A 553,023-nucleotide genomic window follows, 5' to 3' on the forward strand; every position below is an offset into this window, starting at 1 on the left:
AAAGTATCTTTAAAATTCCTTTATCATCATTCTAGAAGGATGAAGGAGGGAGGGATGGAGAGAAGGAAGCAATGAGGGAAGGAGGAAGGGAGAGAGGCTAAAGTTAACGTGTACGGTTAATCTGCCATCTTTAACTAGAATGATGCAAATTTTTCATCTGAAGATTTGTGCCTTGGTTCAGTTCTGGAAAATTCTTAGCTATTATCTCTTCAAATCTTGCTTCTCTGCTGAGTTGTTTTTTCTCTTCCTACAGTAACAAGTCATCATAAACATAGCAGCTTAAGACAACACAAATTTATTATCTCATCGTTCTGTAGGTCAGAAGTCCAAGTGGGCTCTGCTGTCAAAATCAAGGTGTCAGCAGTCTGAGTTTTTACCTGGAGGTAAGAAAATAGAGGAAGAAATCTGCTTCCTCGCCATTCCAGTTGTTGGCAGGCACTCAGTTCCCTGTTCCTGGGGCTGAGGTTCACGAGTCCCTGCGGGCTGTAAGCCTCCTTCAGCTCCCCTAGGATCCCTGCACTCATCACATGCACCCACCATCTTCAGACCCCCAACATCTGTCAAGTCCTGCTCACACTTGTTTGCTTTTAAGGGTTTCTGCAAATACATTGGGCCCACCTGAAAATTTCAGGACAATCTGCCTATTTTTAGGCCTTTAACAACCTTAATTACATCTGTAAAGTCCCTCTTGCCAAGTAATATAACATATTCATAGGTGCCAGAAATTCGGGTGTGGATATCTTGGGTGGGGAGGTCTGCCTGCCATAGCTGCTATTCCCTCTAGTGCCTCTTTTGAGTCTCTCGAGCTAGTGTTTGTATTTCTTAATTGTGTTCTAAATATATTTGTCTGCAAAGAAATGGGTTCTAGGTAAATTCTCTGGTTCTTTTAACTATAATCTACATTTCATTCCACTTAATAATGTGAAGTTTTTGATGACTATAATTTTAATTTCCAGATTTTCTGACTGGTTCCCTCTCATATGCATCTGTTCTTGTTTCATTTAACAATTCTTGTTCTTTCTAATGGCAGTTACTTCTTCCATCTATCTAGACCAGTGATTCTTAACCAGGAGTGGTTTTGCCTCCCAAGGGACAGTCGGCAATATCTGGAGAGATTTTTGGTTGTCACAACTTGGTGGATGGTACTGGCATCTAGTGGATAGAAGCCAGGAATGCTGCTCGACATTCTACAACACACAGGACAGGCCCTCTGAAGCAAAGAATTATTCAGCCCAAAATGTCCAAAATGCCAACGTTGAAAAACTTTGATCCAGATCACCTTACATATATGCATTTTAAAAGCTTCATCAGCCTCTTTCATCTAGAGAGAATTCATGGGTTTTTAAAATTTTATTTATTTATTGTTGGCTGTGCTGGATCTTTGTTGCTGTGCAGACTTTTCTCTAGTTGTGGCGAGTGAGGGCTACTCTCTAGTTGCTGTTGGGGCTTCTCACCGAGGTCCTTCTCCTACTGGGGAGCACGGTCTTGAGGACGCACGGGCTCGAGGATGCATGGGCTTCAACAGCTGGGGCACATGGGCTCAGTAGCTGCATCTCCCAGGCTCTAGAGGACAGGCTCAGCAGTTGTCGCACATGGGCTTAGTTGCTCTGAGCTATGTGGAATCTTCCTGGATCAGGGATTAAACCATGTCTCCTGCACTGGCAAGCAGATTCTTTACCACTGAGCTACTAGGGAAACCCAAGAATTCATGTTTTGATGTTTTATTTTGTTGGCTTTGTTAGCATCAGATTTCTTGATTGTTTTTGGTTTGCAAGCTCATTTTCAGTGAAAGGTTCTTTTTCTCTGGGGCTTCCCTGGTAGCTCAGCTGGTACCTGAAATGCAGGAGACCCCCTTTGGATTCCTCGGTCAGGAAGTTCCCCCAGAGAAGGGATAGGCTACCTACTCCAGTATTCATGGGCTTCCCCCTGGTGGCTCAGATGGTAAAGAGTCTGCCTGCAATTCGGGAGACCTGGGTCCAATCTGGCTCTACCTCCTGATTATTAATTTTCAGGGTAGGCTACCAGGATTGACCCCCAGTTCAGGACTCCTGTCCCCTGGTGATTTGGGGAGAGCCCAGAACAAGCTCAGTTTCTACTCTCTTCTGCTTCCCTAGCCCTGATGCTCCCCTGAAGCCAAGGACCTGGGTGGTGAGCAGCAACAACTTTGGGTGTGCACCAGGGACCCTGACCCCAGGCCTTGCAACAGTGAACTTGCTCTGGTCTTCCACGTTACCTGGAGCAAAACTGGCCTATAACTTCAGTATCCTACTTACCTTTTAAAATTTCTTTGACTTTGGTTCTTACATTTTCTAACTGCTATGCATTTGGGACAGAGTTATCTGGGCTGGATGGCCACTGCATAGTCATTTTGCTGTGATTTTAAAAAGATATTTGTTGTTCAGGAAAAAAAATGTATTTAAATGTACGTCTTCAAGACCACAAAAGCCATCTACAGAGCCTAACTCACTTCCTCTTAGAAATTCCACAAAACTTTTTTTAAAGCACACTGGAAGGCAGACAAGACACAACAGAAACGGTTAAAACAATACATGAATGGGTACAAAGTATTCACAACCCACAAAGCAGTTAGGTAATCGGCAAAAACAATACATTTTCAGAATGAAAGTCCTACTTGCTAGAGCAGTAATCAGAAAAGAGGAAATGAGCTCGTCTCTGATCATCTACAAGGTTTCACGCGAGAAACAGAATTCTACACTTTGACCATGTGTTTTCTGTTTATGAACAAGCTCTCTAAAACGAGTTGATTTGAATTTAAGTCCATTCACAAATGTTTATTGTGGTTAGTGCTAGAGAAACATAGCTGAGTAAAATAATGTCTGACTCCAGGAATTCACAATTGGGGACGGCAGGGAGAGACATACAAACAAATAATTACGTTTTTTGAAGGGATGAGTTATAACTCACGGGATCAAAACATCATGATGTTATATTATCATAGCGGGTTGAGTATATTATGAGGGTCTACACATCTGGGCATGGATGTGGGAGCAACAGTTAATTGTGTTGGGTGGCTGACAGGGAAAGTTGCAATTGTGCCTGTCGTTGGAGTTTAGGTGAAGGCATCCCTCTAACAGGTGAAGGCTAATCTGCGGCAGGGACCAGAACTGGGCAGTATTTTAACCCCGCGCCGAGAAGGTCTCCCAAGGCACGCGATCGACTTGCTGCTGCTGCTGCTGCTAAGTCGCTTCAGTCGTGTCCGACTCTGTGCGACCTCATAGACGGCAGCCCACCAGGCTCCCCCGTCCCTGGGATTCTCCAGGCAAGAACACTGGAGTGGGTTGCCATTTCCTTCTCCAATGCATGAAAGTGAAAAGTCAAAGTGAAGTCGCTCAGTCGTGTCCGACTCTCCGCGACCCCATGGACTGCAGCCTACCAGGCTCCTCCGTCCATGGAATTTTCCAGGCAAGAGTACTGGAGTGGGGTGCCATTGCCTTCTCCGTGCGATCGACTTGGAGGAGTCCTATCGCCGGCACCCGCTGAGGTTAGGGGTTCGCCGGCCGCCAGGGGGCGCCGCGGCCTCGCGCCGTGAGGGCCGTTGCGTTTCCGGGCACCGGGGCCCAGCGCCGCCATCCCGGTCGGGCGCGTTCCCGCTGCGCGTGGCGAAACGTCGGCCGCTCCCGTTACCGAGGCAACCGCGGCACCTCCTCCGCGCCGGCCCTGATCGTCTCTCCGCGCCATTTTCAAACTGTCCTAGCAACGGAGCTGGTGTCTGGGCGGAAGGAGCCAGCGAGGGAGGCGAGGCGCGAGGGGAGATGCGACCGCAGGCGGAGGGAGCGGCGGCCTGGGCTGCGGGTGAGCGCGGTGCGACGCGGCGCGGGGCGGGCGGGCTGGGCAGGCTGGGCAGGGCGGCGCCTCCGCCTCCCGGGCGGTCCCCGCGCGCCGGGCCCGGGCGCTGGCGGGAGGGAGGCCGCGCGGCCTCGGGAGGAAGTGGGCCCCGGGTGGGGCGCGGAGCCCGTGTCGCCCCGCTGCGGACACCTAATTCCCTTCAACAACCGACAGCGGAACTGCGGTCCGGAGGTCGGCCTGGGGTTGCCCGGGCTCCTGGTTCCTCCGACCCCGCTCGCCAAGGGTCTGTGCGGTTCTAGCAGATCCTCTTCCTACAGACTGATGGTTGATTTAAAAGTTAAAATACCCTTTCGTATAAGAATCATACAGGCTCTTTGTAAAACAAAAGTGCCCCAAAGCCTAGGACGAGTCATTTATTAACCTTTGTCCAGCATGTTAGTAAACATCCCCTCTTCCACGCTACTGTTTTTAGTTCAGTCAGGGAGGGCTCGCGAAATAACCTAGTTAATGTTGGTTTGGGGTGTTGTGTTTTTCTAGCCCTTGTGCATAAGTATTATATACATAGGAGATTATATATACACACACACGCGCGAGCACAGGATACTTTTGTAAAAATAAGGTGCACTGGCTTTGAGACGTAACTCCCCAGAGTTAAGCAAGTGGGTAGTTCCAAACACGTATGCGTGGAGGACCTCCAAACCTTACCTTTTATGTTGTTCTGCTGGAAAACTTTCAGTATGGCCGCAGTGTTTGGATGATGTAGACGGGCGTGTTGTGTTGGTGATGAAGGACAGCAGCCCAATGCATGGGTGGGGAAAGCCTAATATATGTTTTTTTGTCCTTCCTGGGAGGATTTTTAATCTTTTTCATCTGTCGTATGTGTTGATGATTTTTTTTTTTTTAATATTTACTCATATTGTCTCTCAGAAAGATGTGAGGATGTATTCTTTTTGGGTAACCAAAGTTGGTACCAGACAAAAAAAAAGACAAGTTTGAATTGTGAGGCCCTGCTAGTTCTTGGTCTGACAGGTGCACTTCTGACTTCTTCAGGACTTTTTCTAGAACACCCTGCATCAGTCAGGTCCCTCTTGTGGAAGGAACCTAGAAAGAACCTAGTATAGAGTGGGGACGTCATTCAGAGAAAAGGCTAACAAGAATGTGGAGGAGGAGAGATTGGTAGGAAGGAGTTATCAAGGAGCAGTACTAACTTAGGAGTCATCTGGTAAGTTGAGGCGGCATAATACAGAAACCTGAGCGGTGGGTCAGGACTCAGGAGACCTGACTGCCCACCTACTTGGTGGCCTTGTGATTTGGAATAAGTTACTCTCTCTAGGCAGCCTTTCCTCATCTTTGAATGTGGAGGGTGTCCTTGACCCTTTCCCCCTCATAGTAGTTGTGAGGATCAAATTTTGCATATATTCATATCCATGCATGTTTTATATAAATTGTGAAGAGCAATACAGATGTAAAACGAAGTTCTTGTTTGATTTAGAAATATGAGTACTAGGACCACATTTACCTGACAAAGGTTAGAAAAGAGAGCATGTTTTTTTTAAAGAAGTGGTCTTTGGATAACTCCATTTTAGGGCAGATTAATAGATGATATATTCACAGATATTTAAAAAGACAAAGATAAAAAGATACCCAGAGATACTTACATGTTGGGGTCTTGCTTTTTTAATCTAAGTAAAATTTACATATGCTATTTGAAAAGCTTTGATAAATGTATACATTGGTGTGGTGTCTGTCCCCATTACCACAATATTTTCATTACCCAAGAAAGCCCCCTCATGCCCTTCCATTCAGGCTCCAACTACCCCCATCGCCCTAGGTGACAGCTGTTCTAATTTCTATGTACATAGTTTAATTTTGCCTGTTCTTGAACTTCATATAATCATGGCTTCTATTGCTCAGATAATATTTTTAAATTCATCCATGCTGTTGACATGTACCAGTTCTGTTTATTCTTGAGTGATACTACATTGTTTAAGTATAGTGTACTTATCCTTCTTCTGTATAGTTTTTTTTTTCCAGTTTGGAGCTATTATGAATAAAGATGCTTTAAATATTCTTGTAGAGTCTCTTTGTAGATGTTTGTTTTCATTTTCTTGAGTAAATACCTTGGAGTAGAATTACACAGTCATAGGCTAGAAGTGTGTTTAACTTTATAAGAAACTGCCACACTTTTTAATTTGTTTTTAATTGGAGGATAATTGCTTTACGGTGTTGTGTTGGCTTTTGCTGTACAACAACGTGAATCAGTTATGAGTACTTATATATCCTGTCCCTCTTGAGCCTCCCTCCCACAGACTTTTTCCACAATGATTTCACACTCCTGTAGCAATGTGAAAATTCCTGTTAACTCCAAGTCCTTGAAGACATTGTACCTTTAATTTTAGCCATTCTAGTATGGACAAAATTATATTTCATTGTGGTTTAGTTTGTATTTCTCTGATGTCTAGTGGTGTTAGGCACCTTTTCATATGATTATTCTCATTCAGATATCTTTTGCAAATCTTAGCCTTGCATTTCTTATTGGGTTGTCTTTATTAGTTGTAAGGGTTCTTTCTGTATTTTATATACAAATCCTTTGTTAGATATTATGAATATGTTTCTCCTAACTTTTTAAGTTTTTGTTTTGTCAAATAAAAGGATACATTTTGATGAGCAGACATTTTTAATTTGAAGAAATCCAATTTATCAAGTTTCTCTTTTATATTTAAAAGAAAAATTTAAAAGAGGCTTCTCTAAGTATTCTCTGCCTATCTCAGGCTTGGAAAAATATTCTTCTTTCTTTTTTCTAGCGGTTTTATTGTTTTAACTTCTGCATATTAAGTTTATGAGGGGATATTTATTTTAATGCAGCAACATGGATATCATTAGCATTGGATTTAAATCAATCTAAATATTCTAGAGGGCTGTCTGCCTGAAAAGAAACAAAAAATAATTGCTTCATATTAAAATAATCTTTTTTTAAAAATTAAATAATAATAATAACTGATAATAGAATGATGTTCACTCTTTTCTTATAGGATTTTAATTTTTGGAAGTGAATAAACCTAGTTTGGAACACAAGATGACTACAGCTGCAGAAAGAAAGTATCTTAATATTAGGAAAAGATTGGATCAGTTGGGATACCGCCAGACTCTGACAGTGGACTGTATACCTTTGGTAGAAAAACTTTTCAGGTAAAGATGAAAAGACTGGTGCAAACCTGTGTGACCCTGAATCCTATTTATCTAGTTTCTGATTGAGCTTCATGCTTTAGTACAGAAATAGGTAGACTTTTTAAAAGTCCTTAAATCATCTGAAGCTTCTCTCTTCTCCATGTTGCAGAACTCTAGGGTCCCCATTCACACGATACTATTTAGAGTAAATGTTTCTGAGAGTTTTGTCTGTAAGTAAAAGTACAATTTTTAATGTGATTTTCTGATCTGGTTAGTTCTGTAGCTGCTTTATTCACTGGTTTTTATTTTATTGAAATGCAGTTGACATGATATTATGTTAGTCACTGGTCTTTAATTGCTACGCATTTATAATGCTTCTCTAAGGTGGTTGATCATGACTTTAGCTGTTAACATGTTAATTTAACTGAAAGATTCTTTGTTATTTTTATTCTTTTCCACATAAATCCTATTACTGTGATTTGAGACTAACTAGAGCAGAGAAATGGTCTAGGAAGTTTTTCCAGTAGGACTATAAGTGATAATGATGAAAAGAAGCAAATGGATGAAAGATACTTTGTGGTCTCTAGTATGGCCTCCAGAATCCTTCATGATCTAGTTCTGGGTCAGCAATTCAAAATTATAGGGTGGAAGTATGTTTAACTTTCCAAGAAACTGACATGCATTTTCCCCAGTGATTTTACACTCCCTTCACCTTTCCTGTATGAACCACCTGAAGCTCCTGAACACATGTTCGCTCTCACCCTTGGTCTCTCCATATGCTGTTCTATCTGCCTGTAAAGTCTCTTTCTCCTCTTCTTCGTGCTTTGTCTTTATGCTCAGTTAGCTGTATGACCTGCAGCTCTCTGTCACATATGCTGCACGTTACCTTAGCTGTTGTTATTGTTGGAAATTTGTTTTACCTTCCCATTAGAATGCAGAGTCCAAGAAACTAGAGACTGACTGTTTCACTGCCATACCTAGGAGAGGCTGAACACATAGTCCGCACTAAAATATTTATTGAGTTTATCACATAGTACTGTAACTTTTGACAAATTATTAGTAGGATATAAGCTCCTTGTCAGTGGGTTCTTTACCATGCTCCCTGCCCAGTAAATGTTGATGTAGTGAATATTCTCTTCATCCGTGTTCTTAGAGGTAGGGAACTGATTCGTGTTTGTTGCGTCCCTGACACTTAGCGTGTAGCAGGCATTCAGTAAATGTTAAATGACCAAATAAGGTTCACAGATTCCACAGGATCAGGTGACTAATTAAACATGGGGGATGAGTGAGACCAGGTTGAAAGATGATTCTGCCTATGTATGTATGCTTTATTTCTTAATTATGCCAGGAAAGTTTTGAGACCTTCCTAGTACCTTAAAAGACCTCTAGTGTTTGTTTTTGTATGTCTTATTTTCGATTTGATCTCAGTATTAACATTTAAGTCTTTTTAGAAATCTGTTTTTAGTTATTAAAAGTTAATAGAATGTTTCCTTGTATTTGCATTTTCCATTCAATATTAGTGATCTAGTTCATACAACAGAAAGTCTTCGGAAATCAAAATTATCTGCTGTGAAAGCTGAAAAAGAGAGTGCCAATTTTGATTTTGTATTGGAACCTTATAAACTTGAAAATGCAAGATTGAGTAAGGAAAATAATGAATTATACCTGGAATTAATGAAACTGAGAGAACAATCAGGTCAACATATTAAAGGTAAATTTTTGTGACTTTTGAAATTTTTGCCCTTTTCATTTTATATGTGGGAAATCCTAGTCCACCTTTGAAACTATTGATTAGAAAATGTGATAGTCTTCCTACTGACAGTTCCTGAAATATAGGGTATGTTGAAGAGTTCCCAAAAGAAAAATAAATCTGCATTCCACAACTATATTCATCTTCACTGAATGTGGATTAAATTTTAGAATTAAAATTGCTGTAATGGTGGTGGTGTGCACTCAGTTGTGTTCAACTCTTTGTGAACCTGTGAATTGTAGCCCATCAGTTTCTCTGTACATGGAATTTTCCAGGCAAGAATACTGGAGTGGGTTACCTTTTACTTCACCAGGGGATCTTCCCAACCCAGGGATTGAACCCGCGTCTCTTGTGTCTCCTGCATTGGCAGGCAGACTCTTTACCAACTGTGGCACCTGGGAAGCCCAAAAGTTGCTGTAGAAAATATTAAATGCTGGTACTGAAGAAAAATGTTCTTATAACAACTTCTGTGTTTCTGAGAAAAAGCCGTATATCTTTTGTTCTGATTCTTTTATACCCTGTTTTTGATCTAGAAGATAGAATGATTTCAGAGGTACTAGGCAAAGGGTAAATTATGTGGCTAACTTATATAAAATCTTCTTGTATTTAGTAGAAAGCCCTGGCTAATACTTGGCATGAATTGATAATCCCTTAGCTTCCTATCCAATTTACTGGATCAAAAGCTCATATTAGGCTCACCACAGAAGAAAAATATAATTCCTTTTTGTGCTTAGTGACTTATTTGCAATTTTGTTAATGGTGGTAGAAAAGTTATAACGTTCTAACAAAGCATATAAGAATCAGGTAGAGCCTTTCAAATTATTGTGACTTTTTTTTGTTTTATGGACTGGAAGGACTTATTGATGTATAAAATACTCTTTAAATCTTTTTCATTTTAAGAGTTGAAAACCACATTGAAAAAGTGTGCACGTGAAACAGCTGATCTGAAATTTCTAAATAATCAATATGTTCATAAACTCAAACTTATGGAGAAAGAAAGCAAAGCTAAGAATGAGAAAATTCAACAGCTTCAAGAAAAGAATTTGCAAGCTGTAGTTCAAACTCCAGGTGAATCTGTTCCCTCTCAAAACAAATTATGTACATCTAATCTTTTATTTATTTATTTACATCTAATCTTTTAAAGATGTTAAAACTGTTGACTGAAATGGGACTTTCAGTATTCATGCTTTAGACTTTAGTATTTGAAAAGATGTGTTTGGATAGCCACAAAACCTTTAAAATTTATTTCTGAAGACCCAGCTTATATTCTATGCATATGCTGAGAAACTTACGTTAACAGTAAACTTCTTAGGTATAAGTCATCTAACCTCAGTGCCTAGGGTTTTATTTCCTCTATTATTAGTTTGAATTCTTTTTTCTATTATTATTATCATCATTATTAATTATAAAAATGCTTCATACTCTAAAGACTTTGAAAATGATATAGTTTATTTTACCCTTCTTAGCCTTATGCTCAGTAGCTCTCAAGGAATAAAACAGAAATGATGGGCCATATGCAGAGTTAGTGGTTGTCCAGGCTCAAAGCTGATGGAATAACCTCCAGATCATGGAGGTGTCTAAACCATGAGACTTAAGGTTATGGAAGCAAACGAGGTGAAGGCAGGTGCTGAATTATGAGACTTGGTAGAGACTGAGGGATTAAAGAACGTGGTGAGGACCAGTAGTAATTTGGTCAGAATGAAGATTGCCATCAGAAGAGAGTTGAAGACCTGGAAGCTGGCTCAGTTCTATCTGGTGACACAGTCCAGGCTTAATCATGTTACTATGTGCCTGTAGCTGAGTGAAGAGGAGACTCTGAGAATTAAAGAATTGCAAGCTGGGAGGCCAGGATCAGGCAGGAATCTGTGGGACTTGAAATGGCAGAAAATAAGCTGGGAGAGGGAGGAGCGTGAGCCAAAGACAGAAAAGCTGGGGAAATGTGGGAGAGGATCTCAGAAGTAACTAGAAGATTAAGAAAACAAAAAAAGGAGGATAATTAGATTTTCTGAGAAAAGAGTGGGCCTAAATCAAGAGTGATTTAGGAGGTGTAATCTCTAAAATTTAGTGATGGATAAATTTAGTAAACTTGGGATGTAGAGGAATTTCCAAATTTCTGTTTGAAGTGATTGAGTGGATGAATGAGGATATTAATAGTATTTCTTTCTTTCTTTTTTTTGGCTGCACCATGGGGCATGTGGGATGTTAGTTCCTTAACCAGGGATCAAACCTGCACCCCTAGTCTTAACCATGAGACCACCAAGGATGCCCTGGTACTATTTCTTAAGATAGGGAATATGGAAAACAGAACAGAAGTCCACCGTTTACAAAGGGTTTGTTGAGTATGTTATATCCATGGGACATTCACATTGAAACTCCTAGTATGCAGTGGAATATGTAGATCTGTCCTCAGAAATATGGTCCTAGATGGAGATTCACATTTGGAAATCATTGGAATATCCTGAGAACAGAAGCTTTGAATGTGGTAGGAGTTACTAGTGAGATTATATAGATTGGAAAGAGAGGAGAACCAAAGACAGACCCTAGGAAATTATCTTTTAAGGCACAGATGGAAGAAGAGGGTCTTTGAAAGAAACTGAGAAGGAGCAACCAAGGAGGAAAACCAGGAGATAAGGGAAGAAAGTGGTTTACCTTGTTCAGCTGTGTAACTACAAGCAGGCCATTTAAATACTTTTGACCTAGTTTCTTCATCCTCAAAACAAGAGGTTGCTGCTACTGCTAAGTCACATCTGTCGTGGTTGACTCTGTGCGACCCCATAGACGGCAGCCCACCAGGCTCCCCCATCCCTGGGATTCTCCAGGCAAGAACACTGGAGTGGGTTGCCATTTCCTTCTCCAATACACGAAAGTGAAAAGTGAAAGTGAAGTCTCTCAGTCGTGTCCGACTCTCCGCAACCCCATGGACTGCAGCCCACCAAGCTCCTCCGTCCATGGAATTTTCCAGGCAAGAGTACTGGAGTGGGGTGCCATTGCCTTCTCCGAAACAAGAGGTTAGGAGTATAAAAAAACTTGTTAGGATTCTAAGGCAGACAGAGTTGTGGGTTGTGTTTGTTCTTTGTGAGGGTCAGTTAGTTTTTCAAGTACGTGTCTAATCTTGGCCAGGTACTGGAAAAGGTAAATTATCCTTGTGGTTTGGGCCAAGATGGGATATATCTAGCCATCAAAAGAAATTATACCTACTAGTTTTAAGGATAATTAAGAAAATTCCCCATTAATTCAGGATACATATTCTTCTCTATACTAATTTTGATTCTTGAAGTTTCAATTATCTGCTCCTTTGGCCTTGCTTTATAAACATGTTTATTTTAGTTAACATTGACTTCAGCTTCTCATTTGACAGTTTTCTGCCGGTGATGACGTCTTGAGCTCTATTATGTACAACAAGGCACGCTCAGCTTTTAATCTTGCCAGAGTTTGGTCCCCATCTCATGAAGGAACAGATTAAATCTGGGCATATATACCAAGCATGCAGAAAATAAAGCTTGCTTTCTAACCATATCTTGTTGAGTTTTTCAGAAATGAGTTGTTTAGTTAAAGATCAGGTGGGTATTTATATATAAGGGAGAAAACATTTGACCTGGCTCTTATGTAATAAGAGCTAGAGACATATACTTTATAACAAAAAGGCTAGCCTTCTAAAGTATTTAATTCTAAGACAGTGTTTTGTTGTCAGTTTTTTGAAATACACATTTTTTTTTTTTTTAGGTGGCAAGAAAAGAAATATTGCTTTTAGGCGCCAGCGCATGCAGATTGATGAACCAGTCCCTCCCTCTGAAATCAGTTCATATCCGGTTCCTCAGCCAGATGACCCTTACATTGCAGACCTCCTGCACGTGGCTGATAACAGGTGCATTAAAGAATTCTCTGTTGGCTTTAGTTACATGATCTCTTGGTTAGCCCTAAGTTTCTTGGTAGTAGGGTTTTGTCTTCTTAACTAGCCTATCTCTGGTATGTAGCATAGAACTTTGCACAAGCATTCAGTAAACACTTTCTGAATATATTCTGAATATAGAAGGTTTTCACTTGTTTTGAAATTTGATTTCAAGTAAATCATATATCTGAGGTTTCTGTCTATATTTGCTTTAAAACTATTTAGTGCCACCTACAGCCTATTTCAGTAGAGTTGCTTTGACATTCAGCTTTATCACCCAGGTAAATCTTCTACAGACTCTCTATTACTTCAGATTTTTCTCAAATGCTAGTAGCATGAGTAGACTTGTAACTGGCTTTGAAATTCTTGCTTCATGATTCTTGGCTCTGTATGTTGGTGTTTCCTTAACTTAGAGTCAGATGTAAATTCTATTTTAATTATAGCTTCAATAAACTCTTTGGAAAAGGCTATGTAAGTGTTCTTGGGATGTAAAGATGCAACTTTTGAGAAGTTTACGACCCGGTAAGAAGATGAGACAAGGGGAAATACACAGAATGCCATTAAGAACATCTTAAACGGTACAGAGGAGTAAAAGAGCACTGGTGACAGCCTCTCTGGTCACGGCTGCAGAAACAGTTTAAAGTACAGAATACCCCAGTGGAAATGGTTAGTGCAGCTAGCTTTTTACTTTGTAGATTATGTAGACAATATGAGAGAGTTTTCTACCTTATTATTAATCTCTATAGCAATTAAAAAAAAGACATTGGTTGGGGGACTAATTAGGGTCTTTAGCTCAGTTATACTCACACAATATTTTGTACCTGTATTTATACACTTACTTGACTTTACCCATGAAATATTTTGTGTTTTGTTTTTCTGGTACTTATAAACTAGGACTTAGACAATGTGTTAGTATCATTTACTGAGTTTTAGAGGGCTCTGTATTCGATTCAATGGACATGAACTTGGGAGAATTGTGGGAGATGGTGAGAAACAGTGAGGCCTGGGATGCTGCAATCCATGGGGTCGCAAAGAGCTGGACATGACTTAGTGACTGAACAACAACATGTGTATCATTTTCTGTCTTTTTCTTTCCCTTAATGTTCTTCTTTTCTATGAAGCCATCATAGGTAGCATTAGTCTCTTGATTATCTTATTTGTTGGATTTGCACATGCACATTTAATTGTATTTAGAGTCATTCACGCATATATGAGTGTGGTTGCACACATACTGCTCTCCTACTCCTAGATTAGTGGGTAGTCTTGGTTCTAGTGATACTAATAGCAGGTACAAGCCGTGTTCAGCTGTACTCTATCTACCCTATGGAAAAGCTCTCTTAAAATTAAACCTGGCTTCAGGCTTTATTTTTCCAGTATGAAAGTGATTGCGACTTGTTTTGTTAATGCTTGGCAAAGTTTGATGTAGTACGGTACATTTAGGATTCATATAATTCAGATGATTTAGACAAATCTTGATTCCCTTGGAATTAACAAGTTCCAGGAAAGAGTAGTTTTTTTTTGCTGTAGTTACCTGGAAAATTGATATTTCTCAGTATTTTTCTTCTCTCTTAAGATTGTAAGATAGTTTGTTAGAAAATACAGGGTCATGTGGGGTCAAAAAACATTTAGTCCCTTATTTCACTTAATAGTATTGTGAGTTTTGGACTCAATGCTTAGTTCCCTGAACCTAAGAATTGGCAACAGTACCCAGAAGAATTTGTCCCAAGGATCAAGATGCAGTAGGAGACATAATGTATCTGAGTTTCAGATTATTTACCACTCAGTTTTGTATCTGTTCTTATAAAATTAAATCTCTAAGATGATGTACTCTGTGCTGTGGCCTGGGACCCCTTTGGCACAGCACCTCCTACCTCACTGAGAAACAGAAGTTGAGGGTTTTTAAAAGAAGGTATCTAATTTCACTTTTGTAACTTTGTATTTCTTAGCAAAAATATATTGACATTACTTATAAATATGTTTCAGAATTCAAGAACTTCAACAAGAAGTCTGCCAGTTACAAGAGAAGTTAGCAATGATGGAAAGTGAACTGAGAGATTATAACAAGCAGGTGGGATTTTTTATTTGCCTAGTTGGGATTGAGGTGAGTGTGCTGTGACTGTGAATAGAATTGGGTTATGTTTAATATTTCTGATACCTGAGTTTTTAATACAGCTTTTCTTTTTAGTAAATTCGTTAATAGAATTAATAGATGGAATGGCTTAGATGGCTTCAGAGCCTTCAGTCCATTCCCTGCATTATGCATTGAGGTGAATAGTAGTTGTTTTTTTTTTTTTTTTTAAGGTGAATCATCTATCTCCCCAAATATTATAAACATATTAACTGTTTCCATCTCAAGAGGTATTTTATTGAAGTGTACTATGCTTTATAATAGTATTTTTAAAAACTTCTTTTACCCTTTCTGTAGATTTTATCATTTTGAATATGTCTTTGAAAGTTACTCTTCCAAGTTGCCATGCTTGTTGAATGTTTTCTCTATAAGCACTAGTACCCCATACGACAGTTTTCTAAAGAAGCAAGGGAATGAATAGATTCAGGGTTACATGAAAACTTTGAACAAGCTTTGTTCTTTTATACTTTCTTTTGGTATCTTGGCTAAATTCTGATTTGGGTAATTACAAGCTTGCTTTCTTAATATGCTTACTGAAGTTTAAATCAGGTAACACGTTTTCCATATTCTGCACATAACTACGTTTTTCTGAAGTGAAGAAATCTGCACATACCAATATAGATGTAACCTATGTATCGGTATAAGTGTTAAGTTTATGAAGTACTTTGAAGATCACTTGGATAAAATGGAGTTAAAAGGAATTGTAGTAATGTCATCCAAAAAACTTATTTTATGGAGAGATGTTGAACATATCAAATATGCATATGAGATGAATATTAATTGATATTTTTCAATTTATAGTCAGTCATTCTTTCATCACATTTTTTTCTAAGTACTTTATGAACACAGACTGACCAGTCTTTGTTGTCTCCATGAGGTGGCTGAGGTGTTTGAAGAAAATAGCCTGACCATTCTGATTGAAATCACCAATTTAATGTGGTTATCAATCCTGATTGAGTCTACTGGATTCTCTATCAGTTTTTTTTTTTTGTGGGAGTTTGTTCTGTTCTTCTCAGCATATATTCCAGATTTTACTGTTCTCTTCAAGCTCTTCCCATGGCCTGTAACACCCTCCTCAGGATATCATCTTCTTTTTCAGTTTCCTATCTCTGACTTTAAAATGAGCAGTATTCACAGGTTCTCCTTAAGACTTAATGGGTAAGATGGTATTCTTCCTGTTTAAGGTTTCATGCACTTGGCCCCATTCCCTGTCTTCTCCTTAGGATATTGCTTTAATCAGTTATTCTTTAACAAACTTATATGGCCATTTTAATGGCTATAAATTTTTTTAGTCTTCGTAACAGTACTGTGAGGAGATGCTTTTATCATCATCACTAATACCCCTTAAAAAATATTTTAATTACCTTTCCCCTCTTGCTAACTAAGGCCTTCTTCTCCCTCATGCATACTTCTCTAAAGGGTGTCTTACTCGTCTTTCTCTACTTCTTCATGTCCTGTTCACTTCTTAACCTTCTGTTGGCTTCTGTCCCCCACTATATAAGTTGATCTAGTTACTGTTGACATTAGTTGCTGCATCCAGAAGGATACTTTTAAGTCTTCATTTTCGTGACTCACTCTGCAGTATTTGACATTATTGATCATTCCTCTTTGAAAATCTTCTGTGGCTTCATTTTCTTTTGGTTTTCCTTTTTGCGTTTTTTTTTTTTTTTTTAGCCTCTTATAATATCGTCTTTGCTCTTTTGTCTGCCTGCTCCCTAAAATATCACCGATCCCCAAGATTCTTTGACTTCTCCTCTCCATGTTTTCTCAGATAGTCTCATCTACTCTCTCAGTTTATTAGCTGAACGTTGATGACTCCCCAGTCTCTCAGGCTGACACTTTCTGCTGAGTTCCATTCTGATATGCCCAGCTTGACACTGGCATTTCCACTTGGATGAATGCTGTCTGTACACATATGCCTAGTGCTGAACTTTCCAGCTTCTGTTTCACATTTGTTTCTCCTCCTGTATTCTCAACTTTGATTGGAAGCTTCAGCATCCACCCAAGCCAGCATTCTGTAGTCTTGATATATCTCATTCTCTGCCTGTCACATACCACTCACTATGTTCTGTCAGTTCTTAAACTTAAATATTCTGTTCTGTCCTGTCCCACTGTTTCTTAGGCTCTAATCATCTCTCATACGTTCCTACAGTAGGTCTCCTTGCTTCTGGTCCTGTTCTTATCACATTCACCCTTTACTCCTGAGTAATATTTCTCCCTAGTGAAGTATACAGTGTTGATCATATGCTATGCTATGCTATGCTAAGTCACTTCAGTCGTGTCCGACTCTGTGTGACCCCATAGATGGCAGCCACCAGGCTCCCCCGTCCCTGGGATTCTCCAGGCAAGAACACTGGAGTGGGTTGCCATTTCCTTCTCCAATGCATGAAAGTGAAAAGTGAAAGCTCAGTCATGTCCGACTCTTAGTGACCCCATGGATTGCAGCCTACCAGGCTCCTCCATCCATGGGATTTTCCAGGCAAAAGTACTGGAATGGGGTGCCAGTTCCTGCCTAATTCTTTGGACTCATCTCCAACTATTAATTTCCCTTGCATGTTATAATTCAGTCATACCGAGTCATTTCTGTTCCCTTAAACATATCGTGTTGCCTAGTGCTTCTTTGTCACTGCCGGGAATATCCCTCCTTTCTTCTCTGCCTAGCATATTTTATAACTTTTTTGGACTTATTTATTCCCTTGACTACTTTGGTACTGTATACCTATTTCTATTATTGTATCATTGAACAACATATTAAAGCAATTATTGGTTTACTTTCTTGCTTTTCCTGTAAAGCTGTGTGTTTCTGAAAGTAAGGGATCATGTTTTATTCATCTTTGTATATTTAGAACTATGCTCAATAATTGCTTGTTAAATTGAATACTTGGTTTTTGTTTTCAATTTTTTTTTTTTGAAAAGAAAACCAAAGTTTGAAAGTGTGTGTGTGTTTTTCTAGATTCTTGGGTGGGAATTCATTGTTGGTAGTGATGTTTTTGATTGTATATCTGTTTTTTTCTACATAATAGATAGTAAAGCAAATTCATTCTGGCCTCATATCCTTTTTAATACTGAATTTCAGTAGCAAATCATTTCCTTTTTGTTTTATATTCATTTGTTTATCTCCCATTTATTTCACCAAGCACTGAAGTAGTTCAGACTCAGTTCCAGGACTTAGTTTCTTTTTGTATAAACATTGCCTAATCTTAGAGGAGAGAAAAAAAACCCCATAAAATTGGAAAGAATCTCTTCAGTAAAAATACTTATGGAACCTGTGTTGACAATCCTTAGGTTGAGATTTTCTGTGTAGATTTTTGCTCTGTATAAATGGATCTCATAATACCATTTATGTGTCAGTAACATATATGAGTGTTAATCTTTTGTATACATTGTGGGGCATAAGAAAAATGGAAGTATATTCAAATAAACATTTGTCCAGTATTAATTATTTCAGTTCAAAACCATATCTTTAAAAATGATAGCACAACTTTATGTTTTCAGATTGAACTTAGAGAACGAGAGATAGAACGACTGTCGATTGCATTGGATGGGGGTCGATCCTCTGATATCCTTTCTCTGGAGACTAGAAATAAAGCCAACGAAAAGCTTATTGCTCATTTAAATATTCAGGTAACGACTTTATGTATTTCACTGAGCATGTAAAGTTGTAAGTGTTTTTAATGGTCTTGGGTTTGTAAAGGTGAAAGAGTTGTTTACTTGGGTATTTATAGCAGAAAAGATTTCATAGAGTCAAAGTATCCAAAATTGGGTACAGCTGTTGAAAAATCCTGTTTTTATATTTAATGAGGTGCAGGAATTGATATACCACAGTGATACGTGTTTAAAAGAAGAGAATAAACTGAAGGTAAAAAGTAATCCTCAATTTGCTTTAAAAATTGTGTATATACATTCAGAGAGAGAAAACACTAGAAGAAACTATGCCAAAATACACTAATAAAGGTTTATCTTTGTGTGGTGACATAGTCTTCTCTATGATTTTCTCCATTTTTAAAATTTGTATTTCTTTTATAGTGTAAAAAATATTATTTAAAAAATAAATATAAAAATTAAACATAACAGTTTTTATTTAACTATGTAGTAGTTTGCCTTGCCATGCATTTGACCTAAGAGTGAAAGAGCAAGAGACTTCTGTGAAACATGACAAATGACCTTTAGAAATTTTTTTTTTAACTGAAGTATAGTTGAATTACAGTGAATGTTAGTTTCTGATATACAGCAAAGTGATTCAGTTATCCATATTATATATGTATTATTTTTCGTATTCTTTTCCATTATGTTTTTTTGTTTGTTTTTAACTGCACTGGGTCTTCTGTGCTGCACGTGGGCTTTGGTTTCGACGGTCGGGGCTACTCTCTAGTTGCAGCGCACAGGCTTCTTGTTGAGGTGGCTTCTCTTCTTGCCAAGCTTGAGCTCTAGGGCACACAGTCTTCAGCAGTTGCAGCGGGTGGGCTCAGTAGTTGCCTTTTTCAAGGTTAGTTGCCCCGTGGCCTGTGGGATCCTAGTTTCTGGATGAGGGGTTGAACTAGTGTCCCCTGCTTTGGCAAGTAGATTCTTAACTACTGGACCACTAGGAAAGTCCTTCCATTGTGTTTTATTACATGTTATTGAATATAGTTCCCTGTGCTATATGGTAGGACCTTGTTTATTTTATATACAATAGTCTGTATCTGCTAATCCCAAAGTCCTAATTTATCCCTCCCCAAGCCCCTCTCCCCTTTGGTACCCATAAGTTTGTTTTCTGTGTCTTCGAGTCTGTTTCTGTTTTGTAAATAAGTTCATTTGTATTTTTTTTATTCCACATATAAGTGACATTATATGGTGTTTGTCTTCTTTCTGACTTCATTTAGTATGATAATCTCTAGGTCCACTCATGTGTCTGTAAATGGCATTATTCCATTCTTTTTTATGGCTGAATAATATTCTATTGTGTACACACACACACACACACACACACACACACACACACTACATCATCTTTATCCATTCACCTGTCAAGGATGTTAGGTTGTTTCCATATGATCTTTAGAAATTTAGATATCACTGCTACCTGGACTGCAGCCAGAGTAGATTAAGTCCCAAATATTAGCATAGCTCTTGAGCAGTGCTGTTCAGTAGAAATAGGATATGACCCACATATGTCATTTAAAATTTCCTAGTAGTCTAATTAAAAAAAGTAAAAACAAAACAAGTGAAATTAATTTTAATAATGTATCTACTTAAATATATCCAAAATGTTATTTCAACATGTAGTCAGTGTTGTCAAATATTATTGGCATATTGTACTATTTTTTTGTACTAAGTCTTTGGACTCCTCTTTGTATTTATAGCACACCTCTGGACTAGCCACATTTTAAGTGCTTAGTAGCCATATGCAGATCTAGTGGCTTCTGTGTGGTACAGCACTCCAGACTAATATTATCATAGTGGTAATCTTGTCATATATTTAGAACTCTATGTTGGGAAAAGGTTCACACAAATTTCTTATTTATCCTTTCCTTCCATGCTTGAAAACTGAAGACACATATATATATTTTTACTAAACCACACATCAGCAGTTTTACAAATAAAAACAATATAAATTTGAAAATGTAAATAGCTGGAGTTCTAACTTTCAGTATTTTAAAAAATACAGTATTTTGAAATATTTTGATAGTTCAGTATTTGATAACTTTCCAATTTATTAACTTATGAATTACAAATTCAATTTAGGTTGACTTTCTTCAGCAAGCTAATAAAGATCTGGAAAAGCATATACAAGAGCTTATGGAAACCAAGGAAACAGTAACATCTGAAGTTGTTAATTTAAGTAACAAAAATGAAAAACTCTGCCAGGAATTAACTGAAATAGACCAGTTAGCACAGCAGTTGGAAAGACACAAAGAAGAAGTGCTCAAGACTGCTGACAAAGAACTTGAGGAAGCCAAGGTACATCTAGGCTAAGGGGGTGCTCGTCAATTCTCCTAGAGAGGAGTGAGCTTGAGTTCTTTTGATATCCTATCCAGGTCTTTTGGTTTGTTTTGTAATTCAAGTTTTTTTTTAAGTGTTATTTACATGCTCTAAATGTTTGCACTTTCTCCAGTTGTTCGCGTGTCTTTCTGGAGCACATCTGTTCTTATGGCAATTTTCCAGATTCCTCCCTCTTTTCATTCAAGATTTTCATCTGTCCTTTCTCTACATTATGAGCAGGCTTCTGAAGTTTGTCCTCTAGGTCATTATGTGCTCAGGAGCCCTTTAAAGGTATTTTTTGAAACTATATATGTCCTTGCACATTTTTAAGTTGGTAGCTAACATTTTTCATCTTTAAATAGATGCAAAGGATGTAATTTCTAATCAGTTGTTAAGATTGATCTCTTAAAATAAAATTGTCATATTGTTCTTATAAATATAACCAGCAGAACCCAAATGACCCTTCTTGAAATCCCCACAAAATTGTATCTTATTGTAACATATTTTATGCTTGAATATCTTTTTATGATAACTATCAAATGTCTCTGCAATTAGAAACATACATGAATTGAAATTTTTTTAATTTAAAAATATCCTGTGACTATAAAGTTCAGAATGTTAGCATTTTCCTGTAAAACGTGTTATTATAATTATTAGTAGTCAGTGGATCAAAGTGACAGATGTAGCACAAATGTTGGTAAATACTTATCAAATAAAAAAGTAAAATTGTACTGAAAGTACATCTTTTAGTAAGATATAATGGGAGAAAATAGCATCTTAATTAAAGGCCTTGACGAGCCCCAACATTTCAGGTGTTGTCTGGTACTTCAGAAGTTTTTTATATGTAGAGATATAGTATGAAATTAGAAGCTTGCCTTTCTTTTGAAAAGTGGGTAAAAGGCAATTGTGGAAGGGTAGGTAGGAAAGAAGAATTCACATGATACCTAGACCACAGGTTTTCAGGTATATAATTTTTAAGAAGGATATTTTCAAATTATTCCAGATATTGATTTCATAAAGCTGTATGTATATGATAGTTTTGCATAATACTTGGATAATCTTTATATTATCCCAAGCATGAGTATAACCTATTAATAGTTTTAAGGTCACTACTTTATATCAACTAAATAAAATGAATTAATCTTATACAGTGTCATCTCCATTAATTAGTAGAATAGAAAGAAACTACCTCAACATAATAAAGGCCATAGTGAAAAGCCCACAGCTAACATCATACCCAGTGGTGAAAGACTGAAACCTTTTCCTCGAAGATTAGAAACAAGACTAGGATGTCCATTCTCCCTACTTCTGTTCAACATAGTACTGGAAGTCTTGGCTAGAGGAATTAGGCAAGAAAAAAGAAGTAAAAGCCATTCAAATTGGAAATAAAGAAGTAAAGTTTTGTTTCCAGATGAAATGATATGTGTAGAAAACCCTAAAGATGCCAAAAAAAAAAAAAACAGAACTAATAAATTCAGCAAACTTGCAGGGTACAAAATCATTGCATAAGAATCTGGGTGCATTTCTATATTAAAATCCAAAAAGAAAATTAAGAAAATAATCCTGCTTACAATAGCGTCAAAAAGAATAAAGATCTCAGGGATAAACTTAACCAAAGAGGCAAAAGACTTGTATACTGAAAACTATAAAACACTGCTGAAAGCATTTAGAGACAGAAATAAATGGAAAGATATCCTGTGTTCATGGATTGGAAGACTTTATTGTTTGACTGTCCCTACTATCCAAAACAATCTGCAGATTCAGTGTGATCCCTCTCCAAATCCCAATGATTTTTTTTTTTTTTTTTTTACAAAAATAGGAAAAAATCCTTAAATTCATATGGATCTCAAGGGACCCAGAATAGCCAAAACAACCTTGAAAATGAAGGAAACATAATTAGTGCAATTTTTTTAAATTGTTTATTTTACCAGGTCTTAGTTGTGGCATGTGGGATCAAGTTCCCTGAGCAGGGATCAAACCTGGGCCCCCTGCATTGGGAGCATGGAATCTTAGCCATTGGGCCAACAGGGAAGTCTCAATTAGTGCAGTTTTAATTTTGCTTTTGTGACTTTAGTTTTTTTGCAGTATTTCTGTGTCTCTTTGCTTTCCTTTTCCACTTTCTTTTGCATATTCTCTCATGTGTGCACAACATACTGAACACAGTTTCACACGTCAGGTTGAAAGTAGTCGAGAATGACAACTTGGATCAGTAAAAGATTCCTGTTAGGTCATAATATTTTAATCTTGGCATTCAGCACCTTAGTTGCCATTTAGAGGATCCAGGTTGATCGTCTCCTGGATGAGGGCATGGCAACCCTCTCCAGTATTCTTGCCTGGAGAATTCCATGGACAGAGGAGCGTGGTGGGTTACCGTCCATGGGCTAGCAAGAGTTGGATACGACTGAGCGACTAAGCACAAGCACAGGGTGTTAGTAGTGGGTGGTGAAAGAGCAAATAGGATGGGAAAGTCAGGAAATGACAGGGCCAGAAGAGGAGTCCTAAAAACCAGGGCTTAAGGAAAGTCCTACAATTATACAGACAGAAGATTTTCAAGGGGCTCTCTTGTTGCACATGTTACAAATAGGTCCCTATAAGCATTCAGGATACCAGAAATTGAAGAGAAACCTAAACTTTGCCTCCTCTTCATTGAAACTGAGGCATAGAGCTGGCTAAAGCTTTTGCTCCCCCTGATGACAGAGAACATGAATTACTCAAAAATGACTTGGCTTCATTTTCACTGTCACTTAGTGTTAAGTATTCTTGACTTTTAGGTATGTACCTAATAAGCTTTTTATTCCTAGAAAGAGATTAAAAAAAAGCTTTCTGAAATGCGGAATCTTGAAGAAACAATGGGAAAACTTCAGCTGGTGAGTAGGTTTTGTATTGAATTGCCAGAATTTTCATTAAGAAAAATTTTATGTTTTATTTTACTTTTTTGTTTACTAATTATAATTTACCTGTCATAATGTTGACTGTTTCAAGTGTCCAGTCCAGTGGTTTTGGTATAGATACAAAGTAGTGCCGCCGTCACTACTAATTCCACAACATTTAATCTCTCCAGAAAGAAACCTCATACCCATTAGCGGTCACTCCTCATTTTCCTCTGCTCAACCTCTGACGGCCACTGATCTGCTTTCTGTCTCTGTAATCTATAATTTGCCTATTCTAGATATTCTATGTAAATGAAATTATACAATATATAACCTTTTATGTGTGACTTCCACTTAACCCATTGTTTTCAAGGTTCATGCGTATCATAGCATGTATCATGACTTCTTATTTATGGCTAGTAATATCCCATTGTATTATATATTTGGTTACATTTATATTTTATAATTCTTTTTTTATATTTCTAGAAATTAAAAAAATTTATTGTAATAGAGTTGATTTACAATGTTGTGTTAGTTTTAGATGTACAGCAAAGTGAGTCAGTTATACATATATCCACTCTTTTTTATAGATTATTTTATATATATATATATGCCATTACAGAGTATTCAGTAGAGTTCCTTGTGCTATACAGTAGGTCCTTATTAATTTTGTTTTATATATAGTAGTGTGTATATGTCACTCCCAGTCTCCCAATTTATCCCTCTTCCTGCTTACCCCCAGCTAACCGTTAGTTTGTTTGCTACATCTATAACTGTGTATCTGTTTTGTAGATAAATTCATTTGTACCCATTTTTTAGATTGCATATATAAGCCATATCATATGATATTTGTCTTTCTCTGACTTATTTCACTCAGTATGTATATTTGTATACTTCTTTAATCTCATATATAATAGGTAGCAAGTTACACTCAAATTTGGAAAGCCTGTTAGGAATTTTATATTATTTAAAGGACTTCATGACTCATCACTTTACTAATATTAAAACTAAAAACTGATAATTACTTGATAAAATTGTTGACCTTTATTAAAAAGAACTCAGTTTTCTTTTAATTATTTTGTTTGGCAGTACAAACCATCTTACTAGTCATTTTGTTCATTCTCGTGGTCTTCAAATGACAACATGGTCTTCAAATTACAACAAGTAATCATCCCAGCATAAACCTGGATTTAGCCTAACCTAGATGTAGTTTTATAGTCTAGAACTGGCAGAAAGAATGTCTTGTGTACAAGTAGAAATTCCTAGGTGGTCACCTGATAGATTATTGAGAATTTTTTAATAGCCTGTTAAATTGGATGAGTCTCCATTAATATTGGAAACAAAGACTAGTACTAACTCCCAAGTTTTCTCATTAATTACACTCTTTTTACAGTCTAGTGGTAATATTCTGGTGGCAGTCATGAGGCAAATTAAGCGAAGCCTTTTGTGATACACTGGCTCATAACTGAGCCATAACACCAGTTAGGTGTTCAATAACTGGTTTTTGTATGTTCACTATGAACAGCGTATCACAATGACTTTCTATTTCATCCAACTACTTTATCAGGTAGTCATTTCAGCTGAACACTGCTAAACATTAGCTAAACCTACTAGATGTTGTCCACTCTTGAGTTTCATAGATAGGTAAAATTGTCCCATGAAGTCAGAAAATGTAAAGCAGATGTTTTGATGATGTTTTCACTATAGTGTAAGCACCGTGAGGACAGGGATTTTTGCTGTTTGTTCACTGCTGTTTGTAATGCACACTGTTTGCAGTTGTATGTGATTTATAATACTGTCTCAGAACTGTGACCAAGTTTCAATATTGTTGCCTGACAGCAAGATGTAGTTACTTTCTGACCTTTCTTATTTTTTCCACTGGTGTTACATTTTATGTATTTTTAAGATAAATGTTAACAATATTATTAGCTGCTGCTGCTAAGTCGATTCAGTCGTGTCCAACTCTGTGCGACCCCATAGATGGCAACCCACCAGGCTCCCCCATCCCTGGGATTCTCCAGGCAAGAACACTGGAGTGGGTTGCCATTTCCTTCTCCAATGTGTGAAAGTGAAAAGCGAAAGTGAAGTCTCTCAGTCGTGTCCGACTCTTAGCGACCTCATGGACTGCAGCCTACCAGGCCCCTCTGTCCATGGGATTTTCCAGGCAAGAGTACTGGAGTGGGGTGCCATTGCCTTCTCCGATATTATTAGCTAACATTTATTAAGTACTTGCCATGTGCTAGACACTGTACAGTGTTTCACATTCATAGAATCATCCATAGATGAATCTATAGATGAATCATTCATAGATGAATCCTCGGTGTCCAGGTGCTGGTCTTATCCCCATTGTGCAGCTGAGACTGAGAATAACCCTGTGCTTATATATACCTGTGGTAGTCTTAAAGCACTGTCTTTACTTTTGCTTTTCTTTAAACATAAAAACGCTTTAAAATTTTTTATTGAGCAAGTCATATTCACTTTTTTGAAAGACAATATGCTAAACAAATTAAAAGAAAATAAAATCCAATAATTCTACTACTTTAGAAGGGAGCACTGTTGAGTTTGGGTTTTGTGATGCTTTTAGCCTCAATTGAGAATTAACTTTAATTGAAATGGTATATATTTGACTGACTAAAATGTATGTATGTGAATTACTCTTAAATAAATGTGTTTTCATGTTTTGTAAAGTTGCTAGAAATCTTAATTTTAGTATTAAAATTTTCAGGAATTAAGCTTATGTCATAAAGAAAAGGAGAGGCTGAGTGATGAACTCCTTATAAAATCAGACCTGGAAACTGTTGTTCATCAGCTTGAACAAGAAAAGCAAAGACTTAACAAAAAAATTGAAAGTTTTGCAGTTACAGGTAAAATATAAAATGTTAATAACTTAAAAAGTGTGATTTCCTCTTAATGTTTTATTTTTAGCAGTAGATGATGTTTCTTTTTCATTCATTCATTCAATAAATATTTGTTGAGTGTTTGCTGTGTATCAGAAACCAGACTAGGCACTGAGATATAGTAGAAAATCTGTCTCCCTCAAGAACCTTACAGGAATCTTTTATATTCTGACTAGTTGGTACAGGGAACCCCGGTTGAATATTTTCCAATGTAAATTTATCTTTCTTTGAGTCACATGATAATAGAATTAAGACTATGAGGAAGACCATTATGAAATAGTGGGAAATTGAAGTACAGAATCATTTTAAGTAAATGCAGTTTTATCACCTTCAGGTACACACACACAAACACACACACTTGAAATAGGCTAACTTTCACACACACACACACACACACACACACACACGAAATAGGCTAACTTTCTCACACACACACACACACACACACACTTGAAATAGACTAACTTTCACATACATACATACACACACACACACACACACTTGAAATAGGCTAACTTTCTGCCAGGTACCTTATCCTAAATGAATTGGTTTAAGAAACATGTAAGAATCCATTCATTCATTCATTTGACAAATGTTTATGAGCCTGTAGTGCTGGGATATATAAGGTAAACAAGATACACAGGCCCACTGCTCTTGCGGAGGCTTTAATCTAGTCAGGGAGACAAACTGGTAGCACATAAGTGAAGAAATCAATTTCAGATGGTAAGGGTATTAAATAAAATGGGAGGGTATGCTAGAGATCAGCTGATCAAAAGGCTTAGTGATGGACACCAAGCCATATGACAATCTGGGGCAATTTTCCAGGCAGAGGGGATGGCAAGTGTAGAATCCTGGTACCATCAAACTCCATGTGTCTGAGAAAGTGAAGGACAGCCAGTGTGCTATTTTAAGAAAATGCTGTATCCTAGGCTCTTCAGCGTCTATGGGGAGAATCTATCTGACCCCTTCTCTGCTTAACCAGCTGTATGACTTGAGCATGTTACTTAACGTTGCTTCAGTTTCCCTATCTGTGTGGTTAAGATGGCACCTAACCCAAAAGGTTGTTATGAGGATTAAATGAGTTCATATATTATTAAAGTGCTTAGTCCTACATTTGAAAGTTTGCAATTTTACTTCCTTTCACGCTATCTCTATCCTGCCGTTTCAGCATAATCTTTCACATACCAGAAACTCCCTTGTTTCTTTGTGTTTTGAATGCATCCTCCTACCCAAAATCCAGCCATGGATCAACTAAAACATTCACACGTGAGCAGCTAAGCACTGCTTGCATGTGCCCCAGTTGAGTTCAGTTCAGTCACTCAGTTGTCTGACTCTTTGTGACCCCGTGGACTGCAGCACACCAGGCCTCCCTGTCCATCGCCAACTCCTGGAGTTTACTCAGACTCATGTCCATTGAGTCAGTGATGCCATCCAACCCTCTCATCCTCTGTCGTCCCCTTCTTCTCCTGCCTTTAATCTTTCCCAGCATCAGGGTCTTTTTCCAATTAGTCAGCTCTTGGCATCAGGTGGCCAAAGTAGGAGTTTCAGCTTCAGCATCAGTTCTTCCAATGAATATTCAGGACTGATTTCCTTTAGAATGGACTAGTTGGATCTCCTTACAGTCCAAGGGACTCTCAAGAGTCTTCTCCAACACCACAGTTCAAAAGCATCAATTCTTCGGCACTCAGCTTTCTTTTTAGTCCAACTCTCATACCCATACATTGACCACTGGAAAAACCATAGCTTTGACTAGACAGACCTTCGTTGGCAAAGTAATGTCTCTGCTTTTGAATATGCTATCTAGGTTGGTCATAACTTTTCTTCCAAGGAGCAAGCATGTGCCCCAGACAGTAGCAATAGCACTGGAAGTTACATGGCCCTGAACCACAGCGCCCCCTTCAGTGAGGTATGGAGATCTCACTCTATATTCCTTACTGCTTGATCTCCTACTCTGCAGGGAACATATTCAAGTATTTTTCATTCTCAGTAAACCCATTCTGAGTAGATGATCTTACCTCCAGTTTTGCTAAAAGAACAAGCCGTCAGGGAGGCATTCCATGTTTCATGTCCCCAGATCTTTAACCTGTCCACCCTATCTTCCCTGTTAGAGTGGAGCCATTTGGCTTTTATGATAGGCCACTGCCTCCATCTCATTTTAAAATGCTACATATTATCTCTTTCTGATAATGTTAGCCTTTGTACTGTTTTTTCCCCATTGGTATTCAAACATGCTTTTCCCTTTTCCCATTCTAAAGCAAAAACTGTGACCCATTCCTATCCAGCTACTCTTTCCTCCTCATTATAGCTTTTACATCTTGAAAAGTCATTCATACCTGCTTTTCTGCTTGATCACCATCTATGCTTTAGCACCTCTGCTGCTGCTAAGTTGCTTCAGTCGTGTCTTGACTCTGTGCGACCCCATAGACAGCAGCCCACCAGGCTTCTCTGTCCATGGAATTCTCCAGGCAAGAATACTGGAGAGGGTTGCCGTTTCCTTCTCCATTTAGCACCTCAGTCCACTCCAGTTTGCTTCTGTCCTTCTACTTCACCAATAAAACTGCTCTCGTTAAGGTCACCAGTCACCTCCATTATGCTAAATGCAGTGAACACTTTTCATTCATCAGTTTATTTGACTTACCATTTAAGGCATTTGCCCATTCCTTCAGCTCTCTTGCTTTCTTAACCTCTCTGGTCACTCTTTAGAATGAATCCTGCTGTTCATCCTCTGGATTGTATTGCATGCTGTTCTTTTGTGGCTCTTGCCCTGCTATAATTAGAATGATTATTTGACCTTGGACATGTTTTTCATACTTGTATTCTTAGCTCATGCTGGACATACAGTAAATGCTCAATAATTATCTGTCAAATGAATGAAAGAAGATGGTAAGTGAAGCGGAATATGTCTTGAAAATCACTTCATGCTTTTGAATTGTAAAGAACATCAGTTAAATTAGATTGAGCTATACAAAATTGCCAATATTAGGCAATTTTGGCTTCCCAGGTGGTCCTAGAGGTGAAGTACGTGCCTGCCAGTACAGGAGACATGAAAGATGGGGGTTCCATCCCTGGGTTGGTCAGATCCCCTGGAGGAGGGCATGGCTACCCACTCCAATATTCTTGCCTGGAGAATCCCGTGGACAGGGGGGCCTGGTGGGCTACAGTCCATGGGGTCGCCAAGAGTCAGACACAACTGAAGTGACTTAGCATGCATGCCCGTGCACAGGCTACTTGTGACTCCTGAAAAGGTAATTTCTATGGTAAAAGTTAATAATTGTGCTTATTTGAGGAAAGACTAGTTGTTTTGTGTATACTATGTTAAATTTAAGCTTAATGTTAAAATCACTCATATTATAACCAGTTTTAACAGGTAAATTTTCTTTTAGTGCATTTTCAGGTCACCAGAGAGTAAGTACCATGTGATAATTTATTGTTCACTGTGTAATATACTAAATAGTACCCAGACTTGTATATGACAAAAGCAGGACTTGACTTATTGGATTTTATTTAAACTTTTAATATAATTTTGGGGTTTTTTTTTCTCTTTCAGCACTTACCTCTTTGATATTTGGCAGTTGTAGGTGATATGCAGAACAGCTAATGATTTTTAGTAGCTTTCATTGTAAAAATTATTGATATAATTTATTTGGCTGATTATACATTTTATATGCAACATTGTTTTAAGATTTTATTACTTTAATTTGCAGAAAGAGAACTTACTGTGGAAGTTGAGAGGATGAGACTAGAACACGGAATAAAACGACGAGATAAGTCACCTTCTCGTTTAGATACATTTCTGAAAGGTATAGAAGATGAACGAGATTTTTATAAGAAAGAACTAGAAAAACTCCAACATATAATACAGCGAAGATCTTGCTCTAGAAGTCATTCTACATGTGAAAAAATGCCAGTATTTAAAACAGTAGAAAAGGTAATATCTCTTTGTGAGTGTTTGATAAGGCAAGAAAGATCTTTTTTTTTTCTTTCGATTTTATTTTTATTTATTTTTTTATTTTTTTAATTTTATTTTTAAACTTTACAGAATTTTATTAGTTTTGCCAAATATCGAAATGAATCCGCCACAGGTATACATGTGTTCCCCATCCTGAACCCTCCTCCCTCCCCATACCATCCCTCTGGGTCGTCCCAGTGCACCAGCCCCAAGCATCCAGTATCGTGCATCGAACCTGGACTGGCGACTCGTTTCATACGTGATATTATACATGTTTCAATGCCATTCTCCCAAATCTTCCCACCCTCTCCCTCTCCCACAGAGTCCATAAGACTGTTCTATACATCAGTGTCTCTTTTGCTGTCTTGTACACAGGGTTATTGTTACCATCTTTCTAAATTCCATATATATGCGTTAGTATACTGTATTGGTGTTTTTCTTTCTGGCTTACTTCACTCTGTATAATAGGCTCCAGTTTCATCCACCTCATTAGAACTGATTCAAATGTATTCTTTTTAATGGCTGAGTAATACTCTGTTGTGTATATGTACCACAGCTTTCTTATCCATTCATCTGCTGATGGGTATCTAGGTTGCTTCCATGTCCTGGCTATTATAAACAGTGCTGCGATGAACATTGGGGTACACATGTCTCTTTCCATTCTGGTTTCCTCAGTGTGTATGCCCAGCAGTAGGATTGCTGGATCATAAGGCAGTTCTATTTCCAGTTTTTTAAGGAATCTCCACACTGTTCTCCATAGTGGCTGTGCTAGTTTGCATTCCCACCAACAGTGTAAGAGGGTTCCCTTTTCTCCACACCCTCTCCAGCATTTATTACTTGTAGACTTTTGGATCGCAGCCATTCTGACTGGTAAGAAAGATCTTTATGAGCAAACTTTTGGTTTATTATTGTAATAATGTAATGTTATTCATACTTATTTTTAAGAAGTCTTTCTTAATTTTCATTTTTGTAGTCTTCTGTGACTTTCTGTGACTTTAGGAACACTGCATTAATTAGGAAAACTGCTTAAGAAAAAAGTATAACATACTGATTCCTGGAAATTAAGGAAGATTAAATAGCTAATTATATATATGGGAAGAGTGCAGGGGCATCTGAGCTTCCAGAAACTGGATCCAGGAACTCATGCTACTGGACACTTCCTCTCTTTCTAATCTTTACTTTTGGTATCAGCTGCATTTTCTTTCTTTGAGTAGAGTGGCTTTGTCTACATGGCAGGCTACATGGCTTCATGCCATTCCCAGCCTTGGACCAGTCAGAAAGGCAGGCCGCATTGTCCACACCAGGCATCTTCCATGATAACTGTGCGACAGGAAAGGGTAAAAGATGGCAGTGAGCACTGGACAGATCATCCCCTTTGTCCACTACAACCACGTTTGCAACTTGATGGTCTAAAGATGTATAAGGTTAACGATGATGCATAAGAGAGTAAAAACATGTCCTCATTTTAGGTCTTACTTATTTTCAACATTTTATGACTATCATTTGTGTTCTTTAGATTTTTCTTTCTTTTAAACATTGGAGTTAGAGGATTCCTGGAGGCTTCTATGACCCTAACATTATCTACATACTGGATAAAATTAGAGAAGTTGGAAGTGCAGTCATTAAAACTCAGGACATTTGATTTTAGACTTGGCTGCATTTCCCAACGCTGTCATCTTTTTCCTGAAGATCTTCTGCCTACTGCCAAATGGTTTTGAGACATTTTCTGATTAGACTGCTTTTTAACCTCCTTGGCTCGTGACTGAATTTGATTTAGAGTGTTAGTTTAAACACTGTGCTTTGTTATCTGTTCAGAGCACAATGAATTGGTGGGAACATACAGTGTAAGTTAATTTATGTGTACTGAGTTGGTTTTTAAGCTCCATATATACTTAGGAATCAAGAAAAATAAATCACTGAATTGATCACCTTCGTTGTGTGGGACAGTCTTCTTCAAAAATGTCGATTAGTTTAATCAACTTATTAAGTAGAACTGAGTGGATATGTGTCTCAGTACTTTTAAATATTGGATTTGTTTGCTTGGTGTGAATTCATGGTTGAAAGATAACTTGAGATATGGGTAAGGTACTGGTAAAATTAGGAGAGGCCTTCCCCTTTCATCTTATTTAGTTTCTTGAAATGTTCTAATGATACCTGACATAATTCATTTTGTAAAGTTTAGAAAGTTGGGACCTTGGTAGCATTTTAGAGTCCCAGTAGTAAATTTCAGGCATGGTAGGGAATAATGGGTGATGTATATGAGTGAAGTGGGTGGAGTGTAAGACAGTTGTGAGTGCTGTGAACTAAGGAGTAAATTCCAGCCTAAAACTGGGTGTTTTAAACATGTTTAGAAACAGTTGTTGGCAGACAACATAGGCCTCTCTCAAGCTAGATTTAGTACAGGCTGAGTTTTCAACCCCTGCTTTTTATAGCAAATTGTTGGGCAGAGTTTCCTGGGATTGCTGCAACTCAGAAAAAATATTGAAATTTTTCATATCAGTGATTTTTGTCAACAAGATACCCATTGGTTCTGTGTTGTCTGTGTAGGGACAACACTGGTCTGTTTGACCTTGTACTCACCAGACTTCCAGATGTGAGTTTTGGGTATAGTGTAATGGGAAATGCTTTGGAATTGGAAACCTTATAGAAGCTTCAACTCCACACACTGGCTTTATGACCTTAGACAAGTTACCTAACTCATGGAGCCCTGGCTTCCTCGTTTGCAAAGTGAGAAATGTGCCTATAACCTCTTATGAAGATTACATTACATAATTGTATAAGGGTCCAACATAACACCTAGTTCCTAGTAAATGTTTTATTTCTTTATTATTTGCTGGTTCAAAGCACATCTGCTGCTGCTAAGTCGCTTCAGTCGTGTCTGACTCTGCGACCCCATAGATAGCAGCCCGCCAGGCTCCTCTGTCCCTGGGATTCTCCAGGCAAGAACACTGGAATGGGTTGCCATTTCCTTCTCCAAAGCACATCAGGTGTAGGTAGAAAGTTAGATTTAATTCAGTAGATGTATACTGAGAGCATGCTACGAATGTGGCATCCAGGATACAAGATAAATAAGACCTATTTCCTGTCCTCAGTCTAGCATTGTGGGTATGTGTGCATGAGTTTATGTGCTTGTGCGTGTGTGTTTAGGAAAAATGGAGTGATAAAAGGGAATTATTAACACACATACATAAAGACATATTTAGAGACGTGGGGAATTCATTCATTTTACTGAATTACATGCTAAGCACTGAAGATGTGGTGAGAAGGACCTACTGTGTCTCTGAGGGCATTTGCATTTTGGTGGTGGTGGTGGTTCAGTCCTTAAGTCATGTCTGACTCTTTGTGACCCCATGGACTGCAGCACACCAGGCTTCCCTGTCCTTCACCATCTTCTTGAGCTTTCTCAAACTCATGTCCGTTGAGTCAGTGATGCCATCTAACCATCTTGTCTTCTGTCATCAACTTCTCCTCCTGCCTTCTGTCTTTCCTGGCATCAGGGTCTTTTCCAATGAGTTTGCTCTTCATACCCGGTGGCCAAAGTATTGGAACTTCAGCTTCAGCGTCAGTCCTTCTAGTGAATATTCAGGGTTGATTTCCGTTAGAATTGAGTGGTTGGATCTCCTTGCTGTCCAAGGGATTCTCAGGAGTCTTCTCTAGCATCACAATTCGAAAGCATCAATTCCTGGGCTCTCAGCCCTCTTTATGGTCCAACTCTCACATCTGTATACAACTACTGGAAAACTAGCCTTGCCTATACAGACCTTTGTCAGCAAAGTGATATCTCTCTTTTTAATACTCTGTCTAGGTTTTTCATAGCTTTTCTTCCAAGGAGCAAGCATCTTTTGATTTCATGGCTGCAGTCACTATCCACAGTGATTTTGGAGCCCAAGAAAATAAAATCTGTCACTCTTTCCACTTTCTCTGCATCTATTTGCCATGAGGTGATGGGACCAGATGCCATGATCTTAGTTTACTGAATGTTGAGTTTTAAGCCAGCTTTTTCACTTTCTTCTTTCACCATCATAAAGAGGCTCTTTAGTTCCTCTTCACTCTCTGCCATTAGGATGGTAACATCTGCATATCTGAGGTTGTTGATATTTCTCCTGGAAGTTTTGATTCCAGTTTGTGAGCCATCCATCCTGGCATTTTGCATGATGTACTCTGCATATAAGTTAAATAAGCAGGGTGACAGTATACAAACTTGATGTACTCCTTTCCCAATTTTGAACCAATCCATTGTTCCATGTCCGGTTCTAACTATTGCTTCTTTACCTGCATACAGGTTTCTCAGGAGACAGGTAAGGTGCTCTGGTACTCCCATCTCTTTAAGAATTTTCCACAGTTTGTTGTGATCCATATGATCCATACATACAATCAAAGGCTTTAGCATAGTTGATGAAGCAGGGTTTTGTTTTTTTTTTTAGTTCTCTTGCTTTTCCTATGACCCAGTGGATGTTGGCAATTTGATGTCTGGTTTTAGTGATAAAGACACATTAAATACCCGGTTGTGTAAATAACTTTATAATTTCATTTATAGTAAGTGTTAATGAGGAAAGAATACGGGAAATATTCAGAATGCTATGAGAGTATATAGAGGGAGATCTAAATTAGATTGGAGAATCTGGAAGGACTCCTTACAGAGAGTGGCGTTTAAGCTGAGACCGAGACAATGATGAAAACAGACTGTCAAATCCTTATTCATTGAGCTCTCCTTTTCTAAAATCTAGGCATACCACCTCCTTTCTGTAAAAATATTTTTATTTAAATATGGTTAAGTTATAGGTTTTCTTTTATCATTATTTAAGTGTTAATTAAGTCCTCACCCTAATTGCTTCTATCCTGTAATACAGATACATTTTACCCTTTAAGATGTCCAGATAGCTATTCTCATTCATTTTTCCTTGACTTTTCTTGCTTAACCAAGAGGATAACTTATTTCCAAGTGGCAGGTGAAGGATACTTCACGGATATTTACCATTTACCAAGTGTCCTTTGGACATGGCATGTGCATAGTAGATATTGACCTAGATCAGGATGCTTTCCAATGTAGCAGAATACCAGATTGTCACTATCTGGGGCTTCTGCATATAGTACTTGAACATTAATATACCACAGACACCAGGTGTGTACATTTACCATATTTATTTTCTACAGTAGGAAGTTAATGTTTTTTTTTTTAAGTTATAATGGAATAATAGGCATAATCTTGTTTTAGGAATGTTGGAAGTACTTGCTTATTCAGTGAATATCCTAATGTACACCGTCTGGTAGAAGTATTTATATTTATCTGATTGCATAAAAAATAGACCTCACCTAGGTTTGGTGCTGGGACAGTTGGGGGCTGGTATGCCTGGGAAATTGATCTTGGATTTAGTCTTAGGAAACGCTGAGGAATGTGCTAGGCTGTTAGAGTTACTTGTACTGGGTGAGCAGGTAAGCAGGTATACACATACCCTCTTGATTCCTCCCGTGGAGAGGGTTATAAACTAGTGATTCCCAACTCCAAATGAATCAGAATCACCTGGAAGGCTTGATAAACCAGTTACTGGGCCCTGCCCCCAAAGTTTCTGATTGAGTAGGTCTGGGATATACCTCAAAATTTGCATGCCTTGCATGTCCCCAGATACTGCATGCTTCTGGTCTGGGGATTATACTTTAGTTACAACACCAGTATAAACAACTGGGGGAGAATGACAATTGAAGCATCTGATGGGATCTAATCAAGTAGGATTAGTGGCAGCTGGGTCTCTTGCTGGGCCCTTGAAGGCCTGGAAATTTGCCCCAGTATTGCCAGCATTCTCTCTCCTGCTCTCCTTATAGATTAATAATTGTATTCTTTAATTACATTAAAGGAAGTTGTGTTCTTTTTGTCTGTTCACATCTTTCAGTCAGTCTCATCATCAGCATCCTTGTGGCAACCATGCGGTGATAATTACAACAAATGATAACTTCTGTCTTGAATTATGTTTTAGGGTGATTACGACTCGGATATCCATCTCATCACAAGAGAAAGAGACGAACTTCAGCGTATGCTAGAAAGATTTGAAAAGCACATGGTGGATATACAGTCCAATGTTAAATTATTGACAGCAGAAAGAGATAAACTAAGTGTCTTATATAATGAAGTAAGATATTGATTATGTAACACCAGTTAACTATAATGGAACCAGTATATATCCTTTATATTACTGTAGTGTATGGATCTTAGGGCTATTCCTTCATAGTTAGGAGTTTCTACTATCATCCTGTTCCCAAAGCAGAGATTTCTATTGTTTTTTCATATTTATTTTTCCTCTTTTCTAGCCTATCTATGGGTCACTTTGGGATAATTCCCTATTTCTCAAACTGCTGAATGGGTCTCAGCCTGACTCTGAGTCAGGTGTGTCCTTGGGATTCACTCATGTTGGGTTATGTGTATCTTACAGTGGGTAGCACTAACTAATTGGATACATTGGATATTAAGGACTTAGCTTCGAGGGATAGGGAGGGGAAATTCACTGTAAGTTGGACCAGTTACAAGCCTCAGTTGTCAGAAGGCAAGGTAAGTCTGAATAAAGCATGGTGTTTATCACCAAAATTTGTTCTCATACCAATCTCCCATGAAATCCTATTGCTACTTTGAGAGGAAGAGAAAGATATATGAGTTAAAAGGCCAAGTTGAAGAAGCTTTTTTTACTTTTGGAGTTTTTTTGGGATTCTGCAGTACAAATTGATCTACTTTCTGGGCTTTTCCTGCAGTTGGCTTAGATTTCAGCTTTCTTGGGTCTGCTTACTTAATTAGTAGTTGTCCATCTGCTATTTGGCTTTCAAAATTTTGTGGTTGGCACTTCTCTCCATCTTCTTGTCTTTTTGTTTTAATTATTACTATTATTACTCAAATCCTTTTACTCTCATTTTGGTGGCATTTGGGAAGAGAGCAAAAGTAGCATATGTTTAGTTTTCCTTTTTTTAACTGGGAGTATATCCAATGTTTTTTAATTTATATCTTTTACTACTTTAAGGCTCAGGAAGAATTATCTGCACTAAGACAAGACTCTACCCAAACTACAGTTTCACATAATACTGTTAGTCTTATAGAAAAGGAAAAAGAACTTGCATTATCTGACTTAAGAAGGATTATGGCAGAAAAGGAAGCTTTAAAAGACAAGTTAAAAGTAAGTAATTAGATTGACTTATTTTTAAAAGGTAATTTATTGAGAAAAAAGGAGGTCTTTTTTTATGTTTTCCTGTGATATAACTATTTTGAATCTAGATCAGGAGTTGGCAAACCATGGCCCATCAGCCAAATCCAGAACACTGTTTTTATATGGCCAACGTGCTAAAAATGGTTTTTACGTTTTAAAATCATTGAAAAAAATTGAAAGAAGAACATTTCATGACACATGAAAAATTGTGAAATTCAGATTTCATTGTTGATAATACTTACTAGTGGGAATACTCATTCATGTACATGCTGCAGTGGCAGAGTTGAGTAATTGCAGTAAAAACTGTATGGTCCACAAAGCCTAAAACATTTATTAACTGTTTATTTATAGAAAAGAACCAACTCTGATCTCAATAGGAATTCCCTCATATGGAGGGAGATTATCTTTTTTTTTTCCCTTAAAAAAAGCTTCATTGAGATATTCACATATCATAGAATTTACCCATTTAAAGTGTATAATGCATTAGTTTTTAGTATATCCACAGACTTGTTCAGCCATCCCCACAATCACTTTTAGAGCATGTTCATTACCTCAAAAAGAAACTCTTGTACTGGTTAGCAGTCACTCTTAACATCTCCCAGCCTCCTAAGGCCTAGACAACCACTACATTCTCTCTCTAGATTTACCTACTCTGGACATTTCATATAAATTGAACCATTCAGTATGTGTTTTTTTTTTGTTTTTGTCTGGCTTCTCTAACTTAGCATAATGTTTTCAAGGTCCGTCTGTTAGGTCATATGTAACAGTACTTTATTACTTTATATTATGGGGTAATATTCCATTGTATGGATAGACAACATTTTCTTTATCATTGGGGGGGTTTCTGCTCTTCGGCTATTACGAATAATGGTGCTGTGAGCATTTGTATACAACTTTTTGTGTGGGTATGTTTTCTTTTGTCTTAGATGTATACCTAGTCATACGATAACTTTAATCATTTGAGCAACTGCCAGGCTGTTTTTCCAAAGTGTCTGTGTCATTTTTAGTCCCACTGGCAGGGGTTAGAGTTCTAATTTCTCTGCATCCTTACCAATATTTATTACTATCTATCTTTTTTGTTATCATCATGCTGGTGAGTGTGAAGCAGTATCCTTTTTAATTTTGATTTGCATTTCCCCGATGACTAAAGTGCTTATTTTTATAAGTTTATTTGGCCACTTGTATATCTTCTTTATAGAAATTTCTATTCAGATCCATTGCTCATTTTTTTTGAATTGGATTATCTTACTGAGTTGTAAGAATACTTATATATTCTCAATACAATCCCCTTGTCAGATATATGATTTGCAGATATTTTCCCTCCTTTATTCTGTGGGTTGTCTTCTCATTTTTTTAGTATTGTTATTTGAAGCACAGATATTTTAAAATTTCGATGAAGTCCAATTTACTTTTTTTCTTTTGTTTGTGCTTTTGGTGTCATATCTAGGGGGCAGTATTTTATTTCATAATCTCTCCAAAATGTTAACATACATAAAGCACTTAACAGTGCTCAGTACATTAAAAGAACTCAGTGTTAACTATTATTGTTACTATTATAGCCTCCATAGTTTACTTCCAATAAATATTATTGAATTAATGTTTAGAAATTAGTACCTAAAGTTAAGAATAAGAACTTTTAAGTATTATAAAGATGGTCATTATGTCATAGATTTTCAGTTCAAGTTTTGCCCCAACAGAGTACTTTTAATTTGAATCTTCTGAAAAATTACCTTCCAGAAAGTGCTTTTTTATAAAAATAAGTGTCACAGTTACCAAATGGAAAACTTCTGTGCAATATGGCAACTTTTAGTGCAAGCTACTGATTTATCCTTCATATCTATTGAAATGACTAAGGAATGTAAAAGGATTAAAAAGTACAGTAGTACCAAAAACTCAGAAAAAGTGACATTCATATTACCAGACTCTTTCTGGATTACAGGAGGCAGGATTTATGAGTTTACAACAGATTTTTTACATAAAAACTCAACTAATCCTCTCAGTCATTAAGTCTCCTCTACTAGTTTCCTGTTATTTCACTGCCCACCCAGTTTTTGAACCCAGGCATCATCACTGAGTCCTCTCTCCCTGCAAACTCCTATCTCTCATTTAAGCACAAAGTCCTACTGATGCTACTTCTAATAATATGTAACATGTGTTACACCCTTTCCATGTGGGAAACTGTTCTAAATGTGTTTTACAAGGGCTTTGTCAGTGAATCTTCACAGTTGCCTTTTCAGTTGGCAGTGTTTACAGATGCAGTATCTGAGTTACAGTGAGTTTAAATAATTTGCTGAACCAACAGACACATGAAAAGACACTCACCATCGCTAATCATCAGAGAAATGAAACTCAAAACCACAATGAGGTATCACCTTATACCTGTCAGAGTAGCTATTGTCAAAAAGACCACAAAGAGCAAATGTTGACAAGGATGTAGAGAAAAGGGATTGCTTGTACACTGTTGGTATTATAAATTCATGTGGCTACTGTGGAAAACAGTTTGAAGATTCCTCAAAAACCTAAAAATAGATCTATAATAATATATGATCCAGCAATTCTACTCCTGGGTATATGCCTGAAGAAAGTAAAAACAGTAATTTGAAAGATATATGTTTATAGCAGTGTTATTTATAGTTCCCAAGATATGAAAGCAACTGAAGTGTCCATCAGTGAATGAATAAGGAAGCTGTAGTATGTATTTTCAATGGAGTACCACTTGGCCATAAAAAAGAACTAAATTTTGCTACTTGCAACAATGTGGGTAGACTTGGAAGGCTTTACGCTTAGTGAGATAAGTCAGAGGAAAACAAATACTTTATGTTATCACTTACATGTGGAATCTAAAAAATGAAACAAGCTAGTGAATGAAAAAAACAAATACTGTATGTTACCACTTACATGTGGAATCTAAAAAAATGAAACAAGCTAATGAATGAAAAAAACAAATACTGTATGTTATCACTTAAATGTGGAATCTAAAAAATGAAACAAGCTAGTCTAAAGGACTCAGACTCACAGATACAAAGAACAAACTAGTGGTTACTGGTGGGGAGAGGGGTTGGGGGAGGGGCAAGATGGGGTAGGGAATTAGATTTCCCTGGTTGTTCAGTGGTTAAGACTGCACTTTCAGAACAGTGGATGTGGATTTGATCCCTGGTCTGGGAACTAAGATTCTATATGCTGTGATGTGGCCAAATAAAAATTAAAAAAAAAAAAATGTTTAAAAGAGGTACTAATGAGTTTGTATAAAATAAACAAGCTACAAGAATATATTATACAGCACAGCAAATATAGCTGGTATTTTATAATCATAAATGGAGTAAATCTTTAAAAACTGTGAACTATTATGTTGTATACCTAAGACCTATGTAATATTGTGAATTAACTATACCTTAATAAAAAAATAGTAATAATGATTTGCCTAAGATTACCCAGCTAATGAAGTCACAAAGACTCTGGCTCCTGGCTCACAGTGGTTTCTCTTGCATCACTTTGCTTGTTTCTATTCCCTTGCTACCATCCTATTCTGACCATTATTCTCTCATCTGCACTAGTGTATCAGTGGCCTCTCAAATCTGTATTTTACAGTGAAGTCAGAGTCATTGTTCAAAGATGTAAATCTGCTTACTTCACTTCCTGTTTTAAAATCCATTAACTGTTCTCAGGGACTTCCGTGATTGGCCCTTGCTACATCATGGTCAAGCTCAGCCCTCCCCACCCCCCACTCCCCACCCCTCATTTTCTCAACTCCAGGCTTAATGGACTTTCTCGTGCCCCTGTCTTTAACATAGGCTATTGAAAACTCCTTTATCCCTTTCAGTCTCCTCACCTGGTTGATTTCTATTCACCCTTTAGAGCCAGGTTAGTCATTTCCTTACACAGGAAGTGAACTCTGGATCCCTGATTCCCTTCCAGTACGTTGCCTTCAAGTTCCTTTTCCTAGCAAAATATTCATGAATTTTATTTTAATATCTTGTTTAAGGTTTATCTTTACTAGACTATAATGTCTATGACATCAGAGACTTTATCTGTTTTACTGTATTCCTCACACCTTACTTGGTGCTTGGTATATAATATGTACTCAGTACTGGCTGAATGATTTAGTAAATGAAAAAAGGCCTCCAGTAGAGTGACTTTTTCAATGAAATATATAATCCAAACATCAGATGTCTTAACTTATTTTTAATAAATAGTAGTGAAAGTGTCAGTTGTGTCCAACTGTTTGTGACCCCATGGACTGGAGCCCGCCAGGCTCCTCTGTCCATGTAATTCTCCTGGCAGAGATACTGGAATGGATTGTCATTTCCTTCCCCAGGGGTCTTCCCGATCCAGGGATCTGGTTCTCTTGCATTGTAGGCAGATAGATTCTTTACCATTTGAGCCAGGAGGGAAGCCCATTTTTAATAACATGGATGGAAGTAAGAATTGGTGCGAAAAATTCTCGTAGAGCACCAGCATATCATTTGTCCTGGACTTAGCATCAACAAGAGTCAGACAAGTTAATATAACCAAAAATAACAACACTTGTGTTTATATTATTGACCAGCTCACTCTTGAAACTTTGAACTCTTGCATCACCCTGTAGTATTCTGTTTTCTGTGTCTTCCTGATCCCATCTGTTGTTCCTTTGTAGTCTGTTCCTCTTACGTCTCCTCTCACGAGGGCATACTTCTGGGCTTACTTAATTTGCTGGGTTTTTCCCTTTATCGTTGTGCTAATGGATTGATCTGTATAAATCTTTATAAATGAACCCATATCAGTCTGTGTCTTCTGTCACAGTTACACATGGAGGTAGAGTGTAAAAGATGAAGAACTCTTGTTTTTGTTTTCAACCGAAAGCATCATTTTTGTAAAATTTCTAGTGATTTTCTTTCTAAAACATTTCTGTGTTATAAAAAGACAAAATAGTACTGTAGAATTGCATTGCTTATGAACATCTTCTATAAAATTCTCTTACAGCATCTCCAAGAAATGAGTGTTTTTGGAAAATCAGAATTAGAGAAAACTATTGAGCATTTGACATGTGTTAATCACCAGGTAATTTATCAAACTGGATTTGGGGTATATTTTTTTGTATGAATGACTATTTCAATTATATTTTAATGTACTGTATGTTTTTAAAATTACAAAATAATATTTTAGAGAAGCTGTATATTGGTGACTGACTAGGAGTATGTACTCTGAAGATTGAGTACATAGGTTCATATCAATACATCTCTGTCATCTGTTTTCTGTAGGCAAATTTCTTAAACTTTTTATCTGTTAATTTCTTTGTTTGTAAGATAGAAATGGTACTCAAACTTATTTCTTAGAGTTTTTGTGAAAATTAAATGAATTAATACACATCAAGAACCTAGAATATTCGCTGCCATATCATAAGCATTCATTAAGTGTTAGCTATGATAGTTGTTTGCTCTTTTGTTTTTTTTAACAAAAAATCATGTAATATAGGCTTAGAGTAAAAGTGAAATTCCTTTTCATTCCTTATTGCTCTCACTAGAGATAGGGTTTTTAACAAATTGGTAAGTGTTTTGATAAATTTTTTTTTTTCTCACTGTGTTTTCTTTTGGCTAGTTTCCTTTTCCATGTCTTCACTGTTTTTATTTATCTACTAATTTTATTATCTGTTTCAATCAACCTTGGGCCAGTTGATTTTTTTTCCTCTTCCACTTGGGTTGTATTTTCCTGCTTCTTTGCATTCCCGGTAATTTTAGATTGGATGTCAGACATTGTCTATTTTATTTTTTTGGTTGCTGGAGAGCTTATATTCCTAGAAACACTCTTGAAGTTTGTCCTATGATACAGTTCGGTCAGATGGAAGTAGCTTGATCCTTTTTGGTTTTGCTTTTAAGCTTAATTAGGTGGGACTAGAGGAGCATTTAGTTTGGGACTAATTTTGTTTTACTGCTGAGACCAAATTTTTTTGGGTACGCTCGCTACCTGTTGCCCCATGAATTACAAGGTTTTCAAATGACTGATGGGAAAGAAACTATTCCTGACTTGGCATGAGCCCTCAGTACAGTTCCCTCTAGTTCTTTGATGGCTCTTTCCCTGGCCTTGGGTAGTTTTTTGTGGACTGAGCTTCTGCTCAGCTGAAGATTCAGGGGCACCCTTTGTAGATCTCTGGAGCTCTAACCCTGTGCTCTTACTCCTCTAGTATCTGCCCTACAAATTCTAACTGCTCTGGCCTCCCTTGACTCTCAGTCCTGTAGTCTGAATTTAGGGGAACCACCAAGTCCAGGTGGGTTCCTTTTCCTGTGCCACAGCCTAGAAATTCTTCCAGCAACAAGCTGGAACAGAGATAAGACTCGTCTCATTTATTTCGTGTCTCTTCAGTTCAGTTCAGTTCAGTCGCTCAATCGTGTCCGACTCTTTGCAACCCCATGAATCGCAGCATGCCAGGCCTCCCTGTCCATTACCAACTCCCGGAGTTCACCCAAACTCATGTGCATCAAGTCGGTGATGCCATCCAGCCATCTCATCCCCTTCTCCTGCCCCCAATCCCTCCCAGCATCAGGGTCTTTTCCAGTGAGTCAACTCTTTGCATGACGTAGCCAAAGTATTGGAGTTTCAGCCTTAGCATCAGTCCTTTCAATGAACACCCAGGGCTGATCTCCTTTAGGATGGACTGGTTGGATCTCCTTGCAGTCCAAGGGACTCGCAAGAGTCTTCTCCAACACCACGGTTCAAAAGCATCAATTCTTCGGCGCTCAGCTTTCTTCACAGTTCAACTCTAACATCCATACATGACCACTGGAAGAACCATAGCCTTGACTAGACTGACCTTTGTTCGCAAAGTAATCTCTCTGCTTTTGAACCGTTGGTTATAACTTTCCTTCCATGGAGTAAGCGTCTTTTAATTTCATGGCTGCAGTCACCATCTGCAGTGATTTTGGGGCCCAAAAAAATAAAGTCTGACACTGTTTCCCCATCTATTTCTCATGAAGTGATGGGACCAGATGCAGTGATCTTAGTTTTCTGAATGTTGAGCTTTAATCCAACTTTTTCACTCTCCTCTTTCACTTTCATCAAGAGGCTTTTTAGTTCCTCTTCACTTTCTGCCATAAGGGTGGTGTCATCTGCATATCTGAGGTTATTGATATTTCTCCTGGCAATCTTGATTCTAGCTTGTGCTTCCTCCAGCCCAGAGTGTCTCATGATGTACTCTGCATATAAGTGAAATAAGCAGGGTGACAATATACAGCCTTGACGTACTCCTTTTCCTATTTGGAACCAATCTGTTGTTCCATGTCCAGTTCTAACTTGCTTCCTGACCTGCATATAGGTTTCTAAAGAGGCAGGTCAGGTGGTCTGGTATTCCCATCTCTTTCAGAATTTCCCACAGTTTATTGTGATCCACACAGTCAAAGGCTTTGGCATAGTCAATAAAGCAGAAATAGATGTTTTTCTGGAACTCTCTTGCTTTTTCCATGATCCAGCGGATGTTGGCAATTTGATCTCTTGTTCCTCTGCCTTTTCTAAAACCAGCTTGAACATCTGGAAGTTCATGGTTCACGTATTCATGTCTCTTAAGGGTCACTATACATGACTGCCTGATGCACAGTGTCTTTAAAACCATTGTTCCATGTATTTTGCCTAAATTTTTAGTAAATAAGGGTGTCTATCACTCTAGCCTGCCCAGAATCGAAAGCATGACTTAATAAACTGGAAAATATATCTGAAGTACTAGAAGTCATTGACAAGAGAGTAGGAGATAGAAAATATAAAATAAGTTTAAAGCCTTAGAGAGTAAAGTGTCCAACATTTATTTAGTCAGAATTCTAGGAGATTATAATAGAATATGGGAGAGGCTGTATTTCATGATATAATAACTGATACTTTTCTAGGTATTATGGGAAACACAGAAATCCTCTGATTCAGAACGCACAGTGAATTACAGTAGCATGACAAAGCAATATAGATGAAAAGAAAATCCATACCATTTTTATAGCAAGAAATAATACAAGATGTCTGTGTACAATTTTGATGGATCTTAATAGAAAACATTTTATAACCTTATTAAGACATTAAGAAAGATCTAAATAAATGAAGTGATGTATCAGTGCCGGGGTCCAGCCCCAGCAGGATCCAGGGGTACCCTCAGGATGACGACCTAGGCGAGAGGATAGCAAAGCAGAGAGCAGGGCTTGATCTTCCTTGATAAACACAGAAAGCCAATAAAGCTCCTGGCGCGGAACTTGCTCTGTTCACGGAGGCCTCAGGCGCCCTCTTGGTGGGGTGAGGACGCAAGACGCCCCCTCCCTGGTGAAGACGCAGGGTGCCTTCCCGATCAGGTCTTAGAAGCCCAGGCAAAAAAGTGAACTCAGAGAGCCCTGTGCCCCAAGGAGTCACCCTGAAAGAAGAACAGAGAGAGAAAAGGAGGGAAAAGGAAAAAAAGAATGACACGGGGAGACCAAGCTTCGGTGAGCGAGGCCTATAACTTTATTTTCAAAAGGAACTTTTATACCTTGACTTGTACATAGAGGGAAATGAAAGATGCAAAGTCATACAGAGTCAGCCCAAACATTACATCTGTTTTGTCTTTATCAAAACCAGGATTTTTTCTGCATACCTTTCCCATAAACAATGTTGTGTACAATATCTTCTGGCCTTGGAGGCCTGTGGACATTTTACGACCCTTTTTTGATAAAGGCTGCTCAACCAGAAAACTTATTTTCCCTTGAAGTGTTTTTTCTTTATTTCTCTCAGCCTCAGAAAATACTAAATAAAGTTACATTCTCACGGAGCAAAGGTGCAGTGGGTCACAGCAAAGAAAGAGCCAATTAGCTCAAGGGTCTGATGTGGTTGCTACTTGTTTTTCTTACATCCCAGCTATGTTAGCTAATGCACTCCCAGGTGCACAATGGATAAGGGATATGGGAACTTGGCAGCAAGCATTGGCCCAGTAATGAAGCCCTTTACCAGTACTATCTATTCTAATAATTTTTCATCCCTTAAAGGACTCTATGCTCATTAGGACTTTAGAATGTTTTGGCTTCCCTTGCCTTTCAAGGCTGGGGAGCTGTGAACAATCACATGTGTTAATTGCAAGAGTATGGATAAACCTGTCAGGCAAGCTAGAATGCCAACAGAGGGGTTTGAATTGAAACACTCCTATCATGCCCAGGAGACTTATTAACTAAAGCCCTAAGTTGATTTTTTCCAGAGAAAGGTGGTCGGGGATAGCCCCCTGTTAATGACAGAAGAGTTGGTGAAAGGCACAAAATAGTAAGACAGACAGATTCTGGTTTTGGGGTAGATGCTCGAGCAGATTCAGGGGGTCCCTTGAGTTCTGATCAGCCTTGCTTGTCAGATTTCTTCCACATGACCTTGACATGGGTGGGATCTCCCGTGGTGGCTCCTGGCATATCAGGTTTATTAAAAAGGTGACAGTTCATTAAAAAGGTAACAGATATCATGTTTGAAAAAAAAAAAATAAAATGTAAATCCTCCCCAAATTCATCTGTAGAGTTGATGTAGTTTCATCTGAAATCCCAAGAACATGATGTGTGTGCGTGTGTGTGAAAATTGACAATAGATTTAAAAATTTACATGGAAGCAGAGAGTAAGGAATCACAAAGAAATTTTAAAGAAAAATACACTGTGGAACTTGTCCTAGTAGATATGAAGGGATTAAGGGACTAATTCTCAGGGATTAAAAGTGGAGAAGGAAATGGCAACCCACTCCAGTACTCTTGCCTGGAAAATCCCATGGACAGAGGAGCCTGGTAGGCTGCAGCCCATGGGGTCGCGAAGAGTTGGACACGACTGAGTGACTTCCCTTTCACTTTTAACTTTCATGCATTGGAGAAGGAAATGACAACCCACTCCAGTGTTCTTGCCTGGAGAATCCCAGGGACGGGGGTGCCTGGTGGGCTGCCGTCTATGGGGTCACACAGAGTCAGACACGACTGAAGTGACTTAGCAGCAGCAGCAAGAGTGATAAGACCAGTAGAAAGCAAACCCACAAATTATGGAAATTCGATATATAGAGGACTCAGATCAACAGGATAGAGAATTATTCAGTAACACTGTTTCTGGGATGGGCTTCCTTGGTGGCTCAGCTGGTAAAGAATCCACCTGCAATGTGGGAGACCTGGGTTCAATCCCTGGGTTCAGAAGATCCCTTGGAGAAGGGAATGGCTACCCAGTCCAGTATTCTGGCCTGGAAGATTTCCTTAGACTTGCAAAGAGTGGGACACACCTGAGCCCCTTTCACTTCACTTGTTTCTGGGACAATTTACTTCGTATATATGTATGTAAAAAAAGAATTGGATCCTACCTAAAATATATGCCAGACCCAAAAATCAGTTCAGGGTTACTTGCATCCTTGTGTTCAAGAAATAACTCTAAATTTTAAAGGAAAATACAAGAGAAAATCTATTTTACCTTAGCAGAATAATAATAGCAGTCATTTATATAGCATTTACTGTGTGTCAGGTAATTTTCTCAACATTTTATATATATTCATGTACATATAATTTTAATTCTCACAACAACTATAAGCAGTAAGTGCTAATATTATCCTTATTTCACAGATAAGGAAAGTGAGGCAGAGGGGAAGCTTGCCCAAGATCATACAGCTAGCAGGTATCTGATTCCAGAGTGTTTACTCCTAAACAAGACACAAACAAGTTTACCTTTAAAGAAAACAGATGAATAGGACCACACTGATAGGAATATCTTTATCAGTTCAGTTCAGTTCAGTCGCTCAGTCGTGTCCGACTTTTTGCAACCCCATGAATCACAGCACTCCAGGCCTCCCTGACCATCACCAACTCCTGGAGTTTACCCAAACTCATGTCCATCAAGTCGGTGATGCCATCCAGCCATCTCATCCTCTGTCGTTCCCTTCTCCTCCTGCCCCCAATCCCTCCCAGCATCAGGGTCTTTTCCAACGAGTCTTGGCATGAGGTAGCCAAAGTATTGGAGTTTCAGCTTTAGCATCAGTCCTTCTAATGAACACCCAGGACTGATCTCTTTTAGGATGGACTGGTTGGATCTCCTTGCAGTCCAACAGGCTCTCAAGAGTCTTCTCCAACACCACAGTTCAAAAGCCATCAATTCTTCAGCACTCAGCAATATCTTTATCAAATAGCTATAAATTGAAAAGACAGCCACTAATTGAGAGAACAACTTGCTGTACATTTAATCTTAAAAAACGCAACAGAAGTTGTGAATTGACACTTCACGGTAGAAGAAATTATAAATGGTTAATATAAAAAGATGTTCTACCTCAAAAATAGAGGAAATGCCAATTAAAACCAAAATAAAATCATTACACATCTTTCAGGTCATCATAAATTAACAAGTTATAGCTAGTTTTATTAGTATGTGAAGCTTCTGGGAGTGCCAACTGGTACCTTTTTGAAGAATAATTTGGCATTGTTCTAGGTTGGCCAATAGATTGCTCCTATTAGTCAACAAATCCATTGAACCCTGAATCAAAGTCAATAAACTATGGCCCCTAGACTAAATCTGGCCTCCAGTCTGTTTTTGCAAAAAAATTTTTATTGAAACAGCCACGCTCATTTGTTAATACATTGTCTACAGCTGTTTTTGTGTTATAGTAGAGTAGTGGCAATGGACCATAAGGCTCACAAAACCTAAAATGTTTGCTCACTGACAGAAAATAGAAAACAATCTAGATGTCAGTTGTGAGGAAAATAAAGAGTGGCAAGTCATACAATGGAGTGTTACAGAGCAGCAAAAATGAAAAACAGTAGGCACAACCATCAGCATGCATGAATCTTACAAATACGTTGAAGAGAGCATGCAGGAGCTTCCCTGGTGGCTCAGTGGTAAAGAATCCACTTGCCATTGCAGGAGATACGGGTTTGATTTCTGATCTGGGAAGGTCACACATGCTGCAGAGCAGCTAAACCTGTGTGCCACAAGTATTTGAGCCTGTGCTCTAGAGCCCAGGAACCACAACTACTGAGCCCATGTGCTGCAGCTACTAAACCCCATTGTGCCCTAGAGCCCACGTTCTGCAGCAGGAGAAGCTACTACGGTGAGAAGCCCGAGCACCTCAACTGGAGAGTAGCCCCTACTCTCCACAACTAGAGGAAAGCCCACACAGCAACAAAGACCCAGTACAGCCCCAAATAAATTATTCTTCAGAAGAAGAAAGAAAACATGCAGTATGATTCTTTTCATGTAGAGTTCCAAAACATGCTCACATAAACTGTATGTTGTTTGGAGATTGATACAGATGTGGTGTGCTAAGACAAGCAAGAAATGAGAAACACGAGACCCAAGATAGTTGTTACTGTGGGCAGGGGTTAAGGGATGTGATTGGAGATTGCTCACAGTAGTTTCAAAGGTTCACATAGTGTTTTTTAAGCCAGTGATTCATGTTTTTAATCTTTATACTGTTTGTACTTTTGTTTGTAGTATAAGAATTCTGGAATTTTTAGTGCAATTTTTTTTTCCTTCTCACTTCCCTATCCCACACATTACCATCCACAACTGTTTAACTTCTTTTCCTGGTGTTTACCTCCCTGTTTCTAAATAACTGCTTGTGCTGTTTATGGATTTAAGATTTTTGAGTGAGTCTCCAGGATGTTATTGATTGCTTAGCACTCCCCCTTTTTTCCCCCTTTACGTTAACATAGTTTAATTAGATGTTTTACTCTCTTTAATAGTTATTGTTTATATTGTTAAGACTTCTCATGGTTTATGACTCAGCTAAGTGGGACAATATTACTCTTGCCTATTTTCTTGTAGACCACTTTCCTAGAGTTATTCATCGCTTTTGTTTTGTTTCATTTTGTGTTGTGTTACTTCTCTGTTTTTCATTTGCTAATTCTTATCAAGGACTTTATTTCTGCCACATGCCTTTCAATATATATATATTTTTTAACCTATCGGTTCTGGTCCTTTCCCCCCTAAAGACCTTCCTTCTTGAGCTTTCTATCTTCTTGCTTCATTATGGACTATGTCTCTCCATAGCTGTCCTCATAAGACTTTCCCTGTCTGCCCCTCCTTTGTTGAACCTCATGTTTTTTTCTTTCTTGGTTTGTTCCTTCTTCTGGCATAGTACCTTCTCCAGCAGTTTCCTGAAAAAGAATACATGGGAGGAAATTTTGTTGCTAGTCTATTTGTTGGAAAATGTCTTTATTCAGCTTTCAAATTTATGATTTGGCTTCGGCAATTGGCATTCTCAATTGGAAAATTATTTTCACTAAAAATTTTGAATACTGTCCTTCATTTGTCTTTCAGCTTTCTTTGAGATGTCTAATGCTGTTCTGTTACCGAGTCCTTTGTACATGACATGTCTTTATTTCTGAAAAGTTTTAGGGTTTTCTCTCTTTATCTCCTGTTTTCATTTCTTTGGTAATTTACTATACTATTCTATTCTCTCTCTCTCAAACTATTATTAGTTGGTTTTAGACTTCCTAAAAAGATCTGATGTTCTTATCCCTTCTTATTTTCTCTTTGACTTTTTTCTCACTTCCTGGAAGATTGACTCAACTTTATCTTTTAGCCCTTCTATGATTTTTAATGTACTTTTGATTTTCTAGAAAGAGATAACTGATAGAGGAATAAAGAGGATGTGGTACATATATACAATGGAATATTACTCAGCCATTAAGAAGAATGAACTAATGCCATTTGCAACATCATTGGATGGACCTAGAGAGTGTCATACTAAGTAACTGGAATGCTCATATGAACATCCCAGTTATAGACTTGCAGCCAGTCTCCTTGTTCAGTTTTCCTTGTGACCCTCCCCCACCACTTCATGGCTTCATGTGTTCAGCTTCAGTGTAAGTCAGCTGACCTCTCATTGGTATTCCTGACCGTGGTCATTGTAGGTCAGTGATTATCAACTGGGGTCAGTTCTGCCTCCTAAGAAATATTTGGCAGTATCTGGAGAATTTTGTCTGTCACAATTAAGGGGGAAAAGTGCTTCTTGAATCTAGTTAGCAGAGGGCAGAGATAACTGCTAAACAACATACAATACACAGGACAGCCCCCCACAACAGAGAATTATTTAGTGTCAACATCATTAGTTCCTAAGTTCAGAAACTGCTTTAGATTGTATTTTTTTTCCACTCTGAACCACTATTCTGTTTTTTGTCTTTCACAATTTTTTTTTTTTCTTCACACTTTTGTATTCGGGCATACCTGATTAACACTGTTGTAGTCGTTTCAGGTGAACAGGGAAAGGACTCAGTCATATGTACACATGTATCCATTCTCTCCCAAATCCCCCTCCCATCCAGGCTGGCACATGAGGCTGGCACATGAGGAGAGTTCCATGTCTATACAGTAGGTCCTTGTTGGTTATCCATTTTGAATATAGCAATATGTACATGACCTTCCCAAACTCCCTAACTGTCCCTTCACCCTGGCAACCATAAGTTTGTTTTCTAAGTCTGGGAGCCTCTTTCTGTTTTGTAAGTAAATTCATTTGTATCATTTCTTTTTAGATTCCACATATAAGGGATGTCATACAATATTTCTCCTTCTCTGTCTGACTTACTTAGTATGACACTCTCTAGGTCCATCCATGTTGTTGCAAATGGCATTGGTTCATTCTTTTTAATGGCTGAGTAATATTCCATTGTATATGTGTCCCACATCTTTATTCCTCTATCAGTGGGAATGTAGGTTGCTTCCCTGTCTTGGCTATTGTAAACAGTGCTGCAGTGAATATTCCTACAAGTTATTGCAGTCACCGGTTCACCCTTGTTTTCTTTCTTGTTCTCTTTGTCCTTAAGAGTATCATATTTAACCTTGTTTACTGTCATTTTAGCACTGTTTCTAGAGGAAGAGGAGATAAAAATGTGTGCGGTCAGTCTGCCATCTTAACTGGCAGACTTAAATTTATCACTAGTATTTCTTGGTTTTGAGTTTTATAGATAGAATTTGTTTTTGTATATAAAATGAAATAGAAATCTAGAATTTGTTTTTGTATATAAAATGAAATAGAAATCTAGAATTTGTTTTTGTATATAAAATGAAATAGAAATCTAGCTTATTTTTTGTCTCCAGTGAGTGGCTGTCCCAACTCTAGTTTTTAAAGAGTTTATTCTTTTCCCACTTTCTTAAAATGCTACCTTTTGAAAATTTACATCAGGGATATGTTTGCCTTGTCCACATGTGAAATTCATACTGTTTTAATTATAGTAGCTTTTAAATTTATTTTGATATCTCATAAAACAAGTCTAGCTGCATTCTTTTTCCCCCCATTTTTACTGTTTTTTTCTTAACTTTCTTTTCCCCTAAATAAATTTAAGAATGAAATCTAAGTCACTTATCTAGTTTAAAAAGATTTTGTTAGGATTCTTACTGAAATTTCATGGAATTTACAATTATTTTAGGAAACTTTAATCCATTTCCAATACTGTTTTCCCCTTCTGAAAGATGGTGTGTCTACATCGTCAGGTTGTGTTTTGTGCTCTTGAGGAAAATGTTCACTTTCTTTATATAAGTCTTGTCCATTTTGTGTTGAGTTATAGTATTTTCTGTCCTGATTTTTCTTCAATTCAGTCCTATCTACTTTTTTTAGAAATTTTTTTATGCTGGTGTTTTCCCTTCCTGTTTCATTGCTGTTATGGACATATTCTTTTCTTCTTTTCTTGCCTTTCCTTTTTTCTTTGATTTCAGTGATATTGAAGAGGAGAGATAAATTTGTTTACCTGCTCTTACATCTAGAACCTAAAGTATAAATACATTAAAACATGACTTTTAATGTATTTTTAAATATATCTAATTTATTTCCTTAGTTTTCATCCAGAAATATTAAAGAGTGCTTAAGGAAAAGAAACTGAGACATATCCCTATTAATTTTTAAAATTATAGCTTGAAAATGAAAAATGTGAATTAAAGTCTAAAATATTTATAATGAAAGAAACAATGGAGTCTTTAGAGAAAAAAGCAAAATTCCAAGCTCAAAAACTTAGCCATGTGGCTGGTGACTCATCTCATCAGAAAACAGAGATGAACTCCCTTAGGTAAGTTTACTGAAGTTTTATTTCACTTCTGAGAATTAGCTTGTGACTATTTATGGTTTGTAACAGTGGTGTTTTGGGCTAAGTCTTTGAAAAGCAGTAATTCTCAAAGCTGCCCTTAACGACAGAATCACCGGGGGAGCCTTTGTAAAGTATGGATTGAGGGACTGATCTTGGGAGGTTTTTATTTACTGTATGAATCTGGGTAGGTTTTGAGTACCTGTACTTTTAAAGACTCATAGATTGATATGGTTGCAGGCAAATTTTTGTATCTGCCTCCTTCAGACATCTCCCTAACAGATTACAGGCATACTTTGTCTTATTGGGCTTCAATTTATTGCTCTTTACCGATGTTGTGTTTTTTACAAATTGAAGGTTTTTGGCAGTCCTGCGTCGAGCCAGTTTATTGGTGACATATTTCCAACAGCATTTGGTCACTTTGTGTTTCTGTGTCACATTTTGGTAATTCTTTCAATATTTCAAACTCAGTATATTTGTTATGATGATCTGTCTTCAGTGAGCTTTGACTATTACAGCAGTTCACTGAAGGCCCAGACCATGGTTAGTATTTTTTAGAAATAAAGTTTTTTTAATTAAGGTATGTGCATTGTTTTTTCAGATGTAGTGCACACTTAACAGACTACAGTATAATCTAAACACAGCTTCTTAAAAAATTTACTTATTTTTTAATGGCTTTGAATTTTAATTTTATTTCCTACTGAAGTATAGTTGATTTACAATGCTGTGTTAGTTCCTGGTGTACAGCAAAGTGATTCAGTGTACAGTAAAGTGATTTAGTATATATATATTTATATATACACATATATATTTCATATTCCTTCCTTTTATGGTTTATTATAAGATATTGAATATAGTTCTCTGTGCTATAGGACCTTGTTGTTTATCTATTTTTTGCATACTAATTTGTAGGGCCTTGTTGTTTATCTATTTTAAATATACTAGTTTTTATCTGCTAATCCCAAACTCCTAATTTACCCCTCCCCCTTTTCCTTTGGTAGCTATAGTTTTGTTTTCTATGTTTGTGAGTCTTAAACATAACTTTTATATGCCCTGAGAAACCAAAAATCCACGTGACTCACTTTATTGCCATATTCTCTTTACTGGGGTGGTCTGGAGCCAAATCTACAATATCTCCAAGATATGCCTTTATCTCATATTATTGTGTTGGCCAAAAAGTTCCTTGGGGTTTTTCTGTGATATCTTACGAAAACCCTAACCATTTTGGTCAACCCAGTATTCCACATAGTGTGGAATTGCTAAAATTTTTGCTACCTGTGTCATTGTTATTCTCATTCTTCTTTCAAAGAAATCTAAAATCAGAATATTTATACAGAGTCTAAAAGGTGATGTGTCTAAAAAATGGTAAGGAGGTCAGTATGGCCCAGGTAGACTGTATCTACAGGTTGGACTCAGGTTATAAAGAACATAGTATGATAACTAAGAGTGAATGGATTTTACCATATAAACATGGAGAATAAACAGAAATTTTTAACCAAGGGAGTGACATGAATAACATGCCTGTTAGGAAGTGAACTATGGCAAAAATAGGGAAGGTGGATTTGGAGACTTAAGAGACTGATGGAGAACAGTGGAGACAATGTACCAGGAGTCAAACAGTGGCAATGAGCTTGGAGAACAGTGGCCAGATTTAGGAAACACTTGTTACACAAAATCAGAACAAACAATGTAGTAAGACCAAGAACTTGCTGTGTTTGTTTAATTAAGGAATACTATTTAGGAAGAACTAAGGTGGAAACTTCTTTCTCCCTCTCTTGTTTCCTTGCAAGGCACTATGTACATCCTAAGATGGAAAGCAGCCTAAATGGAATGGCCTGTCTTATTCTGGTACATGTCTGTATTCAGAAGTTATTGTTGTTCAGTTGTGTCCAACTCTTTGCAGCCCCATGAACTGCATCACACCAGTCTTCCCCGCCCTTCACTATCTCCCAGAGTTTACTCAAACTCAGTGTCCATTGATTGGGTGATGCTATCCAACCATCTCATTCTCTGTCGCCCCCTTCTCCTCCTGCCCTCAATCTTTCCCAGCATCAGGGTCTTTTCCAGTGAGTCAGCTCTTTGCATCAGGTGTCCAAAATATTGGCACTTCAGCTTCAACATCAGTCATTCTAATGAATATTCAGGATTGTTTTCCTTTAGAATTGACAGGTTGGATCTCCTTGCTGTCCAAAGGACTCTCAAGAGTCTTCTCCAACAGTTCAAAAGCATCAATTCCTGGGTGCTCAGCCCTCTTTATAGTCCCGCTCTCACATCTGTACATGACTACTGGGAAAACCATAGCTTTGACTCTACAGGCCTTTGTCAGCAAAGTGAAGTCTCTGCTTTTTAATACACTGTCTAGGTTTTTCATAGCTTTTCTTCCAGGGATCAAGTGTCTTTTAATTTCATGGCTGCAGTCACCATCTGCAGTGATTTTTGGAGCCCAAGAAAAAAAAGTCTCTCACTGTTTCCATTGTTGCCTCATCTATTTGCCATGAAGTGATGGGACTGAATGCCATGATCTTCTTTTATTTTATTTTATTTTATTTTTAAACTTTACAATATTGTATTGGTTTTGCCAAATATTGAAATGAATCCGCCACAGGTATACATGTGTTCCCCATCCTGAACCCTCCTCCCTCCTCCCTCCCCATACCATCCCTCTGGGTTGTCCCAGTGCACCAGCCCCAAGCATCCAGTATCGTGCATCGAACCTGGACTGGCGATTCATTCCATATATGATATTATACGTATTTCAATGCCATTCTTCCAAATCATCCCACCCTCTCCCTCTCCCACAGAGTCCAAAAGACTGTTCTATACATCAGTGTCTCTTTTGCTGTCTCGTATACAAGGTTATTGTTACCATCTTTCTAAATTCCATATATATGCGTTAGTATACTGTATTGGTGTTTTTCTTTCTGGCTTACTTCACTCTGTATAATAGGCTCCAGTTTCATCCACCTCATTAGAACTGATTCAAATGTATTCTTTTTAATGGCTGAGTAATACTCTGTTGTGTATATGTACCACAGCTTTCTTATCCATTCATCTGCTGATGGACATCTAGGTTGCTTCCATGTCCTGGCTGTTATAAACAGTGCTGCGATGAACATTGGGGTACACATGTCTCTTTCCATTCTGGTTTCCTCAGTGTGTATGCCCAGCAGTGGGATTGCTGGACATGATCTTCTTTTATGAATGTCGAGTTTTAAGCCAACTTTTTCACTCTGCTCTTTCACCTTTGTCAAGAGTCTCTTTAGTTCCTCTTCACTTTCTTCTATTAGGATGGTATCATCTGCATATCTGAGGTTGTTGATATTTCTCCTGGCAATCTTGATTCCAGCTTGTGAGTCATCTAGCCCAGCATCTCACATGATGTACTCTTTCTTTAAGTTAAATAAGTAGGGTGACAATATACAGCCTTGACGTACTCCTTTCCCAATTTTGAACCAGCCTCTTGTTCCATGTCTGGTTCTAACTGTTGCTTCTTGACCTGCCTACAGATTTCTCAGAAGACAGGTAAGATGGTCTGGTATTTGGAATATTCAGAATAGGAAGCAAAATTAAAAGCTCACTGGTCAGGATGGTCAGAATCTTGAAGTATGAGGCCATTCTATAAAAACAGGACTTTGCCTTGACTACTGGAAATAAGTTTTAAGAGAAAGAGAGTTGATGATAGAAAACTGAGAAAAGCTTTAAAACTACAAGGAAGCCTCTAGAAAAATTACATACAATTAATTTTATTTTTACACTATATTATTTTTTAGGAAGATGGAATATTTTGAAGAAAAGACTAATATATAAAATATAATGCCATTGATTATACTGAAAGAGCTTTAAAATAAGAAATTAAAGAAGCTTTTAAAATAAGCAAACTATTTTTTAAGATCTTTCATTTTTTAAAAGTTATTTCCACCAGAAATAAAGAATCCCATATGTTTTTGTCCACTGACTCTTTAGGCTAGTAAATGAGCAACTACAGCGGTCACTTGAGGATTATCAGCACCGACTTAACATGAAAAGAAGTGAACTTGAATCAGCCCAAGCACAAGTTAAAATACTGGAGGAAAAAATAGGTAAGTGTTCTTAAATTTTGTTTTTGCTGATCCTAATTTACTTTGTCTAAGAAACCTTGCTTTTCATTTATAGGTAAACTACACCTCAGGATGACTTCACAGAATGAAGAGGCTCATGTAATGAAAAAGACCATTGGTGTTATTGATAAAGAAAAAGACATCCTTCAGGAGACTGTGGATGAGAAGACAGAAAAGATTGCAAACTTGCATGAAAACCTAGCTAGTAAAGTATGGGACTATTAAGTAATATTATCTGCTATCTGAACAGAAAATCTTATTCTGTTTCATATATGCAGTTTTTTTTTAATTGAAGGATAATTGCTTTACAAGATATACAGTTCTTATTTCATAAGAACCATGTGTGAGTTCCCAAGACCCAGAGCCATCTCTTCTAATATGTTTAAATTTCATTTTATCCCAATAATTTGAATTTTTAAAAGTTCTATTTCTAGAATACAATTTTATCATATATGATTACAGCAAACTCAAGGAACAATTCAGATTCTTAGAGTGGGTAGAAATACGCCAATATGTGAAATATATTTGGTACATGGAAATATCTTTACTTAGAGCCTTCTTTTATAACATGTTATGTGATTGAATTTAAACTATATAAATGTGATAAATTTTAGAATTCAACTGGAGATACTTCTACATGAATGGTTTAGAATCTGATATATTTTTATAATTTCTGTAGGAAAAAACTATTACTCAGATGAAGATAACAGTCTCAGAGTATGAATCTTCTCTGAAGTAAGTAACTGATGGAATGGCATCCAGCTTTTTAAGAAATTTTCAGTGAATGCAGCATTATCTGTTTGGATAGCAGTCTGGCAATAGGAAAATTTCTTTTTTCACTTTTCCTATTTTTGCCAGTGGAAGTTATCATTTTCTCAGTCTCCTGCATAGATATTGTTATCCTCTAACTTTCTCCCTTCCTCTGTCATTGACATTTAAACAATTATGTCTTATTAATTTTTCCGTTACACACCTACTTACTCCTAATTTCTACGGCAGTTATCCTGTGCAGGCCCTAATCATCAAAACTTAGATTACCTCAGCAGCTAGTACTGAATTTACTCCACATCTAAACCTTTTTAAGTATGGTTGCAAGATTTTACATTTGGTGTCTGGTCTCTCTACTTCAAGAAAAAAAGCACTAATTGTATTTCTTTTATATACCCTTACATATTATATGGGCCTCCCTGGTGACTCAGCAGTAAAGAATCTGCCTGCAATGCAGGAGACACAGGTTCAATCCATGGGTTGGGAAAATGCCTTAGAGAAATAAATGGCATCCCACTCCAATATTCTTGCCTGGAGAATCCCATGGACAGAGAAGCCTGGCAGGCTATAGTCCATAGGGTCACAAAAAGTCAGACATGACTCAGCAACATATTATATAATAGTAGGGACTTAAAACATTTAAATAAATATTTACCAATTGAATCATTTATGTTCTACTAACACTTGAAAATCTTCTGTTTTTACTTTAATTTTATAATAATAAATGTATTTTAAGACTTTATTTTCACATAATGATTGGTAGAGATCTAAAATGTCTTCTTCACCTAATTAATTAATGTCTTAATTCAGTAGTTGTCATTTCTTTTTCTGTTTTATTGAAGTATAGTTGATTTACAGTGTTGCATTAATTTCTGCTGTACAGGAAAGTGATTCAGTTATATGTATATATTCTTTATCATATTCTTTTCCATTATGGTTTACTATAGGATAATGAATACAGTTCCCTGTGTTACACAGTAGGATCTTGTTGTTTATCCATTCTCTATACATTCATTTGCAACTGTTAATCCCAAACTTCCAGTCCTTCCCTTCCCTACCTCCTCCCACTTAGCAACTACAAGTCTGTTCTCCATGTCTGTGAGTCTGTTTCTGTTTCATAAATATGTTCATTTGTGTCATACTTTAGATTCCACATGGAGGTGATATCAATTTGTCTTTTTCTTTCTGAATTATTTCAGTTAGCATCTCATAATCTCCAGGTCCATCCATGTTGCTGCAAATGGCGTTATTTCATTTTTTAAATTGCTGAGTAATATTCTATTGTGTGTGTATATATATATGTATATATGTATATACCACATGTTTTTTATCTGTTCATCTGTCTGTGGACAGTTAGGTTGCTTCCATGTCTTGGCTGTTGTAAATAGTACTGCTTTGAACATAGAGATGCATGTATCTTTTCAAATTATAGTTTTGTCTGGGTATATGCCCAGGAGTAAGATTGCTGGATCATATGATAACTCTTTAGTTTTTTTGAGGAACCGCCGTACTGTTTTTAGTAGTGGTTGTACCAGTTTACATTCCCAACAACAGTGTAAGAGAATTCCCTTTTCTCCACACACTCTCCACTTTTATTATTTGTAGACTTTTTAATGATGGCCAATTCTGACTGGTGTGAGGTGGTACTTCATTTTAGTTTTGATTTGCATTTCTCTAATAATTACTGATATTGAGCCTCTTTTCGTGTGCCTATTGGTCAGCTGTACTTCTTTGGAGAAATGTCTATTTAGGTTTTCTGCCCATTTTTTGAGTGGATTGCTTGATTTTTTTTGTTGTTATTGAGTTGTATGAGCTGTTTGTAGATTTTGGAAATTATGTGCTTATCAGTTGTATCATTTGCAAATATTTTATCCCAATCCATAGGTTGCATAGTTGTAATTTCTTGCATTCTTAGTATATTTAGTTCAGAGTAAAATAGTTTCCTTTTAAATGAACTAAATTTTCCAAAAAGCTTTCTTTATTATTGCTACCCCACTCATGTAACAGCCACCTAAAGGAAACATTGATTAATCGGGACCGTGAGATAAGCAGCCTCCGGCGCCAGCTTGATGCGGCTCACAAAGAACTTGATGAAGTAGGAAGATCTAAAGAAATGTCTTTTAAGGAAAACAGAAGATTACAGGATGATCTGGCTACAATGGCAAGAGAAAACCAGGTATGAGCACAGTACATAAACTTTGATAGTTTCATAATATGCAGTTTTACAATATATTCAATGTTTGCTAAATTTTAAAGCTCTAAATATTAGGTCCTCTAAATTTTAATTATATAAATATGAGCAACAAAAGAAATAACTCTTTAAGGAGAATATTGTTTATAAAGGTATTTTAAAATGTGGCTTAGAATACTTCTGTATATTATAGCAGTAATAAACCATCAGACACCATTGTAGGCTTTGTTGCAAGGAATCCTGAAGCTGGGAGCGTGGTGTTCTCTATGGCAGAAATCTTTGTCAGTCTACTGCATGAGGACCCCAGTATCACTCCCAAGGCAAAGTTGCTGTGTTTTAAAGACCCGTGGTAGATTTTAATTATTTGTACTTACTTCCAGTGGCTTAGAGATTACCTACCTATAAGCTAATTAATGAATATTGTAGAATGGCAAATACCGAAAGGTATTGGCTGTGTTTGTACTAGGTTTTTAAAGGATCATACCAAGAAAACCAGTGATTTTCTTATTTTAAATAGTTTACATTTTTTGAATTACTCATTATAGAGCACATTGCTGATATATAAATTTTTAAAAATATTAATTCCTGAGCCCTTAGTTGAAGTACCAGATATGTGGTCAGTTATATTGTGGGAGATATATGGTAATAATTGGTTAGAAAGTCAAGATCAGTCAAAAAAACATGTGAAAATAATACTTAGGAACAGTTTTCCTTTTTTCCTACTCTCTCTTAGTCCCCAAATTCAGAAAGAGCTGTTTGAACATAAGTAGAACTCATTAGGTGCTACATTCATTTTATATTGTCTTCAATTTTCTGATTTATAGCAAATTTCATTGGAATTAGAAGCAGCAGTGCAAGAAAAAGAAGAAATGAAGAGTAGAGTTCATAATTACATAACTGAAGTGTCACGATGGGAGAGCTTAATGGCTGCTAAGGTGAAAAAAGCATTGGTTAGGTTGAATTTAAGACTGATTTTGTTTTAACTTTTTCATGTTTTTTATTCTGCCTTCTCTATTAGATATTAACATATGAAAGTGGAGATCTTGCCTGTTGTCCTTGTATATTTTCTTACATGTCTTATTTAGTATAGTATCTGCACAGATGGCTTATGCTTCCTAAATTAAAGCAAAATCCCGATGTGTTGTATGTTTATGACATAGGTTTTCAGTGAGTGACCATTACTAATTTAGAAACAATTTAACTGTGATTAAACCAGGAAAAAGAAAATCAAGATTTGTTAGATAGATTTCAGATGCTTCATAACCGCGCTGAAGACTGGGAAGTCAAAGCCCATCAAGCTGAGGGAGAAAGCAGCTCAGTTCGACTGGAACTTCTTTCTATAGACACAGAGAGGAGACACCTTCGAGAGAGAGTGGAGCTGCTAGAAAAAGAAATTCAGGAGGTAATATATATATATATATATAATATTTTTCTTGTACAGACATAATTTAGTAAAACAGAAAACATTCAAAGGCACTTTATCAAAATGATGTTTAAACATTGGTAAAATCAAATTGAATGGTAATCTTTCGTCATTAATTCTGATAATTTGCTTAGGAGAGCTCCATTACTTTTCTATTGTAGTAAAATACACATAACATCAAATTTACCATTTTAAGTGTACCACCATCCTTCTTCAGAACATTTTCATCTTCTCCACCTAAACTCTGTACCCATTGAATACTCACTCCCCCCGGCCACTGACAACCACCGTTCTCCTTTCCTGTGAATTTGGCTATTTCATTTAGCCCTAAGGTTCACTTAAATTTTAAGGTTCACCCATGTTGTGGCATGTGTCAGAATTTCATTTCTTTTTAAGGCTGAATAATATCCCATTTTTTGTATATACCACATTTTGTTTATCCATTTATTTGTCAGTGAACATTTGGTTTATTTCCATCTTTGGCTATTGAGAATAATGCTGCTATGAACACGGGCATACAATATCTATTCAGGTCTTTGGTTCCTGTTCTTTAAGATATACCTAGACGTTGAATTACTAGATCATAGTATGATTTTGTGTTTGATTTTTTTGTGTAACTGCCATACAGTTTTTCACAGGGTTTGCACCATTTTACATTTCTACCTGCAATGTTAGGGTTCTAGTTTCTCCACATCTTTACCAGTGCTTGTTTTTTCTGTGTGTGTGTGTGGTTTGTTTGTTTTTAATAATAGCCTTCCCAGTGGAGTGAAGTAGTATTTCATTTTGGTTTTGACTTGTATTTTCTTAATGATTAGTGATGTTGAGCATATATTTTGTGCTAATTGGCCATTTGTATATTTTTTTTAAGAAATGTCTATTTAAATCCTTTGCCTATTTTTTTAAATCAAGCTGTTTTTTGTTGTTGAGTTTTAGGAGTTGTTTTTGTATTCTAAATATTTGTCCTTTGTTAGATATGTGACTTGTGAATATTTTCTGCCATCTAGTGTCTTACCTTGTCACTCAGTCTTATCCTTAATGCAGAGAAGTTTTAAATTTTGATGAAGTCCAATTTATTTGTTTCTTTTTGCCTGTATTTTTGGTGTCATATCTAAGAAATCATTGCTAAACCCAACATCACAAAGCTTTTTCCTTTTTTTTTCCTATGAGTTTTCTAGTTTCAGCTCTTACGTTGAGGTTTTTGGTCCATTTTGAGTTAATTTTTGTATATGAAATAAGATAAGGTTCCAATTTCATTCTTTTGCATGTGGATTTAAACAAACTTTTCCCATAAAGAGAGTCTAATAAAAATCTCTTAATAAAATTTTGAGTTGAGTTAAAATATAGGAATCCTTAGTAAGTTAGATTGATGTAGAACTGTTGGTTATTGGTTCTCCTTTCATTTTGTTGGTGGAGTATTGTAGCTGGTCTTCATTTTTTAGAAGAAAGCATTGATTACTTTTAGTGTGTAGAATTATGCACCGCCCCCCACAAACACCAAATATATTTAGTTCCTAGCTCTGAGAACCTGTGAACGTGACTTCTGTTTGGAAATAGTGTCTGTGCAGATATAATCAAGTTAAAATGAGGTCCTGCTGGGTAGGGTGGACCCTAATCTGGTAACTGGTATCCTTATAAAATAACAGCGATTCAGACACAGAAGGCCCAGCAGAGAATGCCACATGAAGACAGAGGCAGAAATTGAAATGAAGTGTCTACCAATGCAAGGAACCCCACAGATTGCCAGTAGTCACCGAAGCTGGAGAGAGGCATGGAACAGAGTCTCCCACAGAACCTCTAGAAGGAACCAATCCTGCTGACAACCTAGATTTCAGACATGAGGCCCCAGAACTGGGAGGGAATGCGTTTCTGTGTTTTAAGCTAGCTAGTTTGTGGTAATTTGTTATGGCAGCATTAGGAAACAAATACAGACGTTGGTACTAGGAAGTGGGGTGCTGCTGTAACAAACCTAAAAAGGGTCTTTGGAATTGGGTAATGGATACATTCTGGAAGGGTTCTGAGTGTCTGATAGAAAAGCCTTGATTACCTTGAAGAGACTGTTGGTAGAAAGGTAGACATTAAAGGTGAGGACTCAGAAAAAACAGGAAAGCTATAGAGATAACTTCTATTATTTACAAAACACGTAAATCATTATGAATGGAAGTTGTCCAGAAATAAGAATGTTTCTTCCACTGTGGTCTCAGATGCACTGGAGGAACATGTTTTTGGATGCTGGAGGAAAGGTGATTCTTAGAAAATGGCAGAGGACTTGGCTGAAGTACGGTCTGCTCTTAGGAAAGCAGAACTTAAAAGTGATGAACTTGGATATTTAGTTGAGGAAATTTCCAAACGAAGTGTGAAAGGTGCAGCCTGATTTTTCCTGCTGTTTGTAGTAAGATGTGAAGGAAAGAGACAAATTGAGGAAGGAATTGCTAAGCAAGAGAGGAGCCGGGACTCAATGATTTGGAAAAGTTCTAGCTTGTACAGATAGGGTGTTCTGGAGGCAGGAAAGAGACTGCGGCTAGACAACCTCTTGGTGAAGCAATTAAGTGAGTAACCCATAGATCCAGCCAGTCACCTCAGCAGAAACACTGACAGCTTGGGCTGAAAGGGACAGAAATAGGATGATTGAAAGGAAGGCTGAACTCCTTGGATCTTACAAGCAGAAAACAGGTCAGTAGAGTTCCAGAGAATAGCAAGGAGAAATAAGAAAGCCTTCCTCAGTGATCAGTGCAAAGAAATGGATGAAAACAATAGAATGGGAAAGACTAGAGATCTCTTCAAGAAAATTAGAGATACCAAGGGAACATTTAATGCAAAGATGGGCTCAATAAAGAACAAATAGTATGGACCTAACAGAAGCAGAAGATATTAAGAAGAGGTGGCAAGAACACACAGAACAACTATACAAAAAAGATCTTCACGACCCAGATAATGACATCGTGTGATCACTCACCTAGAGCCAGACATCCCGGAATGTGAAGTCAAGTGGGCCTTAGGAAGCGTCACTACAAACAAAGCTAGTAGAGGTGATGGAATTCCAGGTGAGCTATTTCAAATCCTGAAAGATGATGCTGTGAAAGTGCTGCACTCAATATGTCAGCAAATATGGAAAACTCAGCAGTGGCCACAGGACAGGAAAAGGTGTTTTCATTCCAATCCCAAAGAAAGGCAATACCAAAGAATGCTCAAACTACTGCACAATTGCACTCATCTCACATGCTCCAAGCCAGGCTTCAGCAGTACATGAACCATGAACTTCCAGATGTTCAAGCTGGTTTTAGAAAAGGCAGAGGAAACAGAGATCAAATTGCCAACATCCGGTGGATCATGGAAAAAGCAAGAGGGTTCCAGAAAAACATATTTCTGCTTTTTTGACTATGCCAAAGCCTTTGACTGTGTGGATCACAATAAACTATGGAAAATTCTGAAAGAGATGGGAATACCAGACCACCTGACCTGAGAAATCTGTATGCTGGTCAAGAAGCAACAGTTAGAACTGGACATGGAACAGCAGACTGGTTCCAAATAGGAAAAGGAGTACGTCAAGGCTGTATATTGTCACCGTGCTTATTTAACTGATACGCAGAGTACATCATGAGAAACGCTGGGCTGGATGAAACACAAGCTCGAATCAAGATTGCTGGGAGGAATACCAGTAACCTCAGATATACAGATGATACCACCCTTATGGCAGAGGTGTAGAACTAAGAGCCTCTTGATGAAAGTGAAAGAGGAGAGTGAAAAAGTTGGCTTAAAACTCAACATTCAGAAAACTAAGATCATGGCATCTGGTCCCATCACTTCATGGCAAGTAGATGCAGAAACAGTGGAAACAGTGGCAGACTATTTTTTGGGGCCCCAAAATCACTGCAGTTGGTGACTGCAGCCATGAAATTAAAAGATGCTTACTCCTTGGAAGGAAAGTTATGACCAACCTAGACAGCATGTTAAAAAGCAGAGACATTACTTTGCCAACAAAGGTCCATCTAGTCTATGGTTTTTCCAGTAGTCATGTATGGATGTGAGAGTTGGACTCTAAAGAAACCTGAATGCCAAAGAATTGATGCTTTTGAACTGTGGTGTTGGAGAAGACTCTTGAGAGTCCCTTGGACTGCAGGGAGGTCCAACTAGTCCATCCTAAAGGAGATCATTCCTTGGGTGTTAAGACTGATGTTGAAGCTGAAACTCCAATACTTTGGCCACCTCATGTGAAGAGCTGACTCATTTGAAAAGACCCTGATGCTGGGAAAGATTGAAGGCAGGAGGAGAAGGGGTTGACAGAGGATGAGATGGTTGGATGGCATCACCAACTCAATGGACATGAGTTTGGGTAAACTCTGGGAGTTGATGATGGACATGGAGGCCTGGCATGCTGCAGTCTGTGGGGTCGCAAAGAGTTGGACACGACTGAGCAACTGAACTGAACTAAGAGTTAAAAACCTCTGATCTTCAGGAAAAGGGAAGAATAACTCTGAGAGTGACTGGGAGACCAGCAGGGCTGCTCAAAAGCTGGTGGGGCTGTTGCATTACCACAGGTCCAGACGGCATAGGCCCAGGGGACTGGACTATTTCCTCCTTGACTCCGTAAGGCAGCACCACTGCCACTGTGGCCAAGAGGTGTGGCTGCCCTCGCAGGCCCAAAGGAGAGATCATCAAGATAGAGATCGTTAATTTTAGACCCTTGAAATCTAATGAAATTTGCCCGGCTTGAGTGTCACCTTACTCTAGACCTACTTACTCCTTCGATTCCTTCCTTTTTCTCCCTTTCATAATAAGACTATTTTATTTCTTCTCCACCATTGTATTTTAGAGGGAGGTAGTTTGTTTTCTAGCATCACAGATCATGGAGGGAGAGGAATTTTGCCCCAGGATGGACCATTCCCAGAATCTTACCGTTCTGATTTAGGTCAGATTTTGGACTTAAGAGTTGATGCTAGAAATATTGGGATAGAATGAATGTATTTTGCACATAGGAAGGACTTGTGAATTTGGGGGAGCCAGAGAGTTGCTAGAATTATGTCCCCCCCCCCCCCCCGCAAATATATTAAAATCCTAACCACCAGTACCTGTAAATTTGACCTTTTTGGAAATAGCGCCTTTGCAGGTGTAGTCAATTTGAGATGAGGCCATACTGGACTAGGTCAGGCCATAACCCAATGACTGGTATCCTTATGAAACAAGACAAGTCTGGACACAGAATACATGAGGGAGAGTGCCAATTGAAGATGAAGGCAGAGATCGGAGTGCTGTGTCTGCAAGGCAAGGAACACTGAGGATTGCCAGCAGTCATAGGAGTTTGGAGAGAGGCTTGGAACAGATTGTTCCTCACAACCTCCAGCAGAAGCCAATTCTGCCGACATCTGAATCAGACTTGTACCCTCCAAAATTGTGTGGCAATAAATTTCTGTTGTTTTAAGCCCTCCAGTAATTTGTAGCAGTCCTAGGCCTCTAATACACTATTTCTATGTTTTTCTGTTATGAGTATGTAACTAAAGGAATGTTTCTCAACCTCCTAATTCTCAGAAGTCGTTCTTTAGCTCTTCTGTTCTTTGTCATTGTTCATGTCTTATGTGGTACATGAAATTGCCTTATGTATATTTGGGGAAATTTTGACTACTTCATTAATATTTGGAAAATCCAAATATTTTTCTGCAACTGTTGAAATGTATTAAAACTTCACATCCCTGCATTAGATTTGTAATGTTGATGATTTCAGTAAATCCTGTGTAATAATTTAATTTTCAAATGTGGAATTCTTCCTAAACTCTAGAAGTAGAGCTTTATATTTATTTTTATTTATTACTCATTTATTTTAATAATTACTAATTTATTTATTTATTACTCCATTTTAAATATGGATCATTCTAGGAAAAAGGGTCTTATAAGTATTTCAAATTTTGCTCATTATTTCAGTTATTAAACTCCTAAAATTGTATACTATTATTAGCTTAAATTTAATTATGATTTTTGGTATGTAATTTTAAAGCAAACTCCAGTTTTGAAATTCAAAATTTAACTCAAGGCAATTGAGGAGTGGTAAGTATTTATGTTATTGATGTGTTCAGTTCAGTCACTCAATCGTGTCCGACTCTTTGTGACCCCATAGACTGCAGCACACCAGGCCTCCCTGTCCATCACCAACTCCCAGAGCCTACTCAAACTCATGTCCGTTGAGTTGGTGATGCATTCCAACCATTTCATCCTCTGTCGTCCCCTTCTCCTCCCTCCTTCAATCTTTCCCAGCATCAGGGGCTTTTCAAATTAGTCAGTTTTTCACATCAGGTGGCCAAAATATTAGAGTTTCAGCTTCAGCATCAGTCCTTGCAATGAATATTCAGGATTGATCTCCTTTAGGATGGACTGGTTGGATCTCCTTGCAGTCCAAGGGACTCAAGTGTCTTCTCCAACACCACAGTTCAAAAGCATCAATTTTTCGGCACTCAACCTTCTTTATAGCCCAACTCTCACATCCATACATGACTACTGGAAAAACCATAGCTTTGACTAGATGGACCTTTGTTGGCAAAGTAATGTCTCTGCTTTTTAACATGCTGTCTAGATGGTCATAACTTTTCTTCCAAGGAGCAAGCATCTTTTAATTTCATGGCTGCAGTCACCATCTGCAGTGAATTTGGAGCCCAAAAAAATAAAGTCTGTCACAGCTTCCATTGTTTCCCCATCTATCTGCCATGAAGTGATGGGACCAGATGCCATGATCTTAGTTTTCTGAATGTTGAGTTTTAAGCCAGCTTTTTCACTCTCCTCTTTCACTTTCATCATTGTTTTAACAAAGGGAGTTTATAAAGGAAAAATTTAACTTAAGCAATCCCTATCAATCCTAAAACAATAATTTTCATCTTTGCATCTTCTATATATATATGAGATAGTTACCATGATTAATAATTATGCATGACTTATTTTTTAAGCTTTATATAGGCCATCTTTAAATAGCAGAGAACTTCTTGAGTGTATCTTAAAATTGTAAAATTTTTTAAATTGCAAAAATTGGCTCTTATAGTTTTATAAAGTGACATTGTAGCTATACAGATTCAAACCTTTAAAAGTATTGGGTTACTTTAATTTCATACTTATTTCTTTTTCTATTTTCAGCACATGAATGCACATCATGCTTATGAATCTCAGATCTCATCAATGGCAAAAGCTATCTCTAGATTAGAAGAAGAGCTGAGACACCAAGAAGATGAGAAAGCAGCAGTGTTAAATGATTTGTCATCTCTTAGAGAACTTTGCATTAAGCTTGATTCAGGCAAAGATATTATGACCCAACAATTGAATTCCAAAAATCTTGAATTTGAGAGGGTGAGAACTTAAAAAGATTGTCTTGTAGCCTAGCATTTTATTTAGCCCTACTCTGATTGTTTTACTTTACCATTCACTACCCAATATATTTGTTCCCCTTTAGAGCAGTGACTTCTGACTACAGGATTTTGACAGCTAGATTTGACTATTAGATTCATTGCCAAGATTTCTTTGGCAAATATGATAATGAAGTTAGGTGCTATTTTGAAGCAGATGGGTACTTAGAACATGAGTCTTCTAATTATAGAAGAGGAACATATCCCAATGTATTTTCTTTTTAAGACTTATGTGAAGAATTGAGCAGCTTATTCCTCCCTAAGTGGAATATTTTTCCTGATAAAAATTTTACTCTAATTTGAAAGTTGAGTAAGCTGAAACTTTACATTCCTAAACTGAAGCGTTACTTTAAACAACCCAATGTGTATTCTTGAACATGAGTGTTTCCAGTTTTCACTCATTTAGTAATAACTTTATTTTCAGAGACAGAGAAGCTTCAAAACTGGTTTGGCTGTGTAATGAGAATATATATATTTAATAAACCAGAAGGGCCTCCTGGCTGATAAAATGGTCACATTTTAGAGTTTTATGTTAATTACCCTTTCTTGACAAAATAATGCAAAAGAAAATTATCTGAGGGTTGGAATAGGTCTTATGGTCAAAATAAATCCTAACTAAAAATAACAAAGATTATTGTGAAAATAAGATGTTTTTATTATACTTAAAAAAGGATTTTAGAATCTTTAGTGAGTGCCCAGAATAAAGCAACTGATGTGTGTATAGCTCTCCAGAAAGTATTTCAGAGTAAGTCTAAAATTGTACTGAGGTAATCTTACTTTGTTCTTGTAGGTTACAGTGGAATTAGAAAATATAAAATCAGAGTCAGAGCTGTTAAAAAAACAACTGTTGAGTGAGAGACATACAATTAAAAACCTTGAATCATTGTTGGCTACAAATAGAGATAAAGAATTTCATTCCCACTTAACTTCCCATGAGAAGGATACAGAAATTCAGATACTTAAAGAGAAGTTGACCCTTTCAGAAAGCAAACTGTAAGTGTCATAATTCAACCTATGTAAAGGAAATATTCTGTCACAAATAATTTTTCAATATGAGTAGTTTTTTGTAGACTTGTAACATAAAAAATATGATAGAAAAATACTGGAGGAACAAAAAAAATTTTTTTTCAATTTTTGGGGAGAAGAGGATGGGAGTTCGAAGAGTGGTAACAAACCAAAATATTTGGCTTATGTAGCAGCTCCTATTGGAAATCCAGAAGAGACATCATGTTTAGAAATGTAATTTGTGTGTGTTCACTACAGAAAGGGTACCCATGAAAGTGAATGAGTGACCTTTCGAAAAATGTCTACAGTTCAGGAACAAAGAGGAAAATCAGAGAAAGGGAGAACATTTCAGAATGGGGAGAGTTGGCTGTGTTTCATGCTATGGATTAAGAAAAAAACTTTGAAAAGCATGAAATTTGACCCTCATAAATATATGGATTACTTTTTAGGAGATTGATGATGGTGCCTTTTTAGGATGGAGAAGTTTGGACATATTTTTTTTTTTTTTTAATTTTATTTTATTTTTAAACTTTACATAATTATTAGTTTTGCCAAATATCAAAATGAATCCGCCACAGGTATACATGTGTTCCCCATCCTGAACCCTCCTCCCTCCTCCCTCCCCATTCCATCCCTCTGGGTCGTCCCAGTGCACCAGCCCCAAGCATCCAGTATCGTGCATCGAACCTGGACTGGCAACTCATTTCATACATGATATTTTACATGTTTCAATGCCATTCTCCCAAATCTTCCCACTGGACATATTTTTGGAAGAGGGAGTGAAACCCAGGATAGATAGTATAAGTAGAAAAATTAATTAAATTTATTTATTTATTTTTGGCTGTGCTGAGCCTTCAGTACTTGTGTGCAGGCTTTCTCTGAATTGTGGCCAGCAGGGCCTACACCTCATTGCAGTGCCTGGGCTTATTGCAGTGGTTTCTCTTGCAGAGCACAGGCTCTAGGTGCGCGGGCTTCCTTAGTTGTAGCCTGTGGGGTCTAGAGCGTCGGCTCAGTAGTCGTGGCACACAGGCTTAGTTGCTTTGTGGCATGTGGGATCTTCCTGGGCCAGGGATTGAACCTATGTCTCCTGCATTGGCAGGCAGATTCGTAGCCACTGTACCACCAAAGAAATCCCAATAATTAACTTTTAAAAGGAGTGAGAAATATTACTTTTCCTGAGGTAGGAGTCAAGAAAGAGCCAATAAAAATACTTTACATTTCAGTGTTACAATTCATGTCTTCTCAAATTTGCACCTCCAGCATTGCTGGAGTGCCTAGCACATACTAAAAGCTCAATAAATGTTTGTTAAATAAATGAGATGAATGAAAAAGAAAACTTTGTGATGGAAATCCAGATGATTATGAAGTTATTGTTGAAAAGTCTTTTTTTATCCTTATATGTCACCTCCATTTGTTTTTATTAATAACAAAAACAAAATTCCGTAGTACTTGACTCTTTAAAACAGAGTATTTGTTACTTACTTACTTACTTGATTTTTTTAAATTTGTTTTTAAGAAATAGTCAAAGCCGGGAAAACACCATGCTCCGGGCTAAAATGGCACAATTACAAACAGATCTTGATGTTCTGAAAAGGCAGATTTCAACTGAAAGATATGAACGGTAAGAAAATATTTTTAACATTGGACAGTGTTTTTATTTATTCCCTATATTCTACTCCATAAAGGCTTTTATATGGCTTATAAATAGCAAACTTTTCTTGGCATTAATATGGAAGATAAATTCCTTTGGTAATTTTTTCTAAAATGGCAATACATGTTGCATAAGATAATATCCCCATAATAAAATAGCAGAGTAGCATGTATTGTATAAATAAACATTTGCTATAGCGTTCCTCAGGGCAAAATCAGGACATTATTTCAAAGGATATAGTTAGGGAATCAACAAAGTAGTAAGGATTCTACAAGAGCCAAAACTTTATGATCCAACAGGAAATTCCAAATACAAATTATCATATAAGTGATGATCATAAGGGCAATTAAAAAATATATACCATATGCTATGTATGTATCTTATTAACTATCTAGTATTGTACCTATCTTATTTTTAGAAACTAATGTCACACAATTAGTAAATAGCAGAGCCAAGACTAAAATCTAACTATAAACCCTGTGTTCTTAATCTTTACAATATATTCCTTACAGGCTAGTAATTTTCAGACTCTCTTATATTTCAGTTCATTAGCTTTATTATGTTGAAAAATTTAATTTCCAAGTGTTACAAATAGAAATGAGACCTGGTTTAACAGTTAAAATCCAAATCTAATTTGCAAATCAATTTGTCAAGTTAACTTTTCTTCCATTATTCTTTCCTACCATATTAATACCATAGACATCAACATATCTAAGATTTCATTCTCAAATAGTGGTCAGATTGCTTATTTAGATCAACTTTTTGGGTTCTCTAATCTTACTCTTATCCGTTTACATCAAAAACTTTTAAGTCATATGCAATTTAGATTATAGATGAAATTTGCTAGGAAATGAATATTTATGATTTCAAAGAGAGATGAAGCCTGAGATTGCATCTTTGTCATGAAAGCAATGTTAATTTCTTGTACTTTAGAAGATCAGTTTCTGAGCATGCTAAACTGAATGTGTATGATGATTTTCATTTATTAATGACAGTTGATTCATGGGGTCGCAAAGAGTCGGACACAACTGAGCGACTGAACTGAACTGAACTGAATGACAGTTGAAATTCTCTTCAAGGGTCCTAAACCAGGCTCTTTATTTCTTTGGGTTAGAGACCCCCTTAATTCCTCTCCTTTTTCTTGTCCATGGTCCCCAAGGAAACCACTACCCATGTAGCCATGTCTTTCCTTCTAGTTACCATCCAGCTAGACCATGCATTCTTAAAGAGGCAATATCATTACCACAGGGAACAATATGGGTTCTTGGGGGAAGAGGGAATGGCAAAAAAACCTTAGGTGTTACAGTGATTTGTGGCCCTCTGAAGGGCTACAGTACATTAACAGTGTATCTGTGTATTAAAATTTGACAGAGGGTAGGAGAAGGAAATGGCAACCCACTCCAGTATTCTTGCCTAGAGAATCCTGTGGATGGAGGAGCCTGCTGTCCATAGGGTCGCACAGAGTCGGACACGACTGAAGCGACTTAGCAGCAGCAGCAGCAGGACATCTAATGGGACATCTAAAAATAAATTTTAGGGGATTATAAGGAAAAAAAGTTTATGAAGCACCTATCTAGGTAGAAATCCTAGATATTGAAAAGTTCAAGTCAGAAAGTCTAGTCCAGGCACTGAACAGCCCACAATAGAGGTGGCAACATACTCACTGTGCTTCGTGGGACAGACCCAGACATGGGGAAGGAAAGCATAAAAGAAAACAGATGATTTTACTTCTAACATTGGGGCATTTTGACACAGGAAGAAGGAAGAGGGGTAGATTTATGTGCAAGAAGTGGGAGAACTAGTTGCAGAGAAGGGGAGGCATCAGCTTTGAAAAATCTATATTCAGAGGAGCTTTGAACAATCTCTTAAAGTACATATTCCTTTAATTGAAATCTTTTATCCACAACTTAAAAATTATATAAAGACATATGATTTAAATTTAGTAGAAATACTAATTAATTGAATAGAAATTATGTAACCAATAACAATAACAGAGCCTTTTATTTGTATACCACTTTTTGGTATAATCTCTTATTTTGTCTTTACTGACAGAGAACGAGCAATTCAAGAGATGCGTCGGCATGGTCTTCGCACGCCACCCCTTAGTTCTACTATGAGGTCTCCTTTACATTCTCCTGAACATATAAACTGATTATCAGAAAGGTATCTATATAGCACCAAGTACAAGCAAAACTACTAATAATCTCTGGTTATAAAAATTGCGAGAGTTGTTTTCTGAGTCGGTGGGGAAGAGATTGCCTAGAAAGGTAGTCGAGAACTTTTGGAAGTAATGGAATGTGCTGTATTGTGGTGGTTACATGGGTGTATACCATTGTAAAATCTCATTGAACTGAACATTTATAATCCATGCATCGTATTGTGTGTAAATTATACTTTAAAAATTAAAGGACAATATGAAATCTCACAGGGTAATATTTAATAAAGCCCCAAACTCAAGGTACAAATAACAAATAGTGAAAGTATAGACAAATACAGAAAATATTATTTAATATTGAAAGCTAGGACAGATTTTTTAAAGTAAATTATAATATACATAAAAAAGAAAGAAATACATACAGAAAAGTGCTGTATCATAGTATATATAGCTGAGTGAATTTTTATAGATTGAACACACATATGCAACCTGCACTCAGATCAAGAAACAAAATATAACCTCTCTTTTGGGCTTCCTTCTGGTTGTAATTGGCTCAGACAGTAAACAATCCGTGCCTGCAATGCAGGAGACCTGGGTTCGATCCCTGGGTTGGGAAGATCCCCTGGAGAAGGGAATGGCTGCCCACTCCAGTATTCAGGCCTGGAGAATTTCATGGACTATCCATGGGGTCACAAAGAGTCAGACATGTCTGAGCAACTTGCACTTCACTTCTGGTTGTAATCCCTGCTCTGAAAGTAACTGTTTTGGTTATTCAAAGTATAAATGCCTTTTCTCTGTTCCTGGACATTTTATAAATGAAATATATTTCTGACTTTTTTTCTTCAACAATACCTTTGTGAGATTCATTTATACTGCTGTGTACTTGTAGATGGTTCAGTCTTGTTGTATCATATTCCATTGTGTGAACTTACACAGTCCATTTACTCATTCTGTTTTTGATGAGCATTTGATCATTTCCAGTTTGGGCTATTATAGACAGAAACATGATGAGCATTCTAGTACCTTATAGATACCATATATTTCTTTGGGGTATACTTTTAGGCATGAAATTGTTAGGTCACACTGGACACACATGTTCAAGCTTGTTTTGGCAAGTCAGTTTTCCAAAGTGATTGTAAAGAGCTGGAGTATATTTGAGGAAGAGTCAAAGTGATGTGCTCATACATTGGACATGGGAATGAATGGGTCAGACCCAGAGTTTGAAAGGTAGTTGAAAGGTAGGTAGTCAAGTCTTAATCTTGAAGAAATAGTAAAGTCAATCGTCCGTCCTTTTAAAAATTATACTTTTTGGCCTCTTTCAGTAGAAATATATAGAAAATAATTGTTTCCTTAGTGACTCAGGATCCTGATAAGAACATTAGTTATGTTCTATTCTTTAATATACTGATGTCCCAGGTTTATTAGTATTTGTAAGGCCTTTGTTTAAATGATTTCAGATTGCTGTGCTTTTGCGTTTATTTATTTGATTAAAACATGTGTTTTCTTCTTTCATTTTGAGGACCACTTCCCAGTGCTGGCTGCAGTCACTGTGTCCTTACAACTTCTAAGCTGCTGCATTAATTTGAATGTGATTAGATGGAGCTTCAGCTTTTCATTATAAAGCCTCTTGGCACTTGTGTCACAAACATTTTTTTGTGCTTGAATCACAGCTGCATTTTAGTTCAAGGGTTGGTAAACTAGGGCCTAGGGGCCAAATCCACCCCACTGCCTATTCTTGTAAATTAAGCATTATTGGGCCATAGCCACACCCAATTGTTTGCATATTGTCTAAGATTGCTATTCTGCAGTGGCAGAATTGAGTAGTTGTGACAGAGACCCTGGGGCCCAGAGATCTGAACTATTTCTTACTAACTGGCCTTTCACATCATGTAGCCTCTGGAAAACTTACCTGTACATTCATGAGATTATAAGAGTGAAAAAAGCAAGTAATTCCCTAGTTTTAAAAAAAGAGGCTTGACTCCAGGGATCTCCACACTATACTTAGAACCACTGATCTAGAACATAGTGGATACCAGCAATCTCTAAATCTGGGATGAATTAGGAAAGTTTTTTTTAACTTATGATAAAATATAAATAACATGAACTTTGCCTTCTTAACTATTTTATAAAGTGTGCAACTCAGTGGCATTAAATTCACAATGTTGTACAGTCATCAGCACTACTTACAAAAATTTTTTATCACCCCAAATAGAAACTCTTTATTGATTAAGCAGTAACTCTCCAGTCCCATCTTTACTTCCCCTGCCCCGATAACTTCTAATCTACTTTCTATCTCTAAAAATTAGCCTGTTCCAGATTTTCATCTAAGTGAATTTATACAGTGTTTATCTTTTACATCGGTCTTATTTCATTTAGGGTAATGTCTTCAAGGTTCATCTGTGTTGTAGAGTGTATCAGAACTTCATTCCTTTCATCGCTAAATAGTACTCATTTGTGTTTATTCTACATTTTGTTTTTCTATTCATCAGTTGATGGACACGTAGGTTGTTTTTACCTCTTAGCTATTCTGAATAATGCTACTGTGAGCATTTGTGTACAAGAGTCTGTTTTAGTCTGTTTTCATATCTTTGGGAGTACCTGGATTTGCTGGGTCAAAGCAATGGCACCCCACTCCAGTACTCTTGCCTGGAAAATCCCATGGACGGAGGAGCCTGGTAGGCTGCAGTCCATGGGGTCGCGAAAAGTCGGACACGACTGGGCGACTTCCCTTTCACTTGTCACTTTCATGCATTGGAGAAGGAAATGGCAACCCACTCCAGTGTTCTTGCCTGGAGAATCCCAGGGACAGGGGAGCCTGGTGGGCTGCCGTCTCTGGGGTCGCACAGAGTCGGACACGACTGAAGCAACTTAGCAGCAAGATAGTTTTATGTTTAACTTTTTGAATACCTGCCAAACTTTTTCCATTTTCTGTTCTAGTAGATGTAGTTCAGAAAACATCTGCAACCATTAACAAATTCCCAGAGTATCCTAGTGATGTTGCTGATTGCTAACACATTTCCATTCATATTTTCTAATGTTGTCACCAAAGCTAATTTTAAGGGGTTTCCCCATAAATACACATAAATAAATAGAAATACTCATATTAAGCCATATTTATAATTTCTTTAATAAATTATATAATCCAGTTTTACTTTTACTGTTTTGATTATTATGTCTTAAAAAAATGCTCACTGAGAAAACATAAAATATAAAAGTATAAAGAAGAAAACCAAAACCACTTTTTTTTACATTTTTTTATTGAAGTAAATGTACATAAGATCAAACATCATTTTGACCATTTTTAAGTATACATTTCTCTGGCAGTTAGTACATTGACACTCTTGTGCAAAAATCAACTCCACCATCAATCTCCAGAACTTTTTTTTTTATCTTTCCCAAGTGAAACTGTACTCATTAAATGACTCCCCAGTCTTCCCTTCCCCCAGCCTCTGGCAACCACTGTTAAAATTTCTGTCTCTGAATTTGACTACTGTTTGTACCTTATGTCAGTAGAATCATGCTGTATTTTTCTTTTTGTGACTTATTTCACTTACTATATAATGTTTTCAAATTTAATCCAAGTTGGGAGTATGTTTTAGATCCCTTCCTTTTTGAGGCTGAATAGTACTCCATTCTGCATATATAACACACTTTGTTTATCCGCTCATCACTTGAGTTGCTTCTGCCTTCTGGCTGTTGTGAAAATGCTGCTGTGAACCCAGATGTACATGTAATACATGTAATACTATAACTCAGAGAAAATAAGCAATTAGCATTTTGGTATATACTTCTTTCTTATGTTTGATTTGTAATAAATATGCACACATGCATAGACATATGTATATAATTCTTATAGAAATTATCTTCAAAATAAGTTTTTATCAGTTTTTTTGTTTTGTTCTGGGGGGAAATTCTAAGATACTTCTAAAAATATTTGATTCTCCCTAAAACATGCTATTTTAAGACTCAGACAACATAATTTACAATACTTGTTTGTAATTTTAAACCTAGACATCATATTAGCTCTTATTTTGAGTGAGTTTTCTCAATTAACATTCTCTGTTACCCTGTTCTTTTCACTGTGTATCATTCTTTTAGTACTCATACTTTGACATGCTTTTGTAATTTAAGAAGAATATCTTTTAAAATAGAGAACAATACTTCTTAACTATTAAATATAGCTTGATTGTGGGCAAGTTTTTATTAGAGACTGTAATTTCAGTTAAAACATTACTGAATTTCAGTTTTTCATGAATGTACTAATTTTATCATTTTTTTCTTTAACCCATCTTTCCTCTCCCCCTTTTTTCAGAATGTTGGCTTTCCGTGAGTTGGAAAGGACAAACAGTAATGAAATATTTGAATTACTTGTTCCTGAAAATCATGAACATTGACACAGATTCTACCTCTGTCAACTTTTATTTAAATCAGTGGATATTTTTGTAAAAAATTTGGTTTAAAAGAGCTGTACTATGTGTAAATTTTTATACGTATGACAGAACAGAATATATATTCATAGTGCTAACTGATTTTATATCTGTATTTTTATTATTCCTGACTTAAATTACTCCTCAAAGTATGTTTATACTGTGAATTAATTTATTGTTCACATTATGTTTTAATAATCTTTTTCATAGTGAGCCATAATATGTGTATGTAAATATTCTTACAGTGCTTGTTTTTAAAGTGTATTTGGTTTCCATGTCTGTGTTTATAACCCATATTTTTAATGCATTCACAAAGGATGATCAACTTTGATGCTAGGCTGTCATGTTTAACTTTTTTCTTCTAAATGTGAAATTAATTATTTGCCAATTTGGTATCTGTCATTGAGGGAATTATATTCAGGTCTTTCTTATAATATCAGAGGTCTTGATAAAATAATGGTTATCATATATCATTTGTTATTACCAACTAGAACTATGATGGCAAAGATACATTCATATGTTATATACAACATTATACTATTTTGGCTATCACATGAACTCTTCATATAATGCAAATGCTATCAAACTTAAACTAAAAGCTGTATTTAGAATTTTATATAACAATAGAACAGAAACTTGGGATATTTTTCAGTAAATAAAATTCCTCACTGTACTAATGTAAAACTTTGAGTGCAAAAGGATATGGGGTAAATACAGCAAAACATTTTGTTAAGATTCCAATATACATTCAATAATACTCAGTTTTCTGCTTCTAAATCTGTGTGTTGTAACTTATCAGTCTTCCAGAATAGTATGTAAACACTGACCTATTGTGGCATATTAAATATAAAGCAGCTTTTTACCATCAATTTCAAAGTTGTAACGTTAAGAATTTATATATATATATACAGATATTAATATAAGAACATAAGTAAAAAGGAGATTGTCATACAAAAATGAATCGTGTTTGAACCATACACATTTGAAGAAAATCCTGTTCTTAATAGATTTCATTATGATTAAAAAAGAACTTAAAAACTAACATAAAATGGAAGACCGATTATTTATGATACATTTTATTTCTTCCTCTGGTTTAATAAAGTAAATTTATAAATGTTTGTGTGTGCCTAGGGGTGAGCAGTGCTCTTCTTCTGAAATTAATATTCTTTGTATGTTTGCATTATGCCCTTTGCAGTAATTCAGTAGGTACTGGAGAGTGATGTGGCTTTTCCACCATCTGTGTCATTTTATGTATTCTGTCTCCTGTGTGTGAATTCATGTATTACACCAAATGACAGTAGAAATGGGACTACTTACAATGTCATAAGAAAAATCTTTTAATAAATATATGTAAATAATATTTAAATATTTGTCCCCCGTTTCCCCCAAAACAACATATTTTGTTGAATATTTTATTTTAATGTTTTCTATAATTAAAAATGTATAGCTTGCCATAATTTTTATTTTCATAACCATGATATTACAGTTTTTTAAGTAGTTTTATCTTAAAATACTGAATGTATTTTATAGATTTTTAAATTTGTTTTAAAAAATTTTAAATTATGGAGCTTGACATAGATTTTCAAATAAACTTTCCAGTCAATTTATTTTCTCTTTCTTACAAATAATTTTTTATAATGATAGCAATATTCCTAATTCTAAAGTTAAGTACAATTTACTTATTCAAATCAATTTTTTTTTTTTCAAATCAAATTTTATCATGTTGGGATTTGGAGAAATTTCTGAACTCAGATTGCAGGCCCTTTTTTTTTTTAGTTGACTTACATTTATTTCCACTTAATTCAAAATATAAGAAATGAAGTCAAAGTTTCTGTTTGAAATCCATCTACACAATGTTTGAACAGGCTTTGTGTGTATGTGTACAGTTTTCTCTCTTGTAAATACTGTTTGTTGACTACATTAATTATCATTGAATATGCCACCTGCTACCTCACCTTATTACAACCTATCAGACATCTGATCTCATACCTCTCTCTTTTTTCATCTTGAAAATTTTAGTTCCTGGCTTACGGTCTTAAGTCCATTACTTCTACCCTCAGTCTTTATGTCAATAGCTTGTTGCAACAGTGGTTATTAACCAGGCTTGCATATTGGAGTTACCTGAAATTTACTAATAAAAAACTAATTTCTGAATCCTGCATCAGCCCAAGTAAATCAGAATCTCTGTGAGTGAGGTGTTGAGCTCTTTTTTTAAGCTTTAGTTTCTCTAGATGACTCTCATGTGTGGCCAGGATTTAAAAATGCTAATTGAGAAATTGACCCACATATTGACTTCATGACTCATTAATGGGACTCAACCTATAGTTTGAAAATACAGCTCTAGATCTTGTCATTACCTCCAAAACTCTTGTTAACTATTAGCATCCTACTTCCTCCTCTTTCTAGGTAACTCTGTTTATTATGTCTATCCTGACAGTTCTTTGACTCTTAACAGGATCTTGTGACAGTTGATTCTGTCACCTATCCCCCATCTACAAGTCCATCGCTCACTTTGCTCTTTATATATCATAGACATTATTTTCCTTGCATATACTCTCAATTCCCTTGTCCCTGTGAACTGAAAACTCAAATCTTGTGTATATGAAATTACTTCAGCTACTCTGCACCTGTACCTAAGTTGCTGAAAATGCCTGGAGAAAAAAACAATGATGCTGACTCTTTTCACTTGAAATATGGCCCTGAAAATCAAGGCCCACAACACCCTGTAAGAATAGTTAAAACATTTTCCTGATCAGTTAACACTTTTTTTCCCCAACAAGTATTTCACACCTTCTCCTCTTTACTCAGACCTTCTATCCTCCTTCCATCTCACGCTCAGCTTGTTTCTTTTTTCACTGTGTGCATAAAACTTCCTTCTCTCGTGTTCTATCCATGAGCCATCTCAATCCTCTAGCTATTCTGTCTAGTTGTGACCAGTGTTCATTCCTTCTACTACTCGGAAGACTCCTGCAATTAAGCCCACATTCCTAGTCATTTTTGCTGTATTAGCTTTTCCCACTTGTATACATACCTCTCATTTTTAATCTCTCATTTTAAATCCCTTGCAAACCCTACCATTCCATTTTTTGTACTCTGCAGCAAAAATTCCTTGAAAAGAGCCTTCTGAGATAATTTCACCCCACTTTTCCTTCTTGAACTATTCTAATCACTTTATTCCCATTGCTCCAGTCAAACCGTTCTTGTCAAGGCACCAACAATCCCCATGTGTTCTTTATTTCACTATGACCTTTTTCATACCTAATATTTCCATTAGTGCTTTTTTGTTACATTTTGATATCTGATACTACTACTATTTTTCTTTGAGGAAGGATTGGGCATAAATAAAGCTTTAAAATAGTGCACTTGAAGATAAGATTGAGGATTCTTCCAGAAGGTATCAGAAAAAGATCAACAATGTAAAAAGACCATTATGGAGGTATGTACAGGAGTGCCAACATACAGGTAATAATGAGCCTTAGAAATGAAAAATAGTAGAAAGAAATGTAGAAAATAGTTAAATTATTTTACATTATTTTGAACCCCTAAGAAATAATGGAGATAAATGTCCCCAAATTAGGAAAACAGTTTGAGGTCTTCAAAGAGCTCAGAGCCAAGTAGAAAAGGAAAAACCCACATTTAGATACAATACTGAAGACAAAAGAATTTTGAAAGTTTCAGAGAAAAACGCATCACCTAAAAAGTATTAAGATCAGATTTACATCTATTATGGACCGAACATATTCCCCAGAATTCCTATGTAGATACCCTATTCCTTAATGTGATGATAGTAGGAGAGGGGGGCCTTTGGGAGGTAATTAGGTCATGAGGATAGGGCCTTCATGAATGGGATTAGTGCCCTTGTAAAAGGAATTCCTAAAAGCTCTCTTGCCTCTATGCCACATGAGGATACAATATGTCAGTCAGTAGTCTATAACCAGAAAAGAGCTCTCACCAGAACCTAACCATGGTGGCACCCTTATCTTGGACTTCTGCCTCCAGAACTGTGAGAAATTTCTATTGTTTGTCAATGATAAATTATTGGTAAATTATTTTAGCAATTCAAACAGACTGAGATAACATCAAACTTCTCAATAACTACCCTGGAAACAAGCAACATAGTATTTTTAGAATATATAAAGAAATGAATTGTGAACCTATTATTTTACAGCTAACTGCTACCATTCAAATCTGAAGGTGTAATAAAGATGTTCTTAGTCATATAAAGTCTCAGGTTTGTCAAGTGAAGATCAACATTAAAAAACTGGAGGAAGTAATGAATTATAGAAGTACATACAGAATATGCTGCAAGAGATGTGAGAATTAAAGATAATAACTTGGTAAAGTCTTATTTTACTAATGAAGAGGGACAAAAAAAGAAATAAAAATTAAGGCTAAAAATTCTAGAATGTGTATAGCACCAATGTTCTGGATAGAGAAAGAAGAACACAAGAAGAGGCAAAATACTTGTTAGGAGAAAATGTAAATCTTGATATTTCAGAAATCAGCGAGAAAGGATAACACAAATACATGTCTTAAGAGGAACTATCCACAAAAACAGAAATATAGACCAATGGAACAAGATAGAAAGCCCAGAAATAAACCGGTGCACCTATGGGTATCTTATTTTTTACAAAGAAGTCAAGAATATACAATGAGGCAAAGACAGCCTCTTCAACAAATGGTGCTGGGAAAACAGGACAGCTACATGGAAAAGAATTAAATTAGAATGCTTCCTAACACCATACACAAAGATAAAATGGATTAAAGACCTAAATGTAAGACCAGAAACTATAAAACTCTTAGAAGAAAACGTAGGCAGAACACTCAGTGACATAAATCAAAGCAAGATTCTCTATGACCCACCTCCTAGAGTAACAGAAGTGAAAACGAAAGAAGTGGGACCTGATTAAACTTAAAAGCTTTTTCACAGCAAAGGGAACTATATGCAAGGTGAAAAGACAATCCTCAGAATGGGAGAAAATAATAGCAAATGAAACAACTGACAAAGGATTAATTTCCAAAATATACAAGCAGCTCATGCAACTGAATGCCAGAAAAACAAACAACCCAATCAAAAAGAGGGAAAAAGACTTAAACAGACATTTCTCCAAAGAAGACATACAGATGGCTAACAAACACATGAAAAGATGCTCAACATTGCTCATTAGAGAAATGCAAATCAAAACTACAATGAGATATCACCTCACACTGGTCAGAATGGCCATCTTCAAAAAGCCTACAAACAATAAATGCTGGAGAGGGTGTGTAGAAAAGGGAATGCTCTTGCACTGTTGGTGGGAATGTAAATTGGTACAGCCACTATGGAAGACGGTATGGCGAGTCCTTAAAAAACTAGGAATAAAACCACCATGCTACTGCTAAGTCACTTCAGTTGTGTCCAACTCTGTGCGACCCCATAGATGGCAGCCCACCAGGCTCCCCCATCCCTGGGATTCTCCAGGCAAGAACACTGGAGTGGGTTGCCATTTCCTTCTCCAATGCATGAAAGTGAAAAGTGAAAGTGAAGTCGCTCAGTCGTGTCCAACTCTTAGCAACCCCATGGACTGCAGCCTACCAGGCACCTCTGTCCATGAGATTTTCCAGGCAAAAGTACTGGAGTGGGGTGCCATTGCCTTCTCCAAAACCACCATATGACCCAGCAATCCCACTCCTAAGCATATACCCTGAGGAAATAAAAAATAAAAAAAAACACATGTATCCCATTGCTCATTGCAGCAGTGTTTAAGAACATGGAAGCAACGTAGATGTCCATCAACAGATGAATGGATAAAGAAGTTGTGGTACATATACACAATGGGATATTACTCAGCCATAAAAAGGAACACATTTGAGTCAGTTCTGATGAGGTGGATGAACCTAGAACCTATTATAAAGTGAAGTGAGTCAGAAAGAGAAAGATAAATATAATATTCTAATGCATATATTCAAAATCCAGAAGCAGGTACTGAAGAAATTATTTTCTGGGCAGCAATGGAGAAACATAGAGAATAGACTTATGGACATGGGGAGAGGGGAGGAGAGGGTGAGATGCATGGAAAGATTAACATGAAAACTTACATTACCATATGTAAAATAGATAGCCAGCTGGAATTTGCTGTATGGCTCAGGAAACTCAAACAGGGGCTCTGTATCAACCTAGAGGAGTGGGATGGGGAGAGAGAGGAGAGGGAGATTCAAAAGGGAGGGAATATATGTACACCTATGGCTGACTCAAGCTGAGGTTTGACAGAAAACAACAAAATTCTGTAAAGCAATTATCCTTCAATAAATAAATTTTAAAAAGCAACTAACAAAATGATTAACAATACACACTTAAATAGAACTTTATTTTTACCACTTTCTTAAGATAGTTTTACATATATTAAATCATTTACTTCCCACAACCACCATATACTATTTTTATTCTCATTTTATTCTTTTATTCTCATTATAATTTAAGTATCCATGGGCAAGTCTTGCCTGTGCTAAAATAATTTAGACTCATAATCATGTAATAAACCACTAAAAAATGTGGGACACAGCTAAAGTATGAGTAATTAGAGGCAAACCTGTTATTTTAATTATGTTAATAAGAAGCACAAGCTGGAATCAAGATTGCCGGGAGAAATATCAATAACCTCAGATATGCAGATGACACCACCCTTATGGCAGAAAGTGAAGAGGAACTAAAAAGCCTCTTGATGAAAGTGAAAGAGGAGAGTGAAAAAGTTGGCTTAAAACTCAACATTCAGAAAACGAAGATCATGGCATCTGGTCCCATCACTTCATGGGAAATAGATAGGGAAACAGTAGAAACAGTGTCAGACTTTATTTTTTTGGGCTCCAAAATCACTGCAGATGGTGACTGCAGCCATGAAATTAAAAGATGCTTACTCCTTGGAAGGAAAGTTATGACCAACCTAGATAGCATATTCAAAAGCAGAGACATTACTTTGCCAACAAGTGTCTGTCTAGTCAAGGCTATGGTTTTTCCTGTGGTCATGTATGGATATGAGAGTTGGACTGTGAAGAAAGCTGAGCGCCGAAGAATTGATGCTTTTAAACTGTGGTGTTGGAGAAGACTCTTGAGAGTCCCTTGGACTGCAAGGAGATCCAACCAGTCCATTCTGAAGGAGATCAGCCCTGGGATTTCTTTGGAAGGAATAATGCTAAAGCTGAAACTCCAGTACTTTGGCCACCTCATGCAAAGAGTTGACTCATTGGAAAAAGACTCTGATGCTGGGAGGGATTGGGGGCAGGAGGAGAAGGGGACGACAGAGGATGAGATGGCTGGATGGCATCACTGACTCGATGGACGTGAGTCTGAGTGAACTCCAGGAGTTGGTGATGGACAGGGAGGCCTGGTGTGCTGCGATTCATGGGGTCGCAAAGAGTTGGACACGACTGAGCTACTGAACTGAACTGAATCAGGAAATAAAACTTTCACAAATAAGCATTTAACTCAAGAAAATTTAAAATGCTGAAATTGGTACAAGAATATAGAACTCAATGAGAACAACATGTGTTAAAGATATTGATGGACAGTCAAATACTATGTAAAGGTCAGGATTTTATTTTACCTTAGTTGCAAGTGAATGTGTGTGTGTGTGTGTGTGTGTGTGTGTGTGTGTGTGAGTCGCTCAGTCATGTCTGACTCTTTGTGGCCCAATGGACTGTAGCCCGCCAGACTCCTCTGTTCATGGAGTTTCCAGGCAAGAATACTGGAGTGGGTAGCCATTCCCTTCTCTAGGGGATCTTCCCAACCCAGGGAACAAACCCAGGTTTCCTGCATTGCAGGCAGATTCTTTACCATCTGAGCCATCAGGGAAGCCTCAGTTGCAAGCTAATAAGTTAACCTATTAGTGTTTCCTAGATGCAGAAATTGCCAAAGAATGCTCAAACTACCACACAATTGCACTCATCTCACATGGTAGCAAAGTAATGCTCAAAATTCTTCAAGCTAGGGTTCAACGATATGTGAACCGTGAACTTCCAGATGTTCAAGCTGGTTTTAGAAAAGGCAGAAGAGCCAGAGATCAAATTGCCAACATCCACTGGATCATCGAAAAAGCAAGAGAGTCCAGAAAAACATCTATTTCTGCTTTATTTACTATGCCAAAGCCTTTGACTGTGTGGATCACAATCAACTGTGGAAAATTCTGAAAGAGATGGGAATACCAGACCACCTGACCTGCCTTTGAGAAATCTGTATGCTGGTCAAGAAGCAACAGTTAGAACTGGACATGGAACAATAGACTGGTTCCAAATAGGAAAAGGAGTATGTCAAGGCTGTATATTGTCACCCTGCTTATTTAACTTATGTGCAGAGTACATCATGAGAAATGCTGGGCTAGATGAAGCACAAGCTGGAATCAAGATTGCTGGGAGAAATATCAATAACCTCAGATATGCAGATGACACCACCCTTATGGCAGAAAGTGAAGAACTAAAGAGCCTCATGATGAAAGTGAAAGAGGAGAGTGAAAAGTTGGCTTAAAACTCAACATTCAGAAAGCAAAGATCATAGCATCCAGTCCCATCACTTCATGGCAAATAGATGGGGAAACAGTGGAAACAGTGACAGATTTTATTTTGGGGTGCTCCAAAATCACTGCAGATGGTGATTGCAGGCATGAAATTAAAAGACGCTTACTCCTTGAAAGGAAAGTTATGACCAACCTAGACAGCATATTCAAAAGCAGAGACACTACTTTGCCAACAAAGGCCCGTCTAGTCAAGGCTATCGTGTTTCCAATAGTCATGCATGGATATGAGAGTTGGGCTATAAGGAAAGCTGAGCACCAAAGAATTGATGCTTTTGAACTGTGGTGTTGGAGAAGACTCTTGAGAGTCCCTTGGACTGCAAGGAGATCCAACCAGTCCATCCTAAAGGAAATCAATCCTGGGTGTTCATTGGAAGGACTGATGTTGAAGCTGAAACTCCAATACTTTGGCCACCTGATATGAAGAGCTGACTCATTTGAAAAGATCCTGATGCTGGGAAAGATTGAAGGTGAGAGGAGAAGGCGACAACAGAGGATTAAATGGCTGGATGGCATCACTGACTCAATGGACACGAGTTTGAGTAAACTCTGGGAGTTGGTAATGGACAGGGAGGCCTGGCATGCTGCAGTCCATGGGGTCGCAAAGAGTTGGACACGACTGAGCTACTGAACTGAACTGAGACACAGAAATAAAATAGGAGACTCCTGGATCAGAAATAAAGGCCCTTATTACTCATGGCAGCAAGCAGCATAAGCATCATGTTTTCACAGTTTCTCCTTACCTCCCCAAGTCTCACGATGTAAACATGGAAGGGCTCAGATGAATGCTAAGCATGCAGTTTGGGAACGCTGAACTTAACCTATGTCTTTTATAGGAGTGGGATACCAAGGAACACTTAGGAATGCGCTGAACTTAGTTAACCATTCTCTTTAATAGCAAGCAATTGGTAAGCCTGTTCTTTGTTCCAGAAAGATACATCACTTCATCCTCCAGGGTTGTGTAAACACAGTGCTGAGAAATGACCTGGGTGAAGATCAATCAAGGCCACCCTCAATAAGAATGCAAAGGGACACACAGGGGTCCATGGCAAATTTCCTCTCCCAGGTTATTGTATCCCTTGACCCTATATATTCTCGGCCAAACTTGAGTATGTCACTCCATTGACCACCTGCTTAAACTGCCCAACAGACCCTGGGACCAAACCTGCTCAATGTGCCTCAGTTCAGTTCAGTTCAGTTCAGTCACTCAGTCGTGTCTGACTCTTTGCGACCCCATGAATCGCAGCACGCCAGGCCTCCCTCTCCATCACCATCTCCTGGAGTTCACTCAGACTCACGTCCATCGAGTTGGTGATGCCATCCAGCCATCTCATCCTCTGTCGTCCCCTTTTCCTCCTGCCCCTAATCCCTCCCAGCAACAGAGTCAGCTCTTCGCATGAGGTGGCCAAAGTACTGGAGTTTCAGCTTCAGCATCATTCCTTCCAAAGAAATCCCAGGGCTGATTTCCTTTAGGATGGACTGGTTGGATCTCCTTGCAGTCCAAGGGACTCTCAAGAGTCTTCTCCAACACCACAGTTCAAAAGCATCAATTCTTCAGTGCTTAGCTTTCTTCACAGTCCAACTCTCACATCCATACATGACCACAGGAAAAACCATAGCCTTGGCTAGATGGACCTTTGTTGGCAAAGTAATGTCTCTGCTTTTCAATATGCTGTCTAGGTTGGTCATAACTTTTCTTCCAAGGAGCAAGCGTCTTTTAATTTTATGGCTGCAGTCACCATCTGCAGTGATTTTGGAGCCCCCCCAAAATAAAGTTAGCATTAATTAAGGTTAATATCAATAAGATTTCATAAGCAGAAGACAGAAGCTAACCAGCAGTACTGACCTCAATCATACCTCCCAGGATCCCACACACAACTAACTCTTTAACTATTATCGGGAGAGAGGGTGTTATTTAAGACACGGAGGTTGTAGTCTAAAGTCATTCTGTTATCCATTATGAATCATGCAATCTTGACTGGCTAATCTCTAGTGTCATTGCCAATGGGGCAATAGAGGAGCAAAAACCAACCCTCATCCACAATGGAGAGTCCATGGCTATCTCTCCCCTACATACAAAGAGCCCAAAGATGACAAGTCACTCCCATTTGGGGATTGTTATTAACCTTGATTTGGATCACATGTGTTTGGTTGAGACCCATGGGCTCTGTCACTGAGTTGTGGTAGACTTGAGAGTTGTATATGGCGTAACCCAAGGCCCCTCAGCTGTCAGGAGAAGCATGTGAATTTGTATCAATCTCATTTTTAAAAGATTGTGCTCGTCTGTGTGTTCATACATGTACAAGGCAGAGTCCATGCCTGGGAGCTGCCATCAATGCATCGATGCCATTAGGCATAGCAAAATAAATGGTTCAGGAATGGGTGAATTTTTCTGTTTTCATAGCACGTGGACAGGGATGACAGGCACAGCAACAGGTCACATTGCCAGCCACTGCAGTTTCTTGATGCAGGCAGACCATATGATTTTTGTTGCCAGGCTGCAATGTAGGCTCTTTGTAGGGGACAAAGAGAGCATTCATTGCTATTGGTTTGGGCCTCACTCAAAAAATGCTGATTTGTGGGTTAGTTGATATAAAGGGCCAAATAGAATGCCCAAGTGAAGCACATACTGTCTCTAGTTGCCCCAAAGTCCAAGAAGCAAAATCTTTTGGTTTTTGGCAGGGAGTGGGGAAGTGGAGCAGGCACGTAGCACTTTTTCCTGGGGTGCCAGAAAAATAGAAGGTTGTGAATCTGCACATTTAAGTCCAAGAAACTTCACTTAGAAAGCAAGCCTCTGCATTTATCAGCCACCTACTGGTGTGTATGATAGTCAGGGACCTTAAAACAAAGCCTTCTGACTTTCCAACCAACAGGGCATCACCTGTTGGGTGAAAACTTTGAAATCAGAGGGTAAAGGCACCCATGCTAAATCCTGGCTCACCCATGTGTGACAAATGATAGGGAACTCATATCATAAGCATGTCTTTATTTTCTGCACTTTTGTGATTGGGATAATCTCCAAGGACCCTTACAAGTGAAAGTGTTAGTCACTCAATCATGTCCAACTCTTTGTGACCCCGTGGGCTATAGCCCACCAGGCTCCTCTGTCCATGGAATTCTCCAGGCCAGAATACTGGAGTGGGTAGCCATTCCCTTCTCCAGGAGATCTTCCCAACCCAGGGATTGAACCCAAGTCTCCCACATTGCAGGCAGATTCTTTACTGTCTGAGCCACCAGGGAAGCCCTTGACACTTATAGGTTGGCAGTATAAGCATATAGCATCTCAATTCCTACTATTCATTCAGATGTACAAGCAACAGCAGCACACTGAATTAGTTCCACCCATAAGGTCAAATTAGCTTCTCTTCCCCATTGAGATACTGGCCCAAATCCCATCAGTTAAATCTGAGCATCACTGCACCAGATAGGATGGTGACTTGGGTGCCTATATTCAAAGAAGCTAGAGAAATGTGAGTCCCTTCACTCCCTGAAGCTCCTGGGTATATTTGTGCAGAGTGTGTATGGCCTTCAATCCTTCTTGGGGACCATAAGACCGTGTCCCAATAATTTGGTTTCTTAGAGTATCAGGACTTTCCTGAGGTCAGGAAAAAGGGCAGGGTGGGTGCAGGGTGGGATCAGAGGGTGCAGAGGGAGAGAGCAGCTCCTCCCCGTGGACGAGGAATGTCACGTGCCACATGACAGTAAGCAAAGGATGCTGTGGCCATCAAGCCATCTGCCACTGTAGTCGCCCTGGACTGTGCACCCTGAGGGGATTCAGGATGGACAAAACCAGGATGGTGACCCTAGAGAGCTAAGGTGTATAGCAAAGGAATAATTTCAGTGAGCCCAGTCTCCTGCATCTCCCCATACACAGAAAAGCACTAAATCCATTCACTTATGTCAGGTTTTCCTGAATTAATAGGAATCTTTTGATGTTCCAACTACCTTCTTTTTGTTGCAAAAACTTATATATTGTGGCACTTCTCTTAACTCTGTAGACCAATCCCTATGAGTTAAGAGGCTGTCTTCTGGGTGTAAGTCCTCAGTTTTGTCCATCAAATAAAACATAATTCCCAACTTTTAGGTTGTACTTTTTTTTTCAGTCGACATCCCCAGTAGGTGAAGCTTTGCACTGACTTCTGACTTGAAGTGGCTGAACCAAAGGTCTGTGTTCTCACCACTAACAGCATTTACTCCAGTAGTTACAATGTACTGCCTTTTGAGTGGACCACAGGGCTTGCCCACCCGTTGTCACAAAGACATCTGTTTCTTGTCCCAACTGAGGATGAGAATACCGTCCCACACCTTGTTTCAATCCCACCAATCATTGTGCAGCTTCTAAGTATTAATAGGTAGGGCAATCCAGGACTCCCACTTCCTCCCCTTCACCCAGCACTTGGGGCTCCCCTTGTGGCTCAGCTGGTAAAGAATTCCCCTGCAATGTGGGATACCTGGGTTCGATCCCTGGGTTGGGAAGATCCCCTGGAGAAGCGAAAGGCTACCCAGTCCAGTATTGTGGCCTAGAGAAATCCAGGGACTGTATAGTCCATGGGATCGTAAGGAGTCGGACACAACTGAGTGACTTTCACTCACTCACTCACCCGACACTTTGATCAGTTCCTGTGCCATCTCGCCTGTCCCCTAACTTCACCCTTTCTCTTCAGAGAGCCAAGCCTGTCAGCTATCCTTTTTAAAATTTTTTCTCTTTTGGCTGCACTGCCAGCATGTGGGATCTTTGTTCCTCAACCAACTCGCATCCCCTGCATTGGATAGCACATTCTTCCAATAGGTCACCAGGGAAATCCCAGCTCCCATCCATTTGTTGCCCTAACTGGAGAAATGTGAGCGGTCTGAGACTCTGTCCTGCTCACAGCCTAGTACGTGGCCTACCACAAGTTCTCTGAGTGTCAGCAGAGGGCACGAGACTCCTGGGTCAGGGACAAAGGTCTTTATTACTGCACAGCAGGCAGCGTGAGTTCTATACCAAATCCGCATGTTCCCAAAAGCCCCAGGAAGCATGCAGGCAGACCTAGATGGATATTGCACATGAAATGGACAATATATCCCAGCTGAGAAATGGGCATTTAGGAAACCTCTTCCATTAAGGGGCTTCAAGCAAACCTGTAAACCTTTGTCCTGGAAGAAGATGTTATCTTCCTTATGTAGTTGTTTAGTTGCTCAGTCTTTTGCAACCCTGTGGACTGTTTCCACCAGGCTCCTCTGTCTGTAGGATTCCCAGATAAGAATACTGGAGTGGATTGCCATTCCCTTCTCTAGGGGATCTTCTGACCTGAGGATCAAACATATGTCTCCAGCATGGGCAGACAGATTCTTTACCACTGAGTCACCAGGGAAGCCCTATCTTCCTTATATTGGATGGAAAACGAAGCTGCCCTCTCTGGGGTGACACTGTTTCTACCATTCAGCCTATACAAGCATCCTTGAAAAGACTGTTCAGAATAAAAACTGTCTGTGTCTCAGTGAAAAAAGACATGCAGAAATGTCAGCTCTATATGGAATTGTCTCCAACACTTGTAATCCTATTTTTTTTATTCTGGTAAGATATACAGGAAATGTACCATAGTAACAATTTTTAAGTGTATAGTTCAGAGGCATTAAGTACAGCCACAATGTTGTAGACCTATCCCCACTATCCATTTCCAGAACTGTAACATTACTTTTAATGCACTGCTGGTCTTAATTTTCCAGTATTAAATTTGGGTTATAGTCATCTTTTGTGTGAAAGCAGCAATGTCTGGCTCTGATGTCATAGTTATTCTAGTGTCCTAGAAGGGGTAGTGAAATTGCCTTTTTCCCATGTCCTGGAAACTTTTGGATTACACGGCAATTGTTGGCTCCCTGAAAATTTGTTAGAACTGACTCATGAAATCACCTGGGTAGGTGTCTTTTTTAGAAGAAAACATTTAGTTCAGTTCAGTTGCTCAGTTGTGTCTGACTCTTTGTGACCCCATGGACTGCAGTACACCAGGCCTCCCTGTCTATCACCAACTCCTGGAGTTTATTCAAACTCATGTCCGTTGAGTCAGTAATGTCATCCAACCATCTTATCCTCTGTCGTTACCTGCTCCTCCTACCTTCAATCCTGCCCAGCATCAGGATCTTTTCAAATGAGTCAATTCTTTGCATCAGGTGGCCAAAGTATTGGAGTTTCAGCTTCAGCATCAGTCCTTCCAATGAACATTCAGGACTGATTTCCTTTAGGATGGACTGGTTGGATCTCCTTGCTGTCAAAGGGACTCACAGGAGTCTTCTCCAACACCACAGTTCAAAACCATCAATTCTTCAGCAATCAGCTTTCTTTAGAGTCCAACTCTTACATCCATACATGACTACTGGAAAAACCATAGCTTTGATTAGATGGACCTTTGTTGGCAAAGTAATGTCTCTGCTTTTTAATATGCTGTCTAGGTTGGTCATAACTTTCCTTCCAAGGAGTAAGCGTCTTTTAATTTCATGGCTGCAGTCACCATCTGCAGTGATTTTGAAGCCCCCAAAATAAAGGCTGTCACTGTTTCCATTGTTTCCCCATCTATTTGCCATGAAGTGTTGGGACCAGATGCCATGATCTTAGTTTTCTGAATGTTGAGCTTTAAGCCAACTTTTTCACTCTCCTCTTTCACTTTCATCAAGAGGCTCTTTAGGTCTTCTTCACTTTCTACCATAAGGGTGGTGTCATCTGCATATCTGAGGTTATTGATATTTCTCCTGGCAATCTTGATTCCAGACTGTGCTTCATCCAGCCCAGAAAACATTGGACCACCTTTTTAATTTCTCCTACAAATACTCATCTATTAAAAAAAAATTCAGCTATTCTGATCTTCTCCCCTTCTCAAATCGGTTTTGGAAATTCAGATTTTTTTCTGGAAAATCTATTTCATCTATGTTTTTAAAAATACATACTGTAATTATTTCCTTTTTTGTGTGAAATGCCTATTTTTTGTATATCTCTTCACTGATTGACCTTTTCCTAAGAATCAATTTTTTTTTTTTTTTTTTTGCTGATCAAATCTACTGTTTGATTTGTTTTTCATTCATTAACTCTTGCTTTCACACCTTCCATCTTTCTGCTTTCTTTGCTTTTATTTGTTTTTCAGCCTGGAGTTATATACTTAGTGTACTTTTAATCTTTCTTAAATTTCTTCCAAGAACCCTGGGCTATACCCCCCAAGGTATTTTGTCATTTCCTTTTGTTATTGCTTTCTAAATAGATTCCAAATTCAGTTAAGGATTATTCATTAACTGTGATTATTATATAATTCACCATCCAAATTGGGATACTTTTAGAGTGAAATATACATATTATGTCCAGGCAGTAAGTGTAAGCTAGGACTGTTTTGGGTGAACCAGAAAGTATGATCACTCTATTTTTAACATGAATTATTTAAAAGGAAGTTTAAAAATTTTCACATTGGATTTTGTTACAGGTTTCTAATTTATTGAATTTTAATCACAGAATGTGGCCTACATGGATTTTGTTTTTTGAAATTTGTTGAGATTTGGTGAGGCAGTGCTAAAACTTGGTACATTTTTGTGACTGAGCCAAATAGTTTTGCAGAGAAAGCATATTTTCTGTTTGTTGGATACACCTTTCTTGATATATTTTATATCAAGCTTGCTAGGTGGCACTAGTGGTAAAGAAGCCACCTGCCAATGCAGGAGACAGAAGAGACGTGGTTCGATCCCTGGGTGGGGAAGGTCCCGTGGAGAAGGGCGTGGCAACCCATTCCAGTACTCTTGCCTGGAGAATACCATGGACAGGGGAGCCTGGCAGGCTACAGTCCATGGGGGTGCACAGAGTTGGACACGACTGAAGTGACTTACCACACACATCTCCGTCCATGTGATATGACAACTGCTAAGAAAGGTTTAAAGCTCTCCCAGTATCACTATAGATTATTAACTTTTCCTTTTCTTTTTCAGTTTTTAGATTAAATAATTCAAAATTTCTATTGTCAGATACATAAATTTTCAAGAGTGTTATTTTCTCTTGTTTGCTTACCTTGTAACATTTGATACTTGTCACCTTATAATCTCTTTTGTCAGATATTAATGTTGTTAGTTACTCTTGCTGCTCTTTTTGAACAGCTTTATTGAGATATAATTTATATATCTCCATAAAGTACACCTATTTGAATTGTATGATTTGATGATTTTTAGTATACTCACAGCATTGTACAGTCATTACCACCATTAATTTTAGAAACATCACATCTATTAAGTGACTCTCCATTCTCCCCTCTCATTCCCCATTAACCATGATCTACTACTGTCTCTATAGATTTACCTGTCTGGATGGACATTTGATATAAATGGAATCATAGTATGTGGTCTTTTACACCTAGCTTCTTTCATTCAGCATGATTTCAAGGTTTATCTGTGTAGTACCATGTATTCGTACTTCATTCATTTTTATTGCCAAATATTCCTTTGTATATAGGCTAAAAAAGATGTCCTTTTCATTATAGGGGACTGGAATGCAAAAGTAGGAAGTCAAGAAACACCTGGAGTAACAGGCAAATTTGGCTTTGGAATACAGAATGAAGCAGGGCAAAGGCTAATAGAGTTTTGTCAAGAGAATGCACTGGTCATAGCAAACACTCTCTTCCAACAACACAAGAGAAGACTCTACACATGGACATCACCAGATGGTCAACACCGAAATCAGATTGATTATAATCTTTGCAGCCAAAGATGGAGAAGCTCTATACAGTCAACAAAAACAAGACCGGGAGCTGACTGTGGCTCAGATCATGAACTCCTTATTGCCAAATTCAGACTGAAATTGAAGAAAGTAGGGAAAACCACTAGACCATTTGGGTATGACCTAAATCAAATCCCTTACGATTATACAGTGGAAGTGAGAAATAGATTTAAGGGATTCGATCTGATAGAGTGCCTGATGAACTATGGACTGAGGTTCGTGACATTGTACAGGAGACAGGGATCAAGACCATCCCCATGGAAAAGAAATGCAAAAAAGCAAGATGGCTGTCTGGGGAGGCCTTACAAATAGCTGTGAAAAGAAGAGAAGTGAAAAGCAAAGGAGAAAAGGAAAGATATAAGCATCTGAATGCAGAGTTCCAAAGAATAGCAAGAAGAGATAAGAAAGACTTCCTCAGCGATCAATGCAAAGAAATAGAGGAAAACAACAGAATGGGAAAGACTAGAGATCCCTTCAGGAGAATTAGAGATACCAAGGGAACATTTCATGCAAAGATGGGCTCGATAAAGGACAGAAATGGTATGGACCTAACAGAAGCAGAAGATATTAAGAACAGGTGGCAGGAATACACAGAAGAACTATACAAAAAAGATCTTCACAACCTAGTTAATCACAATGGTGTGATCACTCACCTAGAGCCAGACATCCTGGAATGTGAAGTCAAGTGGGCCTTAGAAAGCATCACTATGAACAAAGCTAGTGGAGGTGATGGAATTCCAGTTGAGCTATTCCAAATCCTGAAAGATGATGCTGTGAAAGTCCTGCACTCAATATGCCAGCAAATTTGGAACACTCAGCAGTGGCCACAGGACTGGAAAAGGGCAGTTTTCATTCCAATCCCAAAGAAAGGCAATGCCAGAGAATGCTCAAACTAGCGCACAATTGCACTCATCTCACATGCTAGTAAAGTAATGCTCAAAATTCTCCAAGCCAGGCTTCGGCAATACGTGAACCATGAACTTCCAGTTGATTAAGCTGGTTTTAGAAAAGGCAGAGGAACCAGAGATCAAATTACCAACATCTGCTGGATCATCGAAAAAGCAAGACAGTTCCAGAAAAACATCTATTTCTGCTTTATTGACTATGCCAAAGCCTTTGACTGTGTGGATCACAATAAACTATGGAAAATTCTGAAAGAGATGGGAATACCAGACCACCTGATCTGCCTCTTGAGAAATTTGTATGCAGGTCAGGAAGCAACAGTTAGAACTGGACATGGAACAACAGACTGGTTCCAAATAGGAAAAGGAGTTTGTCAAGGCTGTATATTGTCACCCTGCTTATTTAACTTATGTGCAGAGTACATCATGAGAAATGCTGGGCTGGAAGAAACACAAGCTGGAATCAAGATTGCCGGGAGAAATATCAATAACCTCAGATATGCAGATGACACCACCCTTATGGCAGAAAGTGAAGAGGAACTAAAAAGCCTCTTGATGATGGTGAAAAGAGGAGAGTGAAAAAATTGGCTAAAGGCTGAACATTCAGAAAACGAAGATCATGGCATCTGGTCCTATCACTTCATGGGAAATAGATGGGGAAACAGTGGAAACAGTGTCAGACTTTATTTTTGTGGGCTCCCAAATCACTGCAGATGGTGACCGCAGCCATGAAATTAAAAGACGCTTACTCCTTGGAAGGAAAGCTATGACCAACCTAGATAGCATATTAAAAAGCAGAGACATTACTTTGCCAACAAAAGTCAGTCTAGTCAAGGCTATGGTTTTTCCAGTAGTCATGTATGGATGTGAGAGTTGGACTGTGAAGAAAGCTGAGCGCCGAAGAATTGATGCTTTTGAACTGTAGTGTTGGAGAGGACTCTTGATAGTCCCTTGGACTGCAAGGAGGTCCAACCAGTCCATTCTGAAGAAGATCAGCCCTGGGATTTCTTTGGAAGGAATGATGCTAAAGCTAAAACTTCAGTACTTTGGCTACCTCATGCGAAGAGTTGACTCATTGGAAAAGACTCTGATGCTGGGAGGGATTGGGGGCAGGAGGAAAAGGGGATGACCGAGGATGAGATGGCTGGATGGCATCACCAACTCGATGAACATGAGTTTGAGTGAAGTCCAGGAGTTGGTGATGGACAGGGAGGCCTGGCGTGCTGCAATTCATGGGGTTGCAAAGAGTCGGACACGACTGAGGGACTGAACTGAACTGATAGGCTAATAAAAAATATTAGCCTTTGTATAAAGGCTAATAACACCTTTTGTTTAATCCATTCATTAGTTGAAAGACATTTCGATCATTTCCAATTTTGGCCATTGTAAGTAATATTACTATAAACATTCATGTTCTGTGTGGCTATATACTTTCATTTCCTTCAGTGTGTACCTGGAAGTGGAATTTCTGGGTCACAGGCAACCTCCACATTTAACATATTTCAGAACTGCCAACTATTTCCTAAGTGGCTAAACCATTTTATGTTACACCAGTGATGTCTGATGGTTCCAGTGTTTCTATATCCTCACCAACAATTGTTATTATCTCTCTTTTTTATTATTGCTATCCTGGTGGTATAAAGTGGTATTTTATTGTGGTTTTGATTTGCATTTCCCTGATGCTTAACAGCATTGAGCATCTTTTCATGTGCTTATTGACTGTTTGCTTATATTTTTGTCAGAGAATTTTCTGAGGTCCCTTACCCATTTAAAAATTGAGATATTTATCTTTTAAACTATTGAATTGTACAAGTTCTTTATATATTATGCATACAGGTCCCTTATCTGATACATATATAATTTGCAAATACATGGATCCCCTGATTTTCAAATTTGATTTATGCCACTTCATTGTATCAGTACTTGCTTTTGGCGACTGAAAGAAATCCAAAGAGGATATTCACCTTTAAAAAAAAAAAGGCAACGGTAAAAATAACATTCAGTGTTTTTTATAGCTAGCTCTTATGGAAAAGATGTGCATTCCAAGTAGTGTGAGTGGCATTGCCAAGTTCCTTCCCCAGCAACTACACGCTGTATCTTGGCATCAAGCTGCATTAATTTGAACTGTGTCTGTGATTATCTGTGCTTTATCTTTTTCATTGAAGTATAGTTGATTTACAATGTGTTAATTACTGCTGTACAGAAAAGTGCTAAGTTATACATGTTAATATATATACATTCTTTTTTAATATACTCTCCCATTATGGCTTATCATAGGATATTGAATAAAGTTTTCTGTGCCATACAGTAGGACTTTATTGTTTAACTCCTTCATCTTGATTTATTTTGTGCATCCGTTAGCAAGATGTGTCTAAGGTATGTGCTGCTTTGCTTTACACCACTGTGGCATATGAAAGCTTTCATAGGAATGCTCTGCTTTCAGACACAAAGGAAGTCTTTTTATTTTGCTACCTTAAGGGCCATATTTTCACTCTCTTGATATTATTTGCTTCAAAAAATTTTAAAAAAGCTTTAAATTTTGATGCAGTCTAGTTTTATTTTTCCTTTTTGCCTGTGCTATTGGTCTTTTATCTAAGAAACCATTCTCTAACCCAAGGAGGTGAAGATTACTCCCTACGCTTTGTTTGAGCAGCTTTATACTTTTGGCTCTTACTTTTAGATCTATATTTTGAATTACTTTTTGTATATGGTGAGAGAGAGTGGTCTAGCTTCATTGTTTTGCTGGGACATTGTTTTGCTAGAAGTATTAATATTCAGTTGTCGTCATGTGCTTTCTTTTTATTAGTATTTGCCTAGTATACTTTGTCATTAGTTTTTGAGATCATTTTAACTTTGTAATTTACTTTATTGAGATATACTTAGTTCCCCAACCAGGGATCAAACCCCTGAACCCTACACTGGCAGTGCCGTCTTAACTGCTGGGCCAGCAGGGAAGTCTCTGAAATATGCATGATTTACAATGTTGTGTTGTGATGATGTTTATTCTATAGCAAAGTGATTCAGTCATACATATATATATATATATATATACACATTCATTTTCTTTTATTTGGCTGCTCCGGATCTTAGTTGTGGTATCCAAGATCTTTAGGTGTGGCATGTGAACTCTTAGTTGGGGCATGTGAGACTGAGTTCCCTGATCAGGGATTGAACCGGGGCTCCCTGCATTGGAATTGAAGAGCCTTAGCCATTGGCACTAGGGAAGTCCTCTTTTTCATATTCTTTTCCATTAAGGTTTATCACAGGAATAAATTTATAATTGATGGAAGATATGTAACATGCACCAATTATCCTCAGTTTTACAGACTTGTGGCAAAGTTTGAAGTTAAGTGAATTACTCACAAACCCATGCACAGAACAGAAAGTCAGTACTATAAGAGTCGGACACGACTGAGCGACATTTACTACTTTACTAGCTACTGAACAACTATTGATAGGATAGGCGTTTTCTAAGTCTCACCCCATCCCAAGAGTCACTGCCTGCCCTTTGAGTCATTTAAATACGTCCCCCTCATTCACCTTGAACTCTGAATATTCACAACAGCCCTTGACCTGGAGTGGTCAGGAGGGAATTACTAACCTTATGCTTGACTAATGGAAACTTTCAGAACAATGGGCTGTTGGGAAGATGACAAGGTTCTGAAGAAGTTGCCAGGGACAATCGAGACACTGTCTACACCACAATATTTCTACTAGTTTAGCTTTTTCCTATCTTTATTTGTTACCTGTATAAATTTGATTTGCACAATTATTCTCCCATTCATTTCATTGGTCTCCTCTTAGTGAAAGGTTTGACTATTGTACTCATTTCTTGAGCATTAAGAAAATGCCATGTAAATACACAGGAATAGGGAGGTTAAAACAGAAATGAGGGAATATGAAATCTTGAGGCTCTGGAAGTCCACGGTCTACCTCAAGGTTTTCAACCTTGGCACTACTGACATTTCACCAGAGAACTCTTGGTTGTGGAAGGTTGCTCTGCGCATTGTAGGATGTTTGGAAGCATCTCTGGCGTCTAACCACTAGATGCCAGTAGTAGCGCCTGTGAGCCAGCTGTGACAACCAAAACCGTCTCCAGAAACTGCCTGATGTTTCCCAGAGGAAAAATCACCCACAACTAAGAACTGTGGTGGTGTGGTGCTGGAGAAAACTCTTGAGAGTCCCTTGGACTGCAAGGAGATCCAAACAGTCCATCCTAAAGGAGATCAGTCCTGAATATACATTGGAAGGACTGATGCTGAAGCTGAAACTCCAATACTTTGGCTACCTGATGCTAAGAACTGACTCCTTGGAAAACACCCTGATGCTGGGAAAGATGGAAGGCAGGAGGTGAAGAGGACAACAGAGGATGAGATGATTGAATGGCATCACTGACTCGATGGACGTGAGTTTGAGCAAGCTCCAGGAGTTGGTGATGGACAGGGAAGCCTGGCGTGCTGCAGTCCACGGGGTTGCAAAGAGTCGGACACGGCTGAGCAGCTTAACTGAACTGAGAACTATGGGTTTAACTATATAATTTCATTCTCATATTCTTTAATCGTTAAATAAATGGTTAAGTATTTTTAAAATTCTTAGTGTTCTGCATTTTTAGTTTGTATTGCATTATGGTCTCTGAAAATCTACGTGTTACATGTCAAAAGTGAAACAGCAGACTGATAACCCTGTTTGATGTACCACTCTGTTACTATAGCCCTGAATGTAGTAATTAGGAAGCAGTGTGTTTGAAAAGTGAGGGGAAAAAACAGCACCCATCAAAAGTTGTGCCTGATAGCTTCTGATTTCTGAGGCCCATGAAACACAAAATCCATTAGAGCTAGGAATGCTCTAATATTAGTATATTATAACTTTGTAATTTACTTTATTGAGATATACTTAGTTCCCCAACCAGGGATCAAACCCCTGAACCCTACATTGGCAGTGCCGTCTTAACTGCTGGGCCAGTTAAATTCTCTAGAACGCTTTCAATAATTTATGAATGTATAATCTGGTGTTCCTTGCTCTGCAAAATAAAAGACATTAGACCTACACTTGATTTATGTAAATTTGAATTTTTATAGCATGTGTATTCATGTCCTTGGCAAGATTATAATATGTCAAGAAAAATACTTCAGTTATATGTTCTACACAGACTTGGTTTTTGGCTTCTGAGAACTTCTAGTGCTACTAGATCAAATCAAGGAGAACCTGCTCAAGGCTTCACAAAACTCTTCCTTATGCTCATTTGGCATAAAGCAGACATCATTTGGGAGAAGGAAGTGGCAACCCACTACAGGATTCTTGCCTGGAGAATCGACATAGGACGCTGGTGGGCTGCCGTCTATAGGATCGCACAGAGTCGGACATGGCTGAAGCAACTTAGCAGCAGACATCATTTAGTGTATGCAAATACTGAACAATGATATCTATATTTACAAAAATACACAACCATATTCTGATGGTTAATTAAAATGTTCATCTAGAAAAACCCATTTGGATCAGGCAGTATGTACTAGATTTTTCCACTGTCAAAGCTGCTCCTTTAAGTCAGGCACCCATATTAAAATTAGTAGTCCTGTTTTTGGCACTGGGACATCTGACTCAAGATTGAGCACCTGTTCGCATTACCCCTCATCTTCTGCATCTTTTGTCACAGAGGATTTATTTTTTGCTTTGTTTTCATTTCTTTATTAATAGTGAAAAAATTGTTTTTAGCATCTCTGCATGCATTGTGAAGGAAAGGATGGCCAGAAACGGATTTCCAAGTTCCATCGAAATAGTCATAGCAAAACATACGGGAAAAAAAGTCTTAGTATTTCCAGTTAAGCCACAAAAGGAAAACATAGTTTTCTTAAAATATCAAAGTCAATGTTTAATTTCATTCTGGCTGGGAACAATAACTCCAATGTCAGTGTCACTCTGTTCAGATGTACAGCCACTCAGCAAAGCAATTTCGAGCCTTTCTACTTTTGTGTGGTATCTTTCAACTTGTTTGACTTTCAGGAGTCCCCCCCATGCCATTTCTCACGGTCGGGGCTCTGCAGGGGAAAACTCCCTCGGGAGTCAGGTCGCTCCCCTAGTCTCTAGCTCATCCCGGTACCGGGGGCCGGGTCTGCACCCCGTGGAGGGTGCTAACTGATGGTCCCGAGTTCCTATCCCACGTAAGCCTCCCTGTGAGCCCACCACAGTAACCTCAGACCCCACAGGTCAGCCGGGCCATCCCCGGCAGTGGTGGAGAGGACACTGACCAATCCCACGCCCTTGCCTGTGATCAGCTCCGATTTCTGGGCACCACCACTCCCAGGGGAAGGGAGCCGTCCCGCGGCTTCTTTCCTGGAGGGCTCGAAAGGAAAGCCGGCTCTCCAGTTCCCGTGGCAGGGCCCGGCGGTGCAGGGGCGAAGCCGGGCGGGGCCGCGGCGGGCGCGGGTCCGAGCGCCCGAGGCGCGGGCGGAGCATGTGACCACGCCGCGCGGGGCCGGGCTCGCAGTGCCGCGCGGCGGCGGCGGCGGGGAGAGCAATGGAGGCCGTGGCCGCCTGAGAGGCGGGTGCGCTGCCGGTGCTGCTGCGGAGGCTGCTGGTGCCGCGGGAGCGCCGCGGGCATTGCACTGGCGCCCGCCGCCCGCGCGGGATCGCCATCGCTATCTAGCCACTTTCCCAGCCCCGGCTCCCGGCCGGGACGTCAGGTGAGCGCCCTCCCGGCCCGCGGCCGGAGCCAGACAATAGGTGCAGCGGGCGGGCTTCTCCCTTTCCTTGGCGACCCCCGGGCCAGGCCCCCGCGGCGGCCCGGGATTCCCGACCTTGCCCCTGCCCTGGGTTAGTGGGCTCGGCTGGGCGGGTCGTGGACTCAGGGGCGGTGGCCCCGCGCGTGCGGCGAGGACCCTCCCCGAGGCACCCGGCGCGTGGTGTGCGCGGCTCTGGATCCCACGCGAGGAACCTGCGGACGGGCTGCGCCCCCGGTAACTTGCCGAAAGCGTGGGACCTTTAAATTCCCTCTGTCCTTCCCGCGCCGCGGCATCCGGTCCTGGGGTCTCCGGCTCGGGTCCCGGCTGTGGCGGGGGTCAAAGCGAGACCTCGCCGTCTGGGATCTCGGGCGCTGACCCGGGCTCAGCCCTGCCTCCCACCCCCCACCCCCCAACTGCATTGCTTTGTTTAACCTCTGCCGAGCCATTTCGCACAAACTCATGTTGCCCCAATTCTGATGAGCCACCAGTTTGATGGCTGAGGCTAGACAAAGGTTTTTTCCCTGTTTACGAGGGCTGGAGCCGGGAGACTGCACGCTGCCAGGGATGTAAAAATGTGTTTTCCTTATCTTCTCCCCCGGGTTCTTGCGATGGTTTTCCTGGTTCTATAACCGTTCTTTCTTGCAGAGCTCTGTAGTGGCGAGATTGGACCTCCTAACCCTACCGAGATGGTGGGTGGGGAATGGCTTTTATTCCTGCTTATCAGTAAACAGAAGGGCAGAGGGTTACATTTGAGGTGTTCTCAGAATAGAGGCATCGTAATCGTTTTCTGAATTCTACATTTTAAGAGACAATACAAAAAAAAAATGTTTAAAAGGCACATGGATTCAGTGGATGGGCGGGGTGGCAGCGGGCAGAAAACCTAATAACTATGAACATGTGTTGTGAAATTTTAATATGGTTTTAAGAATAATGGCCCGGAAACTGATCTGGTGTAGGTGAGGGAGTGCGTGTGTGAGGAGGGGTGGTGTTGATGGAGAGGGAGTGGTGAGAATACAAAGGATAAGGCAATTTCAGTAAAAGGTTCTTAGTCAATATCCTGTAGCAAATTTTCAGTTCATCAAGTTGTCATTAAATCATCATTCTTCTGTAAAAATCACCTGTAGTAGTTGTTGAATTATATATAAAATTGCTAACAATTATTTGGCATTGTAAAGTGACTCAGGAATCTGAAAACAACAGTCAATTTTGAGTAATTTTTAAAAATCAACAAAGGAAAGATGCTTCCACCACTCCCTCCTTTATTCTCTGAGAAAACTGAATCCTGGTTGAATATATTCAACAAAAAATTAAACCTGTAAGAAAAAAATTTTCAAAGGCAGGTTTTTTTTAAGAAACATTTTTGAAAAATGCATCTTACGTAAGTGATATGGATGGTTTCATTACTTCAACTCAGCTATGTGAAGGGAAGAAAATCAAGGCTACTAGATTGCCCTTTTCCAGTATTAAAACGTAGTTTCTTCCAAACCCCTATATTTACAGTCACCTCTGAAATGGAGAAACTTTCACTCTAAAGACTTAGCAGTCACTTAGCACTGAATTTGGAGTTGGGAAGATAATACTGACTTGACATACTTAGGCAGTTGGCGTGAGAAACAAAAGCTTCCACTGAGGGAGGGGATGAAAGTATACTTATGGCAGATTCACTTTGTTGTACAGCAGAAAACAACACAACTTGTAAAGCAATTATCCTCCAATTAAAAATAAAATTTTAAAAAGTAAAAAAGCTTCCACATAGTTCTTTGCAAGCTATAAAGCACTGTAATAAATGTAAGTTATTATTATTGCTCAGTGAGGCAATTGTATTTTACAATTTTTCCTTACACAGTTTCAGGAAAATTAATTGAAATTAATATGAAATTCTCCAGGGTAGGGGACTTCCCTGGTGGTCCAGTGGTTAATACTTGGTGCTTCCACAGCAGGGGCACAAGTTGTGTCCCTGGCCAGGGAACTCGAGATTCTGCAAGCAGTGCGACATGGCCAAAAAAAAAAAAAAATCTCCATGGTAAGGAATGGTCTGGTACATACCAGGTGTTCAATAAATAGTTGAAGAAATTAATTAAATTAATTTAGAAAGAATTAATGAAAAATAAAATGCAAATGGATAAAATATGCATACAGATTGAATTGGTTTACTTCTTTTAGTTTAATGAACATTTACTGAAGGCCTGTTGTGTGCCAAGAACTGTATGGACTGTTTACACGTACAGTTTGTAAAACCTGGTGACTGTCCTGCTTTGATCATGTGTGATGTATGTTTCTGTGAAGACCGGGGCCCCTTGGGTCATGTTAATGATCATCTCATATAACTGAATAGCACATTAGAACATTTCACTTGTTATAGGTACAAATACTTTCTCACAATGGCCTGTGGGGAGGCAGGACAGATACTATCATTCCTGTTTTGTAGGTGAGGAAATCCAGACACAGCGAGATTAAATGACTTGCCAGCTCCTCACCACTGAAGCAATAGTGCCAGGGACAGAAGGGGACCTCATGCCTGGTACTTTCATCTCTGAATCACATTGTCTTCTCCCCAATATGCTGCACCTCCACAAAATCTCTCTCGAATTAGACCTCATGAAAAAGTCTACCTTTTGAATAAGTTTTACATAAGGAAAAGTTATATCTTACCACCCGCTAAGCGGAATGGTTGAATGGGAAAGTTCTGGAGACAGGTGACTGAATTTGAACTCTGGGTTTACCACTTGTTAGCTCTGCATCTTTGGCAAGTGATTTAATATGTCTAAGTCTCAGTTTTCTCATCTGTAAAATGGTGTAACAGTAGCTACTTGCCTTATAGGATTTGGGGCAGGAGCAAATTAAATAATGTGCTTAGCATAAAGCTTAGCACAATGTCTAGTAGAAACTAAGCATTCAGTGTCAGCTGATTATTTTTATTCTCATTATTGTAATGAAGCAGTGGCTTTTAAACTTTATCTGGTATACAGATACATTACAAATGTGTTTAGGTAAAAAAGTCATTAATCAGTGCTTAGACTTCCTGTGTGTGCAATGCATTTTTATATTTTTCATTCTGTTTTATTTAGAAATGCTGGTTGAGATACACTAAATGATTTCACATCCCATTAATGCACCAGGACCTGCAGTTTGAAAAGCACTAATGTTAAGGATAATCAGGTTAATGAGTGCATTAAAGACAAATCTTTTTTTGAACCTTTATATTTTTCCTTCTAATTATTTACAACATCTTCTGAAATTTGAATGTTAAATTACACTGAAAACAGATTCTTAAACATTTCTTAGTAATTATAACTGTATATTGAGTATTTATTACTGTCTAGATACTGTGCTAAGCAGTCTATTTTTGTACGTTATCTAATTTAGTGCTTGTAACGGCCTTGTAAGAAGGTCTTCTGTTTCCATTTGATAATTGAAATTAAGACTCAAAGAGGTTTTATGAACTTGCCCAAGGTCATAAAGTTAGTGAGAGATGAAGCAATAATTCAGAATTCTTTTTGACCCCAGAGCTCTCTGCTCTTCCAGCCTCAAGCCTCTGTTTTCAGTTCTCCCAGTGATTTCTGAAGATGTATTATTCCTTCTCTTAGATAAATTTGAATGGCAATATTGAGAACTCACCTGTTTGGTACATCTTTTGCAGTTTCCTTTGAAATGACTCATTTGAAGAAAGTTTTCAAGTTAGTAAGTAAGAAAGCATACTGCATAGACCAGTATTTCATTTTGACTTTGGCTGGTCTTTGATGTAAACATTTTGAAATAGCTTCTCAGGTTTTTATGATAGAGTCAATTAATTGGTCAGTTTTATTGAGCACCCAAAGGTTTAATATATCTTTGGAAGAAACATGAAATAGCCGTGTAACTATAAAAAGACTTCATTACAAATGAATGTCGGCTTTTGTTAAGGCACAAAATGAAGACTTAAGAGCTACAAAGAGTACTTTATAGTATATTGATTTGTTTCAAACTCACCAGGCAGTTGAAGTACTTATTTTGTAAAGTGCTTGTAAGAAACCACCACTAACCGTACTATTAATTTTTTTTGTTTTTGTATTTCAGTTCCTTGCAAATGTTTCTTAAAATTTTAGTAATATTTTAATTTTTTTGGTGGTCCTGGGACTTTTCTCCTCTTTTAAAAATATTGTGAGAAAGAAATAAGGAAATATATTTTATAAATAGTACTTAGAAACACGTGACAATGGAAAGGCAGATCTCACTGTTTCTTTCCCATTTATGTCTGACAGATTCAGACTCTTTTGTTGTCTGGTTGGATGCATAGGATTGTATCTTATAAATAAGATAATTACAAGGTGCTTAAAGATATATAAATATACTCCTGCTTTTCCAATGTGGCTTCCACGTGCATGGAGCTTTAAACTTTCACTGGTATGTTTAACTAGTTTACTTGTTGAATTAAGGTTGGTGTTTTCAAAACTGGCAGGTTTTTAAAATCAGAGTTTGTGTAGATCATGATGATATTTTGGACAAAGAACAGCAATTTCGTGGTTTTGTGAAACCACATATTTTCCTCAACCATCATTTTCTGTTAAGATTAAAGTGGGTATATTGTTTCACTTATCGTTGGACATTAGATTTTATCCCTAGACGAACCCTCAAAAATTCCTTTTGCTTCTGATGAAATTGTGTATAATTGTCATAAGCTTATATTTTATGCTTATTTTATTAATTTATTCCTTTTGTGTAACTCTTGACTTCTAGTGGATTGGCATAGTTTTTGTGAACATCAAGAAACATTCTAGCTATTGAATGGTCACTAATTTTTTATGTTCAGGCAGGCAAATTGGGTTCTCATTACATTTTGTACTACTTTTATTCTTGATGTGAACATTCTTAGAGATAAAAAGAGAAACATCAATTTAGATGTGTACTTGCACTAGTGCCTTTGAGGCAGATACATATGCAAATTTGCATCTACATATATGTATGATTTCCAGTTACATGAGAAGTGCATGCTTACAAACTCTTAATCCATAAATTTAAAAATAACCTTAAGTAACTTTGTGGAAATGAAAAAATTGAGTAAAAACCTTTAAGAGATGTTGAATGCCGTGTGTGTGTGTGTATGTCTGCTCCGTTGCGTCCGACTCTTTGAGACCCCATGAAATGTAGTCCGCCAGGCTTCTCTTTCCATGGGATTTTCCAGGGAAGAATACTGTAGTGGGTTGCCATTTCCTTCTCCAGGGGATCGTCCTGATTCAGGGATTGAACCTGCATTTTCTGCGTCTCCTGCATTGGCAGGTGGATTCTTTACCACTGAACCACCTGGGAAGCGCATTGAATGCTTTGGTCACATGTTATCAGAAATATTTAAGAAAGCAAATAGAACAACCATATATAACAGCTTTTATATTGAGTTTGCATGTGGAAAGGTGGTTCTGTATAAAATGTCAAAAATGAAATGCAGAAATAATTTCAATCCGATTTTAAAATCTTCACCAGCTCTTCCAGATGTTTGTAGAGTTTTTGAAACAGTATGCTTTGAAGTTTGCATGGAAATTTTAATTAAGTTACTTCCGAAGCTGGTACTATTTTAAAAATGTGTCTTTGAGGAAAAGATACAGAAGCCACATCCCTGAAACACTTTGGGAAATATTTAAATTGGAAGTAAGCACTCAGCTCACTAGGGACAGGTTGTTAGAATTTAGAGCAGATACCAGCTGCTAAGAAGTATTCTCAGTAACAAGAAAGGCGGGAACACTTGGAAAAAAAAAAAGAAAAGGCTTTTTACTAGGGAGGGTAGGAATACCCGACCCAGAGGTCCACTGGCCTCGCTCCACTCCCTTGGAGAGGGGTTGGCTGGCACTAACGGGGGAGAAGGGGCGCATGTAGGGTCGAGGAGGGCAACAGAGAAACTCAGTTATTGTTTAAATCCGAGATAAGCTGGATTCAATAAATAATCTGTGAACATTCTTATATGTAATTGTTAGCCCAGTTTCCCCACCTGGGGAGAAACAAAAAGGAAAGCCCATGGCCCCAAGACCACTGTTGTTGGAAGAGGAAGCATGAGGACCCCATTGTCAAAGCCATTTGTGGTCTCAGGCCAGGGCCACAGCTGATACTCTTAGGGAAGCTTGTGATGAATTCAGCCGAGCCGGTCAGACACTGCTGATGAATTCCACCTGCCCTCAGTGACTGCATTTTGTCTTTTCTTCATTTTGAAAAGTTCTTAATAAATATAGAGTGACTTTTTCTCTGCCACAGTATCATTGTGACAGATGCCGTGGGCTTGCCTGGCACTCTTTAAGATGCAGCTGCCCGGGCATGTTTGTGATGGGTTAACTGTTTTCTAGAGTTAATGAGGTCAGGGTCACAGGTTCAATTCCTGGGAAGGCCAGTTAGCTTTGCTTTGTTCTCTGATCTCATAGTGTGCTCTTAACCCAGACTAGCCATCTGGCGAAGGCAGATCATTGATCACAAAGGGACTAATAAGCAAGACAGTGTGGGAGGAGCAGCACGGATCTTCCTCAGTGGATATTGAGTAATTGGAGAAACAACTACAAAAGCATGCATACTTCTGTGTTTCCTAGCATTGTCTTAATATGTGGAAGATAACGAGGTGCTCACATCATTTTCTTTCTCATTTCTGTTGAACTCCCATTTTTAACAGTTGTGTTTTCTAGTTCTGAGGTTTTGGAAGTCTCATTCAGTCAGCAGGTGTATGTTGTCTTGAATGTTCCTAGCTTCCTTGTAAGCTTGTAGGACAGTGACTCAGTGAGAAAAGGTTAAGGCTGACAGTAGAACAGACCACCTACTCAGTCGTTTGCAGATCCAACCCCATTTGAGTTAAAAAATAAAAGTTAAAAAGCAAAACACCCTTTTGAATGGGAATGAATAGACTGAGAATATCCAGGAAAATACTTTATAGTTTTTCTAAGCATACTTTATCTATAAATCTCTTATGCCCTCTATTAAAATTACATCTAGTGTTAAGTGAAATATCGGAGATCATCTAGACGAGTGCTGTCTTGTACAGTCACTGGTCCCATGGTCTATTAAAGCATTTGAAATGTGGCCTGTCCAAAGTGGGAGGAGCCCTAAGTATAAAATATACACCAGATTTCAAACACTTGGTATGAAAAAAAAGTGCAATATGTCATTGATATTTTAAAAATACTTTAACATGTTGAAATAATGTTTTAACTGTATCAGATTAACTTAAGCATTATTAAAGTTAATTTTATCTTTTTTTTTAACTTTTTTGAAAATGTGTTTACTAGAAAATTTTGTGTTTTGTGTTTACTATAAAAGCTACAGATGTGGCTTGCATTATATTTCTGTTGGGTGGTGGTGTTCTAGACTGGCCCTTCATTTTACAAATGAGAAGCCCAAGTTTAGAGGTTAAGTAACTGAGCTGAGTTCTTTCCATTGCCTGTAACCTCTCCCTGCTAATAGGTTAGGTGTTCAGGAAGATGGGAACTCTTTGAACCATTAGAAGACCATTTAGTGCCTGACAGTTATCAAATGTTGCAAGGTCTATGCCTGAGTCATTGCATATTTAGGTATTATGCCAGGTGTGTGTGGGGGGGTGGTGGTGGGGGAGGGGGACTTTGTTTTGTTTATAATGCTGATATTTAGGCTTTATTTTACCTTCCTATATAGGTCAGAGGCCATATAGCTTTATTGAGTTCTGAGAAAAACACATTAAATTAGACATTACCACTTGTAACTCGGGGATAAATAAAATATGGTGCAGTCAAATGGGTAACTTTATTGTGAAGATTTCAGATAGTTTTGAATGACCCTTAAGGACAAAGCAGCAAGCTTTTAGGGCTGTATTCCTTTTGTGTTCCAAAGGAAGAACTTACAGGCTGTTAGTTTCCCTCTCTTAATTATGGATGTGTCTGATAATCCAATTGAAAAAGAAATAGCCAGGATTGGGTGGTGGTAAGGCTGTGGCCTCCCATTGGGGCTTTCTGTCAGTTTTATGACATAATAGTCGTTAATTGGCAAAGATAGAAAGGAAGAAAACTGGGGGAAAATTGGAAGATTGAGATTGACATATACACACTATTATATATAAAATATATCACTAATAAGGACCTACTTAACACAGGGAGCTCTATTCAATACTCTGTAATGGCCTATCGGGGGAAGGAATCTTAAAAAAGAGTGGGTATCTGTGTTTGTATAACAGATTCACTTTGCTGTACACCTGAAACTCATGTAACATTGTAAACCAATATACCCCAATAAAAATTAAAAGGAAAAAAACCCCTCAGGATCCAATTTGTTATTTCTAATTGAGATTTTAATTTTCCTAATCAACATAGGCAGCTCAGATTAACATCTTAAAGTTTACATTATGCAGCTTCAGATCTATTCTCCCCCACCCCTCCCCAGCCGCTCAGAGCTGTAAGTCACTATCAGTTTGTTATCAGTGACAACTTGCGAACAACAACTTTGTCAGGCCACCTCTGACACTTCGATTATTCTGATCATCCATACTAGGTAGTAATGTGCATGAGCTTACCCTTTTAATAGGGGCATTCTGGAGTTTGAGAGAAGATACGCAATTACTTCCAAAAGGGTGGTTTATAAAAGTAATTCCAGATTATCATTTTCCTGTGCTTTTTGTCTGTTACAAACAACCCAGGTAGATGATAAGTACTAGAACCAAAACAGGAGAGCGATCTTTGGTTACCTTGGAGTAGGCCAAAAATAAATAACAGTGTCCTGCAGTATGAAGTTTAATGAAAAGTCCCATAACCACCAACATTCTGTGCAGCCCGAGTCACTGTATAAACTCAGTATATCAATATCACGTCAGCAGATGTGTGTTGAGTGTTGCGCCCCATGGGCTGGGCACTGTGGACTAGGCACCGTGGACATTAACATGAAAAGAACAAAGATTGAGGGAATACAGGTCACTTGAATGAGAACTCTTGTTATAGTTTCTAGCTTGAGAAAAGAATGTAGCATTTTCACATTGCTGCAGAATGAATGAACACACGATGATGTTCTACAAGTCACTAGTTGATTTCATGTGTCATGTTTGATGTCATGTCCCATTTCTAGCAGTAACTGATTTTTTCTAAAATTTGGGTCATTGGGACCGTCGTTTGGTGTCATGTTGACAGTCATACTGAACATGGAAGGGTAACACATATCCCCTGTGTTCCTCTTCCTTTCCCTGACCCAGCTGTTCATACCGGGTACTGTGGAGATGCTAGTGAATATAAATGTGAAGAATTCAGTCTAGCAGAGAAGAAAGACAAGAATGTAAAATGTGCTGTGAGAGAACATCACAGTGCTGTGGGGACTCAGATGAAGGGGTGACTGTTCTTGTGAAGGAGGACAGAATGAAGAAAGATAAGGAGGTAGCTTACAGAGGAAGTGATATTGGAGCTGAGTCGTGAAGGAGGCGTAGAATTTTGACAGATGGAGAGGGGGTGGAAAGGTATTCCAGAGGTAGGGAACAGAATGAGCAAAGATACAGCAAGCATGAAGCCATGACAGGGAGGTGGCAGGAGCATTCAGGCACGGAAGGGAATGGCAGGAGACCAGACCAGACATGTGGATCAGGCAACATTTGGAGGGATTTGAAAGGCCAAAGAGTACTGATATTAAGCAACAGGGAGCTATCAAAAGTAGGGAGTGGCATAATTGGATCTACTTTGGAAGAATGACTGGGAGTTACTTAAGCTTGGTTCTAAAGCCAACTTTCCCTCTAGCCTAGTGACCACAGGCGAGTCACTTTACTCCTCTGAGCCTCAAATAATCTCGTGTAATACTTTGGCCACCTGATGCAAAGAGCCGACTCTTTTGAAAAGACCCTGATGCTGGGAAACATTAAAGGCAGGAGGAGAAGGGGGCGACAGAGGATGAGATGGTTGGATGGCATCACCACCTCAATGCACATGAGTTTGAACAAACTCTGGGAGATGGTGAAGGACAGGGAAGCCTGGCGTGCTGCAGTCCATGGGGTCTCAAAGAGTCAGACACAACTTAGCAGCTGAACAACAATAACAAATAAAAGCGTAGAGCAAGAGTTACCCAGTCAAACAGTAAACAAAAACAGTGCTTCCAAGGGTTTGGTCTGTGCCAGGTCCTATTATTGGTGCTGGAATATGAGAGCAAGCATACAGCCAGGGCCCCTGAACTGCAGAGACATTCTGGTGGGAGAGAGGGACAAGAAACAGTACGCAAATATGTATATAACACAGTGTCAGGTTGCAATAAGTGCTAAAAGGATGTCATGCTGGGTGAGTGGAGTGAGAAGTTTCTAGACAGAAACCTAGAGAAGTGGAATAAGCCTTGGAACAATATGGGATTTCTTCCAGATCTCAAATTAAGTGAAAAGTTATAGCTCTTTAACATTGATTAAAGTCAGTTTCCAAATAAATGTTGTTCTTCCAGTTTCATTTAGGTCCACCAGTATGGATGGGCAGACTCTTTAGCATTGCATCTTTGAAAAAGCTTGACTAAGCACAGCATAATCTCATTTTAGGAAACAGTTTTCTTCATATTCTGGAAAAAAGCCTGTTGTGTGGGTGGGTAATCCCGAATGTTATCCTTCAGCCCTTTATCCATCTCCAAGTTTGTGGCAAGGGAAGATGCTTGGCATTTAAGCCACTAGATTTAGGATGGCTGTTCAAAATATCGAATGACTCTTCTATTTTAATATAAATTAAAATTAAGTGAGAGCCCTGGGAAAGCTCTGTTTTAATTAGAGTCGGAATGCATCTTAGGAGACCATTTCTGCCAGTTATAATCATAACACTGGCGTTATGATTTTTTTTTAAAAAGAATCCTTACTTAATAAGCTGGGTCTTTCCTGAGGTTTTCAAGTTTGTTTTATAGATGATTTTTGTTGAATCAAGTGGAATACAGAAGAATGCAAACATTCTTCTTGGACCCTAAACCTTTTTCCTGGAGATGTGAAACAGCTGAGCAATAATCTGGAGACGAGGGTGCTTACGACTGGCTTGTTCTTGAACATGAACCAGGAGGTTGGGAAATCTGGATTTACCATTTATTGAGGACCATTCACATAGAGTGTTTTTTTTTTTTTAATTTTACTCGAGTATAGTTGCTTGACAATATTGTGTTAGTTTCTACTATACAGCAAAGTGAATCAGCTATACATATATACATATCCCCTCTTTTTTTGGATTTCCCTCCCGTTTAGGTCACCACAGAGTATTGAGTAGAGTTCCCTGTGCTATAATGTAGGTATTCATTAGTTATCTATATTACACATGTCATCAACAGTGTATCTATGTCAATCCCAATCTCTCAGTTCATCCCATCCCCCTCCCTTTCCCCTGTGGTCACATAGAGTTTTGAACTGATTTCCCACAAATTGTGTCTACAGAGTTGGGAAGCTGGAGTGATAAACTGTACCTTCAGAGATGGTGTAAGATGTGATCCCCGGCCTTCCGCTGGCATGGAATCCAGGGTTGCTTGTCTCCTTGCCTCATGGTTCACAGCCAGTGAGACTGGCCCCACCTGAATTATTTAACTCATCTTATCCTTAAGATAACTGTAAAGAGTTGTTCTAGAACTAAACGACTTACAAATTTGGGGCTTGCACATTTTTGTCTTTTCCTCATTTTCTTTTACTGAAGATAGAAATATCTCCTGGTCTTTGGTTCTGCCTGCTGATTGTTTATAATCCCTGCTCTGGATTACCTCATTCTGCCAGTCCCTTACAATATGATTTATCTTTTTAAAATTAAATTCTCATTGTACTTCCCTATGAATCTTTCTTCCTTAGAATGTTTAGTTTGGTATAGCTGAAGAAAGAGGAAGGAAGGAAAGGAGGGAAAGAAGAAAGGAAATTCTATTTGGACACTGTACTAATAGATCATGTATATATTTGATTTGTTCATTATATTACATTAATTTTCAATATTCTATTTTTTCCCTCAAATGTTAAACATATTTTTATTATGATAAAATATTTACAACAGAATTTACCATTTTTAGATGTACAGTTTATTAGCATTAAGTACATTCAGAATGTTGGCAACCATTACCATTATCTACATCCAGAACTTTTCCACATTCCAAACAGAAACTCAGTCTCTGTTAAACAATAACTCCTCATCCCCCCTGTCTCCTGGTAACTTCTATTCTACTTTCTGTCTCTGAACTCTCTGTGAATTCTGGGGACCTCACGGAAGTGGAATCATACAATGTCTGTCCTTTCATGGCTGACTGACTTCACTTAGAATAATGTTTTCAAGGTTCATTATGTTGCAGCATATATCAGATCTTCATTCCTTTTTATGGCTAAAGAAGATTCCACTGTGTGTGTGTGTGTGTGTGTATAAAATGTATGTAAAATTTATTCATTTGTTGATGGATGTTTGGGTTGTTTCCACCTTTTGGTTATTGTGAATAATGCTTCTATGAACATGTTACGTAAGTATCTGCTTGAGTCCCTGCTTTCTTTTCTTTTGGATATGTGGGTAGGAGTGGAATTGCTGGATTGTATGGTAATTCATTGTTTAAGTTTTTGAGGACCTGCCAAATTGTTTTTCATGGGGACTATAACATTTTATTTTTTATTTTTTGGAATATTGTTCATCTACAATGTCGTATTCCTGGTGGCTCAGATGGTAAACAATCTGCCTGCAGTACAGGAGACTCAGATTTGATCCCTGGGTTGGGAAGGTCTACTGGAGAAGAAAATGGCAACCCACTCCAGTATTCTTGCCTGGGAAATCCCATGGAGAGAGGAGCCTGGAGGGCTACAGTGCATAGGGACACAAAGAGTTGGACATGACCGAAGCGACTAACACTTACTTACTAACTATACCATTTTATTTTATTTTTATTAATTTTTATTGGAGTGTAGTTGGTCTATAGTGTTGTATTTGTTTCTGCTGTATAGAAAAGTGAATTAGTTATACATATATCTGCTCTTTAGATTCTTTTCCCATATAGGTCATTACAGAGTACTGATTAGAGTTCCCAGTGCTATACAGTAGGTTCTTATTGGTTATCTATTTTATATATAGAAGTGTGTGTATGGCAGCCTGAATCGCTCAGTGTATCCTCCCCCCATTTCCTCTTGGTAATAACCCTGTTTGTTTTCTCCATCTGTGACTCTATTTCTGTTTTGTAAATATGTTCATTTGTACTAATTTTTTAGATTCCACATATAAACGATACCACATAATATTTATCTTTCTCTAACTATACCATTTTAAGTTCCCACCAGCAATGTACAAGGGTTTCAGTTTCTTCACAGCTTCGCTGGTGATTGCTTGTTATAACAATTAATATTCCGTTGTATATGTGTGTCACATTTTGTTTATTCATTCATTTGCAATGAAAACTTGGGTTCCTTCCGTGTTTTCGCTATTGTAAATAATGCTGCTGTGAGCATGGGTGTATAAATACCTTTTTGAGAACCTACTTTGAATTCTTTTGGATATATACTCAGGAATGAACTGCTGGATCACATGGTAATTCTATTTTTAACTTTTTTGAGGAACAATTTTATTGTTTTCCACTGTGGCTATGCCATTTTATATCCCTACCTATAGTGAACAAGGGTTCCAATTTCTCTACATCCTCACCAACACTTGTTGTCTTTTATTTTTTCATCATAGCCATTCTGACAGGTGTAGAGTGATACCTCACTGTGGATTTGATTTGCATTTCCCTAATGATTAGTTATGTTAAACACTTTATCAAGTGCTTATTGGCCATTCCTGTATCTTCTTTGGAAAAATATTTTTTCAAGTCCTTTGCCCAATTTTGATGCTTGCTCCTTGGAAGAAAAGCTATGACCAACCTAAACAGCATATTAAAAAGCAGAGACATTACTTTGCCTACAAAGGTCCGTCTAGTCAAAGCTATGGTTTTTCCAGTGGTCATGTATGGATGTGAGAGTTGGACTCTAAGGAAAGCTGAGCCCTAAAGAATGGATGCTTTTGAACTGTGGTGTTGGAGAAGACTCTTGAGTGTCCTTTGGACAGCAAGGAGATCCAACCAGTCCATCCTAAAGGAAATCAATCCTGAATATTCATTGGAAGGACTGATGCTAAAGCTGAAACTCCAATACTTGGCCATCTGATGCAAAGAACTGACTTATTTGAAAAGACCCAGATGCTGGGAAAGATTGAAGATGGGAGGAGAAGGGGATGACAGAGGATGAGATGGTTGGATGGCATCATCGACTCAATGGACATGAGTTTGAGTGGACTCCGGGAGTTGGTGATGGACAGGGAGGCCTGGCGTGCTGTAGTCCATGGGGTCACAAAGAGTTGGACATGCCTGAGCGACTGAACTGAACTGAACTTGCCCACTGCTGAATCAGATTGTTTGCTTTTTCGTTGTTGAGTTTGGGGAGTTCTCTGTATATTCTGACTATCAGTCCCTTATCAGATACATGATTTGCAAATATTTTCTTCCATTCCACGGTTGCCTGTTACTGAGTGGATAATGTCTTTTGATGCACAAAATTTAAAACATTTTCATGAAGTCTAATTTGTCTATTTTTTCTTTTCTTACCTATGTCATTGGTGTCACATCCAAGAAGGCACTGCCAAATCTAATAATATTGTGAAGCTGTTGTCCTATGTTTTCTTCTAAGAGTTTTATTGTTTTATGTCTTAACATTTTGTTCCTTGATTAATTTTGAGTTAATTTTTGTAGATGGTGTTAGGTAAGGGTCCAACTTCATTTTTCTACATATGGGTATCAAGTTTTCCCAATAGTCTTCTGTTCTTCTCTCATTGAATGTTCTTAGTGCCCTTGTCAAAAATCACTTGCCCCTATATACAAGAGTTTATTTCTGGGCTCTCTATTGTATTCCATTGGTCTGTTTGTCTGTTTTTATGCCAATACTACACTTTTTGGACTACTATAACTTTGTAGTAAATTTTGAAATCAAGAATTGTGAATCTCCCAGTTTTGTTGTTCTTTTTCAAGATCTTTTTGGCTATTTGGAGTTCCTAGAGACATGAATTTTGGTATGAATTTTCTATGTCTGCCAAAAAAATGCTGTTGGAATTTTGATAGAAGTTTCATTGAGTCTGTAGATGACTTTGAGTAGTATTGACATCTTAACAATATCAAGTCTTCTTATCCATGAACATGGGATGTGTTTCCATTTATTTATATCTTTAATTTCTTTCAGAAGTGTTTTATAGTTTTCATGGTACAAGTCTACACCTCCTTAGTTAATTGATTCTTATTCTTTTTGATACTATTGTAAATGGAGTTGTTTTTGTAATTTCCTCTTCATATTGTTCATTATATGTGTATAGAAATACAACTGATTTTTGTGTTCTGACTTTGTATCCTGTGACTTTGCTGAATTCACTTATTAGTTCTAGTAGCTTTTAGGGTGGGATTTTAAAGGGTCTTCTACATCTAAGATCATATCATTTGCAAAAAGAGATAATTCAAAGAATATTTGTATTTATTTGGCTATACCAGGTCTTAGTTGCAGCACACAGAATCTTTTAGTTGCAGTGTGTGAACTCTTGCTTGTGGCTTGTGGGGTCTAGTTTCCTAACCAGGGATTGAACCTGGGCCCCATGCACTGGGAGCTTGGAGTCTTAACCACTGGACTACCAGAGAAGTCCCCCGAAGAGATAATTTTACATCTTTTTTTCCAATTTGGATGCCTGTTTTTTTTTTTTTTCTTGCCTCATACTCTGGCTAGAAGTTCCAGTAGAATGAGAGGTGAATAGAAGAAGTGAATCCAGTTGAATAGAAATGCTAAAAGCAGACATCCTTGCCTTGTTGCTGATATTAGGGGGAAATTTTTCAGTCTTCACCTTTGAGTGTGATGTTTGCTGTGGGTTTTTAATATATAACTTTTATTATGTTTAGATGGTTTTCTTCTCTTCTACTTTTATTTTATTTTATTTTATTTTTTTTTTATCATGAAAGGGTATTGGATTTAGTCAAGTATTTTTTTCTCCTTCGACTGAGATGATCTCATAGTGTTTTCCTTTCTTCTTCTTTTTTTGATATGGCATGTTACATTGATTAGGCTTCAAATGTTGACTCATCCTTGAATTCTAGAAATAGATCCCACTTGGTCATAGTGTACAGTCCTTTTAATATGCTACTGAGTTCTGTCTGCTGGTATTTTGTTGAGGATTTTTGCATCAATATTCCTAAGAGTTACTGGTCTATAGTTTTCTTTTCCTGTAGAGTCTTTTTCTGGCTTTGGTATGGGTTATGTTGACCTCACAGAATGAATTAGAGAAGTGATCCCTCCTTTTAAATTTTTTGGAAAAGTTTGAGAAGGATTGGCATTAGTTCTTCTTTATATATTTGATAGAATTCACCAGTGAAGCTATCAGGTACAGGACTTTTTCTTTGTTGGGAAATTCTTGATTACTATTTACTTATTTGTTTCAGAACAAACTTTTTGGCTTACCCAATAGAAAGCAAACAAAAAGTATAGTTACAAACCACTGTTACAATAATACTAGATTTTATAATTGCCTGTATGGTTACCTTTATTGAGATCTCTATTTCTCCACATTGCTCTAAGTTACTGTCTAGCGTCCTTTCGTTTCACCTTGTGGGACTCTTTTAAGCATTTCTTGCAGGTTGGGTCTAGTGGTCATGAACTCCCTCAACTTTTATTTATTTAGGAATGTCTTAATTTCTCCCTCACTTTTGAAGGACAGTTTTGGTGGATATTGGATTCCTGGTTGGAAGTGTTTTTATATTAGCATATTGAATATACCAGTCCACTGCTTCTGGCCTCCAAAGTTTCCCTTGAGAAGTCTGCTGGAAATTTTATTGAGGATCCCATGTATTTGATCCTTTGCTTCTCTCTTGATACTTCAATGTTTCTCTGTTTGTCTTTTGAAAGTTTGATTATAATACGTCTTGTTGTTCAGTCACTGGGTTGGGTCCAATTCTTTGCAACCCTGTGGACTGCAGTATGTCAGGCCTCCCTGTCCCTCACTATTTCCAGGAGTTTGTCCAAGTTGATGTTCATTGAATCAGTGATGGTCTCCAGCCATCTTAACTTCTGCTACCCTCTTCTCCCTTTGCCTTCAGTCTTTCCCAGCATTAGGGTCTTTTCCAATGAGTTGGCTGTTCAGGTGGCCAAAGTAGTGGAGCTTCAGCATCAGTTCTTCCAATAAGTATTCATGGTTGATTTCCTTTAGGATTGACTGGTTTGATCTCCTTGGAGTCCAAGGGACTCTCAAGAGTCTTCTCTAGCACCACAATTTGAAAGCATCAATTCTTGAGCACTCAGCTTTCTTTATGGTTCAACCCTCATGTCCATATGTGACTACTGGAAAGACTATAGCTTTGAGTATCAAAACAATGTCTTTGCTTTTTAATACACTGTCTAGGTTTATCATAGTTCAACTTACTTCAAATTCATTGAACCTTTTGGATTTTTATATTGATGTTTTTTATCATATTCATATTCTTCATCAGATTTGGGTAGTTTCAGCCATTATTTCTTCAAATATTCTTTATGTCCGTTTATCTTCTCACTCTAGGATTTCCATGATGCATATTTATTGATATTTCCATTTTGTTCACGCATCATTTTCTTGACTTTCTCCACATCTTCCTTTAGTTCCTTGAACATCTTTAAGTTCGTTTTAAAGTCTTTGTCTAGTATATCTGCCATTAGGTCTTTTTCAGGGACAGTTACTATGCTAGTGATTTATTTTTTCCTCTGAATGGACCTTGCTTTCCTGTTTCTTTGTAAGCCATGTTTTTTGTTGAATGTTGGACATTTGAATCTAACTCTGGAAATCAGATTTTCCCCCTTCTCCAGGATTTTCTATTTTCTGTTATTTTGTTGTTGTTGTGATAAATGTTGTAGGCTGTCCCTGTGCTGAAAATTAGCCTGAAGTGTAAACTCAGTATCTTCTGAGGTCTTTTCTGAACCTTTCCCAGAGTATATATGGCCACTTTCTTATTTTGCCTGTATATGCAGTTGTTTTTGAATGTTGTAGTCTTCAATATCTGGCTCCCCAGAGGAGAAAAAGTGAAAAATGGCAGGGGAGTGAGGGAAAGGGCACTGGCCTTATGAACTCCCATGATTTCGCTTCAGCCTCAGGGAGAGGGGCTTACAACAATGGGAAGAGACACAACACTGACTGCCGGCCCCTTTGTTTGCACTTCTGTGATCAGGAGCGGCTGTCAGCCTACAGCGCAGCTCGTGAGTATTTGGAGGACAGAGTCTTTTTTGCTCACCCTGGCTCTCTCAGGTTGTGTACAAGCTGCTCCAGAAACCATACACAGCTGTCTGCCATGTGGCTGGGGGGAATGATAACTGCCATGGTGCTCAGAGCTGAAATTGACTTAAATTAACCATAATTTACAGTTTAGGTCTCCCTCTGGAAATCGCAAGCCTTCAACAGACTCCAGAATTCCAGATATTTCTGCCTCACAGATTCTGGCAGTGCAGTTGTTTTCTAGATGGGGAGACCAGTTCTCTGCCATCTTCCTCAGAACCCCTCTTACTTTTGCCCATTAAAATTTATTTATTTATTTAGGCCATGCCATGTGGCTTGTGAGATCTTAATTCCTCAACCACAGATCAAACCTGTGTCCTTTACAATGGAAGTGCTGAATCTTAACTGCTGGACTGCCAGGGAAGTCCCTCATTTGCCCATTTTTGAATTGAGATGTTTGCTTTAATTTATTGTTGCGTTTAGGAATTCTTCATATATTCTGGATATCAATCACTTATCAGATGCAACATTTGGTAACTATTTTCTCTTATTCTGCTGCTGCTGCTAAGTCGCTTCAGTCGTGTCCGACTCTGTGCGACCCCATAGATGGCAGCCCACCAGGCTCCCCCATCCCTGGGATTCTCCAGGCAAGAACACTGGAGTGGGTTGCCATTTCCTTCTCCAATGCATGAAAGTGAAAAGTGAAAGTGAAGTCGCTCAGTCGCGTCCGACCCTTAGCGACCCCATGGACTGCAGCCTACCAGGCTCCTCCGTCCATGGGACTTTGCAGGCAAGAGTACTGGAGTGGGGTGCCATTGCCTTCACTTTCTTGATGATGTTTACATGTTTTCTTAATTGTAAAAGTTAATACATGGATGTGAAAGAGGACTAAAAAGCAAGCAGCAGACACAAACTCAGCTATTCAAGTAGATGGTAATATTGATGCTGTTTGATGAAGGCTTCCAGGAGAAAACAAGATGAAGTCTGTGCCTCATCGTCTGTGTTCAGGTTCCCTGAGAGTTTGGGAACCAGTTTCCAGTTCTTCTGGGAAGCCAGTGACCAAAGTCATGAGTGAATACTGAGGAATGTAGGCTTCTTACAGCCAGGGCATTTGATGTAGAGTGGAGTTGGCTATTGGTCATTCATATGTTTTTCCTCCATGTTTCTTCCCAGGCCTTTGCTGGTCACCCCATGTTCTGGTTTTCTTACATATTTTCATCCACTTTGATTCAGCAGTAATATTCTGACCATGGTGTTCACCTGCTTTTCCCTGTAATATCTCCTTCTGTGCTGTTAGGTTGGTACAGAAGTCATTGCAGATTTGAACTGTGAGTTTTAAATAATTATAACTAGGCTCAAACACATCTTTATTAATCAAAATAGGAACCATTACAGTCAAAACATTTTTGCCAATGAGAAACAAATTTATTTCTGTAGCATAAACATTCATGCTTTAGGATTCGACGAATTCTTGGAAAACACTGTCTGCCTCCTGCCAGTTGTGGAAGTGTTTTCCCTGCAAAAAGTTGTCGAGATGCTTGAAGTGGTAGTCGGTTGGCAAGAGGTCAGGGGAATGTGGTGGATGAGGCGGAACTTTGTAGCTCAGTTCGTTCAGCTTTTGAAGTGTGGGTTGTGCAGTGTGAAGTTGGGCATTGTTGCGGAGAGTCGGGCCTTTCTGTTGACCAGTGCCAGCTGCACGTGCTGCAGTTGGCAGTGCGTCTCATGGATTTGCTGAGCACACTTCTCATGTGTAATGGTTTCCCTGGGATTCAGAAAGCTGTAGTGGACCAGACCACAGCAGACCACCAAACAGTGACCATGACCTTTTTTTGGTGCAAGCTTGGCTTTGGGAAGTGCTGTGGAACTTCTTGGTCCAACAAGAAGTTGGACCTGAGCAAAGTCATTAGCCAAAAAACATAAAGTGAGAAGTGTGCATTAAAATGATGTATAACATAATCACATTTATTTAGAATGTATTCCAATATCAAATGGCAAATTTCAGCAATGCAAAAACCGTAATGACTTTTGTACCAAATCTAGTAATTGTACATTTGTCCTAGTGTCTCATGTTGGTGAGAGAAAGTCTCCCCACCAGTTCAGTGAGTAACCAGAAATAATTCTGGTTATTTCTTTTGGAGATAGGTTTATCCATGACATTTCCACCTACAAGATTTTTTAAATTATAAATCTGTTTGCAACTGCTGTCTCCAACTTTCTCCAGCAATCAGCCTTTTGGACTGGAACTACCATTGTTTGTTTACTACCTGATGCTTACAGTGGTAACGCTTATGGTTTTCATTGTTAAAATGAAGAAAATTGCCTTTATTACTCTCCCCGATCTCATACTTAGGACAAGGAGAAGAAAACACAATTGTGTCCTTATTGATTCTCTCGGTCTGGCAAAGCCTTTGGGGTGTTATGTGAGGCTGAGTAGGTAACAAAAAACTCGCAGTACATATTTTCAGGACATTGTCCTTACAGTGTGATAGATGGAGAAACAGTATGTGGAGATGGCATAAGTTTTCAGTATGTGATCCTGTCTTTAAGTCTCGTAAGTAAAATCAAAATAAAACAAATAGTTTGGTTATTAAGAAGTTTAGAATTAGTGATGTTTCCTTACATGTCTCTGTGGAGATGCACAGATGCTAACCATTAATAGTTCCATCTTTAATTGATAAGAGGGGTGCACAGAAGAGCCCACTTTTGTTCATGAAATCAACTCCAAGTATAGAATTAGCATTGACATATAGGTTAATATCAAAGCAGGAATAGATATATCTGCATATCAAATAATCATGTCGTCTTTCCACTCCCAAGGTGCTGCGTCAGTTCTCAAGAATTTCATATCCCCAGTATTGCACAGATAGTTTCATCAGTATAGAATTCGAGGGTGACACTTTTGTCTTTTTGTAAGATTACAAGAGGTGTTCTTAGATGCAGGTGAACCTTCATTTTTTAAAAAAGTTTTATGAAACATCATAAAACTGCTTTGCCAGAATAATTTGAAGGTTATTGAACTTTTTATGTGTATAAATGTGTTTGTACCTTTATATGTATGACTTTGTTTTTATGCAGTCTTATTTATAAATAGTTTCTCCAAGTAGAGTATTTGTTTTTGATTGGTTACAGAGCTAGTATCATTAAAAAGGTAATAAGGAAACAACTATTTCCTTAGAGGATATTTGGGAGTTTTACTGCATCGAGTAATGTTTCAATGTAAAAGAAATGAGCCATTTCAGTCCCTAGCCTCAGGTTATAGAGTCTTGAAGTATTTTTTGGCCTCCTTCCTTAGGTTGCAGTAATGTGTTAGCATCTGTCCCAGAGCTAAGAATAATTTAATAAAAATTCCAAACCACCCACCAACTTGCAACAAGAGAAGAAGTAAATAAGGACTTGCTCATTCTGAGTAGATTGAAACTTTCGGACTCTGGCCTTAGTGGATCTTATTTTGTGTACTTCTACATATCTTTGTGCTATTTAAAGGGTAGAGACACCTGGGATTCAGGATTGAGCATTGAGCTCATCCTCTCGTAGGGTCCTCTGCACTTGTTGCTCCGAACCTCGTGGATGAAACCTCATCTCTGACCATAATCTTCTCACCTTTCAGTCCCATTATTTCCCCTGAGTGGTAATCTTTCTTTATTGCCTTCATTCTGAGTTTTTCCTCTTTTTAACCCTGTTCCGATTGTCCAGTGCACTGGTCTCCTAGTTTTACCCGCGCTCATGCCCAGCCTGGCCTCCGTGGGCAAGCATGTCATTACGCACCTGTACTCCCCTTCTGGGACCTGAAAAGAGCCCCAGCCCCAGCTGTTGCACTCCTGGAGCACTTCTCTCTGCCTCCAGCCCTCTTCTCTGTTCTGTAACACATTCATATTGTCAGCCCTTGACTGACCATCATTATTTGTCAGAGACATTACTTTGCCAACAAAGATTCGTCTAGTCAAAGCTTTGGTTTTTCCAGTAGTCATGTGTGGATATGACAGTTGGACTCTAAAGAAAGCTGAGTGCTGAAGAATTGATGCTTTTGAACTGTGGTGTTGGAGAAGACTTTTGAGAGTTCCTTGGAGTGCAAGGAGATCCAACCAGTCCATCCTAAAGGAAATCAGTCCTGAATATTCATTGGAAGGACTGATGCTGAAGCTGAAACTCCAATAATTTTTGGCCATCTGATGCAAAGAACTGACTCATTTGAAAATCCCCTTATGCTGGGAAAGATTGAAAGTGGGAGGAGAAGGGGACGACGGAGGATGAGATGGTTGGATGGCATCACTGACTTGATGGACATGAATTTGAGTAAACCCTGGGAGTTCATGATGGACAGGGAAGCCTAGTGTGTTGCCAGGTTTCAAAGAGTTGGACATGACTGAGCAACTGAACTGAACTGAACTGAAAAGGTTTCCAATAAAATACTAATTAAAAACTTCAGTCACTTATTTTATTGCCTTTGACTACTTTACAAATTTTTAAAGCAGTTACTGCAAACCTTTTTTGTACATATCAAAGTGAAAGTGAAAGTCCTTCAGTCGTTTCCCACTCTGCGACCCCATGGATTGTAGCCTGCCAGACTCCTCTGTCCATGAAATTCTCCAAGCCAGAATATTGGAGTGGGTTGCCATTCCCTTCTCTAGGGGATCTTCCCAACCCAGGAAATGAACCCAGGTCTCCAGCATTGCAGGTGGATTCTTTACCATCTGAGCCACCAGGGAAGCCCAGTGCCTTCAATTTTGGATGACTTAACCACATGCTTTTCTCAGGAAATTCAGCGTGAGCTTACTTTTCTTCTCTTTTTCTAAACATTTCAAAACCCGTCACTATCTCACTAAGTTTTCCTGTAGATCTGCTATTTTAAAAAAATATTTATTTGGCTGCATTGGGTCTTTCTTAGTTGTGTAATTCAGGGTCTTGGTTGAGGGGCACGGATTCTCTAGTTGTGGCGTGTGGGCTCCAGAGGGTGCGGGCTTCAGTAGCTGTGGCACACAGGCTCTCTAGTTGTCTGGATCCCAGGGGCTCAGTAGTTCTGGTTCGCAGGTTTAGTTGCCCTATGGCATGTGGAATCTTCCCAGACCAGGGATCAAACCCAAGTCCCCTGCATTGCAAGGTGAATTCTTAACCACTAGATCATCAGGGAAGTACCTAGATCTCAGTTATTTTAACGGACTTTTTGGTGTGTTTTTGTTTGTTTTTTAACAAGCATGTTTTGAATGCCTGCTCTGTTGGCGTTTGGTGAAAACTACACTAGTGGTAAGGAACCCGCCTGCCAGTGCAGACACGTTGAGAGATGTGGCTTCAGCCCCTGCATGGCAGCCCACTCCAGTATTCTTGCTTGGAGAATCCCATGGACAAAAGAGCCTGGCGAGCTACAGTCCGTGGGTTCGCCAAGCGTTGGACACGACTGAAGGGACTGCAGATGGTGACTGCAGCCATGAAATTAAAAGACGCTTACTCCTTGGAAGGAAAGTTATGACCAACCTAGATAGCATATTGAAAAGCAGAGACATTACTTTGCCAACAAAGGTCCGTCTAGTCAAGGCTATGGTTTTTCCAGTGGTCATATATGCATGTGAGAGTTGGACTGTGAAGAAGGCTGAGTGCCGAAGAATTGGTGCTTTTGAAGTGTGGTGTTGGAGAAGACTCTTGAGAGTCCCTTGGACTGCAAGGAGATCCAACCAGTCCATTGTGAAGGAGATCAGCCCTGGGTGTTCTTTGGAACGAATGATGCTAATGCTGAAGCTCCAGTACTTGGGCCACCTTATGCGAAGAGTTGACTCATTGGAAAAGACTCTGATGCTGGGAGGGATGGGGGGCAGGAGGAGAAGGGGATGACAGAGGATGAGATGGCTGGATGGCATCACTGACTCGATGGACATGAGTCTGAGTGAATTCGGGGAGTTGGTGTTGGACAGGGAGGCCTGGTGTGCTGCGATTCATGGAGTCGCAAAGAGTCAGACATGACTGAGCGACTGAACTGAACTGAACTGAACTGAAGTGACTTGAGCATTCACAGTATAATAACTGTGTTATTATAATAATTACTAATGTTAGAGAGGTCGGTTATTAATAATAACTAACGTTAGAGAGGTCAGTAAACATCACAAGGTGCCTACATGCGTGTCATCTCCCTTAATCATTACCCAGGCTCCTCTTCCTTAGTGTTCTAAAAGAAAAACTTGCCTTTTTCCAAAGGCAAGCTTTGTGTTTGTTCTTTTGACCTTATTACCTCCATCTTCTCAGAAGCTTTGGTTTCAGATTATCTCCTTTTCCTCACTGATTCTTTCCCTACCTAATACAATATCCTTAGGTCCAATTTACAATGTAAAACAGTTTTTTAAAACCAAATTCTCAAGACTTACCTCCTCTTTGAGATGCCATTCTATCTTTATTTCTTCACTCACTCACAGGTTTTCCATAAGTACAGCCTCAAGTCTCCACTTTCACTTTTAAATTTTCCACAAATTCCTTATCTCATGCATTCTGGCTTCTTACTCTCATCTTGAATGGAAACTCCATTCTACACATTCACCAAAAGTTTAAATTACAGCCCCCAAATTGCAGTGCCCTTTTTTTTCCCATCTGTGTCTGGTCACAGATGTCAGAAGTGATTCTTCACCCTTGAAGACAACTAAAGTCATTGAGGGCTGGCATCGAGGCTGGGGGCGACCTGCTGTGGTTGTTGGGCCATGGGTGGAGGACATGAGGTAGATGCCATAGGCTCCCCAGAGCTCCAGGTGACTGCCTCTGGAACCTCTTGACACGAGCCTTTATGGTCACACTGGTGACTGGGATCTGTTACTTTCTATGATGGTTTAAGATGGACGGCCTTCAGTTTGGAGATGATGCTTAAGTCATGAGCATGGATGAAATGGAGCAGGACCCTGTGGTCTTTGCCCCCTGCCTTGTCTGTGGAAAACTTTAGTCAAAGAACAAGTTTAATGAGAGAAGTGAGAAATGTGGAAACAAAGGAAAACAGTCAAAGGAGACTAAATGATAGTAATGCATAGTTAAGGACCTTTAGTTCTTTCTCAAGGACTATAGGTAATATTCTGAGGCATATCCTGTGAGCTATCCTAGAGCCATATCCTGTGAAACCCCAGGTGGAAAAATTTAACTACACGATGACCAGACTGTACCCATGACATAAGCTGCCACGGTTCTGAGAGCTGGTCTCTAAGAAATGGGAACAAATGGACCCTGGAAGTGAAGATGAACTGTTCGTAAAACAAACAAGATGACGCTGGTCACACCATCGATGATCACTTTGAAGATGACTGTCAGAGCTGACTCTGCTGTTTCTGCATGTAGCTCCCTCCATCTGTCTGTAAAACTTCTTGCCCTACTGGTTGCCCAGGGCGAGGCCGGGGGAGGGAGAGTGGGCCTTTGGACAGACATCCACCACCCTCCCCACACCCAGGTGCTGACATCTGAAATAAACTTTCCGTTCCACCAATCTGGCCTGTTTGTTGACTTTTGAGTGGGGAGCATCTGGACACCACCACCATTTGGTAACATGGGAGAAATCCCCAGGAAGAATTTGTCAGAAGAGAATAGTCCATCAACCAAGTCCCAGGGCTCTCCTATATGCAGAGCTTGGCTGTGAGGGAGATTTAGGATGATCAACTAGTAAGCTCTTTCTGATCGTGGTCTGGGAAGGAAGCCCTGTATCTTTCTTTAAGTATCAAGGGGAAAAATGATGCATTGATTTAGAGACCCCCTACGTTTAACATGCTCATTAGCTTTTGTTCTGTTCTGCTGCTGCTGCTAAGTCACTTCAGTCATGTCCGACTCTGTGTGACCCCATAGATGGCAGCCCACCAGGCTCCCGCGTCCCTGAGATTCTCCAGGCAAGAACACTGGAGTAGGTTGCCATTTTCTTCTCCAATGCATGAAAGTGAAAAGTAAAAGTGAAGTCGCTCAGTCGTGTCCGACTATTTATTAGCGACCCCATGGACTGCAGCCCACCAGGCACCTCCGTCCATGGGATTTTCCAGGCAAGAGTACTGGAGTGGGGTGCCATTGCCTTCTCCGTTTGTTCTGTTCTAACCTCAGATATCTTCCACCAGGGAACACTTTATGTCAGAGGAGGAATATTGGATGGGGGACTCTTTATCCTGATAACGAATGAGCCTGTGTAGAAAACGGCCAGAATACAACTGGAGCAACACAGAGGCTGTGTCTTCTATTTTCTCCTCTCCTACTCCAAAGAGAGAATATACCAGAATATAAAGAGAGAATATACCTCCTAATATCAAAGGAGGAATTAGAATCAATTAGAGAGGCAGACTCTTTCAAAGAGTCACAGCAGGTTGAGACTAGAAGGGGCTTAATTAATGTGATGGTGTGTGTACAAGTGCAGCATACAGCTCTATATATAATGGGTGAGCGACTTATGCTAATTATTATTAGTTAATAGCTGCTTTCTAATCCTAAACTGTCACTTTATAGATAAGGAAATGGAGACTCAGATGTTCAGGAACTAACAGTGATTCCCTTAAGCTACACAAAAAGAGAAATCAGTGAAAAGCCACTAGCTTGGCGCCTAAGGCTCTCTGCTTTCTGGCTGCAGCTCCATTTCCAGTCCAGGTCCTCCCCCACTACTTTCGCTCTCCTGTTGGGCCCTCCTCTCAGTCTCCAGTCACCCGCTCTGTGCTGCCATTGGTCCCTGTCAGTTCCATGCTTTCTACACGTGTGCTCTGCCTGCAGCCCCTTCCACTTCCTCTCTCCCTGTCCAGATTCTGGCCCATTTTCACGGTCTAACAACACCTGTGAATTCCTTCCTGACCTGTCTAGTCATATTACTCTCTTCCTCTTTGAAATTCTCTAGCATGATTCCCAGGACAGTATCTGGGCGCTGCAGTTATGGTGGTGGTGGTGATGGGGGGTAGAGTGCTGTTAGCTTCCAGTCCCGCATCCCTCATCTGCACATGTTTATTGCCTCTGTTGCAGAGCAGAACCTGCTGGGTAAATACAGAGGAGAGCAGCCTAGGGGCTGTGCGGGTGTGTGTGTGTGTGTATGCATGCAAGGCACCCCCGTGGGCAGGTGTCCCTTTGGGCTCCCAGGGAGAGGAGAACTGTCTTTTTTGCTTGGCAGTTTCCCTGATGAGTCCCTGTTCACAGAAGTTGTATGCTTTGTCTGTCGTGGGCTGTGTGACATTGTGCCAGTCTTTATTACCTTGTAAAAAGACCTTGTTAAGGTTTTAAAGTTGGATCCCTCTCATGTTAGTGTCTGGATTAAAATAGCTAGCTAAATAACCCTATTTGTACTGACAGTTTCTAAGAATCATGTAACTTCTTTGGTAAGAAGAACTTTCTATTCCCCCAAAGTTTTTGCACTAGGATAAACTTAAGATAATCCAGGAAAAGTGAAAACTGATTCTTTGTAAGAAAGATACAGATGACAGTGATGTGTGCCCACTGTGACTGCTGTCTTTTCAGATAGACAGTTTCTTGCTTCACGGTCTGAGAAATACTAGAGTTTCCCTGGTAACAGTAATGAAGGGTCAGTCCTCTTGTATTTACCTTTGCTCTTCTGTCTAAAATTGTATTTACCTTGTCAATAGAAGATCTAGGTGGTTTTTCTCTACCTTATTATGTTGTGATGGTAAGGTAACAATTACTATTTGTGGAGGTTGTTTTTACATATTTAATTCGTATAAAAGTTTCAAAATTGGAATATCTGGGTCCAGATAAAGTATGAACTCTGGCTAAGGTCCATAGTGTGTTGTTGTTTAGTTACTAAGTCCTGTCCGACTCTTTGCAACCCTGTGGACTGTAGCCCACCAGGCTCCTCTGACCATGGGATTTCCCAGGCAAGGATACTGGAGTGGATTGTCATTTCCTTCTCCAGGAGATCTTCCCAACCCAGGGATTGAACCCGCATCTCCTGCATTGGTAGGTGGATTCTTTACCACTGAGCCACCTGGAAAGCTCAAGAGACATAAGTTATGCTTCTGTTTATACTTTCATTTTCATAAATATATATGTTTATATATAAATATATATATGTTTTTCTATTGGGTAAATAATTTATATTATACTTTGTATATAATGAACATTTGTGTGCAGGTTTTTGAGTGGATATATGTTTTAAATCTCTTGGATGTATTTCTAGGAGTAGAATTGCCAGATCATGTGGTAATTCACGTGTAATATTTTGATGAATGGCCAGGCTTTTCCAAGGTGGTTGCACCAGTTTACATCCCCACCAGCAGTGTATGAAGGTTCTAGTTTCTCTGTGTCCTTGCAACATTTATATTATTATGAGTGTTTTGGATTATAACTGTCCTAGGGCTATGAAGTAGTATCTCAGTATGATTTTGATTTGCATTTCCCTGATGCCTAATGAGTAGAGCTTCTTTTTGTATGTTTATGGACCATTTGTATATATTCTTTGGAACAATGTCTGTTGAGATTCTTTGCCAAGTTTATGTTGGGTTGGTTTTCTAAAAATTATTTTGTAAGAGTTCTTTATATATTCTAGATATATGATTTGCAAATATTTTCTTATTCTGTGGGTGGTCGTCTCTCTTTTTTTCTTCTCACTTTCTTGATAGTGTCCTTTAAACCACAAAAGTTTTGCATTGTGACATAGTTCAGTTTATTTTTTATTTTCTATTTGTGCCTTTTATGTTAAATATAAGAAACTACTGCCTAATAAGTGGTCATGAAGATTTGTTCCTGTAGTTTCTTCTAAGAGCTTTGTGGTTTCAGCCCTTATATTTTAAGCCTTGGATCCAGTTTAGTCCCTTTTTGTGTAAGGTGGGACTCTAACTTCATTCTTTTGCATGTGGATATGGGACTGTCCTTTCTTTTTCCCATTGGGTTGTCTTCACACCCTTGTTGAAAGTTGACCATAAATGTGAGGGTTTACCTCTGGGCTGTCGATTCTATTCCTTTGTTCAGTATGTCTGTCTGTCCTATGTCATTGTCACACTGTCTTGATTAATATAGCTTTACTCTTCTCCTTTTAATACTCACATAGTAAAAAGGGGCATTTAAGTTGTATACAGTGGCATCATCTCTTATTGGATAAGGTAATAAAGCCAATGGGAGAGGCACAGAACACAGTAGCAGTTTCCTTAGGAAGGTGCAACATTGGAGGTCAAGTACTATTTTTCGTTGGTTCATCGCAGCCATATTTTTACTCGTTTTTTTTTAGTTGAGCACCAGCTAGAGTCAGGTTTCATTTAGGGGCCCTGCTATTTGCAAAATACTGACCTTTAAGCATTAGAATTTTAGTGCAAATTCATATTTCCTTGCCCCATCCCTCATAGTACAGACACTCATTGACTGGGGAGCTGGCAGAATTTTTTACACTGTTCATTTCTAGTGTTCCTCCCTTCTCTACCACTCTTCCTTTGTCTTCTTCCTCTTTCTACCTGGCTCTCCTCGTCCCTCCTTTTTTTCCCGTCTCTTTCTCTCTTTCTTTCAGTACCCGCATCGCCTCCCAGCACTCCTTGCTAAATTTCTATATCTTCATGTGGCTGTGAGATGACTTACAGCCCTGAATTTAAATGTATAAAAAATGAACCAACCTCTGTCTCTTATAGTTTTTGTGTGTTTTTAATTTTTTGGCCACACTGCATGGCACGTGGAATCATAGTTTCCTGACCAGGGGTTGCCCCCTGCAGTGGAAGCGCAGAGTCTTAACCATTGGATCACCAGGGAAGTCTCCTCTAACAGTTTTGATTACAGCAAGGTGAAATTAACCTTGTGGCAAGCACTCAGAGAGGACAGGCTGTCCTAGATACTTCTGAGGGTCTCAGCTGCGGGTGGCCTGGTAGTGAAGCTGATGTTTTAATCCTCTGATGCTGTTAAAGAAATAAACCCTCAGACTTGTATTCACACAATGAGCTGGAAGAGGGTTGCCCTTCTTCAGTATTAGCCCCATGTCCCCTGGCCTACTTGTTGAGGACTTCCTTCACAGTTAATGTCCTTTTTCATTTGTCTTGATTTCACTCAGATGAGGATCTTTTGAGGGGGTGGGGGCAGGGCAGGAGACCTTTCTCAACACAGCTGTTACAAACAACTAGTAAGCAGTTGCCATACTTGAACAGGTTTCTAGAGTTTAGATTTGTTCTGTTGACGTTTATTGTGCCACATCTGATTACTAAGATCTTTGGGAAGATCACTGGCTAGTGGGAGATGAGTGAACAGATAATAATAAGGATAGTTTGCTTGGTTTCCTGATCAGAGAGACTGTGACATAATCGTAAAAAATGTATGAAACTCAGAACTAAGTATTAACAAAAAAGTAAAAATCGTTGAAGTAGCCACATTGAAGTCACAAGTTATTTTAGTTCAGAATTATTTACCATCTCATGGAAATGGCAACCCACTTCAGTGTTCTTGCCTGGAGAATCCCAGGGACGGGGAAGCCTGGTGGGCTGCCGTCTATGGGGTCGCACAGGGTCGGACACGACTGAAGCGACTTAGCAGCAGCAGCTCTTTAGCTGAACATTGATCTGGTTGTTTTTAAGGGGGAGTATGAATTCTCAATAGGGAGGATACTGCCTTCAAGGGCACAAAAATTGGTTCTTGGAGAGGCTAAGTCTTGGAAATCACAATGGTATGTGGCCCTCCAAAGGGCCAGAGTATATAAACAGGTATTTACATTTCGTGAGTGAGGGGAGTGATTAGGGAAGAAAATGTCTTAAAAGGTTCCTTGGAGGGTGCTTCTCCTTCAAACTGATGTGTTGAAGTTCTAATCCCTTGTACCTCAGAATGTGACTAGTTTGGAGATAGGGCTTTGTAGTGGTAATTAAGGTAAAATGAATTCATTAGGATGGGTTCTAATCCAACATGACTGGTGTCCTTATAAGAAGAAGAGATTAGTACAAAGTCGAGCGTAGAGGAAGGACTGTGTGAAGACAGAGGGAGATGATGGCCATCTCCAAGCCAGGGAGGGAAGCCTCAGAAGCAAACCCTGCTGACACCTTGATCTGGGACTTCTAGCCTACAGAACTGTGAGAAAATAAATTTCTGTTGTTTAAGTCATTCTGTCTACGCTTTGTTTTGGCAGCCCTAGGAGGCTAATAAAGGGAGGGAGGTGATAATGACAAAAGGTTTGAGACATACCAGTGTAGAACAACCTACTCTATTTTATGTTCTTTTAAATTTAGATCTATTTTCTCCAATTCTCTATGTTACTAAAAAATTGCAACATTGCAATTTTATAATCTTATTAATAAGTACCATTCACAAAGGAATTTATCCTTCCACATCAATATCTAATTTGAACCTCGAAATTGCTCTGTGCAGGGCTTAGGTATTCAAATTCATATTTTATAGATGCCTCTGGGCATTTATACATGTTGTTCCTGCTTCTTGGAAAGACACTTCCCTGCCCCCTACATACCTCCCCGCCCCTTTCCTTTGCTGAATTCTTTCAGGACTTAGCTTCTCTCAGGACACTTTTCTCTGACCTGCTAACATGCTTCTTAGCACTGTTTCCCCACCATCGTGCCAATCACATGAACTGTGTTGCCTGTTTGTCATCTGTTTCCTTTACCAGACTGGCAGCCCTATGAATGGGAACTCTGTCTCTCATCACTGAATTTCCAGCATCTAGCAGTGTTCTGGAGAAGGCAATGGCAACCCACTCCAGTACTCTTGCCTGGAAAATCCCATGGGCGGAGGAGCCTGGTAGACTGCAGTCCATGGGGTCTCGAAGAGTCGGACACGACTGAGCGACTTCACTTTCACTTTTCACTTTCATGCGTTGGAGAAGGAAATGGCAACCCACTCCAGTGTTCTTGCCTGGAGAATCCCAAGGACGGGGGAGCCTGGAGGGCTTACGTCTATGGGGTCGCACAGAGTCGGACACGACTGAAGCGACTTGGCAGCAGCAGCAGCAGCAGCAGTGTTCTTGCCTGGAGAATCCCAGGGACCGGGGAGCCTGGTGGGCTGCTGTCTATGGGGTCACACAGAGTTGGACATGACTGAAGCAACTTAGCAGCAGCAGCGGCAGCAGAGTGCCAGGATATTTTATTTGGATGTATCAGATCATATCGCTAATAATTTGGACTTAGTTTTCTAGCGTCTAAATTCAGCTCTTTCTCAATGATATCATGCTAATTCTCTAAGGATGCATCTGAATTATGTGTCACAATGGGTGTGGTTTTGTCTCTAAGTACAAAAGAATTCAAGTGGGGTCTGCTCTGCATGTGTTGTAGGCCCCTTTCACATCCTGCCAGTGTGGCATGTGTGTGTGTGTCTGTGTATGTGTATAATGGACTCAACCTTGGCTTGTTCCCAGAGCATTTCATGCTACCTGTCACATCAAAAAAGGCTCATTTGTCCTTTTATAGTTTCCTGGTAACTTCTTGGGAAAGACCCTGATACTGGGAAAGATTGAGGGCAGGAGGAGAAGGGAGCAACAAAGGATGAGATGGTTGGATGGCATCACTGACTCAAAGGTCATGAGTTTGAGCAAGCTCCAGGAAATAGTGAAAGACCCGGTAGTCTGTGGGGTGGCAAAGAGTCAGACACGACTGAGTGACTGAACAACAAAGTAGCTTCTTATTGGAGATTGTGATACAACCAGTTTCCTTCTTCCTTCCAGCTGTTGCTAGAGATGGGCATTAGACAATGTTTATGATACAACATGAAGCTGACAGAGCTGAATCCAGCTTGTATGTACAACATGATTGCAATTGTTTCGTTCCTTCTTTTCAGTACAGCCTGCAAGTGGCAGGCTAGGTCCTGGGATATGAAGGTGACTAAGGGAAGCCTCTCCTCTAGTCATGAAAACAGATGGATTCTACAGGGTTAGATGAATTCAGCAGGGACAGTGCTTCAGCAGATATGAGGAGGATGCTGTGAGGTCTCACGAGCCCAGCAGATCCTTTGCCTGAAGATATTTTGGGAGGTATTGTGAGTGAGCTAGGTTTGAAGGGGGAAGAGTGGGAATTTGCTAGATGTAAAGTGGGTAAGAAATACACAAAGGCATGGAAAGGTCTGGTCCAAAAATGAACGTGTATATTGCAAAAAACTGAAAAGGAATAGTTGGTATTTCATGGTTGTGGAATTATTGGTAGGTTTCTTTTCTCCTTTTTTAGTATTTCCCTTAATATTTTTGCTCTATTCTTTACATAACTCAAAATAAAATGAAAGAAAAGCCTGTGATGATTGTATCAGACTATTAGAGTGAATTATTTTGTCATTGTCTATATTTGTACTTAATTTAACATCCAGATTAAAAACCTAGTATTGCCCATTTGACTAAATTGTTATTGTTTTTTTGTTGTTGTTGTTGTTACTAGTTTTTTTTAGGAGAGAACACAGACAAGGATACCATTTGGTTTCTTTTTTTGATAAACAGACCCCAAGTTTCTTTTTCCTTTGAGTGTTCATTGTCTGACTCTCATCTGGGCCACAAGGATTGACCTGGAGGGGGTTATTTGCTGAAGTACATGGGAAAAGGTGTCTTTTAGCTTGGTTGGCAGAGAGAGTTGACCCTGGATGCAATTAATGGAATGCATTCAACCAAGAAGGTGAGACAGCAGGGTGGCTGAGAGGGACCTGGGAGAGACTGGGTAATTTTAGTTACAGGGGAAGAATCGGCAGATGGAACTCTCAGAGGCACAGCAGGTCCGGGGAATGGAGCAAAAAACACTAGGCAGGTGAAGTCGGGCTGTACAGGAAACGAAGTCTGCAGACACTTGGCTGGTGGTAGAAGGCTCCTTTTACGTGGAGTCCAGCGTGTCTTGCCAGGGTGGGGGAAGCCATTTAAAGGCACCATGCCGGCCCAGTCACCAGGCGCTGGAGGTTTTCCCAAAACAACTTCAGAGCGAGGCTGAATAGACTTTTCAGTGCACAGTGTATACTGAAGGTTACCATTGACTCTGACGGACTATATGCAGAGATGTCTCCTTTCTGATTTCATTTGTGGAAGGAAGACTTACAAAAAAGATTTTTGATTACTTCATATTTGAACTATCACACTGTCCCCCTCACCACCACTCCTTTCAGAGGAAGTAGGAATAGACATGGCTTATTAGGTAGGTTGGAGAAGGCAATGGCACCCCACTCCAGTACTCTTGCCTGGAAAATCCCACGGACAGAGGAGCCTGGTAGGCTGCAGTCCATGGGGTCGCTGGGAGTCGGACACGACTGAGCGACTTCACTTTCACTTTTCACTTTCATGCATTGGAGAAGGAAATGGCAAGCCACTCCAGTGTTCTTGCCTGGAGAATCCCAGGGACGGGGGAGCCTGGTGGGCTGCCGTCTATGGGGTCGCACAGAGTCGGACACGACTGAAGTGACTTAGCAGGAGCAGCAGCATTAGGTAGGTGCTTAAGACTTTTTTTTTTTGGTCTAATAATTGTTGATTGTGTCTGGGTCCAAACCAAACTTATTTCTCATGTGCCCCTAATAACTTTTTCTTTTAATTCTCTTTCTCCTCTTTAAAAAATGAAAAGCTTTAACTTTGTGCAGTAACAGATTTGTCTTTTCCCCTGTGACATAAGGCAAGACAGAAGTTGGTTTAGCATTTGAACAGTTTAATAATTTGAATGATTAGAACCTGAGCCCTGGAAGAGTGAGATGAATGGGGATATACAAGACAGGATAAGGAAAACTGCCACTCAGAAGCACTGTTTTCTCATGTCTCTTGTGTTATTAGCTGAGTATTGAATATTTTAAATTACCTTTTGAAACGATGTTGAAAGACATGGTGGTAAAAAAAAACTGGAAAAAATTATTTCATAGTAGTAGCATTTGCTGGATATATGATCATGGGTTCTGGCCCATAAAATACTATATATATATCTTCAGAGGTGGCTTAAACAATTCCAAGTTTGATTTCCACAAATCATCTTACATTATTTGTAAGCAACCACGTGTGCTGGATCAGATATTAAATTGCACCAGATTTTCCCTGGTCTTCAGGGCCTGTCATGGCATGCATCCAGAGATCAGATGTCACCTCTGCCTAAGAAGCCTTATATACATTTTCAGTTTTTTACAGTAATATTATAACATGCATGCATGGTACTGCATGGGTGATTACAGAAGTCTTGTTTGTCAGATAATCCCTGCTTATAAACTAAAGTGTGGCTCCCAGTTTTATGGAACCTCCTTTGAGCTGGAGTATGGCATGTGCTGTGGTAGATGGTGGTAGCTTGCCAACTCATTAGTCAGGTTAGTTTTCTAGAAGATATAGTTACAAAATAAAGGCCCCTCTCTCATAACAGATAGTTTCAGTGGCAAAGTCAAGGTGACAAGACTTAAAATATTTATTACCTTTAAAGGCATCCACCCTTTTATGAGCAGCAACCAGGACACCAGACCTTTATTAACAAAGATAAATGATATGTTTAGAGCAGCAACACCTTCTCTCTAACTACAAAATTCTGAAAATGTCTCATTTCTCAAGCTGTATTAGATCTGTACACTTGTTTTCTCTTGCCCCGGTTATCTTGTTATCATAGATCAAATTAAATACCTGCATGATGTCTTCTGTTTAAAATCTTTCATATCAACACCACTTAATACTTAGTACTATTTTGCTGAAGACCCATCTGGATGGTGTATGGACAATGTATCACATACAGTTTTATTTTTAATGATCTGAGCACCTGTACAGCAGGACTGCCAGAAATCCAAAGATGTCCTTGTGGTAGAATGCTCAGACAAAAGGGCTAATTAATTTTATGACCAAAGTATTTTTTGTTTCCTGCCTCTATTCATTCAACTAGAGGAGGTACATATTTAATATTTAAGTTAATTAATATTTGTGGTTGATAATGGTGACATCATGAAAAGTTAAATAATGTGTTAGTTGAAGACATCAGTTAAGAGATGCAGCAAAACATGAAGAGTCAAATGAACGCTCTGAAGCCATAAAGGAAATATATCATTTTAGGCTAGAGTGGTAAGAGAGGACTTTGGGAGGACTGTGTGAATTTTTGTTCATTCAATAAGTGATACTGGGAAAACTGGACAACTACATGTAAAACAGTGAAATTAGAACATTCTGTAACACCATATACAAAAATAAACTCAAAATGGATTAAAGACCTAAATGTAAGATTGGATACTATATACTATATACCTCCTAGAGGAAAACAAGAGCAGAATACTCTGACACAAATGCAGCAAAGTTTTTTTGGAGCCATCTCCCAAAGTAAAGGGAATAAAAGCAAAAATAAACAAATGGGACCTAATTAAACTTAAAAGCTTTTGTACAGCAAAGGAAACCATAAACAAGATGAGAAGGCAGCCTACTGAAGGGGAGAAAATATTTGTCAATGATATGACAGATAAGGAGTTAATATCCAATGTATATAAATGACTCATACAACTCAACATCAAAAACCAAACAGCTCAATTAAAAAATGGGCTGAAGACCTGAATAGGCATTTTTTCCCAGAGAGGAAATGCAGATGGCCAACAGGCACATGAAAGGATACACATCATTGCTAATCATCCGGGAGATGAACAGCAAAACCACAATGAGATAGCACCTCCCAACCCGTCAGAATGGCCATCTTCAAAAAGAACGCAAGTAACAAATGTTGAAGAGAATGTGGAGAAAAGGGTACTGGTCTACATTGTTAGTGGGAATGCAAATTGATGCAGCCGCTGTAGAGAACAGTAGGGAGGTTTCACACAAAAAACAAAAATTGCCACATGATCCAGCAGTTCCACCCTGGGCCTATATCTGAAAGAAACAAAAGCACTAATTTGAAAAGATACATGCACTGGTGTTCATGAGTGAGTGAATGAGTGAGTGAGTGAAAGTCACTCAGTCATGTCTGACTCTTTGCGACCCCATGGACTATACAGACCAGAATACTGGAGTGGGTAGCCTTTCCCTTCTCCAGGGGATCTTCCCAACCCAGGGATTGAACCTGGGTCTCCCACGTTGCAGGCAGATTCTTTACCAACTGAGCTTCATAGCAGCACTGTTTATAATAATTAAGATATAGAAGCAACCTAAGTGTACATCAACAGATGCATGAATAAAGAAGATGTGACTTACACACACCTACTCACAAACACAATGAAATACTACTCAGCCACAGAAAAGAACAAAATTTTGCCATTTGTAGCAACATGCATGGACTTGGGCATTATGCCAAGTGAAACAAGTCAGAGGAAAACTAATACTGTATGGTAGCACTTACGTGTGGATTCTAAAAAGTATAACAAACTAGTGAATATAGCAGAAAAGAAGTGAACTGACAGATACAGAGAACAAACCAGTGGTTTTGGGTTGAGGTTGCAAGATAGAGGTTGGGGGTGGGAAGCACAAACTGTTGGGTATAAGATAAGATTCAAGGATGTATTGTACAACATGGGGGATATTGCCAATATTTTGTAATAACTAAATGGAAAGTAACCTTTAAAAATTGTATACAAATATAGAAAAGTTAAAAAAAGAAGGTTTATTGAGATCTTATTAAGTTCCTGGAACCTCTGTAGGTATTAGGCATATAGTAATGGACAAGAGTGACCAGTTCTCTGCTCTTAAAGTACTTAAATTCTGGTGGAAGAACAAGGCAAAAGAATCTATTTAACAGGAAATATTTGATAATGGTTCTGCAGAACTTTAATGTAAGGTGGTATGATAGAACATCTTGGGAGATTGTTTTAGATTGTTGGTTTGTAGGCTGCTTGAAGTGGTGGTTTTAGCTGAGACCTGAATGACAAGAAGGAAGCAGCCATGTGACATCTGAGCCCTCTAGTCAGAGGGGCAGCCAGGGCCCAGGCCCTCGGGCAGCAAGGAGCTTGATCTGTTTGAGGAACAAGGTGATGAGATAAGAAGAGTTGGTAGGGATCTTAGATCACGTGGGCCTGTGGGGTTTTGATAGTTTTGGATTGAATGCTAATTGCAGTGGTAAACAGGAGGAGGCTTTTAAGCAAAGGAGGGCCACGAGCTTGTTTCTATTGAAGAATTTCATTGTGGACACTGAAGAATGAATTTGAGGAAGGCAGGAGCAAAAGCAGAGATACTAAGTAGGAGGCGACTGTAGAAGTCCAAGTGAGGGACTGTGGTGTCTTCTCCCAGAGGGTGGTGAGGGCATGGAGTGAGGTAGATTTGGGGTGTGTTTTAGATGTAGAGGCTGCAGGATTTGCTGATGGATTTAAAATGGGATGTGAGGCACTACTATATAGAAAATGAATACACAGCAAGGATCTTCTGTATAGTACATGAATCTATACTCAATATTTGATAATAACCTATATGGAAAAAGAATCTGAAAAAAAAAAAATATATATATATATATATATTAACCAAATCACTTTGCTGTATACCTGAAACTAACACCACATTGTAAATCAACTATATATCAACTTAAAAAATGAAATTAGATGTGAGGAAAATAGTAATCAAAGATGCCTTATAGGTTTCTGGCTTAAGCAACTGGATAAATGATGATGAACTTTGAAGAAAGGATGGAATTTGGAGGAAAAGAGTCAAGAGTTTCAAACATAGAGATAGGAACAGATAGAGCTTATGGGGTAGACTTTTATGATTTGATAAAAACCAGAAGTTTTTCTCAGTGCTTCCGAGAACAGAGACATCATATTCTATTCAGTATATTTGGGAAAAAATTATAAATGTGTTGTTTTTTCTGTGTGATGGCCTGTCAGCAGAAGTGGAACAGGAAGTTTGGGGGAAAAGAAGAGTAGAAAATGGTAACAAGAGGAATAAACAAGTCAGAGAAAGACACAGGGATGGAAAGATACAGAAAAAAAATTACAGATAAAAGACAGATGCTCAAAATTAGAGACACAAAGGGCACGCAATCCCACACAGATTCTGCATTCTCCTGCTTTCTACACTTAAAGCCAAAGATGGATGCTGGAGGCAGTTATAAGGAGGTCAGAACATTTTTTCTTTCTTGTAATTATCTGTGGAAGTGGTACTGAGTTACCAACCAAAGGCAAATGAGACCAAATCTTTTTCAGAAGTGGAAGAGATTCCTTTCTTCCATTCGTTGTTATTAGAAAGGGTCTTATACCCTGAAGTGTTTCCAGGATGAAAATGTTTTTTACAGTTTGTTATGAATATAACCTGAAAAATAAATCAGTAGCAATGCACAATTATTCCTTTTGTTAAAGAAAAGAGGCTTTCCAAAGGAGTTCTTTCTTCTTAGTAGAAAAATTGAGAGATTAGCTATCAATTAACAGGCTAAGCTGAGCTGGGGGAATATACACATAAACAAATACAACAGTAAACTCATGCATGCCATAGCATACTCTAAACGCACCTGCATTTAATTTAGTAAATAGGCTCCATTTAGAATAGAAAAACAATTTGAGATTTTTCTGTTTCATTATTGTAAGGAGGATCTATAGCCAGCCTAGATTCATTATTAATTTTCTTAAAAATTGGTTATTGGTTAGAAATGAGCTTACTAGAATCCCTAAGGACCTATGAATGAATCTAGTCAACAGAGAGATAAGAGGAAGAGGGTTTTAGATAGGTATATAAATAGAAGACCAAGAAACTTGCTATGTGCACTGTAAAAATACATGTTATTGGGACCTTGGGTTTGCTTAATCTGCAAAGACCAGTGAAATGATCACAAATAATAAAAATACTTCAGAATTTAAAAGCCATGGAACTACATTGGACTGAAAAGTTAGAAACTACACTGGGCTGAGGATTTTTCTTTGTATCCCGCCTACTCATTCCTTCTTCCTTCCCTTTGTCTTGCTTTCTTTTTTTTTTTTTTTTCAAATTTTTAATATTTTCTTAAGGGGGCATGGAAGGAGCACTCAGTTAAGACATTATATAATATTTGGATTCTGTTATTTATGATTATGACCTAGTATCTTTGTGAAAACAACTGGACTAGATTTCTAGAATCTCCTTTTACACTCGAAAACAATACTCAATATGAAATTTGCATTTATCCTGTTGTTCTGGCTTCTTGCCTTTTGGGATATTTATGATGATGTTCATAATATTGTTACCATCAGGCTCAGCTCTGCTCGGCTTCAGGACAGAAGGAGGCCACAGACACTGAGAAATGTCTGATGAGATGACTGGGGATGTGTTTTGATTTAGAAAGACAGATAAATTATCACCATCCTTTCTCAGTGAATGATATTAAATATCTGCCCCCAAGAGGATTTGTTTATGAATGGCCATTCAGGACAGAGAGGTAGACCAGAAAATAGTCTGGTTAGTATAGAAAGATTTATGCAGGGGTTGTTACCATGTGAATTTTTCTTGGACGTTTCAAGATGAGTTTTGATCATTACACATAACTTCATCAAAGGTTAGGTAAATGGATTACATAGGAAACCATTTTATATGTTAAAAGAGAGACATGTTGACCTGAATTAACACTTAAGCCATGCGTAAATCTCTTGGGGCACAGCCTTCACTGAAGGTGATGTGATTGTCACAAAGCTTCACAGTTTGGGTTTATGGGCAAGTGTGGGTAGGTCTGAGTGGAAAGCTGGTGCTTGGCCAAGAGCAAATCCTACTTCCTGGCATAGCTTCTCTACAGACGTTCTTATCCAGGTGACAAGAGATTAGATTTCAGGAGGAAAAGGTGAGCGTAGAAGGGGAAAGTCTGAGGGATGTGTGTTGCCCCTCAGTAAATAGTTCCCGCCGCTTTCGCATCCCTCAACCAGTAGTTTTTAAAAAATAGTAGTGGAATCTTTATTTTAACATTTATTTATGTGGTTCTCTTGGAAACCTCAATGTCGCCCCTTTTTATTTTCAAGTGGGAATTACTCAAGTCTGTGTTTGGCTGACAGTCGTATCAGCTCTAGTGTGCGATGGTTGGGAGAGTGCCTGGGACTTGGAGCCAGGGTTTCTTGTGGAAATTCTCCTGCTGAACAGCTGTGTGACTCCAGGAATGTCTGCTCTGCTGGGCACTGGAGTCTACAACTGTACCTGGGGGACAACCTTTTCCTGGAATGGAGCAGAAAGTAAATATTTTAGGTTTCCCAGGCCACATGTGGTCTCTGTTAAATATTCTACTTTGGTTTTATTTGTTTGTTAGAACCCTTATAAAAAACATTCTTAGCTCCTGGGCCACACATAAGCAAGCTGTGGGCTAAACTTGGCCCCTTTGCTTTAGTCTGCCCACCACCATGTAAATAGAACAGAAAAGGAGTGGGGAGAAATAAAAGGAGTTTGAACTGGCAGTTTTTAGATATAAGACTGAGTGAGGTACACCGGCTAAAGCATAGATTCTGGAGGCAAGGGTTTTTCTTTTATTTTAAATATTATGTATTAATTTCATGATTGAGTTTCCCTTTTGTTTGTACTTTTCTCAGTTTTAAACGTGATTTCACTCCTAAGTCCTAATCTTCATCTTTCCAAGCATATTACTGTTTACCCTTGGTAGCTCTCCGCACATTTCTTATTTGCTCAGAGAAGCAAACTAGTTAGAGGAATGGCTTTCTTTGCAGATGCAGATGTGACCTTTCACTTACAAAAAGGAAGCAGCTATTTTTTTTGCCCCTGGAAGCCTAAGAAAAGAAGTATTAAATAGGCCTGACCCCAGCAGCTCTGAACTTTGGGAGGGGGCGGCTGGCAGGGAGCAATGGATGGGGGAGGGGCGGGGAGGGGCGGGCGGTGCTGGTGGTGGGGAGGAGTGGGATAGGGTGGATGGTGGTGAGTGTTAAGAAATACCCCAATCCTTCTTTTTCTGATGGAGTTGCATCCTGTTGCTCACTTGTAACTGACAGTCCAGAATTCTATGTATAAAGGCCCCTCAGCCCATACTGGGATGTACTGGCGTTTCTGTTTCCTGAAGGCCAAGACTCAGAAGAGGGCGCTATGGATCATACACTCCAGTACCCCTGTGAACCCCAGTCCAGCACCCCTCTCGTTCCTTTGTCTTCTCAGACTACCTGATTTCCATGGTGTCCAGGAACTGTCTGGCCATAGCACTTTCCTGTCACGGCCCAGTGGGTTCCAACTTTCTCCACTGTTGTTATTGGTGGCACGGTGGGTGAATTGGCCTCCCCCGCTTCATGCCATGGGGCCTGATTATCTTTGGGGTTTTGATTCCAGAACCACTCTGAACATGTCCCTTCTGTCCTCAGGCAGGCACATTTGAAGAAGCAGCCTACTAGACTCTTTCACCTTCTGTTCTCTCCTCCACCTCAGGAATTTGCTAATAGCTCCCCCTACTCCACAGAAATGCACTGTCCCATTTTTTTCTTTTGGAAGAATGACTAGTAATTTGGGCATTGATCCTTTTCATGGACTTCAGCTCATATTTGATCCCTCTCATCATTATTATTGAAGTAATTTGTTAGTATCTGTGTCTTACTTACGGACTGTTCACTCTTCCAAGAGAAAAGAATCCTGTTTGTTCCTCATTGAATCTAAGGGCTTCCTTCTCAACAGTTATGATAACCCTGTGCAGTTGACATTATTATACCCATTCTATGGATGAGGAAGCTAAAGCTCAAAAGAAGCTAAATAACTATCTTGCTCAATGTCACATTGCCAGTGTAGCAGGAGAGTTGGGATTTTGTTAGCATTTATACATGCTGGTTATACATCCTGAATGAAAGAATAGTTTGCAGTTGTAAATTTAGGAAATACTCACTTTACCAAAATTTAGCTGTGATTTTTGAGGAAGTAGAAAGAATAGTGGCATGGGGGAAGGGGGAATAGGATGAAGGCAGATAAACGTACAATTGCCGGTTATAAGATAATACATACTAGGGATATGCTCTACAGCATGATAAATGCATACTAACTAACACATTCTGTATGTTATATATGAAAGTTAAGAGAGTAAATCCTGAGTTCTCAACATAAAGAAAAACTTATTTTTTTTTTAGTTTTTTTGTGTTGTATCTGTATGAGATGATGAATGTTCACTAAACTTACTGAGGTAAACATTTCATGATATCCGTAAGTCAAATCTTTATACGGTGCACCTTAAACTTAGACAGTGCTGTATGTCAATTATATCTCAATAAAACTGGAAGAAAAAAAAAAAGAACAATAGATTTAATATCAAAGGCCTCGGCCGAAGTATTGTTTTAGCGATTTTTAGCCAAACCGAATTATGCCAAGTTACTTCTTCCCTCGAAGCCTTTGCTCAAACCATATATGGCATGTGGAAGTGCTCCATGAGGGTTATGCAAATAGGACTCGTTACTTAGTTTTTCATTGGCGTTTACCCATGTGGATAAATCTCAGAGACCAAATTCTGGAGAGTTATTTTTATTGTTTTGGAGTAGTATACCTCAGCCTCTTTACATTAGAGATATTTTCCTTTAGTTTTGAATAGTACATGAATTAATACTTAGTATCACTGGTAAAGTACAACATTTAGAATGCCCTACCAAGGTCTGGGAGTACAAGTGTGCATGTCTTGAAGCGTCCATACCTTCATGCTGAAGTAGGATTTTGTGTGCCAGCTAAATTGGGTCACTTTCTAAGTGAAAGGAGCTTGTATTGCTCCAGACACAGGGCTGCTTATCCTTCGTTTTGTGAAGCTGTAAACACGATGCTTCCCTCTCCCTCACTGTTCTCTTGCTGCTTTTGTTACCTGAGGGTTCACTTTGCGGATTTTTTTCCCTGAGCCCTATCACTTTTCTTGATAGAATATCTACTGTTAAGTTGCCGCCTATGGGCACTACTTCCTGTAGGGAGCCTACCTAGTTTGTGTGCAGGAGTCATTCAGACAACAGTGGTTTTGGTGAGGGTATTAAAGGCTTTTAAGGTCTCCAACACTGGATTCCCAATCGAATTGCTCCAGGTGTCTGTTTATAAAGGAGGAGGATTTATTTCATGGGCTGAGAGAGTTACAGTCTATCATTAATTTGTATGAAAAGTTCTTAATGAGGAGTTGATCATTTGCTATGTGTCTTCACCTTAAAATTTCATTTTAAAATAGTTTAATTTATTTAGCAGAAATATATTGGAGGATGTCTGTGTGCCAGAAACTACTCTTGGTGAAGAGATAGAGACCAAGCAAGACTCACATATTCCACCTTCCTTGAGCTTATAAGCATAACCTGAAAGGTAAATGTTAAATCAATAGTTATACTTAGGTATGATGAATCTATGAATGGGGAAATGCAGGATGTAGAGAAGCTGTAATGGACTGCAGTGGGTTTGATGCCTGGCGCCCCTTTTCTAGGAATCACTCTTTATACCCAACCATCCACGTGGTTATTAAAGTTGAGCCAATGCTGCTGTCCCTATTGATGGTTTCAAAGATGAGCACCTTTCAAATTGGGCCAGTACCTTTTCTTACCCAGGAACTTTGGAAATGGATCAGAGGCAAGAAGACCAAGGAATTTCTGGATGTCTAAGCAGGAATATGAAAGCATGGGAGCTTTTAGGGTCACCATAAGACCTGAATGAGGGGAGGAAGCCCCAGGAAGAGAATGGGAGGAAATGAATCTGATACTCAGAGGTGTGGGTACCAGAGATGGGGAGAATTATCTTGCAGTGTTTAGGTTTCTGGTTAGAGTTCTCCATGAGAATCTTTATAATAAATGTCCCTTCTTTGCTTAAGGTAGTTTGGGTTGAATTTCTGTTTGATGACACCAGAGTGGTCTTTTCTAATACAGACATGTATAGCACAAGGACCTTATCCAAACCAAGGGATTGGGAAAGCCACTTACAATGTACTTTTTTTTTTTCTTCTTCAATTTTATTTTATTTTTAAACTTTACATAATTGTATTACTTTTGCCAAATATCAAAATGAATCCACCACAGGTATACATGTGTTCCCCATCCTGAACCCTCCTCCCTCCTCCCTCCCCATTCCATCCCTCTGGGTCGTCCCAGTGCACCAGCCCCAAGCATCCAGTATCGTGCATCGAACCTGGACTGGCAACTCGTTTCATACATGATATTTTACATGTTTCAATGCCATTCTCCCAAATCTTCCCACCCTCTCCCTCTCCCACAGAGTCCATAAGACTGTTCTATACATCAGTGTCTCTTTTGCTGTCTCGTACACAGGGTTATTGTTACCATCTTTCTAAATTCCATATATATGCGTTAGTATACTGTATTGGTGTTTTTCTTTTTACACAGTGTTGTAGTTGTTGGTTGGACTCCCAGGATAACAGACCCATGATGATGTAACCCATAGTGTAGTTGAAATTGATTTCTGTTTCTCCTTAGAATGGATTCATTCATTCGTATTGAAGGCCTGATGTGTCCCATGGAACTTACGAGGACCTGGAGAAGTAAAGTGCACTAGGCGTTGGAGGAGCTTTTGCTTTTCACTAAACCACTTGCTGGCATTGTCACGGGCACTGTTATTTTCTCCTAGGTTTTGGTTACATTATGGGTTAAGTAGACTTTGGTGGGCTAGTCTGGGAAACTGACTTCCATATGACATTGTTTCTCTGGTAAATGCATTACCTAGTTGGTAGAAGGAGAATTTGTACCTTTTGGCTATAGCAATTGATGAGTGCACCAAATATTTTTTGAATATTTTCTATGTGTCGGGCACTGCTCCCAGCTCTGGAAACAGTGATGAACGATGTGGAAAAGGCTCTGCCGTCACGGAGCTTAAATTTTAGTGTAGGGAGATGGGCAATAAACAGTGAACAAATAAATGAACAGACAATGTAGTTAGTAATCTGTGCCATGAACGAAAAATAAAGATGATGTGGTGAAGGAGAGTGACTGGGGTTGGGTGGAGTGTGACTTTGGGGTCAGGAAAGGAATCACTAAAGAGGAAAGTTTCCAGGTGAGAGGCACCTGACCCAGGGAAAGAAGGGAACATGGTATCTCCAGGGACATGGCCCTCCGTCCCACCAGCTGTGAGGCAGAGAGCACTTGTCAGTCCTGGGCCCTGAGGAACAGTCCCTTTGCTTATGGGAATCAGTGTGGTGTAGACCCGGCTGTCCCGCACCATGACTGCTAGCCACAGTGACTCTTGAGCACTAAATGTGGCTAATGAACCAAAATGTGCTATAAGTCTAAGGTGCACTGGATTCCAAAGACTTAGTATGAAAAAAAAAGCAAACATTTCCATTATTTTTATATTGATTACACAATGAATTGATATTATTTTAATATACTGGGTTTATAAAATATGTGATTAAAATAAATTCTTACTTTTTTAATGAAACTGCCTGAAGATTGGAATTCCCTCATGGCTCTATCAGTAAAGAATCTGCCTGCAATGCAGGAGACCTGGGTTCAGTTTCTGGGTCAGGAAGATCCCCTGGAGAAGGAAATGGCAACCCACTCCAGTGTTCTTGCCTGGGCAATCCTGTGGACAGAGGAACCTGGCAGGCTGCAGTCCGTGGAGTTGCTAGAGTCAGACACAACTTAGCCACTAAACTACCACTAGAAGATTAAAAATTGCATCTGTATACAAATGAACTTGTTTACAAAATAGACCCACAGGCGTAGAAAACAAACTTGTGGTTACCAAAGGGGAAAGGGGTTGGGGAGGGATAAATTAGGATTAACATATATATGCTACTATAGCGGAGAAGGCAATGGCAGCCCACTCCAGCACTCTTGCCTGGAAGATCCCATGGACGGAGGAGCCTGGTAGGCTGCAGTCCATGAGGTCACTAAGAGTCGGATATGTTACCATCTTTCTGAATTCCATATATATGCGTTAGTATACTGTATTGGTGTTTTTCTTTCTGGCTTACTTCACTCTGTATAATAGGCTCCAGTTTCATCCACCTCATTAGAACTGATTCAAATGTATTCTTTTTAATGGCTGAGTAATACGAGACAGCAAAAGAGACACTGATGTATAGAACAGTCTTATGGACTCGGTGGGAGAGGGAGAGGGTGGGAAGATTTGGGAGAATGGCATTGAAACATGTAAAATATCATGTATGAAACGAGTTGCCAGTCCAGGTTCGATGCACGATACTGGATGCTTGGGGCTAGTGCACTGGGACGACCCAGAGGGATAGAATGGGGAGGGAGGAGGGAGGAGGGCTCAGGATGGGGAACACATGTATACCTGTGGCGGATTCATTTTGATATTTGGCAAAACTAATACAATTATGTAAAGTTTAAAAATAAAATAAAATAAAAAAAAAAACACACACAAAAAACAAAGTAGATGATGGTGGGAGCAGAGAGGTGGGGGTTTTTCCAGAAGTAAGAAGTTTGAGGGCTCATCTTCACCCCCAAAGATAGAAATGGAGACTAGGAGAGGGGCAATATTTTGAGACTCACAAGGAGGCTTTCAGGTTCTACTCACTCATGCCAAACTCTTATTTGATAGAAGTTTATTTTATAAGGCTGATGAATTAGAAAATCCTGATACAATGAAATTTGAATCTTTAAATTTAAATATTTGAATATATAATGAAGCTGGCAAGCTATTTATCTAATAGATACCCACCCATGCCATGCAAATAAATGTAATTTTAAAATCTGAGAAAGCATGTACTTTCAAAAACACAGAATAGAAGAATATCGGGATAACACAGGAAAATCTTTTTTCAGTATTTATTTTTTTATGTGCCTGTGGCAGGTCTTGGTTGCAGCATGTGGGATCTAGTTCCCTTCCAGGAACCCAGGAGCCAGCCAAGGCCCCCTACATAGGGAGCATGGAGTCTTAGCCACTGGGCCATCAGGGAAGTCCCTAGCACAGGGAAATCTTGGCTATCCATTGTTAACCTTTGGACCCTCAAAGAAATAAGTACCTCTTGATAGCTGAATTTTCCCAGAAGAGTGAAAGGTTAAAGCTTTTAGAGTAGAACTATAAAATTTGTAAAATGTAAATCATTTAAAAGCCTTTTACTCCCATCTCCTGCCTTCTTAAACAGAATATCATCATAATAAAATTCTTCTATTTGTTTAAAAAAAAAAAAAAGTCGGATATGACTGTGCGACTTCACTTTCACTTTTCACTTTCATGCATTAGAGAAGGAAATGGCAACCCACTCCAGTGTTCTTGCCTGGAGAATCCCAGGGATGGGGGAGCCTGGTGGGCTGCCATCTATGGGGGTCACACAGAGTCGGACACGACTGAAGTGACTAGCAGCAGCAGCATACTACTATAGAGAAAACAGATAACCAACAAGGAACTACTGTATAGCACAGGGAACTATACTCAATATTTTATAATAACCTATAAGGGAAAAGAATCTGGAAAAGAATATATGTTTATATGTATGTGTGTATGTGAAAGTGTTAGTCGCTCAGTTGTGTCCAACTCTTTGTGACCTCATGAACTGTAGCCTGCCAGGCTCCTCTGTCCTTGAAATTCTCCAGACAAGCATGCTGGAGTGGGTTGCCATTCCCTCCTCCAGGGGATCTTCCTGACCCAGGGATCAAACCCAGGTCTCCTGCATTGCAGGCAAATTCTTTACCATCTGAGCCACCTGAATCACTGTGCTCTATGCCTGAAACTAATATGACACAGTAAATCATCTATACTTCAATAAAAAATATATAAAATAAAAAATATATATATAATTTTAAAATACATTAAAAAAAGAAAGTAGACCAAATATAAACAATGTGTCTGTTGCTCATGTTGTTTCTGGTGGGCAGCACTGGTGTTGATGAATTAGCCAGTGTTTTGGATTCAGACTGATGGGGTTTGAGTACGTAAGGATTTTGTTATAGTTTCTGTATTTGTTTGTTTTACTATGGACAGTTTATTTGATTTTCTTTGTCCTTTTTCATCTTTCAGATGTGGCTAATACTACAACTTTGTAGTGTTAAATCCCAGGGACGGGGGAGCCTGGTGGGCTGCCGTCTATGGGGTCACACAGAGTTGGACACAACTGAAGTGACTTAGCAATAGCAGTAGTGTTAAATCAGCTTTGGTAGAGTGTCTACTGTGTATCAGGCACTGGGAGATAGCTCTAGCCTCTAATTTTATATAAATGTTCATTCTTTCCCTCACTTTCTGATGTGACATAAGTTAGTCATACCTGCCTGTGGGTATTTGAGAATATGTTTGGAACTCAGCGAGTGACTGTGTTGAGAAAGTGCTATGCAGGTTCATGACACTATTTTAATTTACATTTTTGTCTTATTATTTTCACATGAGGTTTCTGAGGTCTTTATCATGTGATGAAAATAATTATTCCATTTTACAAATGAAAGAGATTGTTATATCCAGAGTGGCCCTGTAGAGTACCTTAGGCATAAAGAGGCTGGCCTCGTGTGTCCTGCAACCAGGCTGCCTTCCCTTCCGTTAAATGCAGTTTCTTTCTCCATAAAGGAAGCTGAGTCCTTCCACTGGAAGCCCTGAATAGGAATTCTGGTGCCAGGTTTCATGCCAAAGTGATGCCTTATCTTTTGAGTGTTTTTGATACTCTTGTTCTACCAAAGTGACCATATCAGAATCCTGAAGACCTTGTTTATGCTTCAAGAGGTTAGGTAATCAGAGGCCCTCTGGCCCAACGCCATGTTAGATAGTGATTGGTTGGAAGAAAATGCTGATGCCCTTTTTTTTTTCCTGGCCGAAACACTAAGGTCTTTCCTTCCCAGGTGGTCTCTATTTCCCTGTCAGTAACGTATGAACTGTGGCTGGCAGTTGCTGCTGCTGCTGCTAAGTTGCTTCAGTCGTGTCCAACTCTTAGCAACCCCATGGACTGCAGCCTACCAGGCTCCTCCGTCCATGGGATTTTCCAGGCAAGAGTACTGGAGTGGGGTGCCATCGCCTTCTCCGGTGGCTGGCAGTTACTAGGCCTCAAATTGGGTTACACTAGCTGTCATAATAATTTGATTTGAATAAAGATACCTTGAAACTACATCGTTTGGAAGACTGAATTCGACTCCTTATAAGGTGAAATTGATTGCATAGCTTGAAAAGGTTTGCTTAAATTTTAGTTGAATTCAAGTAGTAGTTACTGAGTCCAGATTGGAAAAATAGCTTGCGGTTTTACTAAATATCTGAGGGATTTTGAAATTGTATTTGAAAGAAAACTGTTTGAAATGTATTGAAAGCTGGGTTGGTTTACATATACCTTTTCTTCCAATAACTGCTTGTTTCTTTTGAATCTCTGAGTTTCAAGGAGCTTTCTCTTTCTTCCCTAACAAGTCATAATAATGTTTATGACTTGACTCCATTGGCTATTGCAGTCTTTTAGTTGGAAATGTAAGCATAGGAAAATATAGAAAGAATTTATATAGTGACTTTATATGTATTCATTTATGTGTATTCCACAACTCCATTTGTCTATATTTAGTTCGCAGAATTATTATCACAGAAACCTTAGAATTATATCACAGAAACCTTAAAAATTGCATTTCTTATAATAAAAGAAAAGAAATATAATTGTGTTTGAATGTATACATCTACTGGAAAAACAAGAAGAGTTATGATTTATCTACATCTTTACCACCACTTACTGTTGGCAGATACCTCAGTTTTTTACTTACTTCAGGAGTATAAAATGGTATTTCATGGAGACTTTCCCTGCAGTCCAATGGTTAAGACTTTGCTTGCCAATGCAGGGGGTATGAGTTCAATCCCTAGTCAGAGAGCTAAGAAGATCCACATGCCTTATGAACAAAACATAGAACAGAAGCAATATTGTGACAAATTCAATAAAGACTTTAAAAAAATGATCCCCATCAAAAAAATTATTTAAAAAACAGCATTTCATGGCTGTTTCAGTTTGCATTTTCTGATCAGCAGTTTGGCTGAGCATCATAGAATTATTGACCTGTTGAGCCTCCTTTCTGTGAATTAGCTCATCTTTAGTGTAGTCCATATTTCAGTTGTTGTCTTTTTGTTTTTTCTTTACAGCTTTAAGGAAGTCTGTGTATTTTGGATCTTCTTTCCATCTGTCTCTTAGCTTTATTTATGTTGTCTTTAGTCAGGAAAAACGTATTTTTCTCTCCTTGATGATGCATACTGTTTCCTTTTAAAGAAATGGCATAGAATTATATTTGATTTCTGAATAAGACATTAAAACGTATAGATAATGAATATTGATAACTTAGACTACATCAAAATTAAAAATCTAATATAATATATAGTTTAAATCAGATAATACATTCATTCATTCCTTCGCTCACTCAGTAAATACCCTATAATATGCTAGGAACTCTTCCACACTCTGAGGGTATAACCGTGTACAAGAATCTCTGCTCTTCTGCACTTACATTTTAGTGAAAGAAACAGATAATAAACTAAAAATCAAGAAGGTGTACTTTATCAGTGCTGTCAGTACTGCAATGGTGAAATGACCTCCATAGAGAAAAATCAGGGAAGGAGAATAGAGAGTGCTGTAATCATGAAGTAGAATCGTTAGGGAGGTCTCACTCAGAAGGTGACTTTTGAGCTAAAACCTGAAGAAATTGAGGTGGTAGTGTGCGGTTATAATGGGAAAGAATGAACCAAGCTGAGGACGGGGCATGTGGCGAGGCTCTGAGGTGGGAGTGTGCCTGCCACGTTCAAGGAACAAGACCCTGTGACTGGAATGGAATGTTAGGGGAAGAGGAGTGGGAGAGGAAGTAGCCCATACCCTCGTGCCTGCTGCCTTGCGGGTCACTGCAGAGGCTTTTGCTTTTACCTCAGAGGGGTGGAAAGTCATTGGTGGGTTCTGACAGAGAGGGCTAGAACCTGACTTCCCAGGTCACTCTTGACATCTGTGCAGTGAGGGGACAGGGAGACCAGGTGAGAGACTCTCGTTCGTCTTGGGGGTATGATGGTGATAGCAATGCAGCAATGAGAAATGGGCATGTTTTAAATATGTTTTTATATATTTCATACTTTTCAAAGATAGAAGGAACAGGATTGATGATGTATTGAATGTGGGAGGTGAAAGAGAAGAGTCAAGGGTAACACCAGAGTTTTCCATGTGAGCCATTGGAAGGGCAGAGTTGCTGTTTATTGAGATGAGGAAGGTTGTAGAAGGAGCATTTTTGGAGGGGAAGACCAAAGGCTCAGTTTTTGACAAAGTGAGAGGAAGACATGAGACTTGCATTCAGGGGAGAGATCTGGGTGGAAATATACATCTGGGAAGCACCAGTGTATAGCTGGTATTTAAGCTATGAGGCTGGATGAAGTAACCCAGAAAATGAGTATAAATTACAAAAGAAGAGGTTCAAGGACTGAGCTCTCAAGCACTTTCATATTTAAAGGCTTGGGATATGAGGAGGTCTCATTGGAGACTAAGAAAGTCTCCGGTGAGGTAGTGATGATGGAGTTCTGAAGTCTAGAGGAGACACTGTTTTAAGAAAGGAGGAAACGACCCGCTGTCTCCAATGCTGCTGAGAGGTCAAGGATGATGAGGACTGAGAATTGACCATTGGGTTTAGTGATTTGGAGGTATGAAGGCTGTTGGTGACATTGACAAGAGCAGCTTAGTGGAATGGTGATTGCTACATTGTTTGGAATAGGTTTAAGAGAAAAAAGGAGTTGAACTGAAGACAGCAAATAGAGGCAACTTTTTGAGTTTACTCTCATGTGGAACAGAGAAATGGAACCAAAGCTATAAAGGAAAACGAGAGTCAAGAAAGCTATTTAAGGTGGAAAATACAGTATGTTTGTATATGTGCTCCCATATGTGCCAGCAGATGTCCAAGTAAAGTGGAAATTTAATGGTGTAGGAGAATGGGGAGAATTGCCTCCCAGTGGGTGGATGAGAGCAGATGAGTTCTAGTGCACAGAGTGGAGGGCTTGGTCTTAGGGAAATGGACACATCATCCATAATGATAGGAAGGAAGAGGGAATACCATACACGGGCCCAGCTACAGGCAGGTAAGTTGGTGTAGTGGGGAGAGCTTGTGGAAGTTCTCTGATGTCTCTGTTCCGTCAGCTGAGAGTGATGGTGTGGGGAGACCCTGTTGGAGTTGGAGCAGAGGGGGAAGGTATGGAATGGTTGCTCCAGACAGTGGAAGAGTGGATGGTATGGTCCTATGTTTGGATTGTCTGACCCCACCAGGAACTCTGCTGCTTGAGGTTCATGACCGTGAATTGAAAGTTTGACCAGTCATTCTAGTTGACTGCATTTCTCTAGCCATGTTCAAAAGCCCTGGGACAGTTATGGAAGAGGCGAGAATTGGGTTTCCCTGGGTTTGGTGTTTCGACAGATGCATAGGATGAAATGGGAAAAGGGGCTAGCGAGGTGTTTTGTATGCAAGGATGGTTATGCTAGACCACGGATCAAAACTAAGAGGAATCTGAGGACGAAAAAAGAGTGAATGATGGTGAAAAAGGTATGGGATCAATGGCCTGTGAATACAGAGAGGTCAGAAATTGTTGGAGATGTTTGGAGGTAAAAAATGAAGTGACAGAGAATTGGATGGAGAGGTTGCTGTTATTAATTTTAGAGAAGTAGAGTTTTCATTTTTGGTCTGATTTTTAGTTGGCAGTTTAAAGAATTATCTGTTTGACCTAATCTCCCCTCATTTGTTAACATTCTATAAACCAATACTTAAATTTCTCCTCAAGAACCCTAACATGAAAAAAAATCCAAAAAAGAACTCTAAAATGAAAACATTTATATGTATATTTAGTTTTTAAAAAGAAGTTTTTTAAACCGTAAGGGCCTTGCTGGTTTTTGCTGCTTCTTTAAAATATTTTCAAAATGCCCTTTGGCAAATCCAGTGAATTTAGACTTTCTGATTTGAAGTTCTGATGCTTAAGCTAGCTTTGCACATTTACTTGACAAATGTTTTACTGCAGCATATGTAGAGTGCATAGTACAGTTTCTTTGAAATTGAAGTAAAATTATCTGGCATCTAAAGCCTAATGTGAAAAACAGTAAGGACTCAAGGCTTTTCTCTGGTGGAGCGGTGTGATAGATTTTGCTATGGACAGGTTGTAAAATCTGCCTGATTTTTCATATTTTCATATATGAAACTTTGAAAATTTTTTGAAGGTTTTCATTTTCACATATGATGATGTAAGTTCAATGATGTTAGCTCTTTATGTATACATATGCTTATACTGCTTTGGTAACAATGTAAATAAATATTATTATGGTCTTGTAGAGTTGTACAAAATGTGATCAGCTTTAAAAACAATATTAATTACTGAAGCTTATTCTGACCCACTTTAAGAGTAATTTCAGTTGTCACAGGTTTGGAGCACTGTTGCTTCATTTTTAATATCTGGTATAATTAACACTTCTTCCACTTAACAGCAGCGAGAACTTGAGGTGTCAACAAGATAATTCCCAGGGGTCAACAACTTGTTTCCCAGGCGACCTCCACATTTAAACTTAATGCTGCCACCATTAGCTATTCTTTACCAAAGTAAACAGCGTGAACTCTCTGCTGAAATTTCCGCCCTGTTAATTACATTAGAAACAGCATTTGTATAGATCTGGTGACCATTCATTGAGGAATAGGTAGCTGTTGAGTTTCACGCAAACATATAGGTAGCTGTGGGCCTCTGTCTGAATCATCAAAGTCTGTTTTGAGAACTTGGACCTTCATCTTTCACGAGTACTATAGGTACCATTATTGTCACATGGAAGACTTTAGGTCTGTTGGACTTCTATCGTCTACTAATGACTACCTTGTTCAAGTATCGTTTTTAGGACCAGATCTGACATTAATTTGATGTTCTCTGTTTCCTCTGGCTCCTTATTTTTCCAGATGAAGTTGGATCTTTTACATATCTGCTCTTGGAGGACATGTTTTAATGATGTACTCACCTGTCTTGGATGGAAGCTATGACTTGGCCAAAACCACAGTTTCCCCAAATGAAAAATAGACATGTCTGTGGCTTAAGGAATAGTGTCCTTCAGCTGCCCACACTGGCCATTTAAGGTTTTGGCATATCAACTGTTGTGAAATGGCCAGTTTCCATGACTCCCAGTGTCCTTTGATGGTCTCACCCTAATAAGACCTGGCTCTCTTTCCTGTGACTACAGGCTCAAGAAAGGAGGCTCTGTGTGGGTTAGCAGACATTGAGACTTCTGCAGGCCAAGCCAGCAGAGTTCAATTTGTCACTCACTGGGCTAAATGAAGTGAGCAGGGCGCTGGCAGTGGGACAGACTGGGCAACTGCACATCATATAAAGCCGTATGTGTTGCTGTGGCCTAACTATGAAGTGGTCATGTCTCTCCATTCAAAGAGCCTGTTGAAATAATACACTGGAGAAATCGTATGTGTATGTCATTTCTGGCACCAGATGTTAGTTCTTGGAAACCAGTTGGGAGGTGTTTTTTCAACCAAATTATTTCTAGAAAATGAATGAGTTTTTCTTAAAAGACATTGTTTTTTTTTTTTCTTCTTCTTCTTTTTGGCTGCACCATATAGTATGTGGGATCTTAGTTCCCTGACCAGGGATCGAACCCTTGCCCCCTGCATTGGAAGTGTAGAGTTTTAACCTCTGGACTGCCAGGGAAGTCCCCAAAGATATAGTTTTCCAATTTTAATGTCAGAACTAACCTTGCCTGCATGTCACAAATAGCTAAATCTCATAATTGATTTACTCAATTATGAGCCAGAGGAGTCCTATGTAAAAATTGTCTCCAGGTTAATTATGAAAATGTGTGACATTTTAGTGACAAGAAGTAAACAGTTATAGTTATACTAGTTAATAGTAGCTAGCAAATTTAACTCCAGTACTTTTGCCTGGAAAATCCCATGGATGGAGGAGCCTGGTAGGCTGCAGTCCATGGGGTTGCTAGAGTCGGACACGACTGAGCGACTTCACTTTCACTTTTCACTTTCATGCATTGGAGAAGGAAATGGCAGCCCACTCCAGTGTTCTTGCCTGGAGAATCCCGGGGACGGGGGAGCCTGGTGGGCTGCCATCTATGGGGTCGCACAGAGTTGGACACAACTGAAGCGACTTAGCAGCAGCAGCAAATTTAAATTAGTGGCAAGTTAGTAAATTTTTGCTACTTCTTTCCACAAACCTATCATTAGGAAGATTTACATCTTTCTTGTTGTTATGGGCCGAGTTATGTCCCTCACTGAAATTCATATGTTGAAGTCCTGACCCTTAGTATCTCAGAATGTGACTGTTTGGAGATAAAGTCTTTACAGAGATAATTAAGCTGAAATGAGGGTGGGCCCTAATCCACTATGATTCAGTTCAGTTCAGTCACTCAGTCATGTCCGACTTTTTGCGACCCCATGGACTGCAGCATGCCAGCCTTCCCTGTCCTTTACCAACTCCCAGAGCTTGCTCAAACTAATGTCCATCAAGTTGGTGATGTCATCCAACCATCTCATCCTCTGTCAACCCTTTCTCCTCCTGCCTTCAATCTTTCCCAGCATCAGGGTCTTTTCAGATGAGTCAGTTATTCACATCAGGTGGCCAAAGTATTGGAGATTCAGCTTCAGCATCAGTCATTGCAATGAATATTCAGGACTGATTTCCTTTAGGATTGACTGATTTGATCTCTGCAGTCCAAGGGACTCTCAAGAGTCTTCTCCAAAACCATAGTTCAAAAGCATCAATTCTTCAGCACTCAGCTTTCTTTGCGGTCCAACTCTCACATCCATACCTGATTCCTGGAAAAACCATAGCTTTTACTAGATGGACCTTTGTCGGCAAAGTAATGATTGGTATCCTTCTAGGAAGAGCAAAGTTGGACACAGATACACACAGAAACAGTGAAGACACAGGGAAAAGGCAGCCGTCTACAAGCCAAAGGGAGAGAGCTTCAGAAGCAACCAGCCCTGTTTTGATCTTGGACTTCTAGCCTCCAAAACTGTGAGAAAATAAATGTCCATTGTCAAGCCACTCAGTCTGTAGTACTCTGTTTCAGCAGCTCTATCTGACTCATACACATATCAGGTGTGAGCAAGGGAATAAAAATGTATGATTTTATAGATAAATAAATGCAAGTTTTAAAACCTTACTTTAGAGTACAGATGATCTGAGTGGGGAAAATCAGGACTTTGTCCCTCTCTTGCCAGTTGCCAGAGCCCCGTTAAGATGGGGGAGAAGAGGGGGAGTATGGTAGAAAGCCATGCGGTTTTAGATCTAGAAAGGAAGGACCTTAGGCATCATCGGTTGCAGCCTCCTTTTTTCCAAATGAGGCAACTACCACCTGGAGTGCTTCGAGGATGTCCTCAGGGGAGCATGGTTAGCTATGGGCACCTCCATGCCCAAGTCTCTCACTTCCTGGTTCAAAGCTGGGCCCAACTCCTTTTCTTCTCAAGGCTGTGTCTGTATATATGTAATCAGGTTCTGCTGTTTGGACACATTTGATTTAGAAAAGAAGTTTTTCTTCCTCCCTTTTTTTTCCTTATGTTGTTGTTAAACATATTTTCTATACACAAAAAGGCATAAAGATAACATAATACTGAGTCACGCACATACGAACGAGTTCCATCCTGAGAGCATGTTTATAAGTCCAAATTGCTTGTAACTCCAATGAAGTTAACGTAGGTACCCAACTAACACAATCGACTATATAGTACTGCACTGTAATAGGTTTATAATACTTTCACACAAATAATGTATTAAAAACAACACAAAAGATAGAACATTTTTAATCTTACAGTACAGTGCCTTGGACAGTATGGTAGTACAGTACAGCAGCTGGCATACAGGGGCATATTTGCATCTTTGAAAGTTCATAACTTGAAGGTTTATATGTAGGCCTACCAGGCTCCTCTGTCCATGGAATTCCCCAGACAAGAATACTGGAATGGGTAGCCACTCCCTTCTCCAGGGGATCTTCCTGACCCAGGGGTTGAACCCACATCTCCTGCATTGCAGGCAAATTCTTTACCAGTGAGCCACCGAGGAAACCTGTATGTAGGGAATTTACTGTAATTATCTTATGTATCCACCACCCACTTGAAGCTGTTAAAATAATACAAAAGGACTTAGAGCTCTTTCCATGATCATATTTCCCTCCCTTTTCCAAAGGTGACTTGTTTTTCTGTGTAATTTTGTACTTTTATCAAAAATGAATATATTACTAAATAATTTTAAACAGTATTTAGTATCATTATATATATATATATTAAGCATTATATAAAGATCTCATGTCAACTGTATCCTTTTCAATTTGTTTTTATTCCACTCAGTTTTGTTGATGAGATTTATCCTTGTTAGTGTAAATGGAATGTGTTGCTCCACCTCATTCATGTCCACTGCTATAGAGTTTTCCTGTTTGTGAATATACTGCATCTCCCTAGCTGAGATTTAGGCTCTTTCTACTTTTTTAGAGAATGATACTGCTATAACCACTCTTATATATATTTCCTTGTGCATGACTTTCCATGTGTGAAAGTATATTTAGGGCTGGTATCTGTGGGTGGAATCGCTAAGTCATGGGTTGTGTACATTTTCAGTCTTTTCCACATACTGCCGAATTTGTTCCGCCAAGTGGTTGTACCAATTTACACTCCTATTTAATAGTATAAGTTCCTGTTGTTCCACATCCTTGCCAGCAATGATTTTGTGCCAATCGAACACAGTTTAATTTCTCTAATTGTGTATGCTTATTAGCATCCTTTTCACGTTTATTGGCCACTTGAGTTTTTTAAAGTGTAATCTTTTTATTTTTTTTTCCTTTTCCTTTTCCTTTTTCAGAGTCCCAGAACCAGAAGGGACTGGATAATCCAGTGCCCACCTCCTCATTTAAAAAGGCAGCAACAAAGGGACATCCTAGAGAAATGTAACGTCTAGTTCATTGTCCCCGATCAGACAAAACTCCTAGTCGACTGTTCTTTCTATCATACCAAGCAGTCACATCATGTATTTGGATGGATGACCTTTTTGGTGGTGTTATGAACAGAGTCCAGAGCTGAAGAGTTTAATTGGTGAGTGTGTGAGGATTATATGTGGGATTTTGTTGGATCTGAATTTTCTGCAAACCCGAGTCATCACCTCCTGTTGAAAACCCTCTTAGTTTCCCATTGCTTGCTGGAAGGTCAGAGCCACTTAGCTCAGTCTGTTGGGTCAGGCCCCTCCTGCCTTTTCCAGCTCTCCTGGATCCTTCATTGTCTTTCCTCCAGCCACGGGTCTTGCTTTCGGCTTCACACTTGCCCAGCGAGCCCCTTCCTCAGCAGGGCTCTCGGTTCTCTCTGCCTGCAGCCCTCAGCTCCAGCGGTCGCTTCCTCAGGCAAGCCTTCTGGAACATTCCTACTAGAACACATTTCTCCTTTATGCTCTCAAGGCTTGTACCTCTCATAGCACTCACCACAGCTGCAGATTTACAGTTATGTGGTTGACTGTTTATGAAGGTCTCTTTTCCATGCCTGTTCTTTAGTGTCACGAGTCAGGCCCCGCATGTGTTTCTACTCCCTCACCACCATTCTATCCCTTGCTTTTAGCAGGGAGCCTGACTGATGGTTGGAACTCAGTAACTATTTGTAGAATAGGTAGATGATTAAAAGGTCAGAGTCTTAAAGAAGTTCATCTTACTTAACTCCCCGGAGGCAAAGCTGTATCTAATTGGACTTCTCTATCTGCTTGTCATCCTAGCCCTGCATTGCATTCTTGAGGAAGAGAGCAATACCGGATGGACTGTATTAAAGATACACATTCATGGCTTAAAGAATATGGCAATGGAATAAGCCAAAGAGTAGAAAAAGATAAAAAAAAAAAAAAGTTAGCCATTGGGAGGAGGAGCTCTAGATCACTAGGTACCTCAGGCAGCCCCTAGCATGGGGCACTTAAGCCATGCTTGAGGGTTTCCAGTACAGCTGGCTGGCTGGCTAAACTCAAACCCAAGAGGGTCTGGACCACAATAGGATGGGCCACTTGTAGTCTAGAAGCAAGTGTTAACTAACTTAGAGTGGGAGACCTCTGAGTAGATCTTAACTGGGCCTTTCCTGCCCAGATTCTGGTTTGGAGAACTCAAAATGAGGGTACATTGTAAGAAGAAGAAGCAGTTTTGTGTTCTTCTCCCCCTAAATGATTCCTTTTACGTGCACAAGACAAATATGGGTTCTGTATATGACTAATCATTTCATTACATCAATCCTTAAAGAACAACAAAACTGCTGGCAAAGTCTAAGTTGTGAGATTCCATGTTCAAGTAGAAATCTTGCTTTTGGATTTTTTATTCTTTGTCTTTTTAAACTCAGCATTGCCTAAGCTAGAAGAAAAGAAGAGACATCTCTACCATTTTGTAGGCTTGTCCATAATTCTTACAACAATCAATGGCTATAATTCTTCTATGTTATCCTTAATTCACTATCAGAAGAAAGAAGAAATTCTCTTTGGATTGTTCACTTAGCAGTTGCAAGTCTTCACTTTGCTCACAGCCTTGGTAACTTAGGGTTCTCAGTGGAATGCACTCCTTGAGTTCTGTTTTCACTAAAAGCAGAGAGCAACAATGATGTTGCAAGAATGCCGAGTAAGAACATTGAAACTAACTAAATAAAACTACCTGTTCCCAAGTTATGTCTTTTGCTATAAAATAGAAGATATTTGCCTGAAGTATGATTGATCTTTCAAAGGACTCTTTAAGATAGTTATTATGAGCATCTAGTTATTTTGACTTTTGATAAAGTAAAAATAACTGAAACAGTGAGCCTGAGTTGTTTCATGTGCTAGGAGCAAAGTACACAATTAAATCTGTTCTCATTTCTAATAAAATAATAGGACCTACTAAACTGCCATTAAAGGACCTACCTTATATGGTTGTGTGAGTGTTACGTGGGTAATAGAAATGAGTTTATAGGTTTAGAGCTTGCCTCCAACATAAGAAACTTTATGTGAAGTGTTGGTTATTAATTATTTATTATTATAACTATCATCTGATACCTTTCATACAGCAAACCTAGGCTGTGAAGAGACAGTATCCTTTTTGGCCATTAATTTGTTTGTCTTCTATCAAAGTTTATTGAGTCTGAATATTAGCTAGAATCCCATTCTAAACGTGGAGTATCTATGATGTCTGTTGGATGTATATTACATCTGATCCTATTCTCTTCTTTCCACTCCTGACACTCTGCAAATCCATCCCCAGAAAATCTAATTCTTTCTTCCTGAGCTTTGGGCAAGTGCTTCCAAGTAATCCTTCTTGTGACATCTGATTTCCTTCAGAATCTTTTTTCCGTCCGCAAGCTCTTGTCCTCATTAAAACCCTGGAAAGTTGCTGTGTGTATGTGGAAGTTATGTTAGACCTTGGTCTCTCTTGAATGATTTGCAGGCTGGGGTGAAATGGCACTTTGGATGTTTTTCTCAGTAGCATCCTTTCTGATCTCCCAATTGGGAGCCTGGATGCAGTGACTGACTGTTCCTGCAGGTCTGGCTTCTTGTCTTTTTAAAGCTCTATCTCATCTCAGTTGTCCCCAGGCCAAAGCCTTAGAAATCACACATCTTCAAGCCAGATGCTTTCTGTGCTTTAGATTCCTGCAAGAGTTAGGAAAGGCCCATGGGATCCTCAGAATTATAAATCATAAACAGCCAAAAGCACAGTGAGAGGAGACATGAAGTTCATGCCCCCAGAGTGAATCCTACTGTACAGAATTATAAGACAAAACTCTGGAGACTTCTGGTATTTAAAAGCACTTACTCTCATCGAGGGAGATCTGTACTTTCTTGACCTTTCTGACACTGTCAACCTGAATAGTATATTTGGAAAGTTCCTAGACTGGCAGGATTGATTTATTTATTCCAATTGGCAAACCTTTTCAGTGTTAGCTGTGTGGGAATTTTCTCATCAGCCATAAGAGAGCTGTTTTATAGTCAGAGCAGGTCAAATAGTTTCCTAAAGCAAATAGCAGGCTGGCTTACTGGTACAGTAAGAGAAATCATTATTCTTTTTTTCTCCTTCTTGGTTCCTCTATAATAGCTTGGTCTTTAATAATCAGATCTCATTTGGGCTGTGCAAGAACCTGAGAATATTTAATGGACACCATTGAGCTGTGGTGGTTGTCCTTGTGGGAAAGCACAAATACTATATTTGCTGGAAAAGCACAAGTCATATTTAAGGCCAAGCTCTGTTTTCTCACTCAGGCTATGCAACTTAAGATAATAGTACCTTGGGTGGCGCCAGAGACAGTTGGTGAAATTTGCCAACCACGTATGTGAACTTCGAATGGAGGCAAAAGACATAATATTTAAAGAGCATTGGGCATCCCTGGTGGCTCAGTGGTAAAGAATCCGCCTGCCAGCACAGGAGACATGGGTTCAGTCCCTGATCCAGGAAGATCCCACATACCTTGGACAACTAAGCCTGTGTGCCACAACTACTGAGCCTGTGTAGAGCCTGGGAGCTGCAACTACTGAGCCTGTGCCCCCTAGAGTCCATGCTCCAGAAAAAGACAAGCCACTACAATGAGAAGCCAGAACACCATAGCTAGAGAGTAGCCCCTGCTCTGGAGAAGGCAATGGCACCCCACTCCAGTACTCTTGCCTGGAAAATCCCATGGACGGAGGAGCCTGGTGGGCTGCAGTCCATGGGGTCGCTAGGAGTCGGACACGACTGAGCGACTTCACTTTCACTTTTCACTTTCCTGCATTGGAGAAGGAAATGGCAGCCCACTCCAGTGTTCTTGCCTGGAGAATCCCAGAGATGGGGGAGCCTGGTGGGCTGCCGTCTATGGGGTCGCATAGAGTCGGACACGAACGAAGTGACTTAGCAGCAGCAGCAGCCGCAGCAGCCCCTACTCTCCATAACTAGAGAAAAGCCTGCACACTCAGCAACGAAGACCCAGAACAGCAAAAAAAAAAAAAAAAAAAAAAAAGATTAACACCATCAAAACTGCAATGTATCAGTATCCTTAGTACAGTGCACTTTGAAGGACACAACATCACTTCTTCCTATTTTTGCCAAAAATGCACACCCTTGATCCAATCATGAGAAAATATTAAACTCAAATTGAGAGGTTATACAAAATGCTATTGACTAATACTCATCCCAGGTGTCAAGATCATGAAAGACAAGGAGAGACTGAGGCCCTGTCACAGATGAGAGGAGTCAAGTAGCTATAATGTGGGATCCTGGATTGGATCCTGGAAGAGAGAAGATTCATTAGGGGAAAGACTGAAACTTGAATGAGGTCAGTGGTTTAGTTGATGCCAATGTTAATTTTCTGGTTTTGCTAATTGTACTGTTTTGGTATACATTGTGGACATTAGGAAAGCTGAGTGAAAGGTATGTATGAACTCTGTAAAATTTTTCAACTCATATAAATTTAATTTTTTTTAAATTTTATTAAATTAAGTATTTCAAAATTAAATATGAAAAAGACAAAATTAAAATACCATAGGTAAATTTTTAAATATAATTAAAAGGTTTGAAAGATAAAATCGAAGAAAGCTCCCAGAAAGTAGAGAAAAAAGACAGATAGAAAATAAAAGAAAGAATATCAGTACTGGAGGCCCAACATCCCAATCACAGGAAATCCACAAAGAGGGAGAAATGGAAGGGAGAGTGTCATCAAAGAAATATTTCAGAACGGTTTCCCAGACAGTACTGGAGGCCATGAGTTTTCATACTGGAAGGCCTGTTGAGCGCTCAGCACTATAGATGCTGGTCAGCCCACCCTGAAGCTTCCTGGGATGACACAGCAAAATACTGGAGATAAAGAGAAAATCTTGAAAGGTGAATGAAAGGAAAGTAACACCCCAAATGTAAGTTATTTTTAAAGTTTAAAATATTCAGTTTGTCCTAAGAAGTGAATGTTTTATGGTTCTGAATGGCAACCTTAACACAAGAGGGATAAAAAGCAGCTGGAGAATTTATAGTTAGAGGAGACACTGGCGGTATGTACGTGACAATTTGCCAATTGTCCTGCTTTCCTAAACCTTCTTCAGAACGTTTTGTTTTCTTTCAGAAAAAAAGACACTCATGAGCTCACAGAACTTGAGTCTAAACCATATTGCTTGACATTTGTGTTTGACACAATCCTTATTCTCTCTACTGGAGAAGGAAGTGGCAACCAACTCTGGTATTCTTACCTGAAAAATCCCATTGTCAGAGGAGCCTGGCAGGCTGCCATCCATGGGGTTGGCAAAGAATTGGACATAACTGAGCGACTGAGCACAACACCTGCTTTCTCTCACACCCGTTTCTTCTGACTGGCTAAGGATTAGGCATAGTGTTTATTTGTATTGAGTTACTGATTTTTTAGGTTAGTTTCAGTCTCAGTAATTAGACTCAATTACTAATTTTGAAAATGTGTGAGTAAAGGTGTTGGGTCTAAGACCAAAAAAAAAAAAAAAAAATCCCAGATAGACTTCAGCAGGTCTATCTGTCTACCGGTTCCGAGTCTGATTGCAATGTTGAAACCATGGTATTGAGGTCACTGAGATCTTAATGTGGACTTTGCTCTAATAGCTTGATTTAATTCAGTAAGTCACTGCAGTAATAAAAATCCTTGTTTGTAGTATGTGTTGTTTTAAGTTTTTATCTTTATCTTTTTTATTTGACAGCATTTATGGTCTCACTGTTCTGGTCAGTCTGCTGCCTATTGTTCTGGTGAGTGATGATGAATAAAAATATCAGTTATCTTTGGTTGTTGACCCTTTCAAAGTGCTAAAATAGAACATTGGACAGCCACAATGGCACCAGTTTAAATGACAAATACAAAATAAGTGTGATGTGAGATGACAGGCAGTGTCTTTTTCCTAGTTTATGAAAAGCTATTTGGAGATTTAATTGAAAAAAAAATGAAGTTCTTTATCATGGGACATTTTTAGGGATCACAGAAGGGTTTCACTGGAGACCACAGGAAGATATTTCTCTCCATTATTCCATCATAAATAATCCTTTTCAATGCATTTGTAGAGGAGAAGAGAAGTTGCTAAGACACTTGAGCAAAATTTGCTAGTTTTTCTGTCTGTGACACTTTGAAAGGCACATGGACCCTTTCTGTCTCTTCTTGGTGCCCTCCCAGGGCCCTGGTGGCACCTTCACAGCATTTATCTTGTAATATTGTACAGACCTGTTATCTCTTTGCTTCTTGCACCAGATTGTAAGCTTCTTAGAGTTCTGTTCTTTGTGGTATGTTCAGTGACTGGTACTGTGCCTAGGGATGAAATTAATACACAATCTAAATTTTTACAAAACAGAATTCTTTTCTATGAACTGATCACTGTCAGCATTTTCCATACTGGAGATCTCCAAAGCCTCACTTGTATAAATAAAATGTTGGAGGCCCTCCATAGAAAGTTTCAGAAAAGATACCCTTCTCTTTTAAAAAAAACTTACCTCCCATGGAGGGTCATTGAGGCCAGAAGAGTATAGGATCATTTTGGAATATGTTGAACTATAAATAACCAAAATCCTAACAGTGGCTTAAGCAAGTAAGGATGTTATTCATCTCACATGATAAAATGTTTGCAGTGGACACCCCGTGGCTCATCTGATGGTTTGTTGATATCACAGTGGACTTGGGTTCCTTTTCTTCCACTCCTTGTAGTCTTGTTCTTGTGCCTATGAGTAGGTACCCATCACACCTCCATGTGTTATCTTCACATTTTAGACAAGAAAAAGGGGAAGAAGGACTGAGGGGCATGGCAGGAGAATCTGGCCCCTTTTAAAAATGTTCGAAAAGTCACTCCAGTGACCGTGTGTACACTTCATTTACCAGAAATGGGTCATGGCTGTGCATAGCTGCAGGGGAGCCTGGGAAGATAAGTATTTAGCTTTTCAGCATCTGTAGGAAGGCAAGAAATAAATTGTGAATGGCTTTTGGGTATTCATTCACTAAAATGGATCTTCCTTTAAATATTTTTTCTTTTTCAATAACTCTTCTAGAGCACTAATTTTCAAACTGTAGGGTGAGATTCATTAGAGTTTCATTAATAGCAACATAGTCAGTTGCTACCATTATTAAAAAGAATGAAATAAACTAAAATAGAAAAGAATAGAGAATATCAGAATATATCTTGACTTGATTAGGGCAAGTATTTGTGAAACACTTGTTTCATTTATATACAAGAATAGCAGGAGAGATAAGAAAGCCTTCCTCAGTGATCAATGCCTAAAGAAATAGAGGAAAACAATAGAATGGGAAAAACTAGAGGTCTCTTCAAGAAAATTAGAGATACCAAGGGAACATTTCATGCAAAGATGGGCTCGAGAAAGGACAGAAATGGTATGGACCTAACAGAAGCAAGAAGAGGTGGCAAGAGTACACAGAAGAACTGTATAAAAAAAGACCTTCATGACCCAGATAATCACAATGGTGTGATCACTGACCCAGAGCCAGACATCCTGGAATGCGAAGTCAAGTGAGCCTTAGGAAGCATCACTATGAACAAAGCTCCTGGAGGTGATGGTATTCCAGTTGAGCTATTTCAAATCCCTAAAAGATGATGCTGTGAAAGTGCTGCACTCAATATGCCAGCAAATTTGGAAAACTCAGCAGTGGCCACAGGACTGGAAAAGGTCAGTTTTCATTCCAGTCCCAAAGAAGGGCAATGCCAAAGAATGCTCAAACTACCGCACAATTGCACTCATCTCACACGCTAGTAAGTGAAAGTGAAGTCGCTCAGTTGTGTCCAACTCTTTGTGACCCCATGGACTGTAGCCTACCAGGTTCCTCCATCCATGGGATTTTCCAGGCAAGAATACTGGAGTGGGTTGTAAAGTAATGCTCAAAATTCTCCAAGCCAGGCTTCAGCAATACATGAACCATGAAGTTCCAAATGCTCAAGCTGGTTTTAGAAAAGGCAGAGGAACCAGAGATCAAATTGCCAACATCTGCTGGACCATTGAAAAAGCAAGAGAGTTTCAGAAAAACATCTATTTCTGCTTTATTGACTATGCCAAAGCCTTTGACTGTGTGGATCTCAATAGACTGTGGAGAATTGTGAAAGAGATGGGAATACCAGACCACCTGACCTGCCTCTTGAGAAACCTGCATGCAGGTCAGGAAGCACCAGTTAGAACTGGACATGGAACAACAGACTGGTTCCAAATAGGAAAAGGAGTATATCAAGGCTGTATATTGTCATCCTGCTTATTTAACTTATATGCAGAGTACATCATGAGAAATGCTGGGCTGGAAGAAACACAAGCTGGAATCAAGATTGCTGGGAGAAATATCAATAACCTCAGATATGCAGATGACACCACCCTTATGGCAGAAAGTGAAGAAGAACTAAAGAGCCTCTTGATGAAGGTGAAAGAGGAGAGTGAAAAAGTTGGCTTAAAGTTCAACATTCAGAAAACGAAGATCATGGCATCCGGTCCCATCACTTCATGGCAGATAGATGGGGAAACAGGGGAAACAGTGACTGACTTTATTTTTTTGGGCTCCAAGATCACTGCAGATGGTGACTGCAGCCATGAAATTAAAAGACACTTACTCCTTGGAAGGAAAGTTATGACCAACCTAGACAGCATATTAAAAAGCAGAGACACTTCTTTGTCAACAATGGTTGATCTAGTCAAGGCTTTTCCAGTGGTTTTTCCAGTAGTCATGTATGGATGTGAGAGTTGGACTATAAAGAAAGCTGAGCGCCAAGGAATTGATGCTTTTGAACTGTGGTGTTAGAGAAGACTCTTGAGAGTCCCTTGGACTGCAAGGAGATCCAACCAGTCCATCCTAAAGGAGATCAGTCCTGGGTGTTCACGACAGATGCTGAAGCTGAAACTCCAATACTTTGGCCACCTGATGCGAAGAGCTGACTCATTTGAAAAGACCCTGATGCTGGGAAAGATTGAGGGCAGGAGGAGAAGGGGACGACATAGGATGAGATGGTTGGTTGGCATCACTGACTCGATGGACGTTAGTTTGGGTAAACTCTGGGAGTTGGTGATGGACAGGGAAGCCTGACGTGCTGCGATTCATGGGGTTGCAAAGAGTCGGACACGACTGAGCGACTAAACTGAACTGAACTGGATCACAATGTAAAATATTTCTGTACGTTCTATTAATAGTTAAAAACATCGAGAGCCATTTTTCTGGAGAATCATTGATTTTACAAGTGTTTATTATTACAGGCAATATGATGAACTTAAAGGAGATAAAACGTGCATTTGTAATCCAGGAAGAAAGCTGTATGTGCTATAAAAGTTACTGATAAAAAATGCTGTGAAAGGTCAATGCTATAAAAGTTATTGATAAAAAATGCAGTGGAGTTTGATTTACAGTTATTCTAATGGGGAAGGGTGGAATGAGCAGAGGTCCTGAAAGGTCTTTGAAGGGAGAGTGGCATTTGAATTGAGGCTTGATGCATCAGAGGGTTCTACTCTTTGCCTGCCTTGTAATGCACTGGACATTGTTCACATCTGTGTCAGAGGTGATAGGGCCCATTTCATACCCAAATGTTTTAGAGTTAAAGAATTTTAAGAATACCTCTATTTCATTGTTTAACCCTGGACCTGTTCGTTTTGCCTTTTAAAAAAATGACTGCATTTCTAAATCCCAGAATAATTAGGACAGCTTTTGGACAAATCATCTTAACTCTAGGTCTTAGTTAATAATTGCTGTTCTCTTCTTATTGGAAAAAATAGGGTCATATATGTGCTCCTGTATTTTTTCAGTGAGATAATGGTAAAGCTAGAAATATAAGATTAAATTAAAATATAATTAAATTGAATATAAGATTAAATTAAAAATAAATTCTAGAAATATAAGATTGATGTTGCCAATAAAATAAAACTAAAGTTTGTTTACAAATCGAAGCACTCCTAAACTTGGCATTTTAGTGTCATTGGAGGATCCTTCAGAGGTAGATGGCCCAACCTCATCTAACTAATACTGAAGAAATAAAGATTCAAAAAAGTTAAAGTAATGAGCCATAAACCAGGAATCCAAGCCAGGTCATTGACTTCCTAGCCTGTTGCTGTGTGTTACTATCACCAGTTAGTAATTTTAAGAGGGATGAGGAAGTGAGAACTCAGGAGCATACTCTTTTCGGGACCTTCCATACTTGCTAGAAACAAAATGATTTCACACTTTGTAAATTCTGTGACACTAATGTAGACAGAACCACCAAAGTTCATTGTTTTCATCCCTACTGCTCTGTTCTCTGGTCAGCATTCTCTGTGTCACCGACCAAGTTCTGCAGTCATTAGAATTCCGAGGTTACTGCTGGAGATACAGTGACCCATTTTCAGAATCAAAAACATCAGCTAATCTGCCTCCTTGCCAGCCAGTGTTAGGTGTTGGCTGCTCCTTGTTTTCTGCTGCCTGCACTCCTGAATAATTGCTTTAACCAGCAAGCTTAGTCATTTTCTCTGGTGCAGAAGGTGATAAGGTGTACCCTTTTCTGTCCTATCAGAGATTTTAGTAAATTTTCTTTCTCCTGTGGTATATAGATCTCGTCCAGCTGCATGAATGATGTGACTTCTGCTCTTTGACTTAGGAAGACTGGCACTGAAGTTCTGGTTTCATAATAGTATATGGAAAAAGGGACTTTTGTAAGAAAAAAATAAACGGAAGCAATTTTATCTAGAGCCTAGACGTGACAGGATAGACCCTGTAGACAACCAGTGTGAGCGTCACTGTCTTCATATCTATGGGGCAGACATTCTTGTCATCATTTTACAAGGTCAGAGTAAGTAGTGGAGCTGTAATTCAATCCCAGGTCCTTCGAATTCCACTCTGGGCTGCCCAGTGGTGATACAGGACAGGGGAAGGGATCTTTGCTTTACAGTGGATTTCTTAAAAGGCCGGGATACTCACAGGCTCTGCTGCAGCAATTTTAGTCTTCATCACCAAGTTTGTCAAAGCTCTGCCCTGTCTTTTTTGCCTCCTTATTGTAAGGAAATGTAAGCAATAAAAAACATGTGCCATAACAGTGTTCTTTTAGGCTTTTTTCAAGTGACTGGGTTTTTTATTTTTAAAATTGTTTTTTCATAAAAACAGCAACAACTAAAACAAAGCCTGTCTTCTGTATCATTTGTTTCTATTCAACTGACAGATTTTCATCATAAATGACAGTGGACATATGAAATGCCATTATTAAAAAGACCCATCAACCATAGGCTTATCATCAGCTGGACCAGAAGGGACTGCAGAGATCATCTGGCCCTGCCTCCTTACTTGTACAATCCAAATTATCCTTTTTGCTGTCCTGCATGCTCCTGATTTCTTTTGTTTGTTTGTTCATTCATGTATTCATTCATTCAGAACACTACTGCATGCTAAATATTGATTTGGGTCCTAAGATACAGTAATGAAAACAACACGTTTTGACTTCAAGGTGCCTCCAAATCTATGGGGAAGAAACATACTCACATATGACTAACTATGGTACAGTTTGATAAGTAGAGTAATGGAGCCATAAACTGTGGAAGTTTTAAAGATACCTTGTTTATTTCTGCCCTAACATTTTCATCCTTTATTGTAGTGGATGATTAGGAAGCTTAGGGTTTTGTTTTATTTTTGTTCATGGATTCTTGAGACGTTTAGAGTTGGAAAGGATCAGAGACAGCAGGTTGTTATTAATACTAACAGGGAAAGATATAAAAATGCAGTTTCTTTAAATGCAGTAACTTCTCAAATAAGTTCTTTAAATAATTGTATGCATATAATTATAGTCTCTCTCTATATACATTTTAATGAAATATAGTTGGTTTGCAATGTTGTGCTAATTTCTGGTGTACAGCAAAGTGATTCAGATACATATATATATATGTATATATATATTCATTCTTTTTCTTATTCTTTTCCGTTATGGTTTATTACAGAATACTGAATATAACTCCCTGTGGTCACTCAGTTTATATTTTTATTGTATAGTGAATTATGCTTTACTCAGATCAACAAAATACTCTTTATATGAGTGATTCACTGAGAAATTAAAATAGATGTTAGAAACATAGAACAGTACAGCCAGTATGTATTAAGCTCCTGTCATATGGCCAGAGTTGTCGTAGTTCTGTGGAGGCTTCATCACGGCCACCATTATAGTAGCTAACATGTGTTGCTAGACCTGAGTGAAACACTTTACACGCATCATCTCGTGTGATTCTCACAAAAGCCATAATGGTGGTTACAGTGATATCCCTATTATACAGATAAGGAAACTGCGGCCCAGGGAGATTACGAAACTTGCCCATGATCTCCGAGCTTCTAGTGGCAGAGTTAGGCCTGTCTGTCTGAGAATTTATGCTCTTTTTTTTTTTTTCAATCTGATTTTACTTATTTTTTAAAATTGAAGGATAATTGGTTTATAGAATTTTGTTGCTTTCTGCTCTTAACTACTACTCTGGATAAACGAAGTAAAAGATAGGGACCTGTAGTTTAGGAAAGTTTATGCTTTTTCATGACTAAGTAAAATTGTAAGGAATAATGTGAAACCATATATAATCAAGTTCCATGATTAGTCTTTTCTCCTCAACTTACACATACTCCCTGTAGCCAGTCTTATCCAGCCTGGTGATTGTAATTCCCATCTCTCAACTGATGACTTCTGAACCTGTATCAGCAAGCCCCACTTCTCATATGACTTCAGACCTGCTTTTACAACTTCTGCTGGACATGTGCGTATTGTTGTCCCATGGGCATCTCAAACTCATTATGTCTGAAAATAAACTTGTGAGCTGCTCATCCATATCTGCTCATTCTGTTCCAGAATTTGTTACTGGCGTTGCTGTCTGTGCCCTTCTCCAAAGCACAGGCATCCAGACAATGCCCTGTTTTTGTTATCCTATAGCTAACTCCACTTTAATCTGCCGTTTTCATTGTGTGCATTTGTCTAAAACATTCTGATTTCAGAATGTTGTGATGAATTAATTAAGGAGACATCATTTATTAAATGGGTTTCATGAAGATGAAACTATTCAGCATTTTCACACTGCTTGAATGTGAAGAAAAAGTCCATGCAAAATCAGTTTTCACAGTTATATATCTATATGTCAGAATTCTGTCTTGATATCAAGATTTCAAAGTAGTTGAGCTTTAGAACTTACTATGAGCTAATTCTTTTTGCCCCTGTAGCACTTTGTATGTATCTCTACTGTCTCACTGGTCACGTTTTCATAATCAATTGTTTATATTTACCATTCTGTTGAATAGCAGAGACTCTGGTTCTATATGTTTTTGAAACGCAACCACCACCAGCAAGCACAGTGCCAGACACAGAGCAAATATTTAAATAATATTTGCTGTTTGAAGGACTGATTCACAATAATTGTAAGACCAAAAAATTAACCACAAGTAGGGTAGGAAAGCATAATTTAATCATCTAAGAAGTTATCAAATTGTTCTATATTAATAAGTGGTCAATCAAATAACTTTAGAAAATCTTAGCCTTCTTCACATTAATTCACACAGGACAATGGGTTAAATCTCATAATATACAATGTCACTGCTTAAAAATCTTGAGTAGCTGCTCATCACCTACTAATCCAGTGTCCTTTCAACTCTGTGATTATAAAGCTTCAGCCTCTCATTTCTTCCCTGCTGCTACTGCTAAGTCACTTCAGTCGTGTCCAACTCTGTGCGACCCCATAGACGGCAGCCCACTAGGCTCCCCCGTCCCTGGGATTGTCCAGGCAAGAACACTGGAGTGGGTTGCCATTTCCTTCTCCAATGCATGAAAGTGAAAAGTGAAAGTGAAGTCGCTCAGTCGTGTCCGACTCCTAGCGACCCCATGGACTGCAGCCCACCAGGCTCCTCCGTCCATGGGATTTTCCCTGAAGGATCTTAAAATCTGATGTGAAAATAAGGTAGATAGTATGCCACAGTACACACAATGGTTATAAATATTCATGTGTGAGTCACGATTCAGTAGCATAATGCCAGCAATTAGTAATTTGGGTCTTATTTCATATTTCTTTTGTGAAAGACAGTTGTTTATCTGATTTTAAAAAACATTTATAGGGCTTCCCTGGTGGCTTGATGGTAAAGAACCTGCCTGCCAAAGCAGGAGATATGAGTTCAGTCCCTGACCTAGGAGGATCCCACATGCTGTGGAGCAACTAAGCCCGTGCACCACAACCATTGAACCTGTGTGCTACAACTGCTGAGTTTTACATGCCGCAACTGCGGAAGCCCGAGTGCCCTGGAGTCTGTGCTCCACAAGAGATGCCACCACAAGGAGAAGCCCCTACACAACAGCTACAGAATAACCCCGGCTTGCTGCAGATAGAGAAAAGTCTGTGCAGCAATGAAGACCCAGTGCAGCCAAAAATAACTAGATAAATAATTTTTTAAGAGACCAGAAGACATTTATATGTGGGAATGTCACAGAATAACAGAGATTTGTCTGTTGTTGCATTGACAGCTAGAACATGACCAGTTAATACTACTAGTTCTGATATTTATCCTCAAGGTCTTGGGTTTTTTAATACTTCTGAATCATTAATCATAGAAAAGAGGAGTATCAAAGACAGTAGTATGCTGACTTTATTTACCCTGCTGCTGCTGCTGCTAAGTCACTTCAGTCGTGTCCAACTCTGTGCGACCCCATAGACAGAAGCCCACCAGGCTCCCCTGTCCCTGGGATTCTCCAGGCAAGAACACTGGAGTGGGTTGCCATTTCCTTCTCCAATGCATGAAAGTGAAAAGTCAAAGTGAAGTCGCTCAGTCATGTCTGACTCTTAGCGACCTCATGGACTGCAGCCTACCAGGCTCCTCCGTCCATGGGATTTTCCAGGCAAGAGTACTGGAGTGGGGTGCCATTGCCTTCTCCTAGGACACATCAATTTTTAATTTAATACATATGGCATAATTATTTTTGTTAACCAGTTAATGTCAGAGATAGTAATTATATTCTATATAATAATCATTGTAATATCAGTAAATAATCATTTCATTAAACACATGTATACCAATGGCCGATTCATATTGATATATGGCAAAAACCATAACAGTGTTGTAAAATAATTATCCTCCTGATTAAAATAAATAAATAAATTTTAGAAAGGATTACTGTATTCTTTAGTTTTATAAAACCGTTTTTAAACAATAATAAATTCCAATTATAAAGGTATTATTTATATTCATTAAAATATTTTCTATATAAAATAAACTTTGTACGCTTAGTCACTCAGTCGTGTCTGACTCTGCAACCTCATGGACTGTAGCCTGCCAGGCTCCTCTATCCATGGAATCTTCCAGGCAAGACTACTGGAGTGTGTTTCCATTTCCTACTCCAGGGTATCTTACTGACCTAGGGATTGAACGTCCGTCTCCTACATTGGCAGGTGGATTCTTAACCACTGTGCCACCTGGGAAGCCCAACCTTTATGCATACCAAACAGAGATATTGCATCTTTCGAGTCTCACTGTTTTAAATGCAAACTAAAAAGGTCAAATGGTCACAAATGACAGATATGAAGAAACTAAAATTCTGTTTCTTCATATGACAGTCACTGGACTATTGTTTTTTTTTAATCTGCCATTTCAGTGCAGAAATATGTGACATGACAGGGGTTATTACATAAACTGTGAAGCCAGACTGAACAATTCTGAACCATTGCAAATTATTCCAAAAATGAAACTTTGTAGCTGAATCTGCTTCCTCAGGTATATAAATGGGCATTCGCCTACCATGGAGAATAAATGTTTAAGTTACAAAATTAGAAATGTGCTAATTTGAAGCCTACAGATGTATTATTAAAACTCGACAGTGACTGCAGTAGTAATTTAGAGTTTAGAGAACGAAAGATTTAGGCAGAGGACTTCCCTGGTGGTCTGGGGGTTAAGAATCCACCTCCCAATGCAGGAAACGCAGGTTCCATCCCTGGTCCGGGAGGATCTCATATGCTGTGGGACAAGTAAGCCCCATGTGCCACAACTACTGAGCTCCCTTGCTCTAGAGCCCGCGCTCTGCAACAAAAGAAGCCACCACAAGGAGAAGCCCAAACACCCCAACTAGAGAGTAGTCCCTGCTCGCTGCAGCTGGAGAAAGCCCGAGCGCAGCAGTGAAGACCTAGCACAGCCAAAATAAATAAATAAAACATTTAAAGTATATCCTTTAAAAAAAAAAGATTTTGGCAGGGAGGACTGTTTTGTCACTAACAGTGTTTTAAATCTCCAGCGCATGATGATAATAAAACTCACACTGAGTTTAGTCAGTTTATCCATGTTTTTAAATTCTCTACAGACATCATATACCCTTACTGTCTATACTGGAGCAGACCACTCCTAGTGCCCTGAGCTTTGGATACCAGTTAATCAGAGTCTTAAATTGTTTTCTCTTGTGTGTTTCCATTTATCATAACCTACACTGATGGCTCAAATGGCAAAGAATCTGCCTGCAATGCAGGGGACCTGGGTTCAATCCCTGGGCTGGGAAGAGCCCCTGGAGAAGGGAATGGCTACCCACTCCAGTATTCCTACCTGGAGAATCCCATGGACAGAGGAGCCTGGTGGGCTACAGTCTGGGGTCGCAAAGAGTCAGACATGACTGAGTGAGTAACACTTTCACTTTCGCATTGATGAACGTTACTTACATATTCTCTTCAGGTGCAGCCCGACCTCTGTCCTAAATTCACCTGTATCCCACTGCCTGCAGTATCTCCCACCATCTGCCCTCCCCATCTTCATCCCTCATTCCCAGTAACATCAGCAGTTTCACCAAATGCTGGCTGTCAGGCAAGAGGCAGGAGGTCGTCCCTTTTTATTAAGCTTTAGCTTTATTATATTTCAGAATCTCAACAGTAGGAACTGTTATTGGTGAATCAACTTGACTTGCATTTTCCAGCCCTGCTTATGCTGTTCTGACCTCGTATCCGCACAGGAATATCAATGATGTATTGCCTGAGGACAAAATGTGTTTCCAAATAAATTGGTTCACAGAAGGGCAGCTGGAGTGACTTCTTGCTATTCTGCATCTTGATTTTTTGTTGTTGTTAATTAATATGAAGGAACATAATGCTCCCTCAAACTGTTACAAGCATAGATATATCACCACCAAATGCCAAATCCACTAAATATTAGGAAATCTGGAATGGTATGAAAGTTCTTAATAGCTATCAAAGTAAGACTGTTTTTTTTTTTTTTTAAGAATGCAAAACTTTTTATTAAAAATAATGTTAAGAAAGTGTACATAAACTAAAAAATTTAATGAGTATGGGAACAAAAACTTGAAAATATTATAGTTATTAAATTTATGTTATTGGTACTTTGAAGGCCTTTTGCTGCCAAAGGAGCAGAGGGAGAGGGTGGGATGATTTGGAAGACAGTGTTTTACATGAGATTTTCAATGGCAGTAGAGTTAGAAGTCATGCTGCTGCTGCTGCTAAGTCACTTCAGTCATGTCTGACTCTGTGCGATCCCATAGACGGCAGCCCACCAGGCTCCCCTGTCCCTGGGATTCTCCAGGCAAGAACACTGGAGTGGGTTGCCATTTCCTTCTCCAGTGCATGAAAGTGAAAAGTGAAAGTGGAGTCGCTTAATCGTGTCCGACTCCTAGCAACCCTATGGACTACAGCCCACCAGAAGTCATAGATTTGCTTTTTCAATGTGATTTTTTTAAAAAAAAATTACGTATGTATTTATTTATGGATTTTTGGCTGAATTGGGTCTTTGTTGCTGCACGTGGGCTTTCTCTAGTTGTGGTGAGTGGGGCTACTCTCTAGTTGAGGTGGTTTTGTTATTTCAGAGCACAGGCTCTAGGCTGTAGGGCTTAGTTGCCCCACGGCATGTGGATCCTCTTGGACCAGGAATGGAACCTGTGGCCCCTACATTGGTAGGCAGATTCGTAACCACTGGACCACAGGAAAGTCCTAGATTTACTTTTAATATGATCAACTGATGAATGTTAATAATAGTTAATATTTGTTGAGTGCTTACTATGTGTGAGGCACTGTTCTAAGTACTTCATATGGGTTTTGCTGAAGTAGGTGCTCTTATTGTTGTTGTTGTTCAGTCACTAAGTCATGTCTGACTCTTTGCAACCCCATGGACTAACTATAGCACACCAGGCTTCCCTGTCCTTCACCATCTCCTGGAGCTTGCTCAAATTCATGTCCATTGAGTCTGAAATGTCATCCAGCCATCCTCTGTTGCCCCTTTTTCCTCCTGCCCTCAATCTTTTTCAGCATCAGGGTCTTTTCCAGTGAGTCTGCTCTTCACATCAGGTGGCCAGGGTATTGGAGCTTTAGCTTTGGCATCATCCCTTTCAGTGAATAATCAGGGTTGATTTCCTTTAGGATTGACTGGTTTCATCTATTTGTAGTCCAAGGGACTCTCAAGAGTCCTCCAGCACCACAGTTGGGTGCTCAGCCTTCTTTATGGTCCAACTCTTATGTCACAACTATAGCTTTGACTATACAGACTGTTGTCAGCAAAGTGATGTCTCTACTTTTTAATGTGCTGTCTAGATTTGTCATTGCTTTCCTTTCAAGGAGTAAGCATCTTTTAATTTCATGGCTGCAGTCACCATCCGCTGTGATTTTGGAGCCCAAGAAAATAAAATTTCTCACTGCTTCCATTTTTTCTCCTTCTATTTGCCATGAAGTGATAGGACCATATAGCATGATCTTAGTTTTTTTAATATTGAGTTTTAAGCCAGCTTTTCCACTCTCCTCTTTTACCCTTATCAAGAGGCTCTTTAGTTCCTCTACACTTTCTGCCATTAGAGTGGTATCATTTGCATATCTGAGGTGGTTGATAGTTCTCCCTGCAATCTTGATTCTAGCTTGTGAGTCATCCAGCCCAGCATTTCACATGATGTGCTCTGCATATAAGTTAAATAAACAAGATGACAATATACAACCTTGACATACTTCTTTCCCAATTTGGAACCAGTCTGTTGTTCCATGTCTGGTTCTAACTGTTGCTTCTTGACCTGCGTACGTGTTTTTCAGGAATTAGGTAAGGTGGTCTGCTATTCCCATCTCTTTAAGAATATTCCACAGTTTGTTGTTATCCACATAGTTAAAGGCTTTAGCGTAGTCAATGAGACAGAAGTAGATGTAGGTGCTCTTATTATTTCCATTGTATAAACTGAGGAGAAAAAGTAAAAGAGGAGAGGTAAAAGAGGAGAAAACTGAGGCATGGTGAAAGTGAAAGTCGCTCAGTTGTGTCCGACTCTTTGTGACTTCATGGAGTGTAGCCCACCAGGCTCCTCTGTTCATGGAATTCTCCAAGAAGAGTACTGAAGTGGGTTGTCATTTCCTTCTCAAAGGGATCTTCCCCACCCAGGGATTGAACCCAGGTCTCCTGCGTTGCAGGCAGATTCTTTACCATCTGAGACACCAGGGAGGCTTTTATTATTCCCATTTTATAAACTGAGGCATGGAGAGATTTAAGCAATTTTCTCCATATTACATAGTTAGTAGGTAGAAGGCCTGGAATTCTAGTCTGGGCCATTTGACTTCAGATACCCCACTATTAACCGCTACATCCTCAGTGGTACTTAAAAGAACCATTGGGTATCACTTAGTTCTAGAAATGCCAGGACCTGACAAACATTCAGTAAATGGTTACTGAAAATCAAACTTCCCCAATGGCTCTGTTGGTAAAGAATCCACCTGCAATGCAGGAGACCCAGGTTCAATCCCTGGGTGGGGAAGATCCCATGGAGAAGGGAATGGCAACCCATTCCAGTATTCTTGCCTGGAAAATCCCATGGACAGAGGAACCTGGTGGGCTATAGTCCATGGCATTGCAAAGTGTTGGACACGACTGAGCAACTAAACCACCATACCGTTAATCCAGAATCTGAACACATCTAAACTAAAGGCATTTTGTTCATTGTTGTTGTTCAGTGGCTCAGTTGTGTCTGACTCTTTGCAACCCTATGGACTCTAGCAATCTAGGCTTCTCTGTCCTTCATCTATAACTAGTAGGGCTTCCTTACTTTAAAAAAAAAAAAAATCGTAATGATGGAAATCTCCAAACATATGCAAAAGTAGAGGGAATAATGGTACAGTGCTGCTGCTAAGTTGCTTCAGTCGTGTCCAACTCTGTGCGACCCCATAGACGGAAACCCACCAGGCTCCCCCGTCCTTGGGATTCTCCAGGCAAGAACACTGGAGTGGGTTGCCATTTCCTTCTCCAATGCATGAAAGTGAAAAGTGAAAGGGAAGTTGCTCAGTCGTGTCCGACTCTTAGCGACCCCATTGACTACAGCCCACCAGGCTCCTCCGTCCATGGGATTTTCCAGGCAAGAGTACTGGAGTGGGGTGCCATTGCCTTCTCCGAATGGTACGGTGAACCCTTGCAAACCCATCTCCCAGATTTAACAATTATCAACACGTGACCACTCTTGTTTCCTCTGTATCTGCCCCCTACCACTCTCACTGGGATATTTTAAAGCAAATTTCAGGCAAGTTTTTCAGTATGTATTGAAAGAGTATACAAGCCCCTGTGTCCCCATCTTTTGAAGTAAATTTCTGACTAAGACTTAACAACTGGAGAATATGAAGGTGTAGAAACACAGAATACCTGTTGGGCTGGGGAACTGTTAACAATTTAGACTGTAATTCCCACATTGCAGAATCACCAAACCCCCAGTTCCCTGAAAGATATAGATAAAGGCCTGACATATATTCCTGAGTTGTGAGTTGTTTTTACGGGAAGCAGGCCCCCTTCAGATGAAAACTGTGACCACAAGAATATAGACCCTAGACTGCTTGAAACCAGAAGGCTGATGAAGCTTGAAACTCCACCTTGATGCCAACCAATCCGAGAGTTGTCCATGAACTGATCATGCCCTGCTCCTTGAACACTATAAAACACCTCACTACCCCCTCCAGGGTGAGTCCCACAGTCTTAAGGGCATTAGCCCATTGTGGCCCCCTTTGCCTGGCAAAGCAATAAAAGCTACTCTTTTTTTACTTCTCCCAAACTCTTTTCTCCATGTTTCTATTCAGCCCTGATGTACCGAGGCCAAGTTTTAGCAACAGTATTATCCAAAAAGGACTCTGTTAAAAATCACATTAAAATTAATTAACTTGATATCCAATAGCTAGCAGTGTTCAAATTTTCCTGTTTCATAAATGTATTTTATTTTACGATTTACTTTTGTCTTCGTTGCTGCGCTTGGGCTTTCTCTAGTTGCAGTGAGCGGGACTACTTTTTGTTGTGCACAGGCTTCTCATTGTAGTGACTTCCCTTGTTGCGGAGCACGGGCTCTAGGCACACACTTTCAGCAGCTGAGTGTGGGCTCAGTAGTTGTGGCGCACAGGCTCTTCTGGGACCAGGGATTGAACCCATGTCCGCTCACTGGCAGGCAGATTCCCACCCACTGTACCACCAAGCAAGTCCCATGAATGGCTTTTATAGTTGGTTTGTTTGAGTCAGGATCCAAATAAGAGTCTCATGTTGCATTTGGTTGATATATTTCTTGAGTCTCTTAATCCATCAACATTCCCTCTCTTCCTTTTGTTTTCCCTCTTACCACTTGTCGATGAAACATGGTCATTTGTTCTGTAGAATTTTCTATGTTGTCTTGCTCTACCTTGGGGTGAGAAAGAATTACTTTTCATTTCTGTAAAGTGTAGGAGAGGGGAGGAGAACAGTTGTGGACTGTGTTATCCCTAAGTGGAACCAATGGCTACTGAAAGGCAGTACAGGACAGCAGCCGCCTTGACAATCCCAGTGTGTTCTTGGGGACCACTTTCTGAGCAGTGATCCTTTTATCTTTTATATTCATGCTGATAATAAAGAGGCACAGAAAGATACAGGAGTGCCTTCTGAATTCTCAAATAATTATCAAATGATACTGATTATGTGTTAATTGATACATTCGAATTCTTCGAAAACTGATAAGTTCACAGATGTTTGATAAAATTAATTTCATTAACTGGGATACAGTTTAATTAGAATATGCAATGCTGTATTTATTCTTAAAATCTAGAATCAGGAAGTGGAAACCTTCGTGTTAAGGAGTACGTTGGGTCGTACTTTGAGAACATGTGAATATCTAATTACCCAGTGATTTTTACATTGGTTGATGATCTGTGCCTAAATCAGTTATTACAGGAGAGTTGCAAAATGGTGATTTTTCTAATTTTATTGTTTTTTCTCTACATTTGTTAGTTGGCATTCTTCTGTAAAGAAAAACTGCCCTTATTTTTCTCTTTGATATGCTCTGATTACACACCCTCTTTTTATTTCATAATTTTATGCTCATGAAATTAAAATTTTTAATGTTTATAATCTTTTACTGTCATTTTTGGATGTTCATATTGCTCAAATTTGGCCAGCGAGATCCCCTTTACATCAACTTTCATCAGCTTTTATTAATAACATGATCCATTAGTCTCTCAGCCCTTCCTTGCCCAACGAGACATCTCTGGATGGCTTCATACTTTCCCAGACTAGAACTCAGCCATTTCTTCAAGGGGTCCTCCCTCTGTAGTGAAGGAATGGTATTTAAAAACCAAGATCTGGGACTTGTCCTCATTGCTTCTTTCCATGTCCATTTTGATGCAGCCCTAAGTCTTCTGCGGAGGATGGAGAGGAGATACCTGGCTCTTCAAGCCCATTGAGACAACCCCTTCATCTTGCTCAGATCCCTTAGTATTGTCAACAGTGAGCACTGTTTCTAGTTTTTCCATTTCCTAAGGATGAAAATTGGTAGTCTGTTTCCTGAATGACTTGCTTCTCTTCCAGTTTTACCTGCTCTGTTATAGAAGAATCATGGAATTGCAGACTTCAGTTTACAATATTTTACTTAGAAACTGTCTTAACCAGTGATTCTTTGCCAATTTCAGGTCTCAGACTGTTTTGAAAATGTGATGGAAGTGGATACTAGCCCTGGAAAAATGCTCAAACACAAACATTTTTATATACAGTTTTATCGGTACTTGACCTTGTAAAGCCGAGTTATCTCTACAAAACACCCCTTATATAAGATCCTAGGTTGTGTTCCACCTCTGTCATATTACGTATATACAGGGAAGCTTGGGCAGGTTTAGGTGACTTCCTAAAGGCTACACAGAAGCAGAAACAAACTAGAGTCTAAGGGTTTTTGTTTTTTATTCTCATGAAGAACAACTGGTTTGCCCCCACTTATATCACAAAAAGCTCTGCAATGTAGTGAGAACAAGAACTTCAGATAAAAAGAATGACCTTGTAGAGTGAAGACACACTAGGAGTGGATTTTTATTTTTAGAACACGAGTCCATAGAAGCTGGGATCCTGAATTTTCCAATTTCCAGAGAATATAATTCTTTTTTTTTTTACTGAAATTATGTTTTCTGTAATTCCCTTTTCTTACTTTCTTCACCCTTATATTTAATGTGAAAAGTGGTTGATGTATTTGGAGGCAGAAGCCAGCGCAGTATTTTGGGAAATGAACGGATGATGGAACGTTGCTCCTGTGAACAGGCGCTTTCTCTCTTGCATAGCACCTACTACCATAGGGTCTCGTAAGATAGGTGTCTGGGTGTGACTGGCTGGTTTTATGAAGTACTCTCATTGCTCATTGGGTTTCTTCTGTTAGTATGTCTCAGTTGTCTCTGAGCCATGTGCAGTTTTTTAGGATTAATGTAGTTTTTAAGGATTTCTGCAGAAACCTTGTTATTCAACACACTGTTGTGACCTTCAATCTGGAAAGCCTCAGTGCATCTTAGCCTTGCTCCAGAGAGCCAAAGCCGGCTCCAAGGCAGCACAGATTGTAGCTGTCTGTAGGCTTTGTTTGCACAAAGGGACACTTCTATTACGGACTCCTTGGTATTGCAGTGGTGGAAGAGGGAAATGTTACTGCTTTCTCTATGTGTTTTCTTGTAGTGGAAGAGTGACTGAATACAGGCAGTCAGGAGAATTTGAGCAAAATGAGATAGTTCTCATGATGTCCCATCTTATCAATATCTCCTGGGGTGTGTGTGTGTGTGTGTGTGTGTGTGTGTGTGTGTGTGTGTAGGCAGGTGTGGTGTAATGCTGGAAAAATACAGGCTTCTTAAAATGTAGACAAATCAAGGAATGATTTTAACTCAAACAGGCTAAGACTGAGAGTCTGTAAAATAATAATGACTTTAATTTACTGCTTTTCATAGAGTATAAAATAGTCTGCAAAGCATGACCTGCAGACCCCTGAGAACACTGATCACAGAGCTTTTATCACGATACAGCAGACTTCCCGTTTCTCTCTCCTTGTGTGTAAAAGGAATCCTTAGTCACTGCTGGTTCTGGAATTCTTCAGTGGCATAGAATTGGTGCCTGGTATTGTAATTAATTTGTTTACTGGGCAGATCTTTCATCCCGTCCCTGTAAATGCTTCTTGACAAGGTTGACTGGATTGTTTTCTGCTATTGCGAGATGCAAACAAACTGGAAAGGCAATGACAAAGGTGTTTCAACTTTTATTTGTATGAAGTAGATGGATAAAAGCAATAGTTTAAATAAGATATAAGTAAAAATATTTCTTAAGTTCCTGAACCTTTCATGTAAAATGTTCTCTTTTATGTTAAAAAAAAATCAAAGACTATATTCTGTGATAATTGGACAAGTGCTAAAGATACTTTAAAATAAATAATAAACTTGGCTATATTGACTAATGTTATTTGAGTCAAGAGTATTTCAGAGATAAAATTTTTTGAACTAGCATTTATTTTTCAGTAGAAGATATACCAGGCATAGTTATTTTAGGAATCTGTTTTAAAAAATCTAGCAGTACTGTTGAATTATTTTACTTGTAAAACTTTTTCTTACTTTGTTCATCACAAGTAACTGATTGATTTTGAGAAAACAGATAAGCATTAAAACCTTTTATGAACTGGCTTTTTGTTGTATGGATTTATTAGATATTTAAGTGGGGGAAGAGCTGGAGAGAAAGTGGGGAATTTGGAGTATATGTAGGTTTACTGTTACTTTATAGATTTTTTAAAAAATTATTTTTGATTAGAGGATAATTACTTTACAATATTGTGATTTTTTTTCATACATCAACATGAATCAGCCATAGGTAGATATATGTCCGCTCCCTCTTGAACCCCCTCCCCACCTCCCTCCTCATCCCACCCCTCTAGATTGTGACAGAGCACCGGCTTTGGGTTGCGGATGTTTTAGGCTTGAGGAGTGATTCTCCATAACTGTTTACTTCCTCCCCGCTCTGCTGCACTGTGGGGCTGCTGCCACCAGGTGGATGCTGGTGCCTAGGCATGGCTACACGGTCCAAACTGGAAGGCAGCGATTCAGCAATTTAACAAGTGCTTATTGAACACTATGCGTCAAGCACTGTGCTAGGTGTTGGGGATACAAGGATGAATGAGACAGAATCTCTGCCTGTAAGAGTTAGACAAAACCAGTAAAGTGATAGAATTACATGTACTGTGCTCCAGAAGGACAAAGAGAAAACAAATCACTAACCTTGATGTTTATGGAAGATGCTCTGAAGGGATCTGCCATGGAGCTACACCTTGAGGGTGGCTGTGAGTTTAAAGTGGGGATGGTCCTGTAGACAAGTGATTCCAAGAGGACATACATAAGTTGTGTTTTTTCGGGAAATTTATGATCATAAACTCATTTAAAACCCTAAATCTCCAATGACTAAAAATAATAATATAATGTTGTTGTTCAGTCACCTTAACTCTTGACGACCCTATGGACTGCGGCACACCAGGCTTCCCTGTCTCTCACCATCTCCCGGAGTTTGCCCAAGTTCGTGTCCACTGAATCGGTGATGCCATCCAACCATCTCATCCTCTGTCGCCCTTTTCTTCTACCTTCAGTTTTTCTAAGCATCAGGGCCTTTTCCAATGAGCTGTTTGCATCAGGTAACCCAAATATTGGAGCTTCATCCCCAGGCAGTCCCTCCAATGAATATTCAGGGTTGATTTTCTTTACAGTTGACTGATTTGATCTCCTTGCAGTCCCAGGGACTCTCAAGGGTCTTCTCCATCACCACAATTCAAAAGCATCAATTCTTCGGTACTCAGCCTACTTTATGGGCCAACTCTCACATCCATACATGACTACTGGAAAGACCATAGCCTTGACTATATGGACCTTTGTCCTCAAAGTGATGTCTTTGCGTTTTAACACACTGTCCAGGTTTGTCATAGCTTTCCTGCCAAGAAGCAGTCATCTTCTGATTTCATGTCTGCAGTCACCATCCACAGGGATTTTAGAGCCCAAGAAGAGGAAATGTGTCACTAATTCCATTTTTCCCACTTCTATTTGCTATGAAGTGGCAATTATATAATACATGTAAGAAAATTATTTAGAACAAAATTTAAAAGAATATGGATGTCTTTATATTTAATTATCATTTGGTTAATCTCCCATTGTTAACAACCAGTCCTTATTCTGATCTTGGTTTAAAATCATCTTAAAATTACCCTAAATTAAAAAAAAAAAACTACCCTAAACTTTTTAAGATCAAAACTCAGTGGATCCAGACAACCCAATCAAAAAATGGACAGAAGACACTTCTCCAAAGTAGACATACAGCTGGCAAATAAGCACATGTAAAGATACTCATCATCACTAATTATTAGAGAAATGCAAATGAAATTTAATGAGGTACCGCCTCACACCAATCAGAATAGCTATCATTTAAAACTCTACAGATAACAAATACTGAAGAGGGTGTGGAGAAAACGGAACCCCCCTTTTATACTGTCGGTGGGAATGTAAATTGGTAAAGCCATTATGGAGAACAGTATGGAGGTTCCTTTAAAAACTAAAAATAGAACTATCATATGATCCCAGCAGTCCCACTTCTGGGCATATATTCAGAAGATACCTGCACCCCAATGTTTATAGAAGCACTATTTATAATAACCAAGACATGGAAGCAGCCTGAATGTCCACTGACAGATGAATGGGTAAAGAAGATATGGTATACACATACACACAAGCATGCATGCACAATGGAATACTACTCAGCCATAAAAAGAAATAATGCCATTTGTAGCAATGTGGATGGACCTACAGATTATCATACTAAGTGAAGTAAGTCAGAAAGAGACAGACAAATACCATATGATATTATGTATATGTGGAAACTAAAATATGACACAGATAAAACTAAGAAATAGATTCCTAAACATAGAGAACAGACTTGTCTTTGCCAAGGGGCAATGGGGTAAGAGAGGGGTGGACTGGGAGTTTGGGATTAACAGATGCACACTAACTCTTATGTATAGAATGGATAAACAACAAGGACCCTACTGTAGTGTACAGGGAACTATATTCAATATCCTATAATAAGCCATCATAGAAAAGAAAAAAGCATCAGTCAATCCTCCCTTTCCTAGCTCTGTATGTCTATTTTATTTATATATTTGTCTGTCTATCTATCTTATCATCTATCAGAATTAAGGACTTCAAGGTAGCTTGGAGTTAAAAAAAGACTTTGTATTCTATTTAATTTTCTCATCCACTAGTTGGTTAGTATATAATATTCAACAGTTGGACAGTGCTTGTCTTTTTATCTGCCTGAGACAAATTGACTTTCAACCAGCTTGACTTGCACTCCACCCTCTTGAAGCTGGCTTAATCAGGTCACCATCTCCTTGTTACTAAATCTCATAGACACTTCTCAGTGCACATGTTTCTTGAAAAGATTATGTCACTTCTCTGCTTAGAACAATTCGTGACCTTACTGCTTTTAGGATGAAGTCCAAACTCTTTAATATGGCCACATCTGACCCTACTCATGCTTCCAGAGCTTCATCTCTTACCATGCTTCTCCACTCACTGTTATGATCCCAAACAACTGACCTTTCAGTGTTTTGAATGTACTCGGTCTCCCTCATCTCCAGGAATTGCTGTTTGCTGTGTCCTCTTGCAACACCTCTGCTGCCCACTCCTATTCATCCCTTCAGTCTGAGTTCAGACCTATGCTTTCCTTTTAAAGAAACTAAGCCCCAGTCATGTTGCAATAATCCATCCTGTTTCTCCAGTCTCAATTCCAGCCCCTCTAGTCTCAACAATCATTATTCTGGACTATACTAAAAACTCCCTAATTGATGTTTCTACTTCTGCTCTTCCCGTCTGCGTAATCTATTCTCTACATATTCATAAGAATCGTCTTTTAAAAAGATAACTGGGATTGTGTCACTTTTATTTAAAACTCTCCAGAGGCTTAGCATGTAATTCAACTCAGGTGATCAGGGTACCTTAACACTTTATAGACGCAAACTTCACTCTCACCCTTGGTTGCATGCTCAGTTATCAAATAGGCATCCAGGTGATCCAGTATGTACTTACCTAATTTTAAAGAACGTTATTAGAGTAAAAATGCAAAGCTAAAAATGTCTTGCAGAAAATGTCCAGACTTTGGCAGCACCTTCCCTGTTTGAAAAAACGCACTAGCTCAAAGCCTTCCGCTGGCACCTCTGCCCACCTCACCAGTCTGGATGATGAACCTCTTTTCTGTACCTCTTTCCATAGGACTCATTGTCCAATGATGTCTTTAAGTTCTAGAGTTCTTCTTACTCTAATTCCATCTCTGACCTCTAGTGCTGTGCTTATTAGCTCAGTAAATACTTTTTCAGTTGGCTAGTTGAAATCTGACACTTTCCCATGCTTGGCTCTGGTTCTCTCCACTGGAAGACCTGGCATCTCTATTGTTACCATGTACAGTGTTCTGCCATTAGCATGCTTTCTGTCATTTTATAATATTATTGTAAATAATTCTGTCATAAGAGCAGTAACATGTTCATTTGGAACATTTTTAAGGTTTCAGAAAAGGTGAAATTTAAGGTTTCAAATGAAAATGAACTATATTCTTGCTAATGACATGTATGTGCCTGGCATATGTTATATACTAGTACTAGGGTTGAAATGAATGAGCTAAGTGGATAACTGCCTTTATTACCTTTTAATATTTTTCTATTGTTCTTATTTTATAACTATACTGTTTATACTATTTAGAATTATTTTTAAAAACATAATAAGTATTGGCCAATGTTTCATAAATATAACTTTTCATGGCTGCCTGATATTATCTTCATGGACTAATTACCATATTAGGCATAATTGATTTGGAAATATTATTGTCTACCATGTGCCATGAGTGTCTAATGGTGAATAAGAGATAACCCTCTACCTAGAGGTACTTCCGGACTAGCACATAGGGAGGAAGAAAGTGAAGAGACAATTACATCCCCATATTTTAGATGTTAGGTTATTTCCAAAATTTCAATATGAGTCTTGATGTATATTGTCAAAATGCATTCTAGATATTAGGACAACGACCTTCCCACCAGTGAAAAAGACCTAGAATTCAGAGTGCAGAATAGGGTTGGAATTTGCCACATCTAGCTGTGTCTGAGCCTGTTAGTTCATCTTAGCTGCGAGGATTAATGAGATCATCCCAAGTTCCTGTCACAGTTTAGACTTGTGCCGTTCAGCATGGTAACCACTAGTCACATGTGGCTCGGAACACGTGAAGCGGGAGCTGTGCTGTCAATGTGAAATCCGCACTGGATTTGAAAGATACACTGCAAAGAAGGAATGGTAGACTATTAATAGTTTTTATGCTGGTGACATGTTAAAATGGTGGTATTTTGAATATACATTTTAGTCTCATCTGTTTTATTTCAGTGTGGCTACTAGGTGATTTCAGATTACATATGTGACTCACATCATGTTTCTCCTGGGCAGTGCTGTTACCGATCCTCAGGAAATGTTGGTTGAATATCAGTGTCAACATACTTAGCTCCTCCTTCTGGACCTCTACCTCCTGTGTGTGTTTCTTTCTTTTCCCCCCCTGTCTCTCCCTCCCTGTCTGTCTCTTTCTCCCGCTTTCCGCCTCTACTTTCAGGAAAGAGATTAGCCATTTGTCAGTTTCTGAGCCTCATTTCCTCCTATGTAAAACGGAGATGGTAATGCTTGTCTAACTGCCCCATAGGTTTTCTTTGTTGTAGCGATAAAATAAAGCGGTGCATAAAAAGTGCTTTGTGAGTCATAAAGCAGTGTGCAAAGGAAATGCATCATCATGCCTTTGTGTCTGCACTTTAGTATGAATTTAAACCCCACCATGAATTTAAACTCGTAAATTAAATCTGGTAATAGAATGAAAGATTTTGTCTCCTGCTTGGGCTTCCGCATGGTATAACCTAGTAGATGGGTCCAACTTACTGGTCCGGCCTGATAGACTGGTCCAAGTTACTTACCCTCCCCAAGCCTTAGTTTCCTCATCTTCAAATAGGTGTGCTAATATTTTGCAAAGTTATTTAATAAGTTGACCTAATGTGTTACAGAACACTTGCCTGACATGTTGCAGATGATTAATAAATTGTTGCTCCCTTCCCTCATGCCTGGACTTCCCTGGTGGCTCAGGGGGTAAAGTGTCTGTCTGCAATGCGGGAGGGCCAGGTTCGATCCCTGGGTCAGGAAGATCCCCTGGAGAAAGAACTGGAAACCCACTCCAGTTCTCTTGCCTGGAAAATCCCATGGACAGAGAAGCTGGGTAGGCTACAGTCCATAGGGTCGCAAAGAGTCTGACACGACTTAGCGACTTCACTTTCCCTTTCCCTCATGCCTGTTTCTAGTGAGAGCCAGAGGTTGTCTGGGGATCAAGAGTCATCTAAAAATGGTCCTGAAATCATACTTAGGCACGAGTGGTGGCTTATTTGCCCTTAGTTTACTCTCCACCCCAAACATAGTGACAGACATGAAACTGGATATAATAAAGATTTCAGTGCAGTCCTTTGAGTTCGCGTTGTACTTGTGTAGAGTGGAGTTTTCTGCAGAGTCTGCTTCTGTGAGCAGGAGACTATGAATTTAATACATTTAGGAAGACACTCTTTACAACTTTTTCAAGCAGGACTCCTTACTTTATTGAATAATACAGTCTTTTAAAATATTAAGTGCTTTTTCATATTACAAATGGAGAAGGCAATGGCAACTCACTCCAGTGCTCTTGCCTGGAAAATCCCACAGATGGAGGAGGCTGGTAGGCTGCAGTCCATGGAATCGCTAAGAGTCGGGCACAACTGAGTGACTTCACTTTCACTTTTCACTTTCCTGCATTGGAGAAGGAAATGGCAACCCACTCCAGTGTTCTTACCTGGAGAATCCCAGGGACAGAGGAGCCTAGTGGCTGCCGTCTATGGGGTTGCTCAGAGTTGGACACGACTGAAGTGACTTAGCAGCAGCAGCATATTACAAAAACAATACATTCTCATTATAACAGTTTAAAATGCGGAAATTTATAGACAGTGAAAACACACTTACAAATTCCATCACCCAAAACCAACTCCATGGTAGCTCAGTTGGTAAAAAATCTGCTTGCAGTGCAGGAGACCTGGGTTCAATCCCTGGGTCTGGAAGATCCCCTGGAAAAGGAAATGGCAACCCATTCCAGTATTCTTGCCTGGAAGATCCTATGGACAGAGGAGCCTGGCAGGCTACAGTCCATGGGGTTGCAAGAGTCATACATAACTTAACAACTAAACCACCACCAAAAGTTAATATTGTAGTTTATATTTTCTAAAATTTTCTATGGACATGTACCTTCATTAACATATGTTAGAGTAGTATATATAATAAACATTTCTTTTACAAAATTTGTATATATATATAGATAAATAGTTACTTTGCCTTTCTGATTTAGCTCATTTTGGACCTTTTTCCATGTAAGTACGTGGAAAACTTCTTTAACATAGTAATCTTAGATGATACAGTGAATAAACTGGCTATGAATTTAATTATATTTTAAAATATATTTTAAAAATTAAAGACAAGAGCAATTGTATACATCAGAAACATGGCAATATCTTTGTTTGAAACAGTCTATGTGATGTTTGGAAAATGGTGTTCAGAGCATGAACTTGGTGGTCATATGAATTTACTGGAATCCTTGGAATGATTCCGTATCTTCCACAAATTAGAAACCACTTCATCAGAACAAGCTTAGCTGTAGATAATCTACATGAACTAGTCACCCAAGGGTACCTGGTTCATCGGTAGTTGACATCTCCCAGAAAAGCTTCAGAAAAATAGTAATCATCTGATGGTCATAATAAATGCTCTGTTAGGTATGTATAAATTGTGGGGTACCCTTTTCCTGGCCTTAGTGATTGCAGAAATTTCAGGGGCTTTTCTAAAACTGGGACCCACTCAGAAGCTGCTCAGGAGTCTTACTCAGGTTTGATTTTTGTAACCCAGATCTGTCAATGACTGTTACCTGCTCTGAGCAAGTTCAGCTTCAACATGGACTTTTGAAAGTATTCTTGCAGGTAGTGTGTAACTTTGGAGATTTACCTCCTTTTCTGCATTCACCTCTATCCATTTAAATCCCACTTTTCTTTCAAGACTCATCAACGAAACACCCCTCTTACCTTCTCCTCTGTTCTGATTGGTTGTACCATGGATGCTCACACTTCCTTATAGTCTGCTTCATATGTAATGTTGTGAAGTTATATAATGGCTTCTGCATAAGTCAACGATCCTATGGGCTTCTAGAGGACAGACATTTTCTTCCCAGAGAACCCAACACAAGACTAGATGGTCAGTAGTCACTTAATAAGTATATGCTGCTGCTGCTAAGTTGCTTCAGCTGTGCCCGACTCTGTGGGACCCCATAGATAGTGGCCCAACAGGCTCCCCCATCCCTGGGATTCTTCAGGCTAGAACACTGGAGTGGGTTGCCGTTTCCTTCTCCAATGCAGGAAAGTGAAAAGTGAAATTGAAGTCGCTCAATTATGTCCGACTCCTAGTGACCCCATGGACTGCAGCCTACCAGGCTCCTCCGCCCATGGGATTTTCCAGGCAAGAGTACTGGAGTGGGTTGCCATTGCCTTCTCCAACTAAGTACATACTTCAAGTTATTAGGCACTTTCTTGAGTTTTATTTTCTCTCTTCCCTTTTTTAATCAGTTAGCTAATACATCTAAATTTGAGCAGCTTAACATCTAAATAAATTCTTAGCATCTAAAATAAATGCTATAGTGTTACTGAGCTATTGGAGAAAAATCAAGGGACCTCTGTATGTCCAAGAGGCATCAATATGCATTGGTTGTGGATAGTAGAGAGCTCTAGTACTGAACAGTTTTGCAGTAGCAACACAGCAGAAAGCTATTGGAGGTCTGATTGCCCTTGTAGCTTGCACTCTTTTGCTGAGTCACTATTTCAGAACTCTGTTAGATTGGCTGGATTCTGTTTCTGACATTTTCTTATACCTGCAATGTGAAAAATCTTTATTTCATGAAATACTGGTCATTTATAGATGAGAGCAATCAGTGATGAGGCAAGGATTTTACCTTTGTATTGAGTACTTGTAATAGGTTAATGATTTATAGGTATGAAGCCTCCAAAGCACAATGTGTGCTGTGGGCAAAGGGATAATTTTCATCATTCTCATATTATCTTCAAAGGAAGTGCATGTTTGTTGTTGCTGATATTTTTGATTTTATTTGTTCTGAAATTTTAAAAGATGACACTTTGATTTTAGATTCCTCAGTCTCATCTCACCGCCCCCATAAAATAATCAACCATTCAGTCAACGAATATTAGTCATGATTATAAACATGTGAGGGAAAATTAATTTAATTTAACAAATATTTACAGAGCAGTGCCAGTGGAAGAGATACAGCAGTTAATAAGAATTGACTGTCTGCCTCTTTGAATTTACAGTCTGTCTGAAAACAAACAGTAAACAGGTAATTACAAAGGTGATCCAGATTAAATGTGTATAAACTTAAACTGAATTGAGTGCTACAAAGATAAATATGATTTAGCCCCCTTTCTGAAGGAGCTTATACCTTAAGTGTTGAAAGAGATATATACAACTTACTAGAATGCCAGGCAAAATAAATCTTGTAGTCGAAGCATAAAGATAGTACTTTGGGGCAAAGATTAGGAAATGATTAATTGGGACCTCAGGAATTGCAAAAAAACTCTGTGAATAAGAAGTCAGCCTAGAGGGGTAGACATTTTGACAGTCAAATGAAGGGAGGAAAGGCATTTTAGATGGTGGTGCTGCTAATTAGTCATACCTCTTATCCACTCCTGTTGGTGACGGGGATTAACATATCTCATCAGCTGAACTGCTCATCAAACTGGATTGAGGAGTATGCCTGGGACCCATGGGACCTACTACATTTCTCCCTCCTCCCCAAGTTCATGTGTCTACTTGATTCAGAGGCACAGCAGCTGGGAACCTTCGTGCTGCCTTCCGGAGGAGGATGTGCTCTGCTGATGTACAAGAGACTCTGAGAAAGGGACCAGCCAGAAGCTGTCATGCCTGAGCATCGCCCTTCTCCCCAGTCAGATGGTTTATGTCTCTTGAGGGGAGGAAATATGAGAAATGATAAAATGAAAACTTCCGCCTCATTACTTTCCTAAGAGAGCAGAACTAAGGGCCGAAGTTCCAATAGTATAGGCAAAGCTGGAAACTGGAGGAGAAGAATAGAAGAAATCCCTCTATACTAGGTAAGAAAATGGACAACCGCCCATGATAAATTGCATGACACAAATAAAGAATTCTTTAGAAGGGATGTCAGCGGGTCCCAGAATGGTCAGGGAAGGCTGACTGCATGAAGACGGTAGCACTTGAACTCTGTCTGTGATTCAGATAGAAAGAACAGATTCACACGGGTTTTTTTAGTAATTTATTATGCTAAAGCTAAGTCACTTCAGTCATGTCTGACTCTGTGTGACCCCATAGACGGCAGCCCTCCAGGCTCCCCCATCCCTGGGATTATCCAGGCAAGAACACTGGAGTGGGTTGCCATTTCCTTCTCCAGTGTGCCGGGGTCCAGCCCCAGCTGATCCAGGGTATTCGAAGGAGAGACGGCATAGGCGAGGGTCAGGAAACAACTGCTTAATTACACGTTAATTAAGGATACAAAGAGTAATAGAATAAGGATAGCTCAGTGAGGAAATTCAGTGGAGAAAAGCGGCTGAAATAAGGATAGCTCAGTAGGAAAATTCAGTGGAGAAAAGAGGCTGAGTAGCTTGGTTTACTCGGGAGACCAATAAAACTTCAAGACAAGAAGTTTGCACCACTTACGTAGGCCGCAGGCGTCCTTCCGTTCTCCCGAAGGAGAGGAGACACTGAGGCCTCCCCGGTCGGATCTTAGAAGCCCAGGCATAATTAGCAAGCATGGTGGGTTCCGTGCTCCAGATGGAGACTCAGCTGGAATTTGGGAGAGAGAGTGACATGGGGAGACCAAGTTTTGGTGAACAAGGCCCGCACTTTATTTTCCAAAGTAGTTTTTATACCTTAAGTTGTGCATAGAGGATAATGGGGGAAGGGATGGAGTCATGCAAGGACAGCAGTTCCTGGTCCTAATCGAAGCCAGGCTTTCAAACTTATCATATGCAAAAGTTCAGGTGATTGACATCATCTTCTGGCCCGGAGGCCTGTTAACATTTTAAGAAACTTATTTTTCTCTAAAGGTGATTATTCCAAAGTCAGGCACCAGCCTCCAAAAAAGCATTGGACAAAGCTGCATTTTACATTTCTATACACCCATTATATCAATCAATACACTGCCAAGGACACAGTAGGTAAGGAGTATGGAGACTTAGCAGCAAACATTGGCCCAACAAGTGAAAAACCCTTCACCAATACAATTTCTAATCAATCTTTTAACTACTCAAAGGAATCTGTGTTTAGGCAGTTTAGAACATCTCCTGCCTCTCACAGTTGGGAGGCTCTGAACAATCACATGTGGCCGGAAAAACCCATTCAGGCAGGCTAGAGGATTTCCAAAGGAGTTTGTAGGTTAAACACTGTCACACCCAGGAATTATTAACTGGAGCTGTAAGCTAACTCTTTTTCCAGAGAGAGGTAGTGGGGGACAGCCCCCCATAAAGTCAGAGGTGTGGGTGAAAGCACAAAGCAGAAAGTAGGCAGACTCTGGTTTTGGGGGTAGATGCTCGAGAATTTCCAGGGGGACTCCTGAGGCTCGATCCCGCCTTTGCGTATGCCGAGCCTCCTTCCTCATGACCTTTGTCATGGGCGGAGTTCCTCACGCTGGCTCCCGGCAGTGATAGAATTCCAGTTGAGCTATTCCAGATCCTGAAAGATGATGCTGTGGAAAGTGCTGCACTCAATATGCAATATGCACTCAATATGCAATATGCCGGCTCCCGGCACCAGTGCATGAAAGTGAAAAGTGAAAGTGAAATTGCTCAGTCGTGTCCGACTCTTAGTGAACCCATGGACTGCAGCCTACCAGGCTCCTCTGTCCATGGGATTTTCCAGGCAGGAGTACTGGAGTGGGGTGCCATTGCCTTCTCCAGTAATTTATTATTTATTTAACATGAAATGAGTTTTTGTTACCACCTTCTACCTTTCTTTTGAGAGGCAAGTGGGATGAAGGAGAGGGGCTTTCTTCTTCATTGGAAACCGGACTTCTGTTTTGAGATGTGATGAAGTAGTCATTGTTCATTCTGACCATGAGTTCCATAGCTTGCAGATTTTTATTAACTTCCCACTCAGAATACCTTAGTTTTATCCAAGCATTAATTTTACACTCTCAGTTCTCCTTGATCATTTTGATTGCTATTTTCTAGATCTTTTCCTTAAAGCCATTCTTTAAAAAAAAAAAAATTTATAGACTCATCACACAGGTTTTTTTGTTCCTTTTTTTTTTTTTTGATATAGCGTGTATCATATCAACAGAACACAAGCTGAGTTATGTTTTTGCTAAAAAACCGTGTGGCCCTTCAAGCAGTTTCTTAGAATGGTGTGTTATTTGGCAAAGAACGACAGGTCAACTTTGAGAGCTCCAGAGCAATTCCAGATCAGGGAGCCTCAGGCGGATGAAAAGGAACAAGAAAATAACCAGTGTTCACTGGCAGCACCGCTCCACTCTCCCTGTTAGTGTTGATCAGGTGTCTGCTCTATTATCTCCTGAACCCTTCACTTTCTAGTAAAGAAAAACAGGGTCTTATATAAATAGTATTTTGTGGATGGATGCCAGTGCCATTTAAAAAGGTATTGAGTGCGTTGGGATTGAGGAAATGTGAAATTGCTTGTTGAAGGAACAGTGAACAGTTGAATGCTCAGGTTATTTGTGTTTTAACAGTTTCATTGAGGTGAGATTGGCATAAGATAAATGGCACATATTTAAAGTGTGCAATTTCATATTTAAAATGTGCAATTTGATGAGATTTGACATACGAATTCATCTGAACTGTGTTCTCCTCTCAGGGAACTTATGAGGAAACTGTCACCACAAGCAGGAATATTTCATCCTGCAAAGAATATTCATGCTCCCCTGAAACTCATCCTTCCTTCCATCTCTGGTGCAGACAACTTACATGCTTTCTGTCACAATGAATTAATTTGAATTTTATGTAAATCAAATTATACGATATGTACCCCCCCTTTTTTGGTCTTTTTTTCTCTCAACATAATAATTTAGATTCATCCATGTTGTGTATGTTAATAGTTTGTTTCTTTTTATTGCTGAGTAGTGTTCTCTTGTCACGTGTGTTCTAAGTCACTTCACTTGTGTCCGACTCTTTGCGACCCTATGGACTGTAACTCACCAGGCTCCTCTGTCCATGGGATTCTTCAGCCAAGAATACTGGAGTGGATTGCCATGCTCTTCTCCAGGGGATCTTCCTGACCCAGGGATCAAATCTTAATCTCTTACTTCTGCTGCATTGGCAGGTGGGTTCTTTACCACTAGCGCCACCTAGGAAGCCCAGTATTCTCTAGCATGGGTGTACCATTTTGGTTTTCCACTGATGGAAATTTAAAATAAAGCTGCCATGAACATTCACATGCCCGTCTTTGTTTGGATGTATGCTTTCATTTCTCGTGGATAAAAATGTGTAGGAATGAAGTGGCTGGATTGTATTGTACACATATGTTTAAGCTTGTAAGCTGATAAACTGTTTTCTGAAGTGGCTGTACCGTTTGCATTCTCACTAGCAGTATTTGAGCAGTCCAGTTGCTCCACATCCTCAGCAATGGTTGCTATTGTCAGTCTTTCTAATTTTAGCTGTTCTAGTGTATATAATATCTATTTGTGGTTCTAATTTGCATTTGACTAATGACTTGGAGCATTGAACACTGAATGACGTTTCATGTGCTTATTTGCCATCTGTATATCCTCTTTGGTAAAGTATCTGTTCAAATCGTTGGCCTGTTTTCTTACTGGAGACTTTCCTGTTGTTGAGTTGTAAGAGTGTATTCTGGATATAAGTATTTCACTGGATAGATATTTTACATTTTCTACCATTTTATGGCTTGCCTTTTCATCTTCTTAAATGTCTTTTGAAGAGCAGCAGTTTTCCGTTTTGATGAAGTCCCCTGTATTGTTTGTTTTACAGCTCTTGCTTGTGTCCTGTTGAGAAATATTTGCCTAATCCAAAATATTTTCTTCTAGAGGTTTTAGTTTTAGATTCTACATTTAGGTCTGTCATCCATTTCATGTTAATTTTAGTTTATGGTGTAAGATAAGGATTGAGCAAGGTTTTTTTTTCCTTATGCATATACTCCCTGAGTTGCTCTCATACTTCTGTTGAAATCAGTTGGCATATGTGTATGTGTTTATTGATGATTCTCTATTCTGTTACATTCTTTGTTAGTCTGTTTTTACACCGATATCACTCTGTTGTGACTAGTGCAGCTTTATAATAAGTCTTGAAAACACACTTCCAACTTTGTTCTTTTTCAAAAATATTTTTTTGCTCTTCTGAGTCCCTTATTTCTATAGACATTTTAGAATCTCTTTTCTACCAAAAAAAATTGTTTGCAAGGATTTGAGGTTGATTGGGGTTATGTTAAATCACTAAATCAATTTAGGCGAAAATCGACATTTTACCAGTATTGAGTCTTCCAGTCCATGAGCATGAATAAATACTGTATTTTGTTAGGTCATCTTTAATTTCTCTCAGTAGTGTTTTAGAGCTCTCAGTGTATATCTTGTGTATCTCTGTCACATTGTCCCCATTTTAATATTCTTTTAATACTGTTAATGGTATTGATTTTCAAATTGTAGGTTGCTAATATCTAGAAACAAAATTTTTCTGTATTTTTAACAATTTAATGAATTTATTCATTTTTGGCTGTGCTAGGTCATCGTTGCTACTTGGGCTTTTCTCTAGTTGTTGTGAGCAGAGGCTACTTTTTGTTGTAGTCCGTGGGCTTCTCATTACAATGGCTTCTCTTTTTGTGGAGTACAGACTCTAGGGAACAGGGAGCTCAAGTAATTGCGCTTCTGGGCTCTGGAGCACAGCCTCAATAGTTGTGACACATGGGCTTAGTTGCTCTGTGGCATGTGGGATCTTCTCAGACCAAGGATCGAACCCATGTCTCCCATATTGGCAGGCAGATTCTTTACATTGGGCCCCCAAGCAAGCCTTAATTTTGTCTGTATTGATTTTGCATCATGTAATATTACTATGCATATTTATTAGTGCTATAGTTTTTAATATATTTCTTATGATTTTCTATGAGTATAATGTCCTCTACAAATAAAGACAATCTTACTGTTCTTTTTCAAACTGTATGCCATTTCTCTTTCTTGCTTTATTGAACTGGCTGTTATTTTCTTAATAGTGTTCTATAGAACTGGTGAGAGCAGACATCCTTGCTTTGTTCATGATCTTAGGGGGAGAAAATTCAGTCTTTCACCTTTAGGTATGCTGTTAGCTGTAGATATTTCATAAATGTTCTTTGTTCTTCTGTTTCTAGTATGCTGAAAGCTTTTATCATGGGTGAATGTAGATTTTGTTAACATTTATTGAAATTGTCATGTATTTTTTCTATTTTAGTCTGATGATATGGTAAAATAAATTGATTTTTGATTGTTGAAGCAGCTTTGGATTCCTGAAGTGAAATCCACTTGGTCTTTGTATTTACCTGTTTATATATTGTTAGATTTTATTTGACAGATATTTTTGTGCATACATTCATGAAGGGGATAGGTAGATAGGGTGTTTTGCTTGTTTTCGTTTCTTGCTTTTAGTGTCTTTGGTTTTGGAGTCAGTGTAATGTTGGCTTCATGGAATGAATTGGGAAGTGTCTTTCATCTTTTATTTTCTGAAAATGTTTTGTAGATTAGTATTATGTCTTCTTTAAATGATAGGTGGAATTAATAAGTGTTAAGTTGCTAAAAGAGTAGATCCTAAAAGTTCTCATCATAAGAAAAAAAAATTTTTTTTTTAATTTTTCTTTCCTTTTCTATTTTTTTTTTTTTTTTTGCATTTAAGTAAGATGGTAGTTGGAGAAGGAAATGGCAACCCACTACAGTGTTCTTGCCTGGAGAATCCCATGGACAGGTAGGCTGCAGTCCATGGGGTCGCACAGAGTCGGACATGACTGAAGCGACTCAGCAGCAGCAGCAGCAAGATGGTAGTTGTTGGTTAAAATTATTGTAATAAATCATCTAATAATATAGGTCAAATCATTATATTCTATACCTTGAATTTATGCAATGCTATATGTCAATTATATATATTGCAATAAAACTGAAAGAAAAAGAATAACAGCTGAGTCTACAATTATTTTTGTGGAAATGACTTTAAAAATTCAGTTTCTTTAACAGCTATTGGGATTTTCAAGTTATCTGTGTATTTCCAAAAAAGTTATTGTAGCTTATATATTTATGGAATTCATCCATTTTATTGACTTTTTCCTTGCCATCTGTTAATGTTTTTTAAGCTATGTAGTGATGTCTCTTTTCTCATTCCTGATCTTGATAATCTATGTCTTCTTTCTGGTTTTTATCTCATCAGTCTGGGTAGAGATTTACCAATTTCATTGCTTTACGTTCCCACAGTGTAGTAGAGTTCTTTTTTTCTCCACAATTCTCCAGCATTTATAATATGTAGACCTTTTGATGATAGCCGTTCTGATCATTGTGAGGTGATACCTCACTGTGGTTTAGAATTAGTGATGCTGAGCATCTTTTCATGAGCCTGTTGGCCATCTGTATGTATTCTTTGGAGAAATATATATTTAGGTCTTGTGCACATTTTTGATTGGGTTGTTCGGTTTTCTGATACTGAGTTGTATGAGATTTTTATATATTTTGGATGTTAACCCCTTTTTGGTCACATCTTTTGCAAATATTTTCTCCCATTCCATAGGTTGTTTTTTCATTTCATTGATGACTTCTTTTGCTCAACAAAAGCTTTTGATTGTGATTAGGTTCCATTTGTCTGTTTTGCATTTATTTCTTTTGCCTTGGGAGACTAGTCTAAGAACATATTGCTATGATTTATGTCAGAGAATGTTTTGTCTATGTTCTCTTCTAGGAGTTTTATGGTGTCATGCCTTATATTTAAATCTTTAAACTATTTCGAGTTTGTTTTTTTAAATGTTATGAGAGAGTATCCTAATTTCATTGCTTTACATGTAGCCATCCAGTTTTCCCAACACCACTTACTAAAGAGACTATCTTTTTTCCACTGTATATTCTTGCCTCCTTTGTCATACATTAATTGATCACAGGTGTGTGGGTTTATTTTTGCACTTATCTTCTGCTCCTTTGATATATATATATAGGCACAAATATATATATATATATATATATATTTGTGCCAATACTATGCTGTTTTGATTACTGTAATTAAAGCTACCATAAAACTACCTACTTGTTTTTCATTTGTCTCTTTTGTTCTTTGCCCTCATTTCTTCTTTCCCTGCCTTCTTTTAGCCTTAGGTTTTTTTGTTTTTTGGCAGGATTGAGTATTTTTATGATTCTAATTATCTTTACTTATTGGCTTATCAGTTATATTTTTGTGGTTGCTCTAGGATTTATTGTGTACCCAAGTAATAATATATCACCTCACATATACTATAAGAATCTTAAACAGTATGCTTCTGTTTCCCCCTACGTACCCTTGTATATTGTTATCATACATTTTACTTCTACATTATTTGCTGTTCTAAGCCCTGTAATTTATTGTTATTTTTACTTTAAGCATTTAATTATCTTTTAAAAATACTTTAAATTTGAGAAAAACAAATATTTGTGTTTACTCCCATATTTACTGTTTTTGGTACTTTTTATGTTTCTGTATACATTCAGATTTTCATCTGATATCACTTTTCTTCTACCTAAACTTTCTTGTAGTGCTGTTCTGCTGGTGATGCATTTTATTTCACCTTTATTTTTGAAAGATATAGAATCGTACATTCAGTTCAGTTCAGTGGCTCAGTCATGTCTGACTCTTTGCAACACCATGGACTGCAGCATGCCAGTCTTCCCTGTCCATCACCCGCAGCTTGCTCAAATTCATGTCCATCGAGTTGGTGATGCCATCCAACCATCTCATCCTCTGTTGTACCCTTCTCCTCTTGCCTTCAATCTTTCCCAGCATCAGGGTCTTTTCCAATGAGTCAGTTCTTTGCATCAAGTGGCCAAAGTATTGGCCAAAGTAATTCTACATTAGCAGGGTGGTTTTTTCCTTCAGACTTGACAAATATAATATTACTCTTATCTAGCCTCTATTGAAATCCATTATCATTCTTTATTCTTTTTTGTGTGTGTGTGCTCCCACGCTCAGTCATGTCTCACTCTTTGCGATCCTGTGGACTGTAGCTTGCCTGCCCACCAGGCTCCTCCGTCCATGGAATTTTCCAGGCAAGAATGCTGGAGTCGATTGCCATTTCCTGCGTCAGGGGATCTTTCAGACCCAGGGATTGAATTTGCGTCTCTTGCATCTCCTACATTGGCAGGCAAATTCTTTACCACTAGCACCACCATATAGATTCAAGGGATTAGATCTGATAGAGTACCTGAAAAACTATGGATGAAGGTTCAGGACATTGTACAGGAGATAGAGATCAAGACCATCCCCAAGAAAAAGAAATGCAAAAAAGCAAAATGGCTGTCTGAGGAGGCCTTACAAATAGCTGTGAAAAAAAGAGAAGTGAAAAGCAAAGGAGAAAACGAAAGATATACCCATTTGAATGCAGAGTTCCAAAGAATAGCACAAGAGATAAGAAAGGCTTCCTCAGTGATGAGTGCAAAGAAATAGAAGAAAACAATAGAATGGGAAAGACTAGAGATCTCTTCAAGAAAATTAGAGATACCAAGGGGTCATTTCATACAAAGATGGACTCAATAAAGGACAGAAATGGTAGGGACCTAATAGAAGCAGAAGATATTAAGAAGAGGTGGCAAGAATACGTGGAAGAACTACACAAAAAAGATCTTCATGACCCAGATAATCACAATGGTATGATCACTCACCTAGAGCCAAACATCCTGGAATGCGAAGTCAAGTGAGCCTTAGGAAGCATCACTACGAACGAAGCTAGTGGAGTTGATGGAATTCCAGTTGAGCTATTTCAAATTCTAAAAGATGATGCTATTTCAGTCCTAAAAGATTGAATGTGAAAGTGAATGGCATACTGAATGCAGTATGATCAGCAGATTTGGAAAGCTCAGTAGTGGCCACAGGACTGGAAAAGGTCAGTTTTCATTCCAATCCCAAAGAAAGGGAATGCCAAAGAATCCTCAAACTACCATACAATTGCACTCATCTCACATGCTAGCAAAGTAATGCTCAAAATTCTCCAAGCCAGGCTCCAACAGTATGTGAACTGTGAACTTTCAGATGTTCAGGATTTAGAAAAGGCAGAGGAACCAGACATCACATTGCCAACATTCGTTGGATCATAGAAAAAGCAAGAGAATTCCAGAAAAACATTATTTCTGCTTTATTGACTATGCCAAAGCCTCTGACTGTGGATCACAACAAACTGTGGAAAATTCTTAAAGAGATGGGAATACCAGACTATCTTACCTACCTCCTGATATCTGTATGCAGGTCAGGAAGCAACAGTTAGAGCTGGACATGGAACAACAGACTGGTTCCATATTGGCAAAGGAGTACATCAAGGCTGTATATTGTCACCCTGCTTATTTAATTTATATGCAGAGTACATCATGAGAAACACTGGGCTGGATGAAGCACAAGCTGGAATCAAGATTGCCAGGAGAAATACCAATAACCTCAGATATGCAGATGACACCACCCTTATGGCAGAAAGTGAAGAAGAACTAAAGAGCCTCTTGATAAAAGTGAAAGAGGAGAGTGAAAAAGTTGGCTTAAAGCTCAACATTCAGAAAATTAAGATCATGGCATCTGGTCCCATTACTTCATGGCAAATGGATGGGGAAACAGTGTAAACAGTGGCTGACTTTACTTTCTTGGGCTCCAAAATCACTGCAGATGGTGACTGCAGCCATGAAATTAAAAGACACTTACTCCTTGGAAGGAAAGTTATGACCAACCTAGACAGCATATTCAAAAGCAGAGACATTACTTTGCCAACAAGGTCTGTCTAGTCAAGGCTATGGTTTTTCCAGTAGTCATATATGGATGTGAGAGTTGGACTCTAAAGCTGATTGCCGAAGAATTGATGCTTTTGAACTGTGGTGTTGGAGAAGACTCTTGAGAGTCCCTTGGGCTGCAAAGAGATCCAAACGGTCCATCCTAAAGGAAATCAGTCCTGGATATGCATTGGAAGGACTGATGTTGAAGATGAAACTCTAATACTTTGGCTACCTGATGTGAAGAACTGACTCATTTGAAAAGCCCCTGATGCCGGGAAAGATTGAAGGTGAGAGGAGAAGGGGATGACAGAGGATGAGGTGGTTGGATGGCATCACCGACTCAATGGACATGAGTTTGAGTAAACTCTGGGAGTTGGTGATGGACAGACAGGGAGGCCTGGCATGCTGCAGTCCATGGGGTTGCAAAGAGTCGGATATGACTGAGCGACTGAACTGACTGACTGACTGACTTCCATCTGGGAAGGCCATTCTTTGGTGTATACTATATCCTTTTTTTGTTTTTTTTTTAATGTTTTCCTCTTAACCAGTGGTTTTCAATAATTTGGTTTTGTTTTATCTTGGTATGGTTTTCTTCATATTTTTTCTACTCGAGGATTTGTTTAGCTTACTGAATCTGAATTTATAGTTTTTAGAAAATGGAAAAAATTGTCACCATTATTCTTCAAATAAATTTTCTCTCTTCTTACCTTTATTCTCTCCGTCTGAAACTCCAGTTACACTTACGTTAGGGCACTGCTGTTTCCCGCAGCTTGTTGTTGGTCTGTTTGTTTCCTTTATTTCAGTAATTTTGCTCTCTGTATTGCATTTTGGAGAATTTTTATTGCTGTGTCTTTGTATTTTCTAATCTTTTCTTCTATACTATCTTGCCTATTATTGATCCCATTCAGTGTATTTTTCATCTCTAGAAATTTGATTTGGTCTTCTTTATATATTTTCTTTTTATCATTCTCATACATGACTGTGTCTTCTTGAACATATTGAGTATATGTTCAAGACTCAGATATATTCAGACTCAGATAAATAAATCCTCAGGCTGCTAACATGTTAACACCCTTGACTACTCAGTTTCTTGTCCATGTCATTTCTGGATCTGTTTCTCTTGACGATTTTTTTGTCTTATTATTGGTCATTTTTTTGCTTCATCCTAGGTCTGGAAATTTTTATTGGATGCTGGACATTGTGATTTTTATGTTGTTGGGTGTTGGCCTTTTTAATTCCTTAGAATAGTTTTGGACTTTGTACTAAACTAAGGATGCAGCTAACTGGGGAACAATTTGATCCTCTGAGAAGTAGCTGATCTGTTCAAATCTTCGTATTGGCCTTTGTTAAGTGAGCTCATAACAGCCTTTATTCTAGGGCTCAGTTGTCCCCACTACTCAGGCAGTACCCTTCTGAGGACTGTACTGCTGCCCATCTTCAGAAGGTCTTTCTATTCTGGCTGGTGGGAACATGAACTGTTCATGGTTCTGTGTGAACCCCGCTTACTGTGCCCTCTAATCCGTGGTTTAGGTAGTTTGTTCACATGCATGTGCCAGTCAGTACTCAGCTACAGACTTGGGGTGATCTGCATCTCTAGACTTCTCTCTCTGTGGCCCTCTCCTGATTAATACCCTGTCCCTGAATTCTAGGTGACTTGGTTTTCCTAACTCTCAACTCTTTTTCCTCAACTCAGAGAGATCACTGGGCTGCTCCTGGTCACTTTCCTCCTGTACTATGGGCTGTAAGTTCTCTCCAATCAGTAAATTAGGGCAATTGAAGGCCTTACCCCTCTTATTTCTCTTCTTCTGGGGATTTCTGTCCTGTGCTGATTGTTATCTAGTGTCTGAAAAACATTGCCTCATGTATTTTGTCCAATTCTTAGCTGTTTTAAGCTAAGAAAAAAAATCTAGTCCCTTATACCTCACCATGGCCACAATTCAGATAACACTTTAAACAGTGAGAAAAATGGAATGTGGATTTAAAGAGTTGTTTCAGATATATGTATACATATACATGACTTTCTCTGAGATTATGATTATGGCAGAAAGTGAAGAGGAACTAACAAGCCTGTTGATGAAAGTGAAAGAGGAGAGTGAAAAAGTTGGCTTAAAGCTCAACATTCAGAAAACTAGGATCATGGCATTTGGTCCCATCACTTCATGGGAAATAGATGGGGAAACAGTGTCAGACTTTATTTCTGGGGGGCTCCAAAATCACTGCAGATGGTGATTGCAGCCATGAAATTAAAAGACGCTTACTCCTTGGAAGGAAAGTTATGACCAACCTAGACAGCATATTCAAAAGCAGAGACATTACTTTGCCAACAAGGTCTGTCTAGTCAAGGCTATGGTTTTTCCAGTGGTCATGTATGGATGTGAGAGTTGGACTGTGAAGAAAGCTGAACACCGAAAAATTGATGCTTTTGAACTGTGGTATTGGAGAAGACTCTTGAGAGTCCCTTGGACTGCAAGGAGGTCCAACTAGTCCATCCTAAAGGAGATCAGTCCTGGGTGTTCATTGGAAGTACTGATGCTAAAGCTGAAACTCCAATACTTTGGCCACCTCATGCGAAGAATTGACTCATTGGAAAAGACCCTGATGCTGGGAGGGATTGGGGGCAGGAGGAGAAGGGGACGACAGAGGATGAGATGGCTGGATGGCATCACTGACTCGATGGACATGGGTTTGGGTGAACTCCGGGAGTTGGTGATGGACAGGGAAGCCTGGCGTGCTGTGATTCATGGGGTCGCAAAGAGTCAGACACAACTGAGCGACTGAACTGAACTGATGATCTAAAGGTTTAAATCATTGATTTTGGAGATAGATTGATGAAAGAGTGATATTAAATCACTAACACTTCAGTCTCTGATTCTGAATTCAGACTTTGTCTATTAACTATCCTGTACCATGTGGTTGCACTTCAACTCCCTGTGTGTAAAGGACAGTTTATCATCCGTTATCAGAGGAGTCTGAAACATGAGATTTGAAAAGGTTTGACCCTATCTAAGACTAGAAGACTTAAGACTATCTAAGACTGCGATTCATGGGGTTGCAAAGAGTCGGACACGACTGAGCGACTGAACGGAACTGAAGACTAGAAGAAAGTCCTCTTCTAATTTCAAGCCCTTTGACCTAGAAAACTGAAAATAATTTGTCTCTCTTTCAATCAACAGAGGAAATACATTTGATAATTTCTGATTCTCATCCTTTCCTGAAGATAGCAGATTTCAAAAAGCTCTGATTATCAGTGTTCCAGTAATAAGCGTAATTTTAGTGGACTTCAAAATTAGGGCAGTATATATAATAATTATTCTCTGTAAGGTCTATTGATGACTTGAAGAAGATTGCTAATTAAATTGTCAATGGCATCTATTTATCAGTGGGTCCAAAGTAAGCCAGAAAAGTCATTTTGGAAGTTTGTTTTCACTATGGATTCTTCCATATAGTCAATTACAAATATCTTTAAGTGATAAAATCTCTATTCCTTTTGATACTTGATTTATGAAATAGGCAAGCACGTAAATAAATGACATTGAAAGTAAAAGTCTCAGCAGTCCTATACCTTGGGGAAAACAACACCTGATTCTTTAAGATTTTTTTCCTTCATGTTTTAAAAAAAATTTTATTTTTAATTGGAGGGTAATTGCTTTACAATATTTTGTTGATCTTTCCACACTAATTTAAAAGTCCATATGTAACCTTATTGAATTCCAGTGATTTTTAGATCTATTTATATACTTTCCAGCTTGGTCCTGATTATTTTTGCTGTTCCTGTTTTGGTATCACATTATTTAAATTTCAGCATTGTATTTCATTTTACCATCTAATAAGCAGGCCCTTTTCCACTGAATTTCTTTTTCACAATTTTTTTTTACATATTATCAATCACTTATTTTATTAAAAGAATTTTAGATTATAGTATCCAATTCCAGGCATAAAAATTTCATTGACTTTTTTGGACTTAAGTTAATAAATGAGGAACTAGTTTGGAGAATTTTTCTTCATTTAAATTTTGTACTTTTTTTGTTAAGTTTATTCTCAGGAATTTTATTTTTTTATTGTTGCTTTCATAAATGGTACCTTTTTCCTCCTTCATTATACTTTCTAATTAGCTAGTGTGGGAAAATTGTTATCTTGTAACTGGAAAATGTATTAAAATTTCTAATTAGTTCTCAGTAGTACTAAGGTAGATAGTCATAAGCTAAAATAATGATAATTGTCTCTACTCCAGTATTTTGTGTCTTTCTTTTTTGTCTTACTGCCTTTCAGCTACAGTGTTTAAAACAATATCAGTTTTCACAGACCTCCAGTCTTAGTCATTTTTGTCTCCATTGGTTTATCATTAAGATAGAATTTCTATTCTCTTATAATAAAAGCTTTATATAAAATTAAATATCTATTTAAAATTACCAAATGGTCATCATAATGAATTTTGATATCTACCAAATGTTCTGTATTATCTATCCAAAGAATTATGTCATTTTTCCTAATGTTGACTCATCCTTGTAGTCTTAGAGTAAATGCATCTTGACCATGATATAATATTGTTAGACTGCTGGATTTGACTTGATAATGCTTTATTTCAGATTTTCATCTGTATTCATAGATGAACTGGACCTACAGTTTTATTATGAATGTTATTTTTCTCATCTTTGGTATCAGTGTTCAATTTCATTCATTCTCTCAATAAATTTGTATTGAATTTCTATTATGTGTCTGGAATGCTGTTAGGTACTTGGGATTAAGTGTTGAACAAGATGATAAAATCTCTGCTGTCTTGGAGCTTGTAGTCTGTTAAGAAGTAGGGTTAAGAAAACAAGGTATTAAAGCACAGTGTTATAAATACTATAGTAAGGATAAGGGGGAAATAGGAGGAGCTTCTACCCCATATTTGGGAAAATGGGAAGACACTTTCTAGAGAAAGTAGCATTTAAACTGACATTTAAGTAAGAATGTCCATTCTAAAGAGTAGTGGAGTGGAGAGGAGAGTATCCTTGAGAGATGGAGGGGCCTGTGGGAAGACCTGAAAGTGAAGAAGAACATGGTGCTTCTGAAAAAAAGGAAAAATGTTCAGTAGGATTTGAGCAAAAGGGGAGGAAGTGGACAGCTGAGACATAAGGCTAGAATGCTTCCCGGAGATCAGAACTGACAGAACCTCGTAGAATATGTTCAGAACTTTAGATTCTCATCCCAAGATTAATGAGTTTTTAAAGGATTTTAAGTGGAGAAGTGGTATGATCAGTTCAGTTCAGTCACTCAGTCGTGTCCAACTCTGCGACCTCATGAACCGCAGCACGCCAGGCCTCCCTGTCCATCACCAACTCCCGGAGTCCACCCAAACCCATGTCCATTGAGTCGGTGATGTCATCCAACCATCTCATCCTCTGTCATCTCCTTCTCCTCCTGCCCCCAATCCCTCCCAGCATCAGAGTCTTTTGCAATGGGTCAACTCTTCGCGTGAGGTGGCCAAAGTACTGGAGTTTCAGCTTTAGCATCATTCCTTCCAAAGAATACCCAGGACTGATCTCCTTTAGAATGGACTGGTTGGATCTCCTTGCAGTCCAAGGGACTCTTAAGAGTCTTCTCCAACAGCACAGTTCAAAAGCATCAATTCTTCAGCACTCAGCTTTCTTTAGAGTCCAACTCTCACATCCATATGTGACCACTGGAAAAACCATAGCCTTGACTAGATGGACCTTTGTTGACAAAGTAATGTCTCTGCTTTTGAATATGCTGTCTAGGTTGGTCATAACTTTCCTTCCAAGGAGTAAGCGTCCTTTAATCAGATTTATTGATTGGTGAAAATCTCAGCTGTTAGAGAGAGAGAGAGGATAGCAGTTGGAAAGCTGCTGTGGTGCTCCTGGGAAGGGGTGATGGTAATGAAAACTAGGGTTTTACTGTATGCTAGAGAAGTAGGAAGCTCCTCTGTTCCAAGAAGAGTTAGTGATTTTGACTGTACTTGTGGTGTTTAATGTGTATTTCTTTCATGGTTGTTAAATTATTTGTTATTCTACCTCTTTTTCAATAAACTTTGGTAATGCATATTTTTCTTAAAAATTGTCCATTTTGTGTATATTTGCATCATTTTAAGTATAAAGCTTACATGCAGTTCTCTTATTTTTAATCTCTTCCATTTCTATGTTTCACCCTCATCAAGAGGCTATTTATAAAATTAAATTAAATTAAAAAAAAAAAGAGGCTATTTAGTTCCTCTTCACTTTCTGCCATTACAGTGATATCATCTGCATGTCTGAAATTGTTGATATTTCTCTCAGCAGTCTTGATTCTAGCTTGTGATTCAGGTAGCCTGATATTTCCCATGATGTACTCTGCATGAAAGTTAAATAAGCAGAGTGACAATATACAACCTTGTCATACTCCTTTCCCAATGTTGAACCAGTCAGTTGTTCCATGTAAGGTTCTAAGTGTTGCTTCTTGACCCTCATATAGGAGTCTCAGGAGACCGGTAAGTGGTCTGATATTCTCATCTCTTTAAGAATTTTCCACAGTTTGTTGTGATCCACACAGTCAAAGGCTTTAGCATAGTCAATGAAGCAGAAGTAGGTGTTTTTCTGGAATTCCCTTGTTTTCTCTGTGACCCAAAGAATGATGGCAATTTGATCTCTGGTTCCTCTGCCTTTGCTAAACCCAGCTTGTACATCTGGAATTTCTCAGTTCATGTACTGCTGAGGCCTAACTTAAAGGATTTTGAGCATAACCGTACTAGCAAGCGAAACGAGCACAGTTGTATGGTAGTCTGAACATTCTTTGCGTTGCCCTTTGGGATTGTAATGAAACTGACCTTTTCCAGTTCTGTGGCCACTGCTAAGTTCTCCAAATTTGCTGACCTATTGAGTGTAGCACTTTCACAGCATCATCTTTTAAGACTTGAAATAGCTCAACTAGAATTCCATCACCTCCACCAGCTTTGTTTATAGTAATGCTTCTTAAGGTCTACTTGACTTCACACTCCAGGATGTCTGGATCTGAGTGAGTGACCATGGCATCGTGGTTATCCGGGTCATTGAAATCTTTCTTATATAGTGTGTATTCTTGCCACCTCTTCTTAGTAGCTTCTGCTTCTGTTAGGTTCTTACTGTTTCTGTCCTTTACTGTGCCCAACCTTGCATAAAATGTCCCCTTGATCGCTCTAGTTTTCTTGAAGAGATCTCTAGTTTTTCCCATTCTGTTGTTTTCCTCTACTTCTTTACATTGTTCATTGAAGAAGGCCTTCTTATCCCTCCTTGCTATTCTCTGGAACTCTGCATTCAGTTGTATATGTCTTTCCTATTCTCTGTTGCTTTTCACTTCTCTTATTTCCTCAACTATTTGTAAAGCCTCCTCAGACAACCACTGTGCCTTCTTGCATTTCTTTTTCTTTGGCATGATTTTGGTTGCCACCTCCTGTACAATGTTATGAACCTCTGTCCATAGTTCTTCAGACGCTCTGTTTATCAGATCTAATCCCTTGACTCTGTTTGTCACTTCCACTGTATAATCATAAGGGATTTGATTTAGGTCAGACATGAATGGCCCAGTGGTTTTTCCCTAGTTTCTTCATTTTAAGCCTGAATTTTACAATAAGGAGTCGATGAGCTGAGCCACAGTCAGCTCCAGGTCTAGTTTTTGCTGACTATATAGAACTTCTCCATCTTCAGCTGCAAAGAATATAATCAGCCTGATTTCAGTATTGACCATTTGGTGATGTCCATGTGTAGAGTTGTCTGTTGTGTTGGAAAAAGGGTGTTTGCTGTGACAAGTGTGTTCTTTTGACAAAACTGTGCTAACCCTAGGCAACCACTAATCCACCTTCTGTCTCTATTATAGATTTGCCTATTCTGGACATTTTATATAAATGAGATCATGTAATATGAGGGCTTTTGTCACTGAGTTCTTTTAGCATATTTTCAAAGTTCATCTGTGTTGTAATATGTGTCAATAATTCATTCCTTTTTTATTCTCAAATAATATTCCACTATGTGGATATTTCACATTTTATTTATCCATTCATCAGTTGATAAGCACTTGGTTGTTTCCTTTGGGCTGTTATAATGATAGTGCTGTGAACATTCATGTGCAAGTTGTGCATCTATATGCCTTCATTTTGAGCATATGCTGGGAGTGGAGTTGCTGGATAATATGGTAACCCTGTGTTTAAGCTTTTGAAAAACTAACCGACTGTTTTCCAAAGTGGTTACACTATTTTACACTCCCATTGGCAATGTTTACAGGTTGTAATTTCTCCACCAACTCTTATTTACTGACTTTTTGATTAACTACTATGTCCTTAATTGCCTCCTTTTCCCCTGCCATTTGTGTATTGGCCCCTAAGCCCCCACAGTGACTGCGTTAACGATACAGCTTTTAAAGGGGTAATTAAGGTTAAATGAGGTCTTAAGGGTGTGATCCTAATCCAACAGCATTGATGTCCTTATAAGAAGAGAAAGGGATACCAGGATACCACGAACAAACGCAGAGAAAAGGCTATGTAAGGACACAGGGAGTTGGCCGTTTGCAATCCAGAGGAGACCTCAGGAGAACCTAAACCTGCTGAGGCCTTGATCTTGGACTTTAGCTTTCACAGCTATGAGAAAATAGATTTCTGTTGTTTAAACTCTGCAGTCTGTGGTATGTTAAGGCAGCCCTAGCAAACTAATGCAATGTTCTAATTGGTGTGAAGTGTTATCTCATTGCACTTTTGGTTTCCATTTCCCTAATGGCTAAAGATACTGAGCATCTTTTTTTTTTTTTTTTTTTTTTTGAGAGCACAGCTCCAACTATAATGTAAAGTAGCAGAAATATATCTTAGAGCTCCAAAACTCTCATTCTTTCCTCCTTTATTCCTCTAAATGGTGCTTTCAACCTTTCCAACCCTCAAATATCTAGATTCTCTCTCTCTCTCCAAACTCCACTCAACAACCCACTCATCCACCTTCAAGTGAAGGGAAAGTGGCTCAGTTGTGTCCTCCTCTTTGCAACCCCGTGGAATTCTACAGGCCAGAATACTGGAGTGGATAGCCAATCCCTTCTCCAGGGGATCTTCCAACCCAGGGATCAAACCCAGGTCTCCTGCATTGCAGGCAGATTCTTTACCAACTGAGCCACCAGGGAAGCCCAAGAATACTGGAGTGGGTAGCCTATTCCTTCTGCAGGGGATCTTCCCGACCCAGGAATCAAATCAGGGTCTCCTGCATTGCAGGCGGATTCTTTACCAGCTGAGCTACCAGGGAAGCCCTCCCCCTTCAAACCAAGATACAAATGACTGCTGCTGCTGCTGCTGCTAAGTCGCTTCAGTCGTGTCCGACTCTGTGTGACCCCATAGACAGCAGGCCACCAGGCTCCCCCGTCCCTGGGATTCTCCAGGCAAGAACACTGGAGTGGGTTGCCATTTCCTTCTCCATGGATACTGAGCATCTTTTATATTTGTTTTTATCCATTGCATTTTTAATGTCTTCTATTTATTATGATTTCATGTTTTCCTTTAATTTTCTTTATCTTTTGCTGAGTTAACTTTAATAAGTTAAAATTTTTATTTCATTTGTAATAACATTTATCCTTGGATTTTTATAAATGAATTTAAACACATATTTTCTATCCATAAGAATGAAGTATGAGACCCATAGCAGTCTTTTTCTTCTCTTCTCCAATTCTGTGACTGCCGACTCTCCTTCCCAGTCCCCTGCCGCCACAACTGTATTTTCTGTCATCTTAAAACTGATTAGAGTCACATAGGGATAAAGTATATTGCTGGACTGTACTGCAGATTCAGTACAAAGTTCTTGCCTTTCAAAAAGAAAGATACAGTTCTTAAACTTCTTGAATTCTATAGCTTGAGATTGGTAACTCTTTTAAATAGAGAAAAAAAGATTGCTTTCTGAGCTTCGCCTTTTAAAGTTTCTTTTAAATGTTCTGTATTTATTTGTAAATTTTACACTTGGAAATGTAACCAACCCCTGAAAAGTATGTGGGATAATGTTTCAGCAAAACAAAATGTGGGGTTTTTTAGGGAGAAAGACATTACATAAATCCAGAACCAGTAAAGAAAATCAAAAAGTATGATTTCTTTTCAAAATATAATATAGTGAAATTGGCTCAGTAGAACTTTGTCCAATAAAAAATTGGTTTTCAGAGTGAGTTTGAATTTTTATGGTTACACATCATTCCTTCAAATGAGCAATGTATGGAATCCTGTCTCAAGCCTGTTGGTCTCTTTGAGAGTGCGTTAATGTACTTACATGCATTCTTGCTGTCAAAATCATGTAAACCTCTTGCCTTTTGCTTTAGTATAAATGCTTTTCTAGTTTAAATAAGGTTTTAAAGAATTCTGCCTTTTATTTTAAAGCTCAGGCTCTCAGCATTGATGGAAGGACTAAACAATATCTCAGCACACAGCTATTACAACAAATTGCTCAGCTAGTCAACGGTCCTTAATCAAGCCTCAGTTTTAAAGCACTGTTCTAAATACTGTGGAAACTTACAGAGAAATCCCTCATGAACCCAAATTCTAAGGACATATATCAAAAAATAGAGAAAAATCAAAGCAGTGCTTGAAAGCACAACTTAGCGGTTAAATTTGCAAGCTCCAAGTCAGCCTTATGTCCGTGTTTGTTAGTGCTGATGTTGGATAACTCACTAAGCTTCAGTTTGAACATATGTAGAATGATGAGGATATAATAGTACCTACCTTATAGACTGGGCAAGTTTAAATAGGATAAAACATGTAAATGTGCTCAATATAGTAGCTGACACATAGTAAGCATTCACTAAATGTAAGCGATTGTTTTTAACGATTTTTAAATGACTAAATATTACATATATCCAGAAAGGGAGCAAATCATACATATATACATTTAACAAATCATAATAGAATGAGCTCCAAAGGAATCACCACGCCAGTGGTGAGAAATGGAACTTTGCCAACATATAAAAATTGACTCTGCATCTTCCCCATCACAGCTTATTCCCTCCCTGCCTCTACTCTTTTGTCTTGTGTTACAATCATTTTCTTATGTTTTACTGCCTAAGCAATATAGGTTAGTTTTGTCTATTTTGGATTATTAAAAATGGCTGTGTTTTGCTCTTTCTTTTAACACTGTCCGTGAGAATCATCCTTGTTGATGAGTGTTGCTCTAATTCATTTCTTTTCATTGCTGTATGGTATTGTACTATATAAGTATATAAATAACTTATTGATCTATTTTATTATGATGGATATTTAAGTTATTTTCAGTTTTTGTGTTTTAAAAACAGTGCCATCATTAACATTGTGGTGTTCATATTCAAGAAATTCTCTAGCAATGCAGTTGCTGAGTCATATAGGATATATATCTTCAGTTTTCTGTAATCAAACAGTTTTGTCAAATTGTTCTTCCAGTTTTCACTGTCATTAGCTCTGAATGAGGCTTCCCGTTACTTCATATTCTCACAAATACCTGGTACTGGTCAGACTTTTAATGTGTACACTCTGGTATGTAGATAAATTATTAGAACTCGTTTAGAAAAAAATCTCAAACTTATAGGAAACTTGCAGGTACAGTACAAATAACCATTTTTTCTTGAAGCATTTGAGAATAATTTGCCAACATGATACCCTAATGTCCCAGAATATTTTGGTTTATGTCTTCTACAAAGAAGGATATTCTTTTATGCATCCATAATATAGCCAATAAAATCAGGAAACTTACTCAATTACATTATGACCATCCAATCTACAAACCCCATAAACAGTTTCACTAATTGTCAGATGCATGTCCTTTAGACTTCCCTGGTCGTTCAGACAGTGAAGAATCTTCCTGCAATGTGGGAGACCTGAGTCTGATCTCTGGGTGGAGAAGATCCCCTGGAGAAGGAAATGGCAACCCACTCCAATATTCTTGCCTGGAATATCTCATGGACAGAGGAGCCTGGTGGGCTACAATGCATGGGGACCCAAAGAGGCAACATGACTGAGCAACTAATGCTGTCCTTTATGATGAAAGGATCCATATTAGAACATGTACTGTATATAGTTGGTATATTCCTCTGGTCTGTAGTCTGGGAACCATTCCTCAGTCTCTCCTTGACTCTTATGGCCTTGATACTTGTGCAAATAACAGGCAAATCATTTTGTTGACTCTCTCTCAGTTTATGATTCTCTGTTATTTTCTCATGATTAGATTCAATTAGGTGTCTTTCCAGGAGCATCACAGAAGATGGTCTGCTGTGTTCTTCTCATTGCATCCTATCCAGTGACAGATTATTTTGATTTGTCTTATTACTGCTGCCGCTGCTGAACACTTGATTAAGGTGGTGACCGCTGAAGTTCTACATCATACAATTAATCTTTTCGTCTTGTAATAAATAAGAAATTTTTGGCGAGTGAGAATCACTGCAAGCTGGCTTCTATCTTTTTTACAGGTCACCCTCTTTTACTACTTCTTTACTTTCTGGCATAGTCTCCCCAGCCTAGGCCACCCTTCCATGGGAATGCCCTCTTTGCCTGTAGGTAACCCCTCCCAGATTTATTGCTTGCTCAGATCTCCATTCTTGAGTTTCATCCCTGTCTGTCCAGTTGTCTATCTGGCATTTCTAGTTGGGTATCTAATGGGCATCTTAAATTTTATTTTAAGTTTAGAATGCAATTCTCGACTTCCATAAGACATAAACCAAATGGCTTCCTCCCCTCAGCATCTCCATCTCATTCAGTTGCGTTGCCATCTTCTTCCTTCCTCAGGCCGAGAAACATGGATCTCAACCTTTGGGCTTTGTGGTTTTCCCCATCGTACGCAGCTTCAGGCTGTCAGCAAATTTTGTACATTTACCTCCTAAATATGCATCTTGTCTTCCCTCTTCTTTCCAGTCCCTCTGGGCTCACTCTCTCCTTCCTCTTGGATGTTTACAGCAGCCTCTCCATTGGTTTCTCCACTTTCACTCTTGCTTCACTCAAGTCCTTTCCCATATCCCTTTTATCAGTGCAAATCAGACCAGGTCACTCCTTTGCTTAAAACCCTGCAATGTCTTCTCATTCTTTCAGAATAAAAGCCAGACTCATGAAGCTCTGCAGGCTCTGGCTTCTGCTTTGTTTCTCAGCTGTATCTCATGTTTCTCTTTTCCCTGCTGAAATGTGGACAGCAAGGGAAGCACCCCCTTCTTTCAGTTTCTTAAACCTTGGAAGCTCTTTTCTACCTTAAGGCCTTGCCTGAACATGTGTCTTCATGCCCTTCACACAGCTACACTTTTCTTAGCCTTCAGGTCTCACCTTAATTGTCCCCTCCTGAAATGGGTCTTCCTGGATTATCACAAAGTTCATCTCGCCCCACACGTCACTACGCTATTAAAACACCCTCTTTTCTTCATAGCACTTTATATGATCTGAAGGTATTTGCTTCTTTTTTTCCTAAGAGGTTTTTTTTTTAAAAATATGGACCATTTTTAAAGTCTTTATTGAATTTATTACAGTATTGTTTCTGTTATATGTTTTGGTTTTTTGACCACGAAGTGTGTAGGATCTTAGCTCCCTGCCTAGGGATCAAATCCACACTCCTTGTATTGGGAGGCGAAGTCCTAGCCATTGGACCTCCAAGGAGGTCTCCATTGCTTCTTTACTTGCTTGTTGTCTTCTTTAGCCTGTTAGATTCCAGGCTTAGGAGAATAGTAGCTTGTGCCCAAGCACAGCATTGTGTTAGAAGAAAGTAACAGTGGTTCAGCACTCAAGGCCACCAGAAATGAATGCGGTGCAATTGCCTAAAAGAGGAAATGCATCCTTGAGGTATGGAGAAGAAGATTAAGTGCTACTTAAGTTTAAGATTAAGTTACTATAAGAGAATAAAATGATTTTTAGAAGCTTAATTTTTCCAAAACTACAAATGGCCAAGAAGGGAAAATCAGTGAGAATCTATGAATAGACCATGATGAAATCTGCATCATGGAGTTTTCTTACCTTTAAAACCAAAAACCCACGTTGTTCTCCAAGGCCACAGAGCTTATAAGAGAGGCCTTTGAAAGCCAGTCTACCAACTTCCATTGTGTAACTCATAGCTCCCAAGAAAGATGTCCTGTAGTATATGTAGAATAGTAAACCAAACTCAGCAGAGATGCTTATCAGTATCCATAAGGTTTGGTCAGGGGACATAGTTATTAAGTAAAGGGACAACAAGCCATGGGAAAGAACAGGAACCCAGTTACTCACTTTCCTGAGATTTTTGTAACAATTAGACCCATTCAGATCTGTTGTAAAGATTTAGAATTTTTACATATTGATTTTTTAAAGTTTTTCAAAGCTAATTTTTTTTTTTTTAGTTAAAATAGAAATTTAATCCAATAATAATGATGACTGTTTTAGTCAGCAATTCTTTGGTAACAAATAGCCCCAAATTTCAGTGGTCTTCAAGAACAGAGGGTTATTTCTTGCACACATTATGTGTCTTTGGCAGATGGGCATTGAATCTACTCCTGGTACCCGTGTCTTTTCATCCTGTGGTCCAGGCCGAAGGAGCAGCCTCTCTCTGGGATGTGATGTGCTTCTGGCAGAAGGAGAAGAGCCAGTGGAAATGTGCATTGCCTATTAAAAGTTCTGATCAGGCATTATCTGTGTTGTGTCTACTAACAGGCTTGTGGCCAAGGCAAGCCACATGGACAAGCCCTTCGTCAGTGGGTTGGGGATAAAAGTTCTCTTAAAGGATCCTATGAACCACATGGAACCAGTGGAGATAACAGGGCACATCCTGCGAATACCTGAGGAGCCAGGGAACTGAGTATTTGGAAACAGTAGTGCAATATACCATGTTGGCAAACATTTACTGAAGCTATTTGCCAGTTACTTATCCATATTAACTCATTAGTCCCTATAATTATCCAATCAGATAGCTTTTATTACTTACTCCTGTTTTACAGATATGGAAATTGAGGCCCAGGTCCACATAGCTGGCAGGTATGAGCCAGGCTTCAAACCTGGGCATCTAGTTTTTAAGGCATCCTCATTCTAGGAAATTTGAGAATGAGCCCAAGTTGTATTGAAACATTTGGTGTGTTCTTTTTGAGAACAGTGCTGCATAATAATTAATGTTACATTATACTGGTAGTTATTCTCCGAAGTAGAGTATATTTCCAAGGAACTATAAGGTTTCCCCCATGGCTTAGTGGGTAAAGAATCTGCCTGCAATGCAGGAGACACAGGAGATGTGGGTTCAATCCCTGAGTCAGGAAGATCCCCTGGAGAAGGAAATGGCAACTTCAATATTCTTGCCTGGAAAATTCCACGGACAGAGGAGCCTGGTGGGCTATAGAGTCGGCTAAAGAGTCAGACATGACTGAGCGACTAACACATAAAATTTAAAAAGATGTTAACTGTGATAACTAGATGGACCAGTCTGTTGATCTCTAAGGACCTGAGAATTCTCTCCATTCCAAGTTGCCTTTCATATCAGCATTCTGATTTGTGAACCTGTAGAAATAAATATATTTGGCTTATATATTTATTGAGTTCTTACTATTTGCCTAGCAAACCAAAGTATGACATTAAAATCCTACTGGTTTGCTTAAAGGCACAGCTCAACATCTCTTCCCTTGGGAAGCTTTCCTTGGCATTTCAAGCTAAGTTTGCCACTCCTGCCTCTGATGTGCATTAGAAAGAGCCCAGGAGACCTGGTGTTGCCATTTAGCAACCGTGTGACCTGGGGGCAGGCTCTGTCCTCTCTGAGTAAAGAGGATCAGGATATACATCTCACAGAACGGTCATGAAGCTTCAGTAATGTTTCATTTGAAAGTACTTTGTGACCATTAAAGTTTTCTGCAAAGATGTAAGGATATGATTAATCTTTATAACATTCTTCCTGACTTCTTCCCTGACCTTTCTGTCCTCTCTTCTGTTGGTTCACCCAACAGATATTTCCTGGACCCTGCTGTTAGGGACAGTCACTGCAGTGCTTAGGGACATGGACTCTGGGACCGACTCGTGGTTTAGTCACTAAGTTGTGTCCAACTCTTGCGATCCCATGGACTGTAGCCTGTCGTGTTCCTCCTCCAGGCAAAAATACTGGAGTGGGTTGCCATTTCCTTCTCCAGGGGATCTTCCTGACCCAGGAATCAAACCTGGGTCTCCTGCGTTATTGCAAGCAGATGCTTTTTACCAATTGAGCTATGAGGGGACCCGACTACTTGAGTTTAAATCCCTGCTCTACTGTGCATTCACTGTATCAGCTTCATATTTAACCTTGAGTTCAGTTCAGTTCAGTTTAGTCTCTCAGTCGTGTCCGACCCTTTGTGACCTCATGAATTGCAGCACGCCAGGCCTCCCTGTCCATCACCAACTCCCAGAGTTCACTCAAACTCACGTCTATCAAGTCGGTGATGCCATCCAGCCATCTCATCCTCTGTCGTCCCCTTCTCCTCCTGCCCCCAGTCCCTCCCAGCATCAGAGTCTTTTCCAGTGAGTCAACTCTTCACATGAGGTGGCCAAAGTACTGGAGTTTCAGCTTTAGCATCATTCCTTCCAAAGAACACCCAGGACTTATCTCCTTTAGTATTTAACCTTACCCTGCCTTAATTTTCTAATCTGTAAAATGGAAGTAGTAATGATATCTTTATCTCTTGGCTTATTGTGGGGAACTTTGCCTGATGTATATCATTATCTGCTGGAATATATACTCTCCATGGGACTTTGCTGGCAGTCCAGTGGTTAAAACTCTACTTTCCAATGCAGGGGCACAGGTTTGATCCCTAGTTGGGGAACTAGGATTTAACATGACACAGAGTGTGGCCAAATATTTTTTTTCTTAATGTATGCTCTTTTAAAGGAAATGAACCTTGAATATTCATTGGAAGGACTGATGCTGAATCTGAAGTTCCAGTACTTTCGCTACCTTATATGAAGAGCTGACATAGGAAAAGACCCTGATGCTGGGGATAATTGAGGAGTAGGGGGCGACAGAGGATGAGATGGTTGGATGGCATCACTGACTCAATGGACATGAGTTTGAGCAAACTCAGGGAGATAATAATGGACAGAGAAACCCGGTGTGCGTGTAGTTCATGGGGTCCCAAAGAGTCAGACACGACTTAGCTATTGAACAACAACCATGCTCTCCATATGGGTTTCCCTTGTGGCTCAGACGGTAAAAAAAATCTGCCTGCAGTGCAGGAGACCTGGGTTCAATCCCTGGGTCAGGAAGATCCCCTGGAGAAGGGATCTTCTCCAGTTTTCTTAGCTGGAGGATTCCATGGACAAAGAAGCCTTGTGGGCTGTAGTCCATGAGGTCACAAAGAGTCAGACATGACTGAGCCACTGAGCACACACACACACACACACACACACACTCTCCATAAGGGCAGTGATTTCATAGCCATGACTGAGTGCCAAGAATAGTGCCTAGGAACAATAAGTTCTTAATAAATATTTGTTGAATGAATGAGTGAACATTATAAGCCTTGTGGAGAAAAAAATAAAAGACAATGTGAAATCATATGTAGTAAGTGCTTTTTAAAAATCGTTGCTCTTATTTTAATCTTTGAATATTTGGAGATTGAATTTTAGCTGATTAGTAAATACACTTATTGGCATATAATGATTAGTCATCACTATTATTGAATCAAAACATCCTATTTAAAAAATTAATTCTATGAGATTCCTGTAGGAAAATAGTATGTTAATGTATTTAAAATAAACTATCAACACTGTATCCTTTAACCTTAAATTAAGTTACAAGTTCTCTGATTCTTTCATTACACTTTGACTAGATGTCTATTTGCATGGCCTTGAAATTATGTGGGTTTTGTTTTTAATGCTTTCAGTGAAGCATGGTAAATACTGTTCTATGTATCATCCTTTCCAAGTTGCCATGAAGAGTTATAAACAAAACTTGTGGAGAATAAGGTCTCTGACCAAAAAAAATATATATTTTTGGAAATCAGAATTTACCAAACCATGAGTTCTTCAAGAATTGAGAATGTGTCTTACTGTACCTTTGAATCCACACAATTAGCTTGATTTTCAGCATCTTGGAGAAGCTTAAGAAATGAATGGACAAATGAATGGATGGACAAGTGTCTATTCTCTGAAAGATTGATATGAAGAAATATCATCCATCCACTTTTTTTTGAACTCCTGAGTCTTGTCATTCATTCTGCTAGCAAATAACACTGCTGAGCAAAATCACCTTAGTCACTTAAAGAATTCCCTTCACAGAGCTGAGTTTTAATGTTTTGGGCTGTGTTTATTTTTAATCAAAGGATGATACAAGGAAGTAAATAAATTAGTTACTCCATTTATTACAGAAGTTTTGAGGGCAGTGTCTGTTGTCTCAATTCACTCCCCACCCACCCCAACCCCCAACAAACCTCCCCAAAGAGGATTCCATTTGAGAATTTACCTTTAAAATTTCATGCTAGGAAAATTTTGCTTTCCTGAAGTGTTGTCTTCCTCCTTCTTTCTGCTTGTGAATATGATGTGACTAATTGTGCCTCTTGTTTCAGTTTGACTCCCTGGAGCCCCGGAGTCAAACTTGGAGTATAATTATAGTATATTTGTATCTTCCATTTCAGAGGTCTGGAATTTTTGCTTTCACTTATGTCCTCCCTGTCTGGATTTTAAAATGTCTATTAATATTTTACTGTTACGTGGTTACACATGTACTTGCTGAAAGCCACCCCAAATCCCTATGGAATGAGGTAAATTATAAATAAATACACACTCATGCATTCTTACCATCCCAAAGCAATTATGTATACAAAGGCCTCTAAATTGGATTGCTGACACCTAGTAGCAAGAATATCGTTTCCACAGATCAAGTAGAACTCCCATATGCTCTTTCTCTGTGTTGTCTCCGTGGTTCCTACAGTATAAATAAGTTCTTCGAAAGGTATGGATCAGGCGTAGCTTTCTGAGAAGGCGGCCTACTTTTGGGTTCTTTGAGTTTGCTAAAGTAGTGCTTTTACCTGAAAGTCTCTTGGCCCATCCTATAAATAAATGAATTTTTTTTGTAACTTGCTCAAAGGAAAGACCAAAGATCATCCAGTAAGTCCTTGCCTTCTTGGGTAAAAGTAGACCATGTTTGTGCTCTGTCTGTTAATCTCAAAAAAAGGACATTTTGAGGAATTGTAATCATTTCATGGATGGAGGTTGCTGACATTGTACAGGAGAAAGGGATCAAGACCATCCCCAAGAAAAAGCAATGCAGGAGGGCAAAATGGCTGTCTGAGGAGGCCTTACAAATAGCTGTGAAAAGAAGAGAAGTAAAAGCAAAGGAGAAAAGGAAAGATATACCCATTTGAATGCAGAGTTCCAAAGAATACAAAGGAGAGATAAAGACTTCCTTAGCGATCAATGCAAAGAAATAGAGGAAAACAGTAGAATGGGAAAGACTAGAGATCTCTTCAAGAAAATTAGAGATACCAAGGGAACATTTCATGCAAAGATGGGCTCAATAAAGGACAGAAATGGTATGGACCTAAAAGAAACAGAAGATATTAAGAAGAGGTGGCAAGAACACACAGAAGAACTGTACAAAAAAGATCTTCACGACCCAGATAATCACGATGGTGTGATCACTGACACTCACCTAGAGCCAGACATCCTGGAATGTGAGTCAAATGGGCCTTTGGAAGCATCACTACAAACAAAGCTAGTGGAGGTGATGGAATTCCAGTTGAGCTATTGCAAATCCTGAAGATGATACTGTGAAAGTGCTGCACTCAATATGTCAGCAAATTTGGAAAACTCAGCAGTGGCCACAGGACTGGAAAAGGTCAGTTTTCATTCCAATCTCAAAGAAAGGCAATGCGGAAGAATGCTCAAACTATCACACAATTGCACTCATCTCACACACTAGTAAACAATGCTCAAAATTCTCCAAGTCGGGCTTCAGCAATACGTGAACCGTGAACTTCCAGATGTTCAAGCTGGTTTTAGAAAAGGCAGAGGAACCAGAGATCAAATGGCCAACATCTGCTGGATCATTGAAAAAGCAAGAGAGTTCCAGAAAAACGTCTATTTCTGCTTTATTGACTATGCCAAAGCCTTTGACTGTATGGATCACAATAAACTATGGAAATTCTGAAAGAGATGGGAATCCCAGACCACCTGACCTGCCTCTTGAGAAACCTGTATGCAGGTCAGGAAGCAACAATTAGAGCTGGACATGGAACAACAGACTGGTTCCAAATTGGCAAAGGAGTACGTCAAGGCTTATATTGTCACCCTACTTATTTAACTTCTATGCAGAGTACATCATGAAAACACTGGGCCGAATGAAGCACAAGCTGGAATCAAGATTGTAGGGAAAAATATCAATAACCTCAGATATGCAGATGACACTACCCTTATGGCAGAAAGTGAAGAACTGAAGAACCTCTTGATGAAAGTGAAAGAGGAGAGTGAAAAAGTTGGCTTAAAGCTCAACATTCAGAAAACTAAGATCATGGCATCTGGTCCCATCACTTCATGGGAAATAGATGGGGAAACAGGGTAAACAGTGGCTGACTTTATTTTTCTGGGCTCCAAAATCACTGCAGATGGTGATTGCAGCCATGAAATTAAAAGACGCTAACTCCTTGGAAGAAAAGTTATGACCAACCTAGATAGCATATTAAAAAGCAGAGACATTACTTTGTCAACAAAGGTCCGTCTAGTCAAGGCTATGGTTTTTCCTGTAGTCCTGTATGGATGTGAGAGTTGGACTGTAAAGAAAGCTGAGCACCGAAGAATTGATGCTTTTGAACTGTGGTGTTGGAGAAGACTCTTGAGAGCCCCTTGGACTGCAAGGAGATCCAACCAGTCCATCCTGAAGAGATCAGCCCTGGGTGTTCATTGGAAGGACTGATGTTGAAGCTGAAACTCCAGTACTTTGGCCACCTGATGTGAAGAACTGACTCATTGGAAAAGACCCTGATGCTGGGAGGGATTGGGGGCAGGAGGAGAAGGGGACGACAGAGGATGAGATGGCTGGATGGCATCACCGACTCAATGGACATGGGTTTGGGTGGACTCTGGGAGTTGGTGATGGACAGGGAGGCCTGGCATGCTGCGGTTCATGGGGTGGCAAAGAGTCGGACACGACTGAGCGACTGAACTGAACTGAATCATTTCAGCTCAATTGGCAATTATATTATTAGTGGCTTGTAGAAAAGGATAAAGCTCTTCAGAAGACCTACAACTTGTCTATTTGATATTTAACAGCAAATAATGACAGGTGACAGCAAAGTGCCACATCCACCAGGGTGATTTCTCTGAGCTGACACCACCATCAATCAGCTTTTTAAGGGTTCTGGCTGAATTCTAAATTCACATATTGATGAAAAGTAGAGAACTATTTCAGGACAGATTTTATTTTATTTTTAAAAACTTTTTATTTTGGAGTATAGATGATCAGGATGGATTTTAGAGCACAACTTCTTTTTCAGTAACGTCTTTTGAATTCTAAAGAAATATAAGCTTGTACCCTGTTCCTCTGAACTTTTAAACGCTCTTTTCTCTTCTCCTTTCTTCTTTCCCCAGAAGGTAAAAATCTGACTCTTCACATTCAGCCCAAGGTCACTTGCTCTGTAGACCACGGCTCACCTCCAGTATGCAGAAGTAGTTGCACGTTGTATGTTATGCGATAGCAGTTACTATAAGACTTGTTGTGTTGGGGTTGCTCACCACCCTGGGGAGGAATTACTCTTAAAGTCCTGTTATGGAATTATCATGAAAAAATAAGGAAACTTATCATTAATACTCACAGAAGAGAAAAAAGATTCTAGCATTTATTCTCCTATCACTCGTACATTTTCTCCTAGTTCTTGGAAGAGCATTTCTTGTAAAGCTATACAGAATCCTCATAAATGTAGTCACGCTGTCCACATGCTGTAATCACCAAAGTGTTAACTAACTCCAACCTCCTGGGTGAACTGCTACATAGTACCTTTGCTTTTATCTTGACTTAAAAAAAAGACTATTAAAACTAATTTTTATTGGAATTTGCCTTTGCATAAAAATTATAGAAAATCTGGCAAAACAGCCATACAAGAAAACTCACAGCTAAGTCACGCTCGTGTTTTGATATTTTTAACCATCCCATATTTTGAATTGAGAAAAGTTTCATACTATTTTCCTACCTGCTTTTTAAACCAAGTTACTTATATAAAGTTTGTATTAATATGAGCAAGCTCTACAGAAAATATGTCCCCTTTCTGTAGAAGACAAGTGCTGCGTGATGGATCATTAAGGACATCAAATAGAAACTGTGCACTGAATCCAGGTCTGAATTCTGCTTTTGCTCTTTGTCAGCTGGGTGACTTTGGGCAAGCTACTTAAACCTTGGGAGCCTTCGTTTTTTTTTTCCGAGTAAAATGAGGACAGTTAATGCCTACCTTTTCCAGGCACCATAAAAATGAAATGATTTGATGTGCATACACGCACCTGTTACATAATCTTTTTAATCTGTTCACCTCTACCTACCTGTGGAGCTTTATTGTCACTGACCTTTGCCCCCTGTGCTTCTGCCGTTTGATCTTCCTGCAGTTCATCAACTAGACCAGCGAATCTTGGGCAGATGTAGTCATGACTCATTACATCCTGCTGTGTTCACTAGTGCAGAGGGAAGATGTAGAGGAAGATAAAGGACTGGAGACAACGGCTTTACCTGGAGGTTCTAGATAGAGGAAGATAACTACACACACAGTCCTTATCCTAAATAAGATCTGTAGTCTAAAAAAAATTAATGTGTATCAAGAAAATAACTAGCTGAGAAGTGTTCCTTATTCCTGATATTTGTAATAACTAGTTCTCAGTCTTTGGATTTGCAGGGGTAACAGCATAAGATGTTTATTTTTATAGGAAGATCACTTAATGAAAGTGAATCTAAGAGGAAGGACTAAAATAGCACTTTGTATTTGCATACATTTGCATGTTTAAGCAATGTGTAAGCCTTTCTGTTTTCCTCTGGCATTTGTGGATTAAAAAAAAGAAAGAGAGCCACACAGATTGATGTGATTTGGGGTCCAAGACTGACTTTATCACATATGCCCACCAGATTCTTCCCATTTCCGGCAACTGAAATCTCTTTCTTTTTGAACTATTGATACTTTGTGTTTTGATACACTTCTGCTTATGCATACTTTTGGCTGATATTAACCACATCCTAACTGGGGCAGGTGAAACTATACAGATAACCTACTTTATTGAAAAGCACTGTTAGGGATCAGAGTTGTGTAGGTTTTATTTTTTTATTTTTATGATGGAATTGCCAAATGGAATGCATCATATAAATAATAAATATTGTTATAAATTTATAAACTCCACTTCCTGCAACAAACATCTCTGCTGCACGTAACTTTTCCCATGCTTTGGATTATTTCCTAAAGTCATAAAACTGAAAACCTGATTGAGAGAAATGAATATGGTTCAAAATGCAAACTGCCTTCCAAACTGTATTAATTTACATTTCCATTAACAATGTATTCATCTTAGCTGTCTCTATGTGAACTCTTTGCTTGTTAATTTAATAAGCAAAATATATATTTTTCTTTTTGGGCCACGTGGCATGTGGGATCTTAATTTCCTGACCAGGGATCAAATGTGCATTGGAAGCACAGAGTCTCAATCACTGGACTGCCAGGGAAGTCTCCTAAGAAAAATGTTAAATCTCATTTAATTGCTTTATTTCCTTGATTGTAAGGTTATCATTTTTCTCTATATATGTTAATTAGCCTTTCATTTTTTTTGTAAATTGTCTGTTATTGATATTTGACCTTTTATCTCATGAGGTAACACTGTTTCTATATAAGTGGGAAAGTTTTGATGTTTATCGATATTTCATAAGGCATCTAGCACTGACATTCTGGAACCCTCTAAGGACAACATTTCTGCTGACTGTCCACCACTCAGAGAGGCAGTGTTCCTACTAAGGGCATGGACTTAGGGAGTGAGTCTGCCTGGGTTTCACCCCAGATTCTTCCACCTTCTAGCTGTGCATCTTTGGACAAGTTACTTGGCTTGCAGGGCTTCAGGTTCCTAAATTTTAAATGAACATGCTAATAATTGCCTCTGCACTCCATAGTTGTATGAATTCAAGGTCAGCCCCTGTGGCACCTGGCACACAGCAAGCACTTAATGCATGTGTGCTGTTTGGAAAAAAAAAAAGTGTTCTGTTTGCCATCCTTCAGAACCTAAGCTCCAGGACAGCAGGGCCTTTGGTCTTGTTTGCTATTATGTCACGTGCTTGGGAGATACTCTCATGGATGCTCCTTCAGTAACTAGTCCTAGAAACATCACTGAGAGCAGTGATATGACTGCCCAAGTGTCTGCAGTTGGCACTTTTCTTTTTCCTGGGCAGTTTGAGATGAACGTAAGGGTCGGCCAAACACAGCAGGAAGTGATATGATTGACCTCAGCTTCCTTAACACAGTGGATCAAGAACCTTTCAGGAGTCTGTGAAGAAGGCCAGAAACTGCCATCTGGGTCAGGACCTTCCAGATGCCCAGGCTGTTTCTCCTTCCTCCCATTTGCTTTCAGAGGTTGGCCTGGCCCTGAGCTGCCCCCTGAACAGTCTTTGAGAGGAAACAAATGAAGTGCCTCTGACCGAAATCACAGTATTAGATCACAGTATTAGCTCCCGTTCAGAATTTAACTTGAAGAACAATTTATTGGAACCTTTTAGACCTAGTCTCCATTTATCTTTGCCTGAGGAACTCTCCGTAGCAGTTTTGTACAGGTTTATTGAGGTCTAGTTTACATACAGTGAATTTCAACCTTTTTCAGGAGCACTTTGAACAGTGTGACCATATCACAATCGGTAGAGAACATTCCCATTACTCCAAAAAGGCCCCTCTTCTCCCTTTTCATTAGTCCCCTCCTCTTGTTCCAAACCTGCCAACCACTGATCTGAAATATGTCTGTATTGTCTTGCCCTTTCCCGTGCCATATAAGGGGTATCATATTGGGTTGGCCAAAAACTTTGTTCGGGGTTTTCTGTACCATCTTATAGAAAAACTGGAATGAGATTTTGCTCAACTCAATACAACACTCACCTTTTGAGTTCAGTTCCTTTCACTCAGCATAATGCTCTTGAGATTCATCCACATTGTTGAATGTATCAGTATTTCCTCCCTTTTTATTTCTGAGTATATGCTTTTGTGAGCAATTTTAGAAATGATCTTCTTTACCCCCAAGAGTAAATGGCTGACTCTTTTTGCCTGTTTTAACAGAAGCTCCTTGAGTGTCAGAATGCCTGTGAAGTACACGCAAAGGACTTTTATGACTCAGAAAATCTGAGTAACAGGAGGATATTGTGGATGTGTAACTTGCTGAGTACATATTGAAGTGTTTCTGAATTACACTGATTTTTTTGTTTCTGTTCTTTTCCATTGTGTTAAGAAATAAAAGTTTAAAAACTATTTGGTCCCAGTAGAAAATTATATATATTATAAATTTTACAAGTGCATCCTAAAAATAAAATGTTGCAATTAAACTAGACAAAATTGCTAGTTTGCTTACATAAGGGGACTCCTTCCTATGTGAGCAAAGGATAGATTGGTTTATTACTCATCTCCTTTTAGACTGCTAAAAAGCACGAATCAATTTAACATAAGAAAAAGTCATTCAGTTGAGTAATCGGAAAATGTAAACCATCTCATCAGTCTTTACAACATCTGTGTTGTACAAGGGAATATTATCAATATTTCTATTTTAAAATGGAGTCATTGATGGAAGCGAAAGTGAAAGCTAGCCACACAGTTGTGTCCAACTCTTTGCTAGCCCATGGACTGTAGCCCGACAGGCTCCTCTGTCCTTGGAATCCTCCAGGCAAGAGTACTGGAGTGGGTTGCCATTTCCGTCTCCAGGGGATCTTCCGACCCCAGTATTGGACCTGGGTCTCCTGCATCACAGGCAGATTCTTTACCAACTGAACTACTAGGGAAGCCCATTGACAGAGGTTAAATGTTTTACTCAAGTTACTTGATCGTTTTCTCATCTTGGAGCTTTTGGAGGACAGAGATTCATTTTATTTACTTTGCAGCCTCATGTGTGGCTGCATTTACCTGACACGGAGAAGGTGCACAATATATCAGACTGGCTGCATGAGGGAGTGCAATAGGCTATCTGTCCTAGAGCAGGAGCCTGTTTTTGGCCCGTTAAATTATTGGAACACAGACACGCCTACTCATTAAAGTGTCTGCTGTGGATGCCATGTCTCGAAAACAGCAAAGTTGAGTACTTACGTTGGGGACCATCTGGCCCCAGAGCCTAAAACATGTACTTGTCCTTTACAGAAAAAGTTTGGCAGTTCCTGCCTTAGAGTCATACTGTCCAGGCTCACATCTCAATCCTCCCACTCATGGTGTGATGCTGAGTATGCCGCTTGATTCTTCTAAGCTGGAGTTTCTTCCTCTGCAAAATATAGAAAATAGGAGTAGCTACCTTGGAGGCAACTTTTCATCATAGGGGTCTGGAATGCAAAAGTAGGAAGTCAAGAAAGATCTGGAGTTTGGCCTTGGAGTACAAAATAATGCAGGGCAAAGGCTAATAGAATTTTGCCAAGAGAATGCACTGGTCATAGCAAACACCCTCTTCCAACAACACAAGAGAGGATTCTACACATGGACATCACCAGGTGGTCAATACTGAAATCAGATTGATTATATTCTTTGCAGCTGAAGATGGAGAAGCTCTATATAGTCAGCAAAAACAAGACCTGGAGCTGACTGTGGCTCAAATCAAGAACTCCTTATTGCAAAATTCACACTTAAATTGAAGGAAGTAGGGAAAACCACTAGACCATTCAGGTATGACCTAAATCAAATCCCTTATGATTATACAGTGGAAGTGACAAATAGATTCAAGGGATTAGGTCTGATAGAGTGCCTGAAGAACTATGGATGGAGGTTCATGACATTGTACAAGAGGCAGTGATCAAAACCATCCCCAAGAAAAAGAAATGCAAAAAGGCAAAATGGTTGTCTGAGGAAGCCTTACAAATAGCTGAGAAAAGAAGTGAAGCTAAAGGGAAAGGAGAAAAGGAAAGATATGTCTATCTGAATGCAGAGTTCCAAAGAATAGCAAGGAGATTAAAAAAAACCTTCCTAAGTGATCAGTGCAAAGAAAAGAGGAAAACAATAGAATGGGAAAGACTAGAGATCTCTTCAAGAAAATTAGAGATACCAAGGGAACATTTCATGCACAGATGGGCTCAATAAAGGACAGAAATGGTAGGGACCTAACAGAAGGAGGAGATATTAAGAAGAGATGGCAAGAATACACAGAAGAACTGTACAAAAAAGATCTTAATGACCCAAATAACCACGATGGTGTGGTCATTCACCTAGAGCAAGACACCCTGGAATGTAGAAGTCAAGTGGGCCTGAGGAAGCATCACTATGAACAAACCTAGTGAAAGTAGTGGAATTCCAGTTGAGCTATTTCAAATCCTAAAAAATGATGCTGTGAAAGTGCCGCACTCAATATGCCAGCAAATTTGGAAAAAGCAGTGGCCACAGGACTGGAAAAGGCCAGTTTTCATTCCAATTCCAAAGAAAGGCAATGGCAAAAAATGTTCAAACTATAGCACGATTGCACTCATCTCACAAGCTAGCAAAGTAATGCTCAATATTCTCCAAGCCAGGCTTCAGTAGTACATGAACCATGTTCTTCCAGATATTCAAGCTGCATTTAGAAAAGGCAGAGGAACCAGAGATCAAATTGTCAACATCTGTTGGATCATTAAAAAGCAAGAGAATTCCGGAAAACCATCTATTTCTGCTTTATTAACTATGCCAAAGCCTTTTACTGTGTGGGTCACAACAAACTGTGGAAAATTCTGAAAGAGATGGGAATACCAGACCACCTTACCTGCCTCCTGAGAAGCAACAGTTAGAACTGGACATGGAACAATGGACTGGTTCAACATTGAGAAAGGAGTATGTCAAGGCTGTATATTGTCATACTGCTTATTTAACTTCCATGCATAGTACATCATGCGAAATGCTGGATTGGATAAAGCACAGGCTGGAATCAAGATTGCAGGGAGAAATATCAATAACCTCAGATATGCAGATGACACCACCCTTATGGCAGAAAGTGAAGAGGAGCTCAAAAACCTCTTGATGAAAGTGAAAAAGGAGAATGAAAAAGCTGGCTTAAAACTCAGCATTCAAAAAACAAAGATTATGGCATCCAGTTGGATCACTTCATGGCAAATAGATGGGGAAACAATGGAAAAAGTGACAGATTTCATTTTCTTGGGCTCCATAATCGCTGCACATGGTAACTGCAGCCATGAAACTAAAAGACGCTCCTTGGAAGAAAAGCTATGACAAATCTAGACAGCATATTAAAAAGCAAAAAGACATTAGTTTGCTGACAAAGGTCCATCTAGTCAAAGCTATGGTTTTTCCAGTAGTCATGTATGGATGTGAGAGTTGGACTATAAGGAAAGCTGAGTGCTGAAGAATTGATGCTTTTAAACTGTGGTGTTGGAGGAGACTCATGAGAGTCCCTTGGACTGCAGGGAAAACAAACCAGTCAATCTTAATGGAAATCAGTCCTGAACATTCATTGGAAGGACTGATGCTGAAGCTGAAACTCCAATACTTTGGTCACCTGCTGCGAAGAACTGATTCCTTAGAAAAGACCTGATGCTGGGAAAGATTGAAGGCAAGAGGAGAAGGAGACGATAGAGGAGGAGATGGTTGGATGACATCACTGACTCAATGGACATGAGTTTGAGTAAGCTCCAGGTGTTGGTGATGGACAAGGAAGCCTGGCATGCTGCAGTCCATGGAGTCACAAAGAGTCAGGCATTACTGAGGGACTGAAGTGAATTGGACTGACCTTGGAGGCATTAAAACTGCCATCTGGGTCAGGACATTCCAAGTGCCTCAGGAATTTCTCTTGCCTCCCTGGACTGTCAAATTAAATAGAAACTTTGCCTGATTATTTTCCGATTGTAAACTTTCTGGCAGATTTTAATCTCCTTGACAGGTAGTTAAAACTTTTTTAAAGGCAGAGCAAAGGTCTTCAAATTTTCAAGCTTGAACTGTAAATCTTGCAGTGCTAAGGCCCCATGCTCTGAAAGTCTTAACAAGTGTGGGATGGGACCTTGAAATCTGCCTATTTGCCAGGCACCGAGGTGATTCTGGTATGAACAATTCATCCAGACTTTAAAAACACTATCTTAAAAGAACTAAACCAACATAGCTTAGTGGGATTGTGGATAATTTTTAAATGTCTTGGTTTATGTTTTGTAGTGTAATTTCAAATTTATTTTATTATTAATACCTTTATACATTATTTTGGGAGAAGGCAATGGCACCCCACTCCAGTACTCTTGCCTGGAAAATCCCATGGACGGAGGAGCCTGGTAGGCTGCAGTCCATGGGGTCGCTAAGAGTCGGACACAACTGAGCGACTTCACTGTCACTTTTCACTTTCATGCATTGGAGGAGGAAATGGCAACCCACTCCAGTGTTCTTGCCTGGAGAATCCCAGGCACGGCAGGGCCTGATGGGCTGCAGTCTATGGGGTCGCACAGAGTCGGACACGACTGAAGTGACTTAGCAGCAGCAGCAGTAGCAGCATACATTATTTTAATTTTTAAAGTAAGCCATATTGTACTAAAAATAAACACACTTGTCTACATGGTACTGATGCAATAGCCTTAGTTGTTAAGGGAAAATAGAAACGTGTAAGACAGTGTGTGTTATATCTAATTTTTGTGTTAAGAGAAAGAAAGAGGAAAAGAGTTGAGGACATACACATATATGTGATAAATACAAAGGTTCCTTGGAAAGACAGAAGAAGCTAGAACCATCCTTACCCACCTTCCTTTAGATCAAGGTGATTTAGGAACACAGAAGGACTTGAGATCCCTCTGACACTCCTGCAGTGATGTGGATAATATCATGAGAACCAGCCTGAGAGCCTAATGCCAATTTATCATATGGATTTTATAAGAAAAGACCATCAACATTTCCACAATGGGCTTTTACAAGCCAACATATAAAACCAACATATAGAACCTACATATAGAACAGACACTGATTTTACAAAGCAGGATATAAAATCATATTTTGGGGGGTTAAATACTGCCTATGTTAATGCCACAATAAAGTCATTACTGAAGCTGGTGAGATTCATCAGGGCAGGAGTGTGGGTGGATCAGTGGAAGTCTATTCCTGTTGCTGGAGAGCAAACTAACTGGAGAAGTTTTCTTTGTAGCTAAATCAGGGAAGATTCTGTACTGTGTTCAAATCTCATCAAAGGAAACAAGTTGAGTCGAAAAGTACAAGATTAAAGGAAGTAAAATAGGAGAATTGGCAATTCTGGAGAGACTTCAAGAAGGATACACACTTGATTGTTGTTTTAGAATCGTGTCTAAAGTCTAAATCATTTTTATCATCTGGTAAGGAACCATGAACTTTCAGATGTTCAAGCTGGTTTTAGAAAAGGCAGAGGAACCAGAGATCAAATTGCCAACATCCACTGAATCATGGATAAAGCAAGAGAGTTCCAGATAAACATCTATTTCTGCTTTATTGACTATGCCAAAGCCTTTGACTGTGTGGATCACAATCAATTGTGGAAAATTCTGAAAGAGATGGGAATACCAGACCACCTAACCTGCCTCTTGAGAAACCTATATGCAGGTCAGGAAGCAACTAGAACTGGACATGAAACAACAGACTGGTTCCAAATAGGAAAGGAGTATGTCAAGGCTGTATATTGTCACCCTGCTTATTTAACTTCTATGCAGAGTACATCATGAGAAACACTGGGATGGAAGAAGCACAAGCTGGAATCAAGATTGCCGGGAGAAATATCAATAACCTCAGATATGCAGATGACACCACTTTATGGCAGAAAGTGAAGAGGAACTAAAAAGCCTCTTCATGAAAGTGAAAGAGAGTGAAAAACCTGGCTTAAAGCTGGACATTCAGAAAATGGAGATCATGGCATCTGGTCCCATCACTTCATGGGAAATAGATGGGGAAACAGTGGAAACAGTGTCAGACTTTATCTTTTTGGGCTCCAAAATCACTGCAGATGGTGATTACAGCCATGAAATTAAAAGATGCTTACTCCTTGGAAGGAAAGTTATGACCAACCTAGACAGCATATTGAAAAGCAGAGACATTACTTTGCCAACAAAGGTCCGTCTAGTCAAGGCTATGGTTTTCCCCATAGTCCTGTATGCATGTGAGAGTTGGACTGCAAAGAAAGCTGAGCACCGAAGAATTGATGCTTTTGAACTGTGGTGTTGGAGAAGACTCTTGAAAGTCCCTTGCATTGCAAGGAGATCCAACCAGTCCATTCTAAAGGAGATCAGTCCTGGGATTTCTTTGGAAGGAATGATGCTAAAGCTGAAACTCCAGTACTTTGGCCACCTCACGTGAAGAGTTGACTCATTGGAAAAGACCCTGATGCTGGGAGGGATTGGGGGCAGGAGGAGAAGGGGACGACAGAGGATGAGATGGCTGGATGGCATCGCAGACTCGATGGATGTGAGTTTGAGTGAACTCCGGGAGTTGGTGATGGACAGGGAGGCCTGGCATGCTGCAATTCATGGGATCACAAAGAGTTGGACAGGACTGAGCGACTGAACTGAACTGAACTGAAGGAACCACAGCTGCTTAGCATCAGCTTAAGCAGTGCTACGGAGAAGGCAATGGCATCCCACTCCAGTACTCTTGCCTGGAGAATCCCATGGACGGAGGAGCCTGGTAGGCTGCAGTCCATGGGGTCGCTAAGAGTTGGACACGACTGAGCGACTTCGCTTTCTCTTTTCATTTTCATGCATTGGAGAAGGAAATGGCAACCCACTCCAGTGTTCTTGCCTGTAGAATCCCAGGGACGGGGAAGCCTGGCGGGCTGCCGTCTATGGGGTCGCACAGAGTCGGACACGACTGACGTGACTTAGCATAGCACAAGCAGTGCTACGTAGTCTCAGAAGGATCGTTGACCATCTCTCTCAGAACTCTACCTTTAAACTGGTCAACCACTTGTAAAAGAATGAAACTAGAGCACTTTCTAACACCATACACAAAAATAAACTCAAAATGGATTAAAGATCTAAACGTAAGACCAGAAACTATAAAACTCCTAGAGGAGAACATAGGCAAAACACCCTCCGACATACATCACAGCAGGATCCTCTATGACCCACCTCCCAGAATATTGGAAATAAAAGCAAAAATAAACAAATGGGACCTAATTAAACTTAAAACCTTCTGCACAACAAAGGAAACTATAAGCAAGGTGAAAAGACAGCCTTCAGAATGGGAGAAAATAATAGCAAATGAAGCAACAAAGAACTAATCTCAAAAATAAACAAGCAACTCCTACAGCTCAATTCCAGAAAAATAAATGACCCAATCAAAAAATGGGCCAAAGAACTAAATAGACATTTCTCCAAAGAAGACATACAGATGGCTAACAATCACATGAAAAGATGCTCAACATCACTCATTATCAGAGAAATGCAAATCAAAACCACTATGAGGTACCATTTCACACCAGTCAGAATGGCTGCGATCCAAAAGTCTACAAGCAATAAATGCTGGAGAGGGTGTGGGGAAAAGGGAACCCTCTTACACTGTTGGTGGGAATGCAAACTAGTACAGCCACTATGGAGAACAGTGTGGAGATTCCTTAAAAAACTGGGACTAGAATTGCCTTATGATCCAGCAATCCCACTGCTGGGCATACACACTGAGGAAACCAGAAGGGAAAGAGACACGTGTACCCCAATGTTCATCGCAGCACTGTTTATAATAGCCAGGACATGGAAGCAACCTAGATGTCCATCAGCAGATGAATGGATAAGAAGCTGTGGTACATATACACAATGGAGTATTACTCAGCCATTGAAAAGAATACATTTGAATCAGTTCTAATGAGGTGGATGAAACTGGAGCCTATTATACAGAGTGAAGTAAGCCAGAAAGAAAAACACCAATACAGTATACTAACACATATATATGAAATTTAGAAAGATGGTAACAATAACCTTGTATACGAGACAGCAAAAGAGACACTGATGTATAAAACAGTCTTTTGGAGTCTGTGGGAGAGGGAGAGGGTGGGATGATTTGGGAGGATGGCATTGAAATATGTATAATACCATATATGAAACGAGTCGCCAGTCCAGGTTCAATGCACGATACTGGATGCTTGGGGCTGGTGCACTGGGACGACCCAGAGAGATGGTATGGGGAGGGAGGAGGGAGGAGGGTTCAGGATGGGGAACACATGTATACCTGTGGCAGATTCATTTTGATATATGGCAAAACCAATACAATATTGTAAAGTTAAATAAAATAAAATTAAAAAAAAAAAAAGAAAATGCAGTCATTTTAAGCAAAAGAAAAGGAAAAAAAGAACTCTACCTTTGATACCTGGTGAACAGGTGAACCAGTTCTTGATCCCATATTATGTCTGTCCTCTCATGCCTGAACCCTAAAATTTCCTGTAAGAATATAGGAAATAAAATAGCCATTTATTCTCCAACTAAATATCAGAGAGATGCAGTTTATTCCCTAAAATGTGCTTTTGAACAGTTACCTTTTAGAAGCTGCAAATAAAGAAACAGATTAGTTTACTCATCTGTATTTCAAACAACCAGCAGAGGTGTTTATCTGGTGAGGTACTTTCCTGCAAAGAATTAAATAAATTCAGGGTGTGATGCTTAGATTCTGTTTGTACTTTCACCAAGTAGCAGAACAGAACACCTTCCTTTTCCCTGTTCTTCCTCCTCCACCTTCTAATAGAATAAGCTCCTGACGCCAGCTTTACAAACAGAAGGCTTCATCAGTTGGTTTGACACTCCCTATCACATGCATTCTGCTTTGAGTGAACTAGTACTTTGTGGTAGACTCCAGTTAGCCTTGACGATGGTGGGCTCCTTGTTGGGGGATATATGTGTGCTCTAGCTCTGTTGGAAATGGTGATCATGAGTCACAGTGGTAGAGGGAATGTAAAGTGGAAGTCCAGGGAAAACAAAAGGGTTTTTTTCTGATGCTTGTTGACACTAGGGGAGGCTTAGAGTTGAGACTCATCCTGGATGTTTGTGGGATGCAGAAACATTGATTTGTCCAGAGCAGGCAATTTGTAATGGGGGATGGTAGATGTTAGGTAATAGAAACTGGAGTGGATAGGTTAAGTGGGGCCAGGTTTTGGGGTGAGGGGTCTTGAATGCCAGACTCAGCTAGAAATATTTTCTGAAATAAATAATAGGAAGTCATTGCATGTTTTGTGGAAACGGGGTAACAATGCAAGCAGATTTTCCTGAATTAATCTGACAGTAATGTTTAGAGCAGAGCAGAGAGAGACTGACTGAATAATGGGATATTGAGCAAGTCAGGCATGAGTAGATGACAGCATGGATTAATGGAGAACAGATTAAAGAGGCATCAGGGAAGGAAACAAATAAGATTTAAAAAGAAAACTAATCAGGCATGGAGAATGACAGAAATGAAAAAGTAAAATTACAGGTGTTAGAAAAACTGTGTAATATTTTCTTCGCTTTGAAGGTTTATCAGTGGAAGGGGAAATGTATGTAGAGGATTAAAAGCAATCAGGAAGACAGTTTTCAAGGAGCCTAAAGAAACAGACAAATTCAAATAGTGGTGTCCAGTTGGCAGCATCGTATACTAGCAGCTGTGGACGGGAGGGTGGTGAGTGTTGAGACGCGTGTGAATTGAGCACAGACTTGTTTGGGACTCGGGTCACTGTGCAGTTTGAGTAGAACGGTGAGAACAAGAGTGGTTTGGGGAGGTTAAGAAGACAATGCTGAGATAAATAAAGGGTACAGACCACTTGCCTCTGAAGTGAACAGTGAAAGGAAGACTATTAATTAAAGTTAATAGTAACAGCAACCTTACAGGTCACCAAAACTTGTGGTTTAGCCCCCTGTTTTCTGTGCAGAGGAATTCTAGAAAATTGTAAGATCTGGGAGGGGAAAAGGGTGGATTCCAACCCTTGAGCCTGACTTTTATGAATGGAGCATCTGTGACGATGTTTTCATGTGCTGATGGCTTTAGATTGTCTTTATTTATACCACACAGCTTTACTTACGTGTAGCTGTTGTACCTGCGAATTCCCAGAAGTTCTGTTGGGTAAGGCGAGAGATGAAGGAACAGAATTTCTGTTCTCCTCCTGCTACTGCATGGAGATGGAGGAAAAAGGGAAGGAGGTCACTGATACCCTTCGTTTGAACTTCACAATATAATTTCACATCTAGTGAAGACTGGATTGTGGCTCTCCTGGCCTGAAGTTCAGATTATTCCTACTGCCCCCTGCTGTCAGGGTGGGGGCCTTACAGGAGGAAAAGAAGGATAGTATCACTACTCAGGACCTGCTGTCTGCTGAGAGCCATTTGGTGTCCCGGGTTTTCTTCCGGTTGCTGTTGATAACGGGCTGAGAAGACACTGTTCCAGGTGACTGTGTTGCATCTGCCGGCAAAGCTGAAGCCACTCAAAAAACCTAATTCTACCTGGCCATAACCAGCAGCGCAGTTACCAGTCTGGGCAGAAACCTTCCAAGATATTCATTCAGCTGCTGTTTCTGTTACAATCTGCTCTCAAGTGGCAGGTCATAGGCATCCTGACTTGAAGAAGTAAATGAATCCTGGAGTTGTGGTCTGACACCCTGCCTTACTGACTGCTGGATGAGAGCTAGAAATGCAGGAAAGTGATTCTTAGCACTTGCTTTTTGGGGGGCAGACCCCACAGCCAGTTAGGGGCTGTGAAACAGTCTATGCATGGCCTGGAAGAAGGAAAATTTCCACCTTTCAGTTTGTTCAAAGGAGTTTACCTGGAGATACATACTCTGGGTCCAGTGAAGGATCACAGGCAGTCCCTGGAGTATGGTATCAAGCATACATGGCATCGTTATTGCTGATTTTGTTCTTGTGTCTGAAAACACCCAGGTGTAGGAATTTGCAAACTGGTCACATTTCATGGGTTCTCTAAGCTTCCCCCTGAGGATGTGAGAAAGGAAGTGAATAGAGGTGGGTTGAGGGTTGAAACCTAGGTTTTCAACTTGGGATGAAAGATGAGTTGTAGGGACTTACTTGGTGGTCCAGTGGTTAAGACTCCTCACTTCCACTGCACCAGGTATAGGTTTGATTCCTGGTCAGGAAAGATCTTGCATGCCGTGGCCAAAAAACCCCCAAAGAGATGTAAATTTCTATCTCCACAGTAAGTGAGCTTCCATGAAACTAGTTCCAGTCAGTTAAAACCTTGCTTGGGGATCATGAAATTTACTTGGAGCTTCACCAAACCCCTTTTGTCTAAATGGGAAGAAATTTAAGAGAAGAAAACCAGATATCAGACTTGGAACCATATCTGCAGTCAGTCCTCATTATTCTTGGATTCTCTATTTGACAGTTTGCCTACAAGTTAAAATTTATTTATAACCCTAAAATCAGTACTCGTGACACTTTAGTCGTCCTTTGCAGACATACACAGAGTGGCAAAAAAATTTGAGTTGTCCAACATACACATTCCCAGCCAAGGTCAGACAAGGCAGTGTTCGGCCTTATTGTTCCTGCTTTCATTGTGTAAACAAATGTCCTTTTCGCAGTCTATTTATTGCTGTGTTTTCTCATATTTGTGGGGTTTTTGTTGGTGGTGGAGGTGATTTTGCTACTTAACCCAGCATGATGCCAGTGTGCTATATTCAGTATTACTGAAATGCAGGAAGACTGTAATGTGCTTTATGGAGAAATGTGTGTGTTCAGTTCAGTTCAGTTCAGTCGCTCAGTCGTGTCTGACTCTTTGCGACCCCATGAATCACAACACGCCAGGCCTCCCTGTCCATCACCAACTCCTGGAGTTCACTCGAACTCACGTCCATTGAGTCAGTGATGCCATCCAGCCATCTCATCCTCTGTCGTCCCCTTTTCCTCCTGCCCCCAATCCCTCCCAGCATCTTTTCCAATGAATCAACTCTTCCCATGAGGTGGCCGAAGTACTGGAGTTTCAGCTTTAGCATCATTCCCTCCAAAGAACACCCAGGGCTGATCTCCTTTAGAATGGACTGGTTGGATCTCCTTGCAGTGCAAGGGACTCTAAGGAGTCTTCTCCAACACCACAGTTCAAAAGCATCAATTCTTCGGCGCTCAGCTTTCTTCACAGTCCAACTCTCATATCCATACATGACCACTGGAAAAAACCATAGCCTTAGGTAAACTTAATTCAGTCATGAGTTGTAGGCTGTTGGCCTGAGTTTAATGTTAATGAATCAATATATACTAAATAAGGTATCTTTAAACAGAAACCCACCTAAAATGATACACATGTATTGATTGCTGAACATGTTACGAACAGGGATCTCAGGAACCTAACCCTATATTTCCTCTAGGAGCAGTGGTTTGCTGCTGCTGCTGCTGCTGCTAAGTCACGTCAGTTGTGTCCAACTCTGTGAGACCCCATAGATGGCAGCCCACCAGGCTCCCCCATCCCTGGGATTCTCCAGGCAAGAACACTGGAGTGGGTTGCCATTTCCTTCTCCAATGCATGAAAGTGAAAAATGAAAGTGAAGTCACTCAGTTGTGTCTGACTCCTAGTGACCCCATGGACTGCAGCCCACCAGGCTCCTCCATCCATGGGATTTTCCAGGCAAGAGAACTGGAGTGGGGTGCTATTGCCTTCTCCAAGGAGCAGTGGTTTAGTGTTCATTAATTCAGTGTCCATGTTAAGTTTATAGAAAACATCTACTATGAGAAGCAGCTATACATAAAGTGAGTGCCTCCTTTAGAATAAGCAACATTTCACTCATAAGGTTGGGTTAATGTTGTATAGTAAATGCCACCTCAAGTGACTCATGAAAATGATAAAAACATCATAAGGCTGGAGTGAGTCTTCAAAGAACTGAGGAGCAGGGGTTACCTTTGCTGCTCAACGCTTGGATCCTTGAGTGCCGGAAGAAGGGGGGATTCTTTAAGACAGAGGATGAGCTCATTTCAGCATCTGGTGGGTTATGAGAGGCCTTCTAGACAGTACCGCTCAGTGATTATTTAAACCTAGCTCTCGGTTTTCACTAACAGAAAGATAAAAAGTTAAGAGAAAGCAAATATTTTTAAGGACTGCCTTTTTTGCTGCTATCCTCTACTTTCACTGTTTTCCTGGGGAAATTGATATTAATAATTCTTCTTCATCCCTGTTGCCCAGAAAATGGTTTTGCAGCTTGACTGGTGTGTGTGTGTTTGTATGTATGTTTGCTTTTAGAATGTGACTGAGAAAGATGTTGTGTTTGTTTTTTAGTCTTGTTGTAGCAAACTTAAACCAAAATTTAAAGAAAGGGATAAGTATTTTAATTTATTAGAATTTATTTTCTTTTTATTTGAATTTATTTTAGAACATTAAATACTGTGAGCCATTTACTTACAGCCTCTTGATGTCCTGCTAATTTTGAAAGCAAAGATTCTGGATACTTTTTTTCTGTCCTTTTGTGATAATCATGTTGGGCAGACTAACTTCCAGGATACTTTAGGAAAGCATATACAGTAACAAAGACCCCGGTCTTTAGATGCCTTACCTCTTCCTTAAATCCAGGAAAGCATTACCTTCTTGATCACAAGAGTGGAGATTGAGAGAAGGATATGCACCATGTGGTGGTGGGTGGTGGAGGTGGTAGGGGTCATGGTAGGTGGTGATGGGAAGAATGATGGTGGTGGATGTGAGTGTTTTGTGTAGCCCACACGTGGATGTATGTGCTAAGTTCCCCTTTGTGGTATTTGCCCAAATATCAGTAACTTCCATTCCTTATTCTTTGTGAATTACAAATCGCTGCCCTCCATTCTCCAGGAATGACTCCCTGGCACCCATTTTTACACACTGTAACTCTGTCTTTCAGATTATAGCAAATTATATTGGATCCCAGTTGGACCCAATCAGAGTCCACTGGAATTAAGAGGTTTTAACCTTAATCTGGGCTGTACTATTAAACAGAAGATATCTAAAGTGTGTGGCATGACCCATCTTCTGCCTGCTGAATAGACACAATACCAGGAAAAAAATGACCCTGTAGAGAGAAAAACAGATAGTAGAAACAAAGAGAGAAGCAGATATGAGAAATGATCTGTAGGTTCAAGTTTTCTTCAGCCAGTCTGTATATTTATTCCAAAAATTCTGTGTAAATTTGTAAGTATAATTATAATAGATTTTAATTATAATAATTACAGTTTTTTGCTCAAGCTTGCCTAAGTCAGTTTCTGTTACATGCAACTAAATGAATCCTGACAAATACAATATGATACTATATTATCTTAAAGTTCCTTCCAGTACTTTTATTCTTAAAAGTTGTAGATGAAGATCTCCTCCAAGATTATTAATATTAGATTGCTATCAGTGTTTTATCCTGTTAAGAGTTTAGACACAGTAAGAAAAGAAAGTGGAAGAGAAGTATTATCTCAAGCATTACCTTTCTGGGGAAGCATTTCCAATTCAGCCTGAGTTAGGTGCCCTCATTGTGAGTTTCAATGGCACAGGGTTGCCAGATAAAATGCAGGAGACCTCAGTATTGCATGGGACATACCTATACTAAAAATTATTTATTGTTTATCTGAAGTTCAAATTTAACTGGGCATCCTGCATTTTACCTGGCAGCCCTAGATCCATGCAGAGGGGTCCAGAATCAGGAGTTGTACATGAGAAATTACCAGAAATTAGGTGTTGCTGGAACATAAACCTTGTAGAGTTGGAATCATTTTGGTGGTAGTGAGAGCCAAAGGTGTAAAGGAGGACAGAGGCCAAGTCATTCTTGTTCAGTCACTAAAGTGAAAGTGAAGTCGCTCAGTTGTGTCCGACTCTTCGCGACCCCATAGACCGCAGCCCACCAGGCTCCCCTATCCCTGGGATTCTCCAGGCAAGAACGCTGGAGTGGGTTGCCATTTCCTTCTCCAGTGCATGAAAGTGAAAAGTCAAAGTGAAGTTGCTCAGTCATGTCCAACTCTTCATGACCCCATGGACTGCAGCCTACCGGGCTCCTCTGTCCATGGGATTTTCCAGGCGAGAGTGCTGGAGTAGGGTGCCAGTTGTGTCCAATTCTTTACGACCCCATGGACTACAGCATGCCCGGCTCCTCTGTCCTCCATTAACTCCCGGAGTTTGCTCAAATTCATGTCCATTGAGTCAGTGACGCTGTCTAACCATCTCATCCTCTACTGCCCCCTTCTTCTTTTGCCTTCAGTCTTTCCCAGCATCAAGGTCTTTTCTAGTGAGGTGACTCTTGGCATCAGGTGGCCAAAGTTTTGGAGCTTCAGCTTCACCATCAGTCCATCCAGTGAATATTCAGGGTTGATTTCCTTCAGGATTGACTGGTTTGATCTCCTTGCAGTCCATGGGACTCTCCAAGACTCCATGGAGTCTTCTCCAACACCACAGTTTGAAAGCATCAGTTCTTTGGTGCTTAACCTTGTTTATGGTCCAACTCTCACATCCATACCTGACTACTGGAAAAACCATAGCTTTGACTATACGGACCTTGTTGGCAAAGTAATGTCTCTGCTTTTTAATACACTGTCTAGGTTTGTCATAGCTTTCCTTTGAAGGAGAAAATGTCTTCTAACTTTATGACTGCAGTTACCATCCACAGTGATTTTTGGAGCCCAGGAAAATAAACCTATCACTGTTTCCACTTTTCCCCATCTATTTGCTGTGAAGTGCTGGGACAAGATGCCGTGATCTTAGTTTTTTGAATGTTGAGTTTCAAGCCAGCTTTTTCACTCTCCTCTTTCACTCTTATCAAGAGGCTCTTTAGTTCCTCTTTGCTTTCTAACATGAGGGTGGGATCATCTGCATATCTGAGGTTATTGGTATTTTTCCCAGCAATCTTGATTTCAGCTTGTACTTTATGCAGCCTGGCATTTCACATGATGTACTCTGCATATAAGTTAAATAAGCAAGATGACAATATACAGCCTTGACCTACTCTTTTCCCAGTTTTGAACCAGTCCGTTGTTCTGTGTCTGATTCGAACTATTGCTTCTTGACCTGCATACAGGTTTCTCAAAGGCAGGTAAGGTGGGCTGGTATTCCCATCATTTGAAGAATTTTCCACAGTTTGTTGTGATCCATACAATCATAGGCTTTCGTGTAGTCAGTAAAGCAGAAGTAGATGTTTTATTGATTAACATTTCAGAAAAATTCCCTTTGCTTTGTGAGAGCACAGTAATTGAATATATATCATTTTGTGCTTTGTTTTGATGTAACCCTGTGTGATACATTTAATGATGTGGTTGTAAGTTCATTTTATTTTGATAATTGAGTTTTAATAGCCAAAAAAGGTAATTCATAAAGAGGAATTGATCCAAATAGAAGAATGACATCATTGGCTGCACTTAGTAAATCAAAATATATATTTTTTCAATGGCATTCACCAACAGTGCCAAAGTTTTTGTTTCAGTTCAGCTAGTAATTGTTATTTTTCCCACTCAATCATCCTTATAAAGCATATTACATTTTTATATTTCTAAGAAAGAGTTCAAAATTCATTAAAATTCATTCGGAAGATTTAGAAAATGCTGTTTCCAAGTTTTTAAAGTGTGCAGATATGAAGATTTCTATAAACTCCTTATTCTTTGCACATCAGGTATTCACATATTCAAGTGTTATTGCTAGGCATTGTTACAGATCTTGGAGCTAGAACACTGAACACAAAACAGACAGAATTCCTCCCCTCATTCAGTGAGAAAGGGAGATGGACAATAACAGATAAGCACATGTAATTAAAATTTGTTAGATGATGATAAACGTTAAAGAAAAAAGCAAAGCAATGAAAGGGAATGTGAAGTGTTGGGAATAGTTACTGTTTTAGATGGGGACCAGGGAAGCCACATGGGAAAGTGATATTTCAGTAAAAATCTGAAGGAGGTAAGGGAGGATATCTGGGGAAATATTCCCCAGGCAAAGGGAGCAGCCAGTACAAAACCTAAGACCACGTGTGCCTGGCCTTTTCGAGGCATAGGTCCATCGGGGCTGGAGGTGGGTGTGATGGTCCAATCATGTAGGGACTTTGTAGACCATTGTAGGGAATTTGGCTTTTACTCAGAGACATGTGAGAAACCGTCAGACGGTTTTGAGCAGAAGAGTGAGGGTGACTCGCTGCTGGGGGCAGTGGTGTAGTGAAGGAATTGGGGAAGTATACACAGGCAGGTCAACAGCAAGCCGCTGCTTTAATCTAGGAGTGAGATGGTAGTAGTCAGGACTAGCCTGGGAGCATCCGAGCTGATAAGACGGTTGTGGTCTTGATGTATTTTAAAAGTGTTACCAGTTAGCTGTCAGAAGAGAAAAATTAGGTTTGGAACAATTGTGGGAAGTGTGAGAAAGAGGATTCAACGATGACTCCTAAAGGTGATGACTTCCATCATTTTCATCAACAACAAAAATCACCTGATGGAAAACTCTCCAAACACCCATTTTCAAAATATTCTTTTCAGAGTCAGTTTCCTTGAAAAGTAATTATTTACCACTCATTATTAAAGCGTCAACTGTATCAGAAAATTAAATGACAACTAGCTTATAACCTGGATCACTGTTTAGGAAAATGTTTGGAAAGAAAAAAAGAATAAGCATGTTCTCTTTTTGTTTCTTCACCAAAAGCATATCTTTTGAAGCAAACAGTTGACAGTTGCTTTCACTGGAGCAGTCAGGATATTTTAGATCACATGTTTACTTATAAAAGAACAAGTATAAGTCAGATTGATATTTGACAAGTCTTGGTGTGATGGTGTGAAATAACCAAGGAACCACTGTGTAGTATAAAAGATTTTCATGCTCAGTTCCATGTTATGACGAGATTGCACAATGATTCTACTAAATTAACAATGCCAGTGACATTCTGTAGCACTTGGTGTTTTTCTGGAGTCAACTTCTTTTCTGTAATAGCTTGCCTCTGAGTGATGCAATGAATGCCTTTCACAGCTGGTGTTATCTTTTCCTGGACTCATTTCTTTACTCCATCAATTTGTACAGGCTCTTCATAAAACAATTGTTTTTTTTTTTAATTCAAGAAGTCATTTATTATTAGAATGTATATTTCTTCTGCCTTTCTTTCTTTAGTGGCTCACTAAAAAATAATTCTTTATAGATATCATTATTGAGACAGTGTTTTCTGTATTTTCATCAATAGTATGATCCATTTTGCATCTCAAGTAATTTTAAAATATTTCCTCAAATTTTCACCAACATTTTAACTATTGACTAAGAAATGAATTAGATTTATTGCCAATTTTTCATCTGTGCATTAATTATCAGAAAGTTATTAATACTGTTGGTTGATTTTTGTGTATCATTTATAAAATCATTTTATACAGAGGGAGGGAGAACAAATATTTCACAGATGATGTGTGACTTATCTTTTGTTTGAACATAATTATTGCTAATATTGAGTATCATAGTGCCTTAGTATCAGGGGAAAATAGATTTGTATTCACATTTTGTAGACTTAATTGTAAAATGTCTTACTAATCACACTGACTTTATATTTTTGTTCATTGCCTTTTTAAGGCACTTAGAATGAAGTTCATTCTTAATGATCATGGATGGAAAGCAGTGTTTCAAATACTCGTATTGACGGTTTCACATCTTGGAAGCTGAGGTTTCTTCAGGCCACCGTTGTTTTAACTTCACAGAGTTGCTGACAGAGAGCTCATATTAGAAATTCTGGAACCTCCTTGTGTTTATTTCTGTTTTTCTCTATTTGTTTCTCTGTAACGAATGAACACAGAAGTCTTACAGGCAAAATAGACCCTGTGTCTTTGGGACCAATGATAGGGAAATAAGACTTAATCTGTGTGAAATCAGTGTGGTAGGGAGACGATTTTTAGGTCATAGGGATGGGGTGAAAGGCTTTGACTATGCTTTTTGAGGACCAGCTGAAGGTTTAGTGTTACTAGTCTTTTTCAAAGAACCAACTTTTTTGCCTTTGCTTATTTTTCTGTACTCTTAATTGTTTTCTGTCTAGTTCATTAATTTTTTTTCTTATTGTTTATTTCCTCTTTCTTTCCTTGGATTTATTTCTTTGTTCTTTTTCTAATTCTTTGATATAGATATATAAATGATTGATTTCTATCTTTCTTTTAAAATATAGCTTAGCTTCACTTCACTAGTTTTTATTTGTCATTTTTTATTACTTTAGTTAAATTTTTTCTAATTACTCTTGTGATTTCTTCTTTGACCTGTGCTATTTAGATGTGTACTGCTTCATTTCCAAACATTTGAGAATTCTCTGGTTAGCATTTTTGTATTGATTTCTAGCTTAATTAAAAACATGCTGTTATTGTTCAAAAGCTCAGTCATGTCCAACTCTTTGCAACCCCATGGACTGCAACACACCAGGCTTCCCTGTCCTTCACCATCTCATGGAGCTTGCTAAAACTCAAGTCCGTTGAGTTGGTGATGCCATCCAACCATCTCTTCCTCTGTCGTCCCCTTCTCCTCCTTCCTTCAGTCTTTCCCAGCATCAGGGTCTTTTCTAAAGAGTCAGCTCTTTGCATCAAGTGGCCAAAGTATTGGAGCTTCAGCTTCAGCATCGGTCCTTCCAATGAATATTCAGGATTTATTTCCTTTAGGATTGACTAAAGAAAACATGAAACATTGAAAACATGCTGTAATGCATGTCAGGCTTCCCAGGTAGTTCAAATGGTAAAGAATCTGCCTGCAGTGGGGGAGACCTGGGTTCGATCCCCTGGAGAAGGGCATGGCAACCCGCGCCAGTATTCTTGCCTGGAGAATTCCATGGACAACGGAGCCTGGTGGGCTCCACTCCACGGTGTCACAAAGAGTCAGACACGACTGAGTGACTACTACTTTCACTTTAATATATGTCAATTAATCTTCAACGAATGTGTTATGACAGTTTAATGAGAAAAGGAAAGTCTTTTCAACAAATGTTGTGGGAATAAGTTGGGGGAAATGAACCACATACTCCTTCCTTAGACCACAAACAAAAATTATTTTGAGATAGGTCATAGGCATAAACATAAAGCTAAAACTGTACTTCTTGGAAAAAAAGTAGGTGAATATCTTTTAAACTTTGAAGCAGGGAAAGATTTCTTAAAGGATGCCAAAAGCACTAATATAAAGAAAAAAATGATAAAATAGGATTTATCAGCATTAAAAACTTGTGTTCATCAAAAGACTGTTAGAAATTGAAGAGGCAAACCACAGGCTCAGAGAAAATATAAACAATACATATGTCTGACGAAAGACTGGCATCAATATAAAATGAACTCCTATGAGTAATTTTAAAAAATAACAATTTGAAAATAATGGACTAAAAACTTGAACAGACACTGTGCAGAAAGATATGCAAAAAGCTATGATTAGCCACCAAAGAAATGCATATCACGACCTCACACTGGAATGGCACAAACTAAAAGTCTGCCAACACCAAATGTTGATGAGTCTGTGTAAACTGGACTCTCATGTGTTACTGATGGGAGTATAAAATGATAACAGCTATTTGGGGAAAATGTTCGGCAGTTTCTTATAAGGTTACATTCACCAATTCTATAACCTAGCATGTCCACTCCTAGGTATTTACCCAACAGGAATGAAAATATTTATTCATAAAGAGACATGTAAGAATATAATAGCTTTAGTCATAGTAGCCCCAAATGAAAACAGCCAAATACCCATTTATAAGGGAATATATTAAAAAGTTATGATATTTTCATACAGTGGACTTATTGCTTAGCAATAAAGAAGGGTGAACTATTGATACACTCAACAGTGTAGATGAATCTCAAGACATTATGCTGAGTAAATAAAGCCAGTACATACTATATGTTTTTCTGGAACTTTCTTGCTTTTTCAATGATCCAGCGGATGTTGGCAATTTGGTCTCTGGTTCCTCTGCCTTTTCTTTAGAAGCTGGCTTTAGCCAGCTTGAACATCTGGAAGTTCACAGTTCACATATTGCTGAAGCCTGGCTTGGAGAATTTTGAGCATTACTTTACTAGCGTGTGAGATGAGTAAAATTGTGCGGTAGTTTGAGCATTCTTTGGCATTGCCTCTCTTTGGGATTGGAATGAAAACTGACCTTTTCCAGTCCTGTGGCCACTGCTGAGTTTTCTAAATTTGCTGACATACTGAGTGCAGCATTTCACAACATCATCTTTTAGGATTTGAAATAGCTCAACTGGAATTCCATCACCTCCACTAGCTTTGTTCATAGTGATGCTTCCTGAGGCCCACTTAACTTCACATTCCAGGATGTCTGGCTCCAGGTGAGTGATCACACCATTGTGATTATTTGGGTCGTGAAGATCTTTTTTGTACAGTTCTTATGTGTATTCTTGCCACCTCTTCTTAATATCTTCTGCTTCTGTTAGGTCCATACCATTTCTGTCCTTTACTGAGCCCATCTTTGCATGAAACGTTCCCTTGGTATCTCTAATTTTCTTGAAGAGATCTCCAGTCTTTCCCATTCTGTTGTTTCCCTCTATTTCTTTGCATTGATCGCTGAGGAAGGCTTTCTTATCTCTTCTTGCTATTCTTTGGAACTCTGCATTCAGATGCTTATATATTTCCTTTTCTCCTTTGCTTTTCGCTTCTCTTCTTTTCACAGCTATTTGTAAGGCCTCCGCAGACAGCCATTTTGCCTTTTTGCATTTCTTTTTCTTGGGGATGGTCTTGATCCCTGTCTCCTGTACAATATCACGAACCTCATTCCATAGCTCATCAGGCACTCTATCTATCAGATCTAGGCCCTTAAATCTATTTCTCACTTCCACTGTATAATCATAAGGGATTTGATTTAGGTCATACTTGAATAATCTAGTGGTTTTCACCACTTTCTTCCATTTAAGTCTGAATTTGGCAATAAGGAGTTCATGGTCTGAGCCACAGTCAGCTCCTGGTCTTGTTTTTGCTGACTGTAGAGAGCTCTGTCTTTGACTGCAAGGAATATAATCAGTCTGATTTCAGTGTTGGCCATCTGGTGATGTCCATGTGTAGAGTCTTCTCTTGTGTGTTGGAAGAGGGTGTTTGCTATGACCAGTGCGTTCTCTTGGCAAAACTGTATTTGCCTTTGCCCTGCTTCATTCTGTACTCCAAGGCCAAATTTGCCTGTTACTCCAGGTGTTTCTTGACTTTCTACTTTTGTATTCCAGTCCCCTGTAATGAAAAGGACATCTTTTTTGCTTTATTTACTATGCCAAAGCCTTTGACTGTGTGTATCACAATAAACTGTGGAAAATTCTGAAAGAGATGGGAATACCGGACCACCTGACCTGCCTCTTGAGAAACCTGTATGCAGGTCAGGAAGCAACTAGAACTGGACATGGAACAACAGACTGGTTCCAAATAGGAAAAGGAGTACATCAAGGCTGTATATTGTCACCCTGCTTATTTAACTTACATGCAGAGTACATCATGAGAAATGCTGGGCTGGAAGAAGCACAAGCTGGAGTCAAGGTTGCCAGGAAAAATATCAATAACCTCAGATATGCAGATGACACCACCCTTATGGCAGAAAGTGAAGAGGAACTAAAGAGCCTCTTGATGAAAGTGAAAGGGGAGAGTCAAAAAGTTGGCTTAAAGCTCAACATTCAGAAAACGAAGATCATGGCATCCGGTCCCATCACTTCACGGCAAATAGATGGGGAAACAGTGGAAACAGTGGCTGACTTTATTTTGGGGGGCTCCAAAATCACTGCAGATGGTGATTACAGGCATGAAATTAGAAGACGCTTACTCCTTGGAAGGAAAGTTATGACCAACCTAGATAGCATATTAAAAAGCAGAGACAGTACCTTGTCAATAAAGGTCCATTTAGTCAAAGCTATGGTTTTTCCAGTAGTCATGTATGGATGTGAGAGTTGGACTATAAAGAAAGCTGAGCATCAAAGAATTGATGCTTTTGAAGTGTGGTGTTGGAGAAGACTCTTGAGAGTCCCTTGGACTGCAAGGAGATCCAACCAGTCCCTCCTAAAGGAGACCAGTCCTAGGTGTTCATTGGAAGGACTGATGTTGAGGCCAAAACTCCAATACTTTGGCCATCTGATGCGAAGAGTTGACTCATTTGAAAAGACCCTGATGCTGAGAAAGATTGAGGGCAGGAGGAGAAGGTGAGAACAGAGGATGAGATGGTTGGATGGCATCATCGACTCAATGGACATGAGTTTTGGTGAACTCCGGGAGCTGGTGATGGACAGGGAGGCCTGGCATGCTGTGGTTCATGGGGTCACAAAGAGTCAGACAAGACTGAGTGACTGAACTGACTGACTGACTGACATACTATATGAGCCCATTTTTTTTTTAAAGCTCTAAAACAGGCAAAACTAATCTATGGTAATAGCAATGAAAACAGTGCTTGCCTTTGGGATGTGGAGATTGATTAAAAGTCACCTGAGGGAACTTTCTGGAATGATGGAAAGCCTCTGTATTTTTATTTTGTTGGTTATTGCACAATTTGATTTCTTTGTCAAAATGTATCAAACTATACACTTAAAACCAGTGTTTTACTGAATGTAAATTTTACTTTAACTTAAAAAATTATATTATTTTTGTAGTTTCCTGTGAATCTATTTAATCCAAAATAATAGGTTCAGAAAAGTACTCTATCGTTTCCATTTGTTGAAATTTCTTGAAACTTTTGTGATCCACATGTGGTTAATTTCCATAAACGTTAATGTGTGTTCTTTAAGCACTATGTAATCACAGTTGTTGAGTGCAGTTTTCACTGTCTCTTTTTTTCTTGAAAGAGAAATCATTGCCTAGTAATTGTTGAATGAATGTGGGACTTTATGTATAAGCTTCCCTGATACATAATGGCTGAGTGGGTAAAGAATCCACCTGCAATGCAGAAGACACAGGAGACTCTGGTTCAATCCCTGGGTGGGGAAGATCCCCTCGAGGAGGAAATGGCAATCCATTTCTCCAGTATTCTTGCCTAGAGAATTCCATGGACAGAGGAGCCTGGCAGGCTACAGTCCTTAGGGTTGCCAAGAGTCAGACATGACTGAGTGACTAAGTACACACATGTATAAAAAGTCATAGTTGCTATGGATGATGGTATCTTTCTCCAGAGGCTTACATTTGCTTCTGACAGGCAGTTGGAGTAACACAGACCTCTTTAATCTAATGAGGGACTGAACTGATTGAAGGCTTCAGTTGTATTTTTAAGGCCTTCATTCTAGGACGTAGCCCTTTGCTGCTGCTGCTGCTAAGTTGCTTCAGTCGTGTCTGACTCTGTGCGACCCCATAGACAGCAGCCCACCAGGCTCCTCCGTCCATGGGATTCTCCAAGGCAAGAGCACTGGAGTGGGGTGCCATTGCCCTCTCTGAGGATGTTCCCCTTTAAGGCATCCTAACTGAAAGCATGGGATATTTACCTGGGCTTTTCCTTTATCAGTGGGCCCTGAACTCTGCTTTTCATTCCTCCAGCATCATCGAACTATCAAATGCACTGTTTAACTCCCCAGCCTCTTAGCTGCTGTTTTCTGCTTGGTTTACATTGTCTATCAATGAGCAAATGCTTAGAGAGAAAGAATGTGGAACTTGCTTCTCTGGACTTCCCTTTACTTTGGGGTCTCCTCAACCTTGTCAGCTTATTAAAAGGTCTCCTCACTTCATGTTGTCTATAAGCAGCTGCTTGGCTTCTCAGCAGTTTTGTCCTGTGCCTCTTAAAGATCAGTAGATTTCAGGGGCTTCCCTGGTGGCTCAGTGGTAAAGAATCCTCCAGCCAATGCAGAAGACACAGGTTTGATCCCTGATCCAGGAATATCCCACTTGCTCCAGGGCAGCTAAGCTCATGTGCCATAACTATTGAGCCTGTGCTCAAGAGCCCCGGAGCCTCAACTGTTGAGCCCATGTGCCACAGCTACTGAAGCCCACATGCTGTAGAGCCTGTGCTCTGCAGCAAGAGTAGCCCTTGCTCACTGCAACAAGAGAAATAGCCAGCAATGAAGACCCAGCACAAAATAATAAGTAAAATAAATGAATAAGTAAAAAAAAAAAAAAAAAAGTAGATTTCTTCAGAGGAAAAGTAGTACCTCATTTTTATTTCCCTTCTCCCTAAGTTCTTATCCTCTCATGTCCTGTCTGCCTTGGTAGTACTCCAGTACCTTTCAATAGCCTTTAAAAATAATTCTGTATAGCTTTTCTAGCTGTTTCAATGAAAGTTGGTCTGATACAAGCTTTCCCTCTTAGCCATGACTGGAAATCCTTCTCTAAGCCCACATTGTGAACTCCTCCCAGTGGCCATTGTCATCCTGAGAATTGAAGTGATTTCTTTCTGTGTCATTGCCCCAGAATGTTGTCTTCTTTTCCTGGGGTTTGTGAAGGGCATATATAAATCTGGAGTTGTTCCTGGACATTTCCCATCTCCTTTCCAGTTAACATCTCCAGTCATTAAGTCATTTCCCTTCCAGTGTATTTAAAGGGATTGTGTGTGCCCTACTCACAGGGAGCCCATTAACCTAGTTAATGCTGCAGTTGGTACTTGAATAAAAAGGTGCCCTCATTATTTCTAGGGAAGGAAATAGTCTAATGATTACTGCCTTCCCGAGACTGAATTTGTGTCTTCTAGCTCCTTGAATTTTAGCTGAATTACCATGAAAAATAAACATGAGAATTCTGTGTATAAGAAGGATGGGAGCCTCAATATTCATGATCCTTTCAGCCTCTTCAAAAGTGGAAACAGTTTATAATAAGTGCTTTTAAGGCCTTAGAATAAATTTAGGCTAAAGAATGCAAATTTAATATCACTAAACCTAATTGGAAACCTCAAGAAAAAAAACAAGCAATAAAAAAACCTCTTTTGTAATGACTTCTGCCAGGGAATGGAAAAGAGATTCATTTTAAAGATGTCTTCAGAGAGAACTGAAGATATAAAGCTCATGATTTTTTTTTTTCTCAACAGGTCACAAGAGCAGTGATTCCCAGGCTTTCTCAACAATGTACCCTATTTCTGGGCACACTTACCACTGAGGATAAATTCTTCTTTTTACAAGAAGAAAATTTTGGAGAAGAGCTATCTACAAGGAAAGGACGTATAGCTATTCAGAGAGGTAAGTCATTTGTTTAGAGGATGGGGAAAGAGGTAGCTCACAAAGAAAATACTAAAGAATATTTCATTTATTGTGAGTGGGACTTGACATGGATGGTATGCATTTCACTAAATATCAAGTTAAAAGATCCTTGTCATTGATGGTCTTCTAATTCTAGATTTAATTCTCAGTTCTTTTACTCACCATCTGTGTAAATTTGGACAAGTCATTTAAATTCTCAGAGCTCCAGTTCTTTTATCTGTAAGAAAAAATTTCGTATGAAAATGCTTTGCCAATGGGAGAGTATAATATAAAAATAAAACTGTTATTATTTATTGTTAATAACTATTATTTGCTGCTGTTATAAAATTCTATGGAATAAGTTAGCGGCCCTGTGTCTCATGGTGCGTTTGGTCTGTTGAGCTTGGTACTGTAAACTGAGGGCTTTGTCCTGAGTGCCTGGAATGGAAGGCATTTCACACCTGCCCCCCAGTAAAAACAGCATCATACCCTTCTTTCAACTGCAGCTATCTGTCACCTACTTTTTGAAACTTGGAGGAAAGGGTGAAAGTTAAAGACAAGATCAAAGATGAGAAAATAACTACCTGTATTATTTGTTACAACAAGCATTATATTCAGTGTTGTTTAATGCATACACCAAGCCTTGGAAAGTGGGTTTTATACCTACCATGACATTTTTTCTCAAGAGACAGGATTCCTTAGGGAATCACTTAAAAGCAGATAAAAACCATTTTGTTTTATAATGATTGGGAAGATATTGGATGGAAGGAACTTGAAGTTCTTAATTTTTTCTAATGTTTTTGATGACATGTACAGTTTCTATAATGACAAAGTGCCTAATTAAAAATAAATAATGGATTAACAAAATCTTTGTTGAGCATGTCTTATGAATTAGGTACTATTCTAGATGCTAATTCCCATCATGAATGAAACAGGTGAAGATCCCTGCCCTCATGGAGCCTATTCTAGTATGGAGAGAAACAAATAATAAATAATGTACACAATAGAGAAATAAATTAAGAGTAATCAGGATATTAGAAGCCAGTAAGAATATGGAAAAAAGAAAAAGCAGAGCCAGGTAAGGGAACGTGGAAATATGCTGGGTGGGTGGGAAGATAGATTTCAGGGTTAAGTGAGGTGGCAGGGTCTGCCTTATTGAGGAAAGACAGGAATTCTGGGGTTAGCCCTGGTGTGTTCCAAGTCGAGAAGGAGCTAATACGAAGCTCCTAACAAGGGAACATGGTGATGTCCCAGACATTGCCAGGAGGCCTATGAGCAAGAGTAGAGTAGATGGGAGAGAGAGTAGCAATGTCAGCTTTAGAGGAAATAATGTCATTTCCTTGGTTTAGATACATAAGAAAAGTTACCTTGTCTTCTTCTTGTCTCTCTGGCTTATTCTAAGTGTCTTTCCTCTGCAATTAAAACACACACATGCACAATAAGTAAACTGTACCTCCACCACTCTATCAGTTTCCGAGTGTTGCTATAACAAAAGACCACAAACTGGGTGGTTTAAAACAACAGAAATTTATTGTCTTTTGGTTCTGCGAAAGTCCCAAATGAAGATAGGGTCATGCTCCCTCCCATGGGATGGGAGGGTGTCATGGTGGTGGCAGTCATTGGCTGGCGTTCCTTGGCCTGAACTGGGTCACTCCAGTCTCTGCCTCTGTAGGCATGTGACATACTCCCTAAATGTTTGCGTCTTCCCTTGGTGGTCCTTTCTTTTTAAGGAATCCAGACATTACGAGTCTAACCCAGGAGTCTACAGTCTCTGGGATCCAATGCCTGATGATCTGAGGCAGAGCTGATATAATAATAATGCTAGAAATAAAGTACACAATAAATGAAATGTGCTTGAGTCAATCCTGAAACCATCCTCCCCACCCACCATGGTTCATGGAAAATTGTCTTCTACGAAACCAGTCCCTGGTGCCAGAAAGACTGGGAACTGCTCTAGTATGACGCTATCTTAACTATGACGTCAGCAATCACCCTATTTCCAAATCAGTTCACATTCTGAGGTACTGGGGGTTAGGAATTCAACACATCCTTTGGGGGGACACATTCAACCATGACAGTACCTAAAATAATATGTAATAGTCATTATTATTCCCATCTTGCAAGTAGAGAAACAGGCTCAGAAAGCTTAAATGACTTGGCCAAGGTCAGAGCCAGTAAGCAGAAGAGCCTGGTTAGTGCTGTTTTTATCATGGACGTATCAGTGCTTTTATCAGTGCGATTTTACCATGCTGTGACAGTGATGTAAGGATGGAGGTGACAGAGCACTGCGCAGGTCGAGGGCAGGCATTACACACGTACGCGCATTGTGGCCCTCATCCCTACTGCTTACCCCTGAGGTAGCTCACAGTTAATACTCTACCTCAGCATTCCTGTCAGCGGGAAAATAGGTGCCCCTCCATAGCCCACTCCCCATTTTGCATTTCATTCCATAGCATGATACACCTAGGAAACAGATGCTTTTTCCCTCCTTTAGGATTTTTTCCCAGGAAAATATTGCTACAATTTCTGTGGCATGTAGAACATTTTGTGACAGGACCGCATGTTTTTTTCTCACAAAACAAAGGAAAAAAAAATACAACTCTCTGAATCAGTTGGCATATTGCAATAAAATTAGGGGATTTTGAAAGCATTTAATATATTTTGCTTTCTCATTATATTTAAGTATTTCTTCTTGACGTAAAGCTTATCTAGCCATTGGTAAGCCTGAAATCAACTCTAGAACCTTGTTTATGCTCAGTCTTAAGACTAAGGGAAACACCAAAAAAAAGAAGGATACAGCGAAACTGAACTGAACACTTTGTCACAGTGAGCAGTGACATTGCTATGGAACCAAACTTGGGTCCACTCACCCTTGTGCGGTAAAGCAAATCTCACACCAGGTTCTTATGAGGGGAAATACAGCATTTATTGTAGGGCACCAAGCAAGGAGAACAGGCAACTCATGGTGGAAAGACCCAAACTCCCTGGCAGCTTTTCAGAAGGGATTTTAAAAGCAGCGTGAAGGAGGGGCCCCCAGGGCATGTGATCAGCGCACAATTCTCGGATTGGTTGGCATCAAGGTGGAGTTTCATTGGTTGGCATCAAGCTTCATTAGCCTTTTGGTTTCAGTCGGTCTGGGGTCTATGTTCTTGTGGTCAGTTTTCATCTGGAGCTTCCTGTAAAAACAAACTAGGAATGTGTATCAGGCCTTTATCTGTATCTTTCAGGGAACCTTCAGTTTGAAGAGTCTGCAATGTGTCAGATTTATATTCTAAATTATTAGCAATTTCCTGGCCCAACAGCTCTTCTTTGTTTCTATATCTTCACATTTCCTTATCATTAACTCTTGAGTCAGCCTTTAGAGACTCAAGGGAGGCCTGGGAGACTAAAGCAAAAGCCTTTTACTTCAAAGTACAGGTACACAGGGGCTTTTTTAGGGTTTCCACTTTTTTTTGATACTCCTCAATCTTGAGGGGAACAGGTTCGGGAAAAGAAAGGAAGCAAAGTTTTGGATAAAGGGATTAATCATAAACTCAGCAGAGAAACTCAGTTTCGGGGGGACTTGGTTTCAAATCCCCTGGCCAGGCTGAACACATGAAGTCTTCAGAGTCAGGGGTCCCAGAGGAATGTCTAAATTGTGGTCTAGGAAATCCAATGTTCAAGGCTAAGGAGTAAGTCTAGGAAATGAGACCAAGCTGTGGTTGAAAAACAGAAGTCATAAGGTCAAAAGATCAGAGCTGTATCAACAAGTCTAGTGGGAGACTAACTGAGTGGTTTAGAAAATTGATTGGGTGAGCGTTAGGGAGGCCTGATATTCTATGGGCCTAACTGCACGGGGTGGGGCCCCAAGAAGGAAGTTGTTGGGTAAGACTGGGCAGTCCCATACCTGCTTTTCCCAAATATGATCAGTAGCTGTTTTTTTGTTGTTACGTAGTCTACAAGTTTCTTTTCAAATTCCCTGCTTTTTACCTCAACTCTATTCTTATTCCCCCTACATTCTGGGACTTTTCTTTCCACTTAACAGCTGACTGCTTTAGATCTATGTGTAGAAGCATATGTTCTTCTTAGTATCAGAAAAAAGTGGGGAAAAACGGCCTTTCTTCCAAAGATGCTTCTGCTGCTGCTGCTAAGTCGCTTCAGTTGTGTCCGACTCTGTGCGACCCCATAGTCGGCCTCCTACCAGGCTCCTCTGTCCCTGAGATTCTCCAGGCAAGAACACTGGAGTGGGTTGCCATTTCCTTCTCCAAAGATGCTTCTACACTTTGTTAAAATTGATTATCTGTGATCCTGAAAGTGTGTGGAAAGAGCAGTGTCTTCATATTTTAATACTAAACGAAAATGACCCCTGGCCTTTGATGTCACCACCACAGAAGGCCACTCCCCAGAGCACTGCTTGGTCACACAGTTCTGGCAGGGGGCAGAGGGCTCATGAACACAGGGGCACCCGGTCCACTTGTGATTCTCCAGCCACACAGGTAACTGCAGGTGAACAGTTGCTGCTCTTCCTGCAGCTGCTGCTGCTGATGGTGATGATGATGAAGGATCGAGCAAGTCAGGGGTCAATAATTAAAATTACTTCCCTGAAACAGACATTATGGCAAAACACTGGAGTTTCTATAAGAAAGACTAAAGGGTGACAAACACTAGAAATGACTCTTTGCAACCCCCTGGACTGTAGACCGCCAGGCTCCTCTATCCACGGGATTCTCCAGGCAAGAATGCTGGAGTTGGTAGCCATTCCCTTCTCTAGGGGGTCTTCCCAATGCAGGGATTGAACCCAGGTCTCCTGCATTGCAGGCAGATTCTTTATCATCTGAGCCACCAGGCTCTAGGGGTTTACCTTTGCTAGCTATTTCATATAAAGGGAATCATGCAATATTCTTTCTGTGTCTGGTGAAGCATTTGTTTTCTGTTATAAGTCATTTATTTCTTTCAGTCTGCTCCTAGCATTGCCTTTGGATAGCTGAAATGCTCTGGGAAAATTAAAATCTCTAATTAGGACCTAAGAAAACCTCTTCAGGAATATCTACTTCACCTTGGTTGCTGGTGAACTTATGAGACAAATAACAGTTGAGAATGAAGTTACTGACTTTGCAAGGATATGAAGAATTGGACTTTACCTTATTCACATCTATCTTGAGGCTTGGTCCCTTCCAGCAGCATCTCCAGTTTATGTCTTGTGTAGTGGTCTGGACACCAATTTATCCCATTATCCAAATGAACCTGTAATTGATATTTTGGCATCAGGATACTAGAGATTATATTGCTGGCCTGAACAACAAGGCATAGTTTCCCCCCAGGGAGTAAAATGATACTAGCTGTTGAAGATGAAAATTTGAGAAATACTTTACACTCTCCTCTCTTAGGGAGGCTGCTCATCCTCCCTCCTCTCTTCCCTCCCTGATGAAATAGAGGCTGCCCAAGAGGGCTTTGGGATGCAGACAGAAGAGGCTTGAAATAAGATGCCTCTCTCCATCTGCCGGACGTAATCCAAGATGAGCTGCACAGATGAAGCTGGCAGAGAAATGGGGAACCGGATGGCAGACAAGGTTCTAAGGGATCGAAAATCCTAGCTAAATCCTTTTGTGGGAGCAAAACAGCCGGCTGGTCTAATAATGTGGAATCCAAGAAATAAATTAATGTAGTGCTAGGGGTTTATCGAATGAAATTTCTTTTCTGTAGACCCCCGGGGGTGTTACTAATGTGTTCTGTGGGATGGCAGTTAAATATGAGACAAATGATGACTTGTCTGCACCAAGTGGTGATTATCATTTACTGTTTTATGTGCTAGGTGAGATTGAATCATTGACTGCCTGGTCTGAAATATCTCTTCCAGGAGCCTGAAAATTCCACTTTAGAGTAGCTGATGGATTTGATAGGGTCCAGCAATGACAGGGATGGGGTGGAGCATTTTTGTTGATTCCTGCTCCCTTCTCTCCCTCCCTCCCTCCTTCTCTCCTCTCTCCCCATCTCCCTCCCTTCATTAACCTGTAAGGAACTTGTTATAAACCAGACCTTGTGCTGAGGGCTTTTGTTGTTGTTCTTCAGTCCAACTCTTTGTGACCCTATGGACTACAGCACACCAGGCTTCCCTGTTATTCACCATCTCCTGGAGCTTTCTCAAACTCACGTCCATTGAGTTGATGATGCCATCCAACCATCTCATCCTCTGTCACCCTCTTCTCCTGCCCTCAGTCTTTCCCAGCATCAGGGTCTTTTCCAGTGAGTGGGCTCTTCGCATCAAGTGGCCAAAGTTTTGGAGCTTCAGCTTCAGCATATGTCCTTCTAATGAATATTCAGGGTTGATTTCCTTTTGGATTGACTGGTTTGATCTCCTTGCTGTCCAGGGGACTCTCAAGAGCCTTTTCCAGCACCACAATTCGAAAGCATCAATTCTTTGGTGCTGTGCTTTCTTTATGGTCCAACTCTCATATCTGTACATGACTACTGGAAAAGCCATAGCTTTGACTATACGAACCTTTGTTGGCAAAGTTATGTCTCTGCTTTTTAATATGTCTAGGTTTGTCATAGCTTTCTTCCAAGGAACAAACATATTTTAAGGGCTGCTGCTGCTGCTACTGCTGCTAAGTCGCTTCAGTCATGTCCGACTCTGTGCGATCCCACAGACGGCAGGCCACCAGGCTCCCCCCGTCCCTGGGATTCTCCAGGGAAGAACACTGGAGTGGGTTGCCATTTCCTTCTCCAATGCATGAAAGTAAAAAGTGAAAGTGAAGTTGCTCAGTCGTGCCAGACTCTTAGCGACCCCATGGACTGCAGCCTACCAGGCTCCTCCGTCCATGGGATTTTCCAGGCAAGAGTACTGGAGTGGGGTGCCATTGCCTTCTCCAATAAGGATGTGAAATGAGACCCTGCCACCCAGGAGTTCCTGGTCACTCCCTTTTTGTTTTCTCTCTTTTGCTTCCTGTTCTTCTACTGTTACAGAGAACTGTAAGCAGCTGTGTGTTTATCCATCTCTCATAGTAGGAAGTAGCTGCCAAAGGCCAGAGTCCTTCCTGCCTTTGAGCCTTTAATTCTATTGATAGCATTGCCCTAGCAGAAATTTATTGAATTGAATTCAGATATGTAAAGAGATAACTGGATAAAATACAGTTAGTGATATTTGAGCAAATTTTGCACAGTGCTTGGAAGCACATGGGGCAGAGTCAACAGTTGCCAAAGGCAGCCGCGGGCCTCCTGCAGGTGTCACTGGAGCCGTCTTGAAACATGAGAAGGTGTTTGCCAGACAAACAAAGGGGGTGCCCAGTCTCCTGAGGTCTCGCCTGCGTGAATGTTTCCTGGGAGGTCATCCTCTAATCCTGCCCTTTTCTTTCTTTAATGAAATTTCAAACGAAGTAAGTGATTCTGCTTGATTTGCCAGTAGCTTTGGGTCAAGTCTGGGATTAAGTATGGGCTTCCCTGGTGTCTCAGCGGGAAAGAATCCACCTGCCAAGAGACGCGAGTTCAGTCCCTAGGTCGGGAAGATCGCCTGGAGAAGGAAATGACAAATCACTCCAGTATTCTTGTCTGGAGAATTCCATGGGCAGAGGAGCCTCTTGGGCTATACCACGTGGTCACAAAGCGTCGGACGCCGCTGAGTGACTAAACAACAACTGAAACAGTACCGGTGCCTTTCCAGAAGGTGACAAAGCTGGTTTCTTCTAGGGCCTAAAGCCCCTCTCCCACCAAAAAAAAAGAAAAGTCTGTTGATTTCCTCACCCCTAAAATGCGACCTGCTTTCATCTTCCTTTTCCTTATTGAAATATTAAATATTCAAAATTTCATTTCCTAAACGAGTTTGATTTGGAGCCAGGATTTCACTCCAATGATCCTTTCACCCTTGCAGCAAACACACCCAGAGAATGCCTGTACTGCTCTGGAGTGGACACTTATAGAGACCCAACAGGGAGAGACTTTCTGCTCCTAAAGAGCCTAATGCTGTGCTTAATCACTCAGTCATGTCCAACTCTTTGCAACCCCATGGACTATAGCCCGCCAGGCTCCTCTGTCCATGGGATTCTCCAAACAAGAATACTGGAGTGGGTTGTCATGCCCTCCTCCAGGGGTTCTTCCCAACCTAGGGATCAAACCCAGGTCTCCCACATTGCAGGTGGATTCTTCACTGTCTGAGCCACCAGGGAAGCCCAGAATCCACACCAAACAAGAAGCAAACATCAGCACAGAAGTGCTCCTCTTCTGCCCTTTACTATTAAAGTGGAGTCTTCCTTGCACACAGAGTTGACATCGACACTTTTTGACATAGCTGACTCTAATCCTGAAGTTTTAAAAATTAATTTATTTTTTTGCTACACTGCATGGCTTGTAGGATATTATTTCCCTGACCAGGGATCGAACCCAGGCCCTCGACAGTGAGAGGGCAGTGTTAAACACTGGACCACCAGGGACATCCCTGAACTGAAATTTAGAAGTTTCAAGGCCCAGGGAACAGTGAAGAGAACCATATTCACTACCAAAAGATTTACCAGAAGAGCATCTTTAGTCCAAACTTCACTGGCATATATTTTAAGAAACCTCGGAAAGTCCTTTCTATGCAGAAAAATACCCCCCAAAAGGAGCGTTTACCCAAAAGGAGCATTTATTATTTGGTTATATATATTCATGTATTTTAAGAGCCTGTATCATTTTATTTTCATTTATCTATGATAAATTTCAGTGTGTTGTAGAACTTAAGAATTTTCCTAGGACTGGAACCCCAATTTATAATTCTGATGATTACACAGATGAGGATGTCACTTAGCAAAGCCCGTCTTGTCTTCCCCATGTAGTTCCTTTTTAAAAATATTTATTTATCTTTGGTTGCACTGGGTCTTTGTTGCTGCGCGTGTGCTTTCTCTAGTCGCTGTGTAAGTTCACTGCGGTGGCTTCTCGAATATTGCCGAGCATAGACTCTAGAGCAAAGGCTCAGTAGTTACAGCACACATGGGCTTAGTTGTTCTGCGGCATGTGGAATCTTCCTGGACCGAACCTGTGTTCCCTACATTGGAAGGCAGATTCTTTACCACTGGACCACCAGGAAAGTCCCTTATGTAATTCTTGAGTTGGGCCGCATTGCAGGCAGATGCTTTACCGTCTGAGCCACCAGGGAAGCTTTATTATAGGTAAGGTTGCTCACCCAAACTTCCCTCTTCTCTCTTGCTTTTCCAGTCATCAGCCTAGCTGTGCTTCAGTTCAGTTCAGTTCAGTTCAGCCACTCAGTCATGTCTGACTCTTTGCGACCCCATGAATCGCAGCATGCCAGGCTTCCCTGTCCATCACCAACTCCTGGAGTTTACCCAAACTCATGTGCATCGAGTCAGTGATGCCATCCAGCCATCTCATCCTCTGTCGTCCCCTTTTCCTCCTGCCCTCAATCCCTCCCAGCATCAGGGTCTTTTCCAATGAGTCAACTCTTTGCATGAGATGGCCAAAGTATTGGAGTTTCAGCTTCAGCATCAGTCCTTCCAATGAATACCCAGGACTGATCTCCTTCAGGATGGACTGGTTGGATCTCCTTGCAGTCCAAGAGACTCTCAAGAGTCCTCCAACACCACAGTTCAAAAGCATCAATTCTTCGGCGCTCAGCTTTCTTCACAGTCCAACTCTCACATCCATACATGACCAAAGGAAAAACCATAGCCTTGACTAGACGGACCTTTGTCGGCAAAGTAATGTTTCTGCTTTTTAATACACAGTCTAGGTTGGTCATAACTTTCCTTCCAAGGAGTAAGTGTCTTTTAATTTCATGGCTGCAATCACTATCTGCAAAGGACTTCAAATCCAAATGCCAAGTCTTTCATAATTCATTCTCTGACGCCTCCCACTCTTCCCAGAAGTGGTTTTTTTCCTTCCTCCAAACATCCACAGCACTATGGTCCCTTCATCCACCCATACACACTCAAAACCTAACATTTTCTACCTGGTTTATAATTTTTTGGTAAATATACCTCCTACTAAATAATATTTCCCATGGAGCCCGTGATATTTTCTTTATGTCTTTATATATGTCTCATCTCCTCTTCCCTCATCATCCCCTCTTCTCTCATCCCAATAGCTGTCTCAAAATAAAACAGATACTTGGTAATAATTCACTAAATGGAGTCAGTGGATGGAATTTCCATCTCAGTAAATGTATCCAAGAATGTCTACATCTTTTCCAGATACCATAATCCATAGCATAAATCTTTATACCAGTGTTTCCCAAAGTATGTTTCATGAGCAACTATTCTGAAGAATGTTTAAAAAAGAATTCTTAAAATGTCTATGGTTAAAAACGCTTGGGAAATTCTAAACAAAGTTTTAAACAGAATTCTTACTGTAGGACTTCTCACGTTGTAAGCATTGAGGAGTTTTAGTTTCAGAGTCTAAAATGAGGCAGTAAGGCTGTGTTCCTTCTGTAAGCTTGAGGGGAGAATCCCTTTCCTTGCCTTTTCTAGCTTTTAGAGATGTCTGCCTTCCTTGACTCATGGCCCCTTCTCCCATCTTCAAAGCTGGCAATGTAGTATAAGGATGGAAAATTTTTTTGTTTTTCCCTTCTAGGTTCTTTGGCTAATCTAATAATTAAATTGCCATATGAAAGTCTGTTGTTGTTGTTTAGTCACTCAGTCACATTCGACTATTTACGACCCCATAAATTGTAGCCCACCAAGCTCCTCTGTCCATCGGATTTCTCAGGCAAGAACACTGGTGTGGGTTGCCATTTCCTTCTCCAGGGAATCTTCCCAACCCAGGAATTGAACCTGCATCTCTTCTGTCTCCTGCATTGGCAGGTGGGTTCTTTACCACTAGCACCACCTGGGAAGCTATGATAGATTAACAGGAGAAAAGCAAATTTAATTTTGTATATATGGAGGTCCTGTAAAAATATGAAACTCAAATCACCAAAGTAGGAAGTTTTTATACCTCTTAGACAAAGGAACAATAAATTTGTGCAGCATAGACAAAGAGGTTTGGGCTTGGGGTAGTAAATTAGTGAAGAAATAACAAGTTTTCTTTGCACAGCCTTCTTGGTCCTGAATTCCCCATGTCTGGTGAGAAGGATGCCTTCTATCCCCCAGGGAGGATACCTTTCACATGGGAGACTTATTTCCCATTTTTAAGGGTGACACGTGAAGGTCAAAGTGCCCTTTTTGCACTGGCTCTTTCCCAAGTAACTTTAACTCAAAATGATCAGGGTGCCCAGATGGCATATTTTAGGGTGGCATATTCTGCTTGCCTTCAGTCTTATGTTCCAGTCTCTCTCCCTCTCTGACCTCTGCTTCTGTCATCACGTCTCTTCCTATGACCCCTTTAAAGGTACTTGTGTTTGCATTGGGCCCACCTGGAAAAGCCTTCCCATGGGATACTCTTCCCATCACAATGCCCTTAATTTAATCACCTCTGCAAAGTTCCAGTGCACAGAAGATAGCACTTTCACAGGTTCTGGAGATTAAAAAGTCACCATCTCTGGGATTCCTGTATCTGCAGCAGTTAGGGGAATAAACCTTTCATTCCTTGACAGCGAACTGGATGGAATACCCACCACCAGCTACACCATTATTTCTAATGGAAAGGGAATTCTGAGTTGTGGTGCTAAACAAGTTCACATCTGCAATACACAAGCATGGATGAACTGTGAACTCTTTGTATAGCAACCTCAGCAGTTATGACAGTAAAAATCGCTGACAGCCATCCTACACCCAAATCTGCCTAAACTCTTCTCTCACAGTCCCAGGTATATAGCCCTTGTTTTCACAGTACATCAGACAAATTTTATGATAGAACTGTCCACTAGGATTATTTTTCCCTTGAGAGTTTTTCATGACCTTTTAAACTCTTTACAAATGTGAACCTGTTATACATCATTTTGCAATGAGTTTATTCTCTGTACAGGAAGCTGTACTCTTCTGGTAGTCTTGTTTTTAGCCATGTCTTACCCACTGCCCCATAGACTTGAGTAACATCTATCCAGTGTTATAGTCACTAAGTAGGGGCGTGATGCAAATGGTAAACTAGAAACATGGTACATGAGAAGCTTGATAAGGTTTGAAGACTTGTGGAAAGAGGTTGACTATGAGGAAGAATAGAAATATACATGAAATATTACTCAGCCATAAAAAGGAATGAAATTGTGCCATTTGTAAATGGACCTCAAGACTGTAATACAAAGTGAAGTAAGTCAGAAAGAGAAAAGCAAATATATATTAACATATATATGTAGAACCTACCTAGAAAACTGGTACAGATGAACCTGTTTGCAAAGTAGACAGAGACACAGATGTAGAGAAGAAACATATGGACACCAACAAGGGGAAAATGGAGGTGAGATGAATTGGGAAATTAACATATATACATGTTGATACTATATATAAAATAGATAGTTAATGAAAACCTACCATATAGCACAGGGAACTCTACTCAGTGCTTTATGGTTTCTATGGTGACCTAAATGGGAAGGAAATCCAAAAAAGAGGGGATATAGGTAAACATATAGCTGATTCACTTTGCTGTACCACAGAAACTAATACAGCATTGTAAGGCAACTATACCCCAGGCAGATGTTTTTAAAAATCAAACTAGAGATGAAAAAAAAAAAGCTGACTAAGGGATAGAATTATGAATTGAAGTCTAAAGTCTGTCATGTTTTAAAAGACTTTGTGGGGAGTAAACCCATAAACATTGTCCTGTGCAAAGGAAACCAAGTTACCTAAGGAAGCTACTTGATTTCACATAACTAGAATGAGAATACTTCTCCCTAGTGTCAAAAAATTGGATTTTTCTTACAAAATACAGCCATGAAAGATCTTTGAAATGCCATACAGAATTACATTATCAGGCATTAAGAGGGAGCAGTGTAAAACTGATTGATATCAGCCTCCCTTCAGCCCACACAGACAACATTGTCTCATGAGACACCAAGTTCCTCCAAGGCAAGGACATTGTCTCATTAATCTTTGAGTCCCCAGCCCTCACATGTAATTTGGCATGTGTCATAGTGTGTAATTTGGCATATTATCATAATGTTTGTTGATCACCAAGTAAAATGGTTGCGAAGTTAGTCCCTTCCTGTATGATGATTCATTTTGAGGAAATTATGCTTGAAAAAGCTGACAAGCGAGGGGTGTATGAGAAAAGAGAAGGAGTGTGGTATGTTGAGATTCTCAAAGAAGATGTCTAGAGATGTTCTTCATTCCCAAAGTGTTCATTTTACTACAGTTATACTAAAGTATTACATCAAAAAAAAACCACATATGCACTATCAATAGAGAACAACAAAAGTATATTGAGATTCTGATGTTGATATTAAGTTATGAGAATCATTCTTCAACTAAATTGCATATGTTACTTGTGGTATACCCACTATTGCATACATAATCTTAAGGAATCACTTGCAAATAATCAAATTTGGCAATTACTAGATCAAAGAATTCTGACAGGCTACTATGTTTTACTTAGAAGATTAGGAAGACAAGTTTTGTCATTTTTGTATTCCAGTTGGAGCATTCTCTATTCTGCCTCCACTGAGATGAATTTTCTGAGGACAGAATATGACTTATGCCTCTTTTCTCTCCCCAATTTATGTAGCTCAATTTTGTGGCCTTCATGGGCATTCCGTAAATAAGTAGTAGAGGACTTGGATTAAATGGAAAAATATACCATTGTGAGCACTGTAAAAGTCAGTGTGGGTAGGCATAACAGATTAGAAACACATTTGCATGTATCAACTATATTGATACATTTTCAGGACCCTGTCCTAACATTTCACATAGGTTGGGTAGATTATGCTTCGCAGTATACCAATAGAGCCTGTGAAAGAAAACATGTATCTAATTCCAGGTGGATCTAACAGAGGACTTTTGTAAGTCAGCCCTAGAAAATTGCGTTCAAAAGCAATATTGTGTCCTTTATAACAATATGACAGTGGTACCAAAGAAAAAAGTAGTGAAGCTTCAGAATATCCAGTTGTTCAGTGATGATGGAATATAAGGTTACCTTTAACAGAGTTGTGAAGCTAAGGAAGCAGCTAAGAGGTGCATAAAAGGAATCAAAATTGAATAAAGAACTGTAAATATTATACCTTATGTTTTAAAGATAACCAAAATGAAAAGTAAAACCATGGGGGATAGAAGTAGTCCTCTGAGAGTGGCTTGACCTCCTCCTGTGGTTTGACCAGCTTGGATACATCTGGACTAGTCTAAGTAGAGAGATGACATTTGAGACTGGTTGTCTTATCAATAAATTCAGTAACCGTAGAGAGGGATGGAAGTAATAACTTTAGAGATTTGTATTGTAATGTTGAGGAAAGGTGTAAGAAAAACATTCAGTTTCATCGTTCTACCTGAGATTTTTTGTGAGCAACGTGGGTCATGAAAAGGGTATTTTGAATTTAAGAAAACACTTCATACTGGGATGTAAATGTAGGGAGGATATTTAACTTGTTTAACACAGCCACTGTGATATGGGAGTTTCAAGGCATAGAAGTGGGTGTAATCACAACATGGCTTTAATATGCAGGGAAAAGATGTACAAATGCTTCATGACAAAATGTTATAAGAAACAATTGATAAAAACTATACAAATTGCAAAGATCCAAAGTTAGAATTTTGTGGAAGCACAGAGAAATGAATGCTTCAAAAATGTGATTGGAATTTGAAAAAGTTTAATAAAGGTAAAAAGATATAAATGACATTATGATACTAAGACAATTTAGGTGATAACTTGGGCTTCCCAAGTGGCTCAGTGGGTAAAGAATCAGCCCACAACTCAGGAGATGCAGAAGATGCGGGTTCGATCCCTGGGTTGGGAAGATCCCCTGGAGGAGGGCATGGCAGCCCACTCCACTATTTTTGTCTGGAGAATCCCATGGAGAGATGAGCCTGGTGGGCTACAGTCCATGGGGTTTTAAAGAGTCAGACACGACTGAAGTGACTGAGCACATACACAGGTGATTACTTACCCAAGTAGAGAGATAGTTGCCAAAGGAACCTGTGGGCATAAGCTAGAAAAACTCATGGAACTTAATTCTTCTAAAGAAACGGAACTTAAAATGGAAATGTGTTATAGCTGGGAAAGTAGGAGGATAAAAATTGACCTTATATAAATGCAAACATTTCAAAAAATGATTTTTGCCTTAGTTTGGCAAGCCAGGAAGATTTTTTTCTCTAATAATCTCTACAAGGTAAACACTTTTGAATTACTTGGGAAATAATACAGGAATAAAAGAAGACTTGGATCGTAATGATGTTTTTTAAACCTGTTCTCTTATCATAAAAATATTATGAGAAATTAGACTTACACTAACAGATTACAAATCTTGGGTATTCATGAGCTTTTGAAATTGAAGAGATGTGAGAAAGTTGTATATTTGGCAAGATATATTTTTCTTATGCATAGTTTTAAAATTATGTCATTTTACTCAGAATAAACATTGACTTTATTACTACTAAAAGAGAAAGCATCCCTGAGCTAATTCTGCCTTTCCTTTTCAGGTATGAGGAATACAGTAAATTTCTCCCTAGGGGTAGGGGTCAGCAATTTGATGGAGACTGTAATTCACTGAATGTGCAGTTTTGTGGACTGTGAAATGCAATAATGATTTCAGGGTTTTATTACAGGTATTACTTTGTCTCCTCCATCTCTTCCATTTTATTACATATCATATGCATCAACATGATGAAAGGTAATGTGTTTTCTTTCACTGAAGTGGAAGACATGGAACAGAATTGGTAATATAAGTGCGGCCCACTGTTTTTTTCCAGTGTCATAAGCTTTGTGCTCATAGTCTGTATGCTATACTTTTTATTTCAGTAACATTTAACAAAATCTTGGCCATGGAGGAACTTAAACTTACACAGAATGTCCATACTGAGTCTCTGAGTGCTGATGTTTCAGGTATGGTACGAAGTGGCTACTCTGAGTTGCAAATTAAAGAGACAGAAGCCATCTCTTCCCTATTGTTTTTAGTGGATTTAACTACAAATCCGTACAATAACCTCAACTGTGTGGGACACAGTGAAACACCCGGATGTAAGCGAGCAAAGCAAAGGCAGCAGAACAGGAGCCATTCATCCTCTAAACTCCTGGGGGACTTTCCTAGTCTTTCCCTCAGCACCTAGTGACTCTCTCTGCATATAATCTTATCATGCTAGATGATCTAATTTCCTATCTCACAGGCACAAGAAGCCATAAATTAGAAAGGAGAAGGAATCATGAGAATTAAGATTCACCAACCTAATAAGAGGGCTTCCCAGATGGTGCTAGTGGCAAAGAACCCATCTGCCAGTGCAGGAGACATAAGAGACGTGGGTTCGATCCCTGTGTCAGGAAGATCCCCTGGAGGAGGGCATGGCAAGCCACTCCAGTATTCTTGCCTGAGAAATCCAATGGACAGAGGAGCCTGGTGGGCTATAGCGCATGGGGTTGCAACGATTCGGACACAACCGAGTGACTAACACACACACAACCTAATAAGAAGAGACAGTTAAACACGTGAAAGAAGGAGGCAGAAAACTTATTTTGAAATAGGCACAAAAATGTTTTAAGGCAGAAGGGCCACTGATAGAGACAGACCATCCTGTCTACTTCAGTTTCTCTTCAAGTTATTGCATCTGAGGTTAATAGTAATAGCCCTGAGACATCAAGACATTAATTTATATTCTACACAATGTATTGTTTATTAAAGAAAAATTTTCTGTTCAAAATGCTTTAATTTTTTAAAATTTTGATACTGATAGGGATAACATTTACTTAACCTCTTCCTTCAGTCTGCTTTGCTCAGCTTTAGTCGCTAAGTCACGTCTGACTCTTTGGGACCCCATGGACTGTAGCCTGCCAGGCTCCTCTGTCCATGGGATTTTCCAGCCAATAATACTGGAATGGGTTGCCACTTCCTAGTCCAGGGGATCCTCCTGACCCAGGGATTGAACCTGTGCCTCTTGCATCTCCTGCATTGGCAGGCAGATTCTTTACCACTAGTGCCACCTAGGAAGCATTATAATATAGAGCATTAAATGAACCTTAAAATACATCTGTTTTTGTCACTAATAATCAGAACATTTTGATTTTCAACTTCCATTTCCTCTCTTGTTTTCCCCTCAAAATTCCTTCAAACGAATTACATGGAAGCTACCAACAATTGGATTTACCCTACCTTCCTTGACAGAGATAAAAATGATATGTGTATACTAGTCCATTCTTGCTGGTTCATGTCCTGGGTGTTCAATGTTTTCATTTTATTTTATCCAGAGCAATTTTCTCTCCCTTTCAAAAAAGGAGTTAGGTTGAAAATAGCATATTTAGATGTTTATATATTTTTCTCTTTGAGAAAATAGAAATCTAAACAATGGCAAGTGAGAACTTTGGAAAACATTCTGCATGATGCCTGCACTAAACGTCCCTTCCTTTTCCTCCTCAACACACTCCCTTGGGCCAACATGGCTTTTCAGTGTGTTTGTGAAACCCTGTCCTGAGAGTAGCTTTCTGTGACTCAGACTGTGAAGCTTTTACTGCATCTTTAGGGAAATACAAAGTCTATGAGATCTCCCTATTTCCTTATATTGTTTGGAGTAAAAAAAAAAATTTTAGGACATGTATTTTATTTTTCTTCATCAGGTGACTCAGTTGACAACATTATTTCTTATATTTCATCACTAGAAATCACAATTTCACTTTGCTGTGTGATTCATCTACACAGTTCTACAGTTATTTATTGTTATCTGGAATATAAAAGGGGCTTCCCTGTGTGGCTCAGATGGTAAAGAATCCACCTATAATGCAGGAGACTCACTCAGGTTCGATCCCTGAGTTGGAAAGATCCCAAAAGCATTGGTTTCTCAAGTTTCTGTTATCTTAACCCCAAATAAACCAGGTTCTATTTTTGGATTAGGGGGAAAAAAAGCATATATACTACCATATACATAATGGCAGTATACCTCCTATCTGTTTTAAGCTATTATTTCTTTGACATATGAGAAATTGTCCAGCCCATTGGCCATGAACCTCGATAGAAAGATGAGAGAAGGCAATTTCTCCTTAGGGAATTTATACTATTTTTGATCTTTGACTCTAGCCTTTAATTGGGAAAGAAACAAACCTGTAATGATCTCATTCCTACACTTCTGTAATACAGCAAGATATTTCTGTCTGTTCGTGGACAACGTATGGGTAGTATTTAATACAGGAATGGTAGTGGGGTACTTGCTAGGTTGTGTCCAACTCTTGTGACCCCATGGACTGTAGCCCACTAGGCTCCTCTGTCCATGGGATTCTCCAGGCAAGAATACTGGAGTGGGTTGCCATTTCCTTCTCCAGGGGATCTTCCTGACCCAGGGATTGAACCTGGGTCTCCTGTGTTGCAAGCAGATTCATGGCCATGAGGGAAGCCCAATGCAGGAATAGGAAGGAGAAAAAAAGAAAGTATTTGTTGAACTGCTTAGTACCTGTGAAAAAGCAGATACATGAAACCGTCATAAAAAGAGCTCTTATTCTGTTCTTATTGGAGTTGTTTTGATTACCTACTGTGTGCCAGGCACTGTGCTCTACGTTACTTCACAAGTATCATTTTTTTCCTTGGAGCCATGGCTTTATTGTCCACAGGATGGAAAGAGACCATTTGTCTGTTTCCCATGCTGACTTAAAAAAAGGCAGAATAGAAGACTGTTGTCTTTAAAGTTGAAGGGGAAAATAAATGGCATAGAGAAAATAATGTACTTTAAAATGAGGCCAAAGAGTTACCTTAGGGTGCTAATTTTCATGCTGCTGATTGGCAATTCAAATGTAGAAAAACCTGAGCAGCCATAGATCACTTTCAGTTCAGTTTAGTCACTCAGTTGTGTCTGACTCTTTGCAACCCCATGGACTGACTACAGCACCCCAGGCTTCCCTGTTCATCTCTCCTGGAGCTTACTCAAAACTCATATCCATCAAGTCGGTGATGCCATCCAACCAGCTCATCCTCTGTCTTCCCCTTCTTCTCCCACCTTCAGTCTTTCCCAGCATCAAGGTCTTTTCTAAAGAGTCAGCCCTTTGCATCAGGTGGCCAAGGACTGGAGTTTCAGCTTCAGCATCAGTCCTTTCAATGAATATTCAGGACTGATTTCCTTTAGAATTGACTGGTTGGATCTCCTTGCAGTCCAAGGAACTCTCAAGAGTCTTCTCCAACACCACAGTCCAAAAGCATCAATTCTTCGGCGCTCAGCTTTCTTTATAGTCCAACTCTCACATCCATACATGACTATTGGAAAAACCATAGCTTTGACTAGATGGACCTTTGTTGAGAAAGTAATGTCTCTACTTTTTAATATGCTGTCTAGGTTAGTCATAACTTTTCTTCCAAGGAGTAAGCGTCTTTTAATTTCATGGCTGTAGTCACCATCTGCAGTGATTTAGGAGCCCAACAAAATAAAGTCTCTCACTGTTTCCATTGTTTCCCCATGTTTGCCATGAAGTGATGGGACCAGATGCCATGATCTTCGTTTTCTGAATGTTGAGCTTGAAGCCAACTTTTTCACTCTCCTCTCTCACTTTCATCAAGAGGCTCTTTAGTTCCTCTTCACTCTCTGCCATTAGTGGTGTCACCTGCATATCTGAGGTTATTGATATTTCTCCCGGCAATCTTGATTCCAGCTTGTGCTGCATCCAGCCCGGCATTTCGCATGATGTACTCTGCATATACCAGCCTTGACGTACTCCTTTCCTGATTTGGATTGGGAATAGATCACTTAGGTTTAGTCAAAAGTTTCCTACATTTTTCACTCATCAAGCGGATTCCCTTGATCTTTATCAGCTTCCAGGTTTTTGTCTGTGTTTTGGTGGGCTCCTTCTCGTCTCTTCCAAAACAGAATGGCACTTTGGGGAGGTCAGCCCCCACAACGAGAGGCATAGCAGACAAGACAGATCCTAAAGGAAGTTATCTCCAGACGTAGATGCTTCCCCTAAGATACACTGTCTTGGGAAGATGATCTGAAAAAACAGCCTTGGAATAAGGTACTTCCCACAGAAATGTTGTCAGGGTGGCAAACTGAAAGTAGAAGAAATGCTGAACTTCTGTGGCAAACACCGTTTAAATCTTTTTTCATACTTTTGGTGGTATGTTCTTTTTGAAAATGAGGGACTGGCTTGGTTAGAGAGAATCTAACATTTCTTTCTGCCCTTAGTTTGAAGTCTAACCAATACTGGTGGGACTTATCCCTTGTTCCCGAAGAACTTCTCAAGTTTCCTTCCAGAAAGAAGTATTCTCTCCCCTGAACTTCCAAGAACAGATTTCATGTCACTGAAAGCTAATTGAAGTTTCTAACTTTTAGACTCCCAAGATGGGGGTAGTGACTCTTTCCAGAGACCTGTCAACCATAACACGGAAATATTCTTTTGTTCCCGTGCTTGATCTGGGAATAAAAATGGATTTTATTTTTATTATTTACTTTCAAAAAGTAGAAACTTTAAAACATGCAGAAGTCTATTTTTATCAAGTTCATTAGAATGAAACAGTTTCCCTCATATCTTGATGATTACTCCAGCTTCTTGATTAGCATCCTGGATGCAACATTTGTTGCAGGTTCTCCTTTCTTTCTGGCTCAGCATTCATTGGTGGTGGTGGTTTAGTCTCTCAGTCGTGTCTGACTCTTGCGACTCCATGGACTGTAGCCTGCCAGGCTCCTCTGTCTATGGGATTCTCCAGCAAGGATACTGGAGTGGATTGCCATTTCCTTCTCCAGGGGATCTTCCCGACCCAGGAATCAAGACCCGGTCTCCTGAATTGCAGCCAGTTTCCTTATTGACTGAGCTACGCATTCATTGAGGACGCTCTAAAAGAATATAGCCATCCCCCAGAGTGCTCTCATTCATTTCATTATGCTAGTGATAAATGGGATTAATTTATTTTCTTCTGCTTTTTAATTAACCTAAAACTTATGTTTTTTTCCTATGAAATATTGCTACACAGTGAAATTTTCATTAATCATCAGCCAGAATAGAAAGAGAAGGAATGGCTCTCTCTCTCTCTATGTTTTTGAGGGTAGGGGTGAAATAGAATAGTTTTATTGCTTTGCCAGGCAAAGGGGGCCACAAGGGCTAATGCCTTTAAGACTCTGTGAGCCTTTCTTCCAGTATTAACACTGTTAACTTCTAATAAGCATAATGGGAGCATGGGTCACTCTATGCAGGATCTATAAGTTGCCTTAGGATAAAAGTCACCTAGACGTTTTTGAATATGCTGATAATCTTTTCACTGATTCTGTAAGAAGCCACTCCACTTGCTCATCAGATATTATTATAAAGAACAAGGGGTTACAAAGAGGCCTATCACACTGTAGCTTTTATGTATCCTACTGTCTTCTAGAATTTTCAATGTAAAATTAATGAGAACACAGAGTACTCAAGGTTTTTTGTTTTAAATATATTTTATACAGCAGTTTTAGAGTCACAGCAAAATCAATGTGATATTTTAACTTTAAAATTCTACTTATACAAAAATAACTTCATTGAGATATTATACACACATAAAATTTACCTTTTTAACTTGTACAATTCTGTGTTTTTCAGTATGTTCATGGAGTAACCATCACCACTCTAAGTTCAGAATTAAGATTTACTTTTAAATGATGAAAGTAAAATGCCATTTAAAAAATTTAAAGAAAAGGAGAAAAATATCCTTCAAACTCCCCGTTCTAACCAAATTCTTGTCATTCTTGGTGCATTTTATTTTAGATTTTTTAAGCATTGAGATATTTTTATGACTAATGATGAGAGTGTTCTATGTCATTATTTAAAAATTTGAGAGTAGATGGCTTTGTCTCTTTAAGCTGCTCCCAGTGTGATGAAGTGTGTGGTGATTCTTACTGTGGTGTGGGGACATGAAATTATTCAAGTGAAGAAATAACTTCATGGCTGTGTATCCTGTGGTATGATGCTGTTTCTCTTGGTATTTGAGCATTTCCAGTGCACTGCTGAGCTTTAGACTTTTGATCACTAATAGTGAATGGGTGTCTTTTATTCCTACGGTATGAAAACGTTAGAAGCTGGAATGTCCTTAGATGATGGTGTCTCCTTAAACTCAGGGCAGACTTGGTATTGAGTATTGTAAAGGAGTGATTTCAGCAAGCATCAAAGAGAGGACTGGACAGTAAGTATGTAAGAGTGAACAATAGGAAAAAGACAGTAAAACATTCATAGTGGATTTAAACACGTTTACAGAAGTTACAGAAATGGCACAAAATATATGAAAAGGTGCTCTGAGGTTATGAATGAAAACCTTTTTTCTGGAATCAGATTAAGAACAATTGAAAAAAATGGATAACTATAAATGGAAAGGAAGTACTTGCACTATGAGAGTATAATCGTTCAACCTTTTAAGAGGCTAATTTGATAGCATTTATTAAGATTTAGAATAACTCATCTTTAATTGGAGAATAGTACTCTTAAGAATTTTGCAGAAGTAATATCACTGTATATAAAAATACATGTATATAGATGTTCATTGAAGCCATAATTCAATAACAAGAAATTGGAAAGAACCTGTTACTTGGCAGTAGGAAAATTGGCTAAATAAATTATGGTTCAGATAGCCAATAAAAAGGACAAGGTACATATATATGTATTGCCCAGTGCAGATGTGTATGTGAAAAAGTAGAAATATGATAATCCCTCTTTTATTTTTTAAAAAGTGTGATTGTAGGTACGTCTGTTTATGTGTAGGAAAACAGGGGTGGGGGAATATTTTACTTTTTGTTTTATATGCTTTTTTTCCAATTGATTGGATTGTGAGTGATTTTTACTTTCTTGCCCATGTTTATTTTCTTCCCCTTTACCACCCCATGTTTCTCGAATCCAGAATTAGGAAAATTAAGTGACATTTTTATAAGGCTCTTGCAAAGAATGCAATAATTTGAACCAAGCTGTCAAAATATTGCCAAGTAGAACTCCTTAAGGAACCAGCTTTAATGAATAGCTAACTGATTTCTAATTAGGATATTAGCAGTTTATATGGAAAAAGATGTTTCTAAAGTGGGTGGAAATAGTTTTCACTTAGGTTAAATCTTTTGAAGTAATTTTTATTTTTCTAATCATAAAAGTAAAATGTCATTAGAAAACACTTTGAAAAAAAATTTTAAAAGATAATAAAAATTACTTGTAATTCTTTCACCTAGAGATAATAATAGGCTAAGTCTTAAAACCTCATCTGTGCCATCAATTTGAAAGTTCAAAAAGATTTTATTTTCAGTGAGAGTATGCTTCACCTTAATCACCTTGTCTAATTACTGAATTAGAGAGGGAATCCATACAATCTTATTGAAGTTTCCTGAAATGTTTCCTATAGAAAATTAGCTTTGGTAATGTTCCACGTTATAAACAGAGTTAAAAGAGAAGGGTAGAAATGCTGGAAGGTGAAAAAGAAGGGAGCTCGAAGGATAGACAAGTGTGACAAGCAAATCCTATATTTTCACGTAATTAAAGAAGGGAGTAGAAGTGTCTGTGATCAAACCAGCCAGAAAAGAAATTTCCCTTTGTTTCTCCCCTCCTGCTGATGGTGCTGGCAGACAACCAACAGTCACTGAGGAGCTAGTGAGAAGGGAAAGGCCCATCAGTGAGGAGTACTTGTATTATTTGGCACGTGCACGTGTGGTCAGTTGTGTCCAACTCCTGCAACGCCATGGACTGTCGCCTTCCAGGCTCCTCTGTCCATGGGATTATCCTGGCAAGAATAGTGCAGTGGGTTGCCATTTCCTCCTCCAGGGGATCTTCCCAATCCAGGGATCAAACCTGTGTCTCCTGCATCTCCTGCGTTGGCAGGCAGATACTTTACCACTGCGCCACGTGGGAAGCCCGGTGTTATTTGGTACCTGGAGGGTGATCGTCTGAGGGACTCGAATCCTCAGGATATACTCATACTTGTTGGGGGAGAGACTGGATAACAGAGTTAACCACCCCAAGCTTCTCACCCCTGGTACTGCTCCTTAAGTCTTCTGTTTGCCACGACAGACCCCGATTCCTCCCTGATAATTAGTCCATACATCACAGGCAGGTCTGGTCAGTGGTTTTGTGCAGTCCCTTCGTCCCCTCACTCCCAAGGCCAGAATCATATATTGTGCTGTGCTACCAGAGGCTAGAGCCTTGAGTTCTTTCTAACTCCTCAGCACTTTTACTAGGCCATCCTCACCTTAAGGATGGCCCATAAATTTTGTTGTCCAGTGCAAAACAAAAACATGGGCCCCTTGTTCAAAAATTAAGAATTTGAAGTCAAAGCATTAGAACAAGTGGGGGCCTTTTGGAACTGCAGGGTGCAGCCCCACGAGGCTGGCTCTGCTCACCTTAGCCCCATCTGCTGAACAGAGGGCACATAGATAGTACCCCCATTCTGGCTCCTTTCCTTTTCTGAGTTCATTTTAGTACTTACTATCTACATGGGGCTATGGGTCTGCTGATCCTTGGGACAAACCTGTTCTTTGAGAAGGACAGGTATTGTTGGGGAGGAAAAACATTCTTTTTCCTACTGCCCTCTTTTGATTCTCCATCTGGGACCCTGTAGATTGTACTGACAAGGACAAATTAACTAGGGGAAAAGAAACAAACATGTGTTAACGTCTGCAAAACACTTACACATGGGCATACCCGGAAATGGATAGTTCCAAAGAATGGTTAGAGCTTGGGCTTATATAGCATCTTAGCAAGGGAACAGTGCATTTTTAGAGAAGTGATGAGACAAAGGACTTTGAGTTTCTAGGGGCAGTAAATTGATAGAAAGCAAATATATGGGTAACTAATGGATAATAAGTAAGAACTAGTTAGTAAGAGTTGTTATGTAGAATCTTCTGGAGCCATCTCTGGGTGGACACAGGTCTAAAGTCTCTGGAGGTTACCCTTGTTCTTCATGGTAGAGAGTTAGAGGGAGGACACCTTTGTAAATTTATGTTCTGCTTTAGGCAAATGGAGGGGCTTCCCTGGTGGCCTAGATGGTAAAGAATTTGCCTGCCATGTTTGAGTCCCAGATTCGATCCCTGGGTTGGGAAGATCCCCTGGAGGAGGGCATGGCAACCCACTCCAGTATTCTTGCCTAGAGAGGCCTACGGACAGAGGAGCCTGGGGTTTCGAAGAGTCGGACCTGATTGAGTGACTAACACTTTCACTTTCAGCAAATAGAAGGAAGACAGAGAGCTTTCCTTCTATCTGCTTCTTCTCAGTTGCCTTCAGCTCAATATAATCCTCATGGTGAAGTGGCATACATTGGGGTGGCATTTTCTGTTGCCGTGTAGTGTCCTTCCTGGGCAGATGGAGCCCCATCTGACACCTTGAGTATATTTCAAAAAAGACTGCCCTTCCTGCAGACACGACTCCGTGCTGGGGCCCCTAGCTCAGCATTCTGTGAGTGGAGTGCAAGCTGGATTTCATTCACCTCCAGTGTGCTTTACTGGACATCCTCATGCAGGGAACAGCCTGCATAATCCTATCCAACCATTTGCCCAGGGCTAAATGTCCTTTCTCCTTAATTGTTCCTGTGCGCTTGCCTGCTCAGTTGCTCAGTTGTGTTCCACTCTGTGCAATCCCATGGACTGCAGCCCTCTAGGCTCCTCTGTCTGTGGGATTTCCCAGACAAGAATACTGGAGTGAATTGCCATTTCCTCCTCCAAGAAATCTTCCTGACCCAAGGGTCAAACTCATGTCTCCTGTGTCTCCTGCATTGGCAGGAGCATTCTTTACCACTAGTACCACCTGGGAAGCCCCACATAAAGATCCAAATCCTTTGACTTGAGTACTTAGGCTTCTTGGATTTGTACTCTAAGATATAACTCTTTGCCCTTTTTGCTAGTTGGTTTTGCTCACTCATTTTCAAAATTCTTTTTCTTACGAATAAAAGTCATATGTTATTGGGATCCACCTACTAAGAGTAGGCAAACAGATCCATTAGACTCTTTCTGTTCTAAGTTGGAGGGGTTTTCAGCCTCACCCTTAAGATGATATATGTTTAAACAAAGAAAAGAAATGAATGAAGTATAAAAAGAGAAAGATGAATTGTTATAGTCTCTATAGTATTTTATAATTTATGGCTAGAGTTGCTTGAGAGTAAGCCAGGGAAGGGTGAGGACTGAGGTGAGAGGAGAGAAGAACAAATGAAGTCATGTTCTTGAGAGGGTTAGGTTTTGTTTTGTTTTGTTTTAATTTATTTATTATTTATTTAGCTGTACCAGGTCTTAGTTGCAGCATGTGTAAGCTTTAGTTGTGCAGAAATTGTAGTTTGGCATGTGAACTCAGTTGCAACATGTAGGTTGCTTGTAGAGCAGCAGAAGGGCTGTGCTGAGTTACTTCCAGACCATCCAGCCTGGTATTCAGATTGTAGTCGTACCCAGGAATGGGACAGGCGAAAATCATCTAAAACACACTAAGCGCCCATGAACTTTTCTAAGCATTTTCATAACCTGTGTAAACATTATGACCTCCAGACACTGTGTATGTGTATGTGTGTGAGCATGTGTGTGTGTGAGCATGCATGTGTGAATGTGTTGGAGAGAGGACTGGAAACTAAAACTCCGGTACTTATTAAATAAAGTGGAAAAAAAAATACTGTATTTGCTTGCTTGGATCCTCAAATCTATTTCTGATTTGTTTGCCATTTCTGATGGCAGAAATTCAGGCTCTATGATTTTGGAACAGATTTTGATACTCCTGTGGCTTGGTATTGTACTTATGAACTTAGAGATATTGTATATGAACAGATTTATAAACAAAGATTTGCCAACAAAGGTCCATCTACTCAAAGCTATGTTTTTCCAGTAGTCATGTGTGGATGTGAGAGTTGGACTGTAAAGAAAGCTGAGTGCTGAATAATTGATGCTTTTGAACTGTGGTGTTGGAGAAGACTCTTGAGAGTCCCTTGGACTGCAAGGAGATCCAACCAGTCCATCCTAAAGGAAATCAGTCCTGAATATTCATTGGAAGGACTGAGGGTAAAGCTGAAACTCTAATACTTTGGCCATCTGATGCAAAGAACTGACTCATTGGAAAATACCTTGATGCTGGGAAAGATTGAAGGCAGGGGAAGAAGGGGACGACAGAGGATGAGATGGTTGGATGGCATCACCGACTCTATAGATGTGAGTTTGAGTAAGCTCTGGGAGTGAGTGATGGACAGGGAAGCCCAGCGTGCTGCAGTCCATGGGGTCGCAAACAGTCAGACATGACTGAGCGACTGAACTGACTGATAAACAAAAATGTATGATATGTGTGCATAGGTTCTTGCTCATCTTTTCTCTAGGCAAACTCAGAATTTATAGGAATATGCTGTTTCTGCCATTAAAAGTTTGTAAGGCAGACTAGAAGAATATTTTCTTTGATTTTTATTTGAAAGCAGAACTTCTTTTTACTCTTCCATATTGTTTTGTTTCTGATAAAGGATTTGGATCACTAGGTTAGTGTGAATTGATATGTGCTTACTTTACCAGTTAGGATGTGAACTTGACCATGAAGACCAAGACACCAAATAACAGAAATATGATGGGAACGTATTTCTTTCTCTTGTAACAGCTCAGGGGTAGATGGCCCAGGACAGTATGGTGGCCCTGCTCCATAAGGACATCTGGGACCTAAATTCCTTCTCCCTTGTTACTTGGCCATCCTTAGTGTGTGTTCCTCACCAAGGTGGTCCAGGATCGTTTCCCACCGTGTGCACTTTCTTGGCACCAGAGTGGAGGAAGGGGAGGAAAACGGCCTTTGCCTTCTTTTTAGCACGCACCCTGGGAGTTTCCTACATCCCATGAGTCATACCTTGGCCATAAACTTCATAGTGGATGGCTAGACACTCACTGAACATGGTGGAGTTTAACCTTGTTGAAGAAAGGGAGAGTAGAAACGGGGGACAGCTACAGCTGTCAGTCTCCATCCCACTCATCTCTGAGATCATTCTGCCCATCACATGTTAAAACCAGAGCTCTAAATGTTATATGACCTAATTGGCTCATTAAGAAGTTAGACACGAAATTTGACGTGAATTGCAAACGGTTTCCATATCGGCAGTCAATTTTGATCATATGCCAGTGGCTGCCTGTGGCATGTTAAGAAGAACTGTGGTTCTGTATTTGCACTGAACAGGAAAATAATTACATGATCAATAAGTGAGAAGTTATTCTCCTATCCTGGGCCCAAGATAGGATAATACGGTCATATGTTTGCTATCATCATCTTAATTCAGAGAAGGACTCTTGTAAAGTCATAGATTCTTTTTGTCGGTAGCACTGTTAGAGATGTTTTCTCTTTTCCCCAATGAGTCATTTCACTGCCACCAAGCAAGCATTTAATGGAGGATGGGGCTGGGGTTTTATATGTAATGGAAATACCACTGACTAGTGGAAAAGCAGGGTCTATTGAATGACCGATTGAAATAAAATTTTAGAACACAGAAGAAAACCCAAAGGTACTAAGAAAGCCCACCATTGTGTGATTATATTCAGAAAAGAGTGAGAAACAGATTGGTAAGCATCAATTAACTTTCTCCTTGCTCTGAACTTGTTTACGTGACTGAGTTTGTAGTTTTCAGATTCTGTGTGTGTACTGCCTTGTTTTGCTTTTCTCTCAACTAACTGTGCGGTCTTGAGAAACCAGTCTACATGCAAGGTCTTACAGAGAGAGTGAGAGATATTTGTTCATTGCAGGATTGAAACCATGTATGGTGTTCTAGTTTGCAGTGCTTCTGTGTATTCAAGGAGTTTGCTCACTGCATAAGCATTACTACCTCTGTTTGTCTTCCGGATGCTGAGGTTGACGGTGACTAAGTGAATTGTACCGTTCTTCCGGTAGTTCTAAATGCGTTATTGATTAGTAGCAGAATTGACTAGCATAAATGGCAGCTGAGGGTTTTCTTCCTCTCTTCTACCTGATGCTGTTGTGGCAGGAGAAGTGAAAGGCAATTTTCAAGGCTCTCCATGCTGCATGATAAATAATTGTTGGATAAATTAATATCCTCCTCTAGATGAGCACAAAGCAAGGGGTCAGGTCGGCTGCCCTGATTGTGATTTCCCTGTGCAGCCCACTGGTGGGAGTTGCCTACCGTTCGGTTCAGGTCCCGGCTCCTCCCTTACTTGTCTGTAACTGGGGGTGAGTCATGGCAACCTTGTTGTAAAAGAGAGATGCCTTTGCCACCAGATGTCTCAACGTGCCTCCGACTCCTGGAACGAAGCCCCTCTGGAAGCAGGAAGCATTGTTGTCGCAGTAAATGGGCTCTTTGCATGATAACTGCCTCGTCTTCCCCTCTCCCCTCACCCAGATTTCCTGCTGAGGTAAGGAATGTGGAATGGGTTTGTGTGTTTCTCTTCAGCTTTCAGTTCCTTTTGTGTATGTCTGGCCTTGTAAATGTGGTGAATAAATACTATAATTATAACCCTTTTTGACAGCTCTGTAATTTAATTGTAATTCACTCTGAGCATCTTTTAAAGACAATGATGTGTATTGAAGATGCAGCTGTTCCGATCTCATCTGCTAAACTGACAGGAATCGTTGGAATCATCGTCCCAGCAACTGTGGAAACTTCCAATCTATTCAAGGCCAAATATAGGAATATACTGTGTGTGTGACTGTGTGTGTGTTTGTGAGTGAGACCACTTTCTGTACTCTAGTTTGGCAAAAGTAGCTGTGTGATATTTACAGAGAAGTGTCATTTACAATTTGCCTTTGCATAAATATGTGAATTACGTATTGTAAAGTGGAAAAACCCTTGGATTTATTTTGTGCAATAAGCTGAGCAGTACACCTCTGTTAACATTCCTCTGCCAACCTGAAGTTGATTCCTGCCAGCATTGGCAGGTGGTCATTGGAAACCTTGTTGTTGTTAATCGCTCACTCATGTCCATCTGTTTGTGACCCCATGAACTGCAGCACACCAGGCTTCCCTGTCCTTCACTATTTCCCAGAGTTTGCTCAGACTCTCATCCATTGAGTCGATGATGCCATCCAACCATCTCATCCTCTGTTGTCCCCTTCTCCTCCTGCCCTCAATCATTCCCAGCTCAAGGTCTTTTCCAATGAGTTGGCTCTTCACATCAGGTGGCCAAAGTATTGGAGCTTCAGATTCAGCGTCAGTCCTTCCAATGAATGTTCAGGGTTGATTTCCTTTAGGATTGACTGGTTTGATCTCCTTGCAGTCCAAGGGACTCTCAAGAATCTTCTCCAGCACCGCAGTTTGAAAGCATCAATTTGTCGGCACTCGGCCTTGGTCATAAAATGTTGTATTATTTCCTAGGGCTGCCATAACAAATTATCATAGACTGGCTGGCTTAAATAGCAGAAATTGATTGTTCTGTTCTCTGTGTCCTGGAGGCTAGAAGTCCAGAATCAATGTGTTGGCAGAGTGCTGTCAGAAAGGATACGTTTATTCCTCTCTCAAAGCTTCTGGGACTTTAGGTGTTCCTTGGCTTGTACATGATGTTCTCTCTGCGTCTTCACACCATCTTTCCTCTATGTGCATCTCTATCCAAACCTTCCCTGTTTATAAGGACACCAGTCATAGAGTGAGGGCCCACCCCACAGACCTCACTTTAACTTGATTACTTCTGTAAAGACCTTCTCTCTAAATAAGGTCACATTCTAAGGCACTAGCGGTTAGGATTCAACATATCTTTTCTGGAGGGGACACCATTCAGCTCATAACAGGTGTCTACTTGAATATTCAAAAATTTTCTTCTGACAATAGCTACAAATAATTTGTGCCCTGAAGACTTTTGGATGATTGCAGGAAGCCTCTCAAAATATTATTTATTTTATATTGATATTGTTCCTTTTATTTATTTTGGGCTATGTGTGTGTGCTCAGTCACTGCAGTCTTGTCTGACTCTTGTGACCCTATGGAGTATAGCCCTACAGGCTCCTCTGTCCATGGAATTTTCCTGGCATGGATACTGGAGTGGGTTGCCATGCCTTCCTCCAGGGGATCATCCCAATCCAGGGATCAAACTCGCATCTGCTGTGTCTCCAGCATTGCAGGCGGATTCTTAACCACTGAACCACTGGGGAGGCCCCTTGGGCTATACTACAGGGCATTTAAAGCTACCATCTTCCATTGGAAAAGACACTGATGCTGGGAAAGGCAGGAGGAGAAGGGTACGACAGAGGACGAGATGGTTGGATGGCATCACAAACTCAATGGAGATGTGTTTGAGCAAGCTCTGGGAGATGGTGAAGATCAGGGAAACCTGGCATGCTGCAGTCCATGGGGTCGCAAAGAGCTGGACATGACTGAGCAACTGAACAACAACCACCAACTGTTTGGCCAAGTAGTTGCAGTGGAGCCTGACTGCCTTTTGACTTTCATTGCCCTGAATATAATTTATGAATACAAGATGTTGTGAAAGAATTGATAATATCAGATTGTCTCAGCACCTTCTAACCAGTAGGGGAATTGAAGATGAGTTCCTCCAATTAAAACCAAATAACATGGGTCTTTTCCCAACCCTAGTTCTCCTCTTGCCCACCACTTCTTCCTGTTACAGAGGTATTTGAATATAATTCAGGAAGATGTTTCTAGTATCAGGAGACTCCTTCATTTGAAGATTCTGGTGGGCTTGATCACAGTTTGTTATGAAACAAATTTGAATATAATATCTAAGATTAGGAAATGAAATGGAACAGATGAAGATAGCTTGATGCAATAGAAATAATGGTCAGCTGGGTATTAGGAGACCAGATTATGGTCAAGATTCTGCAGTTAGCTAATGTGACCTTGGAAGAGCAAATTCACCTGTTTACTGTTTCTACACTGTGGGCATTGGGTCATTAGATGACCTTTCAGCTCAAGTCCTGTGATTTCAGGGTCACTGCTGCATAAGTAAATGCAGGTAAATAGTAATGATTTCCGTCAGTGCCCAAACGTGGTGCTTGGCAAGATCTTAAAAGGTGTTGTTAGAGATTCCACATAATTTGTGAAACAGATAAATGATTATCAGGTGCGCTGAGGCTGATACTGCAAGGAGGTAAAATAAGGAAATGGGGAAATTCGGTTGTAAGAAATATGAGAAAGGAGATCAAAGGATTCTATTTGAGTGAAAGCTTTCAGAAGCCTTCCCTTGGCTGTGGTTGGCAGGCACCTGTCAGAAGGGCCTCCTCAACTCTAGCAGCCACACCTGTGTCTTTATTACCACTCAGGTGTATTTCTGAAGCCAAATATTTACTTTCTCTGAATCTCAAATATCCTGAACATGCTAGAGAAAGTTCTCAGATTGCAGGCTTTCTTTGGTTTCTAGGAGATTAGCTCAGGAGTCTCGTTAGGACAACCTGTGATTTCCAGTCTCCGCTCTTGTGACCAATTTTTGGCCCTCATCCAAACGAGCTCTTTGGACTTCACTCTGCTCCCTAAGAAATGAGACAGCGGGGTTTTAGTTTTTGTGCCTAAGGGAAACTTGCCTTTCTTTGAAGGAGTGCATAGTCTGCCGGAGCCTGTTGGAGGAGGGACCCAAGCCTCGCTTCGGTTCTCGGTGTGCTGAATGAATAATACAGGATGTTGATTTCAGGACCATCTGCAATGAGGATAGGCTGATAAATTCATTTTGGTGGCCTAGTCATTTTTTTTTGCGAGCGTGGCTTTTGATTTTTTAAAAAATTTTCTTCTTTGAGCTTACGACCCTTGAAGGAGTTGGATTGCCTGTAAGGCATGATTATTCATTTATTAAATACCGACTAGAAGAAACAATAATTATGGAATGCTGTGACACATGCTGTATTAGAGGTTTGAACAAAGGACTCTGTGAGCCTAGTGAGAGGAGGAAATTAGTGGAAAGGGAACTCCTGCTTGGAGAAAAGGGAGGGCAGGCTTCTTAAAGGATGTAGCATTTTAGCTGGATCTCAAAGGGTGAATAGAAAGTAAATAATATCCAGAAGGAAAGGCAGATGGGTAACCATGACCAAGAAAAATGTGTTTGATGTGTTCAGAATCTAGCCGGTAATCCAGTGTGCTTCTGTTGGTCTGTAGTGAGGAAGGATGGGGCAGACCTCTGGAAAGGGAGTAGGTTAAGGCTAGATTATGAAAGATGTCAATGTTGTGCCATGCTTGGGAGCTGAGCTTGATCCTGTAGGGTAAGAGAGATACTGAAAGTTTTTAAACATGATCAGATCTGCATTTTAGAAGATCATTCTGACAGCCACATGTGGTATGGACTGGAAGGCCCAAAATCAGTCAGGAAAATGAATTTGGAAACGATTGCAATACCCCATTGAGAAAAGCAAGGCACAGTCCCTTGGTTCAGGTGTTTATTTTTTCTTGTCTGCTGTTAACCGCTACAAGGGCTTCTACTCAGGAGTTAAGAGCTGAGGCTTTTTCTTTTTTTTAAGTTCATTGGGTTTTTAATTTCCTTTAATTTTAAAACAGGTAATGAATTTACATATGTCGAAAACACCAAAGTTTAAAAACTATAAAGTGAATTCTTCTTCCCATCCCATTTCTCATTTTCTCCCGCCCCAAGGTATCACTGTTTTTAGTTTTATGTGACTCTAGAGATTTTTTAATGTATATACAAGAAGATTCTATTCTATACTCTTTTATACCTTGTAATGAATATGGTTGCCAGGCACACGATTCTTGCTGTTTTTACTGGAGTTTTGCCCCATGGGTATCCTGGAGTCTCCCACAGTCTGGTTTTGCTGATTGCATCCCTGCAGTGGAGTTTATATGTTCCTCTGTCCTTTGTGTTTTTTTGTAAATTAGTGGTTTGATCAAAGTGTTATCAGATTTAGATTAGATTTTTTTTTCCAAGACTGTTTCATAGGTGGTGTGTTCTTCCAACAGAGGCAGACAATACCAGGTTGTCTCTTTTCTTGTTGCTTTTACTGTTTCATTTTTTAATATTTTCATCTTTGCCCCATTTGGAGTTTTTTTTAGTGAACAATGTGAGTATGGTTCCAGCTTTATCCTTTTCCAGTTGGCTATCCAGTAATTCCAACATTTATAGAGTAAGCTATCTTTCTCCTCTGATTTAAGATGCCACGTGTATTATATATTGAATTCCCAAGTGTATTTGGGTCTATTTTATGAGTTTCTATTCTGTTCTATTGATCTGTATATTCATGCAATCTTTTCCTTTTAAAGTTTTTTTTCCCCTATGTGGACCATGTTAAAAGACTTTATTAAATTTGTCAGAATACTGCTTCTGTTTTATGTTTCAGTTTTTTGGCGATGAGGCATGTGGGATCTTAGCTCCCCAAACAAAGGGCAAACCTATACCCTTTGCACTGGAAGGTGAAGTCTGAACTACTGGGCCTCCAAAGAAGTCTCCATGCAGTTGTTTGATACTGTCTTAATTCTTCTTCTTGTTGTTCAGTCACTAAGTTGTATCCTCATGGACTGTAGCATGCCAAACTCCTCTGTCCTCCACTGTCTCCCAGAGTTTGCTCAAATTCATATTCACTGAGTCACTGATGCTATCTAACCATCTCATCCTCTGCCACCCCCTTCTCCTTTTGCCTTTGATCTTTCCCAGCATCAGGGTGTTTTCCAGTGAGTCAGCTCTTTGCATCAGGTGGCCAAAATATTGGAGTTTCAGCTTCAGCATCAGTCCTTCCAATGAATATTCAGGGTTGATTTCCTTCAGGATTGACTGGTTTGATCTCCTTGCAGTTGGAGAGACTCTCAAGAATCTTCTCCAGCACCACAATATGAAAGCATTAATTCTTTGGTGCTCAGCCTTCCCTACAGGCCAGCTCTCACATCCATACATGACTACTGGAAAAACCATAACTTTGACTGTATGGACCCCTATCGGGGTCCCAGTGATGTTTCTGCTTTACAGTACACTGTCTAGGTTTGTCATAGCTTTCCTTCCAAGGAGCAAGCGTCTTTTAATTTCATGGCTGCAGTCACCATCCTCAGTGATTTGGGAGCCCAAGAAAGTAAAATCTGTCACTGCTTCTGCTTTTTCCTCTTCTATTTGCCATGAAGTGATGGGACCAGATGCCATGATCTTATAGTTTCTTGAGTGTTGAGTTTCAAGCCAGCTTTTTCACTGCCCTGTTTTACCCTCATCAAGAGGCTCTTTAGTGTTAGTGTTAGTTCCTCTACACTTACTGCTGTTAGAGTGGTGTCGTCTGCATATTTGAGGTTGTTGATATTTCACCAGCAATCTTGATTCCTGCTTGTGATTAATCCCAGCCTGGCATTTCGCATGCTGTACTCTGCATACTTAATTATTGAAGGTCTATAAAGCATCTTATTGTCTGGTAGAGCTAGTTTCCTCTTGTTAGTCTTCTTTCTCAGAGCATTGCTCATTATTCTTTCTTACTGGGATTGCCTTTGACTTGTTAAGTTTAGGAGAATGATATCTTCATGATGTCAGGTTTTCCTTTCCATGAGCATGGTATGCCTTTCTGTTTGATCACTTGTCTAGCCCTTGGAAATGTCTTGACATTTTCCTTTTTCAATCCCTTTACATCCTTATTAAATTTATTTTGTTGTTTTGACTGTCATTATAATTGAGGACTTTTCATCCATTCTATCTGCTCTGTGTTCTCATTGATCCTTACTCCATCAGACTTAGAAATTCTCTTCTGTTTTAGTAGTTTTCAGTGGCTTTTCTTGGGTTTTTCATCATATCATCTGCAAATAATGTGATTTAACTTATTCTACTCCACTCTTTTATTTATCCAACTCCTTTCTATTGTGTTGGATAAACCTTTCACTTATTTAGCTGCTAGTGCTGCTTTACTGCAAATTTGCTTTGGATTAAATCCCACTTTCCCAGCATTACCTGGCAGCAGGTGACACAGCTGCCTCCTTTGCCTGGAGCTGCATGCCAGGTATGACCAACTGGTATCAGATCTAGGGAGAGTTGGGTGTCAGAGGATACAAGCACTAGGCTGTGTCTCTCCATCTAAACAGTAGGCTCTTCACACCTTTTTTTTTTTTTTTAAGGGGAATAGGTAAATAGCTCTTCATTTGTGATCTTCTCTCAACATTGTAATTTTTTGAATAGACCTCTTGATTGAATCTTCCCCTTCTATGCTAGATTGTCTTTTCTTTTGCCTCTATTTCTCTCTGCCCGTGTGTACGTGCTAAGTTGCTTCAGTTTGTGTCTGACTCTTTGCAACCCAATCAGCTGTAGCCCGCCAAGCTCCTCTGTCCATGGGGATTCTCCAGACAAGAATACTGGAGTGGGTTGCCATGCCCTTCTCCAGAGGATCTTCCTGACCCAGGGATAGAATCCATGTCTCTAACATCTCCTGCATTGCAGGCAGATTCTTTACCACTAGCGCAATATGGGAAGCCCCTTCCCTCTGCTTCCCTGGACCCTTTTCCTTACCTCTCTTTTATTTCTCTCTTCTATTTTTCTCTTTCCCCAGTTCTCCGTTATTCTCTGTATTATATTTGATTTTGAGTCTTGGGGTAGTTAGATTCTTCTTATAAAAAAAATCTTATAGCTAGACTTAATATGCTTTATTGGGTACCAATATTTAAGACTTTTATCTTTGTCATTGTGAAGCTGAGGCAGGATGACAGGTTAGAGTGGCAGGAGCCTCGTGTTGGAGACTCCCTAATGTCTCTTGGATCTTTAGGAAGTGATTCAAGATTGTTTTAAAATGATTCTTTGAGATATTACCGTGTAGTACAGAGAAACCTCCATTTTTTTAGGTAAAATTTATTCTTGGAAATGCATCTTAAAGCTCTTGTTGTGGGTTAAAATCCTGACCATGAAAAGCAAGTGTTCTTTGAAGTTTCTCAGTATCCAGTTAGCCATGGATGTATAAGGAGCATCAAGTCAGCCTTGCTGCTGGGTCTGCTTTCACTGTGTACTTAGTTTCGGTGTTGGGTTCCTACCTTGGAGCCCTCCTGGCACTCTGGTTCCCCTAAGACTGACATTCTGCCTTATCCTCTAACCCCAGTCACTGCAGTGGCGGTATCCTCCTACAACATTAGGCACTTTATTGAAACAAAACCAAGATAATCAACTTTTGTTGTTGAGTGCCCATCCTGTGCCAGACATTGGTACATGTCCATGAATCAAAGCATATGGTACCTCCCTTTGTTGCCAAAGTGCTATACTATGTGTGGATTACCAATGGAGAAACAGCTCAAACACAATTTTAAGAATCCACAGTAAGACTTTATTGAACCTGTACCCTGATGCTTCTTTGTTAATACAAATGCCACCTCCTGGTCATTATTATAAACTTCAGTTCTAAAAAAATGGTATGCTATTTTCTAAATAAAGAGAAGCTTGCCCTTTCATAAACTCAGCTAGGGAAAGGCACATGCCAGAATTCAGGAGCTCCTTTTCACTCCATTGCTTCCTTGGATATCTCTGCTGTGCGCTTTCTCTCCAGCTGTGTTATTCCCTCTCTCCAGTCCTCAGGTCCTTTATTGATGGAGAAACCAGTGACAGGATAAAACTTGGAGCCAATATAGTAATAAAAATTAATATAGCAATGAAAAGATTTCTTGGACAACAAAGAAAGGCATGCCCTCATGTTTGCCCCTGCACTGCGGGGCTTCCTGCTTATTATTTCTTTGTGTCTTTTATCTTCCTTTTAAAGCTGAAAATAGTCCACTTCCCTTCCCATCTGTTCACCACATTAATTGCTCTGGGCTGGTAGGAGTTTCTTCAATATAGATCTTCTTCCTGCTGTTGATTTTAAGTCCATTACGTAACCCCAGCTGATTTATTGTTTAACTTCTTAATCTTCCTCTTATTTGGTGTTGGCAAATGTCCTTGGTGCCACTGAGCAGATTAGGTTTGGAGACTGAAATGGTCCCTAGTTTCTTTATAAAAAGCATGTGTAAACTTTTTGTATATATTTCACCTTGGGTGGTGATCTGGCCTTTTCCAATTGAATAGCAAGTGTATATCAATTGTTTGATTAGAAAAGATATTCTGAGTACTGCCATCTGTCTATGCTGGCCTGGATGGGAGACATGGAGATGTAAGACATTGCTTCTATAATTGGAGAGTAGAGTCTACTTGAAATGCAATCTTAAGTTGCTCAGTTGTGTCCGACTCTGTGGCCTCATGGACTATGGTGGTGGTGGTGATTTAGTCGCAAAGTCGTGTCTGACTCTTGTGACCCTGTGGACTGTAGCCTGCCAGGCTCCTCTGCCCATGGGATTCTCCAGGCAAGAATACTGGAGTGGGTTGCCATTTCCTTCTCCAGGGGATCTTCCTGACCCAGGGATTGAACCCGGGTCTCCTGCATTGCAGGCAGATTCTTTACCAACTGAGCTATGAGGGAAGCCCATGGACTGACTATACAGTCCATGGAATTCTCCAGGCCCAGAATACTGGAGTGGGTAGCCTTTCCCTTCTCCAGGGGATCTTCCCAAGCCAGGGGTCAAAATCAGGTCTTCATGTTGCAGGTGAATTCTTTACCAACTGAGCCACCAGGGAAGCCCAAGAATACTGGAGTGGGTAGCCTATCCCTTCTCCAGTGGATCTTCCCGACCTAGAAATTGAACTAGGGTTTCTTACATTGGAGGTAGATTCTTTATCAGCTGAGCTACCAGGGAAGTCCATGGTGGGTTGCAAAAGATTAGACTCCCAAGTCAAATTATCGGCAGCTATCTTGTTTTATCGCCTTGTTTTGGCTTTTTTTTTTTTTTCTTTAGAAAATGAATGGATTGAATTGAAGATGCTTAGGACTATCTACCTTAGAGAGCTAAGCAAGTGGGCTCTAGTTCCCAAGGCTTCTACCAAATGCTCCAAGTCCCTCACTTTTATGTATTAGCTTTCCATATAAAATGTTTAAAAAAAAAAAAAAGGCTTTCAGAGCTAAAAGTATTTGAAAACACCTCTTCTAATTGTGATTTTTTTTTTGTGAGTCTGAGACTTTGCAACAAAATATAAGAACATTTAAGAAGCATATGCTAAGTGTGTGACATAGAATTCTCTGTTAGTCATTCAGCTTTCACTAGGTTCCTTGCAGATTGGAGAATATTGTAGCTTCTGAACACCATATTGTCTTCAGTTAGGTATGCTGTGGACTTAGATCAAATTTTATGTGAAATTTTATATGGCTGGTAGTCCTAGAAAATATAAAAAAGTAGAAAAAAATTGTTAATAGATCTTCCACTTAATAAAGACAATTATTCTTATGTTGCTGACTTATTTTACTTCCAGGTTTTTTTCCTGTATACCATGATATTTTAACATAGTTCTGAATGTATAATATATATATATATACACACACACACACAAGCACATGGTTTTATATTCTGTGTGTGTATACATATATATATATATATATATATACACACACACACAGTTTTATATTCTGGCTTTTTATTTAATCTTATAGCAGAAATGTTTTCCTGAGGGCTATGAGGCAAAAGCCAGAAAAAAACTTGTAGCACAATGCCTGGCTAACAGGATGTGGTCAACAAATAGCAACTAATCAAATTACTTGTTAATTCCAAGCAAATCTGAAAGTTCTGTTTCTGCCTATTCTGTGATATTAAAAGCTCCTGTTGCCTATTTCTAAAACTGAATGTATGGGGAGGGAGGAGGGAGGAGGGTTCAGGATGGGGAACACATGTATACGATGTTTGGCAAAACTAATACAATTATGTAAAGTTTAAAAATAAAATAAAATTAAAAAAAAAACCTGAATGTACACACACTGGAGGATCCACCAACTCCAGTCCTAAGTGAATACTGAATAGAATGCATACATATATTAACTAGAAGATATGTTTTAGAATGTCGTAGGAGCGATGCTAATAATAGCCCTAACCTAAAAATTACCCAACAGTCTGTCAACATATGTTGAGATAAATCTGTGGATTCACACAGGGAATACAAAACAGCAGTGATAACGTGCAATCCACAACTAGACACAAAGCTAGACACAGAAGAATTCGTGCTACATGATTTCATTTAAAAGTTCAGGAAAAACCAATCTGTTCTGTTAGAATCCCGTTTAGGGAGCATGGAGAAGACCTCTGGATGCTGGCACTGTTTGATTTCTTCTTCTGGAGGCTGATTACATGATTGTATCCGTTTGCAAAGGCTCATCATGCTGTGTGCTTAAGATATGAGTGCTGTCTGTATGTTTATTATACTTAAATATAATTTAATTTTGAAAGAACCTGTTGTTTGCTAAATTACAGATGATCTAATATAATAATAAACCACTATTAAGTACTTTAAGGATTTCATAATATATTCATTAAAAGGTAGAATGGAATCTCTTATGCATCCCTTTATCAAGGTACCCCTTGGACATATTCTGATGTCATTGTATAGTTAGTTCCCTGTTATATAGCACATACCAGACTATGCTTTAATTGTCTGTTTTTCTCTTCTCCACAGGAGATCTTAACTTTTCTGGGTTCAGGAACCTTGTCTAGTTTGATCACTCTTATATCATCAGCACCCAGTAGGACTCAAGAACTTGCTGAGTGGATAGAATGAATAGGCCACATGAGGAAGATCTGTGAATAGGGGTACTGTCCTGGGTTCCTGGTGGTCATTCTGGTGTCTTATTTATGATGTTCTGCAAAGTTTATGTCCTTATCCTGAGTTTGCACACATTTTGTACAGGAGAAAACTGCAGTTAAAGGAAAGAGCTCTAAATCCCTTAAAAATAGTGCTGCAGAACCATAGTTGGAATCATATCAGACCAACACTCTATTCTTTCTTTTGATAATCTTTTATGTTTTGACTCAGATCACCTACTAATTACATATAATAACCTTCCTTTACATTCAGTCAGTTCAGTTCAGTCGTTCAGTCCGACTCTGCAACCCCATGAATCACAGCACGCCAGGCCTCCCTGTCCATCACCAACTCCCGGAGTTCACTCAGACTCACGTCCATTGAGTCAGTGATGCCATCCGGCCATCTCATCCTCTGTCGTCCCCTTCTCCTCCTGCCCCCAATCCCTCCCAGCATCAGAGTCATTTCCAATGAGTCAACTCTTCGCATGAGGTGGCCAAAGTACTGGAGTTTCAGCTTTAGCATCATTCCTTCCAAAGAAATCCCAGGGCTGATCTCCTTCAGAATGGACTGGCTGGATCTCCTTGCAGTCCAAGGGACTCTCAAGAGTCTTCTCCAACACCACAGTTCAAAAGCATCAATTCTTCGGCGCTCAGCCTTCTTCACAGTCCAACTCTCACATCCACACATAACCACTGGAAAAACCATAGCCTTGACTAGACGAAACTTTGTTGGCAAAGTAATGTCTCTGCTATTGAATATGCTGTCTAGGTTGGTCATAACTTTCCTTCCAAGGAGTAAGTGTCTTCTAATTTCATGGCTGCAGTCACCATCTGCAGTGATTTTGGGGCCCACAAAAATAAAGTCTGACACTGTTTCCACTGTTTCCCCATCTATTTCCCATGAAGTGATGGGACCGGATGCCATGATCTTCGTTTTCTGAATGTTGAGCTTTAAGCCAACTTTTTCACTCTCCTCTTTCACTTTCATCAAGAGGCTTTTGAGTTCCTCTTCACTTTCTGCCATAAGGGTGGTGTCATCTGCATATCTGAGGTTATTGATATTTCTCCCGGCAATCTTGATTCCAGCTTGTGTTTCTTCCAGTCCAAGTTTCTCATGATGTACTCTGCATATAAGTTAAATAAGCAGGGTGACAATATACAGCCTTGGTGTACTCCTTTTCCTATTTGGAACCAGTCTGTTGTTCCATGTCCAGTTCTAACTGTTGCTTCCTGACCTGCATACAGATTTCTCAAGAGGCAGGTCAGGTGGTCTGGTATTCCCATCTCTTTCAGAATTTTCCACAGTTTATTGTGATCCACACAGTCAAAGGCCTTGGCATAGTCAATAAAGCAGAAATAGATGTTTTTCTGGAACTCTCTTGCTTTTTTGATGATCCAGCAGATGTTGGCAATTTGATCTCTGGTTCCTCTGCCTTTTCTAAAACCAGCTTGAACATCAGAAAGTTCATGGTTCACATATTGCTGAAGCCTGGCTTGGAGAATTTTGAGCATTACTTTACTAGTGTGTGAGATGAGTGCAATTGTGCGGTAGTTTGAGCATTCTTTAGCATTGCCTTTCTTTGGGATTGGAATGAAAACTGACAAGGGAACATTTCATGCAAAGATGAGCTCGATAAAGGACAGAAATGGTATGGACCTAACAGAAGCAGAAGATATTAAGAAGAGATGGCAAGTATACACAGAAGAACTGTACAAAAAAATCTTCATGACCCAGGTAATCACGATGGTGTGATCACTCACCTAGAGCCAGACATCCTGGAATGTGAAGTCAAGTGGGCCTTAGAAAGCATCACTACGAACAAAGCTAGTGGAGGTGATGGAATTCCAGTTGAGCTATTTCAAATCCTGAAAGATGATGCTGTGAAAGTGCTGCACTCAATATGCCAGCAAATGTAGAAAACTCAGCAGTGGCCACAGGACTGGAAAAGGTCAGTTTTCATTCCAATCCCAAAGAAAGGCAATGCCAAAGAATGCTCAAACTACCGCACAATTGCACTCATCTCACACGCTAGTAAAGTAATGCTCAAAATTCTCCAAGCCGTAATACGTAATTAATATGGTCTCTATATCGGTTAGGGGCTTCCCTGGTGGCTCAGTGGTAAAGAATCCTCTTGGAATGAAGGAGACACAGGAGACATGGGTTTGATCCCTGGGTTGGGAAAAAGCCCTGGAGGAGGAAATGGCAATCCACTCTAGTATTCTTGCCTGGAAAACCCCATGGACAGAGAAGCTTGGCAGGCTATGGTCCATGGGGTCACTAAGAGTCAGACATGAGTAAAGTGACTGAGCACTGAGCACTATATCAGTTAATTTTAAATCTACATAAAAAATACATATGAAAGAAAAGAAACAATAAAAATATGTGCTATATACACATGGGAAAAACAATTAATGAATAATAATATTGCATGCTGGGATTATAAGGCCAACAGCAGCAACTAATAAGAGGCCCTGTCAAGCCTCTACATAAGCTACAGAAAGACAACATTAACATATATACCCACATGGTATGGGAAGGTGATAAAATGCCAAATTATTCAATACAAATAAAAATGTATATTAGAGTGTTAATTGTGTGCTATACAAATTTGGTGTAAAAAGAGCTAGAAGAAGGAGTGAAGATGGCTAATAAGCAAATAAACAATAAAAAAGTCAAATTCATTGATAGATTATTGTTGTTGTTCAGTTACTAAGTTGTGTCCGATTCCTTGCGACCCCATGGACTGCAGCACGCCAGGCTTCCCTGTCCATCACCAACTCCTAGAGCTTGCTCAACTCATGTCTATTGAGTCAGTGATGCCATCCAACCATCTCATCCTCTGTCGTCCCCTTCTCCTTTTACCTTCAAACTTTACCAGCATCAGGCTCTTTTCCAATGCGTCAGCTCTTCACATCAGGTAGCCAAAGTATTGGAGCTTCAGTTTCAGCACTAGTTTTTCCAATGAATATTCAGGACTGATTTCCTTTAGGATTGACTGGTTTGATCTTGCTGTCCAGTCTTGAAGAGTCTTCTTGAAGAGTCTTCTCCAGCACCACAGTTAGAAAACATCAGTTCTCCGGCACTCAGCCTTCTTTATGGTCCAACTCTCACATTCATACATGACTACTGGAAAAACTATAGCTTTGACTAGACAGACCTTTGTCAGCAAAGTGATGTCTCTGCTTTTTAATACACTGTATAGATTTGTCATAGCTTTTCTTTCAAGGAATGTCTTTTAATTTCATGGCTGCAGTCACCATCTGCAGTGATTTTAGAGCCCAAGAAAAGAAAGTCTCTCACTGTTTCCATTGTTCCCCCATCTGTTTGCCATGAAGTGATGGGACCAGATGCTATGATCTTAGTTTTTTGAATGTTGAATTTTAAGCCAGCTTTTTCACTCTCCTCTTTCAACTTCATTAAGAGGCTCTTTAGTTCCTCTTTGCTTTCTGCCATAAGGGTGGTGTCATCTGCATATCTGAGGTTATTGACATTTCTCCTGGCAATCTTGATTCCAGCTTGAGCTTCATCCAGCCCAGCATTTCGCATGATGTACTCTGCATGTAAGTTAAATAAGCAGGGTGACAATATACAAGCTTGGTGTACTCTTTTCCTAGCTTTGAACCAGTCTGTTGTTCCATGTCCAGTTCTCACTGTTGCTTCTTGTCCTGCATACAGGACAATAGAAAAATAACTGCATATTAAAAAAAAGACTGAAGATTTTCATCAACAGATCAGCAGTAGTTATGTATGGATAAATTATGGTACAAAAAAATAAATAAAACCCCACTTAAAAGTTGGCATCTTTTTGGAGTAAAATTTGCCAATGTATAAAAATTGTTAAAATCTGGCTGTTCTTTGATCCAGCAATTTAGTTTTTCAGACTTTACATTCAGGCAGCTATACATTTAATCCTCCAGTGATTAATTCACTAAAGAACATTTATTGAATATACACTTTGCATCATAAAAGAACAATACAGGTGAATAATGCTGTTTTGCCATTTTTCATAAGTTTGATAGTTTTTGATAATGTTTATGGCAGTTTTGGTAAGTTTACAAATATGGACAAAAATGAAAACAACCCATCTCTATCAGCAGAGACATAACCCCTTCCTCCATTCCCATTCCTGTTCCCCTACCCCGACCCTAGGTAACCACTAATCTACTTTCTGTCATATTGTATTAGTTTACATTTTTAAGAGTTTTATATAATGGAATCATACAGTATGTTTGTTCTCTATCTGACTTTTAAACTCAGCATAATTAATTTGAATAACTCAGATTCATCTGTGTATAACATGTATAAATGGTTCACTCCTTTTCATTGCCTAGTAGTATTGCATTGTATGGCTGTGTCACAGTTTGTTTATCCAGTCGTCTACTGATGGACATTTAGGTTGTTCCCATTTGGGGCTTCGATGAATAAGTATTCTAGTATAATAGAATACTCTTTTGTATATTTTCATTCTCTTTGGTATGTTTTCATTTCTCTTGGGGAAATTCCCAGGAGTGAAGTGGCTGATCGTATGATAGATGTATGGTTAACTTTTAAAGAAACTGCTGCTGCTGCTGCTGCTGCTGCTAAATTGCTTCAGTCATGTCCAACTCTGTGTGACCCCATAGACAGAAGCCCACCAGGCTCCCCTGTCCCTGGGATTCTCCAGGCAAGAACACTGGAGTGGGTTGCCATTTCCTTCTCCAATGCATGAAAGTGAAAGGTGAAAGTGAAGTCGCTCAGTCGTGTCTGACTCTTAGCGACCCAGTGGACTGCAGCCTACTAGGCTCCGCCGTAGGGATTTTCCAGGCAAAAGTACTAGAGGGGGGTGCCATTGCCTTCTCCGTTAAAGAAACTGTTGAAGTATTTTTCTGAAGTTGCATTCCCACTAGCAGTATATGAATTACATTTCCTCCACATCCTTGTCAGTAATCCATGCGTTCAGTCCTTTTGATTTTAGCAAATGTTAATAGGTGGGTAGTGGCTTAAAATGGGTTTTCTCTGATGACTCAGTGGTAAAGAACCCATCTACCAGTGCAGGAGATGTGGGTTCGATCCCTGAGTCAGGAAGATCCCCTGGTTCATGGCAACCCACTCCAGTATTCTTGCCTAGGAAATCCCATGAACAGAGGAGCCTGGCAGACTGCAGTCCATGGGGCTGCAAAAGAGTCAGACACAATTCAAAGTCTAAACAACAATAATAATATTTTACTACAATAGAAGGGAGTAGATGAATAGTCAGTGTTTATTGAATGACTAAATGGTTAAAAAGTCAGTGGAATTTGATTGGGTAAACAAAAGGGCAAAGGTGATTCCAGGATTTCAAGTATTGGTGGTACCACTGACAGAAGTTGGGAAATGGTAGGTTGATTTGGTTTTACTTGACTTCATTGTATATGACATGACAAGTGGAAAAGTTTTGGTAGACAATTCGAACTTAGGAGGATGATTAGGACTGAAAATATAGACTCAGAAATTACCATAGTAGTACAGTGAAAGCCAAGGGAGCTCTCTGATTTCCCCCAAGCATTAATAGGGAATTAAGCACATGCTGCTCTCTGCCCCACCTTCCTATCTTATTCAGAGGATAACATCCTATTTTGTTTTAGATCATGTTTTCAACAATTCATTGACATGTGTAGACTTACAATAAAATTGAATTTTAAGATGTCTTCATACTGTGGATTTTAAAAGAATTAAAATGCCTCACACTATTTTCACTATAAAACACAAGATTATGTCCTTGAAGAAATACAATGGGAGTAGGGGAAGAATTATAAAATCTCATGAACTCATATCTGGCCAGATGCCATAAAGCAATAAATCTTAGGGTATTTGTCAAGTCAAGGCTTTCATCAAAAGCAGATAAGGCATCTAAAGCTGGAGCAGCCTGGATTTGCATAAACCACTGAAAGATTCTGTTTAGGAAAAATTGTAGAACTTAGAAACTTGCATTTTATGAAATGCCTATGGAAAGATTATTTTGAAGGTTGTTTTTATTTCCTTGGAGGAACAAGAAATATATTAGCATGCTTTGTAGTGCTATAAGCACATTAAATACCAGCTCACATCCCATCAGTAAAGCTTAGTTCATTGAGGAATGGAATTGCTCTTTTTTGAACAAAAGTGTCAGACAAACCACTTGTCTAGAGCCCAGGATCACAGAAGTATAGGCTCCCTGAACGGTGGCAGCAAAGTATTAAGTGAAGGTCAGACTTCAGTGCCCCGTGCAGAAAGGACAGTCCTGTCCAGATGAGTCTATTCAGTGGCTCTGGCACTTGCTAATGCTAATCATTAACAGTGTCTTTAGCTCTTAAAACAAAGGTCTAAGTAACTATAAAGGAAAAGATTGAGACATTTGACCATATAAAATCTGACCATATTATAACATCTGTGCTACAAAACATGCCATGAAAACAGTTTAAAAACAGACAGAAAAAATATTTGCAACATATGACAAGAAGTTTATAACCTAGATATGTAAAATATGGGACTGTTTTCTACCCATGAGAGAGCGAGAAGGAGAGGGAGGGAGGGAGGGAGGGTTAGTTGCTGGTGAGGGTGCATGCAAATATCCTTTATTATCTTTGTATGAATAAAAAATTTTTAAAAGAGCCAGGCATGAGCTACTGATGAATATGATTAATCTAGTTTTTTACACCCAAGGTCCATTTATTTGCACATAAGGTCCTATAAAAAACTAGTAAGAAAAATGGACCTTAGGCACAAAGAATTTGATTAATTATAATTTTTGATTCATGACTCACTATCTTGTCAGCAACTGCAGCTTCATATATCACCTTTTTGTTGCTGCTTAGTAACTGATCATATGAATATAGAGAAATATATTTAATCATTTGCCTATTGCCAAACATTTTAGATTGTTTCAAAATATTTCATTTTATGAATAATGCTAGAGTCATTTTTGCATAGTTTCTAAGTATTTTCTTAACATAAATTCTTAGAATTGAAATTGCTAGGTTAAAAGATATCTATATGTATACACCTATACATAGATAGATAGACTGATATGTAAATACAGATGTATAAATCATATAGCTATCTTTAAATGCAGTAATATATATTATAGTATAATATATTAGCATATATATAATATATAGTCTTCTAGTTACCTAGTACTGTATAACTACTCCAGAACTCTATCTATTATATATATATGAATACATATATCTTTTAACCTAGTAATATATATAATGTTTTAATTATTTAGTGCTATATAACAAACTACCCAAAACTTAGTACTTCAAATGTCATTAATTTTTCTCATGAATCTGCAGTCTGGACAGGGTTCAGTTAGGGTGGCTTATTTCTGTTTCTTTCTTTTTTTTTTATAATTTTATTTTATTTTTAAACTTTACATAATTGTATTAGTTTTGCCAAATATCAAAATGAATCTGCCACAGGTATACATGTGTTCCCCATCCTGAACCCTCCTCCCTCCCCATTCCATCCCTCTGGGTCGTCCCAGTGCACCAGCCCCAAGCATCCAGTATCGTGCATCGAACCTGGACTGGCAACTTGTTTCATACATGATATTATACATGTTTCAATGCCATTCTCCCAAATCTTCCCACCCTCTCCCTCTCTCACAGAGTCCATAAGACTGTTCTATACATCAGTGTCTCTTTTGCTGTCTCGTACACAGGGTTATTGTTACCATCTTTCTAAATTCCATATATATGTGTTAGTATACTGTATTGGTGTTTTTCTTTCTGGCTTACTTCACTCTGTATAATAGGCTCCAGTTTCATCCACCTCATTAGAACTGCTTCAAATGTATTCTTTTTAATGGCTGAGTAGTACTCCATTGTGTATATGTACCACAGCTTTCTTATCCATTCATCTGCTGATGGACATCTAGGTTGCTTCCATGTCCTGGCTATTATAAACAGTGCTGCGATGAACATTGGGGTACACGTGTCTCTTTCCCTTCTGGTTTCCTCAGTGTGTATGCCCAGCAGTGGGATTGCTGGATCATAATGCAGTTCTATTTCCAGTTTTTTAAGGAATCTCCACACTGTTCTCCATAGTGGCTGTACTAGTTTGCATTCCCACCAACAGTGTAAGAGGGTTCCCTTTTCTCCACACCCTCTCCGGCATTTATTACTTGTAGACTTTTGGATCGCAGCCATTCTGACTGGTGTGAAATGGACCTCATAGTGGTTTTGGTTTGCATTTCTCTGATAATGAGTGATGTTGAGCATCTTTTCATGTGTTTGTTAGCCATCTGTATGTCTTCTGTGGAGAAATGTCTATTTAGTTCTTTGGCCCATTTTTTGATTGGGTCATTTATTTTTCTGGAGTTGAGCTGTAGGAGTTGCTTGTATATTCTCGAGATTAGTTGTTTGTCAGTTGCTTCATTTGCTGTTATCTTCTCCCATTCTGAAGGCTGTCTTTTCACCTTGCTAATAGTTTCCTTTGATGTGCAGAAGCTTTTAAGAGATCATAGCAAAAATCAACAAAACCAAAAGCTGGTTTTTTGAAAGGATAAATAAAATTGACAAACCATTAGCCAGACTCATCAAGAAACAAAGGGAGAAAAATCAAATCAATAAAATTAGAAATGAAAATGGAGAGATCACAACAGACAACACAGAAATACAGAGGATCATAAGAGAGTACTATCAACAATTATATGCCAATAAAATGGACAACGTGGAAGAAATGGACAAATTCTTAGAAAAGGACAACTTTCCAAAACTCGATCAGGAAGAAATAGAAAATCTTAACAGACCCATCACAAGCACGGAAATTGAAACTGTAATCAAAAATCTTCCAGCAAACAAAAGCCCAGGTCCAGACGGTTTCACAGCTGAATTCTACCAAAAATTTAGAGAAGAGCTAACACCTATCCTGCTCAAACTCTTCCAGAAAATTGCAGAGGAAGGTAAACTTCCAAACTCATTCTATGAGGCCACCATCACCCCAATACCAAAACCTGACAAAGATCCCACAAAAAAAGAAAACTACAGGCCAATATCACTGATGAACATAGATGCAAAAATCCTTAACAAAATTCTAGCAATCAGAATCCAACAACACATTAAAAAGATCATACACCATGACCAAGTGGGCTTTATCCCAGGGATGCAAGGATTCTTCAATATCCGCAAATCAATCAATGTAATACACCACATTAACAAATTGAAAAATAAAAACCATATGATTATCTCAATAGATGCAGAGAAAGCCTTTGACAAAATTCAACATCCATTTATGATCAAAACTCTCCAGAAAGCAGGAATAGAAGGAACATACCTCAACATAATAAAAGCTATATATGACAAACCCACAGCAAACATTATCCTCAATGGTGAAAAATTGAAAGCATTTCCTCTAAAGTCAGGAACAAGACAAGGGTGCCCACTTGCACCATTACTATTCAACATAGTTTTGGAAGTTTTGGCCACAGCAATCAGAACAGAAAAAGAAATAAAAGGAATCCAAATTGGAAAAGAAGAAGTAAAGCTCTCACTGTTTGCAGATGACATGATCCTCTACATAGAAAACCCTAAAGACTCCACCAGAAAATTACTAGAACTAATCAATGACTATAGTAAAGTTGCAGGATATAAAATCAACACACAGAAATCACTTATTTCTGTTTCATTTGACATTAGCCGGGAGGCTGGACTCTTCTGAAGGCTTTTACTCAGCTCTGTGGTGCTGGGTGGGGAAGAGTTTCATACCTGGTGTGGGAACAGCTGGAACTGCCCAGCATTTTTCTCTATCTGTGCGTCATCTCTTGAGCCTGTCACTTCAGGGTAGCTGGGCTCCTCACATGCAGCTTAGGGCTCCAAAGGCTTGTGTGCCACTAGAGCACTGGTAGAAGCAATGTGGTCTTTTCTAACTTGGCCTTGGAATCCATGCGGCATCACTTCCACTGTAGAGGCCCATGCAGGTTGGGGAGGACACGTAGACTCCCACCTCTCAACGGAGCAGCATCAGGACCACATTGTGGGAAGAGCATAATGGGATAAGGGGCTATGTTGTTGTGGCCATCTTTGGAAAATATAATCTGCCACCCTGATGCTGGTAAAGATTGAAGGCAGGAGGAGAAGGGGATGACAGAGGATGAGATGGTTGGATGGCATCACCAACTCAATGGACATGAGTTTGCTCAAGCTCTGGGAGATGGTGAATGACAGGAAAGCCTGGTGTGCTGCAGTCCATGGGGTTGCAAAGAGTTGGACATGACTGAGCAACTGAACAACATATGTTTTTAAGACATTTTGTACATAGTGCCAGATAGCCACTTCAAATATTGTACAGTGATGAAAATTATTTTTTTGAAAAAGGAAATGCTACACAAGAGTCTTATTATTTTTCCCTTTGTCCAATCTGATCAGCAAAGATGGTGCTTCATTTTTTTAAATTAACTTTTTTGGTTACTCTTGGCCATTTTTATTTATCTTGTGAGCTCCTGTTCTCATGTTTTCCAGAAGTAATAAGATAGTCATGATGTCTTCTTTATAAGTCTGGTTTTTAATTAGAATTTCAGAGGGCAGTTTCTTCAAACCCACTCCTTTTACTGATAGGGAAACTGAGTCACAAAGAGCCCCAAGTTCAGAGTTCCATGAACTCGTGCAAAGCTTATGTCAGGTAATCCAGCACTTCAAACTGATATTAAACACTGGTTGAATGTGGCTGTGATTGAAAATAATTCATCATATGGAACCATGGTGGGTTGACAATAGTCTTGGTAGAAATTTAGTGAAAAGGAACCCTTCTCTATGAAGATTCTTCCTATAGACAATATATATAATATAGCTCTTAAGATGGAGAAGGCAATGGCACCCCACTCCAGTACTCTTGCCTGGAAAATCCCATGGATGGAGGAGCCTGGTAGGCTGCAGACCACGGGGTCGCTAAGAGTCAGACATGACTGAGTGACTTCACTTTCACTTTTCACTTTCATGCATTGGAGAAGGAAATGGCAACCCACTCCAGTGTTCTTGCCTGGAGAATCCCAGGGACGGGGGAGCCTGGTGGGCTGCCGTCTATGGGGTCGCACAGAGTCGGACAGGACTGAAGCGACTTAGCAGCAGCAGCAGCAGCTCTTAAGAAAGATTTCAGTACTACTCCAGAGGACATCCCCAACAAAAGAGCGGGTGCTTAACAAACACCTTTTTGCTTTCAACTTACTTAACAAGGCTTCCCTGGTGGGTCAGTCTATAAAGTATCCACCTGTAATGCAGGAGACCTGGGTTCGATCCCTAGCTTGGGAAGATCTCCTGGAGGAGGTCATGGCAACCCACTCCAGTAGTCTTGTCTGGAGAATCCCCATGGACAGAGGAGCCTGGCGGGATACAGTCCATGGGGTCATAAAGAGCTGGACACGACTGAGTGACTAAGCACACACACTTAACAATGAGTCAAGCAGTATGTTGGGTCCTGGCTACACAGTGGTTCGTAAAACAGATTCTCTTTCCTCAGCTTTTCCTCTGCAGGTAACAGTGGACATGAAACAAATAATCGTGAAACAAATATAAAATTGTAAGTTGCCATGAATGTTGTGAAGGAAAAGTTCAGGGTGCGTGAAACACCAAGTAGGGGGTCTGTTGAAGTGCTATTGAGGCAGTGGACAGTTCAGCTGAAACTGAAAGAGGAGTAGGAGATGCTGAGGCAAGAGTTAGGGAAGAGTGTTCACTGAGGAGGCAAAGACCCAGTGAAAGGAGGGGGCTGAAAGGATTTATCAGTGTGCCCCGAGGGGAGTGAGCAAAAATGCATCTCGAGAGGCCAGCAAGGCCGTAGCTGGTGGGCCAGCAGTACAGATTCTGGCCCTTATCTGACCTACTTTGTTAAAAGATCCCCTGGCTACTATGGAAGTATGAAAGGGCTGGAGTCGGTGAGCATGTAAATGGATTGCAGTCATTCAAGCAAAAATGAGAGTGACTTAGACAAGGGTGCTGATGGTGGATAGGCAAAATGTGACAAGTATTTTAGGTAGGGGTAACTGGAATTCTGCTTCACACTTCAGTGCTGCCTTTGATTCATTCTGTGTCCTGGGATCCTGCAGGGCTCAGCCTTTATTGACCATGGCCTCTTCTGAATCCATCTCTAACATGTCAGAGTGACTTCGCTGTGGCCCCGTGGTGCCAGAGCTGTCCAGAGGGAACCGTGGGTTTCTGATTTGATGCTCCCGAAGGCAAGGGAAGAAAAGACACCTTTTGACATGCCTTCTGACTCCCCTTTTGGCTTCCCCTCACCTCCTGAAGCAGAGGAGAAATGGCACGATGAAGGCCTTGGGTTTCTCAGAAGAAGAGAACTGAATGGGGTTGGAGCAGCTGGAGCAGCTTAGAGGAAGCAGGGAACAGCATCTAGATCCTCTGTTTTTCAGACTTTTTGTTCTCCACTGTTTCATCAAAACTTTCTGTTTTCTCTCTGGCAATCTTCTGAGAAAGAAATTCTTTATAAGAAAAGTTGCCTTCTGTGAGGGAAAAAAAAGAAAAAGTAGCATCTTTGGACTTGAATTCTTATTAAATTGATTCAGATCCATAGACATGGACCAAGAACCTGCAATGTCCTAGGCAGGCATTGTGGTGAACTGACGTCATCCTATTTATCCCTTCACTGTGGCCTTGGAAGAAGGATGTCGCTGTGCTCAATTTACAGATGTGGAAATGGACCTTTATGTAAAACATCAACATCAGAGAACCGTCAAAATCTCCCATGTCTCCAAATTTAGCTGAAACGAGTAATGGCCTACATGCCATCTAGATGCATTTAAGCAGAACTAAACCTGCAGCAAATTCAGGTCATCTTTGCACCTGGAAAAAAAAAGTGTCTAAATCTAGAAATAGGATGGTTATTGTCAGCTTCAGTCGACCATTGTGAAAACAAAATCAGCCACCATCAGAGTCGATTAGTCCTCAGCTTTGTTATGAACCCCAGCCAGACTCCCTGCACTAGTCTCCTCTGTGTCTGACGACTGACCATAATAAAGTTTTGTCTTATAATTACCTCCAAACTTACAGACTTCTGGAAGATGAACACATGGATATCTGCCCTGCTGATATTAATGTATGAAATCAGATGAAAGTATTAAATCTATATAGAACTTGTAAAAAGCAATTAATTTCCCGATGTTTTAATTTCATTCCTGATTTTTAAAATTGCTCATTGTTCTAACATGACCCAGGTGTATACTAGGCTCCAAGATTACAGAGCTTATGGCATAATATTCATTTATTAAAAGTATACCCTTTGGGGGAGGGAGGCTCAAGAGAGGAGGAATACATATATAATTATGACTGACTCACGTTGATGTATGGCAGAGACCACCACAACATTGTAAAGCAATTATTGTCCAATTTAAAAAAAGTATACCCTTGTTCATACTAAAAGATATATGGTATTATCCCCAACCTCAAGAAGTGGGGAAGATTGACAAGGATTCAGATGATAAATATCCTGGGAGAGATATGCCAAAGATCTCCAAAGCACAGCGTGGCTGGGGAGGGAGCACCTAATACAGACTGAAGTGGGGGTGTAACCCCTGAGAAAGAGTCCCTGGAGGAGTAAATAAACTGCACAAAAATCAGCACAGTCTTGTTGAGTATGTGTGCTTTACATTTTGCTCAGTTTGCCTCTCTCCTGGCTTGCTTCGTCCTGGGAGACCAACCACGACTTTAAGCAGGGGGTCGGTGGTTAGGCTTAGTCACAGAGGTGCTCTTGCATTTAGCTAGGTGCATGCCTGATCATTGGTCTTCCCTGGTAGCTCAGACGGTAAAGAGTCTGCCTGCAATGTGGGAGACCCAGGTTCGATCCCTGGGCTGGGAAAATCCCTTGGAGAAGTAAATGGCCACACACTCTAGTATTCTTGCCTGGGAAATCCCACGGACAGAGTAACCTGGCAGGCTGCAGTCCATGGAGTCGCAAAGAGTCGGGGACGACTGAAGCGACTAATACTATGCCTGACCGTTTAAAAGAAGATTCATAGGTTGTGTCTGCTGTTCCTCCAGCCCGTTCCTGTCTATCTCAGAAACTTATTCTGATGTAACCCTTCCCCCACCATGAGTCCCATTAATACAGCTGTAAGTCCGCCTGCACGTCCCCCATGAGTTGGGAGACATCCCACATGACGGATGGGCCCATGTCATGGCAGCTGCAGTGGATGAAGGCAGTAGAGAAGCTCAAACCTTGCAGTCAGCTGTTCAGCCTAGGAGTCAAAATCCACACTAGGGCAGTTGCTCTTTTCTTCTGTGTATCTGGTTGACATATGGAAAAGGAAAGACTATAACCCAAGTCTGCTTGGGTTTTATTTCTGCTCATGAAATTTTCCTGTCCTCTACGGCTCTTCTCTCTAGTATGGCTGCCCATTATAGGGCTTCTGTGTTTTCTGAGTCCATAAATCCCCCCCACTTTAACCTGCCCATTGTAGCCAAAGGGCCTTGACTAAGACAGATATTCTCAAAGCCTACATTTATGCATTGTTTTATCTGATCAGCAATCCAGTGGCTTAATTCTCCAAGATAAGTTTCTCTTCCTGAAATGTCATTGAATTGAGTCTTACAGAAGATGTTTTCTATGCTTGGGTCAGATAATACTGAGTCATTGAGGGAATGAGTGAATGGAAGTAACCAAAGTGAATGATCCCTCCTGATTCCTCTGCCCTTCATTTCATTGAAGGGCAGTCACTTTTATTACAGTTAGAAGCCAGGATTTCTTTTATTCCTTCAATAAGTGAATATATAACCAGCAAGTGCTATGTTCCAGGCATGGTTTATAGGTGCTCGGAATGTGAAGATTAAATAAGATATGGACCTTGTCCTCCAGAAGCTCACAGTTTAGTGGAGGAAAATGACAAATAAACCAGGGATTACAATATAGTAAATGCTATTTAGGGAAGCACTGAGTGATACAGAAACACAGGGACAGCACTTGATCAGCCTTTGGAAGAGCTCTGGGAGGCAGTCAAGATAGGCTTCTTATAGGAGCTGACACCTGAAATGAGTCTCGAAGAATGAGCACGAGTTAGCCAGAGAAAGAAATTGAAGAGGGTGTACCGTGTACATAATGTAACATAAGCGAAAATAGGAAAGTAAAAGACATGCCAAATTATAAAGTTTTTATATAAAATTTTGTTCCTCGAAATTATCTTTCAGGATAAAGAGAGTTGCCTTATATTAAGGTCTTTAAAACTTTTTACGTTGTAGGGCACTCTGTCAATTACTTTATTTTGAGCCACAAAGAACTGTTTAGGAAAGACACAATAGCCCAGAATTACCTAGGTCACTGCTGGTTTGTATGCTTATAGAGGTCATTTGACCAAGGAAGCAAAGAAATTCAATATAGATTTAATAAGTATTTGGGGGCAGGGATGGGGAATGACTTTTCAACTGCAAGTCTTGGATATCATTGCAAATAAGCCTTTTAAAGATCACTTCAAAATGAAATACAATTAGTGGTTACTTTGTGGAGATCATGAGTGTACACCCACAGGATGAATGGAAAAATAAAACTCTTCTTATTTTAAGCAAATGGATATTTGTGGCTTGGGATAAAATTTCCAGTGATAATATCATGTACAGATGAAAAAACTATTTCCAGTTTCAAGATGAAGAAGGAAAGCCATTTTCACATCTTTCCCCTTTTTTCAGTTCCCCAAAATAGTAAAGTGAACAAGAAACAGAAATTCAGACTTCACCTTTGATGACATTAGGAGAGATATATGTAACCTTGAACTAGAATTTTTAAAGACTGCAAAGTGACAGAGGGATGGTAAGAATGGTAAGGAAGGTCAAACAAGTTCCTGCAATACAGGCATTCAAAGGACACCTGAAAAAATAAAGGCACTGGGGACCACAGGGAGTGGTGGGTAGAAGGCTGAGAAGTAGGGGATTTAGAAGAAAGTCTGTCCAAGGAGCCATTGCACCCCAGATCCCCATCCCCATTCCCCTTGGGCAGGAAACCAGGCCTCCACTCCCTCCCCTCCTCATGTAAAACAAGAAGTTTATCCTCTGGAAGAAGTAAACCAAAAGACTGCCAGACTCAGGTATAAGGCACAGAGGAGGTGGGCATGAGAAACACCTGAGAGTGAATGCCAACAGCCTGGGTATTGCAAGGGAGGAGGTTGGATGATCCACCTCTAGTGAGATCCTGTCATTTGGGATTTCATAATTTGGAGAAGGCTCTAATGCCCCTGCCCCTATCTCTTTTCCCTTCTATCCTTTTTACTAATAGAATACCTGCAAGTTTTGGCAAGGAACATGGCTAGGCTGCAACTACATTTCCCAGGCTCCCTTGCGGTGAGGTGTGACTGCTGATTAAACTTTTCTGAGCCCTGTGAGGAGCCTCTACTTCTTTCTCCCCTTTCCCTCATTCCCTTCTAGGGTGGGATGTGGTTGTGGTGCTGATAAGGGAAGGACAAGACCCTGGGAGACAGTGGAGCAGCAGAATAGAACAGAAAGAGCATTGCAGCAGCCGGGACCAACCATCAACTAGGAAATGTTAAAAGAGAAAGAAGTAAAGTCTTAACTTGTGTGAGCCTCTGTATTTGGGGACCTCTTTGTTGTAGCAACTTAGCCTATAACCTAATACACTATGTAGTTAAAAAAAAAATTAACCTGACTTTTTGCTCAAATACTTTATTGTGAAGTCTACCAGTTCATATGCTAGCTTCAAAATAGCTTTTTCATGCTTCATTATTAAATATGAGTAGATAGCTAAGAATCACTCAACCTTTGATTAAAGTATCCAGCATGAAAGACAGAGACCAGAGTGAGGAAACAGGAAAAGAGAACTCAAAGACATCAGAGCAATGCAGGGAGCCGAAGAAAACTTCAAAGAAAACAGTTAAATCCTCAAAGATATAAGAGAAAGACACAGCCTATGTGAAAAAAAGAGTAGAAACCTATTCATTCAGAGAATAAGAAAGAACTCTTGGAAATTAATCATTTATGAAGTAGATCGTTCAGTAAAAGGTTTGGAAGATGAAGCTGCAGAAATTTCCAGAAAGATAAAAAAGGATGAGCAGGGTGAGAAAAAAAAAATTAAGAAAACTGGAGAATATTCCAGTAAGACCAACATATTACTAATATGAGTTTCAGAAACAGTGGGAAGAGAAATAGTGAGAATTCGTAAAGAAAAATTATCAAAAACAATTTATTATTGATTTATAAAATGTCAGAGTTGAATAATAGGGTATTTCCAGATTAATATATTACTTAACTTAATATAGGCACAATTAAACTAATGTATTTGAAGAAAATGTTTGACTATATTTCAACTGTATCCCTAAAATGTTATGTAAGGTGATCGGAAAGTCAGGGGATAGGAAGATAGTCTTACAGGAAAAATGCAAGAGTGCCTGTGATTCAGGACTACCTTATGTTTGATATGTTCTGGAAATTTTAGAAGGTCCTGGAGGCGGACGCACAGTGTGAGAGAGAGAGTAGCCCTGCTGCTGCTGCTAAGTCGCTTCAGTCGTGTCCGACTCTGTGCGACCCCATAGACGGCAGCCCACCAGGCTCCCCTGTCCCTGGGATTCTCCAGGCACGAACACTGGAGTGGGTTGCCATTTCCTTCTCCAATGCATGAAAGTGAAAAGTGAAAGTGTGAAAGTGAAGTCACTCAGTCATGTCCGACTCTTAGCAACCCCATGGACTGCAGCCCACCAGGCTCCTCCGTCCTTGGGATTTTCCAGGCAAGAGTACTGGAGTGGGGTGCCATTGCCTTCTCCAGAGAGTAGCCCTGGGCTTCCATCAAAATTCACATAATGATGGTTCACCCAAACTAGGAAGATGGTCCATGTGCTGACAATAATGTTCTAGGCCTGATAATGATTCCCAGATTGTGGCATCAGTGCCTGAGGAGTTTATGATACCATTCCCTTAAGTGATCATAAGATGTTACATGTTTAGGAAAGAATACGATGGGGTTAGTTTTAGACCTGCTGAGTTTGAGGTATCTATGGGATACCCAAGTAGAGATCCAGTCCACAGATCTGAAAAACAGAAGCTTAAGTAAGCTTTAGGCATGTATTTATTTATTTGTCTCTCTCTTATTTATTTATTTAACCTTAGAACTGAAATTCGGCTAGCATACATTGGTCTGGTTGTATTAGTTGCCAAGATTATGAAATACCCTGTAGTCACTGGTAAACGGTCACCTCTTTCACAGCCCCCAGTGCCACTTCTCCCCACACTCTAGCTGTCCTAACTCTTCCTGTCGATCCATTCAATCCTTTACAGCAGCTAAAGGGCCCAGAAGTGGGCTGTCCCAGCCCTGTAGCTGTCCTGTCTGCTCTAATTGTTAAAGTTTTTATTTAACTTCTGCTTATAGCTTGTGAAGGCTGGATCCATTCCCCACATATGCATGTGTTTAGTCTGTGTCATGACCTTCCACGAATCTGTTCTGCAAATCTGGTAGCTCTCCTCTTTACATCTCCTCTGCCTCTGACTACCTGAATTACTATTCACTGCTGCCGGACTCCCTACACTTTCTCACCTCATCTCTGTGCTCATTATTCATAAAAACTTCTCCCTGATTTCTGAACATTCCACATTTTTATTCAGCCTTTAAGATCAGTTCATTGTCCCCTTCTACCAGAAAGCCTTCCTTATCTAGAAATGATCATTCCCACCTTGAAATGACCATCTCCTTCCCGTGTAGCATACCATTTTCTATCTTACGCTGGTGATACTATAATCCTTGTAGAGAATTTTTCATAGTGCATAGGCAATAGTAATTGTTGGGTGGATTAGGATATGAATCTAAATATAAGAACTCTACCAATTATCACTGGTATATAGTGGCTAGCAGTTTCATCATTTCTTTTGAATATTCATATAGTAGAATTTCAGCTTCTCCCCAGATCTCCTTGGGCCTGATTTCTATAATATGATATTTCATTACATGCCAAAAAACAAAATAAGACAAAACAGCAACAACCACAAACAGATGCAGAAATGTTTGCTGATTTTCTGAACTATATCAAGTTGTGCTGTGGTCATCCCACTTTCATGTGAAAGGGTGATGGTGTTTTTCCATTTCTGCACTGGCTTTAATGAATCTTTCAGAAATGCTAGAGCGGAGCTTTTCTTCTAAGGAGCGTTTGCTCTGTCTGCTCTGCTGCAGCACATCAGGCTCCTTTCGTGACACTGGCAGCGGCAGATGAGTCATCGCTTGGCTGGGACGAAGTGTTTCCTGAAGTCAGATACGAGAGCGGGATAACTAATGGCACCTCGCTACCTGTTCTCTCTCTCACTCACTCACTCCTGTTGCCCTGTGTGGAAGTGAAGTGAAAATCAAACTTCCAATGTTTGGTTGAGGTAGCAAGTAATTTGTACTTAAGGTCATTGGTATATTAGCATACATGTAATTTCCTTTTTTCCCTCTCTTCTTTTAAATAAGATTCAGGCAAAAGATAGGCTCTGATGTGTTTCTCACATGACACCTCAGTCTGTTTTGCTCAGAAGCCATGTCTGGCATTTGCTCTAGGTAGATGTGATGGAGAGGAGGATTGGCAGAGACCTGCGGGTAGATACGGCTGTGACGTCCAGCCCCCGCGCCTGGCCGCATCTCGTGTCTGCAGAGCTCAGAAAATCTTTATTTTGCCAGACAGAGGGGAAATGAAACTTCGATATCCACTTTCCTGTCTTCTAACACTAGGAAATGCTGAATGGAACCAAAATATCTAATCTCTTCCCTCTCAACTCCCTTACTTTATGTGATTTATTTTACTTTTGGCCACACTGCCCAGCATGTGAGATCTGTGTTCCCTGACCAAGGGTCAAACCTGCACCCCCTGCGTTGGGAGTGCAGAGTATTACTGCTGGACCACCACGGAAGTCAACTCCCTTATTTTAATGAAAAGATTATATATATATATATATATATATACACACACACACACACACACACACATACTCCTTTCTTGGGGGCCATGTATGGGAGTGAATCTAAGAGAAGTTAGTTGTTGTAGAAATAACTAAAGCAGATACAGTAGCATGGAGGACAGTTCTGCTGTTTCACACAGGGTTTCTTGGAGTAACTGTCAGGGACAGAATCCTGAGTTGAATACTCCTTTGGCAGTTTTCTCCTTACTGGAATTAGAACCGTGTCAGAAGCCACCCCAAAGGTACCTGGACCTAACCTGAGTTGAGCTGTGGAAGGTCTTATCCTAACACACCATGCATCCCCCTCATATTGCAGTGTCTCTGACTGGAATAACTTGCTGGCTGGGAGAATCTTGTTTGTTTGATTGGGAAACTGCTGGCTTTAGTTAGTCCAGAAGGTGAGTGTGTGGAATGTGAAGAAAAGGCCCTGGACTTGCCCTCTGAAATTAGGAAATGGGGGAAAAAAAATAGGCAACCAGTGTCAACCCTTACTGGCATCAGAGCATGACCTCCATGGCAGCAGTCTTCTACAGTGGTGTATCCCCTAAGCACTCTGTGATTTTTATAAGGGACCTGAGTTCTCTTGAAAAAGTTGGCTTAAAGCTCAACATTCAGAAAATGAAGATTATGGCATCTGGTCCCATCACTTCATGGGAAATAGATGGGGAAACAGTGGAAACAGTGTCAGACTTTATTTTTGGGGGCTCCAAAATCACTGCAGATGGTGACTGCAGCCATGAAATGAAAAGACGCTTACTCCTTGGAAGGAAAGTTATGACCAACCTAGACAGCATACTGAAAAGCAGAGACACTACTTTGCCAACAAAGGTCCGTCTAGTCAGGGCTATGGTTTTTCCAGTGGTCGTGTATGGATGTGAGAGTTGGACTGTGAAGAAAGCTGAGCACTAAAGAATTGATGCTTTTGAACTGTAGTGTTGGAGAAGACTCTTGAGAGTCCCTTGGACTGCAAGGAGATCCAACCAGTCCATTCTAAAGGAGATCAGCCCTGGGTGTTCTTTGGAAGGTATGATGCTGAAGCTGAAACTCCAGTACTTTGGCCACCTCATGCGAAGAGTTGACTCATTGGAAAAGACCCTGATGCTGGGAGGGATTGGGGACAGAAGGAGAAGGGGATGACAGAGGATGAGATGGCTGGATGGCATCACCGACTCAATGGACGTGAGTTTGAGTGAACTCTGGGAGTTGGTGATGGACAGGGAGGCCTGGCATGCTGCGATTCATGGGGTCGCAAAGAGTCGGACACGACTGAGCAACTGAACTGAACTGAACTGAGTTCTCAAAAGAGTTCAAGTGCATTCCTGGTTAGCCCTCTGCAAATCATCCTACTTGCCTTCATTTTAATAAACTTTGTTGCATGTGAGAGAACAGGGTGCATTATCGCTAGGTCAGGTAGTTACTCATAATCCAGGCTTTGTGCTCTGTGACCATCGTCTGCCATGAGGTTTGTGGGAAAGGCTGAAAACCACTGTGACGAGAGCGTTTTTCTAACTGGTCCTCTCTTTGCGTCTCAGTAGCTGAGTCGAGACCCAGGTGGAGTCACTATCTTCTGACACTCCCAAGTCTCCCTTGCTGGATCCATACTGTATGATGAAGCACTGTCCTCGTGGCCTTTGCTCACCTGGCTTTATTTCTGTGTTGGCGAGTGAGCAATAATGTATCGGCCACTTTTCCAGCTGTGTGATCCGGTAGGTGTTGAGTGGGAGATGATGGTAACTTGGACATTTAAATAAAAGCGCATTTTGGTTTTCCAGAGTTATATATGGAGAAGGCGATGGCACCCCATTCCAGTACTCTTGCCTGGAACATCCCGTGGATGGAGGAGCCTGGTGGGCTGCAGTCCATGGGGTCGCTAAGAGTTGGACATGACTGAGTGACTTCACTTTCACACTTTCACTTTTCACTCTCATGCATTGGAGAAGGAAATGGCAACCCACTCCATTGTTCTGTCCTGGAGAACCCCAGGGATGGGGGAGCCTGGTGGGCTGCCGTCTCTGGGGTCGCACAGAGTCGGACACGACTGAAGCGACTTAGCAGCAGCAGCAGAGTTACTGCTGAGTTAATGGATCTCAGCTTCTCTCCTCTCTCTCAGGAGTTGGGAGACTTCCAGTTCCTAACTGGGAGAGGAACTCACCAGAGAGTTCTGTTGTGAAATTCGGGAGGGGATTTTGCATCAGATGTCTCACACTTACAGCATCCCACAGTATTTTCTCATGATAAAATGGGGGAGTGGATTCTGTGAGGCTGAGGATAATTCTGTAGGTACCCCCCCAAATAACTAAGTAAATGAATAAAACATCCCAGTAGCCCCAGATGTGGAATTAATCTTCCAAGTGACAGCAGGGCTGTGGGATCACATTAGAGAATACTTAGCTGGTGGTCCTCATGCAGCCTCTTCTTACATACACACCAGGAGCGTGATTGTTTCTCACTCAAAAGTCAGAAGCATCACAGAGGGCAGCCCAGTGCAATTTGTTTTCAGAGAGCTTCTTTCACTCAGGTTATTCGAAAAATATTTATTGAAATAATTCATCCTGAGAGCTGATGCTTTACTAGGCAAAATGTACATTTAAGGGACCTGGTGTTGTTCATACATGGAAGACTCTGTTTTAAACTTTGGATAATTCATCTGCTCTGTTTCAGGGAGCTAGAAGTACAGCTCATCCAGGAAATATTTATTAAGTGCCTCATTCTTACACCACCATTAGGTGCAAGGAAGCAGAGGGCCCTGCTGTCATGGAGCTTGCAGTCTGTTTGGAGAGGGAACAACAGCATGGATTTTTAGAATTAAAATGTAGTCAAGGCTCAGTGCATTATTTAGAGACACTAAATTTTGCCAAAAGCACCAGGTTCCCTACCTTGACAGTTGTCTTTCAGAGTCTGCTAAAGCCTCCATTTCCACAAAGTCCTCTTGGATTGTGTTGGAGGGAGGAGGAGGAGGATTCCTCTTGGAATGTGTCTATTTGCCTTTTACCCCAAAGCCTGGCAGCATCCTGGATTAGTGTAATTATTAGGATGGAGGTTGGTTTCTCAGAAAAGGAAATGGCAACCCACTCCAGTGTTCTTGCCTGGAGAATCCTGTGGACAGAGGAACCTGGTGGGCTGCCGTCTATGGGGTCACACAGAGTCAGTCGGACACGACTGAAGTGATTTAGCAGCAGTAGCAGCAGCAGGTTGGTTTCTAGCCCTCCTTGAAAAAAAGAGAATGCCTCATGTCATGGTTATTTGAACTCTAATTTTAAATTGTGCGTGTGTCTGTTGTTGCCTGTGTTGCTGATATATTACAAACATTACTTGTTTATATGTTTGTCTAGAACTGTAGGCAACTGGAAAGAGGGTTAGCATTACTTTCTTGCTATCTGGAACACTGCCACATGCCAGTGAGATTAAATATGTTCTGGGATTGGGGTGAGATAGGATCAAGAAGCCTTATGTACATCTTCTGAATAAGTCTGAATTACTCTGAAAAATACCTAAAATTAAATTTTTTTCTCATTAAATATATCCTTACATTCCCTTTTCCTCTTTATTTTCTTTTTTCTCCCATTTTGCACCCTATTTCCCACTCTTCTCCTTTCTCTTCCTCATCTCTTTTCTTTTTTTAGTAGCAACTAAGAAATGGTACTTAAAGGTCATAACATATCCATTCATCAGTTCAATGAATTTCTTAATACTATCACTATAATTCCTAATTTTTTTTGAATACTTACTATATGCTCACATTCTGCTAAATGATTTATATGCAGTATTTAACTCTTATAAATCAGTAAGCTTTGTATTATTGTTATTCATGGTTTATAGACAAGAGAACAGAAACTTAGGAGACTGGGAAACTTGAGTCTTATTTCTTGTAAGTAAGTGAATTGAGACTCAAACTCAGGATCTTACTTCAGAGCTCATCTGCCTCCTGTAGAGGGAGTGTTCAGTCAAGAAGCATCACCAAGACGCACATTTGAAATGCAGCAAAAATGGTTGAGATCATGGTATTTGGAATTAGACAGACTTGGTTTGAATCTCAGCACTGCCACTTATCAGCCATGTAACACTGGAAAAATCATTTCACCTCTCTGAACCTCAGTTTCCTCACCTATAAATGTGAAAAATAATAACTTATTGAGTGGTTGTGAGATATTACATGTAAAGCTTCAAGCCTGGCACATAGCCAAAGTTTAACAAAGTTTACAAGAGTTGACTCATTGGAAAAGGCTCTGATGCTGGGAGGGATTGGGGGCAGGAGGAGAAGGGGATGACAGAGGATGAGATGGCTGGATGGCATCACTGACTCAATGGATGTGAGTCTGAGTGAACTCCGGGAGTTGGTGATGGACAGGGAGGCCTGGCGTGCTGCGATTCATGAGGTCTCAAAGAGTCGGGCACGACTGAGCGACTGAACTGAACTGAACTGAACAAGTTTTATTCTTTATGGTAAAAAAAAAAAAAATACCATTTACTCCTCGGCTAGCAACTTCATTTTCTTACAGTCATATTTTGAAATAGTCTTTTAAGGGTCCTCCATAACCACTGGAATTTAGCATTAAGAGTATCTAAAGATTCCTTGAATCCATTGATATCTGCACCTGTGTGATTCTAGGGGCTAGTGACAAGTTCTGAAATTTCCCACATGACTTGTGAAGGAGTCTAATACAGTACTTCTGTTCAGCAGTTCCAGAATGATCTCCTTCATTCTTTTGCCTAATATCCTAGTGCTTCATCAATACTTTGGATATCAGTCTAGGAGAGGAATCCTGGGAAGAGTGATGGAGAGAAGCAGGATATTCCTCAGTGGTCCGTCTTCTGATCAGAGTGCCTCCCTGACTAGATGGCTGGACAGCAGGCTCAGAGGCAAGAGACCTGATTTCTTCACTCACTTGGCATCTGACCTTATTCGGGTAACTTCCCAAGTAGTGACTTAATTGTCACTCCCAGCTCCTTGAAATTGTTCTGAGAAAGGAATTTGAAAAATAAAGTGATGTGATTCAGCAAAAATGAATCTTGTGCTAGCAGATTGGATTTCCTGCATGAAATTTTATATTGAGGGTAAAGAAGGTACAAAAGGTGAAACATAATACCTTTTTAAAAGATGTTTCCCAAATTAGGAGTTTTTAAGTTATGCTCCAAAACCAAGCTCAGCAGCCACAAAGGTGCAAGTTTAATGAAACTTTCTTCCTTTTTTAATTCAGCAGTGGAAGATTTTATAGAATGACCAAAGCCAAAGTAGAGTGTAGTATGAACATCAGCTTTGGCTTTGGCAGTGTCGGGGAGCTTATTTAATTGCTTTGGCAGCTGTTAGCTTGTTTTTGAATGTATTACTTTCTCTCATTTAGCCAGCGTGCCTACAACATATGCAATGGCTTGTGTTGATAAACAGTTTTTGACTCTTGCATTGAAATGCATGCCTGGTTTACTGGAAAGTGTGTTAATTTTTTTATTAGCATTTCTCAAGTATTTTTGACTTGATCTGGAGCAAGAAATACATCTTATATCAGAACATATGTGTGCACAAAATTGTGTATACCCACAGACATAAACACACATATATAAACTAGAGACAAGAGTTTTCTGAAATCATACTCATCCTGTTTTGTATTTTATTCCATTTTCTTCTCTTTTCTACTTAGTTTTAAAGGATTCTGAATTCTACTAAACTGAATGTGGGGTCTACTACTAAGTGGGCTATCACTCACTATGTACAGGACACTGGCCTTAGGATTCCCTTCATCCAAGCTTCCCTAGCATCACCAGCCCCTGAGGGAGGACGTTGTATCTTCTTTTCAGCTGACCCAGGGTACACACATACTGCCATGACCGCTGTCAGTAAAACCTTTGGACCATCAAGTAGGGTAGTGTTAGTCGCTCAGTCATTTCTGACCCTTTGCAACCCCATGGACAGTAGCCCACCAGGTTCCTCTGTCCATGGAATTTTCCAGGCAAGAATACTTGAGTGGGTTGCCATTCCCTTCTCCAGGGTATCTTCCCAACCCAAGGATCAAACCTGGGTCTCCTGCATTGTAGGCAGATTCATTACCATCTGAGCCACCAGGGAAGCCCAGTAGAGAGAGCCCTATGAACCATTACCAGGATGCTTTCTTCTAACAAATCTCTACCTTTTTCTCATAGGAGACCAGAATCTTGAAAACTTCTTGAATTTGAAAAACAACTTATTCTCCTTCTAAATTTTGAGTTCCTATTAGCTGGTGTCAGGAACTCAAAAATTCCTGTGATATGCCAGTGCCAGCTCAGTGCTGCAGGACTGCAGTCAATATGGTTGATCAGTCAGTGTCCCAGGTCTGCACTCATCACCATGGAAAAGGGACTCTTGCAGAGGTAGCAAGGACCTGTGCTAGACAGAATAACACTGCTTCTCCACAGATGGGCTGAGTTGGTAGACAGGACATAAAGTTGTAGTATTATTAAGTACAGTAAGAATCCAGATAGGGCATGCATTCCTTAATATACAGCTAAGAAAAGCAGACAGGCAAATGCAAGTCTAGCAGAATCTGAATATTGTTGTTCAGTTGCTCAGTCGTGTCCGACTTTTTGTGACCCCATGGACTGCAGCACGCCAGGCTTCCCTGTCCTTCACCATCTCCCGGAGTTTGCTCGAATTCATGTCCATTGAGTTGGTGATGCCATCCAACCTTCTCATCCTCTGTCTCCTCCTTCTCCTCCTGCTCTCAGTCTTTCCCAGCATCAGGGTCTTTTCCAATATACTGGGGTAGAATTGGTCAGCAACTAAAGCTGTCCCCATTTGTATCATTGGCCCATAAATCTGAGATTGTCTGGGACCCATCTGACTTTGTCCTTCAGAACTTAACAGGAACCCTGAGTGCCTAATATAATCTGTGAAATCTCAGAAGTGTGTCTGAAGGCTTTTTCCCTTCAGAAAAAGTTTTTCCCAGAGTTGAGGCTCACATTAGTCACTTGTCTTAGAAGACCTCACTGAGTCAGACCCAGAATGGCAGTGGGGTGATGGGGTTGGGGATTCAGGTTCTAGGATTGTGGCACTGTTTCTTCTCCATCAGCACTGGCATTCCTAGGAATGGGAACCTGGATTCTGACACAAAGAAATGGAATGACTTGGCTCTCTTTTTGCCGACTTGCAGACTATGTTATTGCTTCTTCCAAACCCTGAAGGTCCTTAATTTTGCAAAATAAGTATGATGGTAACAAAACCAGTGTAATTAGGAGACAAACCAGGAATGGAGAAAATATAATGAATATAATTAACAGATAACTTACGAAAAGAGAGGTTTTATGAGCCAGAATATATTCTAACTTCAACAACATTTTTTTTTTAAGATTTATTTATTTATTTTCAGCTGTGCTAGGTCTTCATTGCCACATGTGGGCTTTCTCTAGTTACGTGTGGGGGCTGCTCTTGGTTGTGGTGCATGGGCTTCTCATTGTGGTAGCTTTTGTTGCAGAGTGCAGGTTCTAGAGCGTGGGTTCAGCAGTTATGGCACATGGGCTTAGTTGCTCTGCAGCATGTAATGTCTTTCCAGACCAGGGATCAAACTGGTGTCCCTTGCATTGAAAGGCAGAGTCTTAACCACTGGACCACCAGGGCAGCCCCTGAAGTTCACAAACATTTTAAAGAAATGATTCTTAGAGTTTGAAAACAGGGAGGGACCCTCGTATAGAGCTTAGGTGCTTCATTTTGCAGATGTGGAAACTGAGGTCCCAAGAAGCTAGAAAATGGCAGTGGTGACCAAATAAACCCAGATCTTCAAGATTGGAGGGGTTGTTTCCCTGCATTTACATAACCTCTTGAGATGAAGAGCATCTCTCCTTATTATTGAGAAATAGTACACACACAAAAAAATCACAGGTTTAGCCACTGTTATACTTGGTGAAGGCAATGGCAACCCACTCCAGTACTCTTGCCTGGAAAATCCCATGGACAGAGGAGCCTGGTGGGCTGCAGTCCATGGGCTCACTAGGAGTCGGACACGACTGAGCGACTTCACTTTCACTTTTCACTTCCATGCATTGGAGAAGGAAATGGCAACCCACTCCAGTGTTCTTGCCTGGAGAATCCCAGGGATGGGGAGCCTGGTGGGCTGCCGTCTCTGGGGTCGCACAGAGTTGGACACGAATGAAGCGACTTAGCAGCAGCAGCAGACTTGGTGATGCTAAAACAAACAAACCAAAAAGCAGCAGTATTTGCCCAGAGGGCTGTGTTTAGGTAATAAAATCTGAGCCATAACGTTTTTGGTTCAGGAGTGACCTTTGTGTTTGCAGTAGAGCTCCTGTGACTCTCCTGGAAGGCTGTGGACAGTGAGTCATGTGGGAAACATTTGCATTTCTAAGGTGTTTGTAACCCCTGAACCTAGATTACCTTACAAAATGATGCCCAACCATAAAAGGACAAAGGACACCTTTGAGGTTTCTCTCCAACTTCCGCATCACGTGAACCCAGGGATTATTAGTCAAAGAGATAATACATCCCAGACACTGGAGGAAATTTAAATCACCTTCCCTTGGACTCTCAGGATTGGGCTGTCGCTTATTCTACCAGTATCTGGTGCACGAACTAATGGAAGGTTTCTATAAAACACAGTGGTTGTGTCTTTTTTGTCTCCCCAGAATAGGACATTGCCAGGGTGAATCTATTACCTGTCTGAGCTATTGTCCAAGGTTTAGTCTAGGTATGAGAAACCTGCTGGGAGGGCAGTGATTCTCAAAGGACTGCCTCATCCCCACAAAATGCTCTCCAGGGAGAACAGAGTAGAATCAAAAGAAATAAACATGGTATTGGTGCAAAGGAAGGGGTTCAGATCAAAGAAGAATAGCCTGACAGGACTGTCTGACACAATCTGGAGTACTGACACAGACTATATAATTCCATTTGAAAATCTTTAAAAACAGTATTTTTTTCTGTTTCCAGAAATTATATCAGAGTAGTTCTACCCATAGATGCTTCCCTTGCGGTTCAGCTGGTAAAGAACCTGCCTGCAATGTAAGAGACATGGGTTCAATCCCTGGGTTGAAAAGATCCCCTGGAGAAGGGAAAGGCTATCCACTCCAGTATTCTGGCCTGGAGAATTCCATGGACTGTATAGTCCATGGGGTCACAAAGAGTCAAACATGACTGAGCAACTTTCACTTTCAGTACCCATAGGTAGGCACAGAAGACCTGTTTCCATCATGCAAAGAACAGCACTTTATTCTTACTAGAACAGACATTCTGGAAAAAGATCTGCCTTCTTTGCCTGTGGTGCTTCTGTCAAAACTATCATTCATGCACTTACAGACTATCTTATCTTCTATTATGGTAGTTTGGGGCTTCTCTGGTGGCTCAGATGGTAAAGAATCCTCCTGCAATGTGGAAGACCTGAGTTCAGTCCCTGGGTTTGGAAGATCCCCTGGAGGAGGGCATGGCAACCCACTGCAGTATTCTTGCCTGAAGGATCCCCATGGACAGAAGAGCCTGGTGGGCTGCAACCCACAATATCATTTTTAATCAAGGAACTTGAGAGGCCCTGGCTTGTGGAATTCATTGGTCTTGTCTGTGCTCCCCATCATCCTGTAGCAGCTGGCTTGATATCATACTGCAGTGGCTTTGAAGACTCAATTATATAGTACTAGTGACATAGCCGGAGAAGGCAGTGGCTCCCCACTCCAGTACTCTTGCCTGGAAAATCCCATGGACGGAGGAGCCTGGTAGGCTGCAGTCCACGGGGTCGAGAAGAGTCGGACACGACTGAGTGACTTCACTTTCACTTTTCACTTACATGCATTGGAGGAGGAAATGGCAACCCACTTCAGTGTTCTTGCCTATAGAATCCCAGGGATGGGGGAGCCTGGTAGGCTGCCGTCTATGGGGTCGCACAGAGTTGGACACGACTGAAGCGACTTAGCAGCAGCAGCAGCAGTGACATAACGATACCTTGGGGGGCTGGGACTGTGTCTTCTAGGTTATGGTATATGTTCTATGTCAGTGTCCAATATGTAGTAATGTCTCTCTCATAGCCAGGCTTCATTGGTCCAGGAATCAATGGGTAGAAATGGGAGTGGCTTCATTTTCTGTGATCCACTAGGAAAATGTATCTTCCTGTTCCCTTGACCTCAAGTTCTGTTTGTCTAGAGTTCTTAGTTACAGTAGGAGGATTACTTCCATCAGTAGACACAGCAGTGATTCCAGGAGACTACATAGTGAATTGTTGAGATTCACATGGTCCCTGTGGATTCTTCCTGCTTCTCATTCAATGGGCAAGGAAGAGAGTTACTGTATGGGATGCAGTGATTGACTCTGATTATCAAGGGAAAATTGCTGCTACTGTATAATGGAAGCAAGGAAGAGTATGTCTGGACTCCTGGAGATCCCTTAGGGCATATTAGTATTCCCACATCCTGTGGGGTAATCGAAAACTACAACAGCCCAGTTTGGGACAGCTAATAGACCAGGTTCTTCAGGTGTGAATCAACTCACCAGGCAAAGAACCACAACCAGCTGAAGTCCTTGCTGAGGGCAAAAGCAATGGGTAGTGGAAGAAGATAGCTATGATCAAACCAGTATTGTAAACCAAACATCAATCAATTAAAAATAAATAATAAAAAAAAGAAGATAGCTCTGAAGACCACATGACTGTTGCAGAAACAACCCATACTAGTTATGGGTACTTCTTCCTTATTTTGTTAGGAATATGTTTCTCTGTATAGTAACAAAATATGTTTTCCTATCTCATCATCAAACATAAGATGTTTTAATAATAACTTTGTATCTCAGTGGGGCTTCCCTGTTGGCTAAGACAGTAAAGAGTCTGCCTGCAATGCAGGAGACCCAGGTTCGATCCCTGGGTCAGGAAGATCCCCTGGAGAAGGGAATGGCAACCCACCCCAGTGTTCTTGCCTGGAGAATTCCATAGACAGAGGAGCTTAGTGGGCTGCAGTCCATGGGGTTGTGAAGAGTTAGACACAACTGAGCGACTAACACTTTCACTTTTACTTTATATCTCAGTATATAAGTTATAGGAGAAGTGTGAGCATTGCCCAAGGACTTTGAACTTCTTCTGCGGAATGGGTGTTTTCAGATGTACGTAGGATAGCTGTATCATGTCAGTGAAAGTATGACTTTGTTATTGGCTTTATTTGGAAATGAAGTGTGGTGTGAGTGTGCATGAGAGCCAAGTTGAGAGGGTGGAGTGTGATGATCATTTTGTTGCTGTGTCAACTTGGCTAGGGTATACTCCCCAGTTATTTAATGAAACATAAATGTTGTTTAATTAAACTGTTGCTGTGAAGATATTTTGTATGTAATTAAAGTCCATAATCAGTTGACTTTAAGCAAGGGAGATTATTCAGGATAATCTGGGTGGGCCTGATTCTATACATTGAAAGACCTTAAAAAGAGCTGAGGCTTCTCTGAGAAAAGAAATTCCACCTGTGAAGCAGCAGCAGACTCGAGCCTGCCCTTCCTAAGGAGTTGCCCTGTGGGTTCAAACTTGCTTAGCCAGCCCGCACCTGGCATAAGCCAATTTTTTGCAATAATTCTCTTAATGGATCTTACATGCACACACACACGTACACATGCACACACTCACACATGCCTGTGTAAAAACACCTCCTGCTGGTTTGGTTTCTCTGATTAAACCCTGACGGATACGGACTCAGATGTCCCTAAAACTTTCTTTACTCACTAGTGCTGCCTGCTGGGCCCCACGCAGATCCTACAGGTGTTGGGTGTTTAGTTAGCATATGTTGAATTGAAATGAATTTAAGGTGTTCAGCCCTTGGGTTGAGGTATCCTTTGAGGTAGTTTGCTACTGCACTAAATTGCAGAGCAAGGTAGCAGGCAGCTCCCCCAACCAGTATTTCCCTCTCAGAGTTGGGTGTTGATTCACAGCACCCTCTGAAACTCAAGTGACAGAAATTGGCAGTGAAAAGAACCACCACCCACACGTCTTCTAGTATGTGGGAGAAATGTGGCCAAACACTGAGACTTCACATTAAAAATTATGTCTGCCTCTGTAACTGTTTCTCAGTATTATTTAGTTTCTCTTGTGAATTATTGTGAAATCTGTACAAGGAGGTTCTGAGAGTCCAATGGGAAAAACTGGGAAAATTAAAAATTGGTTTTGAGAAACAAAGGACCCAAGAAGCAGCCAGGAAGTTACATTTTCTTTGGTTGGTCCTTGCGTAGATCTAGTAAGGACAGTACAAACCTGTTTCAGTATGTTTTCCTTAGTATGTGCAGTGAGTTCTACTATCACATGACATACGTCTTGCTAAAAATCAATGAGCTATGCTGAACCACAAAGGGAGAACCAGGGACTCATTGGAAAATGGGAGAGCAGCACAACACAAAAAAATTATCCGTGCCATATTTAAAAGGGTAGGCACTAATTAAAAAAAGGTATCACAGTTTTACACATGTTAAATGGTCATGAAATAAACCAATACTGTAATATATATGGTATTCTACCTTGAAAAAGACCTAGAGTTTTCTTGTGGATTGGAGTATTGGAGGGCTGCACCTTGTGAGTTGCTGTGAGGCTGTGGAAGGGAGACAGAAAGCGGCAACACCGCGTGTGCACGGGTTTATCTCAAAGCACAGGTGGCCATCTGGGGGAACTGGTAGACGTTTGAGGTGTATGTGGGTGGAGGTTTTGTGTGTTTCCACACACCTCATTTCAGCAGAGTGCACTTTAACAAGCGCTCACCTGCCGCTGGTCATGGATGAGATAGCATGTAGCAGTCACATTGGAACAAATTTGCAGTTTCAAAACAAGTGTGATTGTGAGACTGACTGTACTGCCTAAAGAGATTAAAGAGATCACCACCTCCTATCTGTACTTTCAAACTCACTAAGGTTCTTTGTCAGCTTGGTGCAAAATTCATTTATTAACACTAGGATGAATATAAATGTTTTCCAGAAACACTGCATTTGATTGTAAAGTGCAGTCACACACCGTGGGGTTTTAACATGCCTCTATATAGCAAATGGCACCCACTCCAGTCCTCTTGCCTGGAGAATCCCATGGACAGAGGAGCCTGGTGGGCTACAGTCCACGGGGTCGCAAAGAGTCGGACACGACTCAGCGACTTCACTTTCTTTCACATACACAGTCTGAAAACTTCTGATTTCCAAAGCACATCTGACTCTAATGAAACAGTTGATCTGTATATCGAGTGTCTGTTTTGTGTCAGGCATTGTGTTAGGACACGGTACACAGCAATTGCCTGAATCCTGTAATTTTACTAACTTAAGAGGAATCCTGCAGTGCTTCTCTTAATTCTGGAACATCAGAATACTTTTGAGAAGAAGCTGTTCAGTTAAAAAAAAAAAAAGATCACTAGAGCTACACTCTAGTAAACTCCTGTTTACTGAGCAGTGTGCTCTGGAATTTAGGGGAGAAATTTAGAGTGTATGGGACCTAAAGAAACTACAAGACATTTTAAAGAGATAATGAAGACATTGTTTCCCAGAGTATTCAGAGGAGCACTAGTCATGATGGATGTTCAGAAAGTCAAGTTTGGGCAGCACTGCTCTTCTGGAGCACAATACTTGGTATCAGCATATTAAAAACCCTGAAAGGTCCCATAGTGAAGAAACAAGTTTAACTTTGTTTTACATGGATTCTCAAGTGGACTGGTCTTTGAATAAGAGCCTGGTACTGACCCACAGAGCACAGTCTGAGAAACTCCAGACTAAGAAACGATGTTCTAAATGAACCAAGAGAGGAAATTCTGTTTCTCATTTGGAAGGGTGTTATATAAATCTAATGCAGAGAAATTGTATGCTTTTATAATTTTAGATTTAGAAATGAAAATGTAAGAGTTGCATCCTCATGACAAATGGAAAAATGAATCAGATTTGCTTGACTTGCCCAGTGGTTTTTAATTTTTAGAGTCTTCTGTATAAACTAGTAATTATACTGATGTAGCCATCAAATGGTATGTAATTATATCCATGAAATAATAGATAGTGAGCACTTTTTTAAATGAAAAAAAAAATCCCCTTAAGTAATTATTAGATGATGAAAGTAAATTAATTCAATTCAGTATTTAAAGAATGAAAATTATTGTGATCCCCGAAGCAGTGTATATGCAGATATAGGTTCTTTCATGTGAAAAATTATAGCAGAAAAATGCTGAAATATTAAGAAAATGTGATACCCGCTGCTTTTTCTCCTATCAACTCAGTCTTATCATTTTAAGATGGTAAGTATCCACAGAGGCTGCTAAGCAGATGTTCCATAGCTAGCAAGACATGGGATCAGGATTCAGGCCAACTACACACTCTCATCTCTAGGGCCCACACACTTAACCCCTAACTAGAGCCACAGTCAGTAAGAAAAAACAAATTTAGTAGAAATAATACTTATTTCTTCTCCTTTCTCTCCTTTCCCCACTGCCCTAATTCACCCAACAAGAGTAAATTTCTGTGGTAAAGTTGTAAAATGCCATCCTAAATATTCTAATGCTAGAGAATATTTTGCTATGTCCTACTCCTTCTGTATGACTGTCGTATTTTGGGAGTATTTCATATTAGCATTGCAGAAGTTGTCTGTTTTGCTACATTGTGAAAACTGCTTTGATTTTTTAGGCCCATCTGTACAAAAATATTCACAATAACAATTGGGGTTATTTGTCAAGAAAATAGCTGCTAGTGATGACCACTCACTTAATCCAATTAATTCTGTGGTGGAGACAGACTGTTGATAACAGCTGCCAAATCATAAATTGATCATAAAATAGTTTAATGAAGGATATGTACAGACATATGCTCAGGTTTTCATGATGGTTTCTGTGGTATAGAATTGCAAGTGCTTCATAAAATGTAGGTACTTGCCTTTTTGATATGGAAGATCTTAGACCTAAACATTGAGAATAAAACTGGGGAGTCAAGTAAATAAGAGTATAACTCCTTACCTGATTTATAAAATTTTATTCCCTATTAAGATTGCTTTTTCATACTATTCACACCTAGACAGTGTATTAAAAAGCAGAGACATTACTTTGCTGACAAAGTCCATATAGTCAAAACTGTGGTTTTTCTAGTAGTTTCATGTATGGATGTGAGGGTTGGACTTTTAATAAAAAAGGCTGAGTGCCGAAGAATTGATGCTTTTGAACTGTAGTGTTGGAGAAGACTCTTGAGAGTCCCTCAGCCTGCAAGGAGATCAAATCAGTCAATCCTAAAGGAAATCAGTCCTGAATATTCATTGGAAGGACTGATGGTGAAGCTGAAGCTCCAATACTTTGGCCACCTGATGCAAAGAGCCAACTCATTAGAAAAGACCCTGATGCTGGGAAAGATTGAAGGCAGGAGGAGAAAGGGATGACAGAGGATGAGATGGTTGGATGGCATCACCAACTCAATGGACATAAGTTTGAGCAAGCTCTGGGAGATGGTGAAGGACAGGGAAGCCTGGCATGCTGCAGTCCATGGGGTTGCAAAGAGTCGAATACCACTGAGTGACTGAACAACAACAGCATTGAGGTTGCTTGGTCATAGTCTGCTGTCTGAATACTGGGTGGGCCTAACTGCTAGTTGGAATTACTAAGTTTTTTTTCTAAAGTTAATCTTGGAAAATTAGTTAACTGCTGCAGTCAATAATAAAATAATCATAAAAGTAAATTTTTGAGTTTTATTTAAAATGTAAAGATATTTCCAACAGGAACATTAATTAATTGTGGAAATAGGGACGGGGGAAATTTTGTTTAATAATTGAGATGTCACTAAACACTAAGGCTTTGAAGTAGACTTCTAATGAAAGCTTCTGTGTTGTGATTCCTCCCCTGAAGAAAGATTGGTGTTCCTAGGATTTAGAATCTTTTTTTTTTTTCCCGTGGTAAGAGAAATGGTTATTGGTTGCAGAGTTCAGGTAGGTTTTACTGTTCCTGTACCTTTCTGGTAGTAAGTAAGGCATTGAAGAAATAGTCTTTGCTGAGTAATTTACGAGAAGGGTGCTATCTGACGTGTGGACTTTGATACGTCTTGCATGATGATATGTGTGGACTCCTGCCAAGTGATTACCCATATAACATGCAGCACAAAGTGCTAGGCTGGTTGGTTTACAAACAGTCCTTAAATAGCCAGCTCTGCAGAACAAGTCACCCGAAGAGGGCCTTTCTGTGCTTGCATGAAGCCCACCAAGTTCTCTGAGCTAAGGCTTCCATAGCCTGGTGTCCTCTCCCAGACTGTTCACTTTCTGTCCTCCCCATCAATATGATCAATGCAGCCAATATTTTATATGGTGGCTGCCACCATTCAAGACACTGAGGCATTACAAAGGCCCTCATCAGCCTTCTTGCCTGGCCATGTAGACCAAGTCACCCATCAATTAAATAGCCATTCAAGAAACTGTCATTTAATTTGCCTTTAATTATAGATAACTCCCTTCGTTCCAGCTCAATTGAACCCCATTAAATCCACCTTAATTTTAGAGCAAGGGATGACTTTTTTCCTATCAGTAAATTCTAACAATCTAAAATTCTCTACGTAGCTTAAAAGCTTTATTTGTGGACCCAGGCTGGGGGTAATGATGTCATCATAACTGATATTTTTAGAACTTTACTATGATCTTTTAGAATATTTCCAATTAGAAAACTTGGGGTTAGGTATTTCTACAGTGGGAAGAGAAGCAATTGATATAAAAGGAGAATTTTACCTCCTAAATAAATGAAGTGTAGCGTAAGTTGCTGTTTGACCATTTACTGATGCCGTCGACCTAGAAATTAGATGTGATGTCAGTTACGTATTTTGAACCTTGGACAGTCATGGAGAAAGTACTGCGCTCGTTTATTTCATCAGGCAGTGCCAAAGACCAGTTATATAGTAATGTAACAATACTTGTGGCACCTTACAGAATGTTATTAGTTTAAATTTTTAAATTGACTCATTTTATAGAGAGTCAATTCTTTTTAAAAAATATTTATTTTCGGCTTCCTTGGGTCTTAATGTGGCACACGGGATCTTTTGTTGCGTCTCAGGTTTCTCTCCAGTTGCAGGATGTGGTCTTAGTTGTCCAGCGGCATGTGGGATCTTAGTTCCCTAACAAGGGATCCCCCCTGGAATCCCCTGCATTGGAAGGTGGATTCTTAACCGCTGGACCACCAAGGAAAACATGTGAAGTCAGTTCTTCTAACACTTACCTAATGTTCTGTGATGGTCTTCAAAAGCTACTGATTATAATTTTTAAAATTAGCCATTGGAGACTTTACTGATGAAAACCAAAAGTAGGTTTTGTGAAAATCTCTGACCTATATGCCTGAATAAATAATTACTGAAAACATTTTGAAATTAAACCCTCCAATTGTTTTTTGTTTTTACCATTTTTAAATAATGTAATCTCATTTATATTGCACATTTCCATGTCTTTTAAATAATTTAACTCTTTTTGAGGACTACATGCCTAACACAGTGCCTTATTTGCTATGTTATCAATCTCCTTTCCTTTTAAAGGGGATACAATATGTTATTTCAGGGATCGATGAAGTCTGAAGGTGTGTTTGCATCTATACTAAGGATCCCAGACTGTTATCTTTTTGTAATTGATAATTATTCTTCATGCTTCCTCACTTTCTCTCACCACTGCTTAGGGCAAAGTAGTTTAAACCACTTCTTCCTCACATCAGATTTTCTGTGAACTCTTAGTAAGGCCATAACTGCAGATCACGAGAGGAAATGAGATGATTAGCCTTGTTTTAATACCCAGATCTCTGGACAGCAGAGGTCTGGGGACTTGACACCCAGATGGGGGCTCAGTCCTGTGTGTATTGTGCAGGTACTTTCCCATACATATGATGAACGCTCATCTCTCCTCTCCCCTCAAAGCTCCTGACTCCAGCTTCCAAGATATGTTTCCCATGACACAGACAAGTAATTTCATCTCTGGGCTCAGGTTTCTCATCCAGAAAACACAGATGTTTGCAGTATCTACTTCCCAGGTAGTTTTGAGGATAACTGAGGTAATATCTGTAAAGTTCTTACAGAAGTCATACGTGTGTCAAATATGTGCATGCTTAGTCATTCAGTCGTGTCTGACTCTTTGTGACACCTCTGTTCATGGAATTCTCCAGGCAAGAATACTGGAGTGGTTACCGCTTCTCTAGAGGATCTTCCTGACCCAGAGATCAAACCTGCATCTCCTGTGCTTCCTGCATTGCAGGCTGATTCTTTACCTGCTGAGCCAGCAGTCATACATAGATAGTAAGGATTAAATAATTAAAAAAAAAAAAGATTGGCCTCTGGATAAATGACTAAGCTTTTGAAAGGAAAGATCTGAGAGGAAGCTTCTCCTAGTAGAGGCTGATTAACACTTTCTCTTCTGGGGTGTAGGAGTGGGGTAATTTAGAAGAATTCGTATACAAAGGAGTAGAACTGAAAGGTATTACCTAAAATAACTGTAGAAAGTGCTGGCAGTAAGCCTGGGTTCTGATTGGATCTAATAATATATGGAAAGATGTTCATAACAGCTCCTCTGGGGCTCTTCATAGTATGTCTTAAAAGGAGACAAGAGGAATAAACTGCAAATATATGGGGATGGAGGGAATTGGGGGCAAAGCTTATGCCAAGAGTTAGCAGTTATCTTCTATTACCTAATAAAGGCTGAAAGAGAGTGAGTGATTCTCAGGGAAGATGATGTATGTATATATATAAAGTTATATGTGTATCTATCTTATCTATCTATATCTATATATAAAACCTTTTAACCGCCTGTCTAACTTAGGTGTTTTTCTCAGCATCTCCCACGGAAAGGGGCCCTGGCCATCTGCTTTGTTAAAGAAAGCAGGCACTGGCATCATGTAGCACACACAGGGGATGCCCTGCCGGCCAGCATGAAGCTTGGAAGCCCTTGGTGGTGCCCATGGGGCAGAAGACCCTGCCCAGGGGCGCGTCGTCCCGGCAGCTGTGTGGCCCCGCTGCCCGAGGACCATGCTGGCGCCGGGCCAGGTGGCTGTTGGCTCCGACGGCCGCCCTTTGCCCCGGCTCGCAGCCCCGGTCATAATTTGCTCTAGGCTCAGAGGTGCAGCCTTGTCCAGCTGCAGCGTGTTTATCTTGTAATCCACAGACAAGAAGAAAGGAGGCAAATTCCAGCCTTTTAAGAAGTTGTTCGGCAAAAGGAAAAAGAAAGGCACATCTGTATCCCAGGAGGCATCTGCGGGGCGCAAGTGTTGCTCTCCCCCAAGTGTCAGCAATGGAACCTTCTCTTCTGACGAGGAGACCCTGGAGGGCAGTCTGAGGTAATCACTCACACTTTTTACCCCCAGACCTTCTGCGGAGTTCCGGGGTGGGGAGTGGAGTCCCAAGGGAGGCAGGGCCACCTTGGCCAGGGTTCCACCTCCGGGAAGGTGGAGGATCGGGGTGCACGGGGTGCTTGCTCTACGCAGACACCTCGGGGAGCTGGCACACGGGTCTCACTTGCCGGGAGACCACCGGAGTCTAAGCCTTCCTCTTGCTGCCCTCGCCCTGGGAGGAAAGTGGCAGCTCACTGCCTCAGCTCAACAAGCTTCCGTGGGCTGAAGGAAACTGTGTCCCCTGTCCCACTGCCTGGCAAGGAGAAAGGTTTCACACCCATGTTGAGTACACAGACTGCTGGGACACAGGATGTCACCCTCATACCCCTGGCCATCTCTTGCAACTTCCAGAACCTGCCTCCAGTGAGCTTTCAGTTGCTGCTCCTTGTTCTCTCTCCTCCTGTCTCCCCTCTTCTCTGCACTCCTCCATCCCTTCTCCCTCTCCTCCTCCTTCTCTCTCTCTCCCTGTCTCTGCTCTCTCCTCCTTCTCTCTGTCTCCCTGTCTCTGCTCTCTCCTTCTGTCTCTCTCCCTATCTCTACTCTCTCCCTCTCTCTCTCTCCCCCGTCTCTGCTCTCTCCTCCTTCTCTGTCTCCCTGTCTCTGCTCTCACTCCTCCTCTCTCCCTTTCTCCTCCTCTTAGAGCACACTACATCTGGCTGTGACAGTGTCAAGAACTTAGACAAGCAGGGTCAGGCAGTACTTTCTCACCTGAGTGCTGGGAATTGAAGTCAGAGATGGTTAAGCTCTGCTCCTGACAGGTCTGCAGTCAGCTCCTCTGAGAAGCCCTTTCCCACTACCAGTTCTGGTTTGTTTGCCCTTGACAGCATTCCCCCAGCATCGGGAGCCTGGCTCCAGCAAAGAGCTTGTCGCTTTCTCTGGACGTTATTGATGGGCTTGTCTGTCTCTCTCACTCACCTGTCAGTTCTGTGAAGTCAGGGACAGGGTTTATTCAGCCTCATCTTAGGCGCTTAGAAAGTGTTTCCTGTGAATGCTTGGCAATGCATTAAGTACGTGTTAATGGCATAGATGATGTCATCTGTGATATTATTGTGTTTCAAGGACAAAGACAAAAACATCCTCAGTGGTCTGTCTGTGAGTATAGTGTTGTCAGCTGCAGTTGAGCCCAGATTACAGAATCCTCAAGCAAGCCATCCACATTAAGCTTTACAGTGCCCACGACAACATTTATTAGTTCCAAGTAATGCTGACTTCTTTTCTCCACAGGCCCGTTATTTGTTTTCCATTGTCTTTAGTAAGGAAACTACTGACCAAAGGAAACGATCTCACTGAAAGAGAACACAGCTAGCACCAAACTAAACCCAATTGCTGGAATATCAGTACTGATGTAGAGTTGAGTATTGTTCAGCATGAATCAGTTTTGATTTTACTTCAGTTTCTTCCTTTGCAAAGTAAGACTGTGAAACTTTTTGCTTCACACATCAGAATGAGGTACAGATACTAAAATATGACCAAGTAGCGGTTTAATGCAAAATCTGAGCTCAAGTCTGGAAAGTTCTCCTTTAGAAGGACTGTCCTATGGAAGCACAACTTATCCTTTTTATAGCTCTGTCAAGTCTCTGATTTCTTGTTGAACTATATTAGACTCAGAAGACCCTAGACTCTGGTTCTCATCCCACTTAATTGGTATTCCAATTACCCTTAGGTTTTTTCCTTAAGGTTTAAAGTTTTACAAAGCCTTGGGGAAATCTATATTGGATCTAACAGCTATATTTCCATTAAATATATGTAATGTTACCTGTTCTTGTTAATAAACCTATATTTATGAAACATTATATAACAAAATAACAGCTGTATTTTAATTGTTTAACACATTTGTATAATACAGGAAGCTAGAAGGATAAACTTTGGATAGTGAGTTTTAAAATGGCTCGTTAACGGAGAAGGCAATGGCACCCCACTCCACTACTCTTGCCTGGAAAATCTCATGGACAGAGGAGCCTGGTAGGCTCCAGTCCTTGGGGTCGCTAAGAGTCAGACACAACTGAGCGACTTCACTTTCACTTTTCACTTTCATGCGTTGGAGAAGGAAATGGCAACCCACTCCAGTATTCTTGCCTGGAGAATCCCAGGGACAGAGGAGCCTGGTGGGCTGCCGTCTCTGGGGTAGCACAGAGTTAGACACGATGAAACGACTTAGCAGCAGCAGCAGAACATATTTAGTTTACTTACTTTGTTTACCTGTTTTCTTTCTTCCTTGGAATCTAATTTCTACAATGGCAGGGACCATGCCTGTCTTGTTTACAGCTTTTCAGTGGGGGCACTCACATTTTATTATATGAAAGCAAAAAAGTGGTGTGTATCCTAATATAACTTTTAAATGATTATATAGTTCATAATTTTGAAAGTCTTAATTGCAATATCAGATCAAATTTGATGATTTAGCATATTGACAGTTGATCCTCTTGGGATCTAATGACCCTAAAATCCTGCCTCTGAAACAGTATGCTTTTTTTATTGCACTAATAAAAACTAACCCTTGTTCTTTGGGATGATACAGTTCATAAAGTTGTACCACAGTTTGTGCTTGGATAGTGGCAAGAGTGAAATGGGCAAGAAATACAGCACGGCACACAGGAAATTGTTATAGACAAGAGGGTTTAATCTCCTACTGTAGATTACTTTTCTTCTTAGATGGTATATTTAATAGCTAATGAACTTCATGTTTTTCTTTTTGAAGTCAGTATCTACATACTATAAATATACACATGTAAATATATTCATTCCCTTTAAGTTTGCATGTTTGACCATTTGCAGACATGATCAGCTTCATCAGTTTTCTATATTACTTATAAAGCTTTTATCCTCATTTCTAAAAGAAGATACAAGAAAATTCAGATTCACCTTTGTAAAATGGGGTCACTATAGCAATATCAAAGAGCTACTATACAGTATTAATATTGAACACTTGTTTCCAAAGACTTGATGCTTTTGAACTGTGGTGTTGGAGAAGACTTTTGAAGAGTCCCTTGGACTGCAAGGAGATCCAACCAGTCCATCCTAAAGGAGATCAGTCCTGGGTGTTCCATGGAAGGACTGATGTTGAAGCTGAAACTCCAATACTTTGGCCACCTGATGTGAAGAACTGACTCACTGGAAAAGACCCTGATGCTGGGAAAGATTGAAGGCAGGCGGAGAAGGGGACAAGGATGAGATGGTTGGATGGCATCATGAACTCAATGGACATAAGATTGAGCTAGCTCCGGAAGTTGATAATAGACAGAGAAGGCCGGCATGCTGCAGTCCATGGGGTTGAAAAGAGTTGGACACACTGAGCAACTGAACTGAACTGAACTGTTGTTTCTTGACTGATCCTGGTTTCTTCATTTTCTCCCTTTCCTGATTAGCAACTGTTTGAACCTGCACTTGGGAAGTCAGGGGAGGTCTCAAGGAGGCATCACTTCTCAACTTTGGGTAACATATCAGAGAATATACACAATCATCTGAAGAAGCTGACCATTAAAATCTCCTTTCCAACAACATATCTGGTTAGAATTGCTTTAGATAAAAAACCTTATTTGTAGGATGATCTGATCATGTAAATTATTTTTAAATCTGTAAATAATTAGTAATGAATGTTGACATTTTGGGAATTATAAATATGTTTTAAACTAAAAAGATTTAAAATAAAAAAAAAATGGCTCGTTAAATATTTTTAAAATTAAAAAAATAGGAAAATAGAAGTTCCTTAAAATATATATATTCCTGTTTTCTTCTCAGAAATTTTCTTTTTTAAATTATTCAATTATTTACGTATTTATTGCTGCTTTGGTTCTTCAATGCTGCAGGCAGGCTTTCTCTAGTTGTGGCCAGCAGGGGCTGCTCTTTGTTGCGGTGCACAGGTTTCTCGTTGCGGTGACTTCTCTTGTTGCAAAGCACAAGCTCTAGGTGCTCGGGCTTCAGTAGGTGTGGCGCATGGGCTTAGTTGCTCCGAGTCATGTAGAATCTTCCCAGACCAGAGATTGTACTCACCCCTGCGTTGGGAGGCATATTCTTATCCATTGTACTACCAGGGAAGTCCCAGAAATTTCCAACTGAGAAATAATTCCACCCATGAAGTAAATATTACATGCATCACTTACAGTATAGCTGAACTTCTGATTATCTGCCCTGTTTACAGAAGGAGAAGATGAGAAATGCTGCTTCTAACAAACCTTATTTTCAGTTTGCTGCTCAATTAACAGATACGCTCTTTTACGTTGTGTAGGATTCAAAAAGTATATATATACGTAGTGTATTTTATTTGTCAATCTCCAAAATGGGCAGCTGGTACTAAAATACAAAACTCAAAATTCTGTGAACATGATCTCAGGTGGAGGCTCCAAGGAGGCAGACTTCGGCCCAGTGTGAAGGAGAATTTCATAATTACTAGAGCTGTTTAAAAATGGAGAGGCTGGATGTATGCCAGGGGGATTGGGACTGATGAAGGGCAATTTCTGCACCGGGTAGGAATTTAAAGGAGCTGAACTTTAACATGCTGTCAAACTCCAAGAATCTGTAATTCTAGAAATGTCTCCATGGCCAAAAATAGCTCATTATTGATCTGCTCCTTCTGCCTGAAATTTCTCATTTCCTTTGGGTCTTAAAGCATTCTGTCTTTCTCTAGGTTAGAAGCCTTTATTTCTCCTAGGCTGCTACTTTTAAATTATACATGCCAGTGGGAAAAGCAAAACAGTAAAACATGATCAGTTTTTAACAATTTAATATGACTTCCTTTATTAACTAAAGACAGCTAATACTGTGTTTCCCAAAGTGTGTTAAATAGATTTTAAATTTCAAAAGGGGGAGAAGGTCATTTTGACAAAAAGGTCTGGGAAATCCTGGACCGAAACGAATTAAATAGAATTCTTTACATAGGACTTTTCAGAGCTTTTACTATGCCATTAGCCCTGGGAATTTCCAAGAAGAGAGCTGTCGTTTGCAGCATTTCCAAGATTCCTTTAACCACAATTTTTCCCCCCTCAGAGAATATCCATTGGTGTATATTAAAGTTACCACGTGTTAAACTTAATACAAATGTGTTTTACATAGGTGAATTCATGTAATATTTACCATGACTCTCTGAGATTGACATTATTACTCCCATTTGAGAATGACTTGCTGGTAAGTCGCTGAGGCACTATTCAGACAGTAATGAGTGCCCTCGGAACCACCCATTACTCTGCCTCTGTCCTGCTGCAGCTGTGCTAGGGAGCTAGTCACGTGGCCCTGGGTCACTAAGCTCGGGTATCCTTTGGCCCTCAGCTGCTGACGGAGGTTCTGCTACTTACAAGGACAGCACTTGTCCTGCTTCCAGTTTCTACTTAACACCTGGCATTGACTGTATCACACACAGCTACAGCACTTAACAGCAAGTGCCAGCTCTAAGCACGTTAAGAACTGAAGGGGCTCCCTGGAGGGTGAGCTCACCCTGGGGCTGGAGCAGGACAGGAAGGGGCTCAGGAATGAGGAGGCCTTGAGCTGTCTCCCAACAAGCGATAGGACTTGAAGTGGCTGAGAGACAAGGCACGGATGTTTCCAGTCAGAAATGGCATAAGCAGAGGCTTCCACTTGAGAACGAATGTGGCAAATAGGAGGAAACTTTCCAGCTCATTCTGTGAGGCCACTGTTAACCTTAATACCCAAACCAGGCAAAGACATCACAGAAAAAGAAAATTACAGACCAATATCTCTAAGGAATCAAGACATAAAAATCCGAAACAAAATACTAGCAAACTGATTCCAACAACATATAGAAAAGATTATACACCATGACCTAATGGAATTTAAGCCAGAAATACAAAGTTAGTTTTATATCCAAAAATCAATCAATATAATATGCTATATTAACAAAGTAAAGGACACAAACCACAACATCTCAGCTGATGGAGATAAAAGCGTTTGACAAAATCCAACACCCTTACATGATAAAAAACCACTCAAAATTGGGAGTGGAAAGGAATTTCTTCAACTTGATAAAGGACAGTGGTGAAAATCCACAGCTAATATTATGCTTAATGGTGAAAAAAATGCGTTTCCCTTGAGATCAGGAAAAAGACAAGAATCGCTTTTTAACACTGTACTTATTGTAAGTTATAACTAGGACAGTTAGGCAAGAAATAGAAGCTTTAATCTTGGAAAGGAAGAAATAAAGCTATCTATCCGCAGATGCCATGATCTTATATATAGAAAATCCCAAGGAATCCACAAGAAAACCATTCAACTAATAAAGTTGAGCAAGATTGCAGAATACAAGATTCAGGTTTTCTAAATGTCCATTGACAGAGGAATAGATACAGAAGATGTGGTACATATATACAGTGGAATATTATGCAGCCATTAAAAAGAATGAAATAATGCATTTTGCAGCAACTCTGTGTTTGGACCTAGAGAGGATCATACTGAGTGAAGTAAGTTAGAAAGAGAAGGAAAAATATCATATGACATCCCTTCTATGTGGGATCTAAAAAATGATACAGATGAACTTACTTACAAAACAGAAAGAGATTCACAGACTTAGAAAACAAATTTATGGTTGTGGGGGTGGGGTTGGAGGGGGCTTGGGGGAAGGGACAGTTGGGTAGTTTGGGAAGGGCATGTATACACTGCTATATTTAAAATGGATAACCAACAAAGACCTAGGTATAGCACATGGAACTCTGCTCAGTGTTGTGTGCCAGCCTGGATGGGAGGGAGTATAGAGGGAGAATGGATACGTGTATGGCTGAGTCCCTTCCCTGTTCACCTGAAACTGCCATGACATTGGCAATTGGCTAAACCCCAATACAAAAGAAGACATTTAAAGTTTGGGGGGAAAAGGAAAAAAGATTAGGGTTTTGTATTTCAGTGTGCCCACTACTCCTAAGAAAAAAGTCCAGGCTTCCCAAAGCCCTCCTGTTAGTCCCTCTGACTGGCCCTCCAACCAGCCACCAGGGCTCATCTTCCCTGCATTGGACCCCAGGACTGGGGTACCCAGTATGTGGCTTGAACCCCTCACTGCCTAGGCAGGATCTCTGCCCATATAGTCTCCGTTTCTTTCTGAGTCCTCTTCCTGGGGCACAGGTTCTGACCTGATCACTTCACACCCATTAGGAAGACTGTAGTAAAAAAGACAGACAATAGTAAGTTTTGATAGAAAGTTAAGTCTCTCCGTCATGTCTGACTCTTTGCGATCCCATGGACTGAGTCTACCAGGCTTCTCTGTCCATGGGATTTTCCAGGCAAGAGTACTGGAGTGGGTTGCCATTTCCTTCTCCAGGGGATCTTCCTGACCCAGGGATCAAACCCAGGTCTCCTGCATTGCAGGCAGATGCTTTACCCTCTGAGCCACCAGGGAAGCCCTGACAGCTCAGTTGGTAAAGAATCCGCCTGCAATGCAGGAGACCTGGGTTTGATCTCTGGGTCGGGAAGATCCCCTGGAGAAGGGAAAGGCTACCCGCTCCAGTATTCTGGCCTGGAGAATTCCATGGACTGTACAACTCCATAAAACCAAATCCACTGTCTAAAAGTTTTGATAAGGATGTAAGAAATTGGAACCCTCCTACTTGCTGATAATGTAAAATGATGCCGCCACTTTGGAAAACACTTGGACAGCTCCTCCAAATTGTTAAACATAGACTTACCATATGACTCCAACTCAGCTGATTTTGCACATGGTAATTCGTCTGGAAAGCCCCATCCCCCACCTCTACCTCCTTCCTCATCTAATTCCTCTTCATCCTGCAGTTTTCTGCACAAATGCACCTTCCTCCAGGGAGCAAGCTTTCTCTGGCCCCCTGAGCCTAGATCAGGACCCCCTGCCCTTGTTCTCACAACTTTCTTTACTTTTCCTTAAAAGTAGGCCTGCACACCTTACCTTTCATCCTATTTCCAGCCTCTAGCACTGTGCCTAGCACATAACAGGCATTCAATAATTATTCATTGAATGAATGAACACATGAATCCTCCCCTTTTTACCATACTGACTCTTCCCACTCACTGTACCAGTCAGTATTCTTCTAATTCATCCTTCAGTTTCCCACCGTGGTGAAGAGGATCTCTGTCCCTTTGACCTGCTGGAAAAGGAAAATTATACGGTTGGTGTAGTGAGACAGCATGTCACCAATGAAATTACAGTGAAGCTCAGGCTCTCTGATTACTGTGTGTGCTTCGGTTCCTTGGCCTTACTGCTTTTCAAAAGATGAAGTCAGAAAAGACTATTTTACTTGATCATTTATTCTCTATCCATGAGAACCTGGGATGTGCTATAATTGAACAGAGAATAGACAAGAGGTGCAAAAAACATTAAATGCATGAAAATTAGGACTAAGCAGGAGTAGACTGGGCTGAATAAGTCTCGGAGAAAGAAGGCTGATGATCAGTTTCAGTAATTATTAGAGATACAAAATGTGGAAGGGCAGTAGATTGGAAGCCAGGATCCTCTTGTGAATCCAGGTGTTTTCAGAGCTGTGTGACCTTAACCAAGCCAGCCTCTTGATCTGTTAAATGGATATGCTGTCTTCCGGAATAATTATGAGGACAAAAAATGCATGTGGGGGCTTCCCTTGTGGCTCAGTGGTAAAGAATGTGCCTGCCAATGCAGGAGATATGGGTTTGATCCCTGGTCTGGGAAGATCACACTTGCCGCTGAACAACTAAGCCTGTGAGCTGCAGTTACTGAGCCCATGCCCAGCAATTGCTGAAGCCCATGTGCCTAGACCCTGTGCTCCACACAGGAGAAGCCACTGCAGTGAGAAGCCTGAGCACCACAACAAAAAGTAGCCCTTGCTCACTGCAGCTAGAGACAAGCCCAAGCAGCAATGAAGACTCAGCACAGCCAAAAATAAATAAACCAAATAAAATTATTTTAAAAATTCATGGGACCCGACACTATTTGCTATAAAAAAGTACTTTCCAAATGCAGGCTAATATTACTACTGAGATGAAGAGGATGTTGATAACTAGTTTTCTATTTCCAAAGCATAGACCAAGACTAAACTGATTCCCACGGTGGCTAGAGAGGTTTGTGAAAAGACCTTACTCCAGGTGGGGCACCTGAAGAGTGGAACAGGTAGCATGGAAGGCTGAGGAGTCCCTACAGAATGTTAGAGGCAGGCTAGATGATTGATCGTCCTACGTGATGTAGACCGGAGACTGAGCCTAGAGGCTGGAGTAGATGATCCTTTGACTTACAGTCCTCAGTGTCTGTGTTTTAAGACTCCAAACTTTCTTCCTCTTCCTTGAATTTTTTATGACATATCCTATTTCTCCTGTAATTATAGGTGATTTGGTACCCTTTAGCCCATTGAGAACTGTGTATTTTCATAGAATGTCAGAGTCCAGGATGAGTCTCCAAGATGTCACACAAAATGTAATCTGACTTCAGTCTCTTCCAGCAACTCTAGTTTGTTTGATGATGATAGTTAATTGCTCTTCAGCATTTCATTTAAATGAGACGCACGGCTCTGTTTAGGAAGAAAAGTGCTGATCAATTACAATTGCCCCTGTTGTCATGGAAACAAGCTGCAATTGAACTATAATTATATTTCCTTATTCCTGAAGTGAATCCCTAATCATTGCCATGGTAATTACCCAATATCTATGGTCCCAAATTACATGATGCTTGTCCAAAAAAGACAAAGGAGAAGGAGTAGGAGGGCTGGCCTGAGACATGTGTTAACTGTGCAGCTGCAGAGAGCCTTCTCCTTTTTTGGGTGGGGAGAATTTCCCTCTGTAGGCTCTTACTCCAAGGTTAGGTGATGTCAGTGGGTCTTAGATGTGCCCAGAGTTTAGAGTAGTGGCTAGAAGACTGTGTCAGGCATTATGAGTTAACAGAAAACACATCTACTGGTATCTTTCTGCAATGGTAATGAAGTATATTATCTGATTCCTGATAGTCTAGATGACTTTCCATGTTCCAAGGACCATTGATGCAGCAACCTAGCAACATAATCAAGATCCAGTTTGATTCCTTTTCTTCTCTGGCATTTTCAGGGAGTATGGCTATCCCCAGGCTTATTTCCTCATGGCTCCAATGTGGCTGCCTCTGTTCCAGCTGTCACATGCAGATGACACAAACCAGGAACAAAAAAGGAGATCATCCCTGTCTTGTGTCACATTTTATTCACGAGGGGACTTTTACCCCCAAACACCTCCACCAGCAAACTTTCTCTCCCGTTTCATTGTTCCTTTCACACCAGACCCCACTGGAAGCAGTACTTCCAGACAACACAACTTAAAATGGAGATGGCTCTGCTTGACTCCTCCCTGTGCTCCTTAGCACTCACTGCCCAGTGGGTGAGGGATGCAATAGTATGTCTAAGGGATAACTTCGTTTTATTTTCCTTCTCACCTTCTCTCTCTACTGTCCCTTTCTAGGGCTTAAGCTCCAGGCCACAGGCCCATCATGCACCCTCTATCTGATCTCTGCCACTTCTGCAGAGAGGCATGGGCATAGGGCACTGGAGCTAGGTGTGGACATCCAGGAGCATGGGGTGTGGCATCCTTTGCTCTCAGGCCACAGCATGTGCCATGGAGAAGAAAGGCAGCCTCTTGGAGGACAAGTGGAATCCGAACACCAGAGAGCTAGCTGTTCAAATGACTGGTCTGTATGGATGGGCTGAATGAGAGACAAGAATCAAAAGGGGATCCCAAAGCATAGTGTGGTGGCTAGTTTGGGTCATTCATCTATTAGCTTCTGGTTCTCCTTCTCCACAGCACCCAAATTTCCTTTCAGGAAATCAGTTTTGCTGTGTGCCCTTCTGACAGAACTTGGTGCCTGCTTCCTAGGTCAGAAGCCAAAAGGCCGGGATCTTCTACTTGCCCTCCTGCTGAAGCCTAGCCTGAACATGTGATCTGGCCCGGCCAATCAGCCTTTGTCTCCTAGGGCTTTGACTGGGCAGGTGGATCCAGGAAGTAAAGACACAATCAGGAGAGCAGGCTGTAACTGGGCTCTTTGGGGGGGGGGTGTGGGGGGGGGAGCTGGGACAGCTGCTGTGGTTCCTGATGCCTTGACCTCTAGAGCTCTCTTCACCGCTGTCTTTCTCCAGGCTTTCACTCTAACTTTGGTTGTCCTTTGAGCCCTCATCTTGTAGCTTTTCTTTTCCTAATTAATTTATTTATTATCATTATTATTTTAATTTCTGGCTGCACTAGGTCTTTGTTGCTGCGGGCAGAGGCTATTCTCTTGTGGAGCATGGGCTCTAAACTTCGGACAAAGAGTTTAAAAATGGCTCTTTAAATATTTTTAAAATTGAAAAAATAGGAAAATAGAATTTGCTTAAAATATACATTCCCGTTTTCATCTCAGAAATTTCTTTTTTAAATTATTTATATATCTGTGGCTGCACCTTCCTTGCTGCACACAGGCTTTCTCTAGTTATGGCAGGCGGGGGCTACTCTTCACTGTGGTGCATGGGCTTCTCATTGCGGAGACTTCTCTCGTTGCAGAGCACAGGCTCTAGGCACTAAGGCTTTGGTAGTTGTGGCACTTGGGCTTAGTTGCCCCATGGCATATAGAATCTTCCCCATCCAGGGATCAAACCCATGTCCCCTGCATTGGCGGGTGGGATCCTAACCACTGGACCACGAGGGAAATCCTAGCAGCTTTTCTCTTGGTTGAGTGAGACAAAGTTGGTTTCTCTTACTTGCAGCTAAGAACTATAACTGACACAGAAGGAAACCTGGAAAACTTGGTGAGAGAGAGATGGGAAACAAAGCCAGAAGCAGTTTGCTGGTTTGAGTTGAGAAGGAGGCCTGGAAGGAACCTTTGAAAATGCTGATCATCCTCACTTGCTCACTTTTTGCCTTCTCAGGACTTTCACTCCCTCAGTGACCTCTCTATTGAAAACCCCTCTGATGAACTCCGGTACCCGGTTAATCCTTTACTCACCCACTAAAAAAACTTACAGCCTTTATTTTGTAAAGCACTGTGGGAGAAACTGGGCTTCCCTATCATGGACTTCCTTGGTATGGGCTTCCCTGGTGGCTCAGATGCTAAAGAGTCTGCCTGCAGTGCAGGAGACCCAGGTTCGATCCCTGGGTCAGGAAGATCCCCTGGAGAAGGGAATGGCTACCCACTCCAGTATTCTGGCCTGGAGAATTCCATGGACAGAGGAGCCTGGCAGAGCTATAGTCCATGGGGTTGCAAAGAGTCGGACACGACTGAGCGGCTAACACTTTCACACTTTCATGGGAGAAACAAAGATAACAGTTATGATTCCTACCCTCATGCAACTCCAAGTGCTGTAGTGAAAATATGATACATCTTACAGTGCGAAAGCACTTTTGTTTTCCTTCTCATTTAAGGCATGATTTTAGTAACCATAACATAAACATGTATGTAACGAGAAGTGCATGCATAGGGCTTTCTGAGGGAGAAAAGATCCCCTTCTTCCAGCAAAACAGGCAAGGCTGTGTGGGATTGATAAGGTGTCAGTTGGACCGTGAAGGATAAGTAGGACCTGTACTGAGAGATTGGCACTGGGCAGTCAGTCATGGGGAGGAAGAGCCCATGCAGTGATGGAGCCAAGAGAGGGTATTTGGGGGACTGAATGGTTGGGTTTGCATTTCTGGATGTTTGAAGTGGGGTAACACTTGATAATAACAGGTAATATTTATGTAAACACATTACTCTAAGGTTTTTGCCTATGGTAGCTCATTTAATCCTAAATAAGCCCCATGTGCTGTGCTTACTCAGTCGTGTCTGACTCTTTGTGAACTCATGGACTGTAGCCCACCAGGCTCCTCTGTCCATGGGATTCTCCAGGCCAGAATACTGGAGTGGGTAGCCTTTCCCTTCTCCAGGGGGTCTTCCCAGCCCAGGGATTGAACCTAGGTCTCCCACATTGCAGGCAGATTCTTTACCATCTAAACCACCAGAGAAGCCCTAAGCTTCATGAAGTAGGTCATATTATCATCCTCATTTACAGATAAGGAAACCGATGACCCTGGAGGTTTAGTGACATGCCCAAGGCCACACAGCTGTAAGTGGGAGAACCAGGTTTCATAGGGAGGACACTGGCTTCAGTCTGAGTACTAAATCCCTGCTTGCAGGGCCTCTGCTTCAGAAAACCAGCGTGCTTAAGGGTCCCTAAATGCCGTCATGAAGAGCCTTAAGTGCCAGGCAGCCACTGCAGCTTCATCTGGTAGAATTTGGCAAAAAGGAACTGCTAGAGGTTTCTGAGCTGGCGAATTAACTGCTTAAAGATGAATGTCAGGTTTGAGAGGAAGTGGAATCGGAGGAGACTTCAGTTGGAGATCATTTACAGATGTCAGTCGTATTACAGGAAATAAACAGAGGATCTGCAAAGGGCAGTTGAAGGGCTAGTGAACATTATTGTCACTGTCCCTCCTGGTTTCAGTTCTTTTTAAAAAAGAAATGTATTTGGCTGCGATGCATCTTAGTTGCAGCACATAGGATATCTTTGATGTTCCTTGCAGCATTTGGGTTCTTGTAATTGCAGCATGTAGGATCTAGTTCCCCGACCAGAGCCAAATCCGGACCCCCTGTGTTGGGAGCACTGAGTCCTAGCCACTGGACCACCAGGGAATCCTTCAGTTCTGTCTTGATAAAGCCTCTCTCTTTACCTTCCGGTCCTCAGCTTCTTTGTCCAAAAGGACAAGTCATGCCTTGATGATCACAGAGTCAGCAGAGACTGCTGGCTGGTGAGGACTGCTGCCGCCCTGGGTCGCAGCTCTCTCTCCTGGTGCTGGTTTCCATTAGGGACTCGCTGGAGATGGGGCGAGGAACTCTGCAGGACTCCAGGCACAGCCGTGATCCAGTGCAGGTTTAAATGGGTCCCGGAGCTCAGGATCTGCAGTCTTACTCATTGATTTTGATATTATTTTTGAAGGATTTCTACCTGTGAAAGGGCAGATAATGTTACTCATTAAGGCCTTTGGTACAATACCTTTCCCCTAACCTGGATCTGACTTCACTGACAAAATATTGTAGCACAGAACCTATGGGATGATAGTAACAAAGAAATAGGAAAGATTGGAATTTTGTGGGAAACGCCTGATAAGTTTGCTTTTGTTTGTGTCAAATTTGTAGACAATGGGCTAGCCAAGTAGTAGGGTCCACTGTAGTATCAGTCCAAGTAGTAAGCTTCCCTGGTGGCTCAGTGGTAAAGAATCCGCCTGCCAGTGCAGGAAACACCAGTTCAATCCCTGGATCAAGAAGATCCCCTGGAGAAGGAAATGACAACCCACTCCAGTATTCTTGCCTGGGAAGTCCCATGGATAGAGGAGCCTGGCGGGCTACAGTCCGTAGGGTTGCAAGAGTCTGACACAACTTAGCGACTAAACTGCAGCAACGGGGTCCACTAGTGTAGCTGGAGACAGGTGGGTAGAAGAGAGTATAGTATTGGAGTGAGTTATTAAAAGTGATTATTGGGACTTCCCTGGTATTTCAGTGTATAAAATTTGCCTTGCAATGCAGGGGACATGGGTTTGATGTCCAGTCGGAGAGCTAAGATCCCACATGCCACAGAGCAACTAAGCCTGCACGCCACAACTACTGAAATCCTCCTGCACTGCAACTGGAGAGTCCATATGCTGGAAAGAACCTGCATGATTCAACTAACCCGACAAAGCCAAATAAATAAATCGTTTTTTTTAAAAACTGATTGTTAAGGCCCAAAGAGTAGTCTCAGGCCATTCTATTGTCTCTGCCTTTGGAAGGATAACCAAACGAGTCAGTAAGACATTGAGGAGAAAGATGAATAGTGGTCTCCATGAGCTGATTAGAAGCTTCTGATAGATGTTTGGAATCCCAGTCTCTCTGCAAATAACAATATTATCAATGACAACAACAAAAAAACCAGAACAGAAATCTAGAAATGAGAGTTGTGAATCCTTTCTTTCTATAAGGCCCCAGGAACTTCTCTGCTCTTTGGACCTCCAAGTCCAAAGGGACCATTTTTGTGGCGTCTGTATGTCATGGCTCAGTGATTCTTCTCTAAGCTTATGAAAACAGTTCCTCAGGGCCCAGTGTTGTTCTAAATTTCCCAAGTGGGCCTCTCTTCCTGTCCTCTAGAGTTTGCTTTTCCCCCATGTGCTTTACATTTGACTTCAGATCTTGCTTAAATTAAGATGACTGTTAAATGACTGTATTGATAATCTTTCAGTTAGAAGTTAAAAATCTGGGGAGTTTTAGAGGTCTTTATACATCTCACAGTTGATCAAGAGAATGCTAGGTATTCTAAGCATCACAAGAGAAGTTGGCCACAGCAGGTCCCATTTCTTCCATTTGAACAGATACTCCGAGGATAAGTTGCAGCACGGAGGCGCAGAGACCCCTTGCCTCTTGGCTCACTCTTAATAAACAGAAAGGGGAGAACTGTCCTACTTTGCAATCAATCGTGAAAGATCTGTAAATGTCAAGAATAAAGAAGTCCAGATGAACTTGGCTAAGGTGCAATTTGTGGTAAATTGCCCCTCCACCTCCTAATCACGTAATTCATAGTTCCCAGCTGGTTAAGGACAAAGATCCCACCGAGCTCTTTGTTCATTAGAACATAGTTTCAAGCTGAGATCTCTGCACGTGGGCTATTCAGTTTCCACTCCAGCCCTGTCTCAAAATCTGGAACTTTGGACAACATTCTTACCCACTCTTTGTGTCAGCTTCCTCTTCAGAGAAAAGAAAATAATCTGCATTGTAGAGTTGTTTGGAGACAAAATTGGTAACCATGATTACCAAAGATCTAAAGTTACACAAATTGCCAAGGATGTAATGTTAAACTCATGTTATGTAAAGTGAATTATCTGGAAGAGAGTGTTCATTAGTGTTACTAATAAATCAGTGACCATTCTCCTCTGCCATTTCTTCTCAGGGCTTTAAAAAAGGCACAAAAACAGATATAAGAGAAAGGTACAAATGTTTTTCATCACTTTAAAAAGTAGGTATTGTCTTCCTGCCTGTGTTCTGGGAGGCTGGATACCAGCACTGGAGGACTCAGGGCATTGCCAAGTGACTCTTTCCTTTTATGTCACAGCTGCTTCTGTGTTTATCCTCAAGTTAAATTTTGGAATTATCATACGAAAAGGCAAAATAAACTAATGTGTATAACAGAAAAAGTAAAGTAATTCTCATAACAGGAATGGCCATATCAAAAAACAGATTCTGACGTGTGTAGAAACTTAGTAAATATCAAAAAAAAAAAAAAAAAAAATTAGTTCTTTCACTTTTGGCTGTGATGAAGTAGCTTATAACAAATCAGTCTTCTCACCAAAACAACTGAAAATACAAATAAAATATTCTAACAGGGATGTCTGTTTGAAGGTGTCAGATTGCTGCTGGGGCCCAGACTTGAGCAATGAGATCCTGGAGAGAAGGGAGAGCCACTGAATTGAGCCATACTTTCTGCATATTGCTTCTTTCCAGTGGGCATTATTGACTCTTTGAGTATAGGCCAAGAGACCAGAAATGTTCAGGGTGGCCACCAAGAGGAAAAGAAGGCAGAAGAGCTGTAGGCAAACTCATGGGGCTGGGAACACAAAAATTAGAGTTTGAGACTGGACTTGAGGGACTAAATTCCCCAAGAGGAGAGAAGCCCAGAATGAAACCTAAATCTAAGTAACAGTTTTCCTTTTGAGGCATTTGTTGGTAAAGCTGCACAAGAATGAAGGCTGAAAAACAGCAGAATTTTTGGCAATCTTTGGTGCTGGAAAGACAAAAATTGTAGTTTGAGATTGTTGCCAAAACTCAGCCTCTGTTCACTGGTGCCACATAGAAACATGGAGACAGAGTTTTGGGTGATATAGAAAAGAGCTTTTATTGCTTTGCCAGGCAGAGGGGGCCACAGTGGGCTAATGCTCTTAAGACTGTTTAACCACCCTGGAGCGGGTAGTGAGGAGTTTTATAGTGTTCAAGGAGCAGGGCATGATCAGTTCATAGACAATTCTCTGATTGGTTGGCGTCAAGGTGGAGTTTCAAGCTTCATCAACCTTCTGGTTTCAACCAGTCTAGGATCTGTGTTCTTGTGGTCAGCAGTTTTCATCTGGAGGGGGTCTGCTGCTGCTACTGCTGCTAAGTTGCTTCAGTCGTGTCCGACTCTGTGCGACCCCATAGACGGCAGCCCACCAGGCTCCGCCGTCCCTGGGATTCTCCAGGCAAGAACACTGGAGTGGGTTGCCATTCCCTTCTCCAATGCATGAAAGTGAAAAGTGAAAGTGAAGTCGCTCAGTCGTGTCCGACTCTAGCGACCCCATGGACTGTAGCCCACCAGGCTCCTCCGTCCATGGGATTTTCCAGGCAAAAGTACTGGAGTGGGATGCCATTGTCTTCTGCTTCCTATAAAAAACAACTTAGGAATGTGTGTCAGACCTTTATCTGTATCTTTCAAGGAACCGTAAGTTCGATGATTCTGCTATATGGCAGAATTTTAGTCTAAATTGTTATCAGTTTCCTAGTCCAACAGCTGTTCTTTGTTTCTACGTCTTCACATATCCCAGTCATTAACTCTTTTTTAATATAATTTTACTCAATTTTTTCTTTCTTTTTAAAATAATTTTTATTATTTATTTTTATTTTTGGCTGCATTGGGTCTTTGTTGATTTGCGGAGCCTTTCTTTAACTGCAGCGAGCGGGGTCTGCTCTTCGTTGAAGCGCGTGGGCTTCTCCTTGCAGCGGCTTCTCTCGCTGCAGTGCACAGGCTCTAGGCATGGGCTGCAGTAGTCGCAGCGCATGGGCTCAGTGGTTGCAACTTGCGGGTCCTAAAGTTTGGGCTCAGTAGTTGTGATCCAAGGGCTTAGTTGCTCTGTGATGTTTGGAATCTTCCTGAACCAGGGATCAAAACTGTCTCCTGCATTGGCAGGTGGATTCTTGTCCACTGTGCCACCAGGAAAGTCCCCAGTCATTAACTCTTGAATCAGCATTTTCCTTCAAAAGACAAGGACACAGGGGTTTTGTACACAGTTTCAAGACTCACCAACCTAACAAGGAGAAGGACTTTTAGGAAATAACCCATTTGTTGTTTTTTTTAATTAATTTATTTATTTTAATTGAAGGATAACTACAATATTGTGGTGGCCTTTGCCATACATCAACATGAATCAGCCATGTGTGTACATGTGTTCCCCCATCCTGAACCCCCCTCCCATCTCCCTCCCCACCCCATCCCTCTGGATTGTCCCAGAGCACTGGCTGTGAGTGCCCTGCTTCATGCATTGAACTTGCACTGGTCATCTATTTTACATATAATAACCCAGGTTTTTATCTGAGACTCCAGGAGGCCTATATGCTAGAAGCAAGGACAAAGCAGAGGTAGCCTGAGCGTTACAAAGGTTGCTAATCACTGGATCATCCTGATTGGATTGATGTGATCTACTCCTTCACTGCTTGCTAGAGGAACCAGCAAATCCTCTCTGGAAGGAGAGTACCCAGCCTTTACAATTTTTCATGCATATGTGTTAATTCAATAAAAAATTACCAGGCATTTAAGAAACAGACTATGAGGAAAATAAGAAAATAGAAATAGACCCAAGCCAAATAAATAAAAATAAATATTTTTTCTTAAAAAGGGATTTTTTTGGTGGTCCAGTGGTTAGGACACTGCTTCTACCTCAGAGGGCCCAGGTTTGATTCCTGGTCTGGGAACTAAGATCTTGCATGCTGTACAGCAAAAAAAAAAGACCCAAAGGGACTAAAATATTGCTTTTTCAGACAGAGCTTTTCAAATAATTGTGATTAATATATTCAGTAAAATAGTTGACAAGATGAATAATTTCACGAGACAACTGGAATCTATTAAAAAGAATCAAATAGAAATTCTAGGTCTGAAAACTGCTACTGATAGTAAGAACTCAGTAGGTAGTTTTAACAGCAGACTGAACACCGCTAAAGAGAACATTAATGAGCCGAAAGTTAGGTCAGTAGAAAAATCCAGACTGAATCATATTGATTAAAAAGAATGATGAATACAGAAAAGACCATGAAAGACATGACTTATATTGTAAAGGGCTAACATTGCAGAATCAGAGGAAGAATAGGGAAAAATGGGGCAGAAGCAGTATTTGAAGAAACAATGGCTGAGAATTTTCCCAAAGTGAGGAAAGACGCCAAGCCATGGGTTTAAGGAGTATTATGTACCTGAGCTAGATAAATCAGAAGAAATTCACACCTAGCCACAACAGATAATAACTGAGAAAACCAAAGACAAAGGAAAATCTTAAAATCAGTTGTAAGAGACAGATTGCCTATCTTTTCAAAGAAAAAGTGAAAGTGAAGTCGCTCAGTCGTGTCTGACTCTTTGCGACCCCATAGACTGTAGCCTACCAGGCTCCTCTGTCCATGGAATTTTCCAGGCAATAGTACTAGAGTGGATTGCCATTTCCTTCTCCAGGGGATCTTCCCAACCCAGGACTCGAACCCAGGTCTCCCACATTGTAGACAGACGCTTTACCATCTGAGCCACCAGGGAAGTCTTTTCAAAGAAACAATAATATAACAGAAATTCTATAGCTAAATCACTTCAGTCATATCTGACTCCTTGCTACCCAGTGGACCATAGGACACCAGCTTCTCTGTCCATGGGGATTCTCCAGGCAAGAACACTGGAGTGGGTTTCCGTGCCCTCCTCCAAGGGGTCTTCCCAATCCAGGGATCAAACCTACGTCTCTTATGTCTCCTGCATTGGCAGGTGGGTTCTTTACCACTGGCACCATCTGAGAAGCCTAGCTAACCTCATAATTTATGGAAAAATATTGAACGCTTTTTTGGTCAGTTTGGGAACATGATAAAGTCTACCATCACCACTTCTGTTTAAGTTCCTATGAAGATCCTAGCTAATTGCAGTATGGAAGGAAGGAAGGAAGAGGGAGATTGAAAAATGAACAAATAGGGTAATTCCCTGATGGTCCCGTAGTGGACTCTGTGCTTCCACAGTAAGGGGCCCAGGTTTAATCCCCAGTCACAAAACAAGGCTCCCACAAACCATGGTGTGGCCAAAAAAGAAGAAAGAAAGAAAACAAACAAATAAAGCTGTCTTTTGTCACAGATAAAATGATTGTATACATAGGAAATCCAAAAGAATCAACAATCACATTACTATGATTAATAAATAAATTTAGTTAAGCCTAATTATGATGTCAATAATCAATAACCAGGTGATACTTTAATACTCTGCCAATAAACAATTAGAAAAATAAACATTTTAAACTATACCATTTACAGTAGATTCAGAAACATCATATATGTAGGACTAAATCTATGAAAATATGTAAAAGACCTCTATGCAGAAAACTACAAAACTTTATGGAGAGAAAGTAAAGAGGATCTAGATAAATGAAGGGATATCCAGTGTTCATGTATGAAAAGAATGACTGCTGTAAAGATATGAGTTATCCTCAGAGTTTATTTACAGATCCAGTAAATAAATCAGTTTATTTACAGATGCCATCACAGAAGCAATCCTAGGAGTGTTAAGAGTGTGTGTGTGTCTGTGTGTGTCTGTGTATATGTAAGTTTATGTAGAAATGCAGAGATAAGTATAGCCACCTGGGGAAAAAAACAAAGCTGGAGAACATAAACTGCTAGATACCAAGACTCATGAAACAGCTGTAAGACTTCCCTGGTGGTACAGTGGGTGAGAATCCACCTGGCACTGCAGGAGACACCGGTTCAACCCCTGGTCTGGGAAGATCCCAAATGCCGTAGAGCACCTAAGCCCTTTTGTGCACAGCTACTGAAACCCACGTGCTCTGGAGCCCTTGGGAGATGCCACTGAAGTGAGAAGCCTGCACGTTGCAGTGAAGAGTAGTGTCCACTCGCCACAACTAGAGAAAGCCCACACACAGCAACGAAGACCCAGAGCAACCAAAAATAAATAAAGAATTTGGGGGGGGTGGTGTGAGAAAAAAGCTATAGTAACTAAGACAGCATGGGACTCTTGCTATAAAAACAGACAAATAGACCAGTAGAACACAGGCCAGAAACAGGTTCACACATATACAGTCATTTAATTTATGGCAAGTCACTCACTGTCTTCAGCCACAGTTTCCTCATCTATAAATGGGCTTAATAATAGTTCCTACCACATAAGCTTTAAATAGTGTATATCACAAGGATTGAGATGTTATGTTAAAGAAGTTATCACATATGGAGGGGACATAGCAAGTGCCCAATAAAATTTAGCCAGTATTAATGTTACTACTTGACTACACTAGTATAATTATTACTCCTCCTCCTATTACTGTTCATTTTCTCTATTTTGCAATAAGATCATCTAGAAGTGGGGAATGTGGGGACATTAAATCCTGGCTAGCAGCAAGGAACATTTGGGACAAACACAGAAGAGCAGGAAACTGTTAGTTCTTAGTTTTCCTGGAAAAAAAGAATTGGAGCTGAGAGTTAAACTTCATGATTCAAGGACTTCCCTGGCTGCCCAGTGGTTAAGACTTGCCTTCCAATGTGTAGGGAGTGTGTGTTCATCCCTGGTCAGGAGCTAAGATCTTACATGCCTCAAGGCCAAAACACCAAAACATTAAACAGAAGCAATATTGTAACAAATCCAATAAAGACTTTAAAAATGGTCCACATTAAAAAAAAAAAAATGTTATGATTCAGCCAGAAGATTGACTTGGAAACTGGAGGAGAACTTGGCCTTCCAGTGTCGGCCTGTTAAGTGCATATAACTGTGAGACATTAGTAAACATTTATGAAGCATCTAAAGTGGACTTGTGCATATATGTGTTTGTAAGAATATCTGAGAGCCTCTGTGTATACATAAGCCATTTGTAAAAACACTGTGTAGAAAATGAAGTTCGTCACCTCTTCTTTCATCTGAATCCTAGCCAGGGAATCTGAGAAAAAAATTTAGACAGGATATTAAAAGGTTTGATTCCATAACTTTGAATGAAATTTTAATTCCTAGCATCTTTGGGTGAATTTGGAAGTTCATTTTGTAGCATAGGTCACAAAGTTTCTGAGGAACGAGGACATAATGACACATTTAATTTCCTCTTGTATTCATATGCTAAAACAATGCCTCATATTTCATAAAGTGGGTTGCTACTCCACAGTGTCGTGCTATGTAGCCGAAGGCTTACCGATTATTCCAGCTATTCAGTATCTCCAGCCTTCCCATATTCCAGCCCACATGACATTGGCATCCTGTATTCCTCTCCCACTGCTCCGCCCAAAAGAAGGAATACTAGAGACCTTCTACCACTTTAAAACACTTCAGCTGCCTGGCCTGGGATTGTGTTCAGCTGTTCTGAATCCTGTTTCTCATGCTGCCGCTGCTGCTAAGTTGCTTCAGTTGTGTCCGACTCTGTGCGACCCCATAGACGTCAGCTGTTCTGAATCCTGTTTCTCATGCTGCTGCTGCTAAGTCACTTCAGTCGTCTCCGACTCTGTGCGACCCCATAGACGGCAGCCCACCAGGCTCCGCTGTCCCTGGGATTCTCCAGGCAAGAACACTGGAGTGGGTTGCCATTTCCTTCTCCAATGCATGAAAGTGAAAAGTGAAAGTGAAGTCGCTCAGTCGTGTCCGACTCCTAGCAACCCCATGGACTGCAGCCTACCAGGCTCCTCCGTCCATGGATTTTCCAGGCAAGAGTAGTGGAGTGGGGTGCCACTGCCTTCTCTAGTTTCTCATGCTACAGCTTCTATTTAGGTGACTTTGCCTACTTGTGTACTAAGTCGCTTTACTAGTGTCCAAATCTTTGTGACCCCATGAACTGTAGCCCACCAGGCTCCTCTGTCCATGGGATTCTCCAGGCAAAAACACCAGAGTGGGTTGCCATTTCCTACTCCAGGGGATCTTCCTGACCCAGGAATCGAACCTGCGTCTCTTGTGTCTCCTGCATTGCCAGCCAGATTCTTTACCGCTAGCACTACCATATAAGGCTATTTACCCCCTGAGTTTTATTTGCAACAATAAATTGGTGATGAGATCACTAAAGTAAAGTTTTCAGCACAGTGTTTTCATCAAAGTCGCAATTGGTGGTTATTATTGTTTTTATTATCACACAGCCAGGAGGCTTATGTCCAAGTCTTTTGTCTCTAAACTTCATGTTTTGTTATCATACTGCTGGTAATTTGGCCAATTTGATGATATAATTTGGTACTCAGTCTTCCCAAGAAACTTGGTCAGGACCCTGCCTGCAGCTTTTCTGTAATTCAGCTCAGAGGTACCAGCCAGAGACCCCTTTCCCCCAGTACTGGCTCTTCTTTCCTGCCCTTCATCACTAATAAAACCTCCTGATGGGACCCCTTTCTGTGGGGGAGGGGAGAGGAAGAAGTAGAGCTCTCAGCTCTGGGATAGCTGCCTGTGTGCCTGGCATTGTGGAAGTGTGCCTGTCTTACCTTACAGAAAGTGTGTGATTTTGTCCTTGTGTATTCCTTCCCAGAAATAGCTTAATTTCCCAGATCAAGTGAGGAACAGTTGGCATCTGCTGCCCCCTCTTCCTGCAGTTCACCCAACCTATACCTCACAGTCAGGTTAGAAGTCTAGAATTCCTCTGAAGTCCAGCCTTTCAAGTGAAGTGTTCTTATTGTTAGGAACCTACCACTGATAAGCTGCCCAATGCAGAATGCCCATTTAGAGTCTCCTTAGCACATGTGCCCCCACCCCTCTGAATTCCTGAGGAGTCTCGACAGAGAGACTCTTTATTCCGATAGTGCCCATCAGCAGTTCCAGTCCTCATCAAGTCTTTGTTTTAGATGTACGTATTTTTCTTCCCAATGTGATTAAAATCTGAGAGAGAGAAATTCTTGCCTCATACTTCGAGATCTTCATGTTGCTTAAAAAGGGCTGCTTGACATACTTGACAGCTCATCAGGAAAAGGGCTCCTGCAGCTAAAATTTCTGCAGTGCTTTCTGTCCTGGGTCCTCCACAAACAGGTAGCAAGTACGCAGAGTTCTCCCAGTGAGTGGCTCTAAAACATGCTGTGTAGGAGACATGCTCTCTTATTCCCGAGGGACACTTCTGTCTGCCCAGCTACTTGGCTGACCCCTCGCGGAAGAGGACAGCGGGCTGGAAGCGCTTTCTGAGTGAGATTGGGGATGTGGGTGGAGTCCCTTGAATCAGGAGAAACAGGAGATGATGGAATTGCCAAAAGAAGTCTTATCATCCTAATAAAATGAAGCACATGATTTGCATTCCAGGTCCTTCAACTATTCTATGGGAACCCGGGCATTTTCCCATGACAGTATTTTTATCCCTGATGGGGGAGCAGAAAGTGAGCAGACAGTTCAAGCAATGTCACAGGACAACATCCTGGGCAAAGTCAAAACTCTTCAGGTAAGACAGCTTGAAGGTCAGAGGCATAGGAAGGGGGAGGGGGGCGGCCATGGAGGGAAGTGGGAAAGGTCCCTGGCTTGGCCTTGAGTCATGGATTGGGAAGTCCAGGGGTAACTCCCGGTGAGAATGTTTGCTTTCTCAAACCTGGCTTAGTTCTCTGGAAGCTTCTGTGCACCCATGAGAGGTACACTGTCGTGTTGTACCCACCTTCAGAACACCCCGTCTCCTTTTCTCTCAAGGTGTTTCCTCATTTTTAACTGGACTTAATGAAGACAGGTACCCTAGAGAAGCTGCAGAACTTGGGTGGGAGGAGAGCACTCCTTTCCACTGAGTGTTGGCCGTAATGCCTGAGTGCAGGGTTGACTGTTGGCTGGAGGCATGCACAGCAGACGCACCCTCTCTGAGTCTCTGTGCTTGGACAGTGAATGGCTGTCACGGGTTCTGTTGTGTTTCTGACCCTGGCTTCCCCGAGCCATCCTGTCCCAGAGGGACGCTGTGAAGCTTTTCCACTTCCCTCCTGTTTGCGCTGCAGAGGTGGGCAGTTTTCCTCCATAAAACTGACTCAGGTGGTAACTCCTTTAATAATGAAGATAAAATAATTCTTCACTGAGTGAGATTGAAATAATGGGAAATCCAGGAAAAGCAAGGGGAGCGAAGACCCCTGCAGTCTGACAACATAGGTTTGCCTGAGTGCTCAGTAGAACTCACTCACCCGGCAGAAGTGCCTAAGCAAGCACTTCTCTGAGCTTGGGTTGCTTGGAGGCGATCCAGACTGTGTACAGGGGACTCTAGTGTGCTGGTTTCCATCTGTTTGTAAGTCTGCAACAGTGAATGAACAAATGAATGAATGAACCAAGCAAAAAAATAACAAAGGAGACAGCTGGCTTGAGTAGCTATTGACATGATGAAGCATGGTACTCAGAGTTTTCTACTTGCTTGAAATATTCTTGTTTCTACTGAATATTAAGCTATGTATTTTGTGACCTGTGTTTGGTTACATATTCCACATGTACTCAGCTAAATATAGCATATGGCAGCTGGGAAACAGCCATCACCCTGGAACCACACCCAGACTTGCCTAGATCTTTATACCTACCCCCTCACTGCCCAATGCCATAGTCCTGCCCTCAGAACTAACCTAGGAACTTCCTTCAAATTCCAGCACATCTTGACTAGCTCCCGTTCTTGGTTCTTGCTGGCCGTACTGCTACACATTTTATAGACTCAGAAAGGAAAGTTAGCCTTAGTCACTTCTCTTCAGATGGAGAAGAGGAAAGGGCAGTGATGGCCGAAGAAAACCTTGACCCCACCCCCCTCCTCCTTACCTTTCCTTCTTGAAGTTTCTGGCTCCTGGATATTATTCCTAAGAAGTAATGAACCCTCATAATAGTCCCTTTCTAAGGGGAGTGACCTGCAGGTCTCAGCCTACAAACCAACTGTATTTCACAAGGGCTTTCAAGGAGTTCTTTAAAATTAGGTAATAGTCTGTTGTCTTTAACGGTAGCACCTGTGTAATACCACACCTCATGCCAGCACCACTCCATGAAGTGGATTTGGAGTTGTAAAAAATAGATAATTCTGCAATATTGAAAACGTAGAAACTCAGTAGAAATATGTGTTTGTGTTAATGATGTAAGGCATAAGTTTAAGGAATCTGATTTCATAATTAATAAAATGTAAAACAACTAACTTCTCTGAAGCAACAGTTCTGTTAATGCAGGAGGAGAAATGTGAGGGAAACAGAATAGCTGTCTAATTGAACGCTGTCCTCTGGACGACATGTACTCACATGAGGTCTGCCTAATTTTGCTTCTGCTGCATGGATATGCATAAGCTTCCTTACAGCTCTAATGCTATGTTTTGAAACAATATAATAAGAGACTTTTGCTTTTCAAGGAGGGAAATGGGGACCCTTATCATAGCAAATGTGATTTTTGGAGTGCCATAAGATATCACTGTATCACTCCCAAAAGACTGTGCTTTATTTTTCAGTCGACTAAGCAGTATGTTCCTGGTAAGTCATAGAAATAGTAGTTAACTTATTAACTTGCATGAATGCTTTGCATTTTTCCATAAAAACGTTATGCTGGTATTGATGCTTAGTAAGCAGCATAAAAGACTACCCCCTCGTAGACTCCAGCATGGAATGAGGGTGTTTATTTATGTCAGACGCATGTATGTTTTTTATGTCTGGAATTGTCTTTGTGTATGTGTGTATGTTTATTTTAAAAAGAGAGTAGTGGATAACACCTATTTGACAGTAAATGTCCTAGCAAGCTAATTTGCCACCATTATTAAGACATTCTTTTGAAATGAGATTTCTACTGGAATGCCATTAAAAAAAAAAAAAAAAAAAAAAAAAAAAACCCAAAAACGTGTTTGTTCTTTTTTTTCTGGCTCAAGAAACTTCCCAGCCCATGGAAACCAGAGCTGTGCCTGTAATGACTGCATTTGGAAAGGTTGCCCCCTAGTGTCCACATATAGTCATCTCAGCCAGAACTGTCCTAGGTTGTACCAGTAATGGTTAGTATCCGTCTGCTGAGTACAGAATGACTGAATAGAGCATAAATAAGCCTACTCTTTCCTGAACACTGTGAATCTACCACCTGCCAAAATTTCTGTAGCAAGCAATTGAACCTTTAAAAGAAAAATTACCTTTTTTTCCCTGAGTATAAAGATAATGCATGTGCATAGAACAATTTTAATATACAGGATAGTTATAAGGGACAGAAATGACAGTGGTGTCCTTTTTGAGGACCCTGTACATAACAGTCAGTTGTTCTATGGCCAGAAAGTGAAATAAAAAATGCCTGACAGGCCTCTGCCATCACCTGGCTTTGTGGCCTCAGGACAAATCATTAAAGCTCTCTGACCCTCATATTCCTCATCTGGAAAACAAGAGGATGCATGTGATGGATGATCTGAAGAGCCCCTCCAGTTCTTAAAATCTGCCATTTATAGAAAGTCACTGTTCATCTGCTAGAGCACGGAGTGGCTTTGTAAGCTTTGCACTGCAATGCATTGGACTCCAATGACCTTGATGCTCCCAGAGCACATATCAGGGAGGTGCCTGTTTATTTCAGAGCAAACCAGGCTGTGAAGTATGTATGCACCTACTGATGATAGGAATCAGGAATATCACAGTCCAAGCCCGCAGGTGATTTTTAGAATAATGCCAGAGCTTTGTCGGAAAATGCTTAGTCTATTAGTCCACGGACTGTTTAGCTCAGGAGGAAGAACCTCTGTCTTCAGTAGCTGCTGTCTCCTGCCAGGCTGGATTTCACTTTAAAATGCCAAAGTGTCTTACCTTTGAGGATTTGAGCACCTCGTGCTGCTGTCGACACAAAGGATAAATACCTGCTCTTCTCCACTTCTGCACAGAGCAGATGTCTTTAAATCTGTGTGTGTTTGATTTTGCTTATTCTCTTAAATTCATTTTAACTATGGGAGTATCTGGAGTTCGCTCGAGAAGACAGCAATTTTATTTTCTCTCTGCCTTGTTCTTATAGTCGTAGTATGAAAGATGGCTATGAAAAATCTGGGGAAATCTAAATTGGCAGTGTGAGAGCTACAGAATATGATGTGCTTGGAATTTCTACACCATAGGAAAAGAGCCTCATAAATATAGATGTGCATTCCTATAATATCATTCTCCAGCATTCCATTTTACAGCCAAATGGCCAAATTTGAATGAATAAAATATTGCCCCTTTAGCTCACATTCCAGTCTAACAGTAACTCTATTCATTGCCATCGGTAACACAGACTCAGTTTAGGCACAGAGGTTCCACTCTCCCTTCTGGTTATTATCTCAGTGCATATAAAGAATCCATGGATATGTAAAAATATACATATTTATTAAAATACATCTGCCCATAGATGGAAGGAGTGGTAATAGTTTATTTCCCTGGAAGCTTAAGGGCAAGCGCATCTTAACGGTCTGGTTTTGAGTGACTGCTTGCATCACAGTTCTTCCCATGACAATGCCTGAGTAGTGGGCAGAATAAAAGTCACCAAAAAGCCATATTTATCCCTGTATTCAATTCGTTCGACATCTGAGATGGCAGATAGGTTTTGGCAGTCATCTTTTAGTTGTCAAAAAGTCAGACAAAGTGTCCAGCAGTCCCGTCCCCTCTGAGTCAGCCAAAGGAAACATTTGGAGCAGGAACCACAGATCAGGTACAAGAGCCTTGGCCTTGAGAGCCTGAGGCTCAGTCACCATGGCCTTGGCCCTGCAGCCCTGCCCTGGCCTGTGACCACTGCAGGGTGTGTCTGCGAGGACAGTCCTTTGTCTGGACAGAGCGGCTGCCTTCCTGTCCCTGGATGGTGGCCGTCACTTTTTGCATGACCTGGGTCCTCCCCTCCTCCTTCCCTCGCCCTCCTCCCAAGCTCCCTAACCAGCAGCCTGGATTTGTTTTCTCTGGAGGAATTTTAAATCAGCTACCTTATGGAGATGCTCATTGTTATTCTCAAAGGCAACAGCATTGTGTTTCTTTTGCCAGGATGAACATATCCGCAACATAAATCAACCCTCAGATACACACACATTCTCATTCCCTCCCTCTCTCTCCCTCTCCCTCCTTTCCAATCTCCCCCATCCTGCCCCCTTCAGCTGTTGTACCTGCCATCAGGGCTGCAGATTCTCCTCCCTGGGCCTCCTGTCTGCCCCCTGCACCCTCCTCTCAATTTTCCACTTTAACTCTCAACTTTGTTTCTTAACGTCATGCTCTCCATTTCCCCAGTTTTGTCCCACGTACCTTATTTCATCTGTTCTTATCACATCTAATATCGCCCCCCCCCCCATTTTCTCTTTCATTTTCCTTTGGTAGCCACAATAACCATCCCATCTTCGGCGTTTATTTCAATATAAGTAATGTGAACTTGACATCAGTGTTCTAAAAAGGGCTCTAACAAAAACAAACGAAAAAATCAGCACATTCATTCTTTTTGTGATGGTGGCCAAAATCCTAATGAAAGAGCATTAATGTATTAAGCTTAGTCTCCTGGGGAACTCATTAAAGAATTATTCTTTCCATTCTGAGTAGAAGAAATACCCTCATTTTAGATATTCAAGAACATTGGTAGGTGGCAGACCCTGACACAGGAGGTCTCATTCTAGGGTGATTGGATAAAAGTTTTTAGCTCTTTACCAGCACACTTAGAGAAGAGATAACTGGTCAACCAAAGGCTGGGCTGGGAGTCCCAGAGGGAACCCCTGCCCAGACTGTGACTAGGATGCAGGAGCTCTTCCTGCCACTCCTGCCCAGGCCCCCATGCGTCTCCCACAGGGCAGCAAGAGTGCCACAGGGCCTGTGGCTTTGTTACACCATGTCCTCTTGTCTAACACCATCGGCTGTTCTAACTGTGCCTGCTTATTGATCTGCTTAGAGTAGACACTAACTGCTGCTTCCTGCTAAACTCATTTTAGAAGACACCCTATTGCAGCCTTCTCCTCCCTGAAACTCCTTTAGGCTGTAAAAGCTGTACTTCACTGGCTGAACTTGGGCTTTGGATGTGTGCTCCCTCCCCGTGGTGTCAGGGGGAGCCGGGTTCAGGCTGAGATACAGCAGATCAAATCTGAGTCCTTGTCTCTCTGTGCTCCTGACTTGGCATGCTGGGGTGCCCGGGGTGCAGGGAGGGGACCTGGGGCTCATCTCTTTCATGTCTCTGCAATTTCACCGTCCGCCGTGTAAAGCCGAGGGGGAGTTGGGTGAAGGTGGATTTGATACTCTTGAGTTCAGAGAGAGAAGGGGCATTTTCCTCAAGGGAGGCCACCTTCAGTAAGGTGGTAAAAATGCCGGATCCTCTCTTTCTGTCCCAGTAAGAAGAGGGAAGCTTAGTGTAAATTTATGAGAACCCGTGGAGCACAATGAAAACAGCACTGAATATGTTTTAGAAGACGTGGATTCAGGTCCCTTTGGTACCACTCATTCATTCCATAAGCTTGGGCCAGTCACTGGATCTTGACTTTTTTTGTAAAACTAGGGGTTCCGATAATGTGATTGCTAAGGCTTTTTGCAGCTTTGTGGGATTAAATATTAGCCACATTAAAGATAAAGATCAGATGATGTATTCTGTTTTGTTTTTTTTTTTTTTTTTTTTCTTTTGAATCATAAAAGACCTAGGTCTAGAGCAGTAGTTCTCAGCCAGAGGCGATCTTCCCCACCAGGGGACATTGGACAACACCTGGAGGCATTTTTTTGGTTGTCCAGACAGAAGTGAACAGGGGTTGCTGCTGTCGTCTGGTGTCCAGAGGGCAGGGGTGATGCTAATCATCCCATAATGCGCAGGAGAGCTCCCCACAACAAAGAATTATCTGGCCTCAAATGTCAATCGTGCCGAGCTTGAGAATCCCCGATGTAGATAAAGGCAGTAATTTCTACAATATATTCGATTCATTACAGTCTTCTTTCAGATGACCACGGCTTACCTCTTTTTCTTCCTCAATGTCATTCATTTTCTGTACATATTAAATATTTTATATCTAATTTATCAAGCCCATTAAATATTTTGCCTCGTATTAAAAACTATTTTGTTTATATATTTTAAAATAATTCCCTTTTTAATCCGGCTTTTAATTCTAAATACTCTTTTTCTTCCTAATTTCTGTCCTTTACCCTCCTGCCACCGTCCATTCAGCTCCCTCCCACCAGTGATCAGTCTCTTTCTGGCCCTTACTCCAGCCGCCTCCTCTGATCCACTGTGTTCCTTCTGGCCTGTGGTCACAGTGGGCAGCTGCAGCAAGGCAAAGAGGACATCCTAGTGGCAGAACAAGATTGCTTTCATCTTTTCCGTGTGTTTAGCATCAATCATGGAAAGATTTCTTGGCCTGGGGCCTTCTTCCTCTTGGCCGTGGTACCCACTGTAACCCAAACAGGATGTTCAAGTTAGGGGCTGGTGAGGAAGGTAGATGAAATAAATATTCAAGGGGAATGTGTCCAAAAGGGGCTGGAGGGTTCCTTTGTTTGTGCAGCCATAACAGTCTTGATTTCCCGCAGTGGTTCTTGCAGCTCATGAAACTATTTTCTATATAATTTTTGTACCTTTCAAGTACTTGTGTGCCTTTGAAAGACTTTTGATTTTTTGACAAAAATCAAAAAATTTCTGTCATACCCAACTTTTTTGATCAGAAATATGATCTCTCTAGCCCCCTTGGAAATGTTGGCATCTCCATGAAAGAGGTGGCTGGATGAAAAGGCTCATGGCTCGAAGGTGGGAAAGAAAAGGAAATACTGGGAAGGAGACTCAGTAATTACAGGACTGCGTCAGGGGTTTCTGGCTTGGTGTCTAGTCTAGAAACCAGTCACGTAGAGAATATGCCTCAGTGCCTGCTAGCTATGCTGGGGAACCTGACTGTGGTTATTGTGAACCGCTTCACTGCTTCAGAACGTCCTTCTTTTGTTTCTCTCCAGCGACAGTTGGGCAAGAACATCAAGTTTGGGCAGCCACCACCCAACGCCATTCCCATGAAGAAGGCAGACAGTGGCGAGGCTCGCTTCGAAGAGGACCCATTCCTCACCAGTCCTGTGGAAGTTGTGACTCAGCAAGACCTCATCCTCTCAGACACCGAGAACAAAGTAAAGCTCCTCCAGGGAATGACTTGATTGCTCACAAGGCCGGGAGGAGGCTGGGCAGTGGGCAGGGGTGTCAGTAAGCCCGGGGTCTGCAGGGTGGGGAGTAAGGTGGAAGAAGCTTTCCTGATGAGTAGCCCAGCACCTCTGGCACAAGTGCCTTGAGCTGCAGAGGGGCCCGCTGGGAAGAGGGGGAGGCGAGGGAGATGTGCCCTTTGCACTCCCTCTTCCCAGCGTCTTCCGCTTAACTCTTTGGAGACTCGGGCTGCCCTCACCCCTGAGCTGCACTGTCCCCTCTCTGCCATCACTGTGCATCCTGAGTGTTTCTTCCACGTCTTTGCTCTGCATCTGTGGCCATGTAACTGTTTGCTCTCCATCTGCAAACTGTTGAGCTCCTTGAGGACAGACTGGATCTTACACATCTGTCTCCCCAGGATATCATCACTGCTTGCTTAGGAGCACTGAATAATTACTTGTGGAACTGGACTGACGTGAAATGAGAAAAGAATGAAGCAGGTGCTGCACAAGAATAGAATATATCAAACCGACCAGCTTAAGTTTACTAAGTGTGCAAATTCATGTTGATCCAGCACTATCCTATCTAAATTTTGTCTCTTTTTATTTTTTTAGTTTAGTTATGATTGTGCTAGGTCTTTGTTGCCGTGTGTGGGCTTTCTCTAGTAGTGGTGAGCATGGGCTACTCTTCGTTGCAGTGCGAGGGCCTCTCACTGTGGTAGCTTCTCCTGTTGTGGAGCATGGGCTGTAGGCACATGGTCTTCAGTAGTTGCAGCACGCAGGCTCAGTAGTTGTGGATCGTGGGCTCTAAGGCTCTGACTCAGTTGCGGTGTACAGGCTTAGCCCACAGCATATGGGATCTTCCCAGAGCAGGGATCAAACGCATGTCCCCTGTATTGGTGGGCAGATTCCTATGCACTGTATCCCCAGAGAAGTCCATTCTTCTGACACTTTGAGAGAAGCACTCTGAGCAGATCCTGAAATAAGAGTCCCTTTAGCAGCAGCAGGAGTGCCTTCGGGCCTCATATGGGAAAAGGAGGGAAGGCCTCTTATGGGAAAAACAGTCCTACCTACCTACCGGTAGATAGAGAGTGGTTCTTAGCTGAGGCTCTGAGTCTTCCCATGCTTACAAGAAAGCATTCTCTGTGCTATGCCTACCACAGTGCCTGAAATGATGTTGGGTGTTACTAAAGTGCCCCTGGAAAAAGTCATACTAATTATCAGCTAATGCATCATAAGAATAGTAAGAAAGATAAGTGCTCTCCACGTTGTAGAGCAAAAGAAGGAAGGAGATAAAAGATGACAGTCTCTTTTGCTGTCTGTCTCTGCCTGGGCTCGGCCCTGATGCCCCCTGGCGCCCACACCTGAGGGTGGTAGGTGAAGCAGGCACAGAGCCCCTCTCTCTTGGCTGGTCCAACAGTCCTCATCTCCAGTCTCTTGAGTGCTGGGCAGGAACATCAGCCATCAGCCTTGATTCAGGGATTCCTCTGGACCAGAGCAACTGTCTTCCCTGTCACTGGATCTGATAAGCACAAGGCACAGTGGGCTGGGGGACAAGGTGGGTCGTTTGTTCAGCAGGTGCCCCCTCAGCCGAGGGGTCACAGTGTAAACCCAGGACCGCCATAGTGCAGTTTACATTCTCGTGAGAGGAGCGCCTCACAACAAACAACTCAGCAAATAGATATCACAATTTCGGATTAATAAAAATGCTGCCTAGGAAATGAAACCGGGTGATACAAAAGTGAGCAATGTGGTTGGAGAGGGGTTTGCTTCTTTAGATAAGGAAGTCAGATGGCCCTGAGAAGGTGTGGAGGGTGTTCTTGGCACAAGGAAGAACAAGTACAGACACCCAGAGACGGAACTCAGTTTGTCCTGAAGGAGGCACAGAAAGCAGGCTAGTGCGGATGAGGGTGAAGGGCGGCTGTGGATCACAGTGTAGATACTGGGTCATTCAGACCACGGGAGAAGGGGTGAATTGTTTTGAAAGTGATAGGAAACTGCTGAGAAATTTTTGAATTTATTTTTTATTATTATTATTTTTTTTTAATTTTATTTTTAAACTTTACAAGATTGTATTAGTTTTGCCAAATATCAAAATGAATCCGCCACAGGTATACATGTGTTCCCCATCCTGAACCCTCCTCCCTCCTCCCTCCCCATATTTTTTATTATTTTTATCTTAGTATCTTATTTTACCTTTTGACCGTGCCATGAGGCATGTAGGATCTTAGTTCCCTGACTAGGGATTGAACCCACACACCCCCGTATCCAAAGTGTGGAGTCTTAACCACTGGACCACCAGGGAAGTTCCCCTCTGAGTAATTTTCAGTAGGGCAGTGATACAATCTGATTTTATGTTTTCTAAAGATGCTTCTAAGTGTTGTGCAGAAAATGGACTGGGGTAGGGCGAGATGATGTTCTGGATCCGGAAGGGGCAGTGAGACCCTTTTGTAAACACAGGTGACAGGAGACAGCAGGTAGAGCTGGCACACGTGACGTGATATGCGTGATATACCCAGGACCTGCAAGGTGACTGCGATGTGAATCGTTAGCCTTTTTCTTCCTCTTCTCTCTTTTCCTCTCTCCCTCCCTCCCTTCCGCCAACGTTTTCTCGCCTCCTCTGGTCACCTACCTCCTCAGCACAGGCCTGTGTGTGCCACTGGAAGGGCCCCCTTGCTTTCTCATGGAGAAGAGGTCTGGCAGGTGAAGGGGGTGGAAGGCAGCCAGCCAGGCTGAAAGCTGTGAGGTCAGAGTTCTGCCTGGCTGGCGACAGGGCAGTCCCTGATTCTCTCAGCAGTGGGGAAACACATCAGGGACTGAGTTTGGAGCCTACGCAGATGGGAAATGAATTGAACTCTAGGGAGAGGGGAGTGAATACTGAGCCTCCGGAGCCCTGGTGGAATCCAGACACGAGCAGAGTCTCCACCGTGAACCTGCCAGCACCCTCTGCTCAGAGGAGGGGGTGGCCCTCCACACAGACGCTGGCTGCGTTTGCCCAGGACTTCCTGTGCTCCCGTTTGACTTGAGCACTCTCTCTGCCGTTCCAGTCCAGTGAGACGCCAAGTTCCCCAAGTCCTCTGAATCTGCCGGGAGCCAGAAGTGAGATGGAAGAGAAGGTAATGTGATTTGAACTTGTGTGCGTAGCTTCCTTAGTTTAACTTGTGTTTTTCTTTTTGTTGGGCGAGCTGCTGCCTCATTTTTCCATTCATAAATGCTGCCTTCATCTATTACTTTAAATCCCTTCAAAGTTCAACCAGTGGTAGATGTTGGCATCTGTTTCCATGGCAATGCAATAGCTGGAACTGAACCCTGCTCTGAAAAACTGCCACGCTCTCGCCAAGTCTGTTTGGAGTCTCAGGTGTCGGTAGTTTTCCTAACAGCCTCATGTATTAATACTTCAAGGCACTGGTAAGCCATTGAAAAAAACATTCAAGAATACCTGAAGTTGAAGAGCCTGTAAGGAAAGAGTATCCTTCTATTGTTGTTTAGTCGCTAAGTCATGTCCAGCTGTTTTGCGAGCTCACGGGCTGTAGTCCGCCAGGCTCCTCTGTCCATGAGATTTCCTAGGAAAGAATGCTGGAGGGGGTTGCCATTTCCTCCTCTAGGGGATTCCCAGCCAGGGGATGGAATCCACGTCTTAAATGTTTACGATTGGTCTCAGGTTGTGGTTTTTAAGTGACCATACATACCTGTGTTACAGAGCTGCAAGCGGTTCTGCAGTTCATCCTTTGAAGAACTGCCCTTCACGTTCTCACCTGGGGGCCTCCTCCTTTTCGCTTCCAGTGCGCCAGTGCCCTGTGACTCTGGCGTGATTGTGGCAAAGCATTTTTGCCGATAACACATCTTATGCCCTAGGTGGAGAACTTATTGTTCCTTCTTTCAATAAACATTTCTTCACTTATGTGTATTTCTGGTTTTTAACTTTTCGGCATTCCATTGAAACCTGTTCCAAAGGGGCTAAAGTAAGAGCTGAGGTGTGTGCACGTCTGTGGCAATGGAAGGCACTTAGAGTTACAGTGTTGTTAGCATAGCGATGAGCTTGTCCAGGGCTTAGCACACTACTGCTTATTTTAGGCCTTGTGGCCATAAGGTTGCAACTACCAGACTCTCCTTTGTTCCGCTCTTCTTTGTAGTACAAAAGCAGCCACGGGCAATGGTGTTGCTGTGTACCAGCAAGACTTTACCCAGACAGGACCCCTGACTATGTCTTACTGACCCCCGATCTAATCTAACCCACATATTATTCACAGTAGGAAAATTAGTCCCTGAGAGATTAAATGGCCTTTACCAGTTAATACGGATATCACTGGCAAAACAAATGCTCAGTGTCTTTTGGTTCTAAAAGCAGTGCTCACTTCACTGTGCCCATGAACCCCCTGCGCTTGACAGCATCTCCTGGCCAGGCTGGACCAGGAGCAGACTCTAACAAGGGCCGCCATGCTAGATTCCCTGCAGGCTCTTCTCTCATCTGGACTGACTGCATATTTTCAATCTCCACTGTAGGTTGCTCCAGTTAAACCGTCCCGGCCCAAGAGGCACCTTTCTTCTGCTGGCACCATCGAAAGTGTCAACCTGGATGCCATCCCCCTGGCCATCGCTCGACTGGATAACAGTGCTGCCAAGCACAAACTGTCCATTAAGCCAAAAAACCAGAGGGTGTCAAGGAAGCACAGGCGACTTGTCGGGGTATGTGTGGCCTGGCAGACATCCTGATGCTGCCTAGCGGGTGGTGCTGTGAGGCGCCTATGGAAGGAACTTGGTCTCTCCCTGTCGGGGATATGGCTCTGTTGCCGGCACAAGGGTGAATGGGCCCATTTCCTTTCCACCACCCTTTCTGACCTATTGCCCCCCATCAGTGGCTGGTGGACCTCAGAGAGAAAGGCTTCCTTCTGAGGGGCTCCAGACATTTTGCTTTGCAGCAGACAGATGGCTCACTTTCCTATGCCATAGCCTGAGTCAAAGTTTCTTCAGTTTGATTAGACTTCTGAGTCATAAGTTTCAGGGGACATTGATGACGTGCTAATCTTATTTTTCCTCACCTTTCTAATGCTGGGCTACTGGTTTTCCTATGATTATGCATGTGTATTAAGAAAAAAGAATTTGAGGATGACATATAGAGAGGAAACCCAACGGTTGAAGTTCTTCCCTGCCTGAGGTGACCTGTGTCTTTGGCTTGAACGTGGTCCCTCTTTCACGATTAGGAGGGCCACCCACATTGGTGAATGGGATTGTAAATAAAGGTGGCCTGTGCACAGGGAAAGCTAATTTTGTTTCCCTTACCCATGTTAGGATCGACAGAACGAGCACGGTGGCCTCCCGCATCAGCTGTCCCTGGACCAAAACGGACACCCTGGAGAAGACAAGCCAATCTGGCATGAAAGAGAGCCAGAGCCGCTGGACTTGGAGGAAGAGAAGCGACGCCAGGAAGAATACTGGCGAGAACTTGAGGCCAAGTGCAAACAGCAAAAGGCTGAAGCTGCGGAGAGGCGACGCATGGAAGAGCAGAGGCTCCAGGCTCTGGAGCGGAGGCTTTGGGAGGAGAATAGAAGGCAAGAATTCTTGGAAGAAGAGGAGGAGGAGGAAGAGGAAAGAGAAATACAGCTAGAGGTGAAGAAGAGGCAACGTGAAGAAGAAACGCAGAGCCTGGAAGAGCTGGGCTCCCAGGGCCCAGAGCAGAGGGAGGAAGAGGATGGAGGACTCCCGGAGGCCAAGGAGCCCGTGTGCCCAGAGGAAGAGGCGCAGCACCTGGGAAGATGCTCGATGCAGGAGGAGATGGAGGCTCGGAGCCAGCAGGAGGCCGAGAAGCTGCGGTGGAAGGAGGAGGAAAGAGAGTTGGAGGAACTCCGAAGGATGGAGGAGCTGGAGGAGCAGGGGTGGTGGGCAGCCGAGAGGCAGCAGCTGGAAGAGGAGGAGAGGCAGCGGGAGCTGGAGGAGGAAAAACGGATGGAGGAGCTCAGGAGGCAGGAGGAGCTCAGGAGGCTGGAGGAGCTCAGGAGGCTGGAGGAGCTCAGGAGGCAGGAGGAGCTCAGGAGGCAGGAGGAACTGGAGGCCCAGAGATGGCGGGAGGAGGAGGAGGTGAGGAAGAGGGAAGAACTGAAGAAGCGAGAAGACTTGGAGGCCAAGAAGAGGCAGGAAGTGGAGAAGAAGCTTCAGGAAGCACCGAGAGTGGAAGAGGAGAATCAGCCGCAGCTGGACCACAAAAGCGGCTTGAGGAGCCCATTTCAGAGCGACTTAGCAGAGAAAGCAGAAGAGCAAGATCACCCGAAACTCGAAAAGCTGAGAGAAAACTCCGAGAAACCGAGTATTTGGGTGAAGCAGAGCCACGAGGCCACTGAGACATCGGGGGAGCAGCCCAGAAAGCAGGGGGATGTTCCTGGGGATCGTGGTTGTGGACGGCAGGAAATGAGGGAAGAAACCAACATGCAGCCTCCCCAGAAGCAAGAGGCCCAGGTGGAAGAAATGCTGGCGCCAGGAGAGAAGAAGGAAGCTTTCACTCCAGAAACAGACAGAAAGCTGGAGGAACTCAGATGGCAGGAGGTGGATGAGAGGCAGACCATGCCCAGACCCTACACTTTCCAGGTGTCATCAGGAGGGAAACAAATTCTCTTCCCCAAAGTCAATCTGAGCCCGGTGAAGCCCGTGAAAGATGAGGGGCTCACCTCAGCTCCCCAAGAGCCCAAGGCCCCCAAAACCAGCCCGGCCTCCCACGCCCTGCCCTCAACCCTGAGCATCCCCCACACGGCCATCCTGGTCACCGGAGCCCAGCTCTGCGGCCCGGCCGTCAACCTGAGCCAGATCAAGGACACTGCGTGCAAGTCTCTCCTGGGCTTGTCGGAAGAAAAGAAGCTGGTGGATGTCCCGACCCTGGAAAACCCACCCCGAGCCCTGGGGGAACCCCGGGCAGGCAGTGCGAAGACCAGGCCCCCACCAGAGTCTACAAGCAGCGCAGCCGCGCTCGCTGAATGGGCCTCCATTCGATCCCGAATCCTGAAGAGCTCAGAGAGTGACCAGCGTGGCGAGAGAGAGCAGTCTCGGGCCGGGGATGAGCACATGCCCAGGGGCCGGTGTGATTCCCGCGGAAACCTCCGGAGGACCCCGCCCGTAAATGCCAAATTCTCCATTAAACCTGCCTGGCAGAAGTTCTCCGATGGGGGTGGGGAAGGGGAGAGCATCAGGAAAAGACCCGGGCCGGGACCCAGCGAAGAGGCCATGCCCCAGCCCCCTGCTGCTGATACTAAAGAGGCCCTGAAAGATGCAGAGAAACCCAGGGCACACCAGGAGCCAACAGACACCACAGAGGGGTGCAAATTTGCCAAAGACCTTCCATCTTTCCTCGTTCCAGGCCTCCCTTACCCTCCACAGAAAGCAGTGGCCCAGGTGGAGCCTGTGACCACTTCAGACGGCCAGATCACAGATGGAGCAGGAAAGTCAGAGCCCACGATGCCAGGTGGGGAGGATAAAGCTTCCCTTTTCGGAATAAAATTGAGAAGGACCAACTACTCCCTGCGCTTCCACTGCGACCAACAAACAGAACAGAAGAAGAAGAAAAGGCACAGCAGCACAGGGGACAGTATGGATGGGGCGCCGTCAGCCCCAGGGAGCACACATGCAGAGCCAGAGACGGAGGCTGCAGCCCTCAAGCCTGGCCCCTTGCTCCCCCCAGAGAGGAAGCCAGCCCCGGCCCCCTGGAAGGACTCCTCTGAAAGCCCTCCCAGCCTCTCTCCTCCTGTGGCCCAGCCCGGGCCCCCACTGGCAGGTAGCCAGCCCCCGGCTCCGGAGCAGGACAAGACAGCAAACAGGTTGCCCCTGTCCCAGAAGCCAGCCCTGGCCCCCAAGCCTACGGGCCAGACCCCACCACCTTCCCCGCTCTCCAAGGTGAGCAGGCCCTACTTGGTGGAGTTGCTGACTCGCCGGGTGGGGAAGCCCGAGATGGAGCCCAGCGAGCCGTGCAAGGAGGGCCGGGACAGTGGCTGGCCGCCCTCACCCCCGCCGCCTGAGGAGAGAAAGGAGCAGAAGCGGGATAAGGAGGAAGAGGTGGAAACCGAGAGGAAACCGGCTTCCCCAGTGCCATCCACTGGGCAAGAGAAGCCTGTCCCAACACCGGAGGCGGGGAGGAAAGGTGGGTAGCTGTAGATCGCAAAGCTCTGCCTCTCTCCAGCCTCCTGAGTCACAGCTAAAGGCAGAACTGCCCAGGGCTGGAGGTAGCCCCTGGAGCTGTTGTTGGAGCACTTTCCTTAATTAGAGGCTGGTGCCCCGTTCCCCAGGGGCCATGACTCCTGAGTCAGAGTGAGGCTCTGTACTTGTCTTCACAGTTTTGGAAACGTGGACTGACTTGCGTGTCTGCAGCTCACACCCATTAGTGACCCTTACTTACACAAGTAGTAAGTTAGAGATGCTGCACAGACTGATATACTTTAGGATGACAGTGAAATTGTTAGTCACTTAGTGCTGTTCAATTCTGTGGGACCCCATGGACTGTAACCCACCAGGCTCCTCTGTCTATGGGATTCTCCAGGCAAGAATACCAGAGTTGATAGCCATGCACTTCTCCAGGGGATCTTCCCAACCCAGGGATCCAACCTGGATCTCTGCATTACTGGCCAATTCTTTACTGTCTGAGCCACTAGGAAGCAGGTGTCATTAATCTTTATGAGGGGCCTGTACAGTGACGATAAAGACTGGTTTCTTACCCCAGTGTGTGCGCTCTGTTTCTGGGCAGTAGCGACAGAAACTAAGGTGGGACCTTAGGGGACTTTTAACTAGCCCCGCAAGGAGCCGCAGTGTGCATAATCAACTTTGTCTGTTTATGCACAAGGCCCTGCATATGCATATGTGGGGCCCTGGCCCCACCAGCTTGCTACTGTGAAGCTCTCTGGTAAGGAAATTTTAGGGCAACCCTTACTCCTGGCTGCCCCTCGTGTTTCTTCATACTGGATGTTTGGGGCAGTGTGGTGATCACTTGGTTTGACTTTGGGGCCCCAAAAACCTTCCTCTGATACTTTTTGGTTTTGCAGAGTAGGTGGTCAGGTTTGAGTCATAGCCCAAAATTTGCTCCTCAGGTTTTTCTAGGGAAAGTTTAGTTAATTGTTTAGATTTGGGGTGGGTTTTACAGAGATAAGAACTCCCTCAGGGACATGGGTTTGGTTACTTGCCTTATGGAAGACCCTGTCGTCCTTTTTAACCAAGCTGTCCTTGGCTCCCTGGACTGGCACATTGATCAGCAGCACCAGGTCATAACTCCCTATTGGTTTCTGTTTGTCCTCCCAAAGAGGAGCCCATTTTCAGGTTTTTGTTGTTGTCTTACCTCTGCACTGGGCTCTAGGGGTTAGCTGCAGTCCCCACAAGCCTGTTAAGAGCTGTGCCTTAGATTCCCTGTGGTCTTCTGGACATAAGCCCCGTTGGCTTTCAGAACTAGGTGTTTTGGGGGCCGGTCACTGAAGTAGAAGTCTTAAAAGCTGAGGTCCAGAGGTGGGGGTCCAAATCCTTTGCTTCTCAGAGAGAGAGTGGGCATTCCACTGAGTTCCCTCCTGGTTGTGGATCACTGTGCCCGGGGATGGGGTTTATGGTGAGATTGTGTCTCAGTCTCTTCTACCCATTTCCATGGATGGTTTTTGTTTCTGTTCCCCTGATGTGCTGGAGTCAGTCAGCTAGTTTCTGGATCTCTTTACAAAGGAATTGTTCTGTATGTGACTGTAAACTTGGTTGTCTGTGGGAAGAGTGGAGCTCGGGATCTTTCTACGTCACCATCTTGAAGCAGAACCGCTGTTTTCAGTTTTGACTTGAAGCTTTTGTGTTGTTCCCTTTTGTGGTACCATCAGAGCTCCTCTCACAGCTGACCCGCTCTCTGATTCTCCTATCTTCTCCCAGAGAAACAACGCCCTATTTCCTGCTGCTCTGTCTTAGAGAGAGTCTTCTAATTTTTACTAAAACCTGTTGCTGCCCCTGTTTTCTTTCTCAGTATTGAGATTCTGGGCTGACAGTCTCTGCTAACTGGATTTTTCTTTATTTGGTAGAAAAGAAGTGTGAGAGCAAGGACCACATGGTGGTCTCTACCTGAGACTGTTGGGGTTTTACACTACAACTCCAGGCCTGGGCTGACCAAATTCTTTAGCTGAACGCCTATCAGGATAAAAGTGTTAAGCCTGGACCTCCAAATTATTTGTTAATTGTATGTATATAGTGCCATCATTAGCTAAAACCCATGGAGCACCGCATGTACTGAGGCTGAGATTCACTGAAACAACAATGGATGTAAGTCCACATTGCTCATGGTGCAGATTTTTATTTTATTGGGCCAACTTCTTGTCAGATCTGATTGCTTCACGGAGTATCAGGCAAAGAACGTGACAGCTTTGCTGTGTTCCTATGCTTGCATTATCAGTAGTATGTTTAATCTGTGTTTGTTTGCTGGAATTTCATTATACCATCTGTCCATTTCATAAGAGATCATTTGCTTCAAAGAAGATAGGATATGTCATAAACTCACTGAACTGCAGATCCTTAGTACAAGTGAGCGAAGCAAGTGAGGACACGCGTACAAGCTCTCTCCCTGCATCACATCACAGGGCTTCCAGCTTCCCTTGAGTCTGTCTGTATTTTCTATTTTTTAAAAAATTGAAGTGCAGTTGGTATACAATATTGTGCCAGTTTAAGGTGTATAGCCTAGTGATTGATTTTTTGTGTATTTTGTTTGCAGATTATATTCCATTATAGGTTATTATAGGATATTGGGTACAATTCCCTGTGCTGTACAGTAGACCCTTGTTGCTTCCATATTTTCTGTACAGAAGTTTGTATCTGTTAGTCCTTTACTTCTAATTTATCCCTCCCACCTCTCTCTCGCCTTTGGTAACCATAAATTTGTTTTCTTTGCCTATGAATCTGTTTCTTTTTTGTATAGCCATTTGTATTATTTTTTTTAGATTATGCATATCATATAGTATTTGTCTTTCTCTGACTTTTTTCACTAAGCATAATATTCTGTAGGTCCATCCATGTTACTGCAAAAGGCAACATTTCATTTGTTCTTATGACAGTAATATTCCACTGTGGCTCCTCTTCCATAAGACAAACAGAAACCAATAGGGAGATATGGTCTTTACACTGCTGATCAACATGCCAGTCCAGGAAACCAAAAAGATGTGGTGTGTGTATATATATGTACTCGTGTATACATATGCGTGCTAAGTCGCTTCAGTTGTGTCTGACGCTTTGCAACCCTATGGACTGTAGCCCGCCAGGCTTCTCTGTCCAACGGGTTCTGCAGGCAAGGATACTGGAGTGGGTTGCCATGCCCTCCTCCAGGGGATCTTCCCAACACAGGGATAGAACCAGCATCTCTCACATCTCCTGATTGGCAGGTGGGTTCTTTACCACTAGCGCTACCTGGGAAGCCTGTGTATACACATGTATGTGTGTGTATTGTGTGAGCCCATATATAAACATACAATATAGACACACTCCACATCTTCCTAAGTCAGTTATCTGTTGACAGGCACTTTGGTTGCTCCCACATCTGGACTATTATAAATAATGCTTCTATGAACATTGAGGTACCTGTATCTTTTTAAATTAGTTTTCATTTTTTCCACATATATACCCAGGAGTGGAATTGCTGGATCATGTGGTAGTTCTATTTTTAGTTTTTTAAAGAACCTCCATAGTGGTTTTTTATAAAGTTCTCCACAGTGATGACACCAATTTACATTTCCACCAACAGTGTAGGAGGGTTCCTCTTTTTCCATATCATCTCCGATATTATCTATAGACTTTTTGATGACAACCATTCTGACCTGTGTGAGGTTGTGTCTCATTGTGGTTTTGATTTGCATTTCACTAATAATTAGCAATGTTGAACATCTTTTCATGTGCCTGTTAGTGATTTGTGTATCTTTTTTGGGAAAATATCTATGTAGGTCCATTAAAAAAAAAAATTTATTTGTGGCCACGCTGGGTCTTTGTTGCTGCATGTGGGTTTTCTCTAGTTGTGGTGAGCAGGGTCTACTTTTCATTGCTGTTGGCAGGCTTCTCATTGCAGCGGCTTCTTTTGTTGCGGAACATAGGCTGTAGGTGTGTGGGCTTCAGTAGTCTCGGCTCGGGGGCTCTAGAGCTTGGACTCAGTACTTGGGGTGCGTGGACTTAGTTGCTCCACAGCATGTAGGATTTTCCCGGACCAGGGATCAAACCCATGTCCTTTGCATTGGCAGGTGGATTCTCAACCACTGGACCATCAAGAAAGTTCTCAGGTCCATTTTTTAATTGGGTTGTCCTTTTTTGTTTTCCTATTTTTTTTTTGTGGCCATGCTGCATGTCATGCAGGATCTTAGTTCCCTGACCAGGGATCAAACCCGTGCCCCCTGTAATGAAAGCATTAGTCCTTTGACATTTAACATAAAGTAATTATTGATAAGTATGTACTCATTACCATTTTAATCTTTGTTTTCCAGTAATTTTTATAGTTCTTTGTTCATTTCTTTTTGTTTTTCCTTTTGTGGTTTGATGCTTTTTTTTTGTAACGTGCTTCAGTTTTTATTTTTGGTTTTTGTGAATCTGTTATATGTTTTTGATTTGTGGTTATGATGGAGTTCATGTATGTTGACCCATGACTGTATCTGCTTGCTTTAAACTGATAGTCATTCAAGTTCAAATACATTTTAAAAGATCTAGTTTTATACTCTCCTCCCTCATGTTTTGTGATTTTGCTGTCCTGTTTTACATCTTCATGCTTATCCTTTTACTATTTATTATAGTTATAATTGCTTTTACACTTGTTTGTTTTTTGATCTAAGTACTGGATTTTTTGGGGGGCTTCCCTGATGCCTCAGTGGTAAAGAATCCACTTGCAATGAAGGAAATACAAGAGACTCGGGTTTGATCTCTGGGTCGGAAGATCCCTGGGGGAGGAAATGGCAACCTGCTCCAGTATTCTTGCCTGGGAAATCCCATGGACAGAGGAGCCTGGTGGGCTCCAAAGGGTCACAAAGAGGTGGACACAACTGAGCACACACACTGGATTATTTGGGTGATCTTCAGTTCTTACTGAAGGTTTGCCTTTCCTGTCATGATTTTCCCTTTCCTAGAAATTCTTCTCTTCTATTTAGAGAAGAAACTTCAGTATTTCTGTTAGAGTAAATTTATTATTGCTGAATTCTTTTTAGTTTTTGCTTGTTTGAGAAATTCTTTCTCCTTCTATTCTAAATGATCATTTTATTGGGTAGAGTATTCTCAGTTCCAAGTTTTGACCTTTCAAGACTTTAAATATATCACTCCACTCCCTTGGGGCCTCCAAAGTTTCTGCAGAGAAATCAGCTGATAACCTTACTGGAATCCCCTTGTAAATGACTGTTTTTCTCTTGTTGCCTTTAGAATTCTCTAACTTTTGCCATTTTAATTATGATATGTCTTGTTGTGGTTTTGTTTGGATTCATTTTGTTTGGGACCCTCCAAGCTTCTTGTACCTGGATTCCTGTTTGCTTCTTTAGCTTTGGGAAGTTTTCAGCCACTGTTTTTTCAAATACATTTTCAATCTTCTTTCTCTTTTCTCCTTCTTAGAACCCCTATTATAAACAGGCTTGCAAGTTTTATATATACCATAGATCTTGTATGTTGCTTTCATTTTCTTTTTAATTTATTTTTTCTGTCTTGTGTTCTGATTGGGTGGTTTTCATTATTCTGTCTTCCAGGTTACTTATTCTTTGTCTTTTAGCTGGCTATTCATTGGTCTTAGATTGCCTTTTTTTTTTTTTAATCTTGGCAATTATCTATTTTTAATTGGTTCATCTTTACAATCTCTAGTTCCTTGTTACAGTGACCTGAATTTCTATTAGTAATCTTTCTTAATTCAGTTAACATTTTTACTATCACTGTTTTGAACTGGGGTTGGGTAGACTGGTGAGCTCTGTTTCATTATTTCAGGGAATTTCTCTTGCTTTTTTAACTGGGAGTAGTTCCTCTGCCTTTTCATTTTACTTTATGAATTTAGGAGAAACATTATCTGTTGTGGTCTTGGAGTATTTTTACATGGGTGCATCCCTGTATGGATTATGTGTGCCCAGCGTCTTTGGTATGAAGGCTGGGTTGATACGGATGCCAGCCACGTTTTCCCTCAAGTTGTGCTGGCCATTATCACCTTGAGGAGGGGGTGTGTACTGGGGGATCTAGAGCCCATGTGGGATGTGAGATGGGACTTCTCCTCTGCTCTGTGGCTGTTGCCACACTTTCAGCAGGGAGGTCTGCTCTGCAGTCGTTAGAGTAGCCTTGTGGGTCAGGCTTGATCAGGCTCTGTTCTCCTTGAGTGCATGCCCTGCTCCAAAGGAGGGGATTGCCGAAACAAGTGAAGCCCGTGCATTCACAGAGGACCTACACACCTATGTAGGTGCTCTGCTCATACTCAGCCCAGGGTTCTGTCCCTTCCTCGTTGTGTTCATCCCAGATCTAGTGGATGGCTGTGGAGTGGAGAGACTCTGGCTGCAGGAATTGAGATGGCTACGCTGCCACAAGAAATCTGGCTGCCTCTGTGGCACTTTTCTCCCAGGGTGGTCTGCTCCAGAACCAGCACTGAACTGCAGTGAGGTGTGGCTGGGGCTTTCTGGCCAGGCTGGGAGACAAAACTGCAGCAGGCTTCTGGGGGGTCACCCAACCACATGCTGACAATGGCCACCACCCCATCCAGATCACATCCCAGGGCCCCCAGTCTGTCTCTGAGCAGCTAGACTAAGTCTTTTCCCAGGGGACAGTTGGCCCAGGTCACACGCCAAACTGTGGTGTGGAGTAAGGCTGAGGAGTTCACCCAGCTCAGACTGGAGAGTGCAGCAGGCTGGCAGCCAGCAGTGCAGAGCTCTCTCCACTTTGTTGACAAGCCAGTACATGCACCATCCTCATGAGTAGGTCTCTGCTTCTCCAGCCTTCTGTCCCAGAGGTTCTCCCAGCAGCCAAGGGGACTTGTCTCCTCCACAAAAGATACTAGGACTGGGATGCCCAGTCTGTGGCTCAATCTGTTAGCTCCCCAGACTGAGGGTCCCTGAACAGGGATCAAACCCATGCCCTCTGCAGTGGAAGTGCAGAGCTCTAACCACTGGATAACCAGAGAATTCCCAAGAACACTTACTTTTGTAGAGCATTTACTATATGCCAAACACTGTTCTAAACGTTTTCACACCCAGGACCCCTTTTAATCTTCACATCAGCCTGATGAGGCCTGTGCCATTCTTGAGTCTAGTTTATGGATTAGAAAATGAAAGCTTGGAGAGGTTAAGTAGCTTTTCTGGGGTCACATAAAGTCAAACTCAGATCTGCTCAATTCCAGAGCCCAATTACTCAACCTCTGATCCTCTCCACCTGGGAAGCTTGTTGCCCCGACTTGGAGAGGCAAGACAGTCCACCATGGTAAGAGCACAGACTGGAAGTCAGAAGTCCTTGGCTCAGGCTTCAGCTGTGCACTAAATGACCATGGTCACTGCCCTTGATGGCTTTGGACTCGAGTACTCACATCTATAAAATGAGGGCAATGGGCCAAAACCACTGTTTCTCACTGTCTTCCTCTGAGTCCTGGTGCCCTTAGCAGCCCCACTAAGCAGAGCAGTGCCCCCTTTTCCTCTTTCATACGTTCGGTCCACTTGTTTCATCAGGGGACAGTGTGGGGTTGGGGCTGGGGGAGGAGGAAGTTCCATTGAAAAAATAAATTTTAAAAAGCAATAAAAAAAAGAACAGTCAAATAACTACCTGGGTCCTCTGTAGGCCAGATGTTTTTTGACAGTGGAGACGATTTTTTCTTCCATTTTGAGGAAAGAGAAATGTTCCTGTTTTTTTCCATTGAAGATGCTACTTTCCCGCCCAGGGTAGTCACTCAGGCGTTGGCACGCTGTGTCAGAAAGGGATGGCTGACTATTTCTTGGGCTGATTAATATGTCACAGTTTTAGGGGATGAGGGACTGAGATGAGTGAGCAGTTAGTTTCAGGGCAAACCTGCTTTTTGTCTTGACTGATTCTGTGGCGGGGTGGGGTGTGGGTCCCACATAGCCAAGCTGGTGTCAGTTCAACTCAGTTCTGATTCTCTACTGGAGACATCATTAGAGTCCACAGGTTATGGGCTCAGTCCTACCAGACTGCCCCCAAACTAGATGCCAATTGCAAATCCACGTTGTTCAGTTAGTTTGCTAGAAGATCTCACATAACTCAGGGAAACATTTTACTTACGAGGTTATCAGTTTAACGTTTATATGTGTGCTGTGCTTAGTCATTTCTGATTCTCTGTGACCCTTTGGATGGTAGCCCACCAGGCTCCTCTGTCCATGGGATTTTTCAAGCAAGAATACTGGAGTGGGTTGCCATTTCCTTCTCCAGATGTTCCTGACCCAGGGATTGAACCTGCATCTCGTGTGTCTCCTGCATTGTTAGATTCTTCACTTGCTGAGCCATCAGGGAAACCTGTGTGTATACACACACACACACGCACACATACATAAAAGTTTATATATATATATATAAAGAATATAACTCAGATGGAAGAGATGAAGAGGGCAAGGTATGGGAAATGGGCATAGAGCTTCCATGCTTTCCGAGCTAGTCACTCTCCAGCACCTCTATGTGTTCTCAGCTCAGAAGCTCTCCAGACTAGTCCTTTTGAGTATTTATGGACGCTTCATTACAGAGTTGTGATCAATTAAGTCATCAGCCACTGATGACTGAACTTAGCCTCCAGCCCCTTGCCCCTCCCCAGAGCTTGAGGGTGGGACTCAAAGTTCTAACCCTCTGATCACATGGATACTGCCAACCAGACTCCATCTTTACATGCTTCCCAGGAATCACCTCATTTAGCAGAACAAAAGAGACCTTTATGCTCTCATCAGTTAGGAAATTGCAAGGGTTTTAGGAATTCAGTGCCAGAAACAGGGACAAAGATCAAATATGTATGTATTATAGTATATCACAATATCAGTCTTTTCTCCCCCCATAGAAAAGCCAATGCTTCAGAGCAGACACTCCTTAGATGGCTCCAAACTTGTGGAGAAGGTTGAGACCGCGCAGCCACTGTGGATAACGCTGGCACTGCAGAAACAGAAGGGGTTTCGGGAGCAGCAGGCAACTCGGGAAGAGAGGAAGCAGGCCAGGGAGGCCAAACAGGCAGAGAAGCTCGCCAGAGAACAAGTAAGTAGCCTGGTCTTCGGCTTTAACTCTGAGCTTGGCTCACTCTCTCTTTTATTTTTTGAGCACCACAAGGCTCGTGGGGTCTTAGTTCCCTGACCAGGGATTGAACCGAGGCCCTGGCAGTGAAAGTGCCAAGTCCTAACTACTGGACAGCCAGGGAACTTCCAAGCTTGGCTTTCTTTTAGTTCAGGATTTAAAACAACAGTAATGAGAAAAGGCTGGTCAGGAATGGTGGAAAATATTTAGATAGTAGAGCAGTAAATCAGTTGACCACTGTTAAGCCAAAGAGGTATTTTCAGTTAGAAATTTGATTTGGTTTCCTTATGCTCTTAGGTTAACCTGATTTGGCAGAATCCTCGCACACAACAGTTATATGAAAAATAACAAAAATAACTTTCTTTTAAGCAGTGGGTCGAGAGGAAATTAGGAGTCTTGCTCTGTGGCTCTGATTGTATAGTTTGATGGGACTCTTCCGGGAAAGCCTGTAGCATCCCCTCTTTGAGACATTTGACTGAGCTGCTCCGTGGCTGGGGGCCAGGGTTGAGCACACACTGCTCCCTGTGCAGTCTGGCTCCTCCTCTGGGAGCAGAAGATGGGGGCCAGCTGAGGGAAACCTCCAAGCGGCTTTGCCTTGCATGGTCGGTCCTTCTCTGTCTTTAGGATGAATACATGCTTTCCTTGGCTTTCTGTCCATGCAGGTCAGTGTCACCCCACAGCCTGGAAGCAGCAGCGTCAGCAGAGCTGGTTCCCTGCACAAGCCCACCACTCAGCCAGAAGAGAAGAAGCCAGAGACACCAGTGTCCAGGCTTGAGCGCAGAGAACAACTTAAAAAGGCCAACACTCTTCCTACATCAGTGACAGGTAGAGAGAACAGGTCCATTTCTACTTAAGTGTACTTAAAGGTTTTTTTCCCTTAAAGCGTGTTTTATTTCCTCCAGTGTAGAAACTAGCACAGCATTTTAGGCATTTCAGAGCACAAGCTGTCTTGCCACCCCATTCATAAACTCTGACATGGATAAATATCATCAGAAACATACCCACTATCAGTGGGGTGATGATACACATTTAACAGTCAGGTCTTCAGGGATTAGAGATACCTGTGATTTGTAGTATTTGTCCTTTTCTGTGGTGTAAATACTCCCAACCATGGCTAATTTCAGATTACCAATGTGATATCAAGTGGCTTGTTAAATTCCTGAGCCTTTAACAAGGTGATATGAGCCTTCTCCACCTCCATTGCCTGTGGTCCAACAAGATGAGGTTTTTTGACTTCCTGTAGCAAGGAAGACTGCATACCATAAGAACCGTCTAAACAAAAGATGAGACAAGTTTATATTAGGATGTGAGGAAAGGGTGAATTTTAGGTAGAATTTAAATGGAGCCAGTGTTTTTTGATAGTCTCAAAGCCAAGTAGTTGACATCAAGCCTGAGCTGAAAAGCGGATTCAGGAGCCTGTTTCCTTTGACGCCACATACTTAAGACCAGTGTGAAAAAGCTGTATGAGAAATCCCCTACCTGGAGCTCTGCCCTGGCTAGAAATGGAAACTGCTTCTCTGAATCATGGTGAGCCAAGTGGCTCAGATGCTCCAGGCAAAAGTGGGCTGGCCCCTTCTCACTGATGTGATTTCAGATAGCTAACTTCTGACTCAGGTGTGACATTAGAGAGCACAGTTGTTCTGCTCTAAGTCCCTGATGTTAATGAACAACAGCAGTGTTCATACAAATTCATGACATGTAAGAGACATGGGCAAGTTAAAAAAAAAATCTTTATCCTGTTAAAAGCTAAAATGATCCAATAATGTTTATGACTGTTTCCTTATTGCAAGTCACTTGGAGGATGGAGAGTTTGAAAGAGCTTCCTCTCGCGGGCTGTTAGGGTCCCTGTTTTCCCCAGTAGGCAGCCCTGTCTGTTCCTCAGAGGACACCCACCCTCTAGACCCAAGATTTTTTTATGCCTTAAGAAATACCTGCTAGCTGATGTCTGGAAATGTAAAGAAGTCTCATGAGGAAAGCTATATTTACTATTTGGTGTGGAGGAAAAAAACTTTACATTTGAAAACTACTTTGGAACATTTTCTCAAGAACTTCCAAGGGACTTACTTAATTTGATCTTATACCCAGGAATTAAGGATTCTAAACATCATATTGATAAGGGTCAAGAGAGAATTCTTTCAGAATTCTCCAAAGTCAACAACAAGATCAACCTTTGTCTGCCTGATTTCTTAGAGACACCAAAGGGTAAATGCAATTCAGAGTTGGCTCCACCTTAATAAAGCAAGCCTTCTTCTGAAGTTTTGTCTTTTTAATCAGTATTTCCAGAGTTCTGCATACCTGTAAGGCCACTGCCATAGGCACTACATATGACCCAAAAATAAGATGGGAGCCCTCACCATACAAAGCCTCTGAGGTCTGATAAATAGTGATAGGAGACAAAAGAATTTGTTAGACAAGTCTGAGTCATAAGAGCAGGAAGGATCCATAGGTCTTGGAGGGAGGAGGGACCCAGGGCATGCTTGGTGGAGGAAGTAGCTTTTAAACTTACCAGCTAACAAGTTCAAACTTCAAACTACTGGTTTAATCTTTTTCTTCATCAAGTTGACTGGTTGCATGACTTAGAATCACAGAATTTACCTATTATTACTATTATTGTGCAGGCATAGCTTCTGAGCACAGAGAAAACTGGGTTTCTAGAAATTCTCTGAAATTAAGATTGACTGCACTGTGATCACTGTAATTCTGTATGCAGCTGTTAGGACCACATAGGTTTCTTTCCATAATTTCTTCTTGCCAGAGATGCTCGGTGCTTCAGTGGGTTTTGCTTTCTTAATCTCATACTTGTGATAAATCAAAAAAATGTGGCTCTGACTTATATTCCTTTCTCCTTTTCCTTCAAAATCCAGTGGAGATCTCTGATTCAGCTCCCCCAGCGCCACTGGTGAAAGAAGTCACAAAGAGGTTCTCCAACCCAGATGCTGCCCCCGTGTCAACAGAGCCAGCCTGGCTGGCTTTGGCCAAAAGGAAAGCCAAGGCCTGGAGCGACTGTCCGCAGATTATTAAGTAAAGAGTGACTCTTATCCATTCTTATTGCAGTCATTGGCTCTTCTCTTGCCCTTTTTATTTATTTATTTTTTATATGAGGTACAGAAAACCAAACTAGGGAAAAGAAGCATGTTTGATAGGCTCTAAAATAATGTTTAGAAACTGAACTGGTGGTGTTCCTTGTAAAGAGTGTATTTGCACAACCCTAGGTCCTGGTGCCTTGAGCTCCTCCTAGTTTTGAAGAGAAAATTCCGTCCGAGGGACCACATGAAGTAAAATCTCTCGACTAAGACCTCACAAGAGCCTGCCATGGCCCTTCCACACACACACACCCACACACCATTCAGAACATGCCCTTTTGCCAACCTTTGTAATATTAATGGTTTTCTTGATTCTTTACTCCAATTTCTTTTCTCTGAACCATTTATTTACCATGTGCTTGGGGATTTCTACCCTTTTCTAAAGTCTTAGTGAAAGGACAAGAATGCCTGTTCTCCTGAATGCAGCCACTGGGAACAGCAAGTTAAAAGTCTGGTTTCCAACTCTGTGCCCGTCTCTGCTTCTCATGATTTTGCCCCGACCGGAAACTGTAACACAGCGAGACCATTCACTCTTGTACTATGCTGTTGAGCTACAGGCCCTGTTATACCAGAACTCTCCTTAGGGACATGTTAACCATTTGGCCCAGCTGTCTCCTAGGGAACATTTTAATTTAAATGTTTAAATAATAAATGATTAAGAAAAAAAAAACTACAAATTCTCTGTCTCTGAGAATCCCCATTTAGTGTAGTTATTCTTAACAAGTTCAGGCTTTATCCCAGACCTACTCAGAGATCCTGTAAGGATGAGGCCAGATTGTGTATATTCTGGTAAAAACGCTTCAGTTCTGATATATCACAAAGGGTGAGAAGCGTAGGATACACTGCTTCTAGTGCTACCTACTTTTTAAAACTCGGAAGGGGAGGCTCACTTCACCCAAAGCAGCAAAAGTGAGACAAGAAGAAGAATAAAACAACCTCCAAGCCAGCCATTTATTATGGAGTAAAAGAGCCTACTGACATTACATGTCTCTGAAAATCTTTGAAGTCGCTAGGGAAAGTTAACAGTTAAGACAAGATTTGAAGCCTTTTGTACTAAGGACTTCCTGTGGGGAATTTCTTTCTTTACCATAGCCAAGTAATTCATATTTGGAGTCAAATGTTCAATAGCATTAAAACATCTCAAGAGTTTTAAGTGGCCTTGTTATTATATACATGAGATTTTTTTAAAAGGTGTGGGGGGGCTTGGCAATTTAAAAGCCACATATATTCACTTTTATTTCCCTAAATTTGCTTTACATGAAACACAGAGCAAACCCACACGTTGCTAGAACTTAACTTACATTTCATGATGTTGACATAGTCCTTTTTTCTTCAATTCTGACTTCAAAATCTAAATACAAATCCTTTGCTTAGTGCAGCAGGGGAAGGAATTACACCCATTTTTTCTCTCCTACAAAAACACATTTTATTAGTATTTTATGAGTATCATTTTCCTTGTTTATGCAATGACAATGTGCTGTTATTCTATTATGTACCTTAAAGAAAGGATGAGTGCAAAAGTATTTACCATATACAAGGCATCTTCTTTCTGGAAACAATGGCTCAGCCTCATGGTAGTACCTGGCATGTGTGGTGAAATGGATAGTTGTACTTTTGCAAGTTGGAGTTAACATATATAGTGGACCTTCAACAGAATCAATGGGACGTTAATTTTTTTAATGGCTATGAGACGCAATTAATATTCCACTGCATGTTTTCCACACTGTTCATTTCTAAATCAAATATGTAGGCATTTGTTACCTTTGATGATTTCCTCACAAATATAACACTTTTTTAGTAAGAATCTTTCCACTTAGAGCCCTAGAATTATAGTGCTACTTTAATTCTTCTGCATTGACTTTTTCTTTCATGCTGTCGGCTTTGAATAACAATCACAGTAATGGCAGAGAACAGGCGAAGAGATCAGGTCATTAACAAAAGTAGATAAGTCAAGTCTGTACTGGCTTACCACTGAGCCCGTGCAAAGGAGGAGAAATACCTCAGTTAAAAATTTTCCATCAAAATCTTTAAGAGTATACTGAAGAAAAGACAGTCATAGCACTTCCAACAACTTCTAAAGGCTACATGTTTAATACTTCATGTAAAAATTACTCCAAATTTGCACTAAATACCAATGAAGTGTTATTTTTCTTTAGTTGTGTTGCAGTCTTTTCTGATCAACAAACTATGGGGGTAATTCTGTAAAGCATATAAGAATTCAAGACTTTTAAAAGAAATGAATGATTGCTAGTTAAATACACAAGCTTTTTTTTTTTAAACAAATATACACTTCTGGCAAGGTTATAGATGATTAACCTCTGTTCATAAGACTTAAATATACAAAACTAGAGGTTTTTTGTTTACTTTTTTTTCAAGTGCAATTGTTTCTTATACATGTTACTATTAAATTATCATTTTAGCCAGTTATTAGCAAATTGTAGTATGTATTGTCTCTTCTTGTGACATTTAGTTTTAATTGCTTATTTTAAAGCAGAAACATTAGAATTACAAGTGTCTTGCAATATTTTTATCAACAATAAAATGTAGTAGACTTAACAATGAAAATACCTTAGTGTGATTTTAATATTATTTTGAGATTTTGGTTGTATAAAGTTTTAATGTAAAATGTCCATTATTGAAGGAAAAAGACCTTTCAATAAAAAATACCCACAAGATCTTCAGCACTGATGGAATTTCCTTTTTAAGTTGAAGTTTTTACCGATTTCAGTGACCATCTACAGAGACTTCATATTTACTTTTGTTAAGAAAGATAAATTTCAAGGCATTTTATAGGGTACCTTATTATTTTTTAATTAGATATTTTGGGAGAAAAATAATGAGTAGGGGACAAATAAAATGGGATTCCCTGGTGGCTCAGATGATAAAAAAAGAATTCACCTGCAATGCCGGAGACCCAGGTTTGATCCCTGAGTTGGGAAGATCCCCTGGAGACGGGAATGGCTACCCATTCCAGTATTCTTGCCTGGACAGAAGAGCCTGGCGGGCTACAGTCCATGGAGTCGCAAAGAGTCAGACATAATTGAGTGACTAACACTTCCACTTTTTCACTTCAATGAGTAGGGGACAAATAAAATGTTTATCTGAATCCTAAATTTGAATTGGTCTGTGTCTCAGACACCAAAAATGTACGTATCTTCATTCCATACATTCTGCATTGACTTCAAAGAGGTTGAAACACACACTGATATGTGTGTTTGGCAAAATGCTAACAGGCTTGCACTTGTGTGAAAAACACCAAGTTGAACTACTTCCCGACAGCCCAAGCCTCTGAGGAGATGGCCGCTTTTGCAGGGGAGGCAGTTGCTAGTCACAGTGTATGTTCTAGGAATGAGTTTTTGCCCTTCATGACATAAAGGTGTTATACCTGTGTGACCACATGGTAATGTTTGATGTTGAAATGAATAGACCTTTATCTTACCTCACAGGATTCTTTGGAGGGTTAAATTAGACCAGGTGTATAAAGTGCCACTCACCACACTTACACAGAGAAGGCAATGACAACCTACTCCAGTACTCTTGCCTGGCAAATCCCATGGACGGAGGAGCCTGGTAGGCTGCAATCCATGGGGTCGCTAAAAGTCGGACACGACTGAGCGACTTCACTTTCCTTTTCACTTTCATGCATTGGAGAAGGAAATAGCAACCCACTCCAGTGTTCTCACCTGGAGAATCTCAAGGACGGCGGAGCCTGGTGGGCTGCCATCTATGGGGTCGCACAGAGTCGGACACGACTGAAGTGACTTAGCAGCAGCAGCAGCAGCAGTGTCTCAGACAAAATGATTTTACAACCTCTTTACTCAAAGTATGGGCCATGGAACAGCAGCATGGCACAAGCTGAGAGCATGTGAGAAACACAGGTTAGGGCCCCAGACCAGACCAACTGACTCACAGGGCCAGAGGGCAAATGGAGTAATGTGAACAAGGCACTTGCCTTGGGTGCTAAAAAAGTAAGAGAAGTGCTATTTTAATGCAATAATTTTTTTAAAGATTAATGGAAATTCTATGATGAACGAGTATCAAAATTTTAAATAAATACGGGGTCAGTATTACTCATTTTCCCTTTTGCCTTAGGTCCCAGTGTGGCTCAACCAAGCCCTTTCCTCTCAACTGGACTAGGCATTTAGCAACAGCTCCAGGTGGTGAATACATTAAAGGTGAAGCAGCATGGATCTAAAACCTGGCAGAAGTTATGTTGTTCTTTTGGGCTGACCATGCCCTCAATGCCCTTTCTAAGTCTGGGGAAGTCTCCATCTTGTGGGTCTTAGTAGAGGGCAGCACTCACCTCCTACTATAGTTGAAATGCCTGTTAGGTGCTTTCCTGTACTCTGGTGGGCATGACAACATGTGTCACCTCAAATTGGAAGGGACTGTGGATTGGGAGCAACTGACCAAAAGACGGGGGAACTGTGAGGAAGTCTGGTAGTGATAGGGAACAGTGTCTGGTGTTAGTGGGGTCAGCCATCAAGTAAGCATTTCGTTTCAAAGACGGCAGCTGTCTTCTGCCCAAAATGATATGATGATTTTAGGCATTCCTTATTCCTGGCTGTATAGCTCTAGCCCTCTATAATTCTGCAAGAGACTTAATATTCTTTTAAAAATTCACTCTGGAGGAGACTGACCATGATGGCAGTCAGTCATCTTGAAAGACCCTGAGCTTATCTCCTTTCACAGGCACACCAAAATCACAACTATTTCCAGAACAACATTTGATGATAACAACTGGAACCTACCAAAAGATCTTACACAACTTAAGCATAATGAGCCACAACAAAATGGATAAATGGTAATACTGAAGATATGGTCAAGTCCTATATCTTTGGAAAGAAGACCCACAAATGGGAGACTAATTATATCGGAAAGGTTCTCCCAAAGGACTACGAGGTCTGAGCCTCAAAATTGGGCTCCCCAGACCAGGGGTCCTGCACCAGGAAGATAAGCCCCCAGAGTATTTAGCTTTGAAAGTCAGTGAGGTTTACTTTCAGGACTCCCAGAGAGCCAGGGGAAATAGAGAATTCATCTTAAAGGGCACATATAAAATCTCACATGCTCTGGGACTCAGGGCATAAGAGATAATTTGACAGAAGCCTAGGTCAGACCTTCCTGCTGATTGTGGAGTCTTTCAGAGGCAGGAGGCAGCTGCAGCTCACCCTGGGGACGCAGACACTGGCACCAGCCATCCTTGGGAGTTTCTCCTACCACATACACACTGGTATTGGCAAGGGCCTTTGTGGAATCTTCCCTTTAGTTTTTAGCCCCAAGATGTAGCCCTGCCTGGCTCTACTGTTCAGGGAGCCAGTTCCAACCTCTGGACCGACCTCACCCAGGGCAGACACCAGATCCAAGATAGCCACAGTCCTGTAGCCTGAAGTCCCACCAGCAGCCCAGGCCATGTCCTGGGATGACATGGGCCTGGGTCCTTGCCCTGCCCACTAGCAACTCAATAAAAGCTTTGGGATATCTGAGACCCTGTACCCAACTGCATCAGGAACAGCCCCTCTTCTACCCCTCCTCCCCAGCAGTGATCTGAAAACAGTTCCAGGACCCCCGGCTTGTCAGTAGACCAGTGCTAACTCAGGACTTGACTTCACCCACCACAGAGTGGGCAACAGCCCAGGAGTCTTCTAGACCCTGACTACCCACCAATGAACCAGGACTAGCCCGGGGCCTCCTGGGGTTCTATAGTCAGCTACCCTGTGACCTGGTCCTACCAACCAGGGGCCAGTAGCCTCTGCACAGGGCAGGGCTTAGCAACTAACCTGACCAGGAGCCAATCAAGCCTACCAGACAGCCCACATAGTTTGCTCAGCACAACAGAAGGCCCCGCACAGCAGGGAGCCATCAGAGCACACCGCTTGGGTGATGAGAGGGGAGTGCACTGCTGGGACAGCAGGAGGTCTCCTACAGGAGACCACTCCTCTAAGGCTGGAGCACATAACCAACTCACCAGAAACAAAATACCAACAGCAACTTAGGCAAAATGAGGCAAAAGAGGAACATGTTCTAGATGAACGAACAAGATAAAACCCCACGAGAAGAAATAAGTGAAGTGGAGAAAGGCAAATACCTAAGCAAGAGTTCAGGGTAATGAACATAAAGATGATTAGAGAATCTGGGGGAAAAAAATGGGTACACGGAGTGAAACTTAAAAGGTTTTCAGCAAAGAGTTGGAAAATATAATGGAGAAGGAAATGGCAACCTTCTCCAGTATTCTTGCCTGGAAAATTCCATGGACAGAGGAGCCTGGCAGGCTACAGTCCTGGGGCCGTAGAGTCAGACATGACCGAGCGACTATCACTCATACTCACTAGAAAATATAAATAATATCCAAAGATGAAGAATAACTGAAATTAAAAATACACTAAAAAGAATCAACGTAGACTAAATGGTACAGATAAATGGATCAGTGACCTGGAAGACACAGTAGTGGAAATCACTGTTGCTGAAGAGAAAAAAAGAAAAAGAAATGAGGACTGTATAAGAGACCTCTGGGGCAACATCAAATGCACTAATATTCACATTACAGGGGAGAATAGAGAAAGGGGCTGAGAACATATTTGAGCCATAATAGTTGAAAACTTCCCTAACCTGGGAAAGGAAACAGACATTCAAGTCCAGGAAGTGCAGAGTCCCATATAGGATTAACCCAAAGAAGAACACACTAAAATACTGTAATTAAATGTTAAAAATTAGAGAATATTAAAACCAGCAAAGGAAAAACAACAAATAACATGGAACTCATAAAGGGCTATCAGTTGACTTTTCATCAGTAACTATGTAGGCCAGAAGGGCAACATATTTAAAGTGATGAAAGGAAAGCCTACAACCAAGAATACCCTACCCAGCAAGGCTCTCACTCAGATTTTACGGAAAGATCAAAATCTTTTCAGATAAGCAAGAGCTAAAAGAGTTCAGCACTACCAAACCAGCTTTACAAGAAATATTAAAGGATTTTCTCTTAGTAAAAAAGGCCACAATTAGAAAAATGAAAATTACAAAATGAAAAAGCTTATTGGTAAAAGCAAACATTCAGTAAAGGTAGGAAATCACCCACGCACAAAGCTAGTAGGGAGGTTAAAAAACAAGAATATGGATGTATGGACTAAGAGTTGGACCATAAAGAAGGCTGAGTGCTGAGGAATTGATGCTTTCATACTGTGGTGCTGGAGAAGACTCCTGAGAGCCCCTTGGACAGCAAGGAGATCCAACCAGTCAATCCTAAAGGAAATCAACCCTGAATATTCATTGGAAGGACTGGTGCTGAACCTGAAGCTCCAATACTTTGGCCACCTAATGCAGAGATCTGACTCACTGGAAAAGACCCTGATGCTGGGACAGATTGAGGGCAAGAGGAGACGGGGGCATAAGAGGATGAGATGGTTGGATGGCATCAGTGACTCAATGGACATGAGTTTGAACTAGCGTTGTGAGATGGTGAAGAACAGGGAAGCCTGGTGTCCTGCAGTTCATGGGGTGGCAGAGAGTTGGACACAACTTAGAAACTGAACCACAAAAAAAAGATATCAAAAACAGTAATTGTGAGGGGAGGAAAGTACAAATACAGGATTCTTAAAATGCATTTGAAATTAAGAGGTCAAGAACTTAAAACAATCTTGTATAAATAGATTGCTATATAAATCAGTTCAGTTCAGTTTAGTCGCTCAGTCGTGTCCAACTCTGCAAACTGATGAATTGCAGCACGCCAGGCCTCCCTGTCCATCACCAACTCCCGGAGTTCACTCAAACTCACGTCCATCAAGTCAGTGATGCCATCCAGCCATCTCATCCTCTGCTGTCCCCTTTTCCTCCTGCCCCCAATCCTTCCCAGCATCAGAGTCTTTTCCAATGAGTCAACTCTTCGCATGAGGTGGCCAAAGTACTGGAGTTTCAGCTTTACCATCATTCCTTCCAAAGAACACCCAGGACTGATCTCCTTTAGAATGGACTGGTTGGATCTCCTTGCAGTCCAAGGGACTCTCAGGAGTCTTCTCCAACACCACAGTTCAAAAGCATCAATTCTTCGGCGCTCAGCCTTCTTCAGAGTCCAACTCTCACATCCATACATGACCACAGGAAAAACCATAGCCTTGATTAGATGGACCTTTGTTGGCAAAGTAATATCTCTGCTTTTCAATATGCTATCTAGGTTGGTCATAACTTTCCTTCCAAGGAGTAAACGTCTTTTAATTTCATGGCTGCAATCACCATCTGTAGTAATTGTCATGGTAATTACAAGCCAAACATCTATAATAGATACACAAAAGGAAAGGAATCCAAATATTAAAGATAGTCATCAAATAACAAAAGAAGACAGGAACAACAACAACAAAAAACCTACAAAAACTACCCCAAAACAATTAACAAAATGGCAATAAGAACATGCATAGCAATAATTACTTCAAATGTAAATGGATTAAATGCTCCAAAAGACATCAAGTGGCTGAAGGCAAAAAAAGAAAAAGGAATCCTGCCTATAGGAGACTCAGATTTAAAGACATACATATATTGAAAGTGAAGGGATGCAAAAGGTATTGAATGCAAATAAAGATAATAAGAAAGCCAGAGTAGCAATACTTAGACCTGATAAAATAGATGTTAAAATAGAGATTGTTGGAGGAGACAAAGGACACTACATGATGGAGGCTAAACAATATGCTACTAAAAACAAAAAAGCCAATGGATTATTGAAGAAGTCAAAGAGGAAATTAAAAAAGAATGAGACAAATGAAAATGAAAAACAATGATCCAAAATCTATGGGACACAGCAAAAGCAGTTCTAAGAGGGAAGTTTATGGTGATACAAGATCTCAGGAAATTAGGAAAATCTCAAACCACCTAATGTTACAGTTAAACTAGAAAAAGAGCAAACAAAACCCAAAGTTAGTATAAGGAAACATATCATAAAGACTAGAGCATAAATAAACTTTAAAAACAATAAAATTATCAATGAAACTAAAAAATGCTTCTTTGAAAAGATTTAAAAAACTGATAAACCTTTAGTTTGAACTCATCAAGAAAAGAGAGCACAAATCAACAAAATCAGAAATGAAAAAGAAGTTACAAACACCACCACAGAAATATGAAACATCAGAAGAGATTACTATGGAAAACTATATGCCAATAAAATGGACAACTCAGAAGAAAGTGACAAATTCCTAGAAATGTACAATCTGCCAAGACTGAACCAGGAAGAAATAGAAAATATGAATAGATCAGTTACCAGTAATGAAACTAAATCAGCAATTTAATAACTCCCAATAGAAGTCCAGGATCAGATGGCTTCACGAGTAAATTCAACAAAACATTTAGAGAAGAATTAACACCTATCTTTCTCAAACTATTCCCAAAAAATTGCAGAAGAAGGAATGCATCTGAACTCATTCTAGGAAGGTAGCATTGCTGTGATACTAAAACCAAAGATACTACAGAAAAAAAGAAATAGAAAATTATAGGCCAATATCGCTAATAAAGATAGATGCAGAAATTCCTCAACAAAATACTAGTAAACTAAATCCAACAATACATCAAATGGGTCGTAAAACATGATTAAGAGGGATTTATCCTAAAGATGCAGGGACTTTTTGGTATCTGCAAATCAATCAGTATAACACTACATTAACGAACTGAAGAATAAAAACTGTATGATCACCTCAATAGATGCAGAAAAGCTTCTGACAATATTCAACATCCATTTATGATAAAAACTCCCCAGAAGATGTGTATAAAGGGAACATACCTCAACATAATAAAGGCCATATATGACAAACACACAGCTAACATCATACTCAAAGGTGAAAATCTGAAAGTGTTTCCTCTAAGATCAAGAACAAAACAACGATGGCCACTCAAGGTACTTTTAATCAACACAGTTTTGGATGTCCTAGTCACAGCAATTGGACAAGAAAAGTAAAATGGCTGGATGGTATCACCAATTCAATGGACATGAATTTGAGCAAACTCTGGAAGACCGTGAAGGACAGGGAAGCCTGGCATGCTACAGTCCATGAGGTCACAGAGTTGGACACAACTGAGCAACTGAACAACAACAAACTGGAAAGGAAGAAGTAAAACTGTCACTGTTTGTTTGCAGATGACATACTATACACAAAATATCCTATACACCATCAGAATACTACTAGAGTTCATCAATGAATTTAGTAAAGTTGTAGGATACAAATTAACATACAGAAACCGGTTCCATCTCTATATACTAAAAATGAGTAATCAGAAAGAGGAATTAAGTATATAATCCCATTTACCATTGCATTAAAATGATTAAAATACCTAGGTATAAACCTCCTTAGGGGTAAAATACCTGTATTGGGAAAACCATAAGGTACTGATGAAAGAAACTGAAGACAACACAAACAGATGGGAAAATATACCATATTCAGAGACTGGAAGAATTAATACCAAGGAAACCTACAAATTTAATGCAGTCTCTATCAAAATACCAAGGGCATTTTTCACAGATAATTTTAAAATTTGTGTGGAAACATAAAAGACCCTAGGCAGCTAAAATATACCAAGAAAGAAGAACAGATCTAGACAAATCAAGTTCCCTGACTTCAAACTATACTGCTGCTGCTGCTGCTGCTAAGTTGCTTCAGTTGTGTCCGACTCTGTGTGACCCCATAGATGGCAGCCCACCAGGCTCCCTCGTCCCTGGGATTCTCCAGGCAAGAACACTGGAGTGGGTTGCCATTTCCTTCTCCAGTGCATGAAAGTGAAAAGTGAAAGGGAAGTCGCTCAGTCATGTCCGACTCCTAGTGACCCCAAGGACTGCAGCCTACCAGGCTCCTCTGTCAATGGGATTTGCCAGGCAAGAGTACTGGAGTGGGGTGCCACTGCCTTCTCCGTCAAACTATACTACAAAGCTACAATAATCAAAACAGTATGGCACTGGCAGAAAACATCAACAGAACAGAATAGAGAGCCCAGAAATAAACCCACACATTTACAGTCAATTAATCTATGACAAAGGAGGCAAGAATATTAAATGGAGGGGAAAAATCTCTTCAGTAATTGGTGTTGCAAAAACTGGACAGCTACACATGAAAGAATGAAATTAGAACCTATATACACAAATTAATTCAAGATGGATTAAAGATATAAATATAAGACTGGAAACCATAAAACTCCTAGAGAAAAACATAGGCAGAACACTCTGACACATACTGTAGCAATATTGTTTTGAATCCGTCTCCTAAAACAAAGGAAATAAAATAAAAAATAAACAAATGGGAACTATTTAAGCTTCAAAACTTATGTACAGCAAAGGAAACCATCACCAACATGAAAAGACAACCTATTGAATGGGAGAAAATATTTGCAAATGATATGACCAACTTGTGGTCATATCCAACATATATAAATAACTCATACAACTCAACATCAAAAGAAAAAGAACTGATTAAAAACTGGGCAGAAGACCTGAACAGATATTTTTCCCAGAAAGGAAATGCAGATGATCAACAGGCTCATGAAAAGATCCTCAACATCACTCATCACCAGGGAAGTACAAATACAAACTACAATGAGATATCATGACAGACAGGTCAGGATGGTTATCATCAAAAAGAACACAAACAACAAATGATGGTGAGGAAGTGGAGAAAAGGGGAATCGCCTGTTGAGGAGAAACCTAAATTGGTGTAGCCACTGTGGAAAACAGTATGCAAGTATCTCAAAAAAGCTAAAAAATAGAACTACCATATGACTCAGCAATTCCACCACTCTTGGATATATTATATCTGAAAAACAAAAACAACAAGAAAAACACTAGTTCAAAAAAATATATGCATCCCAATGTTCACAGCAGTATTATTTATAATTGCCAAGATATGGAAGCAATTTAAGTGTCCATCAACAGATGAATGGATTAAGAGGATATGGTGTATGTATACAATGGAATACTACTCAGCCATAAAAAGAACAAAATTCTGCCATTTGCAAAACATGGATAGACTTGGAGGGTCATTATGCTAAATGAAATGCGTCAGAGAAAGATAAGTATTTTGTATGATATCACTTTTACATGGAATCTAAAAAAATAGAACAAGCTAGTAAATCTAACATAAAAGAATCAGACTCACAAATATAGAGAACAAATTAGTGGTTACCAGCGGGGAGAGGGAAAGGAGGAAGGGCAAAACGGTGGTAAGGGATTAAGAGGTACAAACTATTGTGTATAGAATAAATAAGCTACAAGGATATATTGTATAACACAGGGAATATAGCCAGTGTTTTAAAGGCATATAACATTTAAAAACTGTGAATTTCTATATAATACTTATATAATACTGTGCATCAATTATACTTCAATAAAAAATATTGTACATCAATTATACTTCAATAAAAATAAATAAATACTTTCTACTTAAAATAGCCCAAATTTACCTTCTATTGCTTGCCACCAAGAACTCTGGAATGTTTGATATTTGAGATTCTACTGGTGAATGAATGAACAAATGAAATGATACTACAGTTGTCTGCAGATTTAGGGGAAAGGTCAGCAACACAGTGTCTCGCTGGAGTTGGCTGGAATGCGGGGGGCCATATCATTGACTGTCACTGTTCACTGGCTTCCTTGGTTCTTCTCAGTGTAGTCTTAGCTCATGGCTCCCTCATTACATGTCTTCTCCAGTAGACAGCCAGACTGATGTGGCTGCTCAGGGCTCCCATGGCTATAAAAGCAGAAGCTACCACAACTTCTTAAAATTTAGGCTCAGAAAGTGGCATCATATCACCATCACTGCATTCTCTAGGTTAAAGCAAACCACAGGCCTAGCCCAGGCATAAGAGAAGGGGGAAGCATAGAGGGCATGGCTTCCAGAGAAGGTACAGTTCACTGGGGGCAACTTAGTACCAGGCAAATGGAGTATGTATAAGCAAAGTGCTACGGGACTGAAAGACCACACTAAGTATTATGAGAAATCATGACACTTAAAAGTATAAGAGGTTTTCTTCTTTCCTGGTTTTTGCTGCACTCCCTACCTTCAAACTACTGACAACAAAAACAGCTGTTACAGTAGTAAAATCTAATAAATTGAAAAATATAGGTGTAAAAAATAGTCAATGTTCATATACCAAAAACTGAGAAAAGAAAGTATATCAACTTGAAACAATACAGAGTGTATATATATATATATATACATATATATATATATTATTCTACATTGGAACTTTGTTCACTTAAAAATACTAAATTAAGGAAACTAATTTGATAAGTAGATCCTATCTTTGACAACATTTTGTTATGATTCTCAGTATAAACGAGTGAATGGTGTTAATGTTAATTACATCACAGACTAAGTTTTTAACCCACCAAGTATATTTTGATCTTTTTTCCCAGAGGTCTTTTATAAAAAAACCCAAAGTAGGACATCTATAGAAATTAGAAGAACATCGATATTCCTTTAATTAATAATTATAACAGGCATTAGGATGTGTTTCGTTCTATAATTCCTTGTAAAAGCATCTGTTGCTCCTATAGGAAGTAAAGTATGGCTGTTTTCCAATAAAGTGTAATAGACAAGTTTCTTAAACAAAATATAATCTTTAATATAAGACTATCCACAAGCTCAGTAATATAAAATGTTTTCAAATATCTCCTGTATATTCTAAGGACTGCACTTCATTACCTTTGTCACCCAATAAATCCAGACAATAAACATAATTATTTCTACATCCAATAATAAGCATTGATTCCCAGACCACAGGAGAAGAGAAAACTTCTCCAGGAAGTTCATACACACTTTGCAACTGTCCACTCTTAGATTCCAAGATCCACAGTTTCCCATCAGTAGATGCTGCTGCCAGTAACATTTCACTGTTATGGTTGTAGTTACGGAAAACAAAAGGCGTTGAATACACTCTTGCAGTAGTTTCAAATTTCCACTGGAGGTGACCTTTCATACTACAACAGTAGATAAAGCAGTCATGAGAACCAAAAAATATTTCTTGCTCTGATGCTGAGGTGCATGGGGATGAAAAGATTGGTTCATTGGTAGAGAACTGCCAAACCTGAAGGGTGATAAAGGCAAAAACAATTCATTCATTTCAACAATTCTGTAGATTAAAGCTTTATGAAATTCTTAATAAAATGTGAGAGATGTAGGCTACTGAATGGTAAATATACATAGAGAAAATAATCGCTTTCTCTGAAAAGTAGCACCCTCAGATTAGACCTCTATCCCAGCGGTAAAATCGAACATAAAAAACACCAGTGCCCTTATTACATAAATCACCACTAAGCATAATATAAATTCATTTCAAACCTCATCCAAAAGTTTTTACTAATATGTTCAGAGACAATGATTTCTAAGATAAAACTGCACTGAGTTTCCAGTGTATCTTATTAAAAATTGTATCTTACTCTAGTCTCCTGATGTAGGAAGGAGGAGCTAAGTAAGCTGAAAAGAAAAGTTTATGTGCAATAAGTTGAACTAAAGCTTTAAACAAAGAGCTATGAGTTGTGTGTCTACACTGTAGATACATACTATTTGCTTATTTCAAAGCTACTATAGATTACCCTGTCAGCCAATATTTTAAAACACACAGGAAGATGAGGCCTAAGTCTAAGGTAATGTCCACAAATCCACAGTAGCAGCAAATATAAAAAGTGGGTATATTCATGATACATGGTGTGTAATCTCGATTTTCTTCCTGACTTGAACAAAATTACTTTAATCTTTCTTTCGCTTATTCAGAGAAGAAAAAAAAAAAAGGAGTAAGAACCTTTGCCTCTTCTAACTATTTAGAAATCCAAAGGTGAGAATATATAAAAATTACTTTCTAAATAAAAAATATTAAGTGAACTTAATAAAAGATTTCATCACAGGACTTCGCTGGTGGCACAGTGGATGAGACTCTGCCTGTCAATGCAGGCGACATGGACTCGGATCCCTGATCTGGGAATATTCCACACGTCGCAGGCAGCTCAAGTCTATGGGCCACAACTGCTGAGGCCGTTCTCTAAAGCCCTCAGATCACAACTATTGAGCCCCTGAGCTGCAACTACTGAAGCCTGAGCGCCCTAGAGTCTGCTCCTGAAGAAGAGAAACCATTACAATGAGAAGCTCGCGCACTGCAACAAACAACAGTCCCGCTCACCACTAGGGAAAGCCTGCACACAGAAAGGAAGACCCAACACAACCAAAAGCTTAAAAAAAAAGACTTAAAAAAAAAAAGATTTCATCACAAAATAACTGTCACACAAGAACAAAAGAAACTGCTAGTGTATAAGGGGCGAAAGCAGAATAAAATGCACCCAGACGCAACCATAGCCATCAATGGGCTAACCTGTGCTGGAGCTGGCACACTCAAGTCCACAGAATGATCCTCAAATCAAAAACACAGACGTGCCATAGTCACTTGTGGGTGAAGAAGTAGAGATTATTATCCTAACGAAAGATCAGGGGCCTACCCTGCTCCCCTGATCACTATACCCTGATCACAAAGTTGAAGACGGAACCTCCATACAAAGTACATTGGGTTCTGTAACAGATTTTGGTTTTCATAGAAAAAGCAGGGGTTTATTTCAATTTTCACAACCTGAATAGAGGCTATAATTAAGTTGGCTAAAAAATGGTAACATTTTTTACATTGGACAAAGAGGATGGCAAAATTAAAACAATGGATAGAATCTTTTAAATCTATTACAGCATCATTCAAAAATTTAAAAATCCACGGGCTAACAATTAAAACAGAACTAGCTTTCAACACGATGGGTCAAAAAATGTTGTATAAAATTTTACTTTAGTCGTCACCGACTATTATGCTTTTGACAAAGATAAGTAAAACAGAACTAGACATTTTTTACCTGTTCTCCAAAGTGAGTAAAGCAGAGTAAATTTCCATCTACACAGCCAATAAAAACATACTGTAGGCAACACCGTGGAGAAGAAAAGAGTGGCTTTCCACAGGAATGTTTCCAAAGTCTGTCCCCAGTGGCCTGGCATGGGCAAAACGTAATTCATAGCATTTAAATCATTCTACTCATCAATTACTTTTATAAAACAAATTCATAAACCTCCCAGGGGTAACATCAGAAAATGCTACAGTAGCATGCTGACTATTATAAGTGAAGCTTCTATATTATAGCTTGATTATAAATGAAGCTACTGTACATATACAAAAATTAATGAGTGCTATTTATGAGAACTGAGATAAAAACCTGCAATAAAACCAGGAAAGAAATAACTAGCACATAAACTCTATCCTTAGAATGGACACAAAGTTCTTGATAGAACTGAGAACATTCTGCCAATTTAAAAAACTGATAAAGGACATAACACAGAACTTAGATTTTTCTCATCACTCTAGACTTCACGTCAATGATTTTAGTGAATTCTGATCCAGTACTGTGTGGACTGTATCTAGTTTAGATCTACTTCGAATTTTCAGAATTCTAAGCGAAAGTAAAAAATATTAAAGAAAAATAGGTAATAAAATCAGTAAATATTATTTTATGCCTACAGGATTTATAGCCAGTAAAAGTCCTCCCAGTGTAGCAAAATACAAGTGAGATGGAATCAGGCTCAAACAAGGAGAAGAAAAAACAGTTCCTCCACATTTCAACTTCCAAACACACTTCTTTTTCTGTAAATAAGAAAGTAAAATTTTAAAAGAGCAAATGGTTTCTGAGGGTGATTCACAAAATCAATATATCCTGTCCCTTTTAAAGTTATGTGTGTCTATCTTGTTAATATAATTTTTATTTTTAGTATAAAAGTTACATACTTACTGTGGAGAATCAAGTTAGTATAAAAAGAAGGCAAAAGGCAATACCCAGAGATTACTAGTAACATTTTAGCATTTTTGCCTTGTGATCTTTTTGGCACACACACATACATACAGTTTAATATACCTGAGATCATTCTGAATATCATACACTTTGTATATAATTTAGCTCACTTATTCTGTAAAACTTGTTAAATATTACATTATTGGATCATATCCCATATGAACATAAAATACTCTCTCTCTACCCTATTTGTAACTAATTTCTTGGTAGTATAAATAACTTGGAAATAAGATATTTTGGTGCTTACATTTGCCCATGTTTCTGATTATTTTGCCATGACAGATTCCTAGAATTTTACTGAGTCAAAGGATATGAAATTGTTCAGTTCAGTTCAGTTCAGTCGCTCAGTCGTGTCCAACTCTTCACGACCCCATGAATCGCAGCATGCCAGGCCTCCCTGTCCATCACCAACTCCCAGAGTTCACTGAGACTCACGTCCATTGAGTCAGTGAAATTGTTACCTATTCAAATTGTCAAACTGTCTTCCTCAAAAGCTTACCTCCCACAACTCTAATCAGCATTTAATGTTACCCTCTAAGCTAATAACATTTGCTTCTCTATCTTTAAAGTTTTAAATTTTCATTCCTTTGATTCTTAAACATTATATAAATTTATATACATTTACTAGCCATTTCTTCCTAAGGGTCCTGTCCATTTATATCCTTTGTTGAATATTCTTCTATCTGGACCTTTATATTTTTCTTATAGATTTATATTTACTCTTAATTTCATTTATACTTATGAGCTTTAATTATGTCATATTTGTTTCAAAATTTTTTCCCAACTTAATTCTTTTTAATTTTATAATTCTTAAATTTTAAAATTTTATGAAATCGGGTTCTTATATAAAATATCTTATTGATATTTTTGTGATTCTCTTCTTTCTATTGTCAATGGTAAATTCTAAGTTCTTTATATTTCAAAACCCTGAGCAGCAAATTTGTGAAAATTTGGTAAGGAAGTTAAAAATATCTTAAGAGATTAAGGCTGTTAATTAATCCCTTAATCTTCCCAGATCACAAACTTGGAAAATAGTTAATACCTGTTCCCCTAGTCAACACCACCTGATAATTTCATGCTCTTCCATTTATGCTTATGGTGTAAAGCTGACAAACTGAATTCTTACATATATATCCAAAGCGTATGCATGCTGGTCATGAGATCCAATGTAAAGAAGTCCTGTGGTTGGATCCATGGTTGCTGAGCTTTTGACAGCATCCTCAGTACTAAACATCCAGTATTTTTCTCCACTATTACTTTTCAGAACATAAACTAACCCATTATAACAGCCTGTTGGCAAACAAAATATTAAAGATGAGATTTAGATATGTCACTGGAAAATAATTCTTTGGTTTAAATCATGACAACATATATTTGATGCTCTTTATGTGTACTTAGGCTCTATGTTTGGCTCAGATTTACATTTCAGCAAGATAGAAATGAACAGTAACCACTTACGTAAAAAAACCTTTTCAGTAAGTACACCTTACATTTTCAAGGCACTAAGAAGTGCTTCACTACCAAGAAAACAATGACCATGAGCATGCCGCAGCAGAAAGAGGCTGTGCCAGACCTGGATTCAGATCTTGTCATGGCCATCCTTTGGGCAAATCATCTAGCATTGCTGGGCCTCAGATTCTTCTGCTGAATGTGGATACAACTACATCCAGGGTTATTGTGATAATTAGGATAAATGCCCAGTACATAAAAAGTGTTCAATAAAGGCTAATATTGGGACTTCCCTGGCAGTCTAGCCAAAAGAAAAAGAAATGCTGGGTTTCTCTGGTGGTCTAGTGGTTAAGAATCTGCTTGCCAATGCAGCGGACACAGGTTCCATACCGGGTTGGGGAGGATCTCAATTCCAGAGAGTAGCTAAGCCCATGCAACACAACTACTGAGCCTGTGCTCTAGAGCCTGGGAACTGCAACTACAGAAGACCATGTGCCCAAGAGCCAGTGCTCCACAAGCGAAGCCACTGCAATGAGAAGCCTGCACACCACAATTAAGAGTAGGCCCCGCTCACTGCAACCAGAGAAAGCTTGTGTGCAGCAATGAAGACTCAGTGCAGCCAAATAAATAAATAAATCTTAAAAAGAAATGCTAATATTAACAATATGAATATTCATTGGAAGGACTGATGCTGAAGCTGAAGGTCCAATACTCTAGCCACCTAATGTGAAGACTCGACTCACTGGAAAAGACCCTGATGCTGGGAAAGATTGAAGGCAAAAGGATAAAAGGATAGCAGAGGATGAAATGGTTAAATGGCATCACCAACTCCATGGATGTGAATCCAAGCAAACTCCAAGTGATAGTGAAGGACAGGGAAGCCTGGCGTGCTACAGTCCATGGGGATCACAAAGAGTTGAACACCACTCAGGAACTTAACAACAAATGTTTACTGATCTTTTATCTTATGGAGGGTACTACTGTTAGAATTTTATTCCTATTAACTCATGTAATCCTCACAGTGAAGTGTGACTATATGCACATTTTATAGAGGACAAAATTGAAGCACAGAGAGTTAAGTTATAGGAGAGTTATGGGCAACACTACTCAGGTAGTAAGTGGCAGAGCAAGGATCTGAATTCAAGAAGTCAAGCTCCAGAGCCTACTGTCTTGACAACTATAGTAGACTGATTTTTCCAAACTGCTGCTTGGATGAGAAGACAGAGCAGGAGTCGCTGACTTGCTGTGGCAAAAAAAAAACCCCCTCCAATTGGAAGTGGGAGTGGTCAAAATCTACAAAGTAAAGATCACTCAAGTTTCTGGAGTGCATGTAAGTCAGGGGAAGTGAAATCTAGGCATTGGCCCAACACTCTGGGTGGTTCCACCTATGATTATAACCACTGCCGCCCACTTGAGGCTCAATTTCCAGAGTATCTGCTGTGCTTTCTTCTGGCAGTTACTGCTCAGAAGGGAAAGGACAGCCTACTTAGTGAAGATGAAGAGAAATGTCCTATATAGTGGAGTACACCAGGAATAGCTGGGTAATGAGAACATTCTTTCAGTTTGGCTCCAGAAGAAAATGTTTTGTGACCTTAGGTTAGGCAAAGATCTCCTGGATATGACATCAAAAACAGGATCCATAAAAGAAATTACAAAGTAGACTTCATTGAAATTAAGAACTTCTCTTCAAAAGACACTGCTAAGGGACTTCCCTCACAGTCCAGTGGTTAAGACTTGCGGCTTCCATTGTAGGGGGCATGGGTTTGATCCCTGGTCAGAGAACTAAGATCCTGCAAGCAGGGACAAAAAGCACATCAGTGGCTGGTGGTAGGGATAGGAGGAGGAATGACTATAAAGTGAAACACAAATTTTTTGGAGCAACAGACTCTTAATTGTGGTAGCGGTTACATAGACAGTATGTATCTGTCAAAATACAGAACTGTATACCACTGTGTATAAACCATACATTAATAAAAATTTAAAGTACTAAGTGATAGTTACCAACACTGAATCGGATATTTGAAAATTGCAGAGAGTGAATCTTAAAAGTTCTCATCCCAGGAAAAGAAAATGGTAACTGTGTCAGGTGATGTAGGCTAACTAGACTTATTGTGGTAAACATTTTGCAATATATGCACACATCAAATCATTATATTGTATACCTTAAACTAATAAAACATCATATGTCAATTACATCTCAATAAACCTGGAAATTAAAAAAAAAAAACAAGAAAAGACTAAGTGACCACCATGTGCCACAAGCTTTGGGTAGACACTTGGAATGCACACAATAACCTCAATGAGCTGACTTTCATGGACTAGAGACTACTCATATTCATATGTATAACTGAAAGTTTCCTGTAGCAAAATTCTCAAAATATAGGTTTTCAATAGGAAAGGATCAAACTTAGATACAAGTAGATCCTAGCCAGGATAACTTAAGTAGGAAGATATATTCCTAAGTATTTAGACTGAAAAGCTTTGGTAAACAGATTCCATGAGCACTAAAGTAAAACTTAATGTAGTTTGGGGGAGGGGTAAAAAGAAAGTGATAGTCAAAGAGACATTATACTTGAACCCCCATATCTTTGTAAAGTAAAAGTCACCTGCACCTTAGGGAACGGAGTAGCAGGTAATAGCTAACACTCAATGAGCACTTAGTCTGTCCCTGAAAAGAAAGTAAAAGTGTCAGTCGCTCAGTCTTTTTGCAATCACATGGACTGCAGCCTGCCAGGCTCTTCTGTCCATGGAATTCTCCAGGCAGTACTGGAGTGGGTCAGCATTCCCTTCTCCAGGAGATCTTTCCAACCCAGGGATTGAACCCAGGTCCCTTGCATTACAGGCAGATTCTTTACTGTCTGAGCCACCAGGTATGTACTAAAGGATTCACAAGCAATTATCACATTTAATCCTCTCAGAAGCTCTATGATCATTGTGGTAGTTTTAAAATATACCCACATATTCTTTGATACTCTTCCTTTCAAGAGGTGGAGCCAATTCCCCTCCCTTTGAGTGTGGGCCAGACTTAAATGATGTGCTTCTAATAACAGAATAAAGCACGAATTATGATTTACAACTTTAGACACTAAAAGTACTGCATTTTTCCTCACTCACTGTCTTGGGTCACTCAGAGAGAAGCCCATGGGGCAAGAAACTGAAGCTTCCTGTCAAAACTCAGCAAAGAACTGGTCTTGTGTTAGCTGCACTGTAAGCCATCTTAGAAGCAGATTTCGCCAGCTCAAGTCAAGCCTTCACATGGTTGCAGCCACAGGAGAAACCCTGAGCCAGAACTTTCAGCTAAGCTCCTCCTAAATCCCTGATCCACACAAACTGTGAAATAATCAATGTTTACTGCTTTAAACCATTAAGTTCAGGAATAATTTGTGATGCAGCACCATGTTTTATTTATTATGCCCATATACTCATGAGAAAACTGAAGTTCTAGGGAGTTCCACAACTTGTTGAAGGTCACAGAGCGGGTAAATAGCCTTAGAGCTAGGTTCAGACCCAGAAACTCTGACCCAAGGCCCACACTGTGAATCAGCATGTAATTATTATTCTTTGACAGAAACCAAACCCACTAAACACAGGTTTTTTAAATTTAACTTGGCTCTACTGGTATTTTCATATGGTAATTCCATTTAACTCTATAAACTTCAAATTCAGAAACTTACCCACTACAATAAAGTTTCCACACTTAGATACACATGCTGAGGATTCAATGCGATCTCCTAAAATCTGTTCCCATTTCACCTTTCCAGAGTAAAGATCAACTGCTATCATTCTATGAGAATGGGAGCCAATGTACACAGTTGCAGATGACTTATCAATAGCTGGTATTACAACCAGAGGTGAAGCATCCACACATTTGCCTGTGTCTGACCTCCACCTCACACGAAACTCCATTTTCTCAGCCCTAATCACAGGTATTTCCTCTTCAGAAACTTCTACAACACAGGATGGATCTTCTGACTTCCCAATAAGAGGTGGAGTATTTAGGCTTTCTCTATTTTGAATGTCAGTCTGTGAATTTAAATCAGAAGAATAGGTTGAAGGGCAATGTCCCAACTTAGTTAAATACCTATCAGTATTCAAAGACAAAATCTGATTCCCTCTGCTCAGTGCAATAAAAGCATTGATCTCCTTGTCACAATTTAAAGGCATGACAGTTTCCTGACGTAAAGATTTTCCACTGGTTTCCTCTTGAGTAACATTGCTGAATTTTCTTTTCATGGCATGATTCTTGCTAAGTGTCAGATCTTTATCTGAAAACACTGTTTGAAGGATGTGATTGTAAATCTCTAAAATAGAACTGCTGAGAATAATTTCCAGAAGCCCAGGTACTGATGTGCCAACAAGGTTTTCAATCTCATTGAGGAGCCGTATGGATTTCAAGGAATCTCCACCACTATTTAAGAAGAGTGACTCATCAGGAATCTTCAAAGCATCTTCTGAGAGACTCAGAACAGACTACAGATTGGAGAAGGGAGAAATACATTGATGTTCAAGGCCTAAAATCAGCATTTACACTAATATAAGTGACAGTACTTACATTAATGAGATGAACACAAAACACACAAAATAAATTTTAACATGATTTTCTATATAGTAAAGGAGACCCTCATCATCCTACCAACGGTGTGACAAGCCTACCCTAGGACTGCAAATTATACTTCCCTTTAGAGCAGTTTTCCTACCCATACAATAAGAAATGAAATTATAAAAACATCTGATTTACTAATTATAAAACCCACAAGATAATAACATCTGATATTTCTATAATATAGGGATAGTTATTTTCATTAACTTCACATATATATATATCAGAACTATTTTCCACGAATCTAAAAATGAAGTGGATAATACTTTTATTTAGATACCCTCTATTTTTCAGATAAGACTATACAAACACATCCTTCTTTAAGAAAACTCTGTATTTTAAGAAAAATTACACTGACCTATAAATCAAAGGTAAATATATATATTTCAAAAAAAGTTTTTGATTGTTTTATATATATATGTGTGTGTGTATATATTTATATATATATATATAAATAATATAAATTCCCTTAAGCAGAAACATACACATCATTGAAACTTCTGGAATAACGATGTTAAAGCCTTTATACCACAGGCTGTGGTACAGCAAGATTGGGCTATTTTTTCTACTCTGACAAGTGTAACTGTACTCGACTACCTTGCTTACGGAAAACTTACAGCAAGAGAAGTTTTGTCTACTTGTGCCTTTTATGACTACTACCTCACTTCTAATAAATCTCTATATGGGGAGCTTAATCTAATCTTGCATTACAGAACCTAACTTTTATTTTAATACAGATTGAATAAACAAAGCTATGCTACTTAACATCTGGACAGCAGTTAACATTCTTAGAAAATTTTATCAGACTTATTAGGATGCTACATTCCCCGAAGATATACAATGACTTCTTTATAACAACAAATTTGTATCTTAAAAGCTGTACCTTCCACAAATGGTGTAATTTTTCCCAAAGTTCCTCTTTTCCACTGAGCTTACACTCAGACTTCAAGTCTCTGTAGTTTAAATATATCTTATTTAACTCAGAAACATCAATTTTGCCTTAATATAAAAGAAAAAACCAACTTTTAAATTTCAACTTGAACCCTTCATAACTTCATTAGTCACAATAGACACATTTTTCATTGTTAAGGTTAGAAATCCTATAGAATAGTTTGTCATAGATAATCAATAATAAAGAAAGCAGCCCATGCTATCCAGAATGTAGTAAGTATCAGATAAGAAAGGAGGGGCTAATGGTCATCTCATTTAAAGAGTTAAAGAAATAGTACTATTTACTAAGCAATTACCACATTTTGAAATAAATATTAAAGATGAAATTGGGAAAGTAATAGAATTTGGTGATTAAGAGTACATGTTTTGAAGTCAAACAGTTCTCAATAGAATTTCAACTCTAGCAATGTGATTTTGGGAAAATTACTTAACCTCTTAAGCCTTATTTTTCACATCAGTAAATGGGAATAATACCAATTACTCACAGGATTTTCTGAGATAAAATGAATTACTTTTACAAAGTATTTAACAAAGGGTCTACCACAATATATATTAGTATTACTTATAACGATAAGGATTTAAGTGGTCTTTAAACTAGTTATGAACACAATTACAATCATTTGGCACTGAAACAAAGCAGCTTCAAATTATTTTACCATGAGATGTAAATGGCAGAGAATTAATTAACACAAGCTCATCTGGGATGGCATGACTTGGAAGATGTTTCTGCAGTTCTTCAAAGATGTGATCCTTTACTAAATCATTTTTAGTCACCATGAACAAAATCAATTTTTCCTGGTTATACCATGTAACTGCACAAGACTCCACTTGTTGAAGACCTTCAGCAATCTATGAGAGAGATTATCCAAATCTGCCAATGAGGACATTTAAAAATAAACTTCCTAAATGCCCTGAAATCAACAAATCAAATTCTGGAATTCCCTAGAGATTTAAAAAAAAATATTTCCTACCATCACTATTACCAGCACACAGGGTTCTTAATGTTTTCCAAAAATGATAGCTCCCAGAGCAAAATAAATTTACTTTCACAGTTATAAAAATCCATTTTGTCACTTATTTAAAAAACAAAAACAACTCTCTTCAACCTGAGAGTAAAGTACACAATGAATTATCCATGTCTTCTATTGTAATTCATCATTAATACAAAAGTCTTAAGTCTAAATAATACTGATAGAGAACCCTGGCAAAGCAAATTAGTTATGGCTGCCTCTAATACCTATGTATGTTAATAGATATTTAATATTTGAACAGTTCTACCTGTTGTACAAGTTCTATGTTAAGACGTTTGCCATGACGTTTGATCTGACTGTCCTTTCGTCCCAAGAAAAATATCTCTCCATCTTTTACAGTCACAAAGTCTCCTGTGGCTCTCATTGTGCCAAGTGGTACCGTCACTTCGCCATCGAGAAAACATACTCTATTTCTGCCACCTTCACAAGATATAAACACCAATGTAATAAAAATATTTAGGGAAAATTAAAACCATGAAATCAGAACATTTTCAAAAGCTCTATTACTAAGTTTAAAAGTTTTAATATATATATAAAATTGGGGACTCACTTTTAAATGTTATCTGATAAAATTATATACAATAACAACCTAGTAAAATAAGCAAAGTGATAAAATTTATTTCTAAAAATATATGTGATTAAGAACATTTTAAAAATAATTTTAAAAATTTAAATATTCTAATTAAATAAAATTCAGGCTATAAACAGAAATACAAACAACCAAGTTACAGTTCCCAAATTGCTTTTCTATCTTCCCTTAGAGTATTAGACACAGTTATCTAAAATAATCATGTAACTTATTAAATGTTTCATTGACTGTGATGATGAGATTAAAAATTACCATCACTGAAAAAGAGTACTAGACTTAAGAAAAACTGAGGAAAGAATAAAAACACAGACTTTTTTCCTTGGAAAAAAAAAAATCATTCCCAATCAACAAATGTAGAACAACCTAAAAATACTTGGCCATTGCCTTCTTGAACTGTGAAACCATTAGTATCTCTGACTTCAACTACTGTTCCAAGCAGTGGGAATCCCAGTTGTACAGGCAATTCACATCTATGAAAACACAACAACCCAAACCAAGTTTTAAAATTCTCTCTTGAATAAAATATTCACCAATATATTTAAATCACATTGTACCAAATGAAGAAAAAAGTTTCTGTTATAATTCAAAGACTGCCAAGTGGAAAAGGTTAGATGGAAAAGTTATCTGTTTAGTTACAAAAAGCTTTAGCAGAATCTGTAGTATCAGTTTTCTGAATTCCCAGCATAGAATTCTAGATAAAATAGTGTTTCTAAAATAATGACTCCAGTGCCTATCAAAAACACTATTTGTGTTAAGATACTGGAAAAATACCCTCTCTTTACTCTTCGTAGTAACTGAAACCCGTACTTCAAAGTAGAGTTAAGAATCTTCTCTGGAATCCTGTAGAAAGTCGCCCAACTTGATACCTCTGTGATGCCATAAATATTAAATATTTGTGTTTTATTGCCCACTCCTCTCCAGCTTTTGAGAACAGTTAATGATGGAAATGCTTCACCACCAAGGGCCAATATGCGAAGAGAGGTATTGGTGGATAAAACAGTTGACTTGATGAGCTGAGATCCAAATCTTCTAAGCAATGTTGGCGTTGCCTGTAAATATATCAAAAATAAACTACTTTTCTCCCTTTCACTTCTTTTAAAAAAAAAATGTAGTAATTAGTTCAAAGTTTAACATTGGGAGCTCACATGGAAATTAAGCCTGTGTTAACTAAATGGCAAATTGTATTTGGAAACCTACTGAAGCAGCATTACCTTTTTAATGTTGATATAAATTTGCTTTAGTAAAAAACTTAAGCACAGTATTGTTTCATTATGCAATTTATAGACAAAAAGGTTTAAAGATAAAAACAACAAAATCTATAAAATCAATTTACATTTCCTCTTTCATTATTTCTATGTAGAAAAAGTATATTAAGTGTTTTTAAAATGTGCGTAAGCAGCACAATGAATAAAGACTTTAAAAAAGAACTTTATTAAGATAATACTGACATATAAATTATACATGTTTAAAGTGTACAAATTTTGAGATATATTGTTGGTGAAACCGTCACCACAATCCAGATAAAGAAAATATCCTTCAGCCCTAAAATTACCTATGTACCATTATAATTCTACCCTCCAACTGGACCCCTCCTCCAGCCAACAGCTGATCTATTTTTTGTCACTTATAGTCAGTTGACATTTTTTAGAGTTTTATAAAATGGAATCATACAACAAGTATTATTATAACCTGGCTTCTTTCATTCTGTAGTGAGTGAAAAGGCCTTGTGATTCATGATATACGTATCAATAGTTCATTCTTTTTTGTCTCAGTCTATTCAGGGTGCTATGACAAAATACTATAGATTGGGTAGGATATAAACAACAGAAATGACCCACTGACTTGTCTTATACATGCAGATCTGGACTATGTAAACTACCAATATGTCACTTCAATGTATAACTTTTTGTCTCAAAAATGTATGTAACTGTGCTTTGACTTCTAACAGGCAGAACAGTCCTCAGATCTTTCTGAAAAACTGTCTCCTGGGCTATAATTCTCAAGCTAGCTCAAATAAAATTCTCTATTTCTTAGACTGACTAATTTTTCATCAACACATTTTATATTTCCTGAGACTTGTTTCATGGCCTAGCATACACTCTATCCTAGGAAATGTTTAATTTACTTGAAAAGAATGTGTACTCCGAATTTGGTGGATAGTGCTCTGCACATGGAATTTGGCTGAGAAGGTTCAAGTCTTCTTTATTGTATGTGCACTGATTTCTGTCTAGTTTTTCATTTAATTACTGAAAGTAGGGTATTAAAATTTCAAACCATTGAGTCAATTTGTTTTTCCTTTTAGTTCTGTCCATTTTTGCTTCATGTATTTGGAACCTCTAATTTTAGGCAAATATCATCTTGTTTATATAACAATGTACTTCTTGATGTACTGACCATTTTTTATTGTTATGAAATGTTTTGTTGTGGATTTCTTGTTTGCTTATTTGTTTGTAACTTGCCAGGCTGAATGTGAGTTCTGTCTCCCTTGTGATATGTGGCCACTAATGTTGCTGCTTAGTTGACTTTTAAAATACATATTCAGGAATTCCCTGGAGGCTCTGTGGTTAGGACTCGGTGCTTTCACTGCTGTGGCCCAGATTCAATCCCTGGGGGGGAAACTAAGATTCCACAAACTGTGTAGTACAGCCAAAACATAAATAATAAAATACATATTCTTATTTTCAAGTCTTACTCCCTTAGGGTCACCTTGTGTCTATATAGCTCAGAAATCAACCAATGATTGGACAGATTGTCCATACAGATGAATCTGGGAATGGACTGCTGTTGGTACTCAGTCACCAAGTTGTGTCCGACTCTTTGTGAACTGCGGAAAGCCAGGCTTCCCTGTCCCTCACCATCTCCTGGAGTTTTCCCAAGTTCAAGTCCATTGAGTAGGTGATGCCATCCAACCATCTCATCCTCTGTCGTCCCCTTCTCCTCTTGCCCTCAATCTGTCCCAGCATCAGGGTCTTTTCCAATGAGTCGGCTCTTCACATCAGGTGGCCAAAGTATTGGAGCTTCCAGCTTCAGCATCGGTCCTTTCAATGAGTATTCAGAGTTGATTTCCATTAGGATTGACTGGTTGGATCTCCTTGCTGTCCAAAAGACTCTCAAAGAGTCTTCTCCAGTATCACAGTTCAAAAGCATCAATTCTTGGGCGCAGTGCCTTCTTTATTCAAAATTAAGTCATTTTCAAGTCTAATCCAACTTGTATTTTCCATGGGCCTTTTTGTATCTCTTATGCATGCAAAAAGCCTCAGTATTAGCCAGCAATGTGTTTGCCCTCCTCACTACTGAAACTTCAGGCCACAGACTCCCAGTTTAAAAACTCAGCAGTTTTTAAAAACATAACCACTTTTCAGATAGTTGTATGTCTATAGTTGATTTCCAAGTGTGGAAATGGCTGTTTTTGTCAATTTTCTCCAGCTTTATAGTTGTTTTTTGGGGGAGACGATTTGCCAGTCTCCTTATTTGGCCATAGTCGCAGGTTCCATGTAAGTATTTTTAAATGGCTTCTTTCAATAAAAGCTAAAAGGACAACCTGAGTTTTAATTCAGGGAGGTTATTTAAGGTTATGGCATGTCAAAATATTTAAGTAGTAGGTTGACCCTACATCCCAGCATGTACTTATTGTTAAGTCAAGTTCTTAACTGTCCCACCAAGAGTCTTATCATAAGGAAAATCTCCTGTCAAAATGATGGCTGAGGGCTTCCCTGGTGGCTCAGTGCTAAAGAATCTGCCTGCCAATGCAGGAGACCTGGGTTTGATCCATGACCCAGGAATATCCTACATGCTGCAAGGCAACCAAGTCCATGTGCCACAACTCTTGGGCCTGTGCTCTGCAGCCTGGGAGTCGCAACTGCTGAGCCCGTGTGCTACAACTACTGAAGCCCACATAACCTACAGCCCATGCTCCGCAACAAAAGAAGCCACTGCAATGAGAAGCCCACGCGCTGCAACTAGAGTAGCCCCCACTTGCCACAACTAGAGAAAGGTCTGGCAACGGTTAAGACTCAGAACAGCCAAAAATAAATAAAATCATTAAAAAAAAAAATGATGGCCAATGGTTCTGTTCTCCATTTTCAATAAGGTGAATCTGAAATATTCTGGCCTAATTTCTAGTGTTAAGTATAATGTCAACTTTGAATTCTATACATGAACACACAACTATCAATATTTAGCAAGGTAAAGGACAGTAACACTTTTCAGATACTCATATAAACGGAAATTATGAATTTAGTGGCACAATACAACTCAATATCCTTTGCAACCAATCGTCATAGGCATAAGAAAACAGGACTTAGCAAATGACAAGGGAAAAAAAGCAATTAGAAAATGTTACAGTTTCTTCTAAATTGTCTAAGTAGAAATTCATGTAAAAATGCAAAACACTTATATTGACAATTTGGTAGCTAGAAAGCTAAGATTCTGCTCTAAAACGTTTAACTTTTAAAAGGCATTAAATTTAAATAATGTAACATTTTTACCCAGAGTATGCAAAAAATGCCCAAATATACTTTAGGTTTGTGAGAAACCAAATATTGAGCCTTTCTTGACAAGAGAAAACTCCTTACTCCTGAAATAAAGAGGTTCTTAATTTCCTCAAACAGTCCATCTCACTTTAGGGCCTTTCTCCCCCACAATAATTCAAGATATTCTATTTTTTCAAAATTTTAAAACTTTAATAGCATATATTCTCTTTGAAAGCTTTTAAGACCCTTGCTTAGTATCCACTTAGATTTGGACAAGGTTATTAGCAAATAAAATCTGTACAAGGAGGCCTTACAAACTCAAATGTGATCTGCTAATAATACTTCAAGTATATACCGTGAGTTATATCAAATCACGATGAAGTTATACCTGAAAACTGCTGTATTTTGGGAACCGAGTTAGTAAGTATGTATCCATTTCTCAGAAGGATCTATGATCCCAAAAGGGTTAAAAACCAATGCTAAAGTAAATTTATCTGAGACTGTGCTAAAACATTAAGCAAGGGCATCAGATTTAAAGAGGTGGGCTGCCGTCTATGGGGTCGCACAGAGTCGGACACGACTGAGGCGACTTACAGCAGCAGCGGCGGCAGGAACACACTGATGACATACAGGGAAATGTCCTTTTCTAAGTAACTGTCACTCAAATCTATGAAGGAACTTACATGTTTTATACTCCTTGAATTTTATAGGAAAATAAAAGCTATATTAAAATCTTGCCCAGGTTCACAGAATAATTCACCAACAGATGAGAAAATTTATATCACTGATACCCAGCAAGCCACATTGCTATAATGATTTCATTTATGTATCTATATCTATACTTATATATGTGTATGATTTTTTTTAATAGGATGAAAAACACATTGCCCAAAAAGGAAAGTCAGCATCAAATTTTGTCTCTGGGGAAGAAATTTAATGTCCTCTCAAGTCTCATTTTTAGAATTTTTTATCATGATCTGCATATAATTCTATTAATTAACCACTTACAATGAAATATCTTAAGGCTAGTGTACCAGTCACATACTTTCAGATATATTTTTAAAATCTTTTAAAATGACAAATTTTAAAAATATTTGTTTTTTTAGATTAATATAAATATACTGAGGTAAAAATCAGAAAATCTATATTTCTAAGTCAATTATAATTTAACTTACTTAAAACCAATTTTTAGTGGGATACAAAATAAATTCAAAACTTTAAGAAAGGAGAGGCATATCTCGACAGGTCTGAGTAAAAGTCGAGTTCCTTTAGTTATTATAATATGTACAAATTGCATAGTAAGAGAATTTTCTACTAAATAAACAGAATTGATTTTTTTTTCATTCTCAAACAAAAAGTGACATCATCAGGTGACAGCCCTTGATAATCTAACTAGATTACCATGAATTCACTGTAAAGAGCTATAGAAATACAAAATATATTCTAACACACTTACAATATTGAACAATGATAGACAAAACATTTTATTTGCTCATAAAATGTACCTGTAAAATAGTCACTCTGTGATGGGAAAACAGAACAGCAGCTAATTTTGATGGGACCATTTTGACAGAAGTTGGCACAATAAGCAAAGAGGCACCACTTGACAAAGCAACAAATATTTCCACCACAGAAGGATCAAAGGTCAGAGGTGAAGCCAGAAACAAAACATCCTCATGAGTGATTTCAAAAAGCACCCTAAGGCAGGAGAGAATGTAATTATGAGAAATGCCTAACGTTTAGTAAACATATATCCTAAAAAAGTATTTATGATCATTAAGTTTCCAGATATTAGCCTGATTTATTTTTCTCTCTTAAACAAAATGGTGCTATTAATTCTAGAACTCTTCTTTATAAATGTAAGGGTTAAAAGCCATTTTAAGCAATATCTACTCTTTACTATGACATATTTTATGCACTTAGGCACTACTTGGAGGGATTTTGTAGATATAATTAAGGTTCCTAATCATCTGACTTTAATCAAAAGGGAGGTTATCCTGGATTGGCTGGCTTTTCTCAGTTGGAAGGCTTTTAAGAGAGTGTTTAGGGGACTCCCCCAGAAGTCCAGTAGTTAAGACTTTGTGCTCCCAATGCAGAGGGCATGAGTTCAATCCCTGGTCAGGGAACTAAGATCCTGCATGCCACACGGCACTGCCAAAAAAAAGAGAGAGAGAGAGCGTGTTTAGGCTTTCTCTGAAAAAGAGACTCCACAGAGCAGCTGGGTCAGCAATTATTCTCCCTTTCCCCCGGATTCTCTTTCCTGACTTGCCTGTGGACAAGCATAGGTCTATTGGGTTCAGTCTATTCACAATCACCCTTTCTAATTGTCTACCCAATGGACTTCAGTCTTGATACCCAGCCTCTACAAGTATAAGTAAACTCCTTGTAAGAGATCCCTGATAAATCCTCCTGGTTCTGCTTTTCTGGTAGAATCTTGACTTACTCTATACTACATCTTCAGTGATGATCAATAGAGACCTGACTCCCTTTTCTCATTATTTGGCATTTTTTCTCAGTATCTCAACAAAGAGCAGAACAAAATATATGTGGTAAGGATATTACTGAGCATGGATGGTCAGTGATGAGATGAAGACACTGCTTGAATTTAAAGACAAAAAACTGGCAATTCTCTGGCAGTCCAGAGGTTAGGACTCGGTGCTTTCACTGCTGTGGTTGGGTTCAATCCTTGGATGGCGAACTAAGATCCTGTAAGTCACTTGGCACAGCCAAGAAAAAAAAATTAGCAACAAAAAACTCACTCTATCTAGAATTAGGAATTACCTTAACTTCAAAATATCTTAAAATATGGTATTTGTGGGGACCCACTTGGAACCCCAGAGTTGGTATAAAAATTATTTCAAGCTGAAGACATTTTGGCTTCAACAGATGCAGAAAATAGCCTTCTTGGAACTTTCCTTATCTGACTGACAGCAGAAACCTCTGGGGAATGAGACTGCTATAAATTCCATCTTCAGGGTGACTTTTACTCCCAGAAAGTGCACCAAGAATAAACCTACCATAAACCCCCTGTACCCTCTACAGGGGACTTTTATGGCCCCGAAGATGATGAAAACTATTCTCGTGTGCACAGGTCAACATTACCACAGTTTATCTCCTTTTGTCTTTCCTAAAGAAACCTATTTGTATTTCCCATAGAAGCCTTTTCTGCCCCTCCCTTTCCCCTACTGTTATGTAGATAAGCTCCAATTTTAACCATTTCTAAGGAAGATGTATATCCACCCAGTACTTTAAATATCATCTCTTCCTATCTCATAGTATCTAACTCCTTTACCATATTTCTTCTACTTGATTATCCAAACCAATCCTCTCCACCAATTCTTTATGTCCAGCCTACAACTCTCCCATCTAAAAGCTAAGGAAAAAAACTACACCTTCCCATAATTCTTTCATTTCTATTAAAACTAGTTTCTAGAAAATAACACCTTATTTTTGCTGTTTCCATATCTTTATCCCTCATTTTCTTATCTCTAGCCTGTACAGTCTTCAGCTCTGGGCATTAGAAGCAAAAACTCATTAAAGACCAGAACTGTCAATTACGGCGGACACCTCTGCAGCATTTAACCATTCCTTCCTTTTAGATCTGTGCACAGAATATGGCAGCCGCTAGATACCAGTGCCTACTGAGCACTAATAATGTAGCTGCTCCATACAGAGGTGTGTAAAGTGTAAAATACACTCTGGAACTTGAAAATAACTAGTGTACAAAAAAGAATGTAAAATATCTCACTAATAATTTTTATACTGATTACATATTAAAATGATAATATTTGGGGTATACTGAATAATATTGTTAAAATTAATTTCACTTTTTACTTTTTAAACTTTTTAATTACATAAAATTCACAATGACATAAAATTACATATGTGTCTCATGAGGTTTCTAGTTCTACTTCTGTTTCCTCCTTCGATTTCCTAAACTACTTCTCTCTGTCTGGTTCCCTTCCCCCTCTATTTACAGAGATTACTTATCTCCCAGCCCTAACAGTAAAACCAACTCCACAATGCTACAGGAGTAAACTTAATGAAATGCAAACTTTTTAATGGTTCCTTATTACTTTTGGAGTAAGTTCAAACTTCTCCAACAGAGGACATCAGGCTCCTGCCCCTCAGGTCATAAGTCTCCTGCTCTTCAGCTCAGACCCAATGCACTCTAGCAAGCCAAACTCCTTTCTCCCATACCTCTGCCAGTACCTCTGCTAGGAATGTTTCCTTTCTTCTTATTAATAATTAAGAAGCAAATTTTCCAAACATATCATTTGCTATTTGGCTCCAGGTCTGGATCAAACGGGTAAAGCCCTACTCTGCAGAGAACTGAGGTTTAGATATAGCTGAAACAAGAGACCCAGGTTACTTAGGACTGTCAATAGGAGCAAGAGTTATAAAGAACAGACGGTTCAAAACTCATTTTTTCCTTTAAATTTCAAGTTCTGAAGAAGGATTCTAAGAACAGAACTTACCGAAAATGCTGGATGTTTGGCACTATACATGCATGAGGGACTCTGACAATCTTAGGTATCCCTGTAGTGCCTGACGTGTGGAGAACATAGGCCAAGCAGTGCTTTTGCCTCACATCCATGTGCTCTTCTGACTTTTCTTCACTGCTGCTCTCAGAATGCATATTCTTTGTCATCTTTCCTTTTTCATATTTCTCTTTTCTATCATTTAGCACCAGGCTCACCTCGACATTTTTCCAGTGAAGTCTGAAGAGTACTAGGTCATTATGTTCTACTGTAAGCATATCATAGTTCAATAATGCTTCATAGGAAGACTTGAATTTCTGTATTAAGTGGGGAACAAAGTTTATTATTATATAGTTTAATATTATATAGAATATTAAGTTTAATATTCTACAGAATACTGAGTATTCATTTACTGATTTAGCATGACCTTTTTTTTTTTTTTTTTTTTTTAAGTATAACTGACCTTTGAACATGGGTTTGAACTGCACTGGTCCACTTATATGTGGGTTTTTCCCAGTAAATACGTATTACTCCATCTGAGTTAGATGAATCTAGGGATGTGGAACTACAACTGTAAAGTTATAGGTAGATTTTCCACTGAATGGGATTCGGCACCCCTAATCCCCAATTTGTTCAAGGGTTAACTGCACTTGCACTTTATCCAGGTATAAAAAGAAAAATAGAAATCTCCAAGAGTAAAGTGCTATCCTTATTTTAAAACTCACCTTTAACATAGAGACACAAAAGCACACATCTGCAGTGCAATGTGATGTGGTAAAGAAATATGCTTCAAATGTGAATGAAAACAGAGAAGGCTGACCTTAACTTGCCTGGAAGGTCAGAGATTGATTCTTCATATGTAATGTCTGTGTTATAAACAGCTATTCTCCAAATAAAGAAAAGGGGTATTTAGAAAATCAATAAACAGTGCCTGACCTGACAATGTTGATGTTAGAACAGTAAGCATTCCAATAAGCTGCAAAATTGGGGGAGAGAGAGATGAGTAGTGCTGTTGACCAGAGATGAGTTGCTAATCCTTAATAATAACTATATCCTCAAAACCAAGGAGTTTAGATCGTAATCTGTGATAGGATCCAACTGAAAGTGGCAATAGCATAGACTAGACTTTGCTTGTCAAGAAGAGAATGATATGCAATTCTATAAGTGAGTGCCTTTAATGAACTTCCATAACAATTCAGATATGCTTACTCCTTGGAAGGAAAGTTATGACCAACCTAGACAGTATATTGAAAAGCAGAGACATTACTTTGCCAACAAAGGTCCGTCTAGTCAAGGTTATGGTTTTTCTAGTAGTCATGTACGGATGTGAGTTGGACCGTAAAGAAAGGTGAGCACCGAAGAACTGATTTTTGAACTATGATGTTGGAGAAGACTCTTGAGAGTCCCTTGGACTGCAAGGAGATCCAACCAATCCATCCTAAAGGAGATCAGTCCTGGGTGTTCATTGGAAGGACTGATGCTAAAGCTGAAACTCCAATACTTTGGCTACCTGATGCGAAGAGCTGACTCATTTGAAAAGACACTGATGCTGGGAAAGATTGAGGGCAGGAGGAGAAGGGGACGACAGAGGATGAGATGGTTGGATGGCATCACTGACTTAATGGACATGAGTTTGGGTGAACTCCGGGAGTTGGTGATGGACAGGGAGGCCTGGCGTGCTGCAGTTCATGGGGTCACAAAGAGTCGGACACGACTGAGCGACTGAACTGAATATCTGCCTGAAGAGTCTGTTGCAGCAGAAATGAATGGAAAGGGCCTATGAACAAAGAATCAATAGAGTTTGGTGACTTTCTGGACAGGGAGTGAGCCTAAGATTGCTGAATTTCTGGCTCAGTTATCTGGTAGATGGAAACAGATTAAAACAGAAGTTTCCTTTGAGTATATCTTTTTAGGTTGATAAATAGCAGCTTAATGAAGTATAACATGTTTTCACAATAAAGAAATTAATATAAATGAGAGGAAAAGGTCACAACTCAGGAGCCAGCAGTGTTTTCCGTTTGTACTTGTTTTGTGTTTATTAGGTAGAGTGTAGTATGTTCTATAATGTAAAAAAAAAAAATTAAGGCCCACATATTCTTAAGACCAAGCTCAAACACTGTTCTCCATTAAAACTGTCCTATCTCTACTAGGTTATGTATACTTCGCTTAGGGTGATATCATATTATGTAGACCTTGCAAGTACTAATCTTTTCTCTGCAACTATAAAAGCAACTGCCAGGCAAGAATCCTGTCTTAGGTTACTTTCAGATACTAATAATATCCTCCCAAACACCCTGTTCTAGTGCAGGCTTTCTCAATCTCAACATTACTGACATTTTGGACCAGACAAACCTTTGTTGGGGTTGTACACTGTCGGACTTTGAGCAGAATCCCTGACCTCTACCCATCAGAAGCCAGTACCATCCCCTTTCCATCATGATGATAAAAAATATCTCGACCTGTCAGAATGTTTCCTGGCATGTAAAATCATGGCCAGCTGAGAACCACCACTCTAGGAGATCCTGGACATACAGTAGATGCTCAATAAATACTTCTGATTGCTCTTGTGTTAACTGACGGAAGAACACTTACACCACCATGAAAATTATGGAAAAGGAAGCAAGGTACTTTTTACAGGGTTTGTTATGTATCCAACTCCTTCCTACATGCAGTTATAAAGACTAGCTTGATATTGACAATTAATTCTTCCACCCAACCACCCCATCTACAAACCTTTCATCAAAGCTGTTTAAAAAACTGAACCTCACACTCTCATTTTAGTTTTGCTTGTGTGTGCGTGCGTGCTCAGTTGCTTCTGTCATGTCCGATTCTTTGAGACCCTATGGACTGTAGCTCCTCTGTCCATGGAATTCTCCAGGCAAGAATACAGGAGAGGGTAGCCATTTCCTTCTCCAGAGGAATCTTCCAGACCCAGGGATTGAACCTGGGTCTCCTGCACTGCAGGTACATTCTTTGCCGCTGAGCTACCAGGGAAACCCTTAGTTTTGCTTATCAACAAATAACCAATTTGAGGAACAGAAAACTGTGGTCAGATAACCATACATGTATATTCAGAAAATATTTATTTACCAAATTAATACTCACTGTCTTTTTCTGGAGGCCCTACTCTAATACCTATTATTCTATAGGAAGCCCCCCATATACCTGAAGCTCTTGAATTGTCTTACTGATGTACATTACAGATACAAATGCATATATACACAAATAGGTGAAAGGCATTTAAGTTACTCTCAAATATAAAATGATTCATATAGGGAATGGTAGTAATAGGCTAAAATGAATATATTTTCTATAATTTTTTCCATGGTAAGGCAATATTTTATAAACAAAAAATGAAGAAATAATAATGAAACATGGGCTGCCCCTTGCTTAACATATAATACCAATTTTGCACCTAGGCAGTGTTTCTTGACTAGAAGTGACTCTGGCTGGCAGTCACTTAAAAATTTTAAAAATAATATATTTAGTTTCCCAGAAAGATCTGACCTAAGTGCCAATCTCTTTCTCAAAATCTAAGCTCAGATACAGTTCTTTAATGTTGCTGACTACTGTAAGTTGGCATAAAGATACAAAGATAAACATATCAAGTATTGGGACTTCCCTGGCAGTACAGTGGTAAGACTCCATGCTTCCAGTGCAGGAGGTATGGGTTTAATTTCTGGTCAGGGAACTAAGATCCCACAGGCTACATGGCCAAAAAAAAAAAATCAAGTATTATAAAAGTTTCCTTTGGAAACTTTGGAAAGAGAAAGTAAATTCAAGGCAATTCACAATTCATTATTATAAGGGCAGAAGATATGTTCATGTCATTGAGGTTCTCAATGGAGCATGGATGGTGGAGGGTACCTCCAAGGGACATTTGGCAAAGTCCAAAGACAATTTTGGTTGTTACAATTGAGGGGTGCTACTGACACCTGTTAGGTGAGGCCATGGGGTTACTAAACATCTTATAATGTAAAGGACACTCCTCATAACAAACAATTATCCAACCCAAAATGTCAACAGTGCTGAGACTGAGAAACTTTGCTGAATTAGTGAATTTAGAAATCAAGATGGGGATGGGACTCCCTTCAGCTGAAAAGTAAATAAAACACATTAAAAAAAAAAACAAACTTAAATAGCCACACTTACACTTATATGCACTTTTTCAACAAGGATATACTTCAGATTACATTTTTTCATAAAATGAATTGATAATGCTGGTGGTGAATCTGGATCAACAGGTACATAAGCAGCAGGGACTTGGAGAATTCTAAAGAAACAAAGGACAGAGTCAGCACAGGATATCTGTTGAAAATAATCTTACTTTAAGATATCAAATTTTCAGTTCTAAAAAATCTTACCCTAAAATCCAAGAGGGTAAGTTTATTGTAGGATGGCAGTAGAGACCAATTTCCCGAATTCCTTGAAACTCACAGTGTAACAGCAGAAAATTCGATAATGCTGAAGCAGCATTAATCACAGTCTTGTAGGTATAGTAAACTGGAGGCTGGTTGTTACATTCATCAAAACATACAGCTATTTTATCTGAATACAGGGAGGCAGCCTGATGCACCAATTCCTGAAGAGTCATTTCACTGACGCTTATCTGAACATCACTGGTAGCAAAGAACTCGACCTATATCAAGAAATGTTAGGGGAACAAGGAGTTTCATCGAGTTTGTTGCCGGGTGGGGGGGGGGGATGTTTGGAGAAGAAATTCTATATAATCACTCCTCATAAAAATGACTATATCAAAGACACAATTAAAGAATCACTGAACTATGAACTGTGTATGGTAACTTTGCTGAGAACAACAGGGTTGAAATTTTGATACAGTCAACCTAATTCCCTGTCAGAACTGGAAGCAAATATGAGAGGGCAATTGTATATACACAGATGAGGATGAAACAAGTAGAAATGCAGAATTCTCTCAAAACAGACCACACAGTAGAAAAGAAATAATAAGTAAATTATTATCCAGTAAAAACTAAATTCAAAGTACCATATGCTTAGTTTTTTCATTTTTCTTGTTACAGGTTGATTAAAATAATTAAAATCCTGTACGGAAACTTTGAAAAAGCTAATTCAAGTGAAGTCTGCTTTTAGGAACTGAACGAAGGTGAAAATAAAATCAATCTCTGATAGAAAAAAGAGAAAAAAACCCTTACATTTATCTAATTTTAGTCCTCTCTATATAAACTGTGATTATTATTATTAATATATAATACTTTTCAAAGGTCACAGCAAGTCACTTTTATAACTGTTAAGAACTAAGCTCTTCATACTCTAGTTTGAAATATATATATTTATAACATATATATTATACACACACACACACACACACACATATTGCAGGATCTTAGTTTCCCAACCAAGGATCCAACCCAGGGCCCCAGAAGTGAAAGCACAGAACCCCAACTACTGGGCAGCCAGGGAATAGCCTCTAATTTGATTTTTAAATTGCCAATAAATTCATTTAAATTTAGACTCTATAATATTACAACTCAATAAAGTATTATATCAATACAATGTTCTTTGAGCTTCTCAATGCAGGTCACATAAAAAGAAAATGTGAAGCTGTATTTCATCAAAAAAAAGTTAGGCATGATTGAACAATAACAAAAACCTCACAACTGTCTTATTTGAACTTATTTTCCTACTGATTCATCCACATCATTTAATTAATATCAGTTAGAGAAAATAAAACATTACTAAAGACAGCAAGGGACTTCCTTTGTGGCTCAGCTAGTAAAGAATCTGCCCGCAATGCGGAAGACCTGGGTTCGATCCCTGGGTTGAGAAGATCCCCTGGAGAAGGGAAGAGCTACCCACTCCACTATTCTGGCCTAGAGAATTCCAGAGTCAGACAGGACTGCACAACTTTTACTTCACTTCTAAGAGAGCAAAATGATAACTGCTGAAACCCATAGGTTTGGAAATACTCTGATTTCTAAACACAAACTTTTAAATATAAAATATTTGCAATATTTTTAATAAGCTTTTCTAAAAATACTTGCTCTTTCTGTGATGCACAAGATAAAATGAATTCTTTTTAAAAGCCATTTTTTGACAAATTACAACATTTACTATACATATCTATACAATTAATACATTTTTTAAACTTTCAATTGCCAGTTTTCTCTTTAAGAGAATTAAGGCCAAATCTATTCTTGTTGTCTAAGGTTTTCGTTTTCATTAACTGAATCATAAATACATTTGTTTCAATAGAGGATGCTAAATGGATGTCCAAACATTTCTGGGACCACAGAAGAAGGGGGAAAAAAAATTGGAAAATCTGGTAAACAGATTATGTATGTAACGGGATCATTAAGTTTTAAGATACTTGCAACTTTATGTCAATAGAGGCTGCTATTGAGTCATGAGAGGTCTTAGGGACTCTTGTAGGTTACTGGTTATTTTAAATACTGATAAATAACCTAAAAACTTTATTTTCCCATATCCACCGGCTTCTTAACGTTCATGAAGCGACTACGATGAATAATAATGCACTTTTTACCTTTCAACACGTTTTTCCAATTGCTTTTCGAAATCATGCTATTAAGAAAAGCTACCTTACATTTGAAATAAGGTGCAGAGTCTAATGCAGGGTGAGTGGAGAGAGCACAATGGTCAAGTTTAATCTTTGCACCACTCCATCCCGCCAGACACCACTAATTCAAATCCGAGGCCAACGCTAGCCCGGAAGCTAAGCAAACCTGTGTGCAGCCAGACCCAGATGTCGCCGTACTTCTCCTCCCTCACACATGTCCCTACTGGATACCGCCTCCTGTCGAGACCCACTCAGAAGGCCCAGAGGTGAGAGGGTAGCGGGGAGGTCTGAGCCCATCCGGACCTTCTCCCGCCAGCCCAACCCAAGGCGTCACACACAGCGAATAAATCAGTAACTCCCAAGGTTTAAATCTGGCCTAGCCTTCCGAGATGTGAATGGCCCGGGTTCACCCGTAATCTTCCGCGTCGCCTTGCTGACGTCACACGAGCGACCCGGCGCAGAGAGCGTCACTCTGCCCCGCCCCGCCTCTTCCCCGAGCTCCGGAGGCCTCTGCCAAAAAGAGATGGCATTTTGCTGCTTGTTCTCATTTCAAATCTCCACTCCAGTCACGTTGGATTTTGGACATAGTTTGCGAGGACTTTGGAGTTGAAACCCTTGGAGTCGTACCCTTTCATACTTGCCAAGAAACTCTGAGCGAGAAACTTTAATTCGAAGCAACTGGCTCCTTGTTCGCGATGTGGCTGGCTAGAAAGAGATCGCTTGGAGTTGATGCTAAGAGCGATGAAATCACTGTGAAATACACGAGTGACTGGACTTCATCCACTGAACTTTTTTAAAAAAATAATAACTTGTCCTATCCTGCGGGGGACTATGCAGCAATGAAGCCTGCAAACGGATTCCTTGTCATAAGGCTGACATTTTAATCGGAAGAAGTGCATTTAAATGAAAACTAAGAACATTTCTGCTTTCAGTAAGAGTTATATAGAAAACAGGTCTCAGGCAAGAAAGTTACTTAAGCTACTTATGCTCCTGAATAGCAGTCTTTTTTTAGAGGAGTTGGAGGCATGTAAGTTAATTATTAAAAATGTCAGCAACAATAATGGTGATTAAAAAAAAAAAAAGATACTGTGCTGGTAGCAGAGAGGAAATAGAAACCGAGTTCCCCTAAAACCAACTTCCCTCACTGACATAACTGACATAACCTCCCTCCATAACTGTATTCCCTATCTTGTCTCCTCTGACATCAATCTTGGGCTGCTGCTGCTGCTAAGTCGCTTCAGTCGTGCGACTCTGTGCGACCCCAGAGACGGCAGCCCACCAGGCTCCCCCGTCCCTGGGATTCTGCAGGCAAGAACACTGGAGTGGGTTGCCATTTCCTTCTCCAATGCATGAAAGTGAAAGTGAAGTCGCTCAGTCGTGTCCGACTCTCAGCGACCCCATGGACTGCAGCCTACCAGGCTCCTCCATCCACGGCATTCTCCAGGCAAGAGTACTGGAGTGGGGTGCCATTGCCCTCTCCGATCTTGGGCTAACTGAATACTAATCAACCAGAGTCAGATGACTGTGTGTGTGAAATTGCTCAGTCATGTCCGACTCTTTGCGATCCCGTGGACTGTAGCCTACCAGGCTCCTCCATTCATGGAATTTTCCAGGCAAGAGTACTGTAGTGGTTTGACATTTCCTTCTACAGGGGAATCTTCCTGACCCAGGGATCGAACCCAGGTCTCCCCCATTGCAGGCAGACGTCTTACCATCTGATCCACTAAGGAATGCTATTTTTGATAACATCATTAATGTACTAAAATTGCTGTTGCAGATATGTATACATATACATATATACATGCACATATTTAATGTAGGTAGGTATATCATCAGTAACATACAAATTCAGGTTGTTTCTCTAGGACAAGATGAGCTCACAGACCTGTATCACCAGGCCAGGGAATTTTAAACTGCAGACAACCTGACTCACAAAACCAGATTAAGAAACGGTGGGGCTTCCCTGGTGGCTAGTGGTTGAGAATCTGTCTTGCAATGGAGGGGAGGTGGGTTCTATCCCCGGTCAGGGAAGTAAGACCCCACATGCCATGTAGCAACTAAGCCTGTGTGCCACAACTAGAGTCTGTGCAAAGTGAAAGATCCCACCTGGCGCAACTAAGACCTGATGCAGCCAAATAAATAAGTAAATAAATATATTTTAAAAGTTAGAAGATGGTGATTAATCCCAATTTCTTTGTTCTTGCCCTTTAAAACATCCCTAACTTAAAGACCAAGAAGGGGTGCATCTGACACCTGTCTCCCATGCCCTTGCTTGGCATCCTGCAAATAAATCCTTAACTTTGCTGCAAACATCTGCTGTCAAAGAGTTTGGCTTTCTGAAGCACTTTCCCAGTTACAAACTGATCGGGGTTTTTGTTTTGTTTTGTCTAGGGGAAGGACTGAGGAAGCAGCCTTGTATCAACAAATGATGATATAAAGGAATGAGAACACAATGCTCTTGTGTCCTTAGGCATTTGTGGCAAGAAACTGTAGCAGTAATCGAAGTAAGAGATACCTCCACTTGCCCATGAGTATGTACCACCCATCTTTTATTTGGTGTGTGTGTGTTGAGGGGGTGGGGAACAGGGTCAGATGTGTATCTTTGCTTCTATATTTGGGACTGACACCATTATCCACCCAGTGAGTGGCGGAGAGAAAGCCTAGATACCCACCCACCCACAACTTCTTTTTACCCTGCTGTATGCAGTTAGATCTTCTGTCCTCCTGTCCCCAGTCTCTAGACCACTGCCCAGCTGGCCATATAACCCATTCCAGATTCTTGAATCTCCATTCCAAGAGGTTCTGAATTCGTCATCTACTGAGGGAGGGGCCTACAATCTGTATTCCTCCCCTGCCTGCCATCTGCATTTTTAAAATGCTAACTTCTGCTCTCTTACTTCAGGTGCTCTTGTTCAGCTTTTCCCTTAAGCTGTTCCAGTCTTGCGTGGCTACAGTAGGATAATTTAATTATCCTACTGCTACCTGCCAGGGTAATTTAATTCTGATATTAATGATAGCTTGTTTGAGTTTTTCTTCCCCTTTCAGTCTCTATTTCTTCTGTTGCTTTTGGACTCCCATGTTAGAGGCTTCCACAGGTGTCTGGTAATAATTGATTATTTAAAATGGGACATTTAAAAGCTGACTGAAAGTTCAGAGTCCGTGGGATATGTTTTTTGAAAACCAAATGAGAGAAAAGGGCTGCAGAGGTTGGGAGGAGGTCTCAGAATTCAGTATAAAAATTTTCAAGTGCCTGATGTCCTCTAATACAAGGACTCTGTTTTACTCTCTCCCAAATAAAAGGGCTTTCAGAATTGGGCTTTTAGGTTGATGGGTGGTATCATAAGGGTATAATTCATTCCCAAGGGAACTGCCAATCCTTTTAGTTACCCTGTTTATCCTTATGTGCAGAAGCCAGTTTCTCAGTTTTTTAGGGCCTTGATGTCTCAGTGGTAGGGGGAAAAAAAATCCACCTGCCAATGCAGGGAGGGTTCAATCCCTGGGTCAGAAAGATCCCCCGGAGAAGAAAAGGGCAACCCACTGCAGTATTCTTGCCTGGGAAATCCCATGGACAGAGGAACCTGGCAGGCTACAGTCCATGGGGTCCTAAAAGACTTGGACACAACCTAGCGACTAAAACAAAATGATGTAAATAGTATTGTTTACTGGCTTTGCTCCCTGCTGGTTTAGTCTTTCAGTTCAGTTCAGTCGCTCAGTCGCGTCCAACTCTTTGCGACCCCATGGACTGCAGCACGCCAGGCCTCCCTGTCCATCACCAACTCCCGGAGTTCACCCAAACTCATGTCCATTAAGTCGGTGATGCCAACCAACCATCTCATCCTCTGTCGTCCCCTTCTCCTCCTGCCCTCAATCTTTCCCAGCATCAGGGTCTTTTCAAATGAGTCAACTCTTTGCATGAGGTGGCCAAAGTATTGGAGTTTCAGCTCTAGCATAAGTCCTTCCAATGAACACCCAGGACTGATCTCCTTTAGGATGGACTGCTTGGATCTCCTTGCAGTCCAAGGGCCTCTCAAGAGTCTTCTCCAACACCGCAGTTCAAAAGCATCAATTCTTTGGCACTCAACTTTCTTTAGAGTCCAACTCTCACATCGATACATGACTACTGGAAAAAACCATACCCTTGACTAGACAGACATTTGTTGGCAAAGTAATGTCTCTGCTTTTTAATATGCTGTCTAGTTTGGTCATAACTTTCCTTCCAAGGAGTCAGCGTCTTTTAATTCGTGGCTGCCATCACCATCTGCAGTGATTTTGGAGCCCCCCAAAATAAAGTCAGCCACTTTTTCCCCATCTATTTGCCATGAAGTGATGGGACCAGATGCCATGATCTTAGTTTTCTGAATGTTGAGCTTTAAGCCAACTTTCTTCTTTCACTTTCATCAAGAGGCTCTTTAGTTCTTTTTCACTTTCTGCCATAAGGGTGGTGTCATCTGCATATCTGAGCTTTTCCAAATCATCTGAGCCCTTTGCTTTTGGTTTCAGAATTTTATCCCTTTCTATCCTTGAGTTTGTGACCCTAAAAAATCCTTTTACTGTCATTTTCAGGGGGTCTAAGAGGAAGCAAATGTAGAAGCAATGTTTAAGATACCATTTTTACCTGGTAATCTAGACTGATCATTCTAAAACATACATCAGAGCAGCCACAGCATTCTTAAGAAGCTTCAGTGGTCTCTCATTGCCTACATGGCATTCAGACTCTAGTAAGGCAAGTGAGATAGTTCATTATCTTTCTAGCCTAACCTCTCACAATTGACGACTGCTTCCTCACCCCACGCTCCACAGTCCCCACACCTGGTAGTGTCAGATCCAGCTATAATAAGACCCTAGTAAGTCTTCTGGGAGAAGGCAATGGCAACCCACCCCAGTACTCTTGCCTGGCAAATCCCATGGACGGAGGAGCCTGGTAAGCTGCAGTCCATAGGGTCACTAGGAGTTGGACACGACTGAGAGACTTCACTTTCACTTTTCACTTTCATGCACTGGAGAAGGAAATGGCAAGCCACTCCAGTGTTCTTGCCTGGAGAATCCCAGGGACGGGGGAGCCTGGTGGGCTGCCATCTCTGGGGTCACACAGAGTCGGACAAGACTGAAGTGACTTAGCAGCAGCAGCAGCAAGTCTTCTGAGCCTGCCAAACCCTTATCAAGTTTCCACACCTGTGCTTCGGCTGGGTCACAGGCTAAAAATCCTTTCTCTCTCCACACTGGCTCAATGAACAGTTACTCCTCTTATGGAAACACAGCTTCAACATTGCCTTTCTTCAAACTTTGTATGAGAATTTAGCTATCCTCCTCCAACCCCCATCCCATGAACCTAGCATACTGCTGGGAGCGATTGGCCATGGTCCCTGAGTGTCCCTGCAAATTCTTACTAAGTATGCAAAGAACACAAGGTACTGACTGCTTAGAGTGATCAATCTTCAGAGCTGAGGTAATGTCTTCCCCAAGTAGCAGGCTTGCTTCCACTTATTGTAAAAAGAATGAATCCCCCCAAACTTAGTACTCCTTTCCTGTAACACCACCCAGTTTGTGTGCAGACATCCATTTATGTCTGCCTCAGTCACCCAGGGGGACTTTGGAGGCTTGGAGAGCCATCAGACAGGATGCTCTGGCCACAAGTAATGAAATTCTCTAGTCTTTGACTCAGGAACCTCATGTGCGCTGCCATGAAACAGTAACAAGTTACCTTATTAGCTTTTAAATAGGGCCCAAGCCTAGACCCCTCCCAAACTGTGACTTAACACTTGTCGTAGATTCTATAGCAGCTGCATTGTTTCCAAGTCTGACCTAATTTAATCCCTCTTGACAGCAGAGACTCATGTGTTTTGCACCTGTTTCCTGAGTATCTTTTTATTCTTCTCCATCTACTACATGGTTCCCATTCCTGATAATCAAATACATACCCCAGTATTTTGCTGATCCTTTGCACATTTATTGGTACATTCTCATTTCATTGCTTCTCTTCACCTACTTCCCAACTCATCTCTCAGTTGACAATGTCATTGTTTCTTCTGAAAATAAAAATTATTTCAAAAAAAATTTTGAAAGTCCTTGATCCTACCCTGAGACAAGGTTAGGTCAGTTATGTGCTCCTGTAGCGTCATAGCCCATAACACGGTTGGGACTGTCTTGTGTGATTTATTCTAAGGGAGCTCAGCTGCTCAGTTGAAGTCAGAGGAAAGAGTGACGGGTGGTTGAGTTCATTCAGGCTCGGCACATTTGCCTGGTGACTGAAAAAACTGGAAGGATGAGGGAAGTCAGGTTGTTTGCAAGAGTGAGCCCACTAGAGTTCTCTAGAGAAACAGAACCAATGGAATAAATGGAGCTTAAGAAACTGGCTCAAAGAATTGCAGGGGCTGGCAAGTTTGAAACCCAGGGCAGACCCCCAGGCCAGAAATTCAGGTTAAGAGTTGATGTTGCAGCCCTGAAACAGCTTGGAAACTGGCAGGGTTTCTAGGCTGCAGGCCCAAGAATTCTAATTCAGGAAACTGCAATCTGTTCTTAAGGCCTCAACTGACTGGATGAGGCCTACCCACACTATGGAGGGCAATCTGCTTTACTCAGTTTACTGATTTAAATGTTTATTACATCTAAAAAATACCTAGACAGGTGTTTCAACAAACAACTTGACACCGAGAGCCTAGCCAAACTGAAACATAAAATTAACCACCACATCTAACATATCCATCACTGAAGCCAAACAAGCAATTTTCAATGATTGAGGAAGGGTGCAAGGACCAACCTGGGTCTCCTGTGTGTCATCATTTTCTGTTTGACATAGTGCAGTGAGAAATTCCAAAACAGTTAAAAGAATCGATTCCTGCCATCCAACAACTGAGCTACAGATCAGATCAGATCAGTCGCTCAGTCGTGTCTGACTCTTTGCAACCCCATGAATCGCAGCACGCCAGGCCTCCCTGTCCATCACCAACTCCCGGAGTTCACTGAGCCTCACGTCCATCGAGTCAGTGATGCCATCCAGCCATCTCATCCTCTGTCGTCCCCTTCTCCTCCTGCCCCCAATCCCTCCCAGCATCAGAGTCTTTTCCAATGAGTCAACTCTTCGCATGAGGTGGCCAAAGTACTGGAGTTTCAGCTTTAGCATCATTCCTTCCAAAGAATTCCCAGGGCTGATCTCCTTCAGAATGGACTGGTTGGATCTCCTTGCAGTCCAAGGGACTCTCAAGAGTCTTCTCCAACACCACAGTTCAAAAGCATCAATTCTTCAGTGCTCAGCCTTCTTCACAGTCCAACTCTCACATCCATACATGACCACAGGAAAAACCACAGCATTGACTAGACGAACCTTTGTTGGCAAAGTAATGTCTCTGCTTTTGAATATGCTATCTAAGTTGGTCATAACTTTCCTTCCAAGGAGTAAGCGTCTTTTAATTTCATGGCTGCAGTCACCATCATAAGAAGACAATTTCTGCACACAAAAACAAGCTTACATTAAGGTTGCCGTTTACTCTGAAGTGTCTGTGCAGTTCTACTGTTGAGGGGTCTGGATTTTCTCTTTGATCAACAAGAGGGCCGTTTCCCTTAGAGAAGTTGACTATACCTACTTGAAACCCAAAGAAGTCATGAGAAACTCACCGATGCTCTAGGGCAAGATTCTGAGAGGCAATGATACTAATATGATTAAGTGGATCAAGTCTGTCAAAGCACACTTTGCTAGATTCCAGGGAAGTAGAGATAATATCTAAAATTGGTACAGTAAGTAGTATGAGCTAATTATTTAAAACATACAGAGATTAATGACAAAAAAAATATTTAAAATGTGGATGCACTATAGAAGACTGGAGATGGCCTCTGCTTTCTTCACTTTAGCTATATGCATCTATTTTTATTGTTTTTGTTTTTTAGAGGTAGGACCCTGGTGTCTTTATTTTTGTGATTTTTTTTTGGTCCATGCTGTAAGGCATGCGGGATCATATTTCCTGACCAGGGATTAAACCTGTGCCTGCTGCAGTGGGAGCTCGGAGTCTTAACCACTGAAGACTGATAAGTCCCCTGGTATCTTTATTTTTAAACAGACTGTTTTTAAAGCAGTTTTAGGTTCACAGCAAAACTGAGCAGAAGGTACAGAGTTCCCATATGCCCTCTGTGCTGTGCTGTGCTTAGTCTTATCCAACTCTTGGCAACTCCACAGGCTGTAGCCCACCAGGCTCCTCTGTCTATAGGGATTCTCCAAGCAAGAATACTGGAGTGGACTGCCATGCCCTCCTCCAGGGGATCTTCCCAGGGAAGCCCCCCATATGCCCCCTACCCCTACATATAATAACCTCGACTGTTATCAATTTTCCCCCCACCCCGAGTGGTCCATTTGTTACAGCTGATGAACCTACACTGACATATCATTATCACCCAAATTTTCTAGTCTACATTAGGGATCATTCTTGGTGTCATATGCTCTATTCAGTTCAGTTCAGTCACTCAGCTGTGTCTGACTCTTTGCGACCCCATGGACTGCAGCACGCCAGGCTTCCCTGTCCATCACCAACTCCCAGAGTTTACCCAAACTCATGTCCATTGAGTCGGTAATGCCATCCAACCATCTCATCCTCTGTTGTCCTCTTCTCCTGCCTTCAATCTTTCCCAGCATCAGTGTCTTCTCCAATGAGTCAGTTTTTCACATCAGGTGGCCCAAGTATTGGAGTTTCAGCTTTAGCATCAGTCCTTCCACTGAATATTCAGGACTGATTTCCTTTAGGATTGACTGGTTGGATCTCTTTGCAGTCCAAGGGACTCTCAAGACTCTTCTCCAACACCACAGTTCAAAAGCATCAATTCTTTGGTGCTCAGCTTTCTTTATAGTCCAACTCTCACATCCATACATGTCTACTGGAAAAACCATAGCTTTGACTAGATGGACCGTTGTTGGCAAAGTAAAGTAATATATGATTATATTATTATGGATATATATTATAACCCAATATATTCTATAGGTTTGGACAAATATATAATGACATTTATTCACCATCATAGTAATACAGAAAATAGTTTGACTAACCTAAAAATTTCCCCTGTGCTTCACCTGTTCATCCCTCTCTCCCCACCAACTCCTGGCAACCACTGATCTTTTTATGTCTCCACAGTTTTGCCTTTTCCAGAATGTCATATAGTTGGACACATACAGTATGTACTCTTTTCAGACAGGCATCTTTCACTTAGTCATAGCCATTTAAGTTCACTCCATGTCTTTTCATGGCTTGACAGCTCATTTATTTTTAGGACCACATAATATTCTATTGTCTGGATGTACCACAGTTTATTCATTTATCTACTTTATTTTTATTTTAAAGAGTACTCCATTCCAACAACACACAGTTTGAAAATCTAAGCCTCCTCTTCTGTGACACCTTCCCTATTCTGGCTAGTGTTCCCCAGAACTTGGCCACTATCTTAGTGCTTACTTAGCACTGCATTTCTAACTATTTTATTCATCCCTTCTACTCCATCAGCAGTTTGCCTGGTTCATAAGAGATGTCCTATTATTGAAATGCCTGAATCAGCGAAGTAAGATATAACTAGGTGATGCCAAGAATGGATCCTGAGTATGACTGTCACTGTGCTGTTCACCATGATATACTACCTAAAAATCTTTATTTAGAAAAAGTATACACACATATTTAGATGTACTCATTACATGTATTTGTCACCAATGCATCACAAGGAATTCACAAAAAGTAGGCTTAGTTTAGTCCACAATATAGATTCTGTGAAAACATATTTCTCATTTTCTCTGCATCTTACCATACCTATATAAATTTAAAGCAGCTAAACAACATTTGAGATTACACTGATATAAAACTGTAATTCACAGTTCAGAAACTCGTGAAATAAAAGGTCATGGTGGAGAAAGAGTCAGAAATCTGTAAAATTACTCGTGTCACAGTACCATTTTCTTTTCTAAAAACATCGCAATAAAACCAAAAACTATGGAAAACACAAAAGTCAAATCAGAGATTTTGGTTTAGTACTTTCCCTGAGTCTCTTGTTTTATTTAAAAAAAATCAAATGTAAAAAATGTAAGTAAGGCTAGTTCAAAAGCGACCCAAAGGTCTCGCCTCCTCCATGGTGCCACTAAGAATACCTTTAAGACCAGAGGCTACATACACAAATGGGCCCAGGGCGTTATTCAAATGCCAGCTTGCTTGTGTCCCCAGCACAGGGTTATGTGGCCACTGCTGCCTGCCACATATGGGCTTAAAGAGCTGCCAACGGTTTCTCTTGCCTGCCATGACACAACATAGGAAACTAAATACGGAACGAAGAGAAAAAGACTATGGTTATTAATAAATATTATAATTCTAGGTGGATTTGGACACTATGTACACCACATCAAGGTCAGTTCAGTTCAGTCAGTTCAGTCGCTCAGTCGTGTCCCACGTCAAGGTAATGCACCTAAAAAAACACTTTTATGTTTTAAAAAGCTTACATAAGCAAGGGCTTTGGGCAAGTCACCTCAGATGTTAACAAAGTTAAAAAAAAAAACCTTAAAAAACTCTAATTCATTAGATCTCAGTAAAGTAGAATAAGTGGTAAATTAATGAGTCGATGCTTGGAATGAGATGAATACACTAACTGGAAAAGGTTGTTGTCTCCTTGATCCTTAAAACTGGCCCCTACAGTGTTTCGACTTGATCATCTCATTGCATACACGTCTGAAAGTGATCAAGCACTTCATTAAAAGACACATAATCCAATGAAGGACAAAACATTTGTTAGAATCTAAAAAAATGTATCTTTTACTTCAAATGTACTAGGTTACTTTCTGTGCTTCTACCATAAGGGCACTAAGTAGTATGGATCATATTAACACTTTCTAGTCAAATGTAGAAAAATTTTTTGCACAGACATCTTTTTACAGTCAGGGCATTTCAGAGCTAGGTGGCAAACTGTGTCCCCCTTTTGAAATCTTGACTGCAGACCAACAGCCAACATTTCAAAAGCTAATTCACTGTCTTAACATTGGGAGGTGGAATGATGGCTCTAACACCAAAATAACTGCTAGTTATTGAATTTAATAATATAAACACCTCATCGCACAGGTGAGGAAAGTGAGGCACAAAAGGTTTTTTTTTAGAGAACTGTAGATGATAGATAACTTTGGGGTATAATGGATTCAAGTTTAACTGAATCTGATGTATTGAATCTTATGATATATAATGAACAAGGAATTCACATGTCCTGTTTGCATCTAACACCCTAGTCTAACCTCTTGCAAACTCTTTAAAGCATGGACCTGGCAAATGACACTTAACCACTTGTCTTCTCTAACCAAGCTAGCTAATGCTTGAGAGAAAAAAACCAAACAGAACACATATTGTTGTATGAAATGCAATTAGCAATGTTCAATTATGAAAATATTCCATAAATGAATTTCAATAACTCTTAAACATTCCACAAAATTTCCTAAGAACCTGTGAGAGTATAATACCTGGCAATCCTCTCTAAAACAGAAATTCACCTATCTGCTGCATTACTGCTGATGATCTGAAATGTACATGATCTCTAAAAAATAACAGTACTGAATAAAACTGAAAGGATCACCCAAGTTCCTACATAATACCGAAGTATTTATCCAGGATTACTGAATAAATCATAGCAATTTGGTATCCTTTTCAGAAAAAAAAAAATCTCAAAACTTACAGCACAAGCATTTATTGTACCAACTGAGTAACAGTAAATGAAGGTATAACCACTACAGCTTCTTCACCAACTTTTTTGACCTGAAATATCATGTCTGCCTCTGGCAGCTACCATTCCAATTCCACAGGGTATTTTCCAGTCAGACAAGCTGTACAATGATCATTCTTTTCAAAACATTGCAGACCATTCTCATTTTCTTGAATCATAATATCTTCCTTTGTACAATGACCATTGTTTTCAAAACATTGCAGACCATTCCCATTTTCTTGAACCGCAATGTCATGCTTTTTCACTCTCTGTTTTTTCAATGTTCCTTCTTGTACAGATGAAACCAGTCCTTCTACTGACAGATACACAACACTGTTTGCTCCTAAAGGGGGAAAGAGGGGGAAAAGGTCATGACACTTCCTTTGGAAAGGAAGAACTGTCTAACAGAGAATAGTTACAAACAGAAAAACATAAGCCAGAATAAAAATTTCTCCTTTAGCCTCTCTTTTTTAATTTATTTTTTTTTAATTTCAATTATTTACTTATTTATTTGCTGCATGGCTTCTGGGATCTTAGCTCCTCAACCAAGGATTGAATCTGGGCCCTCAGCAGTAAGAGCTCATAGTCCTAGCCACTAGACTGCTAGGGAATTCCCTCCTTTAGCCTCTCTTAAAATAAAAAAAGGAGGGTAGTGGTGGTGGCTGGAGCATCAATAAAACACAGGATCTTTATTATTTTTTAAAATTTTAAATTGGAATTTAAGGGATAACATAATTTAAAATAGCACTGGAGAATCTGTGTCTAAAATGGATTCAAAAGGCTTCAGGAGTCAGTTTTCTTAAATAATAGATTTTGAAGTCAGGAAGATCTGGGTTCACATTTAAGCTCAAGGTCATTTACTTTTCCCAGGTCTGTATTTTTCATCTATCAGATAAGGGAAATACTAACTATAGCATTTTCATAATATTATTACAATAATATAGATATGGTCCTGGCAAAGAGTGAGTGTTCACAATGTATCAGTTGCATAATGTTCAAAATACTTAACTGGTAAGGTAGAGACACAACCAGGCATGACCAGTCAAGAGAAACACCAGCCGTAAAGCAATGAATGTGGTGGACATACCATACATGGATGAACATGTAGATGATATTTATAGTTTATACTTCACCTGAATTTGAAAGGTAAATGTCTTCCCAGGATGACCTCCATCTGCAAGTCTTCTGACCTCATTGTTAATGATGAGTCTACACAAGCTTTTCACTTTTGATTTGTACCCACATCCAAATTGTTTTATTAGAAATCTGTGGTGAAAGTACTTGTTTTTCTTCTGATCTGAGCTTCGGGAGATGTGAACTGATATGCGGCTCTCTGCTGTGAAAGCCCTTCTTCCTTCTCCTCTAAACTCACCTGGCCTAGCTCTCTTATCACAGCACTCACTATGGTGTCCATATACACCAGGCACTCCCACTGTTCGTCTGCTCAACATACATAACGTCTTCTTTTAACAAATATTGAACACTCTTTTTCATGAAAAGTGTAAAGATTGATAAGCTTGGATTTTCTGTTAAAAAATGAATAAAGATCAACGTTTATAGAAATTTTGATACCTACCTAGGTAATCTGAAATATGCTCAAATTCTGGTTTATTGGCAATAAGCTCTTCTTTTGTTGGTATGTTTATTCCCATGAAGCATGGATATCTAATTGGTGGTGAAGCTACGCGAATATGTACCTTGGAAAGAAATCATTTCATGCATTTATTAGTTCGACATTCACTGGAAGAACAATTATGCAAAATTCTGTCACTGGCAAATGCAACATAAAATTGTTTTATAGAATTTTTAAAAACATATGGGCAGCAAAGCACACTACAAAATTTCTTTCAAAATAATAGGTAGAAAAAAATTATGTGATATACACACAGACCTCCAAGTGTTAAGTCAGAATTACTTTTAGAATTAACATAAAGAATGACCAAGAATCCTACTTGAGGAGCCCTGTTCTAGACCCTAAAGTGACCTGGACACGAATTCTGAAATGTTAGCCACTTTTAAAGGGCTCTTCATACAGAGCTTCCCATTGTTTCTTTCTGTCACCTACTGACAAGGACATTTCTTTCTTCTGATCTCTCATTTTTCATTTATTACATTCCTAGGACCACCTTCATTTTTCTAACACTTGAAAGGAACTTTTGCCTACCTCTTATTTTACCATTTTATTCGTAAAAAGAAAATAACACCTACCAGGATATTTAAAAAAAAAACAAAACCAAAAACTTACTATTACAAAGAGCTGTGTTTGTCTACTTTTTTTAATCTATCATTATTTTCTGACTTTTGTCAGGAAAATTTACAAAGCTATAATCAGTGTCCACATTTACTTTTTACCTTTCTTATAACAGCAAAGATTTCCCCATGTTTAGCAGTCTTTATAGTTTTTAATGGTTGCATTGTATTTCATCATACTGATGTATCAATTTACCAAATCATTTCCTGCTGGTAGATATATAAGCTATTTCTAGTTCTTGTATTTATTTGTGTCTTATTCTTTTTTTACTATAGTATGGGTGATGAACTAACTTTACACTTCTTTGTCTTCATTACATGATTTTCACAGAATTCCAAAGAGAGTATCATAATCATAACTCGTCATTAAAAAAGGCTAGAAATCTTAAGCATAATTATCTTAGACTGTCATATTGCTTTCTATATCATTTTCTCCACAATGGATTTTATTTCTAAATCTGATCAACTATTAGTAAATGACACATCTCATTTAGTAATATGAATTACTAAAGTATTTAGTTAGAATAAGCTTTGAGATTTGATAATATAACCCAATGGGTCAAATTATTACAGTAGGACTGCTTCTACATCTTCATAAAAATAGTCATCAATATCCTACAAATTTAAAAGTATTCTATTTTGTGATTTGTTAGTTTTAAATTAGGTTTATAAAAATTTTAACATAAAATTTTACCGATTTTATCATATTGTAAATTATTGGTGCTTTAGCATAGGTGTTTTAATATTACTTACCTCTTTTGCACCAGATTCTTTGAGTAACTTGATTATGGGTGAGATGGTATTGCCTCTCACAATTGAATCGTCTACAAGAACAATTCTTTTTCCTTTAAAGTTGTCTGACAGTACTCCAAATTTTTTTGCAACACCAAGTTGTCTTAACCTCATGTTTGGCTGAATGAATGTTCTTCCTACATACCGGTTTTTACACAGCACCTCCACGTATGGAAGCCCACACTAAAAGAGAAGGAATAAAAGGACAATGAGCAGTACATATATGGAGAACGCAAGGGCCCTGTTTTCTCTAGGTCATGCTTCCATTAGAACATGTCTGTAAAAATTTTAAATGCAGTTATAATTTTGAGCTCTCCATCATCAGATTACAATTTTCCTTCACTATCTAAACTGTAGGGAAGACAAGGCAAAAAGAAAAATTATCAAAAGTTTTATACTTAGTGGGAAAACAATTCATTTTACTAGAATTTGTAATGTTTCTTTCTTACATATTGTTATTTCTCTATCTTGGAAGGAAATGCTAAGAATGTGAACACATGACAAAGAATAAATCACTATGAGAAAAAGGAACATATTGTATGCATATTATTTCTTTAAAAAGTTCATAAACTGAACTTCTCAACACAATGAATGTTGGGTATTATACCCCAGAATCACTATAATTATATAATCTACTTGGTTATGAAAAATGCAGTTAAGCATAGTACTAAGAACATTATACAAAATTTTAAAAAATAGCTTTATTACTACCCACACTCAGCAGGAAAGAATACACCAGTGGCTTATGAGGGTACTTTAAAATAAGTAAATATTACCACTAAACTCAATAGATAGTATGATGTTATCTTTCTAAAATGAGGAGATCATTCTCCTCCTCTTTGGGTGAATTTTTTATGGATCCGCTAAAAAACAGTGCCACTAAATGAAAAGGCTGGAAAATAAGTAACTCTTGTAAAGAAACAATGTCTTTTTCCTTACTCATAAATTGATGAGCTTCTCTTTATATACATGAATTTCTAATCCCAGTGCTAAATAAGCAGTTCACTGTGTGTTAATGAAGAGAAAATACCTTTGTTGCGTAACCAAGAGCAGCAGGTGTAGCGGATTCTGGGACAGTGCTAACCAAATCTGCATCCACAGGGGCTTCAATGGCCAGCTGCTGACCACAACGATATCTTACTGTGTAAACCATCTGGTCTAGAATATTTGGAAAAGGAAATAGATTTTTACTTAGTATAATATAGCCCAGCATATCATTATTGGAAGAAACTAGCTTGTTAGAACTCTATAGAATTGAGTACCAAAAGAAAAGCAAGACAAAAAACACTAAAGTGGAAACTCATAAATCAGAGGGAATTCACTCTTAGAAAAAAAAAAATTAACCTCGGGATTCCCCTAGTGGTCCAGTAGTTAAGAATTCAACTTGCAATTCAGGGGACGAGGACTCAATTGCTGGTCAGGGAACTAAGATGCTGCAGAGCAGCTAAGCCCGTGCGCTCTGGAGCCTTCATGCCACAACTAGAGAGCCAGGCTGCTGCAACGACTGAAGCCACTAGACAGCCAGCGTGCTGCTGAGGCTGGCATGCTGCCCCGAGAGTCCATGCACCACAACAAAGATCCCACACGACATAGTGAAGCTCTGAGGGGCCACAACCAGGACCCGAAGCAGCCAAATAAATGTAAGTTAATTAAAAAAATTAACCTTAATACATAGCTAAAAATTATAATCTTTACTCCAAAAAGGAAAAAAATCTGACAGTCAGAGGAACTGTGATCTTTTCACAACGTGTAACTGTGCCTTCAAAGCCTTTGGGCCCAAGCACTTTCTTGTTTCAATGAGATAACAGATTTATATCAATATAGAGATATTTTACTTACTTTCAAATATACTATCTGGTCTTGCAAAATAAACATATTCAAAGATGCAGAAAGCCATTGCGTTTCCTTCAGACCTTGGTATAATATCAAGAGTTTGGATTTTATGTCTGGATATCTCCACAATTTCTCCAGGCAAGACTTCACGGTAATATCTTGGGAAACAATGTTAAAGGAGACTTGAAGTAAACCAGTCCTTAAGGCTAATTATCTATTATAAAGTGCACCGAGTCCCTTTCCTTATAATGGAAAAAGGGTTCAATTTAATATAAAGTCTATTGGCTTAAAAAAGAGAGTATTCCTCCAACAGTAATTTCTATAAATCTGCTACCCTACACTTGAATTTAGAATTTTAAAAAATGAAAGTCCTGCATTTTATTGATTTGTAACAGAATGAAGGTTAAAGAGAACATTTTTATCCTGGCTTAAATTTTTTTGCTCATAACTATTCCTTGTTGAGGAGATTCTTCCTTTCTAAAATAAGTCTCACGGTATTTTGAAAACAAGATCCCAGTTCCAGGATGAGAAGGTACTACTGGCACGTTAGGGTTTCCCTAGTGGTTCTGTGGTGAAGAATCTGCCTGCCAATGCAGGAGACATGGATTCGATCTCTGGGTTAGGAAGATGCCCTGGAGAAGGAAATGGCAATCCCCTCCAGTATTCTTGCCTGGGAAATCCCAAGGACATAGAAGCCTGGTGGGCTACAGTCTATGGGTTCACAGAAGTCAGACATGACTTAGCAACTAAACCAGGACATTAATGTTAGTGCAACTGCTGAGCACAATGTACACAAGAAACTGCATTTAAAAGCATGTGTTCTTGCAGACATCAGAAGCAAAACTTTCAGGTAAAAATTTTTTTAATTGACATGGAAAAGTTACGTTGAATGCTACAAAATTTACCTTGCACCGATAGATAAAAAGCTACAAGATTCTGAAGACACCACCCATCCTTCTGTTTCTGATGTTTTTTTTCCTGTAAATCACAAGACAATCAATTCAGTTATTGAATTCAAGACATTTAAAAGAGGCTACCTATTTTAGGAGAACAGTTAAACACCAATTTTATAAACAAAAGAACTCAATCACTATCCATGACTATGACTTTAAGAACTCTTCATTTGACTAGTACCAAAGATAAGATTGCAAGCTTCCTTCAAACAAAATGATTTCATGGCTTGAATAAGACATCTGACAAGTCAAAAAGAAAATCACTGAAATCATACTGCACAAATGAAAAAGCTGGGCAAAGGATATGAATAGGCCGTTCAGGCAGGACAAAACAGGAATGCCCATTAAATGTATTAAAAGTGGCTCATCCTCAGAAATACTCAAGGAAATGTACTTTAAAAACTAAGTGCCAAGACGTCCCTGGCAGTCCAGTGGTTTAAAAGTTGGTGCTTCCAATACAAGGAGTACGAGTTTGGTTACTGACCAGGGAACTAAGATCCCACATCCTACCTGGAGTAACTAAAAAAGAGGAAAAAACTAAGTGCCACTTCTTTCTTTTTTACTTAGCTTTTTTATTCAATAAGTTCCTAATACCTAAAGATTTCAGGGTGTGCCAACAGTAGGGCAATGACTTGGAAAAGCATTATGAAATTATTGTATTTCTTTTGACGTTCATTACCTTTATCATTTATATCAGAAATAGGAATAAGACGACCAATGCATAGAGGACGATTTCCATAGGGATCTCGGACTGCATAAATCACATCTTTGTGCATTATAAGCAGAGAATATGCCGTGGGTGCTTCCTTCATTAAATTTTTAATCCTGGAATCAGTTAAATAATTCAATGAATAATTTTCATTATAAACGCATGCAAGACAAAGGTCTCATTATCACAGCTGCAAGCTCAGTCTACTTTTATAATTACCTAGCTACCCAGTCTGGGGTGTCATCTTGTTCCTGAGGAGGGGTATAAGCCAGTAGCTGAGTGATCATTTCACTATCAGAACTTGTTGACAGACCAATACCATGACGCAGAAGCTATTTAGAAAGGAGAAAAGTCATAATCATTAGAGGGGAAACTTCAACTCACTCTTCACCCAAGAGCCTGCCATCACAGAAAGAGATCAGATATTGTGTGGATGCTGTTATGAAATCCTGCATTCTACCAATGGTAGGTATATATATTTAATAATGTACTAATAATATACTGTATATCTACTGCTGGAGGCAATGGGAAGTCTCTGAAGCTTTTCAAACAGGGGGAAAAAAAGTGCTTTAGGAGGTATACAGGAAAGCCTTTGAAAACTAAGTCTAGAGGAATGTAGACCTGCAGTAGGTAGGTGGGGAGGCAGATGGGGACAGCATGAGGGTTTGGGATTGTGGTTCTAACTTTTTCAGTCCACTCCTGACAAACAGGACACATCCCCATAAGAGTGGCACACTGCAGTAGGGACTTTCAGCCCAGGTTTGCTGGCGGTGGTGATGGTGGCTACCTACCCTCACTGATCAGCCCCGATGCAGTGAAATGTGCTGAGATGAAGCTGAGTACCTGCCTAAGGGGTTAGGTCTAGAAATAATGAACAAGGTGTTGTTTGTAATTGAACTTTTGGTGGTGATCTCTAAAGAGTGAGTTTTAAAATAATTTTTACTTCATATTTATATTTTTGATTGAATAAAAAATTTGTTTTCATTTCATAGCAAAAAACTGTATTATTACAATGACAATGCCAGAGCCTAAGAAGAGGGTAGGACAAAGTTCTGGGAATAATTCAATCAGTTTTCCAAATCACTATTCCAAAACAATGCATCAGAATCACCTCAGGAGCATATTACACTGCGGATTAAGCCACCTCATTCCCACCCCAGACTCTGGGGGGAATATCTTAGAATTTGTAATGAGAACAAGTACTCCGCGTAATTCTGTTACAGTTGTTCTTTGCAATTAGGTAACAGGTGGCAACAACAAGATAATACACTTTACCAAGATCCTCCATACTTCTTTTCAATAATTTATCACAATCATGAAAAAAGCATTAAAGAAAAAACACCCTTACCTTTTTCCTTAAGCGCGCAGCATTAACTAATTCGCCATTATGTGCCACAGCTATTTTTCCATGAAGTGTTTCAACAACAAAGGGCTGGCAATTTTCTAATTCACAGTTTCCTGTTGTGGCATACCTTGTGTGTCCAATTCCAAGATTTGAAGTATATAATTTCTTCAAATTGTCTTCAGTAAATACGTGATTTACAAGACCCATTCCCTTGCAAAGTCAAAATAAAAGCTCATCTTAGGAAAAAAAACACTAGTAGCACTGTTATTGGAGAAGGCAATGGCACCCCACTCCAGTGTTCTTGCCTGGAGAATCCCAGGGACCGGGGAGCCTGGTGGGCTGCCGTCTATGGGGTCGCACCGAGTCGAACATGACTGAAGTGACTTAGCAGCAGCAGCAGCAGCAGCAGCAGCACTGTTATAAGCTTCTGCTCAGACAATTCCAAATTAGAAAACAAAGTTCACTTAATTTCCCTGTGCTTCAGAATTCTAATCTTAAAACAAAACAAAACAAAACAAAACAAAACAAAAAACTAACCTAATTGTAAGAACTGTAAAGCATTAAAATATATATCTGTGGTGGAATTCATATAACAAAATTAATCATGCTTGTTTTATAAGATTGTTGTTTAGTCACTAAGTCGTGTCTGACTCTTTTGCCATCTCATGGACTATGGCCCTCCAGGCTCCTCTGTCCATGGAATTCTCCAGGCAAGAACACTGGAATGGGTAGCCAACCCCTTCTCCTGTGGATCTTCCTGACCCAGGGATTGAACCCAACTCTCCTGCACTGCAGGCAGATTCTTTACCTACTGAGTCACCTGTTTCATATGATGCTGCTAAGTCACTTCAGTCGTGTCTGACTCTGTGCGACCCCAGAGACAGCAGCCCACCAGGCTCCCCTGTCCCTGGGATTCTCCAGGCAAGAACACTGGAGTGGGTTGCCATTTCCTTCTCCAATGCATGAAAGTGAAAAGTGAAAGTGAAGTCGCTCAGTCGTGTCCGACTTTTAGCGACCCCATGGACTGTAGCCCACCAGGCTCCTCTGTCCATGGGATTTTCCAGGCAAGAGAACTGGAGTGGGGTGCCATTGCCTTCTCCGTTTCATATGATACTTCTTGATAAAACATTGAAGAACAGATGTACTAAGTGGTAACATTTGTCAACTATAATCAACTAAATTATAATTTTAAATTCAAAGTATGTTAAAGTATTCAAATAAATGATAACTTGTCTGAGTCAATCTAGCAAATTATCACTGGGAGAGAAATGCACCATAGAAGAACAAATAAAAACGTTGACCCTTGAACAATACAGCTTGGACTGCACAGGTCCACTTATTCATGGATTTTTTTTTCCAATAAATATATCAGAAAAAAACTTTTGGAGGTTAGCCATGATATAAAAATACAGTGAGCCATGTAGCCTAGAGTAAAAAATTTAAGAAACTGAGTATGTCATGGATGCATAAAATATTTGTAGATACTAATCTATTTTATCATTTACTACCATAAAAATATACAGAAACCTATTATAAAATGTTAACATTTATCAAAACTTATTCACACAAAAAACACAAACCATAAATGGTGCTATTTGCTTTTTCAAGAAATGTAAACAAGCATAAGGGCACAGTATTAAGTAACTGCATAAAATGAACTGCAGTCCATACTGCACTACTGATATTATTTTGGAGCCACCTGCTGCTAATATTGTGGGGAGTTCAAGTGTTGCAAGTATCCACTTGAATGCAAGTATGCCATCTGATGTTAATCACCTCTGGGTGAGCCACTCATCTCTACGTCAAGTTGCTTACTGTAGTGAAAAGTCTCCTCTCCCAGTTATTGAGTATTTTGCTTCGTGTTCAGTGCAATACTGAACCTTGAGTACCACCACAGGACTCATACAAAGCGACACTAGTGACACTGGAAGTGCTCTCAAGAAGTAAAGCCGTGACTTGACAAGAAAAAGGTGCATTGCTTGAGGTCTACTGTAGACTGTGGCCTACAGCTGTGGTGGCCCTGCCATTTCAAGATAATGAATCCAGCATAAAGACCATTGTAAAAAAAAGAAAGGGAAACACATGAAGCCATTGTTGCAGCTAGACCAGCTGGCACAAACACTATGTCCTTTTTGCGAAACACTCTTTTATCTCATATTGAAAATGCAGCTCTTAGGTGGGTTCAGGATGGCTATAAGAAAGGCATACCTATTTAATAAGATTTGAGAAAAAGTGTAGTTATTTAAATGATGACAATGCAAAAGGAAGGTGAAGGATCTAAAGCTGGAGAATTAAATGTCAGTGAAGGATGGCTGGAGATTTTTAGGGAGAAGTTTGGCTTAAAAAATATCAAGATTTAAGGCTGGAAAGGATGGACTAACTCTCCGGTTTTATGCAAATGCAGTAGTGTTTATAATTAGGACTGCCCTTATCTATAGGTTTCGAACCCCTGAACCTTGAAGGGAAAGGATAAACAGCAGCTGCTAGTCTTCTAACTCATGATTGAACCATAAAGCCTGCACAACATGAACTCTTTTTCTGGATTGGTACCATTCACTGATGCTTTATTCCTGAAGTCAGGAAGTACCCTGCCAGTAAAGCACTGCTTTTTAAAGTTCTGTTGATATTGGGCAATGTCCTTGGCTACTCAGAACCCCGTAAGTTCAACAGTGTTGAAGCCAAGTGGTTGAAGCGATCTGCTTGCTCCCAAACACGACATCTCTCATTCAGCCTCGATGTCAGGGGATCATAAGGACTTTCAAGGCTCATTACACATGGTACTCTATGGAAAGGACTGTCAGTGCCATGGAAGACAACCCTAACAGAAAGAACGGCATGAAAGTCTGAAAGAATTACACCACTGAAGATGCCGTTGTCATTATTAAAAAAGCTGTAAAAGCCATCAAGCCTGAGACAATAAATCCATGCCAGAGAAAACTGTGTCCAGAGGTTGTGCATAACTTCACAGGATTTACGATAGAACTAATCAAGGAAATCATGAAAGAGATTGTAGATATGGCAAAAAATTAAAAATAACTGATGGAGATGAGTGCTTTCAAACCAGTGCCAGGTGATGAGGAAGAAAACATGAAGAAAGCAGTGCCAGAAAACAAACTGACATCAGACAGTCCAGCAGAAGGGTTCTGATTGTTTAAGACTGCTTTTGACTTATTTTATGATATAGACCTTTCTATGGGCACTAAACTAAAGCAAAGGGTAGAAGGATGGTATTGTACAGAAACATGTTTAGAGAAGTAAAAAAGCAAGTAAGTGAGACAGAAACTATGACGTATCCATCAAGCTACACCCAGTGTGCCTGCCTCCCCTCCCACCTCCACTATCTCCTTCCACACCCGAGACAGCAAAACCAACCTCTCCTCAGCCTACTCATCATGAACGATGACTACTAGGATGAAGAACTTTATGATGATCCATTTCAATTTAATGAACAGTGATTAACCGTCATATTGTACAGTTAATAAAGTTATCTTATTGTGGACTGAGTGACTTCACTTTCACTTTTCACGTTCATGCATTGGAGAAGGAAATGGCAACCCACTCCAGTGTTCTTGCCTGGAGAATCCCAGGGACAGGGGAGCCTGGTGCGCTGCCATCTATGGGGTCACACAGAGTCGGACATGACTGAAGTGACTTAGCAGCAGCAGCATTGTGGATGTGTGAGAGGCTTTGTGAGAAAATCTAATAACTCTATGGTGAAAACCATATGGACATTTTTGTGTCAGTACCATCACCGTTACCTAAGCAGTCAATGTGTAGAACACTATGTGCAAGACTGGTGTTAAGGTGGATAGCCCAGCCTTACATTGGCATAAAGTAATGATATTTTATAACAATTCACTTATTAGTGTATAGGCTAGGCAACCAAAAAGCAATCATATTGCTATTTCTTTGTTATCAATGCATGAATTTTTATACCCTAAACAGGAATTTTTTCACATTATCTTTTCATTTTCGAGGTCTATGTTAGCAATACGTATACCGTCTACAGTGTTCTGTACCAACTTAAGACTATACTAACATAGATACCGACAACTTACATTATAAACAGTCAACATAAGCTTATTGCACCAACAAAGACAGTACTGTACTATAATTTCTATTCCTTATGATTTTAATAATATTTTCTTTTCTCTAGCTTACTTTATTGTAGAACACTATATACAATACATATGACATACAAAATAAGTTCCTATACTGTTAAAGGATCAACTATGCTTCTACATACAAATTATTTTTATTCAAAGTCCCCCCCTCCACCTCTATATATTAGCTGTCTTCTGACTATTGTTACTTTTATCATCAACACTTTTCAATGTTTAAATATACCTTGTGTGTTTTGAATGTGGGTATCGAATTTCCATCACTGGTCACAATACCAGCACTCTCCTGACCCCTGTGAAGATAAAAAGGTGTCAAACTGTTAAATTTACCTCAGTGATAAATTTCTTAATGGATCTTATGGAACATGCTTTTCTCAATAACATCCATGAACTCAGTCTGACACATTAAATGCCACTAGCACCAGGGCCACTTCCACTCACGATGATGACAATGATTAGAAGAGCAGATGAGACTGAGTTATGACTAATAAGCCGGCACTGTCTTAAGCATGTATACGAATGATCCAATTTATTAGGCTTTCAAAACAATCCAACGAAGTAGTAACTATGATTACTATTCACATTTTACAGATAAGGACAACACTAAAGAAACAGAATTAACTCATCCAGTATCACACAGAGAATGGTGGCATGGCCAAGATTAGGACACAGACAACCTGACTTCAGACCCTGTGCTTGTAACCTCTTTAATAGGTGACCTCTAAATAAGGTTGAGTATGTAGATATAAATTAAAAGCCCCAAATAAAATAGCAGGTAAAATGTTTGTGGGTACTGGAATCATAACATTTTTTTTGTTTTGTTTTGCTTTTTTGCACTTCCCAAATTTCTTCTGACAAATAACTATCTCTTTTTTCATCAAAAAACAAATGCTGCTTCAAAAAGCCCTAAGCTGATCAGGCACTCTGTATCTCATTTCCTGACTTAGTGCTATCAGGTGAGGATACAGAGAAAGCCAGAAGCTAGGTTTCTAGCTCAGTAGGGTAGCACACTGGTAAGACTTTAAAGCATCTGCACCACGGTGGAGTATAAACTCAAAAGATAAACTAAAAGCTCCACTACTTAACAATTTTTAGTAGTTCTGAACATGTGCTATAAATACTAGGTGTTTGTTAACAAATTTTTGTTCCAAAGAATATGTATCAGGGTAGAAATAAAAGTAAATCTCTACCATACATACATTAACAATTACTAACATGATTTATTTGGTAGAAAGGATCTTTTCTAAAATTATAATAGGCATTTTAATGACAAGAGAAACTACAACATTAAATGCATTTGCAAAGTAAAAATCTAGAAAATTAAAAGTGAAGTAATTTTGCTAAATTACCAATGCATTAAATACCATGAACTATTATGCTGAAAACAGACATGCATAATACTATACATCCTATACAACTGAATAATTTGTGACTTAAGATTAATTTATTTGGTTAAATCATGTGGTCTTCGGTTAACCAATGTCAGAAGAACTAAGTGATTCATATCAGAGGGAAAAAAAATACCTTAGTCACAAACCTTTGTGGCAGAAAGAACCTCTGCCAACCATTTCCAAAACAAACAAGCAAAAAATCAACAATCATATACTAAATTAGAAATAAACAAACACAAAAAAGGTTTTCTTTCCCTTTTGTCTCACGGGTAATTTGTTCTTTAAAGCTGAAATGAGTAACCTCAGGGATCTTTTAGGTCCAGGCTTCTTTAATCAGGAAGCCTGCTTATTTGGCAGGTTCTCAAGTTACTCCCCTAGGGCAGCTTGAACCAGTTAAACTAGATCCTTTCAGCTCTTCACAGCTTATTGACAACCAGCCGTCTGGTTTCCTAGGAAACAAAACCTTGGCTAGAAATAGTGAATCATTTCCAGGTCACTTTCAACATGGAGAGTGGAGCAGGAAAGCACTGGACTGAGGAAGAGGTTAAAGCTTTGCTAAGTGTCTGGGCAGAAAAAAATATACGAAAACAACTTTATGGAACACTGAGAAATAAAGGAATATTTATTTACATTGCTAAAAGGCTGCGAGCACTAGGAGTATACAGAGATTGGAAACAGTGCCGGGCAAAGTACAAAAATCTCAAATATGAATACAGAACAGTTAAATATGCCCTCAACTCTGGAGACAGCTCTAAAACTATGAAGTTCTTCCATGATTTGGATGCCATCCTGCAGTATGAACCTGCCACACCATTAACAGAGGAAGATGCAAATGACATGTGCCTGGCAACGCTGAGCCCAAGTGCAGCCCCAGAGACCACCGAAGGTAAAAAGAAAAAGTACCATTCTTTTGTTTTTACCTAACAAACCGAAAGAGAACCAGACTTCTGAGTTCATATGATAAATATAGCCTGAAATATCAAGGGTAAGAAAAACAACTGACCTGTATGTATATGCTATTTTGCACAAGGTAAAAATTAATTTTAAAAAATAATTGAAATAATGCCACCATTCAAAAAATCTGTAAAATAAAAAAAACAAACACATTAAAATGGTACCAACTGTTAATGCCAACTGCTCCTTACTCATGTCTGATATGGTTTTTGGAAAATAGATTGGGTTCTGAAAGTATTTTTAATCTTAATTTTATGAGTACTGAAAAAAATATATAGGTATTGCTCAACTGTTGTTTTCCCAGGTCCAAAATAAGACAGAACTTTCTGCTCTATATTAATGTTCCCACTTTCCTAAATTTATAAACAAAAGCACTAAAATACTAGTAACTGATAAAAAATGTCATTACTAGTTTGGAAGAACATCTCCATTTTAACAGAAAGTAAAACATAGATTTGATAGGTTAAATTATTTATGTTTAAATTATTTAAATACTGACATACCTTGAGGATATTGTGCGTTGGGTTCTAGATCTCTGCAATAAAGCAAATATCCCAACAAAGCCAAGTCATACAGACTTTTTGGACAGGAAAGCCTGGCGTGCTGCAGTCCATGGGGTTGCAAAGAGTCGGACATGACTGAGAGACTGAACTGAACTGAGTGTATATAAAATTTATATTACACTATGCTGTAGTCTAAAAAATTGTACATACCTTATTTAAAAAATACTTCATTGCTACAAAATACTAACCATCATTTGAGCTAACAGTGAGTTGTAGTAGTTTTCATTTTAAAAAAAAATTTATTTTGGCTGCACCAGGTCTTACTTGCTGCACTCATCATCTTTGATAGTCGCAGCATGTGAACTCTTAGTTTCTGCAGATGGGATCTAGTTCTCTGACCTGGGGTGGAGCCCAGTCCCCCAGCCACTGAACCACCAGGAAGTCCCAGAGTTGCTATTTTTAGGGCAGAGTTGTTTAGTTCAAAATCTGTGCTGTTGTGTGTGCTGAGTTGTTCAGCTGTGTCAAAATCTGTGGTATCTACTGTCATTTCCCCCTTATATATGGTATAATCTACTACCTCTTCCCTGCTGCACAGCTTGTGGGGTCTTAGTTCCTGAACCAGGGACTGAATCTAGGCCCCAGCAGTGAAAGAGCCAAGGCCTAACCACTGGGACACCAGGGAATTTCCTACAACCAATTATTTTTTATGCAATTTACAATTATCCCAGTAGGATAGACTACCAGAAGTTCAATTTCCAGTCAACGTGTGGGGTATGATTACTTTGAAACCTATTACTAAAGTAACTTCTTTCCAAAAGAACTGTACTTTAACAATGAAACTGTACCTTTTGTAGAAGGGGGTGGTGCGGGGGGAGACTTTGCTGATTTAATAAATAATGGAGTATGCTCATCTGGGGCTTCCCTGGTGGCTCGGTGGTAAAGAATCTGCCTGCAATGTAGGAGACCAGGGTTCGATCCCTAATTGGGAAGATCCCTTGGAGAAGAAAATGGCAACCCACTCCAGTATTCTTGCCTGGAGAATTCCATGGACAGAGGAGCTTGGTGGACTACAGTCCATGGGGTCACAAAGAGTTGGACACGACTGAGCGACTAACACTTATTTACTTACTATGCTAATCTAATAAATGCATAGCCACATATAACAGTGTATGCAATCAATAACTGTTTACTTTGCATTTGTTTAATTAAAAGTGCTGTGGAACATTTTATATATATTTATTCAATTTTATGAACTGACTGTTCATGTCAGTTAAGGTCTTAGAAAAATTTGCATGACTTCCTTTCACCTTACAGTTTTGGCTGATTTTTATTTCACCCACAAAAGTCAAAAGTTTTAACATAGTCAAATAGCTTCTTTTCTAAGGCTTTAAGTGAAGTGAAGTGAAAGTCGCTCAGTCGTGTCCGACTCTTTGCGACCCCATGGACCATACAGTCCATGAAATTCTCCAGGCAAGAATATTGGAGTGGGTAGCCTTTCCCTTCTCCAGGGAATCTTCCCAACCCAGGGATCAAACCCAGAGCTCCCACGTTGCAGGCGGATTCTTTACCAGCTGAGCCCCAAGGGAAGCCCTTCTAAGGCTTAGAGAGCCCTTCTTTCTCCAATTCTGATTCATTTATGACATCTTCTGGTTTTTCCAAGATGGAACCAGCAGAATTTTTATTGGTGTATGGTAAAAAGAAGGCAAGGAAGTGAATGTGTGTTTTCTACTGTTGGGATCAACCTGTTTCATGCAAGGCGTCCTCTTTCAAGGACAGAGGATCAGTCCCTTTTGTTAGGTAGCAGGTAGCTTGACTAAGCCTTGGGAAAGGACTCTAAGAGGCTTCATCTTCTAAAAACTATAATCATCCTCAATCTCAGAATACCTTTGGCCTACTGCTGCTGTATCACATTCCTTCAATGACCAATTTCCACTCTTTCCCTTTTCTTACTGTATACAAATGCATTAAGAATAATGATTTAAGGGTTTCGATTTAAAATCTCCACCGTGTGGGTCCCCTGCATACAATTTTGGGATTCTTGCTAGGAACGATCAACCTGAGGGAAAAAAATTTCCTGAAGAAGGTGGAGAGAGGTATTTCTTTTTTGCCCCCACCTGTATGTTCAGCTCTAAGACCTTTTCAATAAACAGAAGCAGGCCCTAAAGCAGATAAAAGAATAGTAAGCCCTACCTTTCCTTGCTGTTCTCATCAAGCTCAGTCGATAAATTACCTGAGGATGTCAGTATCTTTTCTTCTCTCTAAACAGAGTTCTTATGTAATTTAAGATTTTTATTTTCCATATTCCCAACTAAATCAAAAACATTCCCTAACTGCAACTTAGCCTCAAATAATTGTGAAACTCAACTTTAAAATGACAATTTTTAAAATCATGTGCATGTGCTTTGTGCTAAGTCGCTTCAGTTATGTCTGACTCTGTGTGACTCCATGGACTGTAGCCCACCAGGCTCCCCTGTCAAATGGGATTCTCAAGGCAAGAATACTGGAGTGGGTTGCCATGCCCTCCTCCAGGGGATCTTCCCAACCCAGGGATTGAACCCATGTTTCTTATTGTCTCCTGTACTGGCAGGTGGGTTCTTTACCACTAGTGCCACCTGGGAAGCCCTTTTAAATTTATGTAACTATGCCACTTTAATTGAATTACGGGCTTCCTTTGTAGCTCAGTCGGTAAAGAATCTGCCTGCAATGTAGGAGACCTGGGTTGGATTCCTGGGTCGGGAAAATTCCCTCAAGAAGGGTATGGTAACCCACTCCAGTATTCTTTCCTGGAGAATCCCATGGACAGAGGAGCCTGGTAGGTTCCCAGTTCATGGGGTTGCAAAAGTAAGACACAACTTAGTGACTAAACCACCATGCCACTTGAAATCATTGAGACTTCCCTTATTTTTTACTTTTCTCTTTTAATATAAGAATCCCCAATATAATCTTTAAGATGATAAACAGTATTCCTTTTCTTATTCTTTAATGGAATACCTTGTAATTATAGTGGTAAATAGTGATTTTAAGTGAATGTTTATGATATTAAAATCATACCTAACATTTGATCTCATTCATGTAAAATATAATGCTAATTCTGTTAGTAAAACAGCATTAGAAAAACATGGGAGAAGGCAATGGCACCCCACTCCAGTATTCTGGAAAATCCCATGGACGGAGGAGCCTGGTGGGCTGCAGTCCATGGGGTCGCCAAAAGTTGGACATGACTGAAGCAACTTAGCAGCAGCAGCAGAAAAACATATGGAAATGATATAATCAAGGAGGGACATCTTCATCTTTTAAGGTTGGCAGAGTTCTTTTACTTTATCGCATTGCAGGATTTCTCTTTCACATTACAGTATCACTTAAAGGGCCTACTATGTTGAGGCACCTAAAATACAAAAATGAAAAAATATCTCACTTTAAAGACATAGCTTAACTTGAAAACTAACTGCGACCATCCTCAGAAACTTCAATGCTTGGGGATGCTCAAAATGTCAGAACAGAATGGAGGAAGTTAGATTTCTCTTTATATACACAGATATTTCAACCATATTATACCACTATTTTAAAAAACATCTATCATAAATCTATGATCCTTCATGAATATGATCATATTCAACTAAAACTATTAGCGTTATCAGTTGTTAATCCAATTTTAATTTTCCTTGGCACTTATTTCTAAAAGGAATTCTCTCTTTTCAGGCAAAATGTCAGTTACATCAGAAGACAAGGAAGACATCTCAGGAAATCCTTTACTTTTGGTTTCTCAAGTCAGACCAATGGAACTAGGTAGGTATGGTACAGGCTGCTCAAAAATATAATGAAACTGATCTACATCAAATTGGAAAGTAAGACTGATATCAAATCTGAGAAAATGGGTGATTTTTTCCTGGTAGAAATACTTTGGAAATATTAGCTTCAAATCCCCAGTCTTTATGCTTTAAATATAGTATGGAATCTGATGGCCAAAATTACACATAGTAAGTGTGGTACTTAATATTTAATGAGCATATGACTTCAGCTATCCTGGAGGCTAAGAAAAGTAGAACTTTACATATGAAAGTAAATCATATAAAATCCATAATGAAGTCAAGGATGATTTTACTCACCCAAAAAGTCAACATAAGTCCCATTCTTGCTTATAAATTCTTACTGAAAGTTAATGCAAGTGAGGAAAAGTGCTTATTTGATTCAAGATGAAAAACATCTTAAATTTAAAACATCTTTAAATTTTTTTTAAATAAGAATGTCTTAAAATTAACATTTAATTTAAGATGAAAACCATCTTAAAACAAAGACATTAAACACAGCACAAAATAAAACACCTCTGTACCCAGGTAAACACTATGGTATTTTTTTTTAATGACTAATGTTATAGATGCTGAGGTCCAAACCACCTTTTTATTAAACATGAAATCTGAGTAAAATAATATGGTTGTGAAATAACTAATATAATGTCAAGAAATGTCTTTATCGTAAAATGAGTTGCAAAACTGTGCAGAGATCTAACACAAAGTTATTAAAGGATTTATAACTAAGTGGAGAAATTCTGCCTAATGCATTATGAAATTTCTGGCACATTTCATTAAAAGGATATAATACTTCACTTAAAATGGCATTTGGTCTTTAACCAATGGGACATCTTTTATATTCACAAAGAGTTAAGAAGCACCGATTATTAATGTGCTTCTTCTAAGTCCTTCATTCATGAATAGTCTTGGCTCTCAATCCTGAACTGCACACTAGAATCACAATCTGGGGATAAAGGATGGGGGCAGTAGTGTATAAAGGCTTCTCCAGGAGATTCTGACATGGAGCAAATGGAAATCATCAGATACAGAAAAGGCATGGGGAGGAGATAAATTGCTCACACTTATGGAAAAATTGTCTTCAACAAGCTGTTTTATACATAATTATATTGCTTTAAAGAAGTAAATATTACAAAATTATATATTCAACTTTCGCTATACACTGACATTAATCCCACATACTAAAGGAGCAGAATGGAAGAGAAAGAAATGCTAAAGAAGAAAGATGATCAAGATGTAACTAATTAAAAATACAACTTTATTAAACTCAGTCACCATCACAATAAGGAACAGATTCACGTTCTGTACTTTGATTTCCCAACTAGTTTAAGACAAAAGCTACATTATAATTTGCATTCCATTTCCCATAGAGAAAATTACTATCTTTAGTAATGTTGCATCCAATTATTTATCTTGTCTGATATATGTAACCCATATATCTCTTTTCCTCCCCACCCAACACAGGTGACTCTACAGCAATAATGGAACCCCCTAATAATTCAACTGTCATTCCAACTGTAGCAAATGAAGGAGGAAAACACTGGACTGTGCCAGAAGTCAGGGCTCTAATAGGCATCTGGTCTGATCAAGGAATACAACAACAACTAGAGGGAACAATGAGAAATAAAAGGATATTTGAACAAATTGCTGCCAAGCTTCAGAAACTTGGAATAGAGAGAGATTGGAAGCAGTGCAGAACAAAGTACAAAAACTTAAAACATGAATACAAGATTGTAAGAACAGCTAGAGACCTAGGCATGGCTAAAAGCATGAAGTTTTTTACTGAGTTGGATGCTATTCTGGGACACAAGAAAACAGAAAACTCACAACAGGAATCCCAAGATGAAGAGCAAGCCACAGGATGTGCCCATGTAAAGATGGAAGAGGATCAGACAGGTAGGAAAGCAAAGAAAAGTAATCTTAACATCATGCTACCATACAGAAAAATGTCAATAACCTGAATATAGTCTAAGGTAAATGGCAACCCACTCCAGTGTTCTTGCCTGGAAAATCTCATGGACGGAGGAGCCTGGTGGGCTGCCGTCTATGGGGTTGCAGAGTCGGACACAACTGAACTGACTTAGCAGCAGCAGTCTAAGGTAAATAGGTTTTACTAAATGAGATTCAACAAGCTAACTGCTCAATTTATCATGAAACAGATTTCATGCAAATTTGATCAGAACACAGAATGGTACAGAGTTATACAAAACAAGGAAAGAAAATTGGATTTCTAGAAGTTTAAAAAGACCAGTTTTACAGAAGCAAAAATAAAATTCTTGATGGCAGAAATTAAAAAAAATTTTTCATATCAGTTGTGGTAAAATTGTGAGTAAACAGAAAAAGTGCATTGAAAAACTCAGAAAAATACAAAACCTGTGAGAATGTGAGTTCTCTGAGGACACATCATAAAATTCTTCAAAATGAGTTTAACCTAAAGAATTGAGATGCAATTTACACAAAGACATGACTGCATGAAATAAATTGCATGCATTCTAGGCCAGGAGTCAGGAAATACAAGTTCTACCTCAGTCTCTGTGGAACTCTGAACTCAGGAGTGCCTCCTTCAGATTTGCTATGTAAAATGGTGGAATGGACGAGATGTTATTAAAGACCTCAGTGGCCACAATGTTTCTAGATCTTAATATCAGCCTTAAATGACACAGTCTTAATTCTTTATTTTTATTCTTAATTAGAGGATAATTACTTTACAATATGATGATAGTTTCTGCCATACATCAACATGAATGAAGTCCTAATTCCTAAAAGTATGAGTGGGAAAAAGAGGGAAATGACAAAAAGTTAGGATTGGGAAATGGTGGTGAGAAGTCCTAAAATGTTTCACTACAAAACAAAGAAAGAAACTGGTCTGCTAGAAAACTATACATCTCCTCCATTGAAATTAAAATGTAAAATAACTAGTGATCAAGTAGCCCAAAAGCAATGGCATGATTGTGTTCATACAGTAACTACTGGAGATGCAGGTGAACATAATCTTGTCAGTTTTATGTCAAGACCTAGTTCAGTTCAGTCAGTCAGTTCAGTCGCTCAGTCCGACTCTGCGACCCCAGGAATCGCAACACGCCAGGCCTCCCTGTCCATCACCAACTCCCGGAGTTCACTCAGACTCACGTCCATCGAGTCAGTGATGCCATCCAGCCATCTCATCCTGTGTAGTCCCCTTTTCCTCCTGCTCCCAATCCCTCCCAGCATCAGAGTCTTTTCCAGTAAGTCAACTCTTCGCATGAGGTGGCCAAAGTACTGGAGTTTCAGCTTCAGCATCATTCCCTCCAAAGAAATCGCAGGGCTGATCTCCTTCAAAATGGACTGGCTGGATCTCCTTGCAGTCCAAGGGATTCTCAAGAGTCTTCTCCAACACCACAGTTCAAAAGCATCAATTCTTCAGCGCTCAGCTTTCTTCACAGTCCAACTCACATCCATACATGACCACTGGAAAAACCATAGCCTTGACTAGATGGAACTTTGTTGGCAAAGTAATGTCTCTGCTTTTGAATATGCTATCTAGGTTGGACATAACTTTTCTTCTAAGGAGTAAACGTCTTTTAATTTCATGGCTGCAGTCACCATCTGCAGTGATTTTGGAGCCCCCAAAAATAAAGTCTGACACTGTTTCCACTGTTTCCCCATCTATTTCCCATGAAGTGATGGGACCAGATGCCATGATCTTCGTTTTCTGAATGTTGAGCTTTAAGCCAACTTTTTCACTCTCCTCTTTCACTTTCATCAAGAGGCTTTTTAGTTCCTCTTCACTTTCTGCCATAAGGGTGGTGTCATCTGCATATCTGAGGTTATTGATATTTCTCCCGGCAATCTTGATTCCAGCTTGTGTTTCTTCCAGCCCAGCGTTTCTCATGATGTACTCTGCATATAAGTTAAATAAGCAGGGTGACAATGTACAGCCTTGACGTACTCCTTTTCCTATTTGGAACCAGTCTGTTGTTCCATGTCCAGTTCTAACTGTTGCTTCCTGACCTGCATATAGGTTTCTCAAGAGGCAGGTCAGGTGGTCTGGTATTCCCATCTCTTGAAGAATTTTCCACAGTTTATTGTGATCCACACAGTCAAAGGCTTTGGCATAGTCAATAAAGCAGAAATAGATGTTTTTCTGCTACTCTCTTGCTTTTTCCATGATCCAGCAGATGTTGGCAATTTGATCTCTATTTCCTCTGCCTTTTCTAAAACCAGCTTGAACATCTGGAAGTTCACGGTTCACATATTGCTGAAGCCTGGCTTGGAGAATTTTGAGCATTACTTTACTAGCATGTGAGATGAGTGCAATTGTGAGGTAGTTTGAGCATTCTTTGGCATTGCCTTTCTTTGGGATTGGAATGAAAACTGACCTTTTCCAGTCCTGTGGCCACTGCTGAGTTTTCCAAATTTGCTGGCATATTGAGTGCAGCACTTTCATAGCATCATCTTTCAGGATTTGAAATAGCTCAACTGGAATTCCATCACCTCCACTAGCTTTGTTCGTAGTGATGCTTTCTAAGGCCCACTTGACTTCACATTCCAGGATGTCTGGCTCTAGGTCAGTGATCACACCATTGTGATTATCTTGGTCGTGAAGATCTTTTTTGTACAGTTCTTCTGTGTATTCCTGCCACTTCTTAATATCTTCTGCTTCTGTTAGGTCCATACCATTTCTGTCCTTTACTGAGCCTATCTTCGCATGAAATGTTCCCTTGGTATCTCTAATTTTCTTGAAGAGATCTCTAGTCTTTCCCATTCTGTTGTTTTCCTCTATTTCTTTGCATTGATCACTGAGGAAGGCTTTCTTATCTCTTCTTGCTATTCTTTGCAACTCTTCATTCAGAGTTCCAAACTCTGCTTATATCTTTCCTTTTCTCCTTTGCTTTTCGCTTCTCTTCTTTTCACAGCTATTTGTAAGGCCTCCTCAGACAGCCATTTTGCTTTTCTGCATTTCTTTTCCATGGGGATGGTCTTGATCCCTGTCTCCTGTACAATGTCACGAACCTCCGCCATAGTTCATCAGGCACTCTATCAGATCTAGGCCCTTAAATCTATTTCTCACTTCCACTGTATAATCATAAGGGATTTAATTTAGGTCATACCTGAATGGACTTCCCTGGTGGCTCAGACGGTAAAGTGTCTGTCACAATGTGAGAGACCTGGGTTTGATCCCTGGGTTGGGAAGTTTCCCTGGAGAAGGAAATGGCAACCCACTCCAGTACTCTTGCCTTGAAAAGCCCATGGATGGAGGAGCTTGGTGCAGGCTACTGTCCATGAGGTCGCAAAGAGTTGGGCATGACTGAGCGACTTCACTTTCACTGAATGGTCTAGTGGTTTTCCCTACTTTCTTCAATTTCAGTCTGAATTTGGCAATAAGGAGTTCATGATTTGAGCCACAGTCAGCTCCTGGTCTTGTTTTTGTTGACTGTATAGAGACTTATAACACCAGATGTTTAGTGACCTAAGACTAAAATACGTTTAAGGATGGGGAATCTAATTACAGAAAAATAAACAACCACAGTTTTTAGTATCAAGTTCACTCTAAAAGGGAAAATACTATATTAGAGCTTAAAACATAGTTCTAAAAGTAAATAAAAAAACACACCGCCATATATCCCACTGTATTTATACAGTTATTGCTGGAGATGCAGTTGAAGATGCCTTGGTCAGTAATATGTCAGAAGAGCTGAGAGAGACAGATATGAGGCAAAGCCCTTGCACAGGTAAAACAATATTGTTTTTATGTGTGTGTGTATATAATGAAATACATGTTATTACAAGATGCTGCTGCTGCAGGTTGTGTCACTGCCAAACTCATATGTTGGAACCCTAATCCCCACTGTTACTACATTTGGAGATGGGACCTTTGGGAGAAAATTAGGTTTAGATGAGGTCATAAGGGTGAGGCCTGCAGTATTATGATGGTTTAATATACTTATATACATTGGGCTTCCCAGGTGGCCAAGTGGTAAAGAAGCCACCTGCCAGTGCAGCAGAGGCAAAAGACGTTGGTTTCATCCCTAGGTCAAGATGATTCCCTGGAGGAGGGCAGAGAAACCGACTCCAGTATTCGTGCCTGGAAAAATCTCAGTCAGAGGAGCCTGGCGGGCTATAGTCCATAGTGTTGCAAAGAGTTGGACATGACTGAATGCACACACACCCATTATATACATTATATAATAGCCACAACATCTAACATGTTATTATAAGAACATATACAAGTATGTTATAACATTATACAGTATTGTTGGATAATATTCACATTTCCAAAATGCAGAAATGGAAGGTGGAAATTATTAATGACAGTGAAGGTCCCTGTGGCTGCTGTTCATAGCAGCATCGGCATCATCTAGGAACTCATTCAAAATGCAAATTCTTGGGCCCCCTCCAGAACCAGAAATTTGGAGTGAGTTCCAGGAGTTCCATATGTATTTAAGGTGATTCTGATACATGTTGAAGTTTGAGAACCACTGCCCTGTGGTATAGGGCACTTAGGGGATGCAGAGTGTGTTTCCTCTCTGATAGTTTGCCTTTTAGACAAAATTGAGGGAAGAAGGGTGACCAAGCTTCTAAGCAGAAGCCTAGCCATCATAGACCTTGTGCTAGTCTTTCAGTCCAAAGCTTCATGCAGCACTGAAAAGTTTAAAAACCAATTCTGATCCAAAAACCAGGTGCCCCACAGTCTTGGCAAACTTCACATTAAAAGCTCAATGGAAGAAAAGGAAAGCGGCTAGAACACTCAGTGACAGGTGAAAATGGAGAGAAATTAAGGAGACTAACCAAACAGGAATGTGCAGCTGACTAGTGGGACAACAAAGGTAAAGAAAACTGTGCTCCTAAGGATTCTAAAGGAATAACTGCAATGACCCTTTGTCACTGGAAGTTAAAATCAGATTCCCACATACAGTGTTTAATAAGAAAGAAAGGTTTCCATGAAAAAAGTTTAAAAACTTTAGAATATCTTTATCATTTTTAAATCTTAAATTTTTTTTAAAGATTTTTCAAAAAAAATTCAGAAGATTAAAGCTCATTAGTCCTCTGGAGAGCTCACTTAAACACAACACCTCAGTATAACTTCTTTTATGTAGAAGGAAAATATTAAGCCAGATGTAAACTGACAGGTTTTAAAAATGGTACATTTACATGTTAGTATGGAATATATCTAGAAAATATGAAACAGGATGTTTACAGTCATTTTAGAAATAACAGTATTTTAAACTTTCAAATGAATATAAAAGTAAAGGTATAAACCCACATAGATCCCAGCAGCTAAATATGTAAGAAAACACTATATATATACTTCATGATGCACAAGTTGCTAGTCCACTACTTGGAAGACTGTTATGTTAAGCTTAAAGACATGGATATCTATCTTTAGAAAAAATCAGGTCAATAGGTAGAGGTCAGCTCATTTTATTTTTATGTGCTTAGTTGCTCAGTCATGTCTGACTCTGCAAACCCATGGACTGTAGCCTGCCAGGCTCCTCTGTCCATGAGGATTCTCTAGGCAAGAATACTAGAGCGGGTTGCCATGCCCTCCTCCAGGGGATCTTCCCAACCCAGGAATCGAACCCAGGTCTCTCTCATTGCAGATGGAGTATTTACCATCTGAGCCACCAGGGAAGCCTATTTCATTTTTACATTTTACTAATAAATATTGTTATCGGAGTTGTCATTGCTCCAATATTGTTAACATTCACACTTGGTCATAAAACTGATCTCCCCAAAAGTAACACTTTACTATCTTAAAAGTATACTAAGCTTCTTCTTCTTCTTCTTCTTTTTTGTATTTCAAGTAAAAATTCAGCTAGAGCTATGGACCCCCACATTCCAGATAACTAATTAGTTTCCAACTTAGAACCCCTGTAGATTTTGGTTTAGTATTATGTTGTAGAGTGGATTCAAGCTCCTGTATTTTTAGAGAAGATCATCAAGCATAGCCAAGGTGTCATGTTTTTAGAGAATAAAACCAGCAGAGGGCTGAAAAGAGTAACACATAAGATTCAATTTGATTCCAGTCGGGAGAAAATTAGCTACTTCAAGTAAATTATCACTTAAAAAATGTATGACCAATGAAATATGAAGAAGCTAATCACTGGAAATTATCATAGAACACTTAGGCTCTATTACAATAAGTAAAAGGAAATGATATCTTGGTATCTCTAATTTTCTTGAAGAGATCTCTAGTCTTTCTCATTCCATTGCTTTCCTCCGTTTCTTTGCAAAGTGAAGGCTTTCTTATCTCTCCTTGCTATTCTTTGGAACTGTCCATTCAGATGGACATATCTTTCCCTTTCTTCTCTGCCTTTCTTTTCTCTTCTTTTCTCAGCTGTTTGTAAGGTCTCCTCAGACTACCATTTTGCCTTCTTGAAAATTTCTTTTTATTTGGGAAGGTTTGATCCCAGCCTCCTGTACAATGTTAGAAACCTCCGTCCATTGTTCTTGAGGCACTCTGGCTATGAGATCTAATCCCTTGAATCTATTTGTCACTTCCACTGTATAATGCCAAATGGCCTAGTGAGTTTCCCTACTTTCCTCAATTTAAGTCTGAATTTTACAATAAGCAGCACATAATCTGAGCCACAGTCAACTCCTGGTCTTGTTTTTGCTGACTGTATACAGCTGCTCCATCTTTGGCTGCAAATATAATCAATCTGATTTCAGTGTTGACCATTAGTCCATGTGTAGAGTCATCTCTTGTGTTGTTGGAAAAATGTGTTTGCTACAATCAGTGAGTTCTCTTGGCAAAACTCTGTTATCCTTTGCCCTGCTTCAATCTGTACTCCAAGGCCAAACTTGCCTGTTACTCCAGGTATTTCTTGACTTCCTACTTTTGCATTCCAATCCTCTATGATGAAAAGGACATCTTTTTTTGGTGTTAGTTCTAGAAAGTCTTGTAGGTCTTCATAGAACCATTCTACTTCAGCTTCTTCAGCTTTAGTGGCTGGGGCATAGACTTGGACTTCTGTGATGCTGAATGGCTTGCACTGGAAATGAACTGAGATCATTCTGTCATTTTTGTGATTGCACCCAAGTACTGTATTTTGAACTCTTTCACTGACTATGAGGACTAATCCATTTCTTCTAAGGGATTCTTGCCGACAGTAGTAGATATAATGGTTATCTGAATTAGATTTGCCCATTTGTTCACTGATTTTTCAATTCCTAACTGACTCCTAAAATCTATTCCTAAAATGATTTAAACAAGGTAGAATACTTCAATACCTTGGTAATCAGGCCAAAGTCACTGCTTTCTAGTATAAGACAGTCACAGGTAGATCAACTCTGGCTCCAAGCGGTGGTTTGTTGTTGTTCAGTCACTAAGTCATGTCTGACTCTTTGCAACCCCAGAGATGGGCACATATATTCTATTAGAGGCCACTCTTATCATCAGTCCAAAAATCCTATGTGAAAGGCTACATGGCTCTTTTAAGAATAATCAAAAGGAAAAGAGTTCTATTTTCCTTTTGGCTGTAGTAAAATGTATTTCCAAAATTAAAATATTCACTATCCTGGCAATTTAACAAAAATTAGCAACATGATGGCCAGCAGAGGGCATTCAAATATCTATTGTTAGTATCTCAGGTGTGCCAAGCATCTTGTTTTCTCCAATTCATTTATTTCTTTTAATAGACTGAAGATTCATCTGTAGTTTTCTTTAAAATGGAATGTTTAATTACTTCTGTATATTTTGCATACATTTGAATAATCTTAGGAGTAAAACTGCTCACTTTGCAACCCCATGGACTGTGGCCCGCCAAGCTACTCTGTCTATGGGGTTTTCCAGGGAAAAATACTGGAGTGGGTTGCCATTTCCTCCTCCAGGGGATCTTCCTGACCCAGGGATTGAACCTGTGTCTCCTGCATGGCAGGAGATTCTTTACCACTGAGTCACCCAGGATGCCCAGCAGTAAAATTATTATATAAATTAATGTACTTTAGTCATATGAAACAACATTGAGAACCTTTAAAAAATTAAAAAGCTCAGACATAGGTAAGCTGATAAATTTAAACAGTCTACTTGTTAATTTAAAAAGTATAATTTCTATAATTCTTACTGTTTATACTTTAATCTTTTATTTTTTATTTTTTTATACTTTAATCTTTTAAAAAGCTGTGACAAAATAAAGCTTATGGCTGGTCTTTGCCCCTAGCTCCTGGCACAGAGTTTCAAAAATCTTTGGAATTTCTAATGGTAGAAGTGTCTTTTTGTTTTTTGTCTTAATGATAGAACTTAGTACATACTGCAAGTGCACACACACACATTCATAGATGAGTACAAACAAGATTCCTACATCATACTGGGGGATTGTAACCATGTATCTTTGAATTAACAGAATATTATGGTTTATAAAATGTTGTTGTTTAGTCACTAAGTCATGTCCAACTCTTTGCAACCCCATGGACTCCTCTGTCCATGGGATTTTCCAGGCAAGAATACTGGAGTTTGTTGCCATTTCCTTCTCCAGGGATCAAACCTGTCTCCTGCATTGGCAAATGGATTCTTTACCACTGAGCCATCACGGAAGGCAAAGTGTAGAAGGGATCGTTATTATTTCTTACAATTCTATGTGAATCTATAATTATCTCAATAAAATTTCAATTAAAAGACAAACAGTAGATTAGGGAGCCCCCGGTTGATGAAGCACAAGCTGGAATCAGGATTGCCGGGAGAAATATCAATCTCAGCTATGCAGATGATACCACCCTTATGGCAGAAAGCAAAGAAGAACTAAAGAGTCTCTTGATGAAAGTGAAAGAGGACAGTGAAAAAGTTGACTTAAAACTCAACATTAAGAAAACTAAGATCATGGCATCCGGTCCCATCACTTCATGGCAAATAGATGGGGAAACAATGGAAACAGTGACAAATTTCATGGTGACTGCAGCCATGAAATTAAAACACACTTGCTCCTTGGAAGAAAAGCCATGACAAACCTAGACAGCATTTAAAAAGCAGAGGTATTACTTTGCCAACAAAGGTCCGTCTAGTCAAAGCTATGGTTTTTCCAGTAGTCATGTATGGATGTGAGAGTTGGACTATAAAGAAAAGCTTAGCACCAAAGAATTGATGCTTTTGAACTGTGGTGTTGAAGACTCTTGAGAGTCCCTTGGACTGCAAGGAGATCCAACCAGTCCATCCTAAAGGAAATCAGTCCTGAATATTCATTGGAAGGACTAATGCTGAAGCTGAAACTCCAATACTTTGGCCACCTGATGGGAAGAACGGACTCATTTGAAAAGACCCTGATGCTGGGAAAGATTGAAGGCAGGAAAAGTGGACGACAGAGGATGAGATGGTTGGATGGCATCACCAACTCAATGGACAAGAGTTTGAGCAAGCTCTGGGAGTTGGTGATGGACAGGGAAGCCTGGCGTGCTGCAGTCCATGGGGTTGCAAAGAGTCGGACATGACTGAGCTACTAAACTGAACTGAACTGATATGGCTCTAGAGCACAACCTGTCATTTGAAGTCTTGATATTGCTAGAAGCTAAACTTCATCCTAGTCTCCTGGTCCAAACATGTCCTTCATAAGAAGATGAGGTCCTACCCTGATGTACATCTTCACACACCCACTGCGGCAATATGTTTACAGCCCTCTATCTATACTTTTGCCTCAAGGTTTATTAATACAAACCATTGTCTAATTGTAGAATAATCATTGCAAGTAACTATATAGACACCTATACTTACTAACATAGAATTCTTTTTTAAAAATGTTCAGTGTATAGGGAAGTACAGCTGAGACAAAAGAACACTACCATAACGTTGCTATACTTCAACATAGCAATCCAACATACACATAGGAGGAGGAGATTTCCCCAAATTACCAACAGCGCGGTTGTAAACATCCTGAACATATACTGGTCCACCAGGACAAATTCCTGTTACATTTACCATGCTAAGCATTTTAAGTTCCTTAAAATGTTAATCACTGTCTGCTTAATACCTCAATATAAAGACTGCTAAAACCACTTTAGAGTCTTTTATTCCTTTACATGTAGTGCAATAAGGATTATTCTTAGTTACAATGAGGACTGAATGAAAAAAAGAGCTGTAAGAGCTCTTTGGCAAGCATTAAAATGTAACGGTGAAAGCTGTTAAGCAAATTAGGTCACAAACCACTTTTATACTTTCAAACCAAGCTTCCTGCCTTGTGACTTTGAAGGCAGACTACTTTTCAACATTGTGTTGGTGGTGAATCCTCTTAAGGCCATCTTCAAATCTGGTTCAAGATGGCAAATGTTCTTGGCTTTGAGGTTACACTTTTGATGCTGGGATCCAGGCTTATTACGTTTTCAGTGTAGTCTTCACCTGCCAAAGTGCATTAGGGTTCTGTGAACAACACTGAAATTACTACTGTCTTTGTTTTCTGACAGAGGAAGACACTGCAAGTAATGCCTCAGATGAGGTGGGCGGCCCCACAGCACCACACGGTATCCCTGGGTCAGGTAAGGGATCTAAATTGTTGAATTTTAAATGTTCTTTTGATTTTTAAAGCCTAATATATACCAGTTGAAGTAGTTATAGGGAAGATGTCTACTATAGATGATCCCAAAGGCCTCATTATATTGAATACCTGAGTTGGTAGAGTTTATGGTAGGGGAGTAAAGAATTGTCTATTCCTACTTCTTACTAAAAAAAAAAAAAATATGTAAATACCAAGACACTCTGTATTCATAAATATGCAATCAAGGATACCTGTTGATGAAAAGCAGGTAAATTATTCTCACTAATACTGGGGGTTAATCTGTCTTATTTTAAAAACTTTGAATGTATGAAAAAAATTTTGATCCTTATATTGAAATTCTCAATGCTTTACGTCAGTCCAGTTTGCTTTAAATGAATGATACTGAAATACAGGATGTATCTAATAATTGTGAATCATATTGATTCATAGGAAATCATATTCCTTTAGAAGATACTAAAAGTCATTTACAGATTATAATAGTGAGTGACACAGGCTGGAAAACACTGGTGTGACAAGGAGGTCAGAGCACTTATAAACATATGGTCTCATGAAAAAATTAAGCAAATGCTTGAAGGGGGCCACAAGAAATAAAGAAATATTTGAGGAAATTGCCAGAAGATGAATGCAGTTTGGAATAGACAAGAGACTGGAAACAATGTCATACCAAATACATAAATTTTAAATTATGAATACAGAGTTTTACAAAAGAAAAATGTCAACCCTCAAAGAAAAATGAGATTTTTATGAAGTTGATGGCCTCCTAAGACAACCATCTCTCAGAACTGCCAAATGGAAACAAGGTTACTATGTAACCTTGGAATTAGACTTTTTAAGGTGAAAATTCTATAAACCTTCCTCTTTGTATTTAACTTAGCAAAAAATTCAATAATAAATTCCTAATACTATTTTATGTTCAAATGGCTCCCTAAATTATTATAAACCATATACCTATTAAGTCAAGAATTTCAATTTCAAGCCTTTCCTAAAGATTTAGGAAAGATTAGTACCAAAATCTGTAGAAGGCAATGGCAACCCATTCCAGTGTTCTTGCCTTGAGAATTCCAGGGACAGGGGAGCCTGGTGGGCTGCCGTCGATGGGGTCGCACAGAGTCGGACACAACTGAAGCGACTCAGCAGCAGCAGCAACACCAAAATATTCCTAATTCTTAAACTCTTTCATCTGTCCAATCACTTAAATATTCTAACTGTAGAATACTTGAATGCTTGCAAAACTAATGCACTTTTAGACAATGTCATATAATGACTATTTTCCTATGTTCTCTTGTTTAAGAATTATTTGAAAATCATACCAAAAACCCAAGAGAAAAGAGCATCAAGAGAAAAGCACTTGAAGATGGTAAGAGTCTGAAATATGCCAACTTTTCCCACACTGATTAAAACTTCTGTAGCTTTTTCCTGATAGATGTTTATTCTTGTCCTTGACAAATCAAGACTATTATTTATGAGCTGTGTGAGAGCAAAAAATGCTGAAAAATCATTTCTTTCATAGCTTATTAATAGGAAAGTAACAAAGTAAACAGAAACTTTCCCACGTCAAATTTCTGCACAATTATCTATCCTTAGCCTTTAAATTACACTTTTCTGTGACTGCCATTAGAATACTAGGATGTAAAAGGAAAACCCCCACAAAGTAATAAGTTCTGAATTTTGCTTTTCTCCAAAGGTAACAATGGCCATAACTTTTTAGTAATTCTACAAAAACTGAGAAGCCAGCTAATTATGAAGCTGTCATTCCAAACTGACCCATTATAAGTAACAGAAAAGGTTACTTATAATGTGGGTGCATGCTAAATGTCTTCAGTCATGTCTGACTCTGTGTGACCCTATGGACTGAAGCCCACCAGGCTCCTCTGTCCATAGGATTCTCCAGGCAAGAATACTGGAGTGGATTGCCATGCTCTCCTCCAGAGGATCTTCCTAACCCAGGGATCAAACCTGCATCTTTTACATCTCCTACATTGGCAGGCAATTTCTCTACCACTAGCACCACCTGGGAAGCCCAACCTAATAATAATAATATAGCATAAAGAAAAACAAAGACTATAAGAAAAGGCACTGGTCTGAGAAACAGAAAACCTAATTTTTCTAGTTTCTCTTTACCCTTAAAATTCAACATGGAGCAAATGACTGCATCTCTCTAGATTGCTAAAATAATCCAACTTTAGCATTTTATAGATTTATAATTGATCTAATTGTTTTGAGTTCACATAAATAGTTGAAGACCTCAGTTTTTACAAAGTGAAGACACCTGTGCACCTACCACTCAACTCAAGATCTAAAACACTACCAGCACCCTAAAGACCAGACCCCCCCCACTTCATTAATTATCCTGTTAGCCCCCATGCGTCCATGCTAAGTCGCTTCAGTTGTGTCTGACTCTGTGACCCTATCGACTGCAGCCTGCCAGGCTCCTCTGTCCATGGAATTCTCCAGGCAGGAATATTGGAGTGGGTTTCCATGCCCTCCTCCAGGGGATCTTCCCAACTCAGGCATTGAACCCGCATCTCTTACATCTCCTGCATTGACAGGTGGGTTCTTTACCACTAGCAGCACCTGGGAAGCCTGTTAGCCCTGGTAAAAGTTATCAATGTTCATTACCATAGGCTAGTTTTATTAATAGAATCATACAATTGTCTTTTCCTTTAGTATGTATTTTGTAATGTCAAGCTTCTTTCACACAGCATTGTTTGAGAGTCATCCATGATTTTACTTGCAGCAGGAGTAATAGGAACATACATCCCTCTACTTTCTCTATCCAATGTTCCCAGATTGGGGCTACTAAGAATAATGCTGCTATACAAATTCCTGTGCATGTCTCCCATACTGTTGAGTACACACCCAGGAGTGGGATGCAGGGTCACAGGGTATGCATATATCCAGGTAGTGTTCTAAGCACGTTATATATTAATACATTTAATCCCTACTACAACTCTCTGAGGTAAGTGATACCATTATCCCCATTTACAGAGGAGGAAATGGAGGCATGAACAAGTCTGCTCTGTTGAACCAGTTGCTCTACTGCCTCTCTGTGGGGGCAGGGACCATCAGCCTCGTGTAGCACAGTATTCCTAGTGTCAACCACAGGGCCCTGCATACACACAGGACGAGCTCAACAAATATTTTTTGAATAAAGTATTAGAGAATAGCAGGACTCCACTGTTCCCCAACCCTGCCCAACAACACTTATATCTCACGAAAGCTGAAAATTTTATTCTCCATTTTTTGACATAAATTACAAATCAGATGAGTTGCCTCATGTTTTCCTTCTCTCAATGCCCTTTAATGGATGTGCGACTGAAAAGGGAAACTGCTAAGGATTAACCACACGAAAGTATCATTCCCAAGGCACTGACTGTGCACCGGACCTTTAAAATATTCAAGTCTAGCCCAACAGGTGAGAAACAGAGTCAGAAATTAGACTTTCCCAAGATCAAACTATTACTAGGAAACCTAGTAGACTTCAAGTCTTATGTTAAAGAGGCTATTCCCAACACTCACCAAAACGACAAATCAGTAGTACCTTAAGATCCTTGGGGGATAAGTCACTTTTCCAACTAAGGGAATGTAAAACACTAGAGGAATGTAACATATTTGGCTATTATTTCTAAGAGATAAAAATAAAAAAAGTTAACCCCAGCCTTAATATGGCAATTCAAAGCAAGTTCTCTGATAATCTACTCCTGGGTTTCCCAACAAACTAAATGAAGACAACTGGGAACAAATTCCATAGGTTTGTCTGAGTGCATCCCTCCTCTCTACCTCCCAAGTGCCTTTCTAGTGATACGTTATATACTTTTTGCAGAATCAGCATCTATATCTCTTAAGAAAACTGCTTCTGAGACCGCTGCAAATCAGTTTCCTCAAAGAACAACAGAACCAAAAGATTCTTCAGAATATTTTTGCAGTCAGGAGACTCCCTACGTGACCCAACTTCATCAGGTAAATGTCATAAATTTTTAGAAAAGGTATGAAAATGTTTACCAGTTGTAGGGTTCAGTTCCTAACACAGGAAGATGATAATTCACTTGAAGGGCATTTTTGTCCCCTAACTAACTAAGGAAAGGCTAACTAGCTGATTCATGTGATAAATGTCTGAAATTTTAGTAATTCCTTTTATGGAATCTTCAAATATGTCCATGTCATTCTAGTCTCCATTAACTGGGACTGTGGTTTAAAGATAAAGATCTCTAATCTACAATGGGGTGTATGGTTTGTCCCAACTCTGCAAACCTCAGAACTCATTGATGTTTAAGCCCGAAAAAGTAATTGATTATATTTATCTGGCATAAACAAGCACACACACACAGCTTTATAGCTGAAGAGGACAACCAATTAGCTTAACACTGAAAATTCCCCCTGACAGAAAGCAGAGCTATGGTATAAATCTGCAAATAGCCAGACTACTAAAAAAGAAGGACTTCTGGATGAACCCATCTGGATTAAGCATCCAGTGCATGACTGTCTAGTAATTGATATTCCATTTGTTTTTATATATAAAATACATAACACCACAACATTCAGAGGTTCTGTCATCCCTGACACTAAATATCTATGCCTAAGAGAGAACCAAAAACAATGCAAAAGTGACAGACATTTCAGTTTCTAGAGCCTTCTGCAACAGATCACCACCTGCCAATGTACACTGTATATAACTAATTCTATATTAAATTATAACAACCCATCTAGGCTTCAAATTTTGACATTCCTTGATTTACTGTCAAATGAAAACATTTTTTGAAAATTTATTGAAGTACAGTTGACTTACAATGTTAATTTCTGCTGTACAGCAAAGTGATTCAGCTATATTTATAACAAACATTCTTTTTCATATTCTTTTCCATTATGGTATCACAAGATATGTAATATAGTGTCCTGTGCTATACAGGAGGACCATGTTGTTGTTATCCATTCTATTAAAAACATTCTTTCTTAATCTTTCACCCCTACAGCAGCAGATTTTATCTTCTAGACATAAAGAAGTTTCATATTCTTAGAATCAGTTTCCCTAATGTATGAGGACTTTTGCTAATTTAAAATTGTGAACTGGATAGGGTTATGGGCAAGAACCAGCGCTCTCAAAGAATCTTAATGATTCTATGCCTGCTGCTGCTGCTGCTAAGTCACTTCAGTTGTGTCCGACTCTGTGTGACCCCATAGACAGCAGCCCACCAGGCTCCCCCGTCCCTGGGATTCTCCAGGCAAGAACACTGGAGTGGGCTGCCATTTCCTTCTCCAGTGCATAAAAGTGAAAAGTGAAAGCAAAGTCGCTCAGTCGTGTCCGATTCTTAGCTACCCCATGGACTGCAGCCTACCAAGCTCCTCCGTCCATGGGATTTTCCAGGCAAGTGTACTGGAGTGGGGTGCCATTGCCTTCTCCGGATCCTATGCCTACACAAGGAAAACTTAAATGGTTTTCCACTAATGCTTTTCTTCTCCAGAAGCTATTGAGTTTTTTGCCACTGTTACTGAAAGTATCACAAGGTCAATCTTCAACACCACAGTTTAGCAAATACTTGCTCTGTCAAATAAGCAGCCTGATAGAATCCATTAGGTTTTCTCTATCATCATGTAGTAATCACATTTTTATTGCCCTTCAGTTCAGTTCAGTTCAGTTCATTCACTCAGTCGTGTCCGACTCGGCGACCCCATGAACCGCAGTACGCCCGGCCTCCCTGTCCATCACCAACTCCCGGAGTCCACCCAAACCCATGTTCATTGTGTCGGTGATGCCATCCAACCATCTTATCCTCTGTCGTCCCCTTCTCCTCCTGCCCTCAATCTTTCCCAGCATCAGGGTCTTTTCAAATGAGTCAGCTCTCCGCATCAGGTGGCCAAATGATCTCCACATCATTATTGCCCTTAGCTTGTATCAATATTATCTAATTTCATTAATTCTTTCACTTAAAAGCAACTGTAGATAAGTGCATATAATTAGGAATAAAGTTATTCATAAAAAAAATTACCCTACTTTTCTTTACACACACATTTAAATAGGAGATATTGGGGATGAACTTTATGAGTTAACTAAGAAAGTAAATAGTTAAAAAAAAACTCAAGGTCAGTCTCATATCTTCCTCACAGACCACCAGGCAACTCTAAAGATCCCTTGTGTTTGTACACCTCTTCCCATGTCAGGATATCCAAAATAACTTCTGTGAAGAATGTTATAAACTCACGGTGTTATGGAGTTCCATATGAATAGCTTTTAGTTTTTCCTTGGATTATATATATAATCCTCTCAATAACATTAATGTATTTTAAAATAAGATCTCTATTATGGTCAACCCACAGTTATCCAAAATTAATTCAAATTAAAAATATTCTTTTTGATTCATCCTAGAATTCTAAATTACTCTCAGCTTTTAGTAAACAAGGAATATACAAGATGTGAAACTCAAACCCAACTATTCTGGATCCTGAAAAAAGCAAAAAGCCTACTTCTACTTTAAGTTTGGTGGAGGGAAAGCTAATCATTTGGAATGCATTTATACATATTTCTCCCATATTGCTGATAAGTGTTATCACCAAGTTCCTTAACTGTTCTAGAAGTTGTTGCTGAGGTATCCTCTTATGGAAACTGTAATATTTTCAGTGATGTCAGGCTTAGGTTTATATTTCTTACCCTTAAGAAAACTGTTTATATTAAAACTTAGTTCAGTTAGTAGGAAATGGAAAGATCACAGAAGCAAAGTTATTTTTTAACTCAAAGGATCTATCAGTTTTTCAAAGTCAGTGTGTATCTTGTCATACAGGTTCTCTCCCTCTTTTAAAGAAGGGAATTATTTTGGCATTTCCTTACTACTAATCTTTTCATTCATTATCTAAAATGTTTACCAAAGAATTTTTTGCACATTCATTATTCCTCCGTGATTGGATTATTATCTGTTGGAATTCATGAGATCTAGAACCGGTAGTTCCTTTTGAACATCAACCGATTCAGCTTCCCCGGGTTTGAATCCTTACATTCCCATAGCTATAACTTCGTTCAAATACAGCATCTGCCCAATAGCTCTGCTCTTGCAAACAAAAGCTTGTGGTGGTTGCAGGCTCCCCGCGAAACCTCAAAGTGTATTGTAGGTCTAGGACTAGCAAACACCCCACACGGTTCTACCACAAGAACAGCTTCAGACTCTGGGAGATCAAAACGCGCAAGCAAACAAGGAAGAACCTCGACTGGGCTAGTCCAGCCGACTGGAGCCTTACAATCTGGTCAGATCCAGGAGGGGTGCACTACACCGGGAGCTCGGAGAGCCCCTAAAGACCGTTAAGGGTGGCGGGGGACAGGCTGAAGTCCAGGGAGACAAGAGAGCCCTGGCGCACGCCTTGGCAATCTGGTGAATGCCACAGGAAGGTACCAGTCCAGGTAAGAGAGAGGTCCGGCCCCTAGTTCTCAGGCGTCCGCGAGATCGCCAACTCCGGCCGCGGGAAGCGGATAGGGCAGATGGAGAACACGAGCCGCCATCCCCACCCCTCACCCAGTCGCTCACCGGTGCTGCAGCCCCACGAGTCCCAGAGTGACCACATGTGGTACGTCTAGCTGCGTGGGCCACTCTCCTGAGGCGATGCACCCGAACACGCCACATTCCTCTCGGATCCCTAACTCCTCCAGCTCCATGTCGCCGCCGGAAGCACGTGGTGGGACCCGCCGCCGCGGCAGGGTTCTAAGCACCAACCAGTAGACTGTTCGGCCTGCAAGCCTCCGAAGGTCCGACCGGGTACAGCTGCTTCCTTCGCAGCGGCTCGACCCTCGCTACTGCGGCGGCGCGTGCTTTCCCCTGAGAGGGATTTGTCTCCACCCCCTCCACTCTGCCCCGCCCCTCCGGGCTGGCCAATGAGCGAGGACGGAGGGCGAGGCCCCGCGGTTGAGTGGAGGAGTGACGGCCCTGTGGGGGTGGAGCTAGCCCTCCCCTGAGGCCTGTGGGAGGATAATTTTTCCGCATGTGCATCTCTCCGTTATTTTCTAGCATCCAAGACGGAGGTAATAGAACTAACGGGGTTAATGTCATTTCTCTCCCAGAGGATATACACTTTGTATGTCCCTCCTCATATGCTTTTCCCCGAGCCGTCACTACTTGGTATGCCCCAACTTCTGAGCCGCTCTCTCTGGCGAGGAGGGGCCCAGTCAGCGAGCGGCAGAAAAGTGGGGAGGGGCCGCCAGTGCGCGCCATTTTTCTTGCCAAGAACTGCGCCCGCGCTGGGCGGGGCGGGGGAGCCCGCGTCGCTGCGCCTGCGCGGCGGGAAGCCTTGCTCCGGGGTTCAAGTTCTGGGTAGGTTAGGGACCCGCGATATTCCGTGGCCGCGGAGATGTTCGAAGAGACCCGGAGGGGGCGCTAGGGGTCACGCGGCCATGCCAGGGCGTGCCTGTGGGCGGTGCCTCGCTCCCCCGCCCCGTGAGCCTCTCTGATCGCGTTTCTTTTCCAGAGTCCTGCGTCTCTTCCCTGCGTCTCTTCCCAGAGGTCTGAGGCCGAAGCCCTCAGACCTCTCCGGACAATGGCGGCAGTCGAAGGTGAGTTAATTGGCGTCCGCAGGAGTTGGGACTCCACGGTCTTTCCGCCTCTCTCACGCTGGCCTGTGCGCTGTTCTTGGCTCCCCACGGCATCCTTCCCCGGACTGTGCCCCGTCTCCCTGCATCCGCCTCTCTAGGCCACTGGGCGCGCGGGCACGTGGCCCTGACGCTGCGCAGCCGTGCGTTAGAAACAAAGCGCTCCGGGGCCTTCGAACTTTTTGTAACATCCAGAACTTCTCATGGAATGAGGAAAAGGCGCAAAGGGTCATTGGAACGAGAGATGGCCAGAAATTAGAGAGATACCTGCAAATCGCGTTTGCAATAATAGGTATTGCAAAACAAACACAGGAACATTTAATGTTGATTCCCGAAACCAAAGTCTTAATTTTCCCTTTAGGTTAATAATAGCCTGTTTCAGAAAATTAATAACTGAACCTTCTGAGGATTTTTATATTTCCTGTCTAGATTTTGTTTTTAGCCATTTTATGCCAATGAGAGTTTCAAAGTGAAGTGAAAGTGAAGCCGCTCAGTCGTGTCCGACTCTTTTCAAAACCACCAGGCAAAAAGTTTCTTGCTTCACTTTGTATTTATCATGTTACATATTTATAATCGTTTTGTCCATGCGTGATGAGGATCCTCAGGAAAGATAGTTTGTGCTATTTTTACTGCTAAATTATATCCAAAGTAGTACCATTTCAACGCATAAGCAATATAAAAATTGTGATTTTTGCGAGTTTAAAAAAAATATTGAAATCCAGTGTGTATTTTACACTTACATCATCTCAATTTGGAGTAGCCACATTTCAAATGTTTCATAGGCACCTGTGGCTAGTGGCTGTCCTTTATTGGACAGCACCATCCTAGATGTTCTTATCTCTTTGCAGAAGTTCTGTAGTTTTCAGTACTCTTAAATTTCAATTCCATGAATTATTCTCAGTCCTCATCAGCCTCTTCTGAATTCATCTATGAATTTATAGCAAGCATTTTGGCACTGGTAGCAGTTGTCTTCTATGATGTTATGTTATTTCTATTAATGGATAGAAAAGCAATTAGGTAATAAATAATGATTCAGGGGATTCCCTAATGGCCCAGTGGTTAGAACTCCATGCTTCCATCGCAGGGGGCAGTTTGGCAAACTAAGATTCCACAAGCCACAGTGGGATGGCCATAAATAAATAAATGCCGATTCAACTAAATTGAGAGGGAATAGCATTGGGTACAGACTTCTAACCTAGGCACCATCCTTAACTTTCCATATTTCCCATATTGAATCAATTGTTATTAAAACTTTTACCTTGTAAATAGCTTGAGTCTTATCCCACTTTTTTTTTCTTTAGCCCAGGTTATTTGTCACCTGGCTTGCTGCTACAGCATCCTAACTGGTCTGTCATTTGGTGGTTTTCTTCCCCCCAGCCCTGCCTCATCTCATTCTCCACACAGCAGCCATAATGGTCTTTGTAACAGACATCTGCCATTTTACTGATGTGGTTAAGCTTTATGAGGTCTAAACTCAACCAGCGTGGTTTGTGAGACCTGAAGGATGAATAGTGGGATGGAGGGGGAGGAAACAGTGCTCAGGGCCTATGGAAGAGCATGTCAGAAGCCTGAGAGGAGGATTTAGAGATTACAGGAAGTTAGGGTTCTCAGTTAAGTTCAGCCACTCAGTTGTGTCCAACTCTTTGCGACCCCATGGACTGCAGCATGCCAGGCTTCCCTGTCCCATCACCAATGCCCAGAGTTTACTCAAACTCATGTCCATTGAGTCAGTGATGCCATCCAACCATCTCATCTTCTGTCGTCCCCTTCTCCTTGCGGCTTCAATCTTTCCCAGCATCATGGTCTTTTCCGGTGAGTCAGCTGTTCGCATCAGGTGGCTAAAGTATTGGAGTTTCAGCATCAGTCCTTCTAATGAATATTCAGGACTGATTTCCCTTAGGATGGACTGGTTGGATCTCCTTGCAGTCCAGGAGACTCTCAAGAGTCTACTCCAAAACCACAGTTCAAAAGCATCGATTCTTCCGTGCTCAGCTTTCTTTATAGTCCAACTCTCACATCCATACATGACCACTGGAAAAAACCATAGCTTTGACTAGACTGACCTTTGTTGGCAAAGTAATGTCTCTGTTTTTTAATATGCTGTCTAGGTTGGTCATAACTTTGCTTCCAAGGAGCAAGTGTCTTTTAATTTCATGGCTGCAGTCACCATCTGCAGTGATTTTGGAGCCCCAAAAAATAGTCTGTCACTGTTTCCATTGCTTCCCCATTTTTTGCCATGAAGTGATGGGACCAGATGCTATGATCTTAGTTTATTGAATGTTAAGTTTTAAGCCAACTTTTTCACTCTCCCCTTTCACTTTCATCAAGAGGCTCTTTACTACTTTACTTTCTGCCATAAGGGTGGTGTCATCTGCATATCTGAGGTTATTGATATTTCTCCTGACAGTCTTGATTCCAGCTTGTGCTTCATCCATCCCAGTGTTTCTCATGATGTACTCTGCATATAAGTTAAATAAGCAGGGTGACAATATACAGCCTTGACATACTTCTTTCCCGATTTGGAACCAGTCTGTTGTTCCATGTCCAGTTCTAACTGTTGCTTCCTGACCTGCATACAGATTTCTCAGGAGCCAGGTCAAGTGGTCTGGTATTCCCATCTCTTTCAGAATTTTTCACAGTTTGTTGTGATCCACACAGTCAAAGGCTTTGGCATAGTCAATAAAGCAGAATTGATGTTTTTCTGGAATTCTCTTTGTTTTTCAATGATCCAGCAGATGTTGACAGTTTTGATCTCTGGTTCCTCAGCCTTTTCTAAATCCATCTTGAACATCTGGAATTTTAACAGTTCATGTACTGTTGAAGCCTGGCTTGGAGAATTTTGAGCATTACTTTACTAGTGTGTAAGATGAGTAATTGTGTGGTAACTTGAGCATTCTTTGGCATTGCCTTTCTTTGAGTTGGAATGAAAACTGACCTTTCCCAGTCCTGTGGTCACTGCTGAGTTTTCCAAATTTGCTGGCATATTGAGTGCAGTTAGGGTTCTAGGAAGGGAATAAAGAAATCTGAATTTGGAGTGCTAAGTTAGTGCTACATCTTGGAAGGACCTTTTAAACCTTGTCAGTGAATCAAGACATCACAATAAGAGGATGGGGATTCATCCTCTGAATTATGTACCCTGCAGATGTAGCCATTGAGCTGAGCTGGTAACTGTTGAATTTAATGGTTATCTTCACTCCCTGTTGATGTGACCTCTGCCCCTTCTTCAGGTTTATCTCCTGCCTTTCCTTTGGACTTCTCAGCTGCTACCCCCAGCCCCTTCTCTGCCCAGCAGGAGTGTACACACACACACAGTGTTGCAAACTTGCTGAAGTTCTGCCATGCACTCCCTCACCCCCTGGTCTTCTTTCACTGCCACTCCCTACCTCTTGACCATTCCTTGGATCTCAGCCTAACCCTCACTTTGTTCTAGATGACAGAAGTTAGGTTAAGTGGTCCTGCTGTGAACCTGTGGTCCCATAGTCTCTGTATTTCTCACATTATACTTATTATGATGGTTAATTTCAGCTTCTCTCAGACTCTGGCCTCTAGAGAGCAGGAACATGGTTTACTGGTACATCCTTAGTACCTGGCACATGGACACTGAAAAATGCAGATGCTGAGAATGAGTCAATGTTTTGGAAGAATGAGGGGTGGTGATTTCTCCTCTTGGAAATTTTAAGTCCTTAAACTTCCATTATCCCTGATCTTCATCAAAATCATTCTTTCTAATGACCAAAGTCTACTTTTCTTTAAGTCTGATGACCTGCATCAATTGGATGCTCTTGTCCTTACTTCACACAGTTTTCTATAACTGTTAGTGAGGAGAGGGGTTCAAGGGTGGGGGGTAGGGAAGCAGGATTAGAATAATAGAAGTGCTTCCAGGTCCATTGACTGCAGTGGATGGAGGTGGCTCCTCTTGCACATCGACTTGAAATCAAGAAGACCATCGGGCTGAACTTGCCCATTTTGCTTGCCATGGAAAACAAAAGTCGGGGAAAATACAGCATTTTTCCTCCTGCAAGCTATTTTAGTTAATTGTATTATGAGTATATATATGAAATTACTAGTGTTGTCACATTAATCTTAATGTGTCTTAACTAATTCTACTTCAGTTCTACTGTGAGAGACAAATTGACAGTGAAAAGAGCACAACATAACATTAGATATCAGAAGACTTAAGGTTTTTTCTGGCTCTGCCATTTCTTAACTATGCGGCATCTACCTTTTTGGTACTTAGTTTCCTAATCTGTATCAATTTGCATAATTGTAATTCTTGACAAAATTGTATGGATGAAATGTGATGGTGCGTTAAAATACTTTGTAGGGTATAAGGATCTATGCAGATGAGTTAATTTTTTATTAAAATTATTTAATTGCTCTGTATGCATACTGATTCATCATTCTAGATAATTTAATCTTCTCGATTATCTTTTACACGAAATTTCCTGAAATCTGATGTTTCCATTTTATTTCCACAGTACTGAAGATTGGTAAAAAACTCTATGAGGGTAAAACAAAAGAAGTCTATGAATTGTTGGATAGTCCAGGAAAAGTCCTCTTGCAGTCCAAGGACCAGATTACAGCAGGAAATGCAGCCAGAAAGAATCACCTTGAAGGAAAAGCTGCAATCTCAAATAAAATTACCAGCTGTATTTTTCAGTTGTTACAGGAAGCAGGTGAGTGGCTCTCCTAGTAGCCTCCCTGTTTGTGTCTCTCTCACATATACTTACTGGTCCTTTTTATTGGGAAATGACATTATTTGCGTTAATAAGATGTTGATTATCAGTAGATTTTTTTTTTCTGGTTGTTTTAGGAAGCAGGTAAGTGACTCACCTCTCATACACACCTCTCCAATCTCTTTAAGGAGGTTATTTGGATTAACAACGTGTTTGGGGATGCCTCACATGCTATACTTATTTAAATTAAACCAGAAATTTAAATACCACTATAACACTTTACTTGGTTTGGAATTACTAAGTAGTATCATTTAGTTGAGAGGAATTTCATCAGTTTGCTACAGGTTTTGTCTGGAATGTATATCTTCTCTGCAACTTTCCTCTCCTAGGACATCTTAGGAAAGGCTTACCTATGAAGGAACTTAAGGAACTTAACCTGTGAAAGAAGCATATTCTGGTGTTTGGCAACTCTGATTGATTAATTTAATCCCTAAAATTCTGTGTACATAAATTTGCTCTGCCCCTTGGAGATAATACAGAATTTCAAATCAAATCCCTCTTCCATTTGAAAGCCCTGAAAAGTAATTGAAGACTACAACCACACCTTCTCATCCTGCCATTCCTCACGTGAGGGATTTGAACTAGATCAAAGATCTCCAGGGTTACCTCCTACTCTAGACTGTTTCCAATAGTGAAATCTATTCGAAAGATGAAATCCAGATCAAAACATTCTGTGGAGGGCAATTGGAGTGAAAGAAACAAGATAATTCAAGTTAAATTCTTTCCATCAGCATGGAATAGGTTCTTGAGTACTTTTGCCTTTTCCAAAGTACCCTGTTTCCCATTTTTAATTACTTTGACAAAAAAATATGTTTAATTGCCAACCTAAATTGTCACCCATATCATAAATCGCTCTATACATTGAAGGTAAAAATACTACATAATTTTAAAGCACTTCCCTCAGTTCTTAAATAATGCAACCCAGGATTTTTACTTCATGGTTTCCTTGAGTGGTGGTTTTCCAGTAACTGAGTAGATTTCTAGAGAAAGCATCAAACTAGTGTTAGGTTCCGCTTGCAATAAAGATAAATGATCCTTTGATCTTTTTTTAACCTCACAAGTTAGCTCCTCCCCATACATGTTAAAATTTTTTGTAGTTGCTTAACACTAAAATCTCATGGATGGAGGAGCCTGGTGGGCTGCAGTCCATGGGGTCGCGAAGAGTCAGACACGACTGAGCGACTTCACTTTCACTTTTCACTTTCATACATTGGAGAAGGAAATGGCAACCCACTCCAGTGTTCTTGCCTGGAGAATCCCAGGGATGGGGGAGCCTGTTGGGCTGCCTTCTGTGGGGTCGCACAGAGTCGGACACGACCGAAGTGACTTAGCAGTAGCAGTAACAACACTATAATTTGTTAACAATATAACTGGCTTCTGTATCCCTATAGTAGTATGTAGCTATAGGATTAAAGCAATGGAAGATATGTACAGGCCCGAGTTCTTTTATTTGTTTATTTAATAAGACACCATTCAGTGTACTTGCCAGGGCTTCAGGAGGGTGAATTAGGGTGATGCAGTTTGACTCTGAAAGGCCTGCATCCAGCTGGGAAAGTTGGTCACACAAATGAAGTACTCCAGTAATTATCTATTTAGCACATGGAACATACCTAAAAGTTACTTGGTTCACAGAAAGTGTGGAAAGGTGCTTTCCAGGTTTTATATACTGTGAAATTAAGGCAAATCTAAAAGTTTTTAAAATTCATAACAGATTATTAGTTTTAGGGCACAGATTAAGAGTTCTTTTAAGCCTTAGTTCTGCTTTATTGACTATGCCAAAGCCTTTGACTGTGTGGATCACAATAAACTGTGGAAAATTCTTCAAGAGATGGGAATACCAGACCACCTGACCTGCCTCTTGAGAAACCTATATGCAGGTCAGGAAGCAACAGTTAGAACTGGACATGGAACAACAGACTGGTTCCAAATAGGAAAAGGAGTATGTCAAGGCTGTACATTGTCACCCTGCTTATTTAACTTATATGCAGAGTACATCATGAGAAACGCTGGGTTGGAAGAAGCACAAGCTGGAATCAAGATTGCCTGGAGAAATATCAATAACCTCAGGTATGCAGATGACACCACCCTTATGGCAGAAAGTGAAGAGGAACTAAAAAGCCTCTTGATGAAAGTGAAAGAGGAGAATGAAAAAGTTGGCTTAAAGCTCAACATTCAGAAAACGAAGATCATGGCATCTGATCCCATCACTTCATGGGAAATAGATGGGGAAACAGTGGAAACAGTGTCAGACTTTATTTTTCTGGGCTCCAAAATCACTGCAGATGGTGACTGCAGCCATGAAATTAAAAGACGTTTACTCCTTGGAAGGAAAGTTATGACCAACCTAGATAGCATATTGAAAAGCAGAGACATTACTTTGCCAACAAAGATCTGTCTAGTCAAGGCTGTGGTTTTTCCAGAGGTCATGTATGGATGTGAGAGTTGGACTGTGAAGAAAGCTGAGTGCTGAAGAATTGATGCTTTTGAACTGTGGTGTTGGAGAAGACTCTTGAGAGTCCCTTGGACTGCAAGGAGATCCAACCAGTCTTTTCTAAAGGAGATCAGCCCTGGGTGTTCTTTGGAAGAAATGATGCTAAAGCTGAAACTCCAGTACTTTGGCCAACTCATGCGAAGAGTTGACTCATTGGAAAAGACTCTGATGCTGGGAGGGATTGGGGGCAGGAGGAGAAGGGGACGACAGAGGATGAGGTGGCTGGATGGCATCACCGACTCGATGGACGTGAGTATGAGTGAAGTCTGGAAGTTGGTGATGGACAGGGAGGCCTGGCGTGCTGCGATTCATGGGGTCGCAAAGAGTCGGACACGACTGAGCAACTGAACTGAACTGATGCAGTTTTTACTTCTAATAGTTAAATGCTATGTCTAGTTGACCGTCAGAGGTCTGTTTAAAACTGCTTTCTTTATAACCATGGATATGTTCCAAATTAAGGTATTTCTGGAAATTTGAATGAGAAAAGCACCAAAATGAGAATCAGTAAATCAGGATTCTACTTTTCTCTTTGTCACTCATGAACAAACTGTAAAAGACTGCACAAATAATAGGTATAGATATAGGAAATAACACTGTACATCCTATATAGTGAAATAACACACGGGAATTTAGAAGTTCCTGGATTTAGTCTCTGTACTTAAAAATCAAAATTTAACCTTTTATGTTTCAGTTCCTTCTTGCACAGAAACCCACTGTGGTTACATTTAGACGTGATAGTAGTGATAGGACTAACAGTCTCACAGTTGTTAAACCACAGTTGGAGAGCTTGGAACCTTAATACAGGGATCAGGGATGGTGCCGGGATTAGCCGGGCTGATTAGCTGTCATACTTGGATGTTGTAATTCATAATGTGAAGTGACGAAGGCAATGGCATCCCACTCCAGTACTCTTGCCTGGAAAATCCCATGGACGGAAGAGCCTGGTGGGCTGCAGTCCATGGGGTCGCTAGGAGTCAGGCACGACTGAGCGACCTCACTTTCACTTTTCACTTTCATTCCTTGGAGAAGGAGATGGCAACCCACTCCAGTATTCTTGCCTGGAGAATCCCGGGGACAGAGGAGCCTAGTGGGCTGCCGTCTATGAGGTCGCACAGAGTCAGACACAACTGAAGCGACTTAGCAGCAGCAGCAGTAGTCTTGATAGGAGTTTTGAATTTTGTAAACAACTGAGACTAATGGGGGAAGTTCTTTGGTGTATGTGTTAGAAGCAATCATTATACCATCTAAACTGAATCCCTTTTTCTTAGAAGCAGGTTTTTTTGTGTGACTACCATAAGTTGATTCTGTAGTTTTGATTCCCTTAGATACAGGGGAGGACTTTCCTCTGAGTAACGGTAACTATTGTTTATGTTTAAGCAATAGATTTGGATACTAGTCTGTAAAGCTTGATAGACAATGAGCAGATATGACTACTGGGTAAAAAGAGCTCTTTGACCTAGTTATGTAGTTACCACCTCAAGTCAAGGATTGATTTAAATTCCTGACTGCCCAAGAGCCCAATCATTTGTTAAAGATTAAAGTGGCCTAAGTATTTTACATACACTTTTAACATTCTTTCCCAGAGTTCCTGTCTATACAGTATCCAGCAGTTTATTCTTTTCCCTATTTTAATTGAATCTTCCTGGTCAAACCCAGAGGGAATACAAAGAAAACCATACAAGTTTCAGAACTGGATAGTGCATTTTAGGTCCAGGCTCCATTACTTACTAGCAGCATGACCTCACTTATTAAATTATTTCTGTTAGCCTCTACTTCTTTCACTGTAAAAAGTGAATGATAGCAGCTAGTTTAAAAATTTTATGTATGGTTAAATGAGATAACGTGTAAAAAACACTTAGCATGCTGCAAGGTTTCCATAAATGTAGGTTCCCTTCACCTGTGGATACTTAACATACATACGTAAGATCAAAGATCTTCAGTCCTTTGGTGATAAAAATTTGATCTTATTAGAGGTTTAAATTGGGATTGGAGGTACTAATATTGTAGCCTAAAGATGAGCATAATTATGTTAAACCCATGCAGGTTTCCAGGAGATATTTTAATTCACATTAGTGTGATGATATAATAACACCTCTAGGAGAGTATAGCATAAAGCAGCCTACAGAGTTCAGACAGCGTGGGTTGGAAACCCTGCCTTGCCTAGTAGTAGCCTACATAACTACTGTGTCTCAGTGTTACCCGTTTCTTGGGAAGATCATCACACCTTATCAGGTATTAGGAGGATTAAGCAAAAAGAAACCGAATTTATAGTGCCTGACCTAAGGTAGGTTGTGCAAATTGTGGTAAAATATACACACATAAAATTTACCATGTTAGCTGTTTTTAAGTGTACAGTTCACTGACGTTTAAGTCTGTTGACAGTGTTGTGCAACCCATTGCCACTATCAATTTCCAGAACTTTTTCATCATTCCGGACTGAAACTCTGATCCATTAAACAATAATCTCCCCAGGTAACCTCTGTCCTACTTTCTGTCTCTATGAATTTGCCTACTTTAGGTATCTCCTATAAGTAGAATTACAGTTTTAACCTTTACTTAACTTAGCATAATGTTTTCAGGAATCATCCATGTTGTAGCATGTATCAGAAAGTCCTCCTTCTTGTAACTGAGTAGTAATTCATTGTGTGTAAACTACATTTGGTCTGTCCACTCCACTTATCTCTTGTTGGACACTCTGGTCCTTTCCTCCCTTCTGGTTCCTGTTAATAGCCAAAACATTGTGAGCATAGTAAACACTGGTGTTCACGTACCTGTTTGAGTCCCTGCTTTCAGTCCTTTTGTGTACATGTGGAATTGCTGCAACATACAGCTTATCATATATTGAAACTGCTATTAGAGAAGTTATTTTCCAAGGCCACCACATAAAGTAGCCCCAGTCCCAAACATCACAAGGCAGCCTTTTATCTTAGTTTCCCAGTAACAGTTTGAGAAAGAGAGGAGGGAAAAATATTTTCTTTGCTTTTAGCCAGATTGGTCACTGTGTTCCTACTGGTAATCTGTTGAATGCCTTTTTCAAGGATTATTTGCTTTAAATATTAAGAGAAAAATGCTGTCCAAAATTTAGGGCTGTATCTGATTGTGATAAATTAGTATTTTACAAGGCCCATATAATACTGGACCAATGAATGTGACAGTCCTGCCACCAGATCTGATTTAGAGATAATTCAGTGCCATTTAGGTACTTACGTGCCTTGTGCAGTTAGGTGCACAGTGGTAGAGAAGACACTTAAATATTTTTTGAAAGAATGAATGAAGAGACACTGGAACTCAGAATTTTAGAATCCGTATATAATTTGCCTTGCAATGTAAAATGAATGTTCCTGAATATTTTGATAGGCAGTAGAAAGCCATATTAAAATTTTTTTCCTACTTCTGCCTGTTTAAAAAAATATATATTTATTTTTGATAGTGCCATTTAAGGGTAATGCATTGGGGTATGCAGGGTTTTTTTTTTTTAATTGGAGGATAATTGCTTTACAATATTGTGTTGGTTTCTGCCATACATTGATTGGTATGTCCCCTCTCTCTTGAACCTCCCTCCTACATCCCTACACAGAGTTTTTGTTTTGCTTTTTATAAAGGGTAGAGTTTTATTATGCCTCAGATCTAACTTTTTAAATATAATTTTAATGCTTTTTTTTCTTTTTGTCATCAATATGTAGGTATCAAAACTGCTTTCACCAAAAAATGTGGGGAGACAGCTTTCATTGCACCTAAGTGTGAAATGATTCCAATTGAATGGGTTTGTAGAAGAATAGCAACTGGTTCTTTTCTCAAAAGAAATCCTGGTGTTAAGGAAGGATATAAGTTCTACCCACCTAAAGTGGAGATGTTTTTTAAGGTAATTATTTTATACCTCCCTGTCTTACTGTAACTGAGCAACAAGTTTATCACAGAGCCAAAAGATTTAAATACTATTGAAGCTTTGTTTTTTCTGTTTAAGTTTTTGATACTAAAATTACCATTCCAGAAATATTTGTGGTGAATGTACACTTCAGTTAGTAATGATAATTCAAAAATTTAGGAGAAAATGTCTTTGAAAATCTATTTATCTTACATTGGAACAAGACGATGAATAAAAAGAACACATTGAAATTAGCAGTTAGTAGGAAGACGAGAAAAGGAACAATTCAGTAAATTTTAAAATCTGTTGAAGACTAATATGAGGGATCTTTTTATAGTCTGATACAGAAAATTGTTGTTAATGTGTCTTATAAGCAGAATCATACAACAAAAGATGTAGGAGTCAACAGTTATGAATTTGTATTGGTTCTCTTTACTGAAACTGCTTTTCTTTTTTCATGCTTTTAAGCATATTTCTTCTATTTCAGAAGCAGTGTCATTGTGTATCAGTGAACTGCACAGTTTAAAGCATTTGTCTTATGATTATAATTATACAAATCAAGAATCCATAAAAGAAAAACTTAATGTACAGTTGGGACACTACTTAAAATAAAATGAAAGTATTTTATTTTTTTTCCAATCTCTTTATATTGTATGAAGTCTCTTGAATTATCGAGTAACGTTCTTGAAGACTTATAGTCTTGTATAAATTCTTACCGAAAGTAAGGTCAAGGGATTATGAAAGTTGCTTTCTGGAAGGATTTTGTTCGAGTAGAATGTGTTTTGGTCTTCTTACCATCTCTGTTGACTGATTAAGAAAAAATAAAAATCATAAACTTCTATTTAAATTATTTATATAGAGAAAACAAATTCTTTAAAAGTACTTTATGACTTAGAATAAGTTACTCCAAAATATGAATTTTAAAGTAGCTATTGAAAATAGAAAAGTTTAAAATGAATGTTGTGAATTAAAGAGTATTTTAAACAAAAATTAAATCTTTAACGAAAATGAATGTTTCTGAGAAATTCATCATGCTCAGTTTATCTGAAAATTTCAAATATTTTATATTTATATTTAAGTTACTTGTACTCCTATACTGTTTTCTCAGGATGATGCCAATAATGATCCACAGTGGTCTGAGGAACAGCTAATTGCTGCAAATTTTTGCTTTGCTGGACTTGTTATAGGACAAACTGAAGTGGATATCATGAGTCATGCTACGCAGGCTATTTTTGAAATACTGGAGAAATCCTGGTTGCCCCAGAACTGTACACTAGTTGATATGAAGGTACAAATAAAATGGTGATTTGAAAGTAAAGATTATAACTGAGAAATGTCTTTAGTAGTATAGTTTTGAAAAACTCTTTGTTGATATGCTGTTTCTAGATTGAATTTGGTGTTGATGTAATCACCAGAGAAATTGTTCTTGCTGATGTTATTGATAATGATTCCTGGAGACTCTGGCCATCAGGAGATCGAAGCCAGCAAAAAGACAAACAGGTAGGTTATACTTCAGGCTTGCTTTAATCCTTTGCAAGATCAGGCTGGGATAAAAGAGAAAGGGAAGATGGGAGGAAAAGGAAGGGCAGTTATTGTTTCTGACGACATGAGCCCGAGTTGTTGATTGCTATTTATTTTTAAAGATAAATATCTTCTATGTTTTATATATCCTGGAGAAAAGGATAGGAATAATACTTTACATTTATGAAGCAGATTTCTCATTTATTATCTCACACAGAGCAAATATTACCCTTTTTTGATTAATTAAAAACTAAGGCTCTAAGGTGATAGATATCTTCACAATTAACAAAAGTAAGTGACAGGGCTTGTCTGATAAGTGGCCTGACCTGAGGTGACCTCTAAAAATAGTTTGCTATTCACTTGACCCAGAGAACTCTACAAAATCATGCAAATCAAGGGGTTCAAATCTTCATGTTAAGAACACTCATGAAAATGCCCAGGGTATGCATATCTGAAAAGCCACCAGTCTGAAAGATGTCCCTTTATGGAAGCTATCTGTGTCATCCATCGTTACAATGGTGGAGTTGGTAGGTGTGCCGAAGCCAAACGGTGGGGCTGGATGCAGGGTCAGTGGCCCAAAAAGAGTGCTGAATTTTTACTGCACATGCTCAAAAATGCAGAGGGTAATGCTGAACTTAAGAGCTTAGATGTGGATTCTCTGGTCATTGAGCACATCCAAGTGAGCACAGTGGTCAGATCATCCCATACATGAGCTCTCCCTGCCACACTGAGATGATCCTTCCTGAAAAAGAACAGATTGTTCCTAAACCAGAAGAGGAGGTTGCACTGAAGAAACAAAGACTTAAGACCTGGAAATAATTGCTGCCCCCCTCCCCAAAAAAATGCAAGTAAAAGTTTTTAAAAACGAGCAAGTGGCAGATGTGGAACTCTATCCCAGGTCTTAAAGATCTTACCAAGCTCCAATTCTGTTCTTTCCTATGAAAAAACAAAATTAGGGCAAGATCTTCTCTATACTTAATATGTAAGAACTGTCAGGGCAGCTAATTATAATTGCTCGTGTAGGAAACAGTTATCTTTGAAACTGCAAGAATTCATCACTATCTGAACTTTCTCTAGACTAATTAAAGAAATGAGTTTGTAGGCTCAGATATATTTTTCAGATTTATCTTTTGCTATGCAAACTTCATAATCTGTACCCTAAACTCAGAAACCAAGTCATTTCAGATAGGAAGAATGTTACTAGTGGAATACTTTACCCAATCTCCTTTTCAGTCAGTAAACTCTGACTCTCCGAACTGACTTGGGTGTGGGAATGGGGTGCGAGGTCATGAGTCTCTATAATGGTGGCTCAGATCAACCTTCTCTGCTTGCCGGATGTAGTTGCTGGGTGTTTGGGGTTGGGGTCTCATGCATGTCTGGTATTTATATTCTAAGCTTTCTTATTTTCTAGTCATATCGTGATCTCAAGGAAGTAACTCCTGAAGGGCTACAGATGGTAAAGAAAAATTTTGAGTGGGTTGCAGAAAGAGTAGAGGTAAGCCTTTCATTGTCTTATGTATTTTTCTCCAAGAAAATTTTGCTTCAGAAAGAAGCAAAAATGAGAGGGTGCAGTGCTTTTCTTTTTTCCAGTGACTTTTAAAGAAAGGAGCACTTAAAAAAAATGTCCCAGCTGAATTATCCTCACTGGGACACTGGAACCCGCTGCAGTGAAACTGGCCATTCTGCTTCTCCCAAATACTATTGGGAAACCTGGAATCCTTTCCTCCTTGCCCCCTGCAGGGGAACCTTATATTTCCTACTCACCTTTCTGTTGCTACTCGGAGTCCCTAGCAAGAGTATAGAATTGGAACTCCATGTGACATTAAAATGTCACTTTAAAGTTTATGTTTTTATTATTGCTATAATTCCATGGAAAATGAATGGGGTTTATGGTTATCCAAGGATAATAACTACTTTTTAGAACATCATTTCCATGGGAAGGTGCATTTTGAATTCCACACAACTAGTTTACAAAGATTTATAACATGACTTCTATCTTGGCTGATTATGCCTTAAAACATGTTAAACAGAATGTACTAAAAATCTTCAATGAACTATTTTACAGCTTCCTGAATATTAATTGTTTTTTATTATAATAGTAAACAATTTATCTGATTAAAAATCAGATGTTTTTAATCACGTGTTAATTAGGAAGGCCACTTTCTTTTATATAGAGAGGTTATTTTGAAAAATCCTCTATCATTTTGTTCTGCTTGTCTTAAATTTGGTTTCTTAAGGAAATACTGTGTTAAGTTGTAATTTTACTATAAACTGTTCTTACAGTACTCATTCCCATATTTATCCATTTTTATCTTTGCCTTCTTTTGCATATTCATGTTTTTCTTTTCCAGTTGCTTCTGAAACCAGAAAGTCAGTGCAGAGTTATAGTATTGATGGGCTCAACCTCTGATCTTAATCACTGTGAAAAAATTAAGAAGGCTTGTGGAAATTTTGGCATTCCATGTGAACTTAGGGTCACCTCTGCCCATAAAGGACCAGATGAAACTCTGAGGATTAAAGCTGAGTATGAAGGTAAATGTTGAATAAATAGAGCATTTCAGGAAGTTCTCCTGATTCTGCCCCAAAATTTTATGTTTAGACTAATAATGCTGAAAAATAATTTTCCACATTTCCAAGGGAAAAAATTTTAAACTTTCAAGGTGTTTGCCTCCAGAATTTTTAAGGTACTCTAGGAGCTTATAGAAGAATGAATCAGGGAGAAAAAATTGAAAATGCAAACACGGGAGGAAAATGAAGACTAGAATTAGTCCTTACCTAATCCCCTCAAGCACTGTTTCTAGTACCCTGTAACAGAAAATAGACCCTACATCAGTTACAGAAGAAAGGGCTGAGGTTGAAGCCACAGGTCCTCTCAGGTATCTAATGGTTGACCTTTCCTGGGAGACAGTCAAACATGAAAGAACAATTTCAGAATTTAGTATATAAAAGAAATGTCTTGATGGGATAGCATCTAAAATAAGGAGCCCTATAGACTGGAATGATTCTCAACTGGAGAAAATATTGGTTGTATATTCCTTCTAAAGGTAGTTGCTATATAGGAGTATAGTTATTGAATTTTTAAGAGCTTTTTTGGGGGGTGGGTGGAGGTCAGACCTCTACGATAAGCTAATAAAAACCAGATCTCTTTCTCTCCAGAAAAATGCAAACATAAAATTTTGGGTTCCAAGTAGATTGCTGTAGGAAACAGAAATAACTTATGAATTTATGAAAGAATAAGATGTTTATGAGATGTGATAAAAAATTTATTGAAGGGTCTTAAATATTTGGGTACTCTATTATTGAATTCAATTCCTCAAGAAGTGTCACTCAACCTCTAGTCTCTATTAACTGTGCATCTCCCATACCCTGCTGGTTGGAGGACAGCAAGATAGATGCTGGTTCAGGTGGTGTCATTCTTTGCTTCAGTGAGCCAAAGCACCAATAGTAGAAGGGGCCTTTGAACATTCCTTGTCTCATACCCGTGTTTTAACACCTCCTTAATGCTACAGATCTCAAAGATCGTCAAAACTATTCTTGCTGCTTCATTACTTGACATCCAGTAAGTGGCAGGATGAACCTTGTATTTTGAATATATTTAATAATAGTGTCTTAATATAGTGCTTTATCTAGAGACTACTGTTAAAGGAACTCAGGCAGTTACTACACAGAGACCCCTTTTTTTTTTTTTTTTAGTGATTAATTAGCTTCTTTTTTTTTTAATTTTATTTTATTTTTAAACTTTACATAACTGTATTAGTTTTGCCAAATATCAAAATGAATCCGCCACAGGTATACATGTGTTCCCCATCCTGAACCCTCCTCCCTCCTCCCTCCCCATTCCACCCCTCTGGGTCGTCCCAGTGCACCAGCCCCAAGCATCCAGTATCGTGCATCGAACCTGGACTGGCAACTCATTTCATACATGATATTTTACATGTTTCAATGCCATTCTCCCAAATCTTCCCACCCTCTCCCTCTCCCACAGAGTCCATAAGACTGTTCTATACATCAGTGTCTCTTTTGCTGCAGAGACCCCTTTTTTAAAAATTATCTTGAAATCTCTTTTGAGTGCTTAGTGTAATTATAACTTGTAATTTACCTAGGAGATGGAATTCCTACTGTATTTGTGGCAGTGGCAGGCAGAAGCAATGGTTTAGGGCCGGTGTTGTCTGGTAACACTGCATATCCAGTTATCAGCTGTCCTCCTCTCACTCCAGACTGGGGAGCTCAGGATGTGTGGTCTTCTCTTCGATTACCCAGTGGTAAGATAACTAAATCTTCTAAAAGCTTTTATTCACAAGCTTCAAATATGCACAATGGTAGAGAGAATAACATAATGAAATTTTACATACCTGTTACCCAGCTTCAGAAATTCACATCTTGTTGCATCTGTAGCCCTCTTCCTGCTGCATTATGTAAAGCAGATCTGAGAGATGATGGCATTTTATACTTAAATACTTATTTTCTAAGTGATAAAGACTAATTTTAAGATCATAACCATGATACCACATTCACATCTGTCCTCTGATATGTCCCCATAGGGACTGACTTTTCTTAAATTAATTTAATTTAATTAATTAATTAATTTAATTTAAATAGTTATATAGTAAGTAGTGGATCTGTATAAATTGAGTTATTAATACAAATTAAATATCCTTGTGATTTATACTTTATTCTTATTGGGGATCATGAGAATCAAAGAGCCTGATGAATTTCAAGAGTATTTAGGGAAATTGGAGCTTTTGGATCTATAACCTATCTAGTCCTTGACTCTAATGACATAATAGTCCCACCTGAAGAAACTGAAGAACTTACTTGGTTACCAAGGAGAGAAGGGGGTTATGGGATGAATTGGGAGGTTAGGATTGACATACACACACTACTATGTATAAAATAGATAACTAATGAGAACCTACTATATAGCACAGGAAACTCTACTCAGTGATCTGTGGTGACCTAAATGGGAGGGAAATCTAAACAAGTAGATACATGTGTATGTATGACTGATTGACTCTGCTGTACAGCAGAAACTTACAGTACATTGCAAAGCAGCTATACTCAAAAAAAAAAGAAAAAAGGCCACCATGGCTTTAGCTAAAGAAACCAAAACTCTGCCTGAGCAATGTGTGGCCCCCTAAGAAGTTACTTACTCTACTGTCTTATAGATCTGTTGAATTAGTATTGAATGTATAATCTAATATTTCTTATTTTGTGGATTTGACTTTTATCACTTCTTAAGAATGATTCAAGTGCAAAGACAAAAGGAATAGCTAGAAAATGACCAAAAGAACATACCTCAAGTTTGCCTAAGAACGGATGATTCTACCCAATTAACCTCATGCCTTATTTTATTTTGTTTCTGTTGGCCTTTTACCAGGGAGTTAAGGGATAGTATATATGGAAAGAACTTTGCAAAAGGTAAATTTCTTTGCAAGTAGATTCAATGAGAAGAATGATAGTTGTATATAAAATACCTGTTCCTAGCTGATGAATATTATTTATCACTTTTTCACTCCAGATAGTAAAGATGGAAACTCTATCCACAGATCCTACTTTAGAAAAGGATAATATAGTAGCTTTATTGTCTGTGGCTGGTGTGGCTTCTGAGAGTATAGAATAGTTTGCTAGGTGGTATTTTCATTTTATTAATTTACAGCTCAATTTTCCATCTTTTCTGAACCAATAGGTCTTGGATGTTCGACCATCCTTTCTCCAGAAGGATCAGCTCAGTTTGCTGCTCAGATATTTGGATTAAATAACCATTTGATCTGGGCCCGACTGCGAGCAAGTGTATTAAACACATGGATTTCCTTGAAGCAGGCTGACAAGAAAATTAGAGAGGCCAGTTTATAAGAAAGAACATCACTGCATTTTTTTAAGGAGGAAAACTATAATATTCTGGTTTATCTTCCCCCCCAAAAAAATCAAGATGAAAAGATTTTAAATCATTGAGAGAAAAATAAAATTTGTAAGTGAATAAATGCTTTTCTCGATTTATGGATTAATAAAATGTGTACATATTTATTAATGTCTCTTTATAAGGAGTGAAATTACTATACATGCAAAATTAATCTCTTACCCACATACGGTCATTATTAGGTAGACAGTATAATTAATTATATTTATTAAATGCTAATAATGCCCTGTTACAGAGCTCTAAAGTTATTACTTGACTTTCTATATCTCAGCCCATAAGTTTTAGAAATGTAAAATGGTTGTATCTTAGGGTGGTTAAGCACAATATAGGCCTTTATCACAGTATGATCTTAACGAAATTCTAAGGGCATGGTTTTTTATTTGCAGTCACTATGTCAGAAAATGATGTTGTATTTAGCTATAGATAGAGATGAAGTTTGGGTTTGACATTGCCTTTTTTTTGACAAAAGCCAAGATTGTTGCTAGGGCTAAGAAAGACAAGATGAAGGGGCACTGAGGACGCCATATAGAGAACTTCTGAGAACTTAACTGTTAACTGTTAAGGCAGTTTCCAAGGGGAAAAAAAGTAATTACCTTTGCCATTGCAAAGATTTAGTAAATCTTACTTGGCTCTGTAGGTCATAAAATTCTTTTCATTCTAATATATATTGTAGTCAGACTAACAATTCCCAGCCTACCATCATTTTCAGAAATTGGAATCTCCCAGTTAATGACCATTACTAGTTTCTTTCTTGTTAATAGTATTAAGCCTGGGCAGTATACCCAGCAAAATGTACCTCTAAAGGAGCAGTTATTACTGAGAAGTATTACAGTTCATCATGAGTCTATAAACCATATTTGGAAGTATTACATTATGCAGCCTTGGGAATTTTACAGATCGTTTAAAGTTTTATCCAAGTGTCCACACAGCCCTTAAGCTTGCATGTAAAAATTTATAAATGTTCACTTTGAAAAGAGGGCAGTTTTTACCAATTAATCAATGTCCCTCCCTCTCTTCCCACCCACACCACCCCCCAACCCCCAATGCTGAGTCTCTGCTACAGATGAAATTCTGAAAACTTTTGCCACTGGCCTACACTGTCTGTGCTTTTTCACCTTCCTGTCAGCTGTTAACAAGGTAGCATCTCATCACTTTAACATGTTCTCTTTAGGGTATAATTGACCTGATTATTCCTTTTCTTGGGCTAGACACCAAATACTCTTTCACTTAATTATTGGTATTTCCTGCTGTTCAGTCCATCGTTTACAAATAGTGCTAGAATAATCATCTTTATAGAGAATGTCTATGGACTTGTATTTTCAGCTTTCCATTTCCCTCTGAATGCTCCAAACTTAACCCATCTTCCAAGCCTATAGCTTGCTATACTCACTGTCCCAAATCAGAAGCTTGATTTTATCCTTGATAGTTTTCTCTGGGAGAAGGAAATGGCAACCCACTCCAGTGTTCTTGCCTGGAGAATCCCAGGGATGGGGGAGCCTGGTGGGCTGCCGTCTATGGGGTCACACAGAGTCGGACACGGCTGAAGCGACTTAGCAGCAGCAGCAGTTTTCTCTGACCTTTTGATTTTTAACTCATCACCAAGTCTTGAATTTACCATTTATCCATCCTCAAAAAATACAAAAATCTCAAGCAAGGGTCAAATTCTGTTACTAGCCTGGTCTAGATCTTCATTCTCAACCTAACCTTTTCGAAGATTGTCCAAGGACTTAGAACATAAACTCTTAAATAAGTTTCTTTTGCAACATAGACTCCTTTGAAAATAAGAACACTGCTGATCCTCTGTCTAGAAAATTGCACAGAATTTCTCAGTATGTTCCACTGGTTCCTGGGTTCCCTTGAAATCTGTCCATAGTCTGTAGGTTAAGAATCACTGATGTAACCTATCAAGGGAACTTGCTTTTCTCATAGTTTTCAGACTTAGAATGTCCTCATGTCATTAAAATTGTGTTACTAGGGCTTCATCTTCACTGTCTCCATTAAACCTTCCCTAATAAGCCTTTCTGTAGCAACAATGACTACAAGTACTTTCTCTGTTGGATTGTAAGTTCCCAAAGAGGAGAAAATATAGTTTTACAGTTTATGTACCTTATGCGCTGATGTGCTATGCCTAGCTGTCTGCTAGAAATGGGGGAAATTGTAAAAGTCATGTCCTGCTTAGTTTTCTACCTTAAGTTAGATCACATTAGATCACAAGAACAATTAAAAAGATTTGATCTTAACATCTTTGAACTTGGGTTTCTTAAGGTCTCTGAATACAGTTGTTATAGTTGTTGGCTGCTATTTCAGCTCTTCTGTCCCCACCTAGCAAAAGCTCTGACTGTTTTTGTGCAGTACATAAAAATGTCAAACAGACTGGTGGGTAGGACTGACCTTTATTAATGGTCATAATAATTTTTACCATTAGTTTCTTAATAGAGTACATATATCCTCAATAGTATAGTTCATCAATGCTAGAGTAAATACTTGTTTAAAAAGTGTTTTAACTGTGTTCTAAGAAGTAACTTACACAAACCTACCTGGTTTGCCATCTTTGGATGTTTATACTTTGTGGGCTTGTAGTTAAAAAGAGGAAGAAAAATTGTGTCCAAATAACTCACTAGTTTATATCATAAAGCCACACTTAAAATTGCTTTGCTTTAATGCCTTCTGAAATGTAAACAATGCAGCCAAATAAAAGACAAAGATAAGCTCTTGTGTGAAGATTTATTCATTTATCCACGTGTGAAATACATGTTTTGCCTGATTTTATTCTAGGTCCTAGGAAAGTAACAACAGAGACAAGGCCTTCACGCTCACAAAATTTACATTTTATTTGGGATAACCATAAAAGATAAAGCGGATAGGTTTGAGGAAGTATAAGTGCACATGAAGAATGACCAAGGTGAGAGGACAGTGATTGGGTATGAGGAATGTTTTTGAGGCAAGCAGGGCAGGATGTAAAGAGCAAGCCATGCAAAGATACGGGGAAATAGTTTCCCAGACTAAGGGAACAGAAAGTAAAATAGCTTTGCCTTTTTGAGGACCTGCAAACATGCTAATATTGGCTTTCCTCAGAAAGCCAATGAAAACTTAATTTCAGTGGAGCTTTTCTCACAACTTCAAACATTTGGGGAAGAGTTGTTAACCTAGCATGGTGATACAGTAAAGATAGCAGTGGCCATGAGCCGAACATAGTTTCAGTTCACAAGGAACTCAGATCAGGGGAGAAATAAGCAAAAAGTCATTCAGTTAAAAAGTTGAGTACCAAGTATATGCCAGGATGTGGGCTAGATACTAGGGATGCTACAGTAAACAAGGCAAATATAGTCCATCTGGAGAGAGGCCTTAAACAATGAGCAGTGCTCAGAAGTAGAGAACTCCATTAGAGCCTGTAATGAGGAAACTTGCATAGTCTGCGAAGACAAAAGAGGTAACTTTTAACCTAGGACCAGATAAGATAAAGAAGAGAAATAATGAAGGATGAAAAAGAATGAGTTAGATTGCTGGCAAAGACGGGGCAGGGCAGCGGCAGGAACTGGTAGAATCCAGACAAGAAATGAGTCCAGACTAGGCGTTCAATAAAATGTTCATTCTCATCAAGAGTACCCACCAAGGACTTCCCTGGTGATCCAGTGACAAAGACTCGGTCCTCCCAATGCAGGGGGCTGGGCTTGATCCTGGTCAGGGAACTAGATCGCATACACCCGCAACGAAAACACCGGACCCTCCCCCCGCCGCCCCCGCCGCCCCTACCCCGCCCCAACTAAGACCTGCCACAGGTCTTAAATGAATAAACGAAATTTTGTTTATACGAATAAATGTTTAAAAAATAACAAATATTAAAATATTCAATAGTATTCTGTCCTGACATTCAAACACATCTTAAAGTCTTAAAAAACCTTGATCCCCGCCCCATGTCTACTTGAGTGCTTACTATGCCAGAAGGCATGAAGTATCGTTTATCTCTGGAACGATATATCTATATCTATATCTATATATATTTTTTTATGGAACACTTCACGAATTGGCGTGTCATCCTTGAGCAGGGGCCATGCTAATCTGAAACAATGATATATTATCCCTATTTTTACAGCCGGGAAAACTGGGACTCTAATAATACGGTCACAAAGCCAGGAACTGAACCTGGGTATTCTCACCTCAAAACACCTTTTTCTTACTGCTAACTGCTCTCGAAATGCAAAACAAAGGATAGACAAAGGGTTTTCACCAAACTGTTTTGCACTTGATTCTTTTCTTCCGTGCGTCTCCTCATAGTCGTTTCTCTGCGTGAACCTGACCCAGAACTAACCCGTTTTCCTAATCACCTTTCAAGATCCCCTTCAAATACCAATACCTCTATGAAGTATGCCCGGGCAGCAAGAAGCCGTCTCTCCCTCTCCCCTTCTCTCCTACTCTTTGAAATGGCTCCCTACAGTTTGTAGTTGGTATTTTATCATGCCGTAGACCTTTCATTTCATCTTCCACAGACTTCGGCCTCGCTCCGCCTTTAGTGACCTGGACACTTCTCCGCCCCCAGCGGTCGCCCCGGAAACGCACGCTACTTTTAGCTGAATCTGTTCGGTGAATCCTTTCAACCTCCTCCTGGGGTCCGACGCCTCATTCCCCCAGACCCACTTCATATAAGGTGTACCAACTCTATCTCCGCAAATTTCTAGCTACAAGAACAAAGACCGCTGTCTTCAACGCTGACTCCGGGATGGGGACGCTTCGGACTCCGAAACGCTTAGCAACCACCGGCTTCCGTCTTTGCTTGCCACCTCCGAGATCCTCTTCCGGGGCAGAGGTCGGCTCGCCTCTCCTCCAAGATGGCGAGCGGCGGCAGTGGGGGGGTTTCAGTGCCTGCGCTTTGGAGTGAAGTGAACCGTTATGGCCAGAACGGTGACTTCACGCGCGCTCTCAAAACCGTCAACAAGAGTAAGTGTCCGAGTAGCGCCGGGCGGGTGGGAGGATGCAGCCCCCTTGCGACGCGCGCTACCGTCTCCGAGCAGATGCGGGGAGGGGAGACCCCAGCCGCCCGCTAGGGCCGGAACGTCCAGCCGGCGGGGGTCGCCGTCCATTTGTTCAACCCAGCCAGCTCTGGGTCCTGGGTGGCTTAGAGCCACGTGTACTTCCCTCTTTAGCTCCCCCCCGCGAGAAGCGAGGGAGGGATTTAAAGAGACCGTAGCTCCCAGTGTCTTCTGTAAACTGTTTTTACTTTACTCCGTTGATTACACGCCTTATTTCGCAAATACTCCACGTTGCCTCCTTTTCGCTTTCCTTGTAGTGGAGTGATCAAGACAATATTGCTAAGGGAGCTTTTTCTTTTGGGCCGCAGCGCGGGGGAGGAACCTGCCTGGGACACGTAATTTGGAAGCTAGTGCTGACGAAGTGGAAGTTGTACCGACTCAGGGTAGAGGAAAGGGCTGGATCTGGATGTTAGGCCTGTCATTCCCACAGATAGAATCCCTCCAGCGTCCTAGACAAGAAAATGTGTGCGTGAAAGCACTAACATTTGAAATAATGTTGCAAAAAGGAAAGGTGTATTCTGTTTTTAGTCCAGTAACTGCTCGTTTTTCGAGTGAACTGTCTTCGATGTGACGTTCAATTCATTATATTATTTTATCATTTACTACCTAACTGTAATATAGCTATGCTTTTAATGCTCTCTGTCGTGCTAAATTCTTTACTGAAGATACTGCCTGTATTTGTTTGGTTTGGAAATGTAATTAGCTGGACAGGGTTTGACTGTTCAAAGCAGTAATAACACACAAGGTATTTCTGTAACATTCAAGTATGGATTTTCAATAATCTATTGCTGAGTTAACGAGAAAAGAAGTGATTATGCCCACAATGCACTTTTTGTGATTTCACACATTGAGGGAAATAGCTACTAATGAGCGCTATTTGATTCTTAAATTTGTTTTGATTTAACTTTGGCCTTTGGCTAGACCTGCAACCAATATTAATCAGCACTGTAGTATTTTGCAGGCATTCTTTAATCAGCAAGGGCTGTCAGTTTGTTCTCCAGTATATATTTTCTTAATTGATAGAAAATACTCTGATTCTTAGACTGAGAGTTGAATTCCTATAGTTGCCCAAAAGCACGAGGAGTGATCCTAGTCGTTTTGACACTGAACAGCTCTTTAGCATTGACACTTGGCCATCTGACTTCTTCCTTGTGTTTCTGGTTTAGTTACATTAGCCGAAAAGGGAAATTTTGAATGGTGTTTGGAAATATTGCCAGCAAAATAAAATGTATATTTTACAGTATACAAACAATTTATTTATACAGAGTATTTTCATGTAATTTTCTTAATAACCTTGTAAAATAGGTAATGCTTTCATACTCATTTTGCAACCAGAAAGTTGACATTTGGCAGTCAAATGACTTGCCCAAGACCTCAAGGCAGTTAGTGACAAACTTATAATCAAACCTGTCATTTGCTGCTAAGTTCTGTGTGAATTTTTTCTTTGCCTATGAAGTAATGAAATATGTAGGATATAGCATGTGTCCCAAGATGAAAAAGCAATAGAAAATAGCTTCATTCTTTATTTCACTGTACTTTTTTTTACATGCATCTTGAGAAGCTATCTCACTGGAAAGGCTAACTAGCTCTCCTTATTGTCACTTCTTAACTTAAAGATCAGCCATTTAAAAAATATTTTGACCAGTCATTTCTGCTGCAGTAAAATTGGTGTTGTAGCTTCCTTAGGTGGAAATGTGCAAAGCGAATGGATTTAAACTTGCTTCCCTAAAATTGCTCTCTAGTACTGCAGATCAACAAAGATGACGTTACTGCCCTGCACTGTAAAGTGGTGTGCCTTATCCAGAACGGAAGTTTCAAGGAGGCCTTGAATGTCATCAACACTCACACCAAAGTGTTTGCCAAGTAAGTGATTTAATTAGTTGTTTGTGCATGTTTACCACAGCTATAACCATTTCCATGTTTTCCCCCCATTATTTTTTTACCTTTTTCTTCCTTTCCTCTTTCTTCCTCTTGCTTCCCAGTGGTGTTTCTGAAACTGGAAGGAGCAATAGTAACCTCTGTTCTGTCATGCCTTAAGGAGCCTTTTCTTTACACCTATCTTCCCTTTGAAGGGAAGGGAAGAAGAAGGGAAACTCTGGAGGGGCATGGGCCATAAATAAGAGTCACAAGAGTTCTTGAAGGATGTAGGGACAGCAATTCAGCAGAAGTTTAATTTGAAAAAAGGGTTGGGGGACAGAGGAGGGCAGAACACACAGGGTAGGGATGTGTAAGTCAAGGTCTCTAGGATGGTTTGGCAGTCTTAGCCTGACCTCTGTGCCTGTCTCCTTTGAGAACTGTTTAGGTGAGTATGATATTAGGCCAAGATCTTTCAGAGTTCTTCAGCAGTCTTTAGAATATATAGTAGTTTTTAATTTATTACTGTTTATTATTATTTTGGGGTTGCGCCAGATCTTTGTTGCTGTGCAAGCGTTCTCTGGTTGCAGCCAGCAGTGACTACTCTGTTGCAGTGTGTGGGCTTTTCCTCGTGGTGGCTTCTCTTTTTGCAGAGCACAGGTTGTAGGCACACAGACTTCAGTAGTTGTAGCGTGCAGGCTCCAGGATGTTTGGGCTTCTGTAGTTGCAGTGCATGTGGGGTCTTAGTTACAGGACTTGGGATTGATGAAACCTGTGTCCTCCTGCATTGGCAGGTGGATTCTTATGCACTGTACCACCAGGGAAATCCAGCAGTTTTTTATTGTTATTTCATTTTTCATTTCGTGAAATGTGAACTTAAATTCTGAATTGTTACTGTAATTTCATTTTTCTTTAGTTATGCCTAAGCCCCAAATGAAATGTGTATTGAAATGAAGGTTGTATCATATTTATTCTTTAATGTTTATAAGGTACACAACAGTGTATTGTATACTTCCTTTTGTATAAGAAAAGGATATAAGAATTTCTATGTGTATTTTTTTGTATTTGCAAAGACAAACACTTGATGCAGAAGCAATAAATAAAAATAGTCACTTGTAGGAGGTGAGGGGAACACAGTAGATTTGAAGAACAGTGGAAGTAAAACCTTTCAGTGTATACTTTTTTGTTTTTTTACTGGGGCCAACTGCATGTATTACAGATTAAAAAAATTTTTTTAGATTTTACTAAAAATAAAAGTGTTATCAAAGGAAGCCCCAATAAAAGGTGTACTGTTTTCCTCTTATAAACATGTTTATACTAAAATTCAGTGTTTTGACTTTGGTGAGGGGGGGAAGTTTTCATATATTTTTTTGTTAAGTCTAGTGAGTAAAGGATATTGCCATCTGCTTGATACTGGTTTTTTCCGCATAGATTATGGTTGAAACTTCCAAATGAGTTTCACGTGTGACATTCATGTAGATGAAATCTTAAGTCGATGTGCAAAAGGAGTGTTTTTTGTAGTTGTGTGTTTACCAGTTTGGTTACAAGTGCTGTGCTTTTTTAAGATTTCTAGTTACTTTTTCTTTGCTGATTATTCTTTGACACGTTAAAACAGCATGTTATGGCTTATTATTTGATTAATAGATTTAAGAAACTTGTATAACAACACATTTAAAACAATGTTGAGATTGTCTTTATATCTAAAACAGGTTTTAGCTGATTCATAATTTCATTCTTATGTATTTGTTTCAAAAGGCCAGTAATTCTAGTAAGAATATCCATGAAAACAAGAGAGCCTAGGGTAATGAATGTAGTATTTTCTATCACTTTTGAGCTGTCTGATTTTAGACAAGTCACTAGTGTTTGTCATCTTATTAATGATTAAATAACTTAATATTATCAAGTGTGCTTAGAGCAGTATCTGGCTTATAGTGGGTGCTCTGCAGTGTTAGCTAATAATCACATATTGGTTTTTCCTTTTTCAGTAACTCTCTTTCCTTTGAGAAGGCATACTGTGAGTATAGGCTGAACAGAATTGAGAATGCCTTGAAGACAATAGAAAGTGCCAACCAGCAGACAGACAAACTAAAGGAGCTTTATGGACAAGTGGTAATTATTGCTTTAAAATCCCTGTTTGACAGTCATCCTAAGTGAGTGAGATTCTGCCTAGACCAGGGAGTGGGGATGAGGAACCCCAGCCCATCCTGATGGTCCATTAAACTTGCCACCAAACCAATTCAGCATATTCCCTCTTCTTGATCTTCATATGAGCAACTGCATGTGTAGTGTTCTATGAAAAAATGACTTCCTCCGGGTAGTTGGGAAATTAAGAACTATCCTATGAAATTTGAACTTTGTAGTTGGAAAGATGAAGGCCAGTAAGTTTATATACTATAGTTTTGAAGTAGTCTTTATAGTTTTTAACTGGTATTTTATTCTAAATGTAAAATGAAGAAAATCATGATGAATAAGAATTTGGATGAATTCAGATGGTTCATGAAATCTCTGGAAATACCTTATTTTCAAAGAGTTTTGAGACATACAAATAAGCCTATAGGGTTATTTATGATAAGAAAACAGAAATGTTATACTAGAACTAGCAAAACCCTCTTAAAATTTTTTAAAATGTCAGTTTAGGGCAAATATATTGAATTATATATTGTCCCTAAAAGGTAGTGTTAGTTTAACAAAGAAAAATTTGGCCATGTTTATGGATTATAGGTCCATAAAACACTTTTCATGTAAGCTGGGTTAGTTTAGGGTGAATGCCTGCATTTTGGTATTGATAAAGGGTACCCGTCTTTGCATACATGGTAGACGAATTGACCCAGAGTGGCAGTTCTCACTGCCCTTTGAGAACAACTTGAATGGAATAAGGAAGAATTATGTTGTATACACTTGATACTACCCAATACAATAGTTGGTTTCTGGGAAAGGGAAATGAACATCAAGTATAATGAACCCCTGGAAATAGTAAGCCCTTGTGTTGACATCTAATTTTGTTCCTGTTTACTAGGGCTTAGTAATCTTCTGGGAAATTTTTTTTTTGTTGTTGAGTCAGACTTAGTTAGCAAGGTTGATTTCTGCGGAATGATTTTCTTTTACAACCCACTTAGACACTTACCTAACCTCAAGATGGGAGTTGATACAATGGCTTTTCTCACTGAATCATGCCTACAAATATGTAGTATAGTAGAGATTCATTGTAAGTAACTTTTGGGAAGTATTAGTAGCATGCAGAACTAATTGAAAAGTTGTAAAGGAAAAACAGTTAATTTCCCACATTATGTTGAGTTAGGTTTCTTATATAACAGTTCCAAAAACGTTTTATACAGGGTTAAGGATGTAACACACTACTTGTCTTCTCTGATTTTTGATCTGCTATTTATCTGTTCAGTTATACCGGTTAGAACGCTATGATGAATGCCTGGCTGTATATAGAGATCTTGTCCGAAACTCCCAAGATGATTATGATGAGGAGAGAAAAACAAATCTTTCAGCCGTTGTTGCAGCTCAAAGCAACTGGGAAAAAGTGGTTCCAGTGAGTATCTCTGTATATGCATACAGCCATGAAACATTGTTCCTGTCTGGTGTTTGACTGATGTTTTGCTCTGTGGCAGGAGAACTTGGGGCTCCAAGAAGGCACACATGAGCTGTGCTACAATACTGCGTGTGCTCTCATAGGACAAGGCCAGCTGAGCCAGGCGATGAGAATTCTGCAAAAAGCTGAAGGTTGGACACTTGTTAAAATTATATGTAAACACAACATGCATATAACTTTGCAAAGTATTTCCAAAACCTACATTTGGTTTCTGGGATGTTTTTAAGTGGAAATTATTGATGCAGTGGAAATTTCTCAGAATCCATCTAGCCCTTCACTTGGTATCCTAACTGTGTCTCTCTCTTGGTTTCTTACCCTTAAACCAGTCTACTTGTCCATATTCAAGTTTGTTTTGTCCATACTGAAAACTTAAATTTGAGTAGTAGGTTTTTGAACAAGTTGCTTTGAATTTTAAATGCAAGTTAACAGAGTTAATAAACTCTGTTATATGTTAATATGTTAATAAATTCTGGTAAATGTTATAATTATTATTGGTATTAAGTACACAAGTACAGTAACAGTATGATGTGCCTGTGTGCGTGCCTGAGTATACACTACATTTGTGCACTGATAACACTATTCAAGCACATTTTCACTCCATTTAGTATGTTTCCATATACAGTACCTATATACTTGAAAGCTGTTACTAGAAAAAGAAAATAATTTATTAGAGAACTTAACGACTGGTCTCAACTCCTGAAATATTTCAACTTGCTTCTGCATACGTATTCCTTGGAAGCTATGAAAGTGATGTTGTAGAACTGCAGTGAATGATAGGAAGGAAAAAAAAATGAAATAGGGTCTGGTTTATTAATGCTGCTGCTGCTGCTGCTGCTAAGTCGCTTCAGTCGTGTCTGACTCTGTGCGACCCCACAGAAGGCAGCCCACCAGGCCTTCCCGTCCCTGGGATTCTCCAGGCAAGAACACTGGAGTGGGTTGCCATTTCCTTCTCCAATGCGTGAAAGTGAAAAGTGAAAGTGAAGTCGCGCTGGTTTATTAATAATACTGATGGTTAAAATAAGGGCCAAGGTTAAAGCACCATGAGGTGTAAACTGTGTATAAGAATTACAATTTCTGGATCATACCTAGCATTGAAGTGGTATGGAGGACACCCTTATACGTAGTTTGAGGTTTGAATATAATAGTAGAGGCTTTGCAGTGGGCAGTTTGAGGCACTGTAGCAGATTTTGAAATTTGCATACCCTTGGATCTAAGAATTTCATTTCTAGAAATTTAAGGAAAAACTGGATACATTCGTATATGTATGTATGAATGTTCATAAGAACAAAAATTAAGAAACATGAGTTTCTGTCCTATTAGAGGACTAGCTAGTTTCGTTATAACCATAGAATAGATTACCGTGTGGTCATTAACAATATTCACGTTAAAAATAATAATGTAGATGTATCTGTGTTATCAAGATGTCCATAGTATGTTAATGGGGGAAGGGAGGTTTCAAAATAGTAGAATATCCCACTTTCATTTAAAAATGCAACTGTGCATTTACATTAAAAAAAATAACTGAAATGCTAAAGAGTAGTTACTTCTGGGTGGCAGGAGTATTGTCTTTATACTTTTCTATAACTGATTTTTTGCAGTCAACCTTTGTTACATTTATAGATTTTTAATTCCCTTAAAAAAATTTTAACAGGGATTACAAGTGAAAGAAAATGCCAAAGAGCAAGAATAATCAAGGATTGATATTTATGTAATGTGTTTGATGTTAATGATAAATCTCAAATTTGCTTGTTATCAAAATTATCTTAAATCTTCTGCCTAAGAATTTTGTTTTTGCTCATGAAAGAAATGAGAGTTACCCAGCAGTGTTAATTTTAAAAACATTTTTTCCTATAGATCTCTGCCGCCGTTCATTTTCAGAAGACTCTGTAAGTATTCCACTGTGGTTAAGCCCAGATATTATACTGTAGCTAATATAAATTTGTAGAAGACTTCTTCGTAGTATTTATTGACTTTTTGAAATGATGCTGATTCATTAAATAGAAATCACAGAAACCTTCTGGGATCTTACTTGATGGAATAAGATCAACAAAAACCCTTATTTGATGGAATCTCTTAGAGTGATAAATTATAATACAAAAATTTTATATGCCTTATGCATTTCATTTTTAATTCATATAAATATAAATTCATTCTCCTGTTTTAGATGTAGGGCTCAAGTCTTTGAGTAAGGATCTATTCATGGGAATTCCATGCATATTTCTTACAGAATTCTACCCTCATGATCTCCAGGGGATTTTTAAAGTGTAATAGTATTTTAAAGATAGTCGTGAATTACTTTCACTACCGAATCGTTTTTTCACTGATCTCTTACTGTTTTCTTGCTCATACCTAATTAGATAGTAATTTTCTTTAGGAACTTACCTTTGTCAAATATTTCTGAACATTCAGCATAGTTAATCATTGAAGCCAGTCTCTTTTCTCACTCATAGTTCGTGTCTTACTATAATACTTAAGTTTTATAATTTTCTTATCAAACACAATGGCATAATGGGATTGGAAACAAACTGACACTCCTGGTGAACATATTCTTACCAGGTGAGAGTAGGAATGCCAAATATGGCAAAAAAGAGCAGCCTCTTAGCCTTGAGGATTCACTGTGTGTGGGCATCAGTCAGCTTCTCCAAAGGAATGGAAAATATAGATTCGTCTGGGGTATCAGTTAAGAGACTTGCTACTCTAATTACAGAGTTAGTTTCAGCTCTTGAAGTTCTTTACAAGTGATAATTCCTAGTTAAAATTTTGTAATCTTTGGATTAGAATTATATTAGAATTAAGAGTAAAGCATTCTGAAAATGTGTTTCTATGAGAAAATTGTTTCCAGAATTCAGGGGTATTGTTGTAAAACCTTAAACATGCATGCTGGTTTTTACTGTTTTTTAATTCTTAGGTTTTAAAGAAGAAATGATCAATGAATAGTATTCCTGAACTTGTTACCATGTTCTTCCAGAATCTTTCTTTTTGCCATTCTCATTTAAGCTTCCCTGTTTTGATGGCAATTCCTAAATTTAACAAAACTGACTCTATAGGAAAATTCCTGAAAATTATATATTTTCTTTCTGTTTATATAGTCTTTTGAATATGTGGATCAATTTGGAGAACTTATGGGGAAAATAATTTCCTTTTTTTGCTTAGGATGGGACTGAAGAAGACCCCCAGGCAGAACTGGCCATCATTCATGGGCAGATGGCCTATATTCTGCAGCTTCAGGGTCGTACAGAGGAGGCTTTGCAACTTTACAACCAGATAATAAAATTAAAGTGAGTTATAAAAATGAAGTGTCTTTTATACGGATAAAAGACCTTTCTTTTTAAAGGTCTCTTCCTTTTTAACTGTTACCTTTTGTAACCTTTAACTGTTACTTTTTAACTGTTACTTTTTTACCTCTTTTTAAAGAAAGAGGTCTTTTAAAAAGACCTTTCTTTTTAAAGGTCTCTTCCTTTTTAACTGTTACTTTTTGTTCACAGACCAACAGATGTGGCATTGCTAGCTGTGATTGCAAATAACATCATTACAATTAACAAGGTATGGACTATCCATGGTTTCCCTACACTTACATCTTAACACTAGAAGCATATTACCTCTGCCTTGTTCTAGGATAGATTTTTCCATGACAAAGTCCAGTTGCAGCAAAATCACAATGAGTGAGTGAGTGAAAGTCGCTCAGTCATGTCCTGCTCTTTGCGACCTCATGGACTGTGCAGTCCGTGGAATTCTCCAGGTCAGAATACTGGAGTGGGTAGCCTTTCCCTTCTCCAGGGGATCTTCCCAATGCAGGGATAGAACCCAGGTCTCCTGCATTGCAGGTGGATTCTTTACCAGTTGAGCCACAAGGGAAGCCCAGGAATACTGGAGTGGGTAGCCTATCCCTTCTCCAGTGGATCTTCCCGACCCAGGAATTGAACCGGGATCTCCTGCATTGCAGGTGGATTCTTTACCAACTGAGCTATCTGGGAAGCCCAAAAATCACAGTGGAGAGTGTTATTTAACTCTCATAATGATTCTGCAAGGTGTGTTCAAATAATAGAACTATTTTGTAGCTTTATACACTGGACTTTAAAATCTTACCCTTTTCCCATTATTTATTAGAATTATCATATTCTATATGGTTATATTATTATGTTAATATAACTATAATAATATTTCCCATTATCATTATATGGAGAATATTTGTTAGAGAAGTAAATTGTTTAGACTTTGATTTCTTTATCTAGTAAGTCTGAATGCAAGTTTTCTGTTTATAGTTTTTGTCTTTACAGTGGTTTCTGTTTTGAGGGAGAAGAGCCATGGGCGGGTTTTCTTTTTCTCCATCGCCCTCCTCAATCCAAGCCCTGAGTAAAATATTACAAGCATGTATATAAACAGTCCTAATGAGTACTGTGTGAGTCAGAATAAACACCTTTTGGAACATTGTTTTAATGAGAAGATATTTCAAGTTCAGATTTGAAATTGAAGTCAATAGAAAATTAGAAAAGTAACAATTGGTTTCTTTTGGTAGGCTGTGTGATTTTCCAAGCACCAGCTTATTTCATCCTCACAGTTACCTTTTTAGGTGACAATACTTGTCTCCAATTTATAGAAGTATAATCTGAAGCTAAAAGGAGTTAAGTGATTTGTATAAGATCACAGCCAATAAGAGGTAGAACTTGGATTCAGATTCTAGTCTCTGACTCCAAAGTGCTCTCCTTCTAGCCATGTATGGTATCTCTCACCTCATTTGGCAGAGATTCAGAGGGTTCACATATGTGGGATAGTGGCACTGAAAGGTAATAATTACAGGGTGTTGCAGGCCATTGTCATGGTGTAGGTTTCCAGAAATTGATGCTGGCATTTGATTCTTAGTTGCAAGAACTACCTGCTTACGTTCATGAACAATTTGAAATGCTAGTGAGGACAAATTGTTTTTAACTGATTTATAAATAGTGGGGAGGAATGTGTGTGAAATACTAAATATCTCAATCTATTAGATTAGTGTAAAAGTAATTACAGTTTCAGACTCTGAATTTTAAATCCTTGTAACTAGGCTCAAACACATCTTTATTAATAGGAACCATTACAGTCAACACATTTTTGCCATCGAGAAATAAGTTTGTTTATTCCTATAGCATAAAAATTCATGCTTTGGGATTTGTTTAATTCTTGGAAAACATTTTCTGCATCTTGCTTGCTGGTTGTGGAAGCATTTTCCTGCAAAAAGTGGTCGAGATTCTTGAAGAAGTGGTAGTCAGCTGGTAAGAGGTCAGATGAATATGATGGATGAGGCAAAACTTTGTAGCCCAGTTCGTTCAACTTTTGAAGCATTGTTTATACAATGTGTGGTCAGGCATTAACACGGAGAATTGAGCCCTTCCTGTTGACCAATGCTGGCTGCAGCCGTTGCAGATTTCTGTGCATCTCATCAGTTTGCTGAGCATACTTCTCAGATGTAGTGGTTTCACTTGGATTCAGAGAGCTGTGGTGGATCAGACCAGAAGCAAATCACCAAACAGGGACTATGACCCTTTTTTGGGTGTAAGTTTGACTTTGGGAAGTGCTTGGTGCTTCTTGGTCCAACCACTGAGCTGGTCATTGCTGGTTGTTGTATAAAATTTTCGTTATATGTCACAGTCCAATTGAGAAATAGTTCGTTGTTGTGTAGAATAATAAAATAGTACTTCAAAGCGACCATTTTTTTGACTTTTAGTCAGCTCATGAGGCCCCCACTTACTGAACTTTTCCACCTTTCCAATTTGCTTCAAATGCCAAATAACCATAGAATGGTTGGCATTGAGTTCTTGGGCAACTTCTCGTGCAGTTGTAAGTGCATCAGCTTCAGTGATCCTCTCAGTTGGTCGTTGTCAACTTCCAGTGGCCGGCCACTGTGCTCCTCATCTTCAAGGCTCTTGTCTGCTTTGCAAAACTTCTTGAACCACCACTGCACTGGATGTTTATTAGTGGTTCCTGGGCCAAATGCGTTGTTACTGTAGTGAGTTGTCTCTGCTGCTTTATGACTCAATTTGAACTTGAATAAGAAAATTACTCAAATTTGCTTTTTGTCTACCATCATTTCCATAGTCTAAAGTACATATGAAATAAACAGCAAGTAATAATTCATTAGCAAAAACTATAAAGCAGGAAATGTGCATTAAAATGATATATAACATAACTGCATTTATTTAAGAGTGTATTCAGTATCAGATAGCAAAGTTCAATAATACAAAACCAAAATTACTTTTGCACCAACCTAATAAATATATTTGTATACTGAATTTTTCTTCAGTCAACATTTCTGAATTTTTCTTCAGTATATTGCTGAATCCATTCAGTTCAGTTCAGTTGCTCAGTCGTGTCCGACTCTGCGACCCCATGAACTGCAGCACGCCAGGCCTCCCTGTCCATCACCAACTCCCGGAGTCCACCCAAACCCATGTCCATCGAGTCGGTGATGCCATCCAGCCATCTCATCCTCTGTCGTCCCCTTCTCCTCCTGCCCCCAATCCCTCCCAGTATCAGGATCTTTTCCAATGAGTCAGCTCTTCACATGAGATGGCCAAAGTATTGGAGTTTCAGCTTCAAAATCAGTCCTTCCAATGAACACCCAGGGCTGATCTCCTTTAGGATGGACTGGTTGGATCTCCTTGCAGTCCAAGGGACTCTCAAGAGTCTTCTCCAACACCACAGTTCAAAAGCATCAATTCTTTGGCACTGAGCTTTATTTATAGTCCAACTCTCACATCCATACATGACCACTGGAAAAACCATAGCTTTGACTAGATGGACCTTTGTTGACAGAGTAATGTCTCTGCTTTTTAATATGCTGAATCCATTAGGTAATGCAAAATAAATACGAAACATGGTCTTAATCATTATGTAGCATTAAAAATCTCATTCTAGTTTTGAAAAAAATTGTGCACATTTAAATTTCTAGTCAGATACTTTGTAACTGTGGTATTTGGTGAGAAAAAAGATCTCTGAGTTGGCTAATTTGAGCAGAACCCTGAAGGAGGGATATGATTTGAAGGTTAAGCATTTCCCATGCCTAAGCATGTGCAAATGACTTCTGAGGGGACAGTGAGAGCAAAAGATACATACACACTGGCTAGTTTCAAAAAAAGTGTAGATTTATTGATGATCAAGTTGTGGGAGTCCTCAGAAAATATAAAATTTTATTAAGTGCCATGATGGCAACGTTTAAGAGAAATCTGGCAGTGGCATGCATGGTGAACTTAAGTATTAAAATAGTGAGATAAGAGTACCAACTAGAAATATAGTTTTCTTAAGGATTTATATGTTTCTTACTGTATGTTTAAAATAATTTCACATTGGATTGAAGCTTCACACTCAAAAAGTAAAATTTATTTTAGATTTCTTCTTTGCCTCCTTTTAGTCTTTAGTAGAAAACCTGGTTTTAAAAGCACAGTGGTAACACATATTTGCAAATAAATATTTAACAAAGCTAGATTGCTATGCTAGTAGACACTCAGATGTCTGGTTGTCCTTCTTAAGGTGCAGCATGACTTAGTCCCTTTCATTCTTACTCCATTCCATTTGTTTATGTATGACAGTATGTCAAAGAGGAGTAAGTTACGTTACTCATTGGTCATCTAAATTCTTAAGATTGTAGAATTTACAAATTTAGGTATCTTTGAATTTTAGTCCTGATTTTCACTGTAAGATTTGTGCAGCCCCTCTGTACTTGTAATCAAAAAGCTAAAAACAGGCCATTAATAGTGGAAAGATAAAACCAAGAACCCAAGCCAAATGTATATGCATCATAGTAGCATAGGCACCCCAACCAGGTATATTATCTTCCAAGCTCTCTTGTTGTGTTAACGTAAAATAAGGCCTTGGAGTGTTGAAAGAGTTGAAGTCTAAGATTGTTGTTAATAATGAGTGATCTTTTCTTTGTCAGGACCAAAATGTCTTTGACTCCAAGAAGAAAGTGAAATTAACCAATGCAGAAGGAGTGGAGTTTAAGCTTTCTAAGAAACAACTGCAAGCTATAGAATTTAACAAAGCTTTACTTGCTATGTACACAAATCAGGTAGGTAACAGAGCTCTAGTCCCCCTGACTAAACCTTTTGGAATATGGTACATGATCCATAATGACAGTCCAGTCTGTATTTTCATTTTTTGTCTTTAATTCATACATACTTCAGAATGTCATGTATCATAGATTTTAACTGTTAAATAAGTAATTTGCCCAATTCTTTGTAAAGGTGTGCAGTTGGTGGCTTCTAAGAAGAAAACACTGTTCACAGCTGTAAATGAGATAATTTTCTCATTACCTTATTTCTAATTTCTCTAAATTAAGGAAAAAATCAAAGGTGCTGGTCATGAGTATAGATTTAAGAGCCATCTTTCATTATAGTTTGTGCATAATCACCTCAAGCTATAAATGAGGTCGATTCTAACTCATGTGTGTAAATTCTAATTAAGTTATGATTTCGTACTCTTCTAGAGCAGGAGTTTTCAGTGGGCTGAGAGGCAGTAACGTTTTCATTATTTAGAACTGAGTCATATTCTTCTTAAATACTTTAGCAAGAAATACCTGTACATTTTGTTGCTTTGAAGCAAAGGGTGCCACTTGATATGTGTGTGTGTTTAAACAAAATTCTGGAATTTAAGCATTCAAATGAATATTTAGGACTTATTTTTCCTAAATGCTTTCAGAACCTGTAGTTTATATTCATAAATGGAAATCTTTTTTTTAATAAGAAAAAATTGAGGCTACTATAAAGTACCTCTCTCGACCTAAGCAGTTCTTCACCTACGATTTTGTTTCAACTGATTTCCTTCCACCTCCCCTATGCTTCTTTTCCCTTTGGTCATTCACTTAATGTTTGATTTAATTGACCAGCTTATGGTGGGGTGGGGTGTGAAATACTGTTTTTTAGGCAGAACAGTGTCGCAAAATATCTGCCAGTTTACAGTCGCAAAGTCCTGAGCGTCTCCTTCCTGTGTTGATCCAAGCTGCCCAGCTCTGCCGTGAAAAGCAGCATACAAAAGCAATAGAGCTGCTTCAGGTAAAAGAATTTTGAGTTTTTCATGAGATGTCAGATGGCTGCAGCCTTGTTTCATTTTCATTATGTTATAACAATGTAAGCCTTATAAATTTCATGGGAAAATGAGTAAGTATTGATAATATACCACTAGATACATGCCAGAGTGTCACTTCAATTAATTCTTGGGCTGCAGCTTTCTTTATATAAGTTTTCATTAGTAAATGTTTGCCATAAACTCTGAAGAATACTTTTTATTTGGAGATTAATTTAACAGTAGTTAATGATTTGTTAATGAAGAAGGAAATGGCAACCCACTCCAGTATTCTTGCCTGGAGAATCCCATGGACAAAGGAGCCTGGTGGGCTACAGTCCATGGGGTCGCAAAGAGTCAGACACAACTGAGTGACTAACACATACACACACACAATGGTTTGTTTTAGATTTAAAATACCAATAATGTATTCTCTAATTAAAGTCCCGATCCAAAACATCAATTACAGAAATACTGACTTGATTTTTAATTAACCAGAATGAAGTGCTAAATCACATTGAATTTCCTGAGAGTAGAGACCACACTGGAAAATTGGACAGTGTAAAATTAGGACCATCTTCAGGGGAAATGTTGCTGAACAGGGATAAGGAGTTAAGAGTCATAATTTTTTTTTTTTTTTTTAGTATCTTAAAAAAAAATCTGCATAGTAATCTTAATTATTATTTTTCTGCTGGTGACTTCTTGGAAACTTGATGATATTTCACTTACTTAATAATTTTGAAGCCAAGAGCATAATTTTGAAGCCAAGTGGGTATCAAATAAAATTTTTTCAAATTTAAACATTTGTTCTGAAACAAGAAATTTAATATTCTAAAGCTAGATTTAAAATTTAATAAGGCTGAAATAAGCAGTTAGAATATGTACACTTAGTTGTGTAAATTAAATGTGATTTCCCCCTCCCCCCCAACTATTTAGGACTATTCAGATCAGCATCCAGAAAACGCTGCTGAAATTAAGCTGACCATGGCACAGCTGAAAATTTCCCAAGGTAGTCATGATTATTTCATCATGATCAAAATAATCATGTTAAGGGAAATATATGGTTGGAATGATTCTGAAGTATTTGTAGACTATGTGATTTTTTAAAATTTTAGCATCATAGTGAAGCATAATGTTCCAAATACGAAGCTAGATTGTACGAGCTCCAACAGATGTAGTAGTGAGTTTAGTAGGCCTTTTCTTGGGTTAATTCCTAAATTGTTAGACTGTTTCTCAAACTATGCCTTGAAAGTCTGTAGAAGCAAAGAATTCATCTGTTCTATACTTAAATTTCCTGGATATGTATGTCTTGTGTCGAAATGCTTATGTCTATCACGTGGTAGTGTTTGCATGAAATAAGTGTGACTTTACATCCTAGTTTTCAAAATTTCTTATTTAGTCCTTTATTCTTCTGTTAAACTTTATAACCCATATCTTTGGTAGAAAAGAGGCAAAGAAGTTTAATGAGAACTTAACATTTTTGAATCTTAAAAGAAAACTAGTAGTTTTTTTGTTTATGATTTTGAACCAATGTTGAGTGAGTGTCTAGAGCTGTGTTGTCTCTATTTGGTAGCCACTATCCATGTTTAAGTTTAAATTAAAATTAGACAAAGTTTAAAATTCAATTCCTCAGTTGTGTTGACCACATTTCATAAGTTTTGTACCCACATGTGGCTGGTTGGACTGCACAGATGGAGGATGTTTCCATCATCACAGAAAGTTCTGGCAGACTGCTGTCAGACAGCTCTGGTGTCGGCCATAAATCAGGAGGTGTATTCTCAAGGCGGGGATGATTGGTTTGGTGGGAGCAGAACATTGAAAAAATTTTTTGGATATTATGATGGCTAGAATGAAAATTTCATGGGTAGAAGGGAGGGGAGTTGGCAATTAGGGAAAAAAAAATGTCTAAAAAGGCTTCTTAGTAGGGAAATAATAATGAAAAGCAGGTTGAGACCAGCTTCCCTTTTCTCAAATTTCTTAATCTTTTGTTTCTTTTTCCTTTTCCCATCTCTCTTCTTTCTTTGTCTTGCTTTCCCCTTCAATCTTTTCTCACCCAGTATTCAGTTTATTTTTGTAAAGATAATTTATCATACTAATTACTGAGAGTGAATGTGTCATGGTTTTTGTTTTGTGGAAAGTTTAACTTACTGAGGTTTGCAATGAATAGAAAACTAGCATTGCAACATTGTAGGACTACTGTCCATTGCGCTCATACCTACAGTAACAGTTTCAAGGCCTTTAAGGAAGGACTCCTACCTTTAAGTTACCCTCTGAAAAGAGAGAAATAGAATTCAACAGGCTGAGAGTTGGGAGACTTTTCAGATAGCAGTTCTGTCATTAACTTTGTGGGCATGAGCAAAGTATGTTGTTTCTTTAGGATTTAATTTCCTTTGTTGGCAAACTGAGTAAATATTGATAGAATACATTATTTCCAAGGCTCCAAAGCTTGAGTATTTAGAGATGTTCCAAAATATGACTTTAAAATTTTCTGTTTTCTTTTTTTCTCCATGAGATGCTTTCTTTAATGTGATACCGATTTTGTTTTTGTTCTCTTAAGGTAATATTTCCAAAGCATGTTTGATATTGAGAAGCATAGACGAATTAAAGCATAAACCAGGCATGGTGAGTTTATAACTAAAATATTTTAAGACTGAAAAAGTAATGGCATTAATATAAGTTCACGGGTGTATCTGATATTTCTTTGTTTTCCCTTTAGTTTCTGCCTTTTTTATATATATATTCATAATATAGAAGTACTTAAAATAATAGCTTTCTGGTATAAATTTAATTTCATTTTATGCTCTGCTTTGCATTGATTTATTATTAAATGTGTCAGGAACTATTTAGGCCTTGTATTACCACTGAAAGCCAGCCTTAAATAGTCTAAGACCATATATAGGGAATTTCTTAGCCTCTTATTTTATCATGTCTTCTTTTGTTTTCTTTTAAGTTAAAACAATTTGGTAATAGTGACCAACAAGTTTAGGTTTTAGTTCTCTGATTATTCAAGCATCACAGGTTTAGATCACTAGTATAGCTGTGAACACATCTGTTTCACAGTAAAGACTAATTCTGTAGCCGTGGTATGTGCATTTATTGTACAGGGACTGTGTCATTCTCCAGCACAGCTTGTTTATAGATGGCACTCAGTAAATGTATAACAGTATTATAGTAGTGTTTTCTTTTGAAGAATCTTACTTTAAGACTGGACTGTGATTACTTTATGTTAGACTCAAATATAATATGTGGCTGAAAATAATCTTTAATATCTGCAGGATATTTTGTTTCTCTTATCTTTTTTTCTAATTAGTCTGGCCAGAGGTTTACTGATTTTTCCCAATGATACAGCTTTTTGTTTCTGCTTCCTTTTTGTTCTCGTCTCCTATTGCTGCTTCCCCTTTCACTCCACTCCAGCTTCACAAGCCTCCTTGCTGTCCCTCCAGCACACTAGGCAAGCTTTCGCTGGTTTTATATGGCTTATCATGGGAGTTTAACCATGCTACTGCGTTTATTTCCATGATCACGTCTTGAATGTCTTGGCAATGTCTTATACTATATAAACTAATTTTCTAAGTGCTTGTTATCAACTTCTGTATTTACCTTGTTGTGGACTGGTAACAAACCATTTGTCAACTAGCCTTAGAGGAGGTATTTTTTTTTTATAGGTAACCACCTTTGTATTTGGAAAGCCCCATTGTTGTTCTTGATGTTTCTAGTTATGTGCTAGCAATTTTTACAATGGATTGGGTACTCGCAGACTTTCTTTAATGTTACTCGTTTTCAAAAAGTTTATTCTGAGAGAGACAGAGGAATTCTGTTCACTCATTTATACCTTTGGCTGGGTAGGTGTCTGCATTAGTGACGATGTACAGCCATGAGGAAGATATTGACAGTGCCATTGAAGTCTTTACACAAGCCATCCAGTGGTATCAAAACCATCAGGTAAATAAATGGAGTGAAATGTTATGAGGGTACATTTTTGTGTAAGAATAAAAAGCTGTAGTAATGATTTCATACTTAAGGCAAATTGAAACATTTCAACTCGCTGTTTAAAAAGTGGAATGCTATTAGGCTATCATTCAGTTTTTAAGAATACCAGGTCCAAATAAAGTTATTAGAAGTAAGAAATGGCTGCAAAATAAATTTTTTTTTTAAAAAGCACAGTTATATTTTCTGAAACTCCTTTCTGAGTGTTTGTGTCTGTTATCTCAAGAAAGAAGAATAGTAATTGTACATGACTGCATGTAAGAGAGCTCGTCTTTAGTGGCTCCCTAGAGTAGGGCCACTCAAGTAGAGCCCATGGATGGTAGTATTGATAGAACAACAGTACATGGAATGATTGTGCATCTCTAATAGGAACATCTTTGTTTTTTCCAGTATGGGTCTCTGGATAGGCAGTATCTAACTTATACACACAGGTGTACATACACACAGGTGACATGAATACTGTTAACACTGTTAGGAGTGAAGAGAGATCAGTGTTCTAGGAAGTATTATGTTAAATTAATGTTTGAGAACTATAGTGAAAAACTTGTAAGATTTGATTATGCAGTAATACTTCTAGTTGTAGACAAGACAGTTTAGATGGAGATAGATTGTATCCCAAATTCTTAAATTGGTCTTCACTTGTACTAATTATCTGTCCCACTGTGTGTGTGTGTGTGTGTGTTTGTTATTTTGTGCACTCAATAAAACTTAAGATGAGAAATCTAATGGATAGGTCCATTTTAAAGATCTAGTGAATAAAACTTCATTGACTTGCTAGATATGTAGCTTAACCTTTTTTTTCTTTCTTTATTGCACCTATAGCCCAAATCTACTGCTCATTTGTCCTTGATAAGGGAAGCTGCAAACTTCAAACTCAAATATGGGCGGAAGAAGGAGGCAATTAGTGACCTAGAACAGCTATGGAAGTAAGCTTTGAAGGGTGGAAGTGTAGAAATCCAAGTTTTATTGCTCTTATTTGACATGTGGGAGTTACTTTGCTTGTTTATATTACTTTCTCCAGTTTTATATAGACTGTTTAGTGACTTTTTCTTATTTCTTCTTTTAGACAAAATCCGAAAGATATTCACACCCTGGCGCAGCTTATTTCTGCTTACTCACTTGTAGATCCTGAGAAGGCAAAAGCGTATCCTTTTGATTGTCCCAGACCTCTCTCAAGTAGTGCACTAGATCTCTTCCTTTACCTGTTTTGACCAGGGTCTTTTTGTTATAAATTTCAACAAACAAAAGCCCTCCTCTAACTAGTAAAAGCAAAAATGAGAATTTATTGATCACTGTGCCCTAAAAATACAGTAATATTCACATGGGATACAGTTTGATTCAGAAGCAAAAATGCAGTCAGCAAGATGCAGCTTATATCACTCCAGGTTCAAGTTTAGTAGGAAAAAAATAAGAAAAAGCATATTTTATTGGGTGGTTGCATATGATTCTGAGGTATCATTCTGATTAATGCTCTTAGGTCACTTGCCCATCTCAGTTACTGATGTAAGAGGATTTAGTGCCCTGATTGGCTGAGTTTGGACCATGTGTGTTACTCCAATATGGGTGTGATCCCAAAACCAACGTGGGATGGTGGACGCTAACCAGCCCCAAGTCTAAACCTTCGCAGTGAGCAGATCTGTTTTATAAGCATGATAACTGTTTTGGAATCGAGTTTTTATTAAGCCTCCACTTTGAAGTACATTACCAAGTTAAGGAATAAATGATTAGGACTCCTTTCCCAAGTTCTCCTTTCACAATATAGTATCTATAATTGACCTTATGATCTGCTGACTTGTTATTCTATAGAAGACTTAATATTTTTTTGATGAAGGGAACCCAAAAAAAAAGACTGTTTTCTACTGGCCATAGATACATTGGCAAAATATAAATGTATATATATATATTGTCTTCCTGAACAAACTCTTGTTCTGTCGTAGTCTTAGTAAACACTTGCCCTCATCGGATAGCATGTCTCTAAAAGTAGATGTTGAGGCTCTTGAAAATTCTCCTGGTGCTACATACGTTCGGAAGAAGGGTGGAAAAGTTACTGGAGACAATCAACCAAAGGAGCAAGGGTAATGTGTTTTATTATAATATTCACTAATGCCAACTTTAATTTATATAAGGGATGAAAAAAGGCATTCTTATAAAAATTCCATGTGAATAAAGTTAAAGTCCCTTTTGTTTCTTTTCTCCTTTGCTGTGCCCAGCTTTTTGTCCTTGTTACCCATCCCCCTTCCCCACCCAGCATTTACCTCTAGTACTAATTTAGTGTGTTTACATCCAGATCTTTTTCTTTGTGTTTACACATGAAACTGATCTTGGAATACTTTTCTTAGATTGGATTCTTTTCTGTTTTTTAATAGAAATGGGATTATATTGTATTTAACTATTTTTGAACTTTCTTTAATAAATCTTAGAGATTTTTCCATATTCTCAATGTAGACATATTTTATTCTTTTTGTGCATAGTACTGGGGCTTCCTGGTGGCTCAGATGGTAAAGAATTTGCCTGCAATGCAGGAGAACCAGGTTCAGTCCTTGGGTTGGGATGATCCCCTGAAGAAAGGGATGGCTACACACTCCAGTATTCTTGCCTGGAGAATTCCATGGACAGAGGAGCCTGGCGGGTCACAAAGAGTCAGACATGACTGAGCGACTAACACATGCATAATGTTCCATAGGCTAGATGTGCCCAACTTAACATTTATCTACCTGTGGGTTATTGATGTACATTTAGTACATCATTTAGAATTCGAAACCAAAGTTCAGATGAGGTTTAATTTGCTGATTTGGAGGAAATATTAGCCAGCTTCAGTAACTTATAAGAAGTCAAATTCTGATTCTTTACTTGTTCCCGTACATTGTCATCTCAAAAATAGCAGAGGCCTACTAAACAAAATGTTCCCTTAAGATTCTGTTTTTGACAGGATAAATAGAGAATGGAAGAGATACACCACTTTCCCAATTTTGTGACTTTCATAAATTTTCAGTCTTTTCTCTTTTGAATGACTTAAAATATAATTTTTCATAACTTAAAAAATATGTATCAGCAACAGTATATGATTGACCTCATTATGAGCCCTGTATTTGTTCCTTTTTAACTTATTAAATAAGGAATTGGCATCTCAGTGATATTATTGTTTCAAATTTCATTGAATCATTGTCCCAACTTCAGGCCTTATCAAGAACTCCAAAATAATAAATTCAAACCAGATCTTGGGGGATTTTCATATAATGCCTATTTAAATATTTTCAGGGTTTTTTTTGTTTTTTCTTTTCCAAAACAGGGCTGGGTAATTAGTAAGAACATACAGTTCTTTTCTAATCCTTTAATCGTCTGTCTTTTCCCTTAGACAGTTATAAGATGTTCATTGACTCAGTTTCAGCACAGTATTTTCATTAGGCATTATTAATGCTTTTTTTTTTTTAATTTATGTTGACTTTTTGATACAAAGGATTAATTTCTTTTGAAGTTATATTGTGTTGCTGACAGAAAATAAATCATTGTCCTTGCCCTGAAAAGAACTTCAGTCTAGAAGAAAGAAACAAGCAGCAGTTGAAAACAAAGGTTGCATGTGCTATCATTGTGCAGGCATAGAGCAGTACACCAGAGGAAATAGTCAGTCCTTCCTGGGAACAATGGGAGTTTAAGAAAGGCTTCATGGAGGAGGTGACTGTGTTGACTCTAGAGGAAGATGAAGATGAGATAGGCAAAATGTGAGCAACAGCAAAGAAGTAAGAAATGCAGAGACTCTTTGGGAAATCGCAGATACGGTTGTGGAATTTGTAGAGAGACAATCTCTGTCTGCCCTTTTCCTACCCAAGGCCACAGCTGATGTTAACTTACCTTGCATATCCTCCCAGAAATATTCTTGGCCTGTATGATACTTGTGCATATTCTTCTGGCAAAGATTTTAGATTACCTATTTACTAGTTTTGCCAAATATAAAGTGATTTACCACAGAACTGTAGATTTTTGTGCTTGTACAAATTTCTTTTTACATAGATTTAATATGTGCTAGTGTAAATTGTATCTCTTCTGTGAAAACAGTTGTCACCCATTTTCTAAAGCACCTTCCAAAAACTACAGTATTTGAAGCTTGATTAAATTTAACCTGAATAAATATCCAAACTGTTTCATTAGCTTTGGTGTAGTGACACCAAAACTTCTTCATGATAAAGTACCTAGCTCAGTCTTTTGCACATGCTTAATGCTCTGTAATTATTTTATCACAGTGATAATGATTTTTTTTCTCTTTGTAGACAGGGAGATTTGAAAAAAAAGAAGAAAAAAAAGAAGGGTAAGGCTTTTTTTTTTTAATCTTTAGATTTCTTTCTATAAAACGCTTAAGCTTAGCCTTACATAGAACTCTTCAGACATAAACTTGTCCTCTCATATCTTTGAAACTGAGTTTTGACTTGACTGTGGCTAACATTTATTTTAAATTTCTAACTTTAAAAGAGTCCAGTTCTGAAGTTTGCCTGAATTCAAATTGTTGCTCTAGTAACATTGCTCTTTTGCTGTGACTGTGAACAGGTTCTTAACATACCTTCCTGAGTTTTTCATCAGTAAGATGAAATATGATAGTATATACCTCATAGGATTAAATAATATGCTGCATATAAAAAGCTCTTAGAACAGTGCCTAACACACAGTAAGCTCTTACACAGTAGAATGCCTTTGGCTACAAGTACCGTAGAACTCCATCAAACTGGTGTAAGAAAATTGACTTTATGAAACCGACAGTGTAGAGGAAGGTTAGCATTGAGGTTGGTTTCTCCTCTACTGTACATAAAACTGAATCCCATTAGAGTAATCAGATGTTTATTGGAAACAGGGCCACATTCTTGGTATCCAGAAGGACAAAGGGAGCCTCCCTGAATTTGGCAAGTCTTTCCCATTAACCTGACTGGGGCAACATAGGTCCGTGTCCAGCCTTAATACTGCCAATTAAATTGCTTTCTATAAGGACTGTACCAGTATGTACCAGTATACACCTTCTGCCAGTATTGTTTGTTTCCCATAGTCTCACCAACACTGGATATTCTTCTTCTTAGAATATTTTATCCTTTAAAATTTTTTTTTTTTTTTGGCTGTACTGCACAGCCTATGGGATCTCACTCAGTTCCCTGAACATGATCCAGGCCGTGGCTGTGAAAGCCCAGAGTCCTAACCATACCAGGGAACTCCCGTGTCCTTTTTATTTTTCATCAGTGAGGTCAAGCTCTTTTCACATGGTTAATGACTTTTATTTCTCCAGGCTTACTCTAATTACAGCTATGCCCCTTTTCTATATATGATTTACCTATTGATTATCAAAAACTAATTCTATATTAAGAATATTAATTCAGTTACATAGTATTCAAATGTTTTGTTTCTTTTGAAAAGTATCTTTTACTAAATGAGAATTAAAATTTTTTTATACAGACACATCTATGAAATATTATTAGGGCTTCTGAATTTTGTGTTATGCTTAGAAATAAGGCCTCTTCTGCTACTAGATTATATAAATAAAACTTTCTCAGATAAATCTATTTCAGTTTTAATGTTTAGTCCCAAATTTGGGCACAGTGTTTAAACAAACTGTCTCGAAAGCATTATGCATAGATCTGTCATTTCTTTATCAATTAATTGTTACACAGGAAAACTGCCTAAGAATTATGACCCAAAAGTGACCCCAGATCCAGAAAGATGGTTACCAATGCGTGAACGTTCCTACTACCGAGGAAGAAAGAAGGGTAAAAAGAAGGATCAGATTGGAAAAGGGACCCAGGGAGCAACTGCAGGAGCTTCCTCTGAACTGTAAGTCACTGTTCCTCAGTTGAGCATAGGTTGCTTCTTTCTGAGATCGACTCAAGGTCATTAGTAAGAAATTTTTAAAATACATTTTCAGTATGAGAGTTATAGTCCAATAGCCTTTAATAAATGTTTTGTGATATGGTTATGTAAAGGAAAGAAAATGGGTTGTTTCTGGTTTGGTTGTAAATACTAGAATTGTAGGATTGTATTGCAAATATTGGGATTATAGTACCTTCAAAAAGAAACTAAATACACTGAGTAATTCAAGTAACTAAATATCTAGATAAACAAATAATTTGACTAGAAAGCAGAATTTTAAAATGTTACTAAATGAGTTTATTTCTACATGGTAGGATTATAGACCATTAAAAGTTTTTTTTTTTCCTAATCTTTCTAAAATTTGACATGTACCATCTATTATATTTTAAAATTAGAAAGCAGTAAAAATTGTATTCAAGAAAAAATGGACAGGGAGTTGAGGAACACACCTTAAAAGAAAACGTGTGTGGGGTCTTCCCCCCGATGGTCCAGTGGTTAAGGCTCCACACTCCACTGCAGGGAGCATGGGCTCGATCCCTGAGCAGGGAGGCAAGATCTCGCATGCCCTGTGGCACAGCCAAAAGAAAAAGAAAATACGTATGGGAGATTGTGGGGGGTGGTTTCCTTTGTTGAATGTATGAATGACCAACACTTCCCTGATCTGATGATTTCAGGGATGCCAGTAAAACTGTGAGCAGCCCACCCACCTCGCCAAGACCTGGCAGTGCAGCCACAGCGGCTACATCTACAAGTAATATCATACCCCCGCGGCACCAGAAACCCGCTGGGGCTCCAGCAACAAAAAAGAAACAGCAACAGAAAAAGAAGAAAGGTGGAAAAGGTGGCTGGTGATTAGAACATTTGTGTTGCAGGCCATTTTTAAACTAGCCTCAGTGACACAAGGAACATAAATAAAGGTAACACAGCAAGAAGCACAGAGCTGCTCCCTCTCCCCTCTCTACATTTTCATGAAATTATTTTGTTGTGCATCAAACAGAAAAGCATCTTCCTTCAAACTCTGCCTAGTCAGACTTGGCCTGCTTGTACCACCTTGCTTCGCACAGGTGATGAGGACGCAGAACAGTTGGGCGTTTACCCACCTTGATATCCATTGCATCCTTTCTCTTTGTGTGCTGATCTGGTGGTGGTTTCCGTTTCAGAAACAAGGCATGTTATCCAACGTTTCCTAGGATATAAACAAAAACTACTTCTGTTTCAACTAGAGTCCAAAGATACTTGTTCCTTCAAGTCCCATTTTATGTCTTAGGAAGCCTTAGGAGACTGAAAGTGGAGTCTTCTGAGCATTCCAAATATCTGCTTAGAAATAGCATGTAATAAAAGGGACCTTATTAATACACTGGTGTTTTCACTTCACTACATGAGTGGCCACAAGAAAACTAAATTAAATGTCTTGATTATTCATGAAATTCTGTCATGTGATACTGGAATATGGGCTACTAAATATATGTGGTAATGAAAAGTATGTGTATGTATATACATATATACACACAGAGATATAAAGTAGGACTTCTTTGTGCCCCCATGTCATTTTCAATTTATGATAACATTATGCTAATTTAGCACTATCGAAGATAGCAAGAGAAATACATCAATGTTGCAAGAAGTTGACACTTAGACGCAGTGTTCTGAGGTCAGATGGATTTGGACCCTCTTGGTCAGAAAGATTAAATGGCCCTTATCGAGCATGAACATTGACTTCTGACAGAGAGAGGCAATCAGTGCCAGAGTTGAGGAGTTGGCAGTATTAAAGCTTAAAAGAACTGTTTGGCCCAATTAATAGATCTCAAATGACTCCTCTTTCTAGTTGCAGGGCATGACCATTCATTACCCTTCTCAAAGTAATGAAAGTCAGTCCATGATATCAGTGTCACTTTGTTCTTGCCTTGCTTACAGGTCACTTTCTTGAACAGGTGTGAGGCAGACACACTGGCATGCCTACCCAAGTTAGTGTTCATTTTATGCTGCCCAGGATAGCATTCAGTTTAGACTTACATGTATTTCTTGTGATCGTATTGCTCTGTCCTTGTTAATGAAATGCTGCTGTGTTTAAACATACCTGCTAAAACTTCACAGGGTTTTTTGAAAGTTTTTCCTCCTTTACCAGAGTAAGAAATGTGGTGCTGCCTTTCTGTTTAACATAATCTGTGGTGGCATCTAAACAAGAGACCCTCTTCTATGAATGATTTATTATGGCATTATACTTTTTGAGCTCTCAGAATAGTCTTTTGGTAAGAGTGACAGATATTTATTCCTTCTGAATAGAAAGCCCACTACAAAAATAATTGTTAGTAAATTTATGATTTTAGGATTCTGTTAAATTTCTATAGTGAAGGATAATCAATTCTTAGGTTACAGAATTTTGGTGAAATTTATCCATCAATGAAAATTTTGACCCAAGGCACAACAAGAGAAATTTCCAGTTCTCTATTTAGTCATTGTAATTGCTAGTTGTTTTTATCATCAATCAGTACTAGGCAACTGAAACTTCAGTTCAAATAAATTGTCATTGTCAAATGAAGTGTAAACACCTATGTTAACTTCCTAGTAATTATTTCTTCTTTTGGACAGGTTTTTAACTCATGACATATATACTTTGTGTATATATGTGTGTGTGTACATTTATAAAAAATCAATATGGATACATCCATTCACTGTGGCACATTTTAAAATAAAAGAACCTAGCAGTGAGTATTGATTGGATTAAGATGTTTGGGGGTATTGGCATTTTGCAGAGGCATCCTGCTAGTACATATAAGAATTTTTTAAACTGAGCATCTAAAATTACCTGTTGCCCCTTCCTGCAAAACCAGAAAATTAAACTAAGGTATTGAGAGAACATAGTTTTCACTGAAAATTCATCATGTGGATACCTGTACATAACCAAATTGAAGAGTAAACATTTTTTAAGTTTTGGCTTTTGAGGAAAAAAAAGCTGACACCTTTATTGCCTTTGAAGAAGGGGATCACTCAGGAGCTCTGTTGGGCAGGCTTCACACTGCGCAAATGGCCCTGGCTTAGCAGATGGCACTTCCAAGAATACTTCGGAAACTGCTAACCTTAAAAACAAGCTTTCTGAAACCTGTTCATTGGTTCTTTTAAACCTGTTCAAAACTTGGATCTGATGAAGCAAAGTCGGCTTACCACATTAAGATAGTGTTGTTAGATTGTGGACCGTACTCAAGAATGCTGCTGCTACTAAGTCGCATCAGTCGTGTCAGACTCTGTGCGACCCCATAGACGGCAGCCCAACAGGTTCTTCTGCCCCTGGGACTCTCCAGGCAAGTATACTGGAATGGATTGCTATTTCCTTCTCCAACGCATGAAAGTGAAGTCGCGCAGTCATGTCCGACTCAGCGACCCCATGGACTGTAGCCTACCAGGCTTCTCTGTCCATGGGATTCTCCAGGCAAGAATACTGGAGTGGGTTGCCATTGCCTTCTCCACTAAAGAGTGCTGTTGAACGAAATAATAAAAAGGACCATCCGTACACTTCTCACACCACCTTTGCAGAGCCCCATGGGTATCTAATTTACTATGTATTCGATCATTGGGAACAACAGTTTTGTTTCAGTTCAGTCCCTCAGTCGTGTCGGACTCTCTGTGACCCCATGAATCGCAGCACGCCAGGCGTCCCTGTCCATCACCAACTCCCGGAGTTCACCCAAACCCACATCCATCGAGTCGGTGATGCCATCCAGCCATTTCATCTTCTGTCGTCTCCTTTTCCTCCTGCCCCCAATCCCTCCCAGCATCAGAGACTTCCAATGAGTCAACTCTGCGCATGAGGTGGCCAAGGTACTGGTTTTAATGCCTGGTTTTACCAGTAGCCGTGATCCTGGCAGACTTATCTCCAGAGCGATTTTTTAAAGCGAAATGTAACATTTAAAATAAGGGAACCGGTCACATTCCTTTTTCCCTTAAGCCTCCTGGATAGCGGCTTTAGACGCTGCTGGTGGACTTAAACAGGACGGGTGAGGAGGGGAGAGAGATCCAACTTCACCCTCCAGACTTGGTATTAACGAGGGGAAGGCAGGAAAGCCTGGGGCTCTCAGGACTAGGGCGCCTTCTCCAGCGCTCCGGTAGGAGACACACGGGCTGGAAGGAGGCCGGGGAAGTGAGAGGCTGAGATGGGCGGGCGAGAAAGGCCTTTCTGAGACGCCTACCCAGTCCGAGCGCATCTCGCCATGGCGCGCGCTTCCAAGGAAGCGACACCTGGGGACGCTTTTCCTGCTTCAGCGGTCTTTCCCAGCTCCCGCGGGCGGGTCTCCCGGGTCCCCTGGCATGGGCTCGCCCCTTCTTTAGCTCCCACGTCTTACGCTCTTCAATCTGTCTCCCACCCCCGATTCGACGAATCTGCTGCGCGCAGCCCGCTGGCTGGCGAGCGAGCGCAAGATGCCCAAGCTGCAGCCCGGGGCCCTGGGGTGGGGAGGGGCTGGCGGTTACCGCGGGGGCGGTGTACGCCACGTGGAGCTACGTCTCCCCCGGCGCTGCCCCCACCGCGGCGACCACTCCCGCCCGCATCCCGCCCCGTAGCTCCGGCGCGCGGGCGCGCGGGAGGAGGGAAGGAAACCCAGGTGGTGGGGATGGAGAGGGGGAAAGTAAAGAGGGAGAAGGGCAAGGAGCCGGAGAAAGAGAAAATTCAGCAAAAAGGAGAGGAGAGAAACAAAAAGAAGGTGGAGAAGGAGAAAATTAAGGAGAAAGAAAAGGGGAAGGAGGAGAAAATTAAGGAAAAGAACGGGAAGAAGAAAACTGGGAAGGGGAAGGAGGAGAAAATTAAGGAAAAGAACGGGAAGGAGAAAACTGGGAAGGGGGAGGAGGAGAAAATTAAGGCGGAAGAAAGGGGGAAGGAGGAGAAAATTAAGGAAAAGGAGAACGGGAAGGAGGAGAAAAGTAAGAGAAATGAGGATGAAAAGAGGCAAGAGCAAGAGCGGGGAACGGAGAAAGAGAAGGAGCAATTCAAGGAGAAAGAGAAGGACAACAGCACGTTGATAAAAATACCGCTGGAGTCGCTGGTAAGAGACCGCTGGCTCGGACCCTCACCCGAGGCCATTGTCCAGTGTTTCGCCGGCTCTGTTACGTGCGAGACCCCAGGTGGGCTCGCGCCCGAAGGAATCCGGTCTCGTTTGCCGGCTTTGTATCCGCGGATGGAATCGGAATGTGCCAAGCTTCGAACGACCCATCGCGAGCCCCTTCTCCTCAGCCGCTCGCCCACTCACCCCTAACCCCGACCCTGTGTCCAGGTCTAGTGTTGAAGAAGACACCTTGTTGATGTTCACAGCGGTGCTGGGAATAGCCTTTTTTCCAGCCCCATCTCTGGCCGGCGCCGAGCGCTAGCCCCCAGACCCTCACCACACGTGCTCTCTCTGTTCCAGTCTTTTCTGCTTTGTGGGGGCGGGGGGGTGGGGAGGGGAAGGTGTAGGTTTCTTGAATTTGTGCAGGATGTGTTTTGGGACTGCCTGGACCTTTTCTGTGGGCGCTCTGGTTACTATTACTTACATTGTTTTCATATCACCAGCACCTAGAAGAGAGGGTCACAAAGGTTTAACTGAGAGGTCTCAGAAACCAGCCTTTTAGTCATAAAAGGCCAGATACGTATGATTCTACTTAGATGGTTTACCTAGTGTATTCAAACTCAAAGAGCAGAATGTTGGGGGATGGTGGGGGTGAGGAGTTTAATGAGTACAGTTTGTTTTACAAGATGAATAGTTATGGCTAGTGGTGATGGTTACGTGGTATTATGAATGGAGTCGATATCACTCTGGGTTTAAACATGGTTAAGATGGTAAATTTTGTGTTGTGTATGACTGTGTGTGACCTGTGGATGGTGTCCCGCCAGGCTCCTCTATTCTCCAGGCAAGAATACAGGAGTGGATTGCCATGCTTTTATCCAGGGCATCTTCCTGACCCAGGGATGGAACCCACATCTCTCATATCTCCTACATTGGCAGGTGGATCCTTTATTACTAGCGCCACCTGGGAAGCCCTTTATGTTGTGTACTTTGCCACAATTTAAAAATTAGGGGAGAAGAAAAAAAAAACAAGCATTATTTGGCTCAACTTAGTGTGCTTTGTACTCCTGGGGTTCCTGGGCTCAGAGCTGCTTTCTGATTCTAAACAATATGAATTATGAACAGAAATTTGATCTCTGGTAAAATAGCCAAAGAACTGATGCTTTCAAACTGTGGTGTTGGAGAAGACTTTTAATTAAGAGTCCCTTGGACTGCAAGATCAAACCAGTCAATCCTAAAGGAAATCAACCCTGAATATTCATTGGAAGGATTGATGCTGAAGCTGAAGCTCCATTACTTTAGCCACCTGATGTGAAGAGCCCACTCATTGGAAAAGACCCTGATGCTGGGAAAGATTGAAGGCAAAAGAAGTCAGCAGAGGATGAGATGGTTATATAGCATCACCAACTCAATGGACGTGTTAGAGCAAACTCGGAGATAGGACAGGGAAGTCTGGTGTGCTACAGTCCATGGGATTGCAAAGAGTTGGACGCAACTTTGAGACTGAACACACAAAACAGACTATATAGATTCATTATAGTTAAAGGAATAACTTTTAACAAGGACCAGTGGTGTTGAATCATATTTCATGTCTGAACTCTTGGTTTACAGTAACCCCAGCTTTTCTAAGAGATTATAAACGTGAGGAACCTTGTATTTTAGACTAAAAAGTAAGCAAAATGTAAAGCATCAGTGACTACAGAATTTCCAAATAGGGTCAGGTTAGTGGCAGTGATGTGATTGGAAAGGGAATAGGGAATGGTTTTTATTCACAAAATTCACAAGATCCAAGATGCCATTATTTTAGGTACCACAGAGAAAGGAAAAAAAATGCTTCCAGCCAAAATATGACATACTATAGATTGTAAAGCCCTCATTTCAGAGATGTTAAAATGTGAAAAAAGAAATCTTGAAACCGATAAAATATGTTGGGGTAGCCTGAGTGTGGAGCCATTGGTGGAGATAATGAGGGGACACAGTCTACATCTTGCAGCCATTTCTTGGTCACCATTGCTTTAAAGCATTCATTTAAAACCAACCAATGACATCCCCTTAGAGCAACATCTAGTCCCTTTTCCTTACCATGACTCTGAGAATGACACTATAACATTTAGATGCAGATGGAAGAGAATGGGGAGGAAGCGGGGATGGATATAGGAAACACCTATGGAAGTGCCATTTGCTTTAAGAGCCGTCAATTATTCACTCCAGTAACAAACATTTACTTTAAAACATTCTGTTACTCACTAGACAGGTTTCATAAATGATTCCCCGTACATAAGTCTCTATTACAGCAGACCTTAGAACATCTTATTTTTACACAGATCTTCTATATTACAGACAGGAGGGACATGGGATAGACGTATAGTGCTGTTGAGGATCACTTTTTTTTTTTAACAGAAATCTAGTCTAAGGCTTCCCTGGTGGCTCAGACAGTAAAGAATCTACCTCCAATGTGGGAGACCTGGGTTCGATCCCTGGGGATCTCCCTGGAGAAAGAAATGGCAACCCACTCCAGTATTCTTGTCTGGAGAATCCCATGGACAGAGGAGCCTGGCGGGCTACAATCCATAGGGTCACACAGAGTCAGACATGACTGAAGTGACTTAGCATGCAGTCTGTGTCTAATGACCTTTAGTGTTCAAGCAGAAATGTATAAGATTATTATTTTTAAACCAATGCCCTTGAAGATGTTTCCAAGTTTTGTTTTGTTTTTTTCCCCATATATGAGAAACCTCTTTGGTAAGCTGTTTGAGAAATAGAATTCCTGTGAACAGTCTGACTGGGTTGCTCATTTATTACTGTTTACATTGAAGTTTGTATGCTAAAAGCCACCTTTCTGAGCACTTTGAACTTTCTGTTTCTCTCTTCATGCCACTCTTGCCCTTCTTGTCCCTCAAACACTTGTCATAAAAATTTCTAAGGCTGGTGGAATACTTCTTCCTAAAGTTTACATCTAGTTCATCAGGTTTTAGCATGAGATTTTAACTAGTTTAACAATTTTTATAGTCTTTGCCTTTTCATTTAATATTTATATTAAAAAGTACAGGAGAGAGTAACCTTGCCCTAAGAACTTTTAATCTATGATTCAATTTGGGGAGACAAGACAGATTAATATTATAAGACCTTAGATGCTTACATGCAAAGTGGCAGAGTCAATACATAGACCAAGAAGGTCCCAAGACCCCAAACAACAAATTGAATTCTCGTGCAGTCTCCAACGGACATGAACTAGGGAAGCCAAGTGAAGAGTGAAAATTGGCCCTGAAAATATGGCACCTCCTATAAATCCTGATATATATAAAATATTTATTTGATAAATTGACCAGGAGTTGGAAGATGGAGAAAGGGTATACAGTTAATATCATGTAAGTAATGACTGATTATATAAAATACAAACTGACTAGTACAGTTTGTTCTAGACCTATTAAATTTTTTTTGCAAAGTTTTATACAATTTCACAAATATTGGCAAGCGCACTTCCCAGAGCCAAGAAAACAAGGCCCTGATAGCATATTATTGCCTTATCTTTTGTTTCACAGGAGAAAAATAAGCAGATCCTAGTGCTGGGCCTGGATGGGGCAGGAAAGACCAGTATTCTCCACTTTCTAGCTTTAAACCGAGTCCAGCGCAGTGTGGCCCCCACCCAAGGTTTCAATGCAGTGTGCATCAGCACTGAGGACCGCCAGATGGAGTTCCTGGAGAGTAAGCGCTCTTTCTCAGTGGTTCTGGGGGTAGCTAATAGCTTATATAGCCACATGATTGTTGAACCTTAAGCCAGATGCGATGTCAACATCACGTGGGTCCTTGTGAAATGAATGATAAAATGAATATGAAATGAATGATAGGTCCTTATGAAATGAAACCCTGGGTCAATTTTCCTAGACTTTTAGAATGCATATGTAGATGAATGCTAGGGTGCAATGTGGGTAAAATCACTTTCTGTTCTTTTTATTTTGTCCTTTTTCCAGTGGTGGTGATAAAAGGGAGTTGAGAGGAAGGCTTTAGCACCCTCTCCTTTAACAGCCTCCCTCCTCCTTACTACCCCCCCCCCATAAAAATCCAATCTGAGTAAATATAGTGTGCTTCCTTCTTGAAAATGCAAATATTCACAAACCTCTTATGACCAGATCACAACATATATACTCTTGTAATCAGATCACAACCCAGAAGCCCCTACTCTAAAGTAATTCTGGAGTCACTGCCTCTCAGAATATTGCTGTTTCCCAAAGTTGTATCAGATCCTCTTATCCTCTCTTTACACTCTCCCAAATTTATCTATCCAGACAAACAAACCCGAATGTCACCTGACATCTCTACCTGGCTGTCTCATCAGCCTCTCAAACCAAACATTGTCCAAGCAAATGCTTGATATAGCTCCATATCCGTTCCTGTCCCTGTAATCCACTGATCAGTAAATGTCTCCTCACCCATCAAGATGCTCAAGCCAGAGGACTGGGCATTTTCTGCACCCCCACCTCCAGTATGCAAGGAAAATGCTATGAATTTTTGCTTTCATCCAATTGTGAAGAGAAAATGGTGGGCAGAGAAACTGTTAAACCTGTCGGCAAATCTTTCTGATAAAAGCATTATTAGGAATAGAGATTTCAATTTTCTTAGAAGCTATAGAAGAAATAATATTTTTAATGAAATAGATGGCTAAGAAAAGAGTCTCAGAATATAAAAAGTGAAAAAGGGCAGGGTCGGGGGTGATGGGAAGGAAAGGAAAGAGAAAAAAAAGAAAGGAAGATAGGAAGAAAAAAGAAAAGATTCCAATTAAGGGGGAAAATGGACAGATCTGTTGGAGTGAGGAGTTTCAACATGTGTTTGTCAATTATTAATGGAATCAAGGAGAAAAAAATTGCAGAGAGTAAATAATGTTTGAACACAGTCAACCAATTTGATCTAATGAACAATATAAAATTGTCTAATTCTTCTCAAATACCCATGGAACAGTAAACAAACACAGACCACTGCCTGGGCCATATAGCAAATCTTAATGGAGTTTTCAAAGAGGCATCATATAAACTCTGTCCTCTATTTTACCATTAAATTAGAAGTTAATATCTAGAGACTTCCCTGGTGGTCCAGTGGTTAAGAATCCACCTTCCAATACAGGAGATATGGGTTTGATCCCTGGTCGGGGAAGTAAGATCCCACATGCCACGGGACAACAGAGCCCATGCGCCATGACTACTAAGCCCAGGCCTGCTCTGGGGCCCTCACTCCACTGATGGAGTGTAGCCTCTACGACACAATGGCGATCCCCCACACCACAACTAAGACCTGATGCAGCCAACAATAAGTAAATGAATAATTTTTTTTCCAGTCCTGTGCCCTCCCCAACTAATATTTTTTTTTAAGTTAATAACTAAAAGATAACAATTCCTGTTATAGATGAAATGTCATGGTGTTGGCAAAAAAAAAAAAAAAATGGGAATGCCTGTTTAAGCTCGTATGTTAAAGGATATGAATTACTTAGATTACATTATTTTAAAAAATTAAAACACAAAATACTTCGAAGAATGACCAGCTTGGCTCTCTCTACAAAGGAAAACAAAGGAAAGACAAATAAAGACCCTTTCCTATTAGTTTTTCAAATGTTTTTGTTAAGTGCCCATAACAGTGGTCTGCATACTTTTTCTGCAAAGGACTCGAGAGTAGATAACGTAGACTTTGTGGCCACATGATCTCTGTGCTGCTGCTTAATATTGCAAAAGCAACCCAGAGACCATGTGTGAACAAACCTGCATGTCTGTGTTGTCACACAACTTTGCTTGTACTGAAATCCAACTGTGATATAATGTTCATATGTTACAAAATGGTAATTCTTTTTTTCCCCAAATGTTTAAAAATGTAAAATCCATTTTTTGTTCACGGGCTGTACAAAAACAGGCAGTGAGCCAGGTTTAGACTGTGGGCCATGGTTTGTCAATTTCTGTCCCAGGAGGAAAATAAAACTGAATTCATTGTATCTGGGAAACTTTCTTCTGGCAAGCATCAGCAGAATGAAATAACCCAAAGACATTTTTATCTTGAGGCAACTATTCTTAAATACCCACAGGATCATATTAACTTTTAGTGCAAGATTAAAGAAAGGAAATTAGATTTGGGATTTTGACAAAGGAAAAAAGTTGTGCAAGAGAGGCTAGCCAATGACATTTAAATCAGTCCATTTAAGACATTTTAGAGAAACGTGTTTTAACCCACCACCCTGAATTCTTTTAGTAGACTACTCCTGTTTACTGATCCATACTTGATAGACATGCACTGGCTGTCATGACTGCTCTGTATAACAGATCAAGAGGCATCCACTGTGGTATAAATTTGCAATGTAGGACACCTGAGTTTGATCCCTGCCTGGGTTGGAAAGATCCCCTGGAGAAGGAAATGGCAACCCACTCCAGTATTCTTGCTTGGGAAATCCCATGGACAGAGGAGCCTGGCAGTTCGTGGGGTTGCAAGAATTGGACCCGACTTAGTGACTAAACTACCACCATGCTGGTCCTTTGTGTTCCAGAACTTAATGAACCGCTTGTGGAGGGTAAATATCCCCACCAATCATTTCCCCAGAAACATCACTCTGGTTGTTCTCAGAATTGGGTCTAGTCTCACAGCGGTCTTTTATCAGAAGACCTGCCAGTGTTCAGAAATTACCAAAATGTGCCTTACCTGGCTGCCTCGATGGACTCTTCTGAGATTTGTGTGTATGTATGTGTTTTCTTCCTTTGCTTTTCTTTGTAGTTGGCGGCAGCGAACCTTTCCGTTCCTATTGGGAAATGTACCTGTCCAAGGGCTTGCTGTTGGTATTTGTGGTAGATTCAGCAGATCACAAAAGATTACCTGAAGCCAAGAAGTACCTTCATCAACTAATTGGAACAAACCCAGTCCTTCCTCTGGTTGTGTTTGCAAACAAACAGGTAAAAATCTGTGCAAATATAAAGTGTACTCAATATTTTTTTATTAATGCAGTAAATAGAAATGTTTACTTTTTGAATTTGATCTTTTAAATTTATTTTTTAAATTTGATTTTTTTAAAATTGGAGGATAGTTGTTTTACAATGTGTTAGTTTCTGCTAACAGAAGTGAATCAGTCCTAATACACAGATACCGCCTCCCTCTTGGACCTCCCTCCCACCCCCTATCCCCCCTCCCCCCGCCGAGGTCATCACAGAGCGCTGAGTTGAGCTTCCTGTGCTTTATAGCAGGTTCCCATTAGCTATCTATTTTGCACAAAGTAGTGTATATTTGTTGTTGTTCTTTAGTCACTAAATTGTGTCTTACTCTTGTGCTACGCCATGGACTGTTGTAGCCTGCCAGACTCCTTTGATGGGATTTCCCAGGCAAGAATACTGGAGCAGGTTGCCATTTCCTTCTCCAGGGGAGCAGAGGATCTTACCCACCCAGGGATTGAACCCGCGCTTCCTGCATTGGCAGGTAGATTCTTTACCAATGAGCCACCTGGGAAGCCTGGTAATGTATATATGTCAGTCCTAATCACCCAATTCATCCCACGCTCTCCTTTCCCCTCTATGTCCACAAGTCCATTTTCTCCCTCTGAGTTTCTATTCCTGCCTTGGAAATAGATTCATCTGTACCATTTTCCCAGATTCCACATGTATGTGTTAATATAGGATGTTTTTCTCTTTCTGACTTACTTTATTCTGTATGACAGACTCTAGCTCCAACCACATCTCTGCAGATGACCCAAAGAAACGTCTGCTTTTAAGAGCTAAATATTCAATAATATGCTGTATGTTCATTTCAATTTATACTATTAGGTCTCCTGGAGTATACAATCAGCCCTCCTTTCAGGGGGAAAAAAAATTCCATAAAGTTCCAAAAAGTAAAACTCCTGTTTGCCACATGTGAGCAACTGTTTTCATAGCATTTACCTTGTATTAGATATTATAAGTAGTCTAGAGAAGGCAATGGCACTCCACTCCAGTACTCTTGCCTGGAAAATCCCATGGACAGGGGAGTCTGGTAGGCTGCAGTCTATGGGGTTGCTAAGAGTCGGACATGACTGAGTGACTTCACTTTCACTTTTCACTTTCCACTTTCATGCATTGGAGAAGGAAATGGCACCCCACTCCAGTATTCTTGCCTGGAGAATCCCAGGGTGGCAGAGCCTGGTGGGCTGCCATCTATGGGGTTGCACAGAGTCGGACACGACTGAAGCGACTTAGCAGCAGCAGCAGCAGCAGAGATGATTAAAGTATATGGGAGGATGTGCATAGGTTATTTGCAGAAATGACACCATTTTATATAAGGGGCTTGAGCAGATTCTGATGTCTTCTACGGTCCTGCAACCAATCCCCTCACAGATACCAAGTAAAAGTGAAAGTGTTAGTCGCTCAGTCGTGTCTGAACGTTTTTTGACCCCATAGACTGTAGCCTACCAAGCTCCTACGTCCATGGAATTCTCCAGGCAAGAACACTGGAGTGGATTGCCATTCCGTTCTCCAGGGGATCTTCCCAACCCAGGGATGGAACCCAGGTCTCCCGCATTATAGGTAGATTCTTTACTGTCTGAGCCACCAGGAAAGCCCACAGCTGTAAATTCGTTCAGAACAGAGACTGTCATTCACCTTTGTGTCCCATGTAAAACCTAGTATACTACCTTGTATATAGTAGGAAGTCAACAAATCTGTTAAGTTTAATCAAATAAACATTTATTGACTGTTGAATTGATTTCAACAAAATCTTTGAGTGCTTACTATGTATAATGGGCTTCCCTGGTGGCTCAGATAGTAAAGAATCTGAGAGACCTGGGTTTGATCCCTGGATCAGGAAGATCCCCTGGAGAAGGAAATGGCAACCCATTCCAGTATTCTTGTCTGGAGAATCCCATGGATAGAGGAGCCTGGCAGGCTGCAGTCCATGGGGTCGCAGAGTCAGACATGACTAAGCGACTAACACACACACACACACACACACACACACACTATGTGTCAGTATACAGAATTAGTTTTAGATTAGCTAGCCTGACCTGAATTCCACACACATGCATTAAAGTATTGAACACTCATGAAGAAATGGTAACCTTGTACAGTGTTGGTAGGGATGTCAAATGGTGCAATTGCTATGAAAAACAGTATGGCAGTTCCCTACAAAATTAAAAATAGAATTTTCATATAGTCCAGCAGTCCCACTTCTGGGTATATTATCAATAGAATTGAAAGCAGGAACTCAAACAGATGTTTGCACACCCGTGCTCATAGCACAATTATTCCCAGTAGCCAAAAGGTAGAAGCAACCCAAGTGCCCATCCATGCATGAACGGATAAACAAAATGTGGTGTATACGTACAGTGGATATTATTCAGCCTTAAATGTGTCGGGAAATTCTGACACATGCTACACCATGGATGAACTTTAAGGACATTATGCTAAGTGAAATAAGCCAGTAACAAAAGAACAAATAATGTATGATTATACTTTTATGAGGTCCCCTAGAGCAGTTAAGGGCTTCCCTGGTGGCTCAGATGGTTAAAGAACCAACCTGCAATGTGGGAGACCTAGGTTCAATCCTTGGATTGGGAAGATACCCTGGAGGAGGGCATGTCAACCCAGTCCAATATTCTTTCCTGGAGAATCCCCATGGACAGAGGAGCCTGGCAGGCTACAGTCCATAGGGTCGCAGAGTTGGACACGACTGAGCGACTAAGCACAGAGTAGTTAAAATCAGAGAGACAAAAAAATAGTAGTTGCCAAGGGCTGAAAGAGGGAGAAATGGGAAGCTATTGTTTAATGGGTACAGAGTGTCAGTTTTACAAGTTGAAGAGTTCTGAAGATGGTGTACAATAATGTGAATTTACTTAACTGTACACCAAACTGTACATTTCAAAATGGCTAATATGGAAAATTTTGTTATGTGTATCTTGCTACAATAAAAGAAATTAAAAAAAAATTAAACATCTATAGCATTGTGCAAGCATACCTAATTTTATCACACTTCACTTTGTTGTATTTTGCAGATATTGTGATTTTTACAAATTGAAGGTTTGTGGCAACCCTGCATGGAGCAAGTCTATATACGCCATTTCCCCAACTTCTTTTTCTCACTTTATGTCTCTGTGTTGCCTTTTGGTAATTCTTGCAATATTTCCAACTTTTAGAATTATTATATTTGTTATGATGATCTCTGATCAGTGACCTTTGATGTTACTATTATAAAAAGATTACGACTTGCTGAAGGCTCGGATGATGGTTAGCATTTTTTTAGCAATAAGGTATTTTTAAATTAAGGTGTGTACATATTTTTAGACATAATGCTATCACACACTTAATAGATTACAGTAGTGTTAAAGTAACTTTTCTATGTACCAAGAGACAAAAAAAATTCATGTGACTCACTTTATTGCGGTATTCACTGTATCATAGTAGTCTGGAACCAAATTTGCAGTATCTCTGAAGTGTGCTTGTAATGCTGTAGCCTCTCTCTCAATTGCCAGGCTTATCAGTCATAAGAGAGCTCAGTTCCTACCCTTTCTCCCACTCCTATGAGTGAGTGTTTATGGAAGTAAAATAAATCATTATAAATGATGATCTAAAAGTAGGAACCTATATTAAAGTCCAGCATAAATGCTAGTCCAGCAGATTATTTTTTTAAAAAGGCTGGAGTTTTTTTTGTTTTTGTTTTTTTAGTTAACATCTTAAGTACCACAAACTGTGATGATTTAGAAGATCATGGTAAATGTAAGTGAGCTGTATAGTATTGCATTGCATGAATATACCACCACTTTACCATTTTCTTGTTGGGCATTTGGGTTATTTCCAATTTTTCATTGTTGTAAAGAGTTCTATAGTGAATCTTCATGTATGTGTCTTTTCATAGATGTGTACCAACAGTTCTCTAGTGCATGAGGAATTGCTGGGTTTGGGGATTTGTACCTTGTGGCTCAGCTGGTAAAGAATCCGCCTGTAATGCGGGAGACCTGGGTTCGATCCCTGGGTTGGGAAGAGCTCCTGGAGAAGGGAAAGGCTACCCACTCCAGTATTCTGGCCTGGAGAATTCCAAGGACTGTATAGTCCCTGCGCCTTTTACTTTTCTTTCACATATTCAGTTTTACTAGATATTACCAAGTTGCTTTCCAAAGATATTGAACCAATTTATTCTTCCTACCAGCAGTATATGACAGTTTTTATAGCTCTACACCCTTGTTAATACTTGATTTGTCAGTCTTTCATTTTTGCCAGTCTCGTGAGAATGAAATTTTATCTTATTATTCTAATTTGCATTTCCTTAATTACTAGTGAGCCTGAACATTTTTTTCAGATGTTCACTGTTTATTAGTTTCAAATTAGTTTCATTCTTTGAAGCAAATTTCCATATCTGTGAATTAACTTTTAATATCTTTCCCCAAATTCCTATTGGGTGTTTATCTTTTCTCATTTGAGTTGTAGGAGTCTTTCATATATTTTGGAAAAATAATCCTATTTCTGTTACATGCATTACAAATATCTTCTCTAGCAACCTATTGCAGAGAAGGCAATGGCACCCCACTCCAGTACCCTTGCCTGGAAAATCCCAGGGATGGGGGAGCCTGGTGGGCTGCAGTCTATGGGGTTGCACAGAGTCGGACACGACTGAAGCAACTTAGCAGGAGCAGCAGCAACCTATTGTTAACATTTTACTTTGTTATGGTTCTCTTTTTAATACACTGGTTTTCATTTTTAATAGTCCAATTTATCGATACTTTCCTTTGTGGTTTATATCCCTTCATCAAATTGAATAAACAGGACCATTTGGTGTCAAATTTATAACTTTTACTGGGGTTTAATAATAATATGTTTGGATATTCTCAGATAGTAAAGAATCTACCTGCAATGCAGGAGACCTGGGTTCAATCCCTGGGTCCAGAAGATCCCCTGGAGAAGGGAATAGCAACCCACTCCAGTATTCTTGCCTGGAGAATTCCATGGACAGAGGAGCCTGGTGGGACACAGTCCCTGGGGTCACAAAGAATTGGACTCAACTGAGCAGCTAACACACATTCTAGTTTAAGGTCATCTTGGTTATTACTCCTTGATCAAAGTAACTTAAGCTTTTAGATGACTCATTGTTTCACGTTATTACATAAATATTTTTTAAAAGTCATCTTACTATCGTTATTCTTTGAGTGATTACGTCTATTAAGGCACAATTATGTGAGTGTGGAATACACCTGATATTTATCCCTGATGTTCTTTTATCATTACAAGGAGCCCCTCCTCCCTTCCAACACCCTTCTATTTTCTTCCTCTCCAATTCCATTGGTGGCATTTCTTTTAACTTGAGACATTGTCCACATGACTAGATTCATTAAAACAATTGCAAAATTCACTACATGCTCTAAGACTAAATGAATTCAGGTTTCAGACAGGCAATAAAGTGGAAGAACGAGAAAAGGTAATGATACCACATGAAGAAAACCTCACAGACTTACAAGAATTTGATAGGTTCATATTGGTACAGGAAAAAATGACAATATTGTACTATTTTAAAACTTTGGGAGAACACCATGAAACAAAAAGCCAATTACAAATTCAATGTTAAGAGTGAAAATGTTTAAACTTTTGCAGAAGACTTAAAAACTGTAACTGAATCTGCATATGTATTTAGGAGAGGGAATATCAGAGGTTATTTGCCATAAATAATTCTTGTTGTGTGAGAGGCAAAGAAATATGTTTCAATCTTAGCATGCAGCATAAACACATGCTTTTTGTCTCCTCATTTTAATCTCTCCCCTCTCTGCTTCTTTGGATGGGTTTTCCTCCTTTAAGCCTTCCCCACTTCTCCATCTCATCTTGCCCTCCACCTGTCCCTTGCCTCTCAGCCTTCTTCACCTACTACACCATTTTCTAAACTTTTTCTGTCCCTGATCCCTCTCTACCTCCCTCCATCCCCCCAAATTTGATGTAAAACTTTTTGTTCAGTAGAAATAATTTTTGCAAAAGAAAACTTACATTTGGCAAATGCTATAATCAATAAAATATTATATGGACAAAAACCAATTAATGAATCAAGCTTCTATTGTAAAGACAAATTAAAAATAATCTTGGAGGGCTTCCGTGATTCTTCAGTGGAAAAGAATCTGCCTGCCAATGCAGGACACAGGTTCAATCTCTGATCCAACAAGATCCCACATGTTGCAGAGCCATTAAGCCACAACTGTTGAACCTGTGCTCTAGAGCCCGAGCTCTACAGCCCGTGCTCTGCAATAAAAGAAGCCACCAGGATGAGAAGCACCACAACTAGAGAGTAGCCCCCGCTCACCACAACTAGAGAAAAGCCCATGCAGCAACAAAGACCCAGCACAGCCAACAATAAATAAATAAATAATTTATTATATAAATTAAACAACAATAAATAAACAAATTATTAATTATTTTAAAAAATTAAAAAAATAAATCTTGGGAAAATTCAGACAAAATTGGAAAAACAAAACTAGAAGCAGATTGCACTGGTTAGGAAATTGATTAAGGTATTATATTGGCTTAACTTTGTTCCAGAAAATACTCTTTTGATAATAACTCATAAATGCTGATATAATTCCAATGAAAATCTTTATATTCAAACAGCCTTTAGGATCCTAGTAATGGGATTACAATAGCCTTGATATTATAATGGAGGTGCAGTCATTGAGAGCAATAAATGTATCTATCCAAAAATGTTGCAAAATAACCAACTTTTTTTCAATTCTTTTTCCATTCTTGTGAAGGATCTTGAAGCAGCCTATCACATTACAGATATCCATGAAGCTTTGGCATTATCTGAGGTGGGAAATGACAGGAAGATGTTCTTGTTCGGAACCCAGGTGACTGAGAATGGCTCAGAGATACCTTCCATCATACAAGATGCCAGAGACCTAATTGCACACCTGGCTGCAGACATGAGTGATCAGGCATAGCCCACTGCGAGACTCACAATTTGGATGTCACCAGGGAACGGGATGTGGCAGGCTGGAAGCCAAAATTTCCACTTTCAAATAAAAAATAAGCCATTTCCTATTTTCTCAATGCACGACACATATACACATATAAGATAATGTTAATTGATTAAAAGGATCTCTATTTAGATTTTGAACTTTAAAAGTATTGGTAAACAATGTATTTGGAGGGATTTGGATTTTTAATCAACAAAATTAAAGTGAAAATTAGCAAGCATTCATCCCATTTGTAGTTTCTCGGTGCAATGACATTTACATTAAAATATTCTAATAACTTTCCTCTTTTCAAGTAAATTCAGGTGTCTTTCCTTTAAGTGGATCCATTTAACAATGTGGGAAAAGAAATCAGGATAGGGCAATAAGAAAAGTAAACACTATCAAAGTCACATAGAAATACAAATTAACAGCATTTAGAAAGATTTAAGAACGGCTTCTTTCTAAGAAACTACCACTAACAGAACACCGTAGGGATTTGTGTTTCAACTTCTTGATATTTTATTTTTTTATATAGATAAGCTTTATCTTTCCTAGAAATATTTAAGAGTGATAACTCTGCTTACCTACAGATATGATACAAATCCAACTTTTAACCTTAGTGTCTTGTCCTGATTTGTTTTTTTAGAAGACTTCCAGCTTCCAGTCCAGCATGTAAGAAGCTTGGAAGCCATGAGGCCATTCTAACAAGTAAAAAGCTGAACAGACTGAAAGTTCAGCATTGGAGAGACTACCGGAATACAGAGAATAACAGTTTACCAGAGCAGAGACTCATAATGGGAAACTCCCCATGGGAACCAGTGCCTGCCTGTTAGTCACACACTTGTGTCCAGCTCTCGGCCACCCATGGGCTGTAGCCCGCCAGGCTCCTCTGTCCATGGGATTCTCCAGGCAAGAATACTAAAGTGAGTTGCCATTCCCTTCTACAGGGGATCTTCCCAACCCGGAATTGAACCTGAGTCTTCTGCATTGCAGGCAGATTCTTTACCACTGAGGCACCAGGGAAGCCCCACTGGCAACTAGTGTCAGCGTAGAAAAACCAGAACTATAATTGATGAATTGCTGGTTGCTCAGACTACTCTGAAAATTAAAAAATTCTAGGGGAACCCAGTCATAGGAGGGCCCCCAATTTTTTGAGATTTACCTCCAGGACCTTGACTAAATTCCCTCAATAAATATTAGAGAAAAATCCCCTGGTGCTTCCAAGGGAAGGGAAAAAAAACCTTTTGAAATATGCCAGAGCATTCTGTTGTTGTTAACACGGTCTGCCCTCAGGAGAAACTAGTTAACCAGTGCCTAGCCTGGAGTCGGACATGACTGAAGCAACTTAGCAGCAGCAGCAGAAGCCTGCTGGAGTATTACTGTGTTCATGTGTGCTTGCTTGTGTCCTCTGCAACCCCATGGACTGTAGCCCACCTGGCTCCTCTGTCCATGGGATTTCCCAGGCAAGAATACTGGAGTAGGTTGCCAGTTCCTTCTCCAGGGGATTTTCCCAACCGAGGGATCGAACCTGCTCCTTCTGCATTGGCATGCAGATTCTTTACCACTGAGCCACCTGGGAATCCCACTCTGGTATTACCAGAGAGTAATCAGAGCCTAACTGACCTGGAGGAAAGGAAATACCCAACTGTAGTCCACTCCAGTCATTCTGTTCCACCTAAGAGGGCAGGAAACTAAGACTCAAGTCTGCAGTCCAGAGGCACAGAGTCTCTAAATGGCTGAGCCCTCATCATAAGACTATAGAATATTCTCCCTTCCCCCACCCCCATCTCACCAACACATTGCTAAAGGCCTGTTTACAGAAGTTCCTTTTACCCAATACATCATGCCTGGCTATCAGGAAAAGCTACAAGACATAGTAAAAGGAAAAAAACACAGAAGAGACACAGCATGCACTGTACAGAAATGAAGAATGTTTGATGGGATTGTTAAAAGACTAGATACAGCTGAGGAAAGAATCTCTGAGCTTGAGGATATCTCAATAGAAACTTCCAAAAACTGAAAACCTAAGAGAGCAAGGGCTAGAAAAACAGAACAGAATATGCAAGGACTGTGGGACAACTATAAAAGTGGAAATATGTGTTTAATGGGAAACCAGAAAGAGGAGAAGGCAATGGCAACCCACTCCAGTACTCTTACCTGGAAAATCCCATGGATGGAGGAGCCTGGTGGGCTGCAGTCCATGGGGTTGCTAAGAGTCGGACACGACTGAGCGACTTCACTTTCACTTTTCACTTTTATGCATTGGAGAAGGCAATGGCAACCCACTCCAGTGTTCTTGCCTTGAGGATCCCCGGGATGGGGGAGCCTGGTGGGCTGCCATCTATGGGGTCGCACAGAGTCGGACATGACTGAAGCAACTTAGCAGCAGCAGCAGAAAGAGGAAAGAAAGGAAGAATAAATATTCGAAACAATGACTGAGAATTTCCCAGAGATCTCAGAAATACAGAGAATATCAAGTAGGATAAATGCCCCCCCAAAACAATGCATGGGCCTATCACTTTTAAGCTGCAGAAAATCAAAGATGAAGAAAATTTAAAAACGCAGAAAAGAGTCAGAGGGAAAAACACCTTACCATGAAGGATCAAAGATAAGATACATTAGACTTCTTAGAAACTATGGAAACGGAGAGTGGAATAAATATAGCATTGAGAGAGAACATTCAGCCTAGAATTCTGTACCCTGTGAAATCCTTCAAAGGTGAAAGGGCTTCCCTGGTGGCTCAGTGGTAAAGAACCCTCCTGCCAACGTAGGAGACATGGGTTCTATTCCTGATCCAGGAAGATCCCACAGGCCACGGAGCAGCTAAACCCGTGTGCCACAACTACTGAGCCTGTGCTCTACAGCCCAGGAGCCGCAACTGCTGAAGCCCGCGTGCCCTAGAGCCTACAACTAGAGAAGCCCCCACAATGAGAAGCCTGCACAGTGCAACCACAGTGGAACCTCCCTTCTCACTGCAGCTGGAGAAAAGCCCACACAGCAACCAAGGGCCAGTGCAGCCAAAAATAAAAAAGTCATTAATTAAAAAAAAATTCAAGTGAAGAAAAAAGAATTTCTGAGACAAAAATTGAGGGAGTTTGTGGCCAGTACTTCTGCATTGCAAGAAAGATAGAAGAAAAATAATAGAGTTCAGAAATTTGAATCTATATAAAAGAAGAACACTGGAAAAAGAATAAGGGAGGATAAGATTAAAACTTATTTTTCTTATTCTTAATTGATCTAAGAGATTACAGTTTCTTCAAAATAATAACGGCAACCACTGTATTTGAGCATGTGTGTTTATGTGTGTGTATAAGCGTTATGACAGCAGTGATGGAAGGAATTAGGATTTAGTCATCATAAGGTTTTCACACTACTTGTGAAATGGTATAGTGTTATTTAAAGTAGACTTGGATTTGTTATTAATATATATCACAAACTAAGACAACCACTGAAAAAATAAAGGAAGTTATAACTGATATGCCAAAAAAAAGAGAGAAAATGAAATCAAGTAAAATGCTCAAAACCACAAAAAGGAGAAAAAAAGTGGAAGACAAAAAGAGAAACAATGAACAAGGACAAAACAATAAAAATATGGTATCTATAAATCCAACTAAATCAATAATCACTTTGTAGGTCAAGGGTCTAAATGCACCAATTGAAAGACAAATTGTCAGGGTGGATTTAAAAACAAGATCCAGCCATATGTTGCCTACAAGAAACTAAGTATAAAGAGACATATGGATTAAAATTAAATGAATGGAGAAAGATATAACACTAATCAAAAGAAAGCAGGAGTAGCTATATTAATTTCAGACAGAGAAGACTTAAGAGTAATGAAAGTTACCAGGGATAAAGAGGGCAATTATACGTCAAGCACAAAGAACATCAAACTAAAAAGCCTCTACATAGCAAAAGAAACCATCAACAAAATAACAGCCAATGGACTAGGGAGAATATTTGTAAACCACATATCTGATAAAGGGTTAATATTAAAAATATATGAAGAACTCATACACTCCATTACAGAAAAATATGAAGGACAAAGGACCTGAACAGACTTTTTTTTTCCCCAAAGAAGTTCTTTTATAAATAAGTACATGAAAATATACTCAACATCACTCATCATTAGGGAAATATCAATTAAGCAATGAGATATCCCCTCAAGCCTAGTAGAATGGCCATAATCAAAAAGATGAGATAACAAGTGCTGCCTTGGATGTAGAGCAAAGGGAATCTTTGGTATTGTTGTGGGACTGTAAATTGGTACAGCCATTGTGAAAAACAGTATGGAGGCTTCTCAAAAAATTAAAATAGAACTACCATATAATTCAGCAACACCACTTCTGAGACTATAACCAAAGGAAATGAAAATACTAAGTCAAAAAGATATCTGTACCGCCATGTTCCTAGCAGCATTATTTACAATAGCAAAGGCACAGAAACAATCTAAGTGTCCACTGATGGGCAAATGGATAAAATAATTTTTAGTGTGTATGTATGTATTATACATACATGCATACATATGGTGGAGTATTATTTAGCCATAAAAAGGAAATTCTATCATTTGCAACATGGATGGACCACGAAGCATTATGCTAAACGAAATAAGACAAGCAGAGAAAAGCAAATATTACATGATTTCGCTGATATGTGGAATTTAAACAAAACAAACACAAACTCGTAAAAAGAAATCAGATTTGTGGTTACATGGATAGAGGGGTGTGGCCAGGGACAGGGTGGGTCAAGGAAGGTGGACAAAAGATACAAACTTCCAGTTATAAGTTAGTACCAGGGATAGAATGTACAACATGATGATTACATAATTTACACTGCTGTATGATATACAGAGGACAAGAAGGCCTGGCATGCTGCAGTCCATGGGGTGGCGAAGAGTCAGACACAACTTGGCAACTGAACAACAATAA

The 553,023-nt window shown here is 39.8% G+C and overlaps 7 protein-coding genes and 3 long non-coding RNA genes across 38 annotated transcripts; 5 read left to right on the plus strand and 5 right to left on the minus strand.

Moving 5' to 3' along the window:
* Positions 1 to 358: 358 nt before the first annotated feature.
* Positions 359 to 80,279, plus strand: CEP135 (centrosomal protein 135). Of its 4 annotated transcripts, none has more exons than XM_055588634.1 (26): positions 359 to 383; positions 6,840 to 6,996; positions 8,496 to 8,686; positions 9,626 to 9,793; positions 12,449 to 12,590; positions 14,598 to 14,682; positions 18,238 to 18,366; positions 20,467 to 20,682; positions 23,505 to 23,570; positions 26,299 to 26,437; positions 30,175 to 30,398; positions 36,392 to 36,544; positions 37,421 to 37,573; positions 42,563 to 42,640; positions 53,417 to 53,568; positions 57,547 to 57,662; positions 57,736 to 57,890; positions 58,360 to 58,415; positions 60,456 to 60,624; positions 61,464 to 61,574; positions 61,856 to 62,041; positions 69,173 to 69,382; positions 70,229 to 70,431; positions 71,960 to 72,064; positions 74,147 to 74,257; positions 78,562 to 80,279. In XM_055588634.1, the coding sequence occupies exons 2-25, from the start codon at positions 6,884 to 6,886 to the stop codon at positions 74,244 to 74,246; spliced, it is 3,420 nt and encodes a 1,139-aa protein (XP_055444609.1). In that variant the 5' UTR covers positions 359 to 383; positions 6,840 to 6,883; the 3' UTR covers positions 74,247 to 74,257; positions 78,562 to 80,279. The 4 variants fall into 4 exon arrangements, with proteins under 4 accessions (XP_055444609.1, XP_055444610.1, XP_055444607.1 ...); XM_055588635.1 differs by lacking the exon at positions 359 to 383 and adding an exon at positions 846 to 868; XM_055588632.1 differs by lacking the exon at positions 359 to 383 and adding an exon at positions 3,544 to 3,813.
* Positions 80,280 to 103,317: 23,038 nt separating this feature from the next.
* On the plus strand, positions 103,318 to 391,632 carry CRACD (capping protein inhibiting regulator of actin dynamics). 3 transcript variants are annotated; one of them, XM_055588637.1, is made up of 14 exons: positions 103,318 to 103,523; positions 162,075 to 162,304; positions 166,361 to 166,498; positions 167,874 to 167,919; positions 257,262 to 257,409; positions 336,661 to 336,832; positions 360,973 to 361,108; positions 368,520 to 368,684; positions 371,741 to 371,809; positions 373,197 to 373,379; positions 373,983 to 376,812; positions 385,648 to 385,838; positions 386,537 to 386,699; positions 388,739 to 391,632. In XM_055588637.1, the coding sequence occupies exons 3-14, from the start codon at positions 166,494 to 166,496 to the stop codon at positions 388,897 to 388,899; spliced, it is 4,269 nt and encodes a 1,422-aa protein (XP_055444612.1). In that variant the 5' UTR covers positions 103,318 to 103,523; positions 162,075 to 162,304; positions 166,361 to 166,493; the 3' UTR covers positions 388,900 to 391,632. The 3 variants fall into 3 exon arrangements, with proteins under 3 accessions (XP_055444612.1, XP_055444613.1, XP_055444614.1); XM_055588638.1 differs by lacking the exons at positions 103,318 to 103,523; positions 162,075 to 162,304; positions 166,361 to 166,498; ... (1 more) ...; positions 257,262 to 257,409; positions 336,661 to 336,832 and adding an exon at positions 359,157 to 359,414; XM_055588639.1 differs by lacking the exons at positions 103,318 to 103,523; positions 162,075 to 162,304; positions 166,361 to 166,498; ... (2 more) ...; positions 336,661 to 336,832; positions 360,973 to 361,108 and adding an exon at positions 363,102 to 363,122.
* LOC129657887 (uncharacterized) lies at positions 186,281 to 198,208 on the minus strand. 3 transcript variants are annotated; one of them, XR_008717148.1, is made up of 4 exons: positions 197,206 to 198,208; positions 193,429 to 193,529; positions 187,609 to 187,693; positions 186,281 to 186,570 (listed from the first exon to the last, which is right to left on the minus strand). It is a non-coding gene; the product is annotated as an uncharacterized LOC129657887 (long non-coding RNA). The 3 variants fall into 3 exon arrangements; XR_008717147.1 differs by lacking the exon at positions 197,206 to 198,208 and adding an exon at positions 194,535 to 194,652; XR_008717149.1 differs by lacking the exon at positions 193,429 to 193,529.
* Positions 352,721 to 359,026, minus strand: LOC129657885 (uncharacterized). Its single transcript, XR_008717145.1, has 3 exons — positions 358,910 to 359,026; positions 358,632 to 358,663; positions 352,721 to 354,743 (listed from the first exon to the last, which is right to left on the minus strand). It is a non-coding gene; the product is annotated as an uncharacterized LOC129657885 (long non-coding RNA).
* Positions 361,552 to 362,556, minus strand: LOC129657886 (uncharacterized). The gene is made up of 3 exons (XR_008717146.1): positions 362,434 to 362,556; positions 361,821 to 361,927; positions 361,552 to 361,684 (listed from the first exon to the last, which is right to left on the minus strand). It is a non-coding gene; the product is annotated as an uncharacterized LOC129657886 (long non-coding RNA).
* Positions 391,633 to 402,513: 10,881 nt separating the features above from the next.
* Positions 402,514 to 431,361, minus strand: AASDH (aminoadipate-semialdehyde dehydrogenase). Of its 8 annotated transcripts, none has more exons than XM_055588642.1 (15): positions 430,075 to 431,330; positions 427,720 to 427,994; positions 427,508 to 427,628; positions 423,353 to 423,672; positions 420,380 to 420,572; positions 415,174 to 415,451; positions 414,766 to 414,872; positions 414,061 to 414,233; positions 413,439 to 413,631; positions 412,715 to 412,830; positions 410,906 to 411,701; positions 406,909 to 407,072; positions 405,455 to 405,577; positions 404,799 to 404,930; positions 402,514 to 403,000 (listed from the first exon to the last, which is right to left on the minus strand). In XM_055588642.1, the coding sequence occupies exons 2-15, from the start codon at positions 427,947 to 427,949 to the stop codon at positions 402,578 to 402,580; spliced, it is 3,369 nt and encodes a 1,122-aa protein (XP_055444617.1). In that variant the 5' UTR covers positions 427,950 to 427,994; positions 430,075 to 431,330; the 3' UTR covers positions 402,514 to 402,577. The 8 variants fall into 8 exon arrangements, with proteins under 8 accessions (XP_055444617.1, XP_055444616.1, XP_055444618.1 ...); XM_055588641.1 differs by having other exon boundaries at positions 429,876 to 431,327; XM_055588643.1 differs by having other exon boundaries at positions 415,210 to 415,451; positions 429,876 to 431,324.
* Positions 431,362 to 441,574: 10,213 nt separating this feature from the next.
* PPAT (phosphoribosyl pyrophosphate amidotransferase) lies at positions 441,575 to 480,535 on the minus strand. Of its 6 annotated transcripts, XM_055588656.1 has the most exons (12): positions 480,232 to 480,535; positions 456,003 to 456,080; positions 453,835 to 453,901; positions 449,491 to 449,697; positions 448,362 to 448,474; positions 448,113 to 448,258; positions 447,386 to 447,458; positions 446,487 to 446,638; positions 445,678 to 445,805; positions 444,609 to 444,830; positions 443,182 to 443,302; positions 441,575 to 441,948 (listed from the first exon to the last, which is right to left on the minus strand). In XM_055588656.1, exons 1-12 carry the CDS (start codon positions 480,357 to 480,359, stop codon positions 441,686 to 441,688), a joined length of 1,698 nt encoding a protein of 565 aa, XP_055444631.1. In that variant the 5' UTR covers positions 480,360 to 480,535; the 3' UTR covers positions 441,575 to 441,685. The 6 variants fall into 6 exon arrangements, with proteins under 6 accessions (XP_055444631.1, XP_055444634.1, XP_055444632.1 ...); XM_055588659.1 differs by lacking the exon at positions 449,491 to 449,697; XM_055588657.1 differs by lacking the exon at positions 456,003 to 456,080 and having other exon boundaries at positions 480,232 to 480,531.
* PAICS (phosphoribosylaminoimidazole carboxylase and phosphoribosylaminoimidazolesuccinocarboxamide synthase) lies at positions 455,395 to 499,923 on the plus strand. Of its 6 annotated transcripts, XM_055588649.1 has the most exons (16): positions 455,409 to 455,885; positions 460,156 to 460,242; positions 461,727 to 462,158; positions 465,884 to 465,973; positions 472,632 to 472,703; positions 474,015 to 474,080; positions 476,547 to 476,683; positions 481,166 to 481,250; positions 485,765 to 485,962; positions 492,197 to 492,375; positions 493,487 to 493,666; positions 493,765 to 493,878; positions 495,311 to 495,394; positions 496,251 to 496,431; positions 498,003 to 498,161; positions 499,586 to 499,923. In XM_055588649.1, the coding sequence occupies exons 1-16, from the start codon at positions 455,504 to 455,506 to the stop codon at positions 499,750 to 499,752; spliced, it is 2,613 nt and encodes an 870-aa protein (XP_055444624.1). In that variant the 5' UTR covers positions 455,409 to 455,503; the 3' UTR covers positions 499,753 to 499,923. The 6 variants fall into 6 exon arrangements, with proteins under 6 accessions (XP_055444628.1, XP_055444624.1, XP_055444625.1 ...); XM_055588653.1 differs by lacking the exon at positions 498,003 to 498,161 and having other exon boundaries at positions 455,395 to 455,885; XM_055588650.1 differs by lacking the exon at positions 474,015 to 474,080 and having other exon boundaries at positions 455,410 to 455,885.
* A 4,670-nt stretch (positions 499,924 to 504,593) lies between these two features.
* Positions 504,594 to 531,711, plus strand: SRP72 (signal recognition particle 72). Its single transcript, XM_055588662.1, has 19 exons — positions 504,594 to 504,751; positions 506,586 to 506,706; positions 508,683 to 508,806; positions 510,095 to 510,238; positions 510,318 to 510,429; positions 512,153 to 512,184; positions 513,452 to 513,576; positions 513,784 to 513,841; positions 518,208 to 518,339; positions 519,193 to 519,321; positions 520,268 to 520,340; positions 521,889 to 521,953; positions 523,178 to 523,273; positions 524,141 to 524,244; positions 524,385 to 524,462; positions 525,256 to 525,393; positions 527,584 to 527,621; positions 528,964 to 529,123; positions 529,834 to 531,711. The coding sequence occupies exons 1-19, from the start codon at positions 504,643 to 504,645 to the stop codon at positions 530,009 to 530,011; spliced, it is 2,016 nt and encodes a 671-aa protein (XP_055444637.1). The 5' UTR covers positions 504,594 to 504,642; the 3' UTR covers positions 530,012 to 531,711.
* A 1,713-nt stretch (positions 531,712 to 533,424) lies between these two features.
* On the plus strand, positions 533,425 to 548,629 carry ARL9 (ADP ribosylation factor like GTPase 9). 5 transcript variants are annotated; one of them, XR_008717150.1, is made up of 5 exons: positions 533,425 to 534,192; positions 537,732 to 537,894; positions 540,934 to 541,109; positions 541,502 to 541,662; positions 547,895 to 548,007. XR_008717150.1 is itself a non-coding variant. In XM_055588665.1 (4 exons), exons 1-4 carry the CDS (start codon positions 533,764 to 533,766, stop codon positions 544,175 to 544,177), a joined length of 777 nt encoding a protein of 258 aa, XP_055444640.1. In that variant the 5' UTR covers positions 533,425 to 533,763; the 3' UTR covers positions 544,178 to 545,904. The 5 variants fall into 5 exon arrangements, 3 of the variants coding, with proteins under 3 accessions (XP_055444640.1, XP_055444638.1, XP_055444641.1); XR_008717151.1 differs by having other exon boundaries at positions 541,502 to 541,626; positions 547,895 to 547,915; XM_055588665.1 differs by lacking the exons at positions 541,502 to 541,662; positions 547,895 to 548,007 and adding an exon at positions 544,169 to 545,904.
* The last annotated feature ends 4,394 nt before the right edge of the window (positions 548,630 to 553,023 follow it).

The sequence above is a fragment of the Bubalus kerabau genome, chromosome 7 (genome assembly GCF_029407905.1).
Source record: "Bubalus kerabau isolate K-KA32 ecotype Philippines breed swamp buffalo chromosome 7, PCC_UOA_SB_1v2, whole genome shotgun sequence".
Classification (NCBI taxonomy): Eukaryota; Metazoa; Chordata; class Mammalia; order Artiodactyla; family Bovidae; genus Bubalus; species Bubalus kerabau.

Coding starts and splice junctions, on each gene's coding strand:
- CEP135 (XM_055588634.1), top strand. CDS start 6,884: ATGACTACAGCTGCAGAAAGAAAGTATCTTAATATTAGGAAAAGATTG. Junction 12,591..14,597: donor CTGCACGTGGCTGATAACAG/GTGCATTAAAGA, acceptor AATATGTTTCAG/AATTCAAGAACTTCAACAAG. Junction 72,065..74,146: donor TCAACTGAAAGATATGAACG/GTAAGAAAATAT, acceptor CTTTACTGACAG/AGAACGAGCAATTCAAGAGA.
- PPAT (XM_055588656.1), bottom strand. CDS start 480,359: ATGGAGCTGGAGGAGTTAGGGATCCGAGAGGAATGTGGCGTGTTCGGG. Junction 449,698..453,834: donor CCACATTCAAAACACACAAG/GTATATTTAAAC, acceptor TGACTTTGCAAG/GGAATGGGTCTTGTAAATCA. Junction 446,639..447,385: donor TTTTTATCTATCGGTGCAAG/GTAAATTTTGTA, acceptor TTGTTTCCCAAG/ATATTACCGTGAAGTCTTGC.
- AASDH (XM_055588642.1), bottom strand. CDS start 427,949: ATGACTCTTCAGGAATTGGTGCATCAGGCTGCCTCCCTGTATTCAGAT. Junction 414,234..414,765: donor CAATGGCCAAGTATTTTTAG/GTTGTTCTACAT, acceptor TATCTTGTGAAG/GTGGCAGAAATAGAGTATGT. Junction 403,001..404,798: donor TTACTCACTTTGGAGAACAG/GTAAAAAATGTC, acceptor ATCACCCTTCAG/GTTTGGCAGTTCTCTACCAA.
- PAICS (XM_055588649.1), top strand. CDS start 455,504: ATGGAGAGTGGAGCAGGAAAGCACTGGACTGAGGAAGAGGTTAAAGCT. Junction 460,243..461,726: donor AGTCAGACCAATGGAACTAG/GTAGGTATGGTA, acceptor CACCCAACACAG/GTGACTCTACAGCAATAATG. Junction 481,251..485,764: donor GACAATGGCGGCAGTCGAAG/GTGAGTTAATTG, acceptor TTATTTCCACAG/TACTGAAGATTGGTAAAAAA.
- CRACD (XM_055588637.1), top strand. Junction 167,920..257,261: donor GTCTGCTGCCTATTGTTCTG/GTGAGTGATGAT, acceptor TTTTCTCAACAG/GTCACAAGAGCAGTGATTCC. Junction 373,380..373,982: donor AGCACAGGCGACTTGTCGGG/GTATGTGTGGCC, acceptor TACCCATGTTAG/GATCGACAGAACGAGCACGG.
- ARL9 (XM_055588663.1), top strand. CDS start 533,764: ATGGAGAGGGGGAAAGTAAAGAGGGAGAAGGGCAAGGAGCCGGAGAAA. Junction 534,193..537,731: donor AAATACCGCTGGAGTCGCTG/GTAAGAGACCGC, acceptor TTTGTTTCACAG/GAGAAAAATAAGCAGATCCT. Junction 541,110..547,894: donor TTGTGTTTGCAAACAAACAG/GTAAAAATCTGT, acceptor ATTCTTGTGAAG/GATCTTGAAGCAGCCTATCA.
- SRP72 (XM_055588662.1), top strand. CDS start 504,643: ATGGCGAGCGGCGGCAGTGGGGGGGTTTCAGTGCCTGCGCTTTGGAGT. Junction 519,322..520,267: donor AAGCAATAGAGCTGCTTCAG/GTAAAAGAATTT, acceptor CCAACTATTTAG/GACTATTCAGATCAGCATCC. Junction 520,341..521,888: donor ACAGCTGAAAATTTCCCAAG/GTAGTCATGATT, acceptor TGTTCTCTTAAG/GTAATATTTCCAAAGCATGT.